At 37.8% G+C, this 568,067-nt stretch overlaps 1 protein-coding gene across 1 annotated transcript; it reads left to right on the plus strand.

The window, feature by feature from the left end:
* The first annotated feature begins 115,617 nt into the window (after positions 1-115,617).
* Positions 115,618-424,634, plus strand: LOC124158765 (alkaline phosphatase-like). Its single transcript, XM_046534067.1, has 8 exons — positions 115,618-117,401; positions 272,726-272,982; positions 317,025-317,199; positions 322,270-322,448; positions 410,641-410,848; positions 416,161-416,301; positions 417,900-418,094; positions 422,375-424,634. The coding sequence occupies exons 1-8, from the start codon at positions 117,266-117,268 to the stop codon at positions 422,956-422,958; spliced, it is 1,875 nt and encodes a 624-aa protein (XP_046390023.1). The 5' UTR covers positions 115,618-117,265; the 3' UTR covers positions 422,959-424,634.
* The last annotated feature ends 143,433 nt before the right edge of the window (positions 424,635-568,067 follow it).

Consider the following 568,067-nt stretch of genomic DNA (forward strand, 5'->3'; position numbering starts at 1 on the left):
CTCAATGTCCTGCACATAATATTTTGCTATTTCACGATATAAATTACTCTGAGGAGCTAATTAGTATTCACTTAATTCATGGAAAACTAGATTGTATCATTTCAAATTCAAAGGAATTTGACATTAATCCTCAAAAACACTGCATTTTATGAGGTTTGGATTAATTTTTCTATGACTATCAGGTACGGAAAACTTTATATGGTCATGGATAGCTCTAATTCTGAATTTATTAGCAAAATAAACAAGTGTACAATTTAGCACAGTTTTGACTACCAAACTTCCTTCTACCACCTCTTTGTCATAGCTGAATTCATTCAAATTACACCTTATTCTTTACAAATAAAAAATAAAATAAATAGATAGAAAAGAATTTGCAAAAATATTGTTTACTGAAAGCCTTGGTATTTTCCTCGATCAAATTTCACTCATTTTCCACTTCGCGCGATGCACAAGAGCTAAAACTTAAAGCACTCAAAATCAACCCAGGCGTCACCGCTGGAAAGTGTTGATTTCCTTGACTAAGTGCCTCGGGCATGACTTATTTATTTAAAATGCTAAATTTATGGATTTTTTTACGATCTATTTTTATGAGTTAGCGTTGGCGCTACTTTCCAAAGATTTCAAAGCGATAGCATGCATTGGAATAAGAAAAAAATAACTTAAATGCAATTTGACGACTGAATACTGTGAATTTCAAGAGCAGATTTATTTTCATGAAGCCCTAATTTGGAAATCGTGGCTAATTGAAGTAATCGCCTGCCAGAATTTATGTATTAAAGTAAGTGCGAACGCTTGAATTCCAGTCTTTTTCGAGCGATTTCGGAGGACTCCAAAGGATTTCGAGCGATTTCCAAGGAGCGCCTGTTTGCGAGCTTCGGAAAATTACAGAAGGGACATGACTGCCGCCGCATTTTATAGATGCGTCGCGATGAAATCGGAAAACTTTGTGCACGAATTTGCGAGAGCTCGTGTATTCAGCCATTCCGAAAAGTTTTGGAGCAGTGGCAGAGGTAGAAAAGAAAAATGGCGTCTCACTTGGAAAAGTTTTTCAACTGTGAGAATCAATTCCGTTCAAAGCCACAGCAAGTCAATTAAATACCCGAAGATGCAGAAAATTCATTCTAAAGATCCCATTAACTATTTATGATCCGTGTAACTGAATCAAATCACACTTATTTTTTCTATAAATGAATCCCAAAATGTAAGCATTTTTCTTAAAATTAAAAAAATTAAACTTTTATACATTCTTCTCCGTATAGTCACACTAATAACTCAAAAGTGTGTGGTTATTTATCAATCCATCATTTAACTTTTCAATGATTCGGTCCGAAATCAGTCCGATAATCTGTCCATATACTGGCCATCAATCGTTTTTTGGAACGAAGTTACGGTTAGGTGTTACTGAATATAATAAATTGATTCCAATTCATCCATCATTTTTTTAGGTTCCCCAATTGCAATTGCTGCGTTATTGATTTGTTACTAACTGTAATTTGATTCATATGTAAATGAAAATATAAAAAAGTTCAGCACTCAAATGCCACCACATGATTATCTACATAATCTCACTCTACAAACACTGAATATTTCAAAATAATAGCACGAGATTTCGACAGTATGTCACAAAAAACACCGATCGGGACCGAAAAGTCGATCGGGAGTTACGTGCCCTCCTAAACAAAACATTACTTTAATTACGTTGAATACTTTCTAATATTTATGCATACTTCATTTTAACTCCGTTCAGGGAGTTGTGGAAAAATTGAAATAAAAAGCCACCTTCATCTTATCCTTTAGAGGGACTATGGCTAACCATAATTTGGAAAACCTAGCAACATAACAACTTTTGCACGGAATTGCACAAAACACATGCGTCCTTCTGTTCGGGTAGGAAATAAAAGCCTGAACTCTTTAATATGCTCTCATCTTTTTTAGGTGCAGTGGTCATTGTTTTTTAATAATCATTAATGAAATATTATGTACTTACCTAGGTATGATGTTGGTATTCCTTTTCGGTGTAACACGAATGGATGAAAGTAGTTATTTCGAAAACATGACTTAGTTTAAGCGAAAAATGCATGCAGATATTCTAAAAGTATGGAAATTATGCGAAATTATACCACTATTAAAATTTTCCCATTATATATTATCTAAAGATATATTTTTAAATTAAATTGTTTAAATAAAAAGAGTCAATATCCATCCTTAACGCATGGTCCAGAAAATTGAAGATACTCGTGATCCGAGTCCAAAGTTTTCAGAAACGTACCGAGACAAAAGAGTAGATGATTGTAACGTGAATATACAAATTTGGTGAAGCTTTTAATATTTTACGGCGTGAGTGGTAAAATATCGATTTAAAATTAATAAAGTAATGTTGCATTGAATATTGACTCAGTAAAAAATAAAAAGTCTTCCATTCATATACATTCTTTGTAGTAAAACATATGCACGTACTTCTGAAGTGTTGATCATTCAGGGTTTAATAAAGTCAGTTATTATACCAAACAAACCGGCTGCCAAATTTCATTACTTCAAGACGCTAGCCAGGTAATTGACGATTTTTAGTAGCCATTAATACGCTTGCAGAGGACAAACACCTCGCCAGAAGTCAGGGTGCGAGACAGTGAAGAGCACTATACCAATCTCATCTGGTACACACCAGCCGAATGCTAGAGAAATTTGACATGCTCAAGAGACACTCATCAGGTTAAGGTGACATTGCCATGATGGGTAATTAATTCCTACGCTTGAATGACGGCCTTCGCTATCCGTACGGTCGATTTCTGAGAGCATGCCAATACGGGATTGCTGACAAAATTTACCGAATATTATAATGCGAGGGAAATGGTTAGAGAATTATTTGAAATTAAATCAAGGTGTCAGAGTTCACAAGACATACCAGACGCTATGTTTAACGGCTTTCAAAAATGGTTTTAACGCAAGAGAGTTCATGTTTGCTTTACACTAATTTTATACAAATCAATATTAGTATACACGGCACACGAAAAAGCGATATCTTAAATATCTTATGGTTGAGAGGAGAAATAAAATTAAAAGGACCAACTAAAGTCGTCCAATAAGGTGATCTAGTAAACATAATTTTATAATTTCGTTAACAGTTCATGTAAAAGATAAAAACGGCAAAATATTTGCGAGAAAATGTCATATGAAAACCAATGCGCTAAGTGAAATGAATAAGTAAATATATAATTAATAGACTTCAAGTTTATTATTTTGAAAAGTACGTACCTATGATTACACGCATCAGACACGAATTATATTTTTATTACTATTTTTATATGATCAATTTCACAAGAATCAAAATAGTGTGACACATAAGGGAGGCAAAGTACGAAATTTATTAAAGCGTATAATGTGTACGTACACACGATTGTGTAATCATTGCGTTGCTAAAATAAAAATGAAAGCTATACAAACTCGTGAATTCGAAACCTTGGAGGATAAACGCGATCTTTTCATTATTAAATTAGTGTGGTCAGCGGAACCTCCGACATTTTTTTTATTTTTACTCCTCGGCATCATGGATATTTGTTAATTATACTTAATTCATTTTTAGAACTGGACAATTAACGGATGGGAGGCTTTTTACATATCGATGGCTAAGTTATTGCAACAAGTATCTCAAAAATAGCAACTTTTCAGGAGAGCAAGAAAGTGATTTATTTTTTAATTTCATATAATTTTAATTGAAATTAAAAACCAAAAATGCATAAAACTAAAAAATAAGCATACATTTGCAAACAAAGAATTGTTTTTGGCTTGAATTTTATTTTTAATTAACAGTATTAGCTGTATCAACACTGAACGGCCAAATTTGATATACGTGTTGTTAGAACTTAACCCATCGATATGCTCTAAAGATAGGTCATGTCATTGCGCTAAAATTTCAACATGTAATAAAGTTAACGTTTACTTATCTCCACGAATAGGAGTGAGTTTCCCATTTTGTGAAAGATATAACTCCAAAATCAACTGAGATGTTGTATATCGAAAAGAAAGATAGGTGCACTTTTCTACAACAATATGATTAACCTACAGTAATTGTGGAAAAGTTCAATTACCTTTCATTTCAATATGTCGAACTTCCATTATATAATGCCTGAATATATTGACCTTAAATGTAGCCCCGACGTTTCGTGACCGACTGCTGGTCACTTCTTCAAGGGAATGATGGTGGGATTTGGTTTTTGCTGCCTTTTTATTGCTGATTCTCAGTACGGTATCTCTGTTATAATTATTCTTGTTCTTCTTTATTTCTATGAGTCGGGCTTTAAAATGTTTTACCCTCGCGATGACTCTTGATTTTTCGAAATTGATCGCGTGTCCGGTGGCTATGTTCTCCGCCACGACTGACTTTGAAGAATAACCCAGTCGAATGGCCCGCTTATGCTCTTCTATTCGAGTTTTGACCGTTCGTCTCATTTCCCCGATGTATTTCTTTTCGCAAGTTCCGGAGGGGATTTCGCACAATCCTTCCGTTTGAAGTGGCGTCTTTAATGTCCGTTTGAAGTGGCGTCTTTAATGTCAAACTTCCGGAAGATGTTGGCGACCTTATCTGTCGTCCCTTTCACGTAGGAGAGGAAGGCTTTCTTTTGGCTACTGATGTCTTCTGTGTCTTTGGGATTGTTCCTGTTGTCCTTGTTGATAATCTATTTAATACTGCGGTATATAGCTCCGTTGTCCTAGCCATTAAGACCTAGGATGGATTTCAGCTAAATAGTTTCTGAAGGTAGATTCTTTGAATCACTCAGACTCTTCGATCGAACGTTCAATTCGAGAGGTCATCACAGCGTTTAATTGAGCAGGGTGGTGATGAGAATTGGCATGGAGATACCGATTTGTTGACGTCGGTTTTCTATACACGGCATCGCCTAGGCTTCCGTTGTCATTCTTCTTCACCAAGATACCGAGAATCTATCTCCACTACGTCACGCGGCATACATCCGTATGTCTCTTAATTTTATATTCCTATAAAATCAGTCCTAAATGCTCCGAAACTAGTTGGCAATATTCAATTACAATTCACAATATCCGATCAGGGAGAGTAAATAAAATAGCATTTCCAATGTACCTATGATTACCGTGGGAAAACTGTCATCCAGGGCAAAGTTGTATTGGGCGCTAGGGAAAGAATAAAATTATCTCTCATCTACTAAAATCCTGGAGAGTTAAAAAATATTTAAGGCTAAACATCTATTATGTACACACCCCACAAATTCATATAAATCACCTCAATCACGATAATTATATGTACTAAACGTAAAAATACACATCAGTTATGAAGCACAGCAAGTTCGCAAAATCATCCATCCATCGTATAAAAAAAATCCATCTGACATAAATTTTTATCTCCATTTTATCATTTAGAATCGTTCAATTCAGAGTGAATCTGAAAATTTCCTTCCCTAGATGATGACATTGTCTTTTGGTTCATGTCCTGTAAACATCATGTTGATAAATTGAGCGTAAGCCCGTATTTAAACAAAGTTACGATGACAGTAATATCGCATTAGCAATAAACAACCCCTTAACTATCGCAACCTCTTGGCTTTAACCCAAATCCCCGTTATTCAAATCATTTTATGACCTTGGCCAATCGTGGTCTCAAGAGCTTAAGAGAGATTACGTAGGATACCCATAGGAACACTAACCTATCACGTACAGGAGAGTGAGACGTAAACACCCTTAGGTGTTGTACGTCAAGGATTACAAGACCACATGGCTCCTGTAACCGCTTCAAATGATATTAAATTGCTATTTTAGCACTCGATAGTGCCACAGTGAGCTTGGTTGTCTTTCTTAAATGTGTGGCAACATTTAGAAAGCTAACACCATAAGAAACGAGTATAAAATTATATTTTGTATTAGGAAAATTATTTAAATTTTCGATATACTTATGGAGAAATGTACATATACATAAAAAAAATTAATATTAAATATTTTTTGAGAACTCTTAAGAGCTCTTTTGGACTCACTACATATACGTCCATATTCCTTCCAGACGACAGTTGCAGTCTTCTTCAACGATCTTAAGAACATAACCTTCATCAGTGGCATCAACCTGCGGGAGTCGTCATGAGGATTAAATTTTTATCAAACAGATTTTCATCTCAGGTGGCATTTTTATACTCCTAGTATTTTTTCTTAAGATTCTTTTCAGTCTTAAAAATGCCAACGCATCCTAGTGCCTAAAATACAGCTTTGGTGGCATTTTTACGAATGTTTCTTGAGTGACATTTACATCGGTATTACAAACCATTCAAGATGAATGGGTTCGTAACTCATAATCTTCTGCAAGAGACTATGGTTGCCATTCAGTTCGATGCAGGAATTAAGCAATTCATTCGAAAATAAAGGTCATTTTGACGAAGAATTGGAAGAAAAACATTCAAATGCCTATACTTAGCCCTTAAAGTGCCGCTCCTGCAATGTCACTCTTATATGCTGATAGTTTACTCATTATTCAATAGCCAATATTAATTTTATTTTAGCATTTGCTATTTTCTTTAAATTATTAAAATTGACTTATATAGCAAAATATTCGTCAAATAATACGTTGAAAAGGTTAAAGAACATGTTATAAAGAATGCCTAAAGTTTTTGAAAATATACCTTTAGTTGTTTTTGAGACCTAATTTTTTTCATAACCTACTTCAAAATCAGCAAAAATGCCTTTGCACTTTTAGAATATTACCCAGAAAATTGGTTGGCACACAAACGGTTACAAATAGAAACCTTCCTAATGAGCGCATTTTAAAAATTTATCATTGATTTTGCACATGATGGGGTAGAGGTATTTTAAAATCGTTTTCGATGGAAAGGTTTTAACAACTGCCATTATGAACAAAGGTAAAACTGAAGTTTTCATACCTATGTGACTTGCGTTTCTTCAATTGGTACCTTAGCTATGGCCACATTTTATCCTCGCACAATACCATGGATGATTTCTTTCCGATAACTAATATTTATTCATTACTGTTTTCTTATTAGCTAAATCAAATCCCAATTTTTATGATGCAAAGCACACATTTTGTATTTCCCGTGTCAAATTTTGGATGAATATAATTGACATGAATACTTCAGCAAAAAACTGCACCATTTTAATATGGAGTATTTGAATAGCCGCTTTTTTCATTCACAATGAAGCAGAGGTAATGACTATTTAATTGAGTTCATGAAAACTATTCCAATTCAAAGTACTTCCTTTTCCAATGGCCATCCAGTAATTTTAAAAGGCCTTTCCACCGTTTTTTTTAGGGTTATAAGCAATATGTTTATCTGAATTGATGCATATATTTTGTATATTAGCGAAACATATGGCATAAATCTAAATATGGCATACATAACATCTTAACCACCATCCTTCAAATAAGAACCAATGCTGCTTTATATGTACATCGGAAGAATTTACCTCGTTTAAGGATGTCAAAATTGTATTGTAAAATACATATACTGCGCCTGTTCATTCATCACTCAATCTGTTTGTCATGAGACCCGATAACAAACTACTAGATCAAAATAAATATGTATAGCGATAGTTTACCACCATTTGCCTCAGAAGCGGGGTATAAGTTTCTTTCAATTCTATTTATTTCATATTTGCAAATGAAATATATAACTCCTGAATTTTAATCTTCATCCACCTTATTGCACGACAGCATTGGATAATTAGTAATGGATGATCAAAAATAGCCAAAATCTGCAAAAATGGATAACTTGAGAACTACAATGCGCTCATATTATAATAAGCGCTATGGGTTATAAATTTATGTTAGACGACACTAAAGCCATCCTGTGCATTATGTTGCGTACACTGTTTGAGTGCATTGTAACACAGCATAACATATAGGATACTTCAATTAATATTTCATTGTTTCTACACAGGTATCCAACATTTGGTTCTCCCTGAAGATGCCTTAGGCTTACTATGCACTGTTCAGACAAAACTTACGAAATTAACTAAATTTGCCAGTATATATTTCTTACATAAATAACCTCTGGATAAACTGTGACCGAACTCCTTTCAACTTAGCAAACTTACTTATACGATATATATGCGGCTTAAATTTTACATGAATATTTTATCACAGAGACCCCATAACCGGCATTTTGGCAGTTGTCTTTTTAGTGCATTACGCATCTACAATTTTAAACACATCTTTTGGTGTAGAATCCACACAATGGCGATTATTCAAAGGCTTAAGATTACGCATCTAATCATTCGTTGTATCCAGAATCCCCTAAATCACAGGAGTAAGTAGAATTTCTCTTGATTTCCAAAAAATTTAGAAATATTTGGCGATCCGGTTTCTCTAAAAAACGAATGTTATGTTAATATTTCGTCCTCAGAAGAAAATTTCAACTCCCCTATCTTGACACTTTCATTTACTCAACACAGACTGGAAAAAGAATCCCCAGTTCCTGCGTCAAATTTAGGAATAGTTGGTCATAGACTTACAATAATTAACGATTATAATGATTATTTTACGTCCTAAAGAGAAAATTTCAACTCCTCTATCTTGACACTTTCAGTTGCTCAACACAAACTGGAAAGAGAATTTCCGCTACGCTTCTTCTTCGTAGAAAGTCTTCGTAGAAAACAATAACATCCAAAGACGTGGCATGAGCAAAATCCCTTTCCCTTCTGTCGCTAGCCTATTTCGCTAATGAGCCATTCATGCCAGCGAAAAGTTTAAAGCATAAGATCAGAGGTCATTAGGATTATACGAGGTCAAGTGAAAGGGCGGGTTAGTATATCTCCCTCGTTAGGTCCGTTGATTTCGAAAACATTTCCGTGGAACAGTTGATTACAATGGCTATTGGATCAGAGTTGAGGAGATTTTGAAGATTAGAAAACTGGAGAAGTTGAGATACCGGGAATTTTAGTGATGGTTTAATCATAATTTTACGTCCATTGGCTTATTCATTCGAGAAAGCGAGGAGAAAATTTGAATATATTTTCCTTATCTTTTGTTAGAAAATAATACATGAAATCAAGTAATTGTGGTGATAATGCATATTTCTCAATCGACAAGTCTCAAAATAATAGAATAACCTCCAAATTATCTCATAAATGAAACTTTGAATACTACCTTTATTTACAGAAACTTGGTGAAGATATAGAAACTGTTACTATATTATTATTATTATTATTATCCATCATTTAGGGTCCTCCGTACCTCGTCTAAAAGCTGCCTCTCCTCATCCACCACGTCGACCACTTCGTAGTTCCTCCTCCTCTACGTCCACTTCACCTACTCCATTCTTCGCCACACCCACATCTCGAATGCCTCCAGTCTTCTTTCGTCCTCCTTCCTAAGTGTCCACGTTTCTGCAACGTGAAGCGCTACACTCCAGATCAAACTTTTCACTAACCTTTTCTTTAAATTCCCACATAGTGAACCTCTCAGAAGCTCCTTTCTGTTCATGAGCGCCTCCTTCGCTAATGCAATTCTCTTCCTGATGTCCTAACTACTGTATCCGTTTTCCTCTAACGTACTGCCTAAATAGTTGAACTGCTCAACCTGCTCAAGTTTTTCGCCACCCACCTTTATCTTAAGTCTCACATTCCTCGCTCGAAATGCTTTACAAAACGTCACTACCTTGGTCTTCTTATGATTAATCCTGATCCCATATTCCTCGCAACGATAGCATAACGTTAAAAAGCAGCGGCGATAGAGGGCAGCCTTGCCTCACTCCTCGGCCCATGATTGCCCACCCAAATTCTACGTCCGCTACCCTCACTAGCGCAGTCTGGGCCATATACAGATTTCGAAGCAGTCGCCTATCCTTCCAATCCACACCTATTGTCTTGAGAATTTACCTTGTCACTTCACGGTGCAGAAACGTGGACACTTAGGAAGGAGGGCGAGAGAAGACTGGAGGCATTCGAGATGTGGGTGTGGCGAAGAATGGAGTAGGTGAAGTGGACGTAGAGGAGGAGGAACTACGAAGTGGTCGACGTGGTGGGTGAGGAGAGGCAGCTTTTAGATGAGGAACGGAGGACCCTAAAGGATGGATAATAATAATAATAATAATATAGTAACAGTTTCTATATCTTCACCAAGTTTCTGTAAATAAAGGTATTCAAAGTTTCATTTCTGAGTTTGTCTTGAGAAACATTTTATCTTTACCCAGTTCAGTCTATCAAATGCTTTTTCAAAATCCACAAAGCAGGCATACACGTCCTGGTCATATACTAGGTTCCTCTCCACCAGGGACCTCATAACTACTATTGCGTCACGAGTTGACTTCCCTTTTCTAAAACCAAACTGATGATCGCCTAAATAGCCGTTTGCCCGCGCCTACATTCGTCTGTTCAATATCCGCAGTACCACTTTCGATGCGTGCGATATTAGGCTAATAGTGCTATAATCTCCGTATTCAACAACATTCTATCTACGCTTCATGGCTAACCTTATATACCTGCTTATGTTCTAGCATCAGTAATTGAGTAAGATATGACCTAATCCCAGACAAAAGACCGGATATTCAGAATAAAATTAACATCATTTCATGCCTCTTCATTTTTAGATTCGCTGGGTTATAAACCCTTCCTCTAACTGTGAGTAACTCTTCAAGCAATTACGTATACATGCACATGCCGTTAATCACACTTTTTCACCCAAATACTCCTCTGTGGCATATATCGATGTGTTTATCCATCACCTCAATGGCAACAGAGATTTTATTTAAAACATTTTATCAATCTTTTCTATTATATTCCTCAAGATCAAAGTCTATCCAAAACGAAAAAAATATTATCCCCACGTTTGAGCCGGATTCGTTACTCCATCCTCGGTAATTAGTAGTTTAAAAACATGTTGATAGTAGATAACATATAAAATCGTTGATAGTAAAAGATTTATCGTAGTTTCAACAGAAAATATTTTTAATCAATCTTTAAAAATAATTAATCATAATCGCAGGATGAATTTAAAACATAGGCACTTTATTTCCCGTGGTATTTCCAAACCCCGCAATTCATTTCAGCATTTGCCTATCACAAACAAGATATTTTTTGGAATTGAAGAGACTCAAAATCCAAATTTCCCCATTGCATATTGAGAAATGTTCTTTCATCATTCGCTGAGAAAACAAGCGTTGCTCTACACGATGCTTTAAGTCTCAGGTTAAAACGAAAATTAAAATTTATGGTAACAAGGTGTGAATTTGGTACCTTTTTTATTTAACTTGTGATTGGCGGATATAAAAAAAATATATGAACGAACTGGAAACATATTCAGTTCGACGTGAGAAATTGGCATGCGGCAGTCAAAACCTTTATGGCCGCGTTGTGGCATTCAGTCTCCCGGGATAACCGGAGGAGAAATGAGCTGGATGAAAGCGAGAACTCAGCATTACGGCCTTATTCAATGGAACGAGATTGTGGGCCGCACGGATACGCAGCATTATCAGCGTGTTCATTTGGTTTTAGGAGTAAATATCCTACGTTTTTCTCAAGTAAATTGCTATGTTTGCCATCATAAGTTTTTTTACGTTTTTGAGCCGCATGAAATGGGCAGAAAATTACTATGAAATGCACGAAACACAGAAAAAGTTATTCTTATTTCATTTGACCTAACATTCGATGGGAAGATTTCAAAATTTCTTGATGATCAGTATAATTTTAGAGCATTCAACTATGTTCACTAGTAGGCAGTATATGTGCTAATTCGGAATAAGTACTGGCAAACTGCAGGCTGGATAATTTCAGGGTGATCACGGGGTATCATTGCAATGGATAATAAAGAGGAGTCGAGGTTTACTCCTACCGTGACTATGCGGTGAAACTCAATTACCCCAAATTATGTTAATGTAGGATAATTTTTTAATTTTTAATTTTGTTACTTTGATATTTGTTTCATTTGAGCTCAACCACTTTGTCGTTATTAAGGCGACGAGTGATTTTTTTTCATTTAAATTGATTATGAAAACTTTAATTTTTATTGATGGGGTAACTGAGTCATCCCACACGGCTGTTGGTGAGAGGAAAAAACTTTTTGTCATATGAGTGCGGGGATAAAAGATGAATCCACCATATTTTACCATACTATAAAACCTAAATGTGAAAACCTAAATGTAGCCAACAATATGTATATGAATAATACAAAACAAGGTATTATATCATTAAAATGATATACCCTGCACAGTCGTTCGCGTAAGTTTTATAGGCCCAATTAGGAAAGGGTAAAATAGCACGCAGCAAAGTGACAGGGTATGGTCAAGTGTCAGACACGGAGGGGTAAGCTGTGCATTCCATGCAAATCGAACTGCTTCAAGACCCAATTAAGATTCAGATCAAATAAAAGGCAATAAAATTAAAATACCATGGTATCGTTTCAGTGTTAAGTGACCACTATTTTTGGAGCATTGGATTAATTAGTCACGCCTTAATAGTGCTAGTCATTAACACCGAAACTCAAGCGTGTTTATGTAGTTTTATTACAACCAGATCTTCACTGGACTTATAAAATAACTAAACCTGAAAGGATATGATAAATAAATCTGTTTTCATAATTATAAAATGCCGGTAGAAATGTTTGCCCCCCTTCTTTTATGTATTTAAAGATAATATAATAGCAAACACCGCGATAACTGGAGCTAAACCCCATGTTCCCCGTATTTTTTTATACACTACCCAAGACGATGACCACCTTCCGCAAATATCGCGTCAACTACGATATTCTGAGGTTCGCGTGAAATAGACCTGGCGAACTAGTTTTCACTCCATAAAAATATTTTTTATGCGCTAATAAGCCTTCATGCCTACCATATAGCATCGCTTGGTACAACATGCGTGCTCTCTCATGCACCTAGCAGGCACTTTGTATCGTTAGCACTTGAGAATCTTGCCCGCAAGTCCACAAATTACCCAAGCCTTTTACGCTTTCTTTTTCCTTTCAATTACGAATGCGGCACTCGCCCACTTGTTCAGAATCAACTGCACTACACTATTAAGTGAGCCTTGCCTATCCAAATAGTCCATTAGTATTTTGCCCGTCAGCACTTGCGTAACACTCCTCTCTCAATTGCTTACCGAGTAATACCCTAGTAGTATCTTCCACACGCTGTAGGTCGGAGCCTAAGTGGATAAAGTGAACGCGAGTTAATGTAGGTTAACATATGCTAGCTGAAAGTACGGTTGTACTTGAATCTCATCACCATCATCATCGTCCTTCGTCTCAGTTGTTTGAATATAACTGGGAATTTATGGTTTCACATCCCGGTAAATTAGTATGTGTAAAAAAATGGAGTTGTGCAGATAGGTTGCTTCGTAGCAAAGAGTGCTAAAATAAGCTAATGATAAAATTGAAATACTAAGTATATAGCAGTATGGAGTGTCTAATTATTCAAATTTTATTGGCTCACAAGTGCTTCCTCTAATATTTCTTTTTTTCGTGCAATTGATATTTTCTATTACATATCCCTTTTCTCTCATTAATCATAAATGTTTGTCTCCCATCTTTGCTTCATACTCCATCTCAGCCCTTGCTGCAATAAAACGTGCACAACCCGGCAGCGTTATTATCAATTAGACCATTTCGAGGGATATGGGCAAATAGTGCACATTAAATGCATTGGGATTCATTGCGAAAACTTTGAATAGGAAATGATTAAGTTCAAAATTTAGTAACTTCATCAAAAATATTTTTCATTTGTGTAAAATCTTACATCATTTATTGGCAGCTTATCATCGACAAAACAAAATGGTACTCTTGTTAATCGGCTTGATAAAATTCCAACGGAATTAATGCTTACTTCGATGGTTATCCTACAGCTTTTAGTATTTCCTGGAGCAGGTGGAACATAAACTTAAATGAATGCAGAGATATACATAAGGACTTAGAAGTAGGGGTAAGGGAGTACGAGGTAGACACCGGGTAAACAGCAGCATTAAATGCGGAGAAATGGAGATAATTTCACGGTTTTTCTTGCGCAATGTGATACGTAAACGGTAAGAGGGAGCGGTGAGGAAAGACAAACTGTTTTAGAGAATGTAATCCCAAAATAATCCCCCGAAATTAGAGCAAGTTCTTGGAGAACAAACAACCGTTGGATTAGAATTATAAGCATTGGTTTCTAATGACGAAAAATCAGTCTTTTATACTGGGAATGAGCGAGGCAACAGGCGAGAGGAGGGGGAGTGGAGGCATTGACGGGCCTAGTGCCAGACGAAGTTCTGCTACATTCATTCATCATGCGGCCAAGAAATTTAACTTAAAATTAAATAAACTTAAGTCAAGTTGAGTCAAGTCAAAAATATTAACACTGCAGAACGGAGGGGAAAACTGCGTCCAATCCATCTTACGAATGATATCCGATGGCGTTTCCCCTTTCTAACCCAGAGCTGATTTAGGGAAAAATCATTTTTCAAGATTTTTCATTCTCAAAGCTTGAAAATTTTCACTCAATTATAATTATCGTGGCAGCTAAATATTTCGTCATTAAAATTTACTCGACAGAATAATGGGTAGTTTAGATATTTCCGAAAAAGAGCTGAAAGTTTAAACATTTATTATGTTGCTTTGAAGCAACATCGGGTTATAAAGGGTTAACTGAATGCGGAATAATTCTTACTCATGCGTTTCCATCGGAAGGAAGGTGAATGCAAGCAATGAGAGAATGCTGAAATGATTGGAAGAGATTACTCTGCAGAAAACCGTAGAAATAAGATAGAACGACTCAATTCACCCCATCATCAGTAAATGTGAATTTTTTCATGAATATCATCGCCAAAGGACAGATGGCCAATAAGTTTGAGAAAGGAAGCCCTCGAATAAGTGTCTAGGACACGCATATAAAGAGTCATCACGTATACAGATAAATATTAAAGTAAATGGAAAGATGGGCCATTCTAAGAATGGAGTGAAAAACAGCACCAAATCTATTCCATGAGTAGTATACAATGGTGATAACTTAATTTTAATGCTCGTAACTCCTATTGGAATAGTAATTCAAAAATAATTTTAGGATATATGACAATATTTGTTGTAACTGAGTGACAGGAATCATGATCATAGATACACTAATATTGCATGCTTCACATTTTTTTTAATTCGTGGAACATACAATGTAAGTATTTCTAGATTATGTTCCTATTATAACCGTTTAGGCCCAATTTTTATGGCATATCGAGGTTAAACGTAGTGCCACAACGCAGGGCACCATAAAAAAACAAACTTCCGAAACCCTATAGCGAAATAAAGAGAAATGCATGTGAAATAGACTCACAGGTTTGTCTTCCAAGCACGCATGAGGATGTTCGAAGTGTTTACATCATGGAGGCATCGTCACGTCCACGAGTTCATGGCCATTGACTCCGAACAGATAACGAAACCAGATCCGCATAAAACACAATTCTTCCTTCTCTTCTCTGCCAACCGTTCCTCCCCCAACTGATACGCGATGAGCTCTCTCTCTCTCTCTCTATCCCACCAGGTAGATATTTGTCGGCCTTGGAGCTTGCTCGACGCGTGACCAGAATGCCATTATCGCTATCGTGCCCAGGTACCCAACTTTCTCGGTGTAACAGAAAGGCGAAAGTTCCAGCGGGATCTTTCTTTAAAGGGTTTTCCCGACTGGAAGGTCATGGTGGTACTTAGATGGAAGGAGACCGATAGCGAAATATTTCTTAACTTTTTTCGTCCAAAAAAAGGTTTGACTATCTTCTGCGCTCCATTAACTCCGAAAAGGAAATTCATCGCTTACTTTCCATCCACGCGTTCACGTGATCCCAGCGTGCCACTCTTTTTACTGAGCTGATAAAAAGAGAGCTGACTCTCAGAAAAAAAATATACCTTAGCTCAAAGAAAACATGACATGTTCTTCCTAGTTTTGTGAATGTTTTAACATAGCAGAACAACTTAGAGTAAAAAATGTTGGGGAATAAAATGAAGAAATATTCTGAAATGCAAAAGATCGAACCATGATGGATGAGCCTTTAGATTTTTTCCAGAATAACTGTTCATAAATAATCAGTATTTGAAGGTGTTAGCGTTGTAATAAGCTCATTCTTGCGTGAAAATTCCTGAATAGCGAAACTAAATTCTATGTGGCTGACTTTTCTCTTATTTCTGGAGGATATTTTAGTTATATTACATAAAACCCCGTCTCAAAGCCGCATTAGTAACGAGATAGTAATAAATACCGAGAGAATTTATGAGCTTTCAGCTAAAATACCACTATCTAAATACGTTCATGAGTATTTTTAAGTCTTTTTTGGCAGCATAATTGAGGAAAAGATTGCAGTACCTAAAATTTCTGAAAGCAATGATTTAAGGGGAAATACATATATTTTAGCTTCAAAAGACAGAATTCAAATCCTTCTCAATTATCTTTTTTCCAAATCACAGGAAATGGACTAATCACGCCAACATTCGTTCTCAACTGATATCACACCTCCAGTAAACAGTTGCCTTTATAATAATTGTGAGTCGCTTGTGGCCAAACCTGATTATAACTATAGATCGTGAAGTCTGCAGAACTAGGATAGAAATTATGGATATAACTCTAGTGTATGCACGAATAGAGAAATAGATGGGAATTTTTATTTTATTTTATTCCCAAACCACCGCATACAGCTCTCATAGGTCATTTAAATCGGGGTATTCAACACATTTAAAATTTAAACGTACTGGAACAACCACGCCCTGGATAACCGAAACTTAGCCAGACGGGACTCGAACCCGTGACCTCATGTTATGCAGGCGAGGACTTAACCCCTCCGCCACCGAGGCCGGCGAATCGAATAAAGCTAAAATAATAAAAAGTGAAGCAAAGAAATAAAAAAATATGCCATAATTTACGAAGACGAGTCGAATTCTCCATGAATATACAATAAAAAGCCATTTCAATTCCAATTAATTCGGATAGTGGTGTACATTACGATGGCGAATACCCAATTTTTAAGGCCTGGTTACACGGTACATTAACCCGTGCGGGTTAATGTCTAAATGTATGAACGCGAGAATGAACGGAAAAATTCACCGTGTAACCACCCCAAAATGTACAAATGCATGAACGCGTGAACGGAAAATAGAACCTGTTCTAATTTCGTTCATGCATTCGCACATGTTGATAACAGAGCCACCTGGTGGGAAACAACAAATTTAGTTGTCATCTGCAGGGCTATTCCACGGCCGTCTTGGCTATTCAGTAACTCTTTACGCGTATTTGTTCATTTGTACTGTATCGTAAGTGCTTGAATCCTACCACAAACTCACCATTTGCATCTACACTAATATTCGTATAGATTATCCCTGTATGTGCGCCGGACATACCAAGTTTAGTATTATGTCGGAACAATTAAACAATCGATGAGGTTGTCACAGAGTTTTCAACACGACATTTGTGAAATACAACGGCTATCATACGACTTATAGAACACATTTAAACATAATTAATATCATACGAATTAACGAAGATTCTACCTTTTATACGTCCGAGGTGGGAATGCGCTGGCCCACCACAAAAATACGACTCACATTACGCAAGTTCATAAATCGACAAGACCTCTAAACCAACATCTTTTCCATCAGCAGCAAATATCTTCTTAACTTTATAACCGTCCCGGACAAAAGTAGAACAAAGTATTAAAAATATCTACTCTCATACATAATCTACACTCAGTGAAACAGATGACAGAAAAATGTCTAGTAAACACGGCTTAAAAACAAGATGCGTCTACAAATTTTCAGCCTAAGTATTAACTTTGATAACGGTTTGAAACAAATAGAGTACTATTGAGATATAGCATTAAGCGAGCGATAACGATAAATATTAAATATAAATAAATATTACTGGTACGAAATAAAACAACTTCGGCAACTACAATGAACACCACTGTTTACACGACAGCGCAAATATATTACCAGTATGTGACATTTCCTGGTCCTACAGGAAACAACGAAAAGGGAATTATTTTCTGGTAGGTATCGTCTGCTTCCTACCTAATGATACTGTTTTCACATTTAAATTTTGCGCACTGTAAAGGGAATAAACAAAAACTAAACGCCTCGCGTTACGAGAAAATGTGTGAAAACTTGTGCGAACGCATGTACCGTGTAACCGCTCATTCATGCTCCTCGTTCACGCAAACGTCCATGAATTCAGACATGCAAACAGACACGCATTCATACATTAACCCGTACGGGTTAATGCACCGTGTAACCAGGCCTTTAGATGCGAAGAGCTCTCTCCCAGAAGGTAAATATTTGTTCCCAATAGAACTATCCTGCAAAATTCGGTACCAAACTTTTCCTCGATCGTCTCCTATTTTTAGAAGGACCGAAGAAATTGACCCATCTCGCCAGGAATTGCTGTGAGCGGCTACACCACCCTAGTTAACAGCTAGATTCGAAAGGATGGTGAGAGAACCCTTGTGGCCAAACCAGATTATATCGTAGCCAGGAAAAATAGAATGGAAAGAAAAGAAAAGGTCCTGGTGAAAGCATAGACAGGAGAGGAGATTGGGAGAAAGATAAAAAGGAAAAAATGTGAGGAAAATAAAAATAAACCGGGGGCAACATTTGTGCTCTTCAAGGTATTCACTATCACGTAATAAGAAATGAAATGTTCTAATTGTAAGATGAAAATATATCATTTCGACCTTTTTGAGGCCATATTGTCCAAATTGATCCATATCTTAACCATCACCTAAAATATTAATTCTTCACGGCAAGTCCACCGAATACATTATTGTAGGACTACACTGCTACTATTATTTCGATTAAAAAAATCTGGTGATATCACTCGTCATGAAGGCAACTACACAGTATGAAAATATTACTCTTCCTTCCAAAGAAAGAAAATTTACATTTTGCACAAACTATGTCGCGGATTCCAGTGTTCTCCTACTCGCCTTTATAGTGAAAAGCCGACTTTTGTTCAGCCAGTCATAAAACTTTTTTGGATGAAAGAGACGATAAACGAAAAAATCATAGAATCGACCCGTCTAAAATCGTCTGAAACCCTAGAAAAAATTGTAGAATTGTCGATTGTTGCCTATGGCCGACGAGGAGACTAACGAGGAGAAGACAACAAACGCACAAGTGTTTATGGAGGTAAGGGGTGGAGATAGAGTAATAAAAGTAATAGAAATCAACCAATCGTCCCAATAATCGTTCTCAACAGCGACCACACCCTCAGTTTACAGTTAGCTTTAAATGAATGGAGAGCGTATTGTGGCGAAACCTGATTATATCGTTTATCCAACAGAAATAGGAAGGAAACAAAGGAAATGACCCTGGTGAAAGCTCAGGGGACTTGGGTAGAGAGATTGGAAGAAAGTAAAAAGAAAAAAAATGAACGTGAGAGGCGAGGAAAAAGTAACTGGGGATAAACAGCGAGACGCCTCAAGGGCGGGCTCTATTTTGTGAGAGAAGAAACACTGACGAGGAGAAGACAACAAACGCACAAGTGTTAATGGAGGTAAGGGGTGGAGATAGAGAGGGTTGAATGATAATAGGAAAAAAGAATGGGGTAGAGGATAAGGGAAGACTCGGGGCGAGGCATTGGGAGTTGGGGGAAAGAATGGGGGATGAGATAGGGTTAAAGAGAAAGCATTTTTGCCGGAGACGTTTCCACGCCAACCGAGTCTTTCTTTTGAGAAGCTCACTCCTATTCAATCTCCGAACGAACCGGAAATGGAACTTCCTTCTCGGAGGCTCCGCTTTCTTCTCCCGCCGCGGCCAACGCCCTCAATCTGCTCGCAAAAAGACACTCCCACTTAAATACCATCCTATCGCTCCTCCACCAGGCCTGGAACTTGGGTGGGGAAGAGAGGGAACGTGCTCCGGGCGGCAGGTTTCAAGGGGCGGTAAAAGTTGAAAGTTTTAGTTAAAAAAGGTATTGATTTTTCCATTTAAATTTTTTGTACAGCAATTATTAATTTTTTTAAGTATTAGAGATTAAAGTTATTAAAACTTTATAGTATCAAACATTCGGCGTGTAATTTCAAGGATTGAATCTCACAAAAATAGCTTACCAAGGCATTATATTTTAGTGGCGGGGTGGAGAAGGGAGGGAGAGAGGGAGAATCAGGGGAGGGGGCGGCAAAGTGATCTCTGCCCCCCCAACAAAACTCCCAGTTCCGGTCCTATCCTCCACAATTTCACTCTTTCTCCAACCAACCACATCCCGTACTTCGCACCTTGTTTTTTAATTGATACTCTTATCTTTGCAGTTTTCTTAAAAAATAATTTCGGAACAGCAAAGATTAAAAAATATTATCTTTTAGTTTTTGTCAAATAATACTGCGACCAAATACGTTGGCTCGGGGAGGGAAAGGTTTTTATGCCCCATATAGGCATGTATTTACTCAGAGATGCCATTATACAAACTGGTGAAACAGTTACCGGTCCGAGTTTACTCATATGGTCGCAGCACCCAAAGAACATAAAATTTATGATAACGTATAATTCAGTGCGTGTTAAATCAGCCGCTTTTGTTAAAATTGATGTTAATGCTCAGTTTTTTTCCTAGTTCTCCTCCTGAAGTTTTTCCTCAACTATAACTACTGCTGAATCAATTCCAATCAAATTGAAGCAATTACTGGTTTTACTTGCCAATAGTATAGTGGGATTTTAAATGTTGTAATCGGGATAGTTTTGTTTTTCTCCCAAAAATAACCTCTATTTAAACCACGGAAGGGTGGATAGTATTTATTTTCGGGGTAGGAATGATCTCATGGGGGATTTTTATAATTTCAATCCGCTCGTGAAGTTAAGATTGGTAGAGCTATGAACCCTTGGCGCTTTCCGTCAACGACTCTAGATTATACTGAAGAAATTTGGCTTTGATGAAAGTTTCAATATCTTGTCGGACATTCGCGCGATTTCTGACAAGACTATAAGGGCAAATGGTCCTCACTGTTCCTCATATTCGGCCGGAATTAATTTATACACCTGCATATTACTACTGTTACCTTACGGGTTTGCTAAACTCTGAAAGAATAGACAAGGAGCGTTGCATAATATAATTTAGAAATTATAAGTTGTAAAAAGACCACAATAATAGAACCTGAAAGCAAAAGAAAATTTCCAAACCAGCATGTATATGGGATTATTACATTGGGCATTTGAACATATCAACTCTGTATGAGCAGGAAGAAAAACGAGATGATATAGAAGTTGATTAAAGATGAGAGTAAATCATTGGCTTGAATTCAGAGACAGAGTAAATGATGGATAAGGCGAAAGTATTCTGAACACAAAAAAGGACACATTACTCACCGCAATCTACAATCACATTCACCCAATCAACTTTGGGTGAAAGTCCAAGGAGGCCAGAGGAAAAAAATCACCCCAAACTCTAAACATTCTCAATGTGAATAAAAACACGAACTTTATTTAATGGGAGTGAGAGTTAATTTATTTTAGGTCAATCAAGTGAAAAATATGCTAAGCAGAAAATAACACTAGGGATACTGCAACGTGGAGCGGCAAGTTACCATTACGGCCAAATAAAGCAACCTGGGTTATCTATATTTAACGTTTGGGGCTTTAATTTAAAAGGTCATGACAGAATACAAAATTTCACTCTGCTTATTCCGTGATACTCAATGCCCACACATGGCTTCGACAAAAAATCCACGTTATTGATAACGATATAGTATTGTCGAACCTTTGGTCGTGAACACAGCTTAAATGTATAGTTCATAAAGTAAAATTTAATTTCACATGTTAGGTATCAATATTTTTTCTCACTTCATAATGATCTAGGTATATCAAATGATATTTTATTTGCCACACATAATTTTTGTAGCTTTGTGAAAGCACTGTCATAAAAATACACCATAGTAATGTTTTGTTCAAATGTATTATAAAAAAATAAACGAGTAAGTTATTAATTTTGATTTTAATTGCAATATTGATTCTTATACAATGGCGGATATTTATCAGATATTATCATGACAAAATGGGCTTTTCTCACTCAATCACATATTTCCAGTACAGAAGCAGTGCGGTTTAGGTGTGCATGGGTACCCATCTTGCCATAGTCGGAGCCGAATATCGTTTAGCTTTGGTGAACTTGCAAGCACCGTGTGGCTTGTGTTAATGTGGCCTTGCCTTAAGCCTATAAATGATATTTTACAGCAAGCAAGTAATACGTGTATTAAGTTTTGTTTCTACGAGGTGGGCAAAAAATAGGAACATTGGAAATAGGAAATGTGTTGACACCTAGAGATGCAAATTGCAGAAACAAAACGATGGAAACAGCTCATAGGAATAGATAAAATCAAGGAAAAAAGGTAACAGCACATTTTAACAGATTATTTTGGGACCAGACAATAACTTAAACAAGTAAAATAGGTTATACAAAACAATAGTGAAAAGCGTTGTAACATTCAGCAGTGAAGTATAGGCGCTAATATATATTTCTGTAAACCAAATACTGACCACGGAAATGGACGAGCATGTAAAACGCATGTGAAATGAAAAACTTGAGAAAAATATGTTGCAGTGGCTGGGTGTAGAAAAACTGGATAAATGGTGTACAGAAAGAAATGGCTGAAACGGGTCTGGATGAATAACTGTGGAATAACAGTGAGCCATGACGATTGGGAATCAAAAGACAAAGAACGCCATGAATTGATACATTTAAATATCGATGGCTAAGTTCTAACAACACGTATCTCAAAAAATTGGAACTTTTCAGGAGAGCAAAAAAAGATATTTTTTTCTAATTGTACGCTAAAATTAAAGACCAAATTAAAGACTAAAATTCATAAAACTGAAAAAGAAGCATACACTTGCCAACAAAGAGTTGCTTTTTGCTTGAATTCTATATTTTAATGTCATTACACTTTGTTTAAGATGCCTGTATCAAACCTGCCAAATTTTGAGATACGTGTTGTTAGAACTGAGCCATCGATATGACAAGTAATTCGCAAGGAAAACAACAAATACGACTTGTAGAGCGGCAGTTATTCGACCCCGTGTAGCGCACCTAGATCTGCTAGAATTTTGTCAGCTGTTCGGACATTTCCCCGTCCAATTTCGCTCTCAGTTCATTTCTCTCCTCGGGGAGTACCCTTGCTACTTCCCATTCACACGCTCAACTACTTTCTCCATCAAAATCATCCACCATCCCGCGACACCCTGCTTCAGTCCCACGGTGACCCGACGTCGGGGAATTAATTCCACGCCGGCGATGAAGAGGGCATCGTAATTTCAATGCATACGGTATTGGAAGGTCGCCGGAAAATGCGGTCTCATTTCTTCGTCATTGGGTTTATCATTGTGATTCTCCATTTGTCAAAATTGCATTAGGTGACCCTATGAGCCATACCGCGCTGCTCTAAAAAGGAAATATGCTGCATGAGGATATACCACCAAATGCTCTACGGTAAAACCGATATTTTTGACGAAACTAAAACACGGTAATACGAAATTTGACGCAGAGAAAACAATTGTTATTAAAGGATCCATGTGAAAACAAAATTCAATAAACAATTTTTACACCACGGGTCTCTTCCTACATTATTGTGTCCATTTATCGGATAATATCAGACATAAGAATCTTTTCACCGGTAGAATTTAGAAAATAGTAAAAATGAATAATAATATCATAAAATTAAATTCTTACCATACGTAGATACTGGGGATGGTACATGAGGTGATTATCTTAGTGTTAAAAAATTAGCCAATAGAAGAATGGAGTCGTAAGCTACACCAACACAACCTTGGAATGGTATACTGATGATGACGATAATCATCTCCGTAAAATAATTTATTTTTAAGTGTTTTGGATAGTATTTAATGGTTGATACCAAGTTTAGGCCATAAAATTATCTTTTGCTTAAATATCCAATTTCCACCTTTGTCTACCATTTCACTCAAAGACAAATAAATTGAGTAAATAGACGCCAAACCAAGTCCACGAAATGGGGAAATCCCTACCCACATTACATTACTTTTGTTCAACAGTTAAAAGAGCTCACTTCCCAAGTTTGAATTGAAATGCTTTCCTGGAAATGTGACGATTGAGCCAGATTCTTCATGAGCCAAAAGATTTCTTCGACGTTGACTGTCTGATTCCGTTTCCAAGAGTCTTGCAAGCAGTTGTTCTCATCATAGCATTTTGTCTCCCTCCAATAAGGTTTATTTAGGTCTAAGACCATTCGGGACTAGAAATTCTTCCCTATATACAACGTTGCGTCAAATCCCTGTGCCAAGCATCAACGTCACAGTGTCGTGGCCGAGAGTAAAAATATTTCCTATCAGTATTTACTCTAATACGGGTAATACATGCATTCATTTCTCTTTTTTTAACTCTTTACCACTTTTGCAGTCACTCAAAATTCTAATACAAACCCAAATTACTATACAATACGAGTAGTATGCCATCGTTGCCACTGTATGTTCCTATAATGGCTTTTAATACGTTATTAATACGCAGAAGACAAACGAGGCCGGAATGCAAAACATGACGCAAGAGAAGAAGATGGAAAGATAACTTCCATCATGGAAAGCAAAAAAAATACGCCGGCGAAAGATGATACGGGAAATTGTTAGAAAGAAATATACATCCTTTCGGGAAATGAAAAGCCATACGGGACTACTGCCTTCTTCGCCGGTTCCATTTACGGACAAATCTAGGCCATTCTCCAGCAGGCTTATTTTTTTTTAGTAACTCGATTCACGAGATCGTGCGAGACGTATTGGAGTAAGGGAACTCATTGGGAGAGAAAGAGAAGCTGTTGATCGATGCGTGTCGCTCCCACGAGGACGATTTAATTAACGCACTTTCGGATAAGGGCTATTTCCACTGTTTATGACCGTCGTGTGCGGCACATCAACCATATCTCTTATGCCTCCGTTCTCTTCCCTCACAAACGCTATACTTCGCCCCGTATCATCTATCCTATCTTCCACTACACTATTCCATTTTTCCTCACTTTCTCCGTACTCCAATATGGCTACTGTGTCACAAAAATAAAAATCTCTAGTTTTCCCCGATTTCAATATATGTATTCAACTTTTTTTACCCATTTCATAATATTGTTAAACCAGATACAGGTTAATTTCGTGTCAGTTAAAATAAAATATGCTACAGTCTCCTATTCATATTACCTTTAGTTTTATATATTTTTCGTTTATTTATCATAATTTAATACATTATATGTTATTTTAGTTAATTTATTACTTTATATGTTTATTACTGATTGATTTTATCATTACTTACTATAAATTACGGATATCATGCAATATTTTTAAAAGGGAACAATGTAAGCAGCAATTAAAATTACTTTTCATGAGCCTTTTCGACATTCTCAAAGATGTAAAATGACAAAAAATTATTGCATTGTGTTTCAAACAAACATTTCAGCATCTTTTAATGTTTAACCAATAATCGATGAATTTCTCTCTGAACTCCATACTTAATCAATATAATAGCGACCTCGATAACCTTAATATTAATGGATAACCTTACTCGACCTCGCAAACATATTGACCCAGGCTTTTGAGTACAGTTATGTAGAAAAGTCTCAGGTATTTACATGCATAATGCACTGCATTAACATTTTAAAATTGGTGCGAAATTCTAAAAAATCCTGAATTACATAATATAGCCTCTTCATACCAAAAGTATTTGATTATAATAGATATTTTTCATGAGAAATCTACCAGTAAAACTGTAATGCTATAATCGAATGTATTGTGTTCAAGAATATTTGGATGAGAATGTAGTGAAATAGCAACTAAAATATGCACAGGGTGATGTTCATCAGTACGTGAATTGCAGAGTATTTTCAGGCTTTTGATACACTACTTATATTTCAGGACTTTCAATTAAATTAGCAAATGAAATAGCAATGATAAGAGTAAATTGAATTATAAATATTTCGCTTCCTTATCCGTATTTTATGCCTCAACTATTTTAAGGTTATAGAACTTACCATCTTTTCTTTGGAACGCCTTTTTCCCCCGAACTATAAATGACTTAAATAAATGCTAGTCGTAATATTCTAAGAGCACTTCCTCTTTATTTGTAAACGGCTAGTGTCCTAACACCCACCGCCGCATGCCTTTTAGGTGGCTTGCGGGGTATTATGTAGATGTAGATATTTTTCCCAGGTGGCTGGAATTTATTTCTAAGCTAATGGCATGAGCGGTAAGAATTCCCGTGCTTTCCGGTCTCTTCTTACTCTCGGGTTTTTCTCGTTTCCCTCGAATTTTCTGAGGTATTGGTCTCACTGCCGTAACCCGTCCTCTTTACAGAGCGGCTTCTGGCTCTTCCAATGAGGGAAAGGGAATTGGGAGAATAGGATAGCCGCGCCATCACAATCATGGCGCGGCCTCGTCGTAAAAGCGGCAGTGTCGGTTACGCCGACTGGTGGGGGGCATTGCGAGGGTAAAGGAAGAGCAATGGACCGAGGATGAATAGTGGGCTGTAAACAAAAAAGCAAAATATTTTATACGCGAAGAGAATAATAAAATCCGAGCTAAAAAAATAAGAGAATGCATCGCCAATTATCGCATTTAAGTCCTGGAGGGGAGGAATTCGCGCTCATTGTAAGTACTGAACGCTTACCGTGCTTATCTATTCTTACCGTACATTTTTACCCCAGTACTGGCCATTTTCAACAACTTTGGTTATTTCTTATCAACCACCTTTGATGCGAGAAACAGGTGCTTGGTATGATTTTATAGAACAAACTCGGCTTATGTTTTTCTTTCCTTTGTTTATTTAGAGGTTATTCTTCTGTTAAAATAGGCAAACTACGATTTATCAAAAGACGCATGGGATAATATTACTCCCATAGCATGCAGTGTTAAAATACGTGCATAAAAAATATACTATTAAATAAAAAAGTTTAATTTAATTTTCTCAGTCATTTATTTCGTTTTATCGCGGTCGTTATGATTAGTCATTGCGGGTGTGTTCCTCGTACGTTGTTAAAAAAAATCCTCGAGAACAAGGTTACCTAGAGCAAGGAACTTCGCAGGCTTATGGCTTAGTTTTGGATGAGCTCTACCCTCACCAATCCCCACCAACTCAAGGGTGGAATCAATGATTGATTATTACATGTACCGATTCAATTTACCGACTAAGAGTAATGCTTATTGATTGTGCATATCCCATATGATATATTACTAATTTCGAGCTTCCATGTTACATTCTCAAGTGTATCATTCTGATAAAGTTAATTGGAAACTAACAGAAAGTATATTCTCACACGGCAACAGAGGCTAATATGAGGATAAAATAGGAGAAAAAATCAAGTTGACCTAGTTTCTCATTAAATACACCAGGTTCAACATACGGAAATTACTCATCCTCATTAACTTTCAAGTGAAAATGTGTTTCGTTGCATTTTTTAGACCTATAAAATTTTCTAAAATACATCAAATCTCGATATTTGATATTTAACCGAATGATCTCCTTTTTGCGAAAAATCAGTCAGTTATTTTGACTGTTTCGCACTCAAGAATATTAAGCCGTTAAAACGAAAACCGTTCACTTATGAGCGTACATGCATTTCTTTTCCGGTATCGTATATATAAAAACAATATAATTATACCCTTTTTATGCCTTTAATGTACACAAATGAACCTTATTTGTACATTAATGTGTTAACTGTAGAGGTTAGTACCAGTAACGTCATGGCAAAATTAGCAGTGCACAGGAACGCAATTACCTGAACTGTTTATAAAAGCGAAATATTACTCCGGGTGTGTTTTTGTTAAAGCTATTATTTACATTACATCACAAAGTGTTTTGTTTTGGTTACAAATTTATATTATAGAAATGTTTTGGCAGCAAATTTGATAAAAATATTAATTGACTATGCCTTTTGTTAAACAGTGCCAGAACCGAGTTCCAGCGCGTTCCGTACATCTTCATAATCGTATAATAAAAAAGGATTCAAGGAAAAAATATCACAGTTACGAAGAATCGTAAGAGTCAGCTAATAGACCGGAACGCTGAGGCTATATTTTATATCATAGTGAATTATTTGTGGTCTACTTGCAGGTAAGGAAAACCGGAGGTCATATTTCAAATCCGAGTGAGACATTTTTGCGATATAAATCCAGTGTAATTGGCATTCATCAATGCATTATAACTGAATGCATCTTCCATCGTACCAAACGAATTATCGAGGTAGAAGGATTTATCCAAACTTTGTTTGATTTTCTATGAGTCAAAAATATGGAAATTTACTAAAAAGTATGTTTAATTTATGGAATTAAGCTCAAATATAGATCATTAGTCTCAATACGATAACAACTCGCAGCTAACTCTAATGACACCTTCAGTAACACACTTTCATACCTCCTCTGAAATTTGCTATTAGTTCGTATTTCATAAAGAAAAAGATAAACTTGTCATAGGTATCCTACTATATTTCAACAATCTTCATTGTATATGAAGAAGAAAATCTCAATTGCAAATTTTGGACCTCAATAAAAGCTTAGCAAATGAAGGAGGGAAAAAAGGGCCCAAAAAAAGCCAATAAAAATGATGACGTGGAAGAGCCATTTGAAGACGAAAATGAAAGTGAAAGTGAGGATTTCTAAGGTTGCATGAGTTTGGTAGGAAAGCTACTAGACACGATCTACTCTTTCAGCCTTTTTGTTGACCATAATAAATACTGTATTTCAACAATGTTTATTGGATATGAACTATAATATCTTAATGACACTGTTGGGATCGATGAAAGCAAAGCAAATGAATAGAGGAAAAAATGGGCATTAAAGTCAATCAAAACGATGAAATGGAAGAGCCAGAGTTGGAGGACGATTGAGGAGAAAATAAGGAATTCTCAGGAAGTATGGCTTCGGTAGGAAACGTAAAATACATCGTTCACCTTTTGCCTTCTTGTAGATCATAATGACTACACTTAACCCTTACCTTCCAGTATTTTTATTCATTAGCGACATTGGATCTTCTTCGCTAATTTTTACACCCGCTCGATTTTCCTGCCATCATATGTTGTCAGGTAGGATGCTTTGTACTCGTACCAGAGAGAATTAACGTTCGCATTTTGCCTTCGACATCCGAGCGGAAGAGAGCTCCCCGATGAACAGGTTTGGATAGAACAATCAATATATCTTCAAGAAGTTTTGGGAGAAAGTCTCTCATCAAAACTTTCCACGGTCTCGGAGAAAATATCAAATTCCAATCCCCCTCTCGTTCCACACATAAATACGAGGTAAAGCAACCCACCATAACCGTAACACATTCTTGACGGATATGTGAGCCAAAATTTCGACGGCGTTAACAGAAGCATAATCAGTACATAGTCGATATGCTTTCACTGTAAAATATTAAATTAGTATAGTAAAAGTTACAGCAATTTTCTCTTAATACTCTCACTATGCTTCACAGCCGGCTTCAATACCTTTTGGACCATCTTCAAGTGAAGTCACTCGTCAATAAAACAGGTCGTGATGTAATACTAAAGTATTTTTCGAAAATTTGAAGTAACTTTTAATTTTCCATTATTTCAGAGTTTTCCTAGATTCAGCATGAAATATGCTAATATATTAGTGAAATATCAATAGCTTTCTTTTAGGGTTTTTGACTCCACTAAATGATGATCGAAAAGCAGCCTTGAGGCTGCAACCTGTTCTTTGATGTACAAACACCGCATCAATCACACAGTAAGTTTTTGCTGTATCGACTCATGACATCGGACGCCAAGTTAAACAGGAATAGGGTAGTTTCCTTCATCAAAGAAAACGAAAGGCATTGATTGCGATTCGTTACCAACCATTAGTGTATTCATAATACACAAATTATTTGGTTTTTGAAATACCGGTTTAGACGAATGGCAAGGGTAAAATTTTATCCTCATTTAAAAAAGGCCAGATTGGCGCCCATGCGATTCCACTCCACATGACGTCACAGGGACCTAGTTTCTACACGAGAGGATAGGAGTTATATATCGTCTGAGGTTACCATTGCATGCATGAGGCGTAGAGCTCAGGGAACCATGTCTTAATAATCACCTATTAAAACTAGCTAAGGTCGGAAAGTTTTCTTCGTTTGATAAGGTATTAATAAACCTTTTTTAAGCCATGCGCTACCATCCAGCAAGGTACTCAGCTACCCCCTAGCAGCCTGCGACGTATCACCGTTAAGCCTCGCCTCAAGGTCACCTCACCGGGCGGGAGGGGGAACCAGAAATACGACGTACGGAGATATTTCCCGGCATTCATACTTAAGCGTTTCAAGCGTTTTCGCGCGCTTGAAAATTTTCACTTTTCATTTAATCGCGAAAAATAGATATTGTCATTTAAAAATCTAAAAGTGTGAAATACGTACTCCAGGAGTAATAATCTTTCGATTAAGGCAATAAAAAAATAATAGGAAACCACCCTATTCTGCCTTGCCTTTGCGATTCCATCCTTCTAATATAATCAGCTCTTTTATTTAACATATTCTACTATTTTTAGTGATAAAAAATTCAGCAAAAATATCGTCCCCTGATATTACAGTTCTCATCTTCCAAAATCATAGGTGAGACAGCTATTTATAAGTTGGTATTTAGAATAAAATAGTTGCATATTGCAGTACATCAAAAAGGTATTTCTTATTGAGTCTCCTTAAGAAGTCATATCTTTAAGTATTTCATGAAATTAAGTTTCTGAGTTAACATGATAATTTAATTGACAACTAAAGACTAATTAAGCCAAACGTCAAACTATAACAAGCTTATTACAGATTCTTTTATCATGAAAACCGGATTTCTCTCTACATCGGATGCAATAGCTCCTTATCTGATACCTTTTTTGTTCGGTACACGTGCTATCTAACTTTGAAACATTTCTTCTACCCGTACTTCTCTTCTCTTCCTCTCCAGTTATTCTATAATAACATGCTCTTAAGATTTAACATTCGTGGTAAACCTATCCGGGCCATGAAACAAGTATTCCACTAATATCAATATAAAGTCAATATCATTTAAAATTGCTGACTGTAGCAAAATGAATGCCGTCCTGGAATGAATATAAAATAATGCCTTTTTATAGGCAATCTATATGGAAGATTTGCGGGCAAGATTAAAATTGAATTCAGAAAAAATAAATCAACAAAATATATAACAGACATTCATATCACAGATATCCCATACCCAAGGCTGGCAAGCTTTTATCGCAGCCAGAATTACTTCGTAATTCACGTTATATCACTTAAAAATGCCCTCAGCCCAACGAATGCCATTCGAGTAGAATATATCGCAGGAGTCACCCGGAAAGACATGAACGAGATAAGGAACCGCAACAGTTAGAAACAAGCGCGACAGATATACACAATCTTACTCGTTCAGGATATGCGTATGGACAGTCTCAAACGGTCTCAAAAAGTGCCTTTTTAGTCATTTGGCAACACGAATCGTGTCACAAATGAGGTCGATCCAATTGGAATACACCCAAATGACCCAATAAACTTCCTTCTGTCCCACTTCGGTCGAAGGAGTAAATTCAGGAGCAATAACAAGATAATTCTCCACGGTTACCATCCACAGTGACTTTAATTCTGAGGGTAAATTAAGCGAATCTCTTTGTCGGTAAAACATTTTACCGACACGACCTCTACAAAAAAAAAGCTATGGGGAACGACCTTGACGACTGCCGAGAGTCGTAAACGAAGACAACAATCAAGATTTCAGGAAAGCGTGCAAATACTAGCAACTCTTGAAAATAGTTGTGGTATTTAATACTAGTGATAATTAATCAATCGCTAGAACAGGTTAAAATTAGCAGCAAAAATATCCCTCAAAACGGAAATAAGTACAAATATTGACCATTGGTATAAACTTCTTTTGATGCTTTGATATTCGTATTGAGTTGATTGATCACTTCCAATACATGTATTATGAATTATTTCGCACGCCAACCCATCATATCGGCATTTATCTTTCACCAAATCTGCTTATGTGTTGCATTCTCAATTTCTACTCTATCAATTTCACAATCTATTCTTTATATAAACTTAAAATTGGTTCAGTGATATATTAGAATTATCCCATACGTACTTGGTTCAATTCATTGGTTGAAATAAGATCATGGGAGCTGATTTTTTCATTCCAAATTATGTAGAGAAAAGTAAAGAACGGGGATTTTAACACACGAAGATATTTGTTAACATACTCTATAATTGCTTTATAGGCTTACTTTATCTACTTCAGAAATGTTTCCACATTGTCACATGTGGCGTCACTGATTGCGAAAGCATAAAGCATCTAAAAAAACTGAACTTTATGTACATAAAGCAGTTGGAAAATGAGTTTATTATTCCACACGAAATTAACTCCAAACACATTAAAACCCTCGTTTCACCAATGAGCTTCAAAAAAACAATATTCAAGTAAACTGAAATGGTCAAAATTAAAAATATGCTAATTTTCCGGGAATCTACGACAACCCAGCGACTCTTTTCTCCAATAAAGGGAAAAATCCCATCACCGTACATCAGGTGCCCAACGAGAACGTTTCGTCAAATCAGTGAGCAATAAAAAAACACTGGACCGGAAGATTTAAACGTGGCATTAACGACCCAAGGCGACACTTCCACCGGCCCTTAAAAAAAACGCACTTCTGCCCTGTGGCATACACCCATTTTCTTCCTCTTTTCGTGTGCAATAAAAGAGAAAAAAATTAACATCAGGAAAACGCGAGTCATTTTTTATGTTTTTAGCACCCTGAAGCCAGCAATCAGGCTTTTTAATGCTCCATTTTCCGAAATCAACCCGTAACCTTGGCCATCGCGGAAGGAAATCCCAGTCGGGTGTGCGAGCGCGCCCTGGATTAAAGGCTAGCGGTTTTCGCGCGTCTTTTGTTCTTTTTTCCGTTCGTTCGCGGGAGTGCGGGAGTCCGTGCGGCTATGCGATGCCACTCGCGCGTCACCTCCGACTACTCTCGCATTCCTCAATAGTCGTACGCTGGCTGGCTGGCGAGTCTATTTTTTAATTTTTTTTCTGATCCAGCGAGGGAGCAGTGTCGACGAAACACAAAAGTAACGCGCATAAAATGGGCTCGTCGCTTCCCATTCGAAGGCCGTTTCTTTTTTTTTTGTTAAGCTTGCGCGATACAGCACTTCTCTACCCACTTTTCCCTCACACCCAAACTATCTCTGCCAAATTTTATGCCCTGATCAAGCAACCATTCCCAACAGTATGTTCTTTGTTTAAGAATCAAGTCTCCACCCAATTTTCGTCTCTCATTTCCATTCGTTGATTCTTTCTTTCGAGGTCTAGCAATGTTGCTCATTTTATTTCACTGTCTCTGAATGCTACCTTCTCCTTTAGATATGAAATATTTTATGAAATATTTAGATAATTTAAATATTTCTCTTCGAACTCTTCCTTTAGCTCTGAGCTTCATTTTCTATCTTTTTTGTGTAGCTACCTTTTTGAGCTCCTAACTATTATTTTGCCCGTTCAGAATGCTTTTTTATGCTAGCAGTTTTTCTCCGTCGCTATGCATTCACATCAATATTTTTTCCAAATGTTATACGCAGGTCACGCAACCATACCCAATAGTATGGTCTTTGTTTCACACAAAAGTCTCCACAGTACGCTAGTTTCATCACGTTTCCGATAGATTTATATGCGCCGAGATTAAATCACTGATTTTTACCATTAATAGTGAGTAAGCAGTGTGAGTGCGAACAGCGTCCATTTCAATCTGTTCACTAGAGCTATGTCGTTCATGACTGAATTGTTCAAAATGAACGATTCGCGGGCATGAACCAAATAAATTGAATTTACGTTTTCCACTCGATTCGTTCAAATGAGCGTAAAGATTTAAATCCGCCGAATCCAAATCGTTCAAAATGAACGATGGAAGATTCTAATCCTCCAAATCCAAATCGTTCAATAAGAACGATTTGAATTCGGCTTGACTGCGTTGATGCTACCTTTGAAAGGCGGTGAATCTAAGATCCCCTACGAATGGCCAATCAGGTTGGCATTAAAAGTGAATTCTTCACCATAATTACAATTTATTTCACTCGTAGGAATATGCGGTATTATAGTGCGACGGAATTAAATATACACGGATTTCATAGAATGTGATAAGAGCTTTTTCACGGAGTAATCAGTGCTATGAGGATTCTTCTGACTATTACAATGAAATTAACATTCTTGAGGCACGGGAATTTTTATCAGATAGAATTAAAATGAATTTTTCACTTGCACGATTAAATGATACAATATACCAACTCATTTGGAAGTTATTGAGGATAATCCTTTCACACAAGCCCATGGCATTGTCAGCTACCACGCTGAATGAGGCACCGTTGGTGAAATGCATACTTAATGATATAAAAGGAGAACGCGTGAGGTTTGGCAACACAGCTTTACGAGCAGATTTATGATGCTGACACTACGGAGGTCTGATAGCAACTTAATTTCATGGACGCTTTGCCACGCCTGCTGTCTGATGATTGGCAAAGGGAAAATCACGTGTCGAGAAACATTCCCTCCCCTCGCCCCACTTGCTTTAGCCACACCAGCTCACCCGCAAAGAATTAATGAACAGAGTTTAGAAGCTGAAGAAGAATGCATCAGATCAACGCATGAACAGAGCTCCGGCAAGAATATTGATGTGCTTAAGCACCAAAGTTAAGGAAGTGAGCAGTTGAAACGTCATGCAATCAGCCATACCTTCCTATTCATTCACATTCATAGATTTCATCTACCAGTATGATACATTTATGCTATACATTTTTCATTCGACGATTTAAGTAATGAAGATGAATTGTGGCGTCCCGTTGCGGAAAACAAAGGGTCTTCAGAGGTAGTATTTAAGTTAATAAAGTTAAGTTAAAAATAATTTAGCAAAAGTTTTAAGGGACATATGGAAACTTAGTAACATCAACGCATCAAGGAAAGATAATGTAACGTTACTTGAAAGTCTCAATCAATATCAATGTTCCTTCATACCTACACAATAAAGAAGATGATTACGTAAAGTTATGTAATGCTTACTCAATTGGTTATTTGGATAATAATTACAACGGCAGTCCTAAATAGCAATGGATATCCTAGTAGCAATAACGAGAGTAGTGAGCAATACAGATTTTAAATATTCCATGAGTTCTGCCATGAGAAATCGAAAGCACTTCAACAGCTGGCTAACAAACTCTTTTATCCTTTTGAAGTATTAGCTGACTCTCCCAACTTTGCACAAATATCAATTTAATATACAATTATGTGATCTTAGAGAAATGAATACTAAGTAGCATTTGTCACTGATGATTATTGATAGCTTAAGAAATTTAAAAATTGACATAGCTAGTGATCATTCCCACAATTATATTATTTTTAAATAATGCAGCATTTAACAAATTATCCGCAGTAATTGCTCGCTTTTTCTCTTCTCATAATATGAAAAAGGATATATATATCTGAAATTTTAGGCACTATAAGCGAGTGGTCATTTGATACGGTTTGGGTGATGGAGATGTTTATAACTACTAGGTGCTTAAACGCTTTAAGAGACAAGCAAAGTCTCCTGTAGCCGAAGGTGAAAGTTAGAGACATGAGATACTTAATCGGCCCCGCGTATTATCTATTCTCTAGATTTCACGGAACTGCTTATTTGGAGGAGACGACCGGTAGCAGAGATCAAACACGCCATTGAGGATAAGGGGCAAAATCAACAAGATAATAAGGAAAGAATGAAAAACACGAGAATGGCGTTAGCTGTCTATGAAATACAATCAAAGGACGCCGACGGGAGCCTCCAAAACTTCATGTTTGCCGGAAGGCGGACTGTTCTAATTGACCTCCCACTCCGTACCCAAGCAGAGATTGGGCTTCTTCTGAGAAATTTCCCTTATAGCCGACATCTGACCCTCACAACAGGAAACCTATAAAGTACGCACCTATTTTATATTGGTTATAATTATTTACGCAGGAATTCAAGAACATGCATTGCAACATCTTCGAGTGTGAAAATTAATCAGGAAGATAAACGGAATTTACAAAGTGTCAGAGCTATCATTGATTAGTGCTATGCATATGAAAGAATTACATTTTTAAATGTGATTTTCTCAGTGATTACTTATAGCCCAGTCAAAATTGTACCTAAAGTGGCAAAAAATTAATAAAAATGTAATTATATTTGAAGTGCAACTAAAAGAAATTGCTTCTCCTCCCCCTCCAATACTTTTGAGCATAAAAATGAAAATTTTCATTGACTCAAGGAAACGTTAGCTACTTTAAAAGCTTTCAGCACATCGACATAATGAAAATAATCTGTAAGTATGCTAATCTTCTAAATATCATATGAAGAAGAAAGGAAACACCATGAGGAGTTATGGCCTGATGAAAAAAATCGTATAACGACAGGTGAATTGAAGAAGGACATAGGACTGCCCCTAATGAGCTACATTAACTCTCAAGCGCCGCGGACCGATATGTCGGGTTTGTAGTAGCTAATTGTTCAAATTATTAACTTTGCAGGACTATAAGGATAAAATTAATGTAATAATTGTAAAATAAAAAACACCATTTTCACATACCACATTATAACATAACAATTTTTTTTCCTGAAAAGTTACGCTTTACAGATATGCCCTTGGCATTTCTTGGCCCCTGTCACTCCAAGTAGGCGGTACTAAGAGGGGTAAGGACGTAAAAGATAAGACATATGTCACTATTAAAAGGCTAGCAAATACGAGAGTGGATTGGAGAGCAGCATCAAACTAATCGTAGAATAATTATTACGGAGGCTTCCGCGGTGAGTTGATTGGTGATTGTTTTTTGGGTTCATTCCGCGTTGACTCATATTTTGCGGACAATACAGATCATACAATCAGCTTTACCTTTCTATTCATTCACATTCATAGATTTCATCTATCACTATGATACATTTATGCTATACATTTTTCATTCAACGATTTAAGTAATGAATATGGATTGTGGCATCCCGTTGCGGAAAAAATTATGAATCAACGCGGAATGAACCCGAAAAACAATCATTAATCGTAGAATCGGTGCCTCATGATGGTGATTAATTTTGTTAAACCATCCTGCAAACATTGTCCGATTCACAAATAGGAACAATCATACCACAAACCTACTTTGCTATCACAGGATAGTTTCGAGAAATACCACAACTCCCACTTCCCTGGGCTTGCAAAGGAAAGGTTCTTGATTGAAAGGTAAGAGAATAAGACCCCACAAAATTCATGGGAAAACAAGGCGAAGAGCAAGAGGCGATCCAGGGGTGGTGCGAAACCATGTGCAGCCACCCTTTACGGTGCCATTATCCCCCGAGAGGCTGCTGGGAGACAGAGGAAAGGCGCCGCCCTTTGTTGAGTGATCCGTGGCGACCGCCCGTACCACTTCACCCGATTGGTGATTGATCCCCCGTGGCGAATGAATGAATGTAAAGGGCGGAGGTGGAGGAGTGAAGGGGAACGGAGACCCAGGAGACAGACGGCGGTGAAAAAAAGAGAGAGAAGAGGACATTCAACTGCCACAGAGTATAGATGCAAGGCGTCTTACAAAAATAATTATCACCTTTCTTTTGTTTGCACATTGGCAAAAAGAAATTTAACATAGATGTCCATTAATCAAATTTTCCTTAAATCCAGCAGAAAGAAGTTTCCGAGAAAAATTTTCCATAAAAAACTCATTGTTTTAAAATTTTTAGACGACGAAAAACCGAGAAATTAATTATTTATATAACCACAGAAGTTCCTTTCGTACGATAGCAATCATCCCTCGAGTTTCACATAGAATATTACATAATAATAGAATAATATTTTTTACGATAAATTTGTATGTGCTAACGATTCCAATGCCATAATTTTCAATGCAATGCTTCATTGAAAATAATAATGTTTAGAATGCCAAAATAGCCTACAAAGTAGCTAAAAGTTCAGTTTCAGGACGACATTGAATGATATAAGGTCAAATTTTCACTATATTTTGAAAAAATGTTATAATTATGGTTTATTAAAGTATAATATGAAATACGTATATTTTCAAACTCATAATTTTATGATGCAGAAGATACAAACAGAAATTATTTTTAGTGCATGAGGATTCTAAGAGGCAATTTTTCTGTATTACTCTGGGTTTTCCAAAATGAATAGTGGTGTTTTAAACGCTTTCAAACGTTTATTACACTAAACTTACAACAGCTACTTCAATCCTGTTTATTAATTCGGAAAAGCCATCTGGCATCGGAGGCACGGATGTTATTATCACCTGGAGGATCGTTACCGATCTTCATTGGGAATACACGTTGATTAATTACGACAGATTCCGTCTTTGCAAACTGTAAATCACAAAAAGCTATCTCTATACCTCCACTGCACAAACGCTTAACAATCGCCCACCGAATCAAACCCGCTCATCTAGCAGCCCAACGATACGAATGCTCTAGGTAGGCAGTAAACGGAGCATAAACGCTCACATCCAATTCTCCAAGTTTCGGAGGTGAGCGTTTGTGCTCCGGCTTCTGCCAGCTGAGCGCATTCGTATTGTTGTGCTACGAGATGAGCGGATTTGATTCGGTGGGCGATTGTTGAGCGTTTGTGTAGTGGAGGTATCGTATCTGTTCACTAGTCACCATATATAATTATAGCGCTCTCTAACGGAACGCGGCGTAAAGATTGGGTGCACATGTGCAATATTTCTGACAAATAAAACTGTTTCAGCTGCTTTTTTCGTTTTATGTATGATTTATAGGAGCAATTTTGGTGCAATAAATATCATAAAGCGTTAAAACTACTCTATTAATCATATATAAACCGGAATATGCGGATTTATATGAAACTAACTAAGCAGCCAAAAACTTTCCTTAGCTTATACGAATGAAAATTCTACGTGGATAAAGATTTGCACTGACTTCGATGTAGTTGACTGTGGCGGAGATTTGAAACATTCTCAAACTGCTGCCCGTTAACCTATCGAGAGAGCAATAGTGAGGTTGATTGTACTGGTGTTTGTTATTTATGCATTCTTTTAAAATTGACATGACTGAATGGGTGGAGCTAGGTAGAGAGGTTAGGCAAGGATGTTGTTTGTCACCAACTCGGTTCAATATGTATGTTGAAGACATGGTAAGCGTGGCATTGGGTGAAAGAGAAGAGGGAATAAGTATTGGTGTAGTAAAATAAGATTCATTAGATTTGCTGATGATATGGTGGTTTTAGCCGAGGATACAGAGTCATTGCAGATGCTGGTAACAGCGTTGGAGGAAGGAATGGAAACATATGGAATGAAAATAAACGTTAAGAAGACTAAAGTGATAAAAGTGAGAAATGTAGATGGTGTGAGGGTGAATACAAAAGAAGGTGAAATACAGAATGTAAGAAGCTACATCTAATCGGGAGCTTTGTTAACTGAGGACTGGAAAAGTATAGGAGAAATAAAAGAAAGGATAGGAATGGCGAAAGAAGTTTTCAAGAAGAAGAAAAGAGCCTTGTGTAACAAGGCACTGGAATTAAAACTGAGGAAGAGATTGGTGAAATGCTATGCGTGGAGTGTGTTTATGTATGGATGTGAGACTTGGACGATGGGGAAGAGAGACAGGGACAGGATTGGGGCGTTTGAGATGTGGGTTTGGAGGAAGATGGAGGGAATACGGTGGACGGATCGAGTTAGGAATGAGCAAGTGCAAAATAGGATAGATGAGAAAAGAAAGTTGATGGACAAAATAAATCAAAGGAAGGGTAACTGGCTGGGACGTTTGATGAGAGGGAATGGAATTTTGAAAGTAGCTTTGGAGGGAACGGTGGAAGGGGTCAGAAGAAGGGGAAGGAGAAGGCTGAAGTTCATTGACAACATTAAAATTGGAAAATATGAAGACTTCAAGGGGATGGCCGGAGACAGGAGGGAATGGATACAGCATTGGCGCGGGGGACCTGCCGACGGGCAGAACACCACAAGATGATGATGATTAAAATTATTCAAAGAAAGAATTCAAACCTATCACGCCCTTTATACATCATTTACGTATGTTTCGTACCAGCTCTGTACGCGAACTGCTTTAACCAAAGGAATCACATAGAGGAGGCCCCAGACCGTCCCGAAAAAGCTTGATTTACGTTGTCACTCAGAGAGCATCTTTAAAGATTTTCAATAATGTCACTGTGAATAGTGCAAAAAGATACATTTATTATCATAAGAAATACAGTACTTTCACTCGCGAGAAGTAGCATTGGAAAGTTTTGAATTTGATTGATAGTATCATAACGACTATAAATCTCGGTGAACAGCCCAAGTTATGAAATTTTAGGTTTTCCCGGCGTATAGATTGATGAAAAAAGAATTCCGAGAAATTTTTCATCAGCCCTAGTCATAGCTTACATCTTCGTGTAATTCGGATATCGCTGCCGCCAGCAACGTACGTGGCGAATACAGTGTATAAATTTAAATGCGCAGTAACTGAACACCAAGTTGCAGACTGTAGAATACTTCATTGATACCCCTAGATTTAATACCAACAGATGCAACTTACCAACAGCTCTACATTAGCTTATAATTATATTGGCGGGCGTAACTTTGAGGAATTCTTTTATCATGAAGTAGAAAGAATAAAAACTTTGCATTTTGCACATGATGATTTATTTTGTCCGACCATGGTTTTCTTACCGCGTAACAATTTCAAGGTTCAAGTTTTTATTCCATCAACTCTTACTTTCACAACTAGACTGCAATCTCACACTCTACCAACTCCAAATATGGTCGAGAGACGGATATTTATCACCCAAATGTTAGTTAGCGGTCCTTGCGCATGCATGGTATAGGAAGAGGTGATCTGATACACAAAAAAAGTGTTGGGAACTGTGCCATTGAGTGATCGAAGGTGATTGATCTCCCTTGGCGAATGGGCGAATGAAAGTGAGTGAAGGATCGTGGCGGATACGGGTGGCGAATGAGGTCCAAGGCGACGAGAGCAAAAAAGAACGGATAAAGCTATTCAACTGTCAGGAAAGGTTTGAGGATTCGAGACTGAAGCGGTGAAAGGTATGGCGGATACCGATGCTTCTTTTTTTCCTTTTCGGCACGGAAAACAATCGAAAGAGAAAAAGCGGAGTAACAAGAGAGGATTCCAGATGGATTGGAGTGGGGTTTATTAATTCCCGAAAGGATGGAACATTTGGCATCCTGAATCTTGAGGCCATAATTCTTCAGACCAGTAGATTTTTTTAGGATACCGTAGATTTTTTCGGATTTTTTATTTAGGATAAATAGGTTTGCGGGAAAACCCAATCATGACTCTCACAGCATATGAACACGAAAATTCATGGAAGGGTCGGTAAATGATAGGAGAAGGAAAGGATAATCACCCAACTGTTTACGTGTTACTTTAAAACTCATCGAGGAGGGCAGTCCAATTATTTGCCCTAGCTCTGCCATTAAATGATCACAAAATTTACAGGCACGGACGAGTACACCTTATATCGTGGCATAATTGATGCTTTTAGGCTTGCTAAAATACTTTCCCAGAGCGCATAGACATTGCTTTACAAAGGAACTAAAACGCCTAGCAAGGCAAATGGAGCGCCTCACAGTAAAGGAAAGAGGAACTTTAGAATACCTTGAAGCGACTTATAAGGAGTGCTTGAACACCTAGAGAAAGCCCATTGAAGGGAATAGCATAACAGGCCAACAATAGCCGCTGAAACACGCCTTAAAAAGTATATTGAAAAGGTTTTTAAACCTCTTTACTAATAAACAAGCCTTTTTTCCGAAATAATGCATAAGTATTCCTGTTAACTCCTCAGCAGTCATAGAAAAAGTCTTCCAAGTTTGAAAAAAAAATATTAGGCATATGAATAACTCTCATTTACACTTCGGGTGATGAGAAATGGGCAGGTATATAATTCTTTTAATTTTATTCATTGAAAGTAAAGTGTCTCTTATTTTAATTCCCATGGATAACTATGCATGTGCTATGGTATAGCCAAATATTCATGAGTGCCTTTCATCTGTCTCCATCGCCTTGACTCATCTTCGCCTGTGGTGGTTAGCATACAGATGCAGTTTCATTCCCTCTGGTCTCACCGTAGACATTCTTTTGTCAGTATATATTACACTGCTCAGAAAAGAGGACTTGCTACCCCGAAAACAAAAGTAGTGGTAAACATTTCGATTTCTCTTTTCGTAGGTCAACCTTGGCATTGTTAATTTCGATGATGTGTTTCCGCATACAAAAAAAATCGTATACACCATGTGATCATGAAACCCCACTTCAGTTCATTTTTGTGTTAACGTTGAGGAGAAAAAGACGTAAAACTGACGATTTTCCTCCACTGTACAACATGCAATCGTATAGATTCGACCCCAAAAATGAAGAGGTAATGTGTTCGCTTACAAACATGGGTCCTTAATTGTGTAATGTAAATAATATGCATTACTTCATATGTGAGTGAAAACTTCATTATTTAAAATGCTCACGGATATTTTGAGATTTGAGATGACGAATTCTTGCTTCACATTATAGACCAACCTCAATACACGCGTATGACCTTTATAGTACTCCTATTCCAAGTTGACTGAAGTGTTGCATACACTATTCGTAAAGCAAATAGAGGTTCAATCGCTACTATTACTTTTCAATTATCAATAATTCCACCAAGGTCAGTTTCGCTGAGCCTTTAACCGTTCCGCTGAGGTCTACCACTATCGCGGTATTCGATTTTCCATGACATGTACTGTGACAGCATTGCCTTCGTAAATATCTCTCATCTCCATATTTTTACTACATATCCCAGAGCTTTATATTCCCTTTCTGGGCCAAATATCTTGTTTAGGCCGATTTTTTTGTAGAAAATCAGTTTTCTTTTTTTCTTTCCATCCATAATGCAAATTTCCAAACCAAAGAGGAAGATGGGCGATTCATTACTGTGTTACATGCGCTGATTTAGTCTTTGGTGATTTTAGGTTTAAAACCATTATTTTATTATATTCACTAACTAATAATGTCAATTGAAAGTATATGGAATGGAAAACAGTAGACAAGACGCTCTCTTCTTCACTATTCTCCACAACTTGGATATGACTGCCCGAGTATCTGGCCTACCAACCTGGCCACTGGCAGATGTAACGCTCCAGGGAATGATGATGATACGACGTCAAAGGATGATGATGCTGACGTCAAATACAGAAACCGTCGCGTCGCTCCGATGCCAATGGCATAATGTATGAGACAATCACTTTCGTAAATATATATTAAGCGGAAAAAAAGTTCCCGCTCTCATTTACTTAAAATTTTAAGCAATTCCGTTCTATGCAAGTGTCTTCGTCTGGCACAATCATTATCAAATCTTGTTGCATGTCCTTTATAATGAATTTAGTGAAGGGATATAAGCTCTACGGCCACCACATATTAGCAGTTACAGAAAGGGTCTCTAATGTCCGTAAAATTTGGCAAAATATTTAAACCAAAACCTGAAAACCCTAATGTTGTAGTTAAGGTCTTCTACGAGGATTCAAGGTTACAACCCATGGTAACCTTAGCGAGGTCCCTTCGGCCTTGTAAAGGTTCCCATTCAGTAGGCGCGTATGTGGCTGTTGAAGTCCCTGGTGAGTAAGTAATATTCCCGTAAACTACCACAGGAGGGTTTTCTGGTTTTAGTATGACAAATTGCGCCATATTTTGCGGCCTTAGGAGACCTTGTATTTAAATTCGAATGAAGTAAGGGCATAGAGAATTGTTTCAGGTTTAATGGTGCAAATCTAACAAATAAATAAATTGAAATTCACGGGGAATTTTCAAAAAAATACTTTAAATTTCATTCCACGACCTGCTTCAATATATTTTGTATCATTTTCAAGACTTTGTATGATGCAAGACGTTTTCGAGATAAGTGTGATAATATATATCTTTCCACATTTTTGGAAAATTTTCCATTGTGAGGAGAGGCGTGTGGGGAAAGGTGGAGGCGGGACGCAGTGGAGGGAGGCCGGCGGGAAGGGAGGGAGGGATCGCCGGGACAATACCGTCGCGACGGCGGTCCTGCTTCCGGACGGACTCCGCCCACGGTAGGGAATGGGGTCTTTGACGAAATAAATGCATCCTGAGGGTGCTATTATGGCGCGTTTTCAATGGAGCCCACACAAATTCCCCGAAATATTCCAGGCGGGGATCGCAAAGTTTTGCCTTGATTTCAGCATACACATCCCAGCACCGTAGGAAATATCCACCTATTCCATCAGGCCACAGGAGGTAACTTGTGAGAAATACCAGCACTGCCTGACAGTTTTACAATGTCCCAAGTGTTAAGAGTAGTGATCCATACCCTTGGAGTGGATGAGGGTTTATTTAACACGACATTCCAGTTTATTATCCATTTTATTACCTTGTATTTCTTGCCACCTTAGGGCTCTCGGGAAAGCATCAGTACGACATGTACCATAAAAATTGACTTCTGAGTTTCCTTAAATTTAAAACTAATGCACTATAAAATACGTATACTCAACGAAACATATCTTCTTTAATTCCATTTGCTAAACTAAACTCGAAATGCATCGTGGACTTCTCAGTTATTATATGCCCCATAAAATAACGTACCAACTGGATGCTAGAAACCAACTTGGTCTAATTCAAGTAAGAACTAAGAATGAAAAAGACATAAAAATAAAATAAGGATAGATAAACCATAAATTAGAATTTTTACCGATCACTACTAAAAAGTTATGTATACATATTTATGCCAAATACCTATTGGTCTATGTTATAACCTGGCTTGCTTTCCGGATTACGAAAAAAGTATCATTTCATGACAATTTTCAATTAATAAAGTAATATAACAATAAATAGCATCTTAGTACTTAATATTTGGTACAATAGCTCATGAAATGTTAAGATATATCCACAGCAAATGAAATTAGATTAAGAGCAAAGCTGTTTCTGATTTCTCACTCATTATTCCGTATATTTATTTTATTTTATCAACGCGCAAACATGTTTTACGTGCATTAAATACAATTCATATAGAATTTTATATAAAAATGTTTACAAACTCCTAAGTATTCTCCAAATAACCTCAGGTGAAGCATAATCACTTCTATACACTAAGAAGCATTATTGGATGGTGCTGAACAGAGGAAACCCCCCATAATCGTCATGGATAAAATGTGCGATGTTGTAAGAGCAGACGCTAACACTTGCAAAATTTTTAAGTTGATATTTTTCGATACTTATCCTTAATGCAATATTTAAATAAATTGGGATCTATGGTAACAAAATCGTAAATAAAAGTCGTAAAATATTCGGAAAAACGCAGCCAATACTTCTCTTCCGAAATTCTGTTGATCCCAACTTGCGATAGACATCATTGCTCCAATGCTCCGAAGGCAGGATCCGAGTTGGTATCAGATCGTAAATAAAAGAAGAAGAAAAAATTCCTCGAAAATTCGCAAGAAACACGAACAATACTTCTCCGTATTCTGACCAAGGGACAATAAAGTCCGCCGTAGTTTTCGCAAGGGCTATCGCACGTGAAAACGTTCCCATCGCATCGCCACGTCGGTATTTTAAGCGCACAATCTTTAAGCAATTGCCATTCCGAGACTCTGAGGGTACCTCGAAGCGCGACGAAGACGCCTCTCCCTCCAGGGGAAGACCCTCTTCACGGTCAGCGGACCAGGGGGCAATACATTCTGGACGGCTTCCCAAATTGCTCCATCCCTCTTTCGGACCACCGGGACCCTCGCATTTATTTGTGTGGACTTCCCTCTCCTCCTCTCTCTTTCAGCCTCTTTCCTCTTTACCTATTGCTCTCTCTCTTTACCCCCGTTCATTCACCTTTCTTTGATACTCCTGTATAAGTATTCTGCAACCCAGAAACACCTTAAACGTGTCCCATTCACTCACATCTTATCATACACACCTCGTTCATGGCAATGAAGGAAATATGTATTCATAATAACGAAGATTCACAAGTTAAACTGGATGCAAGAAGCGCACTATCACGAGTTATTCATAATATTTATTATGCAATATAACCATAATATTATTCGTGCATTCATTCACTTTGGATATACGTATAAGTATTCACCTACCCAGAAATACCGAAAAGATTCCTCATTATCTCTCCCATCCTATCATACACACTTCATTCATGGCAATAAACGAAAATTTACTTCATGATAACCTAACTTTACATGTTAAAATGAATTAAATAAGCGCACACTCCTAATTTATCCATATTATTCAACCTCTTAACATAATTCGTCTATTCTGCCGCCTTGGATATATAAGTATTCCCGAAACCATAAATGCCTAAAACGTGTCCCATTCCCTCCTATCCTATCATGCACACCTCACTCATGGTAAAGAAGGAAAAACATATCCATAATAACGAAGATTTACGAGTAAACTGAATGCAAGAAGCGCACAATCATTAATATTATAATATTAATAACCCAGTCTATTCATCCCCCTTGGATAAACAAATGTTCCCAAAAATACCTAAACCTGTTGTATTCACTTCCATCCTACCACACATATTTCACTCATGGAAATGTAGAAAAAATTATTCATAATAACCTAGATTTACAAGTTCACGCCAGAAGGACCAAACGCGTCATTTGAACGGGTAACCTCTAGTTATTTTCTATCGCCTATATTTTCTGACTTTTATTTATATTTTATGGTTTTAATTCTGTTAAAAGCATAACTTAATTTCTTCACGTACAATAGTAGCCATACCACCAGTTTATCTTAAAAGACATACATCCGTCAAAATCATGGACCATGCGTTTCTATTTTATTTGCAATGGTAACGTGTATTTTATTCAGGAAATCATTGCACCATATTACGTCTGGCAATTTTGATACTTATGTCAGCACATCCTTAATAACCCATACGTAACTTATTCATACTATTCGTATGTTCAAACAGCACGACAAGGGTAAAGAATAAAAATAAAGTCAAATCATCTGATAAGATACACATTTTCACCTGTATTTTTTTAATAAGTGTTCATGCCGAGTAAACACTAAGTAAGGTCATATTTCAAGTGGAGGATATTAATGACTGTCACAATTTTCTCTTGGAGCACTCTTTTGAAGTTCCCCATATGTTGATGAATCTCCAAACGAGAATAAACCAAAACACACGCATGAATAACATATTGGAAATGAACATTAATATCCCAATGGGATAATTTCGCATAATATACTTGTTCGTTCATGAGTCCCTTTGATGTGATAGCACCCAAACTCGTAAAGTAATTGTGATTCACCTATATGCCGATGACAAACTGCCAAACGAAGTAAATAATTAAACTTGACCGGGCAAAGCCATCCGTAAGTAAAACTCTTAAAAACCATTTCACACTATGAATGTATCAAAGAATGCTCATGACTAAAAGTTATTATATCATTGATAATATCGGTTGTACTTGGTGGCTAAGGGATACTAGTAATTCTCCGTTGTGTGCTGACATCGAAAAGTAAAAATGAAATGTGATATTACGCATATAGTTCATCTCGTTTGTTTTTATCACGAATTTTCTGTTCCTAACTCTGTTTAGAAAAATAATGACTTCTAGCCCTCGGCTTCTCACCCCTTTAATTGTATTCGACGTTTATCCAAATAGTTTTTGAATAAAAAGTGCAAATTACATAAGCAGAATCTCTGAATGCAAAAATAATTTTTTAAAGATAGAATAACTGTAATCCCGGGGCGGAGGTAACCTTGGTACCTTTCCACCAGGAGCAACCGCTAAGGAATTATTTCGTGGTCAAGTATTTCTTCATGCAATGGTTTCCCCACAAAAAGTTTTTTTTTCTATATCCTGAACTTCTATTATGTCGGAAATGAAGGATTAGGATTTTTTGTTGATTTTCTTTTGAGTTGTTTGATACTCCATTTACAGCTTTTAATAAAAGTTTCATCACATAGCATTTTAACTACCACCACCAATCGCAATTGGAAAATGGATGAGGCTAGAAAAAATACCCCCCTTATTCCAGCATAGAGAAAGGGTGTATATTACCAACCCATAGTCAGGTATTCATATCGAAAAGTGAAGACTAAACGGACCATCCTGTCTCATTCCAGACGCAATAACCATGTAAGAATAATTTGGTACCGATAAAGTGAAACTATCGTAAGTGTTAATGAACTTCCTGTAGTAAAATGTAATATAAATTATTCATCCTAGGCCACATACACTCGTGAAAATACTCCGGTTAAAAAAAAAACAAGAAAATATCACAAATATATTTGTCACAAGCTACTTCACTCAATCTTTCCTGGCGTAGAAGAATTCATTTCTATACTGGATCTTTTATTTTTATACTATTCATGGGCGACTCTTTGACACCAGCAGCTTTTGGCTCAATATCAAGCAGCAAATAGAAGTGCTGGTAACCTAATAAACCGAACATAAATATTTCAACTCAAATCACTAGGCACTATTATTTGAACCGAGAACAACTTCAAACTAACCCTTCAAACTCCAAACTGATAAAAGAGATCACAAGAAGGAAACCTTTGGACGATGTTAATCTACCGTCCCAATCTCTAGATGGAACCATGAAGGTGTACAACAAGCACGCCCAGGCCTTGACGAATCGGCAGATAGGAAGGTCCAAAAAAAATACCTCTCTCGCCCAACAGGAAAAGTCGTCCCAAAAAATGCTTGAAAATCAAACACGGCAGAATAAAATGTGAATGACTTTCTTCCTCTTCGTTCTGCCCAGGGACGACACACTTTCCGACAGAAGTTTCACATCTTTAGGAATATTACTGATACAAGGACAAGGGTTGGATTGGGGAAAAAACCATCATTTTGCCGCCATCGCCAGGGGCCCGCGTTTATATGGTCCTGACGTGATGGTATTTCTCGATAGCAGGCATCCAACAAGATTCGAGATGTGACGGGGAAAATTTTACGACAAACCGTCGTCGCGCAAAGATGGGAACCGTTCTCTCTTCGCGTCGTCTCTCTCGATTTCGTCCAGAATGAAGAACGGAGTCTTTTTCACTAGGCTCTCCACTCTCTCCGACACGTTATCTGTCTTCCCAATCAGTACGTGCGAAATGGCGATGCATCGACGGCGATTTGCGATATCTTCGGCAAAGGAGCACCCGTTCGGTCGAAGTGGAGTGAAGAATCGAGCGAAGTAGAGAGGGAATGCTCGAACTCCGTAAACGGCATCGGGCCATCGTCGAAAAATGGCGGTGCTCAGAAGAGAGAGAAATACGAAAATTACAGCATCGCGTATAGGTAGATGTGTTACTGAAAGCATTATGTTTTCACACCACATTTTTCTATTGAAGAGGTTAGAAGCCAAGAGGTACAAGTGATTTTCCTTTCTAATATACAGCATGAATTGCTATACAATATAGTAATAAGTAGTGCATAAATTGATAAAAGAAATATTTAAAAAAAACTTGGTGGCCAAGGGATATGAGTGATTCTATGTTCTGTGCTGACGTCGGAGAGGAAAATCAAATGCAAAACTACGTGTCCAGTTGATCTCAATTGTTTTCTTCAACCATTTTCTGTTCCTAGCTCTTTTTAGAAATTGAAAACCACTTGTACCCCATTGGCATCTCACCTCCTTAAATATATTTATATGACCGACATTTATCGAAATCGTTTTTGATAAAAAATACAAATTACAAAAGCACTATCTCTGCTTGCAAAAATAATTTTTTTTTAATCATAATACCGTTGATAGCAAACAATCATCAAGGTTGAGCAATCATTTTATTTAAAAAGAATTTTCATCCAAGAAAATGTATGTGACCGCAGGTAATTTTGAGGCAACAACTCTTCGTATTCGAAAACGTGGAAGGCAACACATACATTGTACTACACTGAAAAACAAAACAGCATAACCGGTAACCGATGCAATCAATGCAAAATCCTTATGAAGGAATTATTTTCTATAAAATAATAGGTGTTTTCCAGGCGATTTAACTGCGTGAAAAAAATTCTCGAGAATGCTTAGTGATAACCAGCTCGAAAGAAAATGGACGCAACAGACTTTGGCAAAATTCCAGCTCCCGACCCGTCGCAATCCCGAGAGCATGTGACACAAATTAGTAAATAAATTTTGCACAATTTAAATTAGGTAGGTAGCCATCCCAATAAATAAGTCACATATATTTACTACAGCTAAAATTAATGTATAATGTATTTTCGCCGTTTATCATCCACATCAACTCCAACCCTCTGAACTACAGTCATCTTTCACCATTAACTACATATCCCCTTCGACTTCTGGCAGGCAGAAAAGAATCACCTAGCCTTCTCTACCCATCCTCCAAATATATCCCTCCCATAACTGTTTTTGGTCGCACCCCAACATCCAGGAAAAGCCATTGTACGAGAAATCTATCGATGCACACATCTACGGGTCCGTCTGCTCTCCATACTATTCCCTTTCGTTTCACTCCCAATTTCTACTCCATCTTGTCTTCTGGAGGTATTTGCATTACTTCTTTCCTTCTCTTCATTCCGTCCTCATCCTGCTCACCGATATATAAATTGATGGGAAAAAGGATAAAACTGTAGGTTTCAGAAATTTTTTCATAGATTCTTGAGACATTCAAACGATATATGTAGCAATTAGAAACAAAGGAAAAATGATACCATTAAGCGTCAGATTAAGAACCACCTCTCTACATAAATTATAAGAAATGAAACCTAATTTTTTGCGTCATAAAAATTTCAACTGTTCTTCCCACCTTTGGAAACAAAATTTGCGGATTAGTATTTCATTTTCACAATTTTATCGCTTTCAGTACTTGTAATAGGCACCAATTGAACTTCCGCAGAATGAGCGTTTGCTACACGTATGGAGATATTCGGAAAGGTCAGAAGAGAAAAAGGAAAATAGAAAAGGTTAATTTGTAATTCCATCCTTTGTAAAACAAATTATCTACCTCACAATAAAAAAGCATTTCATTCTCGCCACCTAATGACACATAGATTCAAAGGCTTTATGCATGAAAAGCTCATGGACAACGTATGATCATCTAAAATTAGAGCTACAGCGTTTATGTTCTGTTGGCCTTGAAAACCAAAGTCTGCAGTCGGATTCCTAATAAAAGTTATTTATTTTACTTGAAACAATCCATGCAAGTCTCCTGGAATGCAAAATTTCGATCCTCATCCCAAAAATATTACTCTTACTTAGAGGTTACATCCGATGCAATATCAAGGAGCGAAATCGCTTCCATCAGTGGTTATTGATTTCAGAGAAAATCAGGAATATTATGATAACCTAAATAAAAATTAATATATTTAAAATCGAGTCAACTCAAAATATTTACTATATATATGGATTATCTAAGCTAGGATATCAAGTCTAAAATGTATAAAAGTGCTGATAACATACTAATGCTAGACACCTCTTCATGGCTGAATACAAGGAAAATGCGACGTTTGGAGAGATAATGGTATTAAAGTGAAAGTGTGAACCCAAAGATAGATAAGTATCCGCAGATAAATGAAATCAATAGAGGAGGGTGTGTTTCGAAAGATTTATGATGAAATGAACGGGAAACTCGATAGCAAAGCCGAAAAGAGCCTTATTCGAACGATGCCGAGATTAAAATCAGCGGATAACGAATAAGGTAGCAGCGGAAGTCAAAATATCTCTTTGGAACATGGGGTCACGATCGCCGCCAATCAAAAGCCTAGATAATACTAAGTACTCGTAGAAAATTTCAAAAATAAATAAAGGTAAAAGTTTCAACCCGCAGGATTTTTACCTTCCGTTTCTTAGCTTAACATTTACAAAAATGATTTTTTTATTTTATAACATAAATATACGTTAGATTGGCATTAACCTTTCACTTCGTCAACATATTAAATTTTCAACATATGGAGCGTGGGGCATTTAAAAATATCATAGAGAGGAATTGTATTTATTTAGTATCGCGCCGCAATAAAGTGGCAGGAACTACCGTTATGAATTCAGGCTAAAACTAGATAAAACATTGTACCTCAAAATACTCGGAATTGGCCATCAAATACTGAGTCTGTCGATATATATAAGCATTTGTAAAAAACCTAAAAAATCCAGACGTTTTCTGCACACGACAATCATATGTTTTACTGGTTATTCTAAACATTTTTATTAGTCGTTACACAAAAAAGGAAATCATTTTGCACCAAACATAAAAATTATCCCTTTTCACATGAAAACAAATATATTTTTCCTTATATCTGATTGCAAGGGTCTTGTTATCATAATTCATCATCATCATCACTGGTCAACAATCCTAGGATTGGTTTGTCGCAGCTCTCCACTCAGTTCCCCTATCAGCTAATCTTTTCACTCCTTCGTATTTCTTCTCTTTCACATCTCTCTTTACTTGTTCCATATATTTTGTTCGAGGTCTTCCTTTTCCATTCTTGCCTTCCACCTGTCCTTCGACGATTGTCTTCATCAGGCCATCATGTCTCAAGATTATCATAATTAATACATCTAATCTATCTGCCAACATCAGTGAAATATATACCCATTTTTAAGTTCGATAATAATGATAATATTATTGCGCGATTTTTTTGGTATACCAAATAGCTTACCTTAATAAATGTGTTTTATTCGACTCCTTATGTCTGCCAAGTCGACAATTGGAATTCAATGAGGGTATTCATCCCATTCAGCGTAATTTAAAATGGAAATTATGCATTGTTTTCTAACACGTATAAAAAATTCCATGTTTCAATAATTTTTCTCTCCCTTTTCCCATACGCCCTAAACACTACTCAACTTTCTCTTCTTCCCAGAAAATTCAAATTCCCTCCACAAAAGGCTTGCTTTACCCCGCTGTTCGCGATTGCTACATCAACAACTCAGCTAAGCCCAAATATCTCGAGAGCCGATTCCCAGAATATTACTCTTTCTATCCCGGCATTTTATGGACATTTTTTAAATATTCATCCGCTGCGCAACCTTCATACATAATTATTTACAAATATTCACCTTCAAGGGCTAGTTTTTGCTTACGCCACCTTTTAGTCATTATTCGAACCATCAACACGGTTGATTAAGTCCACTATCTCACCAAGATAAATTCATCCCAAAAAGCGACGTAGGAAGTGACTCTTCTAGCCCAAAAAATAGAATTAATTTCAATACGACTGCTTTCCTTTAGTAATAAACTTTATTTTTTGTAAATTTATTTTAAGCAAGATATCTTAGTTGAATTAGCAGATCAGTGGAATGAAGATGCGTTGACGATATCATATTTGGAAAGACAGGCTATGATGAAAAAATCTCAAAGCTTCATTTTTACAGGATTGATCTTCTGACAATGAAATTTAAAATCTCACAGAAGTGATTATGGCTTGTAGTTGTTGAGGAGGTTTTTTCCTCCCTGTGAAACACTTGAAAGGGATAAAATTACGTGCGTAAACTACAGAGAAACAAGAAAATATTTCGCATATGTCGTTTTTGATAAATATATTTACATAAAATGAAAAAAAATACATATAAAAACAAATGATACAAATTTATTCAGATAAAATCGTACTATATGTCATATTCAATAATATTAGCACCATCGGACAAAAAGGATTATAGCTACCCAGAGCGGGAGCTGATGAACTCATGTCGCAATCACCCCAGATTCAGTTGGCATACCGATACCATTGTGTTCCTGGTAGAAGATAGCGGGGGGGGCTAAGAAAAATGATAATTATAAATTTATACATATTTTTTTTAATATATCACCTTAATACACTTATTAATGAGGAGAAAGACATCAGTGTATTTTAATGATACTGATAGCCAAATACAAAATGTAAAAATTGATTTATGGCCACAAAAATTAAATTTATCGCAGCAGGAAAGGATATCTTCTTCTCCAGGGTGGAATAATTACAGCGCGAATTATTCCTCATAATTTCATCATTTAAGTACGATTATATTACTCAAGTCATTTTTAGACAACGTAAAGAAAGTACATTTGAGCAGCTGATGAATAGATCGAATCGCTTCTTGAAATCATAAATATTTCGTTGATAAGGATGTAACTTTCGAATCAAGATCAACACGGTAAAGGCCCTTGATGAGATTAAAATGGGGAGGAAAATATAAAGAAAACATTTGTACGACAACAAACAGTGATGGAGCATATGTAAAGATATTATCTAAAAAGTTTCCACTTCCAACCACAACGCAACACATTATTGATTATAGAAATATAATATTAGTTCAATAATAATAAGAATAAAATTTCATATTCAAGAGTATAGATATTCAAGATTACATAAGAAATATCGATTTCTTATATTCTATACGTAGAAAACTTGGAGACTCAGCTGAGAACTATGAAATATTATTGTGATAATCAATATCATTATCAAATGTTACTCATTTATTGAAATAAAGACCCTAACTAACTAATCATGTTGTGAATTAATATTTGTCTTCTTGAAAAAATTAAGGTAAATATTTCAAAAAGAACTGAAAACACGGATAATTATATTTATCTTATGTACAACACTCGACGTAAACAAACGTAATACCTCTAGTTTTAGTCATCATATATGTCCCAAATGGCGCACTTTAATTCTTTTCGATCCGTTGATTGCTTTACGCAGAATAAAATTAGTCCGGTATTTTTTTAATCACATTTTATAAATATATTTCCAGTCTATAGCTTCTCCAAAGCATAGCATAGTATATGTCGCGAAATGTAAGTGAAATATTAACTGCATTTTTTAGGAATTAGCAGCAGTAATATTAGTAAACCTTTAGTATTATTCGAAGATAGGATTCGAAGTCATACCAAAAAAAATATGCATAGAGCAATTTTTCTTTATGTAGTTTTAATTTGGGGAGTTGTTGCACACATAAACTGACTGTGCTAGGTTAAATACTTTGAGCGCCAAGGGGTTGAACGGTCAAATTCAATGATGGACGGATTCTTACCATATTTCAGTGAGTAGTTTGTTTTGAAAGACATCAAGTCAGAAGAACACGATGTTTACAAAAGCAACACCATTAAATTCTAGATAGACGACTCTCTCGTAAGGTAGCGCATTTCGAGTGCACGCCATCCGTGAGTCTCACGAGCGAGCGAGCTGGAAGCATTTCAAAGGCAGACTTCGAACTTCGGTCACGTGAACCGTCGAAATGTAAGCGTGGGGAAAGTGCGAAGATAACGGCACATCTCCAGATATTGCTCCGTCCCTCATTCCACGCCGGCTAATCGAATGGAATTGATCGTAAACAGTCCCGAGGAAGAGCAAACAATTTTTCATCGTTGTGCCACGAGACGTGTTTGCGAAATGGGAATTGCTGTTTCGCATGGAAGGCCACAGCGGATATTCCACTCCATTATCAGCGTCTCTGACGCAACTACATCTCCACAACTCCATAAATTCATCTCCGCTCCGCCAGGAAAATCGCCGTTCCTAAAATATTCGAAAAAAAAGATGGAATTCTCACGCCCACGTCTTTGGTGGAAGATAAGTGACGACAGTGGTATAGGTATCATTTATGAATTGATAACAAGCGTTTTGTGAGAAAAAAATATTTTGTAGAAATACTTTGAGGTGCCAAATTACTTTGCAAAGAGCTTAATATTAGGAGCAAAATGGCCTAAAAGTTACCAATACGAGATTTCCGGTGTTACTCTATAAGTAGAGACAACATTTTCTTGTTGAAAAGTTGCACTAACCAACCACTAAGAATGCTACAGCCTAGTTTCAGAGATAATAGTCAGGACCAGATTCTCAGCATTTTTTAGAAGGTCGATTTCAAGTGATGATGTTAGTACGGAGCAAATTACGAATGAAAAAAGAGAACAAAATAGCTCGAAGTTGAGGTACAATTAAATTAAGCAAAGCATAGAAGGTGAAACTTGTGAGGATGAATGAGTTTCCTTGCTCAACAAAATTGTTTGAAACCGTAAATTGCTACCCTGATTAAAAGTTCGCCCCACGATACAGTGTTTTGGGCAATTATTCAATCACCATATCGCGGATAAATTTCGATAGTGACAACTCCCCTCACCGTTCTCCATAGAATGTTCAATCTCCTCAGAGACGGTGAGATATGTGTGCGAATTCCGGTGCCTTCCGAAGGTACAAAATGAATCTAAATTGATGTGTACCAGGGTGATGAATAATGGTTCCCAATCGCAATAATAGCTGGAATGGCGGCCCATCCGCTGCCCACAAAATGTCGGACACACACCTCAAGGCATAACTCTCCTCCTCTCTCCGCATTTCACGCTCCTTATTCTGAATGCAGAAGGGACGGAGAAGGTCGAAGACTCCTGAGAGCCCGTACGTCTCCGGCGATTTATTTTCAATCCATCAGACGTCAGGATCGATGATAACCACAAATTGGTTCCCCGTCAATAATAATATCGCTACTTGCTACAGGGGAGAAATTGACGATAGGAGAGGACGGGCTGGTTAATGTGCAAGTAAGGAAATGCGGGAGCTATATACTGCAATTATAGCAGTTGAGGATTAATCAAAAGTGACGTAGCGAAAGTGTATTTATTCTTCACTACGAAGAGTATATAAAAATATTATAGTACTTGGTATACAAAACACATGGCGGACATGCTGACTATAACTCAGACGTGTATTTTCCCAAATGCGCTTCATCATGAACTTTCGGTTTTAATATGAGAATCAATGAAAATAAACCAATATTATTAATATATTTTATGAACAAATGCTCATTGCAACTCAATACGGATGAATCCCTTATACCTATATCATTGAATGCAAATAAATGCCATTAGATACTTCAAAACTCGAAAGAAAGTTTAATCCTAATTTCGTAACAGTTTAAAACAAATCCCATTACTTTAAATACATCACATACACAGATGCTCATTATAATTTAATAGGAATAAGTGCCGAGCTCGAAAAAAACCATTAATGCAGTTGGATACTTCAAATTTCGAGGGAAAGTTAAATCCTAATGTTATAAAAATTTATCCTATTAATTAAAATTTTTGTAAATCGAGCTTTATGTATACGACTCAAGTTTATCAATTGAGACCAAGGCATAAGGATAATTTGAATGATGTCTAATCTAATTATTTCATCGATCGCTGCTGAAAGCAAAACACAATATAAATTACGTAAATTGTGTAGGTGAGTGTAGGTCATAAAGAATACCTCTAGAGATGGAAACCATATAATTGAGGATAATTCTGGTTAAGAGATTTCACTAACTAAAAAGATTTTGGTTTATACAACGACTTTAAAAGTAAATACAGCATTTTTTATATTCGTGACGACGCAGCGTTAGAAAAAAATGAAAGAGATGGGCACACAAATTAATCAATGCTTTATTAAAATGAGTTTAATTATTATAATAAAATCATTATATCAATAGTTTAAAATATAATTTTTTAATATTTATAATAAATATTAAATCTAATACAGTTTAATAGACGACAATAAATTTTAAACGCAAAGGCCATTGACATATGATAATTGTCAACTGTATCGACGGCTCAAATATATTTCACATCGTGCACAAACCTTCTTCGTAACATTTTAATACTACCGCTACACTTACAATATTATCACGATAATAGAAAACTATTATAAACAATTAATTGATATATTCCTGTGATTAAATAACGGCGACAAAAGATTCAATGCTCCAAAGAATGTTCTAATAAACGAATGATGAAAATGCTGGATGAGCATTTTAAAGAGTGGCTTCTTTAAGCGGTCCCTAAACCAAAGGGCAAAGAAAGAGAGATTGAAAAGGAGATAGCCACGAGAAAAAATTTAGGTCGATGAGGTCCTTAAATGCATTTATGAGTCCAATCAAATCCTCCTTTCTCCGTCGTGTAAGGGGACGAAGGTGGTAAAAAATGCGGGGAAGAGCAACGAGTTTCGGATACTAAAGAACTGGGCTCTGATCAGAGATTAAGAAAGGTCAGAGGGTTGGGAGCTATTTTGAAAGTGGCTCCTAAATGATTGTCTTCACTTCTTTCATTATACCTTAAGTGGGAGAAAATAGAATTGAAAGGAGGTAAAAAAAGATAAATTGGATGAAGCAAAATAAAAAAACACAAAAAGAAAAGGTTAAGCATTAAAATAAGATATTAGATAGTTATTTGCCATAGTAATACTAAGTCTTACGCACCACGTCTAAGTCCCGTGGTTCCAATTCATGAAACTTAATTTTCACCAATGCCTCTTGCAAATAAAGAAATGAAAGTTCTTAGGAGAAATATCCCGTATTAAAGTTGGAAAATAATGATAATAAATACATCTGCCGTGCTATAAATTTTATGACAAGAATCTTTTGGAATAGCTAGCGGGTCAAAATAATAGCATTCATATGGAATACGATACGAAAAGCTGGGTACACCAGAAGTAAAATTTTCACAGCAAATAAAGTCCCACAAGCCATCAATTGGAGGTACAGAACAATGTACAACTGCGCTTTCCTAAATATACGTTTTAACTGAACGCCTCGAAAATACTAGAAATGAGATTGCATGAAAACGTTTGGCATTTTGATTAAAGGTAATTTCCTTGAAAAGGAAAGAGATATTGCATTAAAAAATGTACTCTTTAGGTAAAAAATGATCTTAATAATGCAGAAATTAAAAGTGAACCTTACTAAATTCTGAATATTATATGCAACCAATGCACTAAATTACAGAAAACAAATTTTAATTTTATACGAGGACACTAGAATATGATGATAGTAGTGTTGCCATGGCTACAATCGCATTGGATTCACTACAATTATCGGTGCTATATGCTTGCCGACTATTTTATCACCATTGTCATTTCCATAATGTTCCGTGGTTTCCAATTCGTCCTTTTCTTTTTCCGATTAAAATTTATGCTTTCGTTCTCATTCTCATGCATCCATACAAAGATAATATAACTCATAAAGAACATCAATTCAATTCTTCCACACGAGCATACCAATGATAATTTTTCTATCACAACAGAAGTATAGATGATCAGAGGAAGATATGATTGCTCTTTTACAATTAATGTTTACATCCATTCAGTTGGAAATCATAATTGAAAGAGTTGATCTCGTCTTTCAAATTACTTCAATTGAGCATATCCTCCAAAATGGAAATAAACTCATGGTATAACAATAACTCTTCCAAATTTTTGAACAATTCATAAAGTTAGCATGTTAACATAAATAGGACACTGCAAATTCTGAAATGATCTAAAACGATAATCAGAATGTCAAAATTTCTGATCGAAGTTTTCACGCTACAACGGGAGAAAAAATGTTTCATGCAGCCTGAACTAATTTTCTTTGGCAAATCATCAGGAACTTACTTTCCTCAACTATGCTAACGTAAATTAAATCACTTTCACATTAGCTACTTGCACGTCAAATAGTAACCACTCAACAAACCTGTTAAATTTATTAGAAATGAAAACAGCTACGGTATTTTTGCATTATAATTCTCATTCTTAGAGACCACTTTCACCATCTGATGGATAAAAGTTTGAAACAAAGAATACGAGAGTCGAAAGATAGATAATGAAAGTAAAATAATCACAAAAATGGTGAGTTGTTTCACACTAACACATTAGAGTGAGGTTGGCATAATCAAACAATGCAGGAAAAGTATCAATAAGTCCGATAGCTAATGAGACAAAGAATGAACGTATAAAAAAATAAGTTAAGGAAGTAATGAACAAGCAGACAAGGGGGTGCGAATCAAAGGAAGCAAGCCACCGCCACGCTAACACCGTATCATTTTCCCTAAGGGGACAGAGGCGGTAGGGACTAAAGTCACGGCCGGTGGATGAACGGTTACAGCTGAAGGCAATGAGGCATCACACTCCTCACAGAAGAAGAGAAGGAACGCGAAAGAGACCGAATATTTGAACGGAAAGAGACAAGAGAGAGGAATGCTGAGGGACGAGGGATGAAATGGTGATGTAGGGAAAGAGAAATGGAAAGAGTGAAACATTCGTAAGGTGAGGAGAAAATGGAACGAATCAGTCCCAAGATCTGGTGGTTCTATTTTGAAATGACCAATCCCATCCTTAAGGCCATCAATTGTACAATACCCTTATTCTTCCATTATTTCTCCTTTTATACAGCCGTATTTTCTGCCTTTGCCATTTTCTTCCTATCTTCTTCTAAAGGAAATATGCATGCATATTTTGTCTTGAGAATAACGCTGTAGCCGTCGAAACTTGTCGACGGTAACAAAAAGTTTGTGGAACTGCACTGTGTTTTTCGCTCTACAATTAATTTGCATGCACATCCTTAAAGATACATTTACTAAGATCAGTAATCATTTGTCACTCTTTCGATGCCATACACTTCCGCCAATCCTTAGAAAAGTTAGTACTGAAAGCAGAAATGCTCGAGGGTTGGGCGAAGAATAGCATAATAAGTTATATCTACCTTGTTATCCTCCTTATATAGTTGATCCTAAGTCGTTTCTTTGAACCTACCAGTAGTCTAAAATACTACCAGCGGATTATCTGTGGAAAATATAATCCATTTAAGCTGTAGGGCCTACGTTATACCTATTACATGTTCATCGCAAGTTTACGAAAACAAATTATTATGCTTAAGGCCGTATAATGCTTCATATATCGACAACTCTGCGCAAAAACATTCATAGAATTGAATTGAATTACAATATCGATTAAAATTTTTTATCTCCTATGGATAATTATGCCATACAATTCCGCCAATCATTAGAAAATTTATTGTTGAAAACTGAAATGCTCGGGGAAGAGGTATGGGTGAAGAAATGGTGAGAGGGAAGGAAGGAGAAAGAAATGAAAAGGGTGAAATATTCGGAAGGTGAGGAGAAGTGGGAACGAATCAGTCCCGAGGCGTCTTTTCCCTTATTGGGGAACGCTCTCTCCTCTTCAAGGGTGCGAGGAGGAAATGAAAGTGAGGCAATTTCGGGATTGATAGAAGATTGTGGCCGGCGGAATGTGCGCCCAAGGGTAAGGAAAGGGGAGGTAGAAAAAAGGAACCGTGAGAAGTAAGGAGTGGAATTGGCGGATTAGGGCCCTGGGGAACTTCATTGTCTTACCCCATCTCCATCCCATACTTCTCAGCCCTCTGCCATCAACTAAACCAACCCTTAAAATTTCTCCCTCACTCAAAGAGGATTTCAATCGACTCGTAATTATACATTTTATTTTCATTGAGAATTATTGTGATATCATGGGTTCAAAATATAGATACCGTAAACCAGGGTACGTTGCAATGGTTAATTACCTATTTTGAAAAGGTCTTGCATCAATATTATCTTGACCGTTATCTAACGACACACCAAATAATTCACTTTATCTGCACTTAGAACTGAATTGTACTCCGGTAAGTGATACCAATCAGGGGCGCAGCGCCGGGTAGGAGGGAGGTGCGAGATTAATAAATTGCGTAATTTTAAGTTAAATGGTTCAAAATGGTGAATTTTATGGCTTTCTGAGGTAAATTTTACTAATGCTTACACTATTCTATAAGTAATATTAATCCAATGAAGTAAAGTGGATAAAATTTAAAATTTCTCAGAGCTCTGAGGGATTTTTATCCCCCAAAACCCTCCCTCGCTGTGCTACTGATACAGACTCAAACACGAAAATTGTACTAAACCATTTGAAGTGACCCTGATTTACGGTTTACAAATCTAATAGCATAAGAATTCTTATTTATAAAGCATACAATACATAATAATTATAATACTAAGTAAATATCTATTTATTATAGAGAGGAATTCCTATGAAGCCCGTCAAGTACCTATTATTTGACAAATTAAAGTAATCATATCTTTTACGAAATGCAACCGAACCAATTTACTTTTTGAAAGTGAAGTAGTAATTACACCTGCCCATCATCGTCTGTACTTATTTTATGATAGAGAACCTATCTTTGATGTGTTGATGTTGAAAAATTGCATTGGTGCCCTTCAATAGTTATATTACTGTTGAGCGGATGCATGCGAATGAAAATACAAGCACATATTATGATGGTAAAAAGAAAATAATGGATTATTAATCACACTTTCACATTTATGCATTGAATACGGTGCTTACGTAGTCAGCCATCATGTATCACAGATCATTAATGATGAATCCAAGGTACGAATGAGGCACAATCGTATCCTCTGACTCATGATGATAAATTAGTCAACCGAGGTCTCCAGCATCAGCTAAAGTAAAACTGTCTTAGAATTCTCTTTCAAACGACCTTGGTGATTATATACTTTTAACCACTCAATACCTTTCATCAAAAAGCATTGATAAGAAAACTAATCCGAAATTTAAATACGGCCGAATAGGTTTTACCAGTCTGTGAACTATAGTTATTTTTTTGTTATTATCATAAAACAGTGGTTCTTTACTACCGTATCCACAACGCATCCTCGCTATTTCCTTAAATCCAAAAAGCCGAAGCCTCAAGAGGACAAATGTAGGGCGAAAGAGCTTCATAGAGTTCTAAGGCCACGATTCTTTCATAATCCTCGAAAGCCTTTAAGTATTCTACCCTTAGGTGGAGTTAACAGGAGACTTTGATTAAAAAATAATAACATTCATAAGGTAACTACTTAAAAATATATTTAAAATAATGGCAACACTAAAGCAATTTTTTGTAGCAGTTTTCAAACAAAGAGAAACGGAAGGTTTTTAGTTGGCATTCTCGCAAATGAACCTAATTTGAGTCCAATTAACGATCGTTCTCGGAAAACCATTCATTTCGGTTAAATAGTTCTTTTAGCCGTGACTATTCAATGGCTCTCCAGAGATCATTAACAGCAATAAAGTAAACTCTAATTACATGGATGAGTGAGCTCCGTGAATATTTTTACACACTCATAGAAATAAATGATTCTGTTTTTATTAGGCATTAGAGAAAAAATTTAAATGTAAAAAAAAACGAATATTTACCTACCTACCGTTTTCAGGTTTAAAATTTTCTTAACCCTTTGGGGACCTTCAATTTAATTTCATCCATTTTGTGAATTCATCCCTAACATGGGTGTCTTACATGCCTGTGGTAAATGAACAATGAAAGGTAGGATTGAGGGACAGAAAGTACAAGTGAGATTTCTTCATGAGAAAGCTGCATTATCCATATTTTTCATTCTTTTATTACTCAGTTTAGACATTTGAAAATGCTGTACATTGTATGCAAATAAACTTAATAACACGGAAAAAAATCCTCGCGTGGATCAAACTGTGCAAGTCAGGAAGCATACGAATTGCGTAGCATCAACATTTTGGGTGCATGATATTTGATCAGACTGAATGGAAATACTAGTAAACAAGAATTATGCATTCAATTCAACTATAAAATAAATCCCAGTTAAAGAATTTTAAGAAAGTAGGAATTGTAAAGGCGCGATAACTTAGAACTTAGACTTAACTTAGAAATATCATCATATCAAAATATACCATATCAATAACCTCTACTAATACCTTAACCACGAAAAAATTACGCACTCTTAGGTGTGTGATATAAATTTCAGCAGAAATAGAATTAAACCGTCCATGACAACACCGATATGTTTTTGTAATCAGAGAGCCGACGAGGGAAAGCCGTTAGAAGCGGAAAAGTAGATACTCAAAATACTTCATTGAAATTTCCGAGAGAAAAAAAGGAATGGATGTTCATAAAAGCACTATCAATTCTCTCTGCACGGTTTCCAATAGCGAGTTTACAATTAGGGAGTATCTTATCGGACTCTGGGATCGCCCTCCATTGGCAAAAACTTGAATTTACTCCCGTTTCCAAACTTTCTTTTTCGAACATTCCAAGCGATCATCTCGGGGCTAGAAGTGAAGGGGGTTGGTTGGAAGGAGAAACGGAGCACGTCTAGAGTGGGCGGATTCAATCCGCAAACAGCGTAGAAAAATGAAATGGGAGAAGACGAACGGCTGATCCCAAAATTCCCAACAACCTCTTCACAGAGGAAAACTAAAAGGATGAAAGATATTTTAGCGAATTGGCATCCGAAAAGAAGAGGACATTGTTACAATAACAACGTCGAAATGTGTAAATCTTTCACATACGTTGTCTTACATAAGAAATTCATCGGACCAGAATCTAACTGCGACTCGTTTGCTTCCCGGCAAACACTCCCGACCACCGCGATAAGTAAATTCCTAACTTTTCAATGGATGCTTCAATTTCACAATTATATGCACAGTCTTTCTATAATTATTTCATACTCTAATAAATTCTCTCCCGTCAGCGGTTCCTATGAAGACGTCCAATTCCTAAATTAGTGGCCTGGTAGGTAGCCCAGCGTACCAAAGGTCCTTGGTTCCATTCCCTCTCCATTCGATTTTTTTCCAATGACATATTATGAACGTCACCAATTTACATAAACGGTATTAAAAATAAGTATAATTCTTTTTTTTTAGAAAACAGCGTATCCTCTTTAAAGAACTCAACTCCTCCCTGTCCCAGTATGAATAGTAGGCTTGTGCGGAATATTAAAAATCAGAGTAAACAATTAACTACATCCTCTATTAGATGAGAAAATTTATTTTATGTTTATGTCTTATTTAATGTTTCACCTGCTACCCCCTTGATACTTGCAACTTCACGAATATGTTTAGAACGAATAGCCTTCCCGCAAAAGAAAATAACTCAAAGCAATCTATAGGGCCTAAATTATTTGACGTACAGGATGTAAGTCGCTGAATAATATTATTATTTATTTTGCGGTCTTATTAATCATTATAATTTACTGAAAGAAACTACACAAATTGATCATACTGCACCTAGTGAAATTGCTGATTTCCTCGGGATCATTATATCACCTTTCTAACTCAAGTTGTTTTTAATGCTTTTTCCTTGCCAGAACCAACAGCCAAAAGAGCCATTGATTTCTATGCCATACATGTAATTTAAATTAAAAATCAAGGCAAACTTTTTCTTACTCTATTCTAGACCAAAATTTCCTGCGTGAATGGTCCATACCTGTTCAACGGCTACATGATTGTTCACGGGGTAACTCATCCAAATTGTAAACTAGAGTCAAAATATATTTTTTAAGTAATGAAAGGTAGGATAAACGCACTCCATTTTCGCTATTTCTAAAACGTACCCCGACCCACATGAATGGCAAATGAAGAGTAGAAGATTTAAGTAAATTTGGTAACCTTACCCGCCGCGTGTCCACATTCGCGCCGTTACTCAGGAGGACAAAGCGGGGATCCTCGCGGTCCATTCCCGAGGCTCATTCCATATCTCACTTGCCGTCAGCCTCATGTAATACCTTAGCATCCGGAAGGCACCACCTAGGAGTATTCCCTGAAAATAACGTCCGCTACGGTTAACTGTTAGGTAATATATATTTTACTTAAAAGACGCCATTTGATGAAAACAGTAGTTTTTCACATTACAGCCTCATTAACTAATATACATCATCAGCTCCACAACATGATTTTTTTTAAATGTCACGAGTTGGATCTTGTCAAATGATAACATCCATCAAAGTAACAAATAACCCCTCAATATTCTGACTTCCGAAATTAAATCCAATATTTGATTTTTTCCAATAAAAATTAAAAGTCTATAGCATAATTTTTAAATCTACAAAAACTTTTCCAATTTTACTCAAAGAGAAATTTCTCTGCGTAAAAAAATGCCAATTCACCCGCTACATGTTCATTCATTGCGTTTTAAAATCATTCTCACGTAAGGTGTGAACTGGGGCAAAAGTATATTTGGAAAAAAATTACTCCAGGGAAAACGTCCTCCATTTTCCCCGCAATCTGTCTTAAAACGCTGACTCCCACCGCAATGACGCCATATGAAGAGGAGACCATAAAACAAAGTTTCGTAACCTCACCCTGCATGGCTGACCTCACTCAAGAGTCCACACGCATCCTCACCGTCCGTTCACGCAGCTAATTTCATCTCTCATTTGTCATCATCTTCATAGGTGCAATAATGCCTTTGAATCCATAAAATACCACCGAAGAGTATTATACAATACCAGAAATAGTTTATCTTTAGGAAATAGCTAATCTATGGTGAGTTATAGACCTAAGTTATACTTTCCACGTATAAGACGCAGGTTTTAGAGAAAAATTATTCACTTGTAGCAATAGTCCTCAAAATTTAGCAGATATCACCAACTCTACGCTACGTAGAAATGAATTTTGTCTATGAATCTATACAATTGTTGATTTTCTCTGGATAATTTTTATCTCAGTATCTAGTCAAGCTACAAGAGTGAAAGTCAGAACAATCTTTGCAGCAATACTAAATTACATGATGTAAAATGAATTTTTAAGCTCTCGACAGACTCTTCTTCTTATTACTAAGAGCAAAATTTCTTACGTAAAACATGCATGCCATATCACCAGCTACCTGCACGGTTTTTTCTGTAGCGGGGTTCTACAACAGTAAAAAATTGTAATCTGAGGTCAAAATAAATTTGAAAAAATATAGAAGTTTTTCGTCCTCCAATCTCACACATCCTTGTATTAATAAGGGAACACCAATACCAGTGAATGACAAATATAGAGAGAAAGATGAAATGAAGTTTTGAATAATCGTCCCAGAAAGCTGTTCGAATTCGCTCACACACCATTTCTGTGCATAAAGTGACATACTACTCGCAGTCTATTCCCGCGTCATATTTAGCGTCTCAGTTGCCATCATTTACACAAAAATGTCATCTAATCGAAATAACGCCACCCACGAGTATAGTGATACATTACTATAATCCAGAGTATATAGCACAATCTGCTAGTCGGGATATATTCCACGTACAAGACGCCAGGTGGTGAGGACAATTTTGTATTCAATTTCGCATACGCATAAAGTAACATGTATCACCTACTCAGTAATTAATAGAAATTTCTATCCTACTGGTTTTAGACAAACAATTGATCCCTTGAGGTGGTTATTTACCTCAAGATATTGTCTGGCTATTGATTCTAAGATTAACTTTCAGAAAAATGTTAGATTTAATATTACATCATCATCACTGGTCAACAATCCTAGGATTGGATTGACGCAGCTCTCCACTCAGTTCTCCTATCAGCTAATCTTTTCACACCAACATATTTCTTCTCTTTCACATCCTTCTTTACTTGTTCGAGGTCTTCCTTTTCCGTTCTTGCCTTCCACTTGCCCCTTGACGATTGTCTTCATCAGGCCATCATGTCTCAAGATGTGGCCTATAAGATTGTTCCGTCTTCTTGTTAAGGTTTTCATGAGGCTTCTCTTCTCTCCTACTCTTCTTAGGACTTCCTCGTTACTAATTCGGTCGATCCATTTGATCTTCATCATTCTTCAGTAGCACCACATTTCGAAGGTCTCTATCCTTGCGCTCTCTGCTTCGGTCATTGCCCATGCCTCACTTCCGTATAGGAGCATGCTCCAAATGTAGGTTCTTATAAATTGTTTTTTTTTTTACTTCCATATTTAAGTTTCCCGCTGTAAGCAGGTCTCTCTTTTGGTGGAATGCTCTCTTTGCCTGAGCTATTCTGCTGATAATTTCTTTCTTACTTCTCCCGTCACTAGTTATCTTGCTTCCCGAATAACCGAATTCATCCACCTCTATCAGTTTTTGCTTTCCTATTTTAATGTTAGTCTTGATTTCTTCTCTTCTGCTGCATACTAATATCTTGGTTTTCTTCGTGCTCATTTTCAGTTGATATTCACCCATTACATACATAATTTCATTCCAAAATCTTGGAAAACTTTTATTCAAAGAGCTAAGTTCCCTAGATAAGGGATGCCAGTTCACCCACTTTAGGATGACTCATTGGGCTTTACGATATTTCCCATCCAAGTTTTAAGCTTAGGTTAAAATGTATTTGAAAGAAATGGAGAGATGGTTTTACATCCTCAATTATCCTCCTTCCTTCACTCCCTGTTCATAAATAAGGGAACTCATGAATGGCAAACTAAGAAAATACGATAGAACAAAGCTTTAAACCCTCATACTACAAAGCTTCGAGTTCATATGCACACTATTAGCCGTCCAAATCGCGGATCCTCGCAGTCCATTCCCACGGCTCATTTTGTCACTCACCTGTGATTGGATATTTATGCACAACTTATCATGTATTCATACATTCGATACATTATAAATATATCCGTATAAAATAGGCGTAATCCATTGTGAGATGAATCCATTGTGAAAGCAATCATTTAACAGTCTCAGAAACACCCCTGTTCTCTGGCAGAAATTGAAGATTGTTAATGAAATTTATACTTCTTGAAGATTAAGTCATGTAATTTTATTTCCGAAATTAGCATCCATCATTTTTTTTTTGCATTTCACAATTTAGAAAATGAATGAAAATGAAAATCATGTGTCGGCAAAAATTAGTTTCGCTTTTCTCGAATTACCCTACATGTTGAATAGATGCAATTTGAAGAGATACACATATATTCATTGTTTTGTGCAACAGTCACTGCCTAGTTTTAAACTAGGGTCAAAATGCATTTGAAGGACATTAAGCAAGGGAGAACGCATTTCCTTTTTCCTCCCATTCTATTTTCCAAAAAGGAACTACACTCTCATGAATGGGAAATGAAGAGAAGACTATAAAACAAAGTTTCGAAACCTTACCTCGCCGCGCCATCCTGACTAAGACCACACGGAAGAAGCGCGGAACCTCTAAGTTCATTCCCGCTGCTGCTCATTTGAGTGTCTCACTTGCCATCGCATCGGCCTGATTGACGCACAAGTGGCGGGCGACCCCTTCCTACTTTAACGGAGACGACCTCCTCAAACGCCAGAGGCGGAAACCACCACCCTCTTCAAATAACCACTCCCTCCCTCTTGCCACGATTCTTTCCTCCCCTCGAACGCACTCGACTCCTTTTTCGAAATCCTTTCCCCTTCCCTCATTTCTGCTCCGCACACAAAATCTCAGAGATTATAACGGGGGAAAAAGTGGATGGAGAAGAGTCGGGCAACCCCCTCTCCGAGCACGGAAAAAATGGAAGACGAGCAGAGAATAGCAAAATCGAGGGAGGCAATGAAATTGAGAGAAGAACAGTGCAAATAATAATTTCAAAAAATAATTTTAATACAAAATCACCATCAGTCATGAAAGAAAAGCTTAAATCTCTTTCTTGTACTCTGAGATATTACTATCTTTCATTTATAATATTTATAACGCGATTAAATTTTGATACAAATTTCACACGCATGGTAAACTAGAGACATCAGAAGTACCAAAAGACGTACAAAATAAGCTACTCGAATATACTCACAAATGGAAACAGAATATAAAAAAATAGAGGGCATTGCGGCAAAGAAGACACTAAACAACAGTCATGGGTTGAATTTGAACTAATTGTAGCGTTATGACAGCGCGGAAACCACGTCAACTAAGACAACAGCGAAATAATTGTATCAACTCAACAATTACATTACCATTCCCTCAATGGAAAATGAACTTTTTTTGGGAGGCTTAACTAACAAAAAGAGGTTAAAACAGCTAAGGATAACAAAATATTTTGCGTCACCATTCACTATTGTATCAATTAACTTTGGTAGGATAAATACCTTCCCAAGAGATATCAATGTCTTCATATTCCTTCCAAAGGATTGCTTTTGCTACCAAAATAAATCAGAAACAGCAAAAATTAGTAGTGAGAGCTCTTTTTTTAGAAATTCCTCTCCTAATGACCACGCCGATTGACCATTTACGACCTATGAATATTCATGACCTCATTATGGAATACAGCATGGACTAAAAATGAAAGATTAAGTTAGGAAGTTATTATTTTCGTGATCCAAGATTTATTCCGTTATTGCTCAGAATAGGTAAACGACAAAACACGTATAGTGAGGTGTACTTTGGGGAAACGGGGAGAACCATGACTACCAGAATTAAGGAATATCGGAGGCACTTCATGCCCTGCCAACAGGACAAATCCGCGGTGGCAGAACGTGCCATCTAATCCGACCATACGGCGAAGTGGGACCAAGTGAAAATTCTATGCCGCGAGGCAAAATTCTGGGAAACTCTGACAAAGGAATCCAGCGAGCTCTGGCCTGCAAATAACGCACTCAACCGTGACGCCGGGTATTCCCTAAGCAATACATGGAAACCGGCCCGAAAAGGAAAATCCGATTGTCCTCCCAGCCAATCACGTGAGACCTCCCACCCCATGATGAGTGTATGAGTGGGTGAGAACCCAAGGGGCAAAAGTGATTATTTTTCTAAACAGGGTTAGGTACAGAAATTAGGTAAAGAAAACAAGCGACATCAATTAGCTATTTGGTCAACTGTGGAATGAAACACTCCAATGGCAAGAGGGGACCTCGTCACAGGTATAAACAAAACACTGTGCTGGTATGCTGGAACGGGAAGATTCGCAGCAGTGACCAACCCCAGCCTCTCAACCGGAAACCCTTCACTAACACTCGTTCAACAGTGAAGAAACCTTCGCGAGGGTTTTGGGGGGCCTCGCTAAGGTTGCTTCAGTTAAGGAATCACACACACAACACTTACTCCGTGGGTTATACTCCGAGAGAATTTGCTCGAAAATGAGCGATGGAGCTGCCTCCTGGGGGGTGTTTCAGAGTCTCGTAGGATTGGCGGCGTCGGAAACGGATTCATTCCGAGTCGATCGGGAACCTATCCTACGCTCGTCTTCCGTGCGTTTCACACATACTATCGGAAAGCGTTCCGCTTTTGGTATGACGTCAACAGTCATCCTCCTCCGGGAAACGAGAAAACGTCACAATTTTCAAGTGACAAGTGAGCAGCGAAAATAACCTCCCGCAAGATTTGATACTTGACAAGGGAGGCGAAAGGTATGTACGGGCATAAATAAGTGCTAATTGATACATTGTCACATAATTGACGTTGTTGCCGGGTAAAATTATTTTAGAATTGTTCGTATGTAGTTTTTTTAACGTAATACCCTGTCGTTTTGAGCAAATTACGAAAAATGAAGGAAACTTTTGAACGAGTTTGTTCTGTCATTCTCGTGAGAGCATAGTTGATTGTTCTTAAGAACTAAATTACAGGCAGTCACGAAATCCATAATTTTTTCCAACAACATATGGTTTACTTACTCAATTGTTTAACCAAATTGTCATATTTTCATTCAGTATCTCAATTAAATATGAATATTGACCATCATAAATAATGTTATGGCCTTCATGATATTCCGTAAACGTCTTAAAAATTTTCCGTGAAAGTGGAGGTACGCTGGAAGAAAATATAGCGATTACATTAGGTTGAATAGTGTACATTAATAGTAATGGCTCGAGTTATGTACGTTAAAATAACGCAAAATAATTTTGTTAGTTTGTTATCTGTTTTGCACGTTCTCGGTTATTTCTATAACACCATTTTATTTGGTACGAAAATGACAAATTGTTGCTACTGATGCAACTTTAAATACATCTTCTAAATTATATTTCAGTGAGCGATAATTCCACAAAGAAAAAAATATTCACTGCAAGAGGGGATCGAACCTATAACCTTCACCTCGCTGCATACTGCCTTAACCCGCTGCGCCACCGTCAATTGTTACAAAAAGGCTGAAATTTGTAACCTATAAATTGAGGAATGGTATGAGGGAGCTTCGGTATAGTTGTTATCGTGGCTATTCCCGTTATGCTTGAACTAGTATTTCATATTAAAATGAATATTTAGAATGTACATGGAATGTACTGAAACCATGTACCACGTAATCAGCTGAATTAGGTACATAACCACGTCTAATTTCGATGTGACTGCGATGTCAAGTCACACACACAATCATTTCAAACTATACAAATTGTTATACTTCCTAACCCACGGACACGTATTCAATGCATTATGCTACCTGCATATTTGTAAGTCGTTACGCCATGCATTCCAACTTGTTTCACGTTCTTTTTGCCAAATTACTCGTCCAAATAACAACGCAAACGAACTTGTACCGTCAATGATACAGTCTGCCTATTTATCGCCTAATTTGCACGAGAATTAAAGTCACTTGCACTTATATTACTCTATCAGAATATCCGCATATATCAGCACTCATGAAATAAAGTGGTATGATTTTATTATAGCCAAATACTTAATAAAAAACAGCAATATAACATATCTCCACTCGCCACGGGAATGAGTTTCCGGCACCTCTAGCCCACTCGACTTCTATCCGATAGGAAAGCCGGCCTTGAGTCGATAGGAAGCCAGTCTGAAACGCACGGATTGCCTGGCCGATAGTAAGTGACGCAGAATCCGCGTCAAGTCTCCCGATCCGCTCGGAAAGGGAGACTCTGAAACACCCCCCTGGACGGGAGAAGCGTACCGGTTTCGGAATCCAAGACGCAACTGAGGTTTTAAGCTTCACTTCAGCACTCAACCTTGTTTCTGAAGGTTTTTTCACTGTTGAACGAGTGTTAGTGAAGGATTCCGGTTGATAGGCTGGGGTTGGTCACAGCTGCGAATCTTCCCGTTCCAGCATACCAACACAGTGTTTTGTTTATACCTGTGACGAGGTCCCCTGTTACGGCCATTGGAGTGTTTCATTCCCCAGTTGACCTTGAGGCCGTAGAGCTCACCTTCTTATCTATAGATATTTGGTAGTGCATTTGATTTTCCACTCGATGTCAGCACACAACAGAGACTCACTCGTCTCCCATGGATACCAATTTTTTGTGCTTTTCTTCTGACAGTTAAGTTTACCTAACTATGTAAAGAAAAATATCACTTGTACCCCTTGCCTTCTCATTCCCTCATATAAGCTGGCCAACTTCATCCTCTCGCCATCAGCCCTGAGGATGGAACCCGACTCGTGTTCCGAAACGTCGGCAGAATGGAGAGAGACCACCCGGCTGGAAGCCCGAATAGCCTTCTTTGACGCATAGTAAATAAACAACGATTAAACCGACAATTTTTAGAATATTCGTAGTTACTTTCAGAAAATTTTTCACCAAAATAAAATAAAGATTCCCTCCGGAGAAAATTTCTACTCTTTGGAGTATTATACCAACAACCAGCCCGAATTTATCTCTATGCATTTGTGCATATGCAGCTATGAAAATGTACGAATTTCGATAATGGATATGAAATTATTGATTGACTCTTGTGAATCATTTTTTGTGGTCACAGAAATCAATATTCCAAAGAAAAAAGTAATAGTAAAAAACTCCTGTTGAATTGGTTTTTAACCTTAACGACGGTAACCAAACTTATTTTTTTATTAAGCAAGCAAATTTAGAAGCAATGCACACGAAAAATTATCATGAACTAAGTGTAGAGGTGAATACCAACCAAAATAGATTCCAGATTTAATTTGAAACACCTAAAAACATCAAAATGACCGTTACCACAACTCCAATTACTACTCAGCTAATCACTCTTCCGGAACGTAATATCGTCACCATTTCACAACCTAATCCTATTTTCATTCGGTTTTTACACGTAACATACTTACGAAAGAAATTAAAAGAAAGAGGACAATTATGAGTGCATATTATTTTTTTATAATTGCCACGATTTGTCCATCATCGGGCACAACAATGAAAATAACGAAGATAAGGGTAAGGAGGCAAAGAAAGCCTGAATTGTAAACAGGGATGAGGAAATAAAAGAGAGGCATGAAAGGGAAGATAGGGGAGAAAAGAAAGAAATTAAACCAGAAAGTGAGAACAAAAGGGAAGAGGAGATATTGAGTGTGTATAAGAGTGGGAAAGTGGGATTGGGAGGATTTTTCAAAATGAAATTCCGAAAAAAAAAGAATTTAAAAAAGGAGAGAATGAGATGGCGAAATGAGATCGTTCCGGTTATTTTGAAAGGAATGTAGCGGAGAGTTGGAAGAGGGTTGGGGTGTATGTGTATAAAAGCGAGAAAGCTGGAAGGGTGGTAGTAGTTCGGGGGGTGGCTACTAATGAGTGCTTCGGGGGTGGTGGCTTTGAAAGCCTTTTCTTTAACACCCCTATATATCCCCCTAGAATTCCCTACCCCTTCTCTCCTCACATACTTTTCCCATCGCATAACGGCAGCCACACATCGAGTGCGGCGCTAAGCGAGAGAACTATTCTCTGATTCCTTTCCGAATTCTTTTAAATTAAAGATATTTTCCACATTTTGCAGTAGGTTGGTTCGATTATTTTAAGCAAATGTCCTTGCCGTTGAAAAAAAATCATAAAAATGCTCTTCCAAACATGTTAAATGAAGCAGTTTTATACCTTTCACTTAGTGATAGATACGATAGCTATTCTCTGATTCTCTCCCGAATTGTTTTAAATTTACAGTATTTTCTGCAGGTTTTTAGAGGTTGTCGCGTGTATCTTAAGCACATGTTCTTGTCATTGAAATTTTTAAAAAACAACACGTGTCCAAACACGTTAAATGACACAATTTTACACTTTCCACACAGATTGGTAAGTACCCCGATCGATTTCAACGACCCAGAATCTTTTCCAAGAGGGGGAGCCAACTCACAAATTTATTTCACAAAAGGCTATTATATATTTGTACGAAGTTTGTGGGAAGGGTCAATTTTCCGCCAGAAGTCGTGTAAATATGTACTAGCCTAGCACAAAATATTTTTGTCATTTACCTCCTGTAGTGAGCTGAAAAGGACACGTAGTCGTTGAAATCAATAAAGGACCCAAGGACAAAGCAGTGTAAAAAGAATAAAGTGGGTTCTATTACCATGATAAACTTTCTAAGTGGCGCTCATCCATTAATTAAAAATGCCCTTCTAATTGCATTTCATCGGCTGACGGCTACAGTGATAGGTTCCCTAACAGTAATTTCTGGAAATAAAATTGGAAAACTTGCATTTTTATACTGGCTCTCGTGATAGTACATCTCCATCTATAAGGAATCAAAAATATTGACTACGTAATATAAACTTCATTTCAATAAAAAAGGGGGATCGGGTTGGTGTGGTGGCTAGAGTGTTGGCTTCCCACCCGGTGGGCTCGGGTTCACATCCCAGCAGTGGCAGAGAATTTTCAGAGACTGCCCGATCCCTACTTGAGTGTTGTGTGGAGGACATTTCAAGCGCAACACTCCGTCTGTCAGATGGGACGTTAAACCGTGGTCCTCTTGGCGCCTTTCGTTAAGAGCAGGCTAATGCCGACGCCGGGTTTCTCTCCACCCTACCCTCATGGCGCAAATGACCTCAGATGTCGGTCGCCTCCTTCAAATACCATACCTCCAATAAAAAACTGATACTATATTCATTATACCTAAATAGCTATAATAAAAAAACTATAACATCAACACACTACATTTTGATATTTTTTTAGATGAAGCCAACCTTCGAATATGTATTATCAACCATTCTCGGTGCTCTAATTTTATTTTTAAATCATTTATGAGGCAGCCTGGTAATTGCTACACTTAGCATTTCGCTTTCCCAATGGATATTTCCAGTGCCAATCTCTTACAATTAATTTGATGTAAATACACTTACATCCAAGTCCTTGAAGAGGAGAAAACCCACCTAGGTGGGATTTGAACTTGCGAACTCCTGCGTAGGCAGGCGAAGGCATGACCCCGCTTCCACGGATAGCTGCAAAGAGGTCCCACGCAGTGCGCCCCTTTAATTAAATCTCTCCCATGGTCTTTTTTAGCTGCCGAGGGTTGTTTTTCCACAATTACTCCAATCATATAGGCTATTTTTTACCTAGGATAAAACTGTAGGGCACAGCTGCAGGTAAGGCAGGAGTGGGATCTCTGGCCTTGCGTTAATTGCCCAGTGTCTTGCATAGGTTGCATCGTTTCTTACATTAACGAAAGAGAGCTTAAAAAAATTTGGCCTGACTGTGAAAGTATATGTCGTAGCAACTGTGCTATCGCGAGGGAAAGAACCGTAATCGCGGTTCAAGTATCCTCGCATAGCATCGCACTCCGAGTGAGCTTCTAGGCTAATATGAAGCCTCATACCAGTCATTCTCTCCATTTCCCTTCCCATTCGAAGACCATTCTCCCCTTCGAAGAAATCCTCCCTAAGTGGCGGCGAACGGGCGCCGGGAATAAGCCGGACCTCACGGGAAAGACTGCGCGCGGATATATCCCTCAAGTGAAGCGTGGGAGGAGGTCTTCGCTACTTTTTTTCTTCCCCAACAGGGGTAGATGCCTTCACAGCTGCATGGGGGAGTTGTATTGGGGTCGAACGGTAGGGTGGTTGGAAAATGCGGAGCGGCTTTTCTTTTTTGGAGCGTGTGAGAAAAGAGAGTCACATCGCCTTCCACATTACCAAAGAAAAGACCCCACGCAGCGTTCAAGCAAAATGGAGGGGAAAAGTACAAAAATCGTGTATTGTAACTGCTTTCTAAAACATCAGATGGGCTAGATACTAGTTAGAGGTACATGATAATTTTTTTTCTATTCATCGTCACACACAGGTATATTTTTAAATTCTATGTACCTATTTATTCGCTTTTATTTTTTATATTCCGCCACCAAACGCATGGTCGAAATTCAACATGTATACACCGATGCGTATTTTCTTTAAATTTAAGTCGGTAAGGTTTTAGATAGTGATTTAGACATTAGGGATATCAAAATTCCGATTGGTCTAAGGAAAATGGACGGTAAACTTAAAAGATTTTTCATCTATTCTGAAATAATTTTATTTACATTATAATAAACAGATTCTTCTTAGATTTCGAATTCTTTCCATCCATTGTTTCCCCTCATCGCAATGGCATATTCCGTAAAAGGGCTAAATATTGGATTATGATACTAATCATGTCCAAGCTCTGAACCGGATGTTAGTTTTTTCTACCAAATTCCAGTCGAATGCGCCAAATGAGCCTAATGAGCCAAAAACTCACACAAATAAAAAAATCTATCACAATAATCAACAAAATTGTCCACTGGTATTTCAAAAAGTTTTTAGGTAAGCAAAAGATATTGTGAAATAGGTGCAAGTGCATAACAAATGCAAGAAAAAGTGGAATGAATACGTGCTAATATAGCAATTATATATATTATTAGGAACGATATCCCGCTGTATTGTCGTAATTAATCAATGCATTTATGGGAATACTTTTTTTACCATCGCATTCCGTTAATATACCGAACATACATCCCAGAAAATACTACTTATTTTCCTTCCCTGCGATCCAACCCGGCAATTGGAATTTCGCTACGGTGAAATAATGGAGGAATCGAGCATCATAAAGTTCCCGCCTTCCCTCCAATTCCAAATTCCCAAGGCTCAACAAAGGGGCTAATCTTCTGAGACGAAGTGACTCTCAGGTCTATAAGGGGCGTCCATAATGGCTGTGGGTGTGTTTAGCGGCCCTGTAATTCTCCCTGGATGGAATTAATTTTTTTAGCCAAACGTTCGAGAAATGCAAATACCCCACAATAACACTTGGTAAAAAATAAACTCACCCTTTTATTCTCCTTAAAGCTTGTAGTTAGACTTATCTGAAACTTCTCGGGATGAATTGCCATTTGAACTCTTCAAGGACCATTTAACAATGTTACACAACTATTACAAATCACTTTTTTACTCATGGTTTAAAAGTGCTCCAATCGTTATTGTTAGAAACGATACACGAAAGTAAATGACCGCCACTCTGACTCCCATGAAACCTGTAATGTAGAGCACTTTAAGAAACTTGAACCATCACATTGCCCACTGTAAGAGATAAGATTCCATCTTTACGTAATCTTTACTAATCATACCTCACTGAACTGGATAAGGATCGGTATTGTACAGGAAATGCACGAATGAAGCAAATAAAAATTTGCGTTCTCTGGATTTAAAAGTAACTACAATTAATCTAGTGGAAAAAGGAAAAAAGTTACTTTTATTGTTGAAATATATTATTTTTTCCAACTTGGCTGGACTCAATGAAAAGGTGTATTAGTGAGCAAACTGACTATAAGGACAAATAAATAGTCTTAAAATATTCTATTTAGCAAACCGCGTAGAACAATTTGCGAAAAGAGTTTCACATACACAGAAGGAAACAATTAGCGATTGAAAATTTATTGAAAAATATTGAACACGCTGCATGTAAATCAAATTTATATTATGATTTGGCGTTCATAATTAAATAGAATACTCAAAATAACAGTACTGCACTTCTATCATCTTTTACCAGTGAGTTTAAGCCTGTCATGATATTCAGGTAATGGAGATTTAAACTTTTTTCATCGTACATGTTTTCTATATATCCATTTATAATATCAGTACCGAAATCGGAATCGTAAAAGTATCTGAAATAATATCACTAAAATCTTTTTTACGTTAATTACTCACGCTTCGAATTCACAACTCCCCACATTGACAAAAGCATCATTTTACACCCGGTATCTCTGCCGTAAAAAACATAAATACCAAGAAATATATCGCCATTAACATTATTCAGGAACTTTATACACTTGCCTAGTATAAAATAAATCTCTAATGCTATGCACACTCCTATATAATACGAAAAATATGTTACATATTACCTGAAAAATATCTAAAAATGACTTCACCAACAGAAAGAAATAGGTCACGTCTTTGCCGCAAGGAATATTTTTCATAGCATCACAAAATATAGCCTATGGAAGAAAATATGGAAAATTTTCTGGGGTCCCTTTAGTACCCTGTGGAAAAACTCTCTTCAGCCCGAAAAAAAAGATGACTCCACGGTTTACAAATCTAGGATATAGTTCTACTCTTATTCCTAGACCTAAGAGCTAAGAATAATCTCAATAGAGTACCATGTTTTCAATTAACAAAGAGAGACAGATGGACAATGAGATGTATAGCTATTACCAAGCTACGTTAGCATTGACTTCTCGTTTTCATATGTGCTACCAGATTTGAAATAGGTGGAAATGAACGAAGCATGAGAATAAAAATCACTTAACTACGTCCATCGTTGATGTTAAGGTTGGAAAGTTTAAACAAACTGAAATGCAAAAAATATACTTTCGGAGATTTTAGGCTTCTCAAATAAGGAGTGAATAAAAATAGAAAATGCATAAATTAGGATTTGCAAAAAGTATTAAAAGAAAACTAAATCGATGAAAAGGAGAAATTCTGATTCAGAGCATAACAAATAGGTAAGCAAGGATTTGTTTAGTGGATACGCATAAGGAAGCGATGAATAATCCATGCATGAAAATTATTGCAAAATATTCTAAACATCTTAGAACTTAAATTATTCGAACATCAATGGACAAGTTAAAAGCTCCGAATCATCCAAAAATTCGAATTGAAGAAGTCCTTAATAAATAGGTCCAATACAATAAAATTCATATTTCCGATCAAAGCTCTTTATTAAAATGACACTCTTGAAAGAGATATACTTTGATTAACGCCTATTAACAGCATTAACGTAACCTTAAAACAAGAATATATTTATTTCAACAAACTTAAAAGTAAAGTATTGTAACATTTTTATTCTAATCATAAAATGTCCTCAGCAACATCTGAACTGCTGTAGGTACACTACCAACTTAACTCGTAATCGTATACGTTTAGGCAAGATGCCATAGCGTAATACACTGCAATAGAAACATAATAACCAAGGAGATTTTAAAAATTGCATACGTACGTACTTCATTTACTAACAGAATATTGGCCGGTAAAATAACGCTCGGCGCGACAGGCGAGAGGGTATGGGAGAGTCATCAGACTCTACGCTGTCACGCATTTTGTCTAACTCAAAACTTTTGACAATAGCGTTGGTAATGCACATTTTTCGATGGATTCACAATTATTTTGAGTCGCAGATTATAATTTATACCTTAATTTGACACACAAAAAATTCGAATTATCCATAATAAAATTCGAATTATCCAAAATAAAATTCAAATTATCCACAATTTTTTAGCATTGTTTGAATACAAAAAGCTAGGGACCAAGAGAAATATTCGAATCAAGAATATTTCAAATAGAAGAAGTTCAATTATCCAGATTCCACTTTATATCAAACCTTGGTTCTGGCGGCTTTATTACTATGAAATCTCTAAATATTTTTTTTTCAAACGCTAAACGATCAGCAGGCCTAAGTCGGGCAGATTTTTAGCAAGAAAAAAATTCAAGGAGGGAGTCAAAGCACCAAAACATCTTGGTAGAATAACACTGTCTTACATTAAGGAAGGGGCCCTATCTCCTCCTGAGCGACCCATGGCGTCAGTTTCAATTCGTAAAAAACGTTTCCCCCCCTGCCCTGGATGCGCACTCGGGTTGAAGGGAACCAAGATGCTTTCTTATCCGGGGAAACATGCTCCATTCGCAAAAAGCAACGGTATGGAAATAAAAACTTGGTGATAACAATAACCTCGCTAACTTCACGAACTATACAACGCACTTTATATCCCGATCCAATATATCAGAAAATACAGCTCAATTACGCTACTACAGTTTACGCCCGCTGTTTACAGACCTACAATTTTGTTTAAACGCAAAAAATGCTGATATCTTTCGTTTTTTATCATTCATGAGATAGAGGTATCGCATCCTATGAACGTTACTTTTCAATCACTGAAATCATATTACACATTCACTGACTTCACATTAAATCACTTAGTTTAGGATCAAAACCGTACAGCCAAAACAATTAAATGAGTAATGGATCTAGAAGTGCAAATAATAATATGGGTCGAAATGAAACTCGCAGAGATTTCTTGAAATTCATGAATTAGGTACATCAGTTACAAATAAGTTACATATTTTGTGAATTGACCCGTGTGATTTAATGTGAAGTCTAGTAATGCATAATAGCATGTATAGCTGAAGCCACAATTAATTAGTTTCCATCCCGTTCACTCCCGTCATATAACTCCATCCGAACTTCCTGTATGGCAAAGTACCAGTTCAAGTGGATCTAAAATGCACAATTACTCGAATAAAATTAATGAGCAGACAATTAACCTTATCATTGTGCAGGCCAAGTTCATTTCGAGGAAATATAATTGACATTAATTCCCGCCGGAATTCCTGGACAATATATCACGTGGATCATTGCATCACGTGACAAAAGGTCTCCATGGAACCAAATGCTGCGACTACTAATTAACCTCACACATACTAATTGATACAGTTCATGTGGTCCATTTTCCATTCCCTGAAGCAATGCTTCATTTCTTTGGGTACGCTTTCAAAACCATGAATTTTACCCGACAAGCCTTATATTGCTCTCCGTATAACTCATGCCTAACGTGAATAAAAAACGACTTTTGAGCAAGGCAGCAATGGATTGAAAAACTTCGGATGCAGCGAGCGAACGTCCAAGCAAGTCTCCTTACCCACGCAAAAATGTTAGAGTGGACCAGGCACCGCAGCATGTCTTCGGTCGTACGGGATTACGGAGTCCCCTGGGGCACTCACAATAATGAGCTTCTCCCAACATTTCAGCGCAGCAGAGCTCCAACCGCATGAAAAACATGCTACGCATACAGTATCTTCTGCCGGCACAATTCAAGGGCATTTTTTTATATCGATACATTCCTCAAATTAACATGAGCATACTGCCAATGGGCAACCGATGACAGATAAAATGCACATAAACATCAAGGTCTCTGAAAATTTTACCTCCACCAGTTTCCATCTGATTACAATGAAGCCACCAATAACATAAAAATCATAATGTTTTCATGGCTTACATTAAGTACTGTTGGTAGCGAAGGTATGCATTTTAACTAGCAAGAACTAGTTCGTAAACAGGATTAATATGCTGTCCATTACCATTACGAATTTGAAACTGCATTATATCCTAATTAAAACTTTGAACACGGAAAAAAATTTCTTACTAAAGTCTTCTAAGGATGCTAAGGAGTTTGATATATCGGTGATATTAAATGAAAACATTGTTAAGAAAACCACCATAACTACGAAAGTTTGGAATATATATTGCCTTACGATAATGGCTCAAGCCTTTAACATCCAAATTCTTTTGGCGAGTTTTTCCTAAAACTCTACAAAAATATCCAAGCATCCGTCAGGGAAGCTCAGGAATATTTTAATACTCAATAGTATTCAATGCACATCTTTTTGACAAAAATTTTGAACTTGAATTATAAAGAATTATGCAGTACATATGCATTTTGTGCATTTCGAAAACATGATATAGTCATTTTGTACTCGTCATCAATTTAGACCCAGCCATTTTCAAATGTAGAAATAGCCATTTAAATATTTTATTTCTCTGCTCAGTAAAAATAACTTATCCAGCGCTGTCTCATTTGAAACACTTCCATGCTTGTGATAGCTGCGACAGCTTACCCACGTTTCGTAACACAAAGAGAATGTTATTACTTCACCAATATCGCGCACTAGTCCATTTAAAGGCAACGATGGATGAAGGCTTGCTGAAAATTTCTACATCTGTCCCATACTTTTGTATCTCGCGGAGGCCAGATAATTAGTTTACAGCAAAATGACCAACTCAAGCAAAACTTAAACACAGCAATTGATTTCTCGTTTAGCGTTCAGTCTGCTTTAATTAATATCACTTAAAACCGGTGCGGTTTGGCGCTACGTTTCCAGGTCCGACAGGTACGATAAAAAAAGTGAGATATTTGGCGGAACAGATGAATATAGAACCTTGTTTATCCCCGCGTAATATAGGACTCACTGAATGTTAGGTAAAATTCAGGCTTTTCTATTTCTCACAAAGCGTACCAAAGATATTTTTAAATTCTCTTATAATTTAACAGCTGGTTTCCCGACACCTCCCATGGCTTTTCATAATGTCTGCTACTAACTAACGATGAATTTAACTTCCAGCACCATGCAAAGAAAATTTACTGGATGCGTGCCTATATACCACCCCTCATAAAAAGGCAGCTAAAAGAATCAAAATACTGTAAACCCACATTCGACCAATGGCTGACTGATTCGTAAATTTTTTTTGGGGTGAACGGGACGCAGTCACAGCATCGAACCCGTCTAAAATCTTCTGAAACCCTATGAAAAATTGTCGAAACACTACAATTTCTATCTATTACGGGTTTTCCAACTCCTTTCATGTCTCCAAAAATCTCGGGGGTCAAAAAATCGATGATAATGATGAATTTGAACATTACGGAGAAGCATGTATATGGCACCAAAGTCATTGTTACGTAGGTCCACATCTTGTAACAGTCACAGTCTGGAAGCCGAGAATAGCTTGGTATTACTAGGATTCAATTTAACTATGCTATAATTTTAAACACTTGGTAGAGTGCACGACTCGAATACGAGAGAAAATGAAATACTCACAAGCGGACAGTTACATAGATTCAATAAAACATTCATTGTGGCTGAGAAACATTTGATTTACCGCCACGTAAATCATCATCACTTGCCTCCTTCAAAAGGGTACTACACGTAAAACTTCTCCGAGAACAACAGCGAGACATGCAACATCATGGGAACACTAGGAAAGATTCAACACTTATCTCCTCTGGCTTCATCTAATTTTCTTTTTTTCAGTTACTGGGTGATATTTACTTGTAATTTCTTGTATTTTTTAGACACCCATTTTGCATCAACTCTTCCTCAGTAGGTTTTCGTAGGTTTTTCATGCCCCCTTTTTTGTGTGCGCGTTTTCCTGCTGTGGGTTTTTTTCATTTAGGTTTTTCCCACGTTTGCTCACTACTTTCCACACTTGGTAAATGGTAACTTTGCTAACTTTTTATTTTGTTTTTTGATTGAAAAGCACATTTCTATGCCTCTTCTGCCATAACTGACTGCATGCAATTTCAAGAGTAACTTGACAATGTATTTAACTGCAAAAATTTAATGTTTGCCGAGGGATCTAATTTTCTTTATTTCCAGGTACTGGGTGATATTTCCATTCAATTTCTTGTATTTGCTAGATACCCATGTTTGCATTAACTCTTTATCAGTAGGTTTTCGTAGGTTTGGAGAGATAGAAGATGGGACTTTCTAGTCCCAATATCGCGCAATGAAGACGAATTATTATTATTACGCTATAAGTGGCTAAAAAAGCTATCCTTAAAGAACAAACGCCAAACAAAAATTATTAGACCTAGCAGGGTGACCGGAAAAGGCCTCAGGCCTATTCCGGGGGTTTTGGGGTGCTGAGCCCCGTCAGCAAGTGGAAGCGAGTATTAATACACAATAGAAGAAATGTTCTCATGATGGATCTTCGCGATGTCTCGGCCAAATCCGGCCCAACCGTTCAGTAATTATATTTTTATGTGCGGAGAAGGGAGGGGCGCGTGACCCAATGGCGGGAAGGTCAAGTGAGAGCGAGAAAGCGAGAGCAAAACGAGGCACACAAGTGTCGCCCACTCGGGAGCAGAAGGAGTCCCCGAGGTGACACGAGTCTCTTGCGCCGAAATAAAGGAGAAGAGGGAAGAGACAAGGTGAGAAGGCGGGCGCCCTCTCTCTCTCCTTCTCCTCGTGACTCCTACAAGACGAGCGAGATTCTTTTACGTCCCTAATTGCGCGATCCAGCACCCATAAACGGGGACGGTTGGAAAGTTTAACCTTCGCGACTCGAGAGGCCGAATGCTGTGCCTCCTTCTCACTCCAACACACACTCCAACGTCCACTCCGTCAAAAATAAATCACAAAAACGATTCCCTCCGGGGCATCCAACTCTCTTTCTCTCTCTCTCCCTTTCTCACTCCTGAGTAGTTCTTTTTCGCCACTGACTGTCGTGACTCGTTAGCGGCCTCCGCCTGTCTCTTCTCCGAAAAAAATAACACGGAGGACAAAAAGTACGATGCACACAGGGGTAAAAATATAAGAGGTACTTAGTGTCAAGTTGTCGCTTCATCGACATATTATCGCTCACCTTTTATTATTATTTTCATTTTGTATTTCTGTATTTATACCTGTAGTTTATTAAGTTCATTTTAGTCATTCTGGTAACTATGGTGTGCTTTAGTGCTTATCTACCTACCTAACCGCAATAACTAACATACCGTAGTCCAAGTGGTGAAATAATTAAGTAAAAGTGGTAAAAGAATAGTGTTTTTTATAAGTTTATCTTTCTTACAAAAGGTCGAAGATATCACTGTAAATGGCCACTAGTTAAAAGTATATTTTATCCACGGCATAGAAAATTGCTTGTTAATATATATATTCTTGTAGAAGGCTCTAGTGATGATTTCTACCAGATTTGTTACCATTCCGGCAGAAGATGTAGTTCAAGTGACAACGAACTACAACGTAACATAAATGTGTTATAAACATAAGACACGAGTTTATTCAATATTACGTAAGAAATAAATCGGTGGTAACGGCATACTGTTGATGATTTCTGTACGATACATAAATGGAAGTCATTTTTAGCACTTTAAATGGGCACCTGCTGATTTGGACACGTGAGAAAGTTGCGAATTATTTTGGATTCTGTCACCTCAGTCGTGAATTTATGGAGTTAATCTATCATTATGATTAAAAATTAGATTCACAAGTACACCTGTGTGTTTGAATCGTAATTTTTGGAAATGATGAAGACGTCAAACGTCACATAATGGTCACGTAAATATAAACAAAGTGGTGGAACCAATATAAGACAAGGTCTCAGGCGTTTCCGATCGGTCGGGGGCGCGTGGGAAGGAAAATTGATGGCGGGTAAAGCTGATTTTTGAAGAAAGGAGTGGGGGAGGCCTTGTGCGGGCCCAGCCCAAGGCCTCCCCACTCCTTTCTTCAAAAATCTGCTTTACCCGCCATCAATGTTCCTTCTCCCCCTTTTTTGATCCCCCCCCCCCCTTCCACCCACGTTTACCTATTTAAGAGCGTGCCACCCATCTAATTGTACCTGATGATAACACTAGATGTTGAAACCGGTCGTACGATTTAAAATAAAGTGTGGAATAAAACATAGTTATTTTATTTCATTTAACATGGTGGAACCACATTTTAGTTTTTCATTCACAACAATAAGTATTTTATTTTATTATAGATTAAGCATGTGGGGAACACGTTTTTCGTCATGTGAACTGAAGGCGGCTCAAAGGAACCGTACATGTATGTGCATTGGAGAGAAATAACGAGGTATTTCGTGACCTGGAAGTTTTTGCCCCAAACCACAGCGACTGGGGATTCCTTTGAAACATTTTTCACGCTTGGAGAATCAAATATGAAAAAAATAAGCAGCATATATTCATGCGAGAATTTTTTAGGAGTCTGCACAAATCCAGCGGCACTGTGCATCCCTTTAATCCTGGCTTCCTTGGCTGGGAACAATCGTACATCTACAACAGCGCGAGACGCATGAAAGAAAATTGTTCGGTACAGGGCCGGCATTTTCATTTTCCTCCAAAAGTTTCGTCGAAGACGCCTGACAGCTACAACGTGTCCCACGACATGGCTTCTAGAAACAGGCGACAAAGACGTTACTTCCAGCAACTCAAAAGACCTGAAATGTTTTCCTATGCGCACTACGAGACAGATACCCGAATTGAGGTGCGTCCTAACTTGCTGAAGATGCATGAGGATGCAAAGTAAAAGGATGGAAAGTCAAACAGAAGATCGATACACCTAAGTAATAGAATGCTTGATCAATAATTAACTATTGTAATGACAATTATATTCATTGAAGTTATTCTTCCGGATAAGGTAAGTTTACATTGATCGCTTTAGCAAAATTTAACACTTCTATCAAAATTAATGTTTCTATTTAAGAGTTTAAAGCAAATAAATACATACGGTAAAATATTTAAATTTGATGACGAGATAAGAAGTACCCTACATGATGAAATCGTTAGTCATTCACTCAGTGTTTCAATCCGAAGGCTGGTTAGGGTAGGTGAGGGTTGAGCTCATCCGGGACTAAACCAAATGTGTGCAATTCTCACGCTCGGGTTATGGTGTAGGACCAATGCATTCTCAGGTCACTTCATAATTTGAGGACTATTATGTGAAAAGTTTTCATGGCTTTGGAACGAAAATTGAACGAAAAAAAGTAATTTATTCCTTCGGCATGGAAATGCTTTTCAACAGACATTATTGAGACATTGAAGAAATACTTTGTCATTCAACAAGAAGTTATTCCATTGCAACTTGAAGATTTAATGAATAAAGTAGATCATAAAATGCTATGAATAGGTAATTTGAGGGCATTGAATGTTGTCCTTACCAAATATCCCTCATTACACTTGCAAGAGGTGGACACGTCTCCAACGGTTATAGGACAACAGCAAGCCGATGGCGTTCATCGGAAATTTTCTCCATTCTGGCTCCAACAGCAGGACAAGAGAACAATTGCATTGTATTGCACCGTCTTCTTTTTTTTGCCCCATTCTCGCATACGATCGCGGGAACAAGAGACATATTACCGGCGTTGTCAGTTTTCCGACTGATAGGTGAGAGCCAACGGCGGGAACAATACGACAGGTAACGCGTTTCGTGGAAGCGAGAGAACATGCCCCCAGTTCGAGTGGGTACGTGTGAGAGGGAGATTTTATGAGACAGGAATGGAGGGAGGAATTGGGAGGACATCTGGGGGGAGGATAAGGAATAACGGCGATAGGGATAGGTGTGCATGTAGGTGCCGGGCAGGCCGCCCAGGCAAGCGGGATAAGGGTTGACTTCGGCGAAAGGTAGGGGTGGGAAAATCACGAAGAATGAAACAATATTCGGAGAGGAAAGAGGGGAAGATATCGACTTCAATATATGATACCGTCTCCCCCCGAGCTCAGTTGACCTTGTTCTGCTCTTATCTTTATAGCTTGCTACTATCTACTTCCATCTGTGTAATTTCATAGCTCAGTGAAAGTAAATTTTTTCCCCACAACTCTTTTTTTCCTTAGGATTACTTTAAAAAAATCCAAAATATAAGTAACAATCCGTTTAAACTAACAATTATCATCAAAAAAGAGCTGAAAAATAGTTTTTTATACGATTATTTAGAAACTGAGGATGGCTTCATAATGATATACGCGTGTATTGATAAATAATTCTGTGCCCTTAATTCCTTACAGCATTCTTGTAGAGACTGCAATGGTGATTAAATTTTAAATCGCAGAATGAGAAACAAATATATTTTAAACTTCACTGCATGGATAAAAATCGTTTCAAAACAAAAGACGTATATCACCACATAAAAGTATGTATTTATTTATAAGATATTGGGATGTATACTTGGGATTTGAACCTTCATGAAACCCTACAATACCTCATCTATATATATAAAAGAAAGTCGAAAATCGTGTTAGTTAGAACACTTATAACTCGAGAACGGCTGCACCGATTTCAATGAGATTTGGTTCTTTGGATTCGTCTCAGGCGGGGTTAACATATAGGCCATTAAAAAAAGGATAATTTCACACAAAAAATTCATCTCTTTCCTATGGACATGCTTTTAGGAGTTATAGTAACACAACAATTGATAAGTCGGTCAAAACTACAAATTAAATAATTTGTTTGGTTTTTACCACTTTAATAACTGCATTTTGTAACAATATAACATTTTAATTACTAAATATATTCAAAATATTAATTAAATTGAAATTACATTTTTTAAATTTAATTCGAGCTGATTGTAAGCCCAGCCGTGGCCCAGCTCGAGTTGACACTTCACTACCGTGTTTGTAAACAAATCTCCAAGCAATTGTTGACAAACGGTAATGTCCGTGTTCCTGTCAAGGAATCGAGTAGTTTTAACTCATTTACTTGGAATGATTGCAAATTAGTTTCAGTGAGCTCATCAACAAAGAGTTCCAGAATATGATTGATCACCAAAAGAATCAAAGATGGTTGATTTAGCGAGCAAGAACGAAGATGTGGATGACTAAAACGAGGTAAATTCAAATAGTTCGTACTCTGCATGGATTCGAATCTTTTAAATGTGTAACAAACGAAGACGAAATCACCAACTATCTATCTGAATATTTTAAGTCCTTGGACGTACCTGGCTTACCAAGGCACGATTTACAGAAAAATGTAGTTTCTGTGCTCATGATCTTTCGAAGCCTAAACCAACCATAACTATCCAACGGAACGTGTTTGATCATTAAATAAATTGGTGATGAATGTGATTCACGCAACTTTACTCAAAGGAAAATTCAAAGGTTAGGAAGTCCTCATTCCGTAGATTCCATGATCTCAACTCATATGCCCTTTATGAGATTAAACGTATTCAATTTACAATTCGTGTTGCATTCGTGATAACGATTAAAAAACTGCATGGTCATTCTTTCAGTTTTTGTGTTGTTTGTGCTCATGTGCTAATGAAAACCCATGATTTTCTCATGGTCAATTTAGCGTGCTATGTTCACGAGTCGATAAACCATCCTCTGTATTTCTTCCTTCGCTTCAAGTGCGTAGCTAGGATAGGGGGTTTTGGGCGCAGCTAATACCACGGGTCTGTAGGGTATAGAAAACTCGCTAAGGTAAGCGGGAAGTGTGGGGGCACTTCCCCCAGACATTTTTTAAGATAAATGGTTCAAAATGGTGGGTTTTGTGGCTGTGTGAATAGTTAAATATGTTTTGTTTGTTAGTCATCCGTCCCCCTAATATTAATAACAAAATCTTTCATAAATAAATTCTCTAAGCTCTTGGGGGGGGGGTCGCTGCGTCACTGCTTTGCTTCGCTATATTTATTTAGCTTCATCCGCTTCATCTTGCGCCTGATAACAAAACAAAAACTGTTGTTTCTCAGAAGGTGCTTGACGCAAGACATTAAACCCGAATGTGTAGGGCTCACCGTGGTGCGTTTACGCATGCAGTACGTTTACGCAGTGCATTTTTTCCAAACAGAGATACATAAACTGGCGCGCCTTAAGTCATTTAATGCGAATGCTGCTTCATAGGGGCTTTTCTTGCATGATTTTGAGCATCAGTCAAGCGTCGGTCTGGGGTCGTGTCAACCTGCCCCCTGAATGGGCCAAGTGTATGCAACAGACTTGGACCTAAAAACATTTTTTTACAGCTAATAACGCAAATAGCCAACAACTGAATGCGTATAATTTTTATTTCATGAACTGCTTTATTAAACCATAATGCCCAAAATTTCTTAAGCTAAAACGTAAGAAAATTTGTTGAAAAAAATCCGCGTAAACGTGCTCCGATTCACCCTCTGTAGATTCGATAAAGAAAATGTCTTTCTGACAAGCAATTTTGGTACTCATTTACGTATTTTTATATAATTTGTATCCTTATTTTATTATAATAAATTAAACATGATTAAAAACGATACAGCCACTCTTGATTTATAAATGGTGTAAGTAAACTGTAAGTTCATTGATTGTTAGGCGGCACGAAGTTCGCCGGGTCAGCTAGTTTCACGATAAATTACCGTAATTTTTACCATTTACATTAACCCGCACAACTATTACAACGGCTATGGAGAGAGATAATCACTTATGCTTCGAAGATAAATCAATAATTTGTTTATGTGTTAAATTTGTCGTGAAAATTCTGGCACTTTCGTTCCGCTGAGTAATATCAGCTCTGACATGAAGCTGTTTGCATAAAAAGATGGCAGTTCCTTGCTATATGTCCTCCATAGCTCTGTCCTCAGGTTTCTATGGCGATAATTTTCAACCCAAAGGCTGGTTTTGATACGTAATGGTAGAGGTCGATTTATACGCCGGTGAAACCATACGAGAAAGTGGATACAAGCGGAGTAAAACCCGGAAGCAACCACAATCATCCCACCGAAACCTACGCAAGTATTATGATGATATTAGCTATTTTTGCATAGGCGTACCCCATACCATGGAGTTATCCTGGTTTTACAATTGAAAATAATCAGATTTGGCGAGCTGTTGGATATTCACATGAGTCGTTCAATGAGTACTTTGCCCGAGGCATGGACGAAGGTGAACCGTTCGCGCGGAGGTGAGCCCATTAATCGAGCCGATTCTCACGCGGAGATGACCATTACTTACTGTGCTTCCACAATAAGACCATATTTGGCCAACTTGTGATGATATCTGAATCTGAGGCCACTTATACTTCGTAAATTCAGAATCGTCGGTAGCCAGGCTACTGCGAAAGCGTTCAGTCCACTTGGCTACTACGCTTTTTTTGCAGAGATTGATTTTCATGGACCAAACGAGCTGCTTGCGGGGCAATTATGTGAATTTTTTCCATGGCAAAAATAAATAAAACTTGCAAATTTCACACTTTAAATTTTAATTGTATAACAAGACTTGGGCACCAATAATTTACGTGTATACTTATTTTCATTACCCTGTAACCCGAGTCTTGGTATAATTAAATTTCACTTGCAGTTGATTTAAAATAACAATAATCAATAAAGTACAAATCGCAATTATTATATATATTTTTTAAGGTATTAACCCTTTAAAACCCAGAACTGATTCTGGGAGAAAACAAATTTCTAGATTTTTCATTTTGAAAACTTGAAAATTTTACACTCAATTATAATTATCGTGGCAGCTAACTATTTCATCAATAAAATTTACACTCCAAAATAATAGGTAGTTTAGATATTTCCTGAATAATGCTGAAAGTTTAAACATTTTTGATGTTGTTTGGAAGCAACATTGGGTTATAAAGGGTTAATAGTATTAGCAGGGAATCTTACATCAGAAACATATCCTTCTCCCCACCTAACTCTTTCTCATCTCCTACGGTCTTTCTTATTCGCTCGTTTCGCGGTCCTCAAGTTAGCTCCAGTTCCCCCCTTGCATGTGCGACCCACTTACGGAACACACTGGGTCCCCTCCTCCGCCGCCAGGAAGGAGATTCCTTCAGCCCACCCTCCCACACCATACGACATCATTTCACGCAGCCGCACGATTCCTCGATTTACTCATTTCCTCGCTCCGTGAATCATTCCCTCACGGATTGAGGACACGGACGAATAAGGTCGAGGGTTCAAGTAAAATGAAAAACAGCATGAGGGGAGTCATCGCAGCGCAATGAACGAAAGAGAGGAAGAGGCATCACACTCGTCGTCTCGGCACCCGGGGGACAGATGAAGAAAAAAAATGAAAGCTAAGTCCCCGCCATCCTTTGCTAAACATCTGAAAACGCGTCGCGGAGTTCAAAAATGGTTGCTAGATGTTTAACTAATTGTTTGTCACAGTGTTTAGAGCTTAATGAAAGTATAATTTCAAGGCAAATTCCTAATTATCAATAAATACAGAGAACATTCCGGTAGTTTTAGATCACATCGGGGACGATGCTCCTTTACTTGGTCTACCTGTGAAACTACGAGGGTCGTTTGATAAGTCCGTGACTTTTTGTTTTTATCACGTAGCAACTATAAATGCAACAATACTCCCGTTAGTTGCTATATACTAGTAAACAGCTGTGAAATTTTGACCCGTTGAAGTCGTTTACTATGCGTTTGACAGCCATTTAAAGCGGACAAACCTGTGGAGTTGAATGACTATGATGGAAAAAGTAATTTCGTGCACTAACTAAACATTTTTCACATGACTTTTGCGTAACTTTTTGCGTGAAAAAAAAACTGTCTCCGAAACCTAGGAAAGACTTGATAAATACTATGAAAACTCTGCGCCTACGTTCAAAAATTGAATGTTTTTTTAGATGACCGATGTTGTACGAATCTCAAAAGATCGCACATGTCACATTTACATTAATATTTGGACATGAAAAAGCTAAGCACGCAATGGGTGCCGCGATTGGCCTATCCAGCATACGCACAACCGTGTTAACTCTTCAAAGAAGTGTTTGGAGATGTTCAAATGTAATCCGAATGAGTTTTTTCGCCGGTTCGTAATCGTGGACGAAACATAAGCCATCGCAATATAGCAGAGACCAAAAGAACGATCAACACCATTGGTTTCTGTGAGAGAATGTAAACCAAAGAAGGCTTTGGTGGGTCAGTCGGGCACCAAGGTCATTGCCACAGTTTTTGTGATGCATGCGATACCAATCATATATATTATTTTGAAAATGGTAAAAACATCACCAAAAAATATTATTCAGAGCTTATGGACAGACATAATATCGATTTGAAGGAAACAACCACATTTGAAGGAGAAAGAGAACTGTGCCGTCGAGGTAAAGCATGGGTGCACACCATGGCACAAAATCCATAAATTAGGCTACGAACTAATATTACCCACCCGGAAAATTCTCCAAAATTTAGCCCCTGCTACTACTTTCTCTTTCCAAGTATAAACTAATGGCCAGGTGATAAGATATTTGGGTCGAACCTAGAGGTTATCACTAAAATGCACGCCTATTTTGAGAGCTATAAATACTATTATTTAGAAGAAATTATAAAGTTTGAAAAACGTTGAACTAAATTTTTGGGGCTTAAGGAGTCTATGTACAGAAGTAAAGCACTCTTTCCCCGAAAAATATTTTCATTCAATAAGCCATGGACTTATCAAATCACCCTCCTATAACAATAAAATTGAGATTTGGTGTTCCCGGCAAATACACTACATGAAGAGTTTTGTATATTGCCACCAGGTCAGGGACTGCAAAACTGCCGACGTTTCGATACCTGACTTGGCCATCGCCCTCAGGTCTATGTGTGTTCACTTTGCAGTTCCTGACCCGGTGGCGATGTTGAGAAGTCTTCACGAAAAACTTCTATTATCTGTGACCTCTCTGAATAATGAAAAATATCAGGTGTTTCATTTTCAGTGTCCACCAATTGAAACGTGCGATTATAAGAGAGGTAATGAGTCAAGGTACGGGCTCAGGATTATTCTCATACATAGGAAGAAAATCTTACATTATTTTCTAGTACTCACAAATGAGATTTCTTCACGTTAATATTGGGCATATTCTATCAATTTAGTGATCCGTTTGAACAACTTTTTGTCCCATTTTATCGGAGAAAACTCAAGAGGAAGTTTCTTAATTAACCTTGGAGATTTGTCTTTGCCTGCCCCTGATATGGGTTTGTCCGAATAATCTGAATCTGCTCTACATGAGGACCAATGACAATTGCAAATAGTTACTATTTATGTCGTCATCTACAGCGACATTTGCCTCAAGTGTTCATTAAACCATCTTTGAATCATAATAAGCTTCAATAAGCGGCATAGCTTTTCTTTCACAAATCGTGTTGTAATAATTTGTCTAGGAATTAAATACTACTTTATCACAAAGTACTTGGCCTCCCAAATCGACGGTCTCCAAATTCTTTCCAAAGCAAGAAACGTTGGGGATTAATTAAACGTATATATTTGAGGGTAAACAATGTAAAACAGAACAAGCAGTCGCTTCCGGGGTGCTTTTTTAGAAAACATGAAGAATGAGAAGGGCTTTGCATCCTATCCTGGATTGAAGGGGACATCGCAGATGAGAGAGACGCGGTTGTGAAAATCGACTATTTTTTGTTTTAATGTTGGCATAACCTGATAATGTCAGCTTTACAGCATACCATCACATTCAACGTTTATGTAAGGATATATCCATAATAGCACTCATTTTATACTTCATATTTTTACGTCGTCACGTATAATATCAATGAATCATATTTGGATAACGCTGTGGGGACGGCGATAATTATTTTAGGAAATTACACTCAAAACCAGAGAGTCTCCAGAATTAATTTTTCGGTGCATATAAAACAGATGAAATCAGACTTCACAATAATTTAAAACCTATATTTTCACCAGAGCCTGCACTTACTCACCTTATCCTAAACCTATTTAGCACTATTCGTACGTCTTGTAAGATCAGTGGGACATTTGCATGAGTATCAAAGGTAATAAATTTTCAGTGATCCAACTACTGCTGGAGCAGAATGATAAGTACATGCTTACAGGGAAATAATCCAGAAATATAATTTATAGGCGATGTATTCGGAATAATTAAATTTTCGCCCTGGCGTAAGTGTACCATGCTTAACCCAACTCACAGGAACAATATTCGCTATTTGGGTCACGAGATATAAATATTTCATTGCACACATTACAGATAGATACATCAAAGTGGACAGTATTTAATAAAATCACCTTTAAATTCAACAGAGGATTATTGCAGCACATTGAAGTTCAACAGTAGTCACGAAAACTCACGACCAGGGTTGTGTCTCAAGATGATTTAAATACACATGACAACCTTGACATCCATTAGAAGTCGCATGTCTCATAATTCATTTGAAGTTCAAAAGAAAATTCGCCACGATGATATCCACTGACGTTTCAGCTGCAGTAAGGTGATTGCATCTAATATGTTTAGAACCAAGTCCTGGAAATTTATTTTGGCCGTCAAGTGAAAATATAATGTGAATAAATTTTTATAGAAAAACAACCTGAACTTTTTCATCATAATCAATTAGTAGCCTGAATATTTGCCTAACGTAGCTGTGCACTCATTTTTCCAACTAGGTAATATCCTAACTTTTACATCTTTTGCTGGTTTACATAAATGTAAGTCGTATAGCATTTAAGGCACTACGCAACACTTCTGAAAATGATTATGATCAAACCAGACGATATACAATGCCATGATTCAAGTAATTCAAAAGTAACATATATTGAAGGATTATTTGAGACAACTCGGTGTAGGTAATTGACAGGATATAAGGGTAATTTCAGTAAAGTCGCATAATCAAATGCAATTTATCCCAATCAAAACCCACTTCATACAACTTTTTGGCGTAATCTTATTTTTATATGTTGGATAAGTTGATTCATATAAACTTATCCGGTAAAGTGAATTTGTATTCTGCGAAATTGCATGCTGTAATTTTTACAGCCTTTTACAAATTTTTCCCTTCCAAACTAGAATCTTCTCTCTTCAGCTTCAAGAGTGCCCTACGATTTTTTATGGCCTTAGTTCACTATTCGACAAAGAATGGCACCCAAAGGATTTAATTCCCTCATCTTTGAAAATAAAGTTTAAAATTTACGGAAGAAGATTTTACTGAAGATTACAAAACTCACCTTTTATTGATAGATCGCGCGGACGTGAACTGGCGGACCGTATGAAGGCGGAAAGAAACGGCTTTCTATGGAAACTTCCCGACTTACTCCCGCATTTCAATTTAATAATCTCTATAATAGTATTCTCAGAGCGTACTGCGACCCCAAAAACTTTCCAAAATCAAAAAGCTGTCGATGCAAAACGGTACTTTTACGAAAGTCGAGGACTCGTATTGGCGAGTGGTAACTTAAAACGTTTCAAGTAATGTTGGTGCACATCCAGTACTCCATGGAACATAAACTGAATGAACTTCTTAAATCTCTATAGCATTAAATATGCCTCAATTTTTTAATGCATTTACACTTATTTCAAGAACCAATAAGTATATCTTTCTCTACCAGCATATTTTTTTTTAATTTTATATTATGTGCTATATTATCATATGCGGTATATTTCTATTATAAGGGCTCCATATTCAAGATGTTCACGCTTTCCAGAGACTCGATTATTGACTTATTAGGGCCTGCATTCGAGCTAAAACTTATTCATTCAAATTAGAGTGTTCACAAACACCTAATATTTCCACTTACAGGCTGCAAGTACTTACTCCCCTGAAAAAAGGAAATTTAAGGAAAGTATCATAGTCGAGTTATGCAATAGCTTGGATAATACTTAAAATAGTCGAGTCACCTTCATTTATTATCAGCCGCGCATTTAACTTCTTGAAAACTTATCGGCTAACTAATGTAATAGTGGCCGAGATTGGTCAGTAATTAACTATGTACGCTAGTCAGTTGTATAACTTGTTGTCATGCGTGTCGTCACGGACAGTAATTATCATATACTCTCAATTGCTCCTATTGCCATCGCTGAAACGGGGTTAAGCTGAACAGCATAGCCTTTCTTTCAAAAGTCAGGTATCATTTATCTGTCTATAAATTAAATACTACTTTTACGAAGTATATGACCTCGATAATCTTAAAAATATTTCTAAACTATATCTAAAGCAAGTTCATCACAGTTTATTCGTTTCGAAAAAGAGTTTTTACCGTACTTTTAAACCCAAATTCCAGAAGAAAAAGCAATGAAAAACGGATCGTGATATCAATTATCTGGGTTTCCGCTGACTTCGTAGCAAGCATTTTCTTATACACCTCCTCCCGTTTTCAATAAATATCCCTAAAAAGCAATTATTACGCATTTTCCCTATAATTTCAGAATATTTACAACCCTATTATCATTTTTTTTAAAGATTCATTATTTTTCAAACGACATCAATCTTAGATACATCTCATGAGAACCTAGAGAAGTACATCTTCTGCACTCCAGAGAATTCAAAAATCAGATGATGGAATGTAATTCTCGGGCATACTAATTAATTTTTTTAACTGTATTTCTCTGGTCCTCCTTGAATTCCAAAAGCTTAACAACCTATTATAATATACTGTTACATGGAAAAACTTCAGGACAGGGAAAACAGAATATATTCCACACCATGTTTCTCTAATAGATGGCTTTCATTTTTGAAGAGCAGTACTTAGCTGTAAAACTTTAAAATGTACCGTAAACGAAGAAGATCGATAATATTTGCAATCAGCCAATTGTATGTTTCAATGCGTTTAACTTTTATTTTTTGAAAGACATCGACCTCTATTTAATTATTGGTACATAAAAACAAATATATATTCCACAATTATTAGCTCCTAAGAGGAGCTACTTTTAGGACGACATACAATATTTCTATTTTATTGTTTTAAAATGCAAAGTATATTTTTTTCAATTAAATCATAATTTCCTTTCTAGATCTAAAATCTTATCCTAATGTAGGAATGAAGTTCTTCCACGAACCATAAACTCTATGTGTCCAGGACGTAATATTTGCGAATAAAATGTGCTAAGGAGTACCCTATATAACCCAGTCAAATACGAATCAAAAATAAAGTATAACTTTGGGAGCAAAAGGAAATTTGGGATTAACACACAAATTCCTTGAAAATATTTGACATATGAAAACTTTTGATTGGGATAAGATATGCCATCGTTCGCCTCAGACCTTCTGATCTCTGTTCATTAACGTAAGAGTGGAAGTGGGACCTTTTGAGCGTCTAGCGAACATTGTTTCGTTAAGATATCGAATTAACGATGACGTCCAATCAACTAAAGCCGGGAGTCTTCGTTAAAATTTCAATATAAACCACGGACGTCACAAACTGTGAGAGAGATGAAAAGGATATTGGAGGGATGGATATTAACTCCTTGAGATATCAGCCTCGCGTTCTTAGGGTAGCTGGAAATTACATTTCATCAAGAATTTCTAGATTGATTACAAGGTAATGATAAATCCGCTAGCACATCCAAGTCCCCTAACCAAATTTCATACCAAAAAATATCATCTCAAACTCTTTAAACTCTATTTTAATAAATTATACGACAGATCACTACCCCGAACAATAAATATAAATTTATCGATATCATTTTTCCATTAAAATGAATTGGCTGAGGCTGCTAAAGTAGGGAACACCGTAGAAATTACTGCTATTTAAATTTAATATGTATTAAAAAGGCATTTACTGTCAAATTTTTTATTGAGACACAATTTTTTCAAGAATAGGGAGATTTCCAACTGCACCAACTTAACGTGATATATACAGCTCTCATACGAAAATGTGTCTACCGTACAATAGTTTTTCACATTATATGATTAATGGTTCAAGCACAGTCAGATGAAGACTAGATTAGCGCCAAGTACTCGCTGCTAGAGTTATTAGCTACTAGAAAATTCCTCTCATAAAAATAGGCAGGAGACTAAAATACTGACCCTTAAAAAAATCTGAACAGCTTAGAACACGCGAGCTGCAAAGTTATCGCAAGGCATAATTTCAGTCCCGTTCGGGGGTTTTTTTTCCGAACACTCCCGTTCCTTCTCACAGACAGTGGACGTAAGATAAAGCAACGATAGAGCGGGCAAGTGGAGGAATATCTCAAAATGACTGCTTGAGTATCTCAATATATTCCCTGAATAAATTCATGTATTATTCATACCGATAATACGTAGCCTCGCAATGTGCTGGAGAAAATGAAAATGCATTTCGGCCGGTATCGAGTCGTTTGAATAGGTACCCGAAATATTCAAATAAATAGATCAGGCAGGATAAGGAAAACGTTTCCCACTCGACTGCATTTTCATTTTCGACTCTTGCTTTCAAATGAGGTGATGGAAATTTTGTAGGATTATCTCTACCTTTACTGAAATCCAGGTGGGAAAGAATACCCCGAAGTATCAGATCACTTAAATAATTAGTTCCATTAACTTTAAATTACTTCTACTAAACTATCCGATTATAATATTAGCATTGATAATGTCATTATTTTGTTATTCATATTTTTAAAATAATTATCGAGACAGACAGAACCAGTACTACCTTAGGCATTGTTTATTGCATTTAGGTTGGTGATTAAATACGGAGAGGATTCAAAATAATTTATTTTAATAATTAATAACCCTGGAAGTTCTAGGGATAATTCCTACTTTACAAGATAATGGTGAAAATACAGATGGGATAATCATTGGATTATTGGGACAACAAGACAAGAAAATTGTTGATTTTGAAGTGTTTTGAAAACCCAGCTAAGATGACAGCCTGTGCATACATTAAAAATAAATATTAGAAGGAATGTGCCCATGGTACTCTAGAAGACTCAACGTTTACTAATCGATTACGACGACCTCCTTCTAATGCATGAGCGATGTTAAAAAAAAGGATTGGAAAAACATAACAGGATGGCAAAACAAAATTTAAAATTACTTTCTATTAAAAGAAGACGTAACATGATAGCAGAGCAAAAGAAATATTAAAAAGAAAGGGTATTGAGAGCATGAGAAAGGGAACAGCGTAGAAAAGCAATAGTTGAATGCAGCAGATGGAGAAAGTCACTCATGGATGGTTCGCTGCGGAGAAAACTGTTGAAACATGAGTCAATTTCGTAACGTCACCAGCTGCTGTGACCCTCTCTCTCTCTCTCTTTCGTCTAGTATGTGAAAGGGAAAGGAGTGACGGAAATGAATGCACGTCCTACCACACACTACAGCAATTCCAGCTTTTCTATAATGGCTCTCTCTGCACTTCACCCATGCCTAGAGAAGCGACTCAGACTCAACCCTATATTCCAGTACACAAGCTTTTGTCAAGGGCGAATGAAAGTCTTCAGAAACTGAGGCTTTTCTCTCGAGCACGTAGTTTTTTTAACGAATGTTCCTGGCAGCCGACGGCCGATGGTCACCCCATAATGACCACGCCCTCTAAAACCAGACTCCCAATTATTTTGTGGCCTTCCTCGTTTCCTCTGTGCTCCGCACTTCCCTCTCGCCCGTTACCCAACGCTTCCCCGTCTCGCTATCCTTTTCTCAAGGTTGGAAAACATGCTCAGCACATACACATACATATATGGCGTCCTAATTACATCATCATATGGTTTACTTTTCATCGTTTTGGTTTTATTATTCTATTGTACTATTTTATATTAGCCTTTTGGCATTGTTACCGTGAAACTATTATTTTTTAAATAAATAAACAGGTATTCGGGTTTAAACGACCATAGGTGCCTTTCATTTATAGACACACGTCGACACACGTCGACACAAGTCGCGGTTTTCGTGTTATAATCTATGTGTGTCGCCGACTATTGTGACACAAGTCAACAAACGATCACGCGCAGGAATATGAGAGTTATAACCAGTTTCCGTGAGTCGAAACTAGTCGACGCGTGACTCGCATGAATGGAGAGCACCCAATAGAACGGACATCGTATTGAGTTCAGTGTTGTTATTTAAGTCTTTTATTTTGATTAAGCCATAAGAAGTCTCGTAAGAATCCTTATTTTGGTGAAATCGACGTGGAATGAAAGAGCTAAATAACAAAAACTAACTCAGTACATTCTATTGTCGTTAAAATGCCTGTTTATTTATTTTAAACATAATGACTTGCATAGCAACAATGCAAAACGACCAATACAAACGCGATAAAACTATAAAATAATAAAACGAAAGCGATAAATTCCAAACCATGTGATAGTGCAATATATATGGCACGGGGACTGTTTCCATTCTAGCGTGGTGTTCCCCGAGGTGTCTCGGTTTACCACTTTTTCCCCCCATTGCGAATTTTTAATATTCGGCAAAATTGATTTCACGGATAGGATTCTATTTTTTCAAAATTTATTGATACCTCCCGTCAGAATGTTTATACCTCAAAGCTTCAAAAAAAACGAAATCGACAAATATTATGCCGTATTGTTTTGGGTCGATTGCCAGACCACCATATTTTTTGGTGTGAAGACACAATTTATAATCATATTGGTTTTCAAATCTCAAAAAGCCCTTCTTTTCACTAAACAACTTATTTTCTAAAAAAAAAAAGTTTCAGGACTTCCTTGTAGATATATTCCATATCCATGATGAAAAAAATAATTCAATTAATTCGGAGCAGTATCAGTGTGTATTAATTCAGGAATAACTTCTTACGATACCAGATGAATTCATAAACAGAACGCACTAAACCCATAGAAAATTCATTCTTTTTGCCACTTCAACAGTAATTAACCCGAGATCGATAAATATAGCGGCTTGCCGTCTTCGTACAATTACAAGCTCGTGCGTCATCGCATCTATCGAAGTAAATGGGTATATAGCGGTAAGTCGGTTATAAAGCTCAGAGACAATTATCATCTGAACTGACCGCATTTTGACCAAATGTGTGGTCTCACAACAGGGAACAGAAATGGTAATTTTCTTTTCCGACATTTTGAAACTAGCAAACATTTGAAAATATGATTTAATTGGAAAAATTATTGAAACGTTGATACGTCATTGACACCAATACTGGGCCTCAACTTGGGATATCCATTCAGGGAATACTCAACATAGAGGCGAAAATATTCTATTTTTATTGAATATTTCAACCTGAAAGTATTCGATATACTTTTAATACATGCTTGTATCCTGAAATGTTAATTTGGAGCCTTATTGCAATTATTCCTATATTATGTAGCATATTATAAATGCGTAGCGCAATTCGCTGCGAAAATATTCTAAAGAAAATGAAAATATACTCCAGAAAACTGGGAGGAAGTCGGTGATGTTATTTATTGAAATATGTGGACGTCCCGCAGTCAAACCAAGTTTCCTTCCCGCCACCTCCCCTCTACCTCCTTTGGCCCCTATTACACCCAAAAACAAAATTCATTTCTTTCTGCTATGGCGTGTTTAAGGGGGAAGGATTCGTCCCAGAAAGGGTTCGTCCCCGGATCTGTACACTTCCATACGTTCCAACGTTCTTCATTCACGCCTCGTCTACCGACCCTTCTCTCGCAGACCCCAAATCAAACCCTTCCTTCCTTTATTTTTCCATTCCGGTCTTTTAATTTTTTTGGAGTCATCACGATGGCCGGTAGTTTAATCATTCTCAGAAATATTAAAGAATCACGTTTCACTAAAGAGTAGTCGTTTCGATGATACCTCAATTTTTTTTCATGTACACGAAGTGAAGTCATGGATCCCATTAAATAGATATATTAGCGATGCAATGGCTCATAGATAAACCAAAGTTGGCATGTTTTCGATTCATAGATAACAAAAACTGCTCTTCTGCCTCAATTTCTGCTTTAATTAAGATCACTCACAAATCAGCAATATTTTTTTTGCCATATGACTATTAGGTAAGGGAAGACCTTCATGAATGTTCCAAATACTCTCTGATATAAATTCAAGACATAAGAAACCGCTTCCTAATACTCATTTTATGATTCTTGGACTAAATTGTTGGCTCTTTTGAGAAAATACTTCATCAAGTAACCTAAGTAGTGACCAATATGACGAGGAGTTTTAGTTGCAAGAGCCAATTTAGATAAATCTCAGAGGTAACTTGAATAGATATTTAAGTTAAGATTAATGGGTATGAAAATGAACAATAATATTAATCCATGTTGAACAAAAACCTTATGCTAATTCGTTTTCATGCTTTTGCCCGCCATTGGCCAATATAGCAAAAATTCCGACTTTCCTATCCCAAAAAATTTCATACGGAATATTGAATAGTCCTTGAGATACCACTCTTCCACTAATATAAGTGGAGTTCATTTAACCTGGTTCGCAGGGTCTTATTTAATCATGCCTCAAAATATTATCATACTTGTCCATGCCTAGGAAATCTCGTGGGTAGTTTGGCATTAGAGCTATAATAAAATTTATCTCGTTTTTCGTATGAAAATCCTTCAAATAAAAAGGTCTACCATATGTCAGCTGACCCGTTTCTAGATACAAATGAGATAAGGTTCCTACCGAATTGATCTACCAAGCTACGATCAATAAATATCTATTTCGCATTCAGTCAATAGTGCAACTTTAATATTAGGTTGGTTAGATCATGGAAGTAAAATCCCTAACTATGCGAAGCCTTCATACGAAAGTTGAACCCAGGACCCTTCGGCAGAAGCCAAGCGCTATTTACTAGACCACCAGGCTTCCCTTTACTTCAAACCAATGACTTTTCAACACCCCTGGAGTAAATATATAAAAATGAGACCCATTGATTGGCTTATAATCTTCTATATTGGCTATAAAGAGAATTTTCACTGATTCTTTTGCTATGTAACGTATATAAGGTTAAATTGCCCATCATAGCATATGAACTCAATGTTTGGTAGCCATTTAATCTCAAATGGTATTCATGAGGCTACGTATTTAAGTACGAAAAAATGGCAAAAACTGGTCTTTGATTATGTGATGAGAGAAGCTGTGCAGAGACTGTACACTGGACAGAGACATGCCACGTTCATTTAATATGCCTTGAGGGTTGATACAGTCGGTTAATTTCCCATAATAATGAAACATTTTAACCGTTGAGTTCTTATAGAACTTCATCCTATTCTATTGTTTCCCTTGGGATATTACAATTGTACAGGGAAAACCTATAACAGTTTAATGAAATCAGTAATAAGCCATCTATATTCCCAATCACAAAATATATTTTCCTACTCGTTAAAAACGCCTTCTTCCCTATCTAGTTTCTAATCTAACTAATATTTTTCAAATAAGTTCCCTTGACTAACGTAATTTCTTAAGGAATGTTGTCCAATTAAAATAAATGATGCTGCATTTCGTTACATAAATTCATAACGACAAGAGTTTTCTCCCAAATTAAGTAGTGGCTATATAGTTATTGTGCGAGCGTTACTATGCATAGTCCATTTGAAAACAATGATGAGAGGAAAGAGGGACAGGCTGAGTTAACGGTGAAGCACCTGATGAATTATATCGATCAATTTGTGCGACGTTAAAAAGTCTCTCGAAGAAAAGAATCGAAACAATAGATTTACTTTCAGCCAGAACTGATTCGAGCACTGCAGCAGACAGTTCAATATATTCTTTTAGTGATTGATTGACTTGTGTCAACAACAAACTCGCATTTTTTAGAAATTCTCTTCTTTTTTGCTAAAACACGATTTCAGCACACTGAAAACTGTTTTATGTGCAGGGAAATAGAATTTTTTTTTTGAGATATTCGCCTACTAGAGAAATGTAATATTGAAGTTTCGGATGACCTTACGGTTTATATATTAAGCCTTCAACAAAATCTATACTGCAAATAAAAGTTTTAAATTATGGTCATTGAATGTAGGCCATGATTTAATTGCGTGGGTAGTAATGTAATTATGTAAACTTGAATTCATGTTTACTTGAAAAAATTTTAAAGGATATGAGTTTGAAATTTAGAATAAGATGATGGTTAGTGGATTAAAGTCAGAGGATACAATGAGAAACGGCGAAGATTATAGTACTTATAAAATAAAAGGCACTAACACAAGCTCCACACAGTACGACAACAAAGAAAATGAACAGGCAAAATGCAACGAGAAGAAGATTTTAGTTAGGCAGCTGAGGAGACAAAGGTGGAAGAAATGAACGTAATGAAATGAAAAAACAGAAGAGTTATAGCGAAAATCGATAGAATAAAACAAACTAATAAGTGGATTTAGATGACATAATCTGAAGCTTCATGGGCTCATTGCGGAATGTAATTGTGAATACATTTATTTGCTAAAGAGGGAGCGGGTATTCTGAGCAATTATTACGAATATTTCACATGGTATAGAATAGGAGGTAAAGTTTTGTTAAGAATAATACCGAGACTGTAACAACATAAATTTCATAATTATATCTTGGGTAATACTAGAGAGAAATTACCAATACAAAGGAATGAAATAATAAATTTGTACAGTAGTAGGTAATGACTTTCAGGCAACTCAACATAGATTATCAGAAATCTCACTCACTTTATATTTTAAAATAAAACAGTGCATCACCATTTCGTACCAATATCGTTAGAGAAATATACTGACAATAGTACGACGGTTCTACAATCTCTTTACTCAATTCTTTGGCTACCTCGTCTTCTCATTTGAAAATAATTTATCTTAAAAAATTTTCGTCGCCGAATTAACATAGATCTGTCTCTACACTATTGAAAATAGTTTACATGGGGATTCATGAGTTTATCAACACGATAAGGAACTCAGATCAAGTCACCCAAGTAACATAAAATTCTATATAACTCAACTATTTGTTCTTGAGCTAGAAGAACATCCATAGGAATACACACTCCTACCGTCTCCATTTTCCTATCCTATCGGTAAATAAATAAATGAAATAAAACAACTTACTTAATTAATCAACCAATGGATTAATCAACAACTTCTGCAAAATCCCATTCTGCAACATCTCTCTTCGTTTTCCTATTTTATCAAGCCTAATTAATATGCAAGGTCTGCTGTTGATTATGCTACCAAACACTCAATAGTGCATACTTTATAGCCTATACACCAGGATACTCGTCTCCTATGTAATGGCTGGTATTGATTTTTCCAGGATTAAATATATTTCAACGGAAGTCAAAATGGGCACTCAGCCTTAAATCATAATCAGCGCATCACAATCTTCTATATAAAATCTTCAACCAATCAAAATACGTAAAGCCATATTACCTTAGTGGTGAACTATGTAAATATGCGAAAATTAAGCCGTGATTTGGATCCTAAGCTCATATAGAGGTATTAAACATAGTATTTTGTAATTACAAGATATAACATTTACCGTTTTCATTGCCTTAAGTAAATTCAATCTTTTGAGCTCTGTGTTATATCCACTCATTATTATTACTAAAAAGTGAAATAATTTGAATTGCAAAAACTTTCATAGTAATCCTGCGTAGTAGCATTCTATAAATTATTATAAGTTTAAACTTTTTTCAACTTTGTTTTTTCCGGAAACACTTATTTATCAGCGATCTGTAATATTTTACCTATATCAATGGACAAGAAACATCAAGGCATCTCACACGAGAAAGAGCTAATAAAGTATGCCGCTTTATAAATGTACATCCCAAGTCTCAAATATAGTGCAAACTGTTTTACATGAATAATTATAAATTTATTAAATTGATTATTGTCACCACATTCATCTTTACTTCGCATTTATTCTGAGCCAAAAGTCAGAAACCCTAATAAAGTCCAATATTCCCATACGAGCAAATTTAAAGAAAACATCACCCACTAATATTGCCCCAATTCGAACGACAAGACCATTTGACTTGTTGCAATGACGAAAATAACTCCACGACTAGTACTTTAATTCCCCAATGAAATTAAAGGAGTACTCAAATGTACTTACTTACTTACTGTTTATTCATTAATTAATATCTTGAGCACTCTTTATATTAATATTAGAATATACCTATCAAGCTCAAAGGGTATGAAATGTCTATAGTTATATTCATTACCACTCCAAATGAGTTTTTTTCAAAGAAAACATCACGACCTCAAATTCCCCCTTCTGATTCATAAAGTGGAGCATAACCTACGTGAAATCATGCAACTGATAGAAACACAATTTATCATTCACCCCAACATCTTCGGCAAGTAGATCACTTTAAAGAAAAGAGAGGAACCCCCTTAACCCTTAAAATCATTCTCCTACCCCAATACGCATGGAGCCACCCGACTCCATCTCCACAGACCTTAACATGTACCAGACCAGTTCCAAACTCGAGCCAAACCCCTTTCCATGGCCACAATTCAAGCATCCTCCCCTCTCTCCCACCACTGGAGCTCAGCTTCCACTCCCTGCCGCATTATGCGCGGTAATCGCCCCTCCCCTCCCTTCTCCTCTCTCGCCGCTGGCCGAGGGAGGCGCTGACGGAGGCGGGCTCCTACGTCCCCGCAGTTGCACCCGTGGACCCGTCGGGAACTGGTCGAAGGAGCGCGTCGCGCGCGCCAAAGTCTTCGTACTTGTCCGAGATATATATATTCAACTCAAAGCGTGAAAAACGATTCGAAAAAATAATTATCCCCTTCCCCTCATTTGTGGACTGAACTTAGGAGGAAAACAACTCGTGCGACAAAGTGGAAAATATTTTTTTCTTTTAACAAGTGCAGTTCTTCTAAGGATTTTAATACATACGATAGAGTGATTAAGGGATATTTCTGTGAAACAACGGTGATCTTTTCATGTCTTTTTGGGATGGATATTCATAGTGACATTGTGACGGTGAACAAGAACAATTTTCCTTAAGGATTCTTTTTCACCATCAGTTTAACTAAGACGTGTCCTTGGGAGGACTTTTGAAAAAAGTGAATTTTCCGAGTGTTTCAAAGAATGTGAGTGAAATTTTCCCTCTTCTGTCACAGTGAACCCCAGGAATCTTTGCCGGTGATTTAGCAGAGAGACTTTTGGACAGAGACAACACCCGTCTCAGATTCCACGAGAAGTTTTGCCAACCGTTTAGAAATGTCTATTTAGAAGATGACCAGGATTAACAACCTCCCACCCCCGAACTTGGCCTAGTTAGGCACTGTGCTCAAGGGTTCCAAAGAGAGATATACAATTTCATGGTGTCCCTTTTTGCTGAATTTTAAAACCGTAACCCTTTCGTCTAGAAAAAGAACTTATAGTTTTAAGAAGAACCTGGTGTAAAACGAAGGATATTGTGGAGTGACCGAGCGAATTCTTTGAAGCCAGAGAACACCAATTGGAGTTCTATACTTCGTAGAGTTCCCGGCTTCCAACGGAGCTCTTATGATCATCCTTCGCTTGGTCATACACATGGTTGCGTGATAAAAACCCCGTAACAAGAGCACCGGTTTCATTTCAGCGGGGCAGACCCAAGGGCCGTTTCAACCAAACTCGGAGATGAAATAAAAGAGGCTTTTCCGAAGGGTTCTCCTTCTTCAAGCGGTTTCTTCCGTTCCGGGAAAGTGTTGAGGGCTGTAAAGAACCTCTTGCAGCAACCCCGCCCCCATAGTTTCCTTACCCATCCTCGGAGAATGATGTTAACCACTGGAAGCGGCGGATAATTTTCCTGCAGCCCAGCTTCGCACGGGAGTAAAGCCGCGATGGAGGATCAGTGCTTAGATTCGCCTTAAATCTGGATCATTACCTACGACGGTATGTGAATCTTTTTCTTTCTCTTAGCGGAAAAACCACAGAGAAGTTGCCTGTTTTATATCAACGGTTATGAAACGTTTTTTCCCGTGTTTCGGTTTGTTATTTCGTTTAACTTATTCATTGGACTTCCCAAAAAGACATCACCCACTGGTTTAAAGTTAAGCCACCCATCAACCCACTCACCCACTAGAAATGCGATACTTCGAAAGCGGACGAAAATGGATTACTATACTGAATACATATAGCTTTAATAATTGATTGTGCAGACTTTTCTCGTACGATTCCCTGATAATGCATCGTGGGAAGCACAAGACAGGCCAGAGGAGACACTAGTTTAATAAGGAGACTTTTTTTACCATCAAACCACCCTTTGGTATTCCATCGCGTATTCCTTTCCGTCTCTAAGAAAAAAAGGTGCGTGTGAGAAGGAGTGATGGACGGGAAAAAAGAGTTCCAAATTTACACTCACGAACATATAGTGTCAAAGAAATGTTTACGGCCCTACCGTTCTAACCAATAGACCTAAATCGGACTTTGGTTACCCATGCATCAAACGCTTCTCCGCCAAATTGGCCTAGAGGTTACTTTTTCATGATAATTCTGCTCAGGAAGCACTTCTAACCTTTCGCCATCCTCCTGAGAAAAAAGTGCGGTTCACTCACAGGTCTTAAAAAGTGAAGGACAGGAAAAAGGAGTTCGAAATGATCAGTGACGGAGACGACGAAGGAGAAGCCGAAGAGTGAAGAAAAGATAAAAGAGAAACTGCCGAGAGAAAAAGGAGTAGGAAGCGGAGAAGATATACGCGAGCCGAGATCTTTCCCGGCCGGCCGGTCGCGGGTCTGCCTACGAGAGGGTTATTTGCACCCTCCTCTCTAAGCGGGAAGCGGGCCGCTTTGAGTGGCACCGCGCTCGAGAGAGGGGTACGGCGAGTTGCTCACGGACCTCGGGCCCCCTTAACTAACGCCACATTCCCCTTCCGTGCCTCCTGCCTGCTTGACCGCCCCCGAAAAGGTTTGGGGAGGAGTGTGGGGTCTCTATCAGCGGGTTGAGGACGGCAGACAGCCGGATGTTTGCCCGAGCTGCGTGTGCTTAAGGATCCGTGGCTCATCCGGAGTTCGACTAGTGAGCGACGGACAAATAGTTCAATTGAGCGGCGTGTAATTGGTTTTGTGACCGCGGCGAGGCGTGTGGAAAGCGGTGAGTGAGGAGAGGCCCAACCTATTGTTTTCGACTTCTCTTTTTTTAACCGTTTTTTCCCCATCTGGACTGCCGAAGGATTTTTTCCGCTCTCAATACGGTGAGTGATGCGTGAAATTGCCTACTGACGATCGTAGTTCTTTTTTTCTAATCAATCAACGGAATCCATTCGTAGGCGTAAACCTTGATCATAGAATTTTTTTTACTCAATCGCCCACTGACACGCGAGCTTGGAAAATAGGTTAGGGATGCTTATTTTTTTAAATGGCTGATAAATTGCGCATAAGAGTCGGATTGCATGATATGCGGGATATTGCGAAAGTTTTTTTTTTCCTCTCTCGGGGTGCATCAAATTTCGGCGAAATTTAAGCTGCATATTTCCATGCCATGCTACGCTAAATAGCGGTTACCCTGTGTGACTAAGCGTTCGTCACAGACGAGGATTGGAGGCTACTGTAATATTACCTCGTTTAAATTGGATATGACCATTTTTATTTCAGTCCATTTAAATTAACTAGTTTTTATAATTAATCATAAAAACAATGGGTTGTATAATTACTTAAACTACCAGCAACGATTTCCTATCAATATGAAATTAATTAGTGGAGGTCATTAAATACATTCTTCAAAATTAATTGAGAAATCATTTACGCCCTGCGGTCAATTACCCTAGAGATAAAATTATAAATTATATGAATGACAATAATTATAGGTGATGATCTGTAAAGATTAATGTATGCATTTCACATCTAACTATGTTATAAACTTCAAATAGTAATGAAATATGTTTCAAGATTGCGCCTTTGGGAATGAGAAAACGCTGCTCGTATCATGTCGCCATCAAAGATGGCTTATCAGAACATATCACTCACTGTTATCACGTAACCAGTCCGAAAAGCGTATAATGACGCACATGCACCGAGAGTCATAATCTTTTAAATAATATTAATCCTATAAGACTAATTATCACACAACAGATCAAGATAAGGAAAAAAACAACAGTAAAAGTAATTATTCAAGCCTTCCCTATTACTATGGCTATGAGAACCAAGACGCTTTTCAAAATTTAAATATTTAACTAATCAAATTTTTCAATTTTTCCACCAACAATTCTGTTGTGTTGCGATATTTTTCTCAAAATTAGCTAAGCCGTAAACATTTCACCGTCAGTCTAAGTGCTTAGTCGTATTTTCTTCTTCTAACGCATTACTCGGGACTTAGGAACTCGGGAATAGAAAAAAAACTGACATTTTTTCTTTGAATTTTGGATCTAAATAACACTTTTTCATTCAGAAGATGATCAACCATTACTTTTCCGAAGAATTACCAAAACGCAATGTCCAAAAACGAGTTCCGAGTCTTTTCATTCCTTTGATATTAAAGACTATGGCAATACCCTCTGACCAGCACTTTGGCACGGCTACATCGTTTTTTTCGTAAAAAAAAAGTTTTCTGAATTGAACGCAAAACAAACTCTGCATTTTCCACAGTTTTAATGACTTCTACCGGTTTCCACACCTTTTTTCCGTTTCCAAGACCACTTTTAACGTGAATTAAAAGTTTGGTAGAAAATTCGAAGTTTTTTAAATTCAACATGTTGATTTCCACCGAGCCAATTATTCAGTTCATTCTAGGCTCTCCACTTGAATAGGTCCTTGATGGCTTTATTGCTCAGCTCACCAGCCTTTCAACATCCATAAGGGGATTTGTATGGAATCATTAGTTATTTTCTTTACCATTTTTTTCTTCCACCGCACATGTATGACGTATGCAAAAGAGCATATCCTAAAGATACCTACCATACAGATATCTACATACATTTCAATCTCTGTTGTCCATCGTATTTGAGATCATCATCATTAGTCAACAATCCTAAGATTGGTTTGACGCAGCTCTCCATTTCTCTCTCCTATCCGCTAATCTCTTCATAGCTACATATTTATTCTCTTTTACATCCTTTATAACCTGTCCTATATAACTCATTCGGGGCCGTCCCTTGCACTTTTTCCCTTCCACTTGTCCTTCAGCGATTGTCTTCATCAGACCACCGTGCCTTAAAAACTCCAACTAAATTTAGGATATGCCTTTTGAAAAAAGATGACTTGCAAAACCTTTTTTTGAAGACTACAACTGTCTGAGTTAACCTATGCTACAATCTATGCTACAAAACATGGACGTTAGTCTTTTCAAGGAGCCTTACGTTAGTCCATTCTTTTATATACTGAAATTACCATCAGTTTCATTAGTTTTTATGGCCCAAAAATATTCTCGCGTAAAAGTTACTACACTATGAAAACTTTCCTTTCACAACATATAAAACTGGAAAATTGTATTCAATAGTAACACAAATAAGCTTCACATTCATTGGCTTAATTTAACACGTTAATACACCGAGCATAACTACAATATAAAAGACACTTGCGAATGAATTCCTCTCCAGGCCCATGTTGATAGTTTCCTGTGGAATACCGTTCTCAGTGCATAATTTCGTTTGACCATACAAACAGTTTTGCCTTTCAACAATCAATCACTTCAAACATTATAACCAGCAGGCAAAAGCTGACTTATACCACGGTTGATTAAATTGATCTATTGCCATGAAAAAAATATAATTATATTTCTCGAAACTCAAAATATCCCTGCAGGGTCGGAATTAAACCAAAGCATTTGATGACTAAATATAATGTCATTCACAATTCCCTTTGCACTTCAAGAACTTACCAATTCATAATGCCAATCTAACTTTTATAGAGATTTGATAGGGACATAAAAAGCAACACAAACCTCCTATTACAATGATTCTTAGTTCAATAAGCTGAAAGGAAATCGAAAACGTAAAAGCAATTTTTACCCATCTAAATTCCGCGTATGCAAAACTTTTCCATGCTCAGTCAATGGCGCAGAGGTTCGTGTGTCTACTCATGTAACCCTAACTTTTTCTAGGTAAACCTCCCACTCACTAAATTTTAACTTCCTTACATCGTCTTTGGTCAATGGTATGAGTCCCCTTCGGATAAATATGTTAGCGATTTTAATTCATGAATTCAGTATGAAGATTTCTCGCTTTGAAAATCACATTCCTACCTGACTTGCACTAAAATTCCTTACCAGAGAAAAATACAATAGGTAAGAGTTTATCATGAGGAAGCCTTAAGTTTCCACTTAGATTTTATACCGAAACCCTTAAATCCTTTAATAAAACATATTCAGGAGGCCCTCTTGGAAAGCGCGATTGGGAGAAACTTCTTGTCACTCCCAAACATTATGCGACACCAAACTTCACAGTGATTAAACACGTTTAACCAGATCATATGAACTAACAATAAAACTTTTACCAAGCTTATGCTCGGGGGCAACCACCCAGGTGGGACTCGAACCCGCGACCTATTATGTGGCAAGCTACGACTTTACCCTACCGCCGCCTTAAATTGCTTTGCATTGTATATGAGTAAATATTGTTTCCAAGTTTCCAACTTCCGGTAATTATTCCGTTTAATTAATAATTCATATCGATAATATCCAATTGATAATTACTAGCGCGTGCATGACTAAGCACTTCCCGAGAAACTGTTAAAATCTCCCGGAACAAATTTTGTACCTATTGTCTAACTATGTTAGATCCTATGGGGTAGATAATAAGCCTCTCCAAAGCCATTGTAGTTTTAAATTTGAACAACGGATGCAAGCATTGCGCTTCCGGAAACAGTTTTATTTGGATCCTTCCACCAATACAAGAGAACCACAATCCATATTTTACCTATTTGTCCAACTATGGAAGGTGAATTACCTAGGATGTATTATAACCCTCACCTACGGTATTTTAGCCTCAACCTTGATCAACGGATGCAAATACAACGCTCCAGCCAACAGTTTTATTTACCTCCTTCCACCAATGCTAAAGCACCACATATCCATACGTAAAATGTACCTAAAGGATTGGAAGTTGGTTGTTTACGAAATTAACCGAGAGCTCTCTCAACACTCAACATTTCTGGATGTTGCCGCCAACGACCATTTACATTTTCAGTCAAGCGCTTCCGCAGCTTATAGCTCAGTGGCAATCCATTCGATTGAAATCTGGTTTCGTCATTTGTCTTCGGCGATTCTTCCTGAATATCGGAATGGGATGTTCATTAATTCACTTAATGATGGGGATTTACAACGGGTATCGGCAGTGGAGAGAGGCAGAGGAGAAACAAGCCGCGCGTTCGAGTGAGGATTCAATTCACCCACGTCACACTCGACATTCGATATGATTAACGATTTCCCCTCTCGGAGCTAGAAATTAAGGCTCTTCCGCTAATGCCTACCCGAAAAAAAGTGTTTTATCTGCATTCCACACATTTTTCCGCTGTTTTAAACGCGTTTTTGGGTTGACAATTCTGTATCGGCTCATTTTCTCCTCAGTTCACGTTGAGACTCTATTTATTTTTTTTTTTCGAAAAAAAAGTAAATGTGAAACGGATACAAAATGGTCAAGGGATGCAAATTATTCTCGTCCCAAAAAATGAACTCACAATTGATCTGCGTCATTATTGCAATTCGTTCATCTCTAACTCTCAGAGAATTGAAGCTTTTTTTGATTGTAACCAGCGTGGGTTGTTCCATCGTATTAAAAAATAATTTCGGTGGAAAATATACAACAATCAACGAAAATAAAGGAACTCGTTGAATGTAAAATCATTTAATGTTTTTCGAATTCTCATCTATAAATAAACCTGTCATTGATAAAAAAAATGTAAAAGCCATAGTTACATGGATTTTCTACCTTACAATTAACTATTAGCACTTCATCGAAATGGATTTAAAATATCTTTTTCTCCAGATACGGCAAATACAAAATATATGTTAAGCATTTTTTAAACTTATTTTACGCATACATTTACTTGTATGTTAAACAGCTATGTAAAATAAGATGCATATTGCTGCTTTTAATGCGTCGATTGGTGCACATCAAGAATATATGGACGATTTCACGGATATTCTAATGCGCAAATTAATACTGTTAGTATTGGTAATTGTCCTCTCATATCCATAACATTACTTGATTCATACATAGAGGGATACTTCAAAAACAAAATCCAGTGCAGCTGTAATTTTGGCTTTGGAGAATTCCACATTAATTATGGAAAAAATAAACAATCGAGAATGTAAATGTAAGCCTCGAAAATAATGTATCAATAAGAAGTTTCAATCATTTTGTTAGAAATGTGATATACAAAACGACCACATTATCAACAGAGAGGAATTGTTCTCCAAGTCATAAAACTTGATTTAAGCATTGGGTAATTAACTTTGTTGGTAATTAATTGGGTAACTTCAAAAAAGAAATTAAGTAAATTTTTCTTCGGCATTTCTCCCAAAAATAGCTTGATCATCACATTCACCATTTGACGCTTATTTTCAAAATTACTAACTAACAGGCCTGGGAGGGGTACACATAGAAGTGAAATTTCACTCCATTACAATGCAGCTATATACCATTGCGAAAAAAGTAGGTACTATCCCTTAACTCTACCATTTTACCCTTCTAGTTTACATACCGTGATTAGCAGTGAAATCAGCCGAAAATAACTTAGGTGGGTTTGGGCGATGAAGGCTTGTTTACAAAAGCAATACAGTAAAATGTAAAAAGCTAATCTTATTCGACAAAGCTCATGCATATATGCTTAAAAATAACGCGAAAAAGAATATCGTAGCCTTGCTCAATGGAATCAAATATTCATTAGACTTCCATCTTAAAAGGTTTCTCTCTGTGTCAATTTATTACTGGATAAGATAAAATAAATGTGCAATTGTAGACATTAGTGCTACATTGAATGGTTATTCTTATTTAACAAATAAACTTAATGCATGACATTTCCCTGATTTCCCCTGTTGGGTGAAACCAATAGTGTATATAAGATCAATTTTATTGAATATCTTAAAAAAAAACCTTTTAATCAATCGGTCATGAAATGTCACAAATTTTAGGCAAGAAATGTTTTGTTAAAATCAAGTGCTGATTACTTTCCTTCAATTTCAGACGCCCAGCAGGGGTGAAAAATGTGGTTGCCAAGTTCAAGGTGATGACTCCAGCCACTGAACTGGGGGAGAACGAATTCGACCTTAATACCGCCGGCTGAGGACTCCGGGATCAACCCGTTCCATCGAAAGCCTTCTCCCGATAAACCGAAAAGGACTATGCCATCGCGGACACAGCACAGGCCACCGTCACAATCAAGAAAACTTAGCTGCAACACACGCCCAAACGACCCGATTCTCCGACCGGGCGAGTGAGTTCCTCAAGTGACGAGAAGAAGGGGCCGTTTCGCCCGCGTTCTCTCCGGCCTGATCCCCGGAGATTTCAACCCCCCCCCCCCCCCAGCTGAGATCATCCGAAACACCTAAGGGAAGCGAACGCTAATCCAGTTCCCTTAAAACCCGTACCGAAGGCACGAAAATTCCGCGGACTGCATAGCTATTCCATACGGATCGTGTGCGGGCGGAAATATAAACGCGTCGCATGCACACGTTTGTGCGGCGGTGATCTCTATACCTCCCGCCCCACTCTCTATTCATAGAACAAAATAGATTTAAAAAAAACAACAAACATCTGCGGAGCCGCTCCATAGCCACACGCATTAGCATACAAGGGATACCCGTGCGAGAACCATAGTGCTAGTAAAATATAAAAGGAAGTATGCGAATCGTGCTTGGAAAGACCAGGGCTGGGACGTGCTTGAAACTTCCCCGAGAACAAAGTGTGTGTCCTGGTCCATTCATAGATGAGACCAAAGCATAGTGAGCCGCTCTCTTGTTTTTTTATCCAACGGAAGGAAATAGAGAGAGAAAATAAAATCCGCCATGGTCCCTTTTGAATATCAAGCGCACTGCGCCACCCGCGAGATGACTTTAAAATAATAAATTTTCCCAAAAAAATATATAAGCACGCCTATATGTTTTGAAAAAAATAACAGAGAACGAGAACAGAGAGAGAGATATTCTCGACCGCATCATTTATCTCACCCGCAGACTCCTGCGAGGGAAGAGACGGCAAAATGTTATGAAACACATTCTGGGGTGGATGGATGTTTGAAAAGTGGTTTAAGCTCAGTGAGTGGGAGAATATGTATAAGAAAACGAAGAGATAAACGGAATTCACTACTCTGTCGTTGTGGATTCAAATTGATAGAACTGGCACTATTTTTGCCTTTCGCTGACTTAAAGGGCAAGTAGACGAATTTACACTTGCGAAAGTTAGGATCACTCTTACGCTCAATACGCCTAGACACACCCTTTCCCTCATGCCTTCACTTCCAAAGACCAATCCTAGCAAGGATAGTGGAGATTTCAATTTGACCTCCATTCCCAGTCCTCCCAATTAAATTTCAATCCGTTTTTTTTTATCAACACTGTTCGTACCAAGGGCGTCAACGTCGTTGTTCTCCGTTGCAGGAACTCCCTCACTGAGGATATCTACCTTCCGCACTCCCACCTCCTCCACGTACTAACACACTCTTTCGATTTCTTCATTACAATTTTTTGTGCAAAATCTCATTTTATAATGCTCATCGTTGTTCCGTAAGACTGAGAATTTGCAGAAAATAAATTGGCATCGTCGGAGGAAACGAATTCCGGATGGGGATAAGGATGAACAAGGCGTAGCAGGAGTGAAAGAGGAAGTTTGAGTGAAAGGCCGAAAGAGAGGAGGTGGTATAGAGTGCACGAAAGTAAAGCAGGAAACTGTGTGAAAGTGTGTGAAGAAAAGACGAAAAGGAAAGTGCTCCGAAAAAGAACGCCTACTCGAAACCGCACACCTGCTCACCATTGAGCCCCGAGAGAGATAGAACAACTCACTCGAACACATCTAAAAAAACCCACATCTCCACCACATAGTCTCACACCACTCCCTGCGTGTGTTCGTGCTGTTGTTGTTGTTGTTTTTTTTATCTTACCAACTCCTCGTCACCGAGTGGAACAATCCAACTGAAGAGGCGTGGGAGAGAGGGCAAAGTAGTGCGCGGACGATGGTTTGGAGTCGCGGCGGCGGTGGCGGGTGCGGCAGGGGGAGCGGCGGCGTGATGAGCGCCGCTGCGGCCTGCACCTGCGCCCTCGCCGTGCTGAGTGCCGCCTGCACCCTGGCCGTCGCCACAGTCGTGCAGGGTGAGTGAACCTAGTATTACCCTAAAATGCCCTTTTAGCCTGAAACACACGATGGTGGTTTCATGAAAATTAAATGTGTGTATGCACCACTTACAGTCGCAGCATATATGATCCATCCACCTCCACATGTAAATGTGAAGGTGGCAGAATCATAATATTTCCACGTTTATATAATTAATGTATTGGTATTCATCAAGCAAGACCCTTTAGAATCACAGCCCTCGTACATGGATACATATATACAAACTTCCTGGCTGACTTGGCAACAATACAGAGCGTGATGGTACAACTTACGGTCATCAAACGTATATCAGAATGGATTCATAAAATAAAGCATCATTAATCGGTTCTCCGATATCAATCGATGAAGAGGCGTAGACTGATCTGAGGTGCCTCTTTTTATCAGTTTTATTTCAGATGGAATCGTATAAATGGTAAATTTTTATAACCGTATAAATATAATAGATGTGATTTTTTCCAATCTGCTGTTGCTCCCTCATTTTGTCATCGATTCATTTTCTTTACCAGTTTTTATTCACAGTTTTAATGGTTCATCTTAATACGATGCGTAGCAGGTATATCGGAATGGATGAATCAAATATGGGTTTGGCAATCGGTTCAACGATGTCACTCGATGAATTAGAGATGTGCAATGGGTTCCACTACTGCAGGGCCTCTTGTTAGCACTTTTCTTTCGGATCGAATTGTCTTAACGAAAACAGCTGATGACTGTCTAGATATTATAGATGTCATTTTTCCAAGTTGTTATTGCTCCATCACTATCTTGTGTGTCACCGATTCATTTTCATTGACTTGAGACATCACCTTGATATTACACTTAGCAGGCAACCCAAAACGCATTTCCACCATCTCTTCCTTTTATGGCGTGAACCCAGACGGCACAGAATCCTCCGTATCTAATTCTAATATCTAATTCGTATGCAGATAGTATCCATTGACTACCGCTCCGTCGCTTTTTGTCAATGGATACTATCTGCATACGAATTAGATACGGAGGATTCTGTGCCGTCTGGGAAGCTATCAATAGAAGCGTTTTTTTTCAGTTGATTCCGTTGAATTCTGGCTTACTTATTATTGAAATAATCCGAATGTATGGGAATGTGATTGTACATACACTTATACAAGGATTACATTTTCAATTTATCTTTGATTTTATTCAGTGTTCAGCATCTGCTAAGGCTTAGCGAAGTGAATTGCCATAACTTATACTACTTCTAACATGAACTGCTTTCCATGATATTTCTACTTAATACAATCAGTTTTAAAAATTGTCCGACATAGATACCATGAATTTTTGTATGAAGATTTTCACGGCTGTTTTATCAATGTTGGTGGTGGTTTCAGGGATTTGTTTTGTTTTTTTTCTCTTGATAACGCTCCCAGTATGAGGAGTGAAACGTTGAGTGTAAAAATGTTATCCACGCAGCGATTCCAGAAAACCACCACCAACAAATATACCATGACTTGATTAAAGAAGTGATAGTAAGCACATTAACAATGTTGTATCTTGGCACCAGCCAGAAGTTATAGAATTGAAGTTTTAAGGAACATTAATATCAATTTTTCAAATGCTTATTTTTTTTAGCTTTTCAATTGTCTAACATCGCCAATTGGATTTTCGATATAGCGAATAGCGGTTTTGTAACGTTGAAGCTCACGCGTATTTATCTCAAATAATAACAATGAAACCTCGTCTTCCTCCACAAAAGACTAAAGAATATGTACCATTAAAAGTAATGAAGTACGTTATTTCGTGCAGAAAGTAAACTACCTTTTTATTTTCAGCTCCGAATAATAGCAAAATATGAAAATAAAAAATTACACCGAATTTGTGAAAGTTATTATTTGCATGAGAGGTCGATTTTTTTGCACTATGAGCCAGCCGAATTATAAATTCTCTGCCTTCGTGACGATATTGAGCGTGATTTATAGAGCCACCCTCCCTTGGCAAGAAATCTAAATTTTTTCAACTCTTACGTTTTTCCATGAGGTTTCTTCACTTTCACGAGACCATGAGATTATGCCGTTGGGCCTTGAGTGATTAAAAATGTTTCCAGAGAAGCCAGTAATTCAACGCTGTAAATGTGAGCTCTCCTTCCTCTATCTTCCAAACTGTTTCAGCAACATAATGGTCGCTTCTCGTCAAGTTCCTTAGCTCGGGGAACTCCCGTCATTGTTTCCCGCATACTATTTGGGAGTTAAATTCTTCGAATAAAAGAAATTCCTCAAGTCTCAAGATACAAAGAGGTTTTTAACGTGAGTGTAGCTGCAGCAAGTTTTTTTTAATGCGGGAGTCAAAATAAAAGTTACACGATCAACTTACAGCTTTCACCCAAGATAATATCTCATTTGAAAATTCAAAAGCATGCACACTTTTACTCGGACCTCATATTCTACGCTTCCGCAAGTAACCGCCGCGAGTAAGTGACCAAGCCTTTTTCAAGTTTATATGTCTCGAGGCAAGAGCTGTAAGCACGTGAAAATTTCACTAAAAGGCACATGAGACGCTACTTACAAATAGAACGAAAGCAACTGCAAAAATATATCGTAACCAGATAACCAGCATATTTTTTTATGTAAACCATGGCAAGTATCTATTCACAAAGTTATTATAAGACAAGGATCTTCATCTGATGTAAAGGTGTGTGCGCGATCGTAAAAATAAAATAAATCATTTTCCAAATTTTCGCCAACAATGGCATTATTAGCAGACTATATTTTGATCAAAGAACTTTTCGCCCGTTTCCTGGAGATACATAGAAAAGTCTTTAATGCCTTTCAGGAAACTATTCGAAACGACTTACCATTTCACTCTATTCCTTTCAATAAGCATGAAAATATTTGAATAAATGTTTGAGAACAATGCCATAAACGCTGTGCTTTTAAATGTTCTATGAAATTTTCAACCCTTTTGAAACCATTTCATTTTTTTAATGCCTGGTTTTTTCCCGACGAACCGTGGCTGTGAAAATTTTTCGGGATCCAAATTCAAGAATTGAGGACGACGGGCGAGTTGCATTTCGTAAGGTTGGAAGAAGACTGGGAGGACCTTACCTATGTGAAACCCGAGAAATATTCATTGTCGATTTAACCATTGCTTCGTTTTATTAAAATGCCAATGTTTTCAAATTAATTCATCTTGATCGTCAATGGGTATTTCAGATGACAATACACTCAATTAAGCCTTCACCAAGTCACTTCGACCCTCTCAGCTAATGGATGTGGAAAAACTTTTCTTCCAGCATATCCAAGAAATATTATTCAGCTCTTACTGGTGTAACCCATCGAGAAGAAATTTTACTCTTCGATTCCTCCATGGAAAATAGCATGCTGCCTTAGTAAATGTGGATCGTACCATAGCCACGAGATGGAAATTGTTTAACTAAGCGTGAGGTCACAATCAATGTGCTGGAACACCCTGACCTCAGCCGTGGATTAAACATACCCTTACTTAATTAAGCTTATATTTTTTTCCCAGAACATCACCTGATATCGGATCAAAAAAATTATTGCACGAAAAATGTAAAGATTATTTCAATTTTACATTGAAATATAAGATTGTTCCTTCAAAAAAATTTAGCTCGAATAATGATATGCATAGCACACTGGCACAGGCATTGGTTGGATTGTTATCCAACGAAAATCCCATCAGGTAACGAGTTTTCCTTATTTCCATGCAAAGAGGTAAATCGGTACGAACTTATTAACCGGTCGGACAATGCAATAGGCTGCAATAACTCGTCCCAGGCAAAATTTCCAAAGCAATCCAATGTGCGGTGAAATTGAGCCCCAATTTTCAACGCTGCCACCAAACAGTATCGGATAACTTGGACAGCTGGGATGCAATAGGAATTCCATCGGGAAAATTGGGTATCCGAATAATTACAGTATACATTATCGACATTCGAGTAATTTGGATCCCTAAGGGCAAGGGAAAATATGAGCGCGGCGGACAATATCTGCATAACTCTTTCCCTAGTCGTCGGAAAACCCTGTTAGCTATGCTTAAAACTGTTTGATGAGTAAACAGGGCAGTGGATGGTTCTCTCAGGGGAAAAATAGATGAGAAGGGAGAAGATAGGTTGACCTTTTGTGGTGGTCTGCGTTCTGCATCCGGAGGGGCCAGATTACGACCCCGTAGGAGAGAAAAAAATGATATAAACTTCAATGAGTTTTCACACATCCTAGCATATAGCACTTAAAATACATTAAAAAACTCAAATATTCGGCGTAAAATAAGCTTAATTTGATACATTAGTTTTTATTACTTCCTGCGTTAATGACATCACGAGGGAAATTTTTTCAAAACGTTGTTCATATTTAGGCGATGTTTTGTGGAAGTTGGTTAATCTTATCAGAAAATCCTTTAATATTTGGTGTTAAAGAAGAATAATATTGTATATTCTTCCACATTTTTTCTTGTGTTAAGAAATGAAGAGGGTATTTTTGGAAACACTTTTTTCGCATTTAGACGATACTTCATGGAATAGACTGTAAAATGCACGAATAATAAATGTTTCGCAGATTTCACTAAATAATTATGTACATGCTGACAATTATGAAGATTTTGACTTTCCACATTCGTTGACGTCGAAGATTTGATTACAAATCTAGATCAGGATCTAAATTGTAAATTTGGATTAATCAACTTACCTTCCATTCTTACCATGCTGATTCATGGGCTTGTTTTCTGTATATGTAGTTTTAACGCTACTAATAATTAACATTGTTAGCAATCATCTAATCACCTTAGTTTTCTCAGATTTTTGATCTATCATCATTTTCTACTAATTGTAAGGCATTCTGCATTCTTTATTAGAGTATTTCCATACGATATACATATAAATTGTGGATATCAATAGAAGATAGATGCATCAATAGAATTAGTGTCACTTAAGAATTTAACACTTTGACGATGATGTGAGGGAATGAAAACAGGCAAAATAATTCTAATAAAAATGATATTAAATCCCGTGAAAAATTGTATAATTCATGCCTCTTAATAATTCATATATTAAAAGCATACCTATGGACTGTGCAAAACTTCGATACACTAAATTGAAATTATAATCTTCCCTGTTTTAATTTAGGCATGCAAATAAAACAATACCCAATCGTTCGTACATGTATTTCTCCTACGTTAAATGGCTTGAATTGAACTACATTTCATGAAAGCCTAACGAACACCTTCAGTGGCATAGTCATTAATACATTCCTAGACTTTCTTCCCTAGCTTATGTTAGCGATGTGCCTTCACACGAGTGCAAGTCAAGTAAAAAGTCATAAAAATTCACCATAAAATTTCTTGATTGGCAAAGTCACGAAAAGCGTAAACAAATGACAAAGGAAGCAATACTTAAATATAATTGAAGAATCCTAAGCGAAGATATTAAGAGTAAAATCTGCGATGAAAAAAATCAAATTTAGAAGAGAATTATAAAAAAATCTTATTTTTTCCTGAGAGTTCAAAGAGGCGAAAATCGAATCCTAGTTATTAGGTATTAGATGATTATTTCACAAAAGTTATGGAACAGTCGCAAAAATCATAAACGAATGTCAATTGAAGTAATACTTGAAAGCATCACAACAGAAGTTTTTAAGAGAAAAATCTTCAATGAAAAAACAATTTTAGAAGATAATGACAAGAAATATCTCTCCTCGTGGGAGTTCAAAGAGGCGAAAATCGATTACTAGATATTGCGAAGACGATTATTTCACCGACATCGTCTTTATTTTCATTAATTCTCCGATCTCACAGTGTCAAAGGGTCATTAGGACTCCAGAGTGTCGTTGAGGGTTACGAGTCTCACATTTAATTCCATCCCTCTTTACCGTTTACTTCTCTTCACCCTCACAGATGACGTAGGCAATTGAGCTACCCTGTTTAGTCACGTTTTCGCTATTTACACACATAGAGCAGCGGTTTCTTTCATAATGTCATCCACTCCAAAATCAAATATTTCCATGATAAGCCCGATACGCTCGCAGCATATTCAACGAGGGGTCAAGTCAAAGACAAACATAACTTGGATGAAAAGGGAAAAACCGCCACATTACTATTCCCAGGAGCATCAGTCCATCCACTTGGCATGAGTTTGTATAAACATTTTTTAGATGGAGAATTTTTTATTGGATAACTTTGATAAGAGAATTTCATTTTTCTTCGTTATTCCTTTCTTTTTTTGCGGGTTCTATATTAGCGAAAATTCCTGGAACTGAGATGATTTCATTACTTGATTATTATGAAAGTCTTCAAGTATCCATAATTTATGTGTATATCGTACGGGAATAGACTAATAAAATGTACAGGATGGTTTCTGAACAGAAAATGATGCTAGTTTAAAAGCATTCACGGAAAACTCAAAGGTGATTGTTAAAAATTATAACTATTGAGAACGTAAAAACTAGATAAACACTGAAAAAATCCATGAATCAATACCGTAAAAATGAGTGGAAAATTGACTGATCCAGGTTTTTAGAATATAATCTTCGCCGTCAATCAATTTGAAAAGTGAAAATGAAATTCGGGGAAAAAGGGATATGAAAGAGATGAGAAGTTGAAAACAACCTCACTGATGAGAAATATCGAATACTTAATACTCACTTTAGTGAATGCAAAAATATTAAATGTGTAGGAATAATGATGATGATTCGCAAGTTGAGAATGCGTAGGTAAAATTTTTAATTGTCTTAGTCATTATAATTTCAAATTTTATCAATCCTACTCTGCGGGAATAATTACAAGCAAAGATACGCAAAGATATAATAATTATAAGCAAAGATGAGACCTGGGGTGAGGACGCAAAAATCTAGCCGCAGAATAAACTTGTAGTTATCTCCATTTTACTATCTTTCTTTCAGATTTCAAGGATATAAAATGCGGAATGAGTGAAAGCAAATATATTTCAAATGACGTTTCGATTTAAAAGATCGAACGAAAAAAGAGAGCTTTATTGATTTGCTTAATATAACAATTAAACATGAAACACTTCGAGATCAAAAACCAAATTATAGTCAAGTACTGAATGCACTGGACTAAAAGGCGCTGTTAAAAGTCAATATGTGGAACCAAATTTCTTTTTTTCTATTCACCGATTGTAAACTATACCTTTTATTGTAAATTAATTTTAAGTCAATAAACTCACCCTCAATGCGTTTAGTCCCGTTTGAAACTATTTAATTTGACTTATGATGAACCGGAAAAATTAGCGACGTATTCCTTCAACCACGGCTCAAACCGCTCATAAACTGAGGAACATATCAGTAACAGTAAGAGAAATTCTGTTGGTTTTTATGCCTCTCGATACACTAAGATATTTTCCTTATTAAAAATTTATTTGAGTACTGGTTAGTATTTTAAAAAATTTTAAAGGACTTTTTTTATCAACCAGTTGCTATCCTAAGCCGAAGTACGTCTAATGTAGTTGGTGTGAAACAAAAGACGCTCTTTTCAGTTTCCAGGTCCATAATGACACCAAGTTAGAATTTTGCATGCTACGGGCGTAATATTACTCCACGTGAAATCCCTCAAATTTTTATACGGGCCATCACGCTATTCGTATCTTGAAAAATCGAAATTTGCCATTTTTCAATAAAGTAGTAAGCCTCAAAATCTAACCCCTAAAGGTTTGTGTTGGTATTCGTTGTGAATTCATTTCAAGTGAACAGTATCACGAGGAAATTCCTTGCCGTTTTACTTTGGAGATATTTTTGGGGAATTCACTGGTCTTCACTGCGTGCATTACTGAGAGACATAAATTATGCACTTTCACGAGATTTATCAAAGAGTTTACCTTTTTTCATGCTCCCTTGTCATCACCAAAGTAAAATCTTAAGTGATACTATTATATCAAAATATTCAGAATTGTTTAGATAAAATAATTTTTTCGGAAAATTTATTACACATGCATTTTGACGTGTCTTAAAATGTGAATTGCTTCCACCGCGGCGGAATCTGTCACCCACGCAGTCCAGCGCCCTTTGAAATGAGATCCGTTGGCGGAGAAGAGAGCTAGCGCCGGGAAGAGCGCTTTCCTTCTATCCCCCTTTTTTCTCTCGCTCCTAGTGGCAAGAGGTATCCCAAAGTCATAGATAGAAAGAGCAAAATGTTTGCACTATCGCGAGTCATTCTCGAAAAGACAAATGATCTCTCTTCCAATGCTTGAGGTTCATCTCGTTGATCCAAAAATGCCTGGTCGCCACTTTTCGCCGCGAGGCGAGTAATTTGCACTCAGTTCAATCATCAAATGCCCAACGCTCCTCGAAAATAAAATGATTTTCTATCATAGCATGAGAGATCTAAATTTCTCTGAATTTGCATCCAAAAATTCGTAGCTATCACCATCAACGTGACCAGGAGCTTTACAGTGGAACTTGGTTATAACGGCATCGGCTGTAACGTCAACTCGGGTTTAACGTCACATTTTATACAGACCAGCCAAAATTGAACATTTTATGCTGTACGAAAACCTGTTTATATCGTCAACAAATATTGCGACGCTCGGGTATAGGGTAACTTAGGTTGCAACAGTGGTAGTGTGATTGTATTATGTCCCAAAGTTCATAGAAACCATGTGTAGAAACATCAAAAGCAAAAACAGGTCACAAGATGGACGTTGAGCAGGTGACGGGACGCAACTCTTTTGTTTAATTGGTGTCTGGAGGGAGCGGGGGCTGTCCCGCATACTGGGTCTTTTCCCTTCCCACCCCTACATATAATTTTTTTATTAACGTTTTTTCATTATACATATTCCAATGTACGAGTAGATTTCAACAAGCAGTGTTGTATATAGCAGAATATTTGCGTCTTTACTTTGTCCTTTCACTCAGATTAAAGGCTGATTTTTTTATAACGCCACTCCGATATAACGCTAAAAATCTTCTGGTCCCTTTGATGACGTTATAACCAAGTTCCACTGTATATTTATAATTATTAGCGTTCACAAACTCTAACCACCTATGAAATTAGAGAATCTAGCGAAGACCGTAACATTCCCTCATTATGGCTAGTTAATATTAGTTACAACTACCCCTAAATTACTAGAAAAATGGGAATAAACGAGCTAAGTGAATCCTTGAGTACATTAAAGACTCAGATAAAAGTGGCAGTGAAAGTAATAGTCAGGGAAGACGAATCATAGACAAGGAAGTTGAGGGGGATGTTTGTGTGATGAGATGTGTCTAGAAAAGTCACAGAAAGGAAGAGATTGGCCTTTAATTAGTGATAACAAGGAAGTTAGGCTGAAATGACGTAATTGGGCTGCAATATTTATCAACTTCATTGCAAAAAGAAAAGAAAATTTGGATTATTCTACTGAAATTTATCGTAAAAACGATGACAACGCATCGTCATCAGGTAATGAGGAATAAATCGGTAGACTGAGGAAATGCAGGTTAAGCAGCAAATGGGTTAAAGGATGAGGCACATATTTATTTAACCAAATAAAATTTTGATGGCATAATAATGCAATTTTCCGCTTGATATAAGAAAATCTCACTTACAGCAGCTGTTTATGTTCAATGAGGACCTTGGTAATAAATCATTGTTGCAGACATTTTAAACGAACGCTTCCAAAACTGCGGACTACGACTAAAATTCGCCTTCCTTGATAAAATTTCTTAGATTCATTTTTTTAAAGATATCTCACCCAGAGGCCCTTTCAAATTAATTTACTTAACAAAAACCATTTAATTACTGAATGTCAAACAGAATCAAAAATGATTCAGGTCAGCGGTACAGGAATGCTTGAGCAAGAATTATAGCCAAATGGAACCCCACGTGTCAAAAGACGAGGCTTGATGCGGTATACTGGGAATTGAATAATCCGGAAACTAATAACCACGAAATACGAGTTATCTGGACAACTTTATGGAACGGGCGAAACAGATGTTGGCTCGGTAGATTGTTCTCCGTTGGACATTACACCAATTTCAGATTCAAGAGTAATTAGAACCGTTCAAAGCTAAAGGTATATATTGGCGAAAAACTTTTCGAGAGTCTTATCGACGTTACTTTAGCTGTCTTGGCGTTTACATTGCATCATCTCCACACGTAAAACCTCAAAGATTCTAAAATTTAATTTAACGGCGAGGCAAGAGTTTAAAATTCTCTGCGTTGCATTTTAAAATCTAATTCATTACCTCGTGAAGCAGTCAGCAAGATGAATGATGGTGATTATCAATATGTTTAATGTATACACTGAAATGTTGAGGCCTTGAAACATTTCTTACATTTTTTCGGAAACCCTGTGGAATTCTATTTTAAGTTAGAAAAAATAATGACTTGGCTTTCTGCAACTTAACCTAAAATCGTCAACTCGTTTCAATAATCATTTTTAAGATTAGTGAACTAGTCAACTGAACTGAAGCATAATAATGCGGTGAATTGAAACTAGTGTAAACTTCTTGTGTTTAATGTATACTCGATAATATAAAACCGTTCGATATATCCATGATGAAAGAACAAAAATGATGATTTCTGCACTTTTTAATTAAAAAACTCTACCTTGAAAATGACACCATGTGTTGAAACCATGGTCGGCTGTTGAGTTTTGGAATAAGAAAGTATGATTATTACCATTTGTGTTCATATATCACGGATATAATCGATAAGCTATCACTTTACTAAACTTTGCTAATTTTTACAATCGGTACCCCAATGGTTTAATCCATCGGTTTTTTTTAATAATGGTTTAGATAGTCGAGAGTAGAAAAAGGTAGAGATTTCCCCTAGATTATAAACCACTGGCTTTGAAGAGTGATTGTTGCAGTACCCACGCCTTGAGACTCACGTCGGAAGCACCGCATACAAAATGTAGCACAGCGCCCTCCACAGTGGACGTGGCAAATGACGTAAGCTCCCCTTTCTGCTTCCCGATAACTGATAATGCCACGGGCCAGGGCGGGATGGTGTCCGACGCAAGCAGAACGTTGTTTGCAATGCGGGGCGTCAACATAGAGGCCCATATGGAATGAGTATCCATCGCAAGAGCACATGTGCCTCTCTCTCTCTCTCTCTCATCAGCTCCATTTTTTCTCGACCAAGACGACATGAGAGACTCAACTTCTACACGGGAGGAAAGGCGTGATGTAGTGAAGGGGGAAGAGCGGCCACAAATGGCTAGGGGCGTCGAAATGGCAATCATCAAAACGATTTCACGAAAGTTGCAACTCAAATCATATCAGTGAAGCAAATTCATATTTTATACGGCATTTTTTTGATTGAATATCCAATAAATCATCATGTATTCTATTAAAAAATAATAAATGTTCTTGCAAGTTATTAACAAGAGTTACTTTTGGTGGCATCGTTGACATCAATATGCTACTTTCCATAAATAATAATTTTTAATAGTACAGTGTATAAAATTTTTAATATATAGTTTATAGTTAATAGATATGTTTTATAGTATTTGTGAGGCCAACCATATAGTGATATTTTTACTTGTTCAGAGGGCAATTACAACTCTACATAATATTTAAGTAAATACTTCTTCTTTCCACGATTATATAAATTGCGAATTTTTATTTAAATAGGGCAAAATCCCACTTCTTCGAGCTTGAATGTTAGGATTTTGTTTCTGGATAATTGCTATGCCATGACAACGAATCCATTCAATGGACTTCAACCATAGAGGTAGCCATAGTCTCTGTTCCATTAAAAATTTAGGGAATGAGAATAAGATATTCCCACGAGGCGAAGGCAAATTTTGTTCTTACACGAACGTGAACTACTAATTTCAGAGTTGAAAACAAGCTTTTACAATTACATTTTGCGCCATAATTTGAAATATTTAAAAATTCGAAGAAAAATATACGTATCCAGACAAGCAAATCCTTGGTTCCACAAAATTTTATGCTCAAAACAATATCGTGTATCGTCCTGGGTGGATGAGCGTGCTTTCCATCAACTTAAGTTGTAGTATGTATGTAAATTACCAATTTTTGAATTAGAAACAAGCTTTTACCAGTAAACTTTTCGCAATGCATAATAATACTTCAAACTTTGATGAATGAATATGCAAATCCAGTCAAGAAAATCCTTGGTTCTACAAAAGTTTACCTTTAAAACAATATCACATATCGTCCTGAGAGGATATTCATGCCTGCAATCAACTCAGGGGGGACAGAAACCCACGCCTCTCTCCACTGATGGAGATGGCGAAATGCTTTCTCGCGATTATGAGGAATCCCGTGCTCAATCCCCCCTCTCCCGAGGCTCAATCTCGTTGATCCGAAAGTGCCGAGTCACCAGCCACTCTCCACCGCACCCACTTCACCGTCAGATGGCGCTCGGTCCGCCACCGTCGGCAAACAAACCCTTATAGGCGCTCATATCTCTGCCGGCCATTCAGGCCTTCGCCCATCCGACATGTCCACGTAATGGCAGCACCCAACCGTATATTAAGGTGGCGCTAGTACATAAATTTGTCCCAAGGAAAACGGGTAGGGTCCCTCGAAATATAAATGGTCACATGGAAGCATGCAAATCGGCAGATTGATAATTAATACGTTCAATGGTGTCAGGCTCAACTTTGTGGAAGTTAAAGTTCACAAATGAAAAAACGACTTCGTTTTCTTCCACTAATTTATTTTCACGGTACGACATGTTTCGACCTTGAGCGGTCATTTTCGAGTACAAAGATTTGTCAAAAGTCAGGTAAATTTATACCAGGAAGGGACTTGGGGAGGTTGGAGGGGGAAGAGGGTGTTAGGAGGGGGGGGAGTAATGGGTGGCGGTTATGGTGAGGGATGGGAAACCACTGCGAGGACAGTGTTGATGACTATATGCAAAAGGGTCATTAGTAAAGGATTAGGGTGGATGTGGGTTATCAGTAGGTGTGGGGTTGAGTGGGAGGTTAGGGTTTTTACGTCCTTTAGTGTAGTTTAGAGATACTTTTAGGAGGGGGGAAAACCTTTCAAATAGGATGTCGTTGAGTAAGGGACATTTTCCCATATTCTTCCTTATTTCAAGCTCTTCTTTCTTGTCCATCTTTTTTCCTTTGTTCTCGAAGTGAAGAATCTCCGGTATGAAGTCGCTTACATGTTCTTCTTCCCATTATTGAATATCCCCCTATCCAAGGACGCTTACAGCAAAGAGCTTGAAACAATTAAAACAATAGCCATCTCAAACGGGTACAATGTGAACTCAATTGAAAAGATGCTCCTCAAGAAACGTTCCGTCAAAGCTCAACAGTTACTCTTCAATCCAGGGAAAGTGAACAGTGAAAAATTGCGATGGTGTAAATTACCATATTATGGCTTGATTTCGGAAAAAATAGGAAACCTCTTTCCGAAAGATAAATATAGAGTGGCTTTTTATAACAGTGATAACCTTAAAAAATTCTTAGTGAACACTAAAGACAAAATACAACCTCTCGAAAGAAGTGGTATCTACAAATTAAAGTGCAACGACTGTGAAGCGGCTTATGTGGGACAGACCGGACGCGCATTCGAGAGCAGAATTAAAGAACATGAAAGATGTTACCGGTACTGCAATATTTCACAGTCCCACTTCGCAAAACATCTTTGGGAAGAAGAACATGTAAGCGACTTCATACCGGAGATTCTTCACTTCGAGAACAAAGGAAAAAAGATGGACAAGAAAGAAGAGCTTGAAATAAGGAAGAATATGGGAAAATGTCCCTTACTCAACGACATCCTATTTGAAAGGTTTTCCCCCCTCCTAAAAGTATCTCTAAACTACACTAAAGGACGTAAAAACCCTAACCTCCCACTCAACCCCACACCTACTGATAACCCACATCCACCCTAATCCTTTACTAATGACCCTTTTGCATATAGTCATCAACACTGTCCTCGCAGTGGTTTCCCATCCCTCACCATAACCGCCACCCATTACTCCCCCCCCTCCTAACACCCTCTTCCCCCTCCAACCTCCCCAAGTCCCTTCCTGGTATAAATTTACCTGACTTTTGACAAATCTTTGTACTCGAAAATGACCGCTCAAGGTCGAAACATGTCGTACCGTGAAAATAAATTAGTGGAAGAAAACGAAGTCGTTTTTTCATTTGTGGATTGATAATTAACTTTGAGAAAAATATAGATATAATTCACGCCTCTCAATTAAAGCCATAAAATTTGATGGTATAAAAGCCCCAATTGATTCACAAAATATATATCCTTTTATGTTTTAATATAGATGTGCTCATGAATCCAGATTCATTCGTTGGTAGGTAAATATTCTTCTTGAGGGATTATTTTGCTACACCTATTGCTCCCCTGGCAATTGTTGATATACAATACAAACACTTACCAACGGAATGGGATTTTTTTCATTTTTAAAAGCTGGTATATCTATCTATACTGCTAATTTCCAGCAAATTTCATTTCAACCCGCATAATAAAAACTACGACTTCTTCGATGTTTCAATAATAGCATTAGTAGAATCGCTCATTAACCTTTGGTGAAATCTTTCACCAATGTATAACAACATAATATACAAGGTTAAGGAGTTGGTTTTTAAAATCTGATTAAGTACATATGCACTTTTTATAATGTCATGCCTCAACAATAAAATTATAGATTATTTCATAAAAGCAAAAGTGTATGCTTATAATGACAAGCTCATTAATACATTCATAGACTATAACTACTTCCCTAGACATGTTAACGGGTATAAGATAGGGGTGGTGGATTGAGTGCTGACTATACCTCCTGTGGACCCAGGCTTTTATACCAGAGGCAGCAGAAAATTTTCAGTCCGCTTCCAGCTTGACTGCTGTGTAGATGGTACCTCAAGCACAGCTCTCCGTCCATCGAAAGGAATGTTAAACTATTGAAAAGAGAATAAAGAAGATTTTCACCCAAAAAGTCATTCGAGCTTTATTTATTAGCATTTATATGAATATTTTCACCCAAAAGGTCAATTTAGTTATTTTATCTTTATTTACAATCATTAACGTTAAGCGCAGAAAGTATTCTTGTACTTTCCAGCGGGTAATTTGCTCCATACCTCCCAACATTTCGAGGAACGACTTGCTCTTCGCCCTCAGGGGATATTCTGAAGATCCGCAGGAAAAATGTAAGATCTTGCATTAATGTTAAGATTTTCACCCAGAAGGCCATTTGAGTGTTATTTATTGTTGTTATTTACAGACCCCTTTTCATTGCTCAGCGCCCTTGTCTCCCTTCATCAATCACTCGGACCCCTAATTGTCACGTTTTAATCCTAGTGCAACAAATATGAGCAGAATTTGGAGTATTAGGATTATAATTTGACAATTAGGAGTCCAAGAGATTGATGGAGGTGGTCAGTAAATTATAATAAATTTCGTAAATAAAGTTCAAACGACCTTCTGGGTGTGAATCTTAACATTTTTATCGTAATAATTTTTAATTGTTTTAATTAAACGGGACAAGTCATTACATAGGTTAGTACTGCATACATCTATCAGTATTTTGTGCAATAATTATTGCGCAGACGAATGCGTTACCGCTTCACACAGTACTCGCAATCAAGTATTTATTCATGAAATTTCGTAGTCTGTTGAGCGCGCGAGTAGCGAGTTGCTTCTTAGACGAGAGAGCAAACGAAATTCAGTTCGCCACGTTGTTGACATACTGATCTATTTCGAGTAAAAATTTTTCGTTGCGATACCATTAATTCGAGTTAAACTAACACATAACCGCAACCACGTATTATCGCAGGTAATATAGCAATTCACCGCTTTACACGACGCGATTGTGATTGCGCCAAATTGCGCAGTGACGTGAACCGTGTAAAACGTCCTTGAGAGCAGACTAATGCCAAAGCCGGGTTTTTTTCCACTCTTTCTTCCCTACCCTTCTCTAAGTATCAAATGATCAAGCCTTTCGGTCACCTACTCCAAATACCATTCCATACGTATGTTAGAAATGTGTTTAATCTCCGTGAGCCGTTCTGGTCTCCGCCTACCCGACATATCCACACAACGCATTCCGCCTACCGTATATTAGGGTGTCCTCTCCGTCCGGGGCAGCTCTCTTTCCACGGCCTCCAACCCCTCATCGGCAAGAGTCAAGGCAAACACACGCATGAAATCCCATCCCTCGCCACGCAGTTTGCGGGTCTGTACGCGCTATTAGTGCCCTCCTCTCACGCACTGGCATTTGCATACATCAACCCCTTCCCTCCACCCCTCCCTTACCCCATACCCAACAAACCCTCTCCCCCGGAAAACTCGGCTGGCAGAAGATAGCACGTCAGTCCCCTCCCCAATCCGCACTGGTTCGCAAAATGACTTGTTTCGGTAATCTAAAATTAATGTAAATTTATGTTATGAGTGGGAATAAGCCAAATTTCTCCGGTAGTTCTTTAAGGTTCAATCTAAGAAAAAGGAAGGTAAACTTAATCAAAAAATATCCTACTCTCTTCAAACAATGCTTTGTATATATTTGGGACAAAAAATCTACATCATACCACCAGATTGTATAAAGAATAAGAATGGCAGCAAAGGAATTTTGCACCTATCCAAAAATTAGATAATGGCTGATGAAAATGTTGTTAGATATTTACAAAATTTACCTCTGCCTAATTGCCTTGGCTTTACCATCGCCTTTTCAAGCAATAGTATTTTGTTGACTTTTTTATAGCAATTCCATATCAAATAGAAAAATTTGAAGTGGTTATTTTTCTTGTAACTATTCACCGCCAAGCCTCATAGACGCATCAAATTCCGCTGAAGTCATTATGGCTCATTGCACTGCTAATCTGATACGTGTCTAGATGTTATTTAGATCATGTATACGGTGTGGATGGATTTATATGGTACCTTTTGCTTGTGTAGTTTTAACGGTTACAACCATGCCACATATATTTTTATGGCCTACTTTGAATTTTGAGGAGCGGGCTATGCTAGTGGGTAGAGAGATTGGCTACTAACCGAAGGGTCTCACATTCACATTCCGGGTGAAGTCTTCGGACAGGCCAAAATATAATCGTCGAAGTGCGAGGTGATCCAGGGAATGGAGCTGGCCCTCCGGCTGAATGCGAGGTAATTTTCACGCCTAAGGTTTAATCTGTGGTGAGCTCTACCTTACATAAGCAAGCCAAAAGTCAGGCTAAATCACTGATTGAGTGTCTATGGATTTTTTCTTGGTAGTTATTATAATCACTAATCATGTTGGACAAAAATTAACAAATTTGAGCAAATATAATTGTAATTCAAGAGCTCTGTTCCAATGATCCTAGATAATATGCTGATTTCTTCCGCAGCATGATGTTAACGCATGTCATGTATAAGGTTCTTGACAACGAGACGATAAGTCAAAATATTCCCACAAAGCAAAAAACCAATCATATCATTCAGCACATGAATGAATAGAAAGGAAAAGAATTCTTTACCATCGCTATGGACACACATCCACGTGTAATGGCTTTTTTCATTACGCTACCACAAACTTATTTTTCATCGATGATTGTTTCACCAAATAGAAGTTTTCACGATGAAGTTATTTTAAATTAGAATCGTTAGAACCAATTTAAAAGAGAGAATTCAAACTGAATGTCATGGAAAAAATGTCGTTCATAATGGTTGCATCTCTTGCACACCGAAACTGCAACGGAATAATATAGTTCGCAAAAAAGCACAAGAACGGAATTTTAACTCATTGCCACTATGTAGTGTAAAAAATTTATAGCGCCCTTTAAATCATACATTCGATCACTCTTCATAGTCTTCTTCATATTTCATATTTTTCATCAGAGAATCACAAATTTCAAGCGAAAGTTGAAAAAAAAAAATGGAATTGCTAATTCTTCTATTTTTACGATGGAATTCCAAAAGTATCAGCCTACAACATCAATCTCACATTTCACAGATCCTGACAGGTAGTCATCAACAAACTACTCGGATATGCTGACAGCACCAAGGTGGCTATAACTCTATGAGATAGAGCCATTTCCATGTCACCATGGCAATCATGAATCATTTGCTCTCACCGGAATAAGGTGAATGTGACGACCAATGTCACGTGACAACGTTGATGAGCATGGCGATTTGAGGTTCAAAATGTGTTAAATGCGTTCAAATATTTAAATTCTCCCTAGCGCCTTTCAATAATTGTAAAATGTATATTTCTTTAATATTTAAAAAAATTGAAAATTTTCAATATTTCCACCAACGCCAAGAAGTGACAAAAAAGTTACGCTAAAACTTATTTGTTTGATAATGTGACTATTAGCGATTTGAATTTAATGTTACCATACATGAAAGCTAAGAAAAATAACTTTGCACAAAATACAACGACCGTGAAAGAAAGTGTATAAAGGGAACCATTAACCAATGCCGTAACTGAAATCTTCTGACTTTTAGATTTTCTCCGACAAAAGTAGGATGCTTAAACTAAGAATTCAGATATTAAAGCCAAATTATTTCATCGCGAGAAGAATTATTGACCTTAAACTATGTTAAACAGTAATTTACTACCACTATGTCCTGTAATAACTCAATCCTATTAACGTGTATGAACATCCATTCGTAAACTGAATTTTTATCGGTTCTCTTTTTTCTGGCTACAACTATTTACATGCATTGGAATAATTAAGTTCATGCTGATGAGCGAGTTTTTTCTTATAAAAAAAAAATAAACCGACAGAATTTCAAATATTAAAATACAAAATACGAGGGTTTTTTAGGAAAAGGGCCGTTTTTCACATAAAATAAATCAAATTATTTTTTTCGAAATTCTTTTGTTTTTAGAATTTTTATACCTTTTTTATATTTATATATAGTTGCCTTGTTTGTTTAGGTACAACTTATCATACCTTAAAACTAAGTTTTGTAACCACTCTTTAAAGAAGTTTGCCGCATGCCGCAAGCTTCTGAGTTGATCCTCATTCCTCGTGTCATAAAGTCCACCAGTAAAACACCGCGGCTGTCCCAGAACACCGTTGCCTTGATTTTGCAGTGCGACAACGTTTTTGATCAAAGATGGGAGTCCTGAGCGATCATCATCGTCATCGTGAACATTTTCGCGGCCATCTTTGAATTCTCCGACCTATTTCCGCACTTTACCTTCGCTCATTGCATTACCAGCACTTCACAAATCCACAGTTAAGCGTAAATGTTAGATACGGAACTGCAACTGACACATGGTTGTTCGCAAGGAATGCCGGGAGGCGGGTCACACACTCGTTATGGACGGTGTGCACACACTCGTTATGGGAACTGCAACAGTGTACGGCAAAACGGCCCTTATTTAAAAAAACACCCCTCGTATCTTCTAACAGCATGTAAAAGTCGTAGTTCCTTCGCTGCTATGGACTAAAAATTTTTTTCAGAAGCTTTTTTTTCTTTTTATGATTGCCTCCTGTATCTTTCAGTCTATTTATAACCCGAAATTTTCAAGCAATATGATTTCATTGGCTAAATTGAAGTATGATGTACGCTTGCATTTTATTACCCACTTGACATTAGGGGATTTACGTCTCATATTTTCTGAACAGAATTATAATTCCAATTCTAAAGGACGAGGGAAACCTTACGGAGGGAAATATCCGATGAATACGCCCACTAACAATGAAAACCCCCTTCCTCCATATCTTACGCCGAGTACGGTATGGCTTGCCATAATTATTCCGGATATATTTCCTCATACACCTATATAGTCCAACAGGGAGTCATCAATCCGGGACGAGCCACGTGCGACGGGGCAGAAGCTTCTCTTCTCTTGCCCCAGTTAATAACGCATTCTGAGGTAATTATGAGAGAGGGGGAAACTGCCTGGGGCTGGCATTTCCTTTCCGAAGCGAAGCTCCGTAACTTTGCGTTATTATATTCCCAGGCACATCACCCTGCTCGACCCATATGCTCCGAGGATTACATCGCTGCTTATAGGGTGTAATACCTTCCGGTTCAGGGTCAGGAGCTTTCCGTAATAGTTAATGGCGGAGATAAGACACCCGCCTTCGTCGGTTGTGGCGTTCACCGTATTGAAACCCTTTCACTGCTGCGAAGAAGACATGAGAATTCCTCTCCCACCTCGTCCTGCAGAGAACACATCAAGCGTTTTTTCTCTGTCAAGTATTCCATTGAATATTGTGTGATACACAGGTATATGATCCGTTGATTAGTTACTTGGTGGTAAAAAAGAATAAAATAGACAGTCCTGTGTGTGATTTAATTAATAAGAGGAAGAAAGATAGAAGTAACAACAGTTCGAATGAACTTCTTTGTATTTTTTCTATCAATCCTTTCTATTGGAAAAGCCGCCTTACACCTTTTCCTTTAGTCAGAAGGTTATATAGTCAGAAACTTAGTCAGAAATGGACTACATTTAACTAATTAATCGATCATTATCAAAGATAGGACATAATGAATGCCACAGGCATATGGTAATCTGATCTTTTCTAAACGTGGGGAAAACCTTAGAGTGAACCGCAGTAAAAACTTCAGTCACACCAACTTCTATAATTGTACTTTGTTGAAACCATTGTTTTAAGCATTTTTTTAAATGAGCGCTTTCTGGTATATGCGCGAAACCCTCATTTATTTATTAAGTAATCAGTCATTATCAGAGATATGACATGATGAAATACACGCGCAAAAGTAATTCTGAATTTTTCAAAAAGTGACTAATGGCTTATTTTGAATCGCAGTTAAAACACAAGTCGTTAGCTACTTCGATGCATAATTTTGGTTTAAACCATTGAATGCAGCAATTGCTCAAAAGACGGCTTCCGAGTACAAGGGCGAAACTCTCCGTGACTCGGAGAAATAATTATTATGCGCGTAAAATAAGAGAAACACTACGACGTAGGCTTCATTTCAGGTCATACCTATTGAAGAAGGGAATATTAAAAGTTTATTTTTCTCTTTTCTGGTAGCAAAGGGTGGAGTGAAATATGGCATCTTTCCCTGCCATTAGAACTACTACTTTGTCCATTATAATACACAAGAGCCTAATTAATCTTAACATACCGAATAAACGGCCGATCAACTCATATCACTTTTCTTACCTTATTTTTTGACAATAATGTATTTTCATACCCTGATTTTAATAATCAATATCTTCATGATCGCAATGTCTATAAATTCGATTTATTTTACGTCGATGGCCGTTATCACGATATTTTCCTGCACCTTAACCTTGGTTTGAACATACTAAGACGAACATCAATAGAAGCAATATTTATAAGAGCACACGTCAACGTTTCGATGACGTCATTCACGTCATTAGAGATTGTGTGCCTAAAGAATATGAAATATGGGGTTTTCGAAGCTTAAACATGAAAACACTCGATATGGGAGAAAAAATCTATAAATATAAAACAGAAAATTCTCTTTTTTCTACGAATATTTTTGGGCATTAGTATTTAAGCTTAAGAATTATTTCAACGGAATGAGGACATGTGATTTGATGACTTAGGTATAATAATCATAATCTGCGGAAAATAACCTTTTGAAGGTAGTGGCGCGAGGATAAGAAATGCAGCCATTATTTAGATAGAATATTATGAAAAAGCTAACAAATAACATTTATTTTACTTCAAAATACGGATAATTTCAATTTCAACGTACCCTGTTTAAAACTTATTTCCATCTTGGCCATGTGGTTAAGAAATGAAGGCCATAAAGTCAGAAATTACGCCAAGGTGGTGTGTTATGCAAGTGATACGCTAATACCGATTTATGAATCACCTTCCCTTGGCAATTTACAGAGCCCTTACCGTTCTTTACAACTTATTTGCTCTCAACTTATTTCATTCTATATGCTCACAGGTGTGCTCTCATTATTAACAAGAAAATTTCTAACAAATATTGAATAAATGCAAAAAATATTGACAAGTGACAATATTTATTTACTGGAGACACAGAGGAAACACCGCCCAATATTCATCATTTTGCGTGATTTCTCACATTTTATCCTTGGAGAGAGCCTTGGCAAATAAAAAAATACGGTTGAGATGAGGGAGGGTTATCAGGTCGCACGAAATCGGGTAAGAAGAGCCGACATTGCGTTCGTATATACATCGTACTCATGCTTTAAGAATTGAGCATCAATGTGTAAGAAAACAAAACACAAATCGGGTCAAGGGGATTTCAAACAAAGAGCCCAGAGTTCACATAATCGAGAGCGTGCGGCAATAGGCTTCGCCTCGAGGGCAATAAAAAAGAACATGGAACCGCCTCGCGAGAAAAAGAACAGCAATTTCGCAACCGGGACGTCGTCGGCGAAAAAAAAATATCAACGTCATTATATGACTTTACCTCCCTTTGTTTTGTTTCCATATCACACCTAGGACAAAAAAGAGCATACATGCCTACGAATGTCAGGGGTTGAGAGATAACTGCGACTCGATTTGTTTTATTTTATACATTTTCTGGAGAACGACTAGAAATAAATAGTAACAAAACTAGACCAGAACCCATTTATACATATCTGCGAGGCAAAACTATATGGCTGAGAGGAATGAAATGGAAAACTAGCAAATAACTTTGTCATGGAAAAAAACGTTCCTGTTCCCTGGTTGGAAACAAATAAATGAGGGGGGGACGAGCGATCTGTATAGCAGACGGGACTCGTGGACAATAAGACTAGATGGCAGCGTGTAGCAGGAAGGGAACGGATTTCTAACCGTGTGGAAAGATGAAGGATACTGAGATGGATATCAGACGTGACCAGTCCTAAAAAAGGAGAGCGGGGAAGATGGGACAAGGAAGGGTTTTGCAGAGCTAGAAAATGGGTGCAGGGGGGGTGTTGGACTGGGTTCCGGAGGTAACCGTGAAGGAGTAATGGCTTCCCATGACGTGGAAGAAGTCCAGGGGACGGCAGATAAGATATGGACACGTAGGGAAGGAGGATGGATGGTGATACATCGACCAGCCATCAGGGACAGCGTGCACTACGCCGAAGCGGCATTACGCTTATGAAACCATATTTCACCAATGGCCTTAATATAGTGTTCCAATATGTTTCTCCGCTAAAAAAATAGAGCGCCAAAGGAGATACAAGTGAGCTTTTGTTGACATAAAACTGATTGTGGCTGCTTTAAAGTACTACACCTATTTTTAAATATAGTCGAGCGAAAAGCGGAAGACGACAAAAATTATCTGAATTTTCTCGAATAATCTTTATTCTCGAATCGAATAATAATAATAATAAATAATTTTCATCAATAATCTCGAATGTGTAGATGACAGAATTCATTATAAAATTCACAATGTGGAGTAAAATGAGTAATATAAAATAAGTTTTTCCTGCCAGATTGATTAATTATAACTTTTCATTAACGTGTAAATTTTGAGCTTGAATAGAACCTCAATGTTGGGTGGTCTCAAAGAAGAATTCAGTTTTTACCATGGGTGTCTAAAGCATCAAAACTTTTCCCTTGCCAACCCAATCTCTAATGCATGGGGAGTCAAAGTTATTTTGCTCATTTAATGTAAATGAGAGATATTAACCAAATGCATTACATTTTCAAAGGTTTTGAGAGATTCTGGCAATACTCAGATAAGTTACGGTAACAAAATATTGCAAGGTTTTTCCTTGATGGCTCACCATCTCTCGTATTCGTCATACGATAAAAATAGATACCTCTTTCGTGCCGAATATATTTTTTTCTTGCAATGTCATCATTGACGGAAAAGGTTTAGAAAGTTTTGATGTCATATAAAATCAACGAAATATAGGTAGGCATACAACCTACTTCCTAAAAATATTTGTTTTTTAAAATGGATTAGTCTTACCGTTTTTCTATTACTGTAGGTCTTTCGGAAAATAACCTTATCCGTATGCATAATAATTATGACTCTGGCCTTTTTATCATAATTCGGAAATTTTACACCACGAAAAAAGTAATAACGGTTTGAAGAAAGGTGTTCTTTTCTGCCATGAAGTCTTGCATCACTTTTTTAACATTATAAGGAAATATGCCAACAAATAAATATTATTTACATGACCATCTGTCAACGAGTAAGAGTTTGCAAAACCGTAAACCATGCATATTCCTGTAAAATGGCGAGTAAAATTCGAGAAGATAATAATATATCTATTAGAATTTATTTTTTTCATTTTCTGAGGTTTGTGCAATCCATTCGTACTGATAATTTTCATGAATTCGCCACAAGGCATAAATATTTTTATTCAAGTTATCAGCTCCGTAGCACACCTGAGTCATGCTTCACTCCATCAGAATGCAGCCTGGGAGCAACATTTATCTTGCCAAGTTTTTTTTCCCCTAGACCCTTTGGCATTCTACCGGCTCGGCAAATGTCATCCCTACGTGGACCTGCTTCCTTGGACCGTATTTTCCAAATATTAATCGAAACATATGGGCACGTCTTCCTTTTTTTTTGCCAGGGGCAGGATTCGAATCTGAGATCGATGTTCTACGTGAGGACGGAAAGATGGGGGAGGTAAGCCTTCGGAAGAAAAGATGAGCCTAGGTGAAACAGGAGACACGGGGAAGGAGAAGTGGAAACGGATACCGCAACAGAATTACAGTATCCCGGATGGGAGGATTGCTACATAAATAATACAAATAATTATAAAGATAGTTGTATCACTGCCCAAAATTATACCTGGATAAATCGATATACAGTGAAATAAGGTACCCCAGAGGATAACATCTTTGTAGGGGTTGTTATTCAATGAAAATAAGACAATGCTCGGCATTACTTTTTACAAAACAGTTTTAAACAAAAGCATCTCACTTTGATCCACCATGGAAACATGCGTCCTAGTACAATCGATAAAAAGTATGTGAAAAAAAACCTTTTTAAAATACAATCAGAATAAAGTAATAGGAAATTACTTTTAAGTAATAAATAATGAATATTATAGTTATTACCATCAACAAAAAATTAAGTGTAAACAGCTTCCTAAATCATGGTTCATCATTACTGGTCCTCAATCATAATACTGATTTGACCCTTGTCAGTTCTCGTATCAGCTAATATTTTCACAACTACGTATTTCTTCTCTTTCACGTTCTTCTTTACCTGTTCTATGTAATCATTCGAGGTCTTTCTTTTCCGTTCTTACCATCTACTTGTCCCTCGATGATTTTTTTCATTAGGCTATCCTGTTTATTTACTCATTCGTCATTGAATCATGATTATATTAAGCTACACAAAGAAAATTTATAACTTTTGATAATCCGTTTAAACCATTGTAACTGATGATGACGCAGTATCGTTTCAACTCGTACTCATTCAAAAGTCTAAGGGGAAATTTCAAAACCTTTTCTTTATCAAACTTCGTATCATGTTCCAAAACATATCGCCTGACACCGTTGAATCTATTCAAGACTTTTTGATAAAATGACTTTGGAAAATTGGAAATAAAATATTCAATTTTTGCCTCCAATACATTAGGATATATACCTATATATAGTCTATTAATTTCGAAAGGTGTATAAAACCCATATTATGAAGCAAATTCACATCATTCCAATAGGAGTCGAGGAATATTTTTATCAAAACTATGTACTCCGTGAGAGGAGGTAGGTGTTAGTAGGAAGAGGTGAGTCTAGGTGAATCGTGAATCGCGGAAGGAGAACAGGAGGAGGACGGAATACAATGCATAAGGGAAATGTACCGAAGGGAAGGGGTGCAGCGTTCGAATCGGCTTTACGGCTGGAAGGAGGATGGCGGGTAAGACCGTGGCTTCGCGAGCGAGCGATAAGGGAATCCTACTTCGTAGAGACGTCGTCCTGCCTGACACGCGGACCAGCCTCAAGGCATCCAAGAAGATCCCACCTTGGCAACGGCGAGCGTTCTCCAATCCAACATATTCCCTTCCTCTCTCTATCTCCTCCACCCTAGACAAATCGCTCTTACCCATCCACAACAACAAGCCCAAACCCTTTTTTCCATTTAAAATAAAATCTACATTCCGTAAAGACAAAAAGTATCAATAGTTCATTTTTGTCCAAAGATTTTCGTAGGTTCTTACCATTTTAGAACATAACGTAATCTTAGAATAAATTGAATATCATTTTCTCGTAATTTTATTTCCATAAATGTAAGTTACTGTGCATATTATCACGTACACCACATACAAAACACGTAATATACTAATCATTCCCCCCATTTTCTCTTCTGTCCTCAACAAATCCCTCTTCCTAATCTACAGCAACAATTTAGATGCCTTATTTCCATTGAAATGAATTCTCCAGTCCATAAGGTTAAAATCTTTTCCGCGATTCTTTTCCACATTGCTAGCTGTTAAGTTTTTTCACCGCTTCGGAACATATCAGAAATCCATAAATGAATGAAATAGTCTTTTATGTTCATCTAATTCCGGATAATTTAAGTTCCTTGAAAGAAAGCTAGGGATTGAAAAGATTATCTGATAGGAGAATTGAGTGGAGAGCTGCGTCAAACCAATCTTAGGGTTGTTGATCAGTGGTGATGATGAGTAATACTGAAAACATTCAATATAGTGACCGCAATTCCAATATCCATATTTGTATGATCGTTTTGATAATATTTATAAAAATCACTCCCTAAATTTAATCATAATAATTCATTATAATTGATATTGACAATAAGTGAATTATTACATCATTACGGAGGCTTCCGCGGTGAGTTGATTGGTGATAGTTTTTTGAATGAATGAACACGAAAAACTATCACCAATAAGTGAATTGATTAAACTGAAATTGATAATAAGTTACCAACAATCCACGATTTCATATAACAAGCCAACACCATTAATTTGACGATCTTAGCTGTGATTTTACGACCATAGGATCCCTCTTCAGTAAAAAAAAAAAAACAAAAATGTAAAAAATATTAATGAGACAGGACTTGGAAGGATTAAAAAAAATTACCTCTGTGCACTCTGCAGATAATTACGGTACCCTTTTCACCCCGTGAGCGATTGTTCTCCTGCCCCTCTTTCGCTCGTTTTCAAGAAAATGCACCTCAAGAGGAAACAAGCCTTTCCAAGCAACCAGAGCAGAGCTATACTTTTATGCCCCCATCCCACCACACTATCCAAGGTATAATCGCCTTCGACTCTCCATTTTACTCGTTTTGACTTCCTCATTCATTGCATATTCAAAATTGAATTTTGTTTTTAAACTCGGATAATTCTTCGTCTAGTATCACTTAGACTTACACAGACCATTTCCAAACTTCCATTACACCATAATATCCACGAACCAGTTATCATGGATAGCTATATAAACATTAAATTGAAGACGTTTTCAACAGATTAGGTAACATTCACACAAAAAATATCGTACCCATCTTAAATTTTTGAAAACCGTGTACAGAAAAATCATAATGGATAATTGACCCATGGATATAGTTATACTAATTATACTCTACTATCTGCTTTAGCAATCCTGACATACGACTCCACTCTTGAAATACTGAAGTGAAATATTTTCGCTAGGAACATCCACCATGTGAATGTTACGCCTGCCACCAAAAAAGAAGCAAGCAAATAATTCTACGGTGTGGAAGCAAAATATCATAAACTGCTTTAAAGTATTTTTCAGGGGCACATGTGGTTGGCACAGAATAAACGGGTCATCTAATTTGAGTGGGAAGTGATTTTGGGAGAGGGAGGAAGGAACTATGTCTTAGCGTTGTGGTTGGTCGGAAGAGTATATCAGAAGAGGGGTCGCAATCACGTGATTTTAAAAGGTTGGTCTCTTTTAAGGTTAGCGCCGTGGAAAGGAGCGGATAGCGATGTAGGAACAATTACTCAAACGAAGTCATTTGCGGTTCTTCCAACTGCCTTCTCGAGCCAGCTTTCATTCGCAATCCCTTCAAATACACCCATTCAATGAATGCCTGGGGAAATTTAATGATAGCCTATGTTGATTTACTGCTTGTCTACAATGAGTGTCATTGTGAAAATTTACTTGTCTGAATTATTTCTATGACCATGGAATTTCACGCAGCTACGCACACAACTATAAAATTTCATACAAAACCGGCAAATATGACCTCTCCTGCCGATTTCAACGATATTGTCACGCACACTTGGCTTAGAAAAAAAGGTTACTCTCTCAGGTGACTGATATTCATCGCACTAAAAATGTTACCGCAAATTGAAAATGTCATCTTTATCAAGAATCGAATCTGTTTTACTCGATCAAAATAATGACGCATAATAAAGTGCCTTATGCTAGATCACAGGGTCCAAAATATTCATTGAAAATTTTTACACGTCGAACGTAACTGAGGACGTGATATCATAGATTTTTCGCTTTTCTTTGAGATCGTTTACAAAGTTAAAGTCATTATCAATTCCTTCAATTACTCTCAAATATATAAATTACTTCTGCTCGAAATCATTCTGTTGGTTAGTTGATTTTTATCAAATCGATAAACTTTTGTATTTTTTTAATCAACAAAAAGTGTGCTCTGCAATGAAGTGGACCTTTTGCGTTAATAAAGTGGCCATATGATGCAAAATTATTAATTCCCTGCAATAAATTGAAGAGAAACGTGTAAATGTCATTCAATGCAATTGCAGTAAAGCATAAAGTATGAACATTTTGCTTACACTGGAAATGTAGTGGTACTTATTTTAGAATGAATTTTAGGTATAAATGCTTTCATTAATTTTTTATTTCTTAATTTTTATCATAATTTAAAAGTAAGAAATAAAGGCATGAATAGGTTTAAAAATACCAATCGCATAAAATATATACCATAAATACGACTGGGTTGGAAGCAAAGGGGTACAAGTGATTTCCCTCTCCTATACAGTTAGGTACAGAAATTAGACATGGAAAACAAACGAGATCAATTAGATACTTAGTAGTGCATTTGATTTTCCATTCCATGTCTGCACAGAACAGAGACTTACTCGTTTCCCTTGGCAACCAGGTTTTTGTGCATTTATTCTAACAATCGACTTTACCTTACTCTGTTGAGAAAAAAAATCACTTGTACTCCAAGGCTTCCAACCCACTCATATAATAAATATTAAGTATTTAACTGGTTACAAAAAATATAATTTCATCCACAATACTTACGAATTTGAAACTTTGGTCCCAAAAAAACCTTAAACAACGGGTTCCAATAATTTTAATTCCTGAAGATTATGAACCGCTTAAATAACTCCTTTACGACACAAAAACCAAACAAGAGTGATAAAAAAGAAAAGAAGAACGGAAATATTGTTCAAACAACACGATCCCAATAACAGTTCTCTAATTCGTTTGTTATAAATTGGTATAATAAGACCCAATACTTACGGATACAAACAATCATGAGTTGCTTACACGTTCATCCCATATTTCGTCCATTTCGGAGTTTTAGACTACTCGTAGACAAACTTCACCGTTTCATGAGACAGAAGAGAATGATGCTCCCCAAGCGGGTTGTACCGCATATTGCTGGGAATGCCCCAGAGGTATTCTCATGATCGAAACGCCTACACCGTGTAACAATTCCCATCATGCCCCTATTTCCATACTGCGCCATTATGTTAGATGTCTAAGCCGTATAAGCAATTCTACTTACTTTTTCGTGCTACGCCATGACGGAAGTCTCGTTATTTTTTCCGATGCTTTCGAGATATTTCCACTCGTGATGCAACAGCCAGACATGGCAATTCAAAAAATAGAAGAAAAAGTATTTGAGAATAAAAAAAACTCGGAATTGTATGAAGTACAGTCATATCAGTAATGAAACGCCGAAAGATATCTCAGGTTATATCACGCCGGATGATGCGGCAGATTTCAGCAGACATAATCTAGGGATTACAATTCTCTTGTCTGAGGAGGCAGTGATAGCTAAATGCGTCGCCATTCCTATTGCAACACAGCGTTCATCTGCCAAAAGTGCTCCTAAGTTCTCGTATATTTCAAAATCCTTTTCCAAAATGGGATAACAAAAGGAGAGTTGGTATTGTAGTCACGCTATTCCCTGGGAAAAATTTTTCTTTTGACGTTTTTTTACTAAAAATACGGCCGGAGGGAAATAACAGAGCACGCCATTATGTCCCTGCTTTGTCTCACATTGATATAGTACCATATATGTATAATTCCTGAAACGTCAACCTGACAGTGAAATTAGGATATGAATAGGTACATTTTTATGCCCATAGAGGATAACGTGTATTTGAAAGTTGAAGTTTGCGGCAGTTATATTTCCGGTGACTTAATCATATCAACCCCTATCTAAAAAAATACCCTTTTAACCAAGTATTACGACTTGTATTTAGAACAGTCGATTCTTTTCTTACCTCAATAGACAGTTAATTCTATGCAGAGGTATTTCCTGCTATACTGAACACAATAATTTAGTTAACTTTTATATATCCACAAGGAATATAGTTTAGACTCCAAAATTTTCAGCACTTAATTGTAATATATAATTTTCGCTACCTCGTAAAAGCTATAATTTTAGACTCGAGTTCCGTGCCACTTAGAAGACAAGCAAGCACCATTCCATCCCGTAAAGTTTCTAGTTCAATATAGTAAAATGCTCCCTCTAAACCTCCAGTTTTGACATTGTATCGTCAAAAAGGCTTCCTTTGGATCAATCGAAGTCTTATTTGTCCATCATTTAAGTTATTTTATTTGACTATCTTCATCAGAGAAGAATTTCAGCCAATGTTTGAACGTTACAAGATATAAAATAAAATGTGATAGCGTCGCATAGCGTCAAAAAATTATTATGAAAGTATACTATCCCTTAAGATAAGTTTTAATGGAGTACTTAAGAAGCATTCTGGATACTTCCTTAGTGTACTTCTCTCTTCAATTACCAAAAGTCAAAAAGTAAAGAACATAAAATCAGCTGCAGTTGAATTTAAGCTTGAACGCTGTGATTTACCCAAAAATGGCACATGCCCTTCTTCCAGTGTCAATTATACGGATGTTTAATTTTTACCCAGACCCTAGGCCTCCTCCCATGTCTATGTAACCCACTGTTTGACATATTACTCATTCTCGGCCGTTCTCGTCGTATCTAAAGGAACGAAGGGTGATACTGAGCGGCGCCAAGCGTCTAACGGTCTGTAGCACCAGCGCAGCGTGGCGCCACTCACGAACGCCAGCGTGTAGTAAGTGATTAATCCGCGGGGGCCAAACGGCATACGGTATAATCCCACGGGCATCCCTGCCCAACCAACAATGACTTATCGCCGATATGCTTGCCCGTTCCGCTGAACTGCAGAATGCGATCTCACACGAAGGCGGCGAGCCGTGGGCGACCAACCGGTTGAGGCCCGCTAGCACTGTACACTGATTGGCGCCAAGCTATCGCTTGCTTAAGCGAATCGGCGACCTGCCGATCTCATCAGGGTGGGCCTTGCCCTTTGCCAACCTTATTTATCATTTTTTATTTCATTAATAATTTACTGCACTAATTTTACCAATCTTATTCATCATTGCTTCATTAAATTTTTATTTTTGAAGTGAATACAACATAAGAATCACTTAAAACACTCGTATGTTGCAAATGAAAGTACTCTTGCGATACAAGACATACCGTATACTATTACCTGTTCATACATTAGCCCACAGCGTTTTCTGACGAATTGGGCATTCAAATGGAATGACCTTATGAATTTTAAATCAGCATTACAATATGATATTTAATGGAGGAAATTATTTGCAATATCTAAGAATTTGATACCCGGAAACGTGCAATATGTAAAAATTTGAGTGAATATGATGCTGAAATTCTGTCCTCCGCTGCTTGTTAACTAATCATTCTGTGTTCCCAGAGGAGATAGAGGGTAGGAGCGACCGTATTTATTTGATAATTAATCCAAACTGCCTTTACAGAACGGTCATAATATTTTCAATGGAGCCATTAAATGTTAGTATCCTTAGCTTTAAGTTTACGACCGAAAAACGATTGTAGATCGCCACTCATCAACAATTGGGCCATTTCAAATTGATTTCCCATTAGCCGGCGCAATACAGTTGCCGATCAGATATCACCAACGCATCGCCGATGGTAAAAAAGTTTTCGACGACGATATCTGATGGGAGACCCAATGGATAAGCTATGGCCCGAGTTTGCATCCAGGGGACAGAATCTCATGGCAGCGATCCTAGCACTGTTCAAAGTCTTGCTTCTTTTTTAATCAGCTGAAGGCGTTTGAAAACGCTTTATAAAATACTTTTGAAAGGCCAATCAAGCCTGAAGTGTGTTCTAAATACCTCATCACGAAGTCGTTGAAAAGGCCCTTCCAAGCATAGGGACAGTGTTATTGGGGGGTTTCAGCTCGCACTGAAAAGACAGTTAGTGCCAAGTAAGACGTACTGACGCATAAAACAGTGCAACAATAACTTTCATTCTCAGGTATCATGAAACGGCTTCCAAATGTGAAAATAGAACGTAGATTTATCGCTTCCTCATGCCTTTTTTAAGCTCCAAATCCGCCAACAAGACCAATGTAATGCATGTCACACCTCCTACCGAAGTTCATTATTGAAATTTATCAGTATGCGATCTTTACAAGGCTCTTTTGTCGCCCCAAAAGCCTAGCAATGACACCTGAGCGTATGAGTATGGCTTCATTCACTCACTTGCAAGGAACGTTAGCGAAACATCACGCCTATATATTGATGAAACTTATTCGGATTGTATATTATAGTGGAATAATAAAATCTGTGAAATTTTACCCGCCCTTGTGATCCACGAGTTAAGATATTAGTGAACAAAATTTGTAAATAAACAACCCGCATAACGCGGTGACGTCACATTCAACGTCTTTACGAGCGAATATCCGCCGCGAGGAGAGCCGTGGCGTTTGCTGGTTGGAACCGTGCTTAAGTTTCATCTTTTTAAATTGGAGAGGAGTTAAAAACTTATGTATAATGGTTTTGATACTCTAAAGTTGTACCCATTAGGCTCCTTGGTTTAATTATATCATTCTAGGTGATTTCCTTACTTTTCACGTGTTTTGTGAGGGTACGAAAAATGTCACAGAGTTTATTGTCCTTCTCTAATCTACGAACCTGCCAAGTTTCATTGAAATAGGGGTATAATGCTTCGTATATGTAACTCGTTAGTATTTCAAGCCGCATGTAAGTTAGGAGGAAGGAGAGCATAGTACACCCTAAACAAAGCCATGAGTGAATGAGGTTCACAAGGCGGGGATTTATTTCCTGAATGGAGAGAAATAAACCGTGACCCTTACGCTCTCGTGGCAATTTCTATTTTCACCCCCAGAAAGCTCACGCCTGATTCAAGAACGCGTCAGGCGTTATATAAGCAAAAATCTAAATAAACAAATTCTTTGGTTTATTTAGAACGCTAAATACTGTAGAAGAAATTACATTTCATCAGGAGTTATTACATTTATAAAATATCCAGTATAAAATTTAAACTTCCTCAAAGTATAATTAACAAACATTTTTACATTGATTTTAACACGAGGCCGATATAAGTATCGGACCTTAAGCGTTTTAAGGCGAAACCCAAAATCCGATGTATCGACATCTTGATGGGTTTAACGGCAAAACCAAAATCCGATATATTGATACCTTGAGGGATTTAACGCCAAAACCAAAAGCCATATGTAGGTATCTTGAGTGTTTTGAGCCAAAAACCTAAAGCCGATATATCGTCACCTTAAGCTTTTTCAGGCGTAACTCAGAAATCGATACATCGACACCAAGAGTATTTTGAAGCGAAAACCAAAGCCAATATATCGACACCTTGAGCGTCCTAAGGGTTATAATGGTTTAACAAGCCCGTAATTGCCATATTATCGTCACTGAAATGCCATAACACCCGCGCGAATGTTGACGACAATGAAGATGACGGAAACGCCAGAGAGGCGTTTTGTTGAATAGGAGCACGTGATGAGTGACGTTGTCAGCATAATCACACTTAACCGGATGAAGTGGAACATTAGCCGCAGTGTGTCACGCAACAATGTCCGCGATCCGAGCGTCCGTGCGCTGATGTGCGAGACACATCGGTTAATCCCACATGCCGCGGATGGGTGCAATCATCTTCTTCCCTGAGGTGAAACTGCGAGCCTCGTCAAGCCCAGAGTCATCTACACACCACCACAGCAACTGTATCAAGCCATCACTTATCCTGAAGAATGGACTTCGCCCCAAAGTAGAGTCCTACTTAACCAATTTTTCTATTAAATCCGTACTCCAACTTTTAAACGCCTAAAATATAAAGTATTTTGTGCATGTTTTTTTTAGGTGGGAGAGATTTTAGTTCATCCATTTCCCTACCACTGTGGTTATTTGAAAGTGAGGTGCCTTGGCGTTGATGATTTTGCAACCACCAATTGGCAAAATTTAGGGAAATACTTCTTCAAAAATAATTTTGGAATAATATTTATTTTTTAAATAAATTAAAATCGATCAGAGAATAATTTTAAACCTAATATTGCATCATTTTTCCAAAATTATATCAACCTAACCACCGATACCTTTACGATTTCTGTGGACCTATGACGCGTGATGAAAGTGCTATAAATTCCTCACCTTCCACGTCGCTACAAAATACGTAGCATATAAGGTCCTTTGAGCTACATTCCAAGTCCAGCAATGCAAGCGTAGTAGCTCAGCAATGTAAGAATTCATTCAAAACTCATGGCAGTATTATTTACATTACTGCTATTAAAATAGTTTCACCACATCTCAAAGAAGATTTCTGCAGCGGAATTCAGAAGCGTATTTTCTAAAAATGGAGTTAAGGCTCACAATTGTTCGAAAGCGCTCATTAAAAAATTCCGACGTATTGTGCTTGCGATAGTGTTATTGGATGTGCACCACAGGGCAACAAAATCGTTGCACACAGCACCAGGGCGCTAATTGCCGCGGGGCCCCTTTGATCGCACCTGAAAGGCGATTCGGTTTACGGATGTGTGGGGCAGACTGGCACACGATTGCCGGGCACGGTATTTGCGAGCCAAGATGGTGCGAACCTCGCTTAGCGTCGGATGTGAATACCTACCTGACTCTGGTGGAAATTCAGCGGGGTCAAGAATGGCATCAGAGGGTTTAATTCATCACTGCCATGCACCAAGAGCCGCGAGCAATCGTGGTAACGTCGGAGTCAAGGAAAAAAGTGAAAATACTATTACACATATAAGGCCGGAATTTAATTATCCCAAAACTAAGAGATAGGCCTTCATTGCTACTTTTTGTGCGTATTTCTACTAAAATTTTGTTGTTTTTTTTTGCTTTTTCCAACCAATTCATATTACAACCCTACTAATGTTCGATTTATTACGATATTTTTACTATAATAAAAATAATAATTAAACACTAATAATTAAATCTTTCAGAGTGGCGTGTGAACACATCCTAGAACCGCGCTATGTATCTAGGCGCAACAGAAAAATATTTGATAATAATTTAAAAAAAAAATAGAAAAATGTTTTTCCAAACAGTTAGGTTTGGGTAGTCGTGATTCCCCGAACAATGAAGGGCATGAATAAATGTTATGTTGAATTCAGGCATTCATATTTATCACAATGCGCGCCTCCATTTTTTCGTTTTTTCGCACAGGTTAATGGCTTGTGTTCTAACATCTACCGCCACATGCCTGCGAAGCGGACTTGGTATGCGGTGTGCAATCGTAGAGAAAAGTAAGGGTTCTTATTTTATCACATAAGCGCTCAAGTCATTTAAAATGTTTTGCAAAAGCATCATCACATATAGTTCGAGCTATACATGGGCCTCAATAATAGCCTTTTAATTACCCTTTTGTAATAATTACGTCATTATCAATAACGAACTTTTTTATAATTTTTGGGATTTAAATTTTCATATTTTTTCAATTAAATATGATACGAAGAATAAATATTATATTTCATTTTGGATAAGGAGAGGATGATTCTCATTTCCAATTTAATCAAAATCGAACCTCTAATTCACTAATTTGATATTTTCTAAAATTATGGAAATATATTAATTGGGACTCAATTTCAAGGAATGGATGCAAGAGAATGGTGCTACGATTTTAATTTAAACCTAATGAGGATAATTTACTGCCTCTAATTCATTATGGTCTGATAGCTATATTTTTTCTTTTATTTTTACCTTCTTTTTTATTTTTCAGCGAATTTCTTCATAAAGCACATTATGCATTTATGCTTCATAGAAATTGTCGCCGAAGCCGCCATTAATATTATTGGTTTATGAGTTTGAGTATAAACGATTGTTTCAACCTTTTCTACCCCAATTATATTGCTTTAGAGAAAAAAACAATATTTCAGTTCATAAGGTCAATTTAATTATAATTAAAAATAATTTAATTCTTAACTCTGACTTAAGGATTTAGGTGTATCTAAAAATTGAAATATTCCACCATACATATTCCTCCAAGGAAAACGACCCGCATATTAGCTCCATAAATTGTATGTACTTATTCTACTGCAAAAGTAATATAAAAAAGTTAAAGTGAAAGAGATGAGTTTAATAATCTAGACTAACAACATTCTTACAGAAAAACAGGCTAGAAGATCATGGCGTTTATATGCAGACACTAATATGATGACATTTCAGCAACAGTTCTAAGAAACTTGAAGTTTCCTACACCATCGTAAAACGTAACTACCTTAAGTAGCGAGTTTTTTTAACGTCTCTCCTCAGCACCACATCCCACTTTTAATGGCAGGATGAATTTCGACGAAGGTAGCTGCCGATCTCGAATTCATGCCTTGATGTGGTGGCATGCGCTATCTCTTCATCACCCAACTTCAGATAATTTCTTAGCCGAATCACCTCACTAAAGCTGATGGGATTACGATCGCGTGCTACTCTAATGAAACAACTTTGTAGCGGAAAACGTAACATCTCAACAGGCTGCGGAAATAAAAATCGAACTATACGATCCCAATTAAGATATCTATCGCAGCGACGCTCAGCTTGCGAAACTCACAAGCCCTTTTAGCCTTCGAGGGACATATAAAAAGAAAAAGGATCCCATTGATTTCTTTTCATCGGGGGCTTAGCGGAAACCCTTAAAAAAATAAACGATGAGAAATTTTGATTTTTTCATGGCTTGAGAAATGCTTTGGGCTTCTTCGAACGAGTTTTAAGTAGACGAGAATGAATATTGTTTTAACTTGTGCCTCCGGATATTTTAAGTAGATTACGGTAGGAAAATAAATTTTACCTCCAAAACTTCATTGCGGAAGATATGTTAAGTCAGTAACGACGAATTAGTCATTGAAATTCGCATTATTCGATGAAATGTGCATATATTTGTGAATTCTCGTCTGGTATTAGGATTTCTGCAGCCCAAACTAAAAACACTCTCTGAACTGTTCATATCTTCCTCACACGAGACTCTCATTAATGAAAATAGAGGAAAATTTAATTTAAATATAGTTTCCCATAGAAATACGGCATTTGATAAGCAACAATTATTATAAAAATTATAAACCTGAATAGACGATTTTGTAAAAATCCGATGTAACCGGAAGCGAATTACTATAGCTAAAATTTACAAAAATGAGGATTTTTTCAGTGGTTTGTTCATATTGGGATATTTTTTCACTAAAGGATAACTTATCCTCACTTTAAATTCAGGTATTGATAACCATTAAATTGAGTAACTTTTACACAAAGCGAAATAAAGTTTTCAACTTACGGTGCCGATACTCCATAATGCAGGTACTCGTTCACGATTAATCATGCTACTGATGCTCTTATCTGAAAATGGAGGAAGTAATACTCAAACAAAACAAGCATTAACATGGTATACCTCATGCACAGCTCATTTACAAATATCAAAATGTTCTAAAATGAGAAACATTCAAAACCCACGATGAGCTCATTCACTCATTTTCTACCGATCATTTTGAATTTTTAAAACGTTACATTTTACCGTGGTGAATTCACAAAAGTATCATGAAAACACATATATGAATCTATAATTAAAAATAACTCACATTCGGGTGTACGCGGCGTGTCGTAGTGGAGATTGCCCCGACGTTTCGCGACCGACTGCTGGTCACTTTTTCAAGGGAATAATGTTTGGATTGGTTTTTGCTGCCTTTTTATATATTTCAGGTGGAAGGGGTGGGCGGAGGGTGTGAGGAGTTAGGACTGGAGGGGGAAGATAACGAAATGCTGCGGATGACTGGGTTCCAAGTATTGCTGATTCTTAATCCGGTATCTCTATTGTAGTTGTCCTTATTTTTCTTTATTTCTATGGCCTCGCGGATGAGTCTGGTTTTAAAATGTTTAATCCTCGCGATGACTCTTGATTTCTCGAAGTCGATCGCATGTCCGGTGGCTTCGTGCTCCACTACGGCTGACTTTGAAGGGTAACCCAGTCGCATGGCTCGCTTGTGCTCTTCTATCCGAGTTTTGACTGTTCGTCCCGTTTCTCCGATGTATTTCTTCTCGCACGATCGGCAGGGGATTTCGTATACTTCTTCCATTTCAAGTGGCGTCCTATCCCTGGCATTTCCTAGGAAGTATTGCTGAAAAATTCGATAGAAAAATTCAAAATCTTCAAAAAAAAAATACTAACAGAATATCCAAGACTATTTTCATACCTCGTACAAAATATAATGATTAGCCTTTTGACGCAAAAATTTTAAATTATAACCGATTTATTCATTTTGTATTAATATAATAGAAAATTCACAAACGTTGCAAATAAACTGTTTATTATTCCACGGGGCAGCTACATCGTATAATGTGTGACCGTTTGGCTAAAGGTCATCATGCTATTAGAGCAAAACCGTGCGATAAGTTAGAGTTGAAAAGTTTAGTCATATTCGGAGTGTATTGCAAACGTCATCACATGAGAAGAGCAAACAATAAAAAGCATCAAAATGTCTTAATTGAATTTAATAGCATTGTAAATCCTGATACAGTGATAATCAAAATGATAACAATAGCTATACTTCTTTCACCACTGAAATATAGCTCGCGTTTTCACCATAATCTCCCATTGTGCCAACATATTTAATGGAAAAAAAATATCTGTTGATACAGAAGAGATCACGGAAGAACTAAAAAAAACCGCACGTGTAACTAACCGAAAAAAGCTATCCTAAAAAGTCTTGCATTATTAAAAAGGGAGTTTTGAAATGAAGGAAGTATGGTAATGAAATTATGAAGGTTGTGCAAAGTTCATAGGGTTTGGGCTAGATCCCTTCAAAAGGCTCGAAGTTTGCTCACACGATATCAATTAGTGCTTATTACCTATTTTAACCTCCATTTAACGCTTCTTAACTACATCTTCGCTTGAACTATCTTTCCCAAAATCCCTAGGCGATGGCCTCATCTTAATTCTCTTAATCCAAAGGCACAACTTTCTTTTTTTTTCATTTTATTACAAATTCTCCTCATGCAACCTTTTCTCTCCCTCTTGTAATACATGGATATTGCCTGAAGGCATAAATATTTTTCAAGCCAAAAATTTCATTATATTCACCCATTACCAAAATGTTAAGCTCCTATCCATGCTTTAAGGACTGTTATTATCCAGATAAAAGTTTATTCCTCAAAGCAAGTACAACGGATTGGTCAAATGCCATGGCTGTAAGTTGAATTCGTTCGGTCGATAGAAACTTGATCAATGTGTGTTCAGGTTCTAAACACATTCCCATATGTTTGATAGCTACCCAAATATTTATGGTTTTTTGAGTTTACATGCGTTTCGTTGTAACATTGCTCCAACGTTTTTTTCTTGATTAGGTCCATTTACTTTGGGGATGTAAGAGAACATCCGACAAAATATCGGTCAAAGTAGACACAGGAAACCTTGCGAGACATGTGGAAAAGATAAATTTAGGGTTTTTTATTTCCAATTCCTTTCCATTTATTATATGTGATATTTTATGCTAAATTGACTCATAACGATGCTTTTATTCTAATTTTATGAGAAATAGTGACCCGAACAGTACTTGCGTTATATTTTTTTGGAGGTCAGATCATCTGAAAGAAAAATTAAATTTTGTCATCAAATTTAATGCATTACCATTTTAATGCGACAAACTATTTATTGGTTACTTGATAACACGTCATTTTTCTCTAACCTCTCTGTATCAAGCGAATTTATAGTCTTAATTACTCACAAATATAATAGATAGAAGTTTTCCCTACGCACAACTAGAAAAAAATCTTTGACGGAATGGTGGAATTGAAGAAGAAAGCCCTTCATGAGATACATGAGGAAGGATATGACTTATTTAAAGCGTCTAAAGGCTAGAATGTAGGGCAATTAAGTATATATCTACATTAAAGTAATATTTGAACTGATGACCGTTGACGATGATTTCAACAGCTATAAATGTTTAATAACAAGCCCAAAGGTATTTCATCACCCTACGAACATTAAATAGTATTTTTGCACCATTAAATGCCATAGTATATAAGGTTGATGAGAAAAAAAATTCACCTCAAAGACAGCGCTACAAAAACCTTTAGTGTATAATATTACTTCGTACATTTGCTCCCAAACGTAATTTAATTATTTTAAATTGAATGCACCACTACTTTCACCAACAGCATTGCATTTAAGACAACCATCAGCTGTAAAAACAAGGATAGCATATAATAAAATATTCTAGCAATATTTGACGTTATTCGGTGAAACTAGTCTTAAAAATTAATCAAAAATCTTGTTGAAAAGGTCAAAATAATATCAAACAAAGATACCTCCGCCAAGTGACGTCGAATATTCGTATTGGTGAACATACATTGGTTCAAATTGGGATATTATGGCGCAAATGTCGTCGGTCCCTGCCTCCGCCGAGATTTAATCAGTCATCAAAATGCGCGTATCGTCATTAACTTGCGAGGGGTCGATCCCCATTTCCGACGGCCGACTGTGCGCGCGTTCTGAAGGGATCGCCTCCTGATGGCCACTCCAAGAGAGAGGGATACGAAGCGAAGGAAACGCCTCTCCACACAGCCCACTGACCACCGGTGGATGCTCACTTCGGACCCGGGAACGTCCGTCGGGATCAAATATTCATCGGCGCTAATCAAAACGAATCGCACGAATACAGATGGCGTGTGCAGACCAATGAATTAACTTTGATCCCTGCGTGGGAAGCGCTCGGGAAGACAATGTGCTTTCACAGTGAGTCGAAGGTTTGGCTCGAGGGTAAGACCAAGCCTTACTTTGAAAAGGCTGTGGATTCGCTCACAATAACTTTACTTAACTTAACTTGGCGTTGTTAAGGAGTGTAAACCTCGGGTAGAACTTGCACTAGTTCACAGAAACTTAAAAAAGGGTAATTGGTCTTTGAATAGTCTGAGAATCCAACTGCTAGTGTTGATATTAGTTGATTATGGTGAGAAAAACTACGAGACAAAAAACAATCTTGAGACAAAAAGTATTTTGAAATAAATGCATAATTAACAAGCATCGTCCTAACCGAAAATTCTTTCATAGCCCCACATATTTTTATTTGGACTCAAAATGAAGATGATATTGAAAACATTATCCATACTTGAAAAACATGTTTATTAACCGTTAAATGGGTTGGCCTAAGCTTTTTTCTCTCTCTTTTGTATGCATTTAATTTTTATGAAATTGAAAATAAGTAGAAAATAGCAACTTAAGGAAGCGTAATTAGACTAGGAAGACTCAATAGTTGTGCATACGACGATTTTCTATTAAATATTAGCCAGTAATAAGGGAAAGATCCATGTCTATGGGTATCCATGTGGGTCATAGGAATTAAAGTCTACATCACGAATAATACACGGCTTGAGCTGTTATTGGTTAGATTTTCAACTTATTAGGTGCTTACTCAGCTCACTTATTGGCAGCATTTTGTATTATCTTCGCGTTATTTAAAATATTTGCTTAAAATTTCCAGTAATCTTACCATAAATATGGTAGAATTTCAAAACATTGAGCCGGATACATGTCTCTGTATTTAGTTAGATAACTCTCTGATTGCAAACCGATTTTCTAGGTACAATGCGAGGAAGAATTTTCGAGGAAGTTTTTACTGATTTTCCAGTAGTTAAAGAAAAAAAATGTGACTCTAATACTAGTAAAGGTAAATATTCAAAAACTCAACCAAAACTTAGTATCCAAGACTTTCGAGTGCAGCTACGTATTACGCTTTACGACCATTGCAGGTAGCATCATCATGTGGCGAAATGATTTCATCACCTGATGATGCGATATGAAATAGCCGAAAAAGCTCGCTAGACAAAACGTAATACGCAGCTGCACCCAAAAGCTTCCGATAGGTACTAATGATTCTCGCTGACCTACGTTTCAAGTCAACCCAAACATTATTGTCCATAGTTTCACCTTTTAAATACATATTTTTTGACGATTTCTTACATTATATTATATCAGTAATAATTTAGATAAAGTATTAAATGTAGGCTGCATTTTTCGGGTTTCACCGCGTCGTGGTTGTGTTGGAGACAACAGTTTCTCCTGCATTCCAGCAGGCATCTTCAGGTCGAAGTGGAAAGCAAAATGCAGCCTACATTACCAGCGCATCGCGGAAGCCATCGCACATAAAGTGTTATATGTTAAAATAAAATGAATATTGACTTGCAGTGGTATCTTCTTCGACAGACGAGAGGAAAAAAGTAGACGAAATCATTCTAAACAATTAGAGTTATTTCAATTTTGACCGCTCGTCACATTTTTATACAAGACTGAGCGATGCAACGCCTTCTATTGTAAACACACCGGACAAATACCCTAGCAGAAGGATTGCGGGAGGGTGTGTTGGCGATCGCCCTGATGTGCGAGGGAGGAGCGCGACCCACGCAGCGAGGCTAGCCGAGGCCTCTCCATCACGCTCCCGCACCGTAATTACGTAGTCAATGCATTCACGCACACGCAAGGACACACACACACACATACACGAGTCGTGAATATTCATCGGTGCTCACGCAGACGCGCCTCCAGGGTGAGCGTGAAGGGCCGAAGGGCATAAGGAAGAAGGGTGTCCTCCCTCCCGTGAAGAGGGAAGGGAGGAGAGAGATTCTAAAAAAAGGGGGCGGAGCGAATGGTTTATTGGTTTTACGACGCGTTCAGGGAGTCGATGAGGGAACGATACTAACCAACTTTTCTGTTATCACCACCAACGGGAACGGTACGAGCTAGTCCGGAGCCGGAAAAAAAATTTTGAGAGTTTGATGGTTCCCAAATGAACGCGGTACGGGTGTGATGGGCTCAGATACATTTAAAACTGTTTCATTAGAGGTTACACTTAAAAATGTGTCTCCAAAGCATTTCATGGGGTCGAAGAAGGAACGATACTAACTCAAGGGATCTACATCTACATCTACATCTACAAATGAGGGATGAGTCGTCTCAACTATTTTTTCGATTCAAATTCCAATTTCGATATTTTCAAATCGATTCCCGATTCTTGAACCCATCGATACTAATTCATACTAACAGGTAGGATATTGATTTGCCAGGGGCAATTTTTTCATTAAAATTCAAAGAAATGAATGGAATAAAATAACATAGACATTAAAGTGGCCCAAAAAGTATATTTATTAAAAATTATCCTCCTGTAATAGGAATCGACTTTAGGCGATCGATTCTCGATTCCGATTCCGTGCCCGAGAATTGGTGGAATCGAGTATTGACATTTAAAATCGACTCGTCTCTGATACTAACCAACTTTTCTGTTAAGCAAGTCCGAAGGAAGGAAAACAATTTGTGGGGGGATTGGGGGTCCTCTTTTTAGCGGGGTAAAATTATGGTGGGCTCAGATGGTGAAAGTACGCGTAGAAAATGTATCTCCCAAGCATTTCAGGGAGTCAATAAAGGAACGATGAAAACTAGCAATGACTCGATTCCACTTCCTTTCGTTTTTAATTCCGATTCTTTGAAATCGATTCCCGATTCTTGATTTTTATTCCATCGATTCTTACTCATACTAACGGCTGGAATATTTTCCAGTAGCATTCTTATTCTCATTCCATTGTCATTCTCAATTCAGTAGCATGGCTGTCATTAAAATTTAAGAATCGAATGGAACAAAATGAGAATGACCATCAAGGGGCCCAAAATGATGTTTATTAAAAATAGCGAATTAGTAGTATAGTAGATAATATATCTTCAGCTTTGATAAAATAATAAACACTTCAATTGTTTCGGGCATGAATTGTTAACTTAATAATGTACAGTACACCATGTCTCCGATTTTTTACGGCCATTATGCCCGAGCTTATTGTCTATTTTCAAACTATTTATCTTTCTGGAATCGATGGGATCAAAATCGACTTTAAACGATCGATTCCCAAATTCGATTCTGTAATGGACAATCGGTGGAATCGAGAATCGACATTTGGAATCAACTCATCAATAATACTAACCAACTTTCCTGTTATGACCACCATAGGGAACGGAACGACCAAGGCCGTAGCTAAAAAATATTTTCCGGGGACTATAGATTCCACGTCTGAGCGGCGTACTTATATGGGGGGCTCAGATGGTGGAGTTACACTTAAAACTGTATCTCCCAAGCGTTTTAGGGGGGTTTGAGCCCCTAGGTTCCCCTACTAACTGCGGCCTTGGGAACGAGAAATTGGCCAATATATGCACATTAAGCGCAGCTCGAAGGGTGCATAATCATGGGAGAAACTTTTGTCTTGGAAACCCTGAGGCTGGAAGCGAGGGGAAATAAATGTTGATCCTTATCTCACCTCGCAAACTTTCACAGGCGCGTATGGTGCGAGACATTAAATCACGATAGATCAGGAAGTTAGAGCCTATTATAAGATGTTATCTGCCGATAAAGGCATGTATTGATGGAAGCAGGGATTCATTGCCTTTTATTTCACATGAGAAAGTCTTCCTGCTAGATTTTGCCTTTAAGTTCAGCTAACGTCTTCATTTCAGCCATAAATATATACTATCACTTCTCCAGTTATCCCATAACCACTCCTTGGTTACAGATTTATGGTTATTCACTCTTCAAGACTTAAAACCCATAATGTACATCCTTCCATCTCTGTCAAGGGTTTTCTCCCGCACACACTTTTATCGCCGTGTATTTTATATAACATAATATTCATTCTCTCCCAAATATATATACACTTATAACAAATATACCTTCATCATACGCTGATGTTTAACTTAATAAAAATCAGCATTTAAGTGAAATTGACTCGGTCTGCATCGTAATCTGCTGTAGCAATGTGATTTCTTATCTGCTACATTTTCCATTTAGTAATTCCTATCGTCATAATAAATTACCCATCTATATAACTTCCATGATATAAATCAGCCAAGTTAGTTCGTATGAATATTAATAACGATACATTTTCTGGATATATAAATTTAAGCATTCAATTGTAAAAGTATTACAATGACTCTTGTTTTTGACAACATGAATACATGAATATGAGTCATTTACCATCGTTAGTTACCAATAATTTCAAGAAATCAACTTATGACTTTGAGAATGCGTCAGTATTCATAAAGATAGTTTAATTCTCTCATTATTATAAATACCAGGAGAATTGAAATAGCCGGTCCTCAAGAATATTAATATCACTGCAGCAAACAAAACTGAAAATACATACTAAGCCTATTATCATCCATTATTACTCGCTCACGACATAGAATGGCAATATGGCATGGGAATTTAGGATGACAAATAAAACATTTACGAGGTGAAAATTGTTTTAATTCACCACGCTATCAACCTAAGACTCCCAACTGCAGCGCTATGGAAAATATTAATGGTACATGTCAGAGATTTAAATTATATCCTACTCATCTATCAACTTGCGTAAATATAAAACCAAACTTCTGTTCCTCATCTAGAAAAATAAACATATAATAAAATAAAAAATACAATTTCGTAATTGAAAATAACTCAAGTGGAAAGAGAATATTTCGTGAATACCGCAGGATCTTTTTCCATCGGTTAAAACGGAAGTTTTTTACAATATGAAAAATATCCTTCGGTTACGGATATTGTGTTTCGTGATTAATAATGCATTGCTCCACGGTACAAGACACCGATAAGACTTACAAATATGACGATTCCCATTGTTGATTAGGAACGTCAGAAATGACATGCGATACCTTTCACGAATGCTCGGCATACTAAGGGTCGATTGGCCACGCAACGCCGATCGTCATCACCGTTACATCAACATTGGGCAAGCTACACCCTCATCAGTCAAACGGTCCTTCGATCCGAATATTGGGGCTATATGGGGACTCAACAAATATTAATCAAATCGATCCCGATGCCATGAGACACACTACGCAATTCAATATGGAAATAGCAGGCGGGGATATCCAAGAACGCCAGGGTCTGACTCGCCGATTGGAAAAGACAACATGTGACTCCACAATTCATTATGGAAATCACCAAATTTAAGGCACGTTGTAGAATAGATAGGATGAATGTCATGCTTGTACGAATGAAGCTTTTAAAAACCAAGGATATTTAAGCCCTTGGCAAAGATTGATGATCGCGGATGCTGGATAAATTACAAAGACGTATTTACTAAGCAATATATGGATTTGCATGTACACAGAAAAATTCGTAGCTAATGCATTAAACTAGAAAAAAATAATGCCGCATAGCCAATTTTGGTTTATGTACAATGATATCAACCAATTACAGACGACTATGCAGACTTTTCATGCAATCTCTCGTAAATTAACTCGAAAATCAAAATGAAGATATCCTTCTAGCATCAATCTTCGTTTTTAGGAAATCCAACCATGATTTTTTACTTTCTAATAAACTAAGCTAAACCTAATAATCTGCTATACCTCATAAAAATGTTTTGGCGTCGGATATATAGATAACGTTAAATGTTATAATTATATATTACAGTTGATGAAATTAATCGGAAGGTGATTATTACTTTTCGTGGATATGCGCCTGAATTTGAGTGAGAGTTAAGTGCGTAATAAATAATTCATTTCCGAATGAAAGAAATATGCCTGGAAAATTTATATTAAGCCAAACGATAAAAGTCATATTAGACTACTGAACGTCGAGAATGGCCATCCCATCTGCCGCCGAGAAAACGAGTATCCACATGGAAAGGGCGACTGCGGAGCATTTAATTACACCATCTTATTTCCCAAGGGGAACTGCGCAAACCCTGCGCTAGCTTTCACGGAGCTATCACCCTAAATGGTAAGAGAAAACAGGGAATCCATTTTATTTTTATTTTCATTTTATATAATAAATTAAAGGGAGGGTCTCCTTTGCAATGTTAGGGCCGTGGCCGTCTAATTCGGAGGCAGGAATGTTTTCAATTTGGAATCAGCCTCATTATATCCTGGCATTATATGTTTTTTGGGGGAGGTGTCCGACCACTTACATCATTTTCACTATAGAGGAAGATCTTGGAACTTATAATACAGTACAGAATATGATGAGATAATGTTACCAACGCAGCATTTCCTGAAAAGAACTTAACACATTGATAAAAGAAGCTGCGTAAATCTGCAGACAAAAACATTTTTGAAAATTGGACTTTCTAACCCCTAAAAATTAGGTGCATTAAAGCAGTGGGAAACACTATAATAGATAAAAAAAAAAGATTTTGTGTTTTGAGAATATTTCCTAGGATTATAGATGATTTAGAGAAGGTCATTTAATGAATTTTGCCATTTATCGTCTCGTTCACCACAAACATTTGTATGAGTGAGTCAGTCAGCGAGAGAGTGGTCTGAAGTGGGATTATAGTATTTGTATTTCAACCGCCAAATACGATATTATTATTGTTATTATTATTTCGTCTTATTTTATCAAGCCCGATTCGAACCCGCGACCTCTAGGTTAGCAGCCGGGGACTTTACCCCGATGCCACCGAGGCCGGCATATAGGGACCCCTGATTCGGCTACAAGAGTAAAATAAATAAGAAGGGGTGTTTACCCTGGGCAATTTGGGGTGGATTAGGGAAGTTGCAAGAGATATAGAGAAAGGTGGTGAGGACAAAAAGGAAGATAGAATTTAGTGAAAGAAAGGATTGTGGCTCACGGTTACTGTAGGAAACACGGTAATTTCAACCACCAGAATACTCCTTTTTACATCACCTCCTTAATACAATACATTAGGACAACTGACGAGAATACAAAATATAATACCTATTGGTCGCTCTTGAGCCACTGATGCTGCAGTCCACTTCGACACATAAAACTGGCTCAATGATAACCAACTACGATAAAAGCGATAAAATTTGGCATCGAACAATTTTATTCCCCTTGGGGGATGAACAGCGAGACCCAAACAGGTCCCGCAAAGGGACGGGATCCGCATTCGGGCTACATGCGAAGGGACGGCTCAGAAGAGGTGTGTGCGAAACTCCACGAGGTGCTAGCTCCTCGCCCAGACCTCAGCAATCGTCCGGACCTGGCTGGCCATTATTCTTTCCCAGCACGTCCGAAAAATCAGACGGGTATTGCGGGTGGTTCAGAGTGTGTGTTTTGGTCGAAATAAAGTGGGAGCGGTAAAGACCTGCTAGTAGCGCCAAATGAGAAATAAAGGAGAGGGTTTATATAAAAAATTGGGGTCGCTTTGGGGAAAAGGAGGCTTTTTCCCGGGCGATGTGTGCGTCTGTTTGCGGGCAGAGCGAGGTCGACGACCGGGAGAAGGGAGTATAGGTGGGTGGGCTAAGGACTCCGACCTTCCTCCCCGAGCACGCGCGGCCTTGTGCCACTCACACAGCCGCGCCAAATACCTCAGCCACCCTCCCACAGAAGGACAAGTTTTAAGCGCTGGAATTCTCAGGTTTGACACGTTAGAAAGGACACAGACCTCCCCATTCGTTTAGCGGCATGTTTAATGAGGAAAAGCATACTCGAGACGCTTTGAGATGTTTCATCACGCACTCACTCAACGTTTTCAGCCCGGAGGGTGGTTGGGGTAGGTGATGATAGAGCACACCCCGGACACATTCAGGCTAGGTGGTAGACAGTTTCTTTCCCTTGCATTTTTTATTTGGATTGTCCTAGGGCTTCATTGGGGTTTCTAATGGCAACCAAGATTTAAATGCAGCCGCCCGGGTTAAGGGCGGCACTTTACTGAATTTTACATTACGAAGATTTTTCAAGATTACTGAAGGAATTGAATTATGAAAGAAAGTCATACTTGATACTCGTGAATATTTAATCAGAAACGTAATGGTGACACATGTAGGGCGTGCATTTGTATTCTATCGGCATAATTAGAACCATTTAGACTGTTATGACAAATATCTAAAATACCTAGAAACCTAGAACAAAGAAGATAAAAACGAAAAAGAGATAAAAGATTCAGGTAGTAAGGTGGCAACGTATGAGCATTCGAATCTAAGGGAGACCCAATATTCTAAAATAACAGCCAATATTAAAATCCTAAACTAATAGGTTCTACACTTTGACTCCCTCACTGATTAAATGCATCTAAACCAAAACCGTACCACATTTCTTGCACAATTTATTTACATATTACGCTAAGCACTCTTATGGTCTTAATGCTTGAAAAGAACAGTTTCAAAGGATGACATGATTGCACGAGGGATGGATTTCGTAATTGAAGGAGATGGAATGGGACGCAACAAACATAAGAGACGGCGAAACCGTTCCATAGCCCACGGAAAAGGGAGAGGGAGGGGTATCCACGCGTTTCCATTACTCTTTCTCTCTCTGAGGTCTCCAAGGAAATAGCGTTGCCATGACGCGAGAGTTACGGCCGCGAGCGGCGAGTGTTTCACGAAGGGATACGTCAGACTCGACGGACAACGTCGCAGAAACTCCCCATCGACTCCCACAACAGCCCGTATTTTCCTCTCCCCCTTCCGCGTGGTCCTGCACCCTCATTAGTCACCGGACAATTCCCCCTGGATCGCCCTTTCCCGCACAGCCCGAGAATACAATGGAAAACAAGTGAACCGCGGTCATTTTTTCGCCCGCTCCTGGAGTGACGGGCTCACCAGGTCCGGACCGCACTGTTTTGATGGCTCTTTCTCCCTGTTTAGACGCGAGGAGGGGATGGTGAATCCATTTACGGCGTTAAAAAGTAGAGAAGGTGCACACAGCACGTCTCAAACATAAGACTGCGAAATACAGACGCGTAATCCTGGTATAGAGGCAATCAGCTTGTTTACGGACTGGGTTGTAATGCTATTACTGAAGAAGCAAAATGCTGCACATCTACATCTACATAACACCAAGGAAGCTGTCTAAAAGGCGTGTGGCAGGGGTTGTGAGGACACCAGCCGTTCTTACATAAAAAGGAAGTGCTCTATGGAAATAAATGCTAGCATTTATGGTTCGGGGGAAAAGCAAATTTCCATATCTATCCGTTCGGCGAGCGGTTTTTGACCAACCGCGCAACCTTCCTTTGTATTTTTTTTCATTTCGCGGAGTTAGTCTTTCAGCACCGGATCCCAAACGCTCGCTGCATAATCAAGGTGCGGTAGGACGAGTGTGAAATAGCACCTTTCTTTTACTTTCTCATCAGAAAAAAACTTCCTACAATACACTAGACGAACTGACTTGGTTCCCGGCCCCGGTGTGTTGTATCCCTGAAGGGCTCCCCTTAAGCCATTTGAATGAGTTACAATAATATCAAAGTTCACTCCTACTGGGTTTACATAAGCTTTTTCTAGCATTAAATAGTGTCGTGTGCCCCACAACGAATATTATACAAATAACCAAGTACCTTAGATGGATAAAGCAAAATAAATTCCATCAACTCCGAATTAAACTGACAAGGTACAGTGATCGGAGAATGAAATGGAAAAAAATGAACTGCGGTCATCTTTTTTTCTGCCTCCCTGGGAGTGACGGGTGCCTGCAGTCCACGTCGCACAGTTTTGATGGCTCTCTCCGTCCAGTTGAGTCGAGGCCTCTTCGCTTACGGAGCGGAAGGAAGGGTAATCCACTAATGACGTTGACAGGTTGTGGAAGGGCATACGGCTGGTCTAAACAAAAGACTGCGAAGTGCAGTTCCGTCAAGGGAGAAGCGGGAAGTGCCGAGGGTGTCACGTGTCAGCGAAGAGGACGCGCTTTGGTGCTTTTAAAAGGATCGGGAAACACTCGGGATCATCTCTCCTCAACAACACGGCTAAAATCTGGGAGAAAACAAGCAGTATCTAGTATCGCGGTTGTCTTCTTGTTTTTCTTGAAGCACGAAAGCTGTAAATAGATCCCTTCCCTAATGGACTTTAGGATACAGGATATGAGGTAAATGTATGGATCCTAATTTTTGGAAATGACTTTATAGGTTATTACAACCAAACGGGAATGGAAAATCCAAATGTTTCGTTATATTTGTGGCTTGACTACAAGTTTATAAATTATAGGCATGGTATGATATTTTTTCCTCACCTATTTGATCTCACTTCTTCAAAAACTCTATTTAGTACAGTATACAAAGGCTACAGAAGGGACTTTATGAGCAGTTTTAAATGTAAAACTATTATGAAATATTTAATGCAACTATCGCACGTTTTCCACGCAATGTCCTCTCCCTAAAATAGTGCGTCTTCTTTCCACAGCCTTCGACTCTCATCGCCAATAATATATGGTCCTCACCTATTTGATCTCAATTCTTCAAAAACCGGTAATGAGTCAAGCTTCCATTTTAATAATTGAACTTCTCCTTTTTTATCCTAACCCTCATACCATTTCTACTCTTCTCACTCCGCTATCTCATTTACCCAACCACTTCTGCCTGACACCCTTGGTATACCTAGCCACTACACCACTCTGAACCTAAATAACGGCTCTCAGCCTCCGAATCCTGGGTCGTTAAATATACGTACCTAGTCAGTGCGGAGCGATAAAAGAGATTGTTTCATCATGAATGCTGTTCTTCCCAGAGAGTGGAAACTAACTATTTAAGGATTTTATTTCTATGAATAAACTCGTTTGAATACGTATAGCTAGTATTTAATAAAAACACATGCATTCATTTCTTAATATGCATGTTCTGGGCTCCAAAAAATAGTAATTCAAAGGTAATAATTGATATAGCGTAAATAAAGGTAGGCAATTTTAATATAGTTAATAAACGAAAATATCAACATGTCATTATAAAACATAAAGAATTGCATATTTTAAAAAACGGAATTCCAAATCATCTCATTACTAGGGAAGCCATTTTAACTGATTCGTATTTCCTGGCATGCCGTTTTCGCTATGACTTCCTCATTGATGATTCCGGGAACGCAAATAAATCGTATCCATGAACTTAATTTCTCATTAAACATCAATTAAAGACAGCATAATGCTCAAGACGCAGGAAGGAAGGATTGCATTATGGATATTTACAGTTCAAACAACCATCCAGGAATACGAGTGTTCTCGTCAGAAGGTAGGGCTCACAAAATGACCTTCAAAGCGTAGTTAAACTTAATATTCTTGACAGGTACCGGAGAAATAGGAGAAAAGTAATTATCCTGAGCTCTCTCGCCATCAGCAGAGAATGGTTAGAAGAGGGAAGCAAAATCCTAATCCAATCCAAGAGCATTCTCAACGTGCATTTAGAAAATTACAATTCCATGCGATTCACATCTCTTCGATTCCCGCGAAGAGCATCTTTGAGGATCAAACCACACGTGCGGAATACGGTTTAATCGGGCGAGTAGATCAGTTCCCTTCGAATACTAAGTCGAGATTCCATCGGAACCGATCAAGGTCATCACGAAAATTAAATCGATCGTCCTCGCTTCTGGATTTTTTTTCTCGTGAGGTGACGAAATGCTACGAATATCCGTCTCTTTATTTCACAATAGTTGTGGGCAGATTCTGCAGCAATTTTCACCTTTAGTCGTCGATCACAAGATTGCTCGCTGGATTTACTTATTTTTACTTTCTTTTTCTCTTGTTCCGAAGCCATCATCATCCGATTCAAGCCATTCCAATGCTTCGATTTCTCAAGGGTTATCACCTGGCCATCTGTCGAAACGGTAGAATAAATAAATATGTACAAAATAATATACATGTACGCATGGGCATGAGTGAAGCTTGAAGGATGGTGGCGTGACTGAAGGAAATTGATTCCAAGTGGGCTAAAGATGGGTTATCGCACGTCGGGCGGCTTGATATCCTTTTCCTCACGGCACAATAGGTGAAGATATCGGGAGGGAGTCACGATTCCTTCTTCACGGATTCATGACGGATGTTTACTCCAAAGGAATGCTAACTTAAGGTACTAAGGTAATATACCAACTGGTGGAACAATTCCAGCATGCACCTCGGAATTATTTGCAATTTTCAATTAATACCGAATCATTTTGTTCAATATATACAAGATAATTGAAATCCAGTGTTACTTATGCTTGATAAAATAAATCTTTCGTTCACTTAATTCCACAGTTAAAAATGAAAAATAATTTTCCATACAAAATTTTCTGATTAAATATCCCAATATTCAGCGCGTTTTTAAGAATAGAACATACTTGTAAGGCAAAGCAAGATTTAAGTGACATGAAATAAATTTTTTTTAATATTTTATATCCTGCAAGATGATGTTCCAGTACTACATTAATACTTACATTTGATGCATAATAAATATTGTTTACATTCAGAGGGAGAAAATATATTACATCATTATAGAAAAACGATATTATGATGGAAGAATGATTATTTAAAGAAATAATCATCAAAATAATCAACCAGCAAAAGTCAAAGTCTTAAATCAGACATTCAGAATCATTGGGCAGAAACACAATTACCAGGATTCACCAGCAAATCAAGCATTCATGATATCACCTGTTTTCTCCCAACACAAATAGAGGTTGGCAATTATCCTGAAAGCAGATAGTTGCTCGACTGAAAATTAACCCTTTGTCACGCGCGTTCCGTTGCGGAACGCAATCGGTCACGTGACGTCTCAATGACGCCATCAAGCAGCAATTAAATTTAGTAAAGTATAAATTTACAGATAATATTTATTGAGAGGTCAATTTAAATAAAAGACTCGATTCACCCATTGGATACAATTGTGGACATTTTATAGGAATATTTTATGCATTTAGGATTGGAATGACAGCATTAAAGAAATTTTTTAGGTATTTATCGTTGATGTCAATATTTATAAGTATTCATCGATTAGTTTTCATTTGTTAATCTCATTTTTTTTTCGTTCAGAAGCACTGCAAAGTGAAAGATATTGAATGATTTTTTCACATTTCTTTTTTTATAGTTTTTTATCCATAAATGCGTACTTTTTTCCTAATATTTTCCCTTATAGGAAGGCACTTCAGGCATTTATTTTAATTTTCATGGTACTACCAGTCTATATCCTATTAGAAACGATATATGATATTTAATAAATACAGTAAAAATTTAATTTTGAAAAATATCTCCGATGGGTGCTCAGCACCTCCTGCGTGCATTTGACTGGTATTAAAACGGTATAAATTTCATTTCTCCGGGCATCCCCTTCAATAAAATATATTTATGGTTGGTGCAAGATGGTGAGGAGAAAACGTGAAGCGAATGTGCGCGATATGATAGTCAAAGCCCTCGGGCTCACCGAGAGAGAGAGGAGGCACCAATGAACTTGGGGTATGGTGATGGGTGAGTGGAGGACTTCGAAAGACTTGGCCATTGAGCGAAAGTGCTCTTGCCCGTTTTTGTTCGTCTACTCTCGAAAATAATGGATCGCCACCCATGGGAGAGAGTGAGATGGCATAAAAAAAACTCACACCCGAGATGAGAGGACCTCCTCCACTCCGTTGGACGAACGACAAGGCTAACGAGCAAAAATTTGAATCTGATAGGTGGCAGGGAGGAGGGGGAAATGAAGGATGAGCTACTCACGGTGAGGGACACAATGAAAACAAAAGGCCATCCTGAACGACTTTTTGGCGACAAAAATCCATCGCAGAAAAAAGTTTTTCTTAAGGTAGTTACTATGAAATAATATACTTATAATTAAAAATAAATATAAATATTAATTAGGTAAACCTCTTAATATAATTAAAAATAAATACATATTGGCTGTGTTAGTAAGCAAAAATCACATTCCTGTACAAAACTGTACGCACTTAAACCGTTACTATTAAGTGAAAGTAAAATAATCATATTTTGGGTGGGGACAAGATGTATGTAGAACAGAAAAGTAGCATGATTACAAGATAACAGACAAAAGAGCATAGAAAGGGTACAGAGCACAGCCAGTATTAAGGGACGTCAGGTACAAACTTTAAAATTTGCAGCAAATGCCTTTGTCAATACGTAATTGCCGGATCCTGGGGTAATTAGGAGTAAATATCCCCATTAGACCGATAAGGGTTGTCGACCGGGCCTTTTAAAGTAAAGATCAATCGCATTAAAGAAATTATGGCTCTCGTTAACAAATCCGCTGGTAGGTTGAACGATTCTCTCACAATTTATCGAGAAAAGACGGCCCATATATCTACTTCCGGTATAGTCAACATGAACTGATAGATGCAATAGATGTTTGGAAATTAAATACCTTGAATAAAAGTACCGTATAATAATCTGTAAACACATCACTTACTTATCACGAGTAAAATGAGCGGTTACAGATCAGTCAAAAAACCTACCCTAAATACGGAGGGAATCAATATAATATTATCAAAATCCAACAAAGGTTCTATTTTACTCTCATAAAAAAATCTTAAACTTTTAAGTTAAGCTGAAGGAAACTGGAATGCTAAAAATTCTGGCATTTCTAGTAATATTGCTAATTGCTGATGGAAAGATGCAATATAGAAGTTTCCTTCACCAAAGAAAACAAAAGGCATTGATTGTGATTCGTTACCCACCATTACTGTATTCATAATATACAAATTATTAGGTTTTAGAAATACCGGTTTAGACGAATGGCAAGGGTCAATTTTATCCTCATTTGAAAAAGGCCAGATTGGCGCCCATGCGATGCCACTCCACGTGACGTCACAGGGACCTAGTTTCTATACGAGTAGATAGGACTTTTACATCGTCTGAGATTACCAATGCATGCATGAGGCACAGAGCTCAGGGAAACATGTCTTAATAATCACCTATTAAAACTGGTCGGAAAGTTTTCTTTGTTTGATAAGGTATTAATAATCCTTATTTAAGCCAAGCGCTACCAGCTAGCATGGTACTCTGCTACCTGCTATCGTCCTGCGTCTTATCAGCGCTCAGAGCCTCGCCCCAAGGTCACCTCACTTGCGGCAGCGGGAACCAGAACGACGTCACACGGGAGTTTTCCCGGCATTCATACTTACCCGTCGCGTTTTCGCGCGCTTGAATAATTTCACTTTTCATTTAATCGTGAAAAATAGATATCGTCATATAAAAATCTAAAAGCGTGAAATACATACTCCAGGAGTAATAATCTTTCGATTTAGGCAATAAAAAATAATAGGAAACCACCCTATTGATTGGAGACTGAGGCCATCCAAATATGTTCACTTAAATGAATTGGTTCAATCTTATCTTATTTTACATCGAATCATTGTGTCTCTTTGAAAAACTTTCCTCGAGTTAGTCTCTCGAGGAGTCCAGAGCCTCTTACTTAGAGTTCTAAATACGCTTAGAACTATGTCTTTTGTAATATCAACGTACCCACGAAAATTCATTGACGTCACATAGTATTTTGAATAAAAAGTGACAATGATAAAAGATAGACTGTAGCAGCAGCCTTGGGTAAGTAACCCAAGGCTACTGCCACAAATCCATCTTCCTCTACAATTGAGTCTAGGGAAATGGCTAATGTCCTTCGCACTTATAAAAATCATGCTTGTTTGCCTGCTCAAAGTTATTCTCCATGCCAGAATATACCACTCTAACAAACTCTTCATGAGTACGTCTGTCCCGGCTATTATACAAATCAGAATATTATATGAATGGATTTTTCCATCTCTTATTTTCTATTACGTACAGCTAGCAAAATAAAAATAAAATCTAGAAGGCGCTCTTCGCCTAGGGAATTAATTCACAGAAACAATTCATATGTATTCTCAGTACTTGTGAGGGAAAAGTGGCATGCCTGTAATATTTCTGAAGTAGCTAATGCTTCCTTTCTTCTTAAGTGCCATTGTAAACACACGACGTGGTGCATGCATTCAACTGTGATATACGAGAGTGCAATACACGAGCAGAACGAGAAGAGAAACTTCAGCGGGGTATTACAGAGGCATTTCATGCACACTTCGTAGACACTTACCGTAAAGAGAAAGGAAGATATCGCCCCGCATGGAAGCTCGCGCAGTAATGCGTAGCCTGACATTCATGCTTAGGTATTCCATCATTCAACACGAATCATTGTTCATGTAAATGAAAAATTGTGAAATGGAGCGACGAATAAAAATTATTTTTAATGCATAAAAGATGGAAAAGTTAAAAATTCATTTTCTGCAACTAGAAGCGTTTTGAACGACACTTTTACAAATCAAATCTTCCAGGTATAGTTTTATATCTATACTTATTGACATAGCCCATGTACATATCACTTTCTAATGTTTTGCATGCTGTAAATTAATACCATATAACGATTGTTGCTACAATTATCAAATTTGTGGTTTGATTCTGTCTACATAAGGGAATAAAAGGTTCACTCATAATATTCTATTAGTCCTACTTGGCTATGGGAAACGTTTGTGATGCAATTAATAGTAGCGGGCGTAACTTGAGGAAATCCATAATTGTAGGCATAGAAGGAATAATAACTTTGCTATTTCCATATGGTAATATATATAGAGACCGACCATGGTTTCGTTACAATGTTACGCTGTGGACAATTTAAGTACCAAATAAAAACATTACCATGTGGAAATAGCACAGTTAATATTCCTTCTATTCCTATGTTTATGATGCAATTTGAGAAAGCGTTCTTCTATTAGGAAAACTGGATAACTGCACTTTAGACGAAGTTTAACTTAAACATATGGGACATTTTAATGCATTTAGGTGCTCATCTTCTTCACACATACATATTTATGTATAAATTCTTCTGAACTGCACCATAGCTGATAATAATATTTCCAATTTACGAGCCCAAAGTAAATGGAATAAAGCGTCTCTTCCATTTGACGGCTAAACAACCAATGCATGAGAGACAGAGTCTAAAATGAGCACACAAGACAGACCCCAATGGACAGGTAAGTCAAACAAAAATATAGGACCAAGCTCAGCTTTAAATGACGACGCATCACCAATATAACCCCTGTTTTCTCGTTAAAACAAGTCGCAACTCTTGGAACACATTTTCGGCAAAAGAGAAGAGCGTATAGGGTCATTCGGAATAAATTCAGCCAGAAGTAACGTAGGTCCCCACGATCAAACGTTGATGACAGCACCGGAGCTACTTCAAAAGGCATGGCACACCTTATTGAGGCAAAGAGGTCTGTATACATACATATATATATCATTAATCTACGGCGGAGCATCGTAAACATACTCATTCTCCTCCGTAATCCATGAAGTGGATTCAATAGCGACGCAATTACGGGACGCAACACTTTGCGCACACATGTTTGCGCGGCAAAAATATGCACTCCTCCCAAATCTCTACACAGAGCTCGTAAGCCGGCAAAATCGCGTGCGCTGGTGAGCAAATTTATTCAGCGGTCTAAAGGGGTAGCGACCGGGCTTTTCATAATTTCCAACGTTACCACTGTTTGCAAAACGGCCGCACTGAAAATATTGAACAATTTTATTCCCGTTTCGTTTATTTTTTTGCCCGACTCTCCATTTTCACTCTCAGGAACCTTTTCCCACATTTCTTTATTCATCTCTCTCTTCCGTCGAGGCGTGCAAACGAAATTGTAATGATTATTCGAAGCGAAAAGGGAAGGGGACATACGGGATTGGGAATGAGAAATTTAGCGGTCTAAGCGGTAGCGGAAACCGCGTGGACGGACGCAGAGAATGGAAGAGAGGCCGGGAAATGGTAACTACGGGTAACAGATGTCAGGGCAATAACAGGTTAAATATAGGCAATAGTAGTGGGAGTGATTTGGTAGTGATCCTTTTATCGTAGGATTTGAAGGAATAAAAACTTTTCTTTTTCCACGCGGTAATTTATTTCGTGCAGCCACGGTTTCGTTACAGTGTAACACGTCAGTGTTAGACCATTGAAAATATCACGCTCTAAAGAAACCATGGTCGGACAAAATAAATTACAATGGGAGTGGAAAATGCAAAGTTTTCATTCTTCCCAACTCCTATGGCAATACTAGCGATGCTGTTCCACATTTAAAAAAAAACGGAGTCACCCACAGTGCACAAATTGTGCGGAAAATCCACAAAGAAAAAAATCATTCGAGACGAAAAAGGAGAGACGGGAATGGGAATGAGAAATTTAGCGGTCTGAACGGAAGCGGAAACCGCGTGGACGGACGTAGAGATGGGAAGAGAGACCGGGAAATGGTAACCGCGGGTAACAGATTTCAGGGCGGAGGAAAATCGAATGTGGACTTGCTCGCATTTATCCAGACCAGACAATTAGCGCGGAGGGATTTTCGACAGAAATTTACACGAATTAAAACCTCCCGCCAACCCCCCAGGGGGAGATGGGCGGGCTAAAGTGAAAACGCCTAGGTGCCGGTGGCGGCACGCCCGGCGGCGTGGAAGCTAAATACCTATGTACATCCCTCCTCTCTTCGCAGATATAAAGTCCCACCGCACGGCACTCAAGCCTCCCGAAGCGCCACATTCTCTTTATCAATTCAAGTCGCAGCTACTCCAATCCTCTCCCCCACCCACGCTTTGAGCTCTCAAGGCTGAGCTTTAACACCAGGGCAGCCACACTCATTTCAAAAGTGAAATCCCCAAACTATTCCCAGTTCTCCAGAATTATTCTCTCTTCAAGTCCCATGTTATTTTATGGGTATGGGGCTGGCCACCTAGGTACAACGTTTCCCTTTCGTCTACCGACCGGGCCGGTTCTAGACATTTTTATTGTATAAGCCAGGGGCAGTAAGGTAGCCAGGAATTTCGTTCAGGGGGGTCCGAAACCATGGGGGGGAAATTTGTGAAAAACGGGGTACAAAGTAGATGGTTACAGACTAATTTTAACGCTTTTTTCATAAACGTAAAAACTTCATTTGTCAAGGTAACCTTTTATAAATTTATGATTTTTAACATTTTCATTTCTTTTATGGAAGTGATTGTGTTATTATATTTCAGGGGGGCGGACCCCTCGGACCTCCCCCCTGGCTACGCCTCTGCCAGGGGTCTCCAAACTATTCATTGTAAGGGCCATATTATATACTTGCGACATTTAAACGGGCCGAAAGAATAAAAAATATTTGTTTAAATCAGTGCCAGTAATTTAATTTCGTGAAAAATTAGAGAATAGACATGGAAAAATATAAAATATCTTGTTGGAAATAATCAGGGTAAACTAAATTGATTCCTACCTTAAGCTTAATGCAATTAAATCAATATAACGTGTGATACTGCCGTTTTGGCTTCAAAATTTCATTAAAAAGAGGTTTCAGATTACATGAGGTAATTCTAAGAATTGTAAGGAAACACATACGGAATTGGTTTTGTGAGCCGAATAATATTATGTGCGGGGCACATGTGGCTCGCGGACCATAGTTCATAGTTTGGTGTAAGCGAACAACATTTCACCCACCCCCTCAAAAATAACCTGAGAGATGTTGGGATTATCTCTGGCTGGATTTTAAAATGAATACAAATTCTTTAAGAATAAGGGTCGAGACGTAAATATCAGTGTGAACTCATAACGTGCTGACTCTTATATACTGAATGTGATATTTGTAGAGCTGAAAAAAAAACAAATTATGCATAAAAATTCAGAGTAAAAAATGCAATTAAATCGATAATTACAACATAAGTCGGCTTGCAAGAAATTCAACCATTTATTTACTCGACAAATGAAAAAAAAACTTAAGTACTTTATACTAAGAACACTAAAAAGTGATTTTTCTGGGGTATGAGTCATCACTTTACGATATATCCTTACTTCTCCGCTACCTTTGTGGATAACATCAACCCCAACCTTTAATCTCCTTGATTGATTAGTACTGACTAGATACTAATACTGATTATTGATTAGCAGTGACTGAGCGCTGAGTTCCTCCTTCTGTTTGGCGCTCTACGCGGCCACGTATTTTGCTTGCCGCTTATACTGGCCCTGATTACCGAAGCTAAGGAATATTTTATGGGAGATTATAAAGGGTTGAAAAAAGAATAAATATGTCGATATGAAATGGCTAGCGGATTGGAGGGAGAAATTGAGAGCTACGTCAAACCAATATTAGGATTGTTGACTAATGATGATGATGATGATGAAGGAACATTAGGCCTGCAGTGAAGTTGGGTGGATTCTACCGTAACCTTGGAGCTCCCTTCTCCTATCTGTCGGTGGTAGGTGTGCATAATAAATCAAGAAAGTTCTGAGTACATTATGTCGGTCCCCCAGCCATGCAATTCTCCAATTCTGGTTATTAAATAATGAGTATTAACGCAAAAAAAGGGGAAAAGAGAAATATTCTGAATATCTAATTAAGGAAACGGGACAAATATTCATCGTTCGCATCATGAGCGTGAGATGGTAGATAAAATCAACCTTCGAAGGACAAGTAGACAGAAAGAGAGTTGAATGAAGGATTGGACAATTTGAGATGAGTCGATTTAATAAGAAAAGTTGTCAAGAATGCAAAATAGAAGGAATATGTAAATATAAAAGATTAGGAGATAGAGGATTTGATTGGAGAGCTGCGTCAAACCATTCTGGGATTGATCACCTATTATGCGTTTTCTGCACCGTATTGAAATCCTAAACTACAATGAAAAACCAAAAAAGAAAATTTATTTCAGTAAGTAAATACTATTATTGACAAAAATAGATGGGTTGGATACTAAATTTACTACAAAATGAGCAGTCACTTCAGAATGCTCCCATCTGTAGCACAACTTCATGCTGTGCAGCTGTAGTGAATATTATGGTCAGCGTAATTGAAATGTGGGACTCAGTGGGTATTTTAGACGACATCATGTCGAGTAAGGCATATGTAAGTGATGCATAAAATGATAGCATATTTTTTAAATTTTCAGCTCAATAAACCTTAACGTAAGATATTGCAAATTAAAAGAGACACTGAACTTATTATAACTTAATGTTACTTAACATCAAAACTACATAAAGTGTTAGCGCTATTCAGCGAAGATTTAAAATACGTTTACTTCTGTGTTGTTTAATGGCGAAACAAACACGTAGTTGCCACGATAATTATGATTGAGTAGAAAATTTTCACATTTTTAAAATGAGAAACCTTGAAATTTGATTCGTCTCACAAGAAGCTCTAGGTTACAAAGGGTTAAAATAATCATACTCCTCTTTTCACGCTCCTATTTATCGCATGGCTAAAAATTCCCACTTTACGAAAAAAAATTTCCAGTGACAAAAACTATTTCCGCGTTCTTTTAACAGATTTTTCCCTGTGTTTCTCCGATAGTATCTGATTCCCTTGCTTTATTTTCCGCGAGGTTGGACGCCCTGTTTAACACCTTTGCCACCTCCACACTCGACGGAAATCTTTCTCCCAAAATATCTTTCTCCCCAAAAAAAAAAAATCTTTCTCCCCACCATTCTCCCTATCTCTCTCCTTCGACCCTTAATCTTTTAGTATCCACTCTCAGAATTTCCAAAAACCGTTCGCTCTCTCCTTTCCTTTTATTTCTCCCGAATCCCACGCTGCTGCCGCTGAACCCCCACTCCAGGGATAACCCCAAAGGCACTTCCAAACATCCTCTTCCTTTCTCTTTGAAAAAATAATACCGCTCGCCCCATCTCTTTCTCTTTCCCCGCGTAACCGAAACCGTCCCATCAAGCAATGCCAATTTGTCAATCTGAGAGCCCTTGCGGTGGTGTTCCAGGGAAACCCTTTTACTTCCAGTGGTTCGCTTCGGCCACAGACGGAGAAAAAATATACAAGGGCTTCTCCCAAATGTGAGCAATGTACTCCACATTCACAACATCGCCGATAGTGGCTACAATTCGTTTCAAAATACGTCTCACTGTAGGTTTTTTATAAACTTATTTGAGGTAGACTAATATTCTACCCATCTCGTTAGGTTATAGGCAGGTATTAGCATATAAAAAAGTGATAACAGCATGGAAAACATTTATATCAGATTACTATTGCAGTTTTCTTGCAGTCTGGGTCAAACAAGTATTTTAATTTTAGGAATCATCTAGGATGAACATCTGTTTTCTAATTTATTGCGCAGCAGGCATATATTTTATTAGCGCGATTAGATACAATGAAATCGGGTCGAATACAATCACTTCCGACAACATTGATAATAGCAATAAATACAAAGTAACTATAACACCAACTACTATGCATGGGGATAAGTAATTCTTCATTATTTATTCATTTCTAATGCGGAAGGAGGGTTGTATTAAGAAGGGTCGTTCAGTATTACTGGAAATAAATATATGAAATACGTAATATTTATAACGATGAGAACCACATGATTTTCTGTAACTACAGAGATCACTCATATGTCTGACCGATTGTAATCTCTGACTAGATCCAAAACGATTACGGATACGGAGAAAGCACAATCAATGTTGGAAAAAAGCACCAACTGAATACCCGGCAGTGCGAATTGAAGAACAAGCATTAACAACATAAAATAAATGATTCCTGCTATTAGGGTTGCGCATTCTTGTTCCAAGAAGCCTGTGAGCGATTCACTGCATTTTTTAACATTCTACCAATCTTACACGAGTATTCTGACGAGATATTATGTGTTTAAAATGACATTTACTATTCAAACAAATTTTTTAACATTTCAGGGTTTCCTCTCTAGATCTAAATAATACCATTGAATTATTTTCCATTACAATTAGTTTTGAAATTTTTACAAATGTATTAATATCATAGAAGCTCTGCTTAAAATTCAATCAACGTGTTTTTGACAACATGTTATCATCATCAAATGGAAAACACAAAATTTATGAGAGAAAAATTCATTTGCTAGTAAAAACAAGAGAACCGCGCGGACAAAAACGGTAAACGTAAAAAAAACAAATGAGTGAAACAGGGCGCGATACAAAGAGTCGAAATGAAATATCGGTGAAAAAAAACGAATAGGAAGATAATTCCGCACAACTTAATTCTTGTTAGCCTTGCCTCTCTCGAAACTCTATCGAGTGATTCGCTACCACTAAGAGGACACTCCAAGAACTTACGGAAAAAAATAACAGACGCTTGGTTGGTCCTGGTCTCACAGACTCAATCGTCTTCCCCGCCTCCGCCACGTAGGAATCTATGGAACGAACTGCGGCCTTCCCCAAAGGATACAGAGACGAGAAGGCGGAGCGGGGACCATTAAAAAACTCCATCCGGGGTTACCTTACCCCTTTGTCTACTGAATGAGCTCCAAGGTTTCCCTCTCCATCCTAACCCCAAGGGAAGATGGAACACGAGGTCTGCGGGGAAGGGCATTATTGGACTCAAATCACTCCAGCGCAGTTCCTTTCATATCCGCTCCTCCTTCAGTGCCACTATATCCTTCACCCGATAAATTTAACAATCCCTCTGTATAGCATAAGTTCGTTTCATTTGATGAATAAATAAAATTTCAGATTTTAAATAAAAAATACTGACTTTATTGTTCCATATTTAAAAAAAACTCGTTTAATCAACTAAGGTTTAATTAGTGTCACTTCATCTTCAGGCTCCCGGGTGGCTTAGAGTAAGGTTTTTTTTTAAGAGAAACAACGAAGTTAGTATTGTCTTTTGCAAGATTTATCGCTTACATGAACTCACGCCAACGAACGTCAAATTTCAGATCGACGTTCCACAGGCTCAATCACAAACGCTCGACCAATAGCAAATTATAGTTTTGTAACATATAATAATGATCACTTTCTGTAGACAATAAATTCGTAATCTATTGCAACAACAATATGTAAATTTAAAATAAATTGATAAATAACTTTTGCATCAACCCTCAGAGTTTTCAATGGTAAGACTACATTCGACGCATCGAAAGTGTTATCATTTGGTAGGAATATTAAAATGCAATTTGATACTCGTTTAGTATACTCGAGATAAGGATGGGCGGAGACGAGTACAGTAAAGGGAAGGGGAAAGTAAAGGAAAGGCAGGTGGTATGGCGATTCTAGGCTGAGTGGTGTGGTACTGATGGCCTCAAAGCGGGGATCTAAAATAGCCTTTCCTTTTTGACTTGGAAAGAATATGACAAACACAAGCAAATACGTTATATATTAACCGTGGAATTGTATTCTAATTACTGAAAAGAAATTAATTTCCCAATTACTTAAATGTACCGGTCCAAAAAGCTACATACAGTGGTCCAAATTAGGAAACACGTTCCCGTTAAAATGAAAACCTGCGTCTGCGACGGCGATGTATGTAGTCGGCGATGGCATAAAAGAGCATAAACTCAACCTAGTGACTTCCTTGACAACTTCAGGCATGGTTTATACGTTTTTGACTGAAAAATATCTCTATTTCGCGTCATTTATCGCATGCATTGCGTAAAAATGAGACTGTGTGTTTCGGGTTGCCTACCCACAAAACTGCTTTCGGGGACACGATAAAAGATCATTTTCTCGATAATTAGAAGGAAAAGAGCTGTCGCGTTTGATCTAAAATATCAAGGGAAGAACAATGTTAGACATCATTGGAAAAAATGAGTGCTTGAGAGAACAAAATTTAAAGTCTTTACATTTTCAACGTTTTTTCTTAAAAATTTCGTAATTTCAAGACAAAATAGCGAACAGAAGATATTAACCGATTTTGAAAAAAAAATCATATCTTTAATACCCACTCGGGTACGCAACGTTTGCCGGGTATTACGTTTCGTTCCTAAAAAAAGTGGCAAAATGAGGCACCCTATTAGTTAACATGATGCGGGGTAAAAGTGTAACATAAAAATTAAAATTGGTTCCCTGTACTGGAGACAGCAGCTTACACACTGAGGGAATATAATTATAGTGGAAACGGCAAAATAACTCCAACTCTCGCACCAACTAGTGATGCTCTTTTGATGTTTTACCACCAAGTACTGCAAAATAAAATTTGGCAGTAAAAAAACTAAGAACGTATCACTCCAAATGCTTCGTGCATCATTGATCTGATTGCACTGCATCAAGGAGAGAATTTTTCCTTCGCAACATGGCGTGCACTGCAGCTGTATGTCCAATTTCACTCACCAAGTGAGGTAGTTCATCCGTGGTTCGAATCACATGCGATAACACAGGTCCGCATTCAAGGGAAACGTACCCTGTTCCCTCTTCTAGCCTTCAGAATTTCTAACGTTCAGAATTGCGAGTACGGAGTGATCAAGATGAAACTTATGGCAACGCGCGAACATTTCAGAAGGAAAAAATTATAAGCGACACCACTCCTGTTGCCCAACAATGAGCCAGATTCAAAGTAATTAATCAGACATGAAGCATCACCGGATATACGAAGCGAATTGCATTTTGAATGGGAAAATATCTAACATTTAAAATATGTACGAAGGAAAGAGTTACGAATTGCGATTTCTCTTCTAACATACAATTATTCTGGCATTTTTAGAAAATATTCTAGAGATGACAAAAAAGCTAAGCTTAATTAAACCATGTTTATAATAGCTTCCATATTTATGTAACTTAATTACTTACATTTCTATGCAACTAACTTCAAACCCATGCTAGAAAATGGGGAGGGGTAATAAATGAATTGGGAGAGAATTTGTTTACTGTATAGTACGCCCTAGATGTTCCATTGACAGGGACAAGGAGAAATTTTATTTAGTCTAGTTTATCTCCCTCAAGGAGATATTAGTTGGTGAAAACATGACCTCTAAATGCTGATATTACTTTACACGACCTTTACTTGCAAACACGACTTTTTCAAAGGTTTCCCCCTGAAACTAGCCGCATGACACAATTTGGCACAAGAGAACTCACGGACGTAGGATGTATGTCTATGCTCATTGATCAGAATGCGAGTTGCTGCATCCTATGCTTGATCAATATGCATTCACGTTATCAAGTACAACCCCGACAAGGTATATACGCCAGAGTTTCGTGCAGGCCGGATTTTTAAGCATGGATTAGACATGTTTGACTCGCAGAGACAACCGCGAGAATGCCTGGACCCTGTTTGCAGCATGCCGCAGACACCGTCACACAGCGATGAGTGGATGCATTTTGGCGTTATGCCCAATATGCTGTCCGCTCCGGAGGCGAAACACGAATATGAAAGGGGCCTCAGAACGTGAGTCCATGCGTATCAATGCTTTACGAGGAAATGGTTCAAGGAATGCACTTAAAACTATACACACAAGGAGGAACAGCAATAATCCCGAAAGAAACCAAGCTAAATAAATGTTTTTAGATGACAACGGCCTATATCTACGAAATATAAATATTACTACTACCGAGGAGTGTGAATCTACGGAACAATTCATCATGCAAGTTCCATTCAACTTTTAATGGATAATGATTACTGAAAGCAAAGTCACTCTGCGGGAAAAACTATGTACCGAATCTATGATAATTCTTTATAATTTAAGTCATACAAAACAACAATTAAGCTCTCATGGCACAAAGACAAACATTTTTCATAGTTAAATAAGTTGAAACTAGTGAAACTTACTTACCTAACAATCGATACTGAAACTTCTATTCACATTATATAATTCTTGGAAGTGATGGATTAGGAACGTGGAGCATAGCAAATGAAGGATTTAAAATATCTATCATTGCAGATGACAAATAGCGACAAAAATTAACTCTTAAAACCAAGGAGGCTCTTTTAAAATTTTTAAAAGAAAACTCAGTTTACAACGATTGCATTAACGGGGAAAAATCTATCAGATACGTTCACCTGCAATAATAAAATCATATTGCATTTTTAATGTGCTTGAAACCGCGAAATTTATCCGTGTTCCATTAACATGATACAACAGCACATTATGACTGATGAAATTGATTGTTCCGTAGTCAGAGGTTATAAGGGTGGCAAATATTCTTCAAATAACGAGCAGTTTCCACGTGAAACCATTTCTCCACCGTTTCTTTTGTAAAAATCTGAAGGAAAGGCCCTATTTCAAAGTATTTACACAGCATAAAATTTTGATAATACCACAAAAAGGAGAACAGCCCAGGTGTACGAAAGATCTCATGTAAATGTACATATGAAGTACTTTGGAAACCAAAACAACTCATCAGTATTTTTTTTAACCTTCAGTTATAATGCACTTCTGGAGTAAGAAACCTTAGCATACAAAACCGAGTTGTGGCTGCTTCATAAAAGGAAAGTTTAAGGAGACCCCCCGAGAAACCATTTCTCCGCTGTCACCCCCGTCCTTTTCCAGGACGGCAATTACGCCGTGGAAACGGGTAAAAATATTGGCGAAGTGCTCCCTGAGTGCACTACTGTGTGCCTACTCGAGCCCCTTTGACCTCTTTTATCCGCAAACAACAAAGACTGGAGCATAAATGCACTTCAACTGCAGGAGTTCGTTCTATTTGATAAATAAATATAATTTGAGATTGGGAAAAATATAAAGATGCCCGAGACAGCATTTTATCATGCTCGATTTACAAATAATAAATTATACCAAGGGCATTTAATAGTTTGGCCGGGCTTTTGCCCTATTTTTACATGCTAATGTGCATAAGTTATTGCAGACATCCAAATAGATAAGAGATATTAGTGAGTAGTTTTCAATGGGAAAGGTTTAAAAATCAAATAAAACTTTATAAAGCATCCTACACTGAAAGAAAAAACTATCAATATTTTTTTTCGGAAGAATTTTAAACGAAACGAAATTCTTCGTCTAAGTATTTTCATTCGTTAATTTCTCCTAAAACATATTTTAACGTGCATTAATTTAACACAGAACCAAAAGAAATTAAGTATATCTTTTATAATTAAAGCATAAATTTTGTTGACGATTTTAAAATTTTGGCAAACTTTCTCTCCGGTGAATATTGTCCTTGAAAAAGGGCTATATTGATTTGTGAAATTTCCATGATTTTCGAGTAGATTAATGCCAACGACATGAATATATCCGCTAAGTATTTTAAAAATGCTGAAATAAGGAAATGTCTTCTATTCGAGAGTAAATCTAAGAAGAAAAATTCATTTGATAAAATTCTAAGGTTTTCAAAACACAAGCCCAAGGAAAGACAATAAAACACAATCTTATGTTCCCATTCAGAGAATGAAAAATACAGCCTAAAAATAGAATCCAGTGCGGCAGAATAACGGAATTTGAAAGAGCCTTCGCATAAAATATCGGAAAAGTCAAGTTAACTGCGTCCGACGAGATGTTCAGGTTAGATATGACGTTGAAAAATAAACAATAAAGAACTCTTTCAACAAAAATTGGGTCATAATGGAAAAGGGTATACCTTTAGAGAAGAATAATATCGGAAAGAATAGAAAAATTTAAAAATAACACAGTAAAATCACGTGCCAGAATGACTCAAGGTATGGAAATACAAAGTGCAGGAACTCTATGATATTCCTAAGTAGCAACACCGTCCAAGTCTGATAAAATTTTTACATGATAGTGGTAAAGATATCACCACAGGAAAATTTATATTCTTCTTGTGCATTCTTGCCAATTCATAAAATTAAATCCCAAAGGATGATTATGCAACGTGCTGGGCCATAAGAATTATTGGGGAGCGTGAGATGCCAATAATCAATCCAGTCCTCTGCCTACAATAGCAAACACTTTTACATGATTGTGGTAAAGATATCAGTACTAAACAATTTATATTCCTGCAGTGCATTCTCGCTAATTTGTCCAAGGAAATCCCACACAATGATTATGCTCCGTGCTAAGAAGGACGTAAGAAAGATTGGGGAGCGTAAGACACTTTATTCAATCCAGGCCTCTACCTACAATAGGAAAGATATGAGAATGAAGGAAATACTATCATTAAGGTAGCGCATATATAAATTACTGGAAACATTTTAGCATCCAAAATTCACTCGTCATGAAGTTTACCTTCATTCCAAGCACATAAAAGCCGTAGATCGGGGACAAAAAAAAGTACACAGAGAAGGAAGCAGAGATGTGTTTTGCGCTAGAAGTTTTACGACAAGACATTTCCTTTTCATATTCGTGCTATCACTCGCGTCAAACTCATTCTTTTTCCCCCTCATCCCACTCGCAGCCGCGTTAAAATTCAACTCCCCGCGTGAGGCCGCGAAGAAAGGGGGCCGTCCGCTGGAACGACTAGCCTACCGAAATTGCAACTCGTGATTTACTGCAAATTGAAACAGCCGTCGGGATTTTCATGGGGGAGAAATCACTCCAGAAAACGAGATGCATAAATCATACCCAGGTCGCGATTCGCTTCGAGTGGAGTCTGAAGGGAGAACGAGTCACGAGCAGAAAATGCTCAAGTATTACTTGTAAACAATTCTCGGCTCTTTTTTCTCATGAACTGAAAGCACATCGATCTGTTCCAAAAAAAACAACATATCCGTGTTCCTGACATACCTGTCGAGAACACACACTCCTTCTCGCAAAAAATATATGCAAAATATATCTTCATAAATTTGATTCGTAAAGCACTCTACGAATCAACACGTCATGCAAATTGAAAATCACAACTTTTTCACAGGCTTTGCAGCAACGCTGGTCCAGGCTGGCTGGAATATTATAACACTGCTAGAATATCTTGTTGATTAGCAAAACTGATACTTAGTTCAATATACGTAAAGAAAAAGCATGATTAATTTACCCTTGATTTTTTTGAGTTACCGGAAAATTAGAGTAGTTTTCACAAGTCAAATTACGTTAGATAAATTAAATTGTTGAGAGCATTTGTTAAAAATATTATAAATATTTCATTTTATTCTGTGAGCTGATTTTATTCTACAATTTTACCAATGTAATACGCCGGGAAATAACAAAATAATAAGGAATTCCCTCCTACCTCTTCCATTCGAAACAAATGTGTATTCTTGATTTGCCGAAAACTATCTGCAATATGAATCGCATGAAACGAAAGACCATTCCAGGAAGCCGCGAAACGCTGCGTTGTATAGATACCACACAATGGCATGAGAAAAATCAGCTATAATGCTATTTTTATAGTGACATTGCACTAGCCTCTCTATCTTATAAATCTAGCTTATGCCATGAAACAATTGAAAGCTCGGTATAAGCTCATGCGATGCCTTTGCATTTCAACCAAGCAATAAGTAATGCGAGCATCAAATAGAGCCGAATCCGATGGTAATCCCAAAGCCGTGGATGAGGTAATTTAAACTCAGCTCCAGTCCCAGTGTAAGTTTCACAAGAAATGATATGGGAAAATATTCATGATGCCTTCATAACTATGAAGCATTGAATACTGTTATATGGGAATTGCATTTTTCAGAATAAAATTTATCCAAGATAGAGATGTATCGTGCGGTCCAAGGGATATCTATCACAGGTGTATTACTTATGCATGGATAGCTCATTGCAGATTTATCTAGCATAGGTTCAGGGTTTGGAATCTAAAACTTTCGGTTCCAAATGAATCGTGCGCCCGAAGAATCTTTGCCAAAGATAACACAGATGCTGCTTTTGGTTGCATTCTGAATTTGTTTGGTCGTAAATATATTATAATATTTTTAAAATATTAGGAAATTTATTTTTAATAAAATGACCCATAAAAGATAATTTTGGGAAAAGCCTGATCTAAATCCGCAATTATTATTGTTAGGCGTAGGATATCATAAGCTGTACAGAATTTGTCAAAAGATATATAATATTTGGAGCAAAACCTAGCAAGCAACAATGAAATTACCCCCCTCCAAACTGAAATTATATACTTAAGCAAAATTAGAGACGAATTTAAGCACTGGATATATGTCTCATAAGGTTAGAACGAGAAATTTAAACTTTTAAAAAATTATTTAAACTTTTCTTCCTTTAATTTCATGAAAATACAGGAATACCGGAATAAGAGGATAAAGGGAAAATATTTGTGTAATTAACTGACTAAATATGAAGCAACTACTTATGAATAATATTTAATTTATACTTCGAAAAAAAAACGAAATACGCATAACGCATACGCATGAATTACATAATCATGCATACCACTTCACTCACACGTATGCTACAGTGTTTTGTCAAATGCTCAAAAATATTTTACTTGATTATTCGCTAATTTCATTAGATTAATAAATCACATGTCTACTACCACATTAAAAAACAGCCACGCACCGCTTGTGGACCGTATTTTATGTATCTTTTACTTTTATATCTCTATTTCCTTTTATATCTATATTTATATCGCAGAAGAACCCCGTGCCAAATATTTTCTACGGGAAGGTAGTCAACCGTCGCCACTCGTAAAATCATATATCATCGCTGATGCTCTCTCAAAAGTCCTCAACATTATAATTACTCCGGTCATCAACGCAGTAAAATTTAATCAGATTAGCGATGTCGAAAATCTCTAATCTAAATTCCGGGTATATTAACCTCTCTGCTTAAGAGAAAGAGAGAGGTTAATATACTCGGAATGTACAACGTACCGCGTTCATAGAAATGCAGTCAATTTGGCTGTTGACCATCACCAAACTGAGAAGATTTTCCCAGTAATTAACAATTCACTTCGTGTTCTATTTCATATTAAATACGCTTTTACATCATAAGTCACCAGATATCGCTACCTGTCCCCATTTATTTGCGTGAACGCAAATTTTAATTTGAATTGTGATTTAAAGTGCGTTTAAAAAACTAGAAATTATTAAATTTAATTTATGACATTGAAACTATCGTACTACATAAGTATCATTACACTGCATAAAAATAGAATACAGTTTATAAAGAGATAAAAATGTTTTAACCCATAAATACTTATTTCCCATGCATGCGTTATTTATTAATAAATGTAATTTTTTTTAAATTTAGTAAATTATCTGAATATTTTGAAAACATAAAGCAAGTAAAGGAATAAGAAAAGGAATATCCTACTTTCTAAATGAGTGGAATTATTTCTGAGGAAAAAGAAGAGAAACAGTTTAAGCCGTAAAATTTGGAAATGTTCCTACCAAAAGGAGCAGATTTTACTGTAAAGTTCTATTTTAATTTATTTGTTCTGAGACAACAAGACTTTCGAAGCACTTTTCAATGACGTAAAACAAATAATTATAAATAAATTGAAAATTTTAGAAAAACGGTTCGAAATAAATAAGCTAAACTTTTTGTAACTCAATAAATGATATGAAAAAATTAATGTTAAAAAAAAATGTGAAAAAAGTTATGAATTCATCACCTTATTTTTATGCATCTACTAACGAATTACAGAAGACTTGTATAAATAATTATTTGATCATAAGAGGAGAAGTTATCACATAACACAAGCAATGAATGAAAACTATAACATCCAGAGAGTACCATTGCAACATATATTGAATATCTATTGTGAACACTAGTATCCAAAAATTACCATAGTGACTTTCATAAAACTGAAACCAACCTTCTTTTAAGTGATGCACAGTTAAATTTTGGCGTATTATAGCTTGTATTTTCATAACAATATTCTTCATAAAGTACGCTTCTGAACACACAAAACCGTTTCATGCTTGACGTGGTGAAAATGCTCCATATCCACGATAAAAAATAAAGAGAAAATTGTAATTTCCACACATTTATGTATAACTCCACTAACAACAATGGTATGGATACACCTTGAAAATGACAAAGAGTTTCGAAACCATGGTCGTTAGCGGAGTTATACATTTAAGTGTGGAAATAACCATTTTTGTCTATATTTTATCACGAATGCGCTGATTAAGGCATGGATACGCGGAAGTCAAACGAATATTTATTTGATTTCACACACTTAACTCAAACGAATATTTATTTGATTTCACACACTTAATTTACCACTTAGGCATAGATTATCAATAAAGGGGCATACGCTAGGCGTATAGAGGGGGAAGGGGTCAAGCCTAATTCACTCCCAATTGTCTACTCCTCGAATCTTATATTCTCCTCCTAACTCACTCTCACGTTGGGGTCCTGGCAAGTATCACGTAATTTTTTTCCGCAAGAAACAAATGTAAAATGTGATTCTAAATAACGATATAAGTAATCTTAAATAATATTCTAAACTAATCTTTGATTAAAGTGACCAAGCAAATTGTTATTTTAATAAATCCAATGCAACGAAACACACATTAACGTAATTACACTGAAAATATGTATTTTGAACAATCTCATGTGAGATTAGAGGGAGGGGGGAGATGGTTTTAAGCCTCACAAATGGGGGAGGGGAGGTCCAAAAATCGCCAATACACCTCATGTAATTAATGGACGCCCCAATACAAAAGTTATGGCACTGTGGCCAATTCTCCCCCCCCCCTTTTCGATCCTCAGTACTGAATAAAAAACTTTACTGGGTCACCGCGACTGAGTTCTCACTGGGAAGAAAGCTTTTGAGAGTCTTAAAAAAAAGGGAGTCAACTCCACACTCCGACCGCCGAATGGCCTTACTAACACTTCTCAGAGGGGACATAGACGTTTGCCCTTGAAGACGAAATCCCAGAGAGGAGCAATTAAATCTTAGGCCGGCCCCTTCGTACTCCCTCGGCAACACTCTCATTCGAACACGTAAGCTTGTTACGTGAGGAATTTTAGCCACGGACTTAGGATGGTTTAAGGAGCTTACGCCAACAGTATACAACAACTCAAAGCAATTACTTTTCACTCATTTCGTTGTGTTGAAAATATTTCTTTCAATGATTACAAGGTAGAATTGGTGTAAGAAACATTATGACAGCACACAGAATGTAATCAAAAACTAATATTCTTTCACTAATGACTTTCACAGATTTAAAATCGGTTGCAACATTTTCATTTATCTAACGTTATTTGACTTCTACTACCGAACTTATTTTCATATAACTCCATAAACATGATAAAGACTTGATAACATGTCTTTCTCATATTTTCTCAAAAAACATGAGAAGACATGTTATATCCTTTACGTATATGTACTTATACACTGTCCCACAGGTCGTCTGTCATTTTTGACCTCTACTTTTAGCAACTTTGCATGCTTTGCAACTTTGCAAATTTTACAATTTTGACCTTTTGACCTCACAATGTGGGTTCAAAACAAAATTTTGAATTTGCCTTATGGGGTTTCAATGTTAAAAAAATCGAAATAGAAAAAAGTCTGAATTTCATTGACCAAGATGTCAATTCTTAGGTTTTCGGACACTAAAAAACCGAAAATAAAATTTTTATTCACGAAAATTCAACCGTTGACCCAGAAAGGTCACAGTCAAGGCCATAGCGGAGGCAAAATGAATAACAACAAAGGTGTCGATCTATAGGTTTTAAAGGGTGCCCAAATCATTGGTATAGACAAAATACCCGTCTCATTCACTAAATGACCTACAAGGCTAATACGGAGGTCAAACGTTTTTACTTTATTTTGTCAAGCGCCGTCAAATTCAAGCATCTAATCATTTTCGTTAGCCTAGACCAGCGTGCTATGCAAAAGTCCTGATTTTCACTTTAAAATTAGAGAAATACACCACTGAAAGCCCACCTAATCGCAACTTGATGAAGTATAATAATAAACGTATATATTGGATTTTTATGACATCACATTAGCATTTAGTCTTGGAATCTATTGAAATATATACGTCGACGCCTTCGATGACCTAAATCTGCCAATAATGACCTAAAATCTAAAACTGAAAATGATCGCTTCCTGTCGAAAACTTCATTATCGTCGACAGTAAATTATTGTATTCATATGTCAATGGAAAATTCGTAAAATACGATCGTAAACATTTGAGGTACAAAAAGTGTCTTAAGGAATTCAAATAATTTATCTTCCAAACTGCAATCTCATCTGAATTATATGTGAGACGAGAAAAAAATATCTATCTGCGATGAATTTGGAACGCTGCTCTCGAGACCCTTCGCAAATGTAATTTATTTGTTCCGCTAGTGGAGGGGGTATTATTTTTACATTTTTTAAATGTCAGGGACCGCAAATAGTATTTTACTGTTGGCAATCGTCGATTTTCTTCTGTAACAGCAGGGTATAAACGTCTGCCTTGGAATATAAGTGATCATTATAGCAATCCAACCAATACCAATTCAGGAAGCCAAGATACATCACTGAACATAACAACTAAATGGTGGTCGCTACGGCCAGTGTCTTGGAGCAGTTGATGATTTGCTGAAGCAGTGCAGGACCTCCAAACATGTCCGATTTCCATGATTTTTATATGGAAATATTTACACACGGCATCCGAGTGATGTATATTCCACGTCGCAATCCCATTCGTATCATGTGAGCTGATAACAAAATTTCAAAGTTGCGCGATTTCCCGAGTATTCAAAAGGAGCGTAGTTGTTGAAGTCATTCTCAAGATGGCCTGATGCGCGATTATTTGGCTTTCACTTAGGGGGCATCACTGCTTACAGCTCAGTGACATATATTGCTGAATCCAATACTATCGATGACGGATTTGATTAATGGCGGATCCAGGATAGGGACACGGGGGTAATAAGTGAAGGTAGCCTCACAGTAGTAGTAGGGGTCCCAACAAATTTACCATTCTATTAAGTGTAAATTTGATAGCCCCTTTGATCTTCCACTGGATTGTAACATACCGAAAGCGTGTTAAACAGACCCTAAGTTAAGAGCTAATTTGCATTTCAATTCGCTATAGTAGGTAAATATATAGGAACATAAAACTAAATTCTTTTGTACAAAGTAGCAATCTCCAAAAATTTCAATTTTTTCTACTGTGTTTCGATCCAATGAGGGGAGGCTGTAGATCCCTTATATCCAAGTAATATAGCTTCCAAATAGCAATCCTAGTCGATTCATGCGAGCAGGTAAAAAAATTAGAATATGCGCGATTTAGCAAGTATATGTAAATTGAGCGGGATAGCGTGGTTTCCTATTTTTTATTGCCTAAATCGAAATATTTATATTACTCCTGGAGTACGTATTTCAAGCTCTTAGATTTTTGAATGACGATATCTATTTGTCGCGATTAAGTGAAAGGTGAAAATTTGCAATCTCGTGAAAACGCGACGGCAAAGTATGAATGCTGGGACAAGCCCGTGTGACGTCATTCTGGTTCTAGCTACCATCGTGTGAGGTCACCTTAGTGCGAGGCTATGAGCGCCGCTACGATATTTATTTATTTATTCATTATCAACTTCCCCGTAAACAGCACATGACGGCCTTTTACAAAGAGGGTTTCCAACATTAACGTAGTACACAAACATCCATGCCCTGGATAGGGATCACCTACCCAGGCGGGATTCGAACCCACGACTTGCTGTTTGGCAGGCGAGGACTTTACCCAACCGCCACCGAGGCCGGCAAAAAAACCTCCCCGGCGGGAAATCGAACCTCGGTCTCCCGCGTGACAGGCGGGGATACTGACCACTATTCTACCGAGGAAATAATAGGCTGCTAGCAGGTAGCAGAGTACCCTGCTAGCAAGTAGCGCGTGGCTTAAATAAGGATTATTAATACCCTGTGACCTTACGTGGAGTGGCATCGCATGGACGCCAATCAGGTCTTTTTCAAATGAGGTTAAATTGACCATTAACATTCGTCTAAACTGGGATTTCTAAAACCAAATAATTTGTATACTATGAATACTGTAATGGTTATTAACGAATCGCAATCAATGCCTTTCGTTTTCTTTGATGAAGAAAACTACCCCATTGTTGTAGTAATTCTGAAGAGGCCCACTACCCCCTCATAGATCCACCACTGGATTCCATTAACACTAGCATATCCGACCAATCCTAACACCATTTATACCATAGTAGGTCAATTTTACCCAATATGATCAGGTTTGCATATTTTACTCAAAATATTTAAATCCTTCCCAGTTTCTTAGTGCTATGGGAAACTAGCTACCACAAATTTGTGGATACCTATCATTTTCCCTCTGATGGGTTTGGGAGGTACAATGAATTTCAATGGTATTAGGTTAAAAAAATTAAAGTAACATTTTGAAAAAAAAATCAGTATAAAACACACCGGTACATTGAATACAAAGGAAAAGTAGAAAGGCTTCAAATGGATTTTAAAGTCTGGGTCAAAATGAGCCATCCGGGAATGGCAGACGTATAATTAATGAGAAAAAATAGAAAAAATATTAATATCAGGCCTAAATTTTGCACAGAGGAGAGCCAAACTAAATAATTAATAGCCATGAAAAATTAACCTAAAACTTTTCCTCCTTTCAAAATAATCAACACAAATATTCTCTTTTGGGTCTAATTGACCCATCCGGGCATTCTAGTGTTAATCGAACTATTGAACATACCTTCACGCATTAACACAGCCGAATCCATGTCCCGGGACCAAATGGACCGTTATACACGTCGAAAGAGTGGGGATTTGGGGAATAAGGTGGACGTCTGGCATCTCTTCCCGATCGATCATTGCTCTCGGGCGACCCAAGATGAGCACTCGTATTATCAACGCCGGAGCGATATCCCTCGGAGAAAGACAAAGACGACTCCAAAGGGACGCAAACGGTCAATTAGGTACACTCCTCTCTCCGGCTCTTCCTTTCAGCCCTGAGAGGATCGTATCTCATCACTCCTCTCTCTAAAAAGGTACGGAAGTATCCTCATCAAAATTTTCCTTTCGAGAAACACCATTGGTTTTATTAGGATTAATGCCACTATAATTTGAGCAATGATCGACCTCCGATCGAATACATCCAATGAGACAGTTTAAAGAAATAGAAGACACTTGTCTGTTCCCAGACTCTCTTACTTTATTATCAGGGCACAAGTTGCAGAAACCATGATCGGTGAAAATAAAAGAGTGTGGAAACAGAGAAGTGTTTTTAATAAGCTGAATATCAAAGACCGCATCCGTATCACCGTATCACGCCGGACACTGTACCTTTTAAATAGAAGACCCAAGAAAGACTAGAACGATTAGTATACTCAAGAAAGGCAGCGACCATTTAAAAAGGGAAAGCATAACACTAACCTAATATTCTGGTACGCTCTTTAAAAAAACTGATTGAGCATACGTGGGAAAAGATCTGTAAATGTGATTATTGGAGCTATGGCATTGTAGTGATTGGTGAGGACGAATGTATCATAATGTATTACCTACACTTAAAAATGTAGAAGAATTCAATACGGATTTATTCCTTAGTTATGATGCTTTCCTTTTATACAGTGATATTTAAGAGCTATATTGCAAGAGGCAACTTTTGAACACATGTCTTCCAGTGGTCATAAAACAGTGAAAAAAGGAGAACACCATCTAAGCATTGGTCAGAGTTGAAAATGACAAATAATTGCTGGTCCAGCGATAACGATTTTGATTTCCTTACCAAAATCTCAGAACCTTTCACCTGTCAGTCATGGAGCATTTTCATTTCAGAAATTGAAATGACTAGCAATTGAGAGAAAATCACGAAAGAACTTAAGAAACTAAACGAAAGAATAACGTTGCTCTACAACGTTATTGATTTTGTGCCTGGAGAACTGCTACGCCAAAATCTAACTTTTTTAAATAAATGAGGGATTTCAAATATTGAAAATATGTATAATAGTCTAGCAGTACAGTACTGAAAGAATATAAAAAATAATTTTTCATGCATTTCCACTAATCATTGCAGTGGTATAACTATGGGGGGGTGAGGGGATAGATCCCCCCCCCCCAAGCCTCTAAGATATAAAATAGTTATTTAAAATTATTATCTAGTTTCGAAATTAAATGACAGCATCTTCTCAAAGCAAAAATTTTAGTACCAAAATGATGTAATATGTCATTTTTCAAAAATTTTCCCAGAAACCCGTTGCCGTCGCCATTCCATCCTACCCCAAATCATATTCCTAGTTACGCTAATGAATCACTGGACATACAGAATGCAGATATGAAAGAGTGTTACTGGCACTTAAATTATTTCAATGGGTAATTTTGAGTTTATGGCAGTATTATGTGATTTAAAATGACACATTGGTAGAAAAATAATGGTTATGTTAGTATAAGCACATAAAATGCCCCTTCCAATGTTTTGGCTAACAAAAAATAATAATTTTCCCGAAATATTGTATCATATATGCTTGTGCAGGAGATTGTCATAAAATAGAGAATAGGGATTTGGTAATTTACGACATGAAATAAACTAGATTATAAGGCTGACATGATTTTTTCAATACAGACGAAATAGCATCAACGTAACATCACCGGTAAATGCTTGACGTATGCAGGGTGTTGCAGCATCGCACACTAAAAATGATTTTATCTCCAAAAGCCATAAAATTTTATTTGTACTAAGAGTGTCTACAACAGTTATTTTCATTAAATATTAGTTCAAAACAATGAATCAGCCAACGAGCTATCACATGAAAGATAACTAATCTCACATTTACTATCACTAGTCAACAATGCTAAGATTGGTTAGACGCAGCTCTTCTCAATCTTTTTATACCTACGCATTTTATCTGTTTCACATCCTCCTTTACCTGTTCCATATATCGTGGATTTCTTTTTCCATTCTTGCCATCTAGTTGTCCCTCGACGATTGACTTCATCAGTCTATCATGTCCAAGATATAGCCTACTGGGTTGTTTCCTCTGATTATCAAGATTTCACGAGACTTCTCTTCTATCTAACTCGTAGGACTTTATCATAACTTACTCGATTGATTCATTTCATCCTCGTCACACTGTTGTGGCACCATATTTCGATTAACTTTTTTCTCCACTGCCTTCATTATCTACGCCTCGCTTCCGAGGAAAAGCAATCTCCAAATGTAAGCTCTGAAATTTTGTTTCCCTACGAACGTGGCCTTGTTCTTTTCCATTCTCTTCTGTATGGGCAGATTGAGGTCCTTCATTACATTTGTGTGCCTTTTGTGTCTTATTTTATTTATTTTTATTTTATTCTTAAACCAACGAATACAGCTCATAACGGCCATAATTCATCGCGGTATTCAACAAATTTAACAAGTAAACGTACACGAATAACCATGACCTGGACAGGGGAAACCTACCCAAGCAGGACTCGAACCCGCGACCTCTTGTTTGGCAGGCGAGGAAGTTACCCCGCTGCCAATTTTTTTCCCATTTATTGGCAACATCATAATGACAGTTAGCAGCAGTTTCTGCGACCTGTTTATTAATGGTGAAGTGGCCATCAGCTCTCCCATTTCCCATGAATATCTTTAATATCACAGCAATGAAACTAATAAGAGTTTCTACGTTCTCCAAAAGGGGAATATTGTCGTAGAAAATACTTTCCAGCATTTATTTTTGAGACAAAAAATCACCAGACTGACTGTATCCGACTGTCATTACGACCGCTGAGCTTCATTTTCTAAGCGTCGGTAAAAGTATCATTTAATACGCCATGAATTCAAATTGTAAAGTCGAAATATTTTATGCATTTCTATACCGAAAAAATACGCAAAACGCATAACTCAAACGGTGAACACTGCACTGTGACTTCAAGTCAAATCATGAGAAAAAATGGTCACACATATTGCGTAGAGTGCGTACAAAACATTGAATAAAATGTATAAATATTAATGCGATAGTCTACTGCTAAGTAATCGGGACTTTTTTGGAGAGAAAAATCTGACGACAAACTTAGGAATAGAGGTCTACACCGATATGAATAACTGCAGATATTTTCCACCTTCTTCATATGGAATTTTTAGATAAGCCAGGTTGCAAATAAGATCCAGTGATAAGGGATAAAAGAATGAGACAAATAATATGAGAAAAGGGTTCGTTAAAAATGAAGAACAGAAGGTAAATGTAAAAAACTCACGTATCAACGAGCCAATGAGAGTCATTACTTGGGACGAATGAAAAAGCGGGATGGTATAACGGAGAAAGGGGTCAAAAAACTAAGAGTGGGCCGATAAAAAAAAGGAATAAGGTTCAGCCGTCGCTTCCTAGAGAGGGTTGGGGAAGGCGCGAAAGTTTTAATTGCTCTCGTAATAGTGGAATTATGTAACCATTCGGAAAAAAAATTAAAAAAAAGATGGCGCTTAATAGCGAGGGGTTTATGATGGCTTTTTTGCCGCCAAAATAAATAACCTCCCTGAGACTATGAAAATTTCTTCGGGGAAAAAAGTAGCTCTCATTGTTATCCTATCAAGACTGCCGCCAGGCTGGAGAGAAAGTGGTTTAAAATTTGGAGATTACGTACCACATATAGAAGTAATTAAGTGGCACAACTAAATAACGTAACGGTCAAGTGAGAAATTGCAGGAGAGACCCTTCAGGGGTCAAATTGCCGCACGATAGCAAATTACCGACAAGTATCCAAGAGAAAAATGAATAAATTGAATAAAATATTCTATACTCCGTTCATTTTATCTTTGTGGGTGAGCTGATGTGGCTAAATCAGTTGAAGGTGAGGTGAGGGAAAGTTTCTCGACACTTGACTTTCTTTTTGCCAATCGGCAAACAGTAGGCGTGGCCTCAGTTAGTCGCTCTCAGACCTCCGTCGAGTTAACATCGTGAATATCGTGGTGCAGTGTTGCCAAACATCGTTCTCCTTGTATGTCTTCAAGTATACCTTTCACTAACGGTGTCTCATTCAGCGTGGTAGATGAGAATGTCATGAATTTCTGTGAAAGGATTATCCTCAACACCTCCCACATGAGTACTAGGTATGTTATCTAGGCGCCTACGTTTTCAGTGTTTTCATTTTTGTGTTTTCATTTCCCTTTTATCCATTTTCATTATCTACACTTTATTTATCTACAATTTATTCTCTATTCATGCCACAACATTTATCTTTTAAAATAATTAAAAAATTTAATATTTATTTTATTTTTTTATTTTTTTCACAAACATCCGAATACAGCTCTCGTTGGCCATTTTAAATCGGGGTATTCAACAAATTCAACAATGAAATGTACACGAACAACCATGCCATGATAAGGGGAACTTACCCAGGCGGGACTCGAACCCGCGACCTCATGTTTGGCAGGCCACCGAGGCCGGCGTATAATTTGTTAGTATACGGGACGTTTTTTTAGACGGTGTGGTGTGCATGTGGGAGTCCAAAGAATATATTGAAATATTTTAAAAATTTCCTGTTAAGGTGTCCAAACACCCCATTGCACTAACAAAGGAATGGAAATACAAAATTTCTCTTTGTTAAATATTTTTTTAAGCGTTTCTTTACTCGACGTTTCGTTTGTATTAAATTATGACGTAAAGCAATAAATATATTTAGAAGATTTTATGCTTTCGCCCCAAAAATAAATAAACTTAGGGTGATGTTCATAACGGCATCTACTTTTTTTAAGTGAGGTTGATTTTAGTGAACGATGAGTTACTTTGTATTGTCAGCTGAATTACTTTGTAGTTTTCAGTCAATATTTTGCAAAAAGAATTGAAAACTGGAACATAGCAGTATCTGAAGAGCTAATGGAAGCAAAGGTCAAGAGAGGTCAAGCTCTTTGTCAGCGTGGTAGCTGACAATGTCATGTGTTTCTGTGAAAGGATTATCCTCAACACCTCCCAAATGAGTTGGTATGCTGTCTCGGCGCCGACGTTTTTAGTGACAAACTAGGCCGGCTTTGTAGAATTTGGCATCGCTAAGGTTGCTCCTCCTCTGTCTCGGCACTATCCCTACCCCATCGAGGAAACCTTCCGAGAATGACCGGGCTCCTCAGAAAGCTCACCCGCAAACATAAAGTGAATAGATGGCAATACACACAGAAATGTGAAAGTCTCATTTCGATATAGAGGAATCAGTTAATTAGTATATTGGTATATTATTAGTATATTGATAACTACATCATGTGCACCATTGCCAACTTTGAGTGCCAACCGGTTTTCCAGGGAATATGCTAAAAATGCCGAGACATTTTTGCAGATTTTGCAGTAGGTTAGGAAATAAAATTAGGTCTCATAAACAGCTAAAGGCATATATTCAAAAACTTTAAGAAATCTTTGTTAAATATGTGTTTTTACCTTTTTAATGCATTATTTTGTTTTTGTAATTTTTTTTTCGTTTAGGTAATATGAGTTAATTTTTATAATTAAAAGAAAATAGTTAATGTTAAAACAAAATGAATACTGACTATTGAATTATTAGTGAACTATCAGCATCTAAGAGAGACATTGCAGGAGGAGCGCTATCGCGGTCCTGGCACTTTTCGCGAGAGATAGGAGGAGCGCAATAGCGTTCCCCGACACTCTAAGGGTTAAAAGAGGTGAATTTGAAAACTATTGTCATCTGCTATTACTCATGGCTGAATGAAAAATTAGTCCTACTTCGGATTATTTTTATGTCAGTAATATGCAATAATTCTACACTCAACCATGACTCGTTAGGTTAAGGCGTTACACCAGCGCCATTTTAGTTCCTAGAGGTAATTGAACGGCTGAAATGCTAATGCCCCTTAATTATAAGTTTTCAATACCAAGTCCTCCCCCCCTCACTTTTTTCGTTTCCTTAGGGAAATAATTCAAAAAATAAAATATTTTCCATTGTAAGCAAACTGCGCAATTTTACCTTTATTAACACGCGACGCGACGTACGTAGGTAGATGTGTTGAGATTGAAAATATTTGCCAATTCGGGCGAATTGCCTTTGTAAATAAACTTTTGTAGGGTCACCAAGCAGGTGATAAAATCTAATTATTATGATAGAATAATTCAAATAGATGAATTAAAATAGAATAATTAAAATATATTAATTAAAATATAATAATTAGATTTTTTCACAATTGCGCGATTGCGCGAAACCCCAAGAAAAGTTTATTTATTTTGCTAGCCGCGAAAATGCTAAATCATGCAGGACTTTCTTTGGTTTAAACATGGTTAAATAGCTAATGATTAAAGTATCACATTACCTATTAAACATTACAATACCTCCATTTATAATAAGTTAAGAACATAAGCTCAAAATGTACTACCAAATACCTATAGTATGCTTTAAAATTGTTTGAGTTGACGCGCTTATATGACAAGAATCTTCGTCATCTTTCCGGCATGCTAGGGGAAAAAATATCGAGAAATCGCCATCCGTACGCAAAGAGTTAATTACCGTTACTTTCGCTTGCGTCATCTTGCCCGCAAATGGCCTAAAAAAATTCAATGTTAGTTACGCTACGAAATAAACATGGAGATACATTTCATGCGGGACAAAGTCACCGTAATTTGCTATCATCGTAAAGCCCGATTTATTTTTCCCTCATTCTCACGTATAGTCTCTCATTGGTCATCCAAATGAATCCTCATAAAAACAAAGGGCTAATATGGTAGAGCTTTTTAAAATGCCATCATCGAAATTAGTCATTCTTATATACCTTAACTACAGCGATTTTTCCCCATGCAACCGTGCTTGGAAGAAAACTTAATCTTCTGCAAACCTTTAGAAAGTTAGATAATGGATGAATTGTACAATTAAAGATATCATAAAAAAGATCTGACCAGCGATAATTTCCGTCATGTTTGCATTCTCGTATGCGCATGTAAGGTGTGAAAAATACAATCACAGTCAATGCAGCAAATTTTGGCATTAATGTGGGCTAACAAATATTAGAATATACTTACCACTTTTAAAATATTAGGCCTATTGGAGGAATAAATAGAAAACATAAATAGCTTTGAAACTATGGTCTCGGGTAAAAATCGTCTAAAATCTTGCATTTCCAAAATATCGCATTTCTAGAATTACTTATCTGAAGGAATTCATGCATCTCTAGCCAGTCGATTGATTCAAGAAAAAGCACATTGCCAATTCTTCTTGGATCGAATGCTAAAAAAAATTACTCCCGAAACTAACTGATAAACAATTCACTCCTGCTTGCATTAGGTGGCGTATTATAGATGCTGTAGCAATATACGGATTCTCCGGAATATATTTTCAGCAATATACCGAATGGTCAAACGGCACGTTTTAAGAATATCGTAGTCTTGTGAATTTATAGATTTATTTCAATATACCGTTAATCCATAACACAATGTCTACTACTTCCTCACCTCCTGCAAGAAATTCAAATTTGAGATATTAGAGCAACTATGCCACTTCTCAAGTTGTAGGTATTACTTATCAAATTTCTCGGGATTTCATTCAGAGTCAGCTTGAAAATTGATCTATACACGTTCAAAATTATTGAATTGTTGCATAAATAAACTCAATTACACCGTGAAGATACGTCTCTTTCGGGTAATACACCGCGTGGGTCCATTGTTCTCGGACGACAGTTTCGCCGGCGTTACAGTCGGCTTCTTCAGGTCAGTGAAGTAATGATGCAGTGAATTGGCCGCCTTATATATCTGTCCGTAGAGGCTAGGTCATCTGTGATTGGCTGTCGCTGCTGTGTCTTTTTCCACGCAAAACTCGTTTCCAGGCATGCGGAAGGGGATAGCCGTCTTCCCTATTAATTACACCGTGACTGACCTAACATTAGAAGGAGAAGCTCGACTGTCATTTTATTTTGCAATCATTTGTAGATTAATTCAGATGTGTGCATTTTATTACGAAGTAATTATTGTAGGTTTGTAATCAATAGGTTAAAAACACCACATGCCAAACAAAATTAGTGAAATTTAGTTTAAATTATCATAGTATAATAAGGATATATTTTGACTACTTCACTACCATGTGTAGCTGCGAGTGATATAATCCAAATGAAGGAAAATTATTTTTCCTCTGTAGAATTTTGCACTAAATTATAATTCCTGTCACATTAAAAAGGAAAATTCCTCGAAATAAAAGAACATCTGTTATGTAGCACATGAGCGATGATTATTTGATCCGTTAAAAACACTGCCATGGCATATCAGCCTTGAAAGGTTGGAAAGGAATAATTTTTTTCCATCCTCATGAAGCTCATCGGGAATCGTCATTTCTCATTCATTCCACAAGCTGCGCGCCCTTCGTTCCTAATTATAAAACCTAATATTTAAAAAAAAAATTCGTTTCCCCTCACAGAGCACTAATTCATCCAGGCGTTGACTTTTCCTTTTTCAACTCATTTCCCACTCCAGCATTTTTTCTCTCTCAAAATTGGCCACCTTCAATATGAGAAATATTCCCTCACTTTCCCTTTCTTTTTTAATCCCACCCTTCAACTCCCAAGGGTCTCTCCGAAGAAGGGAGGAAAAAGCAACTTCTTTATTATTTCTAACTACGCACAACTGCAAACTCACCTTGACAGAAAAACCTTTCGTCCACTTCACTACTTTTACGTACAAAAACTATATTTAAAGCAGTAAATTTTATGATATGCCATATAAAATTTACCTTATAAATGAACCATTTTGTGCCGTGAAGGTGATGTAGTAAAATCGAAACCAAGGGCGAGTATAAATTTAACACAAGCGTACAAAAAAACTAATAAACGTACAAAAACAATGTTTGAATAATTCACGTTGATGCTATGCGATATAAAATGTACCTTGCCAATGAATCATTTTGTGCCTTGAAGGTGATGCAGTAACATTGAAACCTGGGTCGAGATAAAATTTTATGATCGTGGAAAATCGCAAGAGTTTATTTCAATATAAACGATGTAAAATATTTTTGTAAATAATTTAAAATGAACTACTTTTTAGGGTTTTTACTACGTGTTACATGAATTTCAGATGCAGCAGAGATACAGAAACTCCCTTATGATTGTTCTTTAAAGTTGGGCTTGTAATATTCCAACCTGGGGTTGCTTTGTTCCACTCATGATACTTCATGATCATGATGCTTGTTTTTCTGATGGATCAGTGTTACGCCAATGAGGAAGTTTGCCCACCACGTTATACTTCCATACTTTGGAAACTTGAAAACTGTATGAATCTCTAGTTAGTGCTGCCACCAAATGGTAACAGTATTCACAATGACAATCAATATGTTGGCTGCAAAAACTGTTTGAACAAATGGAATCTCTTTTTAGAGTGTGGGCCAAAGTAGTCATGCGGAACCAAGATACTCATAGAATAACGAACAGAAATAACCTACATACTGTCACACTGAGTTAACTACACCAATTCTTAGGTATGAAGCCCATATAGCCCAAGAAGTATGGTACCGGTATTTGGAGGAGGCAACCGTCAGCTAAGACAATTTATGCCAAGTGGAAGAGTAGAGAAGGTACGGTAGAGAGAAATCCGGCGTCGGTATTAGTCTGCTCTTAACCAAAGGTACGAAGGGACCGCGACTTAACGTCCCAGTCGACGGACGGTGTACTGAACTTGAGTTGTCCTCCACAAAGCACTCAAGTAGGATCGTGCAGTCTCTGGAAATCTCAGCCACCGCCGCACAGTGGTTCAAAATCGGAAAAAGCTGGTCGAAAGTCATTTTTTCAACTTTTTTGGAGGAATTTTTGAAGGTACTATTCGTATTCTACACTATATGATCTATGATACTGGCTAGTACTACGACTATTTTGTGGCTCATTGTAGTCTGTATAAATGGTCAAACATGAGTCCTGCGGGATAAAAACCCCTGAAGCGTAAAATCACTCATTTTTAAAGAAGTTCACCTTCATATAAAGAAGGTTTCAGACAATGTATGAACTTTAAAAAAATACAGAGCATAAATTAGTACCTTTGTGTACAACTACTGATGATTTCTTTTATTTCCGTAGTTTTATAGTTGGAAATAAAAATGTTTAAACTTTATGCTATTTTTACTTGAATTTTTAAATATAAATAGAAAAATCGTTTTGGGCACCTCTGAGCCCCCCGGAAATTTTGACGCGAATTAAAAGTATATAGTCTATAGATTCTATATCAAAAGAAAAATCTTGCTACTATTTGCTACTTTGGCCTCAAAATGGTTTTATGTTGAACGGTGCAATGCGCTGCGGCGACAGCCGCCAGGCCGACCGGGCGGCGCGCCGCCCGGTGGCGGTATTGCTAGCACGAGAAGTTTTCCGAGGAAAGGTGCCAGGTTTCTTTCATGTTATAGTGCTTCTTGGTTTGCAATACGGGATTTATTTATTATAGATTTTTCATTCCTTTAGTGCGTTTAGGGCTTTCCAGTAGCCCCAGCGTATGATATTTAGTGAGGCTCGACATTCATCAGAAATAATCTTTAGAACAGCAATAGTGACGAATATAATCGAACTTATGGCCTGTGCAACATATGTTTCAAGACTTTATGGATTTTTAACTTTCACAATATCCAGAATACCCTTTCGTCGTCACCCGTTGGGAAAGCGGACTCTTCAAATGTATTTCATAGCACGCTAATTCACTGGAAGCCGCCGCACGGTCGAAAATGATTATTATTGCCAAAAAAAAGGGTATCGCCCGGCCGCAGTTTTATTGCTCTTCAACGAGGTTTACCTTATCTCATCTTTGTCCTTTAAGTTTGCTAAAGTGGAAGCTAAAGTGTTTAAAGTGCTAGGAATATTTTTCTCTCAGACTACCCTCAATGACGCCGCATACCATCTACCAATGTGGAATAGTCAACTAAGGAGGAATTCAGATACGGAAGGGACCCAACGCCGAAAAAAATAAAACCACCAAAGGAACGTAGGCGTGAAAAAACCCTAACCCTAAGGGTCAAACGTCGTAAATAAGATATCAGATCCTGGCAGGTCTTCGAGGTTCCGAGAACCAATGAGTGGCAATGCCTGGACGGTCCATGCCTTCTCTATCATTGCCACGATGAAAGAGAAAGGAAACGATGAGCCAGAGAAGCAGATGATAATGATACACAGAGAAAAGCATTCAGCGTCCCCCACACAGAACGCACAATCGCTAAGAAAGTACATAAATCGGGGCGTGAGTGGAAGAATATCTTCCATGAGAGTCCGCCAGACGCTGCTCTTAGAGCAAGCATTCTGGCATCAGCTGGAAAAATATTCGAAAAATACGAGCATACAAACAAAGGCAATTAAGAAGCACAGAAAGAAAGCAGGCAGATATGTCTCGCCCGCGCACGCTCGAGGCATGGACTCAGAGGACTCCGACGGTGCATCGCATTCGCTGAAAGAAGGACCACGGGCATTTAAAGTCACGCCTAAGCCGTTAACAACGCATTTGCTATAGTCACAGATTCAAGAGTGAGGACAAAATTTGAGTGTGTGCGAGTTATTCTGAAATATCCTTCGTGAATTTTTCGCTTTGAGTAATATTGAGTTCAGTCGGAAATTAGTCGAACTACGTGATCGATGGAAGGGATAAAAGGGACGAACATAAATATCCTTATTTATGTGATATCCCATAGCCTTAGTCACAATATTCAGTAATTTAATTAAACTGGAAAAAAATATTAAGAGAAAAAATTAGAATGCCTGAATGTTTGCTTTCAAACCTTAAGTACTTACCTCACCAAACAACTTGAAGGTCACTGATGCGAATTTTATCCACGCCTTGAGGGCATTGACCATATTGTATTATATTTTGAATTGTTAAGCAGATTCATTAAAAAAATGAAAGTATCGTAGATTATGCATAAAATATTTAACTTAGGCTGAACAGATAAAAATTGTACAAAATTACCGTTGCTTTAAAAACGGTCAACTTTAATTGTTTACATAATTTATAAATAATATTAAATTTAACAAATAACAGTCACAGATCTTAAAAAATGCCTCGATTTATTTGATGCGTATCAATCTACACCTTGAATGAATAAATGAATACAATATCTATTTTTAACATTTAATTGTTTAAATAATAGGCCATTTAAAAACAATAATATCAAAGATACAACAAAAATAACTTCAAATTCGTATTCAGCGGACAAAATTCTTATAAAAAGCTTCTTCATAATACAACAGTGACTACGAATAAAAGCGGTAATAATTTCGACCACCTTTTTTCGATTTTGAACCACTGTGCGCCGGGATTTGAAGCTGGACCGACTGGGTGGGAAGCATACACAAGAACCGTAATTCCATGAAGTTCTCGATATAATCTAACTAGTATACGATAAATTGTAGCAATGAGGCTCCTGATTACACTAAATAGTAAATTAAAAACAATAGTACTCGTATACAGCCGGTCTCCTAGGGGCGGGGTAAAAACCTTACGCGGGGGGAAAGAGCGTGGATTCGAAAGAAGGTTCCATCCGGAGCATGGTTATTTCTGAGTGTTTTTTGCTTAAAAACCTCGATATAAAAGGCGTCGCTGTGCTGTTTTTAAGGTTATGTAGATAAATAAATAAGGACACTGTGCACTAATAAATCAGGTAACTCAAGCGGATAATTACCGCAATACTCGTACATTGATATACACATTAATTACTAATGCACCTGAAATTCATATTGCGCAACTTCAAAGTAAATTTATTCACCAAATAGAATACTGGTCCAGTTGCACTTAAATTTGACACACAATTAGCAAACGCATTAAAAAATAATTCCCCTCAATATCAAGCAAGCCGTGAAATTTATACGGCTACAGAGGTCCGCATAATAACATAAAATCGCATCATCAATTCCTCGTGCGCACGGATTCTATTCACTGTTTAAATAGGCTGACTGCACATTTTAACGATTTAAATGCTGACTTTATCAAAACCTCTACTCAGTGAAATATTTTAACCCGTCTTTAATAATGAAGAATACGCTGTAGCCTAGGTGAAAAGTAAATAGTGTACATCGACCACGTTTTACCCGACTTATAATAATAGCATCGTGTTCATCTGGCCACAGTGTTGCCCTCACACACCGTGGACCCGAGTTCAAGACCCGGTGATGGCAGAGAATTTTGAGAGACTACCCAATTCGTACTAGAGAGCTTTGCCTTGGACACATCTACGGCAACAATCCGTCCGCAGGATGTGACATTAAGCCGTAGACCCTTTTGGTCCTATCGTTAAAAGTACCTATGCAAAATCAGACGCGGAGTTTTTTGCCATCCTTCTCTTCCTTGAAGCGAAAATGACCTAACCTGTTGGTCTACTCCTCCAAATACCATACCATTTTGACAGCATTATACCTAGGAATCGGTAAGTTTACCTCAGCATAGCGTAAACAGTTCATATATGTACGTAATTTTATGAGTAATTATAATTTTTATAAAGGTGCGTTTTCAGTTGTGTGTGTTTATATGTGTGTTTATGTGTCATAATATGTCGAAAACAATGATAAAATGACCTAAGACGTCAATCACCTCCTCCAAATTCATACTACACCGACAGCTTCATACCTAGTAATCGGTATGTTTACAAAAGCATGGCGTAACAAGTTCATTTCTGTACTTTCTTCATTTTATGAGCAGATACATTTATATATCCATTAAGGTTTGTTTACCATTTTGCGTGCTTAGAAATCATAAAGAATGGCGAAATTAATACTCGCTATTGCAAGCAAATGACGCAAGCCGTTGCGTCAGTCGCATCCTCCGAAAACCACACTATACAGACAGCTTCATACCTGGGAATCCGAATATTTACATCAGTATGGTGTAAGTACTTCATGAGTACATTTTCTATTCAACAAAGGTGCGTTTATAGTTGTGCGTGCTTCAAAATAATATATAATGGCAAAAATAATGATCCTCACGGCAAAAATGACGTAAGCCGTCGGTTTTTCCCTCCAAATACCATACCATATCAACTCCAACGCATTCATGGAGAAGGAATGAAAAAAAGTAATGTTTCGCTTCCATTTCCGTGTTCCTCCGTTTGCCGCGCCGCTATCGTCGTTACTTTTTCCGCTCCCATGGCTCCTTTCTCCATTTCTCCTCGTGAGCCCGGATGCAGACGCGGCCAAGAGAACCCTCCGTTGTCAGCATACATTTTGCCACCGGGAAACGCTTCCCAGATTTTTGCCCTCCATGAAATTTCGTGAGTGAAAACAGGACTAGACATTAAGAACAGCAAGGACGATTAATTAGGCTGTGATAGGGAAATAAAATAAAGGAAGAATGTGCTGTGCATTGCGGATAAATATTTATCTGCAGCGCGTACAGTCTCGTTATCAATTTAAAGCTCCAACAGCATTACACTGGTCTTTACATATTAGATGAAGAATGGTCGGGAAGGCAACTCACACGCAATTTTGAAATTAACCAATTTTTTTAGATTAATAACCCATATTTCTACCACTTACGATAGATTATTTGTCGTAAAAATAAAGTCATAAAAGTATTTCATAATTAAATGTCCGTACCTGAACCGATTTTTTTTCTTATCACGAACGATAGCGATAATTTTATGGGGCATCAAAGGGGTGTAATGCACCATTTCCACTTCCAGATAAATGCATCCACGAATTAGCCACACGGAACTTCATATATTCCGTGTAATGTCCAAATATCTCTAAAAATTATATCCAAGTGTTGTATATTTCTAAATCGAGATGCTGACTCCAATAACTGTAACACAAGACGTACACTGTAGTAATTTACTCCAATATTTAACATAATATGACTGACATTGCCGCCATATTGGAGGCCATCTTGAATATTTCCCTGTCGAAAATTTGATTTGGTAGCAGGTATATAAGTAGGCAATGAGCTTCTTAGATATCTACTGAGAAAAAGACCTTTCACTTGCTAGTATCATGAAATGCTTCTGGCGTTACATTTTTCTGGAATTCTTCCCAGACTATTGTACAAATGTTGATCAAAGGCCATCTATCGGAGTCCATTCACGATTTGGTTTAAAGAGTGCAATTCATGCCGCCGCTACAATTTTTTTCCATCCCTCCCTTCAACCTTTACGAAAGTTCCTCTTTCCCATCCATCCCTTTCACTTTGTGCCCACCGTGCCTTCCTCCTTAATCCTCGCCTTCTCCCTCAACCTTTCCAATGCAACCCACACGACGAGGCCGACCCAACAACCCCCTCCCCTCCATTCAACCCCCTTTCTTCGGAGAGAGGAGGAAAAAAATAATAATGAAACCTTAGCCTCCCACGCCCCATAACTTAAGACCCATCCACTGCGCGCAGAACTGGGAGCTTCCCTGGGCGGTAGCTCTTGTGGAGAAATAGGGGTTGGGGAAGAACAGGGGTTCACACCCTAGGGGTTCCATAAGGGATCGCCGAGAGAAAGTAGTAAGGAGGAAAAGAGGAAGGGGGAGGGGATGGTCCCAGGAAACAAGTGAAGAGTGAATACTTCTTTCGGGCGATAATATAAAAATTCATCAAATGGAAAAACTCTCCCATTCGTCAAATTTTTTTTTCAGCTGTTCTCCCTGTATCTTTCTCTCTCCCACTTCATCGCCAAACAACCCAACTTCCTTCCAAACCAGCACTCCTCTCTACTTCACCCTTGCTTTCTCTCAATCTCCCTCGGAGTCAATTAGTTTTTCATTAATAACTAGCACGCCACCCGACGTTTCTCGGGAAGGTGAGCACCCGGAGAAGAGAGGAACTTGAACTTGGAATTCATATTAACATGGTAGGATTTTAAGGAATATGAACAAAGCAGGTACGATGGTATTATACATATATGACATCTAACAACAGAAAAACTATTTTTGTAACGCGCACGGGATCAGCTTATACTCTGCACCTCAACATTGTCACGATATCACAGTGTGATCTTTCTCTTTTGTTGACAATATATTGAATTGTGCCCATACTACCGGGCTCAATCTCAAATGGTATAATACACAGGCTGCATTTGTTTGATTTTGTTTTTTTTTCTTTTCTTTTATGCATGTATCGATTCTGAAATCGTAAAAGGTGATGCACAGTTATTTACTCATGGACTTGGTGCTCACGAAGATAAATGAAATTATTATTATTTTACCAATTACCGTTACGTGCGTCCGTTCGTGTATAACAAAAACTTCGTGTGAGCGCATGCCACAGCAAAAATGTTTGCACCGAGGACGATTAACAGTTAAATGTAGAATCCTTTGAGTAAAATGTTCCTTATGAGTGTGTCAAGAAAAGTGCCTACCCCTCAGGATGTCCAAACGAAAGAAGTTACATAATGCGACTTAACAAACGGTAATGAGAAAATGAAACAAAGGAAGCGTTGGAAATAATCAGAAGTTCTACTACTGACTTTGGAAGCAATAGATGCACATACGTACTAACTTCGGTTGTAATCCGTGCAGCTTGTTAGAAATGCATAGCGTACAGAAAAACACGTACCCTCTTTTTTGATATATAGTATATGTTATTTAGATTAGACACCCAAAGGTTTTTCCACGGCGCGGCCGAGAGAGAGAAGGTTGGATGAGAGTTGAAAACGTTCTGCATGGGAGAAATAGCAAGAACCGTTCACGCGGACCAAAAGTCTCGCTGAAATATTCATGGAGCTCAAATGGGTGAAACTATCGTAGGTGTGGACGGTAATCCCCCGATTCCGTCGCGTCAAAAGTAATTCCATAAAAGGTTCTGCCGCCAAAACTGCCGGAGTGGAAACTCGGCTAAGGGATAAATTCTAATAATCTCCTGGTATCACCTAGTCCAGTCAGTAAACCGCAAGCTGACGCAGATCTTGGGTGAACATTACGTCAGCTGAAATAATTTCATCATGCAATATTACGAGGGCGCTGGAACTAGAAAAGGAATAATTAAATACAAAATAAAGATACATTTTTATAAAAAACAGCGCTTTTAACGCAATCTAAAAATAATGCAATATATTTTCCATGAAACTTACAGAGTATATAGAGAAATTGTTTCATGAGAACGAAAAACTTTGGGTGCACGTTCCATTTTAACGCCCAACTTATACTTAACATCATAACATAATAAAATTACGAAATACAACCAAAAACTTGTGAACTACAGTTAATTTTATTTTAAATGACTTTCAATTTAAATTGAGAGTTTAGTGGAACATGCGCACAGCTCAATGTATACGAAGAAATTTATTTAGAGACTCTGTAAGGCTCGCAGAAAATTTATTGTATTCCGTTTAGTTCGTGATAAAAACGTTTCTTTATGACAAAGTATTTTTATTTTGCTTTACTATTTTTAGATTTACATAAAATCGACTCTTACTCTCAGATTTCAGGAGTTGGCGCAGACAAGACGAAAAACAATAAAATGAGTTTATAAAAACTGCAATAGTTAACGAAGTTAAAAAAATAGTTAAAGTATTATATGATAAAAAATACGTCAATATGAATGGCTTTTGTGGTTAATCCGCGTCTAGACTAAAACTTCCACCGCTTTCTCTCATATACCGGAAACTATCATCTGGGCTAATGATTTGTATAAGGCTAATTATTTATATAATAATAACATAACGCCGTTATTGGGGTGAGATAGAGACGATGAGGTCCCTTCTTCAATCTGACCCCTCGTCAATAAACTAATAAAAAATATTTTAAAATATTTGCATCGCAAATGAAAATTATTCACGATAAACATTGAATAGAGTCAAGGATTAAATCAATTATTGCATCAAAGTACATGTCAGTATAGGAGATAAAGGACATGATAAAAGATGAAAATCTACAAAACTAGTAAAATAATGCGTGAAAATTTTATATTTACATTTGTGGGAAAGACCCAAGCATTATGATTCACGAACCTTTTTAGAAAAAACACCTACTGCAGTAAAACATCTACACAAGAAAGGGCATGGGAAAAAACATGAAAACCTCCAAAGAAATTGCCAATTTTTCATGGATGCATACTAGCAATAAATTAATTGCATCCAATGCCCAGAAAGATATGCAGAACTATAGGAGGCGTGCCTTTCATAGATGCATTTCAAAACTAGTACAAATTCAAGAACAGATTCGTTTGAGATTGATTCCCACACTAAAGCAATAAACATCCTAATCGAATAGTGAGCTGCAAGGGTAACTATGAATATGCTTTGGGGTATGAAGGGACGCGGAGTGGGGACCCACCCCCATTCAATGGTGATTCCGGGAAAACTTTTGAAAAATGACATGCCTGGAAATATATTTTATATAATTTTGGCTCTTAAATTTGAACAGGAAATACTTAAATCATATGCTTTTATTGTATGTCAAAACTAGACAATATTTTTAAATAAAATATTTATTTCTCTGAGGCATTGGGGGGGTCTATCACATCATCCCCCATAGTTACGCCACATATTAGGTGGATAATTCAAATCGAATTAATTCCCAATCGGAATCAATGTCGAAGGATAACAGCTTGGCAACATTATTTCCAAATTACGATAAAAGAGGTTGAGGTGATATTATTGATGGTTGTCTTTCTTACAATGAAACAATATGATAGCACTCCTCGAGGGTGAACAAATTGAAGTGGCAAGGCGGCCACTTGGATTCTGATGGCATCCAAAGTAACATGATGTTTTGCTCCTCATGCTGGCCTAGCCACTGAAAGATTAATCCTATTTGGGTGCGAAATCGAGTTAGTTTTTCGTATGACCTCATCTATCATCCACCACCACTCACTTCTGATAATCTTACAAAGCTGCAAAGCAAGAAGACAAAATCGATTACCATAAATAAAATTAATGAATTTATAACTTAATATTTAGGATGAAGATAAAACTTATCTAATCTTTTCATAAGCTCGCAATTCTTTTGGATACGGGATGAAATCAAAAATAGCATTGAAATTTTCAATTTAAGGAAACTAAAATGAATAATACTCTGCGATAACTCTCCATGTGATGACATCTCAATAGCAGGACTGATTAAAATTTCAGTTACGTGCTTCCTTCTATAAAATCTAGTGTCATTTTTAATCTTGAAAACAATTTTTCCTTAACGTGTCAGACTTTAATGGCACCAAAAAATCATCTCGTTATGGAATACAAATGGAAATGCCTATGCTCTCCAAAATTTCGTTAAACTGTCAAAGCCAATATTTTTTACTCTTTCGCGATATAGTATTCATTTCTGCCGAGATAGATATATTTCTCGAGTTAAATGGAAGTTTGACTTGGTTCAAGCGATAAAAATTTCTTCTCTATCGAATATGAAATACATATTCCTCACCTGTCTGTCATTCTCCAAAAATATTTTTTTAAATTTCCATGCATAGAAAAATCTTGCATGTTATAGTATCTATTCTATGTGTATCTTGCTATAAAGTATTCAAAAATATCAGTTTTTTCAACTTGTTTACAAATAAAAATAGTATTATTACTAAAATTAATCAATTAATTTCCTGTCTATCATAGGGAACTTGCAATATGGGACCTGATTCCAACGAATAATTTTATCATTTTCCTATTACAGTGCAACAAGGGGATAAATAGGTGTTCCGTTAAAATGTAGAGCTGTATTGAATTTATCCCTTTTCAGTTTTGCTTAACTATAGGAGCGAAAAAATCCACTACCCCTCCATATGGTTGACGGGTATAACATATATTTCAGTACAATAAATTAAATTTCCTGTTTCGTTTCTGTTGTAAAGATGGGGTTCATCAAATCTATATTTGAAATTAAAAATGGCAGGTTATGTCAGGAAATACTAAAGTCATGTGTGATTAAGCATTTATTTAAATGACTATTTTACTATGCCCTTTTCTTTTTCCCTTAGCCATAAACATTTTAGCGTCAACTCAGGGTTAGAAATGTAGTCTTTTTCGTATAGTAAATTCAATCGGCACACGACTGACGGGGACATTGGTACTAAACATGTTTTTGGATCGAAATTTCCGAATTCCATACATTTTAACTAATCTTCAATTATAATTTATACATTTGGAAAATTAATGCTTTATAGATACTTAGTAATAATAATCTTTTGAAAAAGTGATTTTTTTATTCGATTGCGATTTGGGAATTGGGGTTAATTACCATGAGCGGTAATTAACCTAAGATTCCCTAGCTATAGAAAAATAAAAACTCATCATAAACGTTCTTCCACTCTTGATTCAAATGGGATGGTATATCCGACATTGGGCTTAAAACTCGTTTCAGTGAAATATTTTTCATTTCCAATTAAAATTTGAATCATGCTGAAAATAGGTGGACATGAAAGGCTAATCAAGACCGGATCTAGGGTGTATAACGCCCACGGCAAAAGATTCGCACATAATGGATATCTGGAGCACGTCTAATAGCAAATTCCATTCGTTGTACTTTATATCACGTTCCGTTTTTTTAGTTATTACGTTCTCTAAAACATGCGGCACATATGTTAGCCAAATCATTAAATTTTATTACTTGAATATCATCTTTTGAATTTTAATTAGGCATCGTCCTCCGAATTATGCATTCTTTATGCATAACCTAATTATTATGAATATAGCTAAAATGTGATACCAAAATTAAGGAAGGAATTTCCCCAGAATGACGTTTTGTAGGAATTTCAAATCACGTGTTTAAATCCAACAACTGTGATCAAACTACTGCATTAATTTGATTATGTCCAAATTCTTCTGTTACTATTATTCTATTCTAAACAATTATAAACTGCTATGCCATTCCGTACTCAATGATAAAGTCATTGAGAGATAACCCCGAAGATTGGCATGGTTAGGTTAAGATAGACCTCTATACTGACGGATTTCACACAGTCTAGGCTTGGGAGCGAGTTCCACTGCCTTGACCATTCCGTACTTCATTCTAAAACATTCAGTTAGCAGCAAAGAACTCTATACATTAGATCTCTACCCTACCCTCCACAATCTCGAAACCCTTATTTTATTACAAAGGGGAAAAATCATTTCAAATCAGAATTAATCAATTAAGATATTTGATGAAAAGTGGTGCCTTGAGTATTTCAACCTGGTTTATAAGGTTATGTACAATTCCTTACTGGTACAAAATAGTCAGTGGATCACAAAATCAACGGAATTATATCTTTAAAGGTACAATGGAAGTTATTTAACATCTGAATTCATTTAAAGTCTTAAAGTGAGGCGAAAATAGGCGGTTTCCATAATTCCTGCGGGGTTAAACAGATAACTGAGGATAAAGTACAAAGCGATACAAAATCAATACGTGTTGATGCATTACATTCTTACATGAGTACTCATTTTTAGTTTTAGCATGTCAAATAAATAAAACTTTAACTAAATCAGCAGAGAACTTAATGAAAAAACAGGAAATCCTGGAATTAATTTTGAAGTAAGGTTAAAGTAAATTTCCCCTTAGGCCAAGTGATGTGTAACTGCACGATTTATGCTTCCAAAGTGAAATAAATTAGGGAAAAATACGGTATATGTTTTAATGTTAGGGTTAATTAACAGTAAACAGATGTTTAAACAAGTTAAATAATCCCAAGACTCAACGCCATGCCCTGAGGCTGATGGCAAAGTTAGCCATTGAAACCGCGACCCTGACTGGACACTGTTCAGTGAACAACTCACCAAATGGGAATCCTGTGAATAATTCTTCCACACCGAGCGCAAGGAAAGCACCAGTCCTATCAGTTAATAAGACTTTTAAAACCTAATACAAGATTTAATGTAAAAAGAGACGATTACGCAGTCACACCCATTTTATGACATCTAACTTCCCTTCCTTCCAACATAAACATCACTTCTTGATTCTGCATCCTTTTGATCGCCATCCTTTGCCAAATTTACCCACGTCAACGTCCCATCTACCCGCTCCGTATTCACCCTTGCCCACACCTCCTTAAACATCAAAGCATTTCCTCAACACCCCAGTTTCCAGCACGTCTTTCTGGCCGAACAGTCTCCTGTTTATCCCCATCGCCGAGACTTCATCCCTTCCCCTACACCCTGCCCCTGACCCTTAAACTCCCTACCGAAGCCCCTACACCCACGTCCGTTCGCTGTACGGTATCCTTGACAAGGTAACAGCATCAACTATATCCCCAACTCACCACCCGCAAAATTCATCACGGCTCTATCCTACTCCACTCCCCCTATTCCCAGCAAAATTCACCCAAGGCCGAAAACCATCGCCGTGCCTTGACGGTCATATTTTTTCTCGAGTTGAGAAAGGAGAGTGGAGAGAATTCCTTCAACAAGCGTCGGTGGAGGCGATGGCGTATTATATATATCCTCCGGGGCGCTGAAAGTTCGCATTCTCAATTCGGCCGATAACCACGATTCCAAAACATGAATTTTCGAGAGGAAACGGAGAAGGGCAGAGTGAGATGGAGTTCTCCAGACTTTTTAGATTAGTTCTCGGCTCATGTATTATGAAACTCTCTCAAGGATTACCCTTCAGATCTCTTTCTGGTTGTGCCAGGCTCCACGATTTCTTAGGTCCCATTTTAAAGTCCGTGAAACTCGTTCGCCCGACAACAAATCTATTCTCCTGCGCATATCTTTGATAAAACGATTTGGCAATCCAGAGGATAATAAATATCAAACTTCTTTCCGGAAAGTAGGTAACTGAATAAATCATGAATGGTAATATATAATCAAGAGATACTACTGCCAAATATCACTGAATTTTCTCGAAACGAATCAGTTTTCGCCTAATTTTGAACAAGAAAATACTCATTTCATATCATCATTTGTTTATATAATCGACAAAAAACCTGAAGAAACAAGGAAGTTTCACCAATTATGATTCCATTTTAACTTATAAAAACGTTACGGCAACGGAATTGCAACTTCGAACATCCTGAATTTTTATGGCTATTATATTGACCATATTCGACTCTTAATTACACAGCCATCATTCTATTATCAAAATCTCAGCAATGCTTCTAGCCGATCGTAAAATGTTTTGAAATAAAAGCTAATGCAATGTGAAAGTCTTCCAACAACGTAGGTATTCAAAAAGAATATTTCTAACTGCTAAAAGAAAGGAAACAGTGATGACTGACTTGAAGCTAATGCGTAAGTATTTCATGAGGCATGATTAAAATATTTATCGAATTTGCCCCCCCACCAGAAATATTCTATCAATAATGTATTTAAAAGCAGTAAAAACAGCACTAATAGCTATGTAGGTACACAGATTAGTAACAAGAATTTATTTGGGAAAAAGAAGGCTTTGAGCTTTTGGGTAAGGACGGACGGTTGTTTGCCTATGATATTGGAGTCTCCCTAAAATATGTGCTCCCCAGAATATCGCGTTGAAATTGTTTTCCAGGTAAATAAGAAAATCCTAGAATCATTTTTCTATCACAATCCATTTCATGAATGAGGAATTACTTTAAAACAATTTTGGAAGTGGGTTTCCTTTAACCTCCCGTTAAGAAGATTATATTTTAGAACGTATCTTGTCCGTGGAATCTTACACACGTCTTTAGCAAAGGTTAAATAAAAATGCATATCGATGGCTAAGTTCTAACAACACGTGTCTCAAAGTCAGTCGGTTTCAGACAGGTATCTTAAACAAAGTGTAAAAACATTAAAAAATAAAATACAAGCAAAGAAAAACTCATCATTTGCAAATGAACGCTTTTTTTCAGTTTAATGAACTTTTAATTTTTAATTTCAGCGTGCAAGTAAAAGAAATGAATGGTTTTTTTGCTCTCCTGATAAGTTGTTATTTTTGAGATATGTGTAGGTATAACTTCAATCAATATGTAATAGTTATTATTTTATTTTTTAAAGCTTTCTTTAGTTTTTATTTAAAAAAACGTTTTGTTGTATCCTAGACAAAAACATACTCATGTTGTTCATTATTAATGATTTGTTTTCAATCCTATCGTTCGTTTCCTCAACTCTGATGGTAAAACAGTAATTTGAGTCCTCCCTCAATGTTCTGCCACATCCTCATTTGCCATAGATTTCAGAAAATAGCTTCATTGGTAAATTTTTCAACAGTTGGCATTATTTTCAAGATAGACAATTAAGGCATTAATTTCCCGTACATCAGGCATCACATGTAATACGAACATAAGCCAGCGATTGATATGCCTCGATATTTAGCATGTGCCGCATAATTTATCAACAGTATCCTCTCCAGATTTTATACACTTGTAAAAGGTAACAATCTCCACTTTCTTGGCGATTCCTACGGATTCATTGTTATCCGGACTAAGGCGAAATGATCAAAATAAAAGGGAATTTGTATATATTAGTATTTAATCCAGTATGTGATAGAGAACGAAAGAAACAGAACTTATTTTTTTTAATCTGCTTTTGTGAAAAAACTTAAAAATATATCACGTATCGTTTAATAATCACAAAATAATTCGACACACAGAATAACAGTGGTCTCATAAAAAGATGAGAAGGGAAAAGAAAACCATCTGGCGTCAAATAGACGTCACGCGATTGACGGATATTTATCATTGGTACTGCCAAAATTGGAGCAATAATTTCCCGTTAGCTATAATCCACTAGAAATAAGAGAAAAAGAGCATCCCATCACACTGATATGACACCAATGTTAGAAAATTAGATTTAGAAACTGCAAATCTGGAGGAAGAAAACAAATTTTTAGCCACTATGAAAAAAATCACACCACAGATTTAGCCACAGACGTGTGAGTTTTACACATAAGAGGGCGCAATGCACGCGATGATTGTAATTGGAAAACATCTGAAAGCTTCACCCGGTTTTGAAGACTCGTTTAACAGTTTCCAAACACTATACATACCAAACTACAACGCTGCCTTAATAAACCGAAGAACAATTTACAACAAAATTCGTACATATATTCAGATAATAATGCATAGTATGTGCGTAACGTTATCATGTGGCGGCAAATTCGCGTGCTAAGGAGGCGCAAGGCTTGCAAACCCCCTTTTTCTCGCTCTGTATCATCTTAATGGAAAAATAAAAAAAATTCATGAACTCTGTAAAGAAATCGAAGGCAGTAATATATTTATCTTCTCCATTTAAATTTTTTCGCAACATTCAAAATCATTCAATAGCGGAGTCGATCGGGATATAGGATCAAATAATTATCACAAATCGCAGTGTCCGTTCATAAGAGAGCAAATATCCATTATATCTGGGGGGAGCTATCGGTCCCACAGTCGTGCTCGGGAGGGGCTCAACATGGGCCAAGTTATGAGTTCTATGTTGGGAGAGCAGCAATCCTACGTAGGTTTTACGGGCTTTGGAATGCCCCCCAGTGAAATAATTGTTCTTCGAAAATTTATTTAAATTAGCGTTATAATACATATTATGTACCATTTAAGAACAAAATTATTTAAATTTTTAATTTTTTGCTATCAATGTACTTGAATGTATAGATTTCGTACTTTTTTCGGACAAATTACCATTTAAGTTAGAGGAGCCAGGCTAATTCCCCCCCCCCAAAAAAAAACTCCGCCCATGGAGACCAATGCTCTTGCCCGCCTTTGTGCCCCTGATGAAGTAAACGTTCACTTAGAAGTAGCGAGGTCGAAGCATAACAGAGGTAGAAAGGCTTTAATAATACTCAAAATTCCCCACCGACGCACGGAACGAAGCACCCATCTCCATTTCCTCTTCAATAATAATTGCCCAATGCTGCGGTTAGGGAGTTGGAAGGAACCGATGGAACGAAACTACCTGGGGACTTAACGCCAACGTGGAAGGGTGAGGAAGCGCCGCGTGTGGACGTGTTGAATAGGACTGAACATACGCTCCTTGCCAAGCCACACGGACGCAAAGAACACACTCTACACGGACAAACGCTCACACAAGGCGACCCCGCAAAGCCGCGCTCAGAGTGGCATGTCGCCCTGATTGTCAACGTGTGGCAACGGCGGCGGTGGACCGGGCTCCAGGCAACGGAGGAACCAGGTAGGCGGAAACTGTATTGTTCGCTCTCTTGAGATCCAATGAGTAAAGGGAAGCGGTGAGGCAGGTAGTTAGGAAGAAAATGATACCTATGATGCAATATAACGATGGAAAATATTTGTCCATATGAGGTATTTGAGAGGATGAAAAGAGGAAGAAAATAGCAATAACACTTAAGCATGAAGATGGTATGAATCCAGGAATATGAGTTCAACTGATTGTGAGTTAAGGTTAAACTTAAAATAGCAAACTGCAAGACATGTTGGAAAACGGTACAAAATAAGATGTTCAACAAAGATACAAAATAATATTTGCCCTATGTATCTTTGTAAATATTTTGAGGGGCCGGCAGTAACATTACGAAAATATACGAGTAACGTAAACTAAATAAGAATTTGACGAACTGAACATCTCTAGAAACCTTAAACCAAAATACAGTGAAAATATTTCACTATGAAGATCAGGCATCAGAGATAGATCTTAAACGTATTATTATAAAGCTTTAATGATGCCTGCAAATGGAGATATGTAAAGCTTAAAAAAAAAGTAAGACGGCACCCTATTGCTCTGACAGACACCACCTGTCATTGATGCAATGTTACACTCTCCGAAATTCTTCTGCTTCAAAATAAATTAAAATTATCGCTACTGAAATATATATTAATTATGAAGTAAATTTTATTGCGGCATTAGATTTCAATATGCATTCAAACGAGTATATCTCACCGAGAGGGCTATGGTTATAACCGCACACAAGAAATTGAAAGGCGCTCGCTATCTAGCAATTGTTTCACCATTCACTTCATCTTAAGACTTTTAAATAAAATGTATAGTTACCAGATGAATCAAACTAAATGTTAAATAACAATACGAATACAGGGAGCAGCTTTTTAAAACATAAACGAGATTAAAATTACTCATTCAACTATTTCTGTTGTATTTTGACATGTAGGCAAAAAAGTTAAAACTATAACACTGCTACAAAATCTTTCTCAGAATACCTATTTGTGTTTGACTAATGTGCTGATAATCCAAATTGTGTACCTCTCGGGAAAACTCATATGAGAATATATAATAATATACTATGTAACGTATTAAATTGGAGAAAGTTCCGCGATTCTTTTCATACAATACTATTGTTTAGGACAGAAGTAAAAAAAACGAGGGAAACACCAGTTCGCCAAATAATGCTACACAATACATCGTTCCCCAGATTCCAATATCCTTCCCCTCGTGCTGTTGCTTTGGAAATGAGGACGGAAACACAGAGCAAACAGAGAGGATGGAGGGGGAGGCATGAAAGGACTGAAGCGGAGGAGGGTTGAGAGAGTATGAGGAGCTGATGACGACCGGGTTCTGAAAGCGGTGTGCCCGGGCGTGTTTCCTTCCGTCGCCGCGAGCGCTGATCCCTGCACGACCGTGAACGTGAATTGGAGTGGCGTTTCTCGCTATTCTATGCTGCTAGCACGGGAAGACACGGGCAGACGAGTGAAAGGATAATCCCATTTCACGCGTAAGAGGACATCTAAGAAATATTTTCACCGGCCGAGGGGAGATCACCGGTGGAAGATGAAGTGAGTTGCCTTAGAGAATATGGCCAGGATGTCCACAAATGACTCAGTTTAAGTATAAGTGTTATTTTAACTTTACAATGGATAGGGTATCAAAAATTTCCAGCTATTTTTATCGCGCTTTTATATTTTAAAAATACAATGAAATGCTAATCAAGCAACGTGGTAAGAGTTTCCAATCTGTATTCATAGGAATACATGCATTAAATATGTTAATTGTTGTATTTAATTAAAAAATTAAAGGAAAGCAAAGTAAACGGAGTTTAAAATGCTGTAAAATAAGTTTTAATGAAGCTCAACAAGAAAAAGGCCTACGTATATTCTTGTATCCTATGCTTTCTTGGAAATCGTTCCTCACGACGAAATAGATACCCCCAATACAATCCCGAACGCTAACCAAGACCAAAAAAAATATAGGGTAAGGTTATAAAATATATTATAATATTGGCTAAAATGCCTTAAAATGGTGAACCACTTGACAAATAATCCAATCAGAATGCGCGAAAAAATAGTTGCATCTGTTGGACCGTATTCCTCACAAATCGTCCAAGGAAGACGCATATAATTGAAAAAATGTACGCTACTTTTAATTCACAAACCTATATTGAGATTACAAATTTAGAATTATCGTTCAATCATTTCAGGAATAGTTTTCAACATCCTCAGGAGCTTAACTTTAGATTTTAAAATTATTGTGCCTTGAAATTAATAATTCAAAAATTCCAGAGCGCAACCAGAAATATACGAGTGAAATCCAGAAATTTACGCGTTCTAAAAACTCAGGGATAATTCCAAAATATCAAGGTTATTACGAGTCTAAGGGCAAACACTTTTATCAAATTACGAGAATATACTTTGCTGTGCAACGCATTTAAGTGGAGAAAGTTCCACGAGTCTTTTCATACAACCCTATTGTTTTGGATAAAGGTAAAAAAACAAGAGAGCCATAGTTCGTCAAATAATGGGTTTATGAAAGGTCTGGTTTCAGAAATTAAAGAAATTTAAAATCTAGAAATGAAGCAATCCTATCGAAGAAAATGTCTCATCCTCCTTGACACGACAAGATCGAAGGGGTGGGGAGTAAGGAAAACAAATAAACACTTGTTTCCAAATTCTTCTCAACTTTATAAATGAGTGAATAGATTACAGAATAACATCATATGGTCTCAGGTAAGACTATCCCAAGTGATACTGAACACCGGAAATGGTTGTAATCAGTGCTGGTAGAAGTACTGGGAAAAAGTGGCTGTGATCAGTTGGAGTTACTTCGTAAAAAAAGTAATCAATTATAAGTACATATTACACACTTAATAAAGCAATCAGTAATCTTGAATTTACAATTATGATTAATTCTTGTTAGATTGTCCACTCTAGAGACCACCTCGCAACTGTGAAAAATTGTGGTAAAAATGTGGAATAATTGAATCATGTAAATTGCTATAGCTTCGGTTTCACTTGCGATGCATACAACTATAACTGCTGTAACAACATAAAGGGCGTACATTTTGTGTCCATTATAAGTAGGCAAAAATGTAAGGATGGCTGAACCATAACAAGTAAATTATGGTACACAGGGCCTGGGTGAATCAGTGAAATTGGCATAAAGTAATCGTCGATTACGGATAGAAAAGTAAAGGTTACAACGATAGGAATGATTTCTCCTCCAACCTCAGGGGTAAATTAGAAGTACAAATTAAATTTCTTAAAAATTAATCTTTACATGTACATATTACTCCAAAAGTGATCCGATTACTTTTACTCTATTACTTACCCGCACCGGTCATTATGATATCCTATTCAGTGAAAAAATCTGATAAATAACATTGACATAAATATAACTGGCCAGCAACTACAATGAATAAAATTCGCTGAAATCGTCAAGGACTAGTTATATGCTACATATTCTTCCCACTAAAAAAGAGGCAATCAAAACTTGATTTGTGCGTTATCCATAACAATCTTTTCCAAATCCGCCAGAGCCGAAAATTCGCTCCTTCCGGCCCGTTAATATGAAGAGGTCACATTTAGAAATAACCCCATATTACACGTGAGAGGACGTCTGAAGAAAGGAAACGAATATTTCCCCTTGCCAATAAGGGGGGATGTAACGTCGGCGGAGACAAGAGTGCCAGCTAACATTGGAGACGTGGCAGGGGATTGTGTGTTTATTAAAGGGCGTTGGGGAACGTAACGGCGACACGTAGCGCAGTAGAGGGACAACAGCTTGCGGCGACGAGCATCACCGCTTTCCGAGTAGAAATTTCCGGCACATTCCGACACCTGTTCCCACAGACGACGCGACGTTGCGTCGTCTCTTACGTTCCATGGTCGCCAATTCGGGGATGCGTCTATCCTACTGATTATGCAATACACATGTCATCACAGCCATGAGGACGTGCGTTAGAAAAGGGGTTCTATACACTAAAATATAGCACGAACCCCATGGCGTCATTCAAGATAAACAGTACAGTCTAGTTACCTACCCAGTTCTAGCAGACTGGAGCGCGCCTACTATGATTCTTATCCATGCATATACATTTATTAGGGATATTGGAGATCGTGACGGCAACCGGTGACCGGAAGAGAATCCAAATTTACGTGTTTGCTCTTTTTTTCCTCGCTAGATTCGCAGAAAAGGCCGGTTACTATTCAATGGTATATTCGTACGAGTAACATCACCTTTGAAATAAACAAACTGATGTTATGAGGACGGTAATGAAAAAAACTACGTTGCTATCATTTCTCCTAACTCATAAGTGCTAAAGCCATTAGCTTCGGTAAAACAAAATCCTCAAATGCAGGGGCGGAAACTTCTACAGTGTGCTCTATATACGTAAAACAACATGTAACGTGTGCAAACTATCTCTTAGCCTAGGAAGCCATCAAACATTTGATGTTAGTACACACAGCGAAGACATGGCATATAAGCACGATAAAGTGCAAAGATGCTCATTGCATAGAACAGGGACATTCATGCCTCTGCAATTGCTACTTCAATAAAGGAGTGAGTTTGATGAACTAATAACTAAACTAACATTTAAAATATAGCCATCGAGTTAATACAGTTAAAAAATAACGACTAGTTATTACGGCAGAAAAATATTAGCTCGTGAAATAGGTAACGCGACGGTAAAATGGAATCGGCGCAAATTCAAAAATGTAGTAAATGATGATCACATGATTATAATAAATAACAATCCGAATATTATAGACTAAATTGAATTAATACGTCGTGATTTATAGCAATAACATTTTTATTTCATATATTTTCAAATGACAAAAATTTCCAATGGTTATAACAATTATATTAGAAAAAAGTAGATTTCGAGACACATTCACCAAGAATAATTCATTTCAGAATTGTAAACTATCCAGAAATATGTTTCTGCTGAAGTTGAAAATCAAAATATTTTCCGTTTAGGTGGTTTATTAGTTGCTAGTGCAAGTTCTCTAAGTGTGGAATATAATCGAAAAATTAACAATATTTCACACAAAATAGCATACAATACATTGGGGCGCCGTCATCGATCGAGACAAAATACTTTGACTTGACCTGGTGAAGCAGATAGTAGTAGTGGTTGCAATGAATGGGGCCTCAAAAATATAATATCCCTCTCTTCAAAAATACAACACCTCACTACAGCAAATTTATTTTAAATGGACTTTATCTTTTGATTGAGAATAAATATTGCATTTTTTATGCTTTCAGTGAATCGGTGCAACAGATGCAAATTAAGGCATTCTAAAAACATCTTTGAAGCTAGAGTATAAATTAATTTCAGCGTAGTGCGTAAAAAACTGCATTGCTTTTATATTAAAGACCTTTTTTTCTCTACAAAATTCTGGGCTCTAATCTCTAACCGTTTTTTTTTCCTTTTTACTCTAAAAATACATTTTTTTTCTATCAATTTACCACACAAAACAACAATTTAACAAACTCTTAAAATTATCTATGCATCCCCTTTACCCTTAATATTTATAAAAAATACCATCTCACAATATGTTGACAATAAAATATGCATAAAATGCAGAAATTGGCCATCTAAAATTTTTATAAGATAATAATTACTTCTCTAATGATTAGTTTTTAATAATATATGTAAGTAGTAGTAGAGAAGCTCAATAGCAATGCGCCTAGTAATTTCAAAACTTTCTCAGGTAAACAGAAAACTCCTATTCTCAAGATCCTCGAAGCTGGTTGTGCGGGTCCGAAAGTAGATGCGAGGGATATGCTAACATGCGAAGCGAGTCGGAACCTTGTTGGGAGAGGAGACGGAGGATGCAAAGTTGTCGGAAGGCCTTCTCTCCCAATTGCGAGGTAAGGTTTACCCATTTCTTCGTCCCAGCAGGAGGCACTCTCACCGTATGTATATGTTAGCTCCAACAGAAGCACCTCAAAGTCAAAGGTATACAAGCCCAAACAACTTCGACCTTAAGAGAACGCTTCCTATTTCCATTTCCAATACAACCGGAACGAGTGTATTTCGATTAACTCGAAGAATTTGTACACTCAATTCACAGGGTGAAGTCATCCGCAAACAGCTCCTTGGAATATTCCAAGTTCGAGAAAGAATACTTATGGCTCTTATCTCTCGAATATTCAATTTTATTTTTGAAAAGTACACAAATTCTGGCACATGTGTTTTTACGTTTTTAAGTGGTGCATATAATTTTTAAGTTGTCTATCAATTTCCAGGCCTAGGTTATTTTCCTATCCCTAGGGAGTAAGCGAACACGCAATGATATATTGATTTAGTAGAAACGGAATAAAAAGGGAACATACCTCGTATTAGGGGCATAATTTCCACGAAAGTGCCAACAAAGTGCTATTGCCGATAATTTATCTTTCAAGCCATGTATTTATAAGCAATTATATGTATACTTAAATAAGAAATTTCAATACGAGGTATTGTAGAAGATAATTACTGAAGACGATATTTTAATACGAAACACGGATCTTTTAAATACATTTCTCATCTTAAAACTATTGGCGGATTTTACATGGAAAAAATATAATTTCCCCCAATTAATTTGCCCTCTACTTCAAGTTTCTTCCACAAAATGACATTTAAAAAAATATCATTCTCCCAAAGAAGACAAATGCTAAGTCATTTCACCAAAAAAATGAGGTAAAAGAAGTTTTTCGAAAGTCGCTAACCCTCTCTACCACAGTTTCACGTACCAAAAGCATCGAATTCGTCGTGTTAGTGAGTGAAAGGGTGCCATTGATATTTGTACGAGCGAAAGAAAAGCACTATTGAGGGTGTTCCACTGGCGTACGACAACACGTAGCCACTCACAAGGAACATATCAGTAATGCACCGTTGTCTAGGAAAAGAAACGCCCTCCCATTGATTTCAACAACGGCAAACCCAACGCTGCTTTCCCAAGGCAGGTCGCCCCGAGTTGTTGAGACGCAGGAGATACCGCCGTCGGCCTCACAGAATCGGATTCTGAATTTTGCAGCAACGGCCAGAAGAAAGAGAGAGAGAGAGACGGGGAAAAAATATAAAAAGGTTTCCCTTCGGTCGCCCGATAAGCTGCCGAAGGTTCCTTAAAGGTGATGGCTTAGTCCCTTTCGAACGCGCTCGAATGGGGCCACTTTTTTTCCCCTATATTTTCGTCGAGATTCGACCAAGGTCCGGAAAAGCGATTCAACTTCGGTGATATTGGTTTTTACGGGCGGGCCAGAGGAGAGATTCATTGCGATCAATTGGAGCGCCGGGCGAAAATATCCGACGGCCGCCGAGTCCGTTTCGTAACTCCAGTATTTTAATCCTCAAAAGTGTGTATCACAGGACTTTAAAAAAAACAATATCGGTATTGTTGCCACTGTCATGAACATATGCTACATCGAGCTCAGCTTATAAGTCTGCTACCAATTGCAGCAAACTTTTGTAAATGAGTCGATTTGAGGATTTTATTATATTTAACATCTCTTAAACAGGGGATATTTCACTAAATCTTCATATTACTCTTATGTTTTGATGATATATAGTATATATACCATCCAATTATCAGCTTTAAAATTATATCAGTGAGTCATAAATACCAAAAGAAGCCTTGAAAGCGAATTAAAGCTCGCTTAATGTTACGCTTTAATTTACCGAAGGGCAGGAAAATATTTTGAAACAAAAATGAAGACTTTTCAGGGGAAAAAGCTATTTAAGACATAAATTTCGTAGTTTAGGCGACGAAATCACCATTAATAGCTTAAATTATTTATTTTTTCCAACGAAAGTATTATAAAACTACCAAATAGGTTTTTCCTTTATTAGCATCCATCACGGCAAATAAATTGGTTAGATATCACATCATAACTTACGAAGGACGTATTTCAAATAGTATACGTGATGTTTGTCCACAACTAAGGACTATCTTAAGTGTTAGGTACTGAAGATTCAACAGAATAATAATGATATTCTTTTAAGTGAAAAAATATAATTAAGATGATTGATATGAGTGGAATTCGCGAGCAAATACTATCAATAATATTCACTACTCTTAACTGTTAATGACTTAATGCAGCACAACCCTTCCACTGAAAATGAAGAATTCAAATCATCGATCACGGTAAGTTCCTTAAGGAATCTACATATACATCTACATGCTACGTCGCAAGCCGCATAAGCAGGCGTGCGACAGGGGATATTAAGAGCCGCTTACACATACATAAGAGATCCTTTAACGATATGACTATTAGCATTTATTGAAGCCCCTCATGGTTCGGGGGAAAAACGAATTCCAACATATATCCGTACGGCAAAACATCTCTCTTAATTTATCGCTTCCGCCGAACCTGAAAATATAGTGGGACTCTAATATTATGTTCTCCATTTCGCTCTAAAAGATATATATTTTCTCAATTGTTCAAGCAGGCTAAGTCTAGCCCGCATCCTCCGAGTCTCAAGCGGCTCCCAGCCAAATTTGCCTAGCATCTGGGTAACGCTGTCTGTACACTCGTACCAGTTTTTGACGAACCGCGCAGAGAATTGGGAATACCAAGATGAGAACCAGGAAAAGTTAGCATAGTAAAAACCCCTAACAAAACGCTTTCAAAAAAAATGTAAGTATTTACACCTTTGACTTCTTTCATTGAGCAGTTCAATAAATATTAGCGATATCTGTTACGTTGTCGTGAATTTTGAGACGAATTAGGATACTCGAGAGAAAAAAAGGATAGTTACAGGGAGGAAGCTTAAAAAAATTTTATGTGAGAAAAGTCAGAAAATAAATAAAAATTCCAATAACGAAGGATTTAGGAATTCCGCAGTTAAAATTATATTGTAATACAAATTTATAACTCAACTGAAGTACTTTTTAATATTGGAGTACATTTTTTAAATCTTGAGCAGACACTTTCAAATCAACTACATCTACTTTTTCATCTCGAAAACGTTTGAGATTTTTTTTTTGCAATTATATTTAACACCATAGCAGAACTAACACGACGTTTTTCGTTATGTTATGAGATAAATGTTAAAGATTTTTGAATTTACTCCCTTGCAACACGAAACCAACACCAGAAGTTTCCACTCACTCCAGAAAAAGGGATGGCGCATTTATACGCGAGAAAGATGTGCATTATCCAATTTCAGCTAACAGCTTTTAAGATTTAGAGTTTGGCGACAAACACCCTCGAGGCCATTTCTGTGAAAACATCTTACATCTTGGCTGCGTGACTGCTTCAGTTTCCTCCGGCTCAAATCTTGTCTGCTTCTATGATTTAAACAACTCCACTTCCTGCCTTCGTGATTTATATTTTTTTTTGTTGGAACAGGAAACGTAGAGGCCCTTGTTGTTGGGCTAAGTTTTGTGGAGTCATTTCAATGAGAGCACATTTATGTCATTATAGTCATCGTCACAACCAACAGATTTTATAAATAATTCTGAATCATCTCCCAAGTTTGACATCATAATTATTGGGAAACCGTATCCAACCCAATATCTTGCGCGCATTTCTCAATGGGATATCACTATGACTGAGAAGAATGTAGGAAAGACGGGAGATATTGACAGGGTCAGTCTTAATTCAAGCTGTAAGAAGTTCTATTTATTACCAGAAATCACGAAGAAAAATACACATTGAAGTTTGAAATGAACTACTCCGCACATATAGCGTAGTAGTTCATAGTTGAGTAACAACAGGAAGTTAAATGAAATATAATACTAGTGTTGCATGGTAAAAAGAATAATTAAGCAAAGAAATAGAAAAAAACGCTACGTACCTATTACAAAATATTTGCGTAGAAATTTAAGCAGGCATTCAAAGAGTTATGTTTCAAGTTCGGACGGATAAATAGCTGTAAATAAACCTTATAAAGCTTATCACCTAATTGTATGAATAAATGGAACTATAAAATAAAATAAATGCCTAAGTAAAGATCGCTTAAGTTAATTAATTTTATTTAAACGTATGTCATATGGAAGCAAAAGAATCGCACGCTAAAAATGGGAGTTCTCTTCATTATCCGCTTAATATGCTCAAATGCTGGAGGAAGACGTCTCTATTTCGGTTGAGACTATAAAATTCCCTCTTCCACCTAACCTTACATTAGCGTCATTGATTACAGATATATTAAGGTAAATAATCATTTAAAATAGAAAAAATACAATTATAATATTCACCATCAGTGAAAATTCAAACTAGGTATCAATGATGAAAGGTAAAATTTCACTACAATAAGTGGGGATTATGTGAAAAAAAAAATTTTTTTCTTGTGAGAGAGAGCATGAGGATAAAGGAGTTATATCCCTCAGCCAAAAAAACTCCTCTGCAGTAAAACAACCACCTATGAAAGGTGACGTGAAAAACCTGCGAAAATCTACTGAGTGAAAACTAATGGCGCATACACAATGCATCATATAGGTATGGTATCCAGGATGAATAGTCAGGATAGCCAACAAAACTGTTGTCCACATCCCAACATACGTGGAAGAAAACCCGAGAAAAAAAGTAGTGATTAACGTCGACGAAACAGCACACTGCAGATGATATGAGAACAATTTGCACCAGGGGTCGTGAGAGTAACTATCGTTTGGCCAACACCCTCGACATCCGCCGTTGAGATAACCATGAAATACACTTAAAAGTCCATTCAAATTCTCACACTCGTAAAATCGATTAGAGGCGATCAAAAAGTATTGGTGTTTACGATAGCGGTCGTCCAAAATAGCTTCGTGCTTGTGGTGACTTCCAAGTGTCGCGTAAGTTATCATTTTCATAGAAAATAGGAGATTCGGGTATAATTTTCTTCTGGTAAATTTTGAACAAATGCGTAACATTCTCGCACATTATTTATGCAAACGTGATCGATAGCCGGTAGCAATCGCAAGGAAAGGAAAGAGTGAATTTTCACGAGTCAAAACATTCGCGGTGGCGTAAATAATTTGCTTTGCGCAATCGCCTCTCAAAACCTATGCAATACAAAATTTATTGCTTATCACGAGGAGATCGTGTAAATTTTTTTCGTAATTCGAGGGCCAACTCAACAATTTACCGTCATTTTGTTCCTCAAAACGACTTTTAAATTGTAACTCATACTGAGATAGTCCAAAAACCTTCATGATTTTATAGTCACGATCTTCCCGCCAACAGGGCACCAATTTCGGCAAGTTATCATTAATCGTTCATGATCAAATTGTCAAGAGCTACAAAATTGGTAACTTTCGTGACCAACAGGAAATCTGAATATCGTAAAGGAAAAGAAATAAAACGCTTTCTGTACCAGATGGGCCCAATGGTAAAGAGGGCGAGAACAATTGATGGTATAGAAATGTAAAAAAAACAACATAAATTTATTTCCGGCATTAACTAAACTTCGTATTCGAAATTAAAAGTATATTTCCCGGAAAATAAAGCAGATTTACGTATAAAACACACCATTTACCTAACTTTTTCAAAACGTGGATCAACTTAAATAATTTGATTGATACGTAAGAAGTGTTTCCATAAAGTCACACACGTGATTTACAATTGACACACGTGATTTACAATTTACCCATCAATTTACTCTGAAAGAAACTATTACATCCAGTTTTCCAAAATTGGTGGCTCACATTTCACCCCATGCGTTGCATCATATCATTGCTGAATTTTGGGTTCATTAAGGTACATATTGCCGAAATCGATAGTGAATTGGCTACCGTTCATATAAGTTATCCTCCTTGCTTTGTTTACGCGGAGAGGAAGCAATATTGAAATGCAGGTCACACAAAAATATGCCGATTATTTCACCACCTATTCACTCGCCATATACGGCTATGATAAATACTCACATTGAGAAACTAGGTCACCGCTACAAACGCATATATACTGATTCTATATTGGCGAATATATATTACTTAATGCACATAAAGAGGTTAATAATCGGCTTTAATTCCACTTCAACCAACAAGAGTCAAAGGTACATGAAAAAAACTACTTCTCCAGTGTAACGCAATAAACTAGCAAGTTTACCTATTTATGAAATATTAAATTTTGTATTATCGTCGCGGAGTATAGGCCATATTCCCATTTCCCATATCTTCTTCAGGGCTATGAATGACTATGAATACGTTAAATTGATTCATGAAGGTATGATAGATTATTACAATATTTTTTACGAGACGAAAATAAAAAATGAAAAGAAATCAATCATAAATAAGAATTAAAAGAAAATAGCGATGGCACGGTTGAAACGCGTCGTACTATAAATAGACCTGTGAAAAAGTGCCATCTCTATTTTCTTTTAATACTTACAGGAAGTCATTCTATTATATTTCGCCTGCTTCTGTTACTATAAATCGTACATAAATTTAAAACAAGTGACAAGAATATGTGCATAGCTTATTTGCAAATGTATCAGTTTAATTTTATCAGACTCATTCATAGATTCAAAAAGAAGATATAAGAAACGTATCGAAACGTTGAAGAACGTCTGTTAAGTAACTAGGTAACAAAAATAAGAAAATAAATAATGATTTATGCCTGAATATGATGATTACTCATCGAAACCCAGGTCGTGTTATAAAAAAAGGTAGTAGTATCAGTAAAAGCGAATTGTCCGAGAAACTTTATTATGGAATACCACACAATTAAGAATGAGTTAATTAATTTCGATGGGAATTAATTTTGCATATCATTCTTAGACATATTTTCCTAGACTTAAATGCAACATTAAATAATTGAGGTCAAGAAATAGAAAAAAATGAATTAGAGTATTTAAGGAAACACAATATTATGCATAAACTGAATTACACAAACATTTTCTATCGTGCTTGGCTGACTCTCTCGATAACGATTCCATTCATACAAGCTCAAAGTCGGTCACATAACAGCGAGGCACTCCTCTCCAATTCGCAAGGGACTCCAGCGTACATTAGTCCGAATATGCTGCTTGCGTGCAGAAAGTTAGTGCTTGGCACACGAAGCGAAAACTACGCCCAGCAGGAAAACGTAAACTCGGCAAGATATCAAGACTGACGGGACTCGCAAGGTTCACGCAGCAAACTCTTCCAGCGTTGCAAAACCAGAAATCCCGGCAAATATTTTCCTTCTTTAACAGAAGGAAAAAATGCCATAAAGTTAACACAAATTGTTTCACGCATGCTTCAAAATAAAATACCTACTGTCTACGAAATATAACCATTGTTGACAATGCAACGAAATAAACGTTACGTGAGGTCTTTAAGTTCCTTCCCTTATTACCATGAACTTAGCTTAAGATGAAAGACATTCCTTGTCACCTGATTTACATAAAAAGTTAAGCCAATCCACACTTAAGTATTGATAGAGTGACTAGACATGCAATACTCATGTAATAACAACATTTAACTCATGTCTTTGGATAGGCAGGACAGAAACAAGAAAAATCAGTTCCTAAAATACCGAAGATTTTATTCAATCAACAGATTAACCAAACCCATTGATAAAGTAGCTACGTTACCTGCTTAGCAAACTGTTTAGCAGCGAAAATATATGTTTTCACGAGATCACACCATGATGTCTTCGGAAAAACTAACAAACGTGTTATTTTGCGCGAAAGAAAAAATTTTATGCAGAAAGTATCTGTAAAATGTTATACCTACATCATGTGAAATGTAAACAGTGCATTTCATTGGTTCCATGTGGGTATGTCATAAAATTTGGTAAAATATTTTTGCAGTTCACACAAAACTCCCAGGGGTGCGTACGAATAGTCGAACGCACATAAGAGTTCTTTCTCTCATTCCCACGAGCATGCAACTCTTCCAATTGACGACTCAAGTAGGTTTCCTGCGAACTTGAGAAGTTTCCAAGCCGGCCACAGTTTCAGAAAGGAGCTCGACTCCTTGAAAAAGTTGTCTGTATGCAGAATCGTACAGAAACATGGGAAGATCGGAAAAGCAGAAGCCAGTGTTTTCAATGGAGGCCATTTATTTTTGAGCGCAGACTTCTTTGATTTATATTTGAAATTGAAATGAGATATAGTTCTTCGAGTGCGGTTTGTTACTCTTTTGGGCCTCACTCAAGGGCCTATTTATTACACTTAAAATACCTAGTTGCTTGTGAAACAAGAACACTTGTCTTCTGTCACTAATAATTCACATTTTAAAAACAAGGTGGTCGATATGGTTTGTGGATGTAAAGCAATTTAAAGTTGTCGTTTTTATCCCAATATAGTCAGTAAAAATTTCGCCCCTTAGTTCATATAAGATCTAGGTTACATTTTTGCAAAAGGTAAGGTTGCGATCTATCCAAATTTTTGCCTTTTTTGGCTCCAATTACGGTATTCCATTATTCTCCATTGAGTTTTGCAGGCTGCAAATTCTCCGATAACTTATTTCACCGGGTTTTGCTTCACAATGGGAATTTCAAAAGACTATATAAGAATAGCAAACAATGTATTTTTACGTGATAATGGCTAGAAAGATACGGGCAAATACAATCACGAATCACTGATAATTTGCTGTTCGTCCAATTCATCGTTTCCATCAAGAACAGGGCACCTAAAATAGAATGACAACCCAATAGACATCGGAAACAAGCCAATTGTGGGAGTTTAACAAATAATGAGAAGAAGAATTCATTGATGGATAAAGTTCTCTCAGACTTCCTCATCCTGCTTATTGAGAGAATAAATTTGGTTCAACAGATAATTCTCTCACGCAGTTGGAAATCCGAGAGAATCAGATCATCTTAATTAAATGGATAATCACTAGATGTGAAAGAAAATATTACTCTAGCACTGACGCAAATAACAAACGCCATCAGATGCTATGATAATACCACCAGCTATTTCATAAACACACACAAAATCTTGTGTGTATCATTAATAGGGGTGAAAATAACTCCCCAGCAGTGGCAGGGGAAGGAAGAATTTTAGCGTTCCCAGTCTAAACAAATTATGCCTTTTCTCTATATTTCACACATACAGATGAAAAACAACGGGAAATTAAAGGATAATTCACAACCTGAATGAAAAAAGAAATACATTGGAAATATAAACATTGAAAAAATAGGCATTTTTAGCAAAATAAATTCATTCCTTCGAAAGCATTTTGCTAGTTAATTCACATATCTCAGGTTCAACGTCTGCTGAAGTGAATAACGTAGTGGCCTGACGAGAATCGTGCTATCAAATACTGAATTTGAGTGGACGATTTCCCACGAGGTAGAACCAAAAATAGTGTACCTTTCAGAAGGCTTTAACTACGCCTTCGTAAGTGGGCACACGGAATTAACTAATTCAAACTACCTTTACGATTATTTACATCAGCCGTAGTGGTAATCACGAGATGACAATACTGTATGCCACTATCGAAAATACAATAAAAATGCACAAACACCATACATAAAGCTATCAAAAGCTTGGTAAATGAACATCTTTCCAAAAACCGGCGAGAAAATATATGTTCCTTGACGCTTTATTTAATCTCGACGACTTTTTGCATTCAGACCACTGTTTCCTTTTAGCTTTGAATATTTTGTACATCAGGAATCACGACAATACGTATCTCGTAATCACGACAATTGATAACCAGACAATTCTTAACTGACTATTTCGTAACGCGACAGTTCGCATAAAGACGTTCCGTAACCAGAAGTGATGAAATCAACTCATGGAGAGTGCAAAAAAAATATTAGAACTACCAAGTATGAAACTGTAGCTTAAACCTGCTAATTTCAGGATGTTTTCCATCTTCTGAACACGTTTACGATAGTATTTAACTTTAAATGATACAGATCCGCAGAAGCCAAATTTTTATTCAATTTTGGTTGATCTTTGGCAGTAGCATTTTACTACCAAAGTCTTCGAACAATCGAATCATAAAATAATTGCATGAAATGAACTATCAAAATATTTAAACATTAAATTGTTTAAATTATGTTATAGTATATTTTACAAACTTTCCGTTTACGAGATGGCGGTTGCCAAATAGCCGTAACGTGGAACCCGAGAGCAGGATGAAATGAGTGAGAACTGTGAAGGTGACATGGGAGAAAGGGGGGAGTGAATAATAAAATAAGGATGAGAAAAAAAAATTAGGTTCGATGATTCCCATTCCACCCAGCCTCCCCTTGACCAGGGGAGCAGGAGCCGTGTTTCATCCCTCACGCCGCTGCCACAAGGGAGAAAGGAAGAGGCTGGCCGGTTGGCTATCCATCTTCCGCAGCAAAAAAATTCGGATCTTTGATCCAGCTCAAACCCAACTCCCCCTACAGCCCAGTTTTTCCCAGCATAAATTCCTTCCCACCCATTCCAGGAAATTTTCAAGATTTTCCATCAACGAATCCCGAACAAAAGAGTGAAATAGGAAAGAAAATTTATTTTGCTAGAAAAAATAATGTAGAATCCATTTAAAATAAATAAAATTTAAAAATGATAACATTAATTTTAAATTCTATCAGTAAACCGGATAAGATACTATGAAATAAACTAAGGTCTTATAATGAAGTCAACTTGCCTTTGAAGAGAAGTCATTATTTTTATTTATTAAGAGCTTTTAAAATTAACTTAAATTCTTCAAAACGGCAATAGCTTTAAGTTTTACAGCATTAAATGCCTTTACGCTAACTTTGATGACAATATGGAAGTATTTTATCCATTATATCAAGTTTTTTATGTATTTATGTATTATTTCGACGTAATATTCTGGATGATATCAGTATGTTTTAAGGTTCTCACCGTGTAAGTTAGGCTTTCTCACAAGGTGTGGACCCGTGGAAAATGCAGGGGTCATCTCATCAACGCCGCGAAAATTTTGGAACCTAATTTTATGGATGCTAAAATTCCCTGAATGGTAATAATGCCCAATAATAATTAAAAATAATCCATAAGATGATATCACAAAAAAATTACTCCTTAAAAGAGGATTTAGTCAAATGATAATATGGTATCTAAATTTCAAGCAACAAAGGCAACTTCCCAGGACCTCCGCTCAAACGAACAAATGTATCTTCTTTTATTTAAATGGCGGAATCAAGGCATTGCCCTTCTTATAAATGACACCTGAAGAATTTTTTTCCCGGAAACCAAATCAAAAACTCTACCAAATACGTTTCCAGAACATTTAATGCCCTCTATTTATCGTAAATTATATTGAGGAAGATTGATTAAAAAGATCTTTGCAACTCAATAGCTATAAGATTAATTGCGTCCCGGGAAAACTTTCTACTTAACAAAAGGAGTAGAGACGAGATGATTTACTTTATGAGATTCAACGCGACCCAGTTTAGCCTTCGAGGAAATAGATGCACTTGTTTTGGAATTTCTGTCCACCTCTATTTACCCAAAACTTCCGCCTTACTTTACTTTATTTCCAAAGCAAAACTTTGACAGAAGCATCTCCGTCCCACTTCTGCACATACGAGACGCTGGTCTCTTTCAATAGTTTTGCTTAAGCAAAAATGCAGTCACTATACTTCAACGACTGCCATTAAGTAGACGAGTTAGGCTGGCAGTCTCTAATTATGCCAATGAGTAAGTATGGGATGAACTTTGTCAGCCACTTTGAAGTACACCTTTTAAAAGTTCATAACGTTTTGCGATTTCATACGAGTTTCTAAAAAGTTACTAAAATACAGAACAAGAAGAGTACAGATCGTGCGAGGAACCCGTGTTGATATTAGTTACAAGGCTACAAGGATCGATAATTCCCTACTCTAACAAGAATATACTATCAAATATTTTCAATTACTTTTCCGGCCTTACTTTATGAGATCGGGGATATGCTGCGAGTTTATACTTTTTGTACTAGGCTTAAAATAGTATTTGGCTTTTCATATGCTAATTTTACCATTACTTACATAATTTTTTCCAGGGATGAATTAAAGTTCACAATAAATAGAGGCCCGTACAAGCAAAATTTCCAACTAAACAGCGATTTCATTACTTAAACACCCAAACATAGAGATTTATCAAAAGAACGTGTGTTTCCAGGTAATTTTTAGGTGTATTACGCCGTACTATTTACACTCAAAATAAAGAGTAAGTATAAAGAATTGATGACTTTACGATATTTGAAAACTACTCGAAAAAGGGGCTCGGAAGCTTTCAAGGCTCATGGTAAGCATAATTTGTTAAGCCTTGATTACCGTTTTCCAAGCAATGGAGCACTTTAAAGCTTTGAATCGTTTCTACACAAACGTAAACTGTGGTAAAATAATAATAATTTCTTTTATACTTCCATGCGTCTTGAGAGAGATTAAGAGGGAATTTCAGGTGTTTCCTGTAAAAAAAAATTAATTTTTGCCTTGGAAATCTCACTGCTGGACACGAGTAATTCGCAGTCTCTAAGATGACAATATTTTTTGTTGAATTAGATCATTTTCGCTTATGGAAAAAGTAACATACTTGATAACTTTCAAATCTCTGGATAAACGTGATTCTTGAGCCACCATTCCCGATTCCCAAAGAATCGAACGCCTGAAAAACTTCGACCCTTTTCCGAGCGCCTGCTCTATAGTGAAATCACACCTGCACCCTCCCTCCTTTTGCCTGCCTTAGTCCTCTTGCGCCACTGGACCTTTTGAAAAAGTCAAAAAGTAGTAAAAAAAAATTCCGCAACAAAAAAATAAAATAAGACCAAGAAATTTCTTCCGAACCATTCCCATCCCCCTTAGGGCTACGGCCCGACATCGCGGAGTGGCCTGGAGGGTGGCGGGGGTGAGGTTAAGGGTGGGGGGGAGGAGTTCCTGTTTATCTCTCTCCCAGTTCGCTACCGAGGCGATTCTCCCACTTGGCTCTCGCCCAAGGAATGGAGCGATGGAATAGGAAGAAGTTTGTGGATGAGAGGGAGGAGTTGGGGAATTTTAGTGAGGATGGAAAAAAAGATCCTTTTTTTCTTCCCCCTCTGGATATGCATATATATACGCAGACCACTTTTGCACTAAACCGAGCAGCCCACTCAACGATAAGGGGAAAAAAGTACAAAGACCCACTGATTAGCTGATGAGAGGAACGACTACAACTATATAATGCGCTGCAAGCCACCTCAAGGGTTTTAGGCAGGGATTGATTTAATGCGCTGAAAAAAGCTACTTACATGTGGCCCATTAGGCTACGGGGTATTTTATAACTATACATGAGCTAGAATATGAACGCAGGGTAAGAAATACGATCAATTTTTTCCATTCAAGATTACTTTTGAAATCAAAATCCAACCGATAATAAAGAAAAACATAATTTAGAGGATAATGTTTAAGGGTCAAAGTTGGGCGATGAGCGATTCATCAACAAAATTATGTTGTAAAGCGACGAAAAACTATTTTTTGCACTGGGTAACTAATATAAGCCATTGAGGTTGCATTTTTTGTAATCAACATTATAGGGGAAAAAAGAATTCTGACTCTTCACCCTATTTCCTACTGGGTACAAATTTTATTTATTTTTATTCCACACTTGAATAAATCAAGAAGCATATTTCCTAGGAGGTATTCTGAAACGTCCTAATTTAGTGTCACAAGCTGCCAGGGCTTTCAATAATGAATGTAATAATATTAACGTAAACTTGATGTTCACTGCTATCGTAACTGCTATGCATACATAGCGTATGTAAATAAAGGCCGCAGAAGATGCTCTATGAGTTACGGCAAGGATAACTTGCATTACCAGATGAGGAAGATAAATTTGTCTTATTTAGTAACTTCACTATCCGTGAAAGCTGAATACAAAAAGATTTTTCTTAAAATATCGAGTATTTAACAAATGAGGATACGTGAATCGCCGAAGTAGCCTGCTTATAATTGAATATTGCATAGATAGTTGAAAGAGTGACCATTCTAAGGGTGGCTAATAAGACCTATATGATTAAAGAAAAAATATTTGGAAAAGCTGAAAAAAATTAACTGATAGCTATAAGATATGTTGTGAGATGAAGAACGCGGATGTCCAGTTTCATTTGGTTTCCAGAACTCGAATACAGTACAAATATCGCATAAGGTAATGTGGAAAAGAGTGCCAAATTTTCATCATTGCACCGCTCAGTATGAGTGAGTGGATACTGACTAGTAATGGTTTCCTTGGATAGAAGAGAATAGATATCGTGGTTTTCGATAACCTCGAGGATAATAGGAAAGGAAATAAAAACAAGTGCGTATGATGCCAGTGAAAGGAAAACTCGTCAAATATCTTTTTCAAAAGGCCTTAACCTATAAACTTAAGGACTCAAGTACTGTCAGATGATTTGTCAACTCTGGAGAAAAATGATGAAATAGCATCATTTCCAAAGGCCCTTTGTGATTCCATATGACTGAAGCTATTGATGATGGATCTATTGCGGTCAAACCGTAGTTAGTTTCTCGCAAGACTGTAGTAATTTGCTACGGTAGGGTTATTGCGTTTATGATGCACTAAAAACATCCAAGGATATGTGGGCAGGAATAAGATAACAAGGATGATATACATGAAACAAGTAGTTTGGGATACTAAATAGAAGAAGCACTTAAGTGAGTAAAGATGGTTCGATGGGAGAAATGGATAGATAGTCTCGTAAAAACAATACCAAAATCTTTAAAAAATTATTTTATCGTAATCCACTTTTGTAAAATAAATATATGATAAGTTGCACTGTATTTATTTCCAAAATGATAAATTGTATCGAAACTAGTCGTCATCACATTGCTTTATAAAAGTAGAAAATTAAAAAATCTTGTTGCATAAGGTGGAACAGTACCTTGGTACCTTAATCTATAACCCTAGAACCGCATACATATCTATACTTAAAGATCAGTAACGGTAATCCATCACAAGAGATCAAACGTGAATCCGAACACGCAAAAGACGAAGATAAACCAACCAATAAGATCTAAGCAAATGGTGAGTGCGAGAGAGAGATTTTGTGTGGGACGGTATCCATCTGCTTGGGGGGTAAAAATGTGGAGGGGTTGTTTTCTTCCAAAAAAATATACCCACCGCCCAATTCCACCCCCTGGTGAGCCCCTTTGGCCCGGCCGAAAAGAAAGAAAGGCCCGCTTGGGACGTGCCCTCTCCTTCCTCCTACATCACAAAGAGCGCACAGACAGAAGGCCGTATTTTACACCCCTTGGGGTGAGGAAGATCGGCGACTTAGGAGGGGCGGGATAGATGTGGGGGAGGGGTGGAGATTGGAGGAATCTGGTAGATCAGTGGAAGAGAGGGTATGACGTAACTTGTAAACGTTTACCCTTAAATATCTGCCTCCTACTACTGCAGTATTATTACTGTACTTGATTATTAATATTAATTAATTTCTTAAATATAAAACCCTAGTATTGGTTAAGTAGACTCAAACATTTTCCTCTAATCCACGCAAGTTTCTTCCTTTCCCACTGGTCCTTCATTCATCCCCAAATATCGGTCGTAATTAGCCTTTCCGTTGTGATTCTTTTCCAAGATTGTTCCCTCCATAATGCTTCCCAAGAAACTTTTACCTATTATTATTATTATTAGACAAACCTATAGCGTTCCCATTTAAGCATAGTGATCAACTAGGCCTTTCTTCTCGCCTCCTTTTCATCTTGTTTAACACGTCTTGCATTTTGACCTCAAGTTTTCTGCACAAACTTCATGTATGGATAGCTATTTTCCATTGTTAAATCACTCTTTCTACTTAATCTCTTCCTTTGAATTTTAACTTTCAGTATTTTCTTTCAACATAATTTTGGTAGGCTTAATATCATCGTTCAGGAGAATCTGAAAGCTTTAAATCCAATGCCCATCAAATTCTAAAGTCATTAACAAAATATGCGATCCAATTAGACTGTGTCCCTTTAGAAACGAAAATTTTTTTTCAGCTTGGGACATCGCCTGTCCCTATTTAACCCATTTCCACACGACGTAGCCACATAGCGTATACGGCTACACCCTACCATTCTGATCATGCGAGTCTCTTAAAGAAAGCTCGCACTCTCTTTTGACTATCCAATTGTCACAGATGTTGTGCGAAAAATCCAAAAGGAATAAAATCATTCGCCTTGACCGGAATTCGCACCCGGATCCCTCGATTTCCGGCCGAGTGCTTTAGCTAGTTAAGTTTCCGAGGCGACATTCTCCCCAGTGGAATTTGTGGACTATACCGGACAAGGTGGTATGGACTGCTGAGCATATGATGCCACGAGCAGTCCAAATTGTGCGAACAGCGCCATAGCCGGGGAGCAAAGCCCGAACTTTGAACACAAAGAGGTGTTCGCTCTAGAAGATTTTTCGCACAATTTGTGCATTGCGGGAGACAGCCGTAAAGCCGTGGCTAGTCCTTGTATACTTAAATTTGTCACAGATGGGTTGTTGAAGCTTGCAACAATTTAATCCACTTATTAGATAATTTTTAAAATATCTTCGCAATCGTATGCAGAAGGTTTTCTTAGCCGAAATGAGTTAATAGAAAAGGTTAGAAGTCGTAATGGAAAATAACCTTGGGGATAATAGGAAAGGAAATAAAAAGTTGCTAGTGAAGTCGGTGGAAGGAACATTTATAGAATATCTTTTTCAAAATGCGTTAACCTATTAATCTAAGGACACCAATGCGACGGTAAAAGGCCTAGTCATCTCTGGAGAAAACTAATGAAGTAGCTTTTTTTTAAAAAACCACTAATTATTCTACGTGGCTGAAGCAATTGATGATGCTCCATCGCAGTAGCGTAACTATGGGGGTGATGAGGGGATAGTTCCCCCCCACAAAGCTTCAGAGAAACAAACAAATTATTTAAACTATTGTTTAGTTTTGACTTTTAATTACTGCATCTACTTAAATATGGAGTATGTTTCTCTATGGAAGCGAGGCTTGGACGTTGGCAGCAGCAGAGAAGTCAAGAGTGGAAGCATTCGAAATGTGGTGCTACCGAAGAATGATGAAGATAAAATGGATTGACCGTGTGAGTAACCAGGAAGTGCTAAGGAGAGTGGGAAAAAAGAGAAGCCTCCTAAAAACATTAAGCAGAAGAAGGGACAACTTAGTTGGCCACATTTTGAGGCACGATGGTCCGATGAAGACAATCGTTGAAGGACAAGTGGAAGGGAAAAAGGGCAAGGGACGGCCCGGAATGAGTTATATAGGACAGGTTATAAAGGATGTTAAAGAGAATAAATATGTAGCTATGAAGAGATTAGCGGATAGGAGAGAGAAATGGAGAGCTGCGTCAAACCAATCTTAGGATTGTTGACTAATGATGATGACTTAAAGTTAAATTAAATTGAAGTAAAGACCATCCCATCCCCCCCAAAGCATATTCCTAGTTACACCAATGCTCCAACGCATCGCTCAAATCGTTGCTTCTCGTACGGGTGAATTTGTGTGTTAAGTCGTGCGATAGCCTGGTCAGTCTCGTTTACTCCCAGTTAGCATCGTGCGAGAAAGAATATAAAAAATGTGCTGTACAATGTCTGATGACAGATTAAATAAAACTAAGCGTGCTTTCCGTGCGCAAGCAACCTTTATTGAAATGGGATAATCCTATACCACACTTGATTGGTCTAATGATACTGATTGACTAGTTTTGACGACGGAGTTTTTTTACTAGGTATATATTTTGAATGTAACTTATATATAAATTGAATCTGATGCTCCAAAAGTAGAATAGAAACCATAATTTCTAAAAATCTATTTTTAATTAAATTTCAAAAGATTCTCATAGAATTATAATTTCCCTCGTACAATAATTTTAAGACACATGTGTATCACAAGCATTTAAGTTAGAATGTTAGCTGAAGCTCTTGGGTACTGCGGTTTTAGTACTCTCGTTTATTAGTACTCTGAGGTTACGCTAAGGGCAAATTGACCTCGACTGGCCCCACCTGCATACACGTAGTTATCACAGACGAACTTCCTAATAACAGGGTAACGAGCGAATTATTAAAAGGTAAAATCAAAAAGTAACTTGAAATATATAAATGGAATTCATGCTTCGTCTTCAACTTATAATGAATCTTCATGCATTTTAAAAAATACAGCCTTAGAGGTTTGCTATGAACTCGAGTGTCTCAACAGAGATTCTCCCTTCAAATATGGGCACATGAAACAATACGAAATATCATATTCAAAGGTATTGTCGCGATAGTTTAGCTATAAAATCCGACTTAATATTACGGTTTTCTCTTTACTACAGTAGATTTGAGGATCAACTGCTTCTATAATAACTGTCCAGCCTGTTCTTCATTGGCTATCCTTGTATTTACCTTAATTCAATCATTGTAGCTCACTCATTCTAAGACGCATAAGTTACCAAATATAATCGGATTTTTAAAAACAGGTGAAATATGAGCTCTGTATACAGGCATATATTCACACTTGTGCCAGCGAGGCGTTGCATAATATTATGCTTTTCTGTCGAATACATTATTATATTGGTTTTACAGTACCCATAAATTGTATGTAGCCATAAAGAATGACTTGTATGGTTTCGTATCTTATTCGATACGATGTGAATCTACCTTCATTACATTTACGCAATGTTTATGCAATTAAGTAAAAAAATAAAATGCCATAAGCATAAGACTATAATGAAAAAATTCCTTTACTTGAATTAAAAAACGTTCAAAGATTAAAAAGTTAAAAAAAACGACAACTTATAGTAACGTATAGTAGTCGATGTAAAACACCAGGATTCACCGCTGATGGACAGACACTAGGACCCGACTGAAGGTGATTCACGTGATTTCAACATTTTCTTTACAACTTCAACTTACTGAACTCGGAATTTGCTCCAGTTCTCACTGAAAAATATAACCATTGCTCCCTAGTAATACGTGTAGCGCTATTTTCGGCGGAACTTCCAACCGTGGTCGGATTTTTCAGAGCGTTCCAACAACTCACAATACACCGCTTCAGAGTCACCATGGAAGGAATTCCAGTAGTGCGGACAAGGCATAAGAAATCTCCTTTATTCCAACACACACACAGGAAAAAATATTTACGGCCTCTCTCCCCTTTTCTCGCTATCTGCGACTATTTTTTTGTATTTATTTCTCCTTCTTTTTTCGCCTTTGCCCACGTTTTTATTCCTTTTCGCCGACCGCCTCTTTCTTTCTTGCTTTCTCTCTTCCTTTCTTCTCTCTCGAGAATCCTTTCTTGTGCTTTCTTCCATCACTCTTTCTCCTCAAAAACCCCTTTTAGCCCGCCATCACGCTTCTCGACTCGAAAACATTCCGAGGGAGATGCCACTTCTGCCGCCTCGCGCCCTTTTTCCCCCCACACTGTCCCTGTCTTCGTGTTTGTCGCAAAGAACCTCTCCCTCTACATCACCTCCCATCTCATTCTCTCCCTCCATTCCTCCTTTACCCCCTTTAAGTGGGATCTTCCTTGTCAATCCATTTTCTGTGCCCACCGCCAATCGATTGCGCTGTAATTACTACGGAATGTGTGGAGTAAATTTGCAGAAAAAGTTGAGTCGTCAAATTTGTGGGACAGAATTGATTACGAATCGCGGGAGTTCTTTACATTGTTTCAATCTATCCTCTAATGCCTAGGATCCATTCCAAAAAGAAATACAGATGGAAACAGTTCGTAATTGTGTACTGGATCGATTTCCTGTGGCAGAAGCATTTAAATGAATTTTTATGGATAAAAAGCAATTTTTAATCATGAAAAAATTTCACTGTGTATATTTTTTCTACATAACACGAGACAAAAGTGCAATAGCACACAAAAATTTCCAAGTGAAAGAAGAAAACTAGAAAACAGTCAAAAGTATAAAATAAATATCTGTGAATAACACACGTGTAGCATGCATAAGTATAGTTGCTGATCTCGTTCTTCGTTCACACGGATGATAGTAATACCACTCAACCAACAGCGCACATTTCGTGGCATCTCTGCCTAAATACTATCTTATGTTCTGTCACTGAAATATGTTTGGTTATTATTATGACTTTATGTCTTTTCTGAATTTTATTTTTACAGTCATAACAACTAAAGATACTTTTTAAAACTTTTCGCCGTTTGGTTACCGGATTTACAATTTTTGCATTGACATTATAAAGTAAAAATGTTTTTTCTAAATATATCTCCAATGAGAAGATCATATAGGTCTATGGCGTTAAAACGCCATAACTAGGGAACCTAATTAAAATAAGAAGATAAATGAATAACCAGAATGTAAAACTTAGGTTATTTACCATAATTTTATATACCACCACGTTTCAAAGGGTCTGCAAATTACCTTAGAACATAAAATCTGAATCACGGTAACAATTTACTTGGTTGTTTAATTGGTTCGACCATGATATCAGGCAATAATTATTTTTAATGGTACAGTATTCCCTCCGTTGAAACATGACAGAAAGCTGAGTCCTTGTGTTTCATACTAATTTCATTCCTCTAAACTGAAATTCATGCGCAGCTAAACCAGCGATAAGAACTTCTAGTTTCGGTGACAAAGAAACCCTGAGAGCATTTTCAAGATATCAAGTTATTGCCGGCCTCATTAGCGGCGGTGTAAAGTCGTTGCCTGCCACACAAGAGGTCGCGGGTTCAAGTTCTGCCTGGGTAGGTTGCCCCCATTCAGGACATGGATTTTCTGGTGCTATAAATTATTGAATTAAAAAAAGATGCATTTGACAAATGGTGCTGTTTTTCGGTGGCACAAAAAATGTTTAAAATCAATAATTTCGAAATTGACTCGATAAACTCATTCTTATTGTTAAAATATCGTGATAGTGCTCAAATATTAATGCTGAAAACAACTAAAACGGTATTAAACTGAATTTAACGTTGAACCATACACACACCTAAATTATTTTTAGGTGAAAGTTACTCAGGTAAACGTAAAAAAAAACGTTTCACCAGGGAAATACCCTCTCGTTCAAGTTCTGCCTGGGTAGATTACCCCTATACAGGACATGGATTTTCTGGTGCTATTAATTATTGAATTTAAAAAAAACGAAGTATTTGACTAATGGTGCTGTTTTCGATAGCACAAAAATGTATAATATCAATAATTTCGAAATAAAATCTTAAAAACTCATTGTCATTGTTGAAATATCTTGCAAGTGTTCAAATATTAAAGCTGAAAACAAACGAAAACGGTACAAAACTGATTATAGCGTTTAATCAAACATCTACAATAATATTAAGGTGGAAGTTACTCAGGTAAACATTTAAAAAAAGGTTTCACCAGGGAAATACCCTCTAGTTCAAGTTCTGCCTGGGTAGGTTGCCCCTATTCAGGACACGGATATTCTGGTGCTATAAATTATTGAATTTAAAAAAAAAAACAATGTATTTGACAAATGGTGCTGTTTTCGGTTGCACAAAAAATTTATAAAATCAATAATTTCGAAATAAAATCGATTAAACAAACATCTACAATAATATTAAGGTGGAAATTACTCAGGTAAACATTAAAAGAAAGAATTTACCGGGGAAATATAGCGTGACGGTTAAAGCACCGTTCTGGTATCAAATACATCCGAGTGGAATATGAAGGGCATTCTCCTGTCTCCTCTCCCGGTCCCCGTACATCCTCCGACGTCCTTCCCATTTTCAACCAGTTCTCCCCGTCCCGGGACGTTTTCGCCCATCTTCTTTTACCTTTCTTCTTTCCACCATCCCCACAACACGACTCGTCCTTCTTTCTCCCTCTTTCCCGGCCTCCCTCCCCTCAACCTCCGGGCATCCGCGCTCCCTCTCTCCCGTCAACATTTGCATTTCAGCCAGCCGCACCCTCTGCCCCTCTTTTCGCCAGGGGCTCGGCCGGATTCCGGCGGGTGTCGGTCTTCCCCTTCGGCTCCGGGACGAGGAACGGCGAGGCAGCGGTGGAGAGAGAGTACGGTGGAAAGAGAGGCATTCAAGGGAAATGGTTACGCTCGCGGCCCACAGCAATCGACGTGTATCGTTGACACTCAAGTACGAAGAGGGCGTATCCCTGAGCATGTAAGCAGATCGGAAATAGATTTTCATCTCCAGATGTGGGTGCAGAAAAGAATGGAGAAGGTCGCTGCTTTTTAACGTATACGCTAAATATAAGGTAAGAGAAGCGTGGGATGAGTTGGAAGCTGGAGTAAAACTGGCAGGAATTATGATAAAATCTGTGAGGTTCGCGGATGATCAGTCGTTGATAAGCCAGCCAGCAAGGGACTGCAGGCCCTACACTTTAGGCAAGCGATGTGAGGAGTATGGAATGAGAATTAATCACAAGAAGACCAAGGTCATACGGTTCTGTAAAGCATTACGAGCTAAGAATGCGATACTCAAGATAAAAGTAGGGAAAAACTAGAGCAGGTCGAGTAATTCAACTATTTAGGCAGAACATTAGAGGAAAATGGATAGAGAAGTAAGGACATAAGGAAGAGAATTGCATCAGCAAAGGAGGCGTCCATGCGAAGGAGCTTATTAGAGGATCTTTATGTAAGAGTATAAAGAAAAGTTTGGTAAAGAGTCTGATCTGGAGTGTTGCCCTTTACGGTGCGGAAACGTGGACACTAAGGAAAGAGAACGAGAGAAGACCGGAGGCATTGGAGATGAGAGCGTGGCGAAGAATGAAGAAAGTGAAGTGGACGTAGAGGAAGAGGAACGACGAAATGCTGTAAATGGTGAGTGAGGAAATTCAGCTTCCAGATGAGATACAAAGGAGAAGGAAGGTATGGATAAAGCGAGTACTTAGCAAGGAAGGTACGTTGAAAAGATTTTCAGGGGATAGAATATTGAGTAAACGGCTAAGAGGAAGGACGAGAATAGGATATTTTAATAGAGTGAAAGTGAGGACGCCTTATCGTAAATTGAATAGGGCGGTACACAAAGAAAGAATAACGCTTCTGCAGTGCTCCATGGACGTACCTTGATCGGTAGAATACTTTAATAAATAAAATACTATATAACCCACTTCCGATCAGTTACGCGAGCAAATGTTTGTGGTGAGCGAGACGAGATACGACAATAAGTAAAAGAATCGTCCCCCTCTAAAATCGTCTGAAATCCTAGGTAAAAATTGTTAAAACACCTAATTTTTCAACCACTAGTGTTTCCAACTGCCTCTGTGTCTCTTCCATTTGGGAGTATTTGACGGTAAAAAAAATCAATGGTAATACGACATTTGAACATCGCGGAGAGGCGTTTTAATAGCACCAAACCCATTGTGACAGCCATTAGTCCCCACCTTGTAACAGAAAGCCTTGAAGTCGTAAACTGTTTGACATTAATAATAACCTAATTAATATTAGCAAGACTATCTCAAGCTTAGAGAAGATTTGTAACCAATAATTTGCTCTGAAATTTGAGAGTCTAATCAGCCAAATAAGAACCTTCAAGCCTTCATAAAAGAGTTCACTGCCTATACAGGATAATCCTGACTTAGTCATCAAAGTTGTGATACCAAACTGGAAGACACCTAACGCGCCAATGCCACAAAATAGAAGCGAATTAAAAGAGCAATAGGTAAATATTAAGCATAAAATATATAGAATACAAACTAATTTGAAATGGTAATTGTAGAACCAGCTATGAACCCATACTAATTATTCAAGAAAAAATATATATTCGGTGACTAATTTCACGTGCATCTCAGTGGTTTACAATATAAAAAAGTGGATCTTGAAAAAATAAACATGCAACAGATTCCCGATACTTCTTACTTATACTATAATCTCTTTGCACGCTTGCTCATTTATTTACCTGATACTCTCGGTGGTTTTCATTCGTTTTCAACGAAAAAAATGGATTTTGGAAACTTAATAATATCGTAGATTCCCGAAACTACCTGCCAATTTTACATTTAACTTTTCACAGTTGCTATATCTGATTTACCTGATACTGCAAAATTTAGCATAGTATCACTACCTTGACTGAGGATTTTCAAGCAAGGTGATCTAAATGTATGCGAGCGTATCATGAAACTACCAATATCCGATCATTCGTTTGGCGTTCCGGTATTTCGTTCGCAACAATGAACACGTAGGAGAATGAAGTAAGGATGACGTCCGTGATGATGGCAGACGTGAGAGAATTGAGCGGAGCCGAGGTGTCCAAAGACGTCGGCCGGCGAAACAAAAGCGAGGGATGAAGCGTCCCACCACCCACCGTTCCGCAAACACGCTCTTTAAACACAAACAATGGAAGGGGAGGAGGCGAGTCCGCTGCAAACCTGATGATAAAGTTTTCGTGCCGCTCGTCCCTCGCGTGCGGAAAGAACCGCTCTCTAGAGGTGTCGCATCAAACAGAAGTCGAGGAAAAGAAGTTACGCATTCTTCGCTTCTTTTGTTTCGCTTCTTTCGGCCGCTGCAGGAGGGAAAAGAGGAGGAGATAACATCGTTTACGGCCTCGAAACAGCAACTTTAGATAGCTCCTCGACTTCTTTATCTCCCCCTCTCTCTTCGCACTGCTAGGAGTAGTAAGAAGGAAACGTGGAAAAAAACGGGGGAGGCACAAATTGAATTCTCCTCGGCCCGCCGATGGTATCGGATTGATCATTGCGACATCGCCCGTTTGCGGGAATTGAAAAGTGAAGGTGGGATTTCATGTGATGTTAAGAGCTAGATAGCCGTGTATTCCATATCCCCCGGTGCACGGCAGAGAAGATATCCGTAAAGATGAAAGCCATTGGAGACAAACGAGGTCATTTCTCGCCACTGTAGTAATTCGCTCCTCAGTTTCCTTACGGTAATGATACAAATATTATCCAATACCAAATAAACTTTTTACATATTAAATACTTACTCTTTTAGAAGCAGTACTGCAACTTTGGCTCTTCAACATATAAAAACGACGCATATTTAAAACGGACTGTATTTTAGTTTCTTATATCGTTGTTACAGCTGCTTTGGAATCGTTCTTACATTCGTGGAGTACGCACCGTACACCGACCGTCGCTCTGTTGTGACTGTTGCTTGGCTCTTTGTCCCTTCATACACTTTTGTCTCTTCTCCCTTCCCCTTTCCAGGCACCCTGACAATACAAATTCCTTCCCGAGCACCTTAAATACGGTCCATCCCCTTCTGAGGTACCACTCATGTCTCTCCAGGTATCTGTATGCCATCTTTCGCCCCAAAGACCAACTATTTCATTGCCGTAACAAGCAGCATTTGCTTTTTATATGTAAACAGCTGGTGTCCTAACATCCCATGCCACACGCCATTTTAGGCGGCTTGCGGGGTAGTATGTTTATGTACTTAGCTCCCTTAAAATGATCATCATTTCTATCGCATTTAAGTCTTTATGATTCGAGGGAACTCATTCCAGTCAGATTTTACTTTTGTAACTTATTTACGAATGACAAATGCAACTTTATTGCCTTCTCATGAATTATTCTACCAATGCAACAAAAACTGATAGCAATCACTGCCACCAATAATTATCCTTAAGTAAATATTAAGAAGAGTAATTACTTTTCAAGCCAGGCCTTTTTATTAAGCTTTACTTTTTAAGCCTTTTTATCGGCCATCCACAAAACCATCTGGTTATGCCCGATATGTGCACATTCCTTATGGAAAGCTTTATTTGACCCGATTGACTGTAACTGCATAGCAAGAATGAAATTATGAGCTCTCAAAAAGCATGCAATTCAAAAAGCAGAAGCATAGCTATCAAGCAATGAAAATCCGCATAAGCTTTCAACGAGATTGTAATCCATGTGATAGGTCTGATATGGTAGCGAAATACAAGTTAGTCTTTTGCTCAAAGACTGTGTAACATTTCGATTTATGCCTGCCTGATAATACGACATCGGATGTTCGGTTATATGAGGAATAACTAACTACAATAGCTTTAATTAATTTATCATCGTTTCATTCGCAACAAAGTCTTAATTATTTGAGGGAATTTGTTCCACTTTCATGCATGTATGGGTAAATCCAGCACATTCTTAAGCCTTTTGCCCTTTTATTTGTAAAGGGAGATAAAGTATGGAATGGCTGTCGGAGAAATTCATAGGAAAATAAATATACAGTCTCATTCGATATCTGTATTTTTCTGCTGCATTCCAATCGATTTAAACAAAATAGCCAAAATATCAATTTTAATTCAAAACCGCATATGATGGGCGTGAAAAAATTGAAGGTAATGAATAGATAATGAAGTTTAAAACATGATGCATACAAATGCATAATTTCAAAGCAGTCCTCAAATTTTCTGATTCACGCAGGGACTGAGGGAATTAGGGAGACCAGACTAAATATCAACGGTTATAGCGGAAAAACATATCCTTATAATCACATTTGCATAGCAAATATTTCCGGTGGTATATTTTCACGACTTACAGTGATAGGTAATTGGTAACATTTATACATGTGACTTAACTAATGGCCAAAAGTAAAGCCGAAACGGCAATATCAAAAAACATGTAAATTATTCCATTTTCTCAACTACAGCTGATATTTACCTTCGCTTATTCCGTACAGCGGCAGCGGATTCCTTATCGTTCTTTTGATGTGGCGCGCCTCAATGCGGTTACCTCTGGAAAGAATAAAAACTCAGCCTAAGTGAAGACAACAAGCATAACCTTTACAACGAAAATCAATGGTCTTTGATTTTGAAATACCGTTTTTGAGAAATATGCCCTTTTTTGCGTAACATACTACACCAACCAGCAAACAAAAAGCACGCGTTGACTCATGCCGCATGATTGAATGTTCCTCTCTGTTTTGATGTTGTAGGTTTGAATAATAGGGAATATTTGCTCCCCTATTCAAAGCTAACAAATAATTCTTTTCGATAAACTTTCAAAGTTCACGGCTCACAGCTCTTTTAAGGCTACCTATAGTATTTGAGCTTCCAGAAAGCTGCTATCTGTTGTATTTGAGCTTCCAGAAGGCTTAAATACAATAGATAGTCTAAAAAGAATGGAGGCAGGTATAAAGCAATGCTAACAGACTTTATTAAGCATTGCTCTGAGTACATACACTGAAAAGAGACTTATGATTTTGATCTCTAAAATCGTAACCAAAAATTGCAGCAGGTCTATTTTAGCATCATATAAGGAAGGAAGTTATCATTAGGTAATACTGATTGTGTGTTACCACGCATAAGAGGAACATATTTTACTAGATTTTTCAAAAATTAATCCTGTATTTGACATGGAAAATCCATCTTTAAATTTCATAATTAAATTTTTCCCCCTTAAATGATGGTTTTGCATAGAAGTATGAAAAAATAAACATGTGAATTTGAACTCCATCGAATGCTCCGTCATAAGAATTTTTCAATGCGATTCAAAATCAAACTCCATGAGAAATAAATCGAAATTCGAAAATAAAAACTTATAGATTTGACGGGGTGACCAAAGACCACTGAATTGCTGTCACAGGGAGATTTTTTCCAATCTCAGGCTTCCAGAGAAATTTTATCGAAATCAAAATTTCTATTTAGGTGTCCAAGAGATTAAACCTCAATCGCATTATACGGCCACATGCTTTTTTTGGGACTTCAATATTGAGGCTTTTGTGTACGCTTCGAGTCTACGGAATGAGAAAATATTTAAAATTGAAATAACTGAGAAGTGACATTATGACAGGTGCACACATTATGACTTGCCATTCAGCTATCGAGGCTTTTGCTCAGTGGTTGCTGCATTCATTGTATATAGACTTTTCATTTCTGTCAGCTACTCTTGATACTTTGCTCCTCCTCAATCATCTACAAAATATCGACATACCCCATTTGTGATGTGAGACAGCATTACACCCTATCAATCTGTGTCATTATTTATGAGTTATTTATCCTCGGTAATGCGACATGCCCAATGGAATAAACGTCTTCAGCGAAGATAAAAATATAAAATACCTTATTTTATCAATTTAACTGCTTAATACCATTTATTTAACACAAAATATTATTAAAAATAGATCTCTTCAAAAGTTTTACCTTGCTATTTGAAATAAATATTTGTTTTTAACACGCAGAATATACTGAATATGAAGTAATGAGCTCTTCGTCCTGGCAGGTAAATGTTTAATAATTTTGGAACATTTCTTTTAAAATTTACGTTGAATATAGCTTTAGATTTAGATGTGAAGTTCACTGCTTTGTAAATAATAAACACATTCATAGAGAACTCCAAAAATAAAAAGCTGTAATATCGATGACGGACCAGCCAGAAAATTATTTTTCTAATTATGGCCCTAGTGCGATCAATCATTTTAGATTCAGTCTTAAATAACACTTACTTGTGCTCATTCTCATTAAAGACAAGTACCACCTTAAATTAATTTATAAAAATTAGGAAACATTATTTACGACCACATTTCCTACGCGGCAATTCAAAATAAGCGCTTGGACTTTCCCCTCCCCAATCGCTTACGAAAGGTTTTTTTTGATTAATTATACTACCTTTACACAAAGAAGGCGTAAACGTTTATGAATTTTGAAGTGTTGTTTTAAGAATTTACTATTACTACTAGAAAAAAGCGAAATGTTAAAGAAATCAAGTAGTATTTATTAGTAAATTACATTTCCTGAAGTATTAATCAATAAATTACAGCTAGTACATTTAATACTACAGACATCTGGGCGTTCTCAACAGCGAAGACAAAAATTAATTTTGAGCACAAAAACCAGCAGAATGGTGCAAGCAAACATGCACGCAAATAGGCGGACACCGATGAGGAGCTTCTATTCCAATTGAGCTTCTATTTAGTTCAATAGTTAATTCTAGCATCCATTGGTTCACTTCAGTCGTGCGCCGTCGCTTAATAATACTCATACACTTAATTATACTACCCTTAGCAGTCTAATTTTTATGGCTGCATACAAACGCAATTAAATTTGAAAGAGAAAGTTTGCAATACTGAAAGCAATGAATGCTGTGAGCAATAAATTGTAATACAACAGAAATCCCGGAACAAACCTCAAATTGAAGTCCAACACAAATTGAAATCCAGCACACGATGAATATGATGTAATTTTATGTCGAGTGACGCCCTCTGCTTTGGCAAAAAAACTGGGAAGTTGAAAACAAACACTCAAGGGACTGCTTCACGGTCTTGGCCTTCAGAGGTTTAAAGTCTCGAATAAGGTCTCTCTCACGAGTTTCCCAGCTCGTATTTTCCCCAATCAAGGGAGGCTCACTCTACAAAGTCGTGTCATTTCACTAAGGCATTAAGCGAGGGAGAGAAACTCATTCTCTCTTCGGAAGCAATCTTTCACTCCTTTAAGTGGCAATATATCCCACGATTTATTCCATATATACTGCACTCTTCTAGTTGCCTAATTCGCTTCTAGGTGTCACGATTAGATTAGATGATACTTTCTCATTGTAATCATCCTTGATATAATTCACCACTCTATAGTTGACAATTAGGCAAAAAATTCTTTTCAATCGTGAAGAGCAAACAGAATCACTTCGAGGATATGCTAATACTCGACGACTCCTCATTCCTTCACAAGAATTTAAGACCTTCCAGTATTACGTGAGCAATTCTATGACCTACCTCTTCCTACTTCTCAGCAAAATTAAGCAACTATATCACACAAGTATACTAGAGCGTCCTCTTAGCCACATTTTAGGATAAAACTGTGCAGAGCACGAGGTCTAGGTCAATTAAAATTGATCTAATTTCGTTCGTGCATTGGAGCAATTTCGCCCCAAAATGAGAAATTAATGCAGTTATAACCTGAGAAATTAAATGCCCCGTGTATAACCGCTATAATGGGCGCTTATCAAAAAGACAATGTTGCCGCTTATACTAATTTTTTGTACTATGTTGGTGGGTATGACTAATAATTTACGACAACCGTCTTTTGAAAAAATTTAAAATCGTACTGTCCTACTTTTTAACGAAGTAGTAAATCTCTATATCTAACCTCTAAATAAAAAAATTAAAATGTATGTAATCGAAAATCATTATTTAAAATTTTACTAAACAAATAAGCCTTTCATCAATGGTTGGTTTTTGAGAAATAATTCCTTATATTATAAAAATATTTTACCGATTAAGGTAGGATTCCATGGAGCACTACATAAACACTCTGGCAGGACCCCTTTTCTTCAAGCACTTCCTCTTCAATAGGGTGGTTTCCTTCATCAAAAAAACGAAAGGCATTGATTGCGATTCGTTACCCACCATTAGTGTATTCATAACATACAAATTATTTGGTTTTGGAAATCCCAGTATAGACGAATTTCAATGGTCAATTTTAATCTCATTGCGATGCCACTCCAAGTGACGTCACAGGGACCTAGATTCTATACGAGTAGATAGGAGTTTTAAATCGTCTGAGATTACCAATGCAAGCATGAGGCACAGAGCTCAGGGAAACATTTCTTAATAATCACGTATTAAAATTGCCTATGGTCGGAGAGTTTTCTTCATTTGATATTATATTTGGTATTAATAATCCTTGTTTAAGCCAAGCGCTACCTGCTAGCAGAGTAGGTACTCTACGCTACCGCCATGCTCTGCGGCAAGCAGCCTGCATCGTAGCGGCGTTCAAAGCCTCGCACCCAGGTAGCCTCACACTGCAGCGGCCAGACGTCACACGGGCTTTTCCCAGCCTTCATACTTAGCCGTCGCGTTTTCGCGCGCTTGAAAATTTTCACTTTTCATTTAATCGCGAAAAATAGACATCGTCATTTAAAAATCTGAAAGTGTGAAATATGTACTCCAGGAGTAATAATCTTTCGATTTTGGAAATAAAAAAATAATAGGAAACCACTCTATTCACTTTAAGGCCTATTCCTTTTCATTTTATCTAAAAATCCTACTCTCTTCCTTCCTCTCCCACGTTTACGTTCAGCATTCAACCCTCTAACACCGTTTTCAACATCCCCTCCTCGCTAAATAATCCCTCCATCCATACCTTCTGTCTCTTTTGAATCTAAATAACACGTAAGTATTGAAAATGGCCATAACTGGGGTGCATATCTACAGTACTAAAGGTCAGCACGGTACGTGTTTAATTCAAATTAGAGAACTTTCGATTCACCGCGACCTTTTTCATTTCCACATCGTTATTGCAATGCAGTGCTGAGTTCAGTCTTGAGAATCGCGAAGACCCAGCTTTCTCTACTAACAACGTCTTCCCTCTTCTTCCCTAGTGCCTAGTGATACCCCTTTTGACGTCACGGTCCTCCCCAACAACCTCCCCACCTCTTCGGCGAGAGCCCCCTCTCCCCCCCAGGGTACAATTCCCCAGCCGAACAGCACCAACAACTACAACATGCCATCTCCTTCCCCCGACTTCTCCCGCCTTGTGTGTCAAGCTGCCGCTGTTATACTGCCGTCGACCGTCTTGAAGGAACGGCCGGGACCAAAACTTCGTGCAACCGTTGAAAAGAAAGCAAGGAGAGACTTTCAGAGCATGTCTTACCAACTTCAGGAGCACGCATGATGCGGTACTCATCATCTCGAGGTGGTGGTCGACGGATCGGACGAAGATTCGCCAACTTTTTTCATAGCATCAGTGCACCCGTTGTCTTGGCGACCTCATACCCAACGCGCTCAACTGCCCCTCCCGAACACAATTCTTAGATGAGAATATATTTTAAAAGCGTGCTTCTTTCACGAAATTACTTTCTCTCACTCAACCGCATTTTCTTACTCTCTGTAATATTTCACGCCGCAAGATAATCGATCGCATATTCTTTTTAAAAATTTCTCTTTTGTTGTTTCTAAAACACGTTAATATCTGAACCAATTATTTTTATTCGTGAATCAGTTATTGAGATCAAAACTTTTTCGAGATCAAAACTAATCTTCTCTTTTCTTAGCCAAGCAAAAGTAAAAAATATTATTAAGTACCAAATTAGGATGAATGAAGGCATAGATGGAACTTGCATAGTGATGTTATTAGTTGAGTCAGGGATTCAATCTGGTGGTCAAATGCAATTAAGATATCGGCTAATTATGATAAAGACTCGTAATTTTATATAACCATTAGTCTCCAGCACTCGGCAAACCGTATTTGTCGACCAAAAATTAACTGAAGATAAAGAACAGAGGCTCTACGTTGTGTATAGGTACTGAGTGGTCCCGTTGTTTTATTCATAATGTAAATCACCTGTATTACGTATATTGTGCGGCCCCCAATTCGCAGAGGCATTCTATAGCAAAGGTAGGTATACTAATTAGGCCCCAATATTAGGAAAATATCATTAGATTAGTGTAAATTCAATTGATCATTTCTATCCGAAAGCAAACGTGAGATTTTAAACCTGAAAGTTTTTTTCCTCCTCTTCTTCATTCATGAAACCAAGTTTGTTCAAAAATACGTATCAAATATTAAATTTCTTACAAAGTTTTCCATTTCGTTTTTGAAAGACTAAACTGTTTGTTGTGCAAATGACATCTATCAGATTAAGTACAGATCAACTGAGAGGCTTTAATAACTTCACACTTCGAGCTTTGAGACCCCTCTCATCCTCACGTGTAGCTCTTTGCTAAACGTTTGCATTCGTTGATGAATGAAACCTCTCAAGACGCTGGTTAGAGGCTTTGCCCTCCTTGGGTCGCGAGAAGTTAAAAAGCGAAGCCTGTGGAAGAAAAGGGTTCCCTTCGCACGGTAACCTACAAAAACCACGCCCACACTGCGATGAGGAAATTGGCTCGGCCAGTCGGAATAGGTCTTGGAAGGTCTTTCGCGAAGTGTTTAAGGGTATACGGGAGGGAACGTATTTCTTTCACCTTGGGGTTTATTTACAGGGTATATTGGGGGTTTTGGAGGCGAGAAATTCTCCTTTACGGCTTTTCTCCTTTGCATCGTCCGAAAGCTCCGTCCACATCCTTTTAAGTGGGGGTCGCAGCGCTCCGTACGGAAGGCAAAGAAGAAAGAGGATCGGTCTTCTTTTTACGATTCCGGACCACCCGGCTCTGTATGGCCGAGCCTCACACAAGACGGCGTTCGAACCTTGAGCACGTACTGGGAATTCAGCATTGGGTCCGCGAGTTCAAAGGAGAAGATTTGAAAGATCGGAGGAGGAATATATATTTTTCTCGGAAGAAGCGAGAGCTTTGAAAGCCTAATGACTGCAGGATTCACTCATGAGGCTAAGTGGGTGAACACATGAGGTGAATTTTAAAAAAATATCAAAGGCTCTTTCTAAGACATGTTTCGGCAAACACACAGGATTTTGAAGCAAGAACTCCGCAGCTTTCTTTGCATAAAAAGTCTCATACATCACTCAAATGAAGTATCACGACTTTTTCATAACAAATTTAGGAATTTATTTACTAAACAGGAGCTCAGTAATGTTTACTAACTTTTACAAAAATATGAAATTCTATAATTACAAAGATCTTATGGTCATTTGGGATGGCAGCAATATAAGAGAATAGTCATTATGAAATTTCTCAGAGTGGTAAAGATATTATTTATATATTGCAAGTAATCATCCTAGCGCGTTGGAAAAGGGCATAATATATTGGAAACATTAATTCGGCCCATTTAAGCAATGTTTTAAGCACATCTTAATTTCAATAACGCCACTATACTTGACCATGACAACAATATAAGTAATCCAATTAATAGAGAAATAATTGCTGTTGCGGCAGTCAAAGGAAAAAAAAGACATCCAATGGGTTGTAAAAATACTTCAATCCACGAACTCAAGCTTTGAACTGAACGATAAGCCTGAGAATTCTTTGAATGCCTTTTAAAGATACTAATCCTCTACTTTTTGTACACGGTAAAAGTCTCCAATTACAGAACATATAACATTTAATTTTCATGATATAAAAGGAAGGAGAAGAATCAGAAGAAAACCTATAAATGAGGAAAAAGTCAACGCTCAATATCCTGTGTCGATGAAGGATGAAGCTCTGTTCACTACCTAACTCACAGTAAATCGAGGTAGATGTAGAACTCTATCCCCTCAGAAGAAACTGCAACAAATATTGTGAATGGAAAACATTTGTACATACTAACCTCAGTTATCAATTAATTAGCGTATACTTAAGAAAAATAGATGTGATTGACGAAAATTTAAATAGCTGAAAGCTGCGGTTTCCCCATGAAAAATGTATACTAGCCTTGATAGAAATGAATATATTTCTAAAGAAAAATAACATTAGAAAAAATAAATCTTAATAGCTCCAACTAAAACTGCAGGCAATATTGGAGATATTGCAACAGAAAAAGAAAACAAGAGAAAATATTTTACGGCAGCTGAAATGCAAACACCAAGTTGAAACATTGCAAACGTAACTTACCACTCATAAAATTGGAGAGTGTATATGCATCATACCGCTATCAAGATTGCATATCCGTGATTCCCACACAGTTGCAATTCACAAAAACTAACTCCCTCGCTTCAACGCCGTCGAAACATCGGCGTTACTGCATTTACAAAATGGCAATGGCACGACAATCGGAGCTGGAACGGGCAATGATAAACAGCATTGCTATAAAAAGCAGTGAATATGCGACTAGTATGGAGTCACGATGTTCCTATCTGATCTTATAACTTCACAAATCATACACTAATATACTAACAGGTTCTTACCTCCTTCATTAGCTATATTTCACCTATATCTTTACTTCGCACAACATCCATTTTTCTTTAAGTTCGTCTCGCATAACAACCTATTTTCCCAGATTCCTACACAAAGAATGCCACGAAATTTCCGTTTTTTATTGCTCAAAAAATTAAATGAAAAGGAGTTTGACATGCAGTATCCTTCAGTTACATGCGACGAAGGATAAATCTTTGCTATGATAGAATAATTTGCTATTTACTGTCAAACCAGAACTTAAAAAATGTATACATTATCCTAACACTCCTAAACACCATCGTAGGTTTTGTTTCGCTAAATTACTGTGATTTGATCAACTGCGTTCGCAAGGATTGCATTACGTTTTGAAAGCAACACTGGAATTTACAGAGAAAAACGGTGACAAGGATCAATACTTCGACAGTCACAAAGGAAATAAAGCATATTCTAAATACCATGGTCTAGTCTAAATTTTATGCCGTCGTAAAGAAGAAAATGCATTGGTCTGTTGCATTGAATATCTAAAAAAAGTTCCATTAATTGCTTGATGCTATGCCGTTGAAAAAATAAAACATGATCACGGCAACTTCCTGTCATTGATACTCAAAGGATTAAAGCATAAAAGTTTCCGGGAAAAAAATCCGCTAACGAGACTCACCTCGGAACTATGGCGCCTAATCAAGCGAGACGCAATAAGGGTCAAGAAAGGGACGTAGACGTGCGCCGTTAATTTTTCAGGGGAAGTTCATCGAGGAGGAGTCCGCCGTAGAAGGGTCGTAACTCACTCGGACCAATACAGAGGGCGCCGCGAGGCTTTTTTCCTGTCCTTTTGTGTAACGCGACCGCCACTGCGTTAAGGGGAATAATTCGGTCAGCGGCCCCCAAAATGGTAGGGGGGCGTAGGAGAGAGAGGTGGCAGAAAGAAGGGGAACCCCTCCTCCCCCTCATGACTCCAAAAAGGAAAGGACAGCGCGGGTATTTTGGAGCGAAACGGATTTCATCAAATCCGGAAGATGGTGGAAAGGCAGTGACAAGAGGGATGGAAAATTGGCCGGGGAAATGAGAAATACCAAAGGGTTAGAATGAGGGACACACACGAAAGAGTGAGATGAATCAAAGAGACAGAGCGAGAACAAAATACGAGAGCAGAGGGAAAAAAAAAGTCTGGTCACCGCTTTGATGATGGATTGTTTTCCGTGAACCCGGCCAAAAAGTGTTATTTTACCCCGTGCTCCGCAGACAGTTGCGTAAATATTCCTTTAAAAATGTGGACCTGCTTTCACGGTGGTACGTAACTTACGTTTTATTATTTAAGTGACACCTACTTCGCATGTAACTGATTGATTGGTACCTCACATGTTGGTTTTAAATATTTTATGTTTTAACACAGTTTGGTGTTTAACCTTATGCTCATTCTTCCCTTAAAAAAATATTGAACTATATAAATAATATAAACAGTGGGTATCAATTTTACATTTCATAATTTTAGAACCCCCTCCATTAACTTTTACTGCTTGAGTGGTACTTCACAGAAATTTTTTAATAGATTTATTTTTAACTGAGTTAGCTGATTAATTTCATGATTGTTCTTCATATACTTGAGGAATTTGGAAAATATACCGTGGGCAATTATGAAGGACGTGAGCGAAATTTAAATTTATCCTGAAATAATTACAGAGAAGAAATAAAGCTTAAAAAAACATAGAATTTTGCGCCTCTTTTTACAAAATAGGTAAACACAAACACTCGTGGACTGACACCCTGGGGCAAACAAATGCAGAAAAACACAGATAGCAAATTAACACGACACACGAGCATTCCGGAATAAAATCTCAAATCGTCCAGATCAAACGACCAATCCAATCAATTGAAGCGAATTATATTACAAATCAAATTAGTAGTTTCTGAATGACACCATAAAACTCAACAATATTCCCCTCAGATATCTCACCCACATTAAGTTATAAAAACGAATGAGTATATAACTTCTAAAATATGTATCGTAAACTCGTTTTTATTATTCACAAATTTACTATATTTAAAATGAATATTCATGATAAATTTTGAAACCGATGTTTAACAAGTACTTTAATTACTGATAAAAATTTACTTTGGCCACACCCATGCTTATGCTGCAAAAATGTCATTTTAATTTGGCTTAAACGGGTTTATTTACTCTTTCACTTATTTTTTTCATGGATGCTCACAGTAAAAACCTGACCTTTTACGTATTTCTATGTGCACTCAACCTAATTACATTATTTACTTAGTGGAAACCAAAATAATTCTATTTTATTTTAATGAAAAGTATTACTCTAACCAGGTATAGGTAAAAATCGTAGCATATAGCGGGATTGTATTACATTCAAAAAGGGAAAACAATGCCTTTTATTTTATTACCTAATGAAATTACTCGTAATAGTAACGGTTTATTGTCATTTTCCCGTTATAAAAACTTTTCAGGGGATAACTTATGTCTTTTTGCGGTCATTAGTGGTTTGCTGCAATAGATTCAATGGAGCGGCATTAATTTACAAAAATCTTTGTTCGAACAGAGATCACAAAGGAACACTCTGTTATGTTAAATTTAACACTAGGATGCCTCTATGAGTCATTTTAGCCCATACACCATGTTGAAAATGAAATTTAACTCCATCATTTCCTCTGAAATGTCGCGCATTTGTTTAAGTATGTGCTGATTCAATGCTAACGTAGATTTTTTTATTTTAATGACTTTAACACATTTATCTTAATGCGTTGTGGACATTTTAAAAATGAATGCATTACCTAGAAGGTGGGCCATGGGTTGTTTTTACCCATAATTGGTGATCCCCCATTACCTCTCACCGAGGCCCGGTTTTTCCTGTATTTCTTTCTGCACACCCGGGGTATTAATTTAGGTATCAAGCAACACTTCAAAATACAGAACGAACAATATTTTTAAAGCTATGTATTACATTCCAAATTTATCATCCGATAATGTGGATTACATTGCTTTGAGCGTGCCCTCAGTTACAATAATTACTACATATCTGCATATCTTGGGTTCACCAAAAAATTGCATTTGTGTCGGGAATTTCATTCCTAGCAAGTTATTTACCCACCAACATGGCCTAATTCACTCAGTATCACGAAAATGTGCTCAGTAAGTGGGCTCATTGATGACAAAAATGAGTACGAAGATGAGTAATTAATGAGTCAATATTACCGATGTCGCCCTTCCAAGTAGTAGCAAACTCCCCTCCATCTAGTGTTATCATGACAAATTTTACATTAAATAGATTACTATTAGCAACTACCGAAATAATTACGGATATTTTATGATTCCTCACGAGACTTTCGACAGCGTATTGTTTCAACACACAGCAGCCATTACCAAATAACTCCCAAAAACGTTTCCGTCATAACATAAATCATTATGAAAATTTTACATAGATAACTTAATAAAATATTTCTAAGGAAAATTCAGGCATTAATACCACATAGTGATCTAATATTGAGTCTTGGGATGCTGAAAACAAGGGAACTGCTATCCGTCTGTCTTAAATTCTTTCATTAGCTAGAAAATTTGACTAAAATAAGATTGAGTATTCGGCCGTCTTCAGAGGCGTTAGAGTTGATAAACCAGTAGATATTTTCAGATACGTGTCCAATATTAGGGATCCAAAAATAAGAGAATAAATTACTACACCCAAAAGTCACAAAATTATAATAACAGAGGTTTACAATACCCTGTCGAATCTGTCCATTTTGTATCCTGAATCAAATCCATTTCAATGTCCATTTTCACGGCCAAGGTTGAATTTCCCAAACATAAATGCTCAAGGAAAGAACTTCTCCATCTCAACGCCGAAAATAAGTTGGCTCCATAACTGTAATAGTCTCTAAACTTAGGGATTAAAAACAAAATGCAATGGTCAGGCACGTAGCTAAGAATTTCTGTAGCATTGGTTTCCCTGAAGCCATCTCCTTACTTAAAATCATAAAGGGCTTTCCTTTTTGCACATAAAAAAGTAAGAAGAGGGGAGAAAAGGAAAGCCGTAATTGCCATGGAAAAGCTGCATGTCTGTTCCAGCTCTCCCTTTCACTTCGTTCACAATGGCTTCTTTCCATTATGAAAGCCTTTTGGTGATATAAAAAATAATACTGAATGCAGATGAAACGAGAGAAAGAGATAAAGGAAAAAGATCCGTACAATTCCCTTTCATATTTAATGCCCAGTAAGGAGAAACCTCACACTATATGAATTTTTATTTTCTCATTTTCAAACGACTTTGCCAAAAAATTAATTTTGGAGTTAAATATTAGGCCTACCCACTAACCTGAATGCATATTCTCGATGGCCCTCATAGAACTAAGTAGTAGAATTCCTTTTAAAGAAACTCCCTAATTTTTCGTCATCCAAATTATTTAAGCACATGAATGTAACTATCAACCACAGATGGTGGAAAGCAATACAAAGAGAGGAATCATTCAAAACTTCGTTACAACTAAGAACTTGCGATCCAAAGTGACTAACTTTAAGAGAAGAGGGTAATGCAGTTGCAAACTCGTCCCCCACACATATTTTATCCATAGAACATAAATTTTTCTTTATGGTAACTCACCGAATGGTTAAAAAAAATTCCTAAGATTCAACCCTAAAATTCAACCCTAAGATTCACGTATACTTTGATGGCAGCATATTTTCGAGGATACAAAAAAAATGTCTTTGAATGACCTTTATACTCCCACAGTGACACTTTTAACTCAAGAGAAATAAATTTATGAATTAAAAAATGTGATACTTCAATTTTATAATCAAAACCTATGCTTAGGTTTGCCGAAGTTGAAGTCAAAGACGAAGTAATATTTCAGAACGTGGTTGTCTTCAAAGCTTTGCGAATCGTCAAAAGCCGCGCATCGTCCGAAAAACCGATGAAATAACTTGACCTCGCTTTACGAACCTTACTGCTTCATTGGCATAGGCTGGCGATTCATGTGCACGGTGCAAAGCCGAAAAGATACGCTCTGCCACCCTTCTAAATTCGAGGCACTCTGGATAATTAAATTGGAGCGGGCAATTTGTGAAGTTTCCATAGGAAAAGCCTCATTGGGATAAAAAAAGGCTCGAGACTTATAAACGGATATGAATCAGAGTCCAAACTATGTATGTACTAGGTTATTAATGGCTCTGACTCGGATTTCAAATTTAAAAAAACGCTGAAACAGTTCTCCTACTCAGCGATTCAAGGCAGATCAGGATATGGATATCATAGCTTCCTCCCCCCCTTCGTGGCTCCAAGTTTATCTCGGAAATAAAAAAAATCACTCTGAAAAGGTCAGAAGAGGAAGCTTTAATTAGAATCCTGACGGGATGTACAAAAAATTGTATTTCGTGACGGAGGGAGGGTTTTCATTAAGTTGCACATAAAGTATTCCGTGGAGGGTAGAAGGATTTGGAGAGGGTGCTGAAGAGGGTAGAGAAAGATGGGAAGAATTTTAACATCAACCCCCTCCATCCTTCACCCTTGAGCGATAGTCCGACGTCGCGTCTCCACCGGGAAATATGGATGAGAGTGAAAAAATTGAATTAGAAATGCCTAAGGCCAGACGTCTCACAGCATTTGACCTCTAACCGCAGAGTAATTCTTTAGTATCAGCAGAGTATTATATGGGTGGTTGCATCTCTTGATCGCAATTTAAAGCAATGGAAATTTAAACTAAGGTATTTCCTATAAATTAACTTTTTCATGGATAAATAAGTGAAAAAAGCAAAAATAAGAATTTCACTATAATGAACGGTCCGAGAAAGCTTCAATCGTGTATAGTTTTTCTTGTACTCATGCATTAATGTTCATTAAGATTGCAATCATATTCTATGGACTTTTAAAGTAAAATAAAATATTTAACTGAATTCCAAAGGATAACCACTGGAGCGACGTGCTTAAATATCTTCACAATCCAAAGCAGAAAGTGTTTTGGGCTGAAATGGGTCAAGGTGCCTGATCTTCAGGCCATTCCTCTCAATATGGACTGCACTTTGATTTATGAATCACTTAAATATTTCACTGGACCGCCAAAGATGGCCATAGGAAAAAGATACCTAAATATTTTCAAAATCGCAAGTATAAAGTGTTCTGGGTCGTTCTTAAGGCCATTCCTCACTAAAGAGATTGCGTCTCCTACCGCATACCTCGCATTGGGCATGTGTTCCTGACGGATTTAGTAATTTCGTCAAAATGGCTTCTAGATGACTTTCCATCAAGCAAAAATAATGCTTACCCTAAAGGTTCATCCTTTTTATCAACGTCACTCGTAGAAATTGAACACAAGATTATGAACTCGTTACCACTCTGCCACGGGTCATTCCAATGAAACAAGTCGATGAATCAACAAAATGATTCACTGGATTACTGGCGATGAATTATTTTGCTAAATTTTTATCATTTGATATTTTTCACATACAAATGGCTATACCACCTTACCTTAAAGAGATCATCACTCGTCAAAATTACGGGTTTCTATTTTATTTGTAACAGTAACGTGTGTGTTATTCAAGAAATCACTCAACTACATCACGTTCGGCCATTTTGATGTTATAGTTGGCATATTTATGCATTTAGCATTTATTATTAGATTCTTATGGGAAATAAACAGCCATACCGAGCGGCACGTGATAGACCAGGGCATGGGAATCTGGAGCAATTAGTCCGCTGTCCGTTTTATTTTTTACTAAAAATGATTAGTAAAAAATACTCCGTTGTATTGACCAATAAAGAAAAAGGTTTTATTTAATGAACATATCCATTCATTTTAACACAAACGAAGAAATGTTTAAAATAATTACTAACTGTCAAAATGACGGGTAATAGTCCTTCAAGGTACCCATACAACCTCTTTCATTTTAATGTTAAGCTCCCGATTCTTCTGGCCATTCCTTTCTAGATCATTGCTCTTTCATTGATGTATCACCAAAATATATCACTGGCTTGCTGAATATGATCATAGGAGCACCTAAATATCATCAAAATCCCAAGCAGAAGATGTACTGGCGGTACATGGTTTAAGCTCCCCCTTCATTCGGCCGTTCCTCCCACGATAGATTGCGCTTTGATTGACAAAACACGGACACCTCTGAATTACTAAAGATGACCGTGGGAAAGATGTACCTAAATATCTTTACAATAGGGTAGTTTCCTTCATCAAAGAAAACGAAAGGCATTGATTGCGATTCGTTACCCACCATTAGTGTATTCATAATATACAAATTATTTGGTTTTAGAATTCCCAGTTTAGACGAATGACAATGGTCAATTTTAACTGCATTTGAAAAAGGCCAGATTGGAGCCCATGCGATGCCACTCCACCGGACGTCACAGGGACCTAGTTTCTATACGAGTAGATAGGAGTTTTAATCGTCTGAGATTACCATTGCATGCATGAGGCACAAAGCTCAGGGAAACATCTCTTAATAATCACCTATTAAAACTGCCTAAGGTCGGAAAGTTTCCTTCGTTTGATAGGGTATTAATAATTAATCCTTATTTAAGCCAAGCGCTACCTGCTAGCAGGGTACTCAAAGTCACCTCACTTGCGGCAGCGGGAACCAGAACGACGTCACAAGGGAGTTTTCCCGGCATTCATTCTTAGCCGTCGCGTTTTCGCACGCTTGAAAATTTTCACTTTTCAATTAATCGTGAAAAATAGATATCGTAATTTAAAAATCAGAAAAGCGTGAAATGCGTACTCCAGGAGTAATAGTATTTCGGTTTAGGCAATAAAAAAGTAATAGGAAACCACCATATTGCTAGCATAAAGGTTTCTGGGAGGAAATGAATTAAGCTCCCAGTTCTTGAGGCCATTCCTCCCAAGATGGATTGCGCCTACAACCGTTTTCCTTGGATCGGGCATGTGTTGCTGACGGAGTTCGTTATTTCGTCAAAATGGCCCCTTGAGGACTCCCTCCACCCCGAACGCAACGCGTCTTCGCCTCCTTCCAGGACGATCGGTCCATCAATCCCAAAGTCCTTCACACTCCCCAGGGCGTCTTCTGTTTCTCCGCCCGCGGGGGGGCATCATCCGATGGGCACGGGCATTTATCCATCGCCACTATAAAAGTCTTTTTCGCACACAATCGAAGCCGGAGTCTTCCTCGATTCTCCCCCGGCTAAACTGCTCCCAAATGAAGCCCGCTTGTTGGGCACAGATTTCCCCTTCCCTCCGTCTCTCCCATTCTTCCTTCGACGATTTTCCAGAGAAGTCGTTATCCCAAGAGAGTCAAATTTCCTCATCGGTTATTCTGGAGGAAACTCTTCGCTTGGGCCATTTATAGCAGGTAACAAATATAGCATAAAATCCTAATCGTATGAAACACTAAACAAAAGATGATTTTTACTCTTAACTTGGTATAAACCCAGATTTTTCTGTAGAACTTGAAATTATTTAAACTGAAAATCAAAACAGGCAATTTGTTATAATTTTCAGGGATATTTTAACCGAGCCCTCCCATTGCACTTCAGCTAGAAACCAAGATGATCATATCTATGATATCTATATGGGTCATTCCACCCATATGCGACCAAGTGCTCGCTACATGGATCGCAGATTTCGACCAATTTTCCCAAATCGTCTTCATTTGATGTAAAACGAAAACTCCAAAGTCGTTTTGGGTTGCATGCAGCGGTTCACCTTATATTTCAATATTGCAAAACTGCAATATTATGAATGAGTCCTCATATTAGATGCCATATCTCCGGGTATTGGGGAGGTAGATAAAATACGCTGTACTATATCTTAAAACTTTTAGTTGGAAAAGATTTCTAATGGGTTTACTTGCATGAGCTCAGCGCAAGGTGTACAATGGGTCTTTCAGTTTAACGCAACCCGCAACTCATGGAAGTATTTGGCAGATGAAATAAAAAGGTTGCGACGAAAAGTCTTCCCTATTTCTCGGTTAAATCTGATATAAAACTTTAAACCCACTTTTCATGAGTTGGTTACGATATTATAGTTCTGGTTAAATTCCTTGTTCAGGGATATCTTTTCGATGGTAGACGGAATTACTCACGAGGCTGTAAAGAACAGCAAACTAGTCACAAAGGCCCACACACACCGAACGACGTATAGCAGAGAAACGCTCGGCATGATCCTGTGACATCAATATATCTTCTTAAGTTAAACATTTCAGAAGAAACTATTTTCCACTTTCCTAACAGCTTTTCAAATCAGTTATTTTTTAACATGTATAGCATACGGAAAATCAATTTATTCCTCGCCTTTATAAGTTTATTTAATCTATGAAAGTATTATGGCCGGTGATATTTGGCTCAATATTTGGCCCAATAACTCGAGGGCGAGAGACGGAATATAAAAACGGTAAATACCAAGTTTATTTATTTTTAAAACTCACATTCCACCATGATAAAATGCAATTGATGAACGAGCCCATACTTCCGCGGACATGCTATTTCTCCACTCAATACGCATCAAACGTGTTTTATTACTTAGTGCAGAGTAAAGCACTCAAAATTTAGGGTAGCCAGACAAAAACATTTCCCTCGCGACGGAGCCGTGTGTGTTAACTGTGAGAGTACACAGCTGTCCAGAGATTGTTACCAGCCGAAAATGGGCGTGGTCCTCCGATGGATTTTATGGCGTGGAGTACGACGAGGAAGCAAGCGAATTCGCAGTTGGAATGGCATGCCGCGAACAGTTTACAAGGCGCCTTCCCGTGGTTCCCACACGTCGCTATGAGAGAGCATCCTAAATGGGACATAAATTTCTATCCTTCCTCATTAACTCAACCGCTACTTTATAGAGCAGGCGTTTTAATATCAAACACTCGAGTTAGGGGTTCATCAGTTCCCTTCAGTAAGCCGCTTCCAACTTAGCAGAATTCCTTCAGAGGTGACCGTAGGCTTCACCCAGGATTAGATTCGGACGAACAGCACGAGGCACTCTACCCACTAGATTACCATGTTCAGGGAGATGTATTGACATCTACAACATCAACGCAGGTAGAATATTTTACATACACCAAAGATGAAAGGTATGATATTTTGATGAGGCGACCGACAGCTGAGGTTATTAGCGCAATGAGGGATTGGTACGGAATGAAGGATGGAGAGAAACCCGGCGTCAGCATTAACTTCCTCTGAACTAAAGGCGCCAGGGAGACCACGGCTTAACGTCCCATCTGACGGACAGTGCTACCCTTAATGTGCCCTCCACAAAGCACTCGAGCAGGGATCGGCGAGCGCCAGAAAATTCTCCACCACCGTATAGATTTGAACTCGGACCGACTGGGAGGGAGGCCAGCACTGTACCCAATACACCAACCCAATTCCCACCATGGATGAAATACGCCATGGAAAAAATAATTCGGAATAGCCAGGATTTGAACTCTGATTTCTCGATTGCCGGTCAGGTATAGGTTAGATAGTCGAAGCCAAAGACCTAAGCCCAAAGCTATGGCTTGGTGGTGTAACTGGCAGCGTACCTGACCGGCAATCAGGAGATCCGGGTTCGAATCCCACCAATGCCAAATAATATTTCATCCTTGAGGTATATAACTTTGCTCCGCGCGTTTGTGCGTTCAAAGCTACTTCTACTTGTTTAGGACAACATTGTATGACGAATTTCTAATCCATGTCAGAATGAACACTTTGCTTTTTTGTGCTTTCCTCCTCGTATTTTATCCTTGATTATAAATATTAAGTAATACCTATGTACTAAGAGAGTTTTTCCCTTTTTACCCGCAGATCGGGAGTACTGGTACCGTGAGGCGAAGGCGACGTTGGAGGAGATCCTGTCGACCGGTTCTGGGGAGGGGACCAAGGCAGGGGAACAGGCGGGCTGGGAGGTGGGCGTGGCGAGCAACGTGGTGCTGTTCGTTGGGGATGGAATGGGCATCTCCACGGTGACGGCGGCCCGCATCCTCAAGGGACAGCAACTCGGAGGATCCGGAGAAGACCACAAGCTCGCCTTCGAGAAGTTTCCCAACTTGGCTCTCGCCAAGGTACGTCAATTCCACCTCTACAAGCCGGAGGTGGGAAAGTTACCGAAAACGATTAACTTATTGGAGTGAATTTCTGTAAAAAGTTACCAATTTAAGCTAAAAAGTTACTTTTATTAAATAATAATAAATTAAAGGAGTTGAAGGGATAAAAATTTGTTTATTCCACATTGTGAGGACAAAATAAATCATCATGAGGAAAAAGTAATATTTTTATTCCTTGGCTCCTACGATAAAGAATTACTACTAAAGGATTAAGTCACGCCTGCAACTATTAATATGGATCTATTATGGACCAACTATTATGGATCGACACTTTTTACCGTGAGCTCACATGATTTGGGCCTTCAATGAAAAAAAACTTTTACTCATTTAATCATTACCTTTCCAAAGTGATGACAATAAGCTGTACATATGCTGAAGCTTTTCATGGAGAAGCCTTGCTCCCATTGAGAACATGCTCCAACCGGTTATAATTATACATACCGATAATTATACATGCGTAAAACCTATTATTTCATCTGAAGAGCTCGGTAGCTTAGGAATAGACTGATATTCCAAACCAATATTAGTTCAGAGACCTCGAGAACTTGAGACGAAAGGAATTTTTGGCCAGAAAGATTCTTCCATCACATAAAAATGCGTCACGAATACTCTTCAGCTAAGACGTCATTGAGAGGGGCAGCACATTCCAAGAGAGACAGTGATTTTCCATTTCCACAACCAATCCCTTCATTCCACCAGCTGTCTTCCTCGACAGCCATTTGACCTTTCGTATGTCTTTTTCGCCTTCGACGCTCCATTCTAAAATAAAGCGGCTCGAGAGAGGACTTAAGAGGAAGGAAGAGAAATAAAAAACATCTTTTCAACGCGACTCATCAATCTTTGTACCCCCTCCGAACTCCCAATCCTTCTTCCTCCCTCAATCTTTTTCTTTCTTTCATTCGTGACACTCCAATGTTTTCATTTCCCCGATCCTCTTCCCCTCCTTTTATTTCAAACTCCATCTCGTCATCCAGCTCTCATTTACTTCTTTTCAAAAGGAAGAGCGGAAAAATATACTCGCGCATGTGTAGTTGAAGGGTGAAATAGCACCGAACTATTTTATTTCATTGCAATTTGTGGAGATGGACCAAAATTTTCTTTAAAACTCACCAATCTTCTTTCCAATATTTGTTAACACATAACTTTGAATCTTTAGGACTAAGCTATTTTCAGACAATTGTGCTTTAAAAATAACAAATAGAATAGCAAAATGTAAGAAAATAATGGAATATGTGACAATAAATTCCTGGTACATTACTTTATATTTTTGGAACAGTTTATTGTTAAAATGATAAATAATAAACATGATGATAAATGCTTACATGTATAATAAGATATATAGCTATTACAAATTTCAGGCAATAATAATTTAAAAGGAACAACTAGCGTAAAAAATGAAAAAATATACCAAATGTATTGAGAACATATACCTAGAATATTACCTTACAATTTGTTAACAGTTCGAAGTAAAAATAAGGTAAAATAAAAGACATTATGATAAATATTTGCATTCATAAGTAGATAGATAGCTCTACCATTTTTTGTGCTATGTGCTCCATTTTGTCAGTCTAAAATTGTAGCATAATCATCCTGGATAAGTTAAATAATGTTGCGAGAAATAAATGTTGCGAAACTTCGACAAGAGTACTGGTTAATTTATTGTCCGTAAAATTACCTATTCCGATAGAAACAACAACAAGATATAAAAGTAACAAGAGAGTTAAGAATTATTCATAATTTTTCTTTCTTAGAACTTACTTCGTCGTGGAACATATAACGAGGCGTAAAAGGCTTCGTAGGAGTGGAGAATAAGAGATGGAGAGATGGCGGGAAAAAATCTTACACGCCAAGGGAAGGAAAAATAAATCCGAATGATATGGTGCATGCATAATCTAAATGAAAGACGTCTCTCTTGGCACATTGCTGGGCGATTAAACTCCATTCTGCCCCAGTAGGTGGCAGCAGGCTCTGGGCGCGCCACACAGCCCTAGCCATGGCCGGAATGAATGTATATCGGTTCCTTTTTTTCTTTCCTCCGCCTCCTCCCTGACTCGAAAATTTTAGAAACGTATATATGTAAGAAAGGAAACAAATATTCTCAAAAGAAACGCTCCGTTGAGTTCGCCTCCTCTCTCCACACGGAAATTATACGCAGCGAGTGAGTTCTCTTTTTTCCTCCAAGGACGTTGCTTGAGCATTGCCATTGAGACAAGATCGCAAGTATTGAGATGTTTCTGTTGTCGCAAAAGTTAGTTAAAATCATAATTTCAATAGAATTTTTAATAATCTGCCTCGGTTTGTTGGCAAGCGAGCACCTTCCCGGAAACAAGGATTAAATGACACAATTCCCCAATTGCTAAGGCTTTATCGTTTCTTGGATGGATAACTATAACTATTACCACTTATTCTTTGATTAAAGCTTTCGTTGCTTTATTCGAAGGTTTTTCAAAATAAAAAATCGAAAGCTTTCGTTTTCAATGAATAACTATCATCCTAAGGGGAAATCATTATCTATTTATCTTATTATTGTTGCTTTGGTTACGTAATTGAAGAAGAGAAGAATTTTGAAATGGACGTGGAAAAGGATGGGTAAATGTATACGTTTATGAGAGTGCTCTTCCAAGAAGCCTAAAAATCCTTATTCCCTTTTATTTAGCCATGGCCACGGCAAAAGAACGAAGTCATGGCACTAACAACATACTATCTTGTAACAATGCATTAGTGGATGGATTTTATGATTTTTTGGGATAAAGTGCTGAGCCCTACTTCCACATTGTATTAAAAATGGACCAAATAGATCATTCAATCATAGATTGCCTTCGAAATGGCACTCTCTTATTTGACATATACATCATCCAACACTAGTGGAACCCAATCCCTACACTCATAGCATCAGAAATCGTCCAAAAATGACTCAAGTACTGCAATTTTCACTTTATTTTGATTCTAACATTTATCGACCTCCTGGCTGGAATTACTGTGAATATTACTGCTGTGAGGGAGGATGGGGCAACCCTCGTACATTTGAATCGTTCACCAATTCATGGAAAGAATGCACTGATTTCCCCGGCGGCCCATAGATTTTACCACGTTATATTCATAGCATCCCCCGAGTAAGAATTAGTTCGCACCCTTGACTCCATTGCCTCGTTCGAAGGAAAGAGCATTTAAGCGTCAACTCCAAGCCTTCTAACATGCTCCGCGTTGTAAGAAAAGCACGTATATAGGCCTACAGCAACCAATGAGAAAAACGGGAGTGTAAAAAAAAAACTCACAAGATAGAGGAAGCTTGCAACAGTCACATTTTAAGCTCGGGTTCATTCCCGCATCGTTGAAGATATATTTTTTTTAATCATGCATCGCAGGACTGAGGATAAAAATTTTATAGATCAACCCTCCAACATGTACTTAGTATTTCTCCGTAGTTTTCAACGAATAGTTGCACTTCATACACGGTACAATAGGCGCACTGAATCAGAGCATTTATTAGCATAAGTTAGGCGTTCAAAAACGGGCGAGAACGAGCAAGGGGCGACCTGATAAGTTGACAAACACGCTAGTGCAGAGTACATTAGGGAATATTATAAGAGGAGGATCCATCGAAAAATGATATAAATGAACATGTTAAATCATTTTTCACATAATCTAATGCAAGTGTACCTCATCAGCACACATGAAAAATATTGTTCTTTCTGTGCAGTATATTCTGGAAACATAATTTGAGAGTTTTTATATTTTTCGTAGGGCTCTTATGGTGATGTTGTTAGTAAACATGCTTTTTTCGACAAGACTTCACTTGACTTTTCTTTTATTTTACCTGGCTCGGGTGAGGCCACAATCCGGCCCCTTCTTCCTCCGAGCCAGGACAAGAATATGCCTATTTGATTAAAAACTGATATTAACTTCGTTTAAGCGTAAACATTATGATAAAAACTATAGAACACAAGCATTCTACTTTTACAAATACAATCAACTCAATGCTGTCATTTCAGTCAAATCACATTAATTACATAAAATGGCGCACGGCTCAAAAAGCATGAAAAAGCATTGGTTTCCCCATCATAAACATGTTTCTGCCCATATTCCTAATGAACATTCTCAAAAACTTTATTGGTTAACAAATTTCGTCTGAACAAGATAGAAGCAATATTCGAGAATCCTGAGGATGAAAAAGCACAATCTGCTTCAGTAAATTCAGGTTTTAGTGTGAAAGAGAACAAAGGAGTGAATTTGGAAGGAGATGAAAACGAAGCACCAAAATGGTTATCGAGGCGGAAGCTGTTATAAGATATGTGGTTCAATAGGTAGAGTTTGGGCCTGGAGGAGACATCAAGACACGAGGGAATGGAGAAATCCCCAACTCTGTGATGGTTATTGGGTAAGTGAAGGAGAGAAGAAAAGTGTCAGTGCTACGAACCGGACGATTGTAGGTAAGATATGCCTAAAACCACATACAACTGAAATGACTTAAGAAGATAGGAATACCTAACGATGGCCCATAGTTATGCTTTCAATAAATCCTACCCTGCAGGTGTTAATAGTCAACAGCAATTATAATTATGCAAGATTCGGGAAATAATTGCACAAATCAGAGAGTCATAGGAATATTCATGATTGTATGATTACGTAGGTCCCTAGCTCTTATTGAATGCTCCTAAATTTTCAGCGAAACAGCTCCACTAGTCGTATAAGGTAATCTAAATAAATGTAAAGGAGAAAATTCTTGATCATGGACCCTGAACCGATCTGTACGACACCAAAATCCTTCGCAAAAGTGAGGAATATAGGCTATTAAATGCTGCTGTGGACTTCAAATTACGAAATACTGTTCTTTACTTAGACGAGAGCCACCGGCTCAACGTCTCAGGAAAACCGCTTAAAAAAATTGATTATTGTGGGTCATACTCACCTTGATCACCAGAATCAAATTAATTCGAGAAATCTTAGTTTTTAAATCATTCTCCAGGAGTTAAATGGCAGAAAATTTATTTGTTCTATCGCCATGATATCGTTCTATGAGGGATATAATTCAAGGCATATGCACAAAGAATATTCAAGAAAAATTGAAATCACTGTTACGTCTTCTTAGCTTTTTTTAACTTAAAATAGTTCAAATTTTCGTATATCTTCCACCATTTCAGCAAGTATAGTAACCTTGTTTCCATTACTTTTTTTAGATAAGTCAGATAGATATTCCACTGAAAGATTACTTATGGTGGTGACGCTAATGTTTCCTGAGATGATTTCTTTTCCTTCTTAATTTTATCTCAGAACGAGTATCATATAGTGAAGGAGTGTTCTCACGTGAGTTTATACCGACTGATGCGGGTTCAAGTGCACTTCGTATCCATCCACAACTATATGCAGTTAGGACATAAAAAGTGTTTTCTATGGTTTCCCAAGCAAAAGAGTCTTCATTGAACTATCGAGATGTTTTTTTAGATACTTAAAAGGAAAAATTTACATTTGAATGAAGGCATCGCAATTTCTTTTATTATGTTCAGCCTGTGATTCGAGTTCAATTGGATACATAGCTAATCGAATACTTATCCCACAATATACGAGAAATATGGAGAGACTAGCTACAGTTTAAATCGTAATAAAGGAAGTTCGTGGGAATAGAGAGTTCCCATAATGGACGTTTTTTCATAATGGAAATAAATAAAACTTTCACATTTCACTTAATGAATTTTAATACAGAAATGACCCAGGTTAAAACTAAATATGATGGACCCCCAATATTTTACACTAGCTCCAAGCTACATAGTAGGTATATGCCCAGAAAATTTTAGCGCAAATAAAAAAAATAATTACCACATTAAAATCTCCAATCAACACGTCCGTATCAGATAAAATAAAATTAAAAGTTTTCCAACAGGAATAAAAAATCATTTCACCAACACTGAACCAAATCGTTCGAGTGACAATTTGAGACGCAGGGTCAGCTATCGGAAATAATTATCGGGAACGACAGTCTCTCAAGAAATCGAATCCAACGATGAGAGAAGCATTAGACGCTCTCCCTAGAGATAGAGAGAGAGAGAGAGCACGCCAAGATGGAAGCCGCGAAATCAAGGCGACGCCATGGCCTGAAAATTACTCCGAGATGAAGGGAACGTAGAGTGCAGTCGAGCCTAGCTTGCATTCGCAGCGCCGTCACTCGGACGTCAGTAGATCGAACGAGAGGTATTTAGAGAGAGAAGAAGGCGTTCGAATTTCGCCACGTCGGCGGAAGGTTCCAAATTGCAGAATTTGATAGAGAGAGAGAGAAGGGGGAGGGGGGGGGGGGCAGAGTCAGTTTGTGGAAGGGTCGAATCAAAACGGTGAGAGACCTTGTCAAAATGGGTTCCGTGATGTCGTCCTCAAGATAAAGAGGAAACGTCACGTAGGTAACTTGAAAGAGATCACGAACGAGCAAAGGGTCCTCAGGGGTAACAAGGTAGGAAACAACGAGACGAAGCTTCGGTCTCTTTATTCCCTCATGAAATACATTAACTCCCTCCTATCATCACTCCAGAGATTTTTACGCGACTTTCGTAAGCTCTCTGTCCCAATTTTATCTACAATTTCACAGGCATACCCTAAATATTAACCAGAGTTATGATATTAATTTTTTTTTGCACATTGAAGTGAGAGAATGCAATCATTTAGCATCACAATTTAGGGGGTGAGAAGCCAAGGGGTACAGATTATTTTTTCTAAACAGAGTTAGGCACAAAAATGTATAGAATATATATTTTAAAACTTGGTAGTCAAGGGATACAAGTGAGTCTCTATTCTCTGCTTACTTATAGTGGAAAATCAAAGGCACTACTAAATATCAAGTTGATCTTCTTTGTTTTCTTTAAGTGATTCCTAAACGTAACTCTATTTAGAAAAGAAAATTACTTGTATCCTTTGTCTTCACACCCCCTCAATTAATTTTATTGCTATTCATCCGACAAATTAATGCAACATTATAGTTATTTAATTCGTCGGTTAATATATTAAAGATTACCCCATTGTCAGATGCACAAATATCCCCAAAACTTATTGCCTCCAGCCAAGTACATGAGGTATTACAAAGATGATCTCCTGATCTATTGCTACCTGATGTTAACAAACCCCAGCTAGTTTTAGTCCATTCACCGACGCTATTAGTTTATAAATAAATTCAATATGTAAATGAGGTGAAGATTTAAGTTTTATGCGATTAAGTGCGATTGCTATCGGTGACATTCAGTTATAAGGACAACTAAATTAATTCTACATAGCTATATCATTATTTAGTCCAGATCTATTTAATACCCAGGTGGTCCACAACAAATGATCTTATTTCAAATTAATTTGAAAACTTTGACTCTGAAATACACTTGGATTGAATTTCGATAATTAACCTATTTAAAAAATGAATTTATTAAATCCCGCTTTATGCTAAATAATAAGTTTTGAAGTGGATATATTTAGTACTCCTAAACACTAGCATTTAATGTAAAATTAAATACACATAATATGGCTTTCTCGTAATACCTATACATACAGTAACTAAAACATTACTCATAAAATGGTAACTTGAGAAAAAATTAGTATTAAATTAAATGTTTCAATTGAGTTTCAGTTGAATTCCTCTATAAAATTATGTAAATTTAAAGTATTTCATTCAAAATAATGGATATTAGAGGACATGTATTTCAAATTTGATTTGTACACCCCTTGACTAACTGAAGTAAAAATTGCTCCCATTTTGGTGTCCATGATTGTATGGTAGAGGTTACTACATTTGCAGGTGCACAAATATCCCAGAAATGTATTGCCTCAAGCCCAGTTCAGTAAGTGAGTTCAGTTGAGGTATTATTAAGATAATTCCCTGATATAACTCTACCCGGCGTTTAACAAATACGATATACGAACTAGGATTCAAACCATTCCATGCATTTAAGATATGAAATCTTCCCAGCGTCATACATTTCTCAGATGTTCCTTGAAAAATATATTTTTACTCAATATTTTCATTAAATAAGACCCATTGTATCTTCCTTCAGCAAGCGAACGCCTTACCCGTCCTAACCTCTCGTAAACTTATCAAATAGATCTAGACTCTTACCCCCTTCCCTAACAAATAGCCACTAAATTAAGCAATATTTGTGGGTAGTATTTCCCTGAGCTAACTGTTATACCTTTTCCAAATTTACTCCATAAGATTATGCTCACCGTCACTTACGAAGTAACGGTAAGCCTTATTAGTGCAATGTTTTTTTTACAATCTTTGATAAAATAATCTTTTACATGTCATCATTTTCCATTATTCTCACAGTCAAACAGAAAAACTTAATGATTGCTTAAAGTTTTTTCCCATAAAATTGTGATGGTTTGCGACATTTTACTGCTGTGATTCATTGTTTGCGATAAACTCAAATTCGGACCATAAATTTGATGATGAAATACGTTTTGGGAGTTCTAAACGAAAGGGTAAAACTAGCAAGGATGAAAAAGAAAAGCTTTTAAGTTTACTTTCGCTCATAAATGAATCAGGCATTAATTTTGAAGACTATAGTTCTCATGTCTTGGAAATCGCATCTAAATTCATTTTACATCCGACGAGAAAGGAGACGAAGCCAACTCTAGGGCAACGATTTCATTCAATATTCATAGCAAAAGGGAATTCTTCTGCCTAGGCGACTGAGGACATCTTAGCTTTCGCGTCGCCTTCACCGCTAATAGAAAAAGCACCCTTAAAGATGAAAATCAATCGCTGACAAAGATATAAAAAAGCATGGAGCATAAACTACGCGGGATCGAATTAAGTGCCTCTCATATGAATTACTTTAAAGCCGTGCCAACCTTCAAACTTTTGAAGAGGAACGTACATGAGGAGCTAGCTAGGTCTGCTTTAAAGGAACGGTATCTACGTCGAAAGGAAGTCGTGATAGTAGAAGTAACTCAATCTTTGAAAGCTAAAACTCGAAGGGAATTTGTTAGCAGGAAAAATACGAAATACGTTGGAATTAGGACAAATGCGTCGCATGTTTTTTTTTATGTTTTTAAGTGAGGTAAGAATGGATAACTAAAGGCAAATTACCTATATCAGATTTTATTTATAAGGTCTTTTAGGTAACAATGAATTTGGGGCATGCCAATTAGAGGCTGTCTAATTATAAGCCCATAATTCGCTCCGGGTAATTCGGAGTAATTAAGTAGATATACGTAAAATACGTGGATAAAGGAAGAGGATAATCGTCGTAAGCCATTTTAAGTCTTCCGATTGCCTCAAAAGAGAGATGAACGGAAAAGCTTTCGGAAGACGAAGGGAAAAAATGTACAAAAATATTGTTAAACTCATCCGCTATCTTTCCATCTCAAAGACTCAAAACTACTTACTATCTACTGGAAACGTTGGCTTTCGCAGCGAGATTCATTGTTGTCGACGGCTTTCGGGATCAGCTGCGTATTAAGCTTTGTCACGCGAGCTTTCGCGGTCATTACAGGTCGCAATCATTCATCAGGCGATGAATGATTAATATTTAAAAATACTTTCTAAATAATCCAATAAAATAATTTCTACTTGCACAGCCTAGCTTCCAAACATCTTAGAAATAAATCCGTAGAACCAAAGTATTTCTTATCCGAGGAAATTCATTCCAGCATATGAAAGCTACAATATTTACATTAAGAATTTATTAATTAATATTGGGCTCAACGACATTTTCTTGTTAAAATTTATAAAACATGAAAAGCTGAGAGACCCATCATTTTCCTATTTTCGATTGGTCTCCAATTTTTCGAGCGGTTCACAGCGAAAAATCGACTTCCTTAATATTTCGTAAATACCTTGATGACGTCACGCGCTCCTGCCGAGCGGGTCAATGCTTCTGTGCAACTTCTTAGCCTTGAGAATCAGCGTTTCTAGGCTCGTTACTATGTAGACAATTCTGATTGATCCATATCCTCAATGAGCAGTTTTTCCAGAACGAGTTAATGGAACGGAACTCTTATTGCGTCTCCAACTTATAAAAAGTAAGCGGTAATTTTCGCTTATTTTTTATTTCAAAATATTAAGAGAATATTTGAATTAGATATTTTTAATGATGCTTGTTACACCCTATCTTTGCCTTCTATCTAACGAATAGCTCAAATGACTTCTGAGTAAACGACCCCATTGCGTGCGGTATTTTCACAGATTTCCGCCAGGCACAATGTAGCTAAATGTCAGATGACCTACTGCAATAATGCCACTTCGAGCGATATCTGATTGCGCGTTGAAGCTAGTGGATTCAATACAATGCCAAACCATAGGGACGCTATTATTTGTCCACTACGCCAGTAGAATCATACTTACTAGCCATGACTTTCATGTTCTTCGAATTGAGTAACAAAAATATCTATATCCGTTAGCGGGAAGCATCACTTCTGCTGGACTAGTTAGGTTTTACGTGTTAAGATTTATGTCGTCTTTATAATAGTAATGTCGTCTTCATTTCAAAAGCGAATTTAGGACTAGTTAGTCCTCTTTTACAATTAACATGTTTGACAATCACATACATCCATGCCCTGGATGGTGGTCAAACCACCCAGGCGGGATTCGAACCCGCGACCTCTAGGTTAGCAGTCGGGGACTTTATCCCGGCGCCACCGCATATGAAGGCATATGCTATTATAAAAAAAATCTCATCATCTAAATCCTCATCATTGATCACCGGAAACTAGAATATGAAAATAAAAATTCATGAAAGGATTTGAGATTAATTAGTTGTGGTAAATTTCACAAATGAAATACAAATGATTTTACGCTATGTCAGGTGAGTGTCCACTGAAAATTCATGCCGACCTTAATGAGAACTGTGGGATCACCATCGTGAATATTTCTCTATGATAAGAAAATGTATTAGAGGCATTGAAAAACATGTTCATCTTAGCATGTGTGATGCTACATTTAAAGCTGATTTTGGGCGTAATAACACTTTTCCTAGCTTTAAAACAATTAAGCATAGATTTTGATTTTTAAACTACTGTGGAATTTATACAACGCTTGGTTTATAACTTTCTGTGACGCATCCCTCTTTCCATCAAAAAAACTTATTTATAACTATTTGGTCAAAATATCAAATTATCACTTAGAGTTAAAGAAAATTAGATACCACGATTAGATCTATAGCACATATTACACCTAGTGTACGTCTTAAAAGTGACCGCTTCCCCATCGCTCGACTGAGGGAAATTATTTTTTGTCTTTTACATTTATGCAATTGGCATTTTTTAATCCCTCTTACACGTCTACAGGAAGTTTTTTTTAGAATTATCAACGATGATGATTGTGCACAACCAGCAGGAATTTGAATATCAAAGGATAAAGTATCTGATCAATACAGAGAATAATTCAAGGTGATAACGCAAATTTTAAACGAGTAATACGATCTTATCAGTCTACTAGAAGTACTTTTTGAGGTATATCAACTATGATAATTACACACATCCAGCATAACTTTTAATAGTAATGGATAAAGTATCTGCTCAATACTGAGGAAAGCTCAAGATGATAGCGTAAATTTTAAACAAGTAATACGACAGAAAATCAAGACAAGATACGTCTAGTCCAACGGAGGTGATGGGTCACCTTAAAACTAATGGTGTCGCAATGCACGTGTCCCACTTTGCACACGGATTGTAGGCAAATATCAACGATCCTAAGTGCTCCCTTTAGCTGACTTCTAGAGCAGGAATAAGCGTGCCTTCCCCTTCAACCGACTATTGCCACTCTGTTTGTAATGCTCCACAAAGCACACGCCACAGTCACTGAAACTTCCGGCCCTCATTCAGGTCCATTAGCTTTCTCCCTCCACGCTGCGGCCCCATGTAATCCACGCCCCTGAAATGCTTCAACCTAAGGCAATGCACACAGAAATGAGGAGCACCAGGGTATCATGCAGGCAAAACGAACCTATTCCTATGCAACTAGGAAACGCTTTTTTTACGCTTGGATTTGATTGTACTCAAGAGACAAAGGCTTTCTACTCAGTAAGCCGTGCCATTCAAGTACAGTCTCCAAACCTTTGTTTCTGACAATACTATGTGGTACGCTTATCCCTTATTAGGAGGTGTAACAAAATTATGATATGTTATTTCAATGAAAATGCTTGATTTAAAGTGTTTTCTTCATTTATGACTAACCCTTTTAAATAAGGAAGAACAACAATGTTTCCTATAAATGTGATCGTCCCATAAAAGCGAGTTACAATGAATACGATTTCACAAAGTTTGTTTTCATTCAAATTCTCAACCGTAACTCACTTTCCGATTAGCTAACCAGCTAAAATTTTCAGGATAACTCAGAACCAGATGGTAATGCAATACTTTAACACTATTGCTAAGGTTTTAACTGTATCTCAACGATTATTCAGAATTTAAAATTAAATATGAAGAATAGTTCAAAAAATGGCCACAATAATCGGATGACGGCGCTGCAATCAATAAAAGGAACGAAAAAGATAGCCATAAAAATGAATTTTTTAAATCAAAATTCTTTGGAAAATTGACGGAACAAAAACTTGCGAATAAAGAAAGAAAAGGGAGGTAAAGCAAAAAGAGGAGAAAAATAAAGTAGGAAATTTAATTTTTGATAAGTGAAATTCTTCATGCCTTGTGTACACATGAACAACCCACGATAAAAAATTTTAGTTTTTTTTAATGTTAAAACGTTGTTTTCAATAAAAATATTATTTTTATATTCTACTATTATTAATCAAATCATAGAGTAGGCTTTTCTGCTCACAGATTGTTTGAAAAGCCTTCTCTTTCGTTTTTATGCTCTGTGTCAAGCCTTAACTCTGCAAATTAAAAATTGCACGTACCATTCCTTTTTTTGTAAAGGGAAGACCGAACTCCCACTTTCGTTTTACTGTGAACAACACTCGTACAATTACGAAAAGTTACATATTCTTTGTTTTTTCTGAAAACAGCGAGTCTGCTAGATGGTACTTTCATTCAAAAAGTATTTCTTTTTATTTAGTTACCTCTAAATCACTTCCATTATCGAAAAACGTGACTAACAAACATATAATTTTTTCACTGATGTTTCCTTATTTTCTAGTAGGTACATTAACTGGCTCATTTCACTGACAACGACCATTTTTATCATTCCCGGTCCTATGCATAACTAAAAAACAGTAAGATTAAACAATCGTCCGATATCTACGCTCTATTTGAAGGAATTGTTCCTTGGAAAACGGGATATTATATTGGAACAGATGTCGCTTCGTAAGTGGAGGGAGAGTGCTCAAACCGGAACAAAAAATGGCGTTGTTTACATCGTTGGAAATATTTATTTCACATCAAATTATTCGTCGAGGTACATGCACTAGATATTACCTCTCCACTGTTTAGATTTTCACTTCGCAGAGTCCTTAATGAAGCATTAAACAATATTGGTATCAGTTTAAAATGGAAATGCGTCAGCGATAACTACATACAAATTCCATGATGGGGTTTTTTTATTGTACAGTAAAATACACACGAAAACTACAACCAAAACCTGCACTATTCCAGCTATATTTTCCAGTTCAATCTAGTCCGTTAGGATATTCATGAGTAATATCCCGACCACCAGGTTAAAATGAGTAATAATCAACTAGGAATAAGTAAAAAATTATCAGCATATATAATTACAAGCACTACGCGAAGAATTTCTTGCCAATTAAGTTTTAATAGCATGGATATACAGCAATTTCAAAACCAACACACGTTAGCTAGCATGAATACAGTAAAAGGTCGTAGATGAAATACTTCTCTGCCATTAAAATGACCCCCCAACATGTAGGACCAATGGAATATTAATAGACAATACTTAAACTGAATGAAATGCTAAATTTTACGTTAAACGCAGAGGTGGCAACTATTATGTAATTTATGCTCTCAAAAAAAGGCATTTTCCTCACTAGTGACAATAATTATTCCACAAATAGTGATAACACGGACGACAAAATTACATTTTGGCTAGTTATGACGGTGGTTTTCTATTGATAATTGATTATACAAAATTAGCGACGTAGAACAAAACACACACAACATATATTGCTCCCATTAACAAAAGGTATTGAAAATGGAGACAATGGAGGCGGTCATATTAAAGTATCTCTTTCGATGGTATTTCTTTTCTAGACCTAAAGTTTTGTGTTGAATATTAACGACCTACTCATAGTAAACAAGAGGGTAATTTCTTCGTTTTAAATGATATTCTGAATTAAAATCAAACTTCGTGCAACCGGGTATTTCCATTCTCTATCAACACGCAAAATATGGCCCGAATCTTCTAAATGTGGTTCAGATTTCAAATTTAAGACAATTAAAAGCTCGATCGATCCTGGTTGGTGATTTGTTACTCGTTAAAAAATTATAATATGACATTTATAGAGCGTAAATATAGGATAATTGCAAACACTTACCTGTGTCTCAACTTTAAGCACTATACCTCACTATCTTTATATATTATAATATATATTATATCAATCACAAAGATAGTGATATTTGATATTTATATCTAAGACACAGGAAAATTCTGAAAATGTCATCGCTATGCACCCTGAAAACTCAAAAAATATTTTTCACGTTTTATACAAATAACAAGTCAGTAAAAAGGGGATATATGGTTAGTAGATAAAGAGACATGCGTCCATTTAAATTACCCATAGTGCAATGTAACGATCCTTTAATGCAGGAATGTTACGTATAATAAGTCCAACACGTGATCTCAATAAACAAATGCAGCTTTCGACTGACAAAAAGCATACCATATTGAACGAAATTACTAGAAAAAATGACGACTATCACTAGAGAACTTTCGTATGTGAAAAGCCCCATGAAATCCTACTTCAACCGGTATAAACTGGTTACTAACTCTGTAACTAATGCCGTTTTTGTTATCTTCGTGTCATTTCAATAATACAAAGTAGAACATGCCAACTTAAACAACAACTTCAACAACCATTTTCTTCCAATGCTCTTAAGTACCCCACATTTATCCAAATCTACTCAATATACACACTTATATAGTGCCCATATATTGAATCTTTCGTGAGGATATCATTACTCAAATTCATTAATAATTCACAAAAATAGCAAAGTGACTACCTCAACTTCTTCGCAAATGAAAATTTAAAAATTCATAAGCTTGAAATCCCCATGATGTCTGAAGTTCCTGACATGCCATAATTTTTTTCACTTAACCAATTTCCTTTGTGAATTATTAAGAAGGTATAATGGATTCCAAAAACTCACTGAAGCCGGCATTCAGCTTCTCTAACCGGAATATCATCCGTAATCAGAGTTCAACATTTCCTACCGTGAAAAGTAAAGCGTAGATCACAAAAATGCCATCAACGTGAGACGATCTCTTTGGTCAACCACCGTAACATAGGATTTGATAACTTTCAAAAATCAATTAGCCAAGTTACATTACATCATTCCAAAATAAATATGGGTAGTGATACATCGACAACTTCTCTGATTTATAAATACTTTTCAACAATAGTAATTTCTCGTTATTTAAGTTTCCTGTGACCAAATTACAGTATTGTCATTACCTTCATCCTGCATAGGTTGTAATAGCTCACCTTTTAAACAATATGACCACCCACTGACGTGACAAGGAATATACTCTGTGGGGGATGGGATGGCCTGAGGTGGGGACCCCCTCCTCCAGGCGGCAAAAAAAGTATATTGTAAAAAAAGTATAGGGGGTCCGTGAAATTTTTTGAAAAATGACATGCCTAGAAATTTATTACACATCATTTTGTCACTAAAACTTTAGCTTTAAGATGCAGTTATTATATGCCAAAACTAGGTAATAGTTTTAAATATTTTTTATTGCTCTGAGGCTTTGGGGGCCATGTATCCCCTCATCCCCCATAGTTACGCCACTGTAACCACCGAGGGTCCTTTTAAAATCCATTTTATATAATGACAGAAGGCACGAGGCATATTCATAAAGTAAGGGCCGTTTGGTGACATAAAAAATATACTCGTTAGAAACACATTTTATTGGCACTTTTAGTTAGCTACAAACCTACTTCACTTCTCTACATAACCGCCGTTTGATTCTAAGCATTTTTCGTACCACGGCACCAGCTCTTTAACCCCTCTGCATAGAGGATCGCCCCCTTAGAGTTGAACCAATTGACAACGCTAACCTTGAGTTTTTCTTTGGTTTCGAAACGTTGTCCACCGAGCCGCTGCACAGTGGGCTAGAATCGAAAAAAGCTGGCCAAAACCTCAAAATCGATTTTTTTGAGCTAGGAAATTGAAACTTCGCATACATATTCTCAAATAAATTGTACATAACTACCCAGATTATTTTGGTCCTGTGTTTTCACTTTAACAATATATGTGAGGTCAAAGTTGAGCAAATTTAGCGAAAAACGACCACCCTCGATTTTTTCTGGTTTCCTTCTTTGAGTGCATTCCATGGGGAATGGACTTAAATCGCGTGCTTAAAGTGTGGAAACGGACTCTTTTACTAACTAATAAACTTTTTAACAATAACAGATAATATATTCCTTAAACGTGATGGAAAATGGCTCAATACAGTACTTGATTTTGCCGAATTTTGCCAAATCAAGTACTGTCTTGGTGCTTGAAGAGTTCATTATTCTTATTATCCAGTAAGGTTTATTAATTTATATTCTTGATTTAAAGCAATTAATAACTATTCCTTATGCAGCACAATTTACATGTTGCTCTAGTTTAGCCAGTGCAGATGGGCGTCAATTCATGTTTTCAGGGTTGTATCGAGAGAACGACTAGGAGGAAAACGAATGCAAAAGGAAGATACAGTGACCATCCTCGGAGGCAAGAACTCTTGCCAAGTGGATAAAATGCAACCCCGAGTATTATGTTATGTCAGATTAAGAGGCCCTCTCACTAATTGTAAGTAATTGTGTCCATGCAGTTCACAAAATTTCGGTGCAAGGGTCTTCGAAAATCTGAAATGCCAGGGATATAATATTAACCCCAGCGATGAGAGAGTGACGCGAGTATATGATTTCATTTACCCGAGTGAAATTATTGTAGCAGAGGTTATATAAGAAGTTTCCAAAAATGGTTCTGCATCTTACTGCGACTCGAATCTTAACGTACATTTCCACAGATCCAAGTTTCGCGTCGCATATAAAGTGCACTTAAATTTGCAAACACGGCTTTGACAGCAGTTAGGACATGCGCAATATAATCACACGTGGGAACGAGGGCCAATGTCTCATGAATTATTGCTCGTGAGCACCTTTGTGCCTTCTTGTTTAGGTAAAAAATGCTGTTCCTTAGGCCAAGCATGAAACAGGCACGAGTATTCAAAAGTCATCGCAATTATTCTAGATTTCCTCTCCAAATAATTTAATTTTCTCTCTCTCACACTGACGCTTTAAATACAATTATGGTATGCCACCAACCGTACATAAAGTCTTCATTCAAGGAGCTGACATTGCAAAAGAGTCCATTCTTAATTGCGACAACTGACAGGGGAAGCGATATAGGCACGGTATAAGGACGTGAGAATGTTCCGTGAACGGTTTACTAGAAAAATGGCACGAGTGGCCACAAAAAGGGATTTATTCCGAAGACAACTCCTAATGTCATAACTGATAATGACAAAAATTACGCCAATTAAACTGGAGGAAACACACAGCTTGCCGAAAAATGTAATGGATCTGTTTTTGAAAAAGGAAAACAATGCTTTAGCTCAGACAGTGAGTGATAAAAACTCGTCAGATAGTGAATGAAAAACAGTAACCTTTTATTGCTGACAGTGATAATTGCAGTATGTTAATTGGGAAAAGTGTAAATTGTGTTGCTTTTGTTTATGTTATGTTTGTATGGTAAAATATTTCTGAAAAATAACCATTTTGTCAGCAGCGCAGTTTAATGAGAATAATGACGTTGATATATAGGTAAGAGATTTAAATCAATACTTTAAATTGAGCATAAGGCATACATTAAAATGAACTGTATTTCTTAGAAAGAATACATTATTCGATGTGAGTAACATGCCTTCCGATACTTTTAAAGCTAGCAGGAGTTCAAACCAAAAACAAGTTCAAAGGGCTCGGCACTACAACAATACTATAAAACGACCGTTGTCAGAAGGCCTTTAAATATGTATGGCACGTGAGGCTATGGGTCATCGAGGGCTCTTGCCTAGAAATAGAGCTTGTTTGTTAATAAAAGAGTCCGTTTCCCCACTTTAAGCGCGCGATTTAAGTCCATTTTCCATGGAATGCACTCAAAGAAAGAAACCTTTCAGTGCACCTCTTGCAGTGCCCAGCGATTGCATAATGAGAGTCATTCGTAGCAATATTTATATATTTTACTTTCTGGTGATTATTTTCTGTCACTAATATATTTGTTATCCACACATAAAAGTGAATGAGACCATATTGCATCCACCCGCTTGCCGCGTCGCCGTACTCTCCGCCGCCTCCGGCCAGAACCGGTGTCGTCCGTGCGTTCGAAAAAACTATTTAAAATTCGGGGTTGCAAATTGGTGCAAGATTTGATTTTAGATTCACAATATAGAAGCTTCAAAAAACGACATGATATAAGTTACTTAGTGTAAGCCGGTGATAATGTCTACTTTTTTTCTACGTTTATGTGAAAAAATGGGTTGAAAACAGGCTCCGCCATTTTGTTATGTATCTATGGTTATTGATGAAACAAAATCTTTAAAAACCCTTCAAATGAAAGAATAAAAAGTGTCAATGAAGATGGTATAACAGTTTTGTCGATAAAACTATTTATAAAACCACTGCACGAGGATAAAGTCGGCAATTTTCAGAAAAAATCGAGGGTGGTCGTTTTTCGCTAAATTTGCTCAACTTTGACCTCACATATATTGTTAAAGTGAAAACACAGGACCAAAATAATCTGGGTAGTTTTGCACAATTTATTTGAGAATGTGTATGCGAAGTTTCAATTTCCTAGCTCAAAAAAAATCGATTTTGAGGTTTTGGCCAGCTTTTTTCGATTCCAGCCCACTGAGCGCTGTTTCAAGTGCAAGAAGAGTAAGTAGTCGCTAGGTGAATGGTCAGGGTTATTCGGTGGGTACTCAAAGAGTTCCCGACGAAAATCTTAAAATTTTTTTGGTTTTGACAGCAGTGTGAGGACGTACGTTAGCGTGGTTTTCCGTGACAATGTTATACACAGCAGTGCGTCCAAGTTGAGGAAATTATTCAGCTAGGCCATCAATCGTCAATTGACGGTCACGTCGCAATTTTTGTTCCACTTAAGAAACAATTTCATAGGTCAGAATAGTGGGCCTGCAACTTCGCTCTTCGTCATTGACATTAGTTCGTTAATTTTTAAACTCACGGCGCCATCGTCTAACATTTCCTTCACTCACAACTGTCGGTCCATAAACTAGGCATAACTCGTGATGAATTTCAGTAGCCGACAAGAATCATACGACAGAAGGCACTTCACCGCTGGCGGGATCGACGGTTGTCGCGGATATTGTTTGCATACAGGAAAAGCAAACGGCTTCTGAAACTAAGCAAATGCTGCTATTGCTTCTGAATGAATCAGTAGATGATGCTGCAAAAGTAACACGGTGTTCTGAAGCACCAATATTTAAATATAAGCAAACGCACCTTACTTTGTGAATTTGTCTCGTATTTTACTGATAGTCAGCCCCTAATCAATATTCAGACAGGCAAAACGCCAAACATAACCCTTTCATATTAGTTATACTTTTTCGGGCGATACAATTCCCCTTCCGATTTACATTCATCTCAAAACATTTGGCATAGATTTGCAGAGGTAATCGTATAGGTAATACCTACCTATACCTAACGTAAATAATTGTTTTCGTACTACTAATCGGTTGGCACAGAGATACTGGTGATAAGCACACACTGTGGCGGAGTTATTACAAAACCAGGACCGAGAACAGCTACAGAGGAGCATTGCTTATTGTTTCGAACCAATAAATTCGGGGTCTTTTAAAAAATGAAAAACTTAGGCAAATAAATGAAATAGCTTCCAGTTTCACCCACATTTAGTGAAAAATCAAAGCAGAACACAACATTACCATTAAGCAATAAGTATCGGTTAATCGTGAGTAACCACTTTACTTAAAAGGCATAATTGTTTTTTAATATATAACTTTAAATATCTATATATCTCGCTCTATATATCTATTTTTCTATGTACTTACATTAAAACCATCCGATTTGTCCAATAAAGTTTATTATTCTATGACTTTGCAGTCCTAAAAATTTAACAGGGTAAATTCAGTATTCATAAACTCTTCCCGGGGCTATCGATAGTTGTGAATCAAAAATACCATCTCTCATCCCTGGATGAATCAATTTGACAGCTCTTCGTAGATACTGACGAAAACTTTAGATATTATAAAAAATAAGAATTCGAAAATCTATTCGTTTGCTTGAATATAAAAACAAAAAAAAACATTTATATAATACCTAGAGGGCAGATACCACCGAATTGTTTTAACAGAATAATTACGTTAAGTATGTATTTCGCTTTAAATTGGGACACTTGTGGTCACAGGGGTAAAAAAAATTGTGGGTTGAATAAGTGTTAACTACACTCACAGATAATTCACCAGATAATAATTTATTTTTCTGTGAAATGAACGATGGAAAAAGAGAATGTAAAGGAAAACAACTGCTACACACGACGAGTACTTATTGCACATTCACACGAGATTAGCCGCATTATAAATCGCACTTTGCTTTTCGCAGCAGCGGAGATTCCTCCAGGGTTTGCGTATGGTGTCATTGATACTTGCATTCATAAGAATAACATTGCACGTGTTGGTCGAAAACTAATAAATATAGGGTGTTTTCTAAAATTCAAAACACTATTCATAGACTAAAAGTTAAAATAAATACGCATGAGTGTTACTAACGACGTATATTATCTGAGTATTTACCTAAAATTTTATTTGATTTCAAATTAACACATTTATGGTCACCAGGATAGGAAAAAAACTTGCGGATTTAAAAGTGCGTTAAAAATTTGTCATAATTAATAAAGGTACTGATAAAAATGCCTTTTAAGTGCAATAAAAAATACTGAAATAATCAAATTATGAGGTACTCATATGGTATAATACATTTTCACCTAACTCATGTAACTTAATTCTGATATTAACATATACTTCAAGAACCGGTTCTTCAGATTTTTCAGTTCGATAACGTTTACCTTTATATCGTCGACGTTTTAAATTCGACCTTTTTTTTAATTCAGGCACAAGTAGTACCGAGATAGCGCAGAGAGACGAAGATTAATGTTTCCAGAGCGAGCAGCTTAAATCTGTGATAAGACTAATCTCTCCTTTCACTCACTAGTCATGAAGTATCCTGGGGCCTTCCAATGGCTTTTTTAATATTCATTGAGATAATGAATATTTAAAAACATTACATTCTGATGAAAAAAATGAGACATGTGGGAAATAAATTAATTACTGTAACAATGACTATGTATTTCAATATTTTTGCATATTGAAAAGAAAATTAAATAATTAAAAGTTAAAGTTTAATTTCCAACGGAGTTCTTAAACTTTAAGGTGACGAAGTTGTTGCTCCAAAATGATTCTATCTCTGTATTGAGTTATTCGACGTAAATATTAATTCAGATTTAAGCCAAAAACATAAGTTAGCATTAATTAGAGTTTGTACAGCAAATGCCACGTTTATTTCAATTAATATATTTTAATACAAAATTATAAATCACATTTTTAAGGTTTGAAAGTTCATTTCAGTTACACGAACAAAAACAAGAAAATTCGTGAGGCTGAAATCAAATTAACTAAATTTTGTACTCAGGCTTACCTACGTACTTCGGTTGATCAATTAATCGTGCCAATAATGTGGAATATATCTGAAAGTGCATTTTGGTACGGCAATTAATGTATTGCAAAACATGAGAGTTGAGTACAGTTCTGCATACGATTAAAAAAACTCATCAAATAAAATCGATAATAAATAATGATTTATAAAATACCATGATCCACGAAATATGATTTTAAATATACCTATCTTTTAAATCTTTATTCAATGGACCCCACAACTCCACGTTTGAAAAATATAGTGATTATTGACATAAATATTTTATGCCTCAACCTTTATCTAAGGCAGCCCAAATATTTCATTTCGATCACCTACTTCTTCTATCACAATTACCTACTCATACTTCAATCAAGGTTCTCCATAAATAAGCTTTAATAACCCTGGATCCACTCACCTTGCGTCAATCTGTCACGTGATATTACTAAGATCAATCCAAAACCGAAAAGTTAACTCTAAAGAAATTTGTAAAAGAAGAATTATGACATCCTTTTTTTCTTTCCTTTTCATTTAATTGGTACGTTTGATTCGTAATCTGACTGATAATCTGCCCAGCTATATTTTCCCACAGTCAAATTTTCCCCATCGCAGCTTACTTTTCGCTAATTATAGCCAAAATTATAAAAGGCAAGGGAAAAAGATACATACATAAAAAGTAAAATCTCTGATAAACGAGGCAGAAATATTTGTCACTGGTAACGATGATGTAATCATTCTTTCAATGGAATCGAAAAACTTAAACAAAAATATGGAGTGCTCAAATGGTTTATTACCAACCTCGTGAAGTCTTTTGTAGATTTCAAAATTTTGTGACATGAAGTAAAATAAATAAAGCTTATATCATTTGACTGAAAGATCGAACCACTGTTGAGTTAAAGTAGAGTAAGTATAGTATAACAAGATAAAAGGCGATAATCTTTCAATATAATTTAAATATTCAAAGAAGCATAAGTATGATGGACTTGAACGATGTCTCATATTTTACCTTACGCTTAGAACTTCGTGATAATTTCAGGATTTCATGGCATGGAGAGTGAAATTAAGCTTATAGTATTAGAGAGAAATATCTAAATACTGTTGAGTTGAGTATGAGTAAAGTGATAACTATATTAAAAATGATAATCTTTCCATATAATCGGAGTATCGAAAGATACAAAAGTGTGCCTGAATAGTATATTATATTTTCAATAACCTCGAGTAACTTTGAGCTGATCTGAAATGTCTTTTATGGCAAAGAGAAGCAAATTAAATAAGGTTATTACTGCTTTAAATTTAAATTTACTGGGGAATTCCCTAGCCATAACGAAAAGTGTATTGAAAGTAAGTTATAAGTTACCATTTGAAATAATTACACGCCGTTAAGCCTGCATCATCTCTGTAAGTACTGAAATGTCGTACAGCAGTTGAGTTGAAGAGGTGAAAGTACGTAAATAGATTTAAAGTGACTAATTGTAGGTCAATAGTTCCCCGAAATCCTCCGCGTTAGCGAGAGAATATTGATAGAAACAATAATGTATACAGCACTAGAACGGCATACATTATTTACATTTATATTGGAACTTGGCGCCAATTTTAGAATTCCGTGACATGGAAAAAAACTAAATTAAGCTTATAAAGTTCGACAAAATGGTCGAACCCCTATTAATTAGAAGAAGAGTAGGCAAGTAATAAGATTTAAATTTACAAACTCAATAACTCCCTGAAACATCCCGCATTAGCCTGGGAATATTGAAAGAAATAATAACAAATATCTCTAGAGCGGCATACATGTATTATGTTTACATGTATTATGTGGAACTTGGGCACGATCTAAGAATTCGATGGTATAAAGAAAAATACTAAATTAACCTTCTAAAGTGCGACAGAAAGGGCAAACCACTGTCGAGTTGAAACCCGGATATATTGAAAGAAGGAAGTGTATAAACAAGGTTTGATATAGATGAAAAGAGGACCAAGGGCTTCTCCACTTATGAGGCCCTTTCACTTCCATTTTTAATTTTTTAAATTACAGGAGAGATAACAAAATACATAATTTCTGAGATAGATATCAATATATAAAATGAAACATTTTGAAGATGGTACTAACCTTTATAAAAAAATATGGAACGTATAAAGAATAAAAATAAAATTTACAGTAAATACAGCCCCTTTTGATCTTGAGGCCCTAAGCTGAAGTCTCGTTAGCCTATCGGAACTTCTAGCCCTGAGTATAAACAATGGGACGGCGTACTATATTTTCACATAGCTTATGGAACTAGGGGCTAATTTTACCATATAGAGCGTAGAACGGTACATTGTATTTTCACCTAGCTTAAGAAACTAGGTGCCTATTTTAGAATTTTGTGACAAGGAGAAAAAAATACAAAATTAAGCTTATCACCTTCGACAGAAAGGTCTAACCACTGTCGAGTAGAAGAGGAGTAAGTACGTAACAACTGACTAAGTCGATTACTCCCCGAATTAGCCTGGGAATATTGAAAAAAACAATAATATAAAGAACTAAAACGGTACATTATATTTTCACGTCGCTCATGGAACTAGGGGCTCATTCAAGAATTCCATGACGTGAAGAAAAATACTATTAAAATAAGCTTATAACGTTCGACAAAGAGGTTAAACCATTGCTGAGTTGAAGAGGATTAAGTAGGTAACAAGATTTAAAGTGACTAAGTCAATAACATTCCGACATTCTGCGCATTAGCCTCGCACTTCTCTCTCACTCTCTTGAAATCTCCAGCGGTCATTTTTACATCCACACATCAAAACGGTTGGGTTAACTGCGCTCACACACACACACACATGTGAAGCTCACCACTCATTCCACAAAAGAGCAAGAGGGTCCCTTTTTCAGCTCTTCCCGTGACCCCTTTTATAAAACATTGCCTTTCATAGGCATGCATATATATATAAGAGGAGAGGTTTTCAGAGCCAGGTCCACGCAGGCCTTGAGTGGGATGGGGACGGGTAAAGCAATGACGCGGCAAAATGGACCTCAAAGCGAGAGAAAGGTACGCACAAGGGGTAAAGGAAGCGAACGGTGGAAAAGGGTGCTGAGGATATAGATATCCGGGGGATGTGTAAGGTATAAATGGAGGGTGAGTAGTAGTATGAGGAATGACGAGGAGTGAAATAAGGATTTTTGAAGAGCTTTAAGTCATCGCGATAAAAGGCGCGGAACGAGTGTTCCAACCTAGTCAGGTCATAAAATTCCATTAAAGAGGTCATTCGAAGTCGAGAAAAAAATATCGCGTAAAAGGCTGTCCGGGAAGAAGAGAGGTGAAGAATGATGGATCTGATTACGATGCTTTAAAGATGTTAGATATACGTTAAAGGTCATCAGTACATTTAGATTGATAACCCGCAAGCCAATTGTAACTGAAAGGAAGTTAGCTCGAGATCATCTTAAACGATAAAGATACCGTTTTTACGAGGTCGGCAGCAATTATATAATTGGCAGGTTAACTAAGACAGAGACGAAATCATATTTTATCAACGACATATAAAATGTATTTCATGATATCATACGTTACCATAAATTAGATGATTGGCAATAAATTATATAATGAAATGATCGACTGGCTGTCTGATATGTAATTTCACCATTTAACTCCTAGCATCCCCGCAAGGGACTTTAAATAGGTTATAATTGAATCCGGCAGTAAAGAGCGACCATTGGAGATTTAAGTTGGGTAAAATTCAGTAATATGAGTGGTTGGGTTAATGCAAATCCTCATTCCAAAGCTAATTCACCTAAGAAATACCGCGTAGGCCACTTGTCGACGGCAATGTCAGACATTTTCCGACGATGAAGGCCTGTAGGTGAATTACTGCTTGGGCATATATCAGTCTTAACACGCTCACTATATCACTTACATAATTAATCAACGAAGGCCATAAACTAAAGACGAAATGATAGGCCGATAGCCGAAAGAATAGAACGGCCATAAGCGAGTCGTGGTGATAACACATCATAATTTATCCCTAAGAGAATTTAAAAACAACAACATACCTCACCAAATTAGCTAAATCAAGCAACAAATCCTATCAACAGAGGTTGTTCACCTTTTATGGTAATTGGGTCGCCCAAACATCAAACAACTAAATTCATCCATTTCTCGAGGATGGTCTTCTCTGAAGTCTAAAAATTCATGAAACTCAATGACGGCATAGAGCCAGTCCATATCAAGTGGTCTTATTTCAGAGAATTTTCCCTCTCGACCCGAACGGATTTCAATAAAATTTTCAGCAAACAATAACACACACTTCAATTGACGATAGGTAAAATATTACGCTCACTTTTGCAGTACTTAATGAGATACAGTCATTTTTTGACCCTATGCTGTGGCCTGCTACAAAGTGAGTTGGCATTTCTGGCAATTTTAAGACGTCCTATCTCAGCAAATATTTTATTGATAAAACTGAAATTAAACCGCTTTCATGCACACATTCCCCTTTTACACATAATAAAAACTTATTATCCATGTGTTAATGCTGATTAGATAAATTCTCCCAAAAACAGCCACAAAAGTGGCCGTAAAGATGGTCAGAAGATGTCACTTTTTCGGTGTTTTTGCAGTCACCACATTGCAACTTTTACAATTTTTCACTGTATTTTATAGTATTGAACTGAAGATTCATACGCTGCAAAATATATAGCGACTGTCAAACATTTATTCCCAGAGATACATACATCCAAATCTTAACTTATTTTCGAGGCACCGGTTTTTTGTGTCCAAAATACGTTTTGGGAGAATTTATCGAAACAGCCTTAGCGCATAAAGTACTAAAGAGATTGGAGGAGTGGAGAAGTATTCCTCAATTCCCTAAGAAGAAGGAAAAACATAGTTGGCAACCTCATGACGCATGATAGCCCGATATCAACAATCGTCGAATTACAGATGGACAGGAAGAAAAGCAAGGAACGGCCCCAAATTAGTTACGTGCACAATTTATTTAATTAAATAGACAGTTTATTTAATTAAATAGACAGTTTATTGCCGTTACATACAGTTCATCAAGAATGTAAAAGAAAGGCAATACGACACACTATTTAAATGCTAGCAGATAAGAGAGCTGCGTAAAACCAACCTCAGGATAGTTGACTTACATTGATAATAAGTAGCTAACTTAAGGCTGAACACATTTACCTTTTCTCTCCCACAGCTGAGTTTTTTCTTATTTCTATAGCTTATATTTAAAATGCCTTTACATTTTCAAACATCGACAGGGGTTGGAAGGTCGGTTAATCAATCATATCAATTATCAATCGCATTGACACGTAGCCAGGGGCATGGCTTTACGGGTGTCAGCCCTCCCCCAAAATTTTTCTCTCTGGTGGCGACTACCTGCGATGTATATGCTGAGGAGACCACTAGCTCAGGAGTATCCAGCCTCTGACACTTCATTTTTCAACGTAATTACATTTCATAATTTCAGACAATAACCAATGGTAAATATAACCTTCCATACTATCCACATCAAATATCTAACCGATGTAATGAAATGCGTGGTATCCCGAGGCGTTTGAATCGAGTACAAAAATATATCAATAATAATATTAGTTTATTGCCTCTCAAAACAGAAAAACAATCTTCAAAAATAATTGAAGGCTTTTTTACATACAAGGAAGCTCAGGTACTCTATAAGTTTATTACAGTAACATGCAATTTACCATGAATGTAGAGCAGAGGCAATAACCTCTAAGTTTGGGGTGAACGAGGCGAGATACAGCAAAAAATTCAGACTCGAACCCCTCTAAAATCGTTTGAATTCAAGGAAAAAATGAGAAAACAAAATTTCTATTTTTTTCTATTTATGACAGTGTTGCCAACTGCCTCTATATTTGTACTTTTTGGGGGAATATTTTTCAAATCTGTGATGAGGCTACATCTCAAAATTTATAGCAGCTCATTTCTTTTTCAACAGAGCAATACAAACAATAATGATTAAAAATCAATTTTTACAATAGTTTTACAAGGAACCAACTGTAATAAAAAAATACAAAAGCGATTTATCAATGTAAGATATTCGTATACGAACGAAGCTCCCCCGAAGCAAATACTATCTGGCTACGTGCCTGCATATCGCTCACACGCAGCGCCATCTTGTCTGTATTTACAAACGTGGAATACCCTTGATATGTCCATCAGTGTGCGTGGCTTGCACAGAGGAAGTCATGAGAGGTTTGGGGGGCTAGGACACCCTTGTGTCCCCCCTCGAGCTCTAGCAGAGCATGGCGGAGGAGCAGGTTCCCCTGAAACACCCAACCATCTCGAGTCAAGGGTCCCTTTCGATCAGTTGTACCCCCAAGGATATAGGAGCACAGGGATGAGACCCATTTCCCTAATTAAGTGGGAGGGGAATACCCTGCGTTCGGACCCTTACTCCCATTCCACATCTCCCTTACATATTGATTCGCTCTCCGGAACTAATCAATTACCATTCGGTAGCGCGCCCCTTTTATTTAATTCTTCTGGGATTCCACAAGACTTACACGAGTGATGAAAATAGCGCTTGCGTGAGCCAAAGGTGGATAAAACATGCCAAACTCTGTTAGCAAACAATTACAAGTAAGTGTACTGGTCATCCGTAGCAGAAAGGTTTCTCGAGTTTTCCACCGGTTGATATCGTCCATGTCTCCCGACGTTTCGATCCGCGACTTGCTGATCATCCTCAGGGGATCTTCCGAATGCCGTTCTTCAAAAATATTTCAGTATATATACACTCCATCCGAGTTCAGGTGTAACCTGATTGGTTCACGCTTGTTGAGGTTTTCCCGCCATTTTTGTCGTATATAATAGACTTCATTATTGGTCTCCAAGCATTGCTGATTTGGAAACCAGTGGAAACCAGAAATCCGTAGTTAATGCATGCAAAAAATGTCAAATTTCATTTTTTTAGCGATTTTCATGTGAGCTAATCGAGTTCCAACAAATGCGTAGGGCAAAAATGGCCGAACTTTGATATTACGCGACATAAGTAAATCTGCCATGTATTCAGACACTGCTTAGGGTGCTAAAAATTTAGGATGAAAGAACACGATATGCTTTCCATTTAGACCTTCCTATTCCTACAATTGTAAGTACACGTAGTCTTAAAAGCTCTCATTAATGTGTTTCTTTACAACAGATTTGATGAAAACTTTTCATATAATAAGTTGTAAATCTAAGAATCATTAAATCTATCTTCCGACTTGATATCGGGTTCTCAAGCCGTTCCTGTTGTGTGAGAGTGATAAACAGTTTCGAAATCCATTCTGGTTTCGTCTTCAGATTGAAGGATGATGTACTTTCGACCTGAATACGAAAGCACGATGAATTTCGAAACTGCTGACACTCGCAAACAACAATCGCGGCGGAGAACCCGGAACTGTGCTATTCATCATTTACATTGCCATGGAAACCGACGCAATAATTACTGATTAAATAAAAGGTTGCGCATGAGGAAACATTTTACGACACCTTATGTACTTGATAATCAAATCAATATCTCAAATAGTTTCTAACGAATAAACGGAGTCTCGTGTTGGCGGGGCAATTTCGATCATTCTCCTTAGCCAATAGTCCAGGATTATAATCAGGCAGTTGCAGGGATTATTTATAAGAATTTACCCCCAAATTTTGATTTTATAAATACCCTACATCTTAAACCCTTTCTACACCAGAGCTGATTCTGGGAGATATCAAATTTGAAGATTTTTTTCAATTAAAAACTAGAACATTTTGCATTCAATGATAATTATCGTGGCAGTTGCATGTTTCGTCAATTAAATTTACACTAAAAAATAGTAGGTAGTTTAGATATCTCCTAAATAGAGCTGAAAGTTTAAACATTTTTGATGTTTCTTAGAAGCAACATTGGGTTATAGAGGGTTAAAAAAGGATAGGGAACTACAAAAAATTATTCACTATTTGGTATCTTTATCCAAGGAAAAAATGGGTAATCCATTTGCTATTTAAGAGTATTTTATTCTTTCAAGAACAATAATCATTCTAAATTCCATCTGATATAATCCAGAAATTCATTTAATTCCTCAGAATATATTCGCTCCGAATTTAATACGGTTTACTTTTCACTAGACTCTTGATTTATCATGTAGCATCGACAACTAACGCCTGAATTATTTCAGGGATAATTTCTCAGAGAGAAAATTCTTAGTTCTATGATCCAATTACCTGCTGGGGAAGGTCACTTCGAAGGGTCTAATGCCCTCTCTTGAACCCAGGATTAATCCCTAGGGGCTCACTTCATGCGTCGGCTATTTGTTCTGACTGTTCCGGGTCAAAAGTTTTGTTCGTGAGCTGCGACAACAAACTTCCTAACAAGGTCTACTACACAATCAACCAACGTGAGAGAGTAAAGTTGGGTATTATGGTAACTTCAAAGAAGAATATAATAGGACATTAGCATGAAACAGAAGAGTGAAGGGGCAAGAATTAGTCTCTCCTTCACTGGGATTGATTTCTCTATCTTATCCCGCGCTAGTTGAATAACTTTCCATAATTCAAAAACTGTCAGACTCCTTTCATTCAAAAGATCTAAAACTTTAGCCCTGGGCTAGAGACCGGAGCCGCTAGGGTTAAAATACCAACTTCCAGTCACAACATTAAAATTTATTAATAATGCACCTACATATTTAAGGCTAGACTATGGTGGCACGTATCAATATTAGGACCAAATTCAACGTTAGAATTTGTGATAATATTCCATAATGGCGAAACATGCAGTAAGTCATTCCTGTCTGACAGTTTCCTTCCAGAGGGTGCCTTTATAACTTTCGATGCCTAATTCTCAATTACGATAAACCAAACAAGAAATAGGCGCCGACATTAAAAATCAGTGGTGGTGGCCTCTCGGTGCTCTGTGACGCGTGCCGCCGCAAATTGGTCACTAATTTTAAAAAATTGCGTATAAGGATTAGAAAATACAAAACTAAGAATAAATGTTGAATACTTTTTCTAATAACAAGTATATTCTGCGGGGTAAATAACTTATTTAAAGCTAAGTCGGAGGCGCCGCTGCGGCGAGGGCTTATTTTCGTTGTAGGAGACGCCAATTTCTAGTTTGAACTCGTTTCTTCGTCTCCCCATTTAACCGGACCAGTCGTATTGGGAGTTCGGGCTGCTTGGCTGCCTTGAGTGTGATTCGCGCCAGTCTCTTGACTGGTGTTGGATCAGATAGAAGAAATTCGATCCACTTGAAAAGTTTTACTTCAAGATCTAGTCTAGCGGTTCCCAAATGGTGGCACGCTTACATCTTAGGGGTATGCGACGAACCAGTCGGCGGTGCGCCGAAAATAATCGGTAATAGCAGACGCTACGTTCCCTACAGGCAGCCTGGCAACAGTGGCGCGCCGTAATTCTTAACCGGGAAATGTGTATTCATATTATATGGCGTATTTAAAACTAATTTTTATCCATGCAATTATTTATAATGAAAAGTGTCAACCACCCGTAGTGAAATAATTTAATAAGTGGTACACTATACGTTTTTCAGGGTACAATATTAGTTATACATATACATACATATATAGGCGTAGGGGAGGAAAAAAAGGTTGGGAACCGCTGATCTAGCGGAAAATCCCCCTCGTTTTCCGTTTTTCCCCTGGTCCTCCTTTTTTCCTATACTCCTGATACCTTCTCATGCACTCGCGCGTGGTCAAACAATTCACTTGGAGTCCAACCGTACGTGTTTGAATTTTGCTCGCTTGAATTCGACATAAGAATAATATTCTAACAGAGAGATACCCGATTTTCTTGCATTACCGGTGCCGATTATTGCGATAAATACTTTTCGGAATACCCCTCCATCTTCTCTCGTCGTTAGTTACCTCAAAAACACAACCACGTGTAGGGGGATGGACTGCGAAAGTTCTTTTTGAACAAGGGAACGCTTAAAAGTGCATTTAAATGCCCGACATTCTTCCCACCATCTTCTCTTATCCCTATTCTTGGATGACTGGACGTGGACTCCCTCTCAGATCCTCAGTCCACCCATTCAAGCAGAAAGCACATATTCATGTGAAAGCACAAACTTCTTTTTAATTTTAATACAGAAAGATTCATATGATTCCAGGTTTTCTAGGGAAATTTTACAAAATTCCATGATAATCTTACGTAATCACTGCGATTGATAAGAATTTTAAAACGCCCAAAATTATTTCAATACTTATTACGCATATTAATAATATTATAGAGTACTATATTCTTGCATTATTTTACGTGCCTAATTTAAATACTTTATTTATATTTATTCAACACTAGCCAGGTAAATACTTTGACCACATAAGTAAATGTGGACGTCGCCTGGCCTTCTATTCTTCGTGTTTTTTAATCCTACTCGAGTCTAGAGTGCTACATATTTCGATTCTGACATCCTACGTTTCAATGCAGCTGTAAAAATTCTACTAAGCTACTGCACTTATATTTCGACAGACACATCGCAGGCCAAAAAAAGCGTGTTGAACTGGCAAAATTTTATGTGAAATGAATTTGAAATTTAAAAAATTTTGAAATTCCAGGTCGAAGCAACAATTCATAAATAATTCATGCACTATTCCAGGGACTAAATGTTCTCGTATAATTCCTGATTATTTCGGTTTTCCCGGACACCGGATACCCTGCCTATGGATAATTTACACTGCCCTTACTTTTTCCTCGATGCGATGGAAAGGGATTTAAGGTTACGTCGACCTTAACTTTCCCGTATCCTGTTTTGGCGCCTTTTTCTTTTCCCCGTTCATCATGTACACCCTTTCAAGTTTTCCCTTTCGAACATCATCTTCTCTTCCCTGCAGCACGGCCTTCTGCCCGTTTTCCTTATTTTTCTCCACTCTCTTGCTCACCGAACTCGAAACTTTATACGGGCGTTGGCTGGCCGCACGATAATCCTTGTTCACTAAGGGTGCTCTTTGAGAAGGCTTACTCACTTGCGTATCTGTGGTGAAATTCCCCACCTCTTTTTAGAGAATATCTGTGAGCTTAGAAAAACATACCAACACACGGATAAACTCGAACCTCAGTAGTTTTATGAACGCAGATTGAAATACTAGAAAGAATTTCGGCTATTCTGAAGGAGATATCATTTTCAAAATCTCTACGATATTAAATCATTATCTAGTAGTGAGAAAGGGTCAAATTTCCAGTCAATATGATTGCGGACGACCAGAAAATGGAATAGAAGAAGAAAACAGCCCTTTGTAAGCATAGGCTCAGGAAATGGTAATCAGTATGTCACCCCATTGCATGGAAGAATACACTTACACAATACACAACAAAGGAGAAAGTTTATGAATGAAAAATTGTAATTGCATGAGGTATGTTGATCTATCATCCATTAAATACTATCCACTTGAACTGATAAAATATAGGCTTTTCCTCAATAAAGTTACAACATCGGAGTCAATTTTTTCGCACTTTGAAGCTAAATATATGTTTTAAAATTTTTTTCGTTACTTTTTAAAATTATAATTCGTTTAAAATCTTCCGTTCTTATATGCCTGTGATCCTTCAGCTCGTCCCCCTAAATCACATGCTCCTAAAATGCCGCACCAACGTCAATATACTCCACTTACATTCATAAAATAATATATGTCCATAAAAGTGAAGAAAATCCTCCACTAGCGTCAGAGAATAAAATTTTCAAATGCAACATCGGAGAAATATTCTGTTATAGAAATGACAAGATGCTTAACTCTACAGCACACGATCATATTTCACCCCCCACTTTCAAGCGATTGCTCCAATGATGACTACACCAATGATGACCTCAATGATTTCTACAATAATGGCGGAAATTTTACCCTTTAATGCGATCATTTTCCGCAACGGCTCCAAGAATGGGAAGTCCCTTACCTCCCTCCATCACTTGGCACGTCCTTTTTTTCCTTCGCTTAAGATATCGCTGACACAGTCTTTCAGCCAATCAGAATTACGGTCGCTAACGGCGATTGTAACACCACGTTTGGCTTTAAAAGGAATATAGGGACGTTAATGATGGTTGTAAATAGAGCGATGGGAAGAGGGACGGTGGGAATGACCGTGTGATATAGAATATGATAGGTTGAGGGATCAATTATTTCGTCCTTTAAAAGCTATCACTTTAGCTATCACTCTAAGTGGCAGAAAAATGATCGTGTGATTCAGGGTCTATGTAAGGACCCTTCGTCAAAAGCAGCGGATAGGTGGGTTTGTGTTCGCTGACAGCGAATTTGGTAACCAATTGAAATGGCATGGAAACATATGTACTTATTACTCTGGGAAACCTTCCCCGTTTGCGAAAGGATATGTGAAATTCATGTGCTCATGGAAGTATCTGTTACACTAAGTGCACTAATGTAATAATCACGCAGGTACTTAAACACTGAATATAGCCGAATCCGTTGTTTTTATTTGTATGCATTTAGTGAATGAGAAGTTTCAACAGCGAGTTTTTTTCAATGTAGAGATAATATCCGCTTACACAAACTGAATACTAATATGTCTTTCAACTCAGCTGAGGGTTTTGAGGCAACCTCAGTACTGATACGGCATGCATTTTTAAGCATTGAGTGGCTTGAATTTATAGAGGAGTAGAAAATAGCAGGAAATTGTCAGCTATTACGCTTATAACCAAATACGTGGCATAATTAAGTTGTTCTTTCAGAAATTCGGTTATTAATAATCAATTGTAAATAATTGCATTAACAATAAGCGCATAAGATTAAGACAGTTTCCAATTCTGGAAAAGAGTAGCCCGAGGACAGATACCATTTTGATAAAGTTGACTAATTTTCGTACTCAAAATCAATCTGTCATCATCAGATTTCAAAAGCCGAAAGCATGGGTCATTAACCTTGTCGGAATGATTAATTCATAGGAACCTAAAATCCCTTAGAGCATGACCAAAACCCAGTAAAATATTTCACCCGATGACCTATATGTGTGCGAGTTTACTCGACTTAGGGATGTAAATTTAGGGTAATCACCGGTACCTTCGCTAGGCATTGCTTTGGAAGACTCCATAAAAGACTGACCGTCGATGTTACCACAACTAATGTTGATAATGAATGCGTTATCATGATATTGGAAATATTATGCAACGCTGATTGATTTTCATAATAAAAATCGTTTTGTCGTTATAAGACCAAACGTTATTACCAAAAACTGTAATGTAGCCAGCGAGCTAGGCATTACTTTGGTGGACTCCATGAGGGGCCGGCCTGAGATGCTACCAATACTGGTGTGCTGATAATGAATCCGTCGTCACGATATTAAAAAATCAACATTTTTGCGTGAGCCTTGCTCGATCGATTTCATTTTGCAAAGGTACATCCTTTAGACTCTGCTTGCAGTGGGTATCATCAAAATTTAACAATTTAAAAATATTTTCCTAGAGTTCGGGAAAAATAACTGAAAAAATTGCTTTAAAAAATTCTAGGCACATAGTTAAAATATATTTCCCAAAAAAGTTTGGAGTCACGCTAAATGCGTAAACACAGAAAATTCCCAAAATATGGCTTAATACCATCGAAAGTTTCTCAGTTGTGTAATATGAAAAGGATGGACTCCGTAAACCTATCGCATGAGCAATAGACCGATTTATAATCCTGCTAATAATAAGTTGGAAGGTAAAAGCAAATTTTCACAACACCGCAGTAGGCACGAAATTACTTTGCGGATGGTTAAGCGGAAAATCAGAATCGTGTATTGCTCCAAAAATATCCTTATTTAGCCAATGGCTTTAATGTTTACGCTACATTCGAATTTCAACCCCACTGGCCACGAATGTAGATTCTATTCTATGATAGATATGTATCTATGATCTATATCTATGATATTCTATTCAATCATAGATAGAATTCTATGATTTTGATAATAATATTTCATCCACCCGCAGCTCCAGTGACCGTAACCTTAAAGAGAGCCATACATTTAGAAGGCACGATTTTTGTCAAAAAGATGTGCAAACACGATTAGTTATCACTATATTAATGGACAATTTGTCATATAAGCAACTTTTAAAAATATTTTCATTACTTATAAAGGCTAGAGGTTACATCATTCACGAAATATAAATGCCCATGATGAACGAAAAACCCAAAAAATGGATATTGACGGACCAATAAAATCGTGTATTTTGTATATTTGAAGTAGTTTGAAAGCACTCATGCTGTATTGGGACCGTGAAAACGAATTCAAACTGGTATTATAATTATGATAAACATCAATTCATAAGTGAAGTCAGCAAAAAATTGAGTATCATAGAGAAAATAAAATTTCTACAGCGCGCATTTAAGCTGATATCCATAATCATACAGCTCTCAGTGATTTAAAAGCCGTCGCAAGGAAGGCGTTTCTTTGGCCACAGTAAAAGTAGTCCCATACGGAAATGTGGCTCCAACAGTTTAATTACATTAATAACGCAACGAAGGTAAAAAGGACTATAATTTTTCCGAGATTCTGCAATAAGTTATACTTAGTTTACTTAACATTAGTCGCACTTAATCTCAAGAAAGATGAACTTATCATTAAATTTGACTGATTAAAAATCCAACCATAATAAATTAAAATTCTCGGATACCCCGTCCGTTGAATACATCTTCAGCGATTCTACGTATAAATAGTAACTGCTATAATCAACTATTTAAAAACCGAGAGCTTTGATGATAGCACGTACCTCATGACGGCTAACGTAATGATTCTCCCTTTCTTTTGTGGCCCTTGAAGAATAAGACCAGAAAGTAACAAACAAGTATTGCATTAAATTACGAAGAAACGAAGAAATTCCTTTTGTGATCGCAGGACGCGTGCTAACTCAGCTAACACGAATCGTGGTCAGGTTGCAGATGTGCGCATCAAAGGATCAGCTTTCAAACGGAGCCATTCCCTTTAATGAGCAAGACACTTGGAAAAAGTTACGGAGCTCCCCATGAACTTTAACGCTTGCACGAAACAGCTTGCCATAGGAGCATGTGTTCACGCAGGTGACTGACCTCGGTACTAAGGTTGCATTTGGACGAGTGGGTTCAATCAGCACCTGGAAGGCACGGAAAACTTTTAGGGTTTTTCTGCTGGATAAAGACTCAAGCTTTGCGACAGAGAATTAGTTTACTCCAGCATAAATGCCCAACTTAAGCTATATTAATAGGCAATCTATTTCGAATTACTGCAAAAGTTTCAACCTTTGCCGAAGAGTTAATCTTCCTTTTGATGAAAGCTAATAGCACGGTTCACGTTGCAGAATTTTCCATGTAGCGGCAGAGTTTAAGCATATTTTACATTGATGCACTAAGTATAATCCGCATTTTTAAATAAATATTTTTTAATGATCGTTTCTCGAAATATTTTTAAATATTGTAAGAAACGATCCCATCTTAGAACTCCCCGCCATTTTATTTATTTGAGCTTGCAAATCAAGAACATAGTATCAATATTAATAAAATCCAAATAGCATCATAATAAGGACTGCTGACGAAAGCGGTTCAACGTACTGAATACGCTGCGGAGGTATTACATCTGATGTAGACGCAGTTTAATTATTAGCATACTGCCATCACCACTAAAGACATTATGTTTAGCGTTATAATGATTAAATTAACAAAACATAAGGTCGAAATATAAGGCCGAAAAGTTCAAAATAATTTGGTAGGAATGTTTTTATAATCCACCGAAGTATGACCTCACAAATGCATAACAAACACATCCAACAGAAAGAGCGTGGATGGTCACTAGTGTCACTCAGATTAGCGACGTGAATCTCCACGTCACACGGCGTAAAAACCACCCAAATGTACTGCATGAAACAAGTGACTTTGTACGCAGTCAGGCGCATGCATGCAAATTACGGGTTTAAATCCCTTCCCGAAGTTCGCATTGCGAAAATGAGTCGGTGGTGTAACTGGCTAACAAGCCTGACCTGCAATCGGTTAATCCGTGATAACCCAAATATTATTTCATGGCAAACTTTAACCTTGATGATTATATACTTCCAAATGTAATTCATAGCAAAATATAAATAATCCAAAACCATATACATGCTGTTGAAAGAGAAAAGAGTACTTTCAGTCGAAAGCAAGATGAAAGGGAACGAAAAGATATTAAAAAAGAGAAACAGAAGCAGATAAATGGGAACACAGCGTGTGACAAAACAACACTAATGAATGGAAAAATATTCGGTAGGCAAGAAAAAATGAAGAAAAATACATCAAGTGTAAAATTGTGAGAAAAAATTCCAAAGAAATGAGAGGGTCTTTCTTCAACGTACTGAGAAGGAGGATAGAAAAAGCTCTTGACTTTTGTACGTATCGAAAAAAACGTTAATTCAAGAATGACGGAAAAATAAAGGGGTCTTAAGATTTTCTGGAAAATGTACCAGAGAGATTTCCAGGAATAAAAAAAATGTTCACTAAAATTTGTTCTTAAAACGAGAATATGAAAATTTCAAATTAATGAAAGAAAATATTTCAGGAAGAGTAAGAACATAATTGCAAGGAGAACAAGAAATTAGAGCGTATAATGGATACGTAGTTTTTCATTACTATTGCAATTACACGCTAATTTTCCAAGCGCAATTTCTAATGACTCTTTGGCACATAAGTTGACCACTATCCGTATGTGCGAATTACTTAGGCATAAAAATCAGTCATCACTGTTCCTCGTGCCAAATATTTCCTGAAGCAAGGAGTACTGAAGGAATTTAACAATTGCAGTATTACGTTAAAATTTGGATTCTTCCGGTTAGATTATGGATGACCATAAAATTAAAATAATTATCAAGTTAGCAAAAATCAAATTAGATATGTTTACAATATCTCGGTCAAGAAAAAAATAACCATTACAAAACACGTGGTAATTTTCATTAGAAAAATAGAAATTTAGAACGCAGCATTCGCATTAATTGGTAGGTAATGAAGTCATCTAGGCCCTATTATCACGTTCAAAATGTTCATAGTTACCAACGCAGCGTAGATGTGGGTAAAATTCAGGCCACTTTTTAAAAAATTGTCGTATTTTACAGATTCGTGCAGCAAAAAATTTGACTACTGACTAAAAGCAGTGGTTTTATAAAAGAATGGAAGAGGAGTATATGTTAAAGAGAGGAGGAAAGCACTTATTGACACTGGGATATGCTTACTAAAAAGGAGCTCGGCATAGAAGCTTCTTTTGCCGTCATTCCCTAAGGACGAAATTATGTGCAAATTTCAGAGTCTTCAACCTTTATTTAACGCAAGGCCCAAAAATCGATATCACATCGTCCGGAGGGCCACAATGCTCCACATAAATTTACCATCACATCAATAAAATAAGGAAATATATAATTTCAAAGTATAATAATCTTTATCGATTAAAAAGTTCAATCAATCTATGCGATTTTTGGCATATTTTATTTTTGTCGATATTAGGTTTTAACTTCGTAGTTTCGACACAATATTTTATTTAGCCTCTATAGGCCGCAAGAAATTAGCCGGCGGGCCGCATGCAGCCCGGGGGCCGTGGGTTTAAGACCCCTGCACTAAAGTATTATCCCATTACCATGCAAATGGAGGACGGATTAGATCCGAATTTCTGTAAATAAATATCTTCTGCGGAAGACTGCCTAACCGATGCTTGAACCCCACCTTGAAGAGTAAACCTGTGCGCTATATTACAATTCAATCCGACCCAAAAATTCTTCCTCCCTTATTGTCTCCTATATACCTTGACAGGAAAAATATCTCGCGCCGAATTTTGAAACACGCAGATTCATAGTGAGTGTATGGATTATGACAAAAGGCACCAACGATGCAGGCAAATTGTTACATCGCAATACAACCGCGGGTATAAGGCGTGGATTTCATTGATGGCTACAAATAATTTTGAAGATGCGGAGTCCCTGAGTCATTTTCGTTAACGTATCCAACGCTGAGTAGCCTACGTACGAGAGCAAGTCCAATACTGATTATAGCCAGGGTAGCGTTCATTCACCATGCGCGAGCAGGCTTATCTCGCCGAGATTGATAAATAAAGGTCGAACCAAACTCCCATTTTGAGTTATGGTGGCCGGGTATAATCATGCAAATGCACCCACGAGTTTATCCTCTGTAAGAATGATTACCTGGATAATCACATGATTACTCCAGATCTAGCATAAATACGAAAGTACCCGCATAACAACTATATAATTCAAAACACATCGTAAGTACAGGTACAAAAATGATTTAATGAGTGCTAAACTGAATTCAATGAACACCTAGGAAAACACTGTAGTTACCAATTCCCGGATTCTGTATTGAATACGATGGAATGGGAATACCTGCTATGGGAACACCGTGTTTGCATGAGTTTGCAATGTATTAGCTATGATCTTCTCCTGTGCATTTATTTTAATCATTTGAGTTCTTATGAGATCATTTGGGTACTCATGTGATCAATTGAGCACTCATGGAATATTTGCACAAGGTCACGCTTGAAAAGCTTCATAAGCAACGCAAGCGTTGGGGCGAGATTATAACGGCAGTCGAACAACGCAAGTAACTCAAGTAACGGAGAAGGAGTACTTTTTGAAGGCCCCTCCATTTCCGCACGCAGCATGATCGCCCCTTTGAGTATTATCATCGGACACGTCAAGGCTGGTTTCCTCGCCGAAGTAGAAAATTAAAGCAATAGCTATGGATCAAGAGCCATATTTCATCACAGAATTTTCCCAAGAGTGACAATGCGGTTTGTGATGGCAGAGGTAAAAAAATAAAAGAGGTTGTAGCATACATAATCTACTGCTATAAGTGTGGTTGTTCACGTGAGCATTGAGTGTCGGTCCAAAAGCTGACCCCTAGGAGAAGAAGACTGGGACGGGTTGAGCGGGAGGGTTTTCGACCTTCCCTAGGAGAGGGAGATCAAAAGGATATGCCCAGTCGCTGACTGGGTTCTGATTGACCGAGTGACAACTGCCAGGGGGGACACAGCCGAAGGCAGTAGAACGTTATGCATATTTCTATATTTCAATGGGGAATAAATGTCTCTTTATGGGTCGGTGTGGATCCTTATTTCCGGACCCGATTCTTCCCTCCCAGGAGACGCGTTCTATCGCTAATATTTCTTTCTTTCGATAAAATTTCGATTTCGGAATACGACAATGTAGTTGCTGCGATGGAGAATAATCCCCTCTTCTTTATAAGTAAACTAATCAAAACTATGTTTAAAACTGATTCCTCATAGGAAAAATAAAGTACGCCTCCGTAATGAAATCTATGCACGCTCCTTGCAATACATCCATAGCTATCGACTCTCACTGCGTTTCAAGATGAACTACTTCAACTTAGGTAACATATCATATCAAGACCTCAATCAATTCGTATTCTCCTCACAGTGCCTAACAGTCGCTGTCACCACCTATAAGGCGTATCAGGCCACATGACTTCAAGAGATATTCCGGAACATTTAATTAGCATTTGATTACGTTTGTGGAATACTAGGAGAGTTTAGGCATATATATTTGGACTCGTGAGAAAATTGTCTATTCAATGAGACTTTATAGCAAGATGGACAAATTTTATGCATGTTCCTCACTGTTAGAAATCGAAGGGAACAGATGAAAGCGGGAAAAAGCGTTTAAAATGATTTGAATTCAATGAGTAGATAAGATGGGAAGGCAAAAGTATTCTGCTGGGGAATTACCATTTTCCCCTCTTCACGTACTCAGTCTTAACTCACGCAGAGGAATAAAACGTCGACAACGAAATTGAACTGGCAACCCTAAAAGAGAAAAGCTGAGCGCATTGGAAGCACTGGAATGGAAAGACGTGACACACTCGTGGTGAAGAAAAAATACCAGCGCGTGCCTCACCCAAGAGACGCCCTTGAAATTCCTCGAAAGAAAAACGGCTATGTTTTCTGAAAATAAAAAGATGCTTCCTTGAGTTAAAAAAAAGTATTCTACAAAACTACTGCCACCAACAGGAATTTATTGTGTTTTTTCCTATGACTATTGGGTGAATTTTTATATTGTGGTGAAAAGTAGGAAAATAATTAGCATATTCCTTCCGAATTTAGAGTACTAACATTAATTGAAGTACCGGTTGAAATATAGAGACACAAAAACATAAACCTTTTTCGTGTGTGCAAAATTATTACGTTATTAAAATATTCTACTGATTAGGGTAGGTTTCTATGGTGTGCTAAAGAAGAATGGTGGGAATCTCCCCTTCGTTCAAGCATTTGCCTCTTCAATACACATTGCACAATAAGGCCTACTCCCTTTCATTCTACCTAAAAAAAAACTATTCTTTTCCTTCCTCTCCCTCATTTGCCTAACATTCCACCCTCCAACACTATTTTCAGCGACATCTCCCAAATACGTATTCCCTCCATCCATACTTAGTATGCTAAAGGGTTCAACGCCGCTTGTGGCAAGTAAGTTATTAGCGTAAGAACGTATTTACTACCCTGCAAACCAATGACGGACTAATAGAAGTTTACAGAAGGCCATTTTTACCAGACATCCAGACATCATGAATGATTCTGTTTCGTGAACCTAAAAAGATGCTTCTCTAAATCTAAAAGAATTCTTTTCCAAAATTCTACCACTTATAGGAATGTATTGCATTTTTCCACGACTCTTGAACGAGGTTTTATAGTACAGTAAAAAGTGGAAAATTTGGCGTGTTCCCCTGAATCTAGGGCACTGAGAACCATTAATGTACAGATAGAAATATACAGCCACAAAAATTTACACTTTGTTCCAGCATATTTAAGTATTCCGTAAATTTAGGTACAAAGTAGATCAGAAAGTAATTTGCTTACGGAAATACTTATTATCCTGAAAACCAATGGCTGACTATTAGAACTTCGGAGGTGGTCATTTTTATCTGCCGCGATGTACGATTACTTCTCCTTGATGGTATCATAGTGCTCTAAGGTCATTTATAAGGAATGATACGTTTACAAATATTTGGAATTATATGTTGATTTGGCCTTAATAAAACTTGCTAAAATAGATAACTTGATGTTAATAAGGTAGAAAATTTCAATGGTTTGTACCGACGTCATTGATAAAGAGGATTTTATTTGAAAAATGTAAGTGGGGGTAATAAGGGGAAATTACGAGTGCCGTTTTTTTTACCTCCGATAGGTCAGCAAAATCACCATGCAGATGATACTGCGCGGATAGGGCGACTGCGCGTCCTCCGCACCAGACGATCAAGTCATTTATGACCTTAAATTTTTACTTTAACGCTAGTGGCAATCTCATTAACAGCACTACCTCAATTTATTCTCCCGTCAAATGTGCACTGTGGAGCGACGGCCAAAAAAACTCGACGAATGACTTCAGCACTCACTGCTGCAACTAATACTCTTTTAATTTTTACTTTTACAGATTTATTTATATCATGTGCAAAACTTTCAAAGATATTTTCATTTGGAGCCCAGTGGTCATGATATAAAGAACTCTTTCGCACTAGAGTCCTGTTCTGCTAATATTTTTACAGCGTATGCTTCGACAGAGCACTCTTCTTTCGTCCTCAGAAGAATATTCCACAGAATACCGATGCTCAAACGACGATAGAAGGGTGTTCTGTGGAAACGTTAGCTGCTTTAATATTTGCAGCAAATCACTTTAGTACGAAAGAGTTCTTGTATCATGATCACTGGGCTCCAAAATTAAAACATCTATGAAAGTACATTTATTTATTACAGTATTCTACCGATTAAGGTAGCTTTCCATGGAGTACTAAAGAAGTGATATGGGAGCCTCCCTTTTCTTCCAGCGCAACCTTTTTCAATTCACTGTATGGCCTACTCCCTTTAAATCTATCTAAAAATCCTATTCTTTTCCTTACCCTCCGTCGTTTCCCTAACATTCTACCCTCTAACACCATTTTCAACATCCCCTCCCAGCTAAGGATTCGCTACATCCATACATTCTGTCTCCTCCGTACCTCATCTAAAAGCTGCCTCTCGTACCCAACCATATCCAGCACTTCGTCGTTCCTTTTCCTCTCCGTCCATTTCACCTTCTCCATTCTCCTCCATACCCACATCTGGTATATCGGGTATAAATAAATCTGCAACCGGAAACCGCAAAAAAATTGAATTAGTTTATATCCACACAGGTATTTTAAAATTAAATTGATAAAATATGTTATATTAAATACACAAATATGTTTACATTTCTTGTCACTCAATGTCTCTAATTGTGCTCATATTCTCTCACCAACAGACGTATAACAACGACGCGCAGATTGGCGAATCATCGGCGTGCGCCACTGCGCTCCTCTGCGGCGTCAAGGCGAACTTCGAGACGGTCGGCCTGGACTCGAGGGGGCGCTTCGACAACTGCTTCTCCAGCTTCACGTCGCGAGTTCCTTCGCTCATCGACTGGGCGCAGACCGAAGGTATGTATTAACCATTCCCCGCGTCCTTGACTTGTCAAAACCTCTGTCTAAAAACCTAAAATTCTGTCATGCACGTCTCCTATAATGTAGGCTCCCATCCAAATGGGAATGCCATCCTACTCGGTCACAAGAAGGAGTTAACCCATTGTAACCCATTGTTGCTTCTAAGCAACATCAAAAATGTATAAATTTTCTGCTTTGTGTAGGAAATATCTAAACCACGTATTATTTTGTGTTGTAAAATGTTATGACGAAATGTATAGCTGCCACATTAATTATGGTTGAGTGCAAATATTTTCAAGTTTTCAAGATGAAAAATCTCGAAATTTGACTTCTCCCAGAAACAGCTCTGGGTTTGAAAGGGCTAAGCCGTCAGCGAAGCACTGTAAATTTTACATTATTTGCGCAGTTGAAGTGTTAAAGGACAATTCCTCACTGGGTTGATTATTAACATTGTTAAGTATTACAACCAAATTCAACTGAGTTCCTTTTATAGTAACCAAGCTAACGGCTCTCATTGAAATTCATCGGGTAGAGAGCATCTGTGCATTGCTTTGTATTTATTAAGGTAGTGTTTTACTGCTCCCTCGCCTTATATCTTCTCTCCGTTAGAAGCAGTGTTTGGTATTTAAATATTTATGTTGACGTTGTCATGGAGTTGTTGATGGGAGGGGAGGAGGGATTTGTTGAGTGGGGAAAAAGGGAAAGTTGCTCGAAGAAGTGAGGCAAATAGAAACTGAATCTAAAAGAAAATAAAGAGAATTTGGAACAAAGCAAACGTCTCACGTTACGAAGTATTTCCGACAGGAATTACCTCAACCTCTCTGTTTTACGAACCCCTTAAAGATTATGTCCGGCCAAACTTATATTCCACTCCATCCGCTCGCCAACCCCTAGGTAAAACTTGTTAATAATTCATGCTTGGTAAAAATTCATTCGATTTATACCTCAGCAACTCATATGTCTCAAAACTCTGTATGAATTTTTTTATTATTAACTGAGTAGGGATTTGCATAGACAAGAGTATAGTATCATAAACATTCGCGCCCGAGCTTCGCGAGAAAATACCTCGGTCAAACCCTTTTGACCACTGACCCATCGCAGTTTACTTTACCACCGCCACGATATTTTCAAAACCACCCTCAAGCGAAAAAAAAAACGAGCGAGTCTACGGAGTTCACGTACCCGACGACCTGTGCAGAGAGGAACGCTCGTCATCAGTTTCACTTCAAAAAAAAACCTCCCCTCGGCCGTTTCGAACTCTCTTCCACACACTCTAAGCGCTATCTTTCGCGTACCAACCCTCGCAAGGGTTTCATTTTCGCGAATGAGCGTGTGGCGACTTGCGACGGCGACAGGTAATCGCGGAGTGAACACAAAAGACTCTCGCACTCCCCTCAGCGATCACGCGTGGTGAGAAAAAAACAGCACTCAACGCCGTTCATGGTTTTTTTCCCACGTCCATAATCGAGAGACTACCACGTGTCGGGTTCATCGCTGTGGTGAAAGGAGTGAAAGGAAGACGAAGTTGCATCCGCGCGATGGCACATGAGTACGGAGGGTTTACCGAATCACTGCGCTGACACTCCTGCCGGTTGAATTTCAAAAGGCTACAAGCGCAGGATACGCTGCGTGTCATTCTTTAAAAGAATGACATATTTTTACACCTAATTAGTCTCTATAGGTCGCCAACGAATTGAAGAGGTTTTTTTTTACACCTTTACCCCATTCAAGACACATTACATTTGAAAATCATTGGTAATGTATGCACCAAATCCCCTAATTACAGTTTCAGTCAGCTCGGGAAGATACGAGTAATATTTTTTATTAAGAATGCATTTCATAAATCCCTGCCATCCACAGTAGTATTTACTCATTTAATTTTAATCCAACTAATTACTTCTCCACACACAAGTCTAATACTAATTAAATAAGGCTAATATAAAGGATATTAGGTCTGCATAGTACCGCACTATCGCGGTTAACCAAGAACTTACATTAATATTTAAACACGCGTGGGGTGCAAGCAAAACGACGATTCTGAAAATTATGTAAGCTTAAGGCCCCTTAACTTTACAAAAAAACGCAGGCCTAAATAACTATTGCAGTTAGCAGAGCAAACGTGTTATGAATTCGTAAATGAGTTCCTCTTCAAATTTATGCATAAAAGCATACTAACGAACGTACGACAAATGCTCGCACATCGAATTTCTTCATAACGCGCGACGGATCTCATCCACCTCCAGGCCAGGAATAAATGAATAATTTATCCATATCTGTACAGAAAATGTGCAATTCTTCGCCGTCGGTATCTCTGCCTATACCCTTTGATTTTTCACCGGTGTGAGATAGTTAAACAACTTGGAACACTTCCCTGTCCAATACAGGGAGTTTTATTTGCGAGACACGGCTAAATTGACACCAAAATCGAGAATATATGTTAACAGAGCCGCAAGTCTTCCTTTACCTAGCACCCAAATTTTTCCCTCAGAAGTAAATAATAATGATATTGTAAATAATTGAAAAATATTTATGTGAAATATATTCATTTTATAACCAATAACTGTTCCAGTACTATATCAGACCGTAAATACTTGTATGACTTAAATAAATTTCTTTTACGGAACTATAGACCTTTCTCATTGCTACCAGACTGATCTTTGCTCGTGGTAACAGATGATTGGCAGTTTCGTAACCAATAAGTAATGAAAAAATTCGTCATAATAACCACTTATTGCTCTATAATACTTATATATATCTAGGGCCATGGTTTATCGAGGCTTGAACACGGCTATATATCCGAAACCCCATGCACATTTATATCCAGTTAATGGCCAATTTAACCGTCCCATAATGAATCCGTCCCCGCACAATCCCATAATGCATGCATAATGAGGTGAGAGCCGAAATAAAATATGTCGTAATGACCGGAGAGCATTTAATAATGATTAATAATCCCATCAGCATCATCGTATTGGAGTCATTAGATTATTCGTAATTTCCTATTTGATGTAAATTCTTACTATATGAAACTGACAGCTGAATAAAATCGACGGCCCTTCTAACACGATGAGTTTAAGAGATTGACAAGGTCCATTAATTATTTGCAACATTCTCTGGGCTTGTGATGAAAAGTATATAAGTTCGCTCAATTTGACATTTTTATTTTACACACATATCCATGGAAAATAATTTCATGTTGGTATGTAAATATAGATACTTCACAAAAATAAAATATCGTAACATTAACCATAGACGACTAAATACTTGGTTGTGAGGGATTTATTAAATACAATCATGTCAAATGATATCTCTGTAAGCTTTCTCCAGGTCTACATTTTGAATAACAGATCACCCTTCTCCTCACAATGGAGGGGTATGGAAATGGATATTTTCCATTAGTCACCCGTCTGAAATATGTGAACGTGTATAAAATGCCCCACGTTATTTAAAGAATTGAGCCATCATCAATCGCAAACCAGAATGTACTGCTGCTTTTCAGTTCAGATTAAATTTGGCCTTCTGATACGATGAGAGAATGCAAATTCGTTGTTCCCAGTATAAAAGCAATCTCTCATTGAAAAAAAATACGCAACTCTATTAAAAATGTGGCCAAGAGCTCATAGTTTTATTTTCTTCAATTCTGCATTCTGTAAAAGTCACATGAACATATGGATCGATATTCAAATTTTTTTTCGGGAATGAAAATTTATATGGGATCGAAAAACCTATGTAATTCGTGTGGAATTTTCGGTTGACTAAGCCGCGACAGAAAAAATTACATTTGTAATATGCGGGAACTGGGAGAAAAAGGTAAACTTTTACGGATTGATCGTCCCAAATGAATGCAAAAAAAAACAAGCAAAAGGTATGTCAAAACTATGAAATTCCAAACTTTTCCTAAGTTGGTTCCTTTCAAACATAGGTGCCATCAATAAATATTCCACTTTACTAATTATTGGACTTGATTTTATTACATTTATCTCGTTTAAAAACATGGTAGACCTCTTTAATTTCATGAGCAGACAAATTAATACAGAAAAGGTTAGTAATGATCTTTATGAATTTGCTCAATGTGTATGATCAAATGAAGCCATTCAAAGTTAAGAAAGTAACTACTCTTTACAGATAATCCTGGTCAATGGACTGAATTATTTTGATAAAGGATTCAAATGGTAGTGCGTTTCCCCTACCTTGTTCTATTTTTCACACGATTTGATGCTAGTAACGTTCTTTGTGATACCAATGTGGTGTACTAATGTACTTGGACTGATTTCTGTCATAATTTTTTCTAAAACAATTTATTGAGACATCTTCATTTGACAACCTCAGTAACCAAATGTTCGACCGACTTTCAATAACTCGTGTCGTAGACAGTGAGGAAATGATTGAGCATTCAATAAAAAAGAAGTCATCAGCGATGAGACTGGCAATGCAAAGTAAATGGGTTGGTTACAATGTGGGTTGCGGTAACATGAAGATAGAAAATAATGAACTTCATCTGGAAATACAATCTCTGTTTTACTTTACTCTAATTACTGGGAGACGGTACGAACAGCGAAAACAGTTCGAAGCGGGGCATGGAGCAAAGACATTTGAAAAAGATAGGTGATAAAGAGGTATTAGAAATAAGAAAAGCCCACAAGGAGTTTTCATTCTAGGACACTTCGGCAACATACATCTATAAAAGAGAACATGGGGAGTAAAATGCATTCGTCAAGGCAATATATTAGCGTACTAAGAGGCATTTGTCCTCGTATTTTTGTGTGATCATAACCATTCCACCCCTGAGGTTTGATATTTCTAACGCAATAATATATTTTTAAGGCAGAAAACCACCACCTCTCCATTATGATATCCAAATTATGACCGCAATGGCCAACATTATGACCACGTCGCCAACATTGAATCTATATACTGACGTTATGTGGATTCAATGTTGGCCTGAACTTGAGGCTCAATCACCGTGGCCGCTCTGTACATGAGACTATTGTGTTTACTTTGAGGACATTTTTATCTTTTTTGTTTTTCTATTGTGCTCTCATTATTTATACCTCCCGTGCATTTCAGGCAAGGCGACGGGGATCGTGACGACGACGCGCGTGACACACGGCACTCCGGCCGCTCTCTACGCGCACTCTGCGAGCAGATACTGGGAAGACGACGGAAAAGTGCCGCCGGGAGCAAGGCACGCGTGCAAGGATATCGCGCGGCAACTCGTCGAGGACGAACCGGGCAGGAACATCAACGTGAGTACACGCCATTTGCATCAATTCCCATTCGCTCACAACTCTAACCAATTTTACATCAAGAGATGGCCTATAAAGGATACTTCTAGGCAGGCTCGTGCAGTGGCGGATACAGATGAGGGGCGCGGGGGGGGGGGGCGCGCCTCTCCTTTGCGGGTCCACCCGTATTGCCAAACATTGCAGGACCACAATTGTAACTATTTTATATCATTAGATAGCATTGCCTTTTATATGCCTAACGTTTTGATCGTTGGATTATTCTTCCTCATAGGATAATCCTCCAAAATTGTTAGAATAGCAATGGCTGATGCCTGGTTTCGCTGATGGTAGGACCCGCCCGCCTTTGTGACGGTGCGGGATTCCTCGTCCCGTCACTTCCTTCCCTATCCCGTCCCAGGAGGCGTCGTCGGGCTTCTATCGCGGCGGCGCCTCCTTCCTTTCTCCTTCCTGTCCTCCTTCTGGGTGCAGAGGTGAAAATCTCGCGCTTACAGACCCTGCCCCCGGGAGTGGATCCTCGCGAGCCCGCCCTAAGAGTTTCTTGTTCCAGCTGTCTTTAATTTGTGTATAATCACTTTAATTAAAAGTTTCTTTTACTATGACTGTGACTTGATTATTTTTATTACGATAAAATTAAAGGCAACTCAAGATATCTTTTGCGCCCCCCCTATTTTCTATATCCACTACTGGGCCCGTGTTGGACCCCTTCTTAGGGGTGTGAACGGCCATGGTCAGAGGACGCCAGCACTATGCAGGGGGAGGACTAACGAGAGATGTGGCGGTATTTATAAACTATTTTATTCACTCAAGGCGGTATTCAATATGCTGTTAAATGATACATCGTTGAAATCAAGTTAACTGCTCAATGTTGGTATTCTTGACTGTAATATTTGTCACTTTCGGAACTGGAGGGTGGCAAAGATTTCCAGGCCGGAGGGCGCACAGGTCCCCTGGTGTCCCAGCGGCCCAGCACGGGCCTGCATCTGGGGCGGTTCTGATCATTGGCATCGATTGTAGTAAAACTTGGAAGGAAACGATCTTTCGGGTGTTCTGGGGATCATGGTATACTTTCATGATGACATCATTATATTCTCCGAGAGAGTTATACTAAATATCAAATATTGGGGGACGCGTTCCCCACGTCCCGTCCCTCAAAAGATCGGTGCCAGTGTTTCTGATTTCTTCCTTGCTTTTTACACTAATTATTCGTTCATAACAAAGCTAATGTCCTTATTTTGAATAGTTGGTGATAAAATTTAGTTCGGGTCTTTTATGCAAAAGTAGCGCAACTTTAGCCTCATTTCTAATGCGATGGATGAGATTTGAAAGTTTTAAAAAAATGTCTAGCGTTATCTTTATGTTAACTACGGCGCTCATATAAAATATTAATCAAGTTGAATTAAAACGAATATTAACGTAGGTTTGTACAATTTGGAATTGAACTGAAAATATTTGAGCTGAAATAGTCGTGCATTTTTTATCCACGTGTTTGCAAATCAACTGTGAATAATAAAGGTAGGAACGCATGGTGAAAAATACAATAGATACAATAGTAAAATGGAGAAATAAGCACCGAAAAACACATCAAATACACTAAAGCTCAACTCATATTTATTAGTGTGAGTGCAGTAGTTTGCAGTTAGCTCTGAGATGAATGATGGGTGGCGTCAAAATCGAGTTTGTTTTTCGTCAATACCCAAGAGCTGTGAAGCAGTGAATTTTTAATAAAGTGCTAAAATTTTGCCATTTTATCATCAACCGGACTAAAAAGTTATAAATAGTACCTGATAGAAAATAAGTACCAAAGCGCGCAAGGCCGAAAAACTTTCAACAATTTTTATGAACGAAATCTCGGCGGCAAATATTTAGCTTATGTGACTTTCAAAATCAAACTACAGAATTGTATATTTCCTTAATTTATCGCGTTGTTTTAGCATTTTAAAATTAATACTTAATTTAGACCAGGACGGGAAAACTATCGGACCCCGTCAATTTAATCTGAAATCTCAAAATAAAGTCACGCCTAATTGATATAAAGAAAAATATCCCGTTCTTAAACATGAGCAGAAAAAAAGGCCACGGCAAAATAGACCCAAATTTTGCGCTCAGGCGAGTTTCCTACTCAAATGTGAATATTAAAGTTTAATATAGAATATAAAAAATCGTTGGGAAATTAATTTAATTCCAAAAAATTTTATTCCTAGTATTACCTTAAGTACAAAATAATAAACACAAAACAAGATTTAGGCAGGTATTTCTAACTTATCGACGAAAGGAAAGTTGAACTAAAGTCACTCCATTTATGCACAATTCCTTGCGAATGTGAATGTTATTTAAAACTCCTATTGTTCACAATAAATAATTATAATATATTTAAAAAACATTTGCAAAATTCTAATAGGTAAGGGCCACATTAATAAAATGGTCTACAGAACCGTACAGCATTGGCACATTATAAGCATTCAAATTTTGACTTTCTCTTTAAATTTTTTTCCATACAACGTGAACATGATTTTCCAATAGCAAATAACCTTACGGGTCGTAATTCCTCTAAATTCATGCTGGGACACAGGCATAATGGACTCCTAAGTCCTGCTCTCAACGGCGTTTTTTATTTCATCCCTTTTATTCCTCGATATCCTCGTCCGGTTCAGATTCGGAAATTAGTTTGCAGGTCATTTTGACTGCAGAGGATAAATAAACTACAAGGAAAAAAGGCACGGAGTTCGGGAAAAAATGAAAGCGCCACCTCTTTAACAAATGGAACATTTAAATTCCATGCCTGTCCCAAACTAAAAGCACGAACTCCATTGTACCCAAGAAGTTTCCGTTAACCGGATTAAGGGTAATTTATCTCCGTCTGCATTCCTCTCCAACGACCAGTGCTCGAAAAACAACTGTAAAAAAGTGTTCATCCAATGATGCACTCGCTAACAGTTAAAGAAACTATAAAAAAAGGGGTTCACCGAATTCCCCGTATTCGTTAATGGAAAAACACGGCGGGATTGAAAAAAAAATTAAAAACTCCATGTTAAACTAACTGATATCGACGAACGAAATGTGTTCTTAAATCAGCCCGGTTTGACATGATATGCTATCTCACGTGGAGGAAAAAATAAAAGCTGTCGCATTGCCTACAGCTTCTTCCCAACCCGCCAATATTTCCGCGAGGAGTGGATTACCCTTAATAAACGGCGCCGGAATACTGATGAGGCTAGGATGAGATCCCTCGATAAATTTCCTTCCCTCCCACACACCTACTCGTCTTTGCCGCCCTTTAAGAGGTACTAAATACATGCAAATTCGCGAATTCCTTCCCCGGGACAGCTTACGCATAAAATCAAGTTCCGCGGTTCGGTTCGACTTCTCCTACGCCACCCTACCCTCACCGCAGCCGTACCGTAGCACCGCGGGCATCCAGAGTAACGCCAAAGAGCCATGACGTCTGCTCCGTTTGACTCTCACCATTTGCATGCACATGCACTAGGGGATCATTATCAGAGGAGAGTCGAAGAAAAATTTAATATTTGCCGCTGAGGAATACCGCGTGCGAGTGATATCTTCCAATGAATATCCCACACCAATATGGGCACATCGAAGCGAAAAGAACTCAACTGCGTAAATTAGATTTTTAAATTTCTATGCAAAATTTTTTGTTTCAGCCGATAATGATGATGATGTATGGCTTAGTCTGATTTGTAAATCTGGAGTTATAAAGGATTTCATTTAAATCCAAAACTGGGATTCTTGATCAAACTACATTTTCTTCGGCTTTAATTGGCTAGTTTTCTTCGACATTATTATCGCAGCTGGAATTTGCAATATAATTTCAATTTAATCGATTGGATTACTTATTTATGATAAATATGTATGCATTAAATTAATCATGAATTTCCATTTCTAAGTTTATAAATTAATAGCTTCATTTGGATAGCATAAAACTGTATTTGTATTAATAAAGCCCAATTTTCATCAAACTAATCAGAACGATTAATTCACGTTACAACCAGGAGAATGCATTCAAATTTGGAAACTACCAGGCTTTCCAGCAATGCCTTAAGGATCCTTTTTGCCTTACATTAGAGCCTATAATGTAGCAGATATTTTCTGGGAGTAATTACCGTGTGATAACCACCAGAATGCCATCACGGACTCGCCAGTTAGTGTATGCAAAAAGGTACTAAAATTCCACAGGGGTAAAAGAATGTTCCTCGACCGGGAGCCGAGTTCAATTTCTGTCCGATGAAAATAATTTTTCCTATGAAATCGTAGGCTTGACTTGGTGGAAATGCGATCATCATCATTAGTCAACAACCCTAAGATTGGTTTGACGCAGCTCTCCATTCTTCTCTTCTAACCGCTTACCTTTTCATAGCTACGTATTTCTTCTCTTTTATAACCTTTATAACCTGGCCTATGCAACTCATTCGTGGCCGTCCCTTGCCCTTCTTCTTTTCCACCTGTCCTTCAACGAATGTCTTCATCAGGCCATCATGCCCCAATGTGTAGCCAACTAAGTTGTCCCGACTTCTGCTTCAGGTTTTTAGGAGGTTTCTCTTTTCTTAGCACTTCCTCGTTCCTTACATGGTCATTCCATTTTACTTTCCATGCACCTATACTCATAACTTCATCACAATTGTCCGATATACTCTCTCGGGTAGTTCCCGCCCGGAGATCCGAATGGGGGACTAGTTACCACAGAAATGTTTTACCCGAGAGAATTCCATCATGTCGGATTATTAAAAGTTGGAGTAGCTACGACTCGTCGGGATTATATTGTGGTGGTTTCCCTTTGCCTTCCACATCGCAGTACTACAGCAGTTAAATTAAATGTTACCACGCCTGCGGTGATATGAGTGTCGCTGTATTGACCACCATGGTCTCCACCTTCACTCATATGAAGAAGAGCGATATGGCCATGATAAAATATAAGCTACAAATGATAATTTCCACACTTTATATTAATTTATTTAAACTCTTCTTTTATATATGGCTCTAAAGCTTGACCAAGATCTTGAAAATGACATAGAAGGCCGAAACCATGATCGGTAGTTGAGTTTTATACAGTAGATTCCGGTTAATTGGGACATATCGGGACTTGTGCACTCTGCGCCAATTAAGCGGCTGCCACAATTAGGCGAACTATCCTGTATATGGGCATAAACAAACGTTCAAATGATAGAAAGAAGACTAAATAATTTTTATAATGCAACATAAGGTTATTAAACTATTAATTGGATTAATAAATCAGCGAGTTTAGTTAATTTATTATGATTTTTAAGAATTATAACAACTTAGTTAAAAAAGATTTTTCACAATTTTGAATGAATGTCTTTTACTAAGTCCTATTAAAGAAAAGTCCTATCCTCTTGCGGATTGTATATCAACAAGAGCTTTCAAAATAGGGCAAGAATAGAAACATTTGTGAAAAATAAGAGTAAATCAAAGGAGAAAAATAAAAAATAGTATTCTGAAAACAAAAAAAAATAATTTTGTCGCGAGTATAGAGTCTATGTCGCCAACTCATGACCCTATAAAGCGGCATGCTGTCCCAATTAAGCGGAGAATACTGTGGTATATTCCTCTATTGGGTTCTGTTCTTCAAGATCTGCCCCAATTAAGCGGCTGCCCCAAGTAACCGGTGGACCCATTAAACGGAATCAACTGTATTAGTCTGGAATTTACCATTTGTAGAGTATATGTCATCATGGAGATGATTTTTCTCCTGAGGATTTTTTTCCGCGACACGATGAATAGAAGATATCGAAACAACTTCACCAACAACCGCTTAGGACGCGAAAGTAACCCAGGTTGCCTTGTAATATTTCCCGAGAGATATATCTACAAGACCCTTGATGCCCTTATCATGCCGTTAGCTCATCCACTCGACTCTTCTTGGTTATTGGCTACCTGACTCGAGTTGGCAATACCATCTAAGAGGACTCCAATAAGCCAAAGGTTCGCCTATACATCCCCACTCGGTCCTTCTCGAAAATCCGCTCAAGATCCTATATACTTATTCCCTACGCACCGAATTCCTCGACACTCCATCCGCCACTTTCCACGGTTACATGAGAAGGAAGGGCCTCCTCACTTTAAGATGGGGATAACGCACCCTATCCATCCTTTGGACCCACACAAATACCTTCTTCCCAAAAACCCTCGAGACCCTATCGCCCCAAATTGGGTCCGCAGAGAGAGAGAGAGCTGGAAAAGACCGCGAGAGCTCGATTCCATCGTTCCAGTTCCGATTGGAATATAGATCCGAATTCCTCTTAAGATTCAGTAAGGACGTGTGGGAAAAGGGAGGCTTTTTCGTCGTTAAGGAGGCCGCACATATTGCGTGGGATGGATGAACGGGTTTCCTTTCGAATGGCATGAAATGGAAAGTATGACGGGGCCACGTTAGCCATCATGCCATTTGAAGCCGCGAATTCCAAATATTCGGCAATTTTTTTTAACTGACCAGTTTCTCCGTTGTACATCTTGATCTACCAAAGCCATCGCTTCAAAATTTCGCCGGGTAGTGATGTTTTTTTCTTCAGTAGTGTCATAACCCATTTTCAAGATGGAACAGCCTGAATTCCAACGCGATGCTTAAGTTGTTACCTCTTGTCAAAAAAAACCGGTTGATCCTGTTAAGTGCGGAAACCAAATGCATCATCAGTGGTAGCCCTAAAATCATTTATAAATCCCACTAGGACATCATCCGGAAAAATATCATATTAAGTTTTCCTATACACATTTAAGTGGCTGTCATAAATCTGGATGATCTTATGAAAAAAAAGGCTCAGATAAAATGATGAAATTGATCACATTTCCAAATGTGTTAACAGGATTTTATAGCAGTTTAAAAGACGGAAACATTCCCTACCGGCTCACAAAAGGAGAGATAGAGAGAGGTCTGGAAAAGACCGCGAGGAGCTCGATCCATCGTTCCAGTTCCGATTGGAATATAGATCCGAATTCCTCTTAAGATTCAGTAAGGACGTGTGGGAAGTGAGAGCTTTCTCGTCGTTAAGGAGGTCGCACATATTGCGTGGGATAGATGAACGGGTTTCCTTTCGAATAGCATGAAATGGAAAGTATGACGAGGCCACGTTAGCCATTATGCCATTTGAAGGCGCGAATTCCGAAATATTTTGGCAATTTTTTTAACAAACCAGTTTCTCCGTTGTACATCTTGAGATCTATCAAAGGCATTGCTTCAAAATTTCCCCAGGTAGAGATGTTTCTCTCTCAAGTAGGGTCCAAACTCATTTTCAAGATGGAACAACCTAAATCCAACGTGATGCTGAAGTTATTACCTCGTGTAAAAAAACCGGTTGATCCGGTAAAGTGCGAAAACCAAATGCGTTATCATTGGTAGTCCTAAATTTATTTATAAAATCGACTAAGACATCATTCCGCATAATGTCACTGTTAATTTTTCCTATGCTTATTTGAGTTGCGGTCATTAATCTGGGAGGTCTTATGAAAAACGTCTCACATAAAATGATCAAATTGATCACATTTCCAAACGTGTTAACAGGATTTTATAGCAGCTTAAAATACGGAAACATTCCCTACCGGCTCACTCAAGGAGGGATATAGAGAGAGCTGGAAAAGACTGTGAGAGCTCGATTCCATCGTTACAGTTCCGATTGGAATATAGATCCGAATTCCTCTTAAAATTCGGTACGGACGAGTGGGAAGTGGGAGGTTTCTCGTCGTTAAGGAGGTCGCACACACTGCCAAAGGAGGGATGAACGCGTTTCCTGTCGAATGGTATGAAATGGAAAGTATAGCGAGATCTCGTTAGCCATAATACCGTTTGGAGCCGCGAATTCCGAAATATTTGGCCATGTTTTTTGGGACACACAACTTTCTCCGTCGTAGTATCTTGAGAGCTATCAACGCCGTCACTTTAACTCTTTCCCGAGAACAGATTTTTTCCCCTTAAGTAGAAACCCTATGCAACGTGGAGACAAATTTTGTCACGAAACTTAAACCCTGCATAACAGCCAGTAGGAGCCAAAATTTTTTTCAGAAAATTTTATAAATCAATGTTTGGGTCGAAAACGTACCATTTTTAAACAACAGGAACTTTGAACCAAGCCCTTGTAGCCAATCGGAGCGCTTGGCTCAAAGTTTCTGTAGTTTAAAAAAATGTGCGTTTTCGACGTAAATACCATCGGTAATTTTGGTTACTACTCTCATCCAGGGTTTAAATTTCATGACATTGTTTTTCTCCACCCTTATCCCTATCACTTTTCATGATGGAATATGCAAAATCCAGCATGGTGCTGAAGCTGTTACCACGTGCCAAAAACAACCAAATGATCCTCAATGGTGCGAAAACCAAAACCATCACCATTGGTAGCTCTAAATTCATTAATACACTCAACTACGATATCATTCCGCGTGTATCTAGAGGCAATGTCACCGTTATCTTTTCTAATGCTTTCAAAAATCGGGGGTTGTGAATAACAATCTCGAAAATCACATGGCATGGTCAGATCAATTACATGTCCAAGTGCGTTAGCAGCATTTTATAACAGCTTTAAATAGAGGGGCATGTCTTACCGGCTCACAATGGGATAATCGCAGTATTTCCCCATTTAGGTTGTTATTAATGTTATTATCATGTGGAGAAAATTCAAAGTAATGGACGTAGTACCTCCAAAAATACTTAAACTGTTTTTTCTGAAATTCCTGCCTTATGCCGTTTTCGAAATAATAGTTTCATCTACTTCTTACGTCTGGTTTACAAATGGTATGAAATAGAAGGCCTAGTTACGCAATAAGTAGTGTCGTGACTTCCCACATTTAAAAAAATTTCAAAAGGAGCTTGGCACTTCCCATCGATATCTTGAGTGACCGAATGGATTTATGAAAGTCCTACAATTCTAAAAATTTACAAATTAAAGCCTTACCTTGCCTAATTGCCTTGAATTTGAGGTAGAAAAATGGCATCGTACTTTCATGCAATTGTCCTCCAAAACTCGTAAATTATACAACAGTGCCACCAAGGCCATCATCGAAAAGTCTTATTATATTAGTTCATCTAATTTACAAAGAATGTGGTATAGATAGTTGATCATCGAGAAAAATGTGATGATGAAAACTGGTAAAGTTCCGGATTGTCCTCTACTGCAACTGAATTTTCGACACGATTTAAATTATTTATTCAAAATCCTCGAATAGAAGAGTGATTTCATCCACAATGGTACGAGAATTACACTCAAACTGTTTATTTTTGTGAGACTTCTATTGTATTCTATATTTTTAATGACCAAAACATGAAACGAGTACGGAGCGGATTAGAACGAACTTATTAAAAGCAATAAAAATAATAAGTTTAATCGTTCTCCATGATATTATAAATTAGTTAAAATTGCGATAAAACAGTGAACTTTGACCTATGACCATGGGATAACAATTGGCTCATTGGTATGCCCTTTTCGATATAAGTGATTATATTTGCGAGTTGAGGCAATTTTTCTGCCCGGAGTACTTATACCGATACACTTTGAATATAACACCGAGAAATTTTAATTTTTTCCCCCAATCAATTTCTTTTCAAAAAGAAAAATGTCTCTTTTACATTGATTTTAATATGGTATGGAATATGCCCTTAGAATACAAGCACTGCATCTGGAAAAATATTAATTAGTCTTATAAGAGCCATAGTTGTCCTTGAGAGCCAACATTTTCACATTTAAATCCTCAATGGCATCCTCAGCCAGGAGTTATTTTTCAAAATCCAATTGAAAAACGCAGATTAGGCCCTCCATTTTAGTACTAGAGTTTTTCATCAATTTATACTCTTCATTTATGAAGGTCAAAGACAAATAAATTTTAGGCAAAACTTCAACTACACGGCAAAGATTTGTTTTTAATTAGCACACCCAGCTCGGAGGAAGAGAATGAACCTGACTCGACTGAAACGAAAAACTTCTATCCTCCAACCAAGGCTCTCAGAGGGCTGAAGTCCCCTTTTGATAAGTTTAATGAAATAGCCTGCATTTCATGATACATTGCAGTTCCATAAATATTTTTAGGAACCGAGGGTGCATGTTTTTACCTCTTATCAAACTACTCAAGAGACATAGCGAGTGCTTAATAATCCGCTGGCGGGTCCTCAAAAGCCATCACATCACAATTCAAGGAAAATGCTCTCCAAGAAGTTGAAAAACTCCAATGGTGGCTCTCTTACGATGGCTTTAGAAGCCAGCATAAGCTACTCTTTTGGGCTGATGGTACTGGAAAAATAGCATTTGAAAAATTGCTAAATCCTTTTTTAATTTTCACAACAAAAAAAAACAAATTTGCAGCTTGCCTTCCAGTGCTTAATCATTTTATGTTTAATATTGGGGAAATTTTAGCGCGCATTATCATAGGCAAAATAATGGAGCGCTTCATAGCCTCGAAGAGCATTTTATGAAAACTCATTATTCAATTCTCATCACCAGACTTCGTTCACAATTTAACTTCCTTAATCTTTATACATGTATATGTTGTTAACTTGAAAAAAAAAATTGCAGGAAAATGAAATCTTAACAATAATATTATATACATTAATCGATGCGTTCTCTTGAACTAGCATCTCTCCTGAAATTAAACCGAATTCAAACGCGAAAAAATAACTTTACATATCAGTCAGAGCCAACTCACGCTGCCACTTGGCTGATTCCACCACAGCAGCGCGAATTGTTTCCAAGGGAACTGGATGATTGACCCCCAAATTAAGTGCATGTTTCAATATTTAACCTTCAAGGTCTAAAATAATTCATCGCACCTTGCGCCAAATGTTTGATCCTGACATGTATAGAAAATACTGAACATTTATTTTATTCAATTTATCAAAAAAATTACCACAGCTGATTGTGTTATTCCGATGGATCAAAAGCCTCACTGATTAGTCATACGCGAAAAAAATTGATTAGGCTAAAAATTAAGTTACACTTAAGAGGAGAATTTAAAATGTTTGCATAATCTAAGCATAAAAGTGTGTAAAAAGTTATATTTTTTATAATAATGAAATATAAAGTACTGTGTATATTTGAATACTGTATATTGTCGGATATCGCTTGAATTGGTCTAGGAGGACAAGAATCAATGCAGAACAAATATAAATAGACATTTATAGAAACAAATACTCACATGTTTCATAAAATATGGAACTATGCAAAAATAGAACACTACTCCCTTTAATTATTTTATTATTAAGCCTTTAATTATTCTCAAATTGATACTCTGACTCTTCAGGATGAATATAAAAAGTCAAGTGCATTCGAAGAGTAATTTTCCAAGTAATTTATTACCTAATTACAAGAATTTTCCCTCTTTCAGCGCACATTCTGCGCTCCGCTCTTCAATTCATTCAAATCATATGATGAAAATATGAATAACGTAATTAACTTTGACATGCAAATTCACAGCCGCTCCATTGGATGATATTATAATTGAAGATAAATATAAGCAATCATTAAAAGAATATTTTCATGAATATCGTCACTGACACGCGCACACTGAGGCTAAATAAACGCCCGACAAGGAGGTGGTTCCGGGGAACAGGAACTCAATGACCTAATTTTAGAATTTAAATGTCAAAGTAACAAAACTTCTCCTTTTATACTTATTTCGCCATCACAAATAACACTCCATACAGGTGGAATAGGATAAGAGCCGCTAAAAGAAACTATTCCAGAATAATTTTACGAAATGGGAGGAAATGCTATTTCCATTCGTAGTTATGAAGAGAGAATAAAAGTTTTTGACGCCATCCCCTCCCAAAAATTAATCAGAGAACTAAAATGGATATTTACAAGCTTGACTTCATGAAATATTTCCATTTTGAATAAAAACACCTTGTAAATTTTACATAATTTACTATGGAATCTCCAGTGGTTTTTGATTCAACATTAAGAAAAATGTTAGTTTTCACGAAGTAATAAAAATTCTAGTTATTTTCATGTCAATCGAAGGGGGAAAAAATAAAACAACACCCGATAAACCTTCGAAAACGTTGCTAAATCAACTTGGTGTGGGATAAAATAATCAATCAGGCGATTTGAAGGGGAAAATGAACCCCAAGATGCTTTAAATAACCATCAATATTATAAGGGATGGAAACCAACCAGCTAATATAGTCTTCTCTAGGGGTTCCATTTCAACATTTAGCTCAAGAGCTCGATTTCTCATACGTTGCTCGACGATGCAATGCTCGTGTTCGCTCCACTTCGATTGCTGTGTTTTATTTCATCTATTATTGTGTCATTTACATGCATTGTTTTCCTTTACTTAATTCTGGTAATAACATTCTTTGTCATTTTCCGGCTAACCTTCGCCAGTTCCTTGGCCATTAGTACGCTTTCTGATTTTTCCTTAAGTGGCCATACATCACAGCTGTAAGTTACTACACTTTTAACTATAGTATCGTATACATCTTTTAATTTTCATTAGATATTGCAAGGTCCAATAATCAGCTATTCAAAATTAATATTGCTTTTGTTTTCCTTTTAATTTCTATTTTCCTAATAGCTGTCTGCTTCGTTTTGTTTTCTTCAATTTGTATCCTTCGGTGTTTGTGCTCTTTGCGGTTTCCGACTACTTGCCCACCCGCTGGTATAACAACCCGCTATATTCATCGCATACTGACGTTTTTTTCCCCTCGATGCTAAAATCCAAGGTGTTTGAGTTGTGGGTATGGAAAGGAATGGAGAAGGGGAAGTGAAAGGAGAGGAGGAGGAACGACGAAGATCTGAACATGGTGGGTGAGGAGAAGCAGCTTTTCGATGAGATTCGAAGGAGTCAAAAGGTATGGATGGAGGGAGTACTTACCGGGGAGGGGATGTTGAAAAGAGTGTTAGAGGGTAGAATGTTAGGTAAACGAGGGAGAGGAAGGAAGAGAATAGGAGTTTTATAAAGAATTAAAGGGAGTAGCCCTAGTTGTGAGTTGAAGAGGGGAGTACATGACGGAAGGGGAAGCTGCAAGAATGCTTGTTAAGTACTCCATACAAATCTACCTCGATCGGTAGAATACTTAACTAATAACTAATATCCAGCCCACATTTTGGTAGTCATCGACTTTGTATGACGTGACTATCTGAGAAAAAAACTAGATCCAAATTTCAATGATTGAGAGTAATATTCCTTAAGTGCAAGGAATATTCCACTCATGGGTGTACCCAGCGAGGGGCACGAGGGGGCAGCTGCCCCCCCAGAAGAAAAAATCGCAAATTTCTTAAAGGAAAATAATATTTTTTCAAGCAAATAATTTTAAAAACTAATGAAGAGATGTTACAGTTTCCTTAAAATGTTGACTTCGTTCACATTTTCCATGCTTAAATCTTACCTAAAACTTGAACAACCATGACTTGCCCCTCCCCCTAGTTTTGATCCTGGGTACGCCCTTGATTCTACTGAAGCAACGCTCTACGAAACTATATACCGAGACGGGCAACTACCGCGATGCATCAAAGATGACACTTATTTTCGAGATTAAATTAAATTAATAAGGTATGACGGAAACAATACCAGTTTACGAGGAAAAAAACTGCGCAAAAACGAAGCAATTAAAATATAATTAAAACGGTGAACTTCATCCACGTATCAGAGTAAACGGAGATGAACACGAGAGTTAACATCTTTCCCTTCGCGACTCGAGAGAAAGCAAGAGAGAGGTCATGCGTTTTCCTTCTCGTTATAAACCCAAGAAGGTCAAGGAAGGATTTTTAAACTTTCTTTCTCTCGTTATCTCACTCTCGCGAAGGGAACGTTAAATGAAGAACGCTCTCGAGGAAGACACCTGCCTCTCTCCCTCACCTTTTCGGAACACAAGGGAAGCACTCAGGAGAGGTGCCAAAGAGCGTTCCCAAGGACCGCCGAAAACAAGTGAAAGGAAGAGGGGCTCTTATGGAATTCAGCGAGGGAATGGGAAAATTACGTTATGAAACTCAGGGCGGCAGGCAGGCAGGTCAAGGAGCTGAACCAGGTTCACTTTACGAATTGGAACTCTTTGGAAGCGAGGAGGTCACGTTGAGTTTGCTTCAATGAACACCTAACGTATCTATTTTCGCGTGCTAGGCATCACCTGCATTGTATAATAGGGTAGTTTCCTCCATCAAAGAAAGCGAAAGGCATTGATTGCGATTCGTTACCCACCATTAGTGTATTCATAATATACAAATTATTTCGTTTTAGAAATACCGGTTTAGACGAATGGCAATGGTCCATTTTTATCCTCATTTAAAAAGGGCCAGATTGGCGCCCATGCGATGCCACTCCACGTGACGTCACAGGGACCTAGTTTCTATACGAGTAGATAGGAGTTTTACATCGTCTGAGATTACCAATGCATGCATGAGGCACAGAGCTCAGGGAAACATGTCTTAATAATCACCTATTAAAACAGGCTAAGGTCGGAAAGTTTCCTTCGTTTGATAAGGTATTAACAAACCTTTTTTAAGCCAGGCGCTATCAGCCAGCAAGGTACTCAGCTACCCGCTAGCATCCTGCGTCCTATCAGTGCTCAGAGCCTTGATCAAGGTCACCTCACAAGGCGGGAGGGGGAACCAGAAATACGTCACACGGAGAGATTTCCTTACCCGTCGCGTTTTCGCGCGCTTGAAAATGTTCACTTTTCAATTAATCGCGAAAAATAGATATTCTCATTTAAAAATCTAAAAGCGTGAAATACGTACTCCAGGAGTAAAAATCTTCCGATATAGGCAATAAAAAATAATAGGAAACCACCCTATTGATTTCTATTTCCAATTTTATTATTATTTTCTATGTTTACAATGTGTTAACGTGAAAATTTTTGTGCAATTTACAGCAATTTTAGCAATGCATGTATCATATGAAGGTTGTCTCAACACAGGTACTCTTACTGCAGGTAGAGGAACTCGAGGCAACCTAGCTTGTAATCATGACATGTATAAGGTATATCTTGTTTCAATTCGTAATAGGAATAACTCCATCCATTGATCTATATCTCACTTTTCTGATTCTTAAACATTATTTCTAATTATCTCTCTGAGTAATTTAACCCGAAGTATTGAGAGGATAGGTGAGGGTTCAGCTCATCTTCGGCTAAGCTTAAGGCATTAAAATAGAAACAGTCGTAATAATTGTCCGCGCTCATTATAAACTCTTCACCAGTTTCAATATTCACCCGTATTTTCAAGTCATGTCACGTCAATACATATACGTCACGTAAAGACAGCTCTAGAAAATGAATTATTTACATTGAAACCGGTGAGTTGTTAAATAGGTGTGGAACATTACTCGAGCTGTTTATATCTTATTACAATGAATTTCCACGAAATAAACTCTTCCACAATCGACCCAAACTTCAGGCATTTGAATAACGCAAATGCAGAGTAGGTGAAGGGCTAGTTCCCTTCAATTCAATTCAATTCCAATGTACCTACTCTGATTAATTAACGAAATTTCCATATGGAGAAATAGTTTTTAAAAATTCCCAATAGATGGGTCTAGTTTCTTCTAAAACTTTTTGACACCAAGTGCTGTCGGAAGAAACAAGTTCAATTCCAGTCCATTTTGAAATTCTGTCTTTCAAATTTTACATTTAGTTTTACGCCAGGATTCATATAAATATCCCTGGTATAGCAACCATGAGGTGGGTATGGATGAAGCAAGTGACAATTGGGCTGGGAAAAGAGGCTGATGAAGGGACATTTAGTTGCATGATACATGGATTACTTTAATTTCAAATAGCATAAATGGATTATACCACTGTGTGAAGGATCAAACTGGATTACCTGTACCACCTGTACATTTGGAACTTAGGTTTATTTTGTGGATTCGGTTCATGGGATTTGACTCGTGGCAATGAATCGGTTCTTTAAACCGTTCATAATGAACCAAATGAATCTGGAATTCATAAATAATGCTTGAATCCATATGAATCTGTGAACTTGCTGCATTTCAAATATTATGACTGGTAGATACTCACAGTGATTATTAATTTTCATTTCAACGGCATCTTTTATACATTGTTTTCTGATTTTAAAACCTCTTCAGTTTTCCTGAATATTTTTCTGCGCAAAATTAGTAGACCACAATTAAGTTATTGTGAAATGAAAGTACTTTTAACAAAAATAACTCTTAAACCAAGTTAAAATTAGTCATATTACAGACAGTTTTTACCTGTTCCCTTGCATGGAAATATTTCATAAAGAATTACATCCGAAATAAAAAAACTTGTAATTTTGAGAAAGAAGAATTCATATTAATTCCCTAATACAAATTACCGTACCTCCAGAATTTTTATTTTACTGATATTGTCCAAATACTTATAGCTCTGATAACTCCGAGAAAAATATTTTATAATAAAAAAACGTTCAACGAATTCAGTGCATATTTTCGTTCATCACACTGAAGTACATACCGTACATACCTATGAGCCAAATAAATAGTAATTAAGGTGAAGAGTTCATTTTTTATTACCAGCCTTGATTACCGTTTGCCATAATCTAATGATAATTCACCGCCTTTCGTGGGTGGCATAACGCAGTCGAGCCGAATTCAAATCCCTCTTATTGAACGATTTGGATTCGGTGGATTTGAATGTTCCGTCAAATCGTTCATTTGGAACGATTTGAGTGGAAAACATTGATTCAATTCATTCGGTTCATGCCATCAAATCGTTCATTTTGAATGATTCATTCATGGAAGACAAAGCTCTACTGGGTGCTTTCCATTCATTGACACACGTCGACACAAGTCGACTTGCGTCGCGGTTTTCGTGTTCCATTCGGTGTGTGTCGCCGACTGTTTTGACACAAGTCAACAAACGGTAACGCACAGGAATAGGAGAGTTATAAACAAATGCCGCGAGCCGACACAAGTCGACTCATGAGTCGCATGAATGGAAAGCACCCACTGTAGATAGTCATACGACGATGAACACGATGCAAAGAGAATCAACAACGGTATAAGAATTGAAATAAAATGTACCATAATATGAGGAAGCGAACAAAAAGTCAGAGGTGTCAAGTCAGAAAAGTCAAAAGACAGAAAGTCAGAAGTCAACAAGACTGTTTTTTTTACGGCGAATGCCACTAGAGAACAGTGAGTAGAAAGGGTGAAGAGATTTTTCAGACTCGTGCCTTTGTGTTTTTATAGACCCACCTACAAAGTGAGCTGACTGGAAGGACCAATCAATATTATTTATATTTCAATGCAAGTAGAAGCAAAGGGGTATTTTTGCAGGTATGAATATGAGGACAATGGTGTGGAAAAGAAGAAAATTTCCTAAACTACATTACTCATGGCACTTGCTATGAAGTTGAAGTTCACACAAGAGTTTAAAAAAATTTTAATCGGAGAAGTCGTTGTGGAGTTATGGAGCCATGGAGGAGCATGCGCACGTAGGTATATTCCCAGGTACTGAAAAGGTAGCATTCCGTAGCAATTTTTGGGAAGACGTGTTAAGAGGCATGAAATGGTATCACACGAAACCTTATGGAAGCGTTTCACATTCATTTTTTATGAAAAGAAACGGTAACTTCGTAAACTTCCACACCTAACTTCTTGACCTGACCTGCGTCAAGGTACCTCTTTCAGCATACAAACACTGTGAAAAGACGACAAGGTCTCCACGCCCTTTGAAAATGGTAAGAAGTGCCGATGCCTAGGTCAGGCTGAAGAAAATGAGGATGGTTTTTTTTGCTAAGATGTTTACGAAGACGGCTTCCTCCTTTTAAAATAAATACGAAAAACTGCCACCGTCTCAACTTTTCTTCTGCCAGATCTGAAATTTTTTTCTTCGCCCTTTCAACTCGGGATTCTCCAGTGATATTCACCATAAAATAAAAACAGTCTTCTAGAATTGCACTTGTGACTTTTTTTCGCTTTCTCAATGCCCACACCTTTTCAAAATCTTACGAGTCATGATTTTTTTTTGCATTCATCTTCATTCATTTGACAAATTTTGACATACTTTTAGACATATGGAACCTCAGCCGGCAGCAACGCATCTCTAAAACCCCATTTCCAACTCTGATAACTCCTTTTCTTTAATCTCAACTACTTCGGAGTCACTGCGATCTTCGGGAACACTCCAACGGGTGAGCAACTCCATAGTATTTTACCAAGGTATCTCATGACCTGCTTTCTCACTTTGTAGAATTATTATTTCCTTGTCATCGAGAACATATTTTTTTGCTCTCCACTCTTATAAAATGTGTTAGAATTATGTACAAGTAATCTCGACGACAGAAGTGAATATATTTTTTGTCAATGCAATTCATTGCGTTGAATTCTTTCAGACTGAATCATAAGCCCGTGATATTCAATTGTCTTCATGATATGTTCTACTTTTGCAGCTCTTATATACTCTTAACATATCCTTAAAGTAACACCTGTGCAGGTAAAGCCAGATTTTGAAGAAAGTTATTACTGTAGGAACCTAAAAGTTGAGGTTATAGTGATATCACAACTGACTCTTACCCATGAGCCGCTATCGTATTTAAATTTTCGAGGTATATAGCGTAAACATACAAGAGCTTATTGATGGACATTTAAACTTACAAGCGATTTCAATTAACGATAAGTTAGAATTCCACCAGATGAAGTGGGAGTCAACTCTCTATATAATTTGATTAACTTCATCACATTTCCAATGTACCTAGCACTTAAAGCCTCTCCACCATCCAAATATTTGTTACCATTCCCTTACTAACTAGCACTGTTTCTGCGACTACTCACTGATTAAAATGATGAGCGTAGTGCCCTTGATGCCATTGCGATAGAATTACATTCAATTATACGGTTTTTAAGAGTGTGCATGACGGAGTGACGATGAGGGTTAAGGCCTGACCGTTTACCTGATGCATTTTAATATACAGGTGTATGTATGAATGAATGATCGCAAGATTGAACGCGAAACTTCACATTATAACCGTTAAAATTGTACCAATACATGATTAGGAAATTGAACCAGTTCATACATAATGCAAAGGGCCATAGATTCCAGTAAGTTCCGTTCTCTTTAAACCATTCAGTCAAGTGTGCATTCACTAGCACAAGTAATTGGATAGTTTGATTCCGTCAAATAAAGTGGTTTCCAAGAGATAAAATCCCAAGTGTACTTGAACTATTGCAAGTTATTGGATAGTTTAATGCCGTCAGATGAAGAGGTTTCCAAGAGATAAGCATCTTGCACAAGTGAAAAAGGATACTTATGGTGTAGTATCTTATGGCGAAATGAAAAGGAAACATCAAAAAATACAGAAATAGAGGTCCATGTTCTAACCAAACTAAGTACTGTTTTCTGTAAGAAAGGGTACTTAATGTAGAGCAAGCCTCAGCCTCCTAAGCTATGTTCTTTAAGTAAGCACTCCTTCTGAACCTTCCTGCATACAGTGTGGCTGTGAAGGTGCAGGAGAGGAGAAGAAAAGTGTAGGGGCTCAGAGTGAGAGAGGAATTCTCGGCTTATTTTTTCTCCCCATCGTCTTTCCCTCGAGCTTAGTCGAAGAGGTCTCGGCGAAGAAGGTAGGGTAGCTGAGAGGTCGAGGAATGGGACGTTAGAGGTATAAAGAAAGATGGAGAACGAGTTTAGGAGAGAGAGAGATGAAGATAGTAAAAGGAGAGAAAACGAGAAGTGTGGACGGGAAAGAGCTGTGCGAGGAATTTTCACACGCATTATTCATTCGAAGGACACCTCCAAAACAAACTTAATCCGTGCGAAAAAAAATAGCTGGCACTCCACCCCCTCTCTCTAAAGAGGAACGGAACATTTTCGCGCGTAATTTAAAAATAAAGCCAGTTAAAAACACTACTATTCACTAAGAGGAGAACTCCGCAGCTAAGTATCTCCATGGCTCACGCAAATGTAAAGCGTAATGCTAAGCAGGAGAGGGCTGAAGAGAGCGTAGAATTTGTCTCTAACCTCACTAATTATCGCTGCTATTATTTTAACTATTAAAAAGTAAGCCTTCATTTTTCGAGAGATGCGTTATCTAAAAATTTTCTCTGCCACCGAGGAGATTGAACAAAATAAACCTGGGAGTGAGTGTCATGAAGAGGGAGTGTGTCAGTGAATAAGGCTTATGTGTCACTGTTATTTCTTCTAAAAAACAATCCTAGTCTGCGTTCCAGTCCAAAAATAAGAGTCTGATTGGTTCTTTTCTTTGATCTCCCAATTTAGATAATTGAATTAAAGTTTATGTTAAGAATGACCATTGTAGGCTTACGGGCACTCAGCAGCGTCACATAATTTTTAAAAGTGTCAATGTTTAAGTTAAGTGTCAAAGATTAACTTTCAAATAGTGAAGCACCACATTATGTGTGCTACGCATATATTCCATTAAATTTATAATGCCAGTATCTTCATTATAATGACAAAAACTATTTTCTTACAAAATTATGACTTTGGTTGCAATAGCAAGCTTATCCGCGATGTTCTAATTCCTCTTTACCATCGATTTTTTTACCCCTCAGATTCCCTGATATAGTAGCAGCTTAGAGGCTGTTGGCAACACTTCCATAGACAGAAAATAGAAAATTTAATGTGGCGAAAAATTTTCTTAGGCTTTCAAACGATTTTAAAGGGGGTCGATTCCATGACTTTTTGTCGTAGATACGATATCGTCTCGCTCACCCAAAATATTTGTATGAGTAGGTGAGTCAGTCAGTGAGTTGCCAGCAGAGAATTATATGTTATATAGATTACATTTTTTCCGGCATCAATACATCATTTTTTTAAGTATCTTCAATAAAGCTACTCCAAATAATGCATGAAAAATATGCCTGGTGAAAAAAAAACAAATAAAGTCAAAATTCCCTTACCCTTCTAAATATTTGACAAAAACAAAAATTTGTCTCCATTAAGTAAGGGAAGCATTCCTTAGGATCTATAGAGAGCTTTTGCAGTGAATGCTTCATCAAGGCAGCTCTTGCATTTTCGATTCAATTTCCACGAAATTTCCATACATAATTTAAGATAGAGATGCATGACTATCGCGTCTTGCAATTTAATGTAGGAAATGAGCGGCAAGATGGTCTGGCGGCAGAAGCAGCGAACCTTCCAGAATGATGACGCCATCGCAACCACAGAATGAGGACAAGATCAGGATATCAGGATGACTTTTTCAAAATATTAAGTCCTTGGATAAACAAGCGCATCGACGTGCGCTAATTGTAACTGTATTTGAAATGAATCTAGCCTCAAACGCGACCAGCATGAATCATTCAATTACAGAATCCATAACCATCTTTCTGCGCAAAATCTGATCCTTCGTTAAGCTATTCTTTTTTAGAATAAGCATAAGGACCATATCAAATGGATAGACTAAGTGAGCAATGAGCAATTCCAAATATGAGTAGAAGAAAAGTCTTATAAAGGCCTTGACAAAAAGGCGGACAAACTAAATGAGCCATATATTGAGGTATGACGGCCATATGAACACAATTGTCGATCGACAAGAGGATGACAAGCCTCAAGGTGGCCTCTAAATGTTTTTTCAACCACCACACATTTAAATAGGATCAAAGTCGCCACTTGCGTCATTAACGGACAAATTGATCCAAGTTTCACGGGAAAATAAGGTAAAATTAGGGGGTGTGAACCGAAATTCACATTTACGATGACGTGATTCATCAAGTTCATAAGTCTTCAATGCTATTCCTCGCAATTGCAAATGCCATATTGCAAAATGTTGAAAAAAAATTGGATCACATCGCACCTTGATGGCAAGGAAGAAGATGGCAAGAAAGATTGGAATGGAAGATATCGAATAAATATATAGAGCAGGTAGTGGAGAATGTGAAAGAAAAGAAATATGTAGGTGTGAAAAAATAACCTGATAGGAGAATATTGGAGCTGAGAGCTTCGTCAAACCAATCTTAGGATTGTTGACCGGTGATGTTGATGACGATGATAAACTAAATCTGTTGTGCCGATAATTTTTGAGGATATCACGACTTTCGGACGAGGAAATTTCTCACAACATTGATTCCAAAGCTATCAGAAAGAAATTTAAAATGCATTGCTCATCTGGTGAAACTTGGCACAACTCATTTTATGAGTGACACGTATCTTAGATCTTTAAATATGATATTTTTACAGAGGAAAAACACTTGGTTTGAAATAAACTCAAAAATGAAACCACAAAATTCAAATGAAGACTGGGGCCTTCACTTTTGTACTCAACTGGTTTCTACCACGGCAAAAAAATATCCAAAAACTTTAGAACTGAGCCAGCTTGTTCAGCAAACTTCGTATTGGCAATTAGTAATATGATTTCGATTTAGTAATAAATCCGATAACAGTACCAATGTAAAGAAAAATTGAGCAAATTTGACTTCAATCAGCGACATATGATGAAATAAAATAAAAATACAGACTAGGAAATGTGAAAAAATTAACTTTTGAAAATTATATTTTGTCAATAAATCAAGTATGAATAGATAAAACAAAGGTAGAAAAATATTTAAGATGTCTGCTAATTTATAAGATTCTTTAAAACAAGGTTATCAACTCTTTTGAAGTGAACGTCTGCCGTGTAAACCATACTCTGTACAACGAAACTGCAGGTGTTAAAAACTTGAAAAAACTATGGTCAATAGAGTCGTATAATAAAATTATAGAATTAGTAGCATTTCTTGCGCGAATCATGCCACATATGAAGTACCTTCCAAGTAAATGATTGGATGATAAAACTAGCGAATTAAAACTTTCAAAACCCGTCGCAGTCAAACTTAGAGAGAGATGCAGAATCTCACGGATAATTTTTCGACATCCTAAAACAGACACTTCCACTGGTAATGACGCACCTAGCAACTGCAACTATGTTTACCACGCTTCGCCAACAGCCGTACGAGGCGAACAAAAAGCTGCTGAATAAAAGTAACTTTGTAAACAGAGGAGTTTATACAAGACCACCTCGTCCCCGCTAACAACACGTTCTGGCGCGACGACGACGTCCCTGATTTTCCAGAAAACATACCACCGCCGTCATCACCCCTGTCTCCTCTCCCCCGGTGACGAGGTTGGATTAAATTGGGAAAGAGCGCGAAGCCTCAAGCTAGAGTTGATGGGAAGGGAGGAAGGTTGGGTAAACCATTGGTACGTCCCCACGAATGGGAATAAAAATTGATGCGACTTCTTCGTCTCCTCCTCGCATCGATTTCTTCCCACGAAATCGCACCGCTGCCTTCACCGCTAACTCACTCCACTGAGCTCCGAGAGAAGAAGGGGGACTCGAGAGGGAGAGCTCCTCCTCCGCCCTTGTCGACGCGAAGCGCCTGATTAACATGCAAATTGTTAATTAGATCTCGACCTCTCCCAAGGTCTCCTTTCCTCCCTCGAAATAAGCATCCCCATCCCCCGCTCCGGGAGAATCCTGAGATGGGACGTGGGGAGGGGAGGAGGAAGAAGCATTTTTTTTGTGAACATAATGAAGCCATGCCGAGCGCGTCTAAGCAATATTACAATGGTTTACTTGGGCGCCTGGCAAGGTAAACACGTATAACGCGTTAAATTTCAGAATTATACATTCAACATCTAGCTGAATTACCATTTTTAACGTCCACTCTGATGATAATAAGCCGCAATTAATACAAGTATGTTCAGTAACTTCCAAGTTCTCTGAGTCTACACTGTTTACAAATCATATTTTATTCCATATTTCAATGTCTTGTAAGATAATTGGCACGATATGGTGGAGGTTATTAATATTATATTGAAAATTTTCTCTGGTTTCCGCGCGGATAAGATATTCGAAGAGCGCCGACGTTTCGGGTTCCGACTCGTCACCCATAATCAAGGCTACTGAACGAAAATAGTTTCGAAAATAGTTTCGACGTTTACACCGTCATTATCAAGACTAACTGACGGTGTAAACGTCGAAACTAGTAGACTGTTAAAATAAAAGTTTGTGGAATAGTACTGTGTTTTGTTTCACCATGAATAAGCTGCATTTTATACCAGCAAATACGAACTTAATGCAACGAGGAAATTTAATTAAACCACTTCTCAAGAAACTGGGTCCAGCCTATCCTTGGAATTTCAAAAAACACTTCAGAAATAAGGAGGTATTATTTCTCATCAAAGAGCGAATTTCAACGAGACCCACTGATGGGAAAAAAGGTCAAAGGTCAAGTTCATTTCACAGTGCATCCTTTTTATCAATTTTTTCAATCTTCACCGTCACTGCCAAAATCCTCATTGGGCGAAAACTTCGTTAGCCTTCTTGCTTTGATCATTTCTCGGCAGTATTCTCCGCAATCCACAACGACCGTGGGAAACACGAAGGAGGAAGTGTAGTTATTTTAACGCATCTCAATTTTTCATTTTCTTCGAAAAGCAAAATATAATGTCGAAGAGAAAGAGACACTGCAACAGATGAATCACAGTGCGCACGGAAGCCGAGTACGAGACAGTATATCAGCATCTTAAGCAAGAGTCATTTTTATCAGTTAAAAAAAAGAATCCGAGTAATGCTAAGAAGTGTTATATAGTCCCAGACGAAGCAAGAAAACCGTGCCACCTCAAAGATGTGTCCCCTTTTAAATTTGGTGATTATGTCAGGTCACTGTGAAAAATTCAGGCAAACTTTACCAGAGCAGGAAAGAAATAATTTTGGAATTAGGTACAAGTAAAACCTATATTTAGGTCATTTTAATGGTTAAACTAATTCCTTTGACTCATTGTTAAATAAGAACATTAATAACCTCAATGGCACTGAGAAAAAACGCTAAAACAACACTCCCAATGAGTCTTATATAAAAATGAAATGATGCGATGAATTATTTCATTGGTTTTTTGCTGCTTATCGAAGATGAAAAATTACTACGGTTAATTATAATCCCATTCTCGTCCAACAACAAATGCGCAAGTGCAAAAAGCTAATTATTTATAAAAAGCAGTCGAAAATTGGTGACTAGTGCCAATTGAGGAATTGGATGAAAAATAGGTTGGAGAGAATCATTGAAAGCTAAGCAAAAACGTCTAAATGAGTGTTCAAAACGCCCACAAAGTACCTACTACTTAATTTATTCACTGTACAGGAACAACTTCTAATACTCAACACTATTTTCACCTTATCCAACTGGTCTCAAACGCCGAGGTAACGTTCTCAAGGAGCAGAGAAAAATAAACAAGCCCGGATTACCACTGAGTATTAATTAATTTTACGTCGTTGAAATCCTAAAAGTAACCACTGAGGCAGCTTATATCGCTCGTCGGTTACGTTATTCCCACTTAACCTCGCAAACTGGCGGAAATTTCCGTTTTCTCGGGTTTGTTTGTCCGGAGCACGAAGCACAATCGAGCTACAAGATACGGAGTGAAACATCCAAGGTCAATTTTTAGATCTTGCACCGCTGAGGGCGAGCAAAAAAAAAGTTCTATTTCCTCCGAAGCGGTGACCGTCAGCGCGTTAACAGTGACTCGCTCTTTCGGGAGACAACTTCGTTATCCTTCGCAACATTCGATCTCGCGCCCCCTTTTCTTCCCTTCCGGGTGTTTCCGTCACTCCGCGCGCAAGGAAGGTTTACTTTTTAGCATTTCACGAGTCGTGCCCGCCTCCGTTCGGAATTAAATGCGAGGAAAGAGAGATATGGAACGGGGGAAAAATAATGGATGAAGAGAGGGAGAGGAGTCTTGATTTGATTGTGAGGAAAATAGGAAGCGGAGGAGAGGAGGGTGGGAGGGGTGAGTTTGGGGGGTGAGATGGAAGAGGGAATTGGTCGGGTGAACGGACTCCTCGCCGAATTGGATGCCAATAAAAGGTGTCGACTCGAGGAGAGGAGAAATGGAAGACAGAAGGAAAGGCGGTCGAGGAGTGAGAGGAAATAAACAGGACGGTTGATACGAAGTCACCTCTGACGAACGCAGCATCTTCATCAGATAAAATATATATAATTTACCTGATGAAAAGTACTTGTCTATTTCCTTATTATCTTTTATTATAGAAGCCAAGAGTCGAAACGTAGAACATGGAAAACTAGACCCGGTGGAGAACCCGACAACAATTCATGCAAAGATTAAAGAGTATTAAAAAATTAAGTGATTAATACTAGATAGTAGGTTAGTAGAAGATTAAATCACTACATGAATGATACTTTTTTACTACGGGTAAAGGCAATTTGGTGAGCCTTCATTCCAGTGGGGTGGGATGATGGAAGTGGATGAGAGCCCTCCTATTTTTAGGGCCAGTTCTTCAAGATATCTCCATTTGTATCACTTAGAACTAAGGGCCCCAAGTAAAAGGAAGAATTCGTCCTCGCCCCTCTATCCAGTCCTCTCCAATGCAGACACACTTAATTCCATTGACGTCTACCCAACGCTAAATGTGTGATTCTACTTCGGATGTGTAGTTAACGCAACTGCAGAAAAGCGAGATGTGGTAGAGCATTCTCCGGATAATTACTGCATGGTTAATGTCCACATTATTTGTTGCTTAGTGCGACAAGGTTCACACTCACTGGTATGGTATGGTATTTGGAGGAGGCGACCGATAGCTGAGGTCATTTGCGCCATGAGTCATGAGGTTTGGAAGGAAGGGTGGAGAGAAACCCGGCGTCGGCATTAGCCTACTCTTAACGAAAGGCGCCAAGGGGACCACGGCTTAACGTCCCATCCAACGGACGGAGTGTTGCGCTTGAAATGTCCTCCGCACAACACTCAAGCAGGGATCGGGCAGTCTCTGAAAATTCTCTGCCACTGCCGGGATTTGAACCCGAGTCCGCTGGGTGGGAAGCCAACACTCTAGCCACCACACCAACCCGATCACCTTCACACTCACTTTGTCATCACTGGGGATATGAATCTACTAAAGAATGTTATCGAAATTATTACATAACATAAATCGGACCTAAGACAAGTGGACGTTATGCAGTGATTTGCCATCATTGGCGATGGAGGCTTGGTTGAGTGACCGGACTACTCGCGCAATTGGATGCCAGTGAAAGGTGTCGAAAAAGGGGAAAAAATGAAAGATTGAGAGAAGCCGCTTTGGTACTTAGAGTTTAAGGGAAGTCTTGGATGGCGAAGACGAGCTAATGGACAAAACGAGAGTACCATGTACGAAATCCTCCGCCACCTACCCGTTCGTGGATGGAAGGATAACGACAGAAAACCATCAAACGGAGCGTATCATTTCGTGGGTGATCCCTGATTCTCTCGATAGCTAAAATTCACTCCCTCTTAATCTGAAATTATAATTCTCGCTCTCTCTGTCAGAATGTTTTCATTCTGATATGAAACACCCGATACGACCGCTACGTCTATTAGGTTCTACAATGCTGACGTGGTTGGTAGGCTATGTGACGAATTCATTGACATCGACTACGGGTTTTTATCCTATCTATAAAAAATGCAATTCAATAAAGAATAGAGCAATCTATAAGATGTCAATAATATTTTAACAAAAACACATTCATTCCAGAGACGGTTAAGTAAAAGTGAAAACATTTAACAATGCTTTCAAAATGTTATTTATAATACAAAGATCTAAAGATTCTTATGAAGACAAACAATGTGCTCGCCAGCAAAAGATGGTAAGCTCGTATCGTGCATTAAAGTGAGTTTTATGACTCTCATCAATTTTGACTCCATCGATATCTCAAGAATGCTCAAAGATGGGACACTTATTATGGGACAAAGGAATCCCTTGGGCAGTTAGTTAGAGCTGGGATAAATTGCGAGATTAATTAATCATGCAATATGTAACTATTCATCCTTCAATGAGTAAACCTGCCTCACAGGGACATCTAAGTAATGAAATTTCAAAATTACCGAAAAACCTTTTGGGAGGGACATGAATCATCTTTTACAACTCTATCTTCCAACTAAAAATAATGTTGTTCGGCATGGAGATGAGCCTTAATATTTTCATCTACAAAGAAATATAATAACCTCTGCTCGCAAAAAGATCTCGAGGAATTCCAATACTCAAAAGTTTTTGAGCCACGCACAGTAATCGATATTTCCATTTACTGACAGTACTCTCTCAGTATCCTTATTATTTATAGGTGGCGTGTAATTTGAAATTGAGGAACCCAATGCTCGTGAAAAATTGAAGACGCCCTAACTAAAGCAATTTTTCATAATTTTTACCCCACTTAAACGAAATGCATAAGTTCTATAAATAGGTACAATATTAAGAATGGATTAAATAGCATGCGTTGGGGTTACCCCTAACACGTTTTAGGTAGCAACAGCTGGAGCATATGCATGAACGTATTTACTTAGGGACTTTAAAAGATATTTATCCATTGAAGTTTCTGAACTTTTATTCAATAACAATCAAGTTGTTATAGCCGCACCTATAATGTGAAGTTGAAACCATATTTCCCTCAAGTTTTAAGGAATTTCATCTAAGAAGCATATCTCATAAATTTCTCCTGAAGTGTGCTCACAAATTTGGTCAGCCACAAATGTTGATTTCGTGATTACAGATTCGTAGCCGATTCTTCACGACGAGCGTACAGGGAGAATGACAAAATGTCGAAAATTTGCCAACGCATATTCAAATGAACGAAAATCCCAGACTGGGTTCCATTCGCTCATACCGCCTACTCTCGGTCCCAAATAAAATACCTCAACTAGCCGAAAAATGTCTTTTTAGGTGAGAGGTATAAGTCACAGTCATGAAAGCCAATGATCAGTCAAAATACCAGTTTTAAATTACCGTACTGACTCAGATAATAATAAAGCTATTTTTAAAAAACGCAGAAATATTTAAAAATAAACCTTTAAAAGAAATCAAGCAAAAACCCTCGGGACAGGAAATCAGGAATCATGTCACATTATTTTTCTCTATCGATCGGATAACACAAACTATAGAGCAATACGAACAAGACGTTTTATGGTCTCCATTTAGGTACATCCACCATAAAAGTTTGCCAACAATATGGGAGTAATGGGCTAAGCATATGTTAGTTTATGTGCTATGAATGCGGCATTGACATTGGTGACCGAAGGAAAAACTAATTCCATGTCTATATGACTTAAAGCAGATAGGCTTTGTAATATATTGTTATTTTATTTGAAATGGAAGAGAGAACGAGCTGTAAAAAGTAGCATGTCTTTATTTTACTAATTTAGCTTCCTTTCGCCATGCAAATACTTATCGCTTACTATCTAGAGTATGTTTATTGCTCAAAAAATCCCGTTGTATTTTCAAGAAGACTTATGTAGCTCATCTTTATAAAACTATGCTAGCTGCGCTGATATGTTTGCTTCTATGTGGCTACTTAATTTTAAACATTACACCAGCTAATATGCCAACCAGTTCGGGCAATCTTCCTTCAATTCACGATTTCGCTCACTAGCGGAATGATTGCAAGTAAAATTAGCCCTGCGAGTATCCTGAAAGTCAGCTTACCTTCTGCAACCTCTGTCACCTCGATGACCCTGTTGTGCTGAGTTCCGGTTGGGCTGTACGTATAGGGGTCAGGACTGTAAGAAACGAGGGAGACGATGAAGGGTCAAGTGGAGGGACGCGAGGTGAAGTGAGGTAGGGTACTTCGAAATGAGATTTCGAAGGAAAGGATTGTCTCCCAAGGACTATTTCGGACAGGCGTGCATCAGAGACGGAGTATTATTCAGCAGTTGCTTACAATCGCACTGAATCATCCAAGGATAGCTGTATTGAAAATGCCAATGTCAAAATTTTCTTCATATTTTTCACGACTAAACCTCAGGGAGAAACGTTTTTACTGTCAAGGAATCAAGTCACACTTAAAATTCTAAAGGAGTTACCGTAACGCCTGTGCCTCAAAGGAGGATGAAACTTGTAAAAATCTTTGCTTTAGTGCTCATTTGTTTTAAACTGCCAAACAATGATTTGGGATCGGGTGATTTCTGGCTCGTAAAAAAATGAGGCAGTGTAGGTATGTATTTGTTGAGGATTAAAAATTCTTCTTCTAAATTACGCTGTTTTTTCATTCTGAACTATATATTGCAATTAAAATGTTTTGCTATAATCTGAACGCCTCTCGGTCCTCAATAATAATCCATTTTCCTCAATAATAATCACAGCCATCTTGATTGCGTGTTAATTGACATTTTTTTCGACATGCATCTGGCCCACTTGTAAACTCTAACAACTTTATGATGCCATCCGTCACTGATTGAGTTGCTTCTTTCAACTGATTTTATATGAATATTTCAAAAGTCATGATCAGCAATACCCGATCTTAATTTTATTCACTATTTTTCGCTCTATCGGAATTTTTCCAAATTATTTATAAATTATGTTATAAATGTATTGTGTTATGAATATATATATTTATAAATAAATACCTGTGAATTCATTTGTATGTTTGCACTTTAGGCGTCTTGTGAATGAATGAAGTAGTACATTTCTAAATAACTGTCTATAAATTTGCACCCGCGTGCGTCAATGCGTACAAAGTCACTTTTCTCGTGCAGTGCATTTCTAAATTTGCCAGTTACACCACCAAGCCATCCTAAAGTTCGCGCTGAAAAGATGGCTTGATGGTGTAACTGGCTAACACACGTGACCGGAAATCGGGAAATCCGGTTTCGAATCCCGGCTAAGCCAAATATTTATTCATGGCGAACTTCATTCTTATACATCCTTATACAAAGTTTCTTATTTCTTGCAATACTTTTCTAAATTACCCCTTTAAGTACTCTCACTAAGGTGGCTGTGCTACACCGTGGCACTACAGGGGTCAGGCCTCCGAGAAACAGGAGATGGGGAGTGATAATGGGTCAAGTGCAGGGGGGGGGACGGAGGGAGGGTATTCCGAAATGGGATCTCAAGGAAAGGGATTGTCTCCGAAGGACTCTCTGGGACAGGCGTAGGGGCGGTAGATGGAGTTGGGGTTGAACTCAAAGGGGGGGTTGTCAACGTGAGATGGAATAGGCAGGGGCAGATGAGGAAATCAGCTCCCTCGAAACGAAGAGGAGAAGACGAAGAATAAAAGGCAAGAGACAAAAGAGATAAAAAGGGGTCGGTGTCGGCGAGTAAGCAAGAGGAAGAGTACTACACTGAAAGACGGAAGGACTTCATTAGCGGAAGTGATATTGAGACCTTCAAACGCGAGTGTTTGCATAACGCATCAAGCAGAATTGTTAATGACTCATTAAGAAGACTAAAATCGAATAAGGTACGCAGGAAGAGGGAAAATAAGTACCGCGAACATAGATCCGGAACACAATCGGGAAAGGGGTGCACTAATTTTATTTGCTGGAGCATAGACAAGGTGCATGTTGGCGCAATCAAGAAATTTTTCAATTGAAAAAATTGGGAAAGAGACATAATTCGAGCGCATCTAGGTGAAGTAGGAAAATAAAAGATGCAATTTATACGGAGCATACTTAAGGAAGTGCATCTTATGGGTTTAAAGGAGAATATAAGTTCTCTGAGAAAATAAAATCACAGAAATAAAAAAATTAAAAAAACCACATACACAATTATGCCGAGGAAAAAATATTTTTCAGGTAAGGTTCCCATAAAATAAGATTATCTTAAATTCAGGCTTGAACAAGAGATTATGAAGTGCAGCGTTATTAAACCAGTAATTATATAGATGCGTTCTCAAACTAGAAGGATGCATTAAAGGCATTATCAGATAACAAAACAAAGTATACTCGAAAAGTTTCTGAAGTCTTATGTTCCAAAAAAGGAGACGTATATTACACTACACACTTTCGGGCGCTTATAATTTTAACTCAGTTTCAGTGGATAATCTCCTCATGAAACTTCACGTACTAAGTCGAAAATTTTCCAGTTACCCGATAAACTTCATTTCGCTCAAGTTGCTAGATTGCTTAATCACCTATCCGAGTTAAAGGGTATGTGGTATCTAACCTCATGGAATTGACCTCAAATTTTCATGAGCTGGAACGAGAACAAATGCATTAGCATTTAAAGTAAAGGACTGAAAAGTACTTTGATGTACCCCCTCAAAAGTCAAAAGATCGAACCAACGACGAAACTCTCGCGAAAATCGCACATCGTACCCTAAAATGATTTTAATGATAAAATGATTTAGGCTACGATGTGCTATAAAAATGAAAAACTTTCATCAGTTCCTATTAATACGACCCGCTAAAAAATATGGTTACCTGATGGATCAAATTACATAAATATGGAAATACACAAAATTACATAAATGATGAACTGGTCGATATTAAAATTATTTAAATTTATTAGTGATATCTACTTGGTTTTTAGATTCAAAATAAGTATCCCACCAAGTCACACCTCAAACTATTCATTTAAAAAATAATTACAAAAAGGGAAAATAAAATTAGCGCACCCCTTCCCTATTGAAATACTGGGAAATATAGGCTAATAGCTTTAGGTTGATGACAGGTAGGTAACACCACAATGGAAAGATTTCTGCCCATGGAATTGGTGGATGAGTGTTTCAAGGCTTTTGAAAATTAGTGGGTCCTATAGCAATTCAAGCATTTACTAGCATTCAAAAAATTAAAACCCATTCGATCAAGTAGTAGATGATGTGTTCGCCCAAAAATTCATTCATGGCAACATGAATCCACTTCTGCAATTATTTATATCCACATTGTGATAAATATAATATTATAAATGAAGGCCTACCGTCGCGTCGTATCTTTCACTTGAATTGACATACTTTTCCTCTGGCGTGACTTCATGGAATCGACTAAACATGTATGAAAAGTTAACAAACCTCGTAATTCCAGGTAAATTAATCCAAGTCGACCTAGGCTTTGACGTGGCACGTTATCACCTGGTTAATTATCATTTGTTGATGATGACGCGCCGCCAGATGATGAAACGCCACGTCAAAACCTCGGTCGTATATTAATAAATTTATGCGGAATGAAAGAGTTTCTAACATTTTATTATCTCATTTTCAGTTTAATTACCGTCTTTTACGTTTAAAAAATGTGGTTAAAATCAAAAAAAGTTCAACATTATTTATCGACACGCGACACGCTGAAAAATATGGGTAGATGATAAACTGAAAAACCAGGAAATATAGCCGAATAGCTTGAGGATGGCGACAGGTAGGTAACACCGCAATGGAAAGTTTAAGTCACATGGAGGATGTGGAAGAGGGTTCCAAGGCATGGGCTTCTCTCCCATTCCCCTCCTAGGCGTCGAAAGAGACTGAGTCCTATAACTACTCAAACATCTACCTACTTCCAAAAACTTAAAATTCATTCGATCAGGTAGTAGCTGATAAGTTCCCCAAAAATTTGTTCATGGCAACATTCATAGTCCACCTTTACTATTTATATTCATGTTGTGAAAACTATAATATTATACATGAAGGCCTACCGTCGAATCTTTTCCTTGAGTCGAAAATTTTTCCATTAAATTATATATTTCTAATCATGTTATTTTCATATTATTCGTTGCCCCAGGAGTGACTTCATGGAACCGATTCAACACAATGAAAAGTAAACAACTTAGTAATTCACGTCATCTGTTGATGATGACATGCCACGTCGAAATCTAGGTCATATATTAATAAATTTACCTGGAATCACAAGTTTTTTGCTTCTTATTCCCTTATTTCAGTTTCATTACCGTCTCTCTCGTTTGAAAAGGGAAGTTAACCCTTAGTTACACGCTAATCGTGGATTTTGCCGCATTTTTCGTAAATTTGGAATAGCGCGTTTACTGCGTGTAGATCACTGTTGGCACACTTTGGTATTCTATTTCTGTACTTTTTTCTCGGCCAAGAGCATTATCGCCTGCAATGCCTTAACAAAAATTATTCAAATAATTTATCAAGAAATCATATTAGCATGCTTTATTTTTTTTATAAATGAAAGAGAAAATATTTAAAGTGATTTTAATTATTAAAATTTATCTAAATGCGTTAAAAGACCTTAAAATTTTAATGCATATTTCGGAAAACCAAAAATATTAAAGTGCGGTAAAAAAAGCCGCCGCCAGCGTGCTCTGGTGCTATCCTCGCGGGCGCGTGTAGCTAAGGGTTAAAAGCGAAAACGGTCAATCAGTACTAATCAGTACGGCATGATTAAAAACATGGGTACATGATAATCCGAAAAATCATAAAATACAGCCGAATAACTTGAGGTTGAGGATGGGTAGGTAACACCACCACAATGGGAAGTTTCCGGCACATGGGAGTGGTGGAAGAGGGTTTGAAGGAATGGACTTCTCTTCCATTCCCTACTTGGCGTTGAAAGAGAGTAGGTCCTCGGGAGAATAAGGGTGGAGGTGATAAGCCGGAGTGACGGAAAAGTAGGCGGAGTCAAACTCCTCGCCCAGGTCAGTGGAAAGAAAGAACTCTGAGTGAGGGGAAGGAGCTCCAAAAGGGTCGAAAGGGATTGTCGGCCGACTTCAGAAGGACTGAGGGAACAAGGGAAGAGTCGGAGAGAACAAGGGAGAGGAAGCGAGAATGATATAAGAGGATGAGGGCTAGTGTGGGCGAGAAAGAAATGGGAGACCATCCGAGACAGGTAGGATGTTAGTAGGTGGTACCTAAGGGAAAGAGCGAAACGTAACTAAAGCCGAAGTACCATAACAAATAGTAATACTTGAGATAATACGAATATGTTAACCCTTAACCAGTGACGTAAATTTTGCAGGCATGACGTGAGGTCTCTCAGACCGTTAATCAAATTAATTCGCAAATTTACAGAATTAAATAATAAAAACGTTTTATTTTAAGATTTTTATGTCTTTATTATACAAAAATATGAAGCTAGCGATAATTATAGATATTTAAAAACAGTTATTTTGAAAATATTCATAATTTCAAAAACGCAGCGGTCTCTCTTTCAATGCGAATGTTTATAATATCAGTACACTCGCAGTATTCTTTAGCGATAACGTAAGATAGGTGTCCATCGTGGAAAAGGACAAAATACTATCAATCGAAAGGGTGAGATGCCTCAAATAATTATTTTAAAAGTTGTTGTTGATAAATTATTGTATAAAATATATAAAAAATGCAGGCGCATTCAAATATTGAAGAAAAACGAAACTCAATATTTCATAGGAGTAAACTTAACTTGATTTATAATGAATATGAGTAGAGGCGAAGTGTAGAAGGAATTTCGTTGGTACGCCCTCTGAAGGTGTGGGTTTTCAAGACTTTTCAAAGACATTTCTATTGTTAAGGGCTGGACCCCAACAAGCATGACAATAGGAATGTCTCCCTCGGATTGACTCCTAAAATAGAATTTCCCCATTCTCCGCATCTTAATTCACACTCACCATTCAGGCCCCACTGGAGGCTCACTTTGTCATAGGCAACTTCAAATATTTGCAATAACATATTTCAATGTAAATGTTTCAATACTCATAAAAACGTGGAGATTCAGCTACATAAATGAAGTAAACCTCTGATAGCATTTAACCCATGAAGGTTAAAGTGATTTCGAAATTCTAAAAGTGAGTTAATTTAAATCGGTAAAGCTGTTTTCGAATAAGTATCGAAAACATGTGCATCCCCCTGCGGCGCAGGAAGTTAAAAATCGAGGAAGCGATTGTCTGCAGCATTCAAAGAGATAGAGAGAATAAGGGACCCGAGTGAGATACCAGCAGAAACAAGAGAAGAAAACAGAATAATATGAAAGGAAACAGGGAATAGATGCAAGCACAAAACGAATTGAACTCTTTTTTCTGAATTCGTAGATTTACTACACATTACGTTAAATCTAAAAAAAAGGTAATTTATCATGAGAAAAAAATTCCGCATTACAACCTAAGAACCAGAAGTAAATGAAAGAATTTTTACGAAATATAAGCTCAATCTACATGAATTAATATTCATAAAACATCCTTAGAGAAATGCGAAATTCCAATATTTCGTACTTCTTTATAATGGTATTAACTCAACATCGTAGGTAATAGAGGGTTTTTTCTTTTCTTTCCTACGCACAAATAATGTTTTCCACAAAGTTACGAAACCTACCATCACATCAAAAGCAAGATGCGAGTAAAACATTCTTGATTTATTCTACCTTCAAGCAAATACCTAGTAATATTTTCCCGAATGACAAGTTAACTATTAATTTTCAACATAAATGACTTTCACGGTGTAAAATAAAAGAATGGTTTCTGATAAAGGATTACGATTAAAAAAATCAACCCTATGTGAGTTTAATTTTAAGTAAAACCAGAAATATGTAGTAAAAGTGATATTAAAATATAATAGTCATAAATATTTAAGGATTGTGCATCTGCGATTTTCAACCTATTTGTCCCAAAGCCATTGGAAATATTGGCAATCTGGGAGAATTGTTTCGAATACTTAGATATATCCATTATACTCACCACTGCGGCAGATTTGACTATGGTACACGTATGCCACAAGAGATGTAGCAGTTTGATGCCTTCAATCATCCCTCCTTACTTGCACTTCCATCCTCGTGGACTATAAAATAAAATAAAAGCTTCTTTAATACCATCAAACTTAAAGAGATCAAATCACATTTAACTTCTTCAAGACAGTCGTTCCTATCCAGCTACTCATTCCTATTTGAGGTTCAAGTAAAAAATGCCTGTCATATCCTCTCTGTAGCAAACCAACCGATTTCAGCGCCACACCTGGATCAATCTCTCGATCCAAAGGCCCAGTGATGCTCTAGCTCGTGGGTGGCATCGGATTCTACACCAAGAATCACTCCTCCACAATTAATCGGGAGAGGACTCCCCTCCGAGCTTCCAGCAACCTATCCAATTCCTTTGAGGATATAATTGAGAGATAACTCGAGCGCAGATTTCCTCATGTAATCCATCTCAATATCAACAGTTAGCAGGACAGGTATTTTCTTCATTTCTGTCCTGTGTAGAACAGTTCCATGAGACGAAATTATGCTAGGGCAGTCCTTTCCAAATGGGCACATCTTAGTGAACGTCCATCAATTGAGGTATTGAGAAGACAAGTGATATTTTTTCTCGACAGAGTTAGTAAAGTTAATTGTTAGAAGAATTGTTAGAAGTTGGTGACCAAGGGACATGAGTGACTCTGTTCTGTGCTGATATCGAGTGGAATACCTACAAAATGCACTACTAAACAGTGGCGCAGCGAGGGGGAGAGGGTTTGGGGGGATAAACCCCCCCCAGAGCTCAGACTATTTTTTAAGTTTAATATATTTTGTTTATTTGGATAAATATTACTTATAGAATAGTGTAATGATTAATAAAATATCTCTCACAAGGCCGTAAAACTCACCATTTTTAACCATTTATCTTAATTTTTTTCTGGCGGAGGGCCCTCGCACCTCCCGCTTACCCTGGCAAGTATGCCATACCCCCAGACACCCCAGTATTAGTTGCGCCTGAAACCCCACCAGCCTTATTTCCTGGCTGCGCCCCTGCCACTAAACATCTAATTGATCTCGTTTGTTTTCTTTACCTAATTTCTGTACTATACTCTGTGTAGAAAAAAGAAATCACTTGAACCCCTCGGTTTCTCACCCACTCAATTACATGAGGTGATTTTGGCGACTTTTACCCCTCCCTCTCCCCAATGAGTGAGATATCATGAGATTTAGCTCGATCTACTCCCTCTAATGTCGCGTGACATTGTTCAAAATGCGTATTTTCAGAGAAAATACGTTAATCTATAATTCATTGCGTTGGATTTACTTTAAAAAACATGTTTTTTTAATTTTTTTCACCTAATATTAATTAAGATTATTATTTTATATTACTAAGATAGCAATTTATATTTTTTCTTACGGAAAAATAAATTACGTGAAATTGCCAGGACCCCCCTAGATTCTCTCCCACCTTAGATTGGGGGAGAATCGGTTTGACTCCCCCCCCCCTAAACACCTCCCGTAATTAATGGATCGCACTTTAAGAGTATCGTAGCATATTTACTCTTCATCAAACAGCTAAAATATCTACCGCAAAATATCTCTTTATGAGCCTAAGGTATAGAGCGTAAGAACTCCTTTCATGTCGTTTGTATGGGAGTGGGAAATGCCTGCACCGCGATCTCGAAGACAAATTTTATTTATATGTCTTCTATAATAGATCCATTCGTCTTGTATCTGCTCAAAATATATCTCGGTCATTTTCTTCATACATTTTTATCAACATAAAAATACCTAGCGGCTAAAAATAATATGTTTGAGCCACACTAAGCACGTGTAGTCATATTAATTCAGGCATCGAAGCCTAGCATGACTTCCAATCTGGGCCCTCTCAAAGATGTGAAACGTTCTCTATTTAAGGAACAAATCTGCTACAGTCTACATTATCGGTTAACGTACGAACGAGGCACTATTCCAATCTGTTGGAAAAAGATATCGAGATAAATCAATAAATTCCAGATACCATCGATCACACAGAAAATTATTGGAAAATTTAATATTCAACTTTTCGATGTCCCTTAAACAGAGTATAGAATGTCATAACCAGGATATTTTTATACATGATATGCAGCTAATGTTTCAACGAATCACACTCATATCTCCCTCAGAGCACTATTTCTTTGGTGTATCCGTTAATTTTTAAAAAAACGTAAAAAAAGTAGATAACAAAGCCCCCCGGATTAGATGGATATAAAAGCCCAGGAAGATATTAGATGGATATAAAAGCCCAGCCCTACAACTGCTCTGAAGATGATAGAAGTGTGTTAGGTCGAAATATTAACCCCATAATTCTAAATTGGCTTGAAACTCAAGACTTATTTGTACACACATACCAGACTGCGAGTACGAGCATAATCTTACAACCAGAATGTGTTTAAGTGGACGGAAGTAAATCGTCTTATATTTCTATTTCCGTCTCATATCGATCGCACCGTTTCACCAAAGCCTTCTCCACGATTCTTCTCCAGGTACTAGTGATAATCTGATGTACAGCGGCTTTCCTAGAGTTCCAGATTCCAAATCACCTGTGACTTAGTATCGCACAAGTTTTCATTTTTGTTGGAATACGTCTTTGTCTTCCCACAGTGGGCTGCGTCCTGAAAAGTGTTTGAGCCACCCGATTCTCTGAGCCTCTGTGAAACGAAGAATCCATTCGTCATGAACTAGATTTCTTGAAGTTTCCAACTCGTAGACAGTTTCTTTCTAAACAAGGTATTGTGCCGTGATTTTATCTTATCGCCTATTTTCTATCACACAAATAAAATCATAGCGTTTCTCTTTCCATGATGATGCTTCGCAGCCAAAGGTGAAAATGGATATCATGACTGCAGGATTTCTGTTACGTTCCTTATGCTGCTCGCAAGCACAATCTTAATGATGCACATTTACGTAAATCTAAACTTAATTTCAATTTTTAAACTGTTTCTATGACAAAAAACTGATACAACGCGCTTAATGGTTCCACTACCTACCTCAAAATTTACAACTATCAATTTTTTTGTTTTGTCGACTATTTTTACTGTAGTTTGTCAATCTTTTTGTTGCATACTTAATTCTTATAATTTGCTATTAACTCTTTATCCGACAACATCACTAGTAACACTTTCTAATTTCAAATCAATTCATATGCTCCAGAGTAATTTGCTGTTAATCCACTCCAGATGTTTAAAAAAAAAAAAAAAAAAAGAATTTTGACCCGCGTCAGTTTTTGGGTGGCAAAAACGTTTCCCGATCGATACTGGTCGCTTTATCACGGGAATCGGAAGGATCTGAATCTGATAGTTCATCAGATTCCCTTGAGTAAGCGATCAGCATCGGTCGGGAAACGTTGGGGCCACCCAAAAATTGACGCGGCGACAGAACCCAAAAGTTTTTATGTAACATGACGAGTGCCCACGAATGTTTCAACGAAGAAATTTGAATTCGTTGGACAGGAGTCTAAGCAAAACCCCACGATCGTACGTGAGAGACAGACAGGTTTCCTAAGATCATTTACAAAATTTCCCATTCCTAAATAACAACGCCGCTTTGAATTTGGATTATCAAGTCTGATTTCCTAGAGAATTCAACGATTATCACAGACTTCTTTATTCGAACCACAAGAATGACTCGAAAAGTAATTTGAATCACAATCATGAGGTCTTCAAGTCTGGTTAAATTCTAAATCATTAAAACACCTCGTGTGGAAGACAATAGGCCTTAAAAACAATAAATGCCATGTTCGAAGTAGCGGGACATTCAAACGGAAACTCATAAGGACGGGCTCCTGAATCGCATACCTTAATAAATACCGCTGCCGGAGAAGTTGCGGAACGGAAATTTTCAGCATCTGCCCCCATTAGAGGATGGCGCAGTGGAAGAAAAGCACGCCTTTGTCTCGAGCACGGGGAATGAGATACGTCCATGGGGAGAATTCAATGGCGGTTCGCGTAATTATCGCGGGGCCTGAAGATCTTTCTGGTTTTAAGCTTCTCAAGTATAACTGCACACACTCGGAATACTTGGAGGTGCGCGCCTAACTCTTCTTTTGAAACAAAAAAAGAATTGCACCATTTATTACAGCTTCCTTTATTACTCGTCCATGCTCGTGATAAAGTCAAGCTTTTCAGGCCGCTGTGCAAGTTCTTCGAATGTTCACTCGAGAGAGAATCTTTACTTGGCATATTCACTCCTGAATAAAACCCCAAGACTGTTTTAAAGTTGGAATCCTTTATGCCTTAGGCATTCTGGTAATGGTATAGCCACGAAGCGACCGTGCAATTCGATTTTAGTGCTGTGATTCAATTTTAACTCGGCGCTGGAGCGTGTAAGTACGTGGGGAAAGAGACTCCGTGCTCTGAGTGAGCAAGAAAGCAATAAAAAGTTGGTGGCAAGAGACATTTAAGACACTGATGTGAAATTGAAAATATCACTGCTAAGAGTTATACGGCCATCAAAGTACAATTTTTTGTGTGATTGGTATGCATCTAATTTATAATCCAACTAAGAAGTACAGAACATTATGCCCGCAAATTTTAACATTACTAAGATTCAAAGATAAGAATCGTCTATTACAAACAGCAAAAAACATCTTAATAAATTCATTACATGTTCCAACGAAGCCACACTGATAATAGTTATCGCGAATGTACCGACCCCAGCTGCTGAGAAAAAACGCCAATACTTCACTACTAAAATTGACAATGACACCAAACGACATGCAAGATATGAACGTAGGCGTGGTCCTGCTCAGGCGCGCAGCTAGGAATTAAGGCTATGGGGGGTTTTAGGAGCAACTAATACTGGGGGATATGGAATATGGGAGGTGCGGGTGCTCTCCCACAGAAAGTTTTAAGATAAATGATTCAAAATGGCGAGTCTGAATATTCGATTTAAATTTATTTAGCCCATTAGAAACATGTCTGCTGGAGTAAGGGACATGTCGCACTAATATTCTCATTCAAAACCTCGCCGGCAAATAGTTAGCAACAATGATGTCGTTTGAATAAGAGCATTAGGAATCCCATCACAGAAGTAGCAAACATTCGCTCTAACAGTTAATAACGTTAAAAGAAACTACTTCGTACAATGTAGACTCCTTTTTAATTACCGCGATGGATTTCAACAAGAATGTGTCATTTTCTAGGGAAAGAGCCAACAAAGGCTTTGTTTGTGTAGTCATAATTTCTATTGTTTATCTGATACTTATTTCTAGTAATTCGCCATTCGCTGCGCCACTGGTCCCGCAAATGAAAATACTGAAAAATAAATATGAAATACCACACTTGGTACCTCTTAATAATTTCTAAAGGAAGGTCTTCCTGAACAAAATGTTTATCTCACAAAAAGCAACTCCAAGGTCAGCAATAGAATCAGCGATATTTATGGGTTTATTTTTTAATAGAATAAAATGCTTTGCAGTCAAATGATACAATGGAGTTAGAGAAGAAAGGAAACAATCCAAACTTACCAACCGAATACATACGGTTGTGATGGAATATTCAGAGCTCAATTAAAACAGCAAACACCGAATCACTTACGCTAAAATGTACCCCCCAGAAATATTGACATTCTCATTGTCTGAAAAACTTTTCTCAGTGAAACAACGAAATAAAATTAACAAGTCGACGTTTATCTCTGTGACATAATTTTTATGGAATGGATCACTCATTGTTAAGAAACAGTCACGTTTAGGTTCAATTGAAGTAGCAGGGTCAAGGTTACGCGAAGACACACAAGTGAAAAAGAATTTCCTGCTACCGATTAAAATAGCACTAACTAAGATGACAAAATGTGTCCCAAAGACATGTTTTGCCAGTAAACTTTAAACAAACAATTTGAATATAGCAAAATAGGAGACATAAAAATACGCAGTCATAATAAAATGGCGTGGCCAGGGGGTTTTCATGTGCATCAGATTTCACGTGGCGATGTCCAGTGGTTTTGAGTGGCTGAAATATTCCGAGATCTTCTTGAAATGAGGTTTGATGTTCTTGAGATAAAAACATTACTTTTATCATTAAAAGTATCAAAGAAAATATTTTTACAAGTACTATTCCTTTTTACCACATGAATCTTGCCCACAATATTCTCAAAGAAACTTCGTTGAGAACAACAAGGGACCGTAATGTAAGGCTTTCAAAATACTCTTGCAGCCGTTTTCTGGCTATACCACCAGATAATGAATCCATTCCTTTTCAAATGCAATAGAAACATTGTTCGAAAAAATGAATGAGAGTTAGTAAAAGAAGCAAGACGTGCAGTATAAATGGTGCCTCCTGTGCTCACTTAGAATAGCAAACCCTCACCTCACTCACTGAAACGCAAAATGTGCTCCTCGGGTCTAATGGCCAGATTCTACTCACGAAAACTAGGCATAAAAAAAGAAAACATTCCAGAAGAGGAAATTTTCAGAATTTCCTCGAGAGAGAGAGCTAGGGGAAAAGTTTTCTCGAGATTCCAGATGAGAGGGTAAAAGTAAAGAAGAGGAATACGCCCTCCCTTAAAGATGTAATGGGGATTTTGGGGGAAGGTGGCGGAATGGATTGCTTTAGACGGCGAGAGATAGCAAAAAGGGTAGAGAGAATTAAAGTTGGAGATAGCAGGTGAGTTATAGCGAGTTAAAGGGTGAAGGATAGGATGAAGGAGAGGAAGAGAGTTATCATTCCAGGGGGATTGTATAGGGCAGGGATCGAGGGAAGGAAACTTCATTTTACTGACAAGTTATGTCTTAAGTGTCGATGAGTGCCCGATTCGAGGCAACGGATAGGAGGGATCAAAAAGATCACTCAATGCCTGTTTTGTATGTTTGAGGGGCCAAGCAAGGAAAGATCTCAAGGTTTTTTTTTCTTTTTTGGAATAATAAATATGACGCAAAAAGAATCCACAATTATTTAAAAAAAAATAGACCTGGTGGAATGTGAGGAATTAATTATTGAAATAATTGACTGGATCGCCACTAGAAGAGTAAGGTGTTAATTTAGATAAATAGGAAAGATTTCATTTTTCATCCACTGATTTCCAAATGCTTGTTACTAAATGAAAAATTACTTCGAAGCATTTATGTCAAGCTATTAGGCGTTTTTATTTAAAATGAAGAAAACTGCAAGTACTTAACCCGTCAGTTCCCATGTTCAGTCCCAGGAACGCTACCTCACTGTCTTCTATTCACAGGCCTACTGAAGACTTCTCTGTCACCACAGCAAAATGATATTCCATTATGTGACTCAGAAAGAGACTCATAAATGTAAAAAAACATGTACTGTTTCTCTAAGCTTACACTGTTGTATGTCATATGTCCACAAAACTACGTCACCTGTAGGTGACTTCGGGCGTTGCCGGGTTAAGTCGTTTTTTGCCAATTAAGTGAAGAGTTGCCCTGCACGTGGTGCGTTCATCAAGTTTCTATTCTTTAGAAAAACATTACGGTTAAGAGAGAGTTCAAAGAAACAATGTTAGACCATTTTGACACCATTAAGATGACTATGGATGCGTCACACTTCCTTATCCCGGGTAAGCAGGCGTGGGAGTGAGAGTCGGAGGAAAGCTGAGCAGCGGAAAGTCGGCCTCGTCTCAGAGACGCATGTTGCTAGGGGAGCACCCGAGCTGGAAGATGAAAACAGGTCATTTCACCGGAAGAGGAAACCGCCGGTTATCCAGCGTTCAAGGAGTTGGGAAGTAGAAGGAGAAAGTGAGAGAGGCAGAAGGAATTACACCAACATCCAGACGAAAGAGCAATGTCCTGTAAGCGACCAGGCAGCATAATATACGACAGGGTAGCAGAGCCCTTATTGTCGGTCCAACAAAAAAATAGAAAAGATGAAAAACCATGGTAAAAAATGATAAAACTAACAAAAGGCATAACAATATAACAAAAAAATGATAACACTGTGACAAATTCAACAAAAATTTGAGACTCATGTATTTTCATGTTTTGAGCCAATCAGGGCCATTCCGAAATTCCGATTTCGGCTAGGTTTTATTCTTACAAGTTTTAGTGTGCTTTGCATGCGCTTACTGGATGCCTGTCTTTCTCATTCTCCTTTACTAACACTGGAAAGGTTACCCTGGTCCCTATATTCTTGTATCGTCATTATTGCCCTGCGTGCGCACTTTGCGCACAATTCTAGCCCCTGAAGAGGTGTTCTATAGAATCACCGGCAGCTGGCCCCTTACCGGCTACATAATCCGGGTGAAAATAGGGGGTACAAGTGATTTCCTTTTCCTACACAGAGTTAAGTACAGAAATAGGGTGGTTTCCTACTATTTTTATTGCCTAAATGGAAAGATTATTACTTCTGGAGTACGTTTTTCACGCCTTTAGATTTTTAAACGACGATATCTATTTTTCGCAATTAAATGAAAAGTGAAAATTTTCAAGCGCGCGAAAACGCGACGGCTAAGTATGAATGCTAGGACAAGCCCGTGTGATATCATTCTGGTTTCCGTGCCGCCGTGTGAGGTGACCTTGGGGCGAGGATATTATACGCTGCTACGATGCTGGCTGCTAGCGGGTAGCAGAGTACCCTGCTAGCAGGTAGTCCTTGGCTCAAATAAGAATTATTAATGCCCTATCAAACGAAGGAAACTTTCCGACCCAAGGCAATTTTAATAAGAGATGCTTCCATGAGCTCTATGCCACATGCATGAATTGGTAATCTCATACAATGTAAAACTCCTGACTAATCGTATAGCATCTAGGTCCCTCTGACGTCACGTGGAGTGGCATCGCATGGCCGCAATTATGGCCTTTTGCAAATGAGGTTAAAATTGGCCATTGATATTCTTTTAAACTGGGATTTCTCAAACCAAATATTTTTTCATTATGAATACGCTAATGGTGGGTAACGAATCGCAATCAATGCCTCTCATTTTCATTTGATGAAAGAAACTACCCTATTGAGGAGGACGGACGGACCTAATTGTCAGACACAGAGGAGGAGTGGGATAGACTGTTTCCGAAATGTGGTTGGTTGGGGGGGTCTTGTCAATGTCCAGGTCGTGTCGCTCCTGGGATCGTCACTAACGAGGGGAGAAGTTTAAGTTGAAGCATGCACTTGAAAGAACACGACGTGGACACATAGACTTTTAATGTGAAGAACAAGTTTTGCGGAAGTTTCATAACTTTGCCAGTAAGCAATGAACAACGTCGTTCGAATTAAAAGAGAAACACAAGAAAACCATTGGAGGTGCCAACGCAAACTTTCTAACACATCAAACAAAATCGTGATCACAGGCAAAAACTATTCGAGTCGAATTACCTACGTTAATGAAGAAATAAATATTGATAAGTACTCTCGATTAAGTTAATCACTGATAGTTAAAAATCACTGACAAAAATTGCGACTTTAATAATAATAATAATAAATTTATTGTTCTAGGACCTTGTCCTATGGAACATATCAAATTTTACAGTTAAGTCTCAGCAGTGAACAACATGGAAAAAGTGAAAATACAATTTAACAGTATTAATGACAAATATATTACAGTATTTTAATTACAATCATATTTTTCGAGTAAATAAACAAACATTTTCATTTTGAATTGATTAACAGTTTTACAATTAACAATATCATCCGGTATTTCATTCCAAGTACTTATAGCAGAGTTTAAAGTGGACAAATAGTACACCGTAGTTCGGCAATTAGGTATTTTAAAACGCCTTCTAGCTCTTACTATTCTACTGGTTTCACTTTGGTTACATATAATCATATTGTAAAGATAGTCAAGTGTTTTGGTTGACAGTATTTTATAAACAAAAACAGATAGCAGGAATTTAAGGAGTTCCATCAGAATCCATCCCAATATTTTTAGCAAAATATTTTTATTACTGTTGTATTGAATATTTTCCATGTTATTTGAGCAGAATGCGATGATTTCAATGGGCACGTCTACTTTTACGTAAAAATTCAGTGATGGAAAATGATTGATAAGAGACTACTACGGGGCGCATTGACATTACCAGCCAAAATATCGACGTTTTTATGGCTTCATGCATAAGAAAATCAATCATGAAAGTCTCGCGAGATAAACGAATTCTTAAAAAATATATGTGAAGATGATAGCTTGAATTTTGGATAATATTAACTAAATTGCCATTTTCTCGATCAAACGAACTATTTCTTTTTCCTTTGAACGATTGTACGTGTTTTTTATTTTGTCCACCATTGAAGCAAATTTCAGTCATTTTTACACCAACCTAAACTAAAATTACGTTTCCATCAATCACGGGTAGCCTTGAGTAAGTAGATACAACACAAAAAATATGTTAGAAGCTATTAAAAGCGGATCCAATCATGCTCGCAAAACAAGATTCCAGAAATGAGATGATATGTAATCAAAGCATGCCAGCCACAGCGAGGGAAATCAATGCAACACACTGCAGATAAACAAAAAAGGTAAATTGCAGGATTTATATGCAGAATTGTCCTCGAACAGAGATATATTTTTTATTATCCTCCGCACGTATTTTGCTCCGGTTTCAAATTCCACTAGAGTATTCCCGATATAAACATGGCCATATGCGATGGAATAATTTTTCTTGAATTTAAATCGTTCAGCATGAAAATGCTTAACTGACCATTTTGTTTTATAACTGCTGGCATGAAATTACTTTCCGAAAAACCTATTCCAATGGAAATTGCATGTTATTCGATTTTGAAAATTCCTAATCAATTTCACGTATCCTTAAACCGCAGATAGTTTGATTCTTTCTTTACAGAATCGGAAATTCGTTTTCCCGTAAAAATGTACCTTATCGCTTGGTTAACATGATTGTATCCATATAACATTAATCGAACCATTTTGAGGTGGAAGCTCGCGATGTTCACAATAGGTAGCTTAAATTAAGCATTCCAATTACATACCTCTCACAATAAAATATTATTTATTCGAATTCGTGGAAGGCAGTTATGTTTATGACAAAATAAATTACTGGATATTTTCTTCTAAAACAAAACGAGGATATTCCCATAGAATGCCGTAAGGCATCAGTACAATAATCATCTAGAGTAGTGTAAATATAAGATAGCATTTTTTTGGTGACTTGCTTTTCAAACATTAAACATATGAAGTAATTCGTGATTAATAATTAAATCAAAAATAAAACAGTAACAACTTAATTCAATGTGCATATTACAAATACGAGTAACTTTTTTCTATTTGTTTGCCAGCTCCAATTCCTAGGGTAGGACTAATGAACGCCGTAAGCTATTACTTAATAAAATAGAATAAAAAGAATTTCATGGCATATTTAGAGCTCAATGCATTTTTTCGGATATTAATTTAAATACTTGATATCTATCAATGAGATGGCACACGTTTTTCAGCAATCATTTTATACACCGACTATAAACCTGAATTATGTCTTCGGAAGTTACTTACTTACTTACTTACTTACTTACTCCCAGGGCCATACATATCTAAGTAGATATTTGGCCGCACCAACAATCCTCTTCCATCTATCTCTATTTCCTGCGTCCTCCTCGGTCGCTCCTAATCGCTCCAGGTCTACCTTCACTTGGTCCCACCACCTTCGCCTTGGTCTTCCTCTTGGCCTTCTTCCTTCAGGATTCCTCATTATAACTTGTTTTAAATGATTAGTGTCCTCTCTTCTCAAAATGTGCCCAGCCCATCTAATTCTTCTACATTTAAACTCGCACACTACATCTGGATCCTTGTATAGCTCTCTTAATTCTCTATTGTGTTTTCTCCTCCACTCTCCTCCTTCAGAGATTGGTCCATATATTTTCCTAAGGATCTTATTTTCAAAAACAATTAATTTTCTTTCTTCCTTTTTATCCAGTTTCCAAGTTTCACTTCCATATAACAGTACGGGTCTTATGATTGTTTTATATATTCTGATTTTAGTAGTGTGTGATAGTAATTTTGAGGACATGAGTTTGTTGCAGGCGTAGAAGCATCTGTTAGCCAGATTTAGCCTGTTTTGTATTTCTATTGCTTCTTTGTTTTCTCTTGAAATAAAAACGCCTAAATACTTAAAGGAGTCCACTTTTTCAAATTTGTGGTTGTCTATGTAGAGAGGATTTTGATTTCTGTTCATTTCATTTCTTGTAAAGTGTATATATTTAGTTTTTCCATCATTTACTTTTAGTCCTAGATTAGCTGTTTCTTCCATGAAAAGTTTTGTAAGCCGGCGTATGTCGTCTAAATTTTCTGCTAAAATTACCACATCGTCTGCAAAAGCAAGTATATTTATTCTGGAGCCAATTGTTACGCCTTCGTCCATTTTTGCTACTTTTTGAAGAGCTTCTTCTATTGCTAAGTTGAATAGGATTGGGGATAATCGGAAGTTAAACCTTAAAAAATTTCCATGAGTATTAAACTGAAGTCCTGAAATTCTCGGAGATCCAAAATCAACGACGCAAAGTGAAAAGCAAAACTACTGCATTTTAGGGGCATATGAACTTAAATAAAACATATTAGGCAATTAAAACGGATATGTATAAAGTCGTCAATAGCAATTTTTTATGGTGAAATATTTACGCGTTTACAGTTATACGCCAATGTTTTCCCCAGGGAGCAAGTTATATGATACATGGAATAATATTTACCATCATGAATCATTCAATGGAATATAAAAACGCAAAAATCATTAAACAAGATACGGTCGGAGATATTATACTACCCCAAGTAACATTTTGCCAATGGATATTTATAGCCTTGGGTATGAACACAAATTATTCATACGCACTTCGCCAAGCTGGGCATTGTATCCTGCCAAAATGTACTTATATCGGATACATTGATTAAATATTCTTATATGAAAACACTGGTCATGCATACGAAATCAACTTACTCTTTCAAAGTACATGATGGCGGAACGACTTTTGACATTGCGAAGTAGAACGCTTCTCATGACAGACATCATTCGTTAGATAGAGACTAATCACAAAAGAAATATTCAAAAGTATAAAATTATGCTGAAATCGGTTTTAATAGAGATAACATAATAACACCGAACGATAGTCGCATGTTCGATGATTCAGGTTAAAAATGTGCAAATCTCTGGATGTTTGAGGAAAAGAATGGAGATTTACGGCGGCCTCAAAGGCTATGAAAACACATCGACCGGACCCATCTCTGGAAACCGCCCGTGAATGAGCACACAGTAACACGCTACGGGCTGCTGTGGTCGAAGAGAAAAATGTATTTATTTTTTTCCTAAAGAGGGTCTTCTCTCCAAAAACGAGAGCTAGAAGGGGCTTGGATGAGAACCAGTAAAATACCAGTGGGGATGGGGATTAAATAAATACGAAAATAAAAGATAATAAAAACAGGCTCGAGGTATGGAGACGAAAAAAGCAGGCGGTCCACAGAGGGAGCCTTTTTGGACGTGACCCTGATTCGAAGCCACTGTTGAGGGGGAGTGAATGATGGGGATATGTGCTCAGAAGAGAAAGGAGAAATGGATGGAGGAAGGGGTCAATTTACGGGGAGACAGCGCGTGGGTGGACAGAAATTGAAACGTATAATTATAAAACGAGGGAGAACGCAGATGGCGATCCATTCGAAGGAGAACGCAGCAAGATGGCTAAGTGACTGCGGTGACGAACGACATTGTAATTTTCCGTACAATTATGATGATACATTGCATCCTTTTTAAATGTTTTTATTGCCATTGCAAGAGCTATTATTTTCATTAAACATCAACGCCCGCTAGGTTTTGCAATCGCATGCACTGGACGGACGTAAGCATCAATGTACATGTGTGTATCTATTAAATGCTCTCATGAAGCTGTACAGCCTTCGAGTATATTTCCAAATTTTTGCCGACAAACGCCGATATAAATACGAAACAAATATTTGTTCTGATCTCAACATCGGATTTCACTCAAGGTCGCCAATAAGGTCCTTGCAAGGAAAGTTTCGACTACTTACCAAAAAGAAAGCAAGATTAAGGAAAAAACGCAATACATCATAAAACTAAACGTGAGTTTCATGTACTTTTTGAAGCTGCAATTTTTCTATCAAAACTTTTTACTTTTTGCAATTTTCGAAATTTGCCATTCGCAAAATATTTGTTGTGTTGAAAGAAAATTAAGAGTACTATCGGATCGGCGACGTAAAATATATAGGAATCGATTACTTCAAAATCATCGTTGGCTTATTCCGATTAATTACGGATGAAGTTTAATTTTTGTATGGAAATGGACAAAAAACTCAAGTTATACCTAACTTTCGTGGAGTTCAAGGTGTTAGTAGGCTAAATTTTATATCTTATAGCTGAAATTTGAAGGGAATTTTATTTACATCACATTGAAATGAGATACTATTCCTTATATGTTTCAATATAGCAATAATAGCATTTTTTTACAAACTGATTTTAAATCTAGCCTTTCAACATTTTCAAAGGTAAAAAATACGGCGGATTGCACATGATCTCAGTTACCAACGGATGTTTACAGAAAAGAGTTTCAAATTTCCCCTTCGTTTTCCATGTCTTTACTTTCCCCTTTGTACAATAATGGAAATAATTCCTGTTCCAGTACCTCTCAAAGGTACTTGAACAAGAATTTCATATTTATTGGAATGTTTTTTTTCATTTATGAAACCATATAGGTTTAAAACTTTGCAAACATAATCTTCATAATATCTTCCAACCAGTTTTCATTCCAAGCTCTTATCTCAATATACGTCTTAAATATTTGCCCTCGGTAAATTACATAATATCACAAAAACTTCTGGAAAATTAAGAGAGCTCTAAAAAATATTATTGGCGCGGCAAATAGTTTTGAAGGAAGGAACTATTAGGCGAAAACTATTTTTTTGTATATATTCTCAATTCAGAAAATATTTCGAGCTAGATATTTCAGATTAAAGGAGTAATAATAAATCTATCAATACCAAGAAATGTGACCCAGCAATGGATAAGATTTTCGTTAGATTCCAATTCCAGCATGGAAGCAACGGCAAAGCATGGCTAATTTAGAGCCCCAACCGTTGGCAGGAACATAAATTCTAAACCTACTGACGCCTCGCGTTAACAACAGGCTACGCCCATTTATCAGAATGTCCATAATTCATCACCGGATATGAAGTTGATGTGACACCCAGAGTCCCGCACGAAGGTGTCACATGTCCATTCCCGTTCCTTTTATATATTAGCGATATCGGACAAGCCTTTGACAGCATGAGGCTTCAGCCGTAAGCAGATGATGAAGGAGTTTGAAGGGACACACGATATGGCGATGACAAGGGGAAACCCAAACGATAGGAATTGTGGTTGTAGAGATATTTCATCTAGGCGTTTGACCCATATAATATTTTTGTAAATAATAAGGAATATTTTTTGTAAAATTCATATGCTGTATTCGACTTTTGTAAAAGTCGTATAAAGCCGTACATCCCAAGGAGTCTCTCAAAGAGAGAGATATATTTCACAGGAGTTAATTAGACTTAACTTTTTCAGCAATTAGAATAGGGAATGGTCAAACATTGATATAAATTACAGAGTAGAATTGGATATGTACATATCGATTTTCCTGCTAGAACAAACGTGAATATAACATCAATTTCTCATGGAAAAATTATCAGTACGTCCTAGAAGCCATCGAAAATCTACATTTTCTATCTAAATGTGATCCTAGCAGCGTACTTCAACGTCACTAAACTCTTTCATGGCCAGCAAAAAGTAAAAAATATCCAATGGTGAAATAACAGCTTACCTGTCTAAATTCCAACCACTTTTGATGGCTACCATGGCCGTTTTCTCAAGTCATAGCAGATGGATTTCACGGAGCTAGCAGCAAAAACTCCGCGAAAGCAGTTTATATTCGATAGGTGTCATTACATAAAGAATATATTTAATTTGGGACGGAGGAACGGCGGTACAGTAGTAAGCGTGTTAGACTCTTAATATGAAGATCTCAGGTTTTAATTCCAGTTCCTTCAAATTTTCACATTTTAGAAATAAAATCTAAACTGTTAGCGGAATTTGGGAGACAATGGCAAACTACATCTACTCAAGTCCATTGGTGGGAGGCAATGTCTTCTCCAGAAGACAATACCAAATATTCTGGTGATAGATCCGATATCAACTACCATATCTTACGGTAAGAGTGAAGTTCAAGGAATCGGCCGGGTTACTGCCACGGTAAATTTCCGTATTACCTTCCTGAAAAAAAACAGTCTTGCACTTAAAGCATGAGATGATGACATCCTTCCCGACAAAATACTGAGAAGTTAGAATTGTCTCACAATCCGATATCCTCTTGAGGATATCTGAGATGAGCGTACAAGTCTAGATGAACTATGTACTTTCATACATGGCTGAAATTTGCTCCAATTAAGTAGTGTACGAAGGTCAGATTGAAACAGCCTACGCTTTGGCACTGGAATTCTTGCACTGTCTAACAGCATCGGTCTAGGTCAAGGTTCATAATATCCAGGCTTGATACTACGTTTACCGAAATATAGGAATCCTGATAAGTGCAGCTTAGCAAGGGCACATTGGTTACCATGGGAATCACGTAGATAATGAGAGCTAATCCCACCGTGGTTGGACTACGGAGATAGTCTAAGGAAGTGGGTGAGCAGAAAGCAGGGGACCAGATCTGTGTTGGAGGGATAGGACGACAGTGGTTGTTTGGGGAGAGAAAGAGAAGTGGAAAAGGGATGAGAGAGAAAGGGTTAGGAGGAGGAAGAAGAAGAGGAGGGATTAAACTGGGAAGAAGCATCAGCTCGGCTGGCCAGCAGTGGAGCCAACACAAAAGGTTGGCGGGAGTTCTCTAAAAGGAACGGCGGTGAGAGCAGAGCGAGATCCATGCGTGTGGCTGCGTGAGCTATGTGCTGGGATGGGATTGGGAGGATGAGGTGTAAGATAAAGGACAGCCCTGGACCCTTGTTCTGCAATGGGGGTGGAGAGGGGGAGGACTCAATGGGGGTTTCCGGAGTGCGGGGCGAGTAATAAGGGCGAGGTGGGCGTGGCGGATTCTCATTGGGGAAAGGAGGGGGAGAGAGGGGAGAATGAGAGAGAGGGGTTGAGAGGAGGGGAAAACCCTCCCAAGGGGACAAGAGATGCCCTTGGAGAACCCTTAAAAATAAAGTCCACACCAAGCGTAGCAGCATGAAACAAGGGCTCGTCAGGGTTACATGGATGCCAAAATTACGAACCAATGCAATCGTAGATTTCTACACAAATTTATTTGGCTCACCGAACGAAGTTTCAGCGCCATTATCGAGGTACACAAATGGTAATCTTAACCTTACCTATTTATACCATTACTATGCTAAAGCGAGAAGCTTTATTTCTGTGCGGAAATTTACCATTGCCACGTGATTTTGACGTACATATTAGTAAATTCAACATAATTTAGATTGATAAATTTCGCATACAATACTCATGGTCCTACCGTTAAATGGCTTAGATATCATTTCGTTCCATTCATTTTCACTCGTAAATTCACGTATCCATCCGCTATCCAACCCCGCACGCAAGTTCCTTGATAAATGACAATAAACATGTATACAAAATCACTTCAGGCTTGGCTTGGTGGAAGTTCGATAGGTACATCCATGACATTTCCACTTTAAAGTCAAAGTGTGCAAAATTATCATTTGTAGTTTTTTATCGTGAATATATATGTGTAGTAGGTAGTTATTCATTATGCGTAGCGTATCCAGTGGGACTTGAGTCTTCCTAGGAGGTTTTTCAAAATTTGCTTAGTGGGAAGAAGCGATTTCATGGCGCAGGTATTTCCTAATGCAGCTAAGGCAGTGAAAGAAAACAGCGTACAAATGAAGCATTGATGATAAGAACTAGCGTGATTGGCCAATGGTTTAAATACAATATCCTTAAATGAGCTATTAGCAACCTATTATCTCATATCATCAATTATTATCTCATAAGATGCAATGAAGAGAGTTTAGTGAAGTACAATCGATTTTGGAGGTAAATATAACCGATATTATTTAATATGAGTTAACTTGATAAAACGAGTCAGACATATGATTGCACTATCCTTCTACTATTTAACAGAAACTATCAGATGGAGTCAAATTTCTGGGAGTTACGATAGCTTGAAACCTAACGTCGGGAATACTTGAACGGAAAAAGAGCATTTGCTATATGCAGAATTCCTACTGTGCTTGCAACGAATAAAGTTCCTTTTTGCGAGTTGAAAATGTGCCATCAAGTTAATGGGTGAGTAGGCTTTTAAGATTACTTGGGTTAAGAGAAGACACAACAATTTTTTCAAATTAAAGCTCGATAAAGGCCTCATGAGAGTTCATGAACGAAAGATACGATTCTATAGTCACGAACTCATACACCAGGTAGAGAAAGAATTCGATGAAAAGGCTAGAGCTAACCTATTACCATGAATTTACTAAAAATACAGCTAGTAATTTGCCATTTTATTTTTTCAATCACCTTCAATTTTAATTTTAATTACATGACTTGCTCTTCACATTTTTGTGATTCGTTACTTTTTACACCAGAGTCAATATTTGTCAGATGTGAGGCGGACGAGGCATAATTTTATTTTATAAAATTTATGCATTTGGTGAGAAAGATGGTGCGTGTGAATTTTTTTGTTGTTTTGTGGCATAACTGTGAATATATAATGTATAAGATAGGCATAAAAGAAAGTTCTGATAAATTATACACTTCCCATTGTGGTAAGCATTCGGTTTTTCCCGGTAAACGCTGCCGAAATAGAATAGCTATTTCGCATGAGTTATATCCTGGTTTTCCATAGCATTAATGATCCTCCTTTTGCGGTTCTTGTATCGCAATGAATAGAAGTTTTTATTATTTTTACTTCCAACGATATTTCCTGCCATGTATAACACCATAGAGGATTTTTCAGTCGGCCACGAAAGTGATTTCAGCCACCGCGCGTTAACCCCTCGCGTTGCTGACGCGCAGAGCGATCGGAATTATACGGAGAAAAAGCCTAGTATTAGGGCTGTTAACCTAAATTTATATTCGAAATGGTCATGATCTCAATAGGAGCGAGTCTTTAACGTTAAGAGCGTCATAGAAGTCAAGAGCGGAAGCATTCAAAATTTGGTGCATTCAAAAAGAATGACAATGATAAAATGGATTGGCCGAGTAATTAATGAGGTAGTACTAAGAAGAGTGGGAGAAAAGAGAAGTCTTCTGAGAACCTTAACGATAAGATGGGACAACTTAGTAACTTAATTCATTAGTCAAAAATCCTAATATTGGTTTGACGCAGCTCTCCGTTCCTCTCTCTCCTATCCCTTAGCCTTTTCATAGCGACGAATTTCTTCTATTTTATCTCCTTTATGACCTATCCTATGTAACTCATTCGGGGCCGTTCCTTGCCCTTCTTCCCTTTCATCTGCCCTTCAACGATTGTCTTCATCAGGCCATCATGCCTCAAAATGTGGACAACTAAGTTGTCCCGTCTTCTGCTTAAAATTTTTTAGGATGTTATCGATAAACTTCATAACTTTTCCACGCTATTCCTCACGATTACAAGCACTTTTTTGCAAATATTTAGAACAATTAGATCGTCACTCGTCACTGCGGAGCTGACATTCTTGAAAACTGAATAAATGCTCCCAAAGCAGATACAAGAACTTCAAAAGCTTCAAAAGTTACGGACTGGGGCCTGCTCTAAGGTTTCCTCTCGTTTTTTTTTACCAAGATCGTCTTAAAACCGCAAACTTATCGTGACACAATGGAGGCGCGAACAGAAAATCTTTGAGAAATCGCAAAGGCGGTCTCGGAATAATTCGCAACCACATAAGTCTACAATCAATCTCACGACCATTCCCTTCCAATGTCCGATAAAGGAATTAATAACGCATCCGTCGTCATCGCAGCCGCGTTCTTCAAAGATTTGAATGCGTCATCAATTTGTTTTCATCCCGCAGAGTCTGAACAAAGCCACCCTCGTCCCGATATGTTACACACCGTTAAGGGATTCGGTGGCGATAAATCATTTTCTGGCAACTTTTTTGTCCTCAAAGCAGAATGATAAACGGGAGGAGAGTCATTTCGAGAAATGCATAGCGCGTGGAGAAAATTTTAATATTGACAAGTCCAACACACGATATGATTTCTGCTCAAGTATTGACATCAAGATAATTTCCTAGCGCAACCTCTATTGAACAAAATAAGAAGATGTATGTATACGTAAATATTTAAAACTCATATCTCATTAAATCATGAGTGAAGTTCAATTATTCTCATTCCAATTATACCTATTATACCTATATTTCGCCCTTATAGTTGCTAATCCTGCCACCAGATTCTAACTGATTCCATAACCAATCATAGAGACAATTGGATAGCTAAATTGAATCTTATTGTTGATAAGTAAAATCATTTCTTTGTTATCACTTATTAATTTGATATTTTTCTTCCAAGCTTAGGAAAAGTTGCTCATTCTCACCTTTATTGCGAAGCAATGCTGAAATCTTCTTTGATTAAAAAACTTCTGAAGGAATTGAATTCTCTTATTCTGTTTCCATAAATCATTCTATGACCCAATGCGTATTTTCGCAGAAAAAAACTTCATTTATTCGTTTCAGCGGCATTATTACCTCCACCATACAATTGCCTCGGAAAAAAGTCGAAATGATCTGGTTTAAGAATATTTTATAGTTTTTAAATCATAGTTTATTCCAATAAAAAATGAGCTGCTTTGCATTATATTTGCACTTCGAATGAATGTTCGCCAAATACCATAGTCATAACACTCTCCAATCAAACAAAATGACTATTAGTTCCTTCTTCGGATCTCCCGCTGGCGTCTTCCGCTAGACTGTTGCTAAGTTTGTCTCCATAGTAACGATTACGAACGAGAAACATGCAGAGTAAGGATCGTAAATCAGGAAGAAAATTTCACCTAAGGAAAGCCGTGCCATTTCACCAGTTTTTCCACGGGACTTTCCTGAAACCATACACAGATATTTGGGAAAATTGCTGTTTTTAAGGTCGCTAAATCTATGATTTGTGCGCACATTGAGGCGCATTAACGCAGCCGAGTTGAGCAGTTAATGTCGGTGTGTAGGCGCCTAAAGTGTGCCTCTCTACTCCTCGACCCTGCAGCCGCGCTGAGGAAACGGAAGCATTTCCAACCACTTGCCTTTCACGCGGGCATGCAAACAGACAATTAGCTCGAGTACACAGCGACATGTCAACACTCAACAAAAGAGCATGCGAGGAGAAGGAGAGGGATGGAAAGAGAATGGGGAAACGCTACCACCCCCATAAATACACACAGTTGACAAATAAAAACACACACACCGTCATTGGGGGCGAGAGCAGCTGCAGTAATACGTGAAGGGGCCGCGGAAGTAGCATTTTGAAGTGATTTCTAAGGCAACTCTATATCCATTTTAACCCTGAACACACGGATATGCGAAAATATAAAAGAAAAAAAAGCGACAAAATGCTTATTTTTCACGATTTCCCTTAAAAATTATTCTTTTCCGACCAATGATGTTCGTCAACTTTGAAGGTATTCCAAAAAAATCTCTCTTTCAACAGGGTACAAAACAAATATACCCATGAAAGCCAATGATAACACCAAAATGTACAATAAGGGTGCCTCGAAGCGTTTTTATATCATACTGCAATAGACTACATTATAGATTGAGCAGTTATCACGGAAGACGACGACTCCTTTGCTTTAGGCCGCGGAAGTGGCATTTTGAGGTGATTTCTCAAGTAATCCTATATCCACTACAACCCTGAACACACGGAAGTGCGTAAATAGAACAGGAAAGGAAGCGGAATAGAGGTTATTTTTCGTGATTTCCCTCTGAAAATATTGCCCTCACACCCGTAGTGTGCATCAAACTTGAAGACATTAAAAAATCTCATTATTTTAACAAATTAAAAAAATTTATGTACCCATTAAAGCCACTGATAGCACCTAAATATACAAATAAGGTGGATTTCAACGTCATTATTTCATCCTGGCAGGCACTACATTCTTGGATTGAACTATTTCCACGCAAGGCAACGGATATTTTTGTTGGGCCGCGAAAGGAGCGTTTTGAAATGATTTCTCAGGCAAATCGCTACCCAAAATATACCGAAATGCGTAGACAGGAGAGAAAATAAAGAAGAATAGTGGTTGTTTTTCGTGATTTCCCTTTAAAAATATTCCTCTCCAATCCATGGTGAACGCCAACCTTGAGGGCATTCTAAAAATCTCATTATTTTAAGAGATTAAAAAAATTAATGTACCCATAAAATTCATTGATAGCACCAAAATATACAATTAAGGTGTCTTTCAACATTTTTATTTCATCGTGGCAGGCACTACATTTTTGGATTGAACTATATCCACGCAAGGAAACGGATTTTTTGCTGTGCCGCGGGAGTAGCATTTTGAAGTGATTTCTCACGCAAAATTCTACCCTAAATATACGGAAATGCGTAGATAGAAGAGAGAAGAAAGCAAAATAGTGGTTATTTTTCGTGGTTTCCCGTTGAAAATAGAAGGCATTAAATCTAGTCAACATAGAAGGCATTAAAAAAATCTCACTCTGCTAACGGCGAACAAAAAAAATTATATTTACCTATGAAAACCACCGAGATCATCAAAATGTACTGAAAAGGTACCTTGCAACAATTTTGATTCATCCTGGCACGCACTAGAATTTTGGATTGTACAATTTCCAACGGAAGGTAACGGCCCTTTTTGTGGTTCCGTCGGCTCGACAGCTTTTTGTTGCATCGGCTGATAATCTAATATGGAATGAATGACCATATACAGGAGAGCTTTCCTTTATCCTCATGGCAACCACCTCTGCAACGGCCGCCACTTCGTGTCTACCCACTCCTATTTCCGGAGAGGAAAAAAATAACAGCCAAGATCCTCCAGCGGTGTACCTGCGATTAGCATTATTTTTATCGAACCCATTCCTTTGCAGTTTGCCTACTCGATATGCATTCTTTTTCTCTGAGCTCCGTTGGCGCACGTGTCGCCACCCCAATTTACGGAAAAATATAATCATTCCCAGAGTTCCCCTCGACGCTCTTTTATTTATTAATTTTTTTCATTTTGTTTTCGTTCTGCTCTGCATTTGCCCCGGCGAGAATGGTTTCCGTGGACGTCGGAATAATGGATACCACTCCGGTCTTGCAGCATTGGGGTCGGGCTCCTCCTGCAGCCCGCGGATAAAGAAGTTAATATAATGCGGTTCGCGAGAATAACTACCGGCGAGGTGGAGAAAAAACGTGGGAGACGAAATAAACTTTTGTTTTTTCTTTTCCCCATAACGTCATGCGTTCATGGGTGGATTGGTTAAGGGTTCCGCTTCCCTTTTATCCCACACCTACTGTTCAAAGAGGAGTAAGAACGCCATACCGGCGTGAAAATGTATTTTCGCTAAAAATATAAAGGGAGATATAAAAGATAATTATGAGGCCATAACCTTGAAAAAATCCTTCGGCGGCAGCTTTCATACAATATATGGTGTCTGATACTATTTTATAACTAATTATTTTCTGCTCATATAAGCCTTTTGGCCGACAGAAATGCAAAAATAGTTAAGTCTCACACCCGTATTCAAGAGATCACTGGTCATCCCGATGATCAAACAAAGAATTTTTTCGATTGTTTTTTATCCCCAATACTTTATAATAAAAGCGAGGACTGAGTTTTTCAAGATATCTCATGAAGGATTTTTCATGAAGTATTTCATGAAGGAAATATATCATTCTCTGGATAAAGGCAACGTATACGTAGACCTGCCTCTGTGAGCCGAAACATACGCATTAAATTAGAATGGAAAAGTGCTACTAACTTTCATTTCAATATATCGATTTTCAACTATGCTCTTCCACCACTTCAACTTCCATCACTTCAATAAACTTCAACCAGTATGTTGGAATCATTGGCCTGGAGGCAGTGGCGTACCGAGGGGGATACAGATCCCCCCCCACCCCCGAAATATAAAAATTTATATAATATGCTTCATTATAGAAAACAAAATATTTGAAACATCATGAATTTACAAAAAATATCTTAGAAAAGTGAAGTTTTTTCGATAATTAAATGTGCTAAAATCAGTTTAAAACCCTCTACTTGGTACCCTGTTTTTAAAACATTTTCCCCCATGGTTTTGAAATCCCCCTCCTCCCCCCCTGAACAAAATTCCTGGCCACGCCACTGCCTGGAGAGCTTATGATCTTATGCTTACGTAGGAATTTTAAGAGGTTGTTCATCACCTTGAATCATAGCCCTCAACGAGCCAGACAGGAAAGAGAAATGATTAATACCCACCTTCCGATAGGGATGTCCGAAGGTGCTTGGATGGGCAACGCCAGGAGCTAAGGGAATGTAGCGAGTTCGTGGAAGATGGAGTAGTAGAGAGGTCAAAAGGGCTGGGAGAGAGATAGAAGCGAAGCAGCGGACAGGAAGGAAAGGAAAAGAAAGTGGAGAGAGGGGAGAAAGAGGGAAGAAGTCTGTGGTGGAGTAGCTGGGATATCTTAAGGAGAAGTTGGCCAAAAGAGAAAAGTGTAAGCCCCCGAGGCACTTATGGAACTGCTACAAAGAATTGCTAGGGAGAAGACTTTGTTGGGGTGGGAGGTTTGGAGATAATGGAAATGGGAGATGGTGGAGGGTAAGGCAGGGTGGGGAACGAATTGGGGGGGGGGGTAGGGACAAGTGTTACTAGAGGGGGGGGGCGTGAAGGCTTGGGGGAGTTTTCGGGAATTAGTAGAGAAGGGAAGGAGGCCAAGGACGTGTACCCCTCGCTTCGTGGGAGGATGTGTTGCTTTTTCAGAGTGGAGATTGGGCGTTAAGATGTGGACCCGCATGCGTTCCGTCGATTCTGTATGCGGGGCGGTCGGGCAGGGTTGTTGGAGGGATGGGAAACTCTTACAGAGTCGGGTGGGATGAGGTTTTCGGAGGAATTCGTTGATCAAAGAGTTGTAGTGGACGGAGCCGTGGGCAAGGTTTACTTGGGGGAATTGTGGAAGCCGTCTTTTAATATATCATCCAAGCTTACTGAAGACATGGCCTCATTTGTGATTTACAGTTATAAATTTTCATTGTGAAATACGCCTCCGAGTAAGTTCAATCAATTCAACCGTGATATTGAGCCTGACATTATAATTTTTACCTGAATACGTGAATGATTCCCTACATGTCTACATTCATTAATTTCGAAGCGGGCATTTACCTTTCTTAGCGTGTCCAACATTTTTACATGCTATGTATATCTCAAATCTTTGGACAAATAAAAGAAATGAAATGAGAGAGAGATTCTCAAATGAAGAGGTACTGAGAAGAGTTCAGGAAACCATATCCTTGCTGTGGCATATCCAAATTCTCAGGCAATATTCCAAGACACATCAAAATCGTTAGAGCAAGTAGAAGCATCTATACAGATAAGGAATCGCCGCGTACAACCAATAATGTCATTCATGCAGCAGATTTTTAATTATATGGGTTGCATTGCACTGCATACACGGAAATGAAGAGGAATACTTACGGAAAAGAGGAATGGCGTACTGCTGGAAACCAACATTAGGGTTGAAATAAAATTGTTTTCTAGCATCTAAATTGTTAACTGGATTTGTAATAAGTTAAACCCATGTTTAACTTAGTGCAATTCCATTTTTAGTTTCTCGGATAAATATCTATTACTTATACCATTTTTTTTAATGAAGTGACCTGGGTTTCAATGAGTGATCATCCTTTGCCCCTATTCTGTCGTCCGTTTCAAAAATTCTTCTTTCGTTGCGTAACTAAGGTCACAATAATAAGATAAATAGTTATTAATTTACGTCGGATGATAATTTTTCATTGAAACCCGGGTCGCATTATTAAAAAAAAGAAGTGGTATAAGTAACAGATATTTATCCGAAAAATCTAAAGATGGAATTGCACTAAGTTACACATGGGTTTAACTAAGTATAATTTCAGATGACAATTTAGATGCTAGAGTCATCCAAGTCCAAGAAGGCAAGAATCCTCAGGGTTGAACACTGAAGAAGAAGAAGGTGATGCTAGATAACGCTTCAACGTACAGTCACCACCACGAGTCTCTCCCAGCCTCCATATCCATTACATTCCCGCTTCCTCCTTGCTCAGCTGCACTGCCTCCATATCTTCCAAGACCACCCTTTTCCTACCTCCTTTAGCCTCTCATCCTTCTACCATGGACTTCCAACATTCCCTCCGCTCCAGCGCTCCTACACGTCGAAGCGTTCAGGGACCAAACCCAGCGCGCCCATCAAAGCCCCTCAAACATCGCTGACGGAAGATTGGCGTTGACTTTTTTCCTTGTCGCTCAAAATCAACAGTTCGGAGAGTTTTTTAAAAAACTTAAACTCCCATCGTTAATTTTTCTTCTTGATTTAAATTCATCACACGATATATATTGGACCTCAGAATGGACAATTGAAATATATTCTTCGTTAAAACTTTCGCGGGTACTCATCATGTTAAATAAAAACTTCTAGGTTATGTCACCGCGTCAATTTTCGGGTAGGGCCCCTTAGTTTCTCGACCGATGCTGGTCGCTTTCTCAAGGGACTGTGGTTTTGGAAAGATTCCCTTGAGAAAGTGACCAGCACCGGCTGGGAAGGGTTTGGACCACCCAAAAATCGACGCGGCGACATAGCCCAAAATTTTTTGTTTAACACAACAGAAATACAAACCATTAGGATAGTAGATAAGTAGATAGAGAAAAATTCCTCGAAGAAAAATATGAGTTGCCTCGACCGCGATTTGAAACCAAGTCTGATGAATTCGGGGATGGTACCGTAATGGTACACCGCTGGCAAGCCCACGTTTAATTTGTTACACTATAAATAAGTAGCTAATAATATAACTATCAGGGTCAAGTATCGTGGATTTTTCGGGAAAATTTCTTGGAATAAGAACGTCAATGCTATGCATCAAATAGACCCAGGGGCGCATAAAGCATCAAATTTGGGGTGGGGGACCATGACCTGATTCTGGGTAGTATAGAATACCCCCGGTAAAGAGGGGCGTTTTTACAATAGGGAGTACCTACTACGCTGTACGAGGAATACAGCTAAAATTTCTCTTACGTTTGGGACTGGTGGTCATACATTTACATCATATACACCTCTTCGCAAGATTACAAAAAGTATTAAACTAATAAAAATAATTTTTTTATATAATTTGGGCAAGGGGGTTCATGACCCCTGTGATCTTTCCCCTACATCCTTCCCTGAATAGGCCTTTCAGCGAAACTTAAAACGTGGCGTTCATGGAGAAACAAAAACCAAGTACTTTTCCAGACTGTTTATCTTGATAATTACGGCATAGACGTTGAAACTAGTTCACAGCAAAATTAAAAAAAAAGGTTTGTGGAACAGTACTTGGTTTTTAGTTTCACCATGAACATTTCATCTTTCCACCAAGTAATACCCAAATCAGTTTATTATATTTTTAAAACGTGACGCTCGATACCATTCGTGGTAAAATTCCACACTTTTGGCCCATCTCATTCCCATCCTCTATTCCTGCCTTTTCCTTCCTCTCCATTGCTTCACATCCATTTCCCCCATCTCCCCAGCTCTTTTCACCCCAGCTCCTCATTTTTCTATGAACTCTCTACATTCCCTCAGCTCATGATGTTGTTTATCCTTGAGTCGAAGACCCTTCGGGAACACTATCGAAAGTCTGCTGTAAACTATTTCCCTTCACCCTGTGGTTCGTTACAGGGATCGGCTTCATCTACGTCTACGAAGTACAGTGTAAGCCAGCACAAAGGTGTGTTGCACGGGGTGATCCCACATCAGGCATGCAGCACTCATCCTAGCCTTGATCAGACACGAGCTCGCTTGCCTCATACAGGACAACGATGCGCGATCAGACCGGAAACTAGGGGAGTGCCAAGGATACGGCCATGAAAACAGTTATATAAAACTACCATTGAGCGATAGAAAACGAAAAGTAATTCATCATAGGGTTTCATGCATGGTAAGAAAATCATGCAGGTAGGTACATATTGACAAATATAGTAATCTATTAACTGCACATGCAGCGCTTATTACCAAGCACGAGTCAAGCTAACCTAGAGATAAACTATCGCAGGTATTGTGATTCCTAGTTGTACGTGAACAAAACGACATATTAAATTTATCGGTTCTGCAGGGTATTTCCTTAATCTTATCCTTGTGATCATGTCTACCATACTAATAAGGCTCTCTCATAATATCTTGAACAATATCTTCAACATCAATATTCTACTTTAAATTTCCGCAAAAGATTTAATTTTTCCCTTTGATCAGTTAGACTTTCCCATTTTAAAATCTTAATTAATTCATTTACACTACCATTTTTACCTTAGCAATTTTTTTAACAAAATTTAATGCATACCTCTGTATTCCATCAAAATCCTCACCATTCTCTCTTTTTTAATACGGGTCCCTACACAAATGGCGTATTCCAAATGGGTTTTAGCATCGGAGAGCACCATATGGTATTCTCGACGTCAATGGATCGCTTGGGGATGAAAAGGAAACATCAATTTTCCATGCAGGTATTGCTCATCGAATTAGACTTTAAACAAAGTATGTAAATCATCACCGCATGTACTCCAACGATACTGAACGTCCATATATAAAATACGGAGACTCTGGGGAAAGTCTATTCGAGTGAAAAACTCCATATATCCAAATTTAGAGAGACAAACAACAAAACTCGATGCGTGATACATAATTGGACCTCCTCAGATGAAAATGAAACAAAAAAATCTCTACGAATTCATCGCATGATATCAATTTCCAGCTTAACACCCTACGGTACGAGCAGCCCTGATAGTAAGAGGGAATACATGAGGGTACTCTTGGAAAATTCTCTTGGAGTGAAAACGCAATTATATTTATTTTAATTGCGTTTTCACTTCAAATTTAATTTAAAACATCACAAGTTATTGATAGCATAAGGAACAAAAAGTAAAACCATATTGGTGATGGATATTGATTGTGTTAATTACTTTTTCGTGAGGAAGTTGAAGCGCGGAGATAATTGAATTAATCTGACACAATGTTCGCTGAAACGCGACATTTTCTTTTGAACAGCCATTACGGTGACAAATTCATATACCTTTATAAAAATTGGTCATAGAAAAGAGTTTATGAAGTCCTTAAGCGAGCATTGCGTCTCGCGTCGAACATGTAATACGATATCGATAGGTAACACTCAACACCGTGATATGGCATGTAGTTATAAAAAATACACGAAGATACCTTGCCATGAGAAATGTACCATTGTATCAAAAACTACTTCTTGAGATGGTACGTGGATACACATATCCGTTAATTACACCTGGGCACAGCTGCTATTATTATTCTGACGATCTTCCACGCTTAAAAAAACTAAACTTTCCAAACTTTACGTGATACATCCACTGCAATTAGGCTCTAAATCGGAGTTACTATTTTTCATTTTACTTTATTCCGACATTTGTAAAATTATAATGCCATTCCTGAATGACGCATAACCCTATAGATTCGGCTTCAACTTTGTGAAAATTCATGCTGAATGAATGTATACACACTTTATACATTTTATCTGAATTAATTTGCTGGTACGACGCGTTTTGACGCAAAGGCGTACTCGAGAATGACGCCTTAGCATCGAAACGCGTCGTGCTAGCAAATAAATTCGGTGAAAATTTACAAAGTGTGTTTATATTCATTCGACACATAACCCACTGAAAATCAGCTGTGCATCATGCATGCCATTACCTTTCGCCAAAGCATTTAATCAGCTTATTTTCAGAAACGCCAACGACAGTTGTCCATTTCACTAATTTCCGAGTACTTAATATTCCGAATATTTACCCGAGGGTATTTACAACGTCAGTAAGAAATATCCTCGAGGGTATAATATGCCGCTAATTCAATTTGAACCGAAAGCCAGTCACTTACTTAATGATTTTACGGGTTTATTATATGGATATCTATTACTTATACAAATTCTTTTAAAAACAGTGTTATAAGTAATAGATATTCATCTAAGAACCTCAATATGGAATGCCACATATTTAAACATGAGTAAGTAAACTTTGATTTTACGGGTATTTAAAATTCCGAATATTAAACCCAATAAGTACTGAGGGTATGCCTCTCTTGAGTAATTCATACCATAGTGTGTATTTTAGGTCATTAATTTCATTGCAACCGAAAGGAATACACAAGGAAAGTTATATATGATGCCGTCAAAGTGAGAGTGGGAGAATAAAGGAGTTCCACAAGGCGTGGAACGTGATCTAAAGCACTTCCTGTCGTCTTCGATGACATCTCTACTTCTTTCCCTTCAACCATTCCACCTGCTTCCTCTTATGACACGAAATTCCTTTGAACTTGACAACGCGCTTGGATTTTTTTTTCCTTTCGATCAATCATCCGCTTCCCAAATGCACCTCGCTATCATGAATTTATCTATACATATTTTTTTTTATTTCACGCCGCACGGAATAACTTTTCTCCTATCATCCGCGAAGGAAATTCATTACCGCCACCAATCCTTTCATGCATTATCTTTTTTTTTGCTATCGAATGCTTCACAGGAAAACTCACTCGCACGGGACTCCGCGCGAACTACAAAGTTTGACCGAGTATTGCGGATACCATCGCGATTTCCGATATCGAGGACGATTGACGAAGTTTCAACGTCTTGGTTTACAATATCATTCTCCAGGCATATTTCTCTGCGAGCTTTTTTGTTTTGATGCGTGCATGCTATTTTCCCGATATGCCTGAAGTTTGCGATCAATGAAAAGGTTCTTCGATCAACATAGCACAGTCGTATTCTTTCTGAATGGTATTGCTGCTCTCCGCCATTCATCCCGAGCCCAGGAGCGAAAATTATTTTCAATCCGTTCTCGGAGAAAATGAGATTCTGATGATTCAGGCATGTGTAAGGATAAAAAAGAATCAAGGGACAAAGCAGGTCGCGGAAGTATCGCAATAATTCTTCAAAGGGACCATTTCACCTGCAAACGTGACTCACTTTGGTCGTGACTTCAAGGGGAGACATTGGGTTTTCATTCACAGCACAGAAGGGCTCGAGTTTTATTGGAGTCAGCTTTTAAAGAAAATCATGCTCTCAAACCATGTTTTGAAATATGCGATGAAAAAAAGCACTTCAAAGTCACGCATCAGATCTCAAAATCATTTCGCGACCATTTTGTACATGCTTTTTGAGATCGGAAATTCTCATTGTTGGCTTTCAATTTTTTTCTAAAAACCTGAAAACCTTCATTTCACCCGATGAAATAGAGACCTTTTCTACAATATCGGTTATCACACTACCGCCATTCATAGTACATGCAAAACGACATCAATATGATTATAGTACTTCCTAACCATTTCTTTGAAACAAGTTCATCAATCATCTCTTTTAAAACAAAGCGATACTCACATTTGATGAGACATAACAAGCTTTGAAGTTGGATTCAGGCTGGTACTGCGAAGTAAAGATAATTGTGAATATGTATTAAAAGTGCACGAAAATAAATCAAAATTATGTTTTGAGTCAAATAAATAAAATTGTGTTCCCAAATTGCGTTCTATATGATAATTAAATTATGTCCAATAGAGTAATATGTGCTTTGTTGGTTTGCACTTCAATATCTTTCTTTTCGATGCACATAGTGCTCGAGAATTGTTGTTAACAAGAAAATAAATGGCTGCAATTGTTAAAAGTTACCTTTCCACGCACAAAAATGCAAAACCCAACATCTTCATGCCATTGTGAAATATGGTCTTGTTCTTTCCCGGCGTATAATGCTTGTGAAGTCTCCTTTGGTTTTCCACTGGGTGAGTTGATTCTACGAGGGTGGAGGGAGCCTTTTAAGTGTCGTGAATAGAACGTTCCTTATCTCCTGGCAACTATAAATGGTGTTTATAAACAACTTGTGAGTTGGTCAATGCCCATGCAAAGTTTCATTAAGATCCGCCTGATAGTTTTAAAACAGCGGAGTGTCAAAGTTCCCAAGTCGCTGTACGAGATGGAATTGTATGATGCAGGATGCATGAACAGTACCGCACCATAATTATCTATAACTTTCGACAAAGCCTCAACCAGCAATAATCCGTTACTGAGCTTTTTGTTGTTTTTGGCGAAGAAGCACCACCAAAAACAACCGTTTATCGAAAGTATATGCAGAGTTTCAGCGAGAACGCTCTAGCCTCAGTGAAGAAACGCGTGAAGGGCGACCAAAAACTGCCGTCACTCAAGAAAACGTGGATTCTGTACGTAACATGATTATGGAAGATCGTCATGTTACATACCGTGAGATTTAGGCATCACTGGACATCTCAGGGACCTCAGTTCAAAAGATCTTACACGAAGAGTTAGGTGTTAAAAAATTGGTTTCCCGCTGGATACCACACCTCCTCACAGCAGAACAGAAAGCAGCTCGAGTCAAATGGTATCTAAATACTCTACGATTCAACTCAGGAGCATCAAAGCCTGTTCACAACATCGTAAGTGATGATGAATCATGTGTCTATAGCTACGAGTCTGAATCAAATCGCCAATCTTCAGCATAGGTGAGCTTCAAAGTGAGCTCAAACCGACAAAAGTTGTTCGCTCTTGCAGTGTTTCCAAGAAAATGGTCGCATCGTTCGTAGCCAAATCAAGGCAAGTAGCAACGATTGCTCTTGAAAATCAAAGAAAAGTTTATGCTCAATGGTATACGACTATTTTCTTTCCTGAAGTGATCGCCGAGCTTCGGAAAGATAACCCAAATCGACGCACTATGCTCCATCATGACAATGCAAGCTCACACACCGCACGAGTTACAAAGTCGTTTTTGTAACAGCAAAACGTCGATAATCTTGATCATCCTCCATACAGCCCGGACTTAAGCCCCAATGATTTTTTCGCATTCCCCAGAATCAAGAATATGCTACGAGGAAAGCATTTCCAGACGTCTGAAGAAGCGGTTAATGAGTACAAAACAGCCATTTTGACTACCCCTACTTCGGAATGGAATAAATGTTATAACGACTGGTTCCATTGAATGCGAAAGTGCATTGACTATCGTGGAGAGTACTTAAAAAAACAATTTAAAAAATTGCGTTATTCTACCTCATAGTTTTCTTCATTCCCGACACTTAAAAGGCTACCTCGTAGGCTGACGTTTCGACGACTACCTCTGCCATCGTCTTCAGGGCATGAAAATTCGAGAACGTTGCCTTCCTATTTAGCGGTCCATTTGCGCCAAAAATCTTCAGGTTACTTGCGATTGGCTTGCGCTAATTTTCCGCCTTTCCTCCTTGATTTTTCTTTGTGCTAGTTTGATTCTCTCACCATTCACGAATTTTTCATGCCCTGAAGACGATGGCATAGACAGCCATCGAACGTCGGCATACAAAAAATCACCCGGTCGAAAACCCGAGAAGACTTCACCATAATTCACGCCATTCTGTTCTAAACCTCTGTTTTGTACCTTACACTGATATTGAGGTGTTTAGAGCACCTTACTTATGCCTATGTTCTTGGTCCAATTTTGAAGATTTTTCAGAGGTATTGCAAAATCTACTTCGACGCGATGTGCCATACTTTCGCTATATATGTGATAGATTCGTTGCAAGAGTGGTAAAGGCCGTTTTACACGGTACACGGAATTGCGCAATCTGACGTACGTGCGAAAGCGCAATCAAAATTGCGTTGTGTAAAGCGGTGAATTGCTAGAACATATGCGAGAATGCGTGGATGCGAGACGGCAAAATAGCCCCTGATCTAATTTCGTTCATGCATTCGCGCAATTCCACGCCATTTTAGAAATCAATGCAGCTCTAACCTGCGCAATTCCGTGCCCCGTGTAAAACGGCCTTAAATTCGTGAATCTCTGGGTACTTATCAATAAGAGCATGTTAAATCAGTGGTCAAGTGTTCTTCCTCTAGTACCTACTCGCCATTAAGTTTCAGTATAAACGGCCTTAGCTGTCGGTCATCTCCTCCAGATGACCTAGGCTAACCTTTCGCTCCTCCATACAACATTCTCGACACAGACTACTGGGATAGTTCCTTCCTACACCACTCTTTCAAGTGCTCACCCCCCCCCCCTAACATCACCCTCCACTTCATAGCAGGCAAAAAAACTAAATTAAGCCACTGACGCGGAAGAAAATCGAGGAGCACCTCTCGCTTCATTTCTTTTTTTATCAGCCCAGGCAAAAGGAAGGTTAATATCGCCATCCTGCAACTAACCTCTTTGCGGTTGATTCATTCTTTTGCTTTCTTTTTTTGTGTGTGTCCCTTTGAACAACGACGTGCAGAATAAAAGGAGACTTGGTGCGTCCCTTTCAAAACGCTAATTGGTTGAACCCCGCGGCTCAATCGAATTAATGGCAGACCTACTGAAGCCTAGAAAGAGAGAGAGACTCCGAAATGTGACTCCCACCGACTGGAAGACCTACTTTACCTCCATTACCCCCGAAGTTGAACGGCGATGAGAAAAATGGAATATAAAAAGCACGAATGGTTCGAGGTGGAGAGGAAAAAAGGGATAGATCCGCGGCAATCCCAACTTGAGCGCAGACCTGCCCACGTCACCACAGCCATGCCTCTCTCTCTCTCCTAATGGCTTCGCGGGTTCAAAGGAGGATGATTTTTCCCCGAAATTTTGGCAGCGCGATAAATACGTTTCGGTTTTAGTTGAACAAAAAAAATGAATAACAGAGCCCGCGAAGAAGATGATGATGGTTCCCCGCACTGTGGATTATTCAGGTCCACACTCGTCCGGGCATTAAGCCAACGATTCCGGAGAAGAGCGGGAAACAAAAGCGTGGCGGGGTAAGAAAAAGAAGACGACTCAGGATGCGCACTCGGCCCGAAAGCCGCTCGTCCGTATTCTTTAGCTCACGGCACTATGCTCCCCTCTCTTCAGAGCACAACAAATAGAAACTATAATAATAATGACAACCTGACGGTGGGCCACGGCAGCGCAAGTCACTCGAAACTACATTTTTAGAAACCGTCCTCTATGCACTTGAACCCACATTTAGTCGTGTGTTGCAATAAAATAATGATAATAGTAATAATAATGATTAAACATGCCACACATAAAGAGGCTTCAAATATGTGTGAGTAAACTTCTCTCGGGTTTCCCACCGGGTTAAAGGCTTCATAATGGCCGACGTTTCGAGCTCCGACTCGGCGCTCATCATCAGGGCTACTGGATGCTGTGATGCGGGAATGGGCCTGCTTATATGCTGTCAGGTTCCTCGGGATTGGCTGGTAGTTTCCCGCCTGGTGGGGTTGACTCCGGATTGGTCTGTCCGTCGTATCGTCTTTTCCCTGTATTCGGTCAGTTTTTAGAACGGGTTTCCAAGTGCTGCTAAGGGAATACCCTGAATCGCGATTAAAGTTCTTCCTCTCCAGAACAATAACGGAACTAATAACAAAACACAGTTGAACTTGACTTGGTCCGTTCACTGTGAACAATCCTTGCAAGATTGCAAGAGGGAAAAAGGAAAATAATAATAGTCCCATATACCATTGAAACCTTGTTATACAGACTGCACCATTGATCGTGTGTCATTATGACCTCTAATTTTAACCACTTTTTCTCGAAATGATTCTTTTATTTATGAAAATTGGCACACTCGTCGGAAAAGGTCGTATGTTGTGTTGAGGGTGAGCAAATGTTTTCAAATTTGGTATTTTGACCTCACAATGTAGGTACAAACCAAAATCTAAAATTTACCTTAATGGGGTTTCGATGTTAAGAATAGTAAGATGGGAAAAAAGTTCGAATTAAATTTTTTTTAATGTCAAGTCTTAGGTTTTCGGACACGAGAAAAACGAAGAAATAGACACTTTATTGACGAAAATTCAACCGTCGACAAAGAAGAAACAGCTCCCTCATTCTTGCCGGATGAATAACGTAACTAGTTCAACCAGAAGTTGCGTATTCATTTCCATCTTCCAATGGCGCATATTCCACGCATCAATTCTTAAAATATTTCATTTCCTTAAAAATTATTGATTTGTAAGCCATATTTGGTTCTGTAAATAAATTAAATTCTAAGATCTTTTAGCTTATGAAAGAAATGAACTCCATACAGTCGTAATCTATAAAAGGCGAAAGAAAGAGGGAACAGGGAAGAGAAGTATAAGTGGGGGGTTGGTTAAGTTAGAAAGAATGTCAATGCGGTGAAATGCAATTATTTGAACTGAAAAAACGCAAGATCACTAACCAATAATATTTGTCAAGGGAACAAATTTCTGGGAAGGTCTCAATCACTCCACCACTCCTACGCAGAAATTTATTCCCTTGAAAAATATGCTTGTCAAGGGAACCAAGCATATTTGTCAAGGGAACAAAATCTGGATAGGTCTCAATCACTCTTCCACTCCTACGTAGAAATTCGTTCCCTTGACAATTATGCTTAGTGAGTGAGCTTACGCACTAGTGTGTATCATAATGTTTTCAGTTCAAATAATTGTATTTCACCGCATTTACATTCTTTCTAACTTCACAAACCCTCCCCCCCCTTATACTTCTCTTTTGGTCCCTTGGACATCTGCCACGTGAGTGAGTGAGCTGGCACGTTTGTTTATATTATTGTGTTTTTAGTTTAATTTGTTATATTACACCCCAGTGACATCGTTTCTAACGTCCCAAACCCCCCCTATATCCATACCCTTCCTGTTCCCCTTTTTTCGCTCAGCAAACAGTACGGCCTTGAGGAATTTTTTTTTTCAAATATTGAATTCCTTTTGATCATTGGAACTGTAGGCCCTGATGACTACTCACATACTTAAAATAGTGATTTAACTTTTCTACTACTCAATTTTTTTTCATTTGCGCCATGAGGGAAGGGCAGGGAGGGAAGTGTGGAGAGAAATGTGAAGTACCCTCCACATGGCACTCAAGCAAGGATCGGGCAGCGCCAGAAAAATTTCTGCTACCGCCGGGATTTTAACCCGGACCGGCTGGACGGAAAAACAGCACTCCATCCGCCACAATTACCCGATCCGCTTAACCAGCTTTGATAGCAATAATAAATAATAACTATTTAATGTATTTTTCCTCCTTACCATTGTGAACTGGTGCAATAAAAGTCCCTAAAATATTTGATTTGCAAAAAATATAAGTTGTTTTCTTTAGAGCAGTTAAGGTGAGCTCTACAGCCTCAATAGTGAAACAGAAAATAGTCTCCAATGGCTTGGGTAATGGACTGGTAGATAATTACGCTGTGACTTTATCTAAGTATTGGTCTATACCAAGGATGGCCACTAAGTTGCCCATATCAGATTTGGTATAAAAGCATTGTTTAGACTTTAAGGATTTAATTATTTGAAATTGCACCATAGAAAAGTGGGATAGTGAATTGTTAGATATGGCAAGGTTAACTTTACTGTTTTTCACAGCTTTGTCATCTTTGCTTGGTTCCCTTAGAACAGTTAAATAGTTAAATAGAAAAGTGGGATAGTGAATTGTTAGATCTGGCAAGGTTAACTTAACTGTTAATTTTTGCTTGGTTCCTATTGAACAGTTAAATAGTAGATCCTGAAGACTGAACGCACACTTAAAATAGTTAGTTACTGTTACCAGTTCTCATCCCGGCTCCGATTTTAGTGATTATAATTGCTACCCCTCCCCAGCATTCTTTCGAAGGCCCATCTCCCCTTCCTCGTGGCGACCCATCATCACCGCACAAACCTCATCCTTAAAACCTTCTAAAACGCTCGCTCCCTTTCACCAACACAATCCCAAAAGGGCGGAGGGGTTGGCATTCATATCTCTCTTTTTTTCAAACTGCTGTACATCTCGTCCAAACCCTCCTCCCCAGAGGGAGACGGGATGAGACACAAGTCGAATTTTTGACGTGCTCTCGCGAGAGCGATGTTGTAAGTTGTTGTTTTTTTTTTCATTTCACCCTAACGTCTTCTGCAGCGAGGTGAAAAGGTTTTCTTCTCGGTCTTGAGGTTTAAGAAAAAAAAGCAGCAACACACACAGTGAGGATAAATACATACACATGCATTCTTCCAGTATCTCTGGCCTGCACCTGACGGCTGAGCATGTTATTTATTTTTTTTTCTCCTTCAACCTCCTACAAGCGCGTTTCGTTCTGGGACATGCAACTTTATTTTATGAAATCTTTGCGGACAACAGGAGCAAGCGCTTTCTTTCTTCCTACCACAAGGGTTTGGGGGGGATGAAATGGCGTGACCGATGACAGACACGACGAACGCGGAATGCAAAGCGGCGCCACGATCATGCGGGATGTCGAATATGAAATCGGTGTGTACCCACACACGTATGACAGTGCGAAAAGCGACCATTCCTTTAAACTCCTGGCTTTACACGACAAGTGAAAGAATAATAAAAAATATTTTATAAAAGACGCTTTTTCAAAAAAAACAGTGCATTTTTATGCACTAGTTCTACTACTAGTTCACTAGTTTGTTCACTATTATTGTGTGTAGAATATCCTGATAAGTGAACAATGGTTGCTACGCAATATTAATATCTAACCCTAATCAGTACCCCCGCATTATTTTCCGTGTGATGAAAAGCTTAGCTTTTTTCAGTACATTTTATACTGATTTTTTAAAGTATGTTCCTGAAAGGTCTTTTTTATTTTATTTTTTTCTAGTTATTGGTGGTGAATCATGAAATAGATTCAAATAAGGCTGTTAAAGAAATTTCTGCCAAAACATTTATAACTAACGCCATTTGTTGAGAAGATTTAAAACTATTTCCCCACGTGGAAATTTAATTAATCAAAGCACAATGGAACAAAATTTCAAATGTTTGATTTTTATTTTCTAAGGTATAATTATTTTTATAATAGAGAAACATGGAAATATTAAACAGGGTCTTCACCACTTAGCCTGGAAATTCTTCTCTACTTAATCTTCTAATCGAAATGATGCTTAAGAAGCATAAATTTTGCGCGAGTACTTTGTTGCCAAAAAAAGAAGGGTCGAACGAGAGGTATACGTCCTCTGGAAAGTCAATAACTCATCCAAAAAACGACCATTCCCACAGTGATGGATCTTTCTCGTGCTTCCGACCGGGTAAGATTCTTCAATTTCCACCTACGTTTCAATGGAATTCTTTTCCCTCATCTTCGGACATGGCTGATTTCGTCTACTGTTTGATGGAGATATTAACCAGGTCGAAACCCCGAAAAATATTCACCGAGGTAGCTTACTTGGAAAGTATGAAATACTTCCAATGATAGCACATTGTAAATTGCTCAGCACTCAACCAGCTTTTATAACCAATATAGTAATTGCTCTTCATTAAAATATTACTGCGATTCGACCTCTGGCGTGCTTTAACTCATCAAACCCCAGGGAATGATTCCAATTTTAATCAATGTGAATTAGTTCCATCAAAGGTAGAGGCTGAGAGTTACAGAAGTAAATTTCGCAATATTGAATGTAGGCATTTTCCATTCCACGTCAGATAATGTAATGCCAACTAGTTTCAACTCACAGACGCACCATCAAAGCTAGTTGTCCTCACTACTCTCGGTGATAATTATTGGTAATGTGCCTATCCGATGTTAGATTATATTAAATGAGATACGAAGCATTTTTACATCTGCTCCTTCCAATTTAATGGAATTGATTCGCTCTTTGCACTTCATGTTGCATACTATGAAGAAACGTTTCATTAACTGTACGTACTGCAATTTATGGCTTAAGCAGGCAGAAAATGGATTTAAATATTTTCAAATCAGAATTAAAGATTTAATCAAAATACATTTAGAGTTTTTTTTTTCTTCGCCATCTACATAGAATTTTTTATCAAAAATCAGCATCTTACTTACAAAAAAAATATATGATCATTATTGCGACCAAAATTAAAGAGCAACCTATTACGGAGGTGGTCCACAATTAAAATTAAAAGACTACGAAGAAGGTAGGGAAAAATGTACAATAATAATATCCAGAACTTTAAAGTATCAATAGTTAACTTAATCCTTGATTCTCGGCTAAATCATTTTTAGCATCGCCTATCAACCGCTGCTTTTTATTTCGGGAACAGGTAAAACCATGAAAACACGAAATATGAGTGAAGAAAGCAGTAACGCGTGTCCAACTAAAAATAATCATGGCAACGAAAACGTAAACTCACTCCTATGATCCAAACCTCAGAACTCGCCGTCGTTACGAAAGCTAAATTAAGTCGAAAGTGAAGGGAAAGGAGGTTTCCCACATTTCAGTTCAGCTTAAACTACGTCGGTATCAAAGCAAAGCGATTTTGCCAGTCAGCTGTCACCTTCTGATTGGAGCCTCGGGCACCCAAAAAACCCCGAGCTTAAAGTTGGAAGGAAAGAGCCCTCTTTAATGAGGGTCTACCCTGATCTTAATGAGTTTGAAGCGGGTAAAATCTTTCACCGCTTTTGGACAAAATCGACGCAACCCCGACCCTTTTAACGTCCAAGCAGATTTTAAAAAAAAATTGTAATCGGTCAAACCTCAGATACGTACACGAAGCGATTATTAACAACTGCCGTGCACAAAAATGAGATTTAACTGACCTCTCTCTGACCCCAAGGTAAATGGCAACAGTGGGACCAAAGGTGAAAAGGGATATGGTAGACCCACACATTTCAGATTTGGCCCCATCCATAAGAGATAGCACTCCCAACGTCGCCAACTACACTGTTCAACTTCGAAGGCATTTTATCATTTAAAATTCCTCCTATCACATGCCCAGTTAAATTTATTTCTTGACTTTATAATTATAGAGGAAATAACTGCATCGGCATATCTAAGGATAAATATTTTACCGTACTGATAAATACAGCAAGTTTTCTCAAACATTAAAAAATATTTTTATCGTATTTTCATGAGTACATTTAACATGAAGTATTGGCAATTCATGGAAGGAAAGAAAGAGCATTCACAGATGATTTGACTAAATTTTCAAAACTACAACCGTGGTTTAAGACCAGCCAGTAGAGTTATTTGATCACTCAAAAACAGTTTTCATATTGCAAGATATAATGCTTGCACGGAAAAAAATGTAGAAAAACAATGTACCAAAAAGCAATCCACATATCATTAAAAAGTGCTTTTCCATACTTTCATGTGTGTTTTAACCCATTCAGCAAGGGAGTAATTTTCAAACAACTGATTCAAGTATCACATCAAGTCGAACATTCTCTTCAGAGCGCCTACAACAAATCCAACATGCTTCTCGTGAATTAAATTATGGATCATCACCAACTTGCTCACCAACCTTATTCAACGGTTTTTATAACCTACTTAACACAATAAAAGCATCAAGAGCATTGGTATTGACCTATTATCTTATATTTTGAGGCCATACTGCTATTCTGTGCATTCGTGGGACGGTCTTTCCGCTAGAAAGTGTAAGTATTAAATGTCAGAAATTTTGTTTTTTAGCAGACGATTTTGTAGCACCAACACCATTGAAAATCATATCAGAAAAATCCACGGCGGTTGGCGAGCTAATGTCACAAGCTTGAGTCACGCAGTTGACGAAAAAGGGAAATAAGAAACAACAGACGATAGCGTGCGCAAGATGGGCCCATCAAACGGACGCTGAGGTGGAATTTCATTAGACGCTCTACAAGAAAGAGAACAAGTGAGAGTTCAAGCACACGGAAAACGACGCATTTGACGTATAACAACTGAACACGCTTTAAAAATTAAGGAAAGTTAGGCTGAACGTAAGAATAGCGATTTGAGGTGGTAGGTACATGTGCTTTTACAGCCATCAAACGTAGAACGACGGCCCATTACGACATTTGGGCTGAGTATAACTGGGGTACTGCACCTGAAAACCACTTCATGTACCACAAATTTCTTTTTCGCCATTTAATAGAAATTGTATCGCATAATTCGTACACTGCCATAACGGTTTAATGACAGTAATTTTCACTGCGCATAACGTAATGATTTCTGACGATAAGAGGTACCTCTTCAACTCATGCGAAAGAAAATCGCAGAGGTGGTAAGGGCATAAGAGGGATTTTTTGCAAATTACCACATCGGTTACGAGGTCTTCTATCTTTACCTGCAAATTTAGTGAGATCGGAGTTTTTTTTAATCAAGGCTCTATGATCAACCGATAGCTTCAATAAAGATAACAAATAAGGTGACAACTTCATTACTTTTCGCACAAAATATTATAATATCGACCAAAAATTCGGGCCGAATACAGTTTTGATTGCTGATTGACACGGCAGTGCGGCGCAGAAATGACGGTCTATGGAATGATTTTCCATGAACACATTTCAGAGCCATAGAATTGGCAGAATTAGTGGGTAACACAAAGAGGTTACGTTGTAAATATTAAAAAGAACGAGATAGTGGCTGTAATTTTCGATATATTTTTATGCATATAGATGGAACCTGATATCTTATGAAAAAATAATTTGACGCGTATTCTTCGTGCTGCATTCAGTATGTCAACATTTTTATAAGATCATTTTCCTCAAATGCAGCAATATATACTTAGACATTCCTATAATAATAAAATCACCTTAGTAGAATCAATGTAAAGGGAGCTATATTACAAGCCCTAAAGATTTGCCACGCAGGAGTATGAGCGGAGATGTCCACATTTTGGATACCTACTCGAAGAAAATTTAACCGATTCAAATTTCAGTGTAGTTGGTAATATGAATGAGAGGATCTAAAGTAGGAAATTTAAATATGATTTATTAATCGCGATTCATCCTGCTGTTTCTCGAGAATCAACGACTAATATTATTTACGTTCATAGATATGCATTCATATACAAAGGCGTAATAAACGCTGATATTCTAAAAACCCAATATCTCTAAAAGACAAGCTTTAGGATACAGGACCAATTCATAGTTTGAAAGGTTGGAAACATATCCGCCGTTTTTATTTTCGATGGGAGTTGATGAAAACTATAAGAATAGCTACAGTCATGTATAAAAATACGAAATATTTCTGGTGATTAATCAACTGCTTTGAATTTAAGGAAACTATTACCTCGTGACCTCAATGGCAGCCTTGAATCCTCATAACTTGAACGTGAAAAGCAGCTGACCACCAGAACTAAGTCATACGTCGCGGGAAGCTTAAAATAAAAATCAGATATCCAAACATTCGGGCTCGTGGAAGATTATTTTATTATAAAAGGGAAAATGTAATTAAAATATTATAAAATGCACATCATTTTTCTGCGATCCAGTCGATTTTAATCTTCCAAAACAGCTCTCTCCCGACGCTGCTCTTAACTTATCTGTGTAGTATAATAATTCTAGAAGAAACTCCGTTGATATTAAAACAAGGAATATTCTTTAGACATCGGAAAGATTAAAAAAATGTGACTTACAGATAATTTAGTGCGCAGCATTTTTTTCTAGATATGTATTCGGCGTATTTTATTTTTTTACATTTTAAAGCAGCTTTTCTACGATCCAGGATTCAGCTCTTTCCTTCGTATTTATATACCCATACATGCGAGAAAAACCTTGGCGGAATGAATGCCGGCGACGGCATTACAAAACCCACGACCTTCGCATGTCAAGCGTCGGAACCATGGAGCTAATCTCCGCGGGAGATACGGAGAATCCTCTCGCAGGATAAAGAAGGGTTTGGTGCTGGCTGGATGACAGGGTGGGTTGGAGGCAGGTCGCTGTAGCATTAGCAGAGAGAGAGAATGTGGAAGAGAGTGTAAAAAGGGTCGAGCAGAAGAGAAGGACGCAGATGATGGATGGCTTAAAAGCGCACGCAACAAGGAAAGCCGGTGGAAGGGGGGGAAGGCGCGCTAAGGAGATGATGGGGATGTTGGCGAAGAGGGAGGAAGAGATGAAGTCGCCTTTTCGGCGAGGGCTCTTGCGAGGAGGACGGACAAGTAAAGAAACATGAGGAGAAAGGAAGGTGACACCAAGGGGGGTCGAATGTTAGGGGTAGAGAGGAGGTGACTAAAGAGGATATGACCCCTTTCCGAAAACAGTACACCTCAAAAAAATTACAAATAAACTCATAGTTATAAAGTGCAGCATTGAAAATTTAGTGAGTAGGTACCGCGAATTAAAAATCTGCTGATCGCAAGGCTTCTAACTTTTAGTCACTATGCATTATTAGTGATAGGAATGAAAGAATTATAGGTGATTTAATAAAATGTGTTAACGAGTAACAACAGAGCATAGACACTAGGAAGAGAATATTGGGGGTATGGGGAGGTGACTGGAGAGAACGTGCCCCCTTCTTGAAACTTTTTAACGCAAAAAATTACAAATATACACTTAGAGATAAAGTGCACCATTGAACAATCCGTGACTACCGCTCAATGAAATCTGCTAATAGTTACAGTACTTGTAATATATCACCATGCATTATTAGTGTTAGGAATGAGAAAATTGTAATAAGCATAATAGAATGTGTGAAGGTGACACCAGGGGGCAATCCTTGGAGGGAAAGGGGGTAGGTGACTATAGAGGATATTGCCCCTTCCCGAAAATTTTGAAGCCTAAAAAAATTTGCAAATACACACTTAGAGATGAAGAGCAACAGTGAGCATTCCGAGACTACCGCGCAATAAAATCTGCGATTCCTAAGATTCCTTACAATTTGTCACCATGCTTAATTAGTGAGAGGAATGAAAATATTTTAAGAAATATAATATAATGTGACACCATGGGGAGAAAATTGTGGGAGGTGGATGTGACTGAAGAGGGTAGGCCCCTTCTCGAATATTTTAAAAGTAAATAATTATAAATATATACTTACTTCGTGATAAAGCGTAGCATTGAACATTCCGTGAATACCACACGATAAAATCTGCTGGTCGTTAGACTCATTACAATTTCCCACCATGCATAATCATTGATAGGAATGAGATAATTGGATATAATACAATAAAATGTGAAAACGTGTGACAGCTAAGCGTACGATTTGAGTGAAGAATACCACTACATATAGTGACGTTTTTCCTCTTCCCCTTTTGTTGCGGAGGGGAAGTAAACCTTTGGTTACAGATATCATATAAAAATACAATTGCTATTATTATACATATTGTCACTTACCTATTATAATGGTATAAATACCATGCTAACAGCTATTGAAAATCCTGTGGTAATTCTTCAAATAACATGAATCAATACCTACCACCATTTTACTCTACGTATGTGTAGTATTAAGGTATTCGACATCTAATGTAGGGATTGCCATTGATGTTTATCACAAAAAACGCCTTGGGCTCAACTTATTTAAAATAATGGATACCTCTATCACAGTCGATAGGTTTCTAACACGCCTTAATATCATTCTTCTAATCTCTATAAAACCAACCTTTACCGCACTTCGCAATCGTGAGCGACAGAGTTACATAAAACCGATTGATAGCACGGCCAATCACGCAGCTCCTGCCTAAAACTGGATGCGTAACTCGTGACCAGATCTTTACCGTTGGCACTCTTTTATCTGATGACGATGCCCGAGTTGGCTGCCGAAACGTTAGTATCCTTGGGATTAATGAATTGGCTGGAAACCTAAGAGCGTTTCCTGATCATCTTTCGCCGGGTATGCACCAATCCGCATTTCCCTAATGCCATATACAGCACTATTTGAATTCTAGTGGTCAGTTTATTCTACTCTAGTTACCCTCTTGCATTAAGAACTAACGCCGAAGATTAATTTTGAACCGTAATTACGTATTAGAATTTAGTATTGTTAACGGTTTCCAGTTTCAATTAAAATATTTTAATTAATTCAAATTTATTAATAACAATGCAGGCCTCAGCTTTAGGTAAATTTCCTGCCATGCCAAGCGCTTCTGTTTTTATTTAATTTAAGCTCACTCAAGGTATACTGCAATAGCGGAACTATGCTTCTCGAAAAGGTGAAAAGTAATTTTTGATCTGGTACTTAGTTCATGCTCCATGAGGCGAAAAATATTTCAGAAAACATCTTGAGGCATCAAACGAATTCTGCGTATTTACGGAGTGCTTTCATGTTCCGACGGGATAAAGGTGCTGGTGGGCATTGAAGCGATTCTTAGAGGGAGTACTTACACATCATCATCAGGGTGTCATCCACCCATGATGTTAGACTACGCCTTCTGAACGTCGGAAGCCATCAACACGTTCACCAGTTCGGAAATATAAGAGCACTTCACCAATGCTACACGAGATATACTTCTTCGTAGGCACTGCGCAAACTGTCAGTCGATTCACAAAATGAAAGAAAATGCAAGTCCACAACGCATAGAAAGCCTTTTAGGACTAAACATGACTTGAGATGCATGGGATCAATTCTTGATAGTAACATGGGATAAGTATTCCTCTTGTTGGTATTTACTCTTAGAAGGTACTCCCAAAGGGATCTGCATCAGTCTGTCTATGCTTCCCTCAGAGCTATGAAGGTGGGATAATAACAGAAAAGTTATAATGAATTTTTTATTATCATTAACATGACGTTTGTCAAATATAACAGCTTCCGGCATTAATATATGGAACATATCTAAAATCAAGACAGAAATAAAAGCATTGGAATTTCACTTTTATATAATTTTATGCAAAAACCTGACTTCGCCGCAGAATATTTTCATCAGGTATTCTGAATTCAGAAACAGATGAAAATTGCTAAAAATTGGCAAAACCCAGGTTTTGTATTAAAATACATGTGGAATACTGGTTCTTTTATTTCAATCTCTGTAAGGTTTACAGAGACATAAAAAAATAATAAGTTCAAATAATTTCTATTATTGTGACCATGCAGCCATCAACCATCGCACCAATTCCAAGATAATAATACGTTTCTATCGCCATCGTCCGGACAATCGTCCAGTCTTTGATAAGTTTTGGATCCTACACTTTTATTTGATTTTCAGCTATGAATACCTCAAATCATTAGAACTCCTTTCGAATATCTATAGGCGTTTAAATATGCCTTTTAATTCAATATCGAATTCATGAGATATTTTAAATGATTTCTTACGGATATTTTATGCACAATTTCAAATTTTCACTCCTTCCATGCGGTCTTTCAATGTGTCCATTGAAAAAAATACGAAATGTGGCAAATAGTCGGTCTTGAAAACAAATGGATACATGATCCGACAGTTTCTATAGATGGAAAGAAAAAAAGGGTAATACTAAAAGTTAACATACAATTTGATGTACATCTTTGTGCATCAACCGTTTCGGCTTTGTAGCCGAATAAGTTAACATTCAATTGACATCGCTCCTACCGGCTATGCCCCAGAGACTATTCAAGAAGAATAAACCCATGAACAACTGAACTGAATGAAATTCGTTCACCGAGATCAGCACTTGAGTCCGAAACTTCAAAATATTGCCTAACGGCAGTGCTAAAGACGATATCATGGTTTTCCAACAATAAGCAAGGGAAATCGTTTATTTACAGAAACTCAATACCGGTTAAAGAGAAGCAATATTTTATGAATTTCCTTTTTCACATGAAAAGATCTACCCCTGATGAATTTTTAAAATTGGCACTTCAGACGAATAGGATTTCATCATGGGAAATATGTCATTACGTCTCACCATATCGTTGAATCGGGGAATAGAATAGAGCTCCTGCGCTTTCAATTTGTACAGTTTCAACTCGCAGATGTATTTTTCCTAAGAATCGCAAGGAATGTGTCGGCAGGCAACAAAATAATAAAAATAAGTTCACTTTCCCGTGCATCACTTTTAAAAAAATAGCATAACTACATTACTTAAAACAAAATTATTGAAAGATTCATGAATGCTCAAGGTGATTCCCGTTTAACGAAAAATTTATTGAAGAGAAACGCATCAGCGTAGCTGTCTTTATTGCGGCCAAGGCAGTCGTTTGATCCTTGTATCAATCTCCACCCTCCGATACTAATCCCAGCATGGAACTGAAACTAGACTAGAGACCCAGATCGCGAGGCGAGCATTGCAACTCCTCCACGAGGATTAATTCATGGTCCCCTCGCGATAAGCGCGACCCCCTGAGGCCATGCGTACAGCAGCAGCGGTGGAAAATAAAGCTTTGGGAGAAACGTCTAGCGTGACGCCAACCAAGAGGGAAACGGGAATGGCTTGGGTAAGGAGCATAGGCGCAGTGTACGAGTGAGTCAAATAAGAGGCAGGATAAGGAAGAATGATGAGAGGCTGGCCGGAAGGGGAATATAGAGGATATGGTAGAGAGAGTGAGAGAGAGGATTAAGAGAATAAGAAAATAAGACGCGCCGTCTGGAGGAATGGCAGGGGGTGTGATGTGTGTTGAATTTCTCGAGTGGTGTTGGGGGAAGGGAAGTGTGTGAGGAGGAAGAAGGAAAGAAACTGGGTCGGCAGAGGGATGAGTGTAAGGGCTCAAGTGGTGAGGGCGAAGAAGGAATGAATGTATATGTGCTGCGGCGACACAGTTTCTTCTTTGAGCCAAAGAGAGAAGGATGAAAGGAGGGAGAGATACACGCGGATATACCACAATCGTTGAAAAGGAAAAGGAATGAACTTTGTATTCTACTACAGGCACGCACGAATAGTTTCTTTAGAATACTCCTTATAAGGCTTAAAAAGGGAAGATATTGAGCCAAGGCCAGTAACATATGAAATTAAGGGGGTTAAAAGTTTCCCACAGAATAGAATAAAATCGTTATCAAAGGAGAAGGAATAAACTTTGTGTTCTACAAGGCCACGCACTGCTAGATACACCTTTTAAGTCTTGAAAACAGGAGGATATTGGGCCAATGCTAGTAACATATGAGATTATGAGGTTAAAGAATGCCTACAAAATACATTACCATCGTTATAAAGGGAAAATAAATTAATTTCATTTTCTATCAACGCCACGCACGGCTAGTTCCTTCAGAATACTTCTTTTAAGGCTTGAAAACGAGGAGACATTGAGTCTATGCCAGTGACATATGAAATTACGGAGTTGAAGAATTCGCAAATTTTGCACTTTTCCAAATATTTCCATACCCTTACTATTTTCGTATGAAATGATGACGGTCTAAAGCATACAATGCATGATAATAAAACTGTAGGACTTGTTACAGACGGTAACTTTCAATGTAACGTTTCGGAAAGGCAAAAATATATATCAACTTATTACTCAATTCGCACTTATTCGAATTCACATTCATGGCACACACTGCACCATGATAAATTATGCATTAGATAACATAATATGTAGGATGCAAAGTTTGTTGAAATAGAATAGACTACAATATGCCAAAAATAAACTTTTCTCATCGAGTTTTTTCGCTGCTGGCGTATTTTATTTTCGGTTAATTTCATAATTTTTACCGATTGTGGCATTTGAAAGTATCGGTCTGAATGAAATCAGTAGGTAAACGAACAAGATATTCGCAATGTAGTAGACTATGGCGCGCATTATCGTCGAACTAGACCACATTGAGCGTGGGATTGAATAATGATATTGTTCCACCTGAAAGTAGTTACGGTATGGAAATATTTGGAAAAAAAACAATGTTCATCCCCAGATCACTTCAGTGAGAATGTACAAGATGCAGTCAAGCAATACGAGTTCTAACTTTAGGGATTATTTAGCCTCCTCATCTCTTAAACTTCTGGCATAGGTTCCATCTCCCCATTTTCAAACCTTTAATGGAGTCTTCTTAATTAACTAGAAGTGCCTTCCGATAATAGAACCATTTTTTCATATTATATATGTACTAAAATAAGTACTAAAATTCTGGATGCAACATTGATTATGAAATATATTAAATATTTTTTTCATTCTTGGCCAAACTTTTTGCCATATTAAATTTGTAGCATTAGAAACAAATTAGATAAAACATTTAGAATATGTTTCCCCTATTTAACGAGCCTACATAGTGAAACGATGGACAAAATTATGAGATTTAGGGTAGAGAAGGAATAGGAGATAGTTTTTAACATGGATATTAATTTTAATAAAAATAAATGGATGATAATAATAAGAAATGGATATTAATAATAATTTACGATAGACAAATTTCTGAGATTTAGGGCAGAGAAGGAACGAGAGGTAGTTCTTAACATGGATATATAGAGCACAGGGGTGTGGGGCGCTGTATGGAATATGACAGACGAGAGAATGGCAAGAAGTCTTAAGCGCCGGCGTCTTCGCGTCAAGAAAGTAAAGGGCGGGAGGGATGCGGGCTCGAGGGTGTATTTAACGTAACGCTGAGTAAATGCGCGCGCATGTAATAATCAAGGAGAGGGAGAGAAACACCGAGGGGGGGCATGAGTGGGAAAGAGATAAGACTTAAAAGGGCAAGAGGGATATCATGCTAAGAGGAGAGGAACAGTGGCAAGTGGAAGGAAAGTCTGAGAGCGACGGAGAATGATAGCGGGTAGCACAGCGTATCAAAGTCTACTCCTTAACGTGGGGCACCGCACATGAATGCTTGTTATCCTAAAAACCCTCCATTCCTTTCCATATGTCTCACATCCCCACTCGTTCCTTGGCCATAAGGACCATCTCGAGAGGATTCAATGGTATGCGGCGTTTTAATTATTTTAGGACGAGCCCGAGCAGAGCCTTTAGAATTACTGGAAAATATGTAATCATTATTATTATTAAATAATCCTAACGATTGAGGTAGGTTTGCGTGGAGTATTTGCTGGCCTCGGTGGCGGCGGGATGAATGGAAGTCCTCGCCTACTAAACAAGAGGTCGCGGGTTCGAGTCCCAACTGGGCAGGTTGTTCGTGATTGTGTAATTGTTAACTTGAAAAAAATATATAAAGGTCGATACGAGCTACTTTCGTTGTAATGTGAATAAATAAAATTAAAAAATATAAGTATTCTGGCAGTCTTCCCTCCATTCATGAACTCCATCAATTCACAATAAGGCCTGCTCCCTTTTAATCTATCTAAAAATCCTATTCTCTTCCTTCCTCTCCCACGCTTACCCAACATTATACACTTAAACAATATTTTCAACAGCCCCTCCCCGCTTAGTATTCCTTCCATCCAAATCCTCCGTATCTCACCTCGGAATTGCCTCTCCTCGACCACCAAGTCCAACACTTCGTCGTTCCTTCTCTCCTTCGACTTCACTTACTCCATACTTCTGTATACCCACATATCGAATGCCTCCTGTCTTTTTTCGTCCTCCTTCCTTAGTACCTATTTTTCCGCACCGTAGAGCGAAACACTCCATATCAGACTCTTCCCTAGCCTTTCTCTAACTCCTTTCCTACGAAAATAGGGTTTTTCTGCTCTTAAAAGCCTAATTTTTTTACACAAATAACCTCCTGATTTTGTTCCCGGTGTATTGGAATTCTCTATGGAAGCTGATCAAATAGTGGAACTGCTCCCCTAGCACAGGCTTGTGACCACCTACTTTTATCTTGAACTACTCCGCGATGCTTTGCAAAACCGCATAATCTCGATCTTTTTGTGATTAATCCTCATGCCACAATCCTCCAAGCACTTGTCTAATGCAAACACTATAATCAGCGACTCTCTTTCTGACTCGCTAATCAACGTATAAAATCGTTTAAGGCTTGATTTTGTGGAAGCTCGCTATATCAACGATAAAAACGCAATTGGTAATTTCCACACTTTTTAATTCAACACTCAACGGCCGACCATGGTTTCAACACATTGTCATTTTCAAGGAACCTTGAAAATGACACAAAATGTGTTTTAACCATAGTCGGTCGTTGAGTGTTGAATTAAAAAGCTCCAATCAACGCCTAATCACCCGCGAACCTATCAAAATAAATAATTACTTCCCCGCTTTAGATGCAGCTGTTGTTTTTACATTCACAGATTCTTAACCACCCCATAAGATCTTCCATACATTATATCAGTTACGAACTCCTATTTTAGCCTCTCCCTTCCCCTCTTTTCCCCCTTCCTACCTTCAATGAAGTAAGTATGTAAATATCTAAGCAGGTGATCTACGAGAATTTCTTTTCTAAGTTATATTATTTTCAACAGCTGATGCTTCTACTTCATCATCTCTAGCACATACTTGCAGGTCAATTCGCTCATCCACATTACTCTGATAATATGGGATTACTAATGTACTTTTCGTTCCTGTTTCGCAGGTGGTGATGGGTGGCGGTCGTCGCCACTGGCTGCCCAAAGTGGCCCGCGACCCAGAGTCCTCGTCTGAAGAGGGCAGGAGGCTGGACGGCCGAAATCTCGTGGAAGACTGGCTGCGGGACAAGAAGAAGAGGAACGTGCGCGGACACTACGTCTGGAATAAGGGACAGCTCGACGCCGTCAACCCCAAACACGTAGATCAACTCCTTGGTAAGAATCTCAACCGCAAGTTCGTTATCATCATTGGTAAGCGTTCCCAAAGCTGTCGTATGAAGATGAGCTTACATTGTGGTATCATTCAATGTAAAAACAAGAACACGACTTTGCGTTTTCCACTGATTTGCTCTATAAATATGGTACCGGTTTTGATTGCTACATCATAATCAAGTAATTCGAAATCGGTAGCGTCAAATCATAATAAGATAGTGGAAAATAAAAGTTGTGTTCTTGTCTGTATAGTAAAAAACCCATATGCGATCCCTCACCGACTGAACAAGGGGCAGATCTACGCCGTCAACCCCAAACACGTGGACCAACTCCTCGGTAGGATTTCAATTGCAAGTTCATTATCATCATATTTTGGTGAGCAATTCTAATGCTGTCTCATTAAGAAAACTTTGTGGTGTGGTATCTTTCAATATATAAAACTAGATCACGACTTACAATTAGTATTTACCGCAGATTTATCATAGAAAGATACTTTCAGATTTGATTGCTACATAATCTTCAAGAAAACCGAAACCGGTTGTATATCATAATAGAACAGGGAAAAATAAAAGCTGTTTTCTTGTCTATACATTTAATAAAACACTTCAGACTACTAACTCACTGACTCATGTAAATGTTTGGAGTGAACGAGACGAGATACGACGAAAATTCATTGAATCGGTCACTTCTAATATCGTCTGTAACTCTTGGAAAAATTGCCGAAACACTATATTTTTTATCTGCGAGTATTGCATTGTTTCCTCTGGTTCTATGCCTCTATTTTTTGGGGAAATTGAGGGTCGAAAAAATGAGGAATTTTAAGTTCGTGGAGAAGCATGTCAATGGCGCCAAAGTGTGTCAGCAACTATTCCAAACCTTGCAAACAGTCAGAAAGCCTGGAACCAAAGAATTGCTTGGTATACCTGGGATTCAATTTAAGGAGGTCAGATAAGGCCGAAAAACGATCCTCAAGAAATAACTGGGAGACAAAAAATTAAAGATCTGGCTGCATACCTTTTCCGGGAAGGCCCCAGCTAGCGAAAGCAAGTATTAATTCTAATCTTGACTTGACACAGCTCTCCACCCAACTCTCCTATCAGCTATTTTTTCAATACCTACTTAACAATCTCCCATCCTATTTAAATGCGAAAGTTCCAGAGAGAAAAAATAATTTTCCGGACCGAGATTTATTTTTCATGACCCCGGTCGAGATAAATGACTTTTCCTCTCCATAATCATTGTACTTCCACTTCCAGCAGCCGATTATCTCAGTAAAGGTACTCATCGACGCGCCGCCGGCTAGAACGCCGAAATTTCCAAGGAATTCTCCTCGCATTCTTCATCACTTCAGTTATACATCTCATTGGAGGTCTTCCTTGACCCTTCTTCCCTCTCACTTTCCGTAGAAGATATTCTTCATCTAGCAATAACGTCTCATGATAATTTTAAAAATCAAATTCCGACTCAGGTTCAGTAAGATCCCAACGCCACTCCACTCCTGGCTAAAAATTAATCTAATGATGCCAATTTTCCCCAATGCGGACCTCTCCTTTTCAATAATTAGAGGTGAAACTGACATTTTCATCTTCCTGAGACCAATTCAATAATTGACGGTAGTGGTCAAACTTTGTGATGACAGATTTTTCTCGTTTCAATTCCATTATTATCATTATATAAACTCCTTTGTTGCCTAATTTTAGTACGAATTTTTCACATTCAATATCAAAAGTCTCCTCTGGCGATCTATGGTGACAGTTTTGGTTAAAAATCATCATAATCATTGTTCATATTACTTGAAGGGGACTCATGAAAATAAATGTTAATTGTTTAAATTCTAAAAAAACCTGAATATTCGCATATACATTCATTTTGATTTCATACTACTTGGGTCGTATTAAGATCAAATATACCGTAATTTTCCTTACAAATAAACTTGAAAATTATGGATTTTTCTCATAAAAATACTCAGGCGCAAATATTATCCACGAAATGTTCCCTCCACAAGAAAATTTTAATTTATGTTTCCCAACAAATGGTTCCTTGGAAAACCAAACAGGATAACAGTAAATGTAAGGCAAAAATTAAAATTATACTTTAACCATGGTGCAGAATTCGCTTTCTACGCGGGAATTGTGGCACAATATAACAGTTACATACTTGAACGGGTAAATGACAGTTACCGAAGTCACACGAAGAAGCAAGAAGTAATGGATATCTGAACTAAGCCCATTTCATAACTAATAGCTACTCATGATGTACAGTAAATGCTACCACATGGCTTATGCATCATAGCCATAAAAAGGACGGCAGCACCACTGTTAAAAGATATTCCTCCAATCGTCAAACCAATATCTCTCTCTGCCAATCAGCAAAATATTTGTTCCTGTGAAAAAACACGAGGTAATTCATTTACACTATCACAAACAGAGTAGATATGAGGAGAGAGAGAAATCAATTAGTATTTAAATTAGTCGCCATAATTCATTGAGGCTATGAAATCATAGATCAATGTGAAACTTATTTCTAAAAATTGTTACTTCCTTTTGACACATTTCGCTATCTCGCCGGAAAGCGTCGCTGAAGGTGATCAAGATATCCCTATTCGTCACTTAATGCTAGTGATGCACATTTTCTGTTAATTCATTGCATAATGATGGATCTGTCCAAGGGAACTGCATAGAGGAGGGCCTATTCCACCCATAGAGGGCTGATTTCTGTTGCCACTTTTGTCGCATTTGAATCGGCTTTCAAAAATGTCCGCGACGCGGTGATGAGTGCAATCCGATCAATGCGATTTCCAACATTTTGCAGTATAACGTTAGTAACTGCGAGGAATAGCATTGAAAAGTTATGAATTTCATAGATCACATCATCATGCATATAGATTTCGGTTAACACCTCTAATTATACCTTATTTCCCCGTGAAACTCGGATCAATTTGTCCATCAGCGGCGTGTGCGGTGACTTTTTTTAAACTTGTTAAAATTTGCTTATTTTTACACTGAATATGCTAGATTAAAAATAGCTTTTTTTATTTTTCAAGCTGCCCTCGCGAATTTTTTTCTCCAAAAAAGGAATAAATCAATTCTCATCTCGCACTGTTCATATTAAGTCGATATAGTATGGAATTTGCTCAATATGTCTCAAGGTGTTCGTGAAAAAACTCCAATAATGGGCTATTCTATATACTTATGTTATTATCCTTATATAGTATCGAATAATGTTTTTATGAAAAGCTAAAGGGCCAATCCATGTTTGCAAATACTGTGTAAATGATTCACTGTTCAGAAGGGTAGAATGCCCACTAACATGATATCATGTTTCAATTTTTTCCACAGCGACAGTTTAATATACTTTGAGGCTGATGTCAAAAAAATGAAAGGTTTTTATATGGTGAACGATTTTCGGCGGCGATTAATGTACTATCTCACGTAAATTTCGCATCGAGTTCTCCATTACGAGCTTCATTAAATCAACCCTGCCTCCGGGTATAAACCACACGGACCACAAACCGCGAACTGCCGGCTTTCCGCAATCCATTTTCTAGTCATGAACTTGATCAGAATCAGGCAATTATGGTATTAATTGGAAAATAATTACAGGCACTAGAACCAAATTTGTGCCACCATATTTGTCGAACGTCATCGAACCGTTTCAGGCGCCATTAGCCAGGATTGTATTACCGTCGGATATTTGGCCTTAAATGAACACATAAAATTCATAATAGATGAAGTTTCTAGAGAGCTAAAACGCGTACATTATCGTCCTAATCATTTGCCTTCGATAATTGGCTATGTGAGCTCCGACGTTAACCTATCCTGTTACGTAACAGGGATATGTAGTACCAACTTAATCAAGTATCTCTTAAATTAGAATTAGTAGGTGACCATGGTAAATATTCAATGGATGAGGCAGATAAAAAATTTTACAGGGAGGTCGGGTAGGTATATAACAAAAAATTGGAGGAGTAAATCTATCATATTCTGTAGCCAAAATGAATCCATTTATGCGTTGGCGATGCATTAGTCGCAAAATTTCGTTGAGTTGGTCATAAGTACATGCATTGAAATTTTTTATCTGTACATGAAAACAAAATTCTGTCCATGGGTTTCACCCGCACCACTTGAAAGATCGATGTGCTCTTTTAAAATTGCTTTGATTTTTATTTTTTCTGAAGCCGCCACATATAAAATCATTCTACAACGGGATATAATTATTTGGTGAGGCAAAATACTCAGGTGTTAAAGAATTTTAGGCATTGAGCCCGCTGAGGTGGACCCTAAACACCAGAGGTGTACGCTGAGTTTTATAAGCCCGGATATTTTCCATTAGCAGATGCAATGCAGCCAATTTAAATAAATACCTCAACGTTTTCTTCATCCCGCATTTTTCCAGCTTTAGTACACTACATATTGCGCGATAGGAGAAGACGTTCTGATAAATTCCATGCAAAAAATAAGATAAACGATGAAAAATCACTGTTTAAAAAAAATGTTTTCCTAGACTGATAATTGAACCCGGATCTCCCGAATCCAAAAAATCCTGGTTCGATCCCTCTCAAGACAAATGATTTTTTTCTTCCGTGAAATTTACTTTCAATAACATGAGTGAACTTATGAGTGTCTCCATAAAGGTAAAGCGCTGAATATTCGGCGGTTACTTCTTTGAGCAATTAGTAAAAACGTGTATGCCGCTCACAAATCTATAAACTAAGTTACAACATGCTCACCGTCTTTCAAATACCAAATATTGGCACTATTAAAGTATTCTTCAGATTATTGTAGGTTTCCATGGAGTTCTGAAGAATCATTCTGGCAGCCTCCCCTTTCTTCGTGTACTTCCCTATTCAATTCACAATTTCAGCATTAAAACATTATAATCTCGTACGTTTGCACTAAGCAAGTAAATTTTAAGGGCCTTTCACTATTGTGTAGGTGTTGCACCTTCGGCTTGTCAACATCAATAAAACGTTGTAGATTTAAAATGGACTGTACTTTAGTTTTTTATCTTGTTGTTACAGCTGTTTTGGAATTGTTTGTACACTCTGTTGTGACTGTTGCTTGTGCCGCCGTCCCTTCCAGTCCCTTCACACACTACTGTCTCTTCTCCCTTCCCCTTCCGAGGTAACAATACAACCCCCTGCCCGGGCACCTTAAACGCGGTACATCACCTTCTGGGGTACCAATCAGTCACTCATGTCTCTCCAGGCATCTGTATGCCATCTTTCGCCCCCAAAGACCAACTATTTCATTGCCGTAACAGTAGGAATCTCCAGAAAATTTAATCTTAATTATCCTTTTCTCCCACCAATCCAGGCCTGTTCTCCTATTCGCACATGGACTTCGACGTGGACAGGGACAAGAGCGACGACGGAGATCCATCACTCGCGGACATGACAAGGAAAGCCATCCAAATCCTGTCGAAGAACCCCCAAGGATTCTTCTTGTTCGTGGAAGGTAATATTTCTACGGCCTCAACTGTTTGAAATTATTTACTCCAGATTACTTGGCTGCCACATTGTTTCCTCCTTAGCCGTAAGAGGATGCATACCTCCCTATCGACTGGTCGTTTTTGGTGACGGAATATTCGCTTAAGTTGTGCTATCACCTTACAATTTTGAGGGCAAGCGTATCAAATAGTATTCAACATTTTCCAGCATCTAAGATGTTAAAAGATTACATCTGTAAAAATATGACAAGTAAAATTTTTGAATTTGAGATAAACGTAAATGATAGGAACATTCCACTTTATATACCCTGAAATTTTCAAGATGATGGCTTAAGTCTTACGCGAGTAATCCGTCAGCGGAAATTACTATTTATGTTGGACTCAAGTGTTTTCTTAAGTCCCCCTATTGAAAAAACTATCTACCTTGCAATTGGTTAAAAGCAGAAGATATTTTAATATCATAGGTCAAGTTACGCCACTCTAAGTTGATATAAACAAAAAACTGCTCTTTTTAGCTTGAATATACGTAGTTATGGCAATGTTAGTTAAGTTGTAAGGATAAAGACTTCACCCACAGCAGAATCCAAGGAATCGGTTGTTATGATATTCATCGCCATATGACCTCAGTAATCATGGTTTTAACATGGGTGCTTACCCAATCACATGAGTACTTCAGGCACTTATTTATTCATGTTAGTACTTGAGTATTTTTCTGAGTATTCAGGTAATTTTTTGGGTAAAAGTGAGCGATTACCTTCAGGACACTATTGAAGAACCCGCAAGGATTTTTCTTACTCGTAGAAGAAAATATAACTAACACTTTAAATGAAAATAATGGTTCATTCTGAATTTATTAGCCTGCCACATTATTTTCTCCTCCGCTGAGTTAGTTCTTATGTCTCTGGATTATCTACCTAGCTACTGGCCAATATCAAGAGAAATTTGATTTTTCTCAAATTACTAGAATTCCGAGTCACATGACGCTACTTTAAATGGTTCTGAAGTAAAAGATACTCTTACTAAGAAAACATAACTAACATATGGGGACATGAGAATTAAGTAATCATTCGATTACTCGCGTTTTAATTGTAGTACTCATGATGTCGTAGAAGTGATATTTCTATTGCTCTGCCTATGTAAAAGTTTTTACAATAGATTTCTTAGTCCCACGAATAAGATCTTCTAGCCATATTAGTTTTACATTGGTTATCATAGTTTATATATTAATATATATGCATAAATTTTATAAGTTATTATAACTTTTGCTCAAGTCTATTGGTCACAGATGCACATTAATGCGTACAGCCAAACAGTGGCGGATCCAGGGTAGGAACAAGGGGGGCTCCTTGAGGGTAATCTTCCTGCATTAGTGGGGGTCCGAACAAAATTACCATTCCATCTTGTGTAAATTAGATACCCAAAGGGGGGTTACAGCCCCCTAAGCCCCCCCCCCTATTGATCCGCCACTGCAGCCAAATGAAACATCAAATTTTAACAAACGATTTTGAGTATTCAGGTTATCATTCGGGTTCTCGCATGAGAGTGAGAGATTACTTTTGGCACACAACCACCTGAAACTCAAATGGGCTGATTTGTTCGTTTTCAGGAGGCCGAATCGACCATGCGCATCACTACAACAACGCATTCCGGGCCCTGGAGGAGACGCTGGCCCTGGAAAACGCCCTGGAGGCGGCACTTCCACTGCTGGACCCAGAGAGGACCCTCGTCGTGTTCACAGCAGACCACTCGCATGTTCTCGCCCTCGGAGGAATAGCCACCAAGAGAGGAAACCCCATATTAGGTCTGTCAAATATTCCAGAACTAGAATATACCTATAGTAATGGGAAACGTTTTTATTTCTGTACCTACAATAGGACTACATCAAGGAAGCACTTGTCCACCCCGTTGAAGCTTGATTTTTGCTGTCAAATTTAGAAAATCTAATAGCTCTTCCTGTGAGAAACAAAGGTGGCGACTTAAAGCCCATTTAAAGGTGCAGTGAGAGACAACAAGTCAAGAGGCCGATTTGAAAATCTTCTATTGTAATATTAGTTTTGTGTACTTTCCGTCGTTTCGCGTAGGCGTGTACGCTGACAGTAAAAATCCTATGGCGAAAGCGTCCGGAAGTATTTTTGCGGCGTACTGGCGTCCACACCGATAGTCTCATCTAGTACAGTATCTGATTCGATTCATGAATTGATCACACACGGTTCAAAATTGCGTTCAAGAAACTTTAAATGAGCAAAACTAAGGTTTAATATTGATAATGCAGTCGTACTGAAGATATCCTGGAAGAATCACGATCATATTTCCAGAATACTCTTCTTCGGCACGGCAGCGTGGACTAGTATCCAGAGTCGGCGAAACCTACATCTCGTTTCAAGTGAAGCAGCTAGTGTGGCACCCAGAAAGCAGCCAAACTTCATTACAGTTAAAACTTTTGCTTCCAGGGTTCAGGAATCATTTCGTATCATAGTTATCCAATAAAATATTAGAAAGAAGATAGATAGTCTAATTTTGTTTAACTAGGGATTAAATTTTACCAAAATAAAAAAATGTTACGGAAATTTTCCATCTATACCTGGTCTTATAAATATTCGCATCGGGAAAAATTTTGAGAGTCTCGAATGAAATCTAATTATTTTCCGTCGCATGTTTCCAATTCCTGAAGATAATTAAATAATCGCTAGAAACCAAGCACTGAGAACAGAAGGACGACACCGTCCCGGAGGATAAAGATTGTTGCCTACTGAATTCCCAGTGCTAAGGTCTGTTTTCAGGTCTTAGAAAGATCTCCAATATTGCGATCCCGTCAGGTATTGATCACTCACGCGCCGCGACGAGGTGATAGAGTTGCCATTTCACCTGTTCAAATTCTACTCTTCGATGAACCAATCTCCCGAAGTAAATCAAGCATGGTTTAGCTTGCAGAAAAAACATTAAATCTATTCACTGAACAAGGTCCAATTGAAATTATCGCCTTTTATCGAATCCATCAACGCTGAATAACTTGTGAATATACTTCTCTGTTTTTTAACCGCAGAGCACGGAAACTAAAACTAAAATCCCACCTCTAGCGAGCCACGTTTCGTTCATTTTTTCTTCCTTGGAACTTTTCGAATCGCCAATCTGAATAATATTACAGGAGGTAGACAAACGCGAAGCCCCTTGGGGATGCCAAAAATAGACCATCCAAAGATATTTCGCATCGACGCAAGGCACGGAAGCCGACCGCCGAAAAAAAAAGATTGCTCAATCATGCAGCGCCTGAACTATCGGAAATTAGAATATTGGCTTACATGCAGATTTCCTGGGGAACTGATTCGATATGCAGACAGTAAGTTAAAAGCTAGGCCAACCACGGCTGGCCGTAGTTCGAATACCTCTAATCCCGCGATTTCATCCGCGGTTTTGAGTCCCTTTTCGCGAACGATTCAAACAGTCACGCAGAAGCTGGTGAAAAAGAAATATCTCAGCAAATACAATACGCACTAATTCTAAATGCATACCATTCATTGATTTCGTGTGGAAGAACAGCTGAAAGTAAGCTTCTCTCCCGTGAATACTGGCATGGGGAAAAAGAGACGGTATAAGGCCTGAGGTGCGATAAATAATAAAACAAATTAACATCTACATACTACCCCGCAAGCCGACTAAAAAGTCGTGTGGTATGGGGTGTTAGGACACCAGCTGTCTACCTATAAAAAGCAAATGCTCAAACAAAATTCAGTCTTTTATGGTTCGGGGTAAAACGAATTCCCATACCTATCCGTTCGGCAAAATACCTCTCTTGATTTATCTATTCTGTCGGCCCTGGAAATATAGTGGGGCTCTACTATGATGTTCTCCGTGTCGCTCCCATAGATATCTATTCTCTATTGTTCAGGCAATCAAAGTAAGTCTAGCGCGTAGCCTCCGAGTCTCTAGCGGCTCCCAACCTAATTCGCTTAACATTTGGGTAACGCTGTTTGTACTCCCGTATCAGTTTTGAACGAATCGCGTAGGGTTCCTTTGTATTTTATTTAGTTCAAGGAGCAAGTCTTTCTGCACTGGATCCCATATACTCGCGGCGTATTGAAGGTGTTGTAGGACGATTGCGACATCTTTGATTTTCCTGAAATACGACTAGGAAATATTGATTTAAAAGCACCACGTAATTAAACGATGAAGAAGGCCGTATTTTTCATTTAAGTTGATTATAAGACGATCAAACATAAAAGTGAATGACAAAGTTCCTTCAAAATCAGCAATCCAAACTCTTTTGTTGTGTCGTGCTCAAATTCTTCGCCATACGACCTTAAAGGAGCTCGATTTTTCCAACCGTAAATCTTTTATCTTTTCATTTTTAGCGATTATTTGAGCAGACGTAGATACTAATGTTCATCGTGCAATCATGGTGTGTATCTATAAATGAAAAGCAACAAATTTTCATAAATACAATCGAGTAAACTAATTATTATCCTTCATGTTATAACCTGAAGCTACGCGCACACACCTATGCAATGCGATCGTTTGGTAGGCCATTTGGATATATGGGTCACTACAGTTCTGAAAGACACGCACCAAGTTAAGGTGTTTCACAAAGTACCATTATTCTAATCATGCTAGTATTTACTTATAATGTAACTTGATTCCAAGCCTCAAATTACAGAGAATTTCTTCAAACTTCTAGGGCGAATTAATGTAGAAAATATACCTTTATAACAACGTCTAAATTCTATACTACAATTTCATAGATAACCTTAGATACTTTAACCTGATTACTTAAAAATTCGAACTCAATGATAATTCAAAATAATGCGATCATTCGAAAGATATTACATTAATTTTGATCAATAAGCGTTCCCATATGGATTAAAATACGCTATCGCTTCAATCTGCTAACTTTTCTTGGCCATCATAAATCTTCTCCTTTGCTCCATTAATCCAATAAGTTTCAAGTCTTGAGAAGATGGCAACCTGAAACACAATTAATATCTAGGAAGGGACTATAATTCAACGAATGGGATTACAAAAGCTTCCTTGATTTCTTTCAAATTTGATTGGGAATAATGGAATTAGAAGCACCATGCACCTGAGGAAGAAAGCTTCGATTTCCATTAAATGATTACATTTCAAAACTAATACCTATATTTCTTAAAAAACAGTTGTAAATAGTAAAGTTATGTTCAAATTCTTCAACGCAACGTATAAATGAGCTCGATTTTTTTTCTAATCTTGAATATATTTTCATATTTTCTAATGAGTGATTTTTATGCGAGAGTAGAAACGATATTGAAGATTCCAACAGCTATTATTACGACGGAAATAATTAATCAATAGCATTAATGACGACGAAAGATGTAGATAAGCTTACCGGGTTAGCTTTTCTTCGAGCATTATTGAATATCCATCTTTCCTGGCGAATTACATACTTTAGCTAGTAATTCTTCACTTTCCCAGCAATAACTATCCATTATCCCAATATATATATTCATCCAGTTGTTTATTTTTCATTTTCACATAGATTTTCATAAAGTTAAAGCCGAATCGATTGATTTCAATATCTACCATTTAAGCTTGCCTAAATTCATGTAAAACTTCGAGCAGCCGCAGACAAGTTGAGAGAATCTGGCGGTATATCGTGAAAAAAATGCGATAGTAAAAATTAAGAATAAAGTCCAACAACATACGCCGTTTAAAGTGTCACTTTCAACAACAAATGTTATCGTCATTTTTTCGAAGCCGAATACGAAGCGTCATTGATCCCCTTCTCCCCCCTTCCTCTATCCCCCACCACATTCTTTCTTCTAATCCTCACCCCCCCCCCCCCCACTACTTTTAAAGATACATATATCCGTCTGAAATACGATTTTTCTAGTACCTGAGGATGATTGTGTAACTATCGAAACACGTGTTGTAAGCTGTTAAAATCTGTAAAAAAGTTAGTGAGCAGTACGATATCTTTGTTTATCATTAGAACAGTGGAATTTCCGCACTTACCCCTCGGTACCGTCAACGTTGCTTGCTACGGCCCTGACCTCATGAATGACAGAAAAACTACCGTGAATCTTTCATTATCTTTTCTTTCCTTTCCAACAGGAGTGGACGCAAAATCCTCGGACGTGGACGGCATGCCGTACACGACCCTCCTATACGGCAACGGCCCCGGCTTCGGACGCGAGAACTTGAGCGGCGTGGACACGGGGGCGAAGAACGCCGTGCAGCAGTCAGCGGTGCCGAGACAGTGGGCGACCCACGGCGGGGAAGACGTGCCCGTGTACGCCAAGGGACCGGGTTCGTCCCTCTTCCGCGGCTCCCTCGACCAGACATTCCTCCCGCACGCGATGGCCTACGCCGCCTGCATAGGCGAGCACAAGGAGCGGTGCAAGAAGGCCAAGAACGACACGTCGAGCGGCAGGACCCTGCTGGGAGGCAAGCAGCCGGCCCTGCTACCTTTAGCCACCGGCGGAAAGCACACCGGCGGAGGTTTCCTGGGGTCTCCGGGAAGCGGCGGAGACCCCAACGCCTGCGACGAGCAGTCCGCGTCTTCGAACGCGGTGAGGACGGCTGCGGTGGGGACGGCCATCTTGTCGGACGGTTCGTCCAGGTCCTCCGGCGCGAGGGCGTTCTTATCGCAAGTGGCGCTCGTGTCCGCGCTGCTCGGCATCGCACGGAACTTGTGATGATGACTCGGCACTTGAGTGCACTGGGTTGTGCTGTGTTTCTTCATCTCTCTGGGGTGGGAACTAGCGTGGGGGAACGTTTCCCCAAGTCCATTGCAAAGACTAGGCTGTTGGTGACTCCCCCGAATTGGTTGAAGGTCGTTCAGCTTTCCCGGTGAATGACTAGTATGAATTGCTCGCGGGCTACATCCCCGATGATATTTTATGCGACAGCCGACGTTTCGGTGAACGAATCATCCACCATCATCAATGCCTGGTAAATCACATTCAAGCCTCAGCAAATAAAGATCACGATCACTCTTCCTGCGGGTCAAGGCGTATTTGGACTGGGTATGGCGCCTTCTCATAACCCCGTAGCCGTTTCTACTCCTCATTCCTATCCTAGTGCCGATCCTCCTCTCTCAGTTATGTTCAGATAAAATGCCAAAAAGGCTAAGATGGCACACTATCTTGGCGGTAAGCGTAACGCTCGAAAATTAATGGCAGAAATTGGTCCTCTATCCTTGAGCGTTAGCATTTTTTCCAATAGAATTAACTTCCAGTTTAAAGTATTAAAATCACATTTCGAGTTAGTATTCATTAAGTCCGTTATGCATACTGCTTTAATACCCATATATCCAATCGATCTATGAAGCTATTTTGAGATATCTTTGTTTTTTCCATTGACTCACAGCAATTTTTTCTTAATTTGAGTCTGGTTTTCCGCCCCAGCAACTAAATCCTTCCTAAATGAACAATCGCTTTAATGGCTGCATAGAGCTATCTTCGACTAAGAATACTCTAAAAAATAAAATCTCATGCGGTTAAGATTCGAAAGCAGAAGTCGTGATGCCTGCAGCAATGCTTTACGATACCATCGGTAGTGAAGCCAAGTAATCCCGCACGCAATGAAAGAAAAACCTTACGTGTGTCAAACGAAACGTTCCCCTTAGTTACTTATGGTCTTACCGAATGTGTTTGATGGACTTAAAGGAGTCATTTTCACAATACTTTTTTGGCTTAGAATCCGGGAAGATGGCTGTATATCGATCATTACTGAGGCTCGATATGATTCGTCAGACCTGAAGTCGATAGAAAGTTCGCAGGCCGAAACGTTGGCTATCATATAAGTCACAAAAATGTGGTAAGAGGCTTCAGAGCAATTTGAACCCTTTGTATAATTGTGTATCCCACGAGACTAAAACAAGTTCGCAAACGAGGAGCTAGAAGTCCCTTGATCTGAATCATCCCCCAAATACCAGAGATTGGATGGGGATATACAACCAAGGAACTAGTGGGGAGGCAGCATTGAAACCTGAATCGTATGGGAGTCGCAAGGGCCAAGTGGGACCAGAGGAGAAAGATCCTCAAGTCACCGAGTAAATAAACTTTCATCGCAAAGAAAACGTTTCGCGTCGCGTGACAAGTTGTGTCTTTCGACCGGTGTATTGTGAATTAAAAATACATATCGGGAAAACGGAATTTACCGTACCGAGATTCAAATGGTGAACGGCAGATTTTAAACAAATCGAACTTCTGTAGCGTGTGAAGTGAAAGCGAAGAGACAAGAATTGAGCTAGTTCTGTGAAAAGTTCGGTGCGCGGAACGATTTAGTAAGAGGACTTTCCGACAAGGAAACAAAGAACTTCTCCAATCGGATGAAGCACTAAGTGATCAATAATTTTAAAGAAACTACTTGACTGTTAACAAAAAAATACCCTTTGCCAACTGATCGTTCTCTATGTAGGAACATTCAAAATTAATGTTCAAAAAAATTATCAAAACGTTTTATTTTGCTTTTGAGTATTAAATGATATGAAAAAGCAGTCTTGAATTTTTTTGTCCGTATGGACTCTCAAAATGGACGGTCCTTATAACGCAGTTTATTTGTTCCTCCGCGGATCCCACAACCCACCGTGCATCTGAAAAGCACCTAGGTATGTTCAGCACGATTGATAATAACTTACTTTACCGATAATATGTGAATGTGGAATTTACCGAGTGAAATTTATAATTGAAATATTTCAAAATAGCTACATGAAAAACGGTGCAATTCACGGTAATTACTATAAGATGAAATTATTCTGGATCTTTAATCAAACTATAGACTCCTGGCTTTCTCGACCTCTGCGTAAACTGCTGTGCTACCCCGTTTCTTCAATTTCCATGAGCCACGGCCAAAATTCCATGGTAATCTGAAAAAGGTAGAAACCTGGATAAAGCAGTGAACTGCGCAAGGGCCTGGGGTCCGATTTTCAGCTGAGGGGAATTTCCCCGATAGCAAATAAAATGAATTATTTTACATGAATTGTTACAATCTCACAAAGCCAACAATCTAAGGTTCTCTACTACGAGTGCACCTTTCATATGTCCTTTTTTGCAACGTTAATGACTTTCCTTCAATTCGGGTGACTACTCCACGAAATTTTGAGAATAAAAACAGACAAATGAGCGCTATATGTGCAAATTGGTGCTTTTACCTCACTAACAGCACTCGTCTATTAAAATTAAATAAACTCAAAACTATAAAAGCATAGAGGAAAGGATTGCCGCGTGACGCTCAAAGCAAAGAAAAAAACATCAACGGACGCAAAAACCCTAATTCATAATTCAACGCCTGTGTATGACTATTTTTTATCCATACTGGAGAGCAAAAGAAACCATAAAAATAAAAACAAAGGGAACCAAAATTTATAGCAGTCGTCCAAAAATTTCTATTCGCATCAAATGAAAAAAGCGAGAAAAATGTGTTTACTGACGACGCCCACACAATTTTCAAATTTTGTACAACCCTGGTGCTAAATTTGTCACTTATTAGGAACAAAATATTATAAACGGGTTTAATTACTCACAGCCTGGTCGAGTATGCAGATAAAACAATTTAAAGTAAAATGGCTATTTTTCGCTTATTTTATTCAGATAAATATGGAACATTTCACAAATTAAGGGAACATGTAAAGCAATTAACACTCATAGGTAAAATAAAGTGCACGCCTGCATAAAAATGTTTTTAATTCCTTAATAAATGCTGATTCATGTACTGGGAAAGAATTTCTTTACCAATGATCCCTTAAATGCATATTTCAAATGTGCTTATATCGACTTATCATTATACGGGTTAGTAAACAAGTAAGAGCGGCACATTTGAAATATTTCTATGTTCCAAAATATATCCTTAAATTTCAAGGAGTATTCAAGATGAAACACAAAGAGAGTTTACTGCATGTTGCATACTTTTCAGACCTTTATTATTTGGTTCCTTTTTTCCAAAAAAGTATCGTCCGCGGCTTCATTGATTTTGCACAACGCAATCGCCACTTTTACTTCCTCGAATTTGAAACGGAACACCTTAGTGCATTTTGTGAAAGTAGGGCTATTAATATGCCCGAATTACGCGAAACAACGATAATTCAGAAAAACCATTACACATTTCAAATTCACCGTCTCCCTCAGTTAACGTCTCCACCAAGGTAATATAACAAAACTTCTATGCTCATAACTTAAGCCTTGAGGCTTAAAAAAAACTACTTCCATCTCTGGGCTTTGAAAAGGGAAAAGAAATGAGAGTTTATTATCCAGCTCAATTTCAGAAACCATATATCTCTCCTTTTCGGAGTCGCTGGTGGCACTTTTGGGATGGTAACTAAAACAACCCACAGCTGGAAAAACAATGGGGCAGAAGACACATCGGACAGCGAATGAGCCGTAAATGTGACAGATAAAAGATACTGTCTCGTGGCAGGACTTAATTTTTTTTGCAGCGGCGTTGGCTCACGTTCATATAAATATGAAATACACCGGGGAGAAACGAGATGGGCTCACCGCCTATGGTAGGTTACGACGGGAAAAAACTACTGAGGCAATTCCTCGAATGTGAGAAAAACCTCCAAGAGGAATATAGAAAAGAAGACAACCTGGAAAATAAGTAAATGTTCAAGTTTGTAAGTTCCAAAGTTAAAAGCAATTCCTATCGCGGTTACATTAATGGCACTGCATTACGAAAAATGCTTTGACTTTTTACTCATGAGGTTCCTTGGTTAGTTGACTGTTACTTACTCCACTACTTTTTCATGTAAAGCGACCCGGGATTCGATGAGTAATCACATCAGGCGTAAATTATTATGTATTTATCTTATTGTTGTAAAAAAATTGATGATAGCAGGTACGAATTTCTTGTTAACATACTAACGCATGAATACCTAGCATGAAATAATTAGTAAAATACTTGAGGCAGATTTAAAATGAGAATAAGAAATATCTGTACGTGATGTGAGGTCCTCAGCTTACTTCAGCTAATAATATGTTATGATGATTCTAAAGAATAATTCTCAACCACATATAATAAAATACAGTTGATAACCATATCACACGGCTTTAAAACGTACGTACTATACAATAACATCATAGGTAAGGCGAAACAGGCTTGTTAAAATTCTTCAACGAAGAATGAATATCTTTTCGGAAATGTGACATCGTCAGCAAACTTCACTAACATAAATTTTCTACTTTTCGATAGTTAATCACATCTTGGATTTGATGTATTTATCCATAATCATCATCCTTAAATTAGCATTATTTGGAAAATACATCAGCAGCTACAACAAATAGAAATGGACGGTCACAACCAACCATGTTCTGATCATGGGTGACCTAACCAGGCGGGACTCAAACCCGCGACCTTCAGTTGAGAACGTGGAGATTGAAACCCGCGGCCACCGAGGCCGGAAAATGTAAATTCTGTTCATTAAAAGGCATTAAATGTATCAGTCAAAATTCTCTCGACTCCCAAAAACTCTGATTGCTGTTTCGGAATCATATTCTAATTTCTGCTTGCATTAAAGGAGTCGGTGATATGACTCCTCTCTTCGCAATTATAGTACAATGTGAAATGGACTTACGCCCACATGAAATATCGTCCCACTCCAAGTGCCACAACCTCGCCAGTTCGCACACAGTCAACTTAGTCTAATTTCTCAGGTAGGTAACCGTGTCTGACTGCTAAAAGTACGAATGATTATGGGGGACAGAAAATTTTCATCACCATTACGAAGCCCCACTGCGTCGATTGTTCCCTGGCAAATAACTTTCCTCTCGCTTCCCAGCCGGCCTTTAAACACTTCAGGAGATAAAAACGACTAGTAAATTACAATCAAGACTTCTCCAAGGGGAAAAAATAAGATAGCTGACGAGTACACAAACGCTTTGAGCGTCCGTTGGTAGAAAAGAATAAAGTAGCCACCGTCGACGGAAAGAAGGGTAATTTGTTGAGGAAGCTTTTATATCGCGAGGGATTAAGGTGCGAGCATTAGAAGTGAAGCGAGGGAAGAAAGAACAAAAAAAGGACTGCGCTCACGGGCATAGGGCATTGCTAGCAGGGGTGCGATTGATGCGTGGCGAAGAAGAGGTCTCACAACCGTGTACCCTCGCATACATACATCCACGCCCCAATTGGGCGCCAAAGGGTAAAAAAAATGGAATCAAACGAGCAACTCTTTCCGTGAGAGATGCAACGGGTCGGGCTGGAAGAAAAGCTTAGGATAATAGGCAGAGGCCCCTGTATTCATACATAAAAAGGAAGAGCCCTCTACCAATTCGCTCCGTTGTTTTTTTTATTCTATTCCCAGCGGTACGATTTATTCTTCTCTCCTCGGACTGCATGTACGTTCACGGCAAACAGTGAGCTGCCCTTTCAGACGAAGGTAAGAGTGAGAAGAAAAAACACCACGCTTCGGACTTCGTAAGTAAGAGATTTTCTTGAATACTCGTTACACTAGTCATTTTTTCTTGAATAGTACCAATTCGGTGATTATTTAGTGAATTATTTAATCATTTCATTCGAATTCTACCATCTTCTAGAAAATGTTCACTTAGCATTTCACACATTCAAGTATTTATGAATTTGCAAAAACATTCAAGCAATTTATCAGTTTCTCTGAATTTATCGCATTTCAGCGTAAAAACGTTTTGAAGAGTACTAAAATATTCGTGACAACGGCTTTTATAAATGCGTGATAAAATATGTGCAGCAACTATACTGGATGAGCAGCAACGTTAGTGTGTACACTAATATTATGCCTTGCGACCAACACGGTCCCTAAAGCATGAAAAATAACGAGTTTTGTAATTAATTAACACAAAAAAGTGACTAGCGACTATGAATACGATCAAAAAAGCATAAAGTCGAAAAAATATCATTAAAATGAAAGCATGAACTTTAAAACGTATGATTTTATGATGAATGACTTCCCTTACTGCAAGAATCGTTGATATAAATGAATAGATCAAAGCAATTGTGTAATACAGATGTGTATTTGCCGATGTTGAGAGTAAACTCATCGAACGAGATAGGACTATAGGTAAATCGATAAAGTACAAATTATTATCATAATAAACTATTATATAACATAAAAAATTTTTGAAACTGGCTAATGAAACCCGTAAAAGTGAAATCATCCTAGAAAAATTATCGTTACGAGTAACGAAGTTACTTTTACTCAAGTCACTCTCCCTTCTTCCAGAGAATAACATTCAATTTTTGGGGCCTTCCAGTTACAAATTGTCAAGAATAAAAGGGTCTTATTTCTATGATGATGCCTGTCGCCAGCGCTCCAGCCCTACCCTCTCGCCATCATAATACAACTATTATATAACAAAAAAATTATTAAAACTGGCTAATGAAATCCGTAAAAGTGAAATCGTCTTTAAAAAATTATCGTTACGAGTAACGAAGTTACTTTTACCTACTCAAGTCACTCTCCCTCCTTCCTGAGAATAACGTTCCAGTTTTTGGGGCCTTTCAGTTACAAATTGTCAAGAATAAAAGGGCCTTATTTCTATGACGATGCCTGTCGCCAGCGCAACAGCCCTACCCACTCCCATCGCCACCCTACGAATCCCATCACATCCGGCAGAAGGTGAGAGAGCCGAGGGCTTGTAATCTCGTGTACGAGAGTGAACGTGCGAAGCAATGGAATGGGACGGATAGCGTGGGATGGGAGGGGCGACGGGAAAGGCCTGATTAATGGGATATCCGGATAGCCCACGTCAATACGAAATTCCTCCCCGCGCCCCTGGGCCATCGCCCCCGGCACCCCTCCGAAACCATCCCCCAACTCCAGTGCAAGCCACCCGCTCGGGTTCTCATGATTTCCCGCAACACTTAGAACTCTTTATTCGCCAACACAGGACACGTATTTCGGGAGCGATGTAACCTAGTGGGTAGAGCATTTAAATGCTGACCGACGGGCCCTCGGTTCAAAAACTGGGTTAAAGCTGAAGATACCGTTCCAAAGAAATCCTCTATGTACGAAGTGACCCAGATGAAAAGGAACTGGCTCTCTTGTCTTTAAATGCGTGTCATTCACACACCTTATGTTTAGAGTGAGGTGAGCTCTACCCTCGCCTGTGCAAAGTAGCCTTCAGCTAGTGAAACCACCTGTCTGTTTCCACACACTTTTATTTAAACCGATCATGGTTTCGGCAACTGGTGCTATTATCAAGTTGCCGAAACCATGGTCGGTTTAAATAAAAGAGTGTGGAAACACACAAGTGTTTTTAATAAGCTGAATATCAAAGCTTTCCACCGTATCACGCCGGACACTGTATCTTTTATCCTTCCAGTTTAATCATTTAGTGAATAATGAGGACACTTAGGCTCAAAAAATTATACTTTTCCCATTAAGGGAGGAATATTTCACGGTAAAAAAGCTTCTCCGCCTTCTACGTTCATTTTCTTTCCCGGAGCTCCCTCTTCTTTTCATTTCATCTCCTCTACAATTCGCATCCAACATGTCTGGGGCCAATGAAGGTAGGAAATCAACCTCACTAAACACGCATGGACCAAGTAAGAAAATACCGCTAGTCCATGATCCCTTTTTTGCATTCCCAATTGTTGCTGCTATCTTATAGGCCCTCCCGAATAGCATTGCTACTTGAAACTGAGTGATTCCTCTTCCGGAGTTAGACGTCATTCATTTATCGCACTCAGACACATAAAAACTTTTCAGAGGGCCAAAAAATATTTTATCTACTGGCTAAGGTTTGTGTGAGCCATGAGAAGGTAAAGCCATTATGTGGATAAAGTGATTCTTACATAATTCTATTGTAAGAAGGGAAACATGGGAGGTATGGCTGTCTTAAATGAGCATGACTGGATCATCAGCAGAGAGTTTTGCATATTTCTTACAACCGTATTTGCCCTAGAAGCCGCTTACCTTTTTCTCGGAAATGTCCGTGAAAAAATGGGGGCACGCGGCTTAAGCGAATCCTCCAAATTTTAATGTAAGTCGCGTTCCATTTTCCCTAAAATTCTTATTATTCTCTTAATTTCTCCAGAGTTAAGCATTGAAACTAGGAAACCTTCGCAGGAATTCAATTTCTAACATTATTTAACCTTATTAATCATGAAAACGTATATTTATCTATTTAGCAACGAATCACAAGTTCCTATATTAGAACGCACCCAAAAAGCGTTTGGAAGTATTTTTTTTCCTCACGCGAAGGCCCGGAAATGGGGGTGCGCGGGATACACGAGGGCGTGGCTTACATGACTAAATACAGTGTGTTTCAGTTAGCCAATACGATTGCTTGAAATGATGAATCCCGAATCAGTTGCTAGCAATAGAGTTCCTCGAGGTGCTCCATCTGCAAGGTCATTTTTCAAACACTTTCTCGAAAATTAGCTGGGGGAATGTACACTATAGCCTGTGCACGTGTAGTTTGGACAGCAGCAGGCAGTATGATGCATATCTACGAATAAAACACACCTAAAATTCTAAAAGGAAGTAATATTTTTCGAACTGTCGATCATTATATGATATATTTTCTATTGCACATACCGCCTTAAGACGTTTGCGCTGAGACCATTCATAAATTTCTCGACCAGGTGCAATAGAGCGTAAGGATTCTCCGCCGCTCTTTCTCACTGTAGTTACCTCCAAAATTTGTTATCCTAATGCTTTCTAATTGGTTTTTCTCTCACAGCTCCGCATTTCCTTTCAATACAATTAACACAAAGTACATTTCATATTTAGAGTGGAAACTATGAGGCCATGCAAAAAGCAATAAAGCGGGACATGAGTCAGTGCCTGTGGAGCAAGAGTCCTCATGCGGACACTTGCCCCAGAACTCTTGTCCCAACTGCACTTACTACACCTAATGCGCCATTACGAAACCACATGGTGAGCTGCAAACCAGCAAACTGCATGAAGTTTTGAGGCAAATAATGCATGTAAAAGATAACTATACAAACATAGAAGTTAATTAAACGCACAAAGCACAGATCAAAATTGCGAAGTCTTACAAATTAGATAGACGTTGCGTAAAAATTAAAAATAAGAAAATTTCACGTCCTGTCGTTCGTTGTCTTCCACTGAACACACCCCTGCGCTACATTTGGTCACGTACATGCAGGAATGCCGACTTACAAAAAATATTGGGGGTCCAGACCGGGGATCTTGCCCCGGGAAATTTTATAAGTAGTGAGTTTAAAGTTTTTGAAGCATTTTAGAAAAGTCATATGATCAACATTAGAACCCTTATAACTGGAATCTCGATATCTGGACACTCCGGGGAAAATCTACAAGCCTAACACATTTTTTCCTCACGCCCATAACGAATTTCTAAGGGGGCTCGGGCCCCCTCAGGCCCCATGGAGTCGGCGCCACTGCGTAAATGAAACTGATTGACTTCAAATGACATCATCCCGGCATTTTGAGAAATATTTCAGAAAAGGAATCTTGCCCCATGCGTAGTCTTGCCCCTCACTTCCCTATATTCTTAACATTCAAGAATTATATTCTTTTTTGACATTTTTGCGTTCACATTCAAATGAAAGAGAAAAATAATGGGCTACATTACAGAGCGGTTACTATTCTACGATGGCAATTTAAGTAATAGCATTCACTCAATTGCCACACTTTTATCATCTCAGTTTCTCATCACCCCTACGTTCACTGTAATCGAGATAAAATCGAATATCACTCATACGTCGCCGCATTCTATCTCTTTAATGCCAGGAGAAATTAGATCCTTGAAAATTGGGAAGAAAATAGGATCCAAAGAGGGTATGGAAAACGATATAGAAAGAGATATTGACGAGGCGGAAAAAGAATGAGACAGAGTTAGATTTTATTGAATGAGAGAGGAAAATATAGGATGGAATAAGAGAGTCTAACTAGGCATTAAAGCCGTTATGGGAAACGAAAGTCGAGTAGATGCATAAGCATATTAAGCACCGCATAATTTTGAAATGATACCAGCGGTTTTACAGGAACTGTGAAGAATACTGTGTAACATTCCCGTAATTACGCGAAAATAGGCAGGATACATTTTCAGGGTAATGATTACCCTACCTACCAATGGAAACGATCTTTGTTTATTACGAATCCGAATACAACAGAGTTACTATTGAACTTGAGGCCAATGTATCCGCAGCGTGACCAATAGCCATGCAATTTCTAAAGAATTATTTTTGATTCAACACTGTCGCTATTGAACGTAGAAGCGTATTTCATAGTACAGAGTAGTTCTCTAATTAACCACACATGATAATAATGTGGTGGGTTGTATATGAAAAACTCTCTCGTTTCAATGCTAAATGATGAACATGCAGCCGAAAATTATATTGTAATTAATTATTTTAACGCAGAAATGATCATCGAATGTCCAAGTTTAAATTCATTAAGTATAATACGCATATTGGAAATTCGTGCATATCAGCAAAGCTCAATTTTCAGGTAAATTGACCCCTAGACAGCCATTCTAATAAAATAGCGATTTGCGATTCGTGGTTTTTGAAGGACAAAAGCATGAACTAAATTCATTATCATTTTATTCAATAAAGTTAAAAATCTAGTGAATCCTTTGAAGATAGTAAATTGGTTGCATTAATATAATCCAGTTTAACCCCTACTTTTGGCCTGTAAAGTGGGGAGCATAAGCCTACCGAGATCATACATCCATAAAGTAATGGCAAATCATATTTTTAATTTAAAAATGATGTAAATGCCCTAAATTTCACAGAATTAAGTACTTAGGGTCAATCATGTACATCTCCCACAGGAAAAACTATAGCCTGATAAGCTGAGAAATAAACCTTCCTACTTCGATAAAAAGGCAAGGAATTGATGGCCTTGCACAAATATTTTGATAAAAAACGAAAGGATATGAGTAATTGAACTACCATGCCTTTGAACCGCATCATTTCATGAGAATCTCTGCATATCAGAAATGTAAGTGAAAGTACGTCTGATAGAACCTTGGAGCACACAATGCCTTTTCATATTTTTAAGTAAAAGCATTATTGCTTTGATTGCGCTAAGAATGGCAACATGACTCATTAGAAGCTTATTCGCTAAATGGCCTTAAATAATGTCACCATTCCTTCATAATTGATCATTGAAACAAATACAAACCGGAAAAATAGACTATGGTGCCATGTTTCCTAGCTAAAGTAAAAGTATATTCAACCTATACGTGCGCAATGGATAAGTATTAAGTACGAGGGAGAGAATTATCGCGCAAAACCTAAATCTCCGTAATACGATAAAAACAAGGCAATTAAGCACAAAAGCCTGCATATTAGGTCCATTACAGAAGGCGGCTAGGGCTTTCATACCGATTCCTTTGATGAACATCAGCCGTGCTAACTTAGAGGTCACTTGAAGAGAGTTCCCTGGTAACCGTCACCCTAGAGAAGACCAGCAAGTTGTACAGTTTAGCGCCCACGCCAAACACGCCTCCGCCGTACATTCATTTCATTTCAGTTTCCTTCCAATTTCCCACCAACCACCCTCCTTCCTGCATGAACATCAGAGCCTCAATCACGATGCAAAATAAAAACCCTCTCCTCCTCCACAGAGTCAACCATCCGAACTAGTCTCAAAGAAGCTCGCCCACCCCTATGTGGTTCCTTCCTCTCATCACGACCCTAACCAATTTATGCCCTCACACATACCTCATTCAACCTCACCCTCTACCCCCGTACTTCTTCTTCCACAGTTGGGTCCTCTAACAGCCTCTTCCATCTTCGACTAACTTCGCACTTTAACATCAACTGTTACCCAGTGATGCCCTTCACTTTCTCTTCGCTATTCTGACATTACTAAGGATTCCCTCAGGGCAGCGTATCGCAACCTCTGTCGTCACTTTCGTCCACATGTTCTCCATCAACGACGCAGTTAGCATTAATTCCATATTTTACGGGTTCATACAATCATGTGTGGGAGATAACCCAATTTAAGGCCTGTGTTTCTTTTGAAAAAAAAATCAATAGATGACGCACAGAGGCGGATCACAATATTGAAAGTATTAGATAAATGGTAAGAAGGTGAGCTTCTATGGTGCTCGTACAGCAAACAAAAAATTTATCCCTCTTCTCGTACTGAACTATTTAGTTGATGGTAGGTGAATTAACTTTGTGGAAGTTGTACATGGTAAAATAAAATAAAAACACTAAGTACTTTCCACACAATTTTAATATTTTGCGACCGGTTTCGACGTGTTCTACGTTATTTTCAAGCAGCCTAGCTTCAAAAGAGGGTGGTTACCTTTAATTTGTTTATGGTCTAAATCGAAAGATTATTACTCCTGGAGTACGCATTTCACACCTTAGGAGTTTTAAATGACGATATCTATTTTTCGCGATTAAATGAAAAGTGAACATTTTCAAGCGCGCGAAAATGCAACGGCAAAGTATGAATGCCGGGAAAATCCCGTGTGACGTCATTCTGGTTCCCGCTGCCGCAAAGTGAGGTGACCTTGGGGCGAGTACATGTGCGCCGCCAGGCGCAGGCTGCTAGCAGGTAGCAGAGTACCCTGATAGCAGGTAGCAGAGTACCCTGCTAGCAGGTAGCGCTTGGCTTAAGTATGGATTATTAATACCTAATCAAACGAAGAAAACTTTCCGAACATAGCCAGTTTTAGTAGGTGATTATTAAGACGTTTCCCTGAGCTCTGTGCCTCATGCATGCATTGGTAACCTCAGACGATGTTAAACACCTATCTACTCGTATAGAAAAACTAGGTCCCTGTGACGTCACGTGGAGTGGCATTGCATGGGCGCCAATCTGGCCTACTTTGAAAGGCGGTTAAAATTGACCATTGCAATTCGTTTAAACTGGGAATTCTAAAACCAAATAATTTGTATATTATGAATACACTAATGGTGGGTCACGAATCGCAATCAATGCCTTTCGTTTTCTTTGATGAAGGAAACTACCCTATTACGTAGAACACGTCGAAACCGGTCACAAAATATTAAAATTGTCTGGAAAGTACAAAGTGTATTTATTTTACTTTATCTGAACTATTTAACTGCGTACTTATCACTAGGAAAGGCCTAGAGGAAGAAAATTAAATCTCAAAACTGGCTCCTTCTTAACTGAAATGATATAAAATAATACAAACCTGAGTATTTTGAGCGCTGAATCCAACTAGCCACCAAAACATGAATAGGTATAATCCACGGAACCTTTCGGTAATATGACAAGTCGCGCTACGAGTTTCACAGACACAAAAAAGGGAACTCTGTCAGAGGAAAGATTACTGCTACTCACAATCACGTATTTATAATCACCTACGTATCCTCCACGTTCCTGGCGTATTGTGTACAAAACATCGACGCTTCAATTTTTTACCACTTGGCTAGGCGAAATGTCGTTATTGCAACTAGTTCAGTGCTTCATAAGAGTTTATACAGAAGCATGATTCACACAAATCGCTAATGATCTATGTTAACATATAATTGACTTTGTACTAAAAATAAGGTAGATGTGTTCCGGGACTGAGGAGATAAACTGCCTTTTTGACGAGAACGTTAGTAAGGAGTACTATCATCCAGTGGCGCAGCGAGGGGGGGTTTTGGGGGATAACCCCCCCCCCCCCCAGAGCTCAGACAATTTTTTAAATTTAGTCTATTTTCTTTTATTTAGATTAATATTACTTATAGAATAGTGTAAGGATTAATAAAATACCCCTCAGAAGCCCGTAAAATTCACCATTTATCTTAAATTTTTTTCCGGCGGAGGTCCCTCGCACCTCCCGCTTACCCTGGCAGGTATGCCATACCCCCAGACAGCCCAGTATTAGTTGCGCCTGAAACCCCCCCCCCCCCCTAGCCTTAATTCCTAGCTGCGCCCTTGCTACCATTTCTCCCTTACCTCTCTTAGTTCTTTTCCTCTATCCATCATCCTCTCTCCCTAGCTCCCTCTTCTTATTCCTCACACCCGGATCGCTCTTTTCTGTTTCCTTCCGAGCAACAATTGACTTACGCCGCTCGCCCTTGCCTCCTTCCCCAACTCCGCGAGGGAAAAAGAATATATAGCACACAACCCCCCAGCCATCCTCCCACACGTCTCCAACCCTTCCCTCCCCCCCTGCACCCGCTCGCTTCCCCCATTCCTACAAACTTCCCCATCGTGGGCCGGTCGGCTAAAACGTACTGCCTCGCAGGCAGGTGGAGAACATGATTGGAACACGCGCTCCAACTCAAAAGTCTCCGCTGCACCACTTCTACGTGGTCATGGCCAGAAAGTTTCGCGGAAATTGGCGGAGGCCCGATCTCCTCAACACGGTTGCCTTATAAACAGGAGGGCAACGCACGAGATAGTGGATATCGTTTAAGAAAAAAGTCAGCGAGTGACGCGCCACGAAATTCTGCTCACTATATACGCCAGTAATTTATGCCTTCTCAGCAAAAATCACATGAAAATATTGTATACATTATCATTTAAACAAACGGCAATGATAAAACGAAAGGCATTGATTCCGATTCGTTACCCACCATTAGTGTATTCATAATATACAAATTATTTGGTTTTAGAAATACCATTTAGACGAATGGCAATGGTCAATTTTATCCTTATTTGAAAAAGGCCAGATTGGCGCCCATGCAATGCCACTCCACGTGACTTCACAGGGACCTAGTTTCTATACGAGTAGATATGAGTTATACATCCTCTGAGATTACCAACGCATGCATGAGGCACAGAGCTCAAGGGAAATATGTCTTAATAATCACCTATTAAAACTGGCTAAGGTCGGAAAGTTTTCTTCCTTTGATAAGGTATTAATAATCCTTATTTAAGCCAAGCGCTACCAGCTAGCAGGGTACTCTGCTACCTGTTAGCATCCTGCGTCGTATCAGCGCTCAAAGCCTCGCCCCATGGTCACCTCACTTGCGGCAGCGGGAACCAGAACGACGTCAATTTTCCCGGCATTCATACTTAGCCGTCGCGTTTTCACGCGCTTGAAAATTTTCACTTTTCATTTAATCGCGAAAAATAGATATCGTCATTTAAAAATCTAAAAGCGTGAAGTATGTACTCCAGGAGTAATAATCTTTCGATTTAGGCAATAAAAAAATAATAGGTAACCACCCTATTATGTGTTTGTGTCTCATTAATTTACGAAGCAACTATACCTCGGTGGCGGCGGGGTACAATCCTCGCCTGCCACACTGAAGGTTACGGGGTCGAATCCCGCCTGGATTGTTAACCCCTAACCAGTTTGTGATTGTCACATGTTAATTGTTGAAACCCCTCCAATGTAAAGGCCTAATAGTGCTGTTTTCGGGGTGATGGAAATAAATATTAATTAATTAATTAAGTCCAAATCAATCTGAATGAAAATAGGTCATTTGGATACTGTCACCCCCACTGTATGCTGAGGGTTTAATTTAATTTGAAGATAAGCTAATTAAAACAACTCTCAAGACTACAATAAAATGGCAATAAAAACTATATGACGTAAAACTAAAATAAGAAGCCATCTTCCATGTACTCATCTCTTAAACACTCCCAAAACCCACAAAGAGAGCTTCGTAGACAACAACCCACCCCCTAGTACCCTACTCCAAAGTCGGGTGACTACATCCGTTGTACCCGTACCCCTACCAGCCTTCCCTCTGACGGTAGCACATTTTCTGGAAATTAGGTGGAGGCAAATAAACCAAGAGAGGATGGCAAACCACAAAAAACGAAAATTATTAAGTAATTTATGCATCAAGTGTGACTCTAAAATGAAACTAATACAATCAGCAAAATCATTTGGAGCTGAAAATCGGCCAAATATTGAAACCGATATTATGCCGGGTTCGTTCAATAGATAACCTTGCGAAGATTCCCCCACACTAAACTGAACACCAAATTTTTCCCTGGTAGATAATTTCGTTCAAGGGTACGAAGCGGCACCAATGATAAAATGGGTTTTCTGTTTTAATAAAAATTACCTTTATCCGGTATTTCTTTTCTTCACATAGGATGTATTTTTCTCTTTCTTGATCCTATTTTTTTACACCAATCTAATTAATATGATTTTCTTTCATACTTTTTTATTTTTAATACAAACTAAAACTAACTCTAACTATAGCTACGACTAAATCTAAAACTTTAATACTGACTTTACTTTTTAATCTGATACGAATTTTTTTTTCGCTTGTCGATCATCACCCGCTTTCTTCAATTTATCAGCAAGATCAACAAAAACAACGATTAATGAATGTCTATCGAATCGAATTTTTTTCATTTGAAATATTGATGAATAGCGCTAATTTATACTCCTGGTTCACGGGGCCTTAAAACTTTTTCATCAACTTTATGGTATTTTAAGGTATTTGGAGGAGGCGACCAACAGCTGAGGTCATTTGCGCCATGAGGGAAGGGTGGAGAGAAACTCGGCGTTGTCGTTAGCCTGCCTCTAACGAAAGGAGTCAAAGGGACCACGACCTCATGTCCCATTCAATGGACGGAGTATAGGGCTTGAGGTGCTATCCACAAAGCACTCATTTTCCCTCCACACATCTTTCAAGCAGGTATCGGACAGCCTCTGAAAAAATCTCAGCCACCATCGGTAATCGAACCCGCGCCCACGGGGTGAGAAGCCAGCACTCTAGCAACCAAACCAACCCGATCCCACTGACACCATTTAAAGGCCTGTTTATACGGTACATTATCTCGTAGAAGTTAATATCAAAATGTATGCCAGAATGAACGCCATAATGCACCATGTAACCCCCCAACTTGTGCGAATGCATAAATTAAAATAGAACCTTAACTTTACGGCGTCAACCGCATTGCACAAATTGTGCGAAAAATCCACAGAGAAAAAATTCATTCGCCTTGACCAGGATGCGAACCCGGATCTCCCGATTTCCGGTCGAGTGCCTTATTTGTTCTCTCTGGATTTTTCGCACAAAAAATAGCCTGTTCTAATTTAATTCACGCATGCTCTGTTACGGTCCACCAATATCGTTCATGCAATCAGGCATTAAATAGTTCATTTTAATGTATCGTTAAAACAGGGCTTAATGCTCTCTTAATTGGCACACTGAAAATCTAGGGAGAAGGTCCATTAACCGGAAAGGAGCGAGAAAAGTAGACAAAACTCTCAGATTACCACAGCTGAGGGAAAAAATGGGAAATAATTCTGTTTCCGCCTCTTTTTAGTTCCAACCGAGTTGTTTGCTAGTCAGACTTCCGTGTCTACACTGCGGAATTAAAACTTTATAACTGCTGAGCCAATAGTAGGTAAATGAGAGTAAATAGTGGCCACATACGGAAATATTAGAGTCAACACTTCCTCCTCACATTTTTACGATTTTTCCCCGGTGAGTTTTGTGTGTATTTAACCGTGTGAGTCACGGAAAGAAAAAACAAACTATTAAAAGAAACTATAAAGAGAGAGGAAAGAAACCCCGCGAGGGAGATTAAATGATGTGAGCACGGAGTATACCGATTTTTCATGACGTGAAGGTAAATATTTTATCAGGTGTCAGCGTTTAATCCTTTGTAATTGAGCAATACTATAGTAAAAATAGGTAAATATTTGGGAGTTTTTTCTCTTTATTTGCATATACATGAATATCGGTACCATTTTAGAGTATTTTCGAAAGCCGTAAGCAAAATAAGGCTTCCTAGTTGGTGAAACAAATATGACCATCACATTGGCAGGTATACCAAGTGATAGTAATTTACAGTGGCGCCGCCTCCATGGGGCTTGAGGGGGCCCGAGCCCCCTCAAAGATTCGTTTGGGGGGGCGGAGCCCTCTCAATAATTCAAGAAAATAATTAAGTTATATTATGCTTTGTGAAATCACAAAAATATATTGTTAATTTTTATTTCCCATGTTTGACGATAGTTACCTTTTAAATAAATTCAACAATGTGTGTTGAAACAAATAATTATAAGGTTAAGCAGGTTAACTGAATCAAGTAGTGTGAATCATGGTAGTGTTTCGGTGCTGCGACACACTTTCGATTTAACCTCTTCCCGGGGAAAGACCTCCGATATGGGCCCCCCCAATATTTTTTATAAGTCGGCGCCCCTGGTAATTTACTACCTAAGACTTGTTGTGATAATAATTTTCTATCAGCAAACCTTGGTTGATATATATATTTGAAGATATAATCCCGGCTGGGGCTTTGCCATTAGGGCAAAGTTTCTTTATTACCTACCGTTCAACTGAAAAAATATGAGCTTCCTGAGCTACATTGTTTCGTAAATTTCCTTTCAAATATAAAATTTCTCTAGGTTCTACATCCAATGCATTTTAATATTTTACATATGATCAAATGGACTAAATACCGAGTATATAGTTTTGAGAAAAACGTAATGAGGTGTGCATACATATTTTTGATAAAAATTGTTGCCTCCGAGGCTATGGAAGGGGTCCTTGAGTTTTTCCCTTTCTATTCTTGCGTCTTCACCTCCTCTGATCCCTATGGGGCCCCATTTCTTGTACTTCGTACGGGCCACCAAGTGTATAAATTTGGCACTGGAAATAACATTCCACATTATTCACAAGAATATCATTTTTTATCCGAAAGACACAGGCATCCAACTAAAATTGTATGAAAATATTTAACGAAATAAAATTCATTCCTCTCAGTATAATATACACACACACGTAGAGTTGTTGTCAACACGGACAGCTTATTAGCGCATCGAATAATGAGCGAATTTCTATGCTTTTACGGCAACACCTTATAAAATATGGCTCCATTTTACAATTGCGGTGACAAGCTCGAGAAAATATATGGCCGCATAATTACTCAAGCAAAAGTATTACTGGGCAGCTATGCACAAATAAAACCTCCTCTAATATTTCCTCTTTTAAAATTTTTCCTTTAATTCTTCTTCAAAAAAATGTTTCCTCCAATTTCCAACATCAAACTTTTTGAGAAATTAATGCTCCAAGGAGAAATAAAACAAACATAGCCGTGTGGTATATTAAAGAATATGCTTTTTTTATTGTCCTCCTTTGTCGCGTATGAAAACCAAATCTTCCCAACAGAATTGTCTATAAAAACTAGCTTTATAATTAGTAAGGTTTAAAATAAATATAGAGAATGTGGAGTACAGTTGCATAGTACATTTAGTGATGAAAAAAGGTAACATGGCCCATCAGCATTGACTTCCAGAATAGACGAACCATTTGAGCCAGACATAAGAGGGTAATACAATATTCCTCAAAAGTGCATCCGTCATATTCAAAGTTACGAAATACAAAAGGATAGGATGAGCCATATTACCAGGAAAACGAACAGTCAAATATAAAATTCAGGCATGTGAAGGATATTAAGGCCATTTTTGCAGCCTTAAAGGTTGAATCAAGACACTTCAGAAGATAAAAATTAAAATATAATAACAACATTATCTTTTTCACCACGAAACATCTTGCGTCAAATAAGAGGGGGGAATTAGAAATAAATGAAAACTAATACTATTGGATACTAGAACAATTAATGCAATGATAAAATGATACATTTTTATAGTCGAATATTAATTCATGTAATTTGAATAGCGACAAGTAAAATGATAAAATTTTTTGTAAATAATGAATGGAATTCTCTTTTTTACAACATCCGTCATCACGGCATGCATTGGCACTCATGGCATATTTCTATGTTGAGTAGCGAGATATCGTTTTTGAGCTATTGCGCCGGCGCGCCCACGAAACATAACGAAGAAATTTTGTTCATTTAATTAAATAATACATTATCGATAAATGAAATGATCTCCATTCTGTCACGTCAATCAGATCTATCATTGAAAAAAAACATGAAATATATGGTATTGAGAATTTGAAAATATGTAATGTTATTCTTTACGAATTTAAAGATGAATTTAATTTAAAACCAACCTTTAAAAGGATTCGCGCTAATGAAAAACGTGGAAAATTAATCCCATCCTTTGATGTTTGGAACGTGAAGAATAGCACGCATCAGGACAAAATTCCTGAGAACCAGAAGGGTAATGCCTACATCTTACCAAGCATGTTGTCACAAGGGAGGACAGCCCATAAAAGAGAAAATTTCATGATGGAATAGGATCGTAAAACAAAATTTTAAAATCCCTAACCACGTCGTGACTTAATTTCTACATTCACGCTCAAGGCTATCTCTGCCTAATAGCCCACCTTTCCCCCCCTCACGCACCACCTCATTTCTCTCGAGGAAGCAAGCAGTACAAAAAAAATCAGAGAAACTAAAACCTCTCGGGTGCCTTTTCAGCCATCTATTTAATGGAGAGAGACAAAAGGGAATGAAACTTTCCGTAAATGCCATACCCTAAGCGTGAGAAAACATCCCAAAATTGATAAATTTTGTTAAAAAATAATTTAAAAACCTAACAAGACTATTTTCTGAATTTACCTCTGCAATAAGCATATTTTATAATATGGACCAAGTAAACATACAAATCCCTTTATAACTTTCTATAATCGGTCAGTAATTAAAATACATACTGTCCTCTTGTCCATCCGCTCCTAATCTTGAATTTAAATTGGTATAACATAACTAATTGCTAGCAAAATAAATCGTTATAAATAGGTGAGCACTATTTCTAGTGCCAAATCAAATCAGATTATCTTATCGATATAATTTTTACCCATAAAAAGGTTTCGTAGGTGTTAAAAAACTAAATAATCCGTAAAATTTATATGTTCTGCGGAAATGGTAATAACTCATTATATTGACAAACTTATAAAACGTACTGCTTGTTTTAATTTCCTCCATATTTTCATTGGGTCAGATTTGGCAGTTAAAATGAAGATTTGCACTAAAATTTCATTTCTTTTACTTAAGTCATAGCGACGCACTTCAAAATAAAGTAAGATTATAAAATGTAAAAGCAGCTTGACCTTATTCCCTGATTTCTGGTTGGTGAAAAATCAACGACAGTAAATCAACCTTTGCATTACAAGCAGATCTTTGAGCCGAAACCTTGGCTATCGGTTGAAGAGGAGCACTGTTCACAAATCTGATATCGGAGATAGAATTAGGCACATGCATGGAAAAAGAGACCTCCAGCGTGTAAGGATCACTTGGCTAACGACTATTCAGGCCTAATCTCTGATTCGTAATCTCTGAACGAAAAACTTTAATAGTTTCAAGTACTTCACGGCGCAAAAAGAATGACGAAGGGTACTACATAGCCGAAAAAAATACTTCTTACCTTACTATTCGCCACAATCTTACTGCAAATTAAACACCTAAACGTTGGATCAGCATAAACATATTCACATTAAGCACGATTTTCCCTGCATAAATATTTCCATCAGTTTTCCAACACTCACCACTTTTTCTATAAAATACGTTGCAAATTAATGCTAATCTGCTGGCTATTTACTATTTTTGAAAACTTTTTAACGCTATTAAGCTGTGCAGCTATATTAGAGATTTAGATACAGTATCTAATAATCAGCAACAGCAGTTGTAGTGGACCAAGACATAAAAACGAAAAATAAATTGAACCAATTTATAAGTAGAGAGATTGAAAATTTTATTTATACGAAACATGATTTTTTAACTCCCAACTGCAATGTGAATTCATTTCTTCAGCGGGAGTAATTATTTTAGCATTAGATATTTAGAAGTGCATAAAAACATAAATTTCTGGAAACAATTACTTTTTCGTTATTTCAAACATTTTTTCTTGAATCTCAAGCGGTTATTTTGAACCTAGTTCAACCCTTTTGCGCGCATTACTTAAAAATTGTATCAATATGATACACCCGAAGCACTGCATGTAACAAGTAATTGTTCACGCAGTTACGCCCTCGGGTAAATATTTTTACCAAGGGTAGTATTAGACGGGGGCGGTTTCAGCATCAAATTTCGGTGGAGGTCATGACTTAGAACGGGGTGGTATGTAATACCCCCCGGGGAGAAATGGGCGTTCTCCCGTGAAAAAAAAATAAAATACCAATTTCTGACGCAATCTGGTGCCTAAAATTTCATTTTCATTCTAAAAAAACAGATAAAAGTAAACAATTTTAGAAATTGATGAAGTTTAACCATAGAGAACACATAAGTTGTCAATTTTTTAATAAAATTTTGTGAGGGGTGTGTGAGTCGTGTGATTCCCCCACTCTAAATCCGCCACCGGTGTAAGCAGAGAAAATATAATTTAGCTAACCAAAATTTGGTTTCTGAATTCCTTTCTGTAGCCACTGAAAGGCAAAACTCTATCTAATTAGGAACCAATCCACAACGTTCTAAAACTCAAACATCAGTTCCACCATTCAAGTCCCTATACAATCCGCATTCTTTCCCAGCATTCTTTCATTTTCTCGCTAGAATCTGACTTCCATCGAAAACCTTCCTTTCTTCGGCCAACCGTCAATTCGCACAAGCCTTTCACTCTCCGAACACGGGTCGTAACGTGGAGTGTTGGACATGCCACTTACACAGCGCAATAGCCAAGAGAGAGCTGCAATAATTACTGGTTACATGCACCGGGTGCACACACACAACTGTATGTTCCTGGCAAATTTGACCGAGTGCTGACATGTTTGCGAGGCGGACGAGAGAGTGATGACGCGCGGGAACTTTCGAGTTTTTTGCCGGACGTACAAATACCGTTTTGTCGGCTAGGAACTCGCCAAGTGGCCTTCATTAATCTCCGCTCGAGGCAGAGGTTATTGGATAACCTTGCGAAATCGAGTTCAAAGCTTTAGCAGCCGATATCGGCATTTCATCGCGACTAGTCTCACTCATCGATTTCATCATCCGAGCGTAATTATCAATTCCAAAAAAGTTTGCAAAACTGCCTTATTACAAAAAAAAATATCACCTTTTCCGTTGATATATTTTTTGCTTAATAATAATGAAGAATGTTTTAATATTTCACCAACTTGACAGTTAAAAATTGTCATGGTCAAAGAAGCATTAAGGAACACTATCAGTGGTGTCATGGCAAAATTAGCAATGCCGGAATGCACTTCACTTTTTTTACACGTGAAATATTACTCTCTGTGTTTTTGTATTACAAGTTACGTCTGCATGTTTTAAAATGCATATGCCTTTGTTTAATCAATATTTAAATCCTGGATTTGATAGTTTCCCGCTCAAAATTATTACTACTATTTTTACTATTATATCTTTTCTTAAGGCGTTCCGGCATTATGACACCACAAAACACTATCTAGCCATTGTATATGTATTTGAAGAAGAATGGTGTATCATAGAACACAGATATAACTGTGTGCTTTTGAAATTACAACATGATCATCTACCTCAATTCAGTAAGTGCAATGTTATATCATAGAACAATGGAACGTCCCAGCCAATTGAGCCTCTCGAGTGTTGACAACGAACCGGAAGACTAGAGCAAAAATAGGAATACGAGCTGTTCCCAAAAATACTGAGAGAATGGCTAGAAGAGCCTTTTTAATAATAATAATGAGAATATTCCTAATCCAATTAACATTGGGTTCTGTAGGAGGGGGTGAATTCCTAACTGCCGAGACAAATCACTCTGTAGGACAGATGAACTGTATTTCAGTAGGTGTAAACCAGCCGAGAAGGTGCGAATAGTTCAATAACATTAAGCAAACATAATTGTAGCTTTCACGGACTTGATCATAAGTGATCACCTCTTGTTTTGTTTTTTCCTTTACACTCTGAAGCCTCCAGCATGCGAGTAGAAGTTTCCGTGGAAGTGATACAAAAACACGCGGAAAACACCCAAAAAGGAAGTTTATTTATATGAAAGAGATTTATATGAAAGAGAAAAGCTTTCGTTGAGATAATTTAAGTATATTGGAACTAAAGTCACGGTAATAACTATACGGAGTCACCCGCAATGTACAAAATGTTCGAATATTCCATAGAACAAAATCATTTTCCATGGCTGGGATTCGAACCCCGATTTCCGGTCCATTTCTTTATCCAGCTAAGCTACCGAGGTGTCATTCCCTTTTATGGAATACACATCTTAGTGTTCAAAGTTGCGGCTTTGCTCTCCGGATGTGGCGCGAAGCGCACAACTTGGACTGCCAATCGCCTGACATACTCAGCAGTGCAGATCGTCTTGTCCGGTTTAGTCCACAAATTTCCACAGAGTGAAGTGACGCCTCGGTAGCAAAATTGACAAAGCACTCGACCGAAAATCGGAGGATCCGGATTCGTATCTCGGTCAAGGAGAATGATTTTTCACTGAGGAGTTTTCGCACATTTCGATATTTACTTCGGTACGTTTTAGCTTCATTAAATCGAATGACTTGGTTCGTTGTTTGTGCATAGCGAGACTAAGGCCGACACTGATTTTCAGTGCACCACTCAGCACGTTCCCGCACGATTCCTTCCTCACCAAACCACCGTCATTGGTCTTACGCCTTCAATCCCATACGAACGGCCTACCTCATTCTTCGTCTCCTCTCCGTCATATAACCAGTCGACCGACCTGTCACGTCACCCCTTTGGTTAAAATCGGCCTCTTCTTCCCCCTACGAACCACTCGGTATTCTGCCCCAACAGCGGCGTTCTCCCAGAGCTTCATTCCACTCAGGGACGGCCCGAGAAGAAAATCAAACCCCCAACAATCGAAGGACGCCATAAACAGCAGATGAGGGAGAGGATTGGATTCTGGGTCCAGATGAAGGGGCGGGGGCGGGAATGAAGGGACTGAAGTGGGAAGCCGGCGCATTCTTTTTTCAAGAGAACGGTCAAGGGTCTGAGGGAGAGAAGAAGATAGCGATCGAGAAGAAGAGATCGAAGGATACAGCCGTGAGGCGGACGCATTTCATTTTTTCTACTGAGGAGAGAAAAAAACCACGAATCAAACCTAAATGGTCGACAGTGAGATGTCCCTTGGGTGTCATCTCTCGGGTCCCTTACCGTGACCCCTTGAACATCTCCAACCCTCTGCCAAAACTGCCTTTAAGCCCATCCCATTCGCCCTCCACCTTTTCCAACTTCTAGTATATGCGGAAGAGTGCGTATGACTACTGTAAAATGCATTTCATGAATAACTTACACCAGGGGGGATGGTGATTGGCAATGATCCCAACATGCTCGTTCACTAATTCCTCCTCAGTAGATTGTGATAGAGTATCACAAATAAAGAAGCCGGCATTCTTCCCGTTTTTCTATTCATCCACTCCTTAGGGTGTTTGCGGTGAAACATTGGCGATATTTTAACATGGGCGTACCCAGCGAGGGTCAGGGAGGGCACCTGCCCCCGCCCCCCTTAGAAGCAAAAATCGCAAAAGTCTTTAAGCAAAATTAGTACTGAATTGAAACTAAAGTATTCAACTAATTTTCTTTGACCCCACGAAAAATATATGTATTATTATAAGATATGTAACTAAAATAACACTATTTTTTCAAGGAAGTAATCTCATAAACTAATAAAGCGCTGTTATAATTTTCTTGATATGTTGGTTTCATTCACCTTTTCCATGCTAAAATGTCACAACTTGGCTTACCCCCCTCTCTAGACCATGGCTTGCTCTCTCCCCTCCCCTAGTTATGATCCTGGGTATGCCCTTGGATCTTAATCCTTTTTTTAGGCGAGTTGATGGCGACGCGATCCAATGAGAATGAAAACGTTTTAAAAATCACATCGCTTACTTTCTTAGAACTTTCTCAAAATACATTTATTTTTTTGGAAGGGCTCAAAAGTTTTTAACGGGTCGCTTCCTTCTCAAGATATAAACAACACGAAAATCGACGGCCTTCACCCTTTGGAATATAAGTTGAGGATGTCACGAGCTCCTGTGAAGCGCGTCACTTAAACTCACCAACTACTTTCCTCTTCGCATAATCTCTCGGTATTGCATTGTTTTTTATGCTTTTTCGAGCGATTTCTTCCCTCGATGAGCGCTTTTTACCCAAATAGTTAATGTATAGGCACTCTAATGACGTCAACTACTCATGAAAATGTGCGCTCCGTTTGCGTTATCAAGGTAAAAAATAATTAGGGAATGGCTCACAGAGGCAGAGTTTTTCATGTTCTCAGAGTTACGGTCTAAGCGAAAGAATCCATTCTTTCGATCGGTTATCTTTCCGATTGGTTGACTCAATTAGTTTAGCAACCAACTTGGAATTTTGCGTTACGACGATGCGAAGATACCTCTTTTTGAGTCGCTGGGAAGAAAACTATCAAGCACAACGTATTCCTAACGCGTTTCCAAACACTGGAAAACGATAATTCCGAATGAAAACCGATGGAAATGATTACGGTCTGTTTCAAGCTCAACCCTAAGTTGGCAAAGTGCAGCTCGTGGACTTCATGTGGTAATTGGGACACTGCAGTGGTTCTTCCACAAATTTCAGGTGCCGAATTCCAAGTACAGAGCGATAAAAATGTAGTTATTCCACGGTGGAGGAAGGTTTTACGACCTTGGCGACTCAATTTTCAAGAAGAGAGGTTTGACAAGGGTGTCCGAGAAACAGGTAGCTGGGATTGCTACAAAAAGCCAGGAATATAGTATCCTAACGAATTCAATAAGAATTTGCCTCCCGATACTATTTTAGTTATTATAAGTATTATATTAATTATTCAAGTTATTAAGTTTATATATTTTGGTTTTGGGGAGAAATTTCAATCGCAGCAGGAAGAGGATAAGTGGCTCTTGGACTGATAAGTAGGACGACCAATACCTTACACAGTTTGTCCAGGGTGACACATAACTTTTATGATTTTTTGTAAATACTACTCGTTTGCTCAATAGGGTCACTTTCTTCGCTGCCACAATTTCAAGGAACGGAACTTTCTCCATTATGAAGGGTGAACATATGAATTGCTCATTCAACCGCGTTTGAAAGAGCAAGACTCGGCTCGTTACTTGAAATGCTAAATGTAATGGAAGAAAGAACGTGGATTTCCCGAGAGATACACCATAATTATTAGCATACAGCAGAAAAATGGCCTAATAGTCATCTATCATATCTGAATAACCAGCCAACGAAGATACCCAAAAACTATGCATACATATAATTCATACGCCATAAAGATATATGGCCTTGTATACAAAAGAGGAATCATCACTTTTCTACTCGATACAGTAACTTAACATAAGAATAACAGTACAAGAAACGGAAAAAAAACAAGCATGGGAACCTAATGTCCATGTTCATTATGACCAACACCATAATTTTTGTGCCTTTGCAGCTAAAATAAAAGCAACCTCATATTTCTGAAAATATCTCTAGCCTAGAAAATATTCCTGGCTCTGAAAATGCACATTTTAATCACTTTTTAATGAAGACAAAATTATGCTAAAAATGGCCCAAATTTCCCAAAAATCTCGCAAGTTTGTTTACAACCTCCAATGAGACGCGGAGATTTTTTTCTCCTCAGTACGGAGAGCAGGTCATTAGGTTAGGCAGTCACGGGGCGAAATAACGTTACGGTAAAAAAAATGTGAGAAATATTTTCGTGAGCTAGGCGGGCCTCGCAGAAAAGACTTTTTTACGGGCAGCGTAACACGCTAACACAGGTGCTTTTGAAGTGGAGAGCATAAACAGGGCGAAACAGCGGAAATTTCCATTTTTAGAAGGAATTTGATATTTCGTAACTGGTTTTCTTCTCATTAAGTTGGGCGTTCAGCATAGAGCACATAAGGTTTGCACTAACTTTATGTAGTTTTAAGAACAGCTTCAACACCCTTGATAGTAATTAAGGTACACCTTATACTACTAGAAATGATTCAATGATGGAATAAAAATTAGTTGCACGGTAGAATTTAAAAATGAAAATTATTATGTAACAAATAAAGAATTCTACCGTAGGTACTTCCTTAAGCGACCACTAGGATTGTTTTTGCCTCCATTTGAATAAAAAATAATCACTACCGTCACAATAGCACCTCCGTAACATGCAATAAAGTAACCTACAATTAATAAATCACCATCGCTCCTGCGAAGATAAATAAAGCTATTGAAAATATTCTAGGCCAACGCAAAACCTTAGATAAGCCTAAACAATAAATGCAAGCGTTAAACAAGTTACCCCTAAAAGTCATTCAGAGATTCAATTTCGGTAATATGTGTATTATTATCACGTTATTATAAAGCGTAATTCCTCCAGTGCAAAGTTACTTATAACAAGTAAAATAACTTCTTGCACTGTAGATTTTGTGGAAGCTCAATTTCACGAAAATCAAAAAATTTCATTAAATGATAAAAATTTCACCGACCTCATTCTTCATTTCAAAATCTCCTCAAATTTTCTATTAAGCATGCATTTCACACAGTTTAGTTTCACTCACCTCACTAAATACACACTTGTGCGCTGCGTACTGCATAGGGAGAGCACAGATCTTTTAATCACAGGAGCACAGAGCACGTTTTTTAATCAATTCCACGGTTGACGGTTGAATTATGGCCTGAACTTAATCAAAAGATTAAATCACGGGACGAATTTCTTATTTATGTATAAAAAAGGAAATTGAGCATATTACACTGCCATGATTAAGCTGCACATTTAAAGGAGTCTTCACCCTTAACCCTCCTTGATAACGATACCATGATAGAGAACGTTCGACAAAAAAATGCATGTCGAGGTTTACACTTTGAATGTTGATCTTAAGACTTTCTAGCCTACCGCAGGTCTTAAGCGATCCACGCTCCACGTTCCCCTCCTTTATCACAGATGATCGATGTACCCCCTCGGGTAGTCCCCCGCCCCGAGATCCGAATAGGACCTAGTTTACCTCCGCATTATTTGACTTGTCAGAATTCCATCATGTCTGATTATTTAAAAACGAGCGTGCTGCGTCCGCTCCCAGCGGGCTTCCCCCGCTCTTTTCAATGCAGGCCCACAGAGGGATAGGCGCATTTCTAATTTTAAAATGTAGAAAAAAAGGCACACAGAAAAAAAAGTTTAGTAAGAACTATCGAATTCTGATAACATTTATCAAACTTTAGGGTTCATATGGCACAGTGAAAAATTCAGTAATTATTACCAAACCTGTTTGATAAATTCTATCAAACTGGTTTGGTAATTGTTACCGTAATGGCCACAACAGTTCGATAAATAGTATCAAATTCGAAATGGTAATAAAACGGACGTAGCGTGCACAAGTGGATGATTTTCAACCCAGAAAACACTATTTTGATTGAAAATCATAAAATTAGGAGTTTAACGTAAGATACAGCGAAAGAAATACAAAATAAAGTGGAAAAATAACAAACCTGCACGAAGCATTGAACGCGGGACCCCCGCGTGGTAGCTACGGACTTTAACAACTAGTCTAACTCAGATGCAATAATAAATGCCCACTTAAATGCTCTAATATATTATTAATGTAAGTAATTAACCTTAGTTTTGAAATGTGAATAAAGAGTCACTACAGTTTCCCTTTGTATGCTTAAGAGGAATACTTGATGCATACAATTGCATTACGTAGTCACTCCATATGAATATCTAGTGCAGATGCGCAAGAAAACTTTATTTGCAGGCTTTTTACATCGATATAGAGATGGCTTTAACGTGCTGGGTGAGACCATTAGCATGGCTTGGGTCTAGTATCACAGCTTTTATCACATGCTATTAAACATGATCGCGAATGGTTACACCTCAGGAATGCCTCTAATTAAAGTTTTAATGTGTCGAAATACACAAACATCTCCTTACAGCTTTAATGTCCATGATAATACGCTAATCAACCATTGTCTTTGATGCACCAGCTAACGGATAGCAATGCAATTTAAAGCAGAAAAAAATACATAAAAATGAACGTAAACAAAATCAAAACGTTATCGCCATCACAAATAATGAAAACAAAATCATATCTACCAACCTATCTTTTATGTAAGGCCTGTTTAAGGATCTTTCAACTGCAAATGTGTATTGGTATAAACATAAGAGGAACGACAGGCCGTTCGATAGATTACGAAACACTTGGTAAATTCTATCAAACCAAATTTTGCATAGCAATGTAGAGTTTGATAATTTTTACCAAACAAGCAATCACCTTCGTAAAATTAATCATAACTTCAATATTAGTTACCAAACTCAGAATCGTATTGAATTAATTTGGTTATTTTTGCCAAACTCTTCCGTACAATTGACCAAATTATGAAATATCAAAATATTTGATGAAATATATCAAGAGCTAACGCTAGCGTTTCGTAAAATAAATCAAGTTCTTAGTAATTTGCATCAAAGTTTAAGTATATTTAACAAAAATAGTCATTATCACACCAGTTCGATAGTTTTAATCAATTTTTTTTTTCGTGCAGGGTCTTATGTACAAATTTAATTGGAATTTTCATGTACAAATTGAGGTCAGAGGACCTCTTTAAACACAACATTGCAAGTAATTACACCATCCTCTGTTAAACGCACATGATGACTCATACTGACGTATCAACAGGAGACTTCAATGTGGATTCAGCCGCATTTTAATAGTTATTTAAAGAATGCGAGATATTGTTGCAAATGAACAAATGTATCAGTTTGTGCGCCGTTAACGTCAGGAATATTTTCAGGTTTTTGTTTTTTTTTTTATTATTTAAAAGCCATTTTCAGGAAACAATAGCAATATTTAGGAAGTAAGATATGCCGTTGCATGTTCTCTGATAAATTCTGTGCATTTCGGTACCTCATTTGTAGAGTTTGGTTGCGTATAAGTTGAGAAAAAGGTATCTATACAGTAGAAATAATATATAAGATAGAAGTAGCTGCGACTCCTACGGGTGGTTTACCCTTGCCTTCCACATCGCAGTACTACAGCTGTTAAAGGATGTTACCACCTTGCAGTGAAATTAGTGTCGCTGCACTGTCAACTGTTGCCTCCACCTTCACACACACGAAAGAGAGCTACTGCTCTCTTCTCCGGGTGATGGGATCCCTCACAGGCTATATCTCAATTACAAATTACATTTTAATAAACTCAGTAGATTTTATTTTTCTCCAATAAAATATTTATTCTATTTTAATATTAGTCGAAATGATAATGCTTTAAAAAATCGACCTCGAAAAAGTCGATAGTGGTACCTTTTGAACATCTAAATATGGTTGAACAAATACAGGTTACTGGCTTTATTCAACACTTGATGAACGTTGAACGCAATAACGGAGCCAAACCTAGATTTTTTAATAAAGCATGGGTAAAATCACACGGTACAAAGGCAGCAATCATTGCAAAATTTACAACCTATACGTTTCATACCCGAAGATGATGAATGATCGTGATACGATAAAACCGCGATGCTCTACGGGTGAATCCGTTAATGTATCTTGCGGTCAATGCGGCCAAATCTATCTAGGGCTTAGTAGCAGCAATTACGAATAAAATCAATACCATGGGGTCGAGTGAAGGAAGACATTTTGAAATTCTTCCTTTGGATCCAAAATTCCAACAGAAGGGAGTAATTACCCTGTTTAATCATCTCGGGCAGTGATCCCTTCGGAATTTACATCCAAAGGCAGCTTAGTGACGATTTCGGGCTTCTGAGTCCACAAAGTCTCACCCTAATTCCCTCGTCCTCCTAATTATCAATGAAACATATAATACACCAAAGAAATCCTAGGTTTTCCCGAAATAATCCTCAAAGATTTTACGGCTAAGACCTTGGAACGACAAATGAAACCACAACAGAGCATAGCATTACACGACGCAGGTAAATGGAGGGATTTATCTCCGTTTGCCTTCGAAAGAAAACAATAATATTTTCGGTGATAGCTCATGGACTAATTTTGACAAATGGCGTATTACTTATTTATGTTTCACCATTTTATTTATTTATTTCTACACCTCCGAAAACTGCACTATTAGCCTTTAAATCGGGGTTTTTGATAACATTTAACAACATAACGTACACAAACATTCATGACCTGGATAGGGGTAACTTACCCAAGCCGGACTCCAACCCGCGACCCTTGGTTTGGCAGGCGAGGACTTAAAAAATGTTCAAAACTAGTTGCCGCCACCTGGGCCGGCAACTCGTTTTTAAACATACTGCTTTTCAAAACATTAAAGGAATTTTGCAGCGGTTTGGCTGCGTATACATGTACACTCGGCCCGCCCTTATTTTTCAGAATTGCGAAAAGTTATGTTTTCCTGGTCTCAAAACGATCCAAATGGTGTTTATATTAACGTGTTAAAATTTGGTTACTTTAAAATAACGGCAACCCGTGCCCCAAGGGCCCTAAGTACTGAGGACCCTCAATTGAGTTTTTTGGGGCCGAAAAAGCGCTATTTCTATGTAAAGCCCTTTAGGGCCGATTTTCTGTTCGTTTTAACCTATCTCTGTTGAGTTCAAGATTCCTGCTATTTCAGTTAACGTCTTCTATCTTATATATATAATGTTCAGGCTAAACTTGGTGGAATCACATACCTAATGTGCAAAATAACTCACTTAGTAATGTTCCACAAATTTTATTCCAACGCTGGATTTCAAGTATTATATAGCCTATTTCAGCCTTGAATATAATCAATAAAGTGACTATCTAGTAGTGATGAGCGATATATCGCTAACTGTGATTGAATCACCGTTACTGAAAAGTAGCAGTCACTGTCGGTGATTCAATGTTCGAGATCACTGTGATCGGTGATTCGATCACTGGATTCGGTGAAGATAGCTCTGGCCGCTACCAAGTGATATGCGATATATCGCCACCTGTGGTTGAAGAGAAGTAGCTGATCACTGCCGGTGACTAAATCACCAAATACTCGAAATCACTGCGACTGTGAATACGGTGAAGTTAGCTTCGGAAGCTACCATGATGCTACCAATAGTAATATAAGGATGTCTTATTCATCTTTTATGATAAATATATATTTATTAAATAAGACATTCTGTACGAAATATACAGCTACAGCTTTGATTTATGATGGTTTGATTATATATATGTTTCAAAAATGATTGCCCCTTATCAATTATTTTACCACATCAAATTTACTTAATTATTGTAATATAACCTCGGAATCAGAATTATTTCCTCAATAGTATTTTGCCTAATTTTACAATTTTCTATGAGTTTATTCGTTCCTATTAAGGAGAGCTCATTCCTTGGAATTGGACAAAGTAGCAGGAATAGCAGCGCCACAAATCACCGCTGACTTTTAAGAGTGATTCACCTCGGTGATCGCAATCACAGTTAAGAATCACCGTTACTGATGAGTAGCAGTCACAGGTAACAAGGTGATCGGAAAATCACAGTTCCGCTCATCACTACTATCTAGTAGTAAACTACTATCTAGTAGTTGAGACCCAGTGTCGGAATAATCAGATTCGTGGAACATTACAAAGTGAGTTATTTCGCACTATGGATATGTGGTTCTACCAATTGAAGCCTGAATTCCAACTCTGGGTTCCAGCTACTAGTCCACTGCTACCTTGATAATATCTAGCCGTTGAATTCCATTGTCGGAATGAGTCAAATTTGTGAAGCATAACAAAGAGACCTATTCCGCACGATATGTCATCTATCTTTCCAGCTGCCAGGAATATCAGCAGTAGGAGCCTAAAACTCGAAATGCTACAGTCGAAGTAACAAATCCAAACATTGTTTGAATGAATGGTGACGTCATTCTTACATTTATAAGCTTGCTGATGAGCCAGCCTTTTTCGTGGAGGAAAGCTACAGCCACCACAGCAGGATATCCATCATCATCAATGGCACGGCCACAAAACCATTAAGAAAAGTTTCCAGGTAAACCTCTCTCGCCAAGGAAGTGAGACGGGGAAGTTAATTTCGAGGAAATAATTAGGGACAAGGTGAGCAAGAGAAGAAGGGTGGAATCGGAAAGGATGGGGAGAAGAGAGAGGTTTCCAGGCAAGAAGTTTCACACAGCCAGGAGAAAGAGGGAAGAACAATGAAGAGAAGATCGGGCTAGGGCGGTGCCTCAAAAGGCTTCCCCAGCCACTACACCGATCGACACAAATACTTAATGCTGCACTCTGCAAATGATGATAAAAATACGTACTTCTATGGAATATTTTCAAAGCGAGTTTATAACAAAATTATCATATCAATTCACATTATAAATATTATCATAACTTAATATGACAATAAATTTTAATTTTAAAAAATTGTAATATTTTTTTATAAAAACAATTTTTTTCGCGAAAAAAAGAATGAAAGTAATTTTTTTAAATCAAATTTTCAATGAATTTTGATGGAAATAAATTTGTTATTATGAATCTCTATCACTCTCGTTCTTATAAATGATCGCAGCGCTGTCATCGGATTTTGGTAGAGATTTTTTGAACTAATCTCCATACTTTATTCTAAATTCTGAACAACAATAGAGAAACCGTTAAAATCATAATAAAAGTGTTAGAATAGTGGATTGTCAGCTATCCTAAGAATATCACATTCACAGCTAATTGAAATGTGGATTATTATTATGTTGCAAGATTTGACCCGCACAAGATGACAAACAAAAAAGCGAGCTTATAAAAACGCTATAAAATACTGCTTTCACAAATACTAAAAAGAACTTTCTGATCATACACAAAAAGTAAGGGTGTATAGCATGTGCATTATTTGATGAGTGTTTTCGTTAAAAAATATTCACACTCACGTATGAGCCAATTTCAACGCCATTTTCACTAAGTTCCAGTTATGACTAAGTTTTAGTTGATTTCCCGTTCATACAAAAATCATTCTGGTTAAGTATCACAGTTGTTTTTAACAAAGTATCTTTTTAATGACGAGCCGTGCATAAATCTTATTTTTTTAATATGTGTGTGATAATACTTTATGTCTATGCCGTATCAATGTAAAGGCAATCATTTTCCACCATATCAAGTACAGAATCTGTACATTAATAAAAGTTATTTTCCGGGAAAGGTATGAAGTGGAAACCGACTTTCCCACTAGCAATGAATGAAAAACATACTGCCTGCATTAACCATACAAATAAAAAATGACTTTATAAGGCCTCTCATATCGTAAACAGAGCCCAAGAGTTCTAGGGAAATTACACCATTGCAGAAATGTACTGATAAGAATAATATCCATCTCGCTGTAAAAAAAATAAAAACCTAGCTCTACGCAAAAAACGGCAATTTTAACTCAAAATCACATTCGCTACATCCCCGAAAACTATATCCTATAGGTGTATTTAAGTAGAAAATATGGCATCGTAAAACAGTCATCACTCCTCGCCAATTCCAAAACATTATTTCGTTCACAAATAGTCAACAGTAAAAATTAAACCACATTGACTAAGACAACGAGAGTAACGAGGAAAACTGTGAGTCATTTTCCCCTATCGATTCAATTTCTGGTCCATTTACGAAAGCGATGGAGTTGCTACGGGTCAGCGATAAAGGTCAAACAGTAGCGAAGAGTTTTCACATTTATCCTGACCCTAGCCAAATTTCTATGAAGAGATAGCTTACAGTGTGAACTAATTTCTGTGGCACTGAAGATATAACAGACACATTTCATTATTTTTATCCACGGAAATGGTAATGTGACATCAATTATTTTCGCTGCAGCAGACTTCGCGCATTTTATCGCAAGGAATGTTTTGCACAATGAAAGTGACTTCTTTCCGTGAATTCGAACGTCCAATTGAATATAAAATTACATGGTAATTTACTAGTTCGAAATTTGGAAGATAAACTATATTTTGTATAAAGAAATTTCTCCTGCATTTCAACATTTACGAGTGATTTTTTTTAAATGCTGTGTGTCTTACGCCCGACACAGAGAACATAATATTAGAGCCCCACTATATTTCCAGGTCCGATAGAAGCGATAAATTAAGAGAGATGTTTTGCCGAACGGATAGATATGGGAATTCGTTTTTCCCCCGAACCAAGAAGGACTTTAATAAAGCTAGTCCTAACTTCGTAGGAGCACTCCATTTTTATGTTAAAACGGCTGGTGTCCTAACTTCGTTAGAGCACTTCATTTTTATGTTAAAACGGCTGGTGTCCTAACACCCCCTGCCACACGCCTTTTAGGCAGCTTGCGGGGTATTATGTAGATGTAGATTAAGAGAAGCCTGAGACGCCATTGGAGTACTTGCTTCGTTCGCTAAAATGAGGGAAAGGTAAATTCTAAATGGTACCAACGTGCGTAATAATTAGGAAAGATTCCAATGACAGCTTTTTCTTGTCACATAAGACCGTCAGGAAAGAGAAGGCTAATGAGATTCCTATGCCTTTTTTTGCTCTCCCCCTTTATCCTTAACATATCGCTTTAAGGCAACCCACCCATCTCATAGGAAACGCATGACCTCAATTCCCGGTCGGTTCCCAATGACCGACTTAAGAAGAGGTGGTAGAGGATCGGAGATTGGCGAAATTCAGGGAAATTGGGTGATTTTATTTTAGAGCCAGAAAAAAAATTAGTTCTAACAATAGTCTCATTTTTATTGAAACTTTCTTTTCGGTTCAAATTTAAAAGATAATTCAACAATTAAACAAATTTTTACGTAACATCCTGGTAATCAGATTTATTCATCATTGCAGGTTACCGACCACGTAAATAGTGGTGAAAAGTATCAGATACTGGTAACAGCTAATAATGACCAGAGGGAGGTTGAGCCCTTGCATGCCAACCGAACATTCGGTCTAGGTATTCATAGGAAAAACAATCCATAGTAAGAGAGTAAATTTAAATTTCTGGGAAGTGAAATCTGGGAAAAAACAACGAAAACATTTCAGCGGCATCACCAAAATCATTAACGATTCGCAAAGACTCCAGTGAGAATTTTCAACTATTGCACAGTGAACTAAAATCGAAAATTTCTGGACAGAAGTCCAAAATTGATTTATTTGGTATAAATTCTTGAAACCTAGAAAAATTATGCAAATATAATCGGCAATTATGGAATAGAAGTCATTTCGCATAGACCTCACTCGTTATTTAGATACAGAGGCTCATACACGACCGCAATCCCGCAGTTATTATTAGTCGAGGAAAGATACGCGAAAAAAGGCCATAATAAAGAAATTTTTGCGTCCTGGATGGATCGGAATGCGGTTTTTTGCATTCGCTTGCAAAAATTATTTGTAAAAAAGTTACCATATTTTCATTTGGGAGAAACCTTTAGTTGCATTGTTGCAGGCCAAAATGCACTCGGAAAATGCAATTTCTGAGACGCCCTTTGGAAAACGTAATAACTTTGTAGAAAAGAGTCAGAACTGGCCCGGAACGGGTACTCGGGGGTTTTTGAGGTCGCTGATCACGATTATGATGTTCAAATTGACACCCGGACCACCTGGGGCTAAGGAACACCGTCGAACGTCATCTCCGTGGAACTGTCCCAGAGTTCATGCGGGAAAGGAAAAACAAGCGGCATCCGGGGGTTTTTTGGGTTGCTGAATTCAAATATGGCATCGGCGAACCTCCCCCGGACACCTGGTGCACCAGAACCTGGACCTGGACGTCATCCCCAAGAACTTTCTTTAATAGCAAACTATCCGTAATTTCGTGTGGTTAAATAACCACGGGAAAAAGCAACCCTGGTATATAATGGTCAGTATTACCGGTTACTATGATTGAAATTATTCCGCACATTAGGCAATCAATAATGCGACTGAAATGATTTGATGAAAGAGTGGGTAAGGATGTGCCTTGAATATTGAATTTTTCGTATTTCAATGATGCATAATGTAGTATGTAATTTTACACCAAACCAAATAATAAACCAACCATCACAAAAAATAAACCAAAATAATGAATTGGTTACGCTTACGTGTAGTAGAGTTAGTTTACCAGACATCAACAATCACTTCCAGCCTTAGCAACCACTTCGAAATCCTGAATCAAATCGTACGTAAAAACGATATGAGTGTATCGCCATTTACTTTACATTGAAATTAAATGTCGATATAAAATGAAAACTATGGTTGCCATGGAGCCCTTATTATAACGAAACATCTATATTACCGATCAGGTACTACCCTGAAAATATCGGAGAGGTACGGTCAATAGCAAAGGAGAAAATGAGTCCTATCGATATAATTTCATATCGATATATTTTCATTAGGAATCGTTACCCATCAACATTATTTGCATGTGTGCATAGAGCTTTTCTATCTTAACAAAATATTAAAATTTATATGCCCGTAACTATGTAAATAAGTATAAAAAAGGGATCTATCGAATGCACACTTGGATCGATAATTACTTCGGCTCTAATCATTCGATCCGCTTGATTTAACTTTTGTCGGATAAAACACATTATTAGCTTTTATATATCTGACTTTCATATTCAAAACTTGATTAACAAAAAAGTTATTAGCGATTAAAGCGTAACTAAGGAGATTAGTATCGATATAACTCGCACATGAATCGATCGAGCGGAATGGTCATCATTGCAAAAGTTGACCATTTTAATAATATTATTACCCTGAAAATTTCATTAATCTAGCTTGAACGGTTGCTAAGATATTCAAGATTGTATGCCCCACAAAAAAATGGCGACAATGATTTTTCGCGTGCAGGATATTTTTCGGAATTTAATTATGAATTAACCAAGAAGGTTACGGGGAAAGCAGACTGAAACGTTAGGGTTCGAAGAACCCTAAACGGTTTTTCTAGGAGATTCCACATTTTCATATAGCACATGTCTCAAGGCCGAAATCCGAATTTGAAAATTCGCCCATCACGGCAATGTAAAATCGAAAACGTTTATTCCTCGGAATTGTTTCTCCCAAATGAAAATATGGTAACTTTTTTACAAATAATTTTTGCAAGCGAATGCAAAAAACCGCATTCCGATCCGTCCAAGACGCAAAAATTTCTTTATTTTTGCGTATCTTTCCTCGACTATATTGAGAACACATATGAGTAATGGAGGGATTTTCATAAGATTAAAAAAAATTTTTCTTTGAGAAAGAAATACTTTTTCAATATTGAATAGATTTTTCATACATTTGAGTCGATATTTTAATGTTATTAGTGAAAAATTATGGACCCTTTCTTTAAGCATAAGTTTACATGAAATAGGCAATATAATTCTTCAAGTATTAAAAGAACTGAGAGATGGTACTTTTCCATTGATTTATTATTGAAAGTACGACGCGTGCATTTACCCTCTTTACCCCATTACACCCTTCCTAACCTGGACCTTCCACCCGTCACCGTCACCCACCCGTTTTGTATAAATTCAGCTCCGGAACTAAAAATCCTCAGTGTACTTGATAATGACCTAACGGTCGAAATGCGTCGAACTTACAATTATAAACCTGTGGAAAAGTGCCATCTCTATTTTCTTTTAATACTTATAGGATGTCATTCCACTATACATCGCCTGCTTCTGTTACTTTTGATGTAATCCTTATTCGGAAAATGGTGTCTAGTATATGTACTTCATCAGAGTATTTAAAAAGTCTGTTCCTAGATAATTACGTGAACATCATTTTTTATGTTTGCGAACCCAAGAAAAAACTCCAATTTTATATCGCGCGTAGCAGCCCGGATCCGCGCTGCGGGTCCTGGAAATACCATGACTACCATGGATTGCCCAAGTTTTGTGGACATAAACCCTTAGAAAAATCCTAACCATTCCACAAAAGCTAACGATTTGTGAAAATTTTCAAGCAACCACCTTAAAAGACGCAATTTTGGACTACTATGCGGCGACTTTCGGTTTGAGCTCACTGTATGATGCCCTGTACAATCACTGTACTGTACGATTTAAAAAAATATATGTATTTACACATGTCTCCCGAAATTCGGGTTACATCCCAACCGAAGCCTTTAAAGAACATCTTTACTGTACTCCGGGAAAGTCTCGGCTAATACATTAATGATTTCAAGCCAAAAAAAAATTAAATTTAAGTAATTTTAACGACCAAGGACGTTGGCTTACGTGAAGGAGGGAAGTGGAAGAGCGTAACCATTGAGACATACAAAAGCAGAGAACATACAGCACGTGTAAGAGAAGAGCTAGGAGCAAATTAGGGGACCGAAAAATGAACGAACACCACGTCCTTTGATCACTTAGAAGTAAATTTATCCGTTCACTAAGGATATCACATTCTTGCGTAACGAAGTCACGGTCGTTTTTCCGCAGCCGCCGTTACGTAAAAGCAACGAGAAAGACCACTCCACTCTCTCGAGAGAAAGCCCGCCTAATGGCGGCGATGCTGATGAGAACTACACAGTAGAGGGACCCAAAGGTGATAGGTTTTCGGCATAAGAATTAAAAGTAAGAATTTTTTGGTTGAAAACGGATTTTTCTTGATTAAATAAATATAAGGATATGCCATATATAAGGATTTTTCATGACTAAATAAATATCAGTATATACCGGATGTTTCAAAAGGAATAGCGGGGTTTTAAACCTTTCTAATATTTATTACACTAAAATTACGGCTATAAATTATATATCAAACGATAAAACAAGTCATATATTTTTACATAAAAACCTATAAGTGTTCAGTGTGAGCACCATTCGTCACAATGCACACGTCAAGACGATATTCGAGTTCTTCCCAAACGTTGATTATTGTCTCTCGAGTAATTTTTGCAACAGCTGCTTCAATCCTGTTTCTTAATACGGAAAGGTCAGCTGGTAGTGGAGACCCGGATGCTATTATTAGCATTTGGAGGATCACACCGAACTTAATGCGGAACGCACGGTGCACAGTAACTACAGATTCCGTCTTGGCAAAACTGTAAAACACAAAAAGCTTTCTAATCACTAGGCGCCTCCTTTGCCACTAGCGCCTTCTAACGGATGGCGTAGAAAACATTGGGTGCAGATGGGCATTTTTGCCAACAAACATAATTGTTTGAGTTGCTATATAATTTATATCTGCAAGTTAAGTAAAATAAATATTATAAAGGGTTATTACCCCGAAATTCATTTTTAAACACCCAGTCTAAGTCTTGTGGACGCCACGAGAGACTCATGCTTCCCCCATGGTTCCTTCTTAGCGAAAAATGACTTGCCTTTCCGCAAATTCCCTCCCTTAGTAATGGGTAATAAACTGTTCGATGATTAATTTTCTGACTGACATATTCATCGTATACCACAAGTGAAAAAGTTTGGAAGTTAGGTAAAGGACAAAGTGCAGCAGGGTTTCTAAGATTCAAGGCATGGCAAGGCAGGTGGAGGGATAGAAATAGATAAAGCACAATTATTTATCATGGGTAAGGAAAATTGTCTCTCTTTTCCTATTCTCACATCCGCCTACATTGACATTCGTCCTCTGAGGACTCTAAGTACCTACTGCCTTCTTTGGTGAGGGAGATTCCCAGGGCAAATTTTCGTTCGTCATCTTACATGAAAGCCAATTATTGATCGGTAAACTCTAAGCTACCTTCATTTTTAATCCGTTGGAAATATATTTTTGATGAGTCCTCGAAAAACATACCTTTTTTAGCAAACAAGGATACGAACTATTGTTGAGGACCGACGGCCTTTAATATACCGACGGCCATAAAAATATTAAAGTTTTTTCAACAAATTAATATGAATTGAGTGCTCTGGAACCAAAAAAATGGACTTAAAAATAGAAATGAAGATGTGATCAAAATAATAAAGAGTGCAGAGTTAATGCGAACACGTATTGAGTAATTTACATACGATTTCCGTAAAAAAAGATATAATGACATCGATTTTGTAAGATGAATACGAAAAATCATGGATAAGGTTAAGTCTCAATCAAAATTAGGAGTCAACAAACCATCCCTTACGTCTTCCAGTTAAACAGTAATTTGCTTTTAAATAAATGTAACTGAAGATATTATGCCTATATCTCCTTCCATATTAGAGCAAGTAACGGTTTATACATATCTCCATGGGTCCACGGTTATAAATATCTCTCCATTAATAAACACGGATAAATAATTGGCAATGTATGCATTAAGGCTATTGCGAGAAGTTGATTTAAAAATATCTTTAATAATAAATAAAATATGTAACATTCAAAGATACCAACAGATCGTAATATGTTTCTCTGAACCGTACAAGCCGGAGGGCCAGTACAACTAGCAGATACGAATCCTTAAAAGAATAAACACGCTACCCTCAGAAAACGACTTAAACCGTAATGGAAATACATTAAGTCAACAGGTAATCGGATTGGTTTTGAACCAAAACATAGAAAAGGAATGTCTTAAGCGGGCAGCATTGGATATTTTCACGAACCCATAGTTTGTATACCGGATATAAATCAGATTTATTTCTGTAATTACGCAATTAAACTGAAAGAATCGAAGTAGAAATTACCATCATAATTGCTTAGGGACTCCGAAAATTCTGTTGTCAGAGGAAACTGCTACAAACACAACCGAGTTAAACTAATCTAGGGAAGGACTCTGGCGATAATCCACTCAACTCGGACGCCCTGCTCAAAAATTTGCATGCATCCTCCTCTCGGAATGAAGGGACTTCGACGAAATTGGCAAATATTGATTTTCAATCTTGTCCATTGATTTTTATTTCCTCTCGAAAAGAAAAGAAATCGGTTGGAGGGCCCGCACGGCGGATTTGATTCGTTTTTCATGACTTCACAATCTCTGAAAGTAATATATATGATAATTTCGGACCGTTGTTGCCTCATCAACGTAGAAATGTTTCGCCGCTCCCTTTCTCTCTATCCCTCGCTACCGTAAAGTCTTCGCTAACCATCCATTCTTCCTCCTCCTACCTCCCCTCAAACCCCAACCCCCTCCCTTACCGCTCCATCTCCACATCCCGCGGATAAATGATACGATCTAAGCTTCTGCGAGGCTTTTATACCTTTTCGCTCCCGATTCCCGAGTGCTCGAATACGCCATGGGAAACTTTCCTTTTAAACGAGCAATTTTATCACCCAATTTCTACGCTCCCTCTTATCTTTTAAACGAAATAATGATATTTTTGCAAATAATATTCTGCAGCGTCTCACCCTCTCTCTCGAAGCAAAAGGCATAATTTAACAGTGATGGAAGACTAATTTCAGAAAATGCGTAAACTCGTCGCGACGGATCTGTTTTGCTTTAAATTTTACGTTAATCTTCGAGGATGCTATCAGAATGTAGAGGAAATTCAAGAGGGTATTGCGCCATAATAGTATAACTTTTGAGAAAATAGATGCATAGAGGATTCAAGAGAAACTTCCATAAAATGTGTCAAAGCATCGAAACGGATTTGTTTTGAACTAACGTTAATCTTCAAGGATACTATCAGAACGTAGAGACAAATTAAATGGGTACTGCGACAAAATGATATAACTTTTTTAGATAGGAAATGTATAGAGCATTCACGAGGAACGATTATAATAAGGACAATTCATCATTTTCCCGTTTCGTGGAGTTTTCTTGATAAGATGTCGTCTACTGGTATCTAATGACCATCAGTGAAAGGGTAGTATATGAATTATTCAAGGATATTGAGGTTTCCGTATTCTTTCCTGAAGACTGCCGCAACTTTCCAAAACGGCACGGCACCTTTTACTATTTTTTTTTTTTTAAGCGAAGAATTTTTAATCTTCTTTTTTCCTAAGATGGATGACATTTTCTTATTTTTCATTTAAATGAAATATATGCATTTTTAATTTTAAAGTTTCAACAACATATGTATGAAAATGAGACCGACAAGTATGGAATGAATGCATTACAGACAATTGCATTAATTAAATTTGAAAAACTGAAATTGAATCCCTTAACCTCAGTAATGTAGTCACATGTGAATCATTTCAGAAAAAAAAACATTTTTAAAGATCAACAAAGAGTAATAGGAAGGATTTAAATGCTTTTAGGAGTAAAGGGTCGAATAAACAAAAAAAAAGAGATTAATACTATAAAAAAGACTAGCAACTCGTAGAGGACCACTCCATTTTGATTTTTATATATGTAACGAAATCACGGATGACATAAACAATTTCTCAAATATGCACGCTTAAACGAAGGAAGGCCGGTTTATATAAATAAATTAGCTCTAAGTCATCCTTACAGAGCACATAGCCTTAAATTCCAATACCCGTACGTCAATGGTTCACTAGCTCAAGGTATACATGATTTATATCATTTTTTCCTTTCTAACTCTACACTACTCTTTCTAACCTAAACTAACTCTATAATATGAAATATCTTGCAACGATCTCATTACAGTCGTTCATAACGTTAATGAACCCTGCGTAAAATCGATCTAAACTGATGACATAATCCTGCTGGTGTACTAGTAATATTCGAGTAATAGCCGTTTAAATCTCTGGTTTATTATAATATGTGTAATGATAAATGTTTTATATAACCTTCACAAGTGTATGTTTTGTTATTATTGGCAAGAAAATATGGGTTTCAGAATTATTTGGAAGACCTACGAATGAAGAATAATCTAAATTAAAAGAGCTGATCAGGAGGACTTGAATGATTTCACGGATATATATCAAAAGAGTATCTTAAAGCCAATGCAGATTTGGCATACACCTATATTTTAATATTTTTTAAACGCAAATTGATCAAATTATACCTTTAACATTGATATCAATGGATGTTAATTGGTTTTAATCAACAGGAGCGTGATGCGCCCGCTCTCAGCGGGCTGCCCCCGCTCTTTTCAATGCAGGTCCACAGAGGGATTGGCGCGTTTCTAATTTTAAAATGTAGAAAAAAAGGCAGGGTCTTATGTACAAATTTAATTGGAATGTTCATTTACAAATTGAGGTCAGAGGACCTCTTTAAACACAACATTGGAAGTAATTACACTATCCTCTGTTAAACGCACATGATGACTCATACTTACGTATCAATAGGAGACTTGAATGTGGAATCAGCCGCATTTTGATAAATTTTATTTAAAGATTGCGAGATATTGTTGCAAATGAACAAATATATCAGTTTTTGCACCGTTAACGTCAGGATTATTTATCGTTTTTTTTTTTTTTTTTTTTTTTTTTGTTTTTTTTTATTATTTAAAACTCAATTTGAGGAAACAATAGCAATATTTAGGAAGTAATACATGCCGTCGCATGTTCTCTGATAAATTCTGTGCATTTTGATACCTCATTTGTAGAGTTTGGTTGCGTATACGTTGAGAAAAAGGTATCTATACAGTAGAAATAATATAGAAGATGTTGGCTAAATGCTACTCACAAGACAGGACAGAATATTTTAATTGTGGTGTTGCGATTGTTTCTAGCAAGGGGACGACATACCCATAAGGATAATGCGTATAGGTTTTGATACATCAGTGCCATCTATGCCAGAGGTCCAAGGCTGCGGCGAAGTTTGAATGCACATCTCGGCGCTTGTTCTTTTACGCGTCACCATAGGGCGTGCTATTCAGGCTTAATAATGCTACTGCAATTGCGAGAAACTTAAAAGCAATGAATGTACGAAAATCTTCCTGATGAACTTCCCCAGGTTACTTAACTAGTAATCACAATACAAGATTAATGTACAAAGTTAACTGGCGATCTGGTGGTTGGTAAGAATAATGATCTCGGAAACTTACTTCAGTGGACATTGGTATTTATTGACACAATAACTGGTAAAAGAAATACAACAATAACAATTTAAATATTACATACTAGAGGTGAAATCTGTGGAAGTTAACAATTCTACAAGCACATGAGATGCACAAGCAACAAATATCAATGACAACATGAGAGATGAGCAGCCTTTGCGTAATAGGAGACAGATTCCATTATTTAAGTAAACACTACACATTTATAGACAAAGAGGGTGACCCAATTTTCCTTGAGGTAGATGTATCTTGAAACAGCTCTGGGACAGGGAAAATAATGCTAATCCTGAAACCGTAGACCACAACAACACTTAACTAGAAATAAGCATGCAAGTTTGAATATCATTTCATGGAAGATAATTATTTAATTATGAAAAGAGAAGGACATTATTTCGTAGGAAGTTGTTCATGACGAGTACCCACTTTTGATAAAACAAATAATGCACTGTTAAAAAATCTTTGGGACTACGAACCTCCGCATATCTTGGCAGAGGAGTCTTGAAATGAAAAGTTCTTAGAAGTTAATATCCATCACTTATGCGAAAGAAAGTATTCCAAATTTTGTAATACTTTCTTACTTAAGTAGACAACCAGAAAACGAATTAATATTTTATACTAATGTAGTAGAAATTAAGTTCTTACTTCAAAATGAAAGAGAAAGTTTTAAGAAATGTAAACATTGTAGAACACTTAATGAATTATGCTCAATTGATGACAATTAAACAGTTGAAAGGACAAAGTTGAATAGCAAATTAAATACATAACCAACGAAATGATTAGCTTTAAACAAGCCAAAGCATAGCAATAGCGATACGTGAGTAGTTTGAACACTAGAAAAACTGCAAATACAATGAAAAACATATAGAAATATAAGGAATACAAGACACCATGAAATGTTGAAAACATGAGAAAAGGTTAGCTAATCACAGGTTGAAATCAAAATGGAATAATGAATGAAACAAATTACTCACATTTTCATCACCAAATACATTTCATACCCATGCAATTTAGCAATAACCAAGATCATTGAGACTCATATCCTTCATCGAGCACATTCCAAAATCGTAAGGGACACTGTAAGCAGTAAAAAAGTCTGCTGTTAACACTAATAACTATCAATACGCCTTAATATCACCTTTGTTTACAGCGAAATTCAAAATGGCAGCCCCCAGTTCATTACTGCTCAGAAAAACAGGCTACACCAGCGCCTCTATGTTGGGTTGGCCGTTGGACCACTGGGGCCCCGGAAAAATCAAAACAAAAGAGGTTTTCTATACGATATATCGAGTTACGTCGACCCCTTGGTTTCTAGACCTATCATAAGGTCTGCCACAGTTATCTGAAGTCTCTTACCAGATTTTTCGTCTTTCCAATGTACAATGAAGGCATATATAATAGTTTTGCCTACATTCATAGGATTTGTTTCATTTTCAATGTCATCATTCATTGAAAAAGCGTTGACATGCCTGTGGGAGAACTTTTTCAAAGTCCCTAAAGCAAAAGAAGGCAAACATTACAGCCACTATGAAAATATCCTATCTTGACCATCCACTTCCAACTATTTTTGAATTGGCTTTTGTGTATCATTCAACCAACGCGTTGCTTCAAAGCAATCAATATCCACTTATATCAACGTGAAATATATCAGCTAATCACTTTGAGTCAAAAACACAACAATATAGATCCATGAAAAATTCGCTTTACTTAAACTTGGATATTCTTCCGTGAAATCAATAGGGCCCAGCTCAATTCCAGCTCTAATCAGCTCTTTTAATTTAGATCAACGGTTCCCAACCGTCGCGTACCTTGTGGGTACGCGACGATCCAGTCGGAGGAACGACGAAATAATTGGTAATGGCGAATGCCAGGAACTATGCATCTCTTAACCAGCAAATATGTATACATATTACATGGAGTATTTAAAGCAATGTTTCTATTTATAAAACAATTTATAATTAAAATTTTCACCTTCCAGTAGTTAAATTATGTAATAAAATGTGCACGTTACATTTTTGAGTGTGCAATATTTATTAGTTATATACCTAGATAAGGGTACGGAAGGAAAAAAGTGGGAACCGCTGTTTTAGATCGTTTCACAGGGAAAGTCCCTCGAGTGCCACCACCAGGTCTCGTTCAAATTTTGGTAGATGGTTGGAAACGGATACCCGTGAGATTTAGTTTCCGTTTCAGCCGCCAAAGCTCAATAGTTTTCAAAATACAGGGTGTGTCCTGAAAGTAGTAGGACTGATTTTTTCCCACACACGCGGACGGTCGGACGGGAGTTTTCTGGGTTGCAGGTAGTGGAAGGGACTCTAACAAAGCGCTGCGAACGCGCGGCAGTCGGCTCTGAGCTCTGTACATACATAGAAACCGAAATGAACCAGATAACGTCTAAATTCATGCAACACTCATCACGACAACAGCCATATATACTGTTGCTAGATTGAAGAGCACTAACGGTATATTGTATGCATAATTCAGGCGTTTTCTGGTACTTCCCGTCGCTAGTATCTCGAAAAATATTTAAACCAAAACTACGCAGAATGGGTTTCAATTTCATATCACCTGGCAAAATTTGAACGAGATGCAGTCGTGACTCTTGAGAGTCTTCCCTTGTTAGTCATGCACATCCAACTAGCGATGAGTCTGCAAGATGATCATTCGGGCTTGTGAATTTATTTTCGAAAAAAAATTTGGTTAATACCACAATGGGTTTTTCATAATTAAATACATTCTTTGACTATTAGTTGATACAATCTTTCTCAAATACTTCGAGAACGTTTTAAACGAGAGAAAAATTCATTTATACTTAAAGCATTCACTTGCTGTCCGAACTTATGGGCATTAATTAACCAGGAGGCCATCAGGAAAATCCCATGTTGGTGTCTTTTTCAGCAGGCTCTCCTAATTACAGTAAAAACCGACTGCGACTCAGGTGCCAAAATGATAGCTTAGAAAAAATTTATCCAGATGGAGATTTTTCAGAACTTGCAGCAAAAAAGATTCCACGTTTGTTAAAAAAAACTTGTGGCGATAAAGTTTGCATCAATGTTGTACGAGTAATGTACATTATGTTCTCCAGTTCTCGGTAAAAATATCTACCAAAGCTACCATGCAAATAGGGACTGAAAATACTGCTGCAGTTCCTTGCTAGCAAACTAGGCAAAACTAAAATCACACTACCGAAAGTAAAACGCCCATAGAGGAATGAGGGTGGCATTTGAAAATATAGAGTATTTTTTAAAGCTTCAATTAATAGTAGCATTTAAAAACTACCAGTGACCGCATTTTACAGTGAGAAATCCACACACATTAATTAAGAACTGTTTAAAGAATAGATAGAAAGTCACAAGAAAATAAGCAACTCCATGAGTCAATCAATGGTTAATGGTAAATTTGGTAAAATATGAAGCTCTATTGAAGCAATACAAAAAATTTTTAAACTTTTCTCGAATATCTTACCCGCGCGGAAACTCGAACATAGTTTAAATATTCTGTTCTCCGGGAAAGTGTAAAATCATACAACACAAAAAAAACTGAATTGTTTGAAATTTCGGCTAGATGGCCTAAATATAAGAGAAGAAATAATATCCTCCTAGAGAATCTATTAATGATCCACTTTAATGATAATTAATTTAAGTTATAACAAAGACATATCGTCTTACTTCTCAAGGTAAAATAACGTGCATTTAAATATACCTTTCATTGTACTTCTATATTGCTCAATTGAGCAACAATTTGAAAACGTAGTCCTTCCTTCCCCTGGTAATAACATGAAACGCTTTTTCCCTTAAGGCTGGTGTATATAAAATCATGTTAGACTCAGCAAGCTCTTCGATTTATAAAATAGAATAGCGTTCCATTAATTTGTACTTGTCTTGAAATGAAATACAACTTAACTATCGACCTTCTTTAATTTAAAAGGAAAATTTAAGGAAAATTTCTTTTTGCAATAATATGAATTGAAGAAAATTAGTAAATTGACTACTTCTTTAAATATATCATCAATTTTTTAGTACTCATTACAACGAAAAAAAACCTCTTGAAATGAAACCAAATGACGATGAATGAACAATACTTCAGAATCTCCCTGCGCTTAAAAATCGAAGTGTTTATGTGTTTTCCTGTTGTAAATAAGTTAAAAACAAAAACCACCTCTTTATTTGATAAAGTAATTGCAATACCTTCTGAAGCTATGTGATATATACTTCATGGGCTCATCCTTAGACGATCACATTTAAAGTTCATTCAACCGTACAAGACGAAAAATCTGCCGTGTAAAAGAATCAATTCATTAATAAAAATTAACTTTTCCCCCAATGTATTTAACACCCAGAAAACTGTCACAAAAGGACTACACGTTACACCACTATGCGTTTTCATTACATCTTTATGATTAAGCGTGTATGGCGACTGTTGATTTACGCAAATATTTAAATTAAATGTAGTGGAATTCAATGCTCTAAGCAAATTAAGAGGAAGTATCGCTCCTTTTCAACCGGTAGTACCTTTTCTTTAAAACAGTCATATTTGATACATGTTTATTTAACAGCATTATCCTTCACTTCCTGGAATTAAATTGCATACATAAGATTATATTCTCATCTATAAACCAAATTTTAATTTTTATAATACAAGCTGCTCCACTATGAGGCATCATCAGGTGGGTTTACTTTTTTTATAATGCTTTAAGACAAAAATTTTACTGTAGTGGAAAAGTACGAAAACATAAATGTGAGTATAGGCAAATGCCGCAAAATCTGCACTCAAGGTATCCTGACAATTTCAAGATGATAGCTGCAAATTATTAACAATCGGCACGCACGATAAAAGACGCATCCAGCGAGAGTAATGCGTGCACTTAGGATGGTCGTGAATAAAAGAACGAACCAACTAGAGACCGTTACGATTTTTCCCACATTTTCCTGATTTTCAGGAAAGGATTTGAGAGTAAAAACTTCCGCTGCTGCCGAAAAACACATTAGGATGCCAAAGCGGCCATACCAATTCCTTCTGGCCGCTTGGGAAAGGCGCCGCTCCATAAACTACGTTCAAATGCGCGGACATAAGCGCGCCGAAGTGTGCGCACGCATATATTTATTTATTTATTCAATGATACAGCCCCCTCCCTCTCTACATTCTCTCCCACCCGGACCCTACATTCTCTCCCCGAGAAAATAGGATTGGACGGTAACAAGAAGGTCGGTCCCTCCTCCACCGTAAGGGGTGAAATGCGAATCCGAAAAGGCGCCGACTCGGAGACAGAGATGGATGAAGTATAAGGGACCCGGGAGCTCTTCTAAGAGGATGGGGCAAGGGTAGATGAGTTTGGAGAAGGGGAGGAGGGTCTCTGATACGGCAAAAATAAAGGGGAGAGAAGAAGGTTAGGTTAGGCGAGGAAAGAGGAACAGGGTATGGAGTCTCTGAGAAAAAAGGAGAGAAAATAAATAATAAAAAGCTGAAAGAAGAGTGTAAAAATAAAAAGATGAAGCTGGAGAGAAGTAGGAGGAGGTATTGATGGTGGCAAAGAACCGCTGGAAGAATGATGAGCAGGGAGAGGGGAACCCTGGTAAGAGAGAATCCAACCGATTCCCTTCTCTCTCTCTCCGTCTTCTCCTCAGGTCGGAAGAATGGGAAAGCGCTGCTTGCTGCTGTTGCTGAGAGAGCAAGATGGAAAACGGGTACGTAATGTATGTTAGTTGAAAGAGAAGAGGGTGGTTTGCACGAGTGGTACCAAATAAAGGAATAAGGGGAGCAGTAGGACCGAGGGTGAATTTCTTTCAGAGTGCAAGGTAGATGGAGCCGAGAAAAGGAAGGCAATTACGTCACCGATACTACTTAAACTGTGCTCCACCAAGAGATGTAATATACCTGGATATGTGAAGAGACTCTTTCCCGGCACATATGAGCACAGAATTTTCCTCGGGATTTAGTTCGGGTTGAAAACAGCCTCCTTCACTTCTATGCCAAAATAGTTAGTTAGTTGCCTATCGAGACAACGCAAAAAAAAAATTGGATTGAGTTTCGGTGAGATGGCCTAATCCAAGGTGACGGTAAAAAATAATATCCATCTAGATAAACAATGATATTTTTTATATTTTACTTATGATACAATTTAATAAATAATAATTTGTTACAGCGCCATTAAAATATATAGTTCCACTTCTCAAGGTAAAATATCATGCGAACTATCATAAAAATCTAAATTTGGGGTAATTTTTGTTTATACACATCGTTAGAAGCTGATAGTTAGTTAGTCCCACACTTAGGCAACATAGTCTTCTGATGCTGACTTTTCTTCTCTCTCCTTATCTAACCTGCAGAACCTTAGGCTTAAAACGAATTTAAAATTCTTCATAATACCTTAAAACATGACTTCTGACTGCCCTTAACTCCTTTCTCTCTTGAATTCTAGACTGCATTGATGTACACTCGATCCGACCGTTCGCTCTCCCTACCCCATCTGCCTGTCCCCAGAATCTCCGCATTCTCCTTTATATTGCCTTTCCTCCCCTCTAAATTCACTCCCACCTTCCCTGGATCCTCTTTAATTATCATGCAAAATTTTATCTCACAAGCTTTGTCCCATCTGTCAGCTAATTGAATGATTTTCTTTGTCCACTAATTTATTCCTTTCAGTTATTTTATTGTTATTGTATTTTTGATTCATGTTTGGTTAACATTTTCAATATAAATTGGCGTCACTGTTGTGTGAAAAATAATTTTTCCACCAAAAGAAAGACCTCCTCACAGCGGGAAACTTATATATGGAAGTAAAGAAACGATTTATAAGAACCTACATTTGGAGTATGTTCCTATACGGAAGTGAGGCATGGGCAATGACCGCAGCGGAGAAAGCAAGGATAGAGGCCTTTGACATGTGGTGCTACAGAAGAATGATGAAAATCAAATGGATCGACCGAGTTAGTAACGAGGAAGTCCTAAAAAGGGTAGGAGAGAAGAGAAGCCTCATGAAAACCTTAACAAGAAGACAGAACAACCTTATGGGCCACATTTTGAGACATGATGGCCTGATGAAGACAATCGTCGAAGGACAGGTGGAGGGCAAGAACGGAAAAGGAAGACCTCGAACAAAATGTATGGAACAAGTAAAGAGAGATGTGAAAGAGAAGAAATATGTAGGAGTGAAAAGATTAGCTCATAGGAGAACTGAGTGGAGAGCTGCGTCAAACCAATCCTAGGATTGACAAATATTTCTCGGGTTTGCATCCAGGTTAAAGCTTTTATGCAAGCCGACGTTTTGGAAGACGACTTGTCTTCCGTCCTCAAGGCTGTGTTACTTTATCGAAGTTCAATTTCACACAACTTAAATCGTTTATTAATCCTAGGATTGTTGACCAGTGATGATGAAATAAAAATTATCCCCAAATTTTTGAAGAGCGCGTAGCTTATCACCTCCAGGGCAGTCTTATGCTACGATCGAACAACCAGGCTTATAAACGATTGATATAAGTATACCGGGATTAGCCACGGTGATAACTTTACGGAGTCACTCGCAATCCACATTGTCCGATATGGTCCTCCAATTCCCACAACGGGGAATGACACCTTGGCAGCTTAACGGGCTAAATCATTCGACCTGAAATCGGAAGATCCGGGTTCGTATACGGTCAATACGAGTCTTTTCTCTGTGGATTTTTCGCACAATTATAAAAGATTGCTCCGTTGTCAAGCCGGATGTGATTACGGTGGATGCGCTTAATGATTGGGTCCATGATTGGCTAGTGTGGAACCCTTCGTGTCGGTTAAAACTTTTTCTTTACGTCAGCCGTATCTCAATTGCCTCTTCTCCAGAAGTTTCGGGGTTGACAGAGCAGTTTTGTGCTTACTCGTTTGGTGGCATTGTCATTGTTGATGGCGAGCTCTACGACCACCTACTTCTTTGGTTGTGCCGGACAAAGGTGACCGAACCTGTGTCGTTGATGCTCCTTCACCCTCTTCCTCCGGTCCAGCACGTTGCCTCAACATATACTTCCCCGCACTAGCACGGGAGTCTAGTCTCAAAGTTCCTGTAGTGAATAGAATCCCGTCAATAAGTAAAATGAACGAGTAATCATCAAAGTGTGGCGTGAATACCGAACTGAATATAACTTAATTTAAAAATCATCCTAAACATATGAACCTCGTAGTTTGAAAATAAACGTCATCGTCAACGCCGAAAAAATGCAATCCAACTTGATAGTCCCCTGAACATTTCTGTGCCTTCATTAAATTTAAAAAATATAGAACTATGAATCCATTTGAGACGAAAACTTTAAGACTTAATTTTTTTATTAAATTGCATAAATAGCTGTATAGTTTCAAACATCGACGTCATAGACATGACGCCATGCCGTCATGGCCATGCCATTTTCCGCCTTCTTTGACACGGTTTCTGAATTACAATTGTCATCATTGTGAAGGAGAGTTTTACATTTCCTGCCATTCGTTCATGAAGGCATAAAACTCAATTTTTGATCGATAGTCGGAGTTTGGCTGGCACATATAATAGGCAATTCTCAATGCACTGCCATATTTTATTTCCTTGATAATTATATTTCCTGTATAAAAAGTTGTTAAAGAAACGGCATTAATAGGGTGGCTTCCTATTATTTTTCTATTGCCTAAATCGAAATATTATTACTCCTGGAGTACGTATTTCACGCATTTAGATTTTTCAATGACGATATCTATTTTTCAGGATTAAATGAAAAGTGAAAAATTTCAAGCGCGCGAAAACGCGACGGGTAAGGATGAATGCCGGGAAATCTCTCCGTGTGGCGTATTTCTCGTCCCCGCTGCCGCCCTGTGAGGTGACCTTGAGGGAGGCTTGAGCGCTGATACGACCCAGGCTGTTAGCGGGTAGCTGAGTACCCTGCTAGCTGGTAGCGGTTGGCTTAAATAAGGATTATTAATACCTTATCAAACGAAGAAAACTTTCCGACCTTAGCCAGTTTTAATAAGTGATTATTAAAACATGTTTCCCTGAGCTCTGTGCCTCATGCATGCATTGGTAATCTCAGTCGATGTATAACTCCTATCTACTCGTATAGAAACTAGGTCCCTGTGACGTCACGTGGAGTGGCATCGCGTGGGCGCTAATCTGGCCGTTTTCAAATGAGGATAATAATGGACCATTGCCATTCGTCTAAACCGGTATTTCTAAAACGAAATAATTTGTATATTATGAATACACTAATGGTGGGTTACGAATCGCAATCAATGCCTTTCGTTTTCTTTGATGAAGGAAACTACCCTATTATGAAAGTATGTGTTACTTTATAAATAAACTTTTCTACTACAAGATATGTTCGATTTCAGTGGGAAAGTATTTATCTTTGACGCATTTCATTTGGTGAAGTTGAAATGTATTCAGACTTAGTATTTATGCGAGGATTACCTTCAACATCCCAGCTATAAAATATTATATGAAATTAAATCTAACATCCATGAACGCAAAAACACTAAATAAAGATGTGCCTTATTACATAAATTTAGAATAAAAGAGCGACTAAATAAATAATGAAACAAATTCCAAGGCTTTTGGTTTCATACTGTATGAAATACATAAAGAACAAAAGACATGTTTTGGAGAGAATAAAGTTCAAAGCTTTGGGTTTCGTAGTGTATGAAATCGATGAAAACAGAATTCGTAGTAAGATGGCAATTCTGGAATCACCAGGAATGAAATTTCCACCTGTCAACTTGGCATCTTCTTTTTTGGGCTATATCTGGAAGCCTAAGTGACTCCGAATTGGTCTCTGAAGCTTAGCGGATATAATTATAAAATATTTATTTCATCATCTGCAGAGGAAAAAATCCTTTACCTTCACTTCCCCAATTTATCGGGTGAACTAGGATGAAAATTCTGCCACAAACGCCATTGAAAATGCAAGCCTCGCATGTTGTAACCTTGAATGAAAAAAATAAACTCCTTTCTCTCCTTTGGATTTCCATTTATATTTTCTTCCGACTATTCCCCTATTTTCTGCTTGTTCGCAACATTTCTTAGGCTTTGAAACATCTGAAATTTTAGGATCTTTTTGTCAAAATAACTAAACGGCCTCTATCCTAAGGCAAGAATGATCAAAAACTTCATGCATGGAAATTTATTCGCACAGTATAACTTATCAATATCGAAAATATAGATTTTTCTTAAACTCTATTTTCAATTTGATATAATTCAGTATTTACATTACGAATATTATCCATTTAGGCTTAATGTTTTTATTCGATGCGAAATTATTTCTGAAAATTTTTGGACGAGAAAAATCCGAACTAAATAAAATATTTTTAATTCAATTCGCGGATGCATATAAATATTAATACATGGTTAGTATTAGAGTGCTTTAACAACAATTCAGGAAAATAAAAGATGAGAGATTTCCTATAAAGAATTAATCCAACAATTTTGCCCATGCATATTGGAGTTCATGCCCGATATAATGATTTCAATACGTAATACGTGTACTTGAGGACAACATATTTCGATATCAATGCCGGAAGTATCAGTATTGTTGTCGAAACGAGTCACGCCGAATTCGTCGTCGACCTGGCCGAAGTGTCGTCAATTGTATTTCGATCCATTTGCGCTATGTGACACGGCAGATTTGAATCGATTGCATTACATTTATAATGTCGTGAAAAGAATTGGAATGGTCGCGTTTTTTTCAAATATGGAGAGTAAATAACGAATAATATGGGCAATAGGCAAAACTATCAACGAATAGTTACCACTGTTAAGGTATTCCACCGTTGATGGTAGGTTTGCATGTAGCAATATTCAACCATTACTACATTCCAAAAAATATTGCCATATTGAATTCACATTAAGTCCTATTACCTTTCATTAGTTCCATATATCGCCTTCCCCTTCCCCGCTTACATAAATGTTTAAAGGAAATGGACATGTGCTGTATTTTGATAATTAATTTCATTTTCTACCCGATTTAACTAGATAGCAATTAATTTAATTTCACAAGTGATTTACTCACAGTTTTGTATAAAACCTAAAACAAATTATATTCCATTAATAAGATTTCCAAGAACGTCCCATGTGGTTATTTAGTTTTGAGATTTCCTCGTTCCCAGGAATAACAGAAATTGGAACCAAACAATTTCGAGCCAATGCAGCTAATTTGGATCAAGTGAATTCTAAAGTAATCTCTTAACGCAATACTTCTACAGAGAGTTTTCGTATTTTATATAACTATAGGAGTAAAACCAAGAACCACGCCAGTTCATTACGCGATCAAAATGCTGCATCCAGGAAGGAACAAATATATTCAAAACCTGCACCCTTAATTAATCGATGAGAAATACTTCTATATAGGTTTTGGCATTGCAGAATGGCTTTTTGAGTAAATATTCTTCCAATCGACTCTTAGTCAATAAATTCGTTAAAAATAGCGAGTATACGTCAGTTTTGGTAATAAGAAAATCATCATACGCCAGCGTTTCGGAATGCACAAGTTTACCAATTTAATTTCTGCGTCGATCGCAAAAGAGTTTGAAAAATAAAATTATCCATTTTCATCCGTTTTTTGATCCGTCACTTGCGTAGAGAAATCGATAAACCCTTTCGTAGATAAGTCAATGATGTCGCAAATTCATTCGGAGCTGGTCGCCGCTTTTCCTCAGCCCTGTGCATGCGTGTGTCGTTTATTCTTGTTTTCATTCTAATGAACGAATCCTTCCCTCAGCGAAAGATTCTCCAAGGAGGACTAAATAAGCCAGCACTCTCATGACGTCACAAACTCATGAAAAGTGAGCGACAAATTTCGCGTTCACTTATTTTACACCAGCGAAAGGATGGATAGTAAAGATTTTCTCGACTTTTCTTCCCTTCTATCGGCCTAATTCTTTCGATGTATTGCAATTTTGTGCCTATGTGAATGAATCCCATTCAATTAATTCCATCATCATGGCTAAGATATTTTTAATTTCATTGTTAATGTGTCAGTAGCAACGAAGTACCCTCATGTAAATTAGTCATGGATGGATTACGAAATTTTTCATGTTACGAAACTTAAGCAAAAGATGAAATTCTTTCCAACTATCTTCATCTATGTAATCGCTTTGTTGAATGAATTAAATAGAGTAAAACCAAGAGTCGCACCAATCCACGATCGCGATTGAGATGCTATATCCAGAGAGAGACTCGAAATAAATTCAAAACTTTTCAAATTATCAGCACGTAATTTGTGACAAAAGTCACAATTTGTGACGACAAGTACCCTCATGTAAAATATTAATGCATAGATTATGAAATTCATAATATTTCGAAGCGTTGGCAAAGGATGAAATTCTGTCCATCTATAATATATGTTGAATGAATTCGATTGAGTAAAACCAAGAACCGTCCCAATTCACGGCCCCATCTAGATGCTGTATCCGGGGAGGGACACGAATTAATTTCCAAGGATTATTATATAAATAAGTATATTAGATTAATGATTCCAGTAGCGATGAAGTAACCTCATGTAACATTATTTCTACTCGATGGATCGTGAAGGACGTTACATTTCAAAACGCTGGCAAAGGATGAATTTTTATCACCAATAACCAATATGATGGTTATGTTGAATGAATTTTATTGAGTAAAACCAAGAACCCGCGGCCCCAAATCCCAAATCCACGGCCCGATCGAGATGCTGTGTCCGGGGAGGGACACGAATAAATTTCCCAGCATTATGATATAAATAAGTATATTAGATTAATGATGCCAGTAGCGATGAAGTAACCTCATGTAACATTATCTCTACTGGATGGATTGTAAAAGACGTTACATTTCAAAACGCTGGCAAAGGATGAATTTTTATCACCAATCACCGATATGCTCGCTATGTTGAATGAATTTAATTGGGTAAAACCAAGAGCCGCACCAATCCACAATCGCAATAAAGATGGTATATCCGGGGAGGGATACGGATAAATTCAAAACTTTAAACTAAAAATAAATTCTGGTCCAAAAGGCTTCCTCACCCTTGGGCCCCTGAGTCGATGTTTTCGCTCCAACAGTAGCAATCACCTCACCTAAGAGGGGAGACGAGTAAAAACGTGGGTGGGCGCATTGGGGTGAAGGGCGCGGCGCCGCCATATTGCTCCCGAGGGAAATCTTCCATCCACCCTTTTCCCCCCGATCTACATAACTCCCGCTTTCTCCCTTTGCCGAGAACACACCCCGCCGCCTATCGGAGAGGAGAGAAACTCTAACCGGAAACTGCGCATGCAAAACCACGACAATAAGTTCACCCCCCACGCGTTATGTGAAAACAATACCCTCCCCCATTTGGTTTTAGGCCGCATAGTTCCCTCGTCTCCCGCGCCATAAATCGTTTTGCCTCGGCGAGGCGAAGGGGAAAACTTTCGTTTTCCTCTCCAAAGGTACCCACGAGGGCGAAGATTGGAATTTTCAATGGAAATGTGAATAACAACGCTTGTTATGTGCGCTTGTTTTTTTATTCCCGGTTCAAGGTTTCGAACTTTCTGATTCATCTATTGAGTGCCCGGTTTCTAATTTCCCGAATTCTAGTTTTTTTTATTTATCTAAAATCCGTCTCTCTTCCATCGTCATATAAATCGATGTTTCGTCGCTAAAACCAAAATATAAGGGGGAAAACTTCGCTAAAACTGTAAAAATATTATCAGAAGCTTTCAAACAGGCCTTATCAGCGGCCGGGTGAAGTCCTCGATTGCTAAACTGAAGGTCGCCGATTCGAGTTCCGCCTTGTAAATATAAATCTAGGGCAGAGTTGTTCATCTTTTTTTTAATACAAGGGCTAAAAAGCGATTTCACTTCGTCCTGAGGGCCACAATGCTCCACGTCACTTTACCACCTCATCAATGAAATTTAAAAAACTTAACATATAATTTCAAAGTACGATAATCTTTAAAATAATAATAAAATAAAAGTCCAATCAATCAATCAATTCGGTTTTTGACATAGTTTATTTTTGACCAGAGTGTCTATATTTGTTCCGCGATACAATATTTTCTTTATTCTCTAGGAGCCGCAAGAAATTGGCCGGCGGGCCGTATAGGGCCCGGGGGCCGCGAGTTGAAGTCCCCTGACCTACGGCATGGGTTTTCGAAGTTTTTCATAGTTACTGGTTTTAGTCCAACCGTAAAAGTAATCACCATCAGCCATCATGAAAAGTAAGCAGAACAATGCAATGCCCATTGATCAGATAACAAATATATTATGTACCCATTATTAACCGGTATTCAGCCAATTCTTTGCGATTGCGCATGCGCAACGCGACTCTTGGAGCGAGTGGAAGCGTTTGACACAGATGGGTATCAGTTATAACTCCTCAGGGAAAAGTTTATTTTGGGTACCAATATTTTGCCCTGGCAACGCATCCCGTGAAATGAGATAAATAGGCTGAGCGGGCTGAATAGACTCGCTTTTTTCAGAAAATTCTTTAGAATCAAAAATATCTCCAAGGAATGCAGATGGATCGAAAATATCAACGGGTTTCGACGGATGTGAATTCCGTAGTTGAATTCATCGATTGATTTTTCTTTGTTTGGCAGCCATTTTAGTGTTAGATCGATCACAGTCAACGCTAACAGCTTTTCAAAGCTCCCGGATAACTTTGTTTAACTTCCAAAAACTGTTGAGGTAACGCCATTGTTGTTGTCATTTTCTGTTGCTATCATTGCTGTTGAGGTAACAACGTTGTTGCCATTTTCATTATGATATAAATCGTTATTTTTCTTCGCCTCTACTAAGGTTTGATTATTTTAAACTAATTAGGTGAATAGCAGCAGCCAACTTTCTCAAGATAGTGGCTAATTTCGCCTGAAGAGGGTTTATAGGTTCACCCATCACTATGCCGTGAAATTAAAGACTGACCCAAGAGGAAAACGGTACATCAAAAGAAGTCTCCGGAAGAGATCAATCTGGCTGAGAAAGCTGTGAAATCATGTTTACGTATTCGTAATACTGCCTTCAAATACAATATTCCGTACTCGGTCAACCGTCGACATTTGAAAAATCCGATCATGAAACCTCAGAGTTGCCAAACAGCTATATCTGCAGATGTGAAAAAACTTATTGGGATCACAATTATACTTTCTTTGGAATGGCGATACCCATTTGATCGTACCTCTCTCCGTTACTTTGTTAAGGGGCACTTACTTACTTCAAGAGTTTTGAAATTGAAGGAGCTATAACGAGGACAACTTTAAATCCCACAGAATGCCAAAGTTTTTGGGAGTCAAAAAGCGCTGTTTTGCAAATGAATTTCAAACAATTTAACTTTTTTTAAATTTGAAAACAATTTAACAATTATGGACCTTTATTAAACATAAAAAATGCACCTTTTTGCATTAAAAATATAAAAAAATTCATCTTTAAATTCAAATCAATGTTTTCAGTTCATTACTTCTTGAGCCTATTCATTCAAGAATAATGGAAGATAGAATCTGCAAGCGGAAATCGTGTAAGATTCTATTTACCCCATTGCGTGGACCATTAGGATGAGACTACTAAAACCATAATCACATCTAACCAAGAAAAATATGAAGACGCCTCAGGTAATGAATCATAAATATAAGCCAAGACACATATATTGGCATTGAATTCACTGCGCTGATTTACATAATCTAAAAGTTACAACATAAGTAAGCTGAAAAGTGAGCCTATTCACCCCATTCTAAGGTCTAATTTTCACTGATTCGGAATCGATTTCAGAAAAATAGTCTTATCTACAACCATGAATTGAGTAGAAACATAGTCCGTGATTTTGAACTAACAAATATTTATTTCCAGATTGTTCTCTGGAAACTGGAAAAACTCTTCGAACTGGAAAAGATCGTTAATCCGAATGGTAATTTTATTTAAATCACAGACACAGGATTCAAAAATAGTTTCATTTCGGTACATAATTCTATCATTCTTGAATTATTTAAATCCGAAATCTGACTTTCCAACTCTCTGTCATCATATAAACTGGAAAAATATAACCACAGTGTAGTTTGTCTTGCCAGAAAATCTCATCAACAAGGCGAGGGTCCGAACTCTCCAGTTTAATTAAGCAAACATTTCTATAATTCTGGTGGTTTTACCTACAACCCGCCATTCTCTGCGTCAAGTCCTTTCGTTAGGTATTGAAAAGGTAGCATCACATTGAGATTTCATGTAAAGGGAGAGAACCAATCTCTAGTAATAAATACTATAGGACCATCACGTTTTTCGGCGAGGTAGTGCAATCCCTTACACTGCACCTTGATAGAGGATAGGATACTTCCTCGCAGCGTTCGGCGATCAGAATAAAGAGCAACGGAACTCTCGATGAGATAAGAGCTCGCTATACCGATGGCGACACCCGATCGCGTGATTTCAAACCCGCCTCAATTTTTTACGCCTGCGACGTCTACCTTGATTGACATGCCGGGCGCGGTGTCGTCGTCTTTTGTCACTTACGCTACGATAGAGGAATTTAAGGACGTGGCAAACCCAACAGTATACGCTTCGCAGCGTGAGGAAAGAAGAACGCATCGCATCGCGCGCTGGAGTGACAGAAAAAAAGGATATAAGCCCCGGAATATCTCCACGAATTTACCGGGGAAAATTTTCTGCTTATTCATGACGGATTTTCCTCAACGACCAATCACCTGCGCGGTGCTGCGATTCCAGAAATGCTGACGCGGGAAGCTCGCGCCAAGCTGATTCTCGAATTCGACTTCCCACGGGAAATCCTGGGACTCTTGGGATTCACCGACGACTGCAAGATTTGCTTATTCGAATCGCATAGCTCCCAAACACGAATAAGATATACTCCTATTGCTAATAAATTTCGTTGCAATCGGAGATTTGTGTTAGGTTACCAGAGTACAAATATAATGCTCCAGCCGCATTAGCATGGTTCAAAGTGTTATAAATAAAGTATAAAAATTACTTCTCAAAAGTAATGGTAATACAAACATCCGAGGATTCTATCAAACTTGAATGGTTTTTCCACTCATTGAAAGGAGTAGTAATGAGTTATTCATGCACTGACTAGAGATGCACTGACTGGTAAACATATGACGACAGCGTCCCTATCCCTCTCAGTGCTATTTCTAGCACAAATTGACCTTGAAATCCCTGCTCTGGAGTGACAGAAAGAAAAATATAAGAGCGAGATATCTCCACGAATTTACGGAGGTATCTTATACTAGTATCAAAAGCAAAGTAGTGTCAAGTTTAGGTGCTTAAGGTATACGAGTACTAGAAAGAAGAGCCAATTCAACGATGGTTAAATTTGGGGACCTCATTCATCATATTCGATCTAACCATTGACAGAAGTTCATCTTTTTAAAATGCGTGAGCTCAGCGTAAATGACACTTCAATCGACTTATATCGCCTGAAAAAATTCTCACTACACCGCTATCAACGATGGCAAAATATGCTTGAGATTTTACCTTTCAGTTTTTGACGATATTAGTCACGTAAAGCGATTTATTTTAAACTATAAGTAATCGTAGTAAAATCCACATTCATTACTTAAGACGTAAAATGGAACCTACTTGAATAAAATACGTCAGATAATAATCTGATGCCCCTAGCACCCAAGCACTCTCCAATTTAGAAAGTTAGCTTGGAGCGGTGAACTGGCAAATGGGTGGGGCTGAAAATGATTTTCCGCTATAGTTGACTAGACAAAATTAAGTTTAAAATCAGGCACTCGTACCAGTGCATCCCATAGAACTGCCCTTAACTTTCAACCAAACCATTCAAATAAAACGCATTATCGATTGCCATTTTGGTCGCCTTCATCGGTAAACAATATATTGAAGTTTTTCCCTTAGGATAAATAGAGAAAACTTAATCAAAAGTACAATTAAAAGGACAAACTCGCTAAATATCGAATCGAAGTGCAGCCTGCACTCATACCGGAAATACATCAGGAAAATGAGCTGTCGCCCGTTTAATCAAATTCTCTATTATCCATAATAACAAAGCGTTTTTTTTTTCTTTCTCATGACGTTAATTTTTAACTTTAATTAGAGTCCTGGAGTATACGTCTTTATATAATGTATATAAGGAGGGATATTTATAAAAGGGATTGATATAAATGATTGCTTGTCTGAACGCTATGCTTTTCTATACGGCTCCACGGCTTATGAACGAAGTCAGTACGTAGGTGCATCTCATGATATCAAAGCCCGTAGTGTTACTTTCGGTAGCGTCTGATGCGTCATTTGCGTCGTTTTCTCAATACCGTTTGATGCGTCACGTCATACAACTTCGGTGTTGGACATCCTTACGGGTAGACAAACCTCTTTACACGATCACAGAGAAACATAACTCGAAGCATTCTGCACTTAACTATTACTCCTCTTAGTGCAAACCTTTTTGCTGGGGTGAGCGTTCACAAGACGTTTTTGGTTTACGCACGAACGGAGGCACATAGCGATCAATGTTGTGGAGCGGGGGATACGCTTCCCACCCTCCAAGGCACTAATCAACGACATAATAACTTTTTTACCAGTCATATAAAAGTGTGAATGATACGTCAAGGACTGAGTCAGGCCAGGTATCTACAATGGAAAGTTTACAGCCGAGGTATATGAGGAATTGTGAGACACAGCTTAGGAGATTGGTATAATAAAACGTCTGAGATAGAGTCAGGGTGAAGAGCAAGAGAGAGACGGATTAGATACAGTGAAAGAACAGGGCTATGGTGAGGAAAATTCTATATGGACCAAAAAAAGAAAGATTGGGGAGATATTGAAAGGAAGTTGCAGGAGCTGGGCTGGGATGAAACGGTGAAGATGTAGTGAACGCGAAAACAGGGAGTGAAGAGGAAAAGAAAACCTTTTTCTCTGAGATGAGAACGAAGGTGGATGAAGAATAAATTGTGCAGCAGAATGTAATAAAGTAGGATAAACCGTGTTTGTTTTGAAAAAAAACTTTCATAAGTCGGCACGGATTTTATTAAGAGTTCTTTTTAGAAGAGCAGATAAAAAAACGCCTACCTCTTCGCCAAGTAAAACTCTCTATATATTCATCCTCGAGACGGTTGATTTAGACCGCGAAAACTCTCTCAAGAAAGAGACCCCCATGACTGCGACAGCACTTATTTCCCCGTCTCCTAAAATACTCCCACCAATTTTTCCTATCTCTATCACGTCGAACGAAGCACCACTCAAAGTGGTTGACTATCCTCCAGAGAGACCCTTCAAAGTTAATCTCGCGCAGAGTCAAACTCAGAAAACCGAACCCAATCCTAAAATCCTTTTCCGTAACTTAGCCCCGGATTTCCAACAAGTCGAGGCGAGATCACGGAGCATCGGTTTCAGCGGCGGCGGTACTGCAATATCACGTTTAAAATCCAAGTTCATGTTAATTCGGTAGTTCATCCCTTTTTAACAAAAAAAATTTAGTGGGGGAGAAACTTAATCGAAGACGAGCTCTAGCTCCTCCTCTCCCCATACTGTAAGAGGAACGAGCAGGGGCGAGAACGAATTTTAATTACGCGTTTCCCAAGTTTCCTCCTCCCTTGAAAGCCGAAATCGAGTACGGGCTATTGGGTTCCTTAGGCAGCCTCTCCAGCAAGACTTTGGGGATGTGGGGGAGGGGGGGATTGGGGATGAGTGGAAGCGGGCGAAGACGGAAGCTTTCAACGGAGAACAAGAGTTGAACCGGTAGTTGGTACTCGGAGGGAGAGCAAGAGTTAGAATAAAAGCCCGGAACGATTTTATCGTGAAAAGAAAGAGAATATAAGGAATCTGATGAGAGTTAAAAAGGTTAATGGCATGAAAAGAGAGACTTATAATTGCCAAGGGCAGGGGGAGCCGAAGTAGGGCGTAGCGAAGCGAGATGCCATTGATGGCGTAGGCAGGGAAAAGAATACAGGGGAGCGAGGGAAGAGGAGCGTGGAGAAAATACAGCAAGAGGTGCGCAGTGCACACCAGCACAGAACTGACTCATAACTATCCCATGAGACATATGAGGGGGTGAGGATTATGAATTAAATTGGAATTAAATACTTTTGCAATAAACTTATATGTGTCCCGCCCACTGAAATCCACTACCCAGGGTACGTACCTCCTTGCCCCGCCCTAGTTCCAGGCCTGCGCCAGACAAAGGCAAGGACGGGCGTAAGCCATTAGTTAGGAAGCCTTTTCCCCTTGGTCGGAAGTTAACCAAAGTCTCAGGTAATTACTAAATTTCAATGTAAAAACGAATAAAGGTCACTTTATAAATTAACACAACTGCCTTTAGGTTATGAATTTCTGGTGTGACACTAACTGTTCTCTATCATGGGACAAGTCAGAAATTATACTGTCACACAAAGAAACAGCCCTCGCCAACTCAATTATAGTGCTCCTTTCCTATCAGTTTTATATTACCTTCCATCAAAATAGCAATATTAACTGACGGAATCACACCTAGAATCTACTGGCTATCTCTCAAAGAGATTTACTGTCCCGAAATATGGAAGCACTGTTCATTATCTTTCAAATACCCTCCGAGGAAATATTTGTGGAATTTCAATATTTTAGACAAGGGGCCCTTATCGAAAAAAATCGCGTGTACACTATATCATATAATTGCGAATAGGAGTAGACATAGTAAGAGCACTCACTTAGTGATTTAATCCGAGCGTTAGTTTGGACAGGCAAGGTTAGAGTTCACCCCAGTCTAAGGCACAGGCGGGTAAATATCAGACATACCCTGTAGAGAGGGCAGGAGCGTAGCCAAGACGATGTGTTTGGAGGACACGACCCAGGGGTCTTAGGAGGGTGGAATAACTCTCTGGAGAAAATGTGAACGTTTTACCTCTAGGAATCACATTAATAGTGCCACTTCTAAAAAATAACAGTCAATATTAGTTTTTCTTCCTAGCATTGGTGGAGTAAAATAAAGTTGTTTTATAGGTGAATATTTTTCTGCTAAAATTAATTGCTTTTATGGGCCCGTGCCCCACCAGGAGGGCCAATTAATTTCGCTGGGCCTCCTCGCATTCCAAGGAGCTTCAATCGGGTTTTGAGGACGTAACCCGTCGATCTTCAGTCGATTGCGTCGTGCGCACATAAAATTTGTGGAAAAAAATAATGCAAATTCTTATTCAAGTAAAATTTTTACATGGACTTTATTCACAAAAATTATTTTTTTAAATTAATTGTTCACATCGCACGTGTAAAGGAGAAAAACATTAAGATAAATAAGTAGAACATAATATAAAATTGTTCACTTTGATAGAATAACTTAATCCACTAGGACACCACGACCCCCTTGTACTCTAAGCGAAAGAGAAATCGAGAATGCACAATCATCGTGTAACTGGGAAGACGAGTCAAGAAGGTAGACGTAATGAGATAAATAGAATGAAGAGACCTGTGATGGGATAAGCTGGGAGGGTAGGACGGAAAGGGCTCAAGGGTAGGAGAGGAGGATTTGAGAACGAAGGGAAGGGAATAAATGGAGAATGGAGCGGATAGAATTGAGCCTATGAATGTAAGGGAGAAAATGCGCGGAAAGTAAATTGTCTGGACGCAAGAATAAAGGGTAGCGAAGGAGAGAGGGTTGAGACAAGACCGGGGCTAAAGGGAATTCTCCATTCACAGGCTCAGCAAAAGGGTTTCGAAAAATAAATGAAAACGACGAAAAAAACCTTAAGAGATCGAAAGATTTGCCCATTGCACGAAGAGATTTGCCCGAGGCTAATGAAAAAGATGTTAGCACGATCTTAGGATTCCGACGAAAGATTTCGAATAAGAGATAACCTGACTACAAGATGTGAAAACCTTGGAAAGATCAAAAGTAAAAAGTACCAAGAAATATTTCCATGCATATTTCACCGCCGTTCACGGGGCAGGCTTCGAAATATACACATATCGCCATGCGCAACTTTAGCGCAGGTTTGAGGCACTCAAACGGTTTTGGCTTCTTTGAATTACTTTCTCCTTCGCTTTGCCAACCTCAATGGACCACGAAGGGCTACCATATAGTACCATGAGCCTCGGTGCAACTGCCATAGCACCGAGGCGGAGAGACATTCTCCATTTTAGGCTCAGCAAAAGGGATTCAAAAAGTAAATGAAAACGACGAATAACTCTTAACAGATCGGATGATAAGCCCAATGCACGAAGATATTTTGCCGGGGCTAATGAAAAAGAAGTGAGCACGATATTAGGATTCCTACGAAATTTTTCGAGGAAGCGATAACCTGACTTTTCAAGACGTTAAACCGTAGGAAAGATCAAGTGTACGAAGTACTCATAGCACGAAGTAATGCATGAAATAAATGACGTGCGATGAAGACATTGCGACCAAACTTTCAATCAAAATATTCGGAAAAGGAAATTGTTAGTCGTACGCAGTTGTTTGAGGAATGGATTATATTCTTGCTTGAGCAATTCTTCAATTACTGTAATCATTCTATCAGATAGGATGCTGAGCCGTGGTCCCCTTACACCTTTTACAAAACCCTGAACCGCACGTTGTTTACGCGCAATTACCTAAACAGATCGTTTGATTGACATTGAGCTGAAGCCATAATTCCAAGTATCAATCGGTCTTTTTAGCGCATTTTCGCATACATATGAAAAAATGCAATTTATCTAATTAACTACCCGAAAAAGGTAAATAAACAAAAAAATTTGAAGTTTTTAGATCAGGGAGATCGAGACCTGTGTTCAAAATCTCTCATTTTTCAGATAAAGTGCAAATTTGGTGATAATGTTTAAAACTTTTTAATTTGATCTTGGATAATCTTGGGTGACCTTAAGCTAGGGTCAAGGCTTGAGACCTTAGCTTTGACTACGATAAAAGTTATTGAAGCTATTTAGAAATTCGTAAAAATCTATAATTTGACTTTGGGTGACGATGTTTTTGATTGAGGTTAGGTAGAAATACTTGTACCGTAAACATTCTAGTTGTTCTACAGTATAATAGTTGAAATGATAACAGAAATAATTGTCTTTGAAAAATATTAGGGAAGGATACCATGACGCCCACAACTCTCAACGAAATGATGGAAAAAATTACGCAAATTCCAATAACATACCAGCGCCTGAACTTGTTTGTGATATTTTTACCTCGAGTCGCAATTCAAAATGCCTCTCAAGCACAAACATAAACAAGAAATTGTATTTTAATTAAATTAGAACGCCTAAAATGAAAACATTTACCCGAGAGGTCAACGATATTAATAAAAAACGAAATCGTATAAATGTAGGTCGAATAATTTTGAGCGTAAGCGACCCGGAAAGGACTCAAGCGAAAAAACAAAAGAAAAACTGATGGGCTCTCAGAGATAATGTAGAGATTCTCCATTTATGGGTCACAGTTGGAGTGCTTCGATAGTTTCATCATCAAGAGAGAAACCGAATTAAAATTCAGCTTTTGAATTTGAGTAATATGAAGATGGCATACAACTGTACTTACCCTTTCGGAAATTTTCTGAGAAAAATTTTCCACCATTCATCCTATAAAGTAAGAATATCAGGAAGCATTGATTGGGAACTATACCAATTCCACAATGAATAAGGCTAGCTACAAACGAAAAACTTCGAAATTACGTGACCTTAAACCTCTCCGAATATTATAGCCGTTAACATAAGCATCTATCCTTTAGCCTAAGCAAATAGCTATTGATACTTGATTTGGCTTGATGAGTACTTTAGTGGCAAGACACCCATGATCTCATTAGTACGGGCAGAGAGGTAATTTTAGGAAACACCTTATTAAAACACGGAAGTGGAAAAATACGAGGCAAAACACAAATCATTGGTAAATGAAACTATCAAAGGAGAACGACCAAAATAAATTTATTTTACAAATTGCTGCAAGGATAGCAAACTAATATAATTACTTTATATGAATATTTCAACGTGCTGTTACGATTGTTTTCAAAACAGACATCCAATCCAAATAATTCCTTGAAAAGCCCTACAGATGACTTAATCCTCTGAAAACTAAATACTAATATTCTCTATCAAGAACGTGTCCCCACTGGGGAGAGGATCTCCGAATAATCAAGCATTCAAATCATATTATAAGGATGGTTCAAGAATATTTGTTCCTACATGAAGTGAACGCATGCAAAAGTTGACAATTTGGATACACCTTTAGTGTTTCTCATGTTAAAAGGACTACTTTATGCGTTGATTCCACCGGAATTTTCAAAGCACAGTAAAACCGCATTATTTCTTTCAAAAAATACAAGACGCAGCGGTTATTTGGGATAGAACCTCCAAGAATAGAACACAGCATAGAATTACCTCGAGTGTTCTTCGGATAATTGGAAGGATTTTTGTTCAAACGGGACATACGCCGGTGGGGTTTTCCTAATCCTCGCTTAAAAATAAGCCATTTTTAACACTCAAAATCAGTTTAGTACATTTTTCCTCATCATTGAACTAATCCTGAGCCTGCTGATTAATTGCGTAGCTTAAAATTCCCAATGTGTCCCAATTAGCCGGAATATACTGTTCATGAGAAGGAATTCCTAGTATCGACTTTATATGCCCATAATTCTCAAATTGAGAGTCGCGTTACGCATATCGGAAACAAAAAATCGCATGAATAACGCGTAGGCAGAATAAAATGAGCGACGGTGGGAGTTAAAGATGTGGGTGTGGAAGAAAATGTAAAAATATAAGAAGCTAGGACGAACAATGGGGATTCACGGCTCAGTGGTTGTAGAGAGGATATTGTTAAAGCGAAATATATTCGTGGAAAATGTGCCCAGAGGATAAGTGAACATAGAGAGAATTTCAGAATAATGATGGTTTGACGCAGAATAAGAACCCGTTCGTGGAAATGACTGAGGGTAGGTTGCAAGACAATAGGATATAGATAGGTCTATAAAAAATGTAGTCATAACATATTTTATTGAAGATTCTAATATCTTATAATATTTCATATAATCAACCAAAACAGGTTAGTTACCATAAAAACATCTTTTTAACAAGCTTATGAGGCTCTGTTGCCCCGTGAAATCCCAAATGTTTACACTGCCACGACAAGCATACACGAAAGTTTAACGAAGAGTACATTGGTTTTTCTTTGGTGAGACAATCAGCTAACTGGATAATATTTCCTAGAATTTCGTAATAATATTGGTCGTTACATGCAAACAAAAAAGAACTTTTTTTATTTCTCAATCGTGAAATAATATCATCCACACTTTCACTGCTCCGTGTTTATAATCAGTCCGAGAGCAATAAATATCTTTCTAAATCTAATAATTAAAAAGCTAATGATCCTGTAACGCCTGAGAGTTATGCGTGCGATTCAACTCCCTCTTCCTCTCAAAAATTTCGTTCATCTTGGTACTTTGAGTAATTACATTTATATGCCGAAAGCTTATAACACTACTATCAAGACTCATTTAGCTGAAAGGAGTACTGTTTCACATAAACTCAAAGACAGCCAGTCAAATTCAACAAAATATATGTAAAATTTGTAGAACCTTCAAAATGAACCATAAAATAATAGAACTGAATTTAGTCCTTATAATATGTATTTTAACGTCTCTCAAGGTAATGCAAAATTTTCTATGGCAGTGAGAATAGAAATTCCCATTGAATTAATGAATAAATTTGGCTTTGACAAATGTTTTAATTCTCAGGTAATCCAGAAGTAACTTTTGCCGGATTACAGCTGCTGGCAAGTAAGCTCCTACAGACGTTTGAATGATTTAACAGAAGCAAAGATCGAATTTCCAAAGACCCCAAGAAAGATTTCCTAAGCTTAGCGCATGAAGAAAATCATGAATTTTGATCTCTTGAGAATTCAGATTACTAAGAATATGTTAACTCTGAAGTTTCCAAAATCGAACCACTAACACCTAAAACCGAAGCTTTACTTTTTCTGAAGACAAAGCCTAGATGCTATTAAAATTCATGGAAGGTGACCCTGTTTCAAGTATCTCGGAGCGTTGGGACACAGTATTTACCTCATAAAGAGTGGTTCTGTCATCAAATTCAGGATTCGCAAAATCATTCAGGCTCACAATAAAACAGGTATTTACGGCTCTAAATTATTAATATAAATAAGTATTCCAGTTACCGTAATAAAATCGGGTATCAAGAAGTCACATAATATCAATGAGTTATCCTCTTTCGCTTTCTGTGCAGCGAAGGTGAGCATTCTAACTCACATTTCGCCTCGGCCAAATTCCACCGGTGGTAGAAACGTCAGCTATCTCAGGACGTTTACAGTTAAAAATATTTTGTTTTCTGCAGTTCGTTTTGGTCTGGACTCCGACTTATATCCAAAAATTTCGCCCAAAGTATCCTATTTCAAGTCCGGGGATGTATCCTTCATTCTACCTAGATTAATTCAGGTACTTTATAACCTACAGTTATCATTACTTTATTAACGAATGGGTCCTTTATTAAGAATTGGAACTTATTTCGAACGACTATGGCAATCTCTAACACCTATCTCGAAGTTAATGATTTATCTGGAGCATCTAGGGTGGCACTATTGGCACACTTGTCGGAATAATAGGGATTCGTGGTAGTAATAAATCTACTTGGAACATACCATTTATAATTCATGGTGATAGAAAGAGATTTTAAACGACATAAACAATACTGGCGGTCGTCAAGGGGACAGTAAGCCACTGAAACTGAAACCGCTGAATTTTCAGCTTTTTTTGGAAGTGTTTTTCTAAATTCACCGTAAATCACGTGGAAAACGAAATTCGATTGCAAGAATAAGAATTTGTATTTATTTTTATTTCCAATGGTGTGTCTGAACTTAACGCCACGATTATCACTAATTTAAATATGCAAAAGGAAAAAGGTATGCAGTCACTAAAAACGAACTTTACATGTATTTCATATGGAAATGACTCAGGGCCCGCCCCAGGGCCTCATGGGCCCTGCAAATGAATGAAAAATAGTTTACAGCATATTCTCTGTCCCACTGAACACACACACCAAATTTCATAGGAATTGGTCCAGCCGTTACGCCAGGATTTGAATTCGAATCCCCAGGGTGAGAAGCAAACGCTCTAGCCAAAACACGAACCACAATATCATAGTATATTTTAGCTTCCGCTGAGAAGAGCATAAATTACACTGCCTCAAAGAGTCACAATAATTCTCATGATATCGCGAAAATCGATTTCAGTACCACAATTGGATTAATTGAAAACTTTTAACTGGATAAAACCTGATGAACTACTGAAAGACAGGTCCGCCAGAAAAGCTATGAACTTGCACCAGGAGAATATTGAACTATGAAGAATTTCGAACCTCTAGTAATGATTACCAATCGTCGCAAGACCACTGTAGGGCGAGTGCTAAATGAACAGGGCATGGGTATGACAGTATGAGGGAGCGAAAAAAAAGAAAGATGAGAGGATAATGAAGATAATGCGGGAGTCCCGTGAAAATGGAACGGACGAGAAGATCCCTCTTTAAAAAATGAGGCCTCAAAAATAAGATAAGGGAGAGAGAAGGAGACGGTTGGGAGGGATGGCTGTCTTTCTGTCTTCCCGTCAAGGGAACGGACTCTTCAGGACGTTCGGATGGGACGACGCCAGGAAACGGATAGAAACAGAAGACGAGAATGAGATACGGAGAGTAACGAGATGGACCGCCTCCCACTTATGTAAGTATAAGGCAGCGGTTTCAACCCGGTGGTCCTCGTGCCCCTTAGGAGTACGCGAAGAACCAGTTGGGGGTACGCCGAAAATAACCGGTAATGGCGGACGCTACGTTCGTAATAGTAGCTTGGCAACACACATATACATATTATACGGGGTATTTAAAACGAAGTTTCTATTTAGCGATTATTTATGACTAAAAGTGTCACCTACTCATAGTAAAATTATGCAATAAAATTTGCATGTTACATTTTTGGGATTATGATATTAGTTATACACATATAGAGGGGTACGGGGGAAAAAAAGTTTAGGAACCGCTAGTATAAGGTGTCTATTGAGTTTACAGTCTAAATTTCTCAATTCTAGTCTGAATGTATCAATTCTACGGGGAAAGAAGGCTAAAATATGCATTTAAATTATTAAATCATTGGTTTAATGCTTACTGTAGGTTTATTTTAAAACACATTAAAGAATTTGAAGCCCCTGGTATTTTCATGAGCGGGATGTGTGAAGCCCAGGGGTTTTGATGTTTCTTTATAAAATCCAGTTCATTTAAAAGTACTTCGTTTTTAGGAGCTGCTACATGGTAGCACCTTCCAAACAATAATACCAGATTGGTGATGGTTTTCCGGGTTAATAATAATAATACCAGATAGCTAAAGAAAGAGGCTTCATAGTTGGGACACGAGAAAAATGCACGGAATATTTTTCGACGGAATCAAATGCGACTGCTCGAGCTTTGCTAACGCTTGGGCTTCAAATTGTTATACATTTGTTTCGATAAATGTTCTTTTTGAATGTCTTATTATGGCTGATTGATTCAGTAAATTTTTATAGTTGAAAATAAAGAAAAATGAATAAATTTGGATCTAAAAATAAAATTATCATAAAAAATCAGAGTATTTAAAAAATGAACAAAATAATGATTTGCTGCATTACTTTTTCTGCGCAATCATCCAAAATTTAAAACAATATCTAAAGCGGAAGTTAATTTTCAAAAGCAATAGAAAACATTTCTGAACGGAATTTAATGCTTTTTTATCAGAGTCGAAACTTTAAAATCGATGGGAAAAAACTAATCCAAAAATTATTTCTCGCAAAAAATCATTTCGTGGAACGTCTTCATGAATATGAAATAGGTCTTGGTTCATACACTGTGAGCTCTGATTTCAGCCACATACACGCACGTACTGATGTAACAGCATCTAAAAAAATTTTAATGCTGACATAGAATTTACTCAGTTAATTTCCTTTTGTGATAAAACCCAACCGGTTATAATCTTGACCATCCTTTCCAAGGGTGTACATCACAACCATTTTCCCTTTTCACAATCCAGAGCTTCGCTTGTTGCACATCCCCAAAAATTATTGATTGATTCGGGTTTACTTTCAACCAGTATGAAATTCTGGAGCATTAAGTCACTTCTCTCGGCAGCGATCCTTAATTTCATTACGCTGGATTATTTCCGGGAACAGAAATCAATGCACTGCAGCCGATTTGTGTACATCTCCCCCTACCAAATACCTCAGAAGAGGCTACAAAAATAGTCTAGAGCTGTCCACATCTTCAAGCAACAGGGCAAACTCATGGAAAATTGGAGCGCTAGGCTCAAAGTTTCTGTAGTTTAAAACGGTGCATTTTCGATTTCAACACCATCACAAATTTTGGTTCATACCGGCATCTGTTACCCAGGGTAAAAAGTTTGTGGTACAAAATTTTAACCCTAAAATTTTTTCTTCACCCAGTATACGCAGAATTGTTTGGAGGTGAATAATTACACCTCCATTCTTGAGAGGGAGGAAAGAGCGACAGAGACCGAGGGATCAAGAATGAGAAATGGAAGCGAGTTGTTGGAGAACGAAGTGAGAGCTACATTAATGAAAGGGAAGAGGGAAAGGAACGATAAAAAATGTATGAAAGCGTATGGGAGGAAGGGGGAACCCGCTGGGAGAGGAATATGGGAGAGGAAATAAATGATATATGCCCACTAATAAAGAGGGAATGGAGATAGAGTAGACAGGCGTCCATGAAAAAAAGAATATATATGTCGAAAAATGATGGATGTAGCACATAATAATAATACAATAGCGAATCATTATCTCAAAACAAGAAACTTATAAAGGAAACACTCACATTGGAAAAATAATCAGGAGCTTTCTAAACCAATAGCTTCATTCTCAACGTCCTTACACGTGGTGGTAGTGCCAGCGAAAATTTAGTTGTGTGGGTCTCTTGTGTCTTTTGTGCTTGATATATGTGTGTTTTGTGTTTGGTATCTGTGGAAAAGAAAATCTTATTAGACTAAATAATGTAGGTGTACCTTTCTTTATAAAAAGATTGAGGCGAGAGGAGATACCGAAGGTGTAACAGAGTCAATTAAAACAGGCCAGGGAAGGCGTAGGGACCCGAGGAGAAGAAGAAAAGAAGTCAATTAAAGGATGGATCGGATGTTCCCCTTTCAACCACCTTCGCACGGATCGGAGGAAATTAAGGATGGAGAAGAAAAGAGAAGAAAAATCAGAAAGCAGTCTTAAAGTCTACCAAATTTCAACCGCGTGGGTGGACAGTATAGTTGAGACGAGAGGTAAGAAGCGAGGAAGGGTCGTGCGTTTTCGTTAAAAAAATCCTAAAAAATAAAAAAACGAAAGACGAGGATTAGCTCGCCTTTTGTATTTTCCCCTTTTTCCCCACGTGCTTGCTTCCCCATGGGATGGGGTGAGTTACCCACGAAGCGCGTGTCATCAGTATTCTCTCACTCCTTTTATCCGAGCTTTGAGTCATGTAGCACATGCCAAGGAAGGCCCAAAAAAAACAAGGTCCTCTCCTATCCGACAGAAATTTTTCCCCTTAAAAATACGCCCTGTTTCCTTACATTGCACGTAATTAAAATGTTCCTCCACCATCGAAACTCTTGCTCCAAAGACACCATCAAACGAAAGCACTGAAATTCGTAACATCCTCTACTTATTTTCGGACCACAAACTACAACTCCCTTTCGTGCTCGCATGACGCGATTGTACGTACTCCAGCCGGGGACGTTAAGGCGAAATTTCGCGCTTTAAAAAACTCTCTCCACGGACACCCTCGCAAAAATGTCGAGGACGCAAAGGAAATAGTGGATTGACTCTCTCCAAAGCAAGTCATCCGGGGGGATTTTGACGCTAGGCTAACCTGTGCTTACGGTCGAACCTCGAATAATAGCGTACTTAAACAAATTCTTTTTCAAATCAATCAACTACCGATTCCTAATTTTTTTTGTGATTCCTAGAGCCTTATTAGAGAATTTTTTTACCTGCTTGTTAAAAACATATTTTCGCACTTCACTGTGCAACAATATCAAGTGCCAAAGCAGTCAATTGAATTACGTTGAATCTAACAACATTGATTTTAAAATAAAATACTGATTGATTGATTAAAATACAAAAATAGTCCCACTTTGAACGTTTTTATTATAAACCTAATATATCTAGGTGGGAATGCTGAATCCGCAGCTTTAGCGTTGACAGTACAAGATTAAGGTTCAACAAATCGGCTGATTTACTTATGCATGTAATAGTAAGTAAGTCCTGGCATGCGTTTTCATTTCCATAATTGAGTGGTAGCTCAAACATTCAATATTCTCTTAAGAGCCGTTTTAAACCATTCAATACAAGCATTGGAACGAATTATTTCATATTGTATAATCATTTATCCGAAATAATGATTTAATCAATACTTTTTCCATTAGCAATTTAATTTTCGACGAACAATTAAGAGCGTTAATCAAGAGATTCAATAAATAAGAATCTTTCAAAAAAATACAAAGACTTTCGATCCGTGCTTCATATCGCATCAACTCACATAGAGTTTTCAAAATTTTGAACTTACCTTACACTGAAGTAGAATAATATTAAAATTCACAGTGATCGGCTGAGGCGCATTATCATCAAATGCATACTGGGTGGAAAAATCAACAGCTAAATCCCCAGGGCTGAATAACTCCATTAAGTTTCCACAATGGAGTTCCACAAATTCATCTCCATGCATAAGTCATATCGAATTCATGTCTGAAAACCAAAATAATGCGTCATCAATCCAAATACCCTTTATTTTTTCCTTACCATCGGAACAACACCTTAAATTGTATTGTGAAAACACTTGATACGATTGACGTGAGGTAGGATAAAAGCAGTACGAGTGAAATTATCACCAACTGTTTCCCGATGCCCAAAATTTCACGGAAGCAGTGAGTAGGTACTCTTTCTTCCCTTTGATACCCTCAAAGAGAGCTTTCATGACAGGCGTGCATCGTGCATCGCGATTCTTCGTCGTCATGGAAATTTTCCTGAAGGTATTTTTCTTCATGGAATCTTAAATTGAGGCAAGGGTTTTATTCCTTCTCTTTGTGCAAACATTCAGGCAGCCAATTCACCGAAGCGGACGACGATTCCTTGAGGGTTTCAAGGAAAACTAACATACTCAATACGAATGCTTGCACATTTTTCAATCCAAAACAGTGAGATTTTTTGGTAGTTGAAGGAGAGTTTGGCCAATTAAATCGCTTGGAGAGGCAGGATAGGCGAATTCCAAGGATAAAGAGAGTCATTGTAATCCTCTATAAAACCTTCAGTCACTTCCTGATAACTTATAGATAACATATATTTATGACTAATCAAGGATTATCACACAATCTAGAAGCAGTATTTCACTTGTCATTCACATGCAATTGATTATTATTACAAATTATAATTTAAAGGAACCATACGCTTTACCTTTCAAACCAACTAGCATTTTACAACCGCATTGAAAATTGGAACAACTTGAAATAAGTCATGTTATTTAATCTCATGAAAAAAATTAAATGAATGCCATTTTAAAGAGTACGCATGTTACCATCAGAAAACCTTCAACTGAGAATTGTGACAATATCGTATGAAGGAAAAGTAATTTCTCCACGAATGAAGTTTAAATTTTCACGCAGAAAAGGCAGAAAAATAATTCCAGCACTATCCATAGAAATTCTACCCATATTTATAGATGGTATTATCGCATAAAAATAATCTAAAAATCCCATTATTGCATAGAGAGTTTGGAAATTTCCTCGCCCATGCTTTGAATTGACAGTGGTTCATATTAGGTATGCTCAAAAGGTATTCAAAAAGATGATTTGGTGAAGGGGTCTGTTTATCACTCAGGAGTGCTCCTTTTAAGTGCTATTGGTCACACATATTCTTCCCACCAATAACTGGAGCACTAGTTTCGTGTCTAGTGTGACAACGGCATTCCTCATAAATCGAAATATATCTTGAATCAGATTTTCTAGTGATACGCAGTGTAACATAAGCCGTTAAAATAGAAGTGCAAACTGTTATGTCCAGCGGAAAAAAACTGACGATTCTTCAGTGCGTGAGATTCTGGATTCACCGATATTCGAGGAGACATATGCAGATGAAGCTATCCTATTATTTGCAACTTTGCCTCGAACTTTCACATGTTCTTGAGAATTTTATAGAAACATCCAGTTTTCGCTTCCACTGCAGCTCAAAAATGAATAAATTATAAGAATAAATATTCGACTTCGGCTTAAGGACAATCTCCAATTTCGGATATGTAGGAATTAAAAAAATAGAATGAGACTAATAACAAAACACCATCACGTCGGAGGGTACCTATAAGATTAAGAAGGCAGATAAGACAGAAGTAAGGTAAAAGTCACTTGACAGATGGAGATACAAATTTTAATATAAGGATGAAGTAAAATGAAATAATGTCGTAAACAAAGCTCTTGCAAAACTTCATGCCGAGGACGGGGTTAATAGGCTAAACGGATTCATCCGTTTGTTTATGAATAGGTTGCGCAATTTTTCCCAATTTATTGTTTAAAGATGATTTCTCATCTGCAAATATGATTACCAATTTGAGCAATTATTGAGGTTCTCGGAGAAAAAAAAGGTTTTGTTGAAATTTCAATTTCTATTACAAGCAAAACGATATTCTCACAATTAGGGTAATTTTCTTCTCTTCAATCAATATTTTGGGTTTAGCTATCACTTATCCTGAGTTTGAAGAGAGGTAAACGTAGGATGCCTTAGAATGTTACGAAATTTAGACCCTAATGAAAATATCATGTGAATACGGCAGCAAAGGGAATATCTGCACTTAATGAATGAATGGAAGTAGTTAAGAGAGCTCAAATACTCTAGTATTGAAATTTATTGGTAAGGCAATGACAACAATAAGAACAAGTAAGAAGAAATAAAAGAAGCAATGATGAGACTCATGTTCACTCGAGTGATTATGAGGATAAGAACGATAACATGAGGTCTCAATTGATCACATTTGTTCAAAATTTTCACTTTCAATATTAGTACGCCTAACATCCATTCTTTGATCGTAACTAAAAATCAGGTCGCCAAATAAGAAAGTCATAAGTGTATCGAATCCATCCTGCTGATAGCCGTATTACAAACTGCAAGCAAACATACCCGAAATTTTGAGGTATAATGAATAATTGAATTTGCTATTTATGGCACGAATCGCGATGTGTCTATAACTAAGGGTAGAAAAGTGTTACTAATGAAATTGAACATGCCTAAAAATCATGCCCAAAGGTCCACGAACTATTTTACGGCAAGATATATCTATTAAATACCGCCTAGCAAGTGAAGAAAATTCGGAGTTGAAAAAATTATAAATGTAGTTAATGAATAATAACATGCAATACATATAGCGTCATAAACATCATAATTAATACCAACAGCATGCGGACCTGATCTAGAACTCCATCTATTAAGGTTACAACATTTATATGAACGTCACACACAAATATAAAGTTTCCTTACTTTTAAAGTGACCTCATCTTTTCCAAGAATCATAGGCGCTGAATTTTATCGATTTGCTGTAGCTGAGCAACATTAAGTTTCATCTTGGGAATAGAATACAAATTTTTATTCGCCCAATCAAATATTTTGCGTACAATTAGTCCACAAAGGAAAAAGCAATCCAGTATTTTCAGCATTAAAAGTGATGGTCCATTGAAAGCCTTCTCAACCTGCCGACGATCTTAGCGATAAAAGCCGTTCCCTTGACGACTGACGGAGGAGGGGATTTTCGCTGAAAAGACATCGAGAAAAAAGATGATCCGGCGGATACTCCCGCGTCTTAACGATTGAGGGGATGGCACAAAAGGCTTCACGAGCAAGACCGAGACGAAAAAAGAAAATGTTGGAATTGGTCCCATAGTGGCGCATCTTTCCATACGCCCACAGACATCCACACTTCACCAAACGAAACAATTTCATTGGATTCCCATTGCTGGCTAAAGGGACTTACGAGCTCATTTTTTAGTGAACTCCCGAATGTAAGCGAATAAAGGTATGGAAGCAGCCTTGTTCAATTTCATGAATTTCATGAGATCAAAAACATTTGAAGCAATATCTAGTATATTCCAAAAATAGTAAATACAGATCTCATGATAGTTAAAACTTCAAAAAATCCTAAAATATACATTTTAATTTAAAGAAAATAATTAAAAGGTGTTGATACACTAAATTATAATAACTGCTTGTTCAATGCCCAGCTTACTGAAAGTGTATATAGTTACTGAAGCAGTAAGCATACATGTCGCACATATGAAAAAAATACAAATAAATTCTAGTATCCTTAAAAAATAAAATAAACGCAGGTTAATAAAATTGTTTGAAGGATCACATGATTGACGGTAGCTAAAAATTCACAGAATAACCTGCCACATTTTGTTCTATTTGCCGCAATAATGTTACAACTTAGAGTAAAATAAGTGCTTATCCACCGAAATATTTATTGTGTAATATTAGTACTCACGTCGAAAAAATTCCTGGCAAAAACAAATAGGTGTAGAATTCACTAAGTGAAACTTCCCTAAGAAATCAAATTTGTCTTCGCCAGAAAAAATAGTAAAAATTGTTTTCTTAACGATTTTTAATAATTTAAATTATTTTTGGTATCGGCAAGTTGGATTCTTTCAGTGACGGTGATGTAAATTTTCCTCAAGGTAGCTCCTGAATCTTTTACATTATTTACTAAGAGAATGCAACCTTCACCATCCTTACCAATAGAATATTACCTTTCTTAGCAACGCTATTCCTTAATGTACAGCCAAATAGAAAAAATATAATTCCAGTTCATAATCGCTTTTTTATGTACAATTGAATTCCTTTCATTATTTTATTTTATCATTGTAAAAAACATTGTAATAATCCTTCATGCATCAATTTAATGTTATCAGATTCATTCACTGCCCTGAAAAAGATATAAAAAATGTATCGAAATGTCGGAAAATAATTTCCCATATCATTATTTAGACCTATACTCCCAGATGCTAATCAACATTCCCATTTTATTACATATCCCAAATGAATTATACCCTTTTTCCTTTGCTAGACTGAGCCCTTCAATGATAGGGAATGTAGGGGGATGAGACGGTACAGATGAGTGGTCGGTATGTTAGAGAAACCAGAGAATGGGGAAAGCAATGAGAAATTGCTTCATCACCGACGAGAAAAGAGGCTCCTACGAGAAAAACGATAGACCCGGATAGAATCGATTCCACGTTGGGTGGGTAGTAGGGAAAGGTGCGACCCTCCCACAAGCTACATCAGTTCCTCAACAGACGCGGCCCCCTGACTCTATATCCCCCACCCCTCTAAGAGAATTCCGCGCGCGCGGTAACATTCCGTCATTTGCCGAGAGTAATTTGCCCAGGACAAAAGCTTCGCCGCGCGCCCAACTTGGAATGCGATTGCACACGTTGCACGATAGGAGAGCTCTACGGGAGCCATGGGCGAATTTAAACTCAATGGGTTACGAGGGGGGAACCCCGTGAGAAAAAAAAATCAAATCGAAAAGGGGGGAAAATTCACTTTAACTACTGTGCGCGGCAGTAAACCGCGTTCCCCGATTCGCGAAATCTATGGCTATTATCGCAATTGAGCTCCTGAGGGGGTACCTAAGCAGCAAAGCCGCCGACAATTGAAGACGACGGTGGTATACTATAGAAGGATAACTCCATCCGTTCATGACCTCATTCCTCTAGGATTTTCCAATACACGGGGGAGGATGAGTGAGAATGGGTCTAATAGTCTTAGTCCCGAAGGTGAGTGCGATATCCCATTTACCGGGCTCTTGATAGAAAGTTAATCCACGACCGTGCATGGAAATGAGCGCCGTCACGGAGGTGAATATGAAATAATGCGCTTTAAGCAGCTTAACAACCTGCAAAGTGACGAGCAAAACCAATGAAAAAGCAATTCAAACGGATTTGATCTCAAGAATTGATGTTAGGGTGGTAAAATCTTGCGTCTCAATAGTCGGAATATTGAGTGTTAATTACGTAGAACTAACATGGAGCGTGAGGACTAAAAGGCTGTGGGAAATTATATCAAGAGTTCCTCCTTCACAGAGATTCAATGTAGTCGTTGAGATAACAGATCTACTAGAACAATTTCATTTTATTACTGTAGAAATTTTTAAAACATCTTTAGTTTCATATCACTAATATTTAATGATTTTCTCATGATTATTCGTTTGTAATGCCTAATGTTAATTTTAGCTTAGGATTCGCTCTATTAATGCATCAGGCAGCCACGTAAACGTAGCGTTATTAACTGGAAATTTTTAATACTCATAATTAGATTTCAATGCCTTTAAAAGCCTTAACATATAATTTGAATACCGACAGTGGGTAATATTTCACTTCGACATGCATTGGATTCTTCCTCATCCATGGGAAATCAATGCTCTAGCAGGGATTTATAGCAGATTACCACTATGAAGTCTGAAGTACATGCTCATGGGTAAAATTATGAGAAAATGGAAAAGAATTGACCACCGTTGGATTCAAAAAAAGTGCACAAGATGGACAGAAATAAACAAGAAAGATCTTAAAATCGCAGATATCAGAGTAAACTATTAGCTTAATTTCATTTGTAATTTTCATAAAAGTACCCAACTGACATTAACGTCGGCTAAAGTGAATACTTATGCAAATCTCCCCCTTCAACATTTAGCATCCCATATTAGTTCACACCAAGGCCTATTCGGTTTCGATCAATCAATAAACCTATTTTCTTACAAACAAATCCTATTTCCTGACCACAAATTTTAACTGAGACAAGTTTTTTTAGCGTATATACCAACAATTAATGATCAATCCATCAAAACCATCTATATCCATCAGAATTCCTTTAAAAAATTTCTCTCATCATTATATAATATGGTAAATTATAAAAATGAATTTTTTGCATAATAAATCGAAGTACTGATCTCAACAATGCACACAAGCCATTTAAAAAATAAACCGACAAAGGAAGTCCACGAACCGATGATGAAAATATAAATAATCTATTAAGAAAGCAGAGAAAAATGGTACTACACTCTCCAATATCTTGAGGCGATCCAGATCGAACGTGAATCTTCTTGCCAACAGCATTCAAGAGAAACTAAATACTCCAAGTATTGATGAAACTGCCTGGAATGAAACCGAAGAAGTGGGTTTTGGTACGACTTGGGATAATTATGCGCACAAAGTTATTTTCGACGAAAAGCATACGCTTTTTGCCAAAGGCTTTAGAGAGATATAAGTAGTACATTTCGCCCATTTCTTGTAATATCCAGTATCTATAGATTCCACTCGTGCATTGACTTCATCATAACGAAGGAAAAAGAACGAGTTGATCCTAGTTTCGTAAACATATTTATGCTTCCTTATCGCCCTCCTTTCCATCTGCAGCTGCTTCATAAATGCATAATTTATTTCTGGTATTTCTCATTTTAAAAAATATTTATTTTTTCTACAAGTCTCCATTGCATTGTGTGCACTATAATTCAACATTTGCAAAAAACCTATTTTTATATACCTGTGTACCAGATAAAAATCCAAGCAGTGGTGATTAATAGTATTAAACATGGTAGAGAGAAACAATAAAAAAGAGGTTAGAGAAAATTCGTCAATTTTAGGCTTAAGAAAAGCTATTTTACCCTGAATTTTCAGATAATGCTTTTTAAGCGAAAACAAATTCCAATAATTAATCCCCGGGGCGTATAATTAGGCCCCTAAATGCCGCCTATCGTGGCTATCTCAATTACTTGCTAAGACCGGCGATTACTAAAACTAAAGAAAAATATTGCCTCCCATATTCGTTCACTCATTTATTGGACTAATAGTTGTGAAAAGAGAATGCGGGAGGAAGGAATTTTCTATATTGTTTACCACCGTAAGCCTTATATTGCATGTTTTCAACTGTTTCCATTGCGCAATGATTAGATAATAGAATTAAAAGTAGTAATTGCAAGTGAGCGAGGCGAAACGTGGTCTTCTAAATTTTGAAATGGTTAGTTGGCCTCATCACAGTGGCGTACCTAAACATTGTAAACAACAATATGTGTTGATTATTTGATATTTATTTATCACGCAAATCATCACACAACAGTGAAAAAATGAAGAAGGAAATCTGTGCATGAAAAACCAATTCCGACCTCGAAGTCACGTCTTGACTACTTCCTCCCTCGGCGCTACTTCCCAATTGGACCCATAGCCGCCAACAAAATAGGGGGTTGCTTCAACTCCAAATCCGCAATTTAGCTCCAAAATACCACGGATGCATGGCAAAACAGACTCATGCTCGAAAAAAAGAATCGCTTCTTCATTAAGCAACTCACTCAGAAATATAGATAAAAATCAGAGGAGATTCACGCCCACGGATGATTTCACAGCGTCATCAGAATTTCGAAAGGAAAGGGAATGCTGCACATCTAGTGATGAAAAAACGATTTCGATAAAAATCAAATTAAAATAGAGAGTAAATTATTTATGTTTGTTTTTCATATTTGAGTCTGTTGATAGCAAATTATCGAAGAAATCGAGATCGAGTCACGGAATTTCGATCCAAAGTCGATTTTTCAACTTCAATCTTGGCTATTTCGACTGATCTAATCAGCGTCACTAACGGCCTACTTAACCTCATCCGTTCGATATTAAACACTTTTCTTTGAGGCCGGAAAAATAGGAAAATCACGCCCTCGATCATCAAGAAGGCATCATCATTCAGCTGATCTTTCGTTAAAAAAATTTTGAAGTCGAATTGTTCCAAGATGTAATTCCAAAAGTTTAATTTGCGTGCATTTGTAAATATTTACAACTATTAATTCAAGCTTGAAATCTATGCAGATTTTTTTCTGCTAATCAAATGTGAATTTTAAGAATTTTTCGAATGAATAATAAACATGCTTTTGTACACACTTTTTTTTAAGAATCGTCGATGATTTTTTGATTATTCGATCTTTTGGTTCAAATTTCGACTTTTGTTGAAAGGTCATAGACGGCAAAAGCAATAGACGTTAGAAACTTTCCTCTTACGTGCCCTCTGTATCAATGATTCGGAAAGTATATATGTATATATATTGCATGGAAAAAAGGAAATTTTGATGTTCTGCATTTAATTCGGATCGATAACACCCTGGGCAAGAACATTTTATCCTGAATTTCCTGCAACTTTCCGAGAATTAATGTTTTTAATGGCGGAGTTTAGGTTCTCGGATTCACTGAATCAACTTCATTTCACTTACAAATGCTATTTTTTTACATTTTACATATCATCACTCTTTTTTCCTTCGAGCAGAACCTAATTCGAAGCGGTCAGTGATTTCCACCATAATTCTGGAATCACATTTTCTGGATGATGCAATAATGTACGGAATTAACGTAGCAAATACTCGGGAATTTCGTGGCGTCGACGCTACATCTTCGAAGAATCTTACATTTTCAAATGACTAGATATGTCGGTAATATCGAGGTACTCGATATTGAGCGAGATGACACCAGGATCATGACATTTTTTCCTCGATGGCTGGAAGAGGTTAATCCCTCAATGATAAATTAATGAAACAAAATGTTTCTACGCAGAATTCTAATTCTATTCATAGGTCGGCAAGTTTATCACCAAACAATTCTCGAATAACCATATTCCATTTGAAAGGTAATACTCATTACCACTTCCCATATTTCCCTGAATTTTCATTGATTTAAAGTCCGAGCATTTTAAATTTCCCAGACTTCATTTCAATTGCAAAGCAGTCATAAGTACGGATTCATAGAATAATACAGCAAGCTATGTTGTGGAATAAAGTCAAAAGGAAACAGCAGTGAAAAAAATACATTTGGAACCCAAAAGGCGCAACAACACTCCGAGTATTTAACCATAATTTTCACCTTGTGTAGGCATAAGCGAAGCAAGGAAGATTCAGCGAAGAGGTTTCCAGGGTATAAAGCGCGTGCGTCTATTTTCACAGACGGCAATTTCGCCGGCATAGAAGCTGGCATCTGCTGGTCGATGAAGTTATGTGATCAACCCGAAGAAGGCAGCTGCGATGCCGGCGCAACAAAGTCGTCGTGTGCGAAGATGGACACACGTCGTTCACATCCCATAAACCTCTAAGCTAAACTATTTTCATCTAATTGCTCTGTCAATGGAGCTTTTTCCTGTCCTTGCCTAACTAGCTCAAGATTTCACTGATTCCCATTCCCAATTCACATTTCCTTGAAATTCCTGTGAAACCCATGGCCGACATGAGCCTGAGCGCGGAAACCTGCCTGCTTGTGAGAACAGTTTCCGAAAAATCATAGTGTTGTACTGTTAATTCATATTAAGTTGACAAAAGCCGCCTAAGTTTTTTTCGTCTCTCTATTGTCTTTTCTTATGTGTACTGCATTGCCCTCTATCGGAAATAAAATCAATCTGTTTTCGGCCTTTCACACGAAGTCACGTTGTGTCGCGTCGTTCATTGAGTTATTCCCGAACAATCCCTGTATTACCTTCCCGAGGCAGGAGGAGCTGTTTAGAAATCAACACATAGCAGGGAAATCGGAGTCAATGCAATGGAATGAAAATTCCCATGCACCGAGACTGGATCAGCTGATGCCAGACGGGGACTTTTCAATATGGCCCAATGTTTAAGAACAGAAGCAAACGTTTAGGTTTCATGGGAGGTGATGTCTACCTTAAATGACTGACGGCAGATTTTTCCCATCCCATTCAAGCTTCTCCCAGGAATTAGGGCAACCCTCCCTTCCAATCGACACCGCTTTTTATATTTAATTCAATTTCAGGCGTCGACAAAATATTTTTAGCTCCAATGGGAAACTCATAAATGCTAAATATTCGATTTTCAGCAACCTTAGAATCTCATTGGATCACATTGCAATCGATTGGTCAAAGCCAACTGTAAGTCGGTCATCTATTAATTGGCTAGTTAAATAGCAGCAATATGAAACATGTGGCGTTTTCACTTTGGCTTTTATGAACAAGAATCGCCACCTATGTACCAAAAATAAATGGATAAAATTGACTTTTCCCGACCTCAGATGATCACGAAATATTGAAGACCATCGACAATCAGCGTCCATAAGTAAAAATTTGAGATCACAGAAAATATTAAATCAATCGACCACCGCAATCGAAAACAGCCAATGGTAAACACTCAAACAATATCTATTTGGCAATCGTCGCAAAGAAAAAACAAATTACAATAGACCGTACATCTGTTTTCTATTCTACCAAGTGAATCAAAGACAAAATAACTATCTAGAACATACCTGTTTCTCGGCCGGTAGTGTTTTGTCCTTTTTAGCGACAGATTACTTGTGGAATACTAATGTTATCTTCATGAATTTTCTGAGTAAATACAGATGACATTTGTCTACGTTTCCCCGTTTCTCAAATATATCAAAAAATACAATAACGAGGTAACATTGTCATATTTAGGATAAAGAAAAATATGGACCAGGGTCTAAATTATATATTTTTCCTGAATTTTATAAGGTTTTAGCATTAGTTTTAAGGGAGCTCTTTCTATCTGTAGCTAGAGAGATCTATCGGTAAAAAAGATCAGATAAGTGTAGTATGTATTTGACCAGAATTGTGTAGTGTGATATTGTTGCAGGTAACCGACAATTGTGGTCATTTGATCAAAGAAGGAAGAAGAAGGAAGGAAGAGTGGAGAGAAAACTGCGGCCGGCTTTAGCCTGTTCTAAATGAAAGGCGCTAAGAGGACCACGGCTAAACGTCACACCCGACGGACGGAGTGTTGCTAAAACTGCCCTTTCCAAAGTATTCAATCAGGGATCGAGGCAGGTCTCTGAAAAATCTCAGCCACCGCCGAGACTCAGAGTCTGCGTGCTAGTCTTATATTGCTTGAGAATGGATTTCTAGAGCGACACGGAGAACACATATTAAAATCTCACTATATTCCCAGGTCAGACAGAAACGATCAATTAAGAGAGATATTTTTCCGAATAATTTGGTATGGGAATTTTTCCCCCAAAAAATAAAGTAATTTAATAAATAGTAGGCGTAATTTCGATGGAGCATTTCCTTTCTATGTGAAAACGTCAGGTGTCCTAACACGCCCCGCCACACGCCTATTGAGCTTGCTTGCGGGGTTGTATGCAGATATAGATGAGATTTGAACCCGGACCCATTGGGCGGGAAACCAGCATATTAACCGCTATACCATCCCTAATCCCTCGAGTGAAAGGTGACTGTCCTCTTAATTTTGGACATCGAAAGTCGATTTTTAAAATTTCCCACCGAACATTCCGATAAAGGAAGACCAGAATATGTGATCGTGGGAGGGAGGAAAGCACAAAAGGTGGTTGGAGAAGAAAGGGTGTGATCCTTACGCATTCCGAACCGAACTACGATTCCCTTTTTGCAAGCCGCTGTCGACGAATGGTAGAGAGAGAGGGAGATGAATAGAGAAAATGAATGTGGCAGTGACGGGTCGTAGATAGGGTGGTTATTTGTCACATGGGCGGGTAGAGAACGGGTGAGAGTGATCTTCAAACCCACAGAACCGAGAAGAGCTCGTAAGGTGACTACATAGAGGAGATGACATGTCATCTTAAAAAATCTTATTTGGGTCATTTTCCCATAATAGTACGAAATTATGTCCGTGGACTGTCATAAAAAAAAACGAAAACTGTTAAATCAAAACTAAACTGGCATATTATTTTATGTACCCTTTTACTAATTGTAGTGATACATTAATAAAGAAAAAATATATTCCCCACATTTAATGTTCACAGACAATACGTCATGTCCGTGGAAATTCCTACATAGACTTTCCATGAGGTGTTTAAGTATACCGGGACTAGCCACGGCGATAACTTCGCACAATTTCTAAGAGGTGATTTGACAACCTTTACGAAATAATTTATATTAAAATCTATCATTAAACTAGTTACAACAGTATAAATATTCCAAAATAGTCTTTCGGTTGGGGTTTGGCTAGGGTTCCTTTTATTTCATAATATTCATAATAAAATTTTAAAAGACATTTGGTCTACCCAAAAAAGCAATTTCCGTGGACACACACACAGGAAAAATGCGGATTTATTCGTAGGAGATAGTGGCAGCCCTGAACAACCAGCGTGAAGAGAAGAAGATTGTCATCTATTCTGGGTTGTTTGAGATTTTACTTCGTTTAGGGAATGTTTCAACGATGGAAGATAAGAAAAATTTTAGTTCGGTGTTTTGATAGAGTCAAGATCATCAGTCATGTCCGTGGACAAGTAAAAATTAGTAAAAGTAAAATCTTTTACTAGTTACAATTGAGAGGTCTTTTACAGCTACAAGATGCAAGTTCAATGTATGTCCTGACTTACTGCCCGTCCCAACTATAAATTAATTTAGAGAAAATCTTCATGTCCGAGGTCATCATGTCCGTAGACGTCATGTTCGTAGATGTCACGTCCGTGGACATCATGTCCGCGGACGCCATATCCGTGAACTCTGCGAGAGTTTGGCAGGCGAGGACTTTACCCCGCCGCCACCGTGGCCAATACGTTTGTCAAAAGTCGAAAGTCGTTGATCTCGTTGGCGGTGGGGTAAAGTTCTCGCCTGCCAAATAAGAGGTTGCGGGTTCGCCCGCCTGGGTAGGTTGCCCATGTCCAGGGTCCAACATGTGTAATAGTTAAATTTGTTGAAAATCACAATGTTAAATGCCAATATGCCATATTTTCTAAAATTGACGATGAAAAAGTGATCTAAATGATATAATTCGCAAACATAAAAGGTAGGAATAGTACTCATTTAAAGTACTGAAACAATCAATGAGAGATCCAAGAAACTGATTATCCAAATCAAAATCCAGTCGAGAAATCATGAGCCGAGAAAATATTTTTGAATTTTCTTGCCTTTCTCATACACATCAAACCTGCGATTGTGTACGTAAACAAATCTAATCGAGTCACATTCTTTTATACTCATCTTCCTTGTGGTAGGTATCGTTCAACATCAAATCAGAACAGTGGTGTCGTACTGTTTATATTTTATACCTGAGTAGCCCAATCAGAGCATGGCTTTCTGGCGCATGCTTAAAACGGTTCAAGCGGGGCGTGACGCTAGTGGTCCAAGTTCGTCATGAAAACTCTATGATGATGTAACCAATATTTTTCCCGATCAGCGAATCTATTATTTAGATGATTCAAGCCATGATTATACCAAGTTTTTAAAAGCAATTTCGCAAGAATGTCCTTCCCAAGATATCTCTATTGTTTTGCGAGCTCACTTTGTGGGAATACGAGTTCATGGCTAAATGACTATATTAAAAAAAATTTCAATTCCACACAGTTTTATTTAGTTGTAGCTTGACCGGTCTCAGTACGCCCGTGCCAATCTTGAGAAGAAATAGTCTCTATGCTCTACCAGATACATTCTAAAAGAGGGAATACGAGTAATACTTTTCTCATAAGAATGGTATTGGAGTGTAAAAACTGGTTGAGGTTTCATGAAATAAAACTGTTCGATATGTTTATCCTTTTCAGTCCGGGGACATATCTAGATATTTCTGGTTAATTATATGTTAACAAATAACATTATCGATTTGTGTGAATTATGCTTCTGTATGATGATGTTATCTGTCAGGACGCAATGAACTAGCTGCAATAACGACATTTCATTTAGCCAACCGGTAAAAAAATCATACGTCGATGTATTGTATACAATACGCCAGGACCGAGGAGATTATTTAGCCTTTCCAAAATGCCCAAATGAGGAATTTGTAGGCTTAACTCGGGGATGGGACATCATGAATCCATTTTATTGCATTCAGTGATTCATGGTTTCCCAAATTCAGTATTCTGGCTTCGACGGTCCAACGATGTCAACTATAGATGGCTTCCCTTCGATGCTCCTGCCTAGTTCGTGGTGAAGTGGAGAGAAATGGGGCCTCACGGGGTGAAGAACGAGCGACTCGGCAGACAGTGGTACAATGTCGTTGGGGAGGGGGATGATAAAAGCGAGGAGCGAACGTCCTGAAGAGGAGCAGAAGAAATCCATGACGCGTCGCACTCTCGCGTGCCCCGCAAAGAATCAATCTCTCGGTTGCATAAAGAAGGAAAAGGCGTCGATTTTCGCGAGTTCTCCTTTTTTACTCTCCTATTCCCCCTCGAAAAAGAATGGATCGCAGAGCGAGGAATGCGTCATCAAATTCAAATGCGCGGTTCCTCGTAGAGCGGTGTTCCTCAATCTATTTACGTCAACTGAATCGCCCCATTCCGGTACTACTGCATATAGACTTTCCTACGCCCGAAAACAGATGTGAATGAGGTAGGTAGTGGTTAGGTGACAGTGATGAGAAGTAATGAAATATTTCACTAGTAGGCATTCTTGTAAAAGTTCATTTCTACTTCTGACCGTGACGTATTTTGAAGTAACATATGATTTTCATGAGTAACATGAGGAAATGATGAGGTCATAAAGCTTCATTTGGTGAGAGGGGTCTTCTGGTGAATCATGCGTGCTATTGTCCTCTACAACCGTTCAGATGAATCTGTCCATTATGACACACTTGTAAAATTCGTTTATCTTACATAGATATTTTTTATTATTTTATCTGTTTGAATTGAGGCCTTCAACTACGCTCATCTTAATTTTTTTTCTTTAAAATACCCTCCTCTTAAAGGGGCTATTCGTAGGCGGTGACTTTTTCCGCGCGACCATCCATCTTTTGTGAATCGTGATGGGGTGATTCCTTGACAGGCCGCGCGCTTCATCAGTTTTATCCTCGACTAATTTCTGTAGACAAATATTTATTGGAGACCACCTTATCTAGATACATGCATGGATGCTCGCGTTGGTGCCTCTTTGACGTTACCGCCACAATGGCAAATTGTTGTCATCATACTCTTCCTCAGTTATAAAACGAGTTACTTCACCCTGGTACGTCACAGTGGAAATGAAAGATAGGAAAAAATGTTGCAGGTGTTGGCTAACTCTCTAGCAGTGGGAACTGAGAGAAAATTCCCCGATGGTCATTGTACAGCAGGAGTCCATGGCTTAGTTCCTGCTGGGTGACGTTAATGGTCCGCACATTCATTCCAACATGGTTTTTCTTGGGTCCAGTTCTCGGCGGACCAAAATATTGGCCCACCTTTCCCTTCAAGCCCACCATGGTGGCTTAGGTGTCGATCAGATGGCTAGTTATCTTTAACTTTTTATCATTCCAATTGCTGTTGTATCTATGATGTTGTTTTGTATATAAAAATGAAGTTTTTGGTGATATTGAAGAAAAGGTTAGGTTTTATTCCTGGCGATTTTTACGCAATTTTAATACAATGCTGGCTGCGTTTTATTTAGCGCTATCTTTCCTTTTTTATATTATTATATAATTTACTCAAATTAATGTATACTCACGAAATTTTCAGGAAAGCGACAAAGGAATCGCGTCAGCCGTTGGCGATTGTCGCTGGAGAGGTTGGGAGGCAAGGGTCGCGTGACCATGATCGTCGCTAAGGAATCACACCTTCAGTCAGCTCGCCTAGGGACGCCATTAATTAATCAGTCCAAACTTTGCAAAGTTCTCTCCCCGACGAGAAATCAGAAAGCAAATGTCATCAAACGTCACGACGTGGAATTAGTGTTCATGGGGTTTCCTAAATTCACTAACATGATTAATGATATATATTGCACTTACACGTGCAATCTATCAGATATTTCCAGGCAACAATAGCTAGTACGTTAGTTCATATCTCGCAGGAGAAAAAAAATTCAACTTTTTAATAGATAATTTAGTTTTTGCGTTCTTCGAGTACTTGCGGAATTAATCAAAATCAATTGCACAATTCAAGTACGAATTGCCGCAAAATTTTCTGCGAAATATCGTAAAATACAACCTCTGAAAATTTCTCTGGAATGTAACAAAGCCATTTTTTATTTCTATTGTTCATGGCGATAAGCTAATGAAATTACGATGCATTTCGACAATCGCCAGCTGTAGTGCCACCCGATGCTGTTAAATCATCAAACTAAACTTCAATCCTTCAAAAAAATAATAAATATTCTCATCTTTTAATCATGCGGACGATATATGAATTATTGAATTGGTTTGACTGTGTCCATCAAATTTAATCGGACCACAAATTTGCTAAAACTGACGCATAAAAATCAAATGGATGGAAAACAGTACATACTTTTACGAGAAAGAGACGAAAGAGTTTTTTTTAATGGCACAGACAAGCAGGAATTACATTGACTAAGGTAGGAAGTGGAACATACCTTTTTCGAGAGATGGAAATTTTGAAGAGCGTTAATCAAAGGGAGTGATATATATCATCTCGACGCTGGCTGTGTTTACGCTGAATAGAGCCATCACGTTATTAACACCTCCCAAATACGTTCAAAAAGAAACGAAAATATTTTTAAACGCTTCTCTGTAAAAAGGCCCGTAAAAAGTAATAAATGCTATTATTTCTGCAGAGTGAAATACCTTAATTAAGAATGTTCACGGGGATAAAACTTTTCTGGTCTAAAAGCTTTTAGGGTACTGTTTATGTAATTATGAAATACATCAAGAATTGACCGAATGCCATTAACACTTTACCCAAAGCAAAAATGAAGGCAGAAATAAATTCAAGTGATAATTTTATCATATGGCATTACGTAACAATAAACGGAGATAGAACTCCATCCATTAGTTATAAATAGACGATTTTTTCTAAATCGTAATTCTTGGTGCATAACTCCCGCAATCAGCATAATGGCAACCAAAATTAAAAATTTAATCATCGCGGTAAAATTATTTGACGTTTTCAGACTCACGTTTATCAACCCCGCCAAACAAGTGATTCATCTTCCGCTAAATGCAATAAAAAGCAGGATGGCGAGATATCGAGGCAAAATATTATAAAATAATGACAGAATAATTACACGGACGAGTAAAATTTTTTTGAAGTCTGTTGTAAACACATTACGAGTCTTAAATACATTATATAGTATAACTTCACAAAGGGATTACTGAATCAATAGGTTCTGTCATAACCCTGGCCGACGGATATCAAATAACCACCTAACAATGAAATTGACGCATCATTGATCTCAGCTATCCTCTATCCACGGGGATGTCATAGGGAATATGCTACATCTGAGAGACGCACGTGGAATGGTATCCCTTCCGGTAAACAGAAAGTTAACAAGCATATCAATCAGAAAACGGGGATGAGGAATTAAGAATCTCATATCGTCCTAATTGGTTTTGATTCGCACCGAATATTTACCCGAATAATGAAGAACAAACAGGACGTGTGACAAATACGTGATTCAATGTAATGAAACAAATTAGTCGGAAACATTTCATATTAACGCCCACTGCCCCAGAGATGCGTGGACAAAAAATGGGAATGACGTCAGTCGGAAAATGCATGAGGTATGCTTCGTATTTATCTAAAGACTCAATGGAAAAGTCGTACACATTTACATCTCGGCGCAGGTTTATTTGTTAATGCATAGCTACGAATATTAAAAATGTTATCATTTTCTCTTTCTCAATGGTCTCTTGGCTTTCTGCGAGAAACTATGTATATATTATTTTCATGAACATTTCGAAATGAAATCTAAATGAGCTTTTTTAACTTGCAGCTATCTCAAATAGGCTATTAACGTGCTATGAATTCTGACTACTGAATTGGAACACCCGCATTTTTTTACAGTTTCATGCGGTGGTACTTGTTAAAAAATAGGAAACATTTTGTTAAAAGCTAAAATACATAAGTCATTGTTTTCGGCAAAAGGCGTTCCAGTCGTTCGTTTTGTGACTAAAATCTTAATAACATTAAATGTAGGCACGTCACCATACTACGATTTCACCTTACACTCTCATTCATTTGTCAATCACTGATTAGAGAATTAATGTCAAATCGTGATGGTTAAAGAAATAAGCACCACCGAAAGCTCAATTAGCTGAAAAAAGTATTGAATTCAAAATATGGGGATGTAATTACCCTCATTCTGTGAACCAAAAATTCTCTTTTTAACTTAGATGGTTATTGACTGTGATGGTAACATTTTTTTTTTCAATAACAAAGCGAAAAAAATTTTTTACCTTAAAGTTGTAAACCTCCTTAATTATTATAAAAGCTTGGGAGTCGTTAATTTAATTAATCAGGGTGTCCAAAGTGTGCGAATTAAAAACTTCCCAGAAATTTCCTGGTTTTCAAAAGGAATTGCCTTGTTTCCAGGACTCCATCCAGCCCTAAATATAAGTAATGTTGGCTAAAAAATTGCTCATTGGGCTGAAATTACAGACTAAATGAATGTTTTCATAAGTCATTTTAATGCTTTTCTAAACATTTTGAGATGATAGAAACTTATTTACAAAGGCACACAACCCCAAATAGTTTACGTTGAGAAAGCCATCAACATATTCCATGAAAATTCTGTTAATATACACACATATACAAATGAGAAAAACAGCACAAGCATTGTCACAGCAGCCTGATCAGAACAAGTACACAAGCCATGGAGGACACTATTTACATACCCTCGAAAAGTGCCTACCTTAAATTTTCTCAACGCTATGGCTAATTTTACACCATAAAATACGCTGTATAGGAAATGTTGTGACCTATTAATGAAGGTCTGCAATCAAACAGCTCAGCTAACTACTTTCCACTTAAGAACAGTTAGTCTGTTAATAATTGTAGAATAGCAATTAAGCAGCCATAATTACAGCTAGACCTTTTCAATGAACTTTTTCGTGAGAGGAGCTTGCGTTATATATCCGAGAAAATTTTTAAAAAATATCAATATTATTACTTTTTCTTTTCTTTGGGTACGCCGCAATAGTCCAACCTATTGGGATAGTTTTCATCGGACAATTAATGACCCGATAACAAATATTTCCAGAATATTTGTCGAATTCTCGTGATTTTTTCCAGAAGACCCAAATTTCCAGGTGTGTTCCTGGTTTTACCGGTTTCCCACGTTTATGGACACCTTAATAAAGACAATTATAAATCCAATAATTTCTTTCGTATCTTTCGCCGGTTAAAATAATTTTGCCAAGGGATTTTTTCTGAATTTGCTCTCTTGCAATTTCAGCTCCATTTCAAATAATTAGAGCAGCTGCGTTCTCATTTAAGCAAATGTTTACGCAGCCAAATTCAAAAATTTTCGCTACACATCGTCGATCTATGAATGAGTCCGCATCGCGATAAGCTTTGTGTATAACGACTTATGATGCCATGAGCCAAAAACATCTCTTCGTCACAAATATAGTTTTCATAGCCCAACACAGCCGCTTTAAACCCCTAAAAGTATTTTTATATTATACAATCATCCCACAGTATATTTTTTAAATATTTAGATAAATATCATTTAGTGGTTCGTTGTTGAGTGATTAAGGGGAGCAAACAATGAACGGAGGACTGGAAAAATAGAAAATTAGAAGGTTGATCAGGTAGAAAATGAGACAAAAAGTGCAACCTCTACAAAATATGACTTTAGTCCAGTCGGTATGGTAGCTGAATTAAATAGTACCAAGTATTGAACAGAAAATTTTCGATTTGAACCAAAGTAAGTCCTGGTTTCCCATCAAAACGAAATAAGCGGAAGAGAGGAAACTACTTGGTTAAAAAAAGCCTTACATTCAGTCCAAACGTTATTTTAACAGGCAATGTGACGAAAAGCATTTCAATACTCATCATTAATCGTGAATAACCCCAAAAATAAAATTAAGTAGTAACTCTTAACTTCAAAGCGATCGTAAAATCTAATAGGATTCAACATTTCATAAATAAAAGTCTGAAAATGCGTACGTTAACATCCCGAAGGATTAAAATGAACAAAAATGACAAGTAATGGAGAACAAGCCGTTCGATGAATAACATATTACTTCCATTTATGGATATCGCCGGTAAAAAAAACTAAATCCCTGTAGGGTGGAGTTGACAGCGTTTATGCTCCGAGCATAAATTCATCCCAAACGAGCTAACACAAGCGACTGCAGCAGCAGCAAGCAGCCTGACACGACTTTTTAATTCAGGTCATACCCGATCCTAAGCACTTCTACCTCAGCTTGTGAACACTCGGCGCAAAATGACCGCCGAGTTATGCTTTCCCGTCGCAAATGGCATATATACCCCACACCCCCACTTCCACCCTACCGGCGAATACGAGTGCTGCCACCTGCATCAATAGTTATACGCCCGCGCCGAGCCGCCACTAGACGCGCCTCGTGTTCCATTTTCGACGCAGGCACCCCGAAACGATGTGCTTGCGTTTTAGCCATGCACCAAGCGATACGCGCGCGACGGCATGGCATGCTTCTGTCTCATGAATTGATTTTATGTCCCCGCATCCGTGATATGGGGATGCGGAAACCTTAGAAGATAGCGCGAGAGGAGGAGACGAAAGACGCGGTGATAACGGCAATGGCTTCGGCTGAGGACGATGATGATGAGGCTGATAACATCCGAGACTCACTGTTGTCGTCGATGCGTCGCTATGGAAAGAGAGAGAGTGCTAGCTACACGGAGCCAAGGAAACACGCGATAGAGCGAACAACCGAAATTGTAGAAACAGTTATCACGACGCGAACGGATTCGAAGAATGTGCCAGATTAAAGATCGTGCTGCTTTAAAGGCGATGCGGGCAGAGAGTAAAAGGCAGGATATATCAGTTGGGATTTCACGTGTTTCTGAATGTATGAATGCCGGTTGAGTGATGGATCCAATGACTCTTTGAACACTTGCGAGAATATTTTCAACGAGAAATGAAGTAAAAATCACATTTCTGAAAAAAATATTCCAAACTTCTTTTTGTGCCCCCTGATTAGGAGATTACTGTGAGGTGCATTTTGGCGATTTTTACTAAAATCTGGTATTTTCCAAAAGCTATTAATAAAACATTTTCTAACAGTACATTAAGAATAACATCTCATTTTAACATAAAAAACGCGTATAAAGCGCGCCTCCATGAAATATGTATACCCTAAAAGGTTAGTAAGAAGTATCTGCTACCCTAAAGCAGACATCGACATGGACCGTATATCATAGTATTACGTGAGTGGTCTCCATGGTGTATTATCTTTTTCATCTTTCTGCATTGATAAATGCTCTAAATTCATATTGCATCTCTTATTCAATATTCGCATTTGCAGTTCCAATATTTGTATAAATAATGCACAATATCTACCAGCCAAAGAAGCTAGTCGATTCCCAAAGAGAGAATTAAAAGTATCAATCTAGTTATTTCTGTAAAAAATAAATTCTGATTGGTTCACCCAATATACTGATACAAATAACAGCATATCTATCTGAGGTCAAAGGGTAAAGATAATAAGACCAACATACGTAATTTTTGGCTCTTACATTGCATATCCAGTAATGCCTTTTCCCCTTAAAACACTATTGCAGGCATACAGACTGTCCCAAGGGTCGTGTGTCCTTTTGACCAGTAATTTTAGTAACTTTCCATAGAGCAATGTTCATGAAAATTGGCACACTTATGGGGAAAGGTCTTAAGTTTTGTTGAGTGTAAGCAAAATTTTACAATTTTGACCTTTTGACCTCACAATTTGGAACCAAACCAAAAATTTAAATTTGCCTTATGGGGTTTCAATGTTAAAAAAATCGAGATAGAAAAATGTCTGAATTTCATTGACCAAGATGTTAATTCTTAGGGTTTCGCACCCGAGAAACCCGAAAATAACACTTTTATTCACGAAAATTCAACCGTTGACCCAGTAAGGTCACCTTCAAGGTCATAAGGGTGGCAAAAAGAATAGCATACCGACAAAGGTGTCGATCTATGGGTTTTATAGGGTGCCCAAGTCATTGGTATTGTCCAAATACCCGTATTATTCACTAATTGACCTCCGAGAGTCACAATGGGGGTCAAAGGTCATAGCGTTAAACGTCGGGCCATCATGGCAACCAACGTGTCAAACCATAGGTTTTGAAGGGTGCCAAAGTCGGTTAGGCAGTTCGTAGATCCGTATTGTTGGTTTTTTGTAGAGATGTGCGAATAGTATCCGCGAATACTCGAATACCTCGAATACTAGGAAGTATTCGAAATTCGAGATTTCGAATAGTTATGCGAAAAGTACCGCCTCGAATACCTCGAATACTTGAATTTCGCGTCATACCCTGTCGCACGCACGTCGTTGGTAGTGACTCGGAAAAATGTAGAGAACTGTAGTCATTTAGTGATCGCAGCGCCGTTTTACGCAAGTTGACGAATTGCATCAAATTCGTGGATTTTAGCGGTGAAAAGTGTTCGACGAGGGGAACTGAAAATAGTCGGGTGAAAAAATCCGAAAATCCCCGATTCCCCCCACCAGGAGAAACTCAGTGCCGTGGGATAGCAACCTTAGGGCATTTCCCACGATCCTCTATCCCCCTCCATTCAGCACTCGCCTCAACCACTCTGACGCTTTCCTCTTCTCCGAAATGAAGCAAAAGGTCCCAGCTCGCGCAGGGATCGCATCACGAAGACCCCTGCTTCGAAAAAAATATCGAGTTACGAGAACAATAAAAACGTGTTTCACGCCCTCCCCCCTTTTCTCACCCACTGACCTTTTTCTGGCTACCTGCTTCGAAGTTCCCCATTTCTGGAGGTCAACTGCTGTGTGAGTACCGTGGGATACTTACATTAGCGCATTTCCCAAGGCCCGGTATCCCTCTCCATTCAGCACTAGCCCCCCCCTCTAAGGCTTTCCTCTTCTTCAAAATAAAAAAAAGGTCACAGCTCGCTCAGGGATCATATTACGAAGACCTTAGCTTCGAAAAAATACGCGAGAACAATAGAAACGTGTTTCGGGCCCTCCCTTTCCTCCCCCACTGACCTTTTTTTCCTATCAGCTTCGAAGTTCCCCATTTCTGTGGAGGTCAACCGCTGCATGAGTCATCTATTAGCACAAAGGGTGTCTAAGAATGACTTTCGTCAATTGATGTTACACCTTTATTGAATTGAAATATTAGTAATGTGCGCGTAATTTCAAAAAGAATAAGACCAAACACGACGTATTTCTGAGTTTATTTAAGCATTTTACGCAAAGAAATAAATGTCAAAACACGACGGAGACTTAGCATTCTGGCGAAACTCGATATGAGCAGCAGAGCTTCTCGGAAGTTGATGCGGTATTTTTTTCCGAAAACATATATCAAGTTACAATTTATGAGTGGTGCTATAAATCTTTATTGTTACAGTCACAGACAAAAGGATATTTTCTCAGAATATTTGGTTTCTCCCTGATAGCAATTCCAATTCATCTTCTTATCTCCTGAGAACTCCCAAAGATGGACTGAAAATAATTGAAGAAAATCCGGTGGAAAAGAGCTTGTATTTTGTAAAATGCCTCAGATTGTCAGCTAGCACTTGGCAGCAGGAGTGGGGGTAAAGCGATGTTAGTTGAATTAATTTTATGCCCAATTGTTTCCATAAAATTAAATTATTCATTAATCAGCTAAATTCCTGTTCGAATCATTTTAAGGAAATCAAAATTACTCCCCAAAATCTTGTGTTGCCTGCTGCATAGGCAACCGAGTCAAACATTCCAGCATTCATCATTTAGTATTCGAGGTATTCGAAATTCGAGGTATTCGAATATTCGAGCTATGATTTAATATTCGAATTCGATATTCGAATTCGAGAAATCTGCTATTCGACCCATCTCTAGTTTTTTGACCTCTGAGGGTCACAATGGGGGTCAAAGGTCATAGAGTTAAACGTCGGGCCATCATGGCAACCAACGTGTGGAACCATAGGTTTTGAAGGGTGCCAAAGTCGGTTAGGCAGTTCATAGATCCGTATTGTTGGTTTTTTGACCTCCGAGGGTCACAATGGGGGTCAAAGGTCATAGAGTTAAACGTTGGGCCATCATGACAGCCATAGTGTGGAACCATGGGTTTTAAAGGGTGCCCAAGTCAGTTTTGCAGTTCGTAGATATTAATTGTCGATTTTAGCTGTATATACCTAATCTACGAAATCGATGTGAATTCATAACTTTCGGGCCCCGTCCGCGTGTATTGTCGAAGAGTTTTCACAACAGTTTCGCTAGCTATCATTCTGGTGTCCAACGTGAAGAATGGCAAGAAGCTTCGTGGCACTCACTTATTTAGGGGATATTGGCCGTCAAAACCAGAAATTTTCCTCTGCCCATCCGGAAACGTCCTCAAGTTTTCAAAGGAACTTTCTCTAACTGACCGATGGAAATTCCTTATCCCTTGTCCTGGACCACGAAGATTCTCGTTATCCATCACCTGGGGTTCCAGCAGGATATCTGTTGAAACTGTTGTGACTTTTTTTAAATATACGCGGGCAGAGCCCAAATATTCTGAATTTATACATTTAACGCCAAGGAGACCTGTGAATGAACATTATAACAATATGTTTGACAGTGTATTTTGGCACTCGGCTCCTAAGCAAAAATTATACCCGTTTTATTTGTGGTTATGACAGAAATTTCAATTAATTTTTACATTATGAGAGAAGTTATAGATGCATGAACTTGACAAGTGTTATTATTATTTCCTGAGGCAATAAGTAGACGGCTGATGTTCAGATAATTTGTTTCCCAGGTGAACCCAGTTCCGCGCACGCAGACTGCCTGTATAATCAACCTTAGCTATTCGGGAATGACTCGATGTATGCGTCATTCATATTTAACCGTAACTTTAAGAACACGCAAAAGGTCAGCGGCGTTGAGTAGTGGCTACTGAAAGTGGTTCTCAGTGCTCCATTGAAGATTTGTCTGAAATTTCACGATTGCATATGAGAATTTAGTACATAATTCACACCATACGTACTCTCCAAGTTCTTGATATTTGTGATGAATTTAAATTCCCTCAAAGTCTAATAAAATTTAATACAGTGTGGAATCGCAATGCATTAAAATAACCCAATGGCCACCGCAGAACCAAAATAATTTCACATAGTCCATCGTGTATGAGGAAATTTGAGCTCCAAAAAAATAAACTTGAACAAATAAACTATTTAAACTTATAAAATTAATATCTTTAAAACCCATTATCATTTTTAACCGTTTTTCTCCATATTTAAACAAGCAATAACATTTCAAGGGTTAGTTTCATCCATCCTAAGTTTTTTCTTCAAGCTAATGTTATGAGTTTCACTTAGATATACCCATAAATTATACACATCATTAATTTGTACTTGAACAAAAATAAAATATCCTGTGTCCGTAAATGGTATAGTCCGTATTATTCACGAAAAATTATTTGTGGAGACTGATGTTATCACTCCGACGAAGCCATGTTTACGCAAAAGTTTTATGAGGGAAAGAGAGCAGGGTTATTAATTCCATGAAAATTATATGTGCGTTTACTAATCAGGCATCGAATTTCCACTCTCAAAAACTATTATGCTCGTTATCCTGACCAATTAATTTTATATTATATTATAATTAATATCCTTTCGAAAGAGTCATGAAGAGAGGAAGAGAGGTCTTTTGTAGACCTTGAGAAGATAACAGGACAACTTATTCGCCCACATTGTGAGACATGATGGTCTGCTGAAAGCAGTTTTGTAGAACAGATACGGGTTAAGGAAGATAGAAGAAGGCCTCGGATGTTATACAGAGAGCAAATGATGAAGGCTGAACAGCAGAATCATTATGTAGATGTCCAAAGACTTAGACATAGGAGATTAGAGCGAAGATCTGCGTCAAACCAAACCTCAGATTGCTGACCTTTCATGATAAGGATGATGATAACGACGTAATTTACCGATGTCATCACGAGGCGCATTGGCACTCTTTAGACTCTCCTGTGTAGATAACAGCAGCGATATATCGTTTCGGAGCCACTGCTACACCTCGATACCTAAACCTAGCTACAGAGTAGTAATAATAATAATATTTATTCTAGTTATTCATAAATAGCAAAATACATACATGCAAATAGAATACAAATAGAATGGTTTTCGGTTATGAAAATTTCTCAATTACCTGAACTTGAAGATCATCGAGGACTGGTGATAATATGAGAGTTTACGGAGGATTCGAAAAAAAAACAATTTTGAAAAATCTATTTTTGACCTCCAAATTCCCCCAAAATGTAAGGCATATTGGCGACACTGCAATCTATCGAAAATTTATTTTTGTTTTGATAATTTTTCCCATAATTTGAGTTGATTTTAGAGGGGTTTGATTCCATGACTCATTGTTGTATCCCCTTCGCCCGAAAATTAGTTTAAGTGAGTGAGTCAGTAAGTGGTTGGCGTTGGGTTTTATAGTTTATAGACTAGACGATTATCGGCCATTGAATAAGTAAATTCCTATGTACAACGTCGCCGATATATAATCGCCCATGGAAAAAAAGTCTGCAACATCTTCCATTAAATAACTCATCGAAAAACAATAAATACAAATAAAAAACCAATTTTACCTAAGATATCATTCAAATAAATGGTATGTATATAGTTATAAACAAAATGCTTTGTAATGAAAGGAAGGAAATTAGCAACCTAAGCCAAATCCCCTGTACCCTAATAATTAAATGGGATTTTGATTATCTTCTATAGTTCTTTTATTTCTTGTTGACCGTACGGCAATGTATCATCTGTAGCTATACTCGAATTTACTTTTGACTTCCCTTGGGCCCACTAAAGTGTCTTTCTTTCTCCCACGCTCCTTACCATGCCCCCATATCTTCTTCAAGCTTTTCTCGGTCCATCCCTTTTATCTTCCTCTCGAGTGGAATAAGATTGGGGTTTTTAGCGCGGTTCGTCGTTCGAAGACCCCATTGCCGCGGAAGAAGAGGGGACGGGGACTTAAGAGGAAATGCCTTTCCAGACAACTAAAGCCTCCGTAATTAATTGCAACTCTTAATTTGACCCACACTTTTCCATAAATAAAAATAAGCCTGTCGTAAAATTTCATTGCGTGAAGGCAACCTTGACTTTTATTTCCCTCTGCCGCTCGTATATATAGGTGCTGGACAATAAATTGGAACTAATTTCCACCAAAAATAAACGCAACTCACTCCTTTGAAAGGAGTCGATTTCCCGCAAAAATTCTTGGCTAATTTTCTTTGCATCATGATTCATACTTATGGGCTATGGATCGTTTCATCTAAACTTGTGATTTTTTTTTTAATATTGCGACGGAAACGTTTATGCTCGGGACAGCGAAACACATTAGCGTAATCGTACTTAAAGGTTTTTGACGTCATTTTTCAGAGTGTACTACACAAAGGAAAAAGGAGGTGGGTACCCTCATATTTTTCATCAACGTCGGTCGAATCGATTCCAACCATTTACCATAGTATTACGCCGAAACGAATTAGAATTTCCCGTGGAAAGTAGTCAACCTATTTTAGAAGCCAAACTCCGTCAAAAAAATGGGTTCCAATACTAATACTTCATTACGAATAAGTTAAAAGCTTCGAAACTACACTGAATATAGCACAAAGAAGTCAGTAGATCTTGTTTTTGGTAATTTTTTAAAGTCAAGAATTATTACCTTTTATCGCAGCATACCAATGAAATACTTATCATCTGGTTTGTAAAAACAATTATAAGTATCAATATCATTATTTTTCTGTGACAACTTTAAATAAAACTAAATTGCAACTAAACCTTTTTGTAAATGATCATCATGCTGACATTTCTAAATACCGAATGAGTAGTAAGAAAGTTAAAACAGATATTTTATTGCTGAGTTAGTATGCTTGAACTAGGCACATGTTATTCTATGCTATGAGTTGGGATAATTTTTGATAAACTGAGAAACGCCTCAATCTACACAAATATGCAACCCAATAATTCAATAAGAGAATTAAAACTACACCTTAGAGACTTATTTGATATTAATTGTCACGGAATGAGTAAGGTTGGGATGAATACTACCAAGGCATTAGTTTACGACCAAATGAACTAAGTACCCACGAAGGACTGAGACCATAAGGGTCTCTTCGACCCAAGCGTGGAGTGAGGCGAATTAAATCAACCACTGCTCCCCACACACCGCTTCGAGTAGACCTTTGTCCCGGGCGAATCACGGATCACGACGAGGAGGTAACAAATGATCAGGGGAAAGCCACGACAGGGCCCTAATATTTCAAACCCCATGAGAAAGGAGACAGTCTTTTCACGGGGGATATCAAGGCCAGCAGCAACGAGAAGGAGACGGAGGAACGCCACATCGTAGAACAACGGTGTCAAGCAAAGCGACGCCCACGTATGTAACACACACAGCCTCCGAGAACGCCGCCTGGTTGCCGCGACGACCAATAACGAGGATGGGGTATCTATAGGGAATGGAAGGAGCGCCAGCGCTGAGCGATGCATAAAATCGTGAACCGTCTCTCGATTCAGAAGATTCGAAAAAGAAGTTTTCTACGGTAATGAACCTTTTAAATATATGGAACAGGTTTTTCCCATTGAACTGACTTTTTTACTGAAATTAGTTTACCAGTAAAACCGGTACCGGTAAATCCACTGAAATTGTTCATCTAATCTAAAAAATGTTCGGAAAAAAATCGCTGTTTTCGTAATCTTATAGTGCTCCGTTAAAATATTATACTTTGCCTTTTATGACGTATCTATTTGTCTTTCGCTATCTTAAATTTTTCCGTCAATATTTTTCCTTTCACTAATGTAATTTTTTCTTGATGCATATATCCTTCTCAAAAAGGGCCTCTGTAATCTTCGAAACTTATCAAGTGATAGCGAGCATGCTTGCGAGAGCAAATGAGCATAACAAGTCTGACGATTCCCTTCTTGAGCCGTGTTACCCCTGGAATCCTATAGAAGGCTTAGACTGTGATCTGATTTTCCAGGGGGCATACAAGCAGAATCTCACCAATACCTATGTTTTGAATGCTGAAAAACATTCGGGTGGGACTCGAACCCCCAACCTCAGGATTTGCAGGCCGCCGCCGGGGCCGAATGGTTTTTATTTGAGGCCTGCTCGCACATTTAAACTGTCTCCTTTAAGGCTCAAACAGTACCGATAAATGTGAGTTCGAATCCATTGGGTGAGCGGTGGTCGTAACTCACACTAATTGACACGGAAAACAAATCACAGCACCGGGAATCTTAACAAGGAACTTCATGCGTAACAAGGGCGGATCAAATTTTGGGGGGTCAAGACTGGGAGTATGGAATTCCCGCTTGAGAGAGCGAGACGTTCTCCTGCGTATTATGTTTTAAATATTCATTTTTTACGTATTTTGGAGCCTAATATTTAACTTTATTCTTAAAAACGGATCTCACATGATTTTAGCCACCGCAGGTGTTTCAGCCGTCCCGGTGTACCAAGTTCCCACTACCAGCTAGTTAACAAATCAATATATATATATATTTTTTGTGCGCATTGTTGGCCTTCTGTGTGTATTGTTTTGTGTTAGCAGAAAATTAAATACTAAATGGAGATGGAATTGAATAATTTTGGACATTTAAGGATACAAAAACTAATAAGTTAGTAAAGATTTTAAAAATGTTTGATAAGTTTATAAGATATTTTTGCGATATATACTTTAAGATGAGATACATATGGGGAGGGATCATGACCGCTATTACCCCCCTAAATCCGTCCCTGATATCTTGATATTAATCGCACAACATGTGCAGTTAACGCTCTCGAGGCACAGATTTCCAAAACCGCTCCCCCAGTGCCCCGGACCAGAACCGCTTCTCCAATGCACCGGCTCAGAGCAGATTCCCGGTCGGAGAATAAATGGGAAGAAGGGGAGGAATTTTGGATCCCTCTCCACACCCCCTGCTGGCATTCAAAGGAATCCGCGGCTGACACCGGAAGGCAGCACATAAATCGGAGGGGGCACCTGCGCGAGGAAGGGGGAAAGCGCATCAAAGATACAAGCGCGCACCGAAATTGATGAATGCGAATTTATGACCACCCAACATACACACCCACGCTGGGCCGACAAAAGCATTCGGAGACAATAGCTATCCTCCTCCCCCCCCTTACGGACGCGTTTAGGGCGACGTCACATAACTGCACAGTTGTATATACGATCGTAGCAGCGTACATGTGAACCACCCCATCTCCTGCGTGTATCTCTCTCTCTCTCCCGGAGACCAATCGATATGTGTGGATCCAAAATGCCACTTTACCGGCGTCGAGGCTGCATTATTAAAGGGTCGAGGTCAAAGCCATTATCTCCGTCACGCCGGTGTAACACGGAGAGTGGAGAGATGGAAAGGAGAAGGGAAGGATGGAGAGGAAGTTAGGGAAGGGGAGGTACGAAAGTGCAGCGCAACACGGGAGAGTGTTTAGCGCGGGATCGGCCCTTCCCCCCCCCCCTCCCCCCCACCGTGGTGCCTGGAAAAAAAGGGAAAAGATGGCGAAGAATTCCAGATTTTCCCGGCGCGTGGTTTGGAAGCATTCGAAATAAGGTGCAACCTCCGGATCCAGGATAGGTACATGGGGGACTCCGTGGGGAGCCCGGAGGTAACCTACTCGGAGTAATGGGGGTCTGAACCAGTGGCGCAGCGAGGGGGGGTTTTGGGGGATAAACCCCCCCCCCCAAGAGCCCAGAGAAGTTTTTAAGTTTAATCCATTTTACTTAATGGATTAGTATTACTAATAGAATAGTGTTAGGATCAATCAAATATCTCTCATAAAGGGGTAAAACTAGTCATTTTGAACCATTTATCTTAAAATTTTCTGGAGGAGGGCTCCCGCAATTCCCATTTACCCTGGTGGGTACGCAATACCCACACACACGTAAGTATCAGTTGCTCCTAAAACCTTGATTCCTAGCTGCGCCCCTGGTCTGAACAAAATAACCATATTATCTAGTGTACATTTGATACCAAGGGGGGGCTATAGCTCCCCCTAGCCCCTTTCTGGTTCCGCCACTGCGACCGAGAATGATGAAGATAGATTGGATCGACTAAGTAACCAATGAGGAACTATTAAGAAAGAGTAGAGAGGTCTTATAAAAACCCGAAGAAGATGACGGGACAGCTCAATCGGCCTCATAACGAGGCACAATGGCCTGATAAGTACAATCGCCCAAGGACAAGAGGGTGGGAAGAAAAGCTATGGGCGTCCCTAAACGAGTGGTGACGAACTTGGAGAAGGTGCAGAGAAAAGCTGCTAGGTATGTGTTGGGAAAGTACAAGTAAACGGAGAGCGTTTCAGAAATGCTCATTTCTGGGGTGGGAGAGTTTAAAGGAGAGGCGGAAAAGGAGCAGGCTGTGTGGAATGTTTAAAATAATAGGTGGGGAAAAAGCATGGAAAGAGTTTGAGAAGGACGTTACAAAACCCAGTTTTGTTGGAAAAAAATAATCTCCAGTTAAAGATAAAGTGCCGATCACAAAGGAAAAATGCAAACCAGTTCTCCTTCTTGAATAGGACCATAAGTCCCTGAATGAGTTAAATAGGACAGGCTATTGAGGATTTATAAGAGATGAAGTTGGTTAATATGAAATCGTTAGCTGATAGGAGAGCGGAGGGGAGATATGCGTCAAAGCAATATTCGGATTGTTGACTTAAGATGATAGTTTGGAGGAAGATTTCTTGCATTTTCCACCGAATCGTGATCTCATTGGATACCGACGTTTCCAGGGCTAAGTCCGCTAGTTTCTACAGGGCAGAACGCAGAGCATAGCTTTTGCCCGTTCATATACCATCGAGCACCGTTCAATTTGGTGCCGATTGGTTAGATTAGACCTGCGGCATTTGCTTTCAAACGTTTTTCATCCAAGCGTGGTTGGCTCTTAAAACATCATGTATCCAACGAGATTACGATCCCGTAGGTAACCCACGAAATCTTTTTGCAGAAAAGATGGTAGCAATTAAGGTTGCTCTATAATGCCATTTTTCAGCTCTTTAGTTAAACAAACGATGTTGAAATATAAATGGAGAATATCAAATGTCAACTTTCAATGACAAATGCACTATCTTGAGCGGTTCTGTAGGCAACCAAGGCGACGCGGAAAGAAGTGAACCACCCCAGGCCTCGGAAAAAAACTAACGACCTTAATCCGCCCCTGGTGCAACAGAATGAGTCAACAAACGTTCTCTCCCGACATACGAGGCACGGGAAAACCACGCCCCCTTCCCCGCACTCCCTCTAGTCAAACCCCTCAATTATTCTCTCTCTCTCCACTGCGACAACCTACTACCAGGCAGACCTACTGGCCTGAAGACCTTTTTCACTCCCGCAGCTGGTTTTTTAAAAAAATGTGCATTTTGCAGTGGCTAGTTCTAGTTATGTAGTAGGCGAAGGTGTTAGAACGCTAGGCTGATGATACAGAGTTCTGGGCTCAAATTCCGAGCGAAGCCTTCCTACAACCCTATTTAAAACTCTCTAATTGGGAAGTGGCCCATGGAAATAAACTGGCCTTCAGCTCACCTAGGATTGAAATATGAGCACTGTAATGTCAAACGTTGTTAGACGAGATCCCTCACGAACACTGACTAAAAAAAATCAGATAAAGAATACAATTTAGGTAAAACATGTTAAATTTTACTGTCAGTACTCTATACTTGGAAGAAAAGTTAACGAATACACTTACATGCACTTAAAAAAGAATACACTGCGAGTATGATCAGTAAACAAACTTAACGAAAACCCATTATGGGATGATTATCTAGAGAACTGAAGCGGATGCTTTTGTGGCAAAAAAAATTGCTTCGTCTCATGAGAGCTTTGGAAAGTCAATTAATTTGATAACATGACCCAACCGTTAAACGCTATACTGAGTAAAACTTCCGTCTTTGCAACGAGACCGACGAATAATATTCCGCGACAAAAAAGATGAATTTTCAACGATAATGGTATGCCGCTCCATTTACTGAAAAAAAATTTGATCCATAGTAATTGCACACAAAAGAGTTGGGCAACAGAGAGAATCAACACATAAACCAGATATTTTGTCACTTTATTTTCCGAATAGTCTCTCGGAGGCTACGAGATAGGCTTAGATTGCTTGAGCAGTTAAGATCAGATACATTTCTACTCCACTATGTTTCTATGTCCCACAAAAACGACAAAAAAGCGAGATTTTTTGCCGAAGAGATAGGTAGAGGAATTCATTATCCCCCGAACGATTATTAATTTTGAAATTCTATACGGGACTCTGTGGTAAAATCACTCCAACGCAATCACTCCGAGCAACAAGACCAACGAATAGTATTCCACGAGGGGTAAAGATGAATTTTCAATGATAGTGATTTTGGAGTGATTAGCTGAGAAATGTTTTCCACCCATAGTAATTACATAAAATGGAGCCAGATGTTTTGTCGGACAGATTTATTTTGCCGAAAAGAGTCTCGGAGGCAAGGCTTCTGTTCTTTTCAAATGACCGGAGTCCTAAACCCCCCCTCACCCCTGGCCACACGCCTATTGAGGCTGTTTGCTGGGTAGTGTAACGTCGTGCCTTGTTAAACTTAATTTTTTTATTTAGTTTTTTTATTTGGGTTTTGTTTTTAAAAATTAATATATATTTTCCTTAATTGATACTTTAGATTGTATATTTTTTGTTTAACAAGAGGTTGCTGTGTTGTTTTTGATAAAAGACGGGGATTGTTAACTATAAGTTTTAAGGTAGTTAAAGGGTGATCGGCTGAAGTCAAGTGATGCAATGTGGCTGCCTATTTTTTACGCAAGAGAGTCGCCAAAAAAATTAAGACTAAAGAAAGCATAATTAGGTATAAAATGTGAGTCCAACTTTGCACCTAATCACAATGCAAACGTCAAAAATGTATACCTCCACTGCACAAACGCTCTATCTAGTAGCCCTAGTTATACTAGATGAGCGGATTTGATTCGGTGGGCGATTGTTTAGCGTATGTGCAGTGGAGATATCGAAATGATTTTTGAAAGGCATTTGCAGTGGTCAACTTGACTAGTTTCAACACTGCTTCGAACCTTTGCACACTGAACTGTTGACGACACTTTCGACTAAATATTCACAATCTGAGTGGTAAATCCTAAATAAATTATGTATTTATTTATAAACAAAATATGTGTTAGACGCATGTAAAAGTCGGGACACTAAATGTATTTGCGTATTTAGGCGAAGCCGATGTAGTGGTATTCCTTTTGCGATGTTGGGACCAGATACCCAGCCGCCTTGCCAGTTTCGGGAAGTTTTTCGTAAATACCTTTCTTATTTTATCATAACCTTATAATTTACCGAACATATTTAGATTCGTCACAAAATTTTGCTTGCAATGAGTGCTGTCCCAACAACTTCGTGCAACAAACAACTTCGCTAGCTCGAAAAAAACATATTTCTCCATTAGAGCCCATGATAAATTATCCTAATGTTAACCTTCAAATATCTCAAAAACGGCTCGTGGGAATCTCTTTTTCTTCGGATTGTTTAAAGAGTGTCGTTCAAAGAATATGTGACCAAAGTTCCATCAAATTCTTGTCACTTTTACCAAGGCGCTCCAGCTACCATACATAAAAGTTTCCAGGGAGAAGACGTGAATTAAGAGGGCAATGCCAATTTGAATAATTCCAATGAGTTTTATATATATAAAGGAATCCCGACTACATAGTAGTGCGTAGATCTAGATGTAGACTCTCCCGACAGGGGGCACGGGAAAACCACGCCCCCATCCTCCCACTCCAGAGTCGAACCGTTCATTACTTCTCTCTCCCTTCCACTGCTAAGACCGTTAAGGCAGGCCAACTGACATAAAGACCTTCATTCGCGCTGCTTCCACGGCTTCCTCGCGTACGTTCCCCAGAGGCAATTGCTTTCGACCATGAGCATCAAAGAGCCAAGTCAAGTTCACTCAGCCATACAACCCGAGGAGAGAGGGAAATATAAGAAAAAAATAAAATAAAAGAAGTGCAAATAAAAAATATAAAATAGTACCACCAACAACGGATTCGTTCGTATTCTCAGCAATGGCCATGCAATGAATGTCCTCGCTCATCGACGCGAGTGGAGTGGTCCAGAGGTTTGTCCTTTAAGGGCCCTACAACGGTTCGACCTTCACCCACAAGAGGCGCCACCACAAACTCGCATCAGCCGTCATGCGAAGAGAGCATACCATTCCATATGAGCACGATCACTTATTCGTTCGAGGAAGCGGATTCAAGATGAAAATTCATTGGACAGGAAAAGTCTTTTTTTCTTTAATTTTTTTTTGTTTTTGCGTTTTTCTCGAAATCGCCATCTTCCCCGAGCCATTAAGCTGCTTGCTAAACGCTGCAGCAAATTGGTGCAGATATCCCCTACCCTACCGAATGCTGATATTTTGATTCAACCTGTCCACTTATACAGACCAGCTAAAAGACCTGCGACAAATACGAAAGCTTGCAGATAAAAAATTTCGTTCCATAAATAGCATCTCTATCCGAGAAACTTCAACCGCTGTAATGCAAGCAATTAGCATGTGAAAATTAATTTGTCATTACCTGCACTCATGCCAATATCGTAAACTCTTAATGGAGAATTTGTACAAATCAAACTTCCGCTGAAATTATAGCGCGAGAGCAGTTAATGGCAACCTTTGACCCGCTCAGTTAATAACAGAAAATTATTTCCTTAAAGTAAACAGCAGGAATTATAACCATGAAGCATATGATGTTGTCAACGAACAACCAATATGTCACTGCTATTGTGTTGAAGAATGGTAATTAAAATTTATGTCAGCAACGGGGACAAAGTACCCATAGTCAGGCATTCCGATTGGTGGTAAAGTAGATTAACAAGAAAATAGTTTTGGCTCGTGTAGGTTGTTAAAACTGAGAATTTATTCCTAGGGCGTCACTGATGTGCGATTTGTTAAGTAACTGCCTTGCCAATTCTATGGTGTCAGGGATAGGGACAGTTTACAGTTACTTTCAGTCAAAACCTTATTTAGCGGTTGGAGTACAGCGTGACGGAATGTGACCCTACCGCTATTTTAGCCATTTCAGTATTTATGAATGAGTCATATTCTGAAAGCGACACCAATCACCGAAATTTTCATCGCAGTCTATATCGACGAATGAGTCATACGGTTCAAAGGATTGATGGACTGACCCTAGCGACAAAAGCGAACACGGCATTACGCAACATATAGCAAGCACCCTAACAAGTCTCGCGGAAAGAAGTCTTCGAATGAAGAAGGAACGCTTCGACAAGGACGAAATTGGTCCTTTTGTAGCCATTCACACAGACATTTTCCGTGGACCACCATAGAGGGCGGATAACGCTAAAAAAAATATAGAATTTTTAGAGAGAGAGAAAAATTTGGCGAACCAGGGTCGTTTGTCTTTCGTTCTCCATCATTTTCATCGTTTTTTTTCTGGGTGAAGCGGGAAACACGTTATCCTCTCAACTAGCATCCCTACCTAAACGCCATCTCTCCCTTGATCATAGTAACTAAAACGATGTCCCTTCATATGCTCCGTGACCATTTTAACACGGCAGCCACGGGATGAATTCGCAGCCAGATCCAGTTGCTTCCCTCAGTTCCGACAATTTAATTCCCACTCGCAATCTTTCCATGGTGTACAGTTTTTTTAATCATCTTATTTTTTCCGTACTGCAATAAGGTCGAGATAGCCGCGATGAATATCCCCGATTCAACTTCAGCTAAAACAATGAAAATTTACTTCTATGGTACACTCTATTTTGTTAATGCAATATGGAAGACACTATTTATTTTCTGTTTAATTTAATGTGTCTGTTGAAGGGTTCTTCGCAATGTATTATTATTGTATTAATTATGGCTTTCTAATTGTTAAATCAAGCTGAATATTTATTTCTGTACTTTATTTAAGACCGTAAAGGTCCACGACAATAAGCTTTTATTGTTATTATTTTACAATATGGTTAATGTTATTCCACGTTTCCACATGATACATCTCCAACATCAGGCTAATCTATGCTGAGTGTGTGCAGACCTTGATTGTGACAACATCTTTAAACATCAACATTAAGACGTACAAAATCGTGAGACTTAGAAAAAAGACGATGACTGTAATATTTGAAACAATACTAAATAGTAACTGAAACGGTAAAAAAAAACTCCTCATGTACCATTGCTTCGTATTTAAAAATTTGGTAGGCGGAAACTTAAGAGCAAAAATGCACAAGTGAGTAATAAGAACGCGAAAGGAAAATATTCGGTAACTTCAAATTTTATTGCAGTTGAAAGCTTACCCAAAAACTTGGTATCAAAAAAACCCGCTACAAAAAAGATGTATACGCTAAATGAGTCAACATAGAAGGCAAAATAAATCCACGATTATTTTAAGTTATATTCTACCGCAGACGGTCAAACCTTTAAAAAACCACGGTCGCACCACCAACATGAATAAAACAAGTTTTTTTTTACTTTCATTGGGCTAGCATCTCGTATCAATCATTAATAGGCTGCCGCGAATCGAGACGCTTATCGCCTTATGATGGATAGCCATGAAAACCAACAACCCTATTTTCCCACAGAGAATATTTCATGCTCCCCCAAAATCAGGATCTCTCGTATCAAATAATCCCTCTCAGTTGCGATGACGTAATCGCTACTTTCCGTGTTCCATATGACACGCGGAAATGTCACGTTACATTGTTATTCAGGGTCCCCAGATGACAAAGAGGTCAGTTGAACCGGATAGCCTTTGGGAACCTTCCATCCCTGACATGACGGTGCCCCGTGGTTAATAAAAATACCTTCGTGCGAGGGTACCACGATGCTAACACCGCATAACGCTCAGTTACCAAAGTTTAACGCCGTTGGGGTCGAGGGTATTAAAGGGTGGACCGACCATTCGCCAATATTCTCCTGGTCCTATCAACGTGTAGTAGATAGTGAATGCGAAATGACCTTAACTGGTGATCTATAATAAGCTTGAAGGATCACTGCCTCTTCCCCGCCTCCTGATTCAGACTTGAGAGACGACGCGCTCAGCTTGGATTGCTTGAGGAGCTCAAAACAGGTTTTTCGACCATCATAGTCAGATTTGGGCTGTCATTGTCGTAGCCTTACGCCGTACTAAAAACTACTCATTTTACGAGTACGATAAAATCGATAAATTGATGTAGGTATATTGTAGAACAGGTACTTGAATTGATAAATTTTCCGAGCAAAATAAATTATATGATTAAGGTTAAATGCGAAGAAAGCAAAACAAAACTTTCTCGTGGTTACTTCCCTATTGACTAAACTATTGTAAATCAACCAGTAAATTTAATGAACGTCGAGTTATTGCTAAATAGTTGGCATCATCGAGTGAAAAAGCATAGACCCGAATTTACCGACAACTCGGCCAATAAGCAAGTAAAATAAAAATTTTACCTGTGGAAAAATTTAGTTTTCATCTAAATCTTTACACTTTTCCACGGCGAAATGTCTGACAGTGTTATTTTTAATATGAATAGAAAAAATATAGAATAATGAAATAGGATGAAAGTTAATTCCTGATCAAAAGGAATAATGAGAGTAAACGATTTCCCAATACGGGTCAGCAAAAAAAATACTGCTAGATTATTCAGGGAAGACCCTGACGACCGCGTGCGCTTTCATCCTTTAGTAAACCTAAGTCGGCCATAATTCCAAAGTATGTAATCGATCTGTATGTCAAAAGGATTTTGATGATAGCAGTATTATTATTTTCACTGAATATTGCAAAGCCTCGTCTGGTTGGTCTTCGAGCGTGTCATTATCGATATAAATCAGGAAGATATTATTTTAACGCAAGAAAACTTTTTAATCTTTCAAAACCAAATAGGTAAAAAATATTTCATACTAATACGCAGATGAAACACGGTGAACTGATTCGTCTAAGAGACTTAGTATCTTACATTTTAAACTTATGACGTAATGGCAAAGCTGAGTAGCAAGACATATTATACAAGGCAGGAAAAAAATTCATTTTGTACACATAAGACCGTATCTTTACCACGTTGCCGGGGAGATGTGCCCTTCGTGACCCCTGAAGCTTACAGCTCTGGAAATAATAAGACTGAGTACGTTATTACCCACAAAAACATTTTGGAAGAAATCTTCCATGCGTGCTTATAATTAATTTTTAATTTTGTATGGAATATTAATCAATTCTGTATAACAAAATAAGTTATAAGCATATTTTTCATATATTCCTCATAAGTAATTTTGAAAACTTAGACTTTGAATTAATTTCGAATACTTGGGGACACAAATTACTTGTGATGGAAGACCAGACTATGAAGTGAGACACAGAGTCTATGAAGCAAACCAGGTATATCATCAATTAAGTAGATCAATTGTAGGCAAGAGAGAAATATCGGAGAAAGCAAAGATGAGGGTGTACAAAACTATTTTCCAGCCGGTATGGAATGGAGAGCCTTACCCTACTAGATAAACACAAGAGTAGATTCCAAAGATGCGAGATGCGATATCTCAAACGTGCAGCAGGACGCACTAGCAGAGATCGAGTGCGAAATACAACCATCAGAGCCCAATTCCAGCAAGACTCAATCACCGAAGAAATGGAAAGGAAAGCACTAGGATGGTATGGACATGTAGTTAGGATGGAGGAGGATAGGAAGCCAAGAGAGGTGATTGAAGTAAGACCGGAGGGAAGGCGAGGAAGAGGGCGGCCAAGGCTGGAGTGGGAAGACTATGTGGAGAGACTGGCATCCCAGCGCGGGCTGAGTATAAACGATGTGAAGCGGCTCGCTCAGAATAGGAGGGAGTTTAGAAAAAGGCTGGTGGAATCCGACGCTTAACAGCAAAAGGGGATAAGAGAAAGAATAAGAAGACTTGGAATTTCAAGCGCCTATTTTCAAGCAAAAACTATAGTTTTTCGAAGAGGTTTTGCAACTCTCGGTGCCAAATCAAATTAAATCACACGGACGCTGACATTTCTGCCGATCGTCAGATAAAGTTCTCTCTTTGAAGATGATCGCCACGATAGTTAACCTTACTCCATGCGTGAAAATTCGGCCTCACGCCTAGCGAAAGCATGTTTTAGTCTCCTGATCGAGTGATCTCGCCCTCGTTGGCCTCGAGGCTTACTCAAAGAGTTAATTAGCCCCGCATGCTGACCCTAAAAACTGCTTGCTCATAGGAAATTCTCAAGATGGAGGCGACTCATGCGCTACTAAAATCTAAAGAATAATTCAAATTTCTTACTTCGTATGTCAAAAAGGAAGGATCTGAACAAGGAGAGTGTATGTACTTAAAATTCATAAATTAGAAGCAGTAACAAATTCATAAAAATCATATTAAACTTATTCACGATAATAATGCTTAAAATTACTGAACAAAACATGCTCGCAGGAATAGAAGGATCAACAACTTTGCTATTTCCACATAGTATTAGTAATGTGGAAATAGCAAAGTTGTTGATTGATTTCCACATTACTACTATTTGGAAATAGCAAAGTTGTTGATCCTTCTATTCCTGCGATTATGGACTTCCACCAAGTTACGTCCGCTACTATTAATTAAAACATGCTCGGTTAAATTGATACTACAAGAAGGAAAATGGATAATATTTACGAAGGCCGATAATTGACAGATACCCAATCAGCAATCTATGGCTAACTGCTTGTTGACGGTAAACTGGTAATTAACAGGCAGCTGATCGAAGAAGGTCAACCGAAAGTCGATTAACTATCTATCTTAACTATCAATGGTCAAATAATTAACTCTTTCCTGCGTAATTAGGATCACCGCAAACCGCGAAGGGGAATATACTGTAGCCAGTCTAGAACTTCCCGAATGACTATGACTACCATGCAGTTTAAATGGGAAAATACGCTAATTTTTGGTGAGAGGAAATTATTTTATGATTGGTAAAACTATTGTCTACAGCCCCAGTATTTTTTAATCCAAATTAAAACTCAATCCAAATCATAGCAGCTGAGAAACAATTAATTTGCAGGCATTTCAGCTAAATTTAAGTAGAGAGGGCAATAGTCGGAAGCCTTTCCCAAGATGGCCGGATGTCATAACTCGGGCTATCGTCCAAGGAGTATATTAATTATTATTATACTATTATCTATTGTTCATTGTTCTTATCTATTAATATTATTATCTATTGTAATGAGTTCATAGACTATTTGTGGAGGTAATTCGGTAATCGATCGACAATACTTTCGACTTTCGGGGTTCAAATAATTTTCGGGGTTCGGGATTATTATTTGCTACCGATGCCTAACTATTGCCACCGGTTACCCAATCCCCACCGGTCAAACTCTCAATTGCTAATTTGTCAACCGGTTCTCTTGTATAAAGAGATACTCTTGTACAAAGGATGCTAGCGTCCTCTCGTACAAAGGATATCATATATACTTGCCCCTATAGGATGGTCACTAGATTATAAAATGTCACAAAATTGCCGATAGGCAACATATTTTTACTGCGAAACATGCTTCTTACAGAGTTAGCGATCACAGATAACCCGAGGTCAATCGCTGGATCTCTGTGAAGTGATTGTGGATGGCCTACCCACCAATACATCAAATGACTTAAGTCGAGCTATTCGCCTATTAATAAACGTTGTTCAATTCCTTGCTTCGTCATTGGGTGGTTTTAATTATTTTTAACATATATAGCTGAACGCGTTCTCTTTATCAGATCAAAATTTGGATAGGAGTGGGCATCGTAACTTTTGCATATTATTTACATAAAGTGCTTACACCGCTTTTCAATGAGCCACCAAATATCAGACGCCCTTACCGTTCTACATTATGTCTTCCTCATATTTATTTAGAAGCCTATGCGATGCCCAAAACCTTTCCGCATTCCAGGAAGCGATGCTATAAGGCGGATACTATTGTTCGTATGAGGAATTGCGGAAGATTTCACAGACGAGAATAATCGAAAGACATAAATTCAAGCGAATGTATTTACGGACTATGATCCGCGGGAACTAATCTCATATGAGCACGAGTAGGCCCTACCCAAAAGTTCACCAAAACAATTCGAGAACGCTGCGCATACCCACTTTATCCTTGGAGCATTTGAACGGTTTCAGACTTCACCCAATACGCGTCGAATAACGTTTGCCGCCTTGGAGATGGGTTTATTAGTTCTCAGGTAATAAACGGGTGAGCCGTACTTCATAAGTTTAACCTCCCATCAAACAGAGGTATCAAGCGATACACATATATTAATATACCTGGAAAATGAGGGCAAAGTTATGAGTTACGAAGGGAGGTAACAAGATATCCTATCGAGAAAAAAATTAAAATTAAACAAGAAAAATATTCCAGGGAACAAGAAAAGTATACAGATCTCCTTTAGTAAAACAAGAATTTTTATAAAATATTCCTTATCACAAGCAGCTTCACAGCATTAATTATTCAAAAGGGTTCATGCTGTAAAAATGATTGATGCTTAATTGAACCTTAGCGTTTGAGTTCCCCAAAAATACTCAGCAACAGCACAAGTTGTCCCATGTCCTGAAATAATAAGTTTTAACGGAAGCTAATCTCACAAACAAGAGTTCTCATCAATATCACAATCTTGAAGTCAAGGAAAGATACTTTCGATTTTCAAATGCATTGCATGAAAAGTAAATAGTGACAAACGAACTCTCTAATCACTAAATCATAAGGGAATTAACAGCAAATATGGATAAATGCTTAATCGACTACCGACAATTACTTGACTTGACCAGTGACCAGTATTACCGGTACGCACTGACGGGAGAGATGATACTTATTTTTTCTTTCTGCGATTCTACGCCAGATGTCTATGATGTTCCCAAACTGGTTTTCTCGAGGACAATTGCACTTGCCTCCCCGTGCGCGGCGAACATGCGCGCGAGAGGAGAAATTATATTACTCTAAACTACTACGAAGATTATAAAACAATAAAGAAATAAGTAGGTAAAACGAAATTCGCACTATTTATATTATGGCGGCAAAAATTTAATTCTGGGTGTCATTAATCAACCATGCATCTCAAGATAAAAAATGCAAATGAACCTTCCATTACGGCATATTTTTTTTACCAATCAATGTTCCACGCTGAATATAAAAAATAGTAATGAGGACATGTACACAAATAAAAAACCTGGAGAAAATTATTGAAAGAAAATCCATCGAAAGCAGGAATACTAATATTTAATAAACGGTTAAAAGAAACTTTACATCATTGTGAATAAAATTATCCGCATTCATAATCATCTGCATAAGATCTCTTTTCGCAAGCTTGATTCACGGCAGCATGGACATTGAGACGTTATATTAATGATGTTTCTTCAGGATTTAGTCGATAAAACGTTGCTGGGTTTTGCACCAACTGTTTCCTTATCTGAAGCCGGTTCTGAAGAGAGCCTTAACGAGCGCAGGTCATGCCAATTTGGAAGGCCAGCGAATTCCACGGCAATTTGCATAATTGGGCACGTTGGGTTGCGAAGAACGGAGGAAGCACATCGGATAAGGGTAAAGAGAATTCAGTTACGGCAAGGCTGCTCAGATAAAAACTCTCCGAGTCTCAACAGAATGTCATTAATGTCAGGAAGGCGGTGCGCGCCAATTATTAAAACGTCCACTTGAAACAACGCCTGTAGCGCGGACCCTTTCCCGGACATAAGGAGCGTTCGGGGGCTATATTTGTTGCGCATGTAATTAAGGGCATGACAATACCGCGATCCATTCAAAAGAGACATATGATTATGGGATGATTGAGGAAATGCTATGAATGCACGCACAATTATACACGCGAGGCTACGGTCTACACCGTAGGCGGTGGTGCATTAAAAACATTAAATATAAACATCATCAATTCTTGCGGGTAATCTCAAGTAGGCAATTAAAATATAAAATATTTTTGGCTTTATTAACGTAACTTAATTCAACGGCAGATGTACAGCCAATAACATGTTTATGGAAGAGATAACACAAGGCACTAACAAGATTTAACTGGATAAATATGGGAATGAGTACTGAACTGCCGTAATTATGGTTGTATTCTCATTCCCAACGTCATATAGGGTAAATAAAACATTACAAGATTTACTTTAAATGGCACACATTTACAACCACGCAAATCTAAGAGGTATATTTAAACGGACGATTAAAAACATGATGATTGACTAAGGCACTGATTATATCATGGGCATGAATTTGGACACATGCGCATTTTAAACTGACTAAATTGAAACAGTATACCAGCAAAAATTATTGAGTTGATTGCCACCGCTATCAATCCTAACATACGCTAAAACAGGTATGAGCAACAGCAACGACTATCCATTTGAAGAGAGCTACGGCCAAGGGAAACGATAATTTATAACGGTTCAGTGCACCTTTTAAATCGTGTTGATCACCTTAACGATAAATAATTACCACAGGAAATCTATGGCTCTCATCTAAATCGGACTCTATATTTGCAAACTCAGACAGATTCTCCTATTGAACTTCCAGAGGTGGGTATATTTGAAAAACGATGGGGATTTTGGACTGCCAGGTTAATATTTACCGTTCAATTTTTTTGATTTTTCAGATGTGCAATGCCAAACACAGAATTCCTTTCTCCACAGGAATGATATTTCGGAGAGGAGAGACGAAGCGTATTCCGCCCGAAATCCCAATTTTGACAGCAGCGCACCGTAACGGGCCGGCAAGGAAGCGCTACATTAAAGCGGGAAAAAATGACGACAGCTCATTGTCCAAACCTCATATTTCATTATGATTCATGCCTTTCACCTGTGGCTTAAATGGTATAAACAAGAGGCATGAATAAGTCACGCCGAGCGACGCGCTTCAATAGGCTCTCCGTGTCAGTGGCTGTTTACCTTTAATCACGCTACTACTGAAGCTCAGATCCGGCGAAATCTCGTAAATTGATCGCAGTATGAGTGTTATTTCCAAAGAACTCCCCCCCCCCCTCCACTCTACCGCAAGTCATTTCAAAATCAATGTCTTTCAATTTAAATTCGGGCTATTTTTACCTATTCGTTTGTTAGTGCTTCCTCAAATTCTACGCCTATGGCTAGTCCTAAAATCAATTAGATACGCCTACAGTTTTGGCACATAAAAATGTGAGTTTTTTATTTGTAATTAAAAAGCATAAAATTCTCGCTTCGGAAGCCATCAAACTCAGTGATTGCCTGAACACAATTGAATATTCGAATTGATTCTTTTATCCTTCGAACTCGATTTCCGTCACCTGCACGGAACTGCCTTTCCTCCTATTCCATAATGAAAAGCGGTCGGACGTTAGTGGACGTATCACGCAACGGGCCACCGTGAGAAATTCACAGCAAAATATTAATTTTCTACACCGGGACTATTTTTTACCAGCTTAAGATTGGAGGAAATATCTGTTATCAAATCAATTGCTCGTCCAACTCTTTCCTCTATGGCTATGAAAAAATTCATTACAATACTTAAGAGAGGCTTATCTCACACCAAATCATCAGATTTCTATGGGTTTTCTCCCATTAGGCTACTCATAGAGGATAGAAGTATGATAAAACAATACGGTGAAAAGATAATAATGAAACGTGAACACCTCTTGTGATCATTATTAGGCTTTATCGTCGTGATTTATGCATAATGCCCTTCTTCGTAATATTTCCGTAAGCTTTCGCCGAAATTTTGGATAGAATGACTTATGGGTATCTAAATAATTTTAAATAACTCGCCTCAAAACCAGAGATCTCCTAATTAAAGACAATTAAACTACAGTATTCCATTAAAATTGGTCATACATTTTATGCCTTCAAGAATTTACATCGATTTAAATAGTCAAACAGAATGGACAATGTTTTACGTAAAAGAGGAAATAATATTATTTCAAATAGACAGTTCTAGATAGAGTCCAGCCATCTAAAATATATCCAGTTTCGTAAGAGTATTACCATTCTAGCATAAAAATCTCCCCCAGCAACATGCAAAATCATACAAATATGGTTCAAAATTTCATCAGATTACCTCCGACATACAAAGTTAATGTGAAAGCTAACTAAATAATACCGATATTTGTCCTATTTATCTACACAGGAATTTTTTCTTTGACACAAATTTCTTTTTACCAATACAGCTTGTTCTACTCTAGACCAGGGGTCTCCAATTTACTAGGCCATGAGGGCCACATTCCAAGTTCCGAATCGCCCCGCGGGCCGGATAGCAAATTTGCCGATTACTGAAGTATACGATATGCGATACTTGAAACGAGTGATGAGTGCGCGGGCCGGATGAAAGCCCTTCGCGGGCCGGATCCGTCCCGCGTGCCGTATTTTGGAGACCCCTGCTTTAGACTACTCCGAACTTCAAGCCGTCCTACTTCGTGGCAGGAGCTAAACCCACAAACCTGATCGTACACAAACGCGTCACATCTTTTTATAAATCATCTACGAAGAGGAGCGTCATAAAAGACGCTCACTCCACCTCGGATCAACTCACTGAAAAGATTGGGATGAAAGCGAGAGGGAATCTCAAGATTCTTTTTGGGGCGCAGAGGTATCTCTAGGAGGGAAAAAGCATTTTCCACCGCGGCAAACATGATACCCTAATCCTAAACACATACATTTGTGGGAGATCCAGCCATACGAGTGGGAGCTCTCGACTGAAGTACACGACCCCACGTGGGGTCAACGACTAAGCTGGCACCTTCTTTGATTAAGGAAGTATGGCCGCGATTTTGCAGCCCAATGGAAATCCTTTTCGTTTATAACATTATCAAAATTTAGGCTTCAATAACCACCATAGTTCTATCGAGGTTAAAATTAAAATAAGAGAACATGGTATATGGGTAATTCAATTTTAAATTTATACTTTTTCCATAAACTTCATCAATTCGAATAGATTCCAGCGTAATTATCATACAGGTTACTAACGTGATTAAAATTCAATTACAACATACATTACAAATATATACATATTTCAAAAAAGAGTGCGGTGACGTTGTTATAATTATTGGAATTCTTCGCTATGAAGCTTTATGTCAAAACGAAAAGATTACTAACATTAATCACCGTCATCACCAACGCTTAGGCATGCATCGCCAGAAGAATATGTATGAAAATGCGGATTTTCAAAAGCAAAACTTTACCATTGAAAGCATACATATTTGGCCATCTGTTCATGAATAGCAATTGGAAGATTATATATTTTAAAATTCCCTTAAAAACGAGGGAAAAGGTCTTTGTTCCTCGGTGTAAACAACATAATCTAAATACGACGTCTAATCTCGATGCAGCTGTAAACAACAGTGATGGAAAAAATCGGGTGTCCATTATGGGCTTTGATAAATGGTCAACGGGAATGGCCAGTTGATGAGGGCCACCAACGGTGATCGATTATGGTCATTGTAGAAGTCGTTGGCCAAATGACTTTCAAGTCGGGCATTCACAGCAAATGGTAATCATTTGCTATGAATGCCCAGTTGAGAAAAACAGAGTCGAATTAAAAAGATACATTACTGCCATAATCAGTGCGCAATCAAATATTTCTAGCAGTATTGCATTTTTGCACGTCAGACAAAAAATCTACCCAGCCATAAACGGGTAATATTCACTCATCACAGATAATCAAGTAAAATTTCCGACAAGCATGTTAACATTCGCAATCGCTTCTATCCCAAAATAGCCTCGCTTTTCCCACGTTAATTTACTAATGTTTCAAATTATTGCACAGGCGCACACATTCTCGGAGAGTCATTCACCAAGAATGATTTTTTTCTAATAAAACCCATTGAACAATCAGGAGATGATACTTAAGGAGAAAGGATCTCCCACTGAGGCAATTTGCGCCATCAAAAATAACTGGGAAGAAGGGAGAGATAAAGCTGATAGCAAAGGAGAGAAAGAGTGGAGCCCAGGGTTCATCAACTGCCTATGCTTAGAAGCACGGGGTGAAAGATCCGTTGTGTCAACAACGTATTCAATGGACAGGATAACGATCTCCTTCCATTTCGTGCAGTGAGTTCAGTTGGCCTCTCACTATCACCACAATAATCCCAAAACTGCTCATAAGGAAAGGAAAAATCAAACTAGGTGTTTGGTATCACTGCTATAACAGAGCTACGTAAGATACTAATATCACAGGTTATATCAAGGGGTATACGGAATTATATATCATAGCTCAAAACGCTTCAAGTGATGAAGACTTTGGAAGGAACTGGTGTTCCTCATCGATAACCTGCTGACAACTACTACGCCTGAGTATATGTCCAATGAACTCACAAAGTCAAAAACTGTAAACTGAAATATGAAATGCAAATTACTTACCGGAAGGAAGTACTAGCTGGCCAAACGGGTTAGTTGAGGTAATGAGAGCGTCAAACTTGAAATCTAGAAAGAGAAATATCATTCCCATATCTATTACACGTTACACTTAACATTTGATTAACGTGTATTGCAAACCAGCTTATGTAAGGCATTGGAAAAATGAAATCCCAATACATAGCGTTACATGGGGTTCTATATTCAGTGCTTTGTTAAAATAGCAAAGATTACTAAAAATGATTCAGGAACTGGAAAAATCATAATCTAACTGAAAGCTCATTATCTCAACTGAGGCATAACTCTGAGGGAATACATATATCTAGATATTGGTGATTATCAATTGCTAACTACACTTTTAATTTACGTACCTGCTAAGAATACTGTTTTTTAGCTGAGTCACGAATTTTTTGCCATTGGGAACCCTATGAGTCATTACCGAGAGGTAAATGGATATTTCTATAATAATTTATTTATATCTGAATCTTTTTTGCTATTTTTCATAGCTCCTAGGTAACTAAGTACTACCTCAAAATCAAAAAAAACTTCCTTGGCATTTGCAACTTTATTTTTGCAATGGCTCGATGATTCCTCCAATGACACCAATATTATCATCACAACCACGAACATTACCATAGTGGATCCTCAAGTCGGTCTCTAAATGTGTTGTCACCCACCATGCATTTAAATGGGTTCACAAAATCGCCACTCGCATCGCTGACGGACAAATTGATCCGAGTTTCAAAGGGAAATATGGTAAAATTAGGGGTGCCAACCGAATTTTACATTCATGGTGATTCTATTTATCAAATTCATAACTCTCCAATGCTATTCCTTGCATTTTCACAGACCATACTGCAAACTATTGGAAAAAAAGTGGATCGCATTGAATGCATCACCGCGCCGCGGACATTTTTGGAAGCTGATAAAAATTCGACCGAAGTAGCAACAGAAATCAGCATTCTGTAGGATAGAATTGGGCCTCCCCTACGCAGTGTCAATGATCACAACACTATCCTCGATGCATCGATATGGGCGTGCCCAGCGGGGGGCAGGAGGGGGCAACTCCCTTGAAGCAAAAGTAAATTTAGTTCAAAATGTAAGTTTTAAACAATTTTTCTTTAAATGTAAGATAAGTGATATGAGTATGAAACATGAAATTTAAAAAATATTTTCTTTCAAGCAAAAACTTTTCTAAGCGCTGTTATGATTTTCTTGAAATTTTTGTTTCCTTGACATTTTGTGCGTTACAACTTGAACGACCACGCCTTCCCGCTTCTAGTTTTGATTCTATGTACGTCCTTGTTTTTCGGCCATATTGGAACATTACGTCAGCGCCTTCAACCTCGTGTTTTTTTATGATTTGAGTCTCAAATAATTATCTCTATCCATTGCATTCCGCGAGAGACGGTGAATCATCTCCCTCGTTGGTATTATTGCACATTATATGCAAAACCCAACGTAATCCCGAGCTATTGGTCCAGCCTAATCCTTCTCCACTGCGGCTAAAATTTTCACCTTTTCCATGCAAAACGTAGTGTTCATTACTGCCCTGCGAATTAGAGCCTAAGGTTATATATTCGAGGCGAGAAGAAGGGTGTTCATTTCATGCTACCCTGATTCGTATCCACAGCACCTGGGGATGAATGCTTGCTCGTGTTATGTTATTACTGCCCCGAGAACCCCTGGGCTGTTCTTCCTGCACAGCATGCCCACAAGGTAGTCAACGTGGAGTTGGCGTGTTTTGATACGGGAGTCCATGTTTATCGTTAATACTTCCCCAGAGCGAATAAAAGGTTATCAAGATGCGGGGAGGTTACTTCCTTCTATTTCGATGACATCCAATCCACCTAGGTTAGACAGTGTGCATCAACAAGCAAAATATTTCTCATCAGAGCTGAGTCCAACAGCGTCACGAGGGTTTATTCCGAGAGCCAAAAGAAATCTAGTTCAGTCCTGTAGTTTGATTACAATAATGCATCTATATTAATGTTCTCCAAATACAAGTAAACAAAATCGTTGAGGGCTACTTACGAATTCCATTGTTTTGTACCTTACGAGAAATTAACTATCATGTCACGTCTATTCACAACAAGCCCCACAAGAATGACAAAAAGGAGCTGGTTGCAATGCGCCTCGTCTTTACGATTTTTATATTATAAAATATAACTGCTTTTTCCCGACAAAGCTCAAGTCCATATTCCAACTTAGTGCGATTTGAGCTCAGAGTCAGATGAAAGCCTTCACTTTATGAATCAATAACCTTTGAATAGATTCGACTACTGGCGAAGGAGATCAATTTTGTGTAGTATATAGACCACAACGAAGCATTCAAATATGATGCCGTTATCATCATGCCGACATCTAACACAAAAATAAAATGCATAAAAATAAAAGTACTCGTGCATAATAAGAAAAATTGCTTATTCCGAAACGATAATTCCATATCCTCCAATTTAGGTCAAATTCAAGTTAATATTTTTTCAATCGCATGGATTTCCTTCGAATTTTGGAGCTTTTGTTAAGTATTTTCTTTTAGTTTCCCTACCTTCTACGAGTTTATCTTACGCCGTAGTTGAATAAGCCGGGTTTTTCATCCTTTCATTGAAGTCTATTTGGCATCTAGCCGATTCCTGATATGAGAATTCCAAGTGGACCCTCCGGTAATTTGAAAATAAGGGAATTATTGAGACGTGGAGATTGACAGATTCATGGATTAAACCTGATTATATTTCACGTAAACCAAAAATATGTAGCTTTATCCTCATTATAATAACCCTCTGATGTAACTTTAATTCCACTTTTGAGATATAAATGTAGTTAATTTCGGAACCTTGAAGGTTAGACACAAGGGACGAAAGTATTCCGTAAAAAAATATGATATTTCTACAGTATTGCGATGAACTCTGCTAAATACACCCCACTCTTTAAGTAAACACGTTTGCCAGAACAATATACGGGCTCGTGGCTATTTTCTTCCCATGCCAGTTTGTCCCCGACAGCGTAAAATGGAAGAAGGTAGCCATTAAAGCACATATGTCGGATCTACAAAAATATCATTATTCTTCTCAAACCGCGCAGTAAGTTTCAGAGGAAACTAATGTAATGATAGTGGAAATAGAGGTCCGGTAATATCATTCATACGCCCACGGCCGTCAAGAATGGAAAACAAGCCTGAGACAGTAACTGAGCTTGAGTAGTTCATTAAAATCATTTCAGCTGCGAAATACAAGTGATCACAAAAATCATTCACTTTCAAAATCTATATTCGGCTGCAATTACATGGTAAATTACATTTGAAATTCTCCGTGCATTTCAAGACCAAATACAAAATCTTCTAATTTATTCACTTTAATTTAAAATTATTATAGTTGCTCAATACATGCCATATTTTAAAACACAATCCTTCAGTTTTTCATATGCGAGAAACAGCCAAACAGTGCTCAATATATGGGGGGTGCGTATGGTTAAGGTATAAATTTCAAAACATTGTGTACTTTTTATGTTGAATTGAAGCAATTTATTCCTCATACCTCCCACTTATTAGTTGTGCGTTTACCCTCTAAGGATAAATTCGACCTCCGTTCGAGACTCAACGTCCTACTGTCGACCACATCAAAACACATTCTTCCAACTCCTTAGAGCTGTTGAAGAATTGACTAAAGCATTAAATTTTTCACAAAAAATAGCAAGAATTGGTAAAACTAATTTCGAATTCAATTTCTAACGGTACTCAGGTAAATTATATCCGTAAAAATGTCATTGAGAGGGTGTTTTGATCTGTGAACCATGCTAAGTTCACACAGACGAACTTATAGGAGCCGCAAATCTTTTCTCGCCATAGACCCGCAGACGATATCAATACAAGAAGATAGAGCACGAGCCAGTACGAAGGATATAAATTCCATTCTTTTCTTCCCTCCACCTTCCAATCCTTTCTCGAAGTTACCATCCTTCATATCACTATGTGGCGTACCTCTCTGAAACGTGCCTTTGCGACTGCACGAACGATTGCGTGTAGATGAAGAAGCTGCGATTCACGGAGGGAGGCGGGTGATTAGGAGATAGTTCCACTTCGAAGCGCTGGCAAACAGTACCATTGAAAGGTCACTTCAACGTGAGCCCTTCTCTGTTCTTCGAAGAGCAGAATGAGGGTTATGCTTGAATCACATGATCGCTTTTTTTCCATCCCTTCAGAGGGACACCTCCAGCGACCGCTCCCGCGATGGCTCGAGGTAAGGGAAAAGCATAGAGGAGGCCCAATTCCAACCCATAGAAGGCTGATTTCTGCTGCCACTTCGATCGCATTTTAATAGGTTTTCAAAAATTTCCGCTCCACGGTGATGAGTGCAATGCCACTTTTTGCCAATATTTTGCAGTAAATTTTTTTTAATTCCTAGGAATAACATTGAAAAGTATTGAATTTGATAGGTCTAATCATCATGTGTATAAATTTTGTTAAATGACCGTAATTATACCTCATTTCCCCGCGAAACTCGGATCTATTTGTCCGTCAGCGACGCGAGAGGCGACTTTTGTAAACCGATTTAAATGTGCGGTGGATGACAGCACATTTAGAGGACGACTTGAAGATTCTCTTTTGTAATATTCGTGGCTCGAGGGATGGGATTTCTATCCCTTTTTCCATCACTCCCCGCGTCCCTTTTTCCACTGATGAAACAATAGAATTTTAACGCTATTCGAGAATCCACGAAAGCAATACGCCAACTATTGGCCGAATTCGGAAGTAGAACTCCGGGGATACCAGACAAATCCGTAATGAAACCACGTTGACAAATAATTGGTATTTCTGGGAATTTACTTATTTTCCTACTAACTATATTTCTGGTGTTAAGCTATCATAACGTCTTAAGTAGGTACCTTATTTTATGCATTCACATTCATGTAAAATGGCTTTTAGTTGCTATTCATTGCTACAATAGGGTAGTTTCCTTCATCAAAGAAAACGAAAGGCATTGATTGCGATTCGTTACCCACCATTAGTGTATTCATAATACACAATTTATTTGGTTTTTGAAATACCGGTTTAGACGAATGGCAAGGGTCAAATTTTATCCTCATTTGAAAAAGGCCAGATTGGCGCCCATGCGATTCCACTCCGCGTGACGTCACAGGGACCTAGTTTCTACACGAGAGGATAGGAGTTATACATCGTCTGAGGTTACCAATGCATGCATGAGGCACAGAGCTCAGGGAAACATGTCTTAATAATCACCTATTAAAACTGGCTAAGGTCGGAAAGTTTTCTTCGTTTGATAAGGTATTAATAAACCTTTTTTAAGCCAAGCGCTACCATTCAGCAAGGTACTCAGCTATCCGCTAGCATCCTGCGTCCTATCAGCGCTCAGAGCCTCGATCAAGGTCACTTCACAAGGAGAGAGGGGGAACCAGAAATGCGTCGCACGGACTTTCCTACTTACGCGTCGCGTTTTTGCGCGCTTGAAATTTTTCACTTTTCATTTAATCGCGAAAAATAGATATCGTCATTTAAAAATCTAAAAGCGCGAAATACGTACTCCAGGAGTAATAATCTTTCGATTTAGGCAATAAAAAAATAATAGGAAACCACCCTATTCATCATTTACTGGGACGGTGGTTTGTTTGTTTAATGCACCTGGGAGTAACCGACGTATTGCACTTTTTCTTTTCTAGCCTGCTAAAATTAATGTTTCTTATCGGAGTCACGCATTTATGGTCATTAGGAACTCTTTGAGTAATCGCCGTGAGATAGTAGATGATATTTTAGCAAAAATGTATTAATTTCTTAATCTTTACTACTATTTTTCTTTGCCCCTAGGAATCGAAATACCTCCTCGAAGCCATAAAAAATCTTCCTTCATATTTTCTACTTTAATTTTCGCAGTGGCTCGACGAATCATTCTATTGCACCTATGTTATCATCACAACAATATCCTCGACGCGTCGGTCATGTTGGCAAATTACGTCACTACCTTCAGGGCTGACATCGTTGATTTTGAGTGTCGAATGATTGAATTGAATTGAACATTTAATTGAATGACAGTTTTAAATAAGGGAAGTGACGAAAGAAGAGATAGAAAAGGGACGGTGGGAATGACCGTACGATTAAGAAAATGATGGGTGGAGTGATTACTTTTTTGGCCCTTGAATACCTAACGTTGGAGCTATCGCTCTGAGGGAGGGAAAAATGATCGTGTTATTCAGCCTTGAGATAAGGAAAGGACGCAGTGTCCGGCTACGGGGAGGACTCGAAACACACACTAGATAAAATCGATTTTTTTAAAGGCTGCCACTTTGCACAAATGTATTTAGTTATATTTTCCGATACATTAATCTACTTTAACTAATTCAAATACAATTTAGCTCTAAACTTAGGGCCTATTTCACACGCTTATGGTATGTTACAATCCAAGAGCACATCCAGAGAGAGGCTAGGGGGCAATAGACCCCCTCTAGGGTATGCAATTTAGCCCCTTCCCCTTGTCCCTATCCTGGATCCGCCACTTGAAGGACGTAGGAATAGAAAAAATATTCTCTCCAACGGAGAAAACGTGGCTGGTCTGAGCGGGGAAAAGTTTGAACACGTCGAATAGGGATTATTACGAAGGGTATCGGTGTGTGAGGCGAACGATGGGGGAAGGAAAGGGTGGAAACGGAGCAGGGTGCTATGCGGGGATGTATACACAAAAGATGGCGAATAAATAAGGAAGGAATTGGAGGGAAAAGATCGAGACAAGAGCGCCTGAATGGTTTCCAGGACATTTTTACGCTCCGATTGCTGCGTCTTTCTCTCCACGGTCACTCTCGAATACGACACTTCCTCATGCTACAAGGCACCATGCAAGAATAACGTGAACTTATATCTCGGTGTGACGCTTCAAATACTTTCCCGGAGTCTATTTGAGAGGGGTTGAGAGCCAAGGGACACAAGCGATATTTTTTTCTAAGCAAAGATGGTCTTATAAATTAGATAAAGAAAACACAGCATGTCAGCACAGAACAGAGATTCACTCGTATCTCTTGGCCACCAAGATACTATTTATTTAATTTCTGTACCTAACTCTGTTTAGAAAAAATCACTCGTATTCCTTGTCTTCTCACCCCTTCGTTTGAAGCATTATCACCACCAAAAAATATTTATTTTTTTTATTTTATCACTATACGATTAGAACCTCGTATTTATGCCTCGTAGTGACAGTAAAGCTTTGATTTTATTCAAAACAATTATTTTAAATAAAATATACCGTCCAAGGGTGTGGGTGATTCTTATCCCGTTCAGGAATCATGAGAAGATAAGGTCCTTATTAGATTCTACGTATCTTATGGAAAATGAATGCAATTTTTTGCATATCTACCACCATTTTTGAAAAAGAACCTTATTTTCTAAAACAATTTTTCGTGTCTCCAAAGAATCCGCATATGCATACTTGTCATAATTTTAGAACACTCAATAAGTAACAATGAATAATAATAGTAATAAGTAACTATTTTTCATCTAATACATTGGATTCAAAATCACCACATTTGTAAAAAAATAATGTGCATAGAAGTTTATATTAAATTCAAATTGACTAAATGTGACTTTCAAAAAATTGGCAAATTGTTACGAAATCAAACATTCGACATAGCTGCCAACGGAACAAAAATAACACGAAAAACCCCAGTCCATGTTGGGTGAGAATAATGTCGAGGATCAAATGAAGCTGTCACATGATAACACAGGCACAAATAATAATTAAACAAAGGTAATTCTGAAAGATGTTATCCAATCTGCATTAAGTAATAATTGAGAAAAGATTTTAATACATCGTACGACAAAAATAGCATCAAATCATATGACAACAGATTTCAATCAAGGGCTCAAACCAGAAGCACAAGTGAAACTAAGGCATGATCAAAGAAAAATGTTAAAGATAAAAACTTATAATACTATAATATAACTAATATGCTTAATAATTGCTTAACTCGGTTGATGTCCATGATGTGAAATATTGTGATGCGGGATAATTTTTATTAAAATTATCATATTTCTAGTACCTTTCACATAATCGGAATTATCAGCTGAAATATATCTGAATGAAAACCAAATTTCAGAATGAGTGAAACCTTAAGAGGCAGATTCAGAATTATTTATTTTGTTTATCATTACGAACCTACGCCGGATCAAGCATACAAGTGTTGCCTTGGAGATAGGAGAAAATATTCGCCCACGCTAAAAGGACCGGAAACAAACTCTGTCACTCCCCCTTGAAGTTTAAACAGCGCGGAAGTAATGTACAGAAGATACTGGTTACGGGATATGCTTCAGCGCTCTGAAGTGTTTTGATGTCGACAAAAAATGGAGGACCCTGCATGAGTGCAGAGCGGTGAACAGGAAGTAATAGAGAAATATTCATTTTCGAACCGGCTCATTTCAGTGAACTGTTCGATTTGGCGGTTCAATTCTTTTTCGCCTATCACCAAAACCTGTGGTTTGACATCATGGTTGTCCGGACATTCCACCTGATACTTTAATGACATTCGACCTCCTTCTAGCCATTGGAGGTCAACTAGTAGGCAAGAGGGATATCTAGACGTCTTCAATGTCTATAGCAGCTTCAAACATTATGGGTAGACATGCTGGTTGTCCAGATATTTCGGAACCAAGTTAATAGTGATATTTGACCCACACATGACACCTGGAGGTACACAAGTTGACAACACCGGCATCTGGACAGTACCATTGACTTGAGTACCCTTAAAAACCTTAGGTTCGACAACTAGCCATGCACCTCTTGTTCCAACCCTTTGACCTCGGTAGTGACAACCTGTGTGACCTTACAATGGTCACTGTTAGAATTTTTGCTGATAAAATTAGTTCTATCATTTTTCCCAATCTCATAAATCTTAGAAATGACATTTTTACCAAGACAAACAGACTTCTTTTAAATCTCGTCCATAAATTTACCGTCTATTTTTAACATGGAATTATGGGATAGGGCGAAATCAAATTTTATTCGGTGAACCATCTTATGCGGTCAAAAGTTCAAAATTATATAATTGAGTTCACGTTAAACTGAACAACAACCTTTTTCGATATTTGTGCTAATTTTAATCAAAATTGCAAAACTTTGAGCGCCTTAAATTAGAGGTCAACACGTGATTAATGGGACAGTGTGTAGCCCATGCATTAGGTTAAAATTTTATTTAGAATTATGAATTTCTAGAAAAAAAATGTCAACTGGATTGCGTGCATGTATAAATTGCATTTTTTTCGACTGCAATAGAGGTTGGAAAATAGAGAAACCCGTATTTTTTCGCTTTTCCATCCGTCGTCCTTTTACTGAATTATAAGGATGTACCAAGAAATCAAAGGCCTCAACCTTTCGAATAAAATTTGATGACTTCACGCGCTCCAAGCGACAGGGCCACCACCAATCACACAAATTTCTCTTCCTCGCATCGGCCTCTCATTGGTCTCATTAATTACACTCTTGTGTGCAATTTCTTTTACCCTATGAGTCCTAATTTACCTAATCTTAATGAGTGGTTTACCTTTAACGTGTAAATTGACCGGAATTTTTATGGCGTCACCAACTCGTGAAATGTGGGCGGAAAATTTAGAACACTTTGTTTTCAATTTATGAAAAATTGATGGATGACGAAGTTTTTTCGACGTAACTTATCTTACCAATCAATCTACAGAATTCCTTCGATGAATGGAAATTTTCAGTGTGAGTGAACGACCCTATTCTGTCTAAAAGAAGGTGTCAAGTAAGCAAGGCCCTCAACCATTCCAAGAAAATTTGATGATGCCACGTGGAGTTTTCCGAGCGGGTCACCACCACTCAGAAACTCCTCTACTCGTCTCGTTGCTGCTTAGACTCCTGTGAGTCAATTCTTTCACACCATGAGCCCTAATTTTCCGTAATCCTTTTGATTGGTTCACCCTGTACGTGTAAATTAACCAGAACTTTTATGACGTCACCGACTCATGAAATGTGGGCGGAAACGTTTTTTTTTATTTATGAACGAGGAATTTTTTGTCGTGACTTAACTTTCCAATAGATATTCAGGTTTCTTTTGATGAAGAGCAATTTGGGGTATGAGTGAACGACCCCATTCTAAAGCCAGTCAATAGTTTCAATATCGCTATTGGGGTCAAGACCTCTTAGAGACGTACGTGGCACATATGACTTGGCGCAGGGGAGGTCTGCCATCTAGCGAATAGATCGAACCGCACGTCAAGTATCCTCCTACTCCCTGGCTTCGAAGTTTTCCTCCAAACCGATCCTCAATCCAATAATACGGAAAACATTCGAAATTCCTGAAAACAGACGCAATCAAAGATTACGATGAATACGCACTGAGTATTTTTGCACAAACATATTATTTTTATTTATCTATGGATTACCTCCGCAAAATATATTTACGAATGATTCATCAAGAGAAAAGTTTTCTGGACTCGGGGATTTCTACTGTACATTTCAGAAAACTCTCGTGGACATCACGTCGCATGCAAATCCATTCAAGAGGAAAATATTTTCATGTAACGCAGGTATTATGAGTATTTTACCTGAATTTAAAAATGCGAAATTAAAAGGTTTTTCTCCTTAGGCAACAGATAAGTTCTGATGGGATGGATTTCAACTCAACTTCATTTTCTGCAGAATCTTACGTTGCGTAAAAAAATTGATGACTCTGTAATTGGATGAAAACGGACTATGGTAAACAACAAATTATTAACAATGAGGCTGACGGAAATGCATGAATTGAGAAAAGCATTGGCAAGGAAAGATATCCTGAAGAAAAAAATGGGAGTGAGCATAGGTTTTCATATGCCATGGAAGACAAGCTGAGGAATTAATACCTTTCAATTAAGTATTATTGACACGAAAAAGGATTTCAAATGAGTGATGGCAATGGTGATGAAGTTAGAATAAATGTGAAACGTACTTAATTACAATTATGGTTAACGGACGGACTTGGTGGGTATCCTTCATCGTAGGAGGGTTTGAAAACAATTCTGTATTATTTCTACTACTTGGGGAAGGCATGTATGACTATAAGAGAAAAAAGATAGAATATCACGAGTGATGGGAGGTAAAAATATTAAATAGCATCACTCAAGTTACACCTCTTTAAGTGATCTTAAGGAGTGTATTGATAGTTATTAAATCATCAACATGGATTGCACATAAAGCAAGGGCAAAAAAACAGAATAACGATCTTTATAAGCATCTATTTGGGTATCATTGAATCGACACTCCGTTAAAACAATAATAGGAGATTCCAAAGATTCTACGCAATAATTGAGAACATTCTTATTCAAGAGAGTTACATCACTTACCTGTGATGACCGGCATAAGTTTCATAGACGAAGATAGTTTTTGCAAGGATGGTCAGAAAACGTGCTGATTCTCATAATCGCGTTCGCCTTATGCGGAAAAGTCGTGTACTATTAGCCGGATTACAGATTAATGCTTTTATTATCGCAAAACAAGGACAGGAAAAACAGATAGAGGACAATTAGGGGCCACTTCCAACTTTCTAATCTTCTCCTTATCACTTTCTAATTCTCCAAACTCTAATCATCCCATTTTCTATCAATTATGGCCAGATAATAAAATATTTTTTACTCTAACTCGGCAATTATTTAACACAGCTTTGTTAGCAATTGCTTCACGGTTATATAATTTATAAAGCAGGTCACTATGATAATTTAGGAGACCCATACAAAGCTCAGCCGGTCTAAAAGATAAGTAATTAAAGTTTTAATCCAATTGATAGAAACTAGTTATATTAAAAGAGAAATTATTTCACACTAACCCTCGCTTACTCCACTGCATTTGTTTGTAATTCAGTGACTCGGGGAATTTTTGTCCGATCGCTCAAAAAGGAGCGAATATAAAATCTGGCCTGCATGTTTATTCCACCGCAGAGGCCCAGAAGCATCCGTGCTGATATTGAACTAACGTTGGGCATGCTCCGTTTCTCTTCATGTTATCGCCAGTATAACACCTGCCAGAATTTTTACAACCACTTCTGATCGGAATGAGCTCGTTTTCCGCATTACCATCATCCTTAATAGTGCTATGAATCACGCAATATGCATCATGCAAGTGAAATGCTGCAGACGCCATGGAGTCAGTGTACTCAGTCGACCACGTAAAAAGGGAATGCTTATTTCGACTGCGCAATAAATTGCACTTTGATATCAAATGTACTTTCGATACGAGAATGATTAACTCAGTAATATCTATCACATAATATCTATTGAATCAATCACTAGTTGGAGTTTCGTTTCAGCGTAACAGACGTATACACTTGAAAGACTACTCCATCAGGTTATTGCGTATAAATATTGGTATGAACCAAACTTTTAAATAAAAGAACAAAAAAAATTAATAAAAGAAGATCGTGATTTTTAATCTTTAATTTTCTGATAGAAAAAGTAAAATGACGGCGTTAAAAAGAACCTAATTTGACTAATTACGTACATATTATGTAAGGTATGCTCATTTCTTCGCATTCCTGCCTACTTCTGTCATTCCATCCGTAATGTAGGTAACCGAGTTAATATTTTTTTCTAGTCAATATGTTTTGTAGTTTGTCTTTTTAGCATGAATATTTTGAAGTTAAAATTTATGAATCTGAATAATTTGGATAAATTGCATTCGCAATATAGTTGTCAAATTATAGTTGCCGTCGACATTCACAAAATTATGCCCGAGGTGATTCTTCTTAATAAATCTTCTATCGATATCTGTTTTTTTCTCATTTTGCAAATATAATTTCAAAGACAATCTGCCTCTCCATCGGGTAGAGATTGAATGGAGAGCCATATGACAACCACGTCCTGCGCAAGTGAAGAAAATAAGGCAAAGGAAATACAAAATAGTAAGATACGAAATATTAGGATATAAAATTCGAGAAAAAGGCCGGCTTCCTTAATTATGACAATCTTTAGGTATTTCAATAGTTTTTGAATCCATGCATTGTCCAAATCCATTAATGGTTAAGGATAAGTAAAAGATTAGCACTGTAATTAAAATAAATTCCATGATCACAAATGAGATCATTTTTATCAAATGTAGTTATTATCTTCATTGCATTTATGATAACACAATACTGGGTGAAATAATCACAGATTCACAAACGATACAAATTAGATCGAATTTGTTTTCCATTTCACCGAAAGTGGGATTCTGAGCTGATATTTTTTTAATTTTAACTCCTCCCTAGCACTATACATTATAGTATAATTAAACGCAAAACATTTTCTAATAAATGGAATTCGACCTCGCTGAAGAGCGAGATCCGAGCATATTTGCGATTCCTGCCTGATTCGTTTGCTCAGCCGCAAAAGGAGATATTATCTGTAAAAGAGTATTTCTCGAAATGCCTAGATTTTCCGTTGCTATGGCAGAGTTGAGCTTGCAGCTCAGAATATGGTTTTAAAATAACCTTCTAACCTTCTAATTCTAGCCTTTAATGTTGACAGGTTTCCATGGCATTTTGAATTACACGTTAATAATTTTTAGAGATAGCACTCATTATTTCATTAATTTTGCGTGGAACTACCACGTTCATGATCATTTATAATAAACTTTTTAATTACCAATTCTATGCCATTTAAATATATTCGGATATTCCTTCAAAAAGGCAAATATATATTTTAAAGAGTGAGTGCTATTAGTGATCATTTCATTTTCCAAAGACATATTTGTGCACGATTCCTACTCTCTCTTGTAGTCTATCGTAGATAAAGTTGGCATACGGAATTTACACGGAATATAGTTAAGTGAATCTCGAAATTCAATTATTACAAAGACTGGGAAACGAGGAAACATCCGACTCACAGAGAGAACAAGTTGCGCCTATTAAACGAAAAACATAGTCACTAAGCAACAGAAACGTTGGGCATCCCGCAGACTGGGAAAACTTAATGAGCGAATGCGAGACGGGGTTCAATAGCCGACCACAACCCCATACACGAGCCAAATAGTTGATCGGATTGTCTGGGAATGAGAAACCCCATTCGGACGCAGTGGAGAGACAGTCGTATAGGCCGCAGAATCTAGACGAGTGGGGGGGGGGGTGTAGATGGCATGGCGTATCCCAACTCCCCCAGGCAGCTCTTCAGGCCCTAGCTGAAAGGAATAGAAGCCCTACAGCGAGCGTTTTGGTGGTGGCAGGGAGACAATGGTTGGCAGACCCTGCCTTATACATCTACCTACGCACAAAAACGAAATCTCACGCAGCCTCACGGGAAGGGGAGGCCGTGGACGCGAGGGCGACGTATTCAGCCGACGAGTTGCAAGAGCGCGGGCCAAAAAGACATGGACCGGATTTACGTCACCATTCTCTCTCTCCCCCCCTGAAATAAGGCGACGCAGGGGTTATGCACGGCGGAGGAAATCCCTGGGATAATGTAGAGAGAACTAGAAAGGGAGAGGTGAGTGAGTGATTTAAACGACGACTAGAATTAGTAGTTGAAGCGGGGAGAATAAGGAATAGTTGGAAAAAGCCATAAGCTCGAGGCGTCACGGTACTAGCGTCAGTGGCGTAGGCAGGAATTTCGTTCGGGGGGGTCCAAAACCAGGGGGGTAAATTTTTCGAAAACAGGGTACTAAGTAATGGGTTATAAACTAATTTTAACACTTTTCATTATCCAAAAAACTTCATTTGTTAAAGAAATATTTTGTAAATTCATGATTTTTCAATATTTTGTTTTCTTTTATGAAAGAAAATAAATGCTTTTTTTATTTCGGGGGGGTCCGGACCCCCTGGACCCCTGGCTACGCCACTGGCTAGCGTTACCTTATCGTTTTTCAAAAGCGTATCAGAGCGTGCGAAATATTTTGCTTGCTCCCCTAAAATTTGTTTCAATACCCATGATAAAACATGAACTATTAATGGTAATTTCCACACTTGATATAATACTCCACTATCGACTATGGTGTCTAAATTGACATTTTCGAGCACGAGTTCCTGTTGTATCACATTGAAAATGACATAGAATGTCGAAACCATGGTTGGTAGTGGAGTTTTATATTAACGTGTGGAAAATACCATTAGTTTATATTTTATGATGGATATTTAAACGAATTTCAAGGGAGCAAATAACAAGTTTTATTTGTTGTGATACGCTTTAGGAAAACGATAAGGTAACGCTAGCGCGAGACGCCACGTGGTTTATATTTTCACGTGAATGTATCGTATTTCCACCAAGTTCAGCCTGAGACGTTTTTATACGTTGTTTGAATACGCTATCAAACGCCTTCGAAAAGGTAAATAAATTTAAAAGAGCGCTATTAACGACTCTATCATTTTCCGAAGGCATATTTTCACACTCTTTCCTACTCCTCTGCAATTTGTTTAAATATGATTATCAAAAGCCTTTAAAAGCCAAATATGCATGTTAGTGACTCTGTTGGCGTCTAGGAGGATTAAGCGCACTGAAACGCCTTGCCGGATGAAAAAAGTGATATACTTTGAATTCGCGTTTAAAAATTGTTTGGAGGTAGTGGCGGATCCAGAGTGGAATGAATTTTATCCTTATCCTTTCACCCAAAACCAAGAGTAAAATTATTCTGATGGGTGAATAAGTTACGCATTAAAGCTGATCGGAATATACGAATGAGGGACCGATTTTTATTTCAGAGGTAGAGGTCCTCAGTGGGGAAACGATTACAGGCAAACTTTTTAAAATGCAAAAATCTGCCACCCATATAGCCTGAAGCTCTTCTTTGAGCAGCGACTAATGCATTGAATATTTGCATATAGCTTACCCTCTTGGGAAATTGCCCCTCTTACATTCACGTGTGGATCCGCTTTTGCTGGAACATGTAGAAGGTGTATCGAAGGTGCAATACGGCTTACAATCAATATGCTTTACAAGGGAACTCAAGCAAAAGTAATATAGTTGAAACGTCTTCAGTTGAAAAAAGCATATAAAATCACCTTACAGGTACTCAAACTGCAACTCCTCGCTACAAGTGCATTGAAGCGCCTGTAGGTACGAAAACATCGGATGAATTCCCCTTTTGAGGAGCTTCGTGACGGATATGCGATGATGCATGCTTAAGTGCGCATTCAAAGGCGGTTTCAAACGTTCACGAACGTTTGAAACATTTCCTTGAATGGTCCTTCGATATTATACAACATTGGATACTATTCGAGTTACAGTTCAACTAAATACACAATATGCAAGTTTCGTGGTCTATTAGATGGAAGATACACATTTGGTAAAAATAAATCAGGTTATTAATAGGCACTGCTGCGTTATTAAGAACTTTTGCTGAAATACGAAATTTATACCCATAATACATCAGTTGATCGAACTTCCAAATGACTAATTGCAAATGTTAGGAGAAAAATGGTCTTCAATAGCTTTGGCATGGCTTGGGTAATATACAATGTCCGATAAGTACGCTTCACCGTTCCCATGATAATCCTTATTAATAACAGCTAAATTAACAACTGAGTTGGCAGCAAAATTAGGCTGCTGGATAACGATGTAATTATCTTGTGATAAATAGGATTTCCATGAGAGAAAATTGTGGCAATTTCTTTCTCCTATGAATTCTTTCCGCCACCGATCTATACAATTTGTCACACGTTATCTTACTTCTACTGTAAAAATAAACTCTCTTTATCTTCAATGTATTTTATTCTACCTAGCAACACATTAGCTTTCTGAATGTTTCGCATTATTTCTACGTAGAGAGGACGACATCCTTTCAGCAGAAAGGATAAAATTCTACAACTTGAAACATGATCACTGCACATGAAGTAACTGTGAAAATTTGTGAAATATAATTATGTTTTCATGAAAGGGATTACGTTTTCAAGTTTTAATATTCATTTTTCGGGTACCTACGTTTCTTGGAAGTTTGGTACACAAATGTTGCACTGTGAGTATTAAAAAGGAGAGGAGAAAATTCGCCCAGCGAGCAATTTGTATGATTACTAAGACTCTCTTGCAAGAGAATTGACCGACCATTTTAACTAAGGAATGTCTCGTGAAATATATGATAAAATTGCGCCATACTTATACTCCAATAACCGCTTTGCAACTGTCAATCTATTCTAATTTTCCATGGCATTCCTGGCTGACTCCACATAACGGATAGTGAGGTCAATAGGTGGTAGTGCTCCTATCTCTACATAATAACTACTTTGAAGTTTCTCACTTGAAGCAAATATTTAAAAATAATTTCACTTAGTGGTGTTCACTTACACATTATGGCTTATAAATACTTGGAACCTTTTATCATCCCATAAAAAAACACTCTGTGGAACAGTACGAAAAGAAATTATGTCCAAACATTACAGCGTTGTTCAATAAGGTGAAGTCTGAAACTTTCTCAAATAATTGAAGCAAACAATGTTGAATTTTACGTTCACGGCTCCCGCACGTGGAATTTTGAAAGCTTTGAGCCTTTGAATCACCTCGTCCATAGATGGAATCTAGGGAATACTTGTGAACGAAGAGAGAGGCGGAGATGTAAATGAATGGCATAGCAGGTATCCATTTCTCAAAATAACTATTATTTTTATGTTTTATTTTTCTCCGCTGAATTGAAGTTCATATTTGGGGATAATTTCACAAACAAATGTTCCACAGAAATTCGATTTTCAACCTGATAATGACCTTCAAATACTTTGAACGCGGATCGAAAAATAAATAAACTATCTGTGGAACATTACCAATTAAAATATTTTCCAAATATCACGATAAGGTTCATTCAATAAAGCTTGAGAATTTACTATAAAATTGATGAAAATATTGTGCCGTTTTTTTGTTCTTAGAACCCGCAAGGGGAATGATGAATGTGTCCCGGGATGGAGGGCACATTCTTCTGGATGAAAAAATTGAAAGGAAGGGATACATGCGGATGAAGGAAGCGACAGAAATGGAAATGAAGGAATAGAATAGCAGGGAGTGAGAGTGTGGAAACAAGAGGGACAAGGAGAGGTACATTGAGGTATATAGGAGGGAGATTGGATGAGGACATGAAAAGAGTTGAATAATCGAGATTGAGATCGACAAATAAAAGTCATTTACTGGAACATTGCTATTTTAAGTGAAATTATTTCCAAATGTCTCAAAGTGGTTCTATAGAGTGAAACGTAACAACGCGTTGTATAGTGAAATGCAATATTAATTAAATAAAAAAATACTGACATGTCGAAACCTACGTCTCACAACATTAAAATTATGTGGAATTATAAATTTATTTTTGGATTTCATTACGTCAAGTCGATTCCATGAAGCCACGCCTGAAACCAGTGGTGTAATTAGGAATATGCTTTGGAAGGACGAGGTGGCGAGAGAGGACGCCCCACCCCCCCCCCAAGGCAACGGGGGATCCAGAGAAAATTTTTTGAAAAATGGCATGCCTGGAAATACATTTTACGTCATTTTGGCACTTAAAATTTGGGTTTAACTCGTAATTCCGCAGGAAATCATCAAAACAGGGAAAACATTAGTACACCATAAAATTTTCTTCTCATTCTCTAATGTTTTGGGGGGGTCAATCCCACCCAAAGCCTTTTTGAACAACGAATTATGCAACGTACTGTATGTTTTTAGTACAAATATTGGCGAGTTTCGTTCACAAGCCTCACACAGGGAATGTTCAATGCAATCCAGCCTTCGAACTGCTTTCCCCACAAATGGTAGTGAAAGAATAAATAAAAAAGAACGGAGCGGCAGAAATATTTAAGGAAATGAATAGAATAGCAGAGGAAAGGGAGGCTAGGGACATGATAGACGCAAGAGAGGCAGATAGGGAGAGAGAGAGAGAGAAAGAAAGAGCAGATGAAGAAGAGAGATAGAGGTGATGTATGGCGTGAAGTTCGAAATTCGGAGGCGGAGCACACGTGAAGGGTCCTTGGGTGGGCGGAAAACTGGGGAGAGGTTTTTAGAAGTTCGTCGGCGAAATAAAAGGGCTGCCCTGGATGTGGAAAGGGGGGTGAGGGGGGATAAAAACAGTGTGTGAGGAGATGAGAAGATACAGGGTGGGGTTGGGAAGAGAGTACGTGAATTGGGATAGGGTTGGGGGGAGAAAAGAACCGTTTGGGGAGAAATGGAGGAAGTAGGGAAGTTGACGAAGTGAGACCACCTACTGTGTGCCCGCGGAAAACGCCTGGCCTGGTCGGTGGGGAAAGGTACAAAAAAGCACGTGTGTGTTTGCGTGTGTGTGTGACGAAGAAATAAAAGAAAACGAGAGAAAAATAAATAGAAAGATGGATAAATATAAGGAGGATCGCTCGACTAGATACGTTAAAAAAAAATGAACGTCCTCGCGACCGCAGACGACACCGTTATATTAGTGTGTCCGCCGCGGGACGACACATGGGGAGATATGAAAAATGCGACGGGATGGAGGAAATTACTCTTCGCTCGAGGCACCAATATTTACAGCCCCAGCTGGTGACGTCACCCATTCTCTTTCATGCTTGAGCTGAGTTCCACCAATTTCACTAAGTGAAGGTTGTAAAAATAAGCTCTTTTCTCAAACCAATAGCAGAGAGATAAATTCTTAATATAAATTTGTGTTTTGACTTTGACCATG

Source organism: Ischnura elegans, chromosome 5 (genome assembly GCF_921293095.1).
Source record: "Ischnura elegans chromosome 5, ioIscEleg1.1, whole genome shotgun sequence".
In the NCBI taxonomy this organism is placed as follows: Eukaryota; Metazoa; Arthropoda; class Insecta; order Odonata; family Coenagrionidae; genus Ischnura; species Ischnura elegans.

Coding starts and splice junctions, on each gene's coding strand:
- LOC124158765 (XM_046534067.1), top strand. CDS start 117,266: ATGGTTTGGAGTCGCGGCGGCGGTGGCGGGTGCGGCAGGGGGAGCGGC. Junction 317,200..322,269: donor CGACTGGGCGCAGACCGAAG/GTATGTATTAAC, acceptor CGTGCATTTCAG/GCAAGGCGACGGGGATCGTG. Junction 418,095..422,374: donor GAGAGGAAACCCCATATTAG/GTCTGTCAAATA, acceptor CCTTTCCAACAG/GAGTGGACGCAAAATCCTCG.